This window comes from Bubalus bubalis, chromosome 20, assembly GCF_019923935.1.
Source record: "Bubalus bubalis isolate 160015118507 breed Murrah chromosome 20, NDDB_SH_1, whole genome shotgun sequence".
NCBI lineage: Eukaryota > Metazoa > Chordata > Mammalia > Artiodactyla > Bovidae > Bubalus > Bubalus bubalis.
Genome location: NC_059176.1, coordinates 14,476,605 through 14,960,565, shown reverse-complemented (window position 1 = coordinate 14,960,565; position 483,961 = coordinate 14,476,605). Strand labels below are relative to the sequence as shown.

General features: G+C 41.7%; 9 protein-coding genes, 2 long non-coding RNA genes and 1 other non-coding gene across 31 annotated transcripts; 6 read left to right on the top strand and 6 right to left on the bottom strand.

Moving 5' to 3' along the window:
• Positions 1–4,682: 4,682 nt before the first annotated feature.
• Positions 4,683–22,534, bottom strand: CATSPER2 (cation channel sperm associated 2). The gene is made up of 12 exons (XM_025271833.2): positions 21,685–22,534; positions 20,761–20,934; positions 20,093–20,161; positions 13,442–13,614; positions 12,752–12,907; positions 12,352–12,476; positions 10,800–10,978; positions 10,487–10,586; positions 10,111–10,167; positions 7,125–7,336; positions 6,588–6,755; positions 4,683–5,211 (listed from the first exon to the last, which is right to left on the bottom strand). The coding sequence occupies exons 1-12, from the start codon at positions 21,827–21,829 to the stop codon at positions 5,180–5,182; spliced, it is 1,590 nt and encodes a 529-aa protein (XP_025127618.2). The 5' UTR covers positions 21,830–22,534; the 3' UTR covers positions 4,683–5,179.
• Positions 22,535–22,682: 148 nt separating this feature from the next.
• Positions 22,683–45,174, top strand: PDIA3 (protein disulfide isomerase family A member 3). The gene is made up of 13 exons (XM_006042637.3): positions 22,683–22,993; positions 28,874–28,952; positions 30,760–30,877; positions 36,024–36,131; positions 37,616–37,745; positions 40,741–40,857; positions 41,010–41,135; positions 41,704–41,886; positions 42,729–42,837; positions 43,362–43,490; positions 44,028–44,107; positions 44,459–44,516; positions 44,731–45,174. Exons 1-13 carry the CDS (start codon positions 22,827–22,829, stop codon positions 44,842–44,844), a joined length of 1,518 nt encoding a protein of 505 aa, XP_006042699.1. The 5' UTR covers positions 22,683–22,826; the 3' UTR covers positions 44,845–45,174.
• Positions 23,000–25,350, top strand: LOC123330890. The gene is made up of 2 exons (XR_006547170.1): positions 23,000–24,203; positions 25,210–25,350. It is a non-coding gene; the product is annotated as an uncharacterized LOC123330890 (long non-coding RNA).
• LOC112581059 lies at positions 29,677–29,786 on the top strand. Its single transcript, XR_003105499.2, has one exon. It is a non-coding gene; the product is annotated as a U6 spliceosomal RNA (small nuclear RNA).
• Positions 45,175–46,214: 1,040 nt separating the features above from the next.
• On the bottom strand, positions 46,215–49,511 carry ELL3 (elongation factor for RNA polymerase II 3). The gene is made up of 11 exons (XM_006042635.3): positions 49,380–49,511; positions 49,111–49,146; positions 48,647–48,762; positions 48,313–48,514; positions 48,144–48,223; positions 47,937–48,012; positions 47,584–47,758; positions 47,447–47,489; positions 47,169–47,340; positions 46,904–46,948; positions 46,215–46,827 (listed from the first exon to the last, which is right to left on the bottom strand). Exons 1-11 carry the CDS (start codon positions 49,509–49,511, stop codon positions 46,717–46,719), a joined length of 1,188 nt encoding a protein of 395 aa, XP_006042697.2. The 3' UTR covers positions 46,215–46,716.
• A 6-nt stretch (positions 49,512–49,517) lies between these two features.
• LOC102410314 lies at positions 49,518–65,911 on the bottom strand. Its single transcript, XR_326184.4, has 3 exons — positions 65,791–65,911; positions 58,976–59,044; positions 49,518–50,247 (listed from the first exon to the last, which is right to left on the bottom strand). It is a non-coding gene; the product is annotated as an uncharacterized LOC102410314 (long non-coding RNA).
• SERF2 (small EDRK-rich factor 2) lies at positions 65,290–67,122 on the top strand. Of its 2 annotated transcripts, none has more exons than XM_025271839.2 (3): positions 65,290–65,446; positions 66,065–66,173; positions 66,762–67,122. In XM_025271839.2, the coding sequence occupies exons 1-3, from the start codon at positions 65,440–65,442 to the stop codon at positions 67,045–67,047; spliced, it is 402 nt and encodes a 133-aa protein (XP_025127624.1). In that variant the 5' UTR covers positions 65,290–65,439; the 3' UTR covers positions 67,048–67,122. The 2 variants fall into 2 exon arrangements, with proteins under 2 accessions (XP_025127624.1, XP_006042703.2); XM_006042641.3 differs by having other exon boundaries at positions 65,291–65,446; positions 66,785–66,975.
• An 801-nt stretch (positions 67,123–67,923) lies between these two features.
• Positions 67,924–72,746, bottom strand: SERINC4 (serine incorporator 4). Its single transcript, XM_025271840.2, has 12 exons — positions 72,644–72,746; positions 71,988–72,164; positions 71,638–71,816; positions 71,152–71,231; positions 70,830–70,923; positions 70,364–70,575; positions 69,943–70,038; positions 69,695–69,821; positions 69,237–69,309; positions 68,774–68,822; positions 68,482–68,635; positions 67,924–68,288 (listed from the first exon to the last, which is right to left on the bottom strand). The coding sequence occupies exons 1-12, from the start codon at positions 72,743–72,745 to the stop codon at positions 68,081–68,083; spliced, it is 1,551 nt and encodes a 516-aa protein (XP_025127625.2). The 5' UTR covers position 72,746; the 3' UTR covers positions 67,924–68,080.
• Positions 72,747–73,271: 525 nt separating this feature from the next.
• On the top strand, positions 73,272–74,586 carry HYPK (huntingtin interacting protein K). 2 transcript variants are annotated; one of them, XM_006042638.4, is made up of 4 exons: positions 73,292–73,516; positions 73,840–73,895; positions 74,244–74,295; positions 74,429–74,586. In XM_006042638.4, exons 1-4 carry the CDS (start codon positions 73,355–73,357, stop codon positions 74,522–74,524), a joined length of 366 nt encoding a protein of 121 aa, XP_006042700.1. In that variant the 5' UTR covers positions 73,292–73,354; the 3' UTR covers positions 74,525–74,586. The 2 variants fall into 2 exon arrangements, with proteins under 2 accessions (XP_044789354.1, XP_006042700.1); XM_044933419.2 differs by lacking the exons at positions 73,840–73,895; positions 74,429–74,586 and having other exon boundaries at positions 73,272–73,516; positions 74,244–74,303.
• Positions 74,587–74,969: 383 nt separating this feature from the next.
• On the bottom strand, positions 74,970–87,198 carry MFAP1 (microfibril associated protein 1). Its single transcript, XM_006042642.4, has 9 exons — positions 86,966–87,198; positions 83,203–83,422; positions 81,972–82,101; positions 81,515–81,702; positions 80,667–80,775; positions 80,404–80,564; positions 79,328–79,487; positions 76,639–76,728; positions 74,970–76,545 (listed from the first exon to the last, which is right to left on the bottom strand). The coding sequence occupies exons 1-9, from the start codon at positions 87,042–87,044 to the stop codon at positions 76,363–76,365; spliced, it is 1,320 nt and encodes a 439-aa protein (XP_006042704.1). The 5' UTR covers positions 87,045–87,198; the 3' UTR covers positions 74,970–76,362.
• A 65-nt stretch (positions 87,199–87,263) lies between these two features.
• WDR76 (WD repeat domain 76) lies at positions 87,264–143,889 on the top strand. Of its 12 annotated transcripts, none has more exons than XM_044933410.2 (15): positions 87,267–87,413; positions 89,091–89,192; positions 89,408–89,502; positions 90,312–90,722; positions 100,691–100,783; positions 101,830–101,885; positions 112,304–112,430; positions 113,789–113,890; positions 113,978–114,021; positions 116,443–116,596; positions 124,208–124,366; positions 134,107–134,324; positions 134,898–135,050; positions 136,978–137,031; positions 142,351–143,889. In XM_044933410.2, exons 3-15 carry the CDS (start codon positions 89,446–89,448, stop codon positions 142,604–142,606), a joined length of 1,884 nt encoding a protein of 627 aa, XP_044789345.2. In that variant the 5' UTR covers positions 87,267–87,413; positions 89,091–89,192; positions 89,408–89,445; the 3' UTR covers positions 142,607–143,889. The 12 variants fall into 12 exon arrangements, with proteins under 12 accessions (XP_044789340.2, XP_044789345.2, XP_044789343.2 ...); XM_044933408.2 differs by having other exon boundaries at positions 89,323–89,502; XM_044933414.2 differs by having other exon boundaries at positions 87,381–87,399.
• Positions 143,890–147,398: 3,509 nt separating this feature from the next.
• Positions 147,399–468,135, bottom strand: FRMD5 (FERM domain containing 5). Of its 7 annotated transcripts, XM_044933418.2 has the most exons (16): positions 467,613–468,129; positions 373,022–373,093; positions 192,020–192,124; positions 187,983–188,025; positions 187,677–187,755; positions 178,453–178,550; positions 176,098–176,221; positions 173,097–173,184; positions 164,917–165,005; positions 161,889–161,952; positions 161,250–161,341; positions 158,585–158,659; positions 157,959–158,027; positions 156,984–157,090; positions 150,325–150,668; positions 149,508–150,145 (listed from the first exon to the last, which is right to left on the bottom strand). In XM_044933418.2, the coding sequence occupies exons 1-16, from the start codon at positions 467,712–467,714 to the stop codon at positions 150,098–150,100; spliced, it is 1,599 nt and encodes a 532-aa protein (XP_044789353.1). In that variant the 5' UTR covers positions 467,715–468,129; the 3' UTR covers positions 149,508–150,097. The 7 variants fall into 7 exon arrangements, with proteins under 7 accessions (XP_025127581.1, XP_044789353.1, XP_044789350.1 ...); XM_025271796.3 differs by lacking the exons at positions 149,508–150,145; positions 373,022–373,093 and adding an exon at positions 147,399–149,454 and having other exon boundaries at positions 467,613–468,124; XM_044933415.2 differs by having other exon boundaries at positions 149,508–150,668; positions 467,613–468,127.
• Between the last annotated feature and the right edge of the window lie 15,826 nt (positions 468,136–483,961).

The following is a 483,961-nucleotide window of genomic DNA, read 5'->3' as shown; positions in this document are numbered from 1 at the left end:
TACCACATCTAGTCTGAAAAACAGAGAGGAGAATCAGAGGAAGAATACGGCCTGGGTTCCCAACAGTTTCCTACTCCTGGTTCCAACCCATCCTGCAAGCCACTTAAATTTCTGCCCTTTGTTCTGTAACAACCCTCTTAAAAGAAATTCTCCCTTTTGCTGATAAGGTAGCAAAATATGACTCGACTGGATTCAAATCCTGTGTGTCCTGGGCAGTTTCTGTGTTGGTGTCCTTTTCTGCCAAAATGAGAAATACTAGTATAGAGTTGTCATGAGTGTTAAATTTGACAAGGCATTTAAAGTATTCAGCACAGTGCCTGGCATTCATTAAAAAAACAACAACAACAAACTACCTATCATGTGCTAGGCACTGTACAGAATAAACATTCACTAAATGTGACTACTGTTACTAGTCTAGCTCAATATGATTCTTTTATTTGAAGCTACAGAGTCGTAATTAATACAGAAATTGTGACCAAGAGGTAGTGTCTTGAGTGAAAGATCTTTAGAACAAGTATGGAACTAGCTGAGTCAAGCAGAGAAGGGAACAATGAGGACTTCCTCAAACCAGAAGGGGAAATTCTTGGCAGTCCACCAGATGATGAAGCAGATTAAGCAGCCCTATTGCTGCCAAGGATTCAAACGATGTGCCAACTGAGGGTGAAGTGCTTAGGGTTTATAGCAAATATGTCAGCCTTATTCAATATAAGCAAGTTACTGCTTAGAGTCTGGTAAAAGTTCAACAAAAGCAAGACAAGTTCCGATCCATGGACAAGAGCAATCCAGAACCAACAAACTGAAGTGACAGGGGTCCAGAGCAGGAAATTAATCATGTGTTTTGCTTAAGTGAAGTGGGTTAGATTGGTGTGGTGATTGCTATGCTCTGTGATCTGGCAACTGGAATGAAGATACTTGGGAGGAGCCAAGGGAGTTGAGAGATCTGAAACATCCTCAATTCCCCAAACCAACCACAGGGCGCTTTCTGATTAGAACATGGGCTTCCCTTTGTAAAGCATTTGGGATCTTAGTTCCCGACCGACCAGGGATTGAGCCTGTGTCCCCTCCAGTGGAAGCTTGGTGTCTTAGCCACTGGACTGCAAGGAAGTCCCATTTTCCTCCCTTTCCAGTTTGCCTTTTATAACTGAAATATAGATATATACTACTAAGGACCCAAGCAACCCCCAGATCTCTTGCAGTTAGGTGGAATCAGGTGATTAGTCTTGGCTAACGGATAGTAAATGACCAAAGAGCTTAAGAGCGAGTGAGTGATGCTGTTGAGGTAACCTGGAAACCACACGTTGAGACAGCAGTATCATAAGGCTAATTAGCCCCGATTTATCACGCAGCATTTAGAGTCAATTCTTATTTGTGAATTCTGTCTTTGCGGATTCCTCTGCTCACTAAAATGCATTTGTGACCCCAAAATCAGTAACCGTGGCAATCTCACAATCATTCACAGACATGTGCCGAGTGGTGAAAAATCTGAGTCGCTTGATGTGTACATTCCTAGCTGAGATCAAATAAGGCAGTACTCGTCGGTGCCCATACTACCCTGAATGTGCTTCATCTCATCTGATCTCAGGAGCTAAGCAGGGCCAGGCCTGGCTGGCACTTGGATGGGAAACAAGGCAATACTCTACCTTCTTCTCACACTGTAAATAAGTGTCCTTTTCACCATCTATCTAGTGCAACAATTTTAGTATTTTTGTGCTTTTTGTTAGTAATTTCACTGTTTAAAATGGTTTCCCAGCTTCATGCTCCTAAGCACAGGAAGGCTGCAATGCATCTTACAAGAAAACGTGTGTATGATAAGCATTATTCAAGCGCGAGTTATAGTACTGTTGAAAGGGGCCAATGCTACTGAATCAACAACATATTATAATTAATAAGGTGTCTTTAAACAGAAACACCTTACAAAAAACATCCTACAGGAGGGAAGGGGAGTTTGGGGGAGAATGGATACATGTATATGTGTAGCCGAGCCCCTATGCTGGCCACCTGAAACTGTCACATTACTAATCAGCTATAACTCCAATACAAAATAAAGTTTAAAATAAAAACACCATAGATAAAAGAAAGTTATGTATCCATCCAATGATATTTGAAGATGTGAGGGATAGTTGGAGATCAAACGGGGAAACTATGGTCCAAAATTAAAGCTTATTTCAAACAGTATGCAAAAAAATTTTAATTACATCACAACTGTATCTAAATCCTAACTTCTCTTCCAAAATGCTCTTGAGGAACCATCATAGTTACCTGGCATAGAGTTTGAATCTCTTCCTTGACTCAAGGATAGTTATAGATGGGCTTCCCTGATAGTTCAACTGGTAAAGAATCCGCCTGCAATGTGGGAGACCTGGGTTCATTCTCTGGGTTGGGAAGAACCCCTGGAGAAGGGAAAGGCTACCCACTCCAGTATTCTGGCCTAGAGAATTCCATGGACTGTATTGTCCATGGGGTCACAAAGAGTCCGACATGACCAAGTGACTTTTACTCACTAATAGCAGGGATACTAGGTCAGGGCAAGGATAAAAAGGGAGCTGGAGGAGTAATGGACTCATTGCCAGTGGGGTTTGATCCTTAGGCCCTGAAATATTTTTATTTCTTTAGAAAAAAACTTTTTTGGTCGTGCCTGTGGGGCTTGTGGAATGTAGGATCTTAGTTCCCCACCCAGGGATTGAACCTGGGCCCACGGCAGTGAGCGTGTGGAGTCCTGACCACTGAACTGCCAGGGAATTCCCTGAGCAGCCTCTTTGAGTAGTTTTTCTCAGAGTAGGGTCTGAGGACCAGCAGAATTGGCTTCACTTGTTGACGTGTTAGAAAGTACAGAATCTCAGGTCCCATCCTCAGGGCCTATTGAATCAGGTGTTACATACACACATTAAAATTTCAAAAGCACATTATAGCTATATGAGGACTGATTCCCCTTCTGGATTTTTATACCCAACCTTAAATGAAGTGGAGGGCTTCCCTGATGGCTCAGAGGGTAAAGCGTCTGCCTGCAATGCGGGAGACCCTGGTTCGATCCCTGGGTTGGGAAGATCCCCTGGAGAAGGAAATGGCAACCCACTCCGGTACTCTTGCCTGGAAAATGCCATGGATGGAGAAGCCTGTAGGCTAGAGTCTATGGTAGGCTACAGTCTATGGGGTCGCAAAGAGTCGGACACGACTGAGTGACTTCACGTTCTTAAATGAATGGCCTGTGCTTGCTACCTCATTTTTTTAACTCCTTCTTTTATATATGTGTATATATATATATATAATTTATTTATTTGGCTGCACCAGGCCTTAGTCGCAGCATGTGGAATCTCTTAGTTGTGGCATGTGGGATCTAGTTCCCTGACCAGAGCTCAAACCCGGGCTCCCTGCACTGGGAGTGTGGAGTCTTAGCCACTGGGCCACCAGGGAAGTCTCCCTCTCAGACTTCTTTTTTTTCCCTCGCAGACTTCTTCCTGGCTCCTCTTTCTCTTCCTGTCCTTCAAACGTTCCTGTTTCCCAGGCTTCTGAGTCCAGTGCACTTTTCTTCTATTTGCACTAAATGGAAATCTTTTGTCATTTCTAATTCTGGTTGATTCCTTTGGGGTTGCTAGGTACACAAGTGCATCTAAAATTGTATCTGTAGTTCTTCGTTCCAAATACTGATGCCATCTTTCTTATTATACGATTTTATAATTTTATTTATGTATTTTTGGTTGTGCTGGCTCTTCATTGCTGCTTGGGATTTTCTCTCGTTGTGGTGAGTGGGGGCCGCTCTCTAGTGGAGGCGCACAGGCTTCTCATTGTGGTGACTTCTCTTGTAGCAGAACATGGGCTCAGTAGTTGAGGTGCATGGGCCTGGCTGCTCTGTGGCAAGTGGGATCGTCCCAGACCAAGGACTGAACCCATGTCTTCTGCACTGGAAGGTGGATTCTTTACCACTGAGCCACCAGGGAAGTCCATTATTACAAGATTTTAAATACAATACTGACGTTTATTTTTCAAACATTTGTGTTTTGTTCCATATTTTATGGGAAATGACTAAAATGCTTTTCCTTGAAACATAATGTTAGTTCTTAGTTTTAGACAATCTTTACTTACTTTATTTTAAAAATTGAGAATTCATATAATATAAAATGTACCATTTTAGAGTATACAATTTAGTGTTTCAAGTATTCCTCATACATATATATGTTCATACATGTTAACACTCAACAAGTGACAGAATTTTTAATAATAAACATTTCTAAAGATTTGAGTCATCCAACAGGATCCTCTCTAGATAATGTTACCAGTAACTAGAAACATCAAACATTGGATAACCCCCTTTCAGTGATGTTCTGTAAAGTGTTGCTACTTTGACGGGAGACAGATGAATTCTGAGGTCCCTTCTAACACTAAAAATCTGTGGGACATACTGATCTGCTCTGCCCCCTACAGAGTGGACTCAATGCCCTCAGAAATAGCAATGGAAAAAAGGGACGCAGTTTTGGCCCAGAAACAGGTGAAAACACTTTGATCAAAACTTTGATTAAAGTTAACGGTGCACAGGAGAAGCAATGTTCTTAGAGTAGCAATGGGAACAACTGTTGTTGCTGTTCAGTCACTGTGTCCAACTCTTTTCGACCCCATGGACTGCAGCACACCAGGCTTCCCTGTCCACTATCTCCCAGTTTGCTCAAATTCATGTCCTTTGAGTCAGTGATGCTATCTAACCATTTCATCCTCTGTCACCCCCTTCTTTCGCCTTCAGTCTTTCCCAGCATCAGTCTTTTTCCAGTGAGTTGGCTCTTCGAATCAGGTGGCCAAAGTAATGGCAACAAGAGTTCTCAATTAGTTACACTCACAGCTTCTGGGGTCGCCTCACCCCCAACCCCCAGGGACTTGTACTCACTAGTGAGGTAAATTAGGACTCTAGTAGGACGTAGATGCTTCAGAAAAGACGGGGGCGGTAGTGGCAATGCCAAGGGAAGAGTGAGACTCAGGAGCTGTGGCAAGGGTAGAAAGCCAAGGACCGGGGCCCCCAGCGGCATCTGAACCAACTTTTCACCTGATCTTGTTATCTTTCAGTATCCCCTCTGTCTCTGAGACAGATCACTGCACAATTATCAACAGGATTTATTAGACTTTGAATTCTACATTTCCAGCTATTTCCTTCATTTATGTTGGCCAAAAATAGTGACGCCATCCACTGTCAGCTCTACTTGTCTTCAAAGTTCATCAGCGCCTGCACTGTAAAGAAACAGACTGTGAGGCTGGAGACCTAAGAATATTCAGAACATACAAATGTTTGGTGAAGATCCTGCTTCTCTGGGTTCTAGGTTCCTACTCACATCTTTACTAATCTTTACTCTAAATTAAGCTGTATGAGTCTGTCCTCTTTGCCACAGATGAATTAATCCGTATTTAAAGAAACCACCTTGCTACCTTTCCCTCCCCTTCACCTTGTTCTCCCCAGAACACATCGGGAGGCAGGGCCAGGACAACTGGAAAAATGCACCATTTTGAAGCAGGCAAAACCTGTCTGACATCCTGCTCTCAATTCCATGTTTCAATGTTACAAATTCCTCTTATTGCTCTCCTGTGCCCTCCTCTGGGGGTCACATTCCTCTTCCCTCATTGATATTTTCACTTTGGGTTGATTTTAGCCAGGTATTAGGAGGATAACACTAATAAAATGCTAATAAAAGGAGGATAGGTATTAGGAGGTATTAGGAGGATAACACTAATAAAAATGCCCCTAACTCTTCTAGTTTTTTTCTTCTTAGAGGAAAAATTCATTGATCCAAATTAATCTCCAGGTAGCAAAATCTCAAGTGAGAAAATTAGGAAAGATAATTTTGAGTAGGTAGTTCTCAGCTTAAACCAAACTCCGCTATTTCAATCACATATTGTCTCTGCGTCGGCTGACTCTAGAAAGGACTGAAAGGAAGAGAATTCATAAATCTCTTGAGGACAGCGGACTCTTGAGAGCTTTCTGCCAACTACCCAATCCTCACAGCTATCAAACTTGAGCCTGAGGCCCTTACTGCCTGGGCCTGAAAGGTGACCTTCAAAGAGAGGAAACTCGCATTTCAAAAGCGGCTGGGCTGCCCAAACAGAGCAAAAGCCCACCTTACTATCCTAATTCTCAACAGCTGGAACTGGGTACTTTTTTCTTGGGATATCAGCTCTCAGACGTCACAGGATTTGTGTCCCCTACCAGGGAGATTCCCACGTGGCACAGTGGAAAAGAACCTGTCTGCCAATGCAGGAGCACAAGACACACAGGTTCAACCCTTGGGTCGGGAAGATCCTGGAGAAGGGGACAGCAATCCACTCCAGTATTCTTGCCTGGGGAATCCCATGGTCCATGGGGTCACAAAGAGTCAGATACAACCTAGTGACTAAACAATAACAACCAGAGAAGCAGAGTTGCCAGGTCCTCACTAGGTTAGAAGAAATCAGGACATATGCCCAGAAAGTGATATGCCAAATGCTGAATTTGCCTTTTTTAGGTGTGAGGTAGAAATTCAGAGGCTGAGATGCCACAACAGTGAACATACTCTGTCTCCCCAGGTATATATATGCTGCTCTGATGAACTTAACTCCTAGCATCCATGGCATACCTGCAAACTCTTGTAGCTGCTTACGCTCCTCCAGGTTATACTGAAGCTTCTCTAGCAACTCAAAATACCGGAAGAGTGAATCTCTAGGCCAGACAACACGTTCATCCTGATCCATGTCCATTAGCCCAGGCAGATTCTGGTGCACGTGAGTCTCCCAGTCCAGCTGACCTGGAAGGAGGAATGCTTCTTAAAAATATATTGAGATTCATGGAAGTTGGATAAAAGCTGATAAATTCTATGGGGGTGGAGGTGGAGAAAGCAGGGATGAAAGAGGATGCAGGAAGGAGAGAAGGAAAAAATGTGTAGCACCAAGAAACCACTTTTACAGTAAACAAAGAAAGCCACAACCATACTTTTAAAAACTGCAGCAGAATCACAGAGGAAATGAAGAGGTGTGAAGAAAGTAATCAAGGCCAGAACATCGGACTGATGGAGAAAATGGGGAAATACACACAGTGGGAGAACTCCTATTAAGATTTTGGGCTGTCTCATGAAAAAGAGGGGTCTGAATTCAACTGGAAGAAACCTTCTGCTTACCGATAAGGTCACAATATCTGGAGCTAGAAGCCGACGAGCAGGAGGAAAATGAAGAGGAGGAAGAAGAGAAGGAAGATGTAGACTTTCTCCTTTTGGACAAGGACTTTGTTCTTGGCTTAGATGCTTTTGAACCCTTTCTAGTGGCACTCTGTTTAGACTCTTGTTGAGAAGCTTCTGTTAAGTCTGAAGGTCTCCCCTGTTGACTGGCATCTCTGTAAGTGAAAAAGGAAATTTCATTGCTTCAAATACATCTACACGATATGACTAGTTCTATCACTATTCTAGTCCTGGCCCTGGCCTAAAAGTAGAACTTAAAGCAATGAGGCATCTCTGTTGTGGCATCTCAGCCTCTGAATTTCTACATCACACCTAAAAAACTGCTGCCAAGATCTAAGTTTAAGCATATCCAACCTAAATTAACCAATGGGATGCACTCCTATTAGTGCCCTTCACTGCATAACTTCTGTGCTCAATCTTATCCAGGCTTTCACATTCCACACTCCACCTTATTTTGCAGAGTTTTAGCCCCACCCACAGCCCTTGGCCCTATGTCTATTACACCACAACTATGCCCCCTGAGCCCTCGATTCCATCTCATTATTAGAGGGACAGTGGGCTCAGGTCTTTATGTTTTCTCCATTTACGGTTGCTCCTTGGGGGATCTCATCTCCTGAGTTTAAATGCCTCCTAGATCCCTGGTGGCTCAGATGACAAAGAATCGACATGCAATGCAGGAGACCTGTGTTTGATCCCTGGATCAGAAAGATCCCCTGGAGAAGGGAATGGCTACCCACTCCAGTATCCTCACCTGGAGAATTCCATGGACAGAGGAGCCTGGCAGGCTACAGTCCATGGGGTCACATCAGACACGGCTGAATGACTAACACTTTCACTTCAGATGCAAATTTAAGCCCCTTGTCCAGATCTCACTCCTTAAACCAAACTTGTATATATAACTTTTACTTATGTAGAAAGCTTGAATGTCTAATGGACATCTTAAATCCAATCAAAACTAAATTCTTTTCCCACCAATCTTCCATTCACAGTCTTCCCCATCTCAGCTAACTGACCCTTCCTGCTCAGGTCAGACTCTCATCCTTAATTCTTCTCTCATAACCTACAACCAACCCACCAAGAAATCCTGTTGACTCTACCTTCAAAATATATCTTTTCTCATTCGTATTGGTGCTCCTCTGGCCTGAACCATCAACATCTCTTATTTGGACAGCAGCATAGCCTAACTCATCTCTACGCTTCTCTTTTTGTTCTTCTTATAGTCTATCATCAACACAGCAACCAGACCAATCCTTTTCTCTTTTGAAAAATATTTATTTATTTGGCTGCACTGGGTCTGAGTTGCAGTGTGTGGGTTTAGTTGCCCCAACACATGTGGGATCTTACTTTCCAGAGCAGGTATCAAACCTTCGTTCTCTGCTGCTGCTGCTGCTGCTGCTGTTGCTAAGTTGCTGCAGTCGTGTCCGACTCTGTGTGACCCCATAGACGGCAGCCCACCAGGCTCCCCCTTCCCTGGGATTCTCCAGGCAAGAACATTGGAGTGGGGTGCCATTTCCGCATTGCAAGGTATATTTCTAACCACTGGACCACCAGGGAAGTCCCCAGACTAATCCTTCTTAAACATAAGTCATTACATGTCGTTACTCTGCTCTGTTCCCATTTTCACCCAAAATCAAAGCCTAAGTCCTTACAGCGGTCCCCCCAGCCCTACAGGATCAGGTCCCCATTGTCTTTCTGACCTCATCTCCTATCACTCTCCCCCCTGCTCACTCTACTTCAGTCACAATAGTGTCCTTGCCATTTCTCAAACACCACCAGGCATGCTTCTTGTTTAGGACCTTTGCACTAGCTGTTCCCTCTGCCGATAACACTCCTCCCATAGATATCCATGTAGTAATGCCCTCACGTCCTCCAAGTCTTTGCTCAAATGTTACCTTCTCAATAAATCCACTCTGTTTAAAATTAAAACCCATAATGAATCCCTACCCTATACTCCAATCCCCCTTAACCTGTTATACATTTTACTTTTTCATAATGCTTATCATATTTTTAAATTTTTTAATTGAAGTATAGTTGATTTGCAATGTTGGGTTAATTTCTGCTGAACAGCAGTGACTCAGTTATGCACATATACACTTTTTATATTAAATGCTTATCATATTTTAACATGTTAATTTTCTTTTTAATATGTTCATTGTTTATTGTCTCTTTCCTCCTCCTACTTTATATAAATTCTATGAAAACAGGCATTATTGTCTATTTTGTTCACTGATATGTTCCAAGCAACTAGTAAGTATTCAATAATTATTAGTTGATGCATTTCTTCTTTTTCTTTCTGCTCTCTTGTCTACTGCTGCACATTCATGGCTTTGAATAGCATCTGTTTCATGGAAGGTACTGTTACTAGTTTCCTATGGTTGTGATAACAAATTACCACAAACTTGGTAGCCTAAAACAACAGAAATTTATTCTCTCACAATTCTGGAAGCTGGAAATCTGAAATCAACATGTCAACAGGGCCATGCTCCCTTTGGAATCTCAAAGACAGAAGGTTCCTTGCTTCTTCTAGCTTCTGGTAGAAGCCTGGCATCCACTGGCTTACTTTGGCTTGTGGTTGCATCACTCCAATCTCTGTCTCTGTCTTGACAGCTTCTCCTATTCTGTGTCAATGTCTTCTCTCCCATATCTCCCATAAGTCACTGGACTTATGGCCCACCTGAATAATCCAGGGTGATCACATCTCAAGATCCTTAATTTATTTGCATCTGCAGAGACCCTTTTTTTCCAAATAAGGTCATGTTCACAGGTTCCGGGGGTTAGGACATGGACATATCTTCTCGGAGGCCACTGTTCAACCCGATATAATAAGTAGTTATTGAAGGAATAGAATCCTCTCTCAAAGTCAATCTTCACCTTTGGTTTTCTACCTCTTTCACGTGTGTGCATCCCACTTCACATATACACTCCTAACCTGGCATCCAGTTTGCTAATGCTTGACCTCTGTGCCTCAGGGATTAGGTTTTGTCTCCTGCAAAGAAAAAAAAAAAAGCAAAACAGTGAAGAGAGTTACACGGAAGCAGGAGGGTAGTAAGGAAAAAATAAAAGAATTCTGATCATTAAGTGAAGAAAAGTGGGTGAGAACATGTTGTACTAAAGGAGTGAAAAAGAGTAGGAAAGCCCTGAAAGTGGATAAAGAATCGGGCAATATTTTAGAGCTGGGGAATTCTAACTCTGAGGCAAATCTGTCCCACAGGGGGAAACGGGATGAAGGCCAAGGAGTAGAAATAGAGGGTGGGATCGGGAAACCCTCGAGAACTGAAGGTGTGTATGAAGATAAGGCAGCAGACCTCTGGATAATCTGCCGCTTGAATATGTCGGCTTTGTGCTGGACCTCCAGGTGTGTCATCTCCTCGTTCAGCTCATTCCTGATATTCTGGAAGTTAGTAACTGCCCCAAAGGGCCATTAGGAGTCGGAAGGCGGCGGTGACTAGACCTGGGGAGACCGCTTGGGTGGGGAGAAACCAAGTGAAACATCCATTCCAGGGCCCACGCTTTCCTGTTACATCAGATTCTCTCCCTCTGTAATCCAGCAAACCTCGCTTTCACTCTAACTTCTTCCCAGCCCCCCTGCCCACCAAGTTTCACCTCTTCTATGCTTACCCATCATGGCTACTATGATATTTCGAAAGATAATGGAACCAAGTAACAACCAGAGGATGACATAGATGCTGCTGAAGGTGCGGCTGACCTCAGGCACCTTCCAGGTGTCCTGAAGCAGTGCATACCAGTGGTCCAGGGTGAAGAGAATGAACACGGTTACTATGGAATTCAGTAGGTCCCTAAAGAAAAAGGAGATGTGAGTACAGAGGGAGCTAATTCTCTACGAAACACTACCATTTGTACTCTCACAGCAACATACGAGCACTTCTTTGCAGTTTGCTCTGACTTTGGCTCCTTTTCTACCATACTGGTTTTTTTTTTTAACCTAATCTTCAGTTTGAAATTGCTTTACTTGCTTTTCCTTTGTTATGAATAATCTATGAATATCTCTCAGTATTCCATCAGTGCCTGGGGCACAGTAGGTACTCAATACATAGATATTAACTGAATGTTTAAAAATTGAATCACCAGGGAGGGGGGTTCAGGATGGGGAACACATGTACACCCATGGCTGATTCATGTGAATGTATGGCAAAACCCACCACAATATTGTAAAGTAATTAGCCTCCAATTAAAATAAATAAATTTTAAAAAATTGAATCACCAACTACACATTATTTTTGCAAGTTCATTCTACACTGTTCTATGGACTTCACCTGGTAGAGTCACAAATTTAGCAAACATCATGCCTACTTGGTTTGCTGCATGAATTGATAGCCAAGTAAGTGGATGGATGTGTGGCATAAACATGTGATTCCAAATAATGAATGATGATGAATATATCACAAAAGATCTCAGAAGATATCAAAAATTTCCCTCTTATCCCTCCATATACAAATTATTGAAAACATCAGAGCCTGAATAGAATGAATTCTATGACTTCCCTAAATCAATACTCTTACAAAACCACCTATTAGTCTAAGATAGAGAGCTGAGAAGTGCTGACAAGATTGGATTCCAATTCATAAATAACTTTGTATCCTCTAAATCCAAATAGACTTTCTACTAGTAATCAGAGTTCTCTAGACAGAGATTACTAGGAGGTTTTACTTTTGAAAGAATGTAAGTGTGTTCATATGTAATTTCTACACTGAGAGATTGCAGTAAAACCAGTGACCATGCTTGAGAGTCATGGTAACATTTATTGATGTGTGTGAAATGTGTGAAATGCTGTGTAAGTGCTTAAATAAATTACATCATTTATCCCTATACTCATGAACTTATGCTACTTTTAATCCCATTTTTCAAAAGAGGTAACTGAAGCATAGAAACCAGGGCTTAACCACTGGAGTATACTACTTTTTAAAGATAGTTGATAAGGGTAAGTTTGAATTTGCAAAACCCAGAGCAAACCAGGAACTAGCTGCCCTATTCTCAAAATTGGAGCTAATACCACTCATTATTCTTTGCTTTCTCTTTCCCTCTCCCTACTGTGTTCTATTCCCATTTCTTACAATAGACTATACGTGTATTACTGCACTTTGGATTCGCTTCCCAGTCTCATGTCCAGATTCTCTCCCCCAGCCCCGAGGCGCCCCCTGGTCCTGCCTACGAGAAGAACTCATGATACTCCAGGTCCTGGCGAGTTGAACGGGTGTAATTCTCGAAGAAGTAGACACCAGCCACAGCAAAAATGTAGAAGAAGATGAGCAGCAACATCAAGAGGAAGGTCATGCTCTAAAGGTCATGACCTTGAGTCAGAGCTGGGCCAGACTAGGCTGATTTCCACCTACAGCCCAGTCAGGCCCACCCTGGAAATCCCCCACCAGACCCTCACTTCTAGCCTGAGCCCAGTCATCTCTAGAACACAGTGGCTTGTCCCCAGCCCTTTCTCATGGACAATATTTCACAGGGTCTCTTATTGCCTTCTTTCACCCACCCAGACTGTTTCATGTTATATCCCCATGTTTTTCCACTTTGCCCACCTGATAGAGCTGCAATAGTCAAATTACCTTGAGGGCTCTGACCAGGGCCAAAATGATGACTCGAACTTGATGGAATCGTGCAAAGAGTTTGAGAGACCTTAGTACCCGGCAGATCCTCAGCAACTGGAGCCATACAGGTTTGCTTGTTACCCCTGCCAGCACCACAATCTCAGGAATCAGGGACTGTAGGAAACACAGATTGTGAGTAAAATATACCCCTCAAAGCACCCAGTACAGCTGCCCTTTTTTTATCTCTTCTTTTTCATAGTTCTTTGGTCATTATCCTTTGAATAGCATTTTCTGGGGACTGTTTCCTATTCAGTCTTCCTATAAAAAATTACTTAAACTCTGCATTTCAACTTGCTCAGATGTAAAAAGGGGATTATCTCAGTGCTTATCTCATTGGATTACTGTGGAGCTCAAATGAAAAAAAAAAAAAAGCAAGTAAAACAGGATAGTTCCTGACATTTAATAAGTGCCTAGTAACTGGTAGAAGTTATTGCTGAGGTTAATGTGATTAGATTCTTCCTTGCTTCCAATAACAACTCATGCAATGCCTGACTTTTAGTTTTAGAGAAAAAACAACCAAAATAAGGAAGTTAGGTACATTTCTATTTGTTTCTTCCTATACTGTAATTATCTTTTCTTGTCTTTGATTCACCTAGGCACATTTCTCCATCCAGTAAATTAATCTTCAGGATATCCATCTATCCTTACCAATACTGTGACCACAAAGTCAAAAACGTTCCAGGCATTCTTCCAGAAGAGGAAAAAGCTGGATAGCCACATAAGAAGGATCTCCAAGATGAAAACAAGCAAGATGAACCAAGCTGCCACCTCCAGAGTCAGCTTCAGTGGCTCCAATCGGGTATTTGCAGATTCGAGCAATTCTGTGAGAATAGAGCAAAGGATGAGTAGAGCTTAAAGAAGGGGGAAGTTGAATGATAGAGAATGATTAGCAACTGCTAAAAAGCCACAGTTGTGCCCACTGCTATGCCATTTTTCTTTTGGAAAATTAAGGAGTTTCTTTCCTTAATACTGTTGTTGGTTCAACCTATGAAACAGAACTGAACATGAAAAATAGCTTCAAGTCATCTCCTGTTGGTTCTGGTACGTGTTAACAGCTACAAGTTACTGCCTTCTCACTCTGGGGTCAGAAAGTCACCAAGGAATTGCTTAACGACCACCAATGCTGTCTGCTGTCTGTTGTTTGGTGTTAGCGGAACACCAAACTTCACAAAGCAGCAACGGGCCTTCAGAAAAGAATGCAAATGTAGGGCCACGGTTTTATAACATGTCTAGGAACAAGAAACCAAATTCATGGGATGTATTAGGCTATAACAAGAAACTACATGGTTGTTATTTTTATTTATTTGGCTGTGCTTGAGTCTTCACTGGGGCATGTGGGCAGCACACAGGCTTCCCAGCGCAGGGGCCTCTCTCTAGTTGTGGCTCGTGGGTGGGCTTAGTCATGCAGGTGAGTTTACCTGCCTCTCAGGATGTGGGATCTTAGGCTCAGACCAGGGACTGAACCTATGTCCCCTGTATTGGAAGGCAGATCCTTAACCACTGGACCACCAGGAAAGTCCTTTTGTTAGTTTTAAAACGTTCCCTTTCTATTTTGCCTAAAATTGATTTTATTCTGCAAACTGAATCCAAATTGAACCCTCTGTAGAACCTATTTGCTAACTTTGATTTCTTAACTCATCTTTCAACCCTCTTCACCTCTTCTATACATTTAATAGATGTATATCATGCTGTAAAAAAAAGCATTAAGATCAAAATAGGTTTAAAAGCTAAATAATGATTTGTTTCTCTTTGAAACAGAATAATCTGAGAACCTCCAAAGGCACTATGACTGAAATGCCTGGCGGTTAATAGAGACAAGAAGAGAATAATCAATCACCTTGAACAACACAAACTGCTGTGAAATTTTGATACATACTCAGTTATAAATTGTTATTGTTTTCAGCAATGTTTTGGCTAATTACATCTATTATGAAGTAAGGAACACTGATATTCAAATACAACTTCATGGACAGCAAAAGAATAATCCTGCAAGTTTATTTCAAGACAATCTTCATCAGATTCTATAAATTGCATTCATCTGATAGAAAATTTTATTTAGCACATAAAGATATCTCTAGAACCTCAAAAATCAGTGCTAAAATTGTGTTATACTCAGGGTTTTTTTTGTTGGAAATAAGGACTATTCACACTCATGATGTGTTATTTTCAGAGAAGGGCTTGCAAATAAGCCAAATCTACTTTCTTTTCTCACTCTCACCATTTAGAAGCAAAATATGAAAAGTATAAAAATAAGCCAATTGGTGTCTGAAGTGCGAAGAATTACCAATATCATTCTAGAAGATTAGTTCCTATTTTTTTATGCCTGAACACATAATTAAATTTTCACCTACACTTTAACATATATAACATGTATTTAACATATAATACACAATGTTGTAAACCTAAAACTAGTACATATCTAATTTTTTTGAAAGAAACAAAAACTATAAAAATATAATACATAGGGAATTCCTTGGTGACCCAGGGTCCAGTGGTTAGGAGGCACTTTTACTGCCACAGGCCAGGGTTTGATCCCTGATCAGAGAACAAAGATCCCGTTAGCCATCCAACACAGCCAAAAAAAAAAAAAAAAAAACCAATAAAGTAAATATATTTGCTACCCAAACCAAACTTAACATATGTTGTTGTTCTTCAGTTGCTAAGTCATGTCTGACTTTTTGTGACCCCATGGACTGCAGAACACCAGGCTCCCCTGTCCTTTACTATCTCTCAAAGTTTGCTCAAACTCATGTCCATTGAGTTGGTGATGCCATCCAACCATCTCATCCTCTGCCTCCTCCTTCTCTTTTTGCCTTCAATCTTTCCCAGCATCAGGGTCTTTTCCAATGAGTCAGCTCTTCACATCAGATGGCCAAAGTATTGGAGCTTCAGCTTCAGTATCAGTCCTTCCAATGAATATTCAGGGTTGACATCCTTTAGGATTGACTGGTTTGATCTCCTTGCTGTCCAAGGGACTCTCAAGAGTCTTCTCCAACACCACAGTTCAAGAGCATCAATTCTTTGGTGCTCAGCTTCTTTATGATCCAACTGTCACATCCGTACATGACCACTGGAAAAACCATAGCTTTGATTATATGGACCTTTGTTGGCAAAGTGATGCCTTTGGTTTTTAATACACTGTCTAGGTTTGTCATAGACTTCCTTCCAAGGAGCAGTGAAAGTCGCTCAGACTCTTTGAAACCCCATGGACTGTATAGTCCATGGAATTCTCCAGGCCAGAATACTGGAGTGGGTAGCCTTTCCCTTCTCCAGCAGATCTTCCTGATCCAGGAATCGAACCAGGGTCTCTTGCATTGCAGGTGGATTCTTTACCAACTGAGCTATGAGGGAAGTATAGGAGCAAGCGTCTCCTAATTTCATGGCTACAGTCACTGTCTGCAGTGATTCTGGAGCCCAAGAAAACAAACTCAGTCACTGCTTCCACTCTTTCCCCTTCTATTTGCCATTAAGTGATGGGAACAGATGCCATAATCTTAGTTTTTTGTTGTTGTTGTTGTTGTTAATTTTGTACTTTGTAGTGATCTTAGTTTTTTGAATGTTGAGTTTTAAGCCAGCTTTTTCACTCTTCTCTTTCACCCTCATCAAGAGACTCGTTCTTGTTCACTTTCTGCCATTAGAGTGATATCATCTACAAATCTGAGGTTGTTGATATTTCTCCCAGCAGTCTTGATTCCAGTTTGTGATTCATCCAGCTTAGCATTTTGTATGATGTACTCTGCATACAGATTTATAATCAGAGTGACAATATACATCCCTGTATTCCTTTCGCAATTTTGAACCTGTCAGTGGTTGGGTTCTAACGGTTGCTTCTTGGCTGGCATACAGATTTCTATGGAGAGAGGTAAGGAAGTTACCTGTTTGTTGTGATACACACAGTCAAAGATTTTAGTGTAGTCAATGAAGCAGATGTTTTTCTGTAATTCCTTTGCTTTCTCTATGATCCAACAAATGTTGGCAATTTGATCTCTGATTCCTCTGCCTTTTCTAAACCCAGCTTGTTCATCTGGAAGTTCTTGGTTCATGTACTACTGAAACCTAGCTTGAAGGATTTTGAGTATAACCTTCCTAGCGTGTGAAATGAGTGCAACTGCACTGTAGTTTAACATTCTTTGGCATTGCCCTTCTTTGGGATTTGAATAAAAATTGACCTTTTCCAGCTCTGAGGCCACTGCTGAGTTTTCCAAATTTACAGACATATTGAGTGCATCACTTTAACACCATCATCTTTTAGGATCTTAAATAGCTTACTTGGAATTCCATCACCTCCACTAGCTTTGTTGACTCAATATATAATGCCACATAAAAATTAATTTCTAGACAAATAATATACTTTATTTTAAAAAAGCATGATCACTTATAAAATGGAAAAAGTATAAATTTACTCACATTTTATGATTAAAATTATAACACTAAAATAAAATAGTAACATGTTACTTTAAAATATTTTTACTTCAATTTATTTCTCCATATCACAGAAAAAACATGATAAAATAAAATGATTATAATTACTAAGGAGGTTTTCAAAGTTATATATGTTTTCCTGGGAAGCAAAGTCATAGGACAACAAAGATTGGGGAGCTTTGATCTAGAGAACTGTTACTTACATTACTATTTTTCTCCCTATCTCTAACAGTAATATTTATGATCTGGAAAACTGCTTTTAAAAATCTAAACAAAGTCTTAATGTTTATCACACAAATTAGTCTATTCAAAAAACTGTTAGTCACAAATTATTTCCCTCTGCCAACTCCCTCCTGCCTTTCTATCATGCGTGCATGCTAAGTTGCTTCAGTCCTGTCCAACTCTTTGCAACCCTATGGACTATAGCCTGCCAGGCTCCTCTGTCCATGAGATTCTCCAGGCAAGAATATTGAAGTGGGTTGCCATGCCCTCCTCCAGAGGATCTTCCAAACCCAGGGACGAAACCCTCACCTCTTATGTCTCCTGCATTGGCAGGCGGGTTCTTTCCATGAGAAGGTATTTAATGATCTTGCCAGGTGGTTGCCACATAGGCAGTCCACCGTTTCTCTGACACAATAATCATATTTCATATTCAGCTATTTTACCAAAAAGAATGGTTAGTGTTGTTCTATTTTGATTTGCCCATTAGATCCTAGGAATTCCATATAGTTACTGCCCATTAGATCCAGGGAATCTCATATATTTACTTTATATTCTAAGGCTTAAGTCTATATCCCTAATCCTACAAGGTAAACACTTGCCAATTATCATGATTAACAAGAAATAGGAAATGTGGGTAAAATCCTCACCACTGTGGGGAGGAAATAAAAGAGTTCAAAGCATATAGTATACTGGAGTTGGCCAATGACACCAATTACTGTTGGGTCTTAAAATACTTCTGACCTGACTGCATTAAAAGACTACTGTTAAGGTGGGAAACATCCCCCAAATAGTGACGGAATGAGGAAGTGAGTACTTCTACTCTCCTTTCTGAGTGGTTTGTTTGAGACGTAATCAAATGAGTTCATTGATTTTTCAAACATTCTTTTGCTTTTAATACATTTCACAAAATTTATGACTGGTTTTAGAGTCATTTACTTTTTAAGTCATTCTTCTGGCTCATCTAACATCTTAGTTGTACCTTTACATACATTGTGAGCTTTCTTATTTGTACTTAATCTTTCTAAATCTATTTGTAAAAATGTAAATGTTGGATCACAGGCTGATAGGCACTCAGTATCTCTATTAGGAGATCCATTATATTAAAAACAAACAAACAAACAAAAAAACAAAAAAAAACACCAGTATGTCCCCTACACACGAACCTTCAAGTTGCAAACTTTCAAAGATGCCAATGTGCGTTCACATATCCAATCACATAAGTTAGCTCATGTGTCTGGTGTACACGGTCATGTGTGTGCATCCTTTACAAGTGGTTGTGCTTTCGTGTACTTTACTGTACAGTACCACATAGAGTACAGTATCTTTATTTCAAGACCAGGATGTCCAGAAGCAAGTGTAAAAACAGTGGTAATGTAGCTGGTACTGCTAAGAGGCACCAGAAATCGGAGGTCCAGAGAAAGGAACGAAGAGAGACAAGAGAAAGAAGTAACTGAAGAACCAGAGAGAGTCACAACGCAGGAAATGGCGAGGGGATTTTATTTGAGATACTTTTAGCTTTTGAGGCACAGAACCCGAACATAGAACAGTACACAAAGGTTGCAGCAGCCGTTCAGAACACAATCCAGTGCCCCCGTGTCATCGAAGATGAGGAAAAAAAAAAAAAAAGAGCTACGACCCAGACATCACTGGATTGTTTCTTTCATGAGCATAGATAGAATTGAATTTGGCAAGGAACCATCAACATCAACCACCAACACCTGCCATCAACATCAGGCATGAATGAAATTGCAGCTTGCCTTCCATCTCCTATGGTTAATGATGCTTCAGCTCTACCATCTCCCACCTCCTCTCCCTCCTCCAGTCAGTACCTCTTCTTGCTTGTTCACTCGATGCCAACTGCTGTGTGCCAAATCTTGTAGTGTACCTTTCAGGGTACTGTACTGTGAGATTTAAAATGTTTTATTTTTTTCAGTTTTTAAATTTTTAAAATTTATTTTTGGCTGTGCTGGGTCTTTGTTGTTGCATGGGCTTCCTCTAATTGTGATGAACAGGGACACTTTAGTCGAGGTGTACAGGCTTCTCCTGTGGTGGCTTCTCTTGTTGCAAAGCACAGGCTCTAGGGTACACAGGCTCCAGAGCACAGGCTCAACAGTTGTGGCACACAGGATTGTTGCTCCATGGCATGTGGTAGCCTCTTGGACCAGGGATCGAACCTGTGTCTCACGCGCTGGCAGACGGATTCTTTACCACTGCGCCATCAGGGAAGCCCTTATTTGTTTTTTCTTTACATAGTATTTGTGTGAAAAGTATCATAAACCTATTACAGTATGTTAGCACTATATAGTAGATGGTGTTGGGTACCTTGACTAACTTTGTTGGACTTATGAATACACTCTCGGAATGACTCGTTCATATGTAGGGGACTTACTGTATTAGACTAAACTAACACAAGAAATACGGGTGGTTTTCCCATCTCCAATTCCTTAGGAGCCTGCTACCCCTACCTCTAAGTGCCTGGACTACCTTAGACTACTTTTGAGAGCCCTCCCAATGCTTCTAGGTCTTAGCAGTTGCACAAATCCAGGAGACTTAATATAATTGTCACTATCACAATTCAAATAACATTCAAAAGTGTAAAGTGATCAACTTGAAGGAACAATGACCCCCATCCTTTCATTCAATGTGAGTTCTCACCTATTTCAACCATCAGTACAACTGTATTCAAGAAGATGAGGAAGATGATAAAGTTTCTGAAGATAGGACCTGTCTTCTCTTAAGAAAACATACAGAATGAAGTTCTTTCTAATTTATGCAGGCGACACAATTAGGGCAATAGAACCCTAATGAGAAGAAAATGGAGTTTGGGAAGGAAAAAATAAGTCCTTAGGCAGATGATGAGGCAAGAGTGAGTAAAATGGGATAAAAATGAGTGGCATGAGGAACCTCCCTGGTGGTCCAGTGGTTAAGATTCTGCCTTCTAATGCAGCGGGTGTGGGTTCAATCCCTGGTCCGAGAACTAAGGTCCCACATGCCATGGGGCATAACCAAAAACAAAACAAAACAAAAAAACACAACTCTTGTCGGGGGTGGGGAGTTTGGGAGGAAGGGATAGTTAGAGAGTTTGGGATCGACATGTACACACTTATATTTAAAATGGACAACCAACAGGGACCTACCGCATAGCACAGAGAACTCTGCTCAATGTTTTGTGGCAGCCTGGATGGGAGAGGAGCTTGGGAGAGAATGGATATATGTTTATGCATGGCTGAGTTCCTTTGCTGTCTGCTATCACAACACTGTCAACTGGCCATACGCCAATAAAAAATAAATGTTAAAAAAAAATAAGTGGCATGAAAGGATACGTTCAAGGACCCATCCAGCCCATAAGGAAAGAGGTGGCCTCTCGCTGCATCGCACTCGAAGGGTGCTCATTAGCCTCTGGGCATGTGTAATCCGTTCTACATGACGAGGTTTTATGGAGAAGCGTACAAGCTGGTGTTGATCTCCCAACATAAGCTTCTTCTGACGGGAAGAATCTACATCAAAAATAAAAAAGGGACAGTGGATAAACATAAAAAGAAATCTTTGGTAGTATCAAGAGCAGGTAGGGTTGAGGGGCAGAAACACTTGTTAAGTAATGGACCCCTCCCACACCCCCGAGGGCTTACCTTGCTGTTCCTTCACATAGCAACAAATACTAGTTTGAAGTAAGAGCTAACTTATTGTTTATGACCAACACTGTTCATGCCCAAGATAAGTTACAGGTTCAACCCTCAAAGTTTTCAGTGTCTTTGGTGGAAACATCCAGGCCAGCCAGGGCTACTAGCTATCCTAGGCCTAAAAATGAGTGACATAGTTCTATCTCCTGGATTCAGAGCTTTATTTATTGTCTTTATCAAGTTTGGTGTAACTTTCTAAAGCTGCAACCAAACCAATCTCCCCTGAATTTTCCACCCTTAAAATTTTCTCTGCTTCCTACTCTTTGGAGGATGTGGTTACATGTGTGTGTGTATTCAGTCCCTCAGCTGTGTCCCACTCTTTGCGACCCCAGGGACTGTAGCCGCCCACCCTCCCTGCCCCCCCAGACCCGGGCTCCTATGTCCATGGGATTTTCCAGGCAAGAATACTGGAGAGGGTTGCCATTTCCTCCTCCAGGAGATCTTCCCCATCCAGGGATGAAACCCGCATCTCCTGCATTGGCAGGTGGATTCTTTACCACTGTGCCACCTGGGAAGGGTGTGGATGGGAGCCTTAAATGCATCTTAGTGAAGAAACAGGCTGCTGACCAAGTATCTCTCGGATTGTGTGCCGTGGCACAGCTTGGCTCAAGCCTTGCAGATGCTCGATGAGAGAGAAAGTATCAATGAGCCGGGAACGAATGGCATCAGCCCGGGGTAGTTGCATGTGTCCTGATGGGTGATAAGTGGCCATGTCTGTTAAGAAAATAAAAGTGTCATTTCATTTTTGGAGTTGCACCAAGGCTTAGAGATTCTCTTCCCTTTCTCCCAAGGTCTTCGCCCTTAAGAGGACAAATACATTGTACTCAGACTCAAGGCCTTTTGAAACAAAAGGAGACGGGAGTCATTAAAGAATCTGCGTAGCTGACTAAGCGGCCGGGTGCCTTCACCCGTGTGACAGCAGTTCCAGTTAAATGCAGCAGCCACAAAAGCTAGGAGTCCCGGGTTGGACAAACAGGAATTCAAGCACCACCTGGACCTGAGGGAGTCAGGTAATGCAATGAGATGGGACAGAGGGAGGGCTCAGCAACTGGCTCCGAAAAGAAAAACCCAGTTCCACGAGGAACTGGATAAAAGGCAACAGCCTGACATTTTGAAAATGTGTCCGATCCCAAGCGTGACCACTCCAACGCGCTCCCTCGGGTGCCAGCTCCTTCTCTCAATTCCCGCTCCTGGGCCTCATCTCAGCCCAGGCTCTCTTCCGCCCACTCAGCCCTGACTTCAACTCCTCCGCCTCCGGTTCTGGCGCCCCCTGAGCTCGGCTCTCCGCAGGCGGGACGAATTCAGGGTCGGCTCCCAGCTCCGCAGCGCCACACGTCCGGCTCCCGCCCGGTCCCGCCCGGTCCCGGGTTCCGGCTGGTCCCCGGACCCACCCCCAGCAGCAACCAGCGACCCGGGCCCCCCTTCGCGGCCCCGGTCGCCCCGGCGCTCGCCGCCTCGGCCCCGCCCCACGCTCCGGCCACTCGGCGGTTACCAGCTGGTCCCGCCCGCCCGACGCGGGCGCCGCACAGCCAATCGGCGGCTGCCACACTGCGGCCCGAGCCGGGCTAGGGGGTTGGGACCTCCGGCTGCAGGTCCGCCTGGGCCAGACGCGCGATCGCAGGCTGAGGGTACGTGGTTGCCGGCCCGGTCTCCACAGTCCCCACCGAGCCCCGACCCTCCTGGCGGCCCCCTCGCCTTACCTCGTCGCCATGCGCCTCCGCCGCCTAGCGCTGTTCCCAGGCCTGGCGCTGCTCCTCGCCGCGGCCCGCCTCGCTGCTGCCTCCGATGTGCTGGAACTCACGGACGACAACTTCGAGAGTCGCATCACCGACACGGGCTCTTCTGGCCTCATGCTCGTCGAGTTCTTCGCCCCCTGGTGAGGCCACTCAGCCGGGGCGGGAGAGGGGCGGCCGGGTGGGCAGGGGGCGAAGGCGCGGGAACGGTTGGGCCTACGCAGCGTCGGCGCCCTCCATCATTCCGGAGAGCCCGGCTGCGGCCGGCAGGTTTTCCGCCCACGGAGACCCGAGCTGCCTCGCCGAGAGCGGAGAAGTCGGTGCTGAGCCTCCTGGAAGCGAGAGCCGAGAAGGAGAAAGCGAAGGCCCCTCTCGCGCAGGGCCACATCCTTACCTCGGTGCTCCTGCGGCACTTCCTATTTGCAGAGGGTTTAACCACCCCCTCCCCCCCAGCTTCGATGGTGTCTTTAGAGTTTCTGCGTGAGTCAGTGCTTACTGTTTTCCGTTCTACAGACTAGGCTTCGCGAGGCCTTATATTGGAACCTAACGTTTCACCAAATGCAGAGGCCCTGCGCCCCCAGGGTACTTCCTTTCTTCTTGCCCCAGGCAGCCGTTGGTTTCTAGCCAAGGTCACTCAAGTGGCTGCAGAATGGTCATTTGTGCTTTCTTAAGGCAGGCAGTTATTTTGTCCATCGCCTGGTGCACACTTTCTTCGTTCAACTGATGCTTCTCAGCACCAGCAGAATTCAGTTAGAGTAGATGGACAGAGTAATTCCACCAGAAGCTGTCTAAATGGTCACTTTCAATTAGGATTTCTGGAAAATGCCAAAGAAGACCCCAATGAGAAAGTAAGCAGTGTTGGAGAAATACTCCACTTAAGGGTGACTGAACTAGGATGTAAGTTCCTTAGGATACAGCTGACTGGGGGTGGGGGTGGGGAGAGAGCAAATAGAATTTCTGGCTCAGGAAACCTGAATGTTGGCTTTTTTTTTTTTAACCCCAAGATATTTATCATAGCAAACAATCATTATCTTAACGCTGGTGACGGCTCAGTATAACCATGCTAATTACAGTACTTAATTTTTCTCCTGCCACAGTGACCCTTAATTAAAAACTATTTGTATTAAGAAGTCTAAGTAAAAGAAAGTTAGTGGATAACTTGCATTTACTTTTGTCAGTAACTCTGGTCTTCACTCTACAGGGGCTCAGCCGACTTGAGGGTACACTAGAAATCCTGTAATGAAGACCACCTGAACCAGAAGGGTGTGCTTAACAACACATTTTCAACTTCTGATAGACTTTGCATCTAGGGTGTTCCCTCAACTAACTGGCAGTACTGGTTACACATCACAGGTGGTCTTTATACATCTCTAGAACTCACATTCTCTCAGAAACAACTGGTCTCAATCACATAACAATGCTGTTGACTTTGAGGGGGGTGTTCCTGTAATTAGAATGGCTGTATGGAGCCCTATCAAAACTGGGAGGTGCCTCTGTGACTAGAGGGGTCAATATGAAGTGAATTGCTGGAGAATTGTGGGCTATCAGACTGTTAGTTTAAAGATTTTTATTTTTACAATTGAGGTGTTTTCTGCTACTTTAAGGGCTTCCCTGGGGGCGCTAGTGGTAAAGAGCCGGCCTTCCAATGCAGGAGATACAAGAGACTCTGGTTCAGTCCTTGGGTCAGGAAGATTCACTGGAGGAGGGCATGGCAACCCACTCCAGTATTCTTCTCTGGAGAATCCCTTGGACAGAGGAGCCTGGCCGACTGTAGTCCATGGGGTTGCACAGAGTGGGACATGGCCGAAGAGCCTCAGCACGCATGCACATGCTACTTGCTTCCCTAAGACCTGCACAGCCCATTGTGCACTAAACTGTCCCTAAAGTTGGGTGGACCTCTGCTGTGGTGTCACCTTTTAACTGGTCTGGAAGGTAAAGAGTCATCCTCCGTAATGCCTGCAGGAAGGATCAGTTTGCTGAATGAGTAATTTGGAATCAAGGAAGTTACCTGTTGATGATGTCCTTATTTCTTCACATTCAGCTATTTTTATTTATTAATATTTTAGCTGAAAATATTTTCCAGCTGCTATTATTCCTTTGTACTCTTGTTACATGCAAGATAGGAACAGTTAAAGAATGCTTGTTAAGGGACCTCCCTGGTGGTCCAGTGGCTAAGACTCCATGCTCCCAATGCAGGGGCCCTGGGTTTGATCCCTGGTCAGGGAACTTGATCCCACATGCCACAACTAAGACCCAGTGCAGCCAGATAATTAAATAAAAACTTAAAAAAAAAAAAAGAATGCTTGTTAAGAGTAAAATGGACCTGTTGTGAGCAAGTTGTTTTTCTCTTTTGTCTTAGGGTATTGTTTCCACTTTCGTTTTACAAGTGAAAGTGACAAGATATCTTTGCAGCTGATTCTGTAGCCTAATATTTCCATTATGGAGTCATCATCTATGTAATTTGGAAGAATGGGAGTATCTGAATTTCTGTGGGAATAAATAGAACTATTTAAATGTGATAATTTCTGAAAATTACTGGTCAGTGTGAAGTTTTACGTCTTCAGCATCTGCGTGTGTTGTAGGTTTGTGCCCTGTCCTCTGGGGCAGTAGTATTAATTAATGATACTTGATACTGTTTTTATAGATAGAGAAAAAGACTACGTGGATAGTATAAAGTGGAATAGTTAATATTTTTCTTACACATACTGATTTCTTTCCTTGGAATTCCCTCCCCCTCTCCCTCCCCAGTTTGGTCTTTTCAATAGGATTTAGCTCAGTAGTTAATGTCTTACTTCTCTGGACCACTAACTGGTTGCTCCCTCTATTAGGACCTAATAATACTATCACCCCTGCCAGACTGATGTTTCTACAGGGTGAGGACTATATCAGTTTTTCTTCTGTCAAAAGCTAAAATAGCATATGGCACATTGCAGTCATGAAGTAATGGTTGTTGGGTGAATATATGTTGGGATTCCTAATTTAAACTACCTGGATTAGTTGCTAGGTAGCATCCCTGAAGGTGAATGGGATTATTTGTGTTTTAGTATTATCCAGTAGTAGGTGAAAGAAGTAGTGGTAAAACTTGATGATCACCTTCAAAAGCCACCTAAATTCTATTCCTGATGAATTTTAAAGAGGCAGTCTCCTCCACTGGAACTTGTCAGACAGGTCCTTCCTTTGGGTATTTGATGATATTGTGGATAGCAGCAGTGCTTAAGGCAGCGGTTTTCAGTCCCAGCCCAGTCCCTCTGATTATCTCCTGGATTCCCAGAGGAATCATTCAGTAAGTCCCAGGGTGGTGCCTCAGCACAGGGTTTTGGGTTTTGTTTTTTTTTTAATGCTTAATTGATATTTTGTATATGCATCTGTGTTGAGACCCACTGCTGCTACTACTGCTGCTGCTAAGTCGCTTCAGTCGTGTCTGACTCTGTGCGACCCCATAGACGGCAGCCCACCAGGCTTCCCCATCCCTGGGATTCTCCAGGCAAGAACACTGGTGTGGGTTGCCATTTCCGTCTCCAATGCATGAAAGTAAAAAGTGAAAGTGAAGTCACTCAGTGTATCTGACTCTTATTGACCCCATGGACTGCAGCCTTCCAGGCTCCTCCGTCCATGGATTTTCCAAGCAAGAGTACTGGAGTGGGGTGCCATTGCTTTCTCCGTGAGACCCACTTGTCTGGCCTAATTATTTTATACTATTCTCTTCCGATGTTTAAAGGTAGCTGAAGTGAAACTATTCATAAATCTGTTGCCTCATTCTTTTTGGACAATTACTACATATGTATTCAACAGAAATCTCTTAATACATATAACACATTTGTTGTATCTTATAAAAAAAAAAAAAGCCCTTTGTAGTTCTCTTGAATCAATCATTCTTACCAGTAATTTTACTCTACTATTCCCTTCTGTAAAATACCTTATCCTGTCCTGTATGAAGCCTTAAATCTTTAAGACCCAGATCAGTTCCTTAACACACATTCATTTTTAACCTTTGCACCCCCGTATTATGTTCCCAGAAGCCTAGATTTCTCAGCTAATTTGGTTATTTTATTAAATCAGTTTGGGGTTTGTGTATTTTTGTTACAATGCACGTGCATGAGTTTTTTTAATATATTATGGAATACAGAGGATATAATAAGTAATACCATATTTTATGTCTCACAAAGTGAGAAATGCTACCACTGAAACCATGATGGATTGCAAGACATATCCCAGTTTCTGATGTTCTAATGCAGTAAAATGTGCATCTGTGAAATACAGTATAAGGAATACCATTAATTCACCACCTGCCCAGTCTGAAAAATAAAGCGAGTGCAGTTGAAGTTTCCTGTGTGCCCTTTCCCCATGTTACACACTTCCTTGTCCTGAATTTGGTTTTTATCATTTGGTTCTTCTATATTTTTAGTAAATACGTCTTTGACCCTAGTTCTGTTCAGTCACTCAGTCATGTCTGACTCTTTGCAACCCCATGGACTGCAGTACACCAGGCTTCCCTGTCCTTCACCAACTGCCGGAGCTTCCTCAAACTCATGTCCATCGATTTGGTGATGCCATCCAACCATCTCATCCTCTGTTGTCCCCTTCTCCTGCCTTCAATCTTTCCCAGCATCAGGGTCTTTTCCAGTGAGTCAGTTCTCATCAGGTGGTCAAAGTATTGGGAGCTTCAGCTTCAGTCATTCCAATGAATATTCAGGGTTGATGTCCTTTAGAATTGACTAGTTTGATCTCCTTGCAGTCAAAGGGACCCTCCAAGAGTCTTCTCCGACACCACAATTCAGAAGCATCAATTCAGTGATGCTGCTGCTGCTAAGTCACTTCAGTTGTGTCCGACTCTGTGTGACCCCATAGATGGCAGCCCACCAGGCTCCCCTGTCCCTGGGATTTTCCAGGCAAGAACACTGGAGTGGGTTGCAATTTCCTTCTCCAGTGCATGAAAGTGAAAAGTGAAAGTGAAGTCATTCAGTCGTGTCTGACTCTTAGCAGCCCCATGGACTGCAGCCCACCAGGCTCCTCCGTCCATGGGATTCTCCAGGCAAGAGTACTGGAGTGGGTTGCCATTGCCTTCTCCATCAGCGACCCTAAGCAACATCTAATGTTATAGTTTTTTTTTAATATTACTCTCTTTCTCTGTCAGCTTTCTAGTGATTATTTTTGAGTAGGACTTCTATGGACCTTGAAGAATATAAATTATTTTGTTTTAAACAAGTTTTGAGGGGCAAAGTGTTTCAGAGTTACTTATTCATCCATTACTAAGTAAAATGTGTGACTTTTGGTTGTGGAATATGTCAGCTCAAATTTCTTCTTTGTTTCCTTCCTTATGTTTTCTGATTCTGTTTTTGCTGTCTGAGGGGAGGTCAAAGAACTACGCACCTTCTCTAAGGGATCACTCTGCAACCTGTTGGTTTTTGAAGAGATGGTATAAGGCGGTGCTAGCTGTGTACTGATACACCGCTCCCCACAGTGCAAGTACACTGTGCCTAAGGGGTTGATAGGGCGTCTGGGCAGAGGAGCAGGTGTTATAATGGCCCTCTGGGAAAATACTCTAATTGACACAATGCTTTATCCTCATGAGCTGTTATAGTCAGGTGAACTGTGTAGCCATAAAAATCAGGCTTGCTCCTTAGGTACATCTTTTAGATTCTTTCCCATTATAGGTTATTACAAGATATTGAATATAGTTCCCTGTGCTATACAGTAAGCCCTTACCATATAGTATTGTGTATATGTTAATTCCAGATTCCCAGTTTATCCCCCCACCCCCATTGCACTTTTAATTGAGAGGATAGATGGTGTTCTGGACTGAGCCAGTCCTATAGAGTAGATCACAGGCTTGAGATGATAGTACCTTTACTTCTGAGAGATCTGATTAACCTTATCAGTACTGGATGTTGTTCAGATGATGTGTTTTCTTTTGGAAGCAGCTATTAGTCAAAAGCAGTAGTATAATTTGAAGTCCTTCCTAGAGAAACATAATTAACAAACTTACAGGATATATAAGCTTTTTCTTTAATATATTTACATAGGTGTGGACACTGCAAAAAGCTTGCCCCAGAGTATGAAGCTGCAGCTACCAGATTAAAAGGAATAGTCCCATTAGCAAAGGTGAGTATAGGCAAATTCTTCATTAAAGGAAACAAAGTATTTTAAATAGTAACTGGTTAACAATTAACATTGATTTTCTTTGTTCATAATTGCTAAGAAGAGAGAAAAGGAGGTTCTGGGCAAATACACAACTGACTGTTGATTATGGGTTTGAAAGATTAAAAGTGGTGAAACTAAGGGAAATACTGGCATAAGAAAAAAGTAAGATATATTGTAAATAAGAAGGGGCAAATATGGAAAGTAAAATTACAGTAGACAAGGTTAGAGGAAAATTATCATTGAGTAAATGAGTTCCCTAAATTACCATACGCTAGTCACAGTGATGGGAATAGGAAGAAGACAAGAGGATGTTACGTGAGTAACTGGTCAACTGTAAACTTAGTATTTGCTTTTAAAGTAATGCTTCCAGAATTTTGTCATTGTTGTGTTGCAAACTCCTAGTTGCTCCAGTCTAAAAGTTCATATCTTACCAGCCTCAAGTAAATAATTTGTACCTGTATAGGGCTGTTTTTGAAAACTGATTTTTTTTTTTTTTTTTAATTTATTACTTTGGCTGCACTGGGTTTTAGTTGCAGCACGTGGGATCTAGTTCCCTGACGAGGGATCGAACCCAGGCCTCCAGCGTTGGGAGCATGGACTCTTAGCCACTGGACAACCAGGGAATTCCTGAAAGCTACTTTTAATCCTGATGTTCTATGGCAACTTGCCATAGAAAAAGAGTTCAGTGCTTGCTTTGGCAGTACATATACTAAAATTGGAACGATACAGAGAGGATTAGCATGGCCCCTCCTGTGCAAGGATGACACCCAGATTCTTGAAGCGTTCCATATTTTTTTACATTACCATATGTAAAATGGATAGCCAACAGGAATTTGCTGTGTGGCTCAGGAAACTCATACAGGGGCTCTGTATCAACCTAGAGGGGTGGGATGGGGAGGGAGTTTCAAAAAGAAGGGGATACATGTATACCTATGGCTGATTAATGTTGAGGTTTGACAGAAAACAGCAAAATTCTGTAAAGCAATTATCTTTCAATAAAAAATAAGTTAATTTTAAAAAGAAAAAGAGTTTCTGTCATGACTTTGTTCCTGCCTCATGTAGCTGTAGCCTACGTTACTGTAGATACTTTACTTTTTTGAACGTCAGTTTATGTTAAGGCATTGGGATCATTCCTCAGAATCTTGTGTAGGTTAAATGAGGAAATATATGCAAAGTGCTGGCCGCATTACCTTGCTTAGAAGAAGTGGCTAAATAGATGGAAAATTGTTTTTCGTCTTCCTGGTAGGTCTCACTGGATCTATCTGTCAAGTTTTAGTTTAGCCCAGATTCAGACTAGCTCAGGGAGCTTGTTTAAATATCAGTACCTTTGCTAATAACCATTTGTGACTTGCTAAATCAAATTATACCCCACCTGATGGTGATATATCAATCCATACATCCCATTGATGATAATCATTATCAAAGTAAGCCACTATTACTAATTTAAGTGATTTATCTCTCGCATATTCTGAGGGACAGGGAAAGGGTAGAAAACATTGCTTTAGACAATAGAGACTCCAAGGGTAGAATTTAAATAGTCATTTGTGCATTTTATATGAGGCCCAGGAATCTAAATTTTAGAGTTCCTGTTAGGTGGTTCTGATGTAGCTAGACCAACACCAGTCTGCCTTTAAAATCGAGTGTCTGTGGTATGTGTGTCAAGAATTGCTTGATATTTTGATTTGACCACTCTTCATGTTTTGGGAATGTGGGAAAAGCCTGCAGCAGGCTTTTGGATAACAAATGTTTCATGTATTTTCATCTTTAGGTGGATTGTACTGCCAACACGAACACCTGTAATAAGTATGGAGTGAGTGGATATCCAACCCTGAAGATATTTAGAGATGGTGAAGAATCAGGTGCCTATGACGGGCCTAGGACTGCCGGTAAGGAACCTGAATTACGTTTTGGAAACTGGAACTCTTTGGGGCCTCTCTTCTTTGTAGTGGAAATGCCATTTTCTATACAACATACTTAAAAATTCCTCATCTAAGAAGTCAGTTTGGACACTTGACAAAAGACTTCTTTAACTGAACAGATTATGTAAGTAATATAGAAAATACTTGAGGTTGATTTATAAGGTTTACCAGGCATTTTTTTATTTGACAAATATTTATTGAGTACTGACTCTGTGCTAGATACTATAGTATGATGCCCAGAGTTTATTGATGAACAAAGCAGCCATGGTTCTCACTCATGATGCTTACATTCTGGGCAATGAAGGCAGCACACAGGTTTAAAAATATACATATGTAGATAACCACATCACATCCATCAGGATAACTACTACTAAAAAAGAAAAGAACAAGTGTTGGCAAGGATGTGGCGAAATTGGAACTCTTGTAAATATTGGTGTGAACTTGACATAAAATAGTGCATGCAGCCACTATGGAAAACAGCACAGCGGTTCCAAAAAAAATAAAAATACAATTACTGTATGATCCACCGGTTCCACTTCTGAGTATATACTTAAAAGAATTAAAAGCAGAGTCTGGAAGAATTATATAAAAATTGTATATAATACAATGGAATATTATTCAGTCTTAAAAAGTTAGTTCTGATATGCTGTGACATGGGTGAACCTTGAAAACATGCTAAGTGAGATAAGCCAGTCACAAAAAGACAAATACTGTGTCATTCCACTTGTATGAAATTCCTTTGAGTAGTTAGTTTCCTAGAGACAGAGTAGAATGTGCTTCACAAGGGTGGGGAGTTGTTTATAATGAATAGACTTTCATTTTTGCAAGATGAAAGCAATTCATTTCTGCAGTCTGGAGATTAGTTGAACAATGGTGTGAATGTACTTGATGCCACAAAACTATATACTTTAAAATGGTTAAAATGGCAGATTTTATACTATGTATATTTTACCACAATTTTAAAAGTGTGTATGCCATATTATTATACACATCAATAATCTGTATGGATAAGATAAATTCAGTTAGTCATAAGAGCATTAAAAAGGAGAAAAATAAAACTGTACGATGTGATAGTGATTGGGGGTGGGAGTACCACGTTATTATAGCAGTGATTAGGGAGGTAACCTTTGAGGTGAATGCTCGGAAGGAGCTAGCCATGAGAATATGTGGACCAGAGCTTTCCAGGCAGAGGGAAAACGTGCAAAAAGACCCTAAGACATCACTGAGCTTGATGTGTTCAAAGGCAGAAGGACCTTGTGGCTGGAGTATAATTAGCAAGGATGACAGGAGAGGTTTGGGAGGTAAGTAGTTTGGCCCTGTTGGTAGGGCCCATAATGGATGAGAAAATATATTTTGGACAGTTTGATCTTGAGTCTTAACAATTGACTGAGCATATTTTAACAGCTAAGAGGAAGGTTCGCTCAGTTTGGGCATTTTAGGTGACGTGGAATTTTTTCAGCATGTATGATTGTTACTTGTACACAAAGCTCTACATAACATGGCCCCTGCCTAACTCAAATGTCACCTCAAGACTGTTTGACTTTAGGGCCTTGTCCTGGTTGTGTTCACAGTCTGAGATCATCTTCCCCCATGTTTGCATGGCTTGACTTTTTTTGTCATTCAGATCCTGGCTTAAATTTCACTTCCCAGGGAATTGCCTGGTGGTACACTGGTGCTTTCACAGCTGGGACCTGGGTTTAATCCCTGGTCAGGGAACTAAGATTCCACAAACTGGGTAGTATACCATGCCCCACCAAATTCTCTTTCTACCAGACTATCAAACCTAAAGTAGCCAGCCAGTCATATACTTAACAGCCTCTTCATTCTCTGCATAGCACTGGTTACTATCTAATATATATATTTTAATATTCTTTATTTAATTTGTTAGCTGTGCTGGATCTTAGTTGCAACTCGTGGACTTCTGAGTTGCAGGATGCATGCGGGATCTGGTTCTCCAACCAGGGATCGAACTCCCTGCATTGGGAGCCAGAGTCTTAACCACTGAACTACCAGGAAAGTCCCACTATCTGATATTTTAAATTGCTTACTTATTTGGGGATTTAGTTGGATATTTACTTATATTGTAAGCTCCAGGAGATCAGTAATAAACTGGTTGCTCAGTACTCCCATTATACCTCTCAGAGAATTGTAAATACTCAGGGAAAAAAGTAACACTTTTCATCATACCCCTGAGGTAAAGTTCTTTGTCTGGGGAGGCCTTACAAATAGCTGTGAAAAGAAGAGAAGCAAAAAGCAAAGGAGAAAAGGAAAGATATAAACATTGAATTCAGAGTTCCAAAGAATAGCAAGAAGAGATAAGAAAGCCTTCTTCAGCGATCAGTGCCAAGAAATAGAGGAAAACAACAGAATGGGAAAGACTAGGGATCTCTTGAAAAAAATCAGAGATACCAAAGGAACATTTCATGCAAAGATGAGCTCAATAAAGGACAGAAATGGTATGGACCTAACAGAAGCAGAAGATATTAAGAAGAGATGGCAAGAATACACAGAAGAACTATACAAAAAAGATCTTCATGACCCAGATAATCACGATGGTGTGATCACTGACCTAGAGCCAGACATCCTGGAATGTGAAGTCAAGTGGGCCTTAGAAAGCATCACTACGAACAAAGCTAGTGGAGGTGATGGAATTCCAGTTGAGCTATTCCAAATCCTGAAAGATGATGCTGTTAAACTGCTGCACTCAATATGCCAGCAAATTTGGAAAACGCAGCAGTGGCCACAGGACTGGAAAAGGTCAGTTTTCCTTCCAATCCCAAAGAAAGGCCATGCCAAAGAATGCTCAAACTACTGCACAATTGCACGCATCTCACACGCTAGTAAAGTAATGCTCAAAATTCTCCAAGCCAGGCTTCAGCAATATGTGAACCGTGAACTTCCTGATGTTCAAGCTGGTTTTAGAAAAGGCAGAGGAACCAGAGATCAAATTGCCAACATCCGCTGGATCATGGAAAAAGCAAGAGTTCCAGAAAAACATCTATTTCTGCTTTATTGACTATGCCAAAGCCTTTGACTGTGTGGATCACAATAAACTGTGGAAATTTCTGAAAGAGATGGGAATACCATGATCTGTCTCTTGAGAAATTTGTATGCAGGTCAGGAAGCAACAGTTAGAACTGGACATGGAACAACAGACTGGTTCCAAATAGGAAAAGGAGTTCGTCAAGGCTGTATATTGTCACCCTGTTTATTTAACTTATATGCAGAGTACATCATGAGAAACGCTGGACTGGAAGAAACACAAGCTGGAATCAAGATTGCCGGGAGAAATATCAATAACCTCAGATATGCAGATGACACCACCCTTATGGCAGAAAGTGAAGAGGAACTCAAAAGCCTCTTGAAAGTGAAAGTGGAGAGTGAAAAAGTTGGCTTAAAGCTCAACATTCAGAAAACGAAGATCATGGCATCCGGTCCCACCACTTCATGGGAAATAGATGGGGAAACAGTGTCAGACTTTATTTTTGGGGGCTCCAAAATCACTACAGATGGTGATTGCAGCCATGAAGTTAAAAGACACTTACTCCTTGGAAGGACAGTTATGACCAACCTAGATAGCATATTCAAAAGCAGACACATTACTTTGCCAACAAAGGTTCGTCTGGTCAAGGCTTTGGTTTTTCCTGTGGTCATGTATGGATGTGAGAGTTGGACTGTGAAGAAGGCTGAGTGCCGAAGAATTGATGCTTTTGAACTGTGGTGTTGGAGAAGACTCTTGCGAGTCCCTTGGACTGCAAGGAGATCCAACCAGTCCATTCTGGAGGAGATCAGCCCTGGGATTTCTTTGGAAGGAATGATGCCGAAGCTGAAATTCCAGTACTTTGGCCACCTCATACGAAGAGTTGACTCATTGGAAAAGACTCTGATGCTAGGAGGGATTACGGGCAGGAGGAGAAGGGGACGACAGAGGATGAGATGGCTGGATGGCATCACTGACTTGATGGACGTGAGTCTGAGTGAACTCCGGGAGTTGGTGATGGACAGGGAGGGCTGGCGTGCTGCGATTCATGGGGTCGCAAAGAGTCGGACATGACTGAGCGACTGATCTGATCTGATCTGATAGTAATTACTGTCCCTTTGCAGGCCAAAGAATTGTTACCTGATTCAGTGTACCTATTTTTAGAATGTATTCCTTTACCTTCTGGTTGCTGCACACAGGCTTTTTCTACGTAGTGCTGGGGTGCCTCTCTAGCTGTGATGCACAGGCTTCTCGGCGCATGAGCGCGGGGCCCTACGCACAGGGGCTCAGTAGCTGCGGCTCTTGGCCCTCAAGCATGCAGGCTTTAGTAGTTGTGGTGCATGGGCTTACTTGCTCCTCAGCATATGGGATCTTCCCGGACAAGGAACCAAACCCTTGTCCCCTGCATTGGCAGGTGGATTCTCACCTACTCTACCACCAGAAGATGACATTTTGAGTGAAGACCTAAAGGAGGAGGAAGTGAGGAAGGAAGCCAGGTGGTTATCTGAAAGACTGAGGCAGTGAACAGCGTGCACAAGGGCATCGTTTATGTTGTAAACACTTCACTACATTACTGGTAGGGATATAAATAAGTACTGTCTATTTGGGAGCCAGTTAAACAGTTATAAATGCATGTCCTCTTTTTGACCCAGTGAATCCACTTTTAGGAATTACCCTATAGATACACTCAATCATGTGTAAAAGGACAGTAGTACAAAGGTTGTTTATGGCAGTATCATAGCAGCAAGAAATTGGAAACAAATGTTCATCAATTGTGGCTGGTTAAATAAATTATGTTACATCCATACAGTGAAATACTATGTGGCAATAAAGGAGATTGAGATAACTCTTTATGTTTATTGACGTAATTATCTCTAAATTGTGTTAAATGGCAAAAACAAAATACAGAACAGCATATGTGTATGCTGTCTTTAGAGGAGCAAAGAAGTATGTCTGCAGGGATATATAAGAAGCTGACATTTTATCCTGTGGGGAGGAGACTGGGTAACTAGGGACAGGAAGAAAACGTCACTATGTATGTTTTTTTAACCTTTCCAACTTTAAATCATGTGAATGGTTGGTTACTTTTCAAAAATTATAAATTTGTGTTGCTATAATCTTTTGTCTTTTAAGATGGAATTGTCAGCCACCTGAAGAAACAGGCTGGACCAGCTTCAGTACCTCTCAAGTCTGAGGAAGAATTTGAAAAGTTCATTAGTGATAAAGATGCTTCTGTGGTGGGTAAGTAGCAAGTTTGATTGTGCCACAAAATTGGCAACATGGTTTCAAAAGTCCTCTAAATCTAAGTAAACAATCAAGTTAAAACTGTTTAGGAAGCCTTGTGGGCAGTTAAAAGACAACTCGCAAAACTAGGTCAGCAGTACTATTAATGTAATACGGGGGGGAAAGTGGTTTTATTTGAGTGGCTTGGTATTCTTACAGATGTAAAGATTTAGTCAAAGAACTCAAAGAGGAATAGCTTTAGTTTTTCCTGTTACTTCTTAAACTCCTGAGATTTAACTCAAATAATAATATAAGACTGAAAATGGGGTTTTAAAGGGGGAGGGTATAGATAAATGATAAACCTCTGTAGCTGCTACTTCACAGTTGTAGAGGAATTTACAATTTAAGATTGAATTGCTGGCTTTGTGTGTATTTTTACAGCAATCTTTGGTTTTTCAGATGTTATCATATCTCATTATTTTTAAAATAACTTGAAGCAGTTAAACACATTCTACATCTTGAGTGTTCTTTGTTTTGTTTTAAATGTGTTGTATAATACATTTGACTTAAATTTAAACATACAGTTTTGTGCTTCTCTTAATCTCCTCGTTATTGTAATAAAACTGATTTTCTGGCAGTAGAGGATGGTTTAAGTTTGACCAAAAGTCACTTCTTATCCGGATTTTATTCATTCTGTGTATGTATGTGTGTTTTATTTATTTAGGCTGTTCTCCGTCTTTGTTGCTATGTAGACTTTTCTCTAGTTTTTCCTCTAGTTGCGGGCACTACTCTCTGGTTACGGCGCAAGGACTTCTCATTGCAGTGTCTTCTCTTGCTGCAGAGCATGGGGTCTAGGGCACTCGAGCTTTAGTAGTTACGGTTCTCAGGCTCCAAAATTCAGGCTCAGTAATTGTGGTGTGTAGGCCTGGCTGCTCTGCGGCACGTGGGAGCTTCCTAGCCTAAGGATCGAACCCATGTCCCCTGCATTGTATGTGGATTCTTTACCTCTTTGCCACCTGGGAAGCCCTGAGTCTGTATTTTTTACAAGGAGTTAAACCATAAGTTGACATTTAATAAACACTTTACTACATTTGAAGTTCTAAAGATATAAGACATAGAAAAAATATGGTGAATTAATTTACATTGTATTTTGACATACTGCCTGATTTACTCCTCTGACACCTAAAATAGTCCCTGAAGCACTAAGGAGTTAAGCAATATGCTCAAAATTTTCAACTGTGAAAAACTAGAATTAAGACTTGAACCCTGACAAATTATCTCCCTCAGCTTCCTCAAGAACATTTTTTTTAAGGGTAGAGAAAGAATTGTTATCCTAAATATTTTGTTGAATATCCTCAGTAGTCATGGCAAAGCAGAACTGATCCTTCCTATCTTGCTTTGCTTATCCATAATAAAGGCTTTGAAGAATAGAGGAGTTCTAAAGTTTTGAATATGTCTCAGCACTTACTGTTTCTTCCTTGTGTTTGATGTTTTCTGTATAGGTTTTTTCAAGGATTTATTCAGTGAAGCTCACTCTGAGTTTCTAAAAGCAGCCAGCAACTTGAGGGATAACTACCGGTTTGCACACACCAATATTGAATCTCTGGTGAACAAATATGATGATGATGGAGAGTAAGTAACTGAGTTGAATGCCCTTGTAGATACACATCTTGACCAAGTACTATTGTGTGAACTGGTGTTGGTTTTTTTTTTTTTTTTTTTTTTTTTTTTTTAAGATTATTTTTTAATCTTTTGGCCATGCCTCATGGCATACGGGATCTTAGTTTCCCAATCAGGGATCAAATCCAGCCCCCTGCATTGAAAGGTGGAATCCTACCCACTGGACTGGACTGAACTGGTGGTTTTTAAGCCTAGTTTTTCCAAAAGCTTTATTGAGCACATATTAGGCAGTAAGCTAAGTTCTGGAAACTGTTGCTGCCCTTGAGGGGCATCTAGTAGCAGGAGATAGTAAATATATTTAAAAATACAAGTGTCAGTGAGCATTACAGGTATTGTGATAGAAATTAGGCAGAGTACCAGAAGTACATAGGAGGGATCAGGAGTAGTATCAGGGGAAAAAAAATCATAGAGAAACTGACTCTTGAGGTGTATCTTGAAAGATAAATTTTTCTGGGCAGGTTATGGTGGGGGATAAAGATTATTCCATGTAGAGCAGCAGGAGGGAAGGCCTTGAGATGTGAAATAACCTAGGTGTGTTGGAACCTGTATTACTGCTGAAGTATTGTTCATAGATGAGGTCATTGTGAAAGGTAAGATTGGAGAGGTCAGCAGAGACCAAATTAGAGAAGACCTAAGTGCCATACAGAAAAATGTAGATTTTATCTTTTAGACATTTGAGAGCCATTGAAAGACTTTGAGCTAGAGAGTAATGTGATGAATTTTGTGTTTCAGAGGAAAAGTCACTGGCACTCATATAGTGGAGGTTTGAAAGGGGAGGGATGGCAAGGCAGTCAAGAGAGTCTAAGAGTGGCACACAAGGAGGTTAAGCTTTACACGCTATACGTGGCAGAACTAGGGTAGAACCTTTGCTGCTAGATGATCTGGCTGCAAAGTTGTTGGGCTTTGCCATGAGGCTCTATGCTCATTAAGCACACCACATATCAGCTTGTTAACCTTAGATTTGTTCACTGTGTCCGCCTCTCACACTTGCCATTAAAGGTGGTGATCAGCCTCTGATCAGAAGTCTTATTTAGAAGACCTTATGAGAACGGTGTCCTAAGGCCTTCATGTGTATCCCAATGCCATATCGTCATTAAAGATCATATCTGGAACTGATTTCAATTTTTTGACAGCAGCTGCTCTGAAACTTGGTCAGTCAGTCAGTTCAGTCGCTCAGTCGTGTCCGACTCTTTGCGACCCCATGAATTGCAGCATGCCAGGCCTCCCTGTCTATCACCAATTCGCGGAGTTCACCCAAACTCATGTCCATCGAGTCGGTGATGCCATCCAGCCATCTCTTCCTCTGTCGTCCCCTTCTCCTCCTACCCCCAGTCCCTCCCAGCATCAGAGTCTTTTCCAATGAGTCAACTCTTCGCATGAGGTGGCCAAAGTATTGGGGCTTCAGCTTTAGCATCTGTCCTTCCAAAGAACACCCAGGGCTGATCTCCTTTAGAATGGACTGGTTGGATCTCCTTGCAGTCCAAGGGACTCGCAAGAGTCTTCTCCAACACCACAGTTCAAAAGCATCAGTTCTTCGGTGCTCAGCCTTCACAGTCCAACTCTCACATCCATACATGACCACAGGAAAAACCATAGCCTTGACAAGATGGACCTTTGTTGGCAAAGTAATGTCTCTGCTTTTGAATATGCTATTTAGGTTGGTCATAACTTTCCTTCCAAGGAGTAAGTGTCTTTTGATTTCATGGCTGCAATCACCATCTGTAGTGATTTTGGAGCCTCCAAAAATAAAGTCTGACACTGTTTTCCCCATCTATTTCCCATGAAGTGATGGGACCAGATGCCATGATCTTCATTTTCTGAATGTTGAGCTTTAAGCCAACTTTTTCACTCTCTTCTTTCACTATCATCAAGAGGCCAACACTGCTTTAAAAAGTATAAGTCTTAGATTTAGATTCTTGGTTGCCCAGCATGTTTGTATTAGGTCCTTTTTCACTATGTAGTTTCCCTGTATGCTATGAAAATACCTGTGTTTTAAAATTGACATAAAGTTCATAGTTAATGTTGGAAGAGTTGAGAGGGGGCTATAAGGACTTAAAGGTGCTGACACCTAGCCCCAAACAAATGATATAACTATATATGGGTGTGTATAGTATGGAGAGGAGGAATGAATTGAAGGGGAAGCAAAAGCAAGAGGAAAGATATTAATGGTTAGAACAGTGATATTTTCTGGGAATGTTTGTATTAGATACAAATCTGTGACTCAGAACCAAATTGGGGTTCGGTGTTAGCTGAATAAAAGAGTAGAAAGTAAAAAGGAATTTCCTTCAAATGTTCAGTGGAATGAGGAAAACTTGGCTTAGGGAGAGAGGCGCAAAGTATTACCAGCAAGGGAAAATTACGTAAACTGGATTTACTGGGATAGAAAAATCTAGAACCAAAAAATTTCTACTGATTTCAACCTAAACATTATAATCATATAGAATTATACCTATAGAATTTCTATAACTGGAAGGGATCTTAACTATATTTTCTCTATTGAAGTAATTTTCTTACTATATGGGAAAGTTGAATTTTCAAGTAGAGTGTCAGGGCAAGGTACCTTCCAATAAGAGCAAGTTCTACTTTCTCTTATTTGTACATATTAGGGCTTTGGGGTAAGTTGGGTACTTTTTTCTGTTGTTTTTAAAGGTTTGGAAATTATCTACTCTAACCCCCTTTTGTACTGATGTAAAAGCTGAAGCGCTGAAGAATTAAACTGATAGCTGGCCCAAGATCTTTGAAGTTAGTTGGTAGAACAAGAATTAGAACTAAGGTCTCCTAACTTTCCAACCTAGGTTTATTAAAACCAATTTTTGCACTTGAGATTAAAGCGGTAAGCTCCTTAGCGTTGATGAGAGGATCATGTTGTAGATAGTTTGAGCTTTAAATAATAAAAGATGGGAGATAGTTCTTCTGCTTTCTACCTACTAAATTTTTTTTTTTTAAGGGGTATCACCTTGTTTCGTCCTCCCCATCTGACGAACAAGTTTGAAGACAAGACTGTGGCATATACAGAACAGAAAATGACCAGTGGGAAGATTAAAAGATTTATTCAGGAAAACATGTGAGTACATCTTTATACTTTTTTTGGCCTTTCTTGGCTTCATTTTAGTTTTTTTAAATCTTGGTTATTAAGCATACTATCAGTTACTTAATGTTAATTTCATAATATAGATAAAAACCTGCCAAATTTGATGATGGATTCTGTCATTTCAGTTTTGGTATCTGCCCTCACATGACAGAAGACAATAAAGATTTACTACAGGGCAAGGATTTACTCATCGCTTACTATGATGTGGACTATGAAAAGAATGCTAAAGGTTCCAACTACTGGAGAAACAGGTAATAAGAATAATTTTTCCCCTTTGTAGACAAGTTTACACAGTACATAAACAGTTTCTTCTAACTATCCTGTTACCATGTGTGATCATTTGAAGCTATAAGGACAAATAAACTATTTCCAAAAACTATTGGGCATATCTTCCATAGGTGTTTCTTTGCCTTATGACACAGCTGATTCCTGCCCTCCCAGAAAAGATGCAAATGCCATCTAAAATGTCCTTTAACACATTGTGCCTTGTTGCCCATTGAGACCCTCAGTGCACTTGATCCTTAGAGATTTTCATTCTGGATTAGTTATTAATGCCTGCAGTATTTTATATTATATAATATGGCAGCATTCAGTGGGAATGGACTGTTTGCTTGAATACCACTAGTTTGGCAGTGAAGTTCAGTAGGACATCGGAGTACACCATAATCCTATGTCAGTGCACAAGAATACAAGTTCAGACTGATTCCAGAGGGCTGCAGGGACTCTTAAATGTTGCTTTCTACTTTCTTGCTTCTTGGTTTCAGGAGTGATTTACCATCCTGGTGTACTCGTGGCATAAATCTTCCTTGTTTCCCACAGAGTAATGATGGTGGCAAAGAAATTCCTGGATGCTGGGAAGAAACTCCATTTTGCTGTAGCTAGCCGTAAAACCTTTAGCCATGAACTTTCAGATTTTGGCTTGGAAAGCACTACTGGAGAGATTCCTGTTGTTGCTGTCAGAACCGCAAAAGGAGAGAAGTTTGTCATGCAGGAGGAGTTCTCGTGAGTTACAAGTTAGCGTGGGTTTGGCATTTGATTCTGCAAAGACACCGTTGAAGCCTTAGACGCTACTGAGGATGTATAAAGAAGAACATTGGAATGTGAAGCTAGGTTAAGACCCATGACTGTTGTTTTTCTCAATTAGTTATAGATATATTTTTAAGGATCATGATTCTTAATAAATTTTGAAAAGCAAAAAAGATGGCAGCTTGGAATTCTTACATGACTATTTCCACCCTGCCATTAAATATAGTAAATAGAGAACACTAGATAGCCTCTTTGAGACTGATGTAATTTCAGACCAAACCAGTCCCCTCCCATCCCTACAGAATGTCTTTGTTCTTGGAATACCACATTGGCCTAAAGTAAACTCAGGAAATTGGAGACATCTTAAGACAAAACCAGACAGTTTTGACCATCACCTTCTGAGACTTCGGGAGATTAAAACAAGAGAAAATTTTCCTGTGAGTGAAGCCAGTAAAACAAGATACGATAAATAGGCTCTGTTCTCCAGAGCAACAAAGTAAGACCTGGTTCTTTCGCAGAATTGAATTTCCAGAAGGACCGATGTGTTCTTCTTTCTCTGACCTTTCTAATCCACAAAGAACACACTAGAAATACAAGAAGGTGGTGGTTTCTTATTCAGTCTGTAGTTCTGCATATTGAGAAATGAGGGCTCCCTCTTTTTTTTTTTTTTTTTTAACTTCCAGTTACTTCCTAGGGTTGAAACTTAAGCTAAAACAGAAACAATTAAGCTAAAGTGGAAACTATTCTAAAAAACTGCCTTTAGTTCTCTCATTGGTGGGAGTATGTTCACAAGCTCATCCTTGCCTTTCTAATACCAGGCGTGATGGCAAGGCTCTTGAGAGATTCCTTGAGGATTACTTTGACGGCAACCTGAAGAGATACCTGAAGTCTGAGCCTATTCCCGAGAGCAATGATGGGCCTGTAAAGGTGAGGGGCTCACAGGGTCCTCAAACCCCTACACAGCTGCCTCTCCTCACTTTTTTATTCCCAAAATGCTGGGTCTAAGTGAAGACGAGGTTGGCTATTGAGTTTCTGTTTTTGTTTGTCCTTACCTCTCTCATCATAAATTAAGCATTGGCAGAGCTCATAATGCTTAATAGGGGAATTTTATGATATTTTATTAGGGCTCGGTGACTCTTTGGGACAGAACAAGCTAACCCCTGAGAGTAGTTTTAACATTGTTGCTGTAAGATTATTTTAAGGAAGAGTTGGGTAGCACTTGTTCCCTGTGATTTCTTGAACTTAGTCTGATAGGCGACAGACATGGGAGTGAGTTGCTTTCTGGGGAAATGGTAATGTCTTAATAAAGCCTGTAAGTGCAAGTTGGGTTTCAATAATGTATTTTCAGTGGCAACACAACCAATTTGAGAGGGATTGAGTCCAGAAACAAATACAGCTCATGAATGTATTCAACTGGCCTTACCAACTAAAGAATATTCTGTGTTTTCCAGGTAGTGGTAGCAGAGAATTTTGATGAAATAGTGAATAATGAAAATAAAGATGTGCTGATTGAGTTTTATGCTCCTTGGTGTGGTCACTGTAAGAATCTGGAGCCTAAATATAAAGAACTGGGAGAGAAGGTAAGTGTGAAGTATATTATACAGTTGAATTTGAGTTGGAAGTTAGCATTGGCTATTGATTAATAGTCAGAACTGTTTAATTAGTTCAGAACTTAGGCACTGGTGGATTTTCTTTCAGCTGTCTCCTATGTGCTGTCTCCTGACTGCACTCTGAGCCTACTCAGTACCTTAGATACCTGCTTTAACTTTCCACTCCTCAGACTCAATCTAGATTATGATTAAAAGTACCTTGGCTTCTGAATTTGGTAATGGCTTATATGAATTCATTATATTCCTCCATCTTAAATCACTTGTCTTAGCTGATGTCTTCCTTAGGCCAGGTAATTTTGCAGGTGTCTGTATATAGTCTTAATATGTAGGAACCAAGAGAGAAAAGGGAAGTTTATGGGAAGTTTGATACTTGTGAAAGTATCACTACTCTTTCCATCTCAGCAGCAAAACCTATCCAGCTGTTAATGGTTTTAAGTCCTAAATTGACTGTGTCCCTCTGTCACTGAAAACTTGAAACTTTTAAAGACCTAACCTTTTTATTAACAGCTCAGAAAAGATCCAAATATTGTCATAGCCAAGATGGATGCTACAGCCAACGATGTGCCTTCTCCATATGAAGTCAGAGGGTAAGTAGATTAAAAGCTAGTTAAAGTGTCTAGGCAATTGATAGGAAAAGATGAGCTTGTAAGCCATGTTTATATTGGGCATGGCTTGGAGAGTCCTCTTTTCCAGTTGAACACAGAACCACCAGTGCCTTCCTGGCTTCAAGTTTCTGCAGCATGGGCCCTCGTGACTGCCCCAGCCCTTGTGAGCGCTCATATTCCTGTGTTCTAATAGGGTGTAACTTCGTCACTGATGGACAATAGTATCTGGTCAGATTAGAAATCATGAAGAAAAGTTATTCCTAGAAACAGTTATTAGGAAAGTGTACATTAGAATTACTCTGAAATTTTATCAACTCTTTCTTCTTTTCCCAGTTTTCCTACCATCTACTTCTCTCCAGCCAACAAGAAGCAAAATCCAAAGAAATATGAAGTAAGTGCATCGTCTTATCTTCCCACAAATACAGACACACACATACAGATCCAGTTCTTTAACTGAGTTTATATAAGTAGAAACTCAACTCTCATGGTCAATATATGTGGTTGCTAATGTGCTTTTTAAAATACAAAAGGCTTCCTATTGAGGGGGGAGAAAATCCACAGTTTTTTAAAAGGTTAAATTTTCAGAGTTATCTTTCTGTTTTCAGGGTGGCCGTGAATTAAGTGATTTTATTAGCTATCTAAAGCGAGAGGCTACAAACCCCCCTGTAATTCAAGAAGAAAAACCCAAGAAGAAGAAGAAGGCACAGGAGGATCTCTAAAGCAGCAGCCAAACATCATACCACTTTGTCAAAGGACTTTTCCACCAGAGATGGGAAAACCAATGGGGAGGACTGGGACCCGTATGGAATTACTGCCTCTCAGGGCTGAGAGGGCAGAATGGTTATAATCTGAGTCCTGTTAAATTTTCTCTAAACTGTTTCTTAGCTGCACTGTTTATGAAAATACCAGAACCAGTTTATGTTTGTGGTTTTGGGAAAAATTATTTGTGTTGAGGGGAATGTTGTGGGGGTGGGGGGAATTGAGTTGGGGGGTTATTTTCTAATTTTTTTTGTACATTTGGAACAGTGACAATAAATGCGCCCCCTTTATACTGTCTTTTCTCCATGAGGTGGGAAACCAAAGGTTCTCTAGACCAGCACTGTCCAGTAGAACTTTATGCTATGATAGAAATGTTCTATAATCTTCATTGCCTAATACCTATTGCTGTTGAGCATTTGAAATGCAGCTAGAACCATATTTTAGATTTTCATTAAATAGTTATGTGTAGGGCGAGTAACTACCATGATGGTCCGTTCAGCTGTCTGCACTGGGTCCATAGTTAATCACCTGCAAATCATGTCCAAATTTCATCTCCTTCTATCCTTATGTGTTTATTGCACAGGACCCTAGCCTGATGATTAGAACAGGTGAAGGACCTTTCTTGTTGGGCTGTTGCTGGCCTCCCATGCCCTAAGGTTGGGTTGCTATTTATCCTTGCCATGCAGCTGAGCATGTTTATACCTCCCAAGGGCTATTCCTTGCCCAGAAATGCCCTGTGTGGGTGTGGCACCAGGTTGGGGTTCATTCACGCTGTTTCAGGAATTGACACTGCCGGGTACAGCTCTCTCCCGCAAAGCCCAGGGTGTGGTCGTTAACTTCCTTCTCCAGTGGAAACGGGAAAGGCAGTGTCCTTGGTTGTGAGTGAAATATCCACTTTCTTATGCAGCAGTGAGGAACAAAAAGGATAGGACTGGCAAAAGAACTGAACCATTTCCCTCTTCCTTTTTTGGGTAAATCCAAATCCTATCTACAGTTATAGTTTTGAGTTACTGGATAATTGTAGATAGGAGCCCTAGTTGTAGGTGATCCTCATCCTTCATGTTTGGAGAAGGAGAGTTTACTAACGTTCCTAATGCAGAGGGCCCAGGTTTGATCTCCCTGTTCAGGGAACTAGGTCCCACATACTGCAACTGAGAATTCACATGCCACAACCAAGACTCGGCACAGCCAAATAAAATAATATATATTTTTTAAAAAAGACCTGGGCTGGGATCTAAGGATCTAATTTTTTAGAGACCCCAGAGATGGTTCATATACACAAGCAAGGGTGAGAACCACTACCTTGGAGGATTTAAGGAAAACATAAAACTTGACACAGAAGCAATCAGTTTTAATTTTTTTAGCCATGTTTGTAAAAGAATTCACTTCTAATACATGGGTAACGCCCAAGCCCTTTCCCATTATGTCCTGTTGTATTACAAGTTCCTTTAGCTTTGTTACCAAAGGTTTTTTCAGGGAGGCTACCAGGTAAATTCTAATGTGCTCAAGGTATCTTGTCTTGGAAACGGTGTCATTTCTCAGGATTCGAAAATGACTTGGCTGAACTAAAGGTGGAGAAGCCAAGCCTCTGCTACTTTGCCTAGTTTTCAGTTACTGGATAACTCCTGGGCACAGCTGTGGAGTCTTGGCACTGTGCCCATGCCCTAAAAATTTAAATATGGTCATAATGAAAACCAAACCTCAAGAACCTAGAGCAACTCTCCTACTTGCCATTATGGACTCAGCAATACGAACAGCAGACAACTGTCCTCTTAGTTAATAGCTGCTTTTTTCTTTCATATCACACGAGGGTAAAGAGCCGTGTGTCAGCTTCAGCTGCCCCTGTTCTTTTCCTCAAACTCCAAGATGAGACCTTTGATGTGGGACAGTTTCTGATGCAAGTACTCACAGCGGCGCTTCTCTTCCCTGTAACCTGGGTACCGCTGCAGAGAAAAAGCGCCCATGTCAAAAAAAAAGTCACTTCTGTCTTCTTGCTGCCATCCCCAGGCCCGGTCTTACCTTCCTGAACTTTTTATATTCCTGGACTATCTTTTCTTCCAGCACCTGAAACAGAAAATGTTAGCACCAAGTTTAACCTTGAGAAAAAAATCTCCAGCTCTCTTAGCGATTAAAGTAACTTCTCATAAATTAGGCAGACTAATTTTTCTCTCAAAACAGACTTGCTTGTCACTTTGGTCATTGAACAAACACACTTATGGGCAATTAGCAGGGAGTTTATGGCCAGTAGAACTTGAAAGCCAGCCTGGGTTCATCCAGTCCTTACCTTGTGTTCTGGAGTTCCACGCTGAACATTGTTCATCTCAGCTGCCAGCTCTATGAACCTCTGGCTTGCAGCCGCAACGCGAGCATGCAGGATGCGGTATTCGGCATAATCTGTCTCAAAGTCCTGCTCATAGGCACGTTGCTGTTCTGCACTGTGGATGGCCCTGTATTGCCTGCCAGGAGCAGAGTGTTGTCACCATCAGTATCATTGACCCCCAAAGCTTCCAGCTCCCAGGAATGCACAAGGCTTGAAAAAATTGGAAATGGCAAGGGACTCACAGGAGGTAATCTGGTACTTCTTCAGGGCTTGGGGATTCAGAATCTAGAAAGGAAACAAGACATGAAGGTGATGATAACACTTTTTTTTTTTTTTTTCCCCTCCCCATTATGGCAGTTTCACCCTCTCTTTAACTCACCTGCTTGAACTGAGGGACTGTGCTCCAGCCTGGGACCCATGTCTTCATCTTTATCTTCTTGCTCCCAATCTTCCTCCTGTAAGTCCTGACTGGGCAGTCCTTGTAGGGGACTTGGAGCTAGAGTTCTGAGCCTCTTTTGTTTTAATTCTACCATAGCTGCAGGCGCTGGACGTTTCTGTTGGGAACATATCTCAGGAACATAAACAGTAATTCAGAAGCCTCCTATTCTGCCCTTCTCTCAAAAATTACTTCCATATAATGATTTGGGAGCATGAAAATGCTAAGCTCTCAGTTTTAAAATGTTAGCCTCATTGGACACAACTCTTAGAAAAACCCTTGCTATTACAACTTACCTTGTCCACGTGTTTCTGGCTGGCAGAGGGAGGCAATGCCCGATCAGGATCTCTGTTTGGAAGAAGAGTCTGGTTCCTAGGAGAGAGAATAGGAGAGATCAAGCCCAGGGTAGAAAGTAGGGCTCCATCTCTTATCACAGCATTTAGAGTGGCGATTAGAGAAGAATACCAGAGTGTCCTGGGTTAGTCCCACCCTGCCCCAAGTACCTCACTTCCCACTGTGCCATGTGTTCCCTCGAGGATCCTGGGAGTGACTGTCCTTGGCTGCTTGCCAGTGGATCTGGCACCTGGCAGGGAAAGTGGCAGGGGCACATGGCTCCCTAGGCTTCAGGCTTTGCCCCACCTTATCCTAACTCCCTGCACTTTCTGGCCTCACCTCTTCTAGTGCCATCTGTGACTGTAAAATTGTGTCTCCTTCAGGATAGTCTCCCACATGCTGCCAGCTCTCACGGTCCCTGGCATCTTCAGTCCGGTTGTGTCTCTGAAGTGAAGATGGAGCTGGGATAGAATCCATAGCTGCCCAAATCGTGAGGCGCTCCCTGAGTGGACCCAGGCAGTGGAGGCGGTTAGGCCCAGACCTGGGAAAAGGTGGTTAAAAAAACACACACACACACACACATAAAACAGGAGGGTGGAGAACTTTTAAGCAACTGTGGACATCCCCTTCCCTGACCTACCACAAATTCTTACCTGCTACCCATTTTCCTTACCTGCCTAGGCGCTGGCACACAAGGTCCAAACCTGGACCACCAGGGCCCTCCTGGCCACACTGAGACACTATGAAGGAAAAGAGGCAGGACCAGTGGGGACCTGGGAGCCTCAGGTACTGTGGGTGAAAGGAGACAGTAAACCCCATGAAAGTCAGTTCCTCCTCCCCAACCAATGCTGTTCCTCCCTGAGCCAGCGGAAGACTGAAGATGGGTCCCATGGGGCTCGTTAGCACACGAGGTGCAGCTGAGCCTGAGTTCCTCAGGAGGTTAAGTCGCCGCAGTCTCCTCAACTGCAGCCTCTTGGGACCAACCCCAGCAGCCCCGATTTCCCCCATTTTGGGTTCAGTTCTCGAAACTTCATCAGACCGTGACTGCTCTCAGCCTCCCGCCCTGACGATCCCTTCGTGAAGCCCATGTCTGTTCTCCCTGCACTTCACCTCCACAGACCCCAGACCCGTGCTTACCCCTCGGTTGCCTTGGAAAGCAATCACTGGCCGAACCTGCGGGCAGAGCACAGACTTGAGCCAAGAGCAGCAGAAAAGGCGTCCCCAGGAGCCGGCGTCGGGAGCCCAGGGTGGGGGGACTTGCCTAGCGGGCTTCACTTGGAGAGTTGGGGGAGCCAGAGCCGAGGATGCTGCTCTCCATCCCCAGGTCCCTTCGCCAAGGTCGCCGGCTGAGACCCGACCTCCGGAGAAGCAGGGGATAGAAAGGATGGGGCCCGTGCCAGCCGTACCTGTTGCCGATGACACTCTTGCAGCGCTCGCAGCGCTGCGTCGTTGAGCCTGAGCAGTAGGAGGCTGGTCCGGGCAGCCGGGGTGAAGCAGAGCCGGAGCTTCCCACTTAGAAGCTCCTGGGGTTCCTCCATGGCTGCGAGGTTCAGGGGCAGGTAGAGCGCGAGCCACAGACCTGGGCCACTACCACCTCGGCTGTGCAGGGCTAGGCTGGCACACCCTGGCGCCCAGGTAGGCCCCGCCCTCCGCCGGGACCCCACCCCGGCCCCACCCACAGCCAGCGCCACCCCTGGGATTTCCCAGTAGCTGGGGGCGGCACCTCGCTCTCCCCGAGATGTTACCAGCACCAACCCCAGCAGTTTTTTCATGGATGGGCGGGCAGCTCTTTGGGCTTTCCGAAGAGGCTCTCCCAGTTCCGGAGAGAAAGTCTGCGGCCAGCTTCAGACACCTCACCCGAGTCCCCATTCCTGCCTGTGTTTTTCTAACTAACTTGAACTCAAGAGCTGCGGTCTCTAAGTGAAGCTGAACCTGCAACCCCCTAGAGGGTTTTAGGTGCAGAAGGGCGGGAGATAGCGACTGGTTGCTGGGCAGGGCCGGCTCATCACGCCAAGAGCCCCAAGGAACCAGAGGAGGGCAGACCCGAGGGGCGATTCCCGAGACCAGCACCTGGCGTAGCCCTTTGGCTTTTCCCAGCCAACGGTACCGCTGCTGACCCGAAACCGGCTTCTAACTAAGAATGAAGAGGAAATCGGGCCCAGTGGGTGTGTCGGCAGGAGAGAGGCTTGACTTCTCAAGCTGGAGCGCCCCCCATCGATCGGCAGAGATGCGGGCAGTGGTTGACCCGGCGGGGGGTTCCTCCAGGTTCCTTGCCTGTTGCAGGACAGACAAGAGACAGAACTCAGTCCCAGGTCTCCCTCGTGGCCTGTACACGGGAGATTGGTGGAGACTGGTGTGAAAGAGAGCTGGCTCACTCCCTCGTGAAGACCAAGAGGTGCCGCGAAGTTGCCAGACATCCCAGAGGTTCAGATCCTGCTGCAGTGAAACCCCAGGACCAATAATCTCCTGTCGGCCCTTTATGTCTCCACTTGGCCCTGTTTCCCAAAAGCCCTGGTGGTGTTCTCTTTCCTGGCCAGGATACCTCTGCTAAATCCCTGATGACCTTAATGCCCTTACATTTGTGAAAACTCATCAAATTGTACACTTAAAATGTATCTATTTTAATGTCAGCAAATATACCTCAATAAAGTTGCTTGGTTTCTTTCTTTCTTTTTTTTAAGTGAAAGCTCAGAGTTGTGACTACCAGGGAACTCCCTAACGTTGATTTTTAAATCTAACTTCAACAACAAAACACTGACCTAGCCCTCTCCTCAGGCTGTCTGCTTCTCTGGGTAATAATTTCCTAATTTGATAAACAGTTGTGGCAGTGGGTAGAGCTGGTCTCCCAGGGTCCTTTTGATTCTCAGATGATATCTGTGGCCTTCTGTTGGATTTTCCTGGATTTAAACTTTAAGTTGGTTAAAATGTCCAAAGAGGCGGGAAGAAGCAATGCTGTAAGAGGCAACTAGGGAAGACATTTGAGGAAGAGAGAGGGAAGGTGGGTATCTAACAGCGTGTCAGGGTCTCTGTATGTTACTTAATCCCCACAGTAACTTTTTAGAGTGAGTATCATTATCCACATTTTTCATTTATTCATTCAACAAATATTTACTGAGCACTTACTCTGTCCCTGACACTGTACTAGATCCTTGGGATACATCAGTGAACAGATTCTTGTTTGGGGACAGCTTATATCCTAGAGGGGAAGGAGACACTGCTGCTGCTACTGCTGCTAGGTCACTTCAGTCGTGTCCGACTCTGTGTGGCCCCATAGACGGCAGCCCACCAGGCTTCCCCGTCCCTGGGACTCTCCAGGCAAGGACACTGGAGTGGGTTGCCATTTCCTTCTCCAATGCATGAAAGTGAAAAGTGAAAGTAAAGTCGCGTCCGACTCTAGCGACCCCATGGACTGCAGCCTACTAGGCTCCTCCGTCCATGGGATTTTCTAGGCAAAAGTACTGGAGTAGGGTGCCATTGCCTTCTCTGAAGGAGACACTAGATATGCATCAAAGAAATAAACATAAGAAATAAGGTGAATATTAGAAAAAAGATAAAGAAAAATTTAAAAAAAATTTTAAAGTAAAAACAAAACAAAAAATATAGTATATGTTAAAAGGTAATAAGAGCTATAGTTAAAAAAAACAGAGAGAGAGAACAAGGTAGAAGGTAGAAGGTTTGGAAATGGAGGAGGAAGAAGAAGAGGGTGGAGAGGGCTGACTGTATATTAAGTAAGATGATCCAAGAAGGCCTTCTGGAGAAAAGGAAATTTGAGCAATGTCTTTTTTTTTTTTTTTTAATGGCCATGTTGCGTGGCTTGCAGAATCTTAGTTCCGCAACCAGGTTTTGAACCCAGGCCCTCAGCAGTGAAACCACTGAGTTCTAACCACTGGATCACCAAGGAATTCGCCCCACACACAGGCAGTTTTTTTTTTAGTGGGAGCAATGTCTTAAGGGAAGTGAGGGGACTGGCCAAGATACACAGTTGGAGGAACTGTTTTCTAGGCATAGGAACTAAATGCTGCTGCTGCTAAGTCGCTTCAGTTGTGTCTGACTGTGCGACCCCATGGACTGCAGCCTACCAGGCTTCTCCGTCCATGGGATTCTCCAGGCAAGAACACTGGAGTGGGTTGCCATTTTCTTCTCCAATGCATGAAAGTGGAAAGTGAAAGTGAAGTTGCTCAGTTGTGTCTGACTCTTAGCGACCCCATGGACTGCAGCCTACCAGGCTCCTCCAGAAAATCCATGGGATTTTCTGGGCAACAGTACTGGAGTGGGATGCCATTGCCTTTTCCCAGGAACTAACTAGCCAGTGCAAACTCTGTATGTGTGGATAGTGTGAGGAACAGCCGAGGCCAGTGTAACAGGAACAAGGTAACTGAGGAAGAGAGTAGTGAGAGATGAAGTCAGGAAAGTAAGAAGCAGGGGTGGGTCCTTGTGGGCCACTGTAAGGACTTTGGCTTTTACTTGGAGTGAAATGAGGAGTCAAAGTAGGGTTTTGAGCAGAAGAATCACATGAAGTCACTTCTATTTTTAAAGGCTCACTGTGGCTGCTGTTAAGAATAGACTGTAGGGGACAAGGATAAAAGCAGTATGACCTGTTAGGAGACTATTGCAGTAATCCAAGCTAGAGATTGGAGAAGGAAATGGCAACCCACTCCAGTGTTCTTGCCTGGAGAATCCCAGGGATGGGAGCCTGGTGGGCTGCTGTCTATGGGGTCGCACAGAGTCGGACACGACTGAAGTGACTTAGCAGCAAGCTAGAGATGGTGGCAACTTGCACCAGGACCAGATGTGGGAGAAGGGATAGGGTTCTGAACATATTGAGGGTAGAGCCGACAGGATTCCCTGATGGATTGAATGTGATATGTGATAGAGAAATGGCATCACGAATAACTGGGACTTTTGGCCAGAACAACTAGAAGGATGAAATTGTCATCAACTGAGGTAGGAAACACTGCTGGTGGAATAGGGTTAGTTCTGAATATGTTGAGTTGTCTGTTAGAATCCACATGGGGGTGTGGAGCATGAAGTTGTATAGATAAGTTTGGAGATGGTGAGGGTTGGCTGGGCTAGAGATGTAAACTTGGTAGCATTAAACAGATAAATTGTATTAGGTTGGTGCAAAAGTAATTGCAGTTTTGCATTGTTGAACTTCACCATTTGATATTGGAACTACCAATTGAGAGACTCACTGAAGCTGATCCTCTTACAACTACATGAGAAGTTGCTCAAGAACTCAACGTCGACCATTCTACAGTCATTTGGCATTTGAAACAAACTGGAGAGGTGAAAAAGCTCGATAAGTGTGTGCCTCATAAGCTGACAGAAAATTAAAAAATCATCATTTTGAAGTGTCATCTTATTCTATCATCAACAACGAACCATTTCTTGATCAGATTGTAATGTGCAACAAAAAGTGGATTGTATACGACAAACAACAACTGGCAATGACCAACTCAGTGGTTGGACCCAGAAGAAGCTCCAAAGCACTTCCCAAAGCCACACTTGCACCAAAAAAAGGTCATGGTCATTGTTTAGTGGTCTGCCACCAGTCTGATCCACTAGAGCTTTCTGAATCCCAGTGAAACTGTTACATCTGTAAAGTATGTTCAGCAAGTCAATGAGATGCACCAAAAACTGCAACACCTGCAGCTGGCATTGGTCAACAGAAAGGGCCCAATTCTCCTCCACAACAATGCCTGATCACATGTGTCACATGCTTCAAAAGTTGAACAAATTGGGGTACAAAGTTTTGCCTCATCCGCCATATTCAACTGACCTCTTGCCAACCAACTACCACAACTTTTTTGCAGGGAAAATGCTTCCACAACCAGCAAGGAGGCAGAAAATGCTTTCCTAAAGTTCCTCAAATCCTGAAGCACATATCTTTATGCTACAGGAATAAACCAACTTATTTCTCATTGGCAAAAATGTGTTGACTGTAATGGTTCCTATTTTGATTAATAAAGATGTGTTTGGAGCCTCATTATAATGATTTAAAATTCACAATTGAAAACCACAATTACGTTTCCACCGACCTAATATTTAAAACCATAGGACAGGATGACTCATCCAAGAAGACAGAGACGAGACTAAAGGACAACACCCTAGGGCACTCCAATCTCTAGAAATAAGTCAGGGGGAAGAAAAGTAAAGGCGATCGAAAGGCAGGGAGAAAGGAGGGAAAAGAGAGTGTGATGTTCTGAAAGCCAAGTGAAAACCATGTTTCAAAGAAAAGAGAACTGTGTCAAATGCCATAGGGACTTCCCTGGTGGTCCAGTGGCTAAGACTCCAAACTCCCAGTGCAAGGGGCCCTGGCCAGGGAACTCGATCCTACATGCCACAACTAAAGATCCCAAGTGCTACAACTAAGACCTGGTGTGGCCAAACAAATAAGATATAAATTTTTTTAGAATGCCACAGACAGGGCAAGTAAAATGAAGATTAAGAACTGACCATTGTGATGAAAATGTTTTAAAACTGGCAGCAGTGGTGGTTGCATACATCTGTGGATTATACTAAAAACCATAAAATTGTACGTACACTTCAAATGGGTTAGTTGTATGACATGTGAATTACATTTCAACCATTACAGAAGGAAAAAAGAATTGATCACTGGGTTTAGCAATGTGGATTCATTGGTAACCTTCATAAGAACAGTTCTGGTGAAATGGTAAGGGGAAAGCTGATTGGAGAAGGTTTAAAGAGAATGGTAGATAAGGCATCTACAGAGGATATAAGGAACCTAAGCTTTGCTAAATTATAGAGCAAAGAAATAGGGAGTCAATTGTTAGGGGAAATAGGATCAAGAGAAAGGTTTATGGTGGGAGAAAGTGCATATTTGTATGCTGGTGGGAATTATTTGGGGAATATCCCCCAAACTTTGATGATGTAGGAAAGAGAAGAGGGTTGCTGAAGTGGGGTTCTTGAGTAGAATAGAGGCTGCGGGATCTATTCAGGACTGGCTTTCCAAAGGAGTATTGTTGGCTCATCTACAGGAGAAGGCCACATGGACAGAGAAGGTAGGTGCAGGTGAAAAAGATTGGTAGAGGTCTGGATTTCCCTGGTGGCACAGTGGATAAAAATCTGCCTGCCAATGCAGGGGACATGGGTTCAATCCCTGGTCTGGGAAAATTTCATGTCCCATGGGGCAACTACTGAGCCTGTGTGCTACAACTACTGAAGCTCAAGTTCCTAGAGCCTGTGCTCTTGCAACAAGAGAAGCCACTGCAATGAGAGGCCCAAGCACCGCCGTGAAGAGTAGCCCCCGCTCACTGCAATTAGAGAAAGCCCGTGCAAAGCAACAAAGACCCAGTGCAGGCAAATATAAAAATAATAAATAAAGTTATAAACAACAAAGACTGGCAGGTGTGGAGAAAGTCTAGGGGAGTGCTCTTCTGATTGCTTCCGTCTTCTCGGTGAAGCAGGAAGCAACTGAGAAAGAGTATGAGGATGAAGGAGGAGCAATAGGAGTGGACGGATAAAAATGGTGTGAAACTATTGCCTAGAAGGGTGAGTGAGTTAGGAATGGGCCCAATAGTAAGGACTGAAATAGAGAAGCTTATCCAGGGTCACGGGGCAGAGGTTCTAAAACTGTGTCTGCAGACCATAGAACTCAGGAATTCTGTGAGCTTGGAAAGGGGAAAATTACACCCTTTATTTTCACTAACCCTAATAAAATGTAACATTTCTTTCAGTTATGAATGTAGGCACAAACCACTTGTACTGGCAGTAATGATGTTCTTACAAAGAGAAATGAGAAGTGTTTTCATTTCATATCACATTTGTTGGAGCGATATCTAAACCCCATTTGCACTCATCAGTTCAGTTCAGTCGCTCAGTCGTGTCCGACTCTGCGACCCCATGAATCGAAGCACGCCAGGCCTCCCTGTCCATCACTAACTCCCGGAGTTCACTCAGACTCATGTCAATCGAGTCAGTGATGCCATCCAGACATCTCATCCTCTGTCGTCCCCTTCTCCTCCTGCCACCAATCCCTCCCAGCATCAAAGTCTTTTCCAATGAGTCAACTCTTCGCATGAGGTAGCCAAAGTACTGGAGTTTCACCACTTTATAATTACAATTGTTATTACCATTACAATTCTTATTGCCTCGATCTTTTATATTATGCTTTGATAAAAATGCAGTTACTATACCAGAAACATTTTAATATTTTGATAACTATATATGAATATAATCAATTATACCATTTATGATCCCATGTAGTCTTAATTTTTTATTTTAATTGTGCCAAAATACACATAACAAAATTTACCATCTTCACCATTTTTAAATGTACAGCTCAGTAGTGTTAATAGTACAGTAGTGTTAGTAGTAGGGCTTCCTAAGTGGCTCAGTGGTAAAGAAACTACATGTTAATACAGGAGACCCTGGAGACACAGGTTTGATCCCTGGGTCAGGAAGATCCTCTGGAGGAGGAAATGGCAACCCACTCCAGTATTTTTGACTGGAATATCCTATGGACAGAGGAGCCTGGCAAGGTACAGTCCACAGGGTCGCAGAGTCGGACATGACTTAGCAACTGAGCGCACACACAGTGTTAGTTGTACAGAGCTTGCACGTTGCTGTGCAACCAATCTTCAGAACACTTTTCACCTTGTAAATCTGAAACTCTGTACTTGTTAAACAAGAACTCTTCATTTCCCCCTCCTCCCAGTTCCCACCAACAGAAAGTCCCTTCTCCTTCCTGTTTCACTGAATGTGACTACTCTAGATACCTCGTAGTGCAGTCGTATAGTATTTGTCTTTTTGTGACTGGCTTATCTCACTTTGCATACTGTCTTCAAGGTTCATCCATGTTGTAGCATCTGTCAGGATTCCCTTCCTTTTTAAGGCTGAATACGATTCCATTGTATGTTTACCCCACATTTTCTATGACCATTAATCTGTCAATAGATGTCTGGGTTGCTTCTTATTGTTTGGCTATTGTGAATAATGCTGCTATGAATATGGATGTACAGATACCTTTAAAAAATATTTTATTTATTTTATTTGTGGCAGTGCTGCATCTTCATTGCTGCCCTCGGGCTTTCTCTAGTTGCGAAGAGTGGGGGCTTCTCTTTAGTGGTGCCTGGGCCTCTGCTCGGGATGGCTTTTCTTGCTGTAGAGCACAGGCTCTAGGGTGCTCAGTAGTTGTGGAGCACAGCTTTAGTTGCTCCATAGCATGTGGAATCTTCTCGGAGCAGGTATTGAACCCATGTCCCCACCATTGGCAGGTGGATTCTTAACCACTGGACACCATGGAAGTCCCCCATTGGTGTATTTTAAACCTTTTTTTAGAAGGGATCCTTAAGCTTTACCAAACTGCTTTTTGGCCTAATTTTCTGGACTATTTCTTCAACTTTTATCTTCCAACTCTTCTATCATATTTTTAATTTCCAAGAGCTGTTTATTCTCTGAATGTTTTATTTTTTTATTTTTTTGAATTTTTTTTTTTCCTAGCTCCCCTGTTTTTGTTCAATATCCTCTTCATTTCTAAGTATACTAATTATAGTCCCCTCTCCCTGCCCCTCCCCAACTTTTTTTTTTGTTCCTGGAATTGTTTCTAATCCTCTGAGAGCTTACTTTCTGTTTCTGTTTTGCTTTGACCTATTTTTATGTTGAGTGTTTTCTTCAGTGCTTGCTGATCCTCGGCTATCTACTCATCTCTACAAGGCATTAAAATCTAACTAGAAGTTTAGTATGCATGGAGAGGACTGATTGCACTTTACAATAAATTTACTGGATCATTTCATTATGTGATCCCTCCAATTAATCTATTTATTCAAGCTTTTCCCCATCTCAGGGCCTTGGCATATGCTATTTCTATTGTTTGTATATTGCTTTAAAAGTATTTGGAGGAAGTAACAGAAAACTGATTCAACACACTTTACTCAAAAAACAAATATGGTGGTTTTCATAGCAGGAAGCTCAGAGACAGAACAAATGTTACAGTTGATTTATTCAGTGGCCCAAGAGCATCATCAAGGACCCAATTTCCTTCTGCCACTCACTTTGCTTCAACTTAAGGATTGTGCTTCAAGGTCAAAGAAGCCAAAAGCAGTTAAGGGCTATGTGAATGAATCCTTATTCAAGTCAATGAGAAAGAGCTACACAGTGGAAAAAAAGTCCCTCCCTTTGGTCTTGTTACCAAAAGCTAGGCTTCTCTGTACACTGGTGGCAAATAAAATCCTTGAGACAGGGTTTCCCTCATGGTTCAGTGGTAAAAAATTCCTCTGCAATGCAGGAGAGGCTAGGTCAGGAAGATCCTTTAGAGAAAGAAATGGCAACCCACTCCAGTAATCTTGCCTGGGAAATCCTATGGACAGAGGAGCCTGGCAGGCTACAAGGGGTTGCAAAAGAGTCACACATGACTAAGCAACTTAAAAAACAGTAACAACAACAACAAAAAATCTTGGAGACAGAGTTTTGGGGTTGATTTTGTAGATCTTTTTTTCTTCTCTTGTATTTCTTGACTATATAAGTCCCTTTAACAGGACATAGAGTTTTGGATGAAGCAGAAAAGGATAGCCTTATTGATGCACTGGGCTTCTCTCTTGAAAAACTGTGTCTCCACCACGGAGAAGTTGATGAGGGTTGTTAAAACAGTGGGTCAAAGGTGGGGTCTGACAAGATTAGGGTGTGAGCAGGGCTTGCACTCCTTTAATATCCTCTCAGGTGGTAGATCTCCTAATCTTTTTAAAAAGATCTATTTAGTGTTGACTGTGCTGGGTCTTCATTACTGGGTGGGCTTTTCTCTAGTGAGGCAGGGCTCTAGGGGCTAGTTTCAGCAGGTGGACTCAATAGTTGCAACTCCCAGGCTCTGGAGCACAGGCTCAATAGTTGTGGTGAACCAGTTGCTCCGAGGCACGTGGGATCTTCCTGGATCAGGGATTGAACCTGTGTCTCCTGCATCAGCGTGTGGATTCTTTTACCACTGAGTCACCAGGGAAGCCCCTCAATCTCCTAATCTTATGAGCTTCTCCGGTCCCTTTAATCTTACCTCAGGTGGTTTCTTGGCTTTTCCTTCCTCAATTCTCAAGTGTTCCAAACACGGAGGCTGGAGTCTTGCCTACAAGAAATGGGAAACAGAAAGGCTTCCATCTTTGGGAGCCCCAGAGGGCTCTGCTAGGTTTCACTCTGATCAGACCTATTTAGGTAACATGCTAACTCCCGAACCAATAACTGTCACCAGATGAATACCATGCACAGTTTAGGGAGGGATTCCTGAGCTAATCAAAGCTAAGAGTGATGAATTTACTTTGATTGACTTAGTGATTCAGTTCTACCCTTGGAACTTAGGGAGGAAGGTAAGAAGTTCCTAAAACTATTGCTCTTCCTTGTTAAAGGTGATATGTTAGAAGTGTTAGGGATTCAGCTGCATGGCTGGAACCCTCTTCTACTTTCCCTACAACTGGCTCCAGGCCTCAGTTTAAAAGTGACTACAGGGAATTCTTTGGTGGTTCAGTGGTTAGGATTCCATGCTCTAACTGCAGAGGCCCCAGGTTTGATCCCTTGTTAGGAAACTAAGATCTCATAAGCTGCGTGGCACAGCCAAAAAAAAAAAAAAAAAAAAAAAAAGTCAACACAGAAGTGGGTTTTTCCCATTATTCTATATCCTTACACTTTTGTTTCTCTTTTAACACTTAAAGTAAGCTATAATTTCATATTGTTTGGTACTTGTAAATTGTTAAGTCTCCTCCACTAAAGTGTTGGGCTACCTTGTTGGCTCAGATGGTAAAGAATCTGCCTGCAATGCAGAAGACCTGTGTTTGATCCCTGAGTCGGGAAGATCTGGAGAAGGGAAATGGCTACCCACTCCAGTATTCTTGCTTGGAGAATTTCATGAAGAATATGAATGAACCCAGGAATCGATAGTATCTTCCTCTATAACTGAATCTCCAAATATATATATATTAATATTTCCTTTTATTTATTCATCTGGCTCCATTGGGTCTTAGTTGCGGCACACAGGATCTTCATCTTCATTGTGGCACGTGGGATCTTCAGGTACATCACGCAAACTCTTAGTTGTGGCATGTAGGATCTAGGTTGTGAGTTCAGAGTCTTAGCCTCTTGGACCACCAGGGCAATTTCTCCAAAAATATATTTTGAAGCTGTACACTCTTGCCATTTCTGCTGCCACCATTTCAGCCCAAGTGACTATCTCCTGTGCCCTGAGGGAATGGACATCTTTTATCTGTCTAGCATCCTCCTTTTCTGGGGAGCAAACTCTCTTTCTTTGATAAACCTGTTCCTTCCCCATACTAACCAAATGGTTAGCAGAAACAAATGGTTCTGCTGGGGGCTGCTCTCATTATATCTGCTTCACAACCACCTCCCCACCACAAAGGTGGGCACCTAAACCATCGGAGCTCTGACCTGGGGTTTTAAACACTGAATTTAAAGGAAGAGACTCAGAACTTCTCTCTTGGACATGGTGTGATATTTGAGGGTAGGGACCATTTGTACCCATTTGCTATCATGTCAAGGGATCTGGATCTGAGAAAACAGAGCAAAAATAAGAGATGGGGAGGCATCCCCCTGTTATTGGTTTTAGTTTCCCCTACAATCATTCATGGAATTCCAGTTGAGCCATTTCAAATCCTGAAAGATGATGCTGTGAAAGTGCTGCACTCAATATGCCAGCAAATTTGGAAAACTCAGCAGTGGCCACAGGACTGGAAAAGGTCAGTTTTCATTCCAATCCCAAAGAAAGGCAATGCCAAAGAATGCTCAAACTACCACACAATTGCACTCATCTCACACGTTAGTAAAGTAATGCTCAAAATTCTCCAAGCCTGGCTTCAGCAATATGTGATCCGTGAACTTTCTGATGTTCAAGCTGGTTTTAGAAAAGGCAGAGGAACCAGAGATCAAATTGCCAACATCCGCTGGATCATGGAAAAAGCAAGAGAGTTCCAGAAAAACATCTATTTCTGCTTTATTGACTATGTCAAAGCCTTTGACTGTGTGGATCACAATAAACTGTGGAAAATTCTGAAAGAGATGGGAATACCAGACCACCTGACCTGCCTCTTGAGAAACCTATATGCAGGTCAGGAAGCAACAGTTAGAACTGGACATGGAACAACAGACTGGTTCCAAATAGGAAAAGGAGTACGTGAAGGCTGTATATTGTCACCCTGTTTATTTAACTTATATGTAGAGTACATCATGAGAAATGCTGGACTGGAAGAAACACAAGCTGGAATCAAGATTGCCGGGAGAAATATCAATAACCTCAGATATGCAGATGACACCACCCTTATGGCAGAAAGTGAAGAGGAACTCAAAAGCCTCTTGATGACAGTGAAAGAGGAGAGTGAAAAAGTTGGCTTAAAGCTCAACATTCAGAAAACGAAGATCATGGTATCTGGCCCCATCACTTCATGGGAAATAGATGAAGAAACAGTGGAAACAGTGTCAGACTTTATGTTTTGGTGCTCCAAAATCACTGCAGATGGTGATTGCAGCCATGAAATCAAAAGACACTTACTCCTTGGAAGGAAAGTTATGACCAACCTAAATAGCATATTCAAAAGCAGAGACATTACTTTGCCAACAAAGGTCCGTCTAGTCAAGGCTATGGTTTTTCCAGTGGTCATGTATGGATGTGAGAGTTGGACTGTGAAGAAAGCTGAGCGCCAAAGAATTGATGCTTTTGAACTGTGGTGTTGGAGAAGACTCTTGAGAGTCCCTTGGACTGCAAGGAGATCCAACCAGTCCATTCTAAAGGAGATCAGTCCTGGGTGTTCATTGGAAGGACTGATGCTAAAGCTGAAACTCCAGTACTTTGTTTGGCCACCTCATGCGAAGAGTTGACTCATTGGAAAAGACTGATGCTGGGAGGGATTTGGGGCAGAGGAGAAGGGGACGACAGAGGATGAGATGGCTGGATGGCATCACCAACTCGATGGACATGAGTTTGAGTAAACTCTGGGAGTTGGTGATGGACAGGGAGGCCTGAAGTGCCGTGATTCATTGGGTCGCAAAGAGTCGGACATGACTGAGTGACTGAACTGACTGACTGACTGACAATCATTCACATTGCAGCCCATGCCCTAGTTTGGTTATATAAACCAACAAATTCCCCTTTCTGCCTAATTGGTCTGAACTTCATTTCAATGATCTGTTACCGAATTAGGCCTAGCATCCTGGATGTCTGTGAGAGCCTCCTGACTGGTCTTCCCATTTCCATTTATCTGTTCTAATCCACTTTCCTCCCACAGAGTGATCTCTTAAAAAAAAAAAAAACTACATCCTGATGAATATCAGTGGCTGGGTTAAATTCTCAGCCTCACCTTTTACTATCTGTGCTTCCTTGGGAAATTTATTTAACCTGACTGTGCCAAAATTTCTAAATCAGTAGAAAGGGGATAATGACACCTCAAAAGGTCATTGTAAGATCCAAATAAGAAAAGTATACTTAATATACTTAATAAGCACTCACTTAATGTTAGCTAGTAGTGAGGGGTATTAGCAGTAGTGACTCAGATCATATAACTACTCTGTCTACTTCCTGACCTAGTTTCATACCATGCTCACCAGGCATCAGTTGGCTTGCCTAATACTTGTCTCTACTATCTATTTCCTATCTAACTAACCCAGGTGGCATTAGTGGTAAAGAACCCACCTCCCAATGCAGGAGACATAAGACATATGGGTTTACACAGGTTTGATCCCTGGGCTGGCATGCAACCCGATCCAGTATTCTTGTCTGGAGAATCCCATGGACAAAGAAGCCCGATGGTTATGGTCCACAGGGTCGCAAAGAATTGAACACAACTGAAGCAACTTCGCACGCATGCATGCATACTTATATATGTATTATATATATAGAGAGAGCTTCTTCTTTTTCTCTATCCTATATGTTCCATGAGTCTGGTGATACAAATGTTTTGTTCATCACTGTAAACCTAGGGACTAATACAATAGATCTCTGGTTCCTCTGCCTTTTCTAAATCCAGCTTGAACATCTGGAAGTTCATGGTTCATGTATTGCTGAAGCCTGGCTTGGAGAATTTTGAGCATTACTTTACTAGCATGTGAGATGAGCAACTGTGCGGTAGTTTGAGCATTCTTTGGCATTGCCTTTCTTTGGGAATGAAAACTGACCTTTTCCAGTCCTGTGGCCACTGCTGAGTTTTCCAAATTTGCTGGCATATTGAGTGCAGCACTTTCACAGCATCATCTTTCAGGATTTGAAATAGCTCAACTGGAATTCCATCACCTCCACTAGCTTTGTTCGTAGTGATGCTTTCTAAGGCCCTCTTGACTTCACATTCCAGGATGTCTGGCTCTAGGTGAGTGATCACACAATCATGATTATTTTGGTCGTGAAGATCTTTTTTGTACAGTTCTTCTGTGTATTCTTGCCACCTCTTCTTAATATCTTCTGCTTCACCTGCTGCAATTTATGGGGTTGCAAAGAGTCCGATGCAACTGAGCGACTGAACTGAACTGAACTGAATACAATAGATGATACATCCTTGGTGCTTAACACAATGAATATTTGTCCAAAGATTGAGTGCCTTCTTTGGCAATTCCAGGAAAAGTTAGATTGGAAGGAGTTGTGGCAATCAGCCTAGGTTTTGTTAGGATTGGAAATAGACTCTTGAATGGGGATAGTGTTGGGTGAGTTAAATAAGAGGAGATGGTCACAGGGTTGTTCTACTCTCTCTCTGCTGGAGCTGATAAAGAGGTAGCATGTGCCAAGAGAGAAATTGCTTCCTCATCCTGCACTATTTCACTCATCCTTGGCTAGCCAGGCTTTCTCCATGGGGCTGGCTCTGTAGTCTCTCTAAATGCAAGGGGACCATGGGAACCTGGGGCTAGGAAACCAGAGCGTCCAAATTCTTTTTATGAACTATGGTCAGTCTGTGGCTCTAGGTCTGCGATGCTGTCCCTATTCTTGAAGTCCAGTTTCCTCATCTACTCACTGTATATGTGGGATCCTTAAATCCCACCTCACCTCCTTCTCTGCTTCAGAGCCTTGGATCTCCATTTTCTCTAATTTAGTCCCTAACTCTCAACTCCAACTTCCATCCTGAATTAAAGTGGAAGTACTTCTCTACCCTCTGACTGTTGACCAGTGACCATAGTTCTTCACCCCATGGGCCTCTCCTCCTGACATAGCAGCTGACTCTCCATGAGCCAGTGATTTAAGGGAGAGAGAGGAAAGCAAAAGTCACTGTGTCTTTTAACATCAGAAGTGATGAATCACCAGATGCCGGTGTTTTTTTTTTTTTTTAATTTACTAAAGAAATATGAATTTTGCATTATATCCTGCATTTGAAACTGATACAGGGAGTTCCCTGGTGGTCTTGTGGTAGGATTTGGTGCTTTCAGCCTAGGTTCAATCCCTGGTCAAGGAACTGAAATCCCCACAAGCCCTGCAGGGCAGCGTAACTTCTGCCCTCCAAATACAAAAGTTTCAAGTAATAAATAGAAGTAGTTCAGGTGATACCTGGGTATGGAAAAACATGGGGTTCAGAGCGAGAAACGACTGAGCAACTAACACACTTCTCCTTTATCCAGTGAATTCCTCACGACTGGTGGGGAGTTTTGTAGACATATTAGTGAATCTGGGAATGAGAGGGGGAAATCTAAGCTTCCCGCCCTATTCAACTGCCAATTAAAACAGGTGTTGCTGGTAGATACAGTATAGTGGGGGAAATGCCAAAGGAGAAATGAACATAGTATGTGCATTTCCCAGTCTCTGGGTCCCTGACACAAGGCCACAGTCTGTGACTTTGGGGTCCTCAAATACTTCCAAGCTGCATATTTAGAGCTTCTGTGGGCAAATATGCAGGGCCATGATTTTTGTACATACTGGATGTGGCGGCGAATTTCTGTATTGGAGTTTGGGATGGGCGAAAAATAATGTTGGAAGGGAGTTTGTTGTTCTGGTACATGATTTTGTGCACTCAAGTGTTCAAATAGGTGGTTAGTTGTGAAGGATCCTAAGTAATACCGACGTTTTGTTCCTGTCTTGGTGACAGCACCAGTCGGACCATCTCAGCCCCCGCGAAGCCTCCCCACTCTGTTCCCCAGGCGTTCCTTCTGGGTGAGTCTGTCTCCCAAACCGTCCCCGTATGAGGTCACTCTGCCAGGTCACGTGCCGGAGCCCGCGGGAGTGCCACATCGCCAGCCGCACCCCTCCAGCCTCCGACCCTGGTCACGTGACCTGGCCTACTTTCTCTCCACCCGACCTAACGACTTGCTCGGAAAGCCCCGCCCCACGCAGCGCGCTCGGCCTGCGAACCTCCCCTTCTCGTCCGCCGGAGTTCCAGCGTGGCCCGCGGCCACATGTGTTTCTTCCTGGCCAATAGGAATCGGCGCCCGGGCGCGAAGGGGCGGGGAGGAAAAGACGACTTCGTTACGCTGCGAGAAAGGGGCGGGGCCTGTAGCGTCGTACTGAACGAGGGGACGCAACGGAGGCAGGCCGGAGCCGTTGCCGTCGCCATGACCCGTGAGCATTGAGATCCTCTCTCCTTGCCCTTTTCTTCCCCTTTACCCTGAACACGACTGCCGAACCTCGGCATTGCCCTCCTCTTGGCTTCCCCAGGGAGACCTTTCTCTGGGAGCGCTCTTTAGCCACCCTCACACTCGGAGCCCGGAAATCGACCCTTTGCCCACCGCCACTTCTTGAGAACCTTCCCCCCCAACCCTCCCGCTCCTCGGCCTGCAAAGGTCCTCCTCGATTCTCCGCGATGTGGGAAGAGTTGCGCGCCTGTGATAGACCCAGAGCCCCCTACTCCGGATCCCTGCCCATCCCCCACAGAGACCCAGACCGTCTGCAGACACCGCCACTACCTGTCTGGGTCCTCATGCTGCGCCGAAATTCGAAACACGCCTCTAGCAGGCTCCTCAGAACGTCCTCTGTCCACTCTCCAGTTTGACCTGCCCCGTGGCAGCTCCCCCCACCTCACCTCCCCCGCCGAATCTGCAGCCCAGGCCCCAAACGGGCCGGTGTCGGCGCCCCGGGAATGAAGTGTGGGAGCCTACTGGTGTCTGGTGAGGGGAGAGGGTCGCCGGTGTGCGACCGGAAAGGCCCTCGCGTCTCATGTTTAATTTTTTTTTTCTCTAGGCGGTAACCAGCGCGAGCTCGCCCGCCAGAAGAATATGAAAAAGCAGAGCGACTCGGTTAAGGGAAAGCGCCGAGATGACGGGCTTTCTGCTGCCGCCCGCAAGCAGAGGTAGCCCCAGGGAGGGGAGGGGAGGCTGGGGTGAGACCTGGGTTTAGACCGAGGGTTGTACCTGGAGAAGTTAGCTCTGAGCTTTCATCTGGACTAGCCGTGAGGGGCAGAGTGCATTGTTTCCTCTAGGGTTTTATTCCTCTCACCCTCTAAATTGTTAGTTCACAGCGTTACAGGAAGGGACTGGGACGGATGCTGCCCTCGGTCTGGTTTCTGAGTGCCCCCGGGTCTGACCTTAAGGGCAAGGGCAGGGAGTTTCACATTTCAAATGCAGTAGTGGTTGACAGCCCCGTACTTTTGGCCCTCCTTGCTGTTCATTTGCCCTCCCTTCTCCCAACCTCACTGGTGTGGCGGGGTGTGGTACTCGGCACAGTATAGCCTTGGGCCTGTGTGGCCAGACTTCTGACCCCTTGGGCAACAGCCAGATAGAGACTGATTGCCTTTTGAGCCTCAGCTCTCTTCCTCTTGTTCTCCTAGGGTGGGAATACAGCAGCCATATGCTGAATTTTGTCCCATCCACTTCCATCTTATCCTTTGTGCCCTTCATACCCCTGCATCTTGTCCTTTTTGCCCTCTGGTACCTCCCAGTGCCCCATCATCTCTACCCCTAGGGACTCGGAGATCATGCAGCAGAAGCAGAAAAAGGCAAACGAGAAGAAGGAGGAACCCAAGTAGCTTTGTGGCTTCGTGTCCAATCCTCTTGCCCTTCGCCTGTGTGCCTGGAGCCAGTCCCATCACGCTCGCGTTTTCTCCTGTAGTGCTCACAGGTCCCAGCACCGATGGCATTCCCTTTGCCCTGAGTCTGCAGCGGGTCCCTTTTGTGCTTCCTACCCCTCAGGTAGCCTCTCTCCCCCTGGGCCACTCCTGGGGGTGAGAGGGTTACCCCTTCCCAGTGTTTTTTATTCCTGTGGGGCTCACCCCAAAGTATTAAAAGTAGCTTTGTAATTCCTTGAGCGCCTGGTTTGACTGGGGATTTGGGGGGATGGGGATGGAGGAATGGCTGCCCTTTCCCATCAAAAGGGAAGGGAATTTCACACTCTAAAAGGCTGTGAATATGTAGGTTAAGTTTAAACATCACAGAAAAATTCTTTAATGTACTGCAACAGACAGGTATTGGGTATGTGGTAGAGAAATCCTCTAAGAGCCGTAGGGACTTCTTTTTTGTGGTTTTTGTCCCCCAGTCAGACCTGGAACATCATCCTAAGGATGGAGTTGAGGTCCTGAGAAGGAAGGCTGCAAGACCTAAATTTATGCTCCCTCTTCCTCATTCTTCCTCAGTTTGTTCCTATGCTTGAAAGTTGGCCCAGACCCTGCTGTTGCCAGAGTTCCCATGGTTAGCTGCTCTCAAGTGTTCACATTCTCTTCTGTCATTCCTCATGGAATGAGGGTAGATTTTGTCTTCCCATTTCCTTTGCCGTCAACATCAGGAGTAAAACTTAGGGTAGTCTCTGTGCACCTTTCTTCCTATGCCCTGGTTTGTTCTAGGGTTCTGGGCTTCTTACATCCCTGTACCCAGGGGTGGACTCCTGTTTTCCTTTTTATCACCAAAGGTAGAGCCAAGTAAGTCTTTGGTCCCCTTTGGTCTTTCCCTGCCCCCATCTCTACCATGAGAGCCAGGAGTGAGCTGGTGCCACACTGTCTGCTGGGTTGGCAGTGATTGCTGAGCTGCTGACTTGGAATCAGGCTCTTGAGCTGGGTTGAAGAAGTAACGGTAGCTCCAGTGAGTCAGATACTCTGCCCAGGGTATTAGGGTGTGTGTGGCCACTTTTTTCAAGTCAGACATACTACTGACTTCAACTTAAAGGGAGGTAACTTCCCATTGTGTCTTTGAGGAATCTCTTGGGCTGGACAGCTCCTGTGAGTTAAGACTAGGGGTACACAGTCAAGAACTCGTTTGTTGAAAGTACCTAGATTGGATATTTGTCATTTGGCAATACACGATGACAATGTCGCCTGAAGATAGGATGCTGGGGGTCCGGGGTTGGGGACCAACAGAATGGTACTAGTAGCAGCCCCAGATAGAGGAGTACACAGGCCCAGCATGAGGCAACCTTGACCCAGAAGGTAGCCCAGCTACCTGCAATGAAGGTTTTTTCCAGCTCTGCTCCCTCATAGCTGTGGAACCAAAGTCTCTGGTTAGAGAGTCGGCAGGTCCGTGACTTTCAGAGCTTAGAGCTATCCTGCTGCCCCACCAGAGAATATGGTAGACTCGTGTGTCTCGGGAGAACTCAGGACTGGCCTTGAAGTGCTCTTTTCCCTAAAACAACTAGGTTTTCGGAAGAGTATCCCAGGCCCCCCTCCATCCTACCTGAACCAGTTGGTGAGGGTAACCATGACATAAAGTGATGCAAGGAAGAAGACGAAGTGGAAGGCAGAATAGCTATAGGAAAGCTGCTGGACTTGCACTGGAGGAGCTGGAGAGGTCTCTTGGTCAGCTGGTCTCGCAGCCACACCTCTTGGTCCTGGAGAGAGAGAAAAGAACTGCTGGTAGCAGAGCTGCTGAAACACCTCTTCCCTTCCCCAGCCTCTTTCACGAAGGCATTTGCACTCTTTGGCATTCTACAGAAGTCTACACTTACGGATCCTCACTTGACACTTGCCTTCCTCTGGCTCCACTGTTTCAGGGCAGCAGAAGCAGAGTGAGGGCTTCTGTGAAATGAAAGGCAGCATGTTGGAAAAAGAATGTCTGGGAAATAGTACAGGAAACTCCTCTAAAAAGATGGGTGTGGGTGACAAGTGGAGGCACACCTGGGTTCAAATTCTAGCTCCAGTATATGACTGGCTATGGGGACTTTGGTAAGATGTTTAACCTTCTGTGCCTCAATTTCTCCATTTGTAAAATGGAGCAAACACCTACCTCACAGGGTTGTTGTGAGGATTAAATTAAATGAGATTGTGTATGTAAAGTATCTAGCACAGTGCCTAGCATATTGTGGGTACTCAATAAAAGGTAACAGCAGCTAGAATCTGAGCATTTTGGGTAGAGGTTGATAGGATGTGTGTGTGTGTTGCTATGTGTGAAGGGGGTTGGGGTATTGGGGATATTGAGCTACCCATCCTCACCTGAAACTCATAGCTGTAAACCTTGACAATCCACAAGGGCCCAAATACCTCAGCCAGGTAAGAAGCCTCGTTGCTGAGAAGAGACGGTTCTCAAGTTGATACAGTCAAATAGCAGGAGGGTTACCTGACAGCATTTACTGCCAGCTGGTCCATATTAGTAACTCAGGAGGGTAGTGATCTCCCAAAGCCCTTTCCCCCAAAAATCTTGAAATTTTTTCATGTGAGGGCCCTGAAATCTTTTGTGCTTTTAAAGTTTCTCAAGTCATTTCCCTTGTCCCCTTTGTCAAATACAGATCATCTGACGGGTGCTATTCTTAGAAATTGTTTTTGTTCGTGGGGAGATTTCCTCTTACCTTCCTTTAAAGTTTAAATAAACCGTGGCCCCAGACTATCCTAACCATCCCTATCCTTGTGAGCATCCTCCCTTCTCACACCTTTCCCTTGACACTTTTACGCACCAAGCAAAAAGCACGCAAGCATACATGATGCCAGCACTCATCATTGCCAGAGAAGTATCTGGTGTGTGGGATTCCATTTTACTCAGGCCAGGCAGGCACAGAGTGTGATTCTGTCCTTGAAGGATTACTGAGAAAGGGCAAGGCAACAGAAGAGAAAGATAATGAGAACAAAGAGCTAGGTATTTGGCAGGAGCAAAAACGGTTTTAGCGTGGGTAAACCTTGTTAAGAATCCAGGTCCTTTCCTTACCCCTCTCTGGAGGACGGCTGGACAGTGCAGAGAATGTCAGGTACATGATATAGCAGCTGATGATAGAGGCTTGTAGAAGGCCAGAGCGAGGTTGCTCTGGGGAGAACAGAAATTGCTTTAGCCTACTTGGTACTAGTTTACTTCACCCCTACCCTCATCTGTGCTACTGTCTCCCCACCCTTTGGAGGAAGCAGAGAAGGGTTGAGATTAGGGAGGCAAATGAAATTTGCTATCTGGGCTTCCCCGGTGGCTCCATGGTAAGTCTGCCATGGGAAAATCTCATGGACAGAGGAGCCTGGTGGGCTGTGGTCCATAAGAGTTGCAAAGGGGTTGTAGAGAGATAACTGAAGTGACTGAGGATGGTGGAATTTGCTATACTAAAGGCCTCCCAAGTCTTTAATGCTGTAAGGCATGTACCCACTGAGGTGGATGCAGGGAGCGATGGAGAGGAAGGAGAGGAGGCCACAGAAACAAAGGTGCAGACTAAGCAGCATCTTGTTGAGCAGGCAGCCAGCTGGGTGCGTGTAGTGGTGGAACAGGAGTGCGGCTGCTGCGCCCGCCATGCTGTAGAATCCTAGGGTGGTCAGCAGCACAGCCAGGAACCAGCGGCAGTCTTGGGCTGCACCTGTTTGCCTAAGGGTGGGAGGTGGGCAGTGGCTTGGGGCTCCATCTCTTGTTTTTACCCATTATCAGCTATTCCCCCTCTCCCAGAAGACTGGTGAGACTTGCCTATCCCACTTGGCCTACAGCCATCATATTCTTGAGTTTTTCCATACTGCTTAATTGGAAGCGTTGGGATCATCAACCTGTCATGTCCTTTGCCCAACCTGACTGGGTCTAGTAATGTCAGATTTACCAGGAAGCCTTCAGGGTTATGTGCTCCTTACCAGTTCTTGTTCCAGGAATGAGCAAAGGCAGTAATAAGCACCAACTGCAGCAGGATGAATGTGAAGCCGCCACATATGCCAATGTAATGCCAGGCTGCAGGTGAGGCACCAGTAGGAAAATGTAACTGATCATATCATTACTCCTGGTCTTCTTCCTACCTTTTTTTTTTGGCTGTGCCACAAGGCTTGTGGGTTCTTAGTTCCCCACACAGGGATCAAATGCGCATCCCTTGCATTGGAAGTGTTTGGACTGCCAGGGAAGATTTTTTTCTTAGAAAATCTTTTAGCTTACACCTGTTGATTAGGATGAAATAGAACGTACCTGGAAAGAGATGCTCATCAGGGATGCAGAAGGCAACAGCACAGAGACCTAGCAGGAATAGCAGCTTGAGGAGCCAGAAACTGGTTAAGAGGGAAAGAAAATGTCTCAGAAGAATAGGCAAAGGAGAAAGCAGAACTATAGGAAAGGGGAGAAGAGAGACTAAGTAGAGGAAGGGAGGAACTGACAGGCTGATCACAGCCTATTCCAAATTCTGACCCTGATACCTAAATGACATCTGGACAGTGTTCTAGAGTTGACAGAGGGTTTGCATATAGTAACTCCACTGTTACCTCCATTTCAAAAAACTAGAAGATCAAAGAGGGTAAGTGTATGGCTTGTGGTTACACAGCAAGTATAGTGGAAGCAGGGACTTAAACCTGTTCTCTGTCTTTTTACAGTGCTATGACTTCCTCTGGAAATTTCCTTTACTCAGCTTGTGTCTACTTCCCTCCCTGTCCTCTCCCCACCCAAAGAGTACACACAGACCTATTATGTAGCTGTGCTCTTAGGCTGGTGCGGGAGTGGAGGTCGATCAGCAGCACAGCCTGCAGCAGGTGGAAGGTGGCAATTGCTGCACATAGGCGGTATACAGCCCCAGAGCCGCTCAGCACTGGGCAGTGAGAGTGGCCAAACAGATGGGCACACAGCCCTGAGGGCATCTGGATCTGAAGGGAAGAAGGCACATGTGAGAAATGGCTGGACAAGTCGTCATGCACAGAGAAGTACCTACTCGTGGGTGCGTCCACTCATGTGTCCCCTACCCTCAGTCCAAATCTCGTTTACCTCAGACTTTCTCCTGTTATCCTTTCCCGCTGCAGCCCAGCCCTCCCACGTACCCCATGTGCCTTGCCCCAAACTCTCTCCACCACTGTCCTTGACAGCAGGAGGCAGCAGACTGCTGAGGTCCCCATGTGGAGGAGGATGTAGAACAGGCGGCTACAGGGAGGCTCTGTGAGAGGGGGCTGCTTAGAAGGGCAGCAGCAGGTACTGGGAACAGGCCCACAGCAGGACACCTGAGGGTAGAGCAGATGCAGGGCAACAAGGTAGAGACACGCTGAGGATAGGCTTACATCAATACATTTGTGAGGTCAACCCATGAGGCTGAATTCCAAAATTTTCCCCTCCCCTCTCTTTCATTTAGGAATTCTCAAACTGTCTGGTTCCAAGCTATTTAGGATTGCTTTCCACTGACGTCAGGTAGAGCTTTCATCATAAGAGCTTAACATAACTGGCAGAACTTCCTAAGAGCCTATTACATCTGGCCTCTTAATCTTTCCCAGGACCTAAACATCTGGTACCAGGAACATGGGAGGAGAGGTTTAATGATCAGTAGTCTTAGACACAAAGCAGCAGAAGGGCCTCAGCAGTAAATGGCGGGTCTGCCATCTTTACCAGCTCCCGTGGGTTTTCCTCCACAGCTTCAGCCACCATTCCCTTCCCCTTTTCAGACAGCTCTTGCTCGGGGGAGTTCTCTGCCCACGTACCCTCTCACCTGATAGAAGGGAGGACTCACTATGACACCGTTGACTCCCCCGCGTTGCGGTGCCAGGCGGAGGGAGGTGTTGGGACTTGTGACCGCTTTTTCACCCACCATCCTTATCCCAGGGATTAAGCCCAGGTCCACCAGATGGAAGGCAGATGAGAAAGTAGAAGCTTTCTTTAGTCCTCAGCCCATTGGACTCCTGCAGTCCCGGGCTGTTTACCCAGTTTAAGGCAGAATGGGGAGGGATACCAGGAAAAGAACACCGACCCCCCGGGTCGTGGGAAATGCAGATATCCCTGTGAAACTACTTTCTTCCCAGGGCCCTTGGGCTTCTCAGGCTGTTCTCCCCAGATTAGGGAGCAGTTTGCCTATCTGGTCTGTAGATTAGCATTCTTAATTGGTTTAGGATTAGACGTCATTCATCTTGAACAGAGTTCCTTGCCGTGTGTGGGCTGAACCTAGTTTAAGAAAGGCTGGGACGGTCTGCAGTGGTGATGGGTTAGGTCTGGGACACGGCCTGGCAGAAAACACTGTACAAGCCCAGAACGAAGTCTGAAAAACGAACTGCTTTGCTTGCTGAAGCTTCTAGAACCAGCGCTCTAAAGAAGGTGTGGCCCAGGGCTAGCCCCGCCTCCCCGCCATCCCGGCGGAAGTTGCGAGGTAGTTGCCGGAAGTCCTTCTAAGGCGGGGCCGGCCGTGGGGCTGCGCGTTGGGATCGATATGGCGACGGAGGGGGACGTGGAGCTGGAGTTGGAGACAGAGACGAGCGGTCCGGAGCGGCCTCCGGAGAAGCCACGGAAGCATGACAGTGGTGCGGCGGACCTGGAGCGAGTCACCGACTATGCGGAAGAGAAGGAGATCCAGAGTTCCAATCTGGAGACGGTGAGGTTGGCCGGGCAGCGTGTCTGGGCTGGATGAGAGCAGACGGGGCCAGGAGGCCGACACTGCAAGCCTGGTTCCAGGAGGGGCCCGCATCCCGCAGGTGGGAGGAGGCGAGAGGGAAACTGAACCGTCATTGGGCCCCTCCGCTTGATGGAGATGGGGTTTAAAATGGGTCTCAGGTGCACAGAAGTGAACTAAACATAGGCCCGGGTTCCTAGTACGCTCGTCATTGTGAATCCACACTTCACTCGCTTGTTATTGGTATTTTAGATTGTTAGGAATTGTGAGTAGCAGAGCAGTAACTTGATCTGTCTTTCCCATAGGCCATGTCCGTGATTGGAGATAGACGGTCTAGGGAGCAGAAAGCCAAACAGGAGCGGTAAGTCTTACCTACCCACCCCACTATATCCCAGACAAAAAAGGCATCGTTAGGCTTTTGTACTTCGTACTGTTGTTCTTCAGCTCTATCACCAATTTCTGAAGACCTAAGATTTACAACTTTACTGTTTTGTTGGTGGAAGGAAAGGCCTCCTGGCAACACTTGGCTGCTATAAATATTCCAGAGGATGGGGTGGGATGGGATGTTAGGCTAGGGGGAGTCCTTTTGTATTTTCAGTCAACAGTGTTTATCAAGTCATTTATTTGTAAGGCACAACTGCGCATGATCCTTTCTGGGAGTTTATGGTGGAGGTAGAAAATGAGGACTAAAGTACCTGAATATTTTCAGGGAGAAGGAACTGGCAAAAGTCACCATCAAGAAGGAAGATCTGGAGCTGATAGTGAGTAGGAATGCCTAACTACTGTGTGGGTGGGGAGTATGTCTTTTGTTTCTGAACAAGTGGAGTCTTCACATTTTGCTGGCACCTTATTGCCCAGGAGATTTTGGTAAAATCATTGATCCTTTCCCTGCAGATGACAGAGATGGAGATCTCCCGAGCAGCAGCAGAACGGAGCTTGAGGGAACACATGGGCAACGTGGTGGAAGCTCTTATTGCCCTAACCAACTGATTTGGGTTTTCTCAGGCCCACTGGATTAACTTATTTCAATAAAGATGTCTTTTTAAGTTTCAGTTTTATCATTTTGGACCAAGTATGATACATATTTTATTTTACTGTGGGAAGTTTACATCTTGGAGTATAACCCTTAATGAACCTATGTTGAGGATCAGAGTAGAAGAGTAATTCATGTTCAGATGTTAGGTAGCAGACCAGGCTCATTCATATGACTAATTCTCAGCAATATTCAAGGTGCACTAATTGGCTCAGTAAAGTTTACCCCATGGCATGTGTCTCTAGGGTAGCTCACCAATAGCTGAAAGGCCAACACCTGTCTAGGAGTCACTGTATACAGATAAAAGTCACCAATCCAGTTCATAAGCCACTGTGAGTTACAGTAACTGAGTTACAGGGAACATGGTAACTTCAATAAATTATCAAAGGTTATGTCTTAGAATTAATTTATGAAAAGATTTTAATTGATTTAATATTTTAATTCTGAACCACAGCACTTACACCTTAAGATTGCATTTTCTAACGTAGAGAGAAAGCAGTTTAAAAGTTGATCAAGTTTGGCCAAGTCACCCTTGCTAAGCTTCTGTTTCCTCAGCTGTAAAACAATACATATCTGATAGATTCTTGTAAGAAGTGATGAGCAGGCGAGTAGCTCTGACTTGCATTTTGACTCTAGGATAATTCTTGGATTGTATCTGCTGGCACATACAACAGTGACTTATATACATCTTTGTGTTTATTACTTCATAGTAATTATTTGCACTCATTTTTATTCTAGGACGTTTAGGGATTTACAGATGATTCTCCTAGTGCGGCATTTAAAGACTGTGAAAAGACCTTGCCCTTCTCATTTTTAAATGCAATATAGAGATAAGTCTTCCCACTGGTTAAATGTCATTCTTTATAACCCCTAGGCCTCCTAATATTCTGCCGTATGCAGGGTGGTTATGTAGTACATATTAAATGAAAAATGTAACTGCCAGTGATGTCCAGCATGATGTCACTACATTCCAGCTCAAGAGCACTGTGCCCTCCTTGGTACATGAGCCGGGCAAGCAGGTACTGGTGTGCGCTTGGATTCCGTGTTTTGTGTGTCCTGTTTTGTTCTATATACAGCTACGATTTAGACAGCAGTGACAATCACATATTTGCTCATGGAATAAATCTAGGTGCCACTTACAATATAGCTTATCTTGCATCTGTGCTTATTCCTGAGATGAAAGGGTATGATTAAAATGTGAAACATCCTTTGCCTGACAACTCCCTGCTGTCTTTTATCTTAGTTAATAGATATTTGTCAGCTTGCACATTTTGTTTCTGATATGCTAAAAAAACCTCTTGGTGTATGATTTTTTTATTTCTTGACACTTGCACATAAATGGATCAAAAAGTATGTTTGCCTAGAAAAATTTACCCAAAAATGCAAAACAGGTTTTCAATGACTTTAGATTTCCTGTAAGGTAGAAATAATACATTGTCCACTTAGATGCCCATCCATGTTTCTAACCCAAGCTCAGAGCTGGTAGAAGAAACTTGGAACAGTCCCAAGTGAATATGGGAAGCCAGAGCAGTAATGACATTCAAGATTTCTCAGAAATAGTCCTAAGTGGGAGCCTCTAATCCTACCTGGACAGTGCTTTTTTGCAGGCTTCTCAGCATGAGTCCAAACCTCACAAAGCACTTTCAAACACTGGGTTTGCCCAGTGCCACAAGTATGGCAGTAGGTTCAGCAGGCCAGATACAGGGGCCATGTGAATAGTAGTAAAAACAAATCAAGGACCAGATGCTGAGATTTCCCCTTGTGTCCAACAGTTGGAAGAATAAGTAGTTGAACTCTAAGTAGTTTTCCGCTTCTTGGCAGATGGCCGTTCAAATACATCTCGTACCCCGGCTGCCTTTTGTTTAAAGAACTTTGTATTCTGGGCACTCTCTTGGCCCCATGCTGAGTCAAAGGAGGTGGTGTCTTGATCCACGAGGTGGGTGTATTTGGTACGACCAGAGCGTCCAAAGTTCTTGACCTGTATGGATAGATGATGAGTTATATCACCAGATTTATCATGGTCCGGCCTCAATATGTTCCTTTTCTCTCATGTCATTAAGGTTCCCCATACCTGCATGACTTTGGGAAGAATGGTTTTGTTGAAATGATCCTCCAGGGTAGGTGCGCTGAAATCTCTCTTGTATACTTCTTCATCCTCATCCTGTAAAAAAGAGTCTTATCAGTCTTGTGGTTTTATTTCTCATGTATCACTCATTTTTTAAACCATTTAAAATTATTTTTATTTATTTATTTATTTGGGCAGCATATGGGAGCTTAGTTCTCTGACCAGGGATTGAACCCACACCCCACCCTACAGTTTAAGCACAGAGTTGTAATCACTGGACCCATCAGGGAAGTCCCTCAAACTACAAATTCATTAAATTGTACAACAAAGGATAAAAAGAAACCAGAGGGCATTGAACCTACTGGACCAAAAGCTTACATCAAGTTAAGGAGATGATACTCCTTGTTTTCCTTTGTGTTGTCTTTTTCCTTCTTAAATGTAGCTATTTCCTGAAGGTTGGTTATCTTCTTTTCACTCAATATGTTCATTCACTCACATGATTTCAACTTCATACAGGCCTCTCAAATCTCCAATCCTGATTCTTCTACTGCCCAATATATATCTTAGGTATTGTTGGGATTTCAAACTCACAACTAAAGTGAAAACTACATCCCTGAAATTTTCCAAATCAGCCTCTCCCTGACTTAATTTCTGTAATAGGACCAACATTCTCTCTAGATTCTCTTTATTTGGTTATTACAGTTTTTCCCTGCAATCAACCTTACACATTTCTTTAAATTAATGTGTTTCCTAAAACACAATCTTCATTATACCTTTGTCCTGCTCAAAAACTTTCAGAGGTTCTCTGTTTTATTAAATAAGCATAATCCCTCTGTGTACTGCTGCTGCTAAGTTGCTTCAGTCGTGTCCGACTCTGTGCGACCCCATGGACTGCAGCCTATCAGGCTCCTCCGTCCACGGGATTTTCCAGGCGAGAGTACTGGAGTGGGTTGCCATTGCCTTCTCCACCTCTGTGTACTAGTCAAGGCCAAATGCTACATAGCCTTAATGTACTCCTTGCCTTGACAGACGATACTTTCTGCCTCCATTTCTTCTGGTTCTTTTACATGGAATATCTTCCTACCACTGAATGTCAGGAAGTTTATACATCTTACATGTCATCTCCTTGATATCCTTTTCAATCCTACCAAATATAACACCTCTCTCTTCAGAAGTCCTTTAGTATGTTCATTCTTCCTTATGTTACAGTATGTATTTGCCTTAGCTCTATTATTAGATTGTAAGCCTTCTGAGGGCAAGGAGCTATGGCTGTGTTAAACAGTACTACCCTTCATACACTAAATGCTCAAAGGTTTACTTAATGAACTGTATAAAACAACTATAGAGAATAGTTTCAAATCAACATATAAATACAACTATAATGTTATGATACAGACCATAAACATATGTACTGAAAGAATTAAAACAGTACCATCTTAAGGAAAGTTTCACGGAAGAGCTGAATCCTTTAACTGAACAGTTTTGGGATACTCTCTTCCCATCAGCTCTTGAAAGGCCCAATTTAAAGGTAGGCCTTTCATGAGACCAATTTTTCTCCTTGTTAGAGCCTAAAAGTCCCTCATTTAATCTCAGACGCTATTTCCACTTCACCCTCCTCGTCCAGATGAGAAGAGTTGATATTTGAGTATGTGTACCAAAAGACTTTCACATGAACCTTTCCTTATGTATCTTAGGAATGCACTGGTTCTCTAAGGAGCTTGATTATTAAAACTGTTGAAATGCTAAAGCAATGATATTTTATGACTTTGAAGCAATCTAAGAAGTAATTAATAATCTCCACTGACTCCTATCTAGAAAGCTACGTGGGCTAGAAAACTACATAATAAGCAAATATTTCCTGCTGACTAGATAAGACTGATTTTGGTGGGAGAAGAATAAGGAATCCCCCTTATTTTTACAATTTTTTAAAGTGTTACAATTTTACTGGTATCTACAGCAAAAGGCAGGAATTTAGCTGCAGTGGAGATACTAAGGTTTGCTAAACAACATCTCAAAAAGCTAGATTACTTTTTGATACAAACTTCTTTAATATCAGGAAATAATTTAACAAACCACATGCCATTGGAGTAATAAATGTCATCAATTCTCCCATTTCCTTTCCTGCTATCTCTCTATTAAGGAATTACCACTAGTGCTAATCCAAATAATTTGGAAGCAGTCCTTTTCATTTTATACAGGGTTAACAGACTGCTGTTTTGACTTATATAAAGATCAGAGATCATGGCATTACAAATAATGGTTAGATAATTAACAACTTTTGGGTCAGATTTAGTCACTTTCTGTCCGCTGAGAAGGAAGTGAATTCAACTTAAATCACCCAAACATGAGTTAATGTAAAGCTCTTTGCAGAGCTTGGTTTTCTCATAATCAAAATCTCTCAGCTATGAAAAATGATATCTAAGTGATCTGGGGGACCTAAATCGTCTAGTCTAGTCTAGTCTAGATCACTCTCTGTTTCACTTCCTCAATTCTGCTGTTACATCATTTCCTCCTGAGAGCTGGGGCCAAAAGGGAACAGTTGCTGCCATTTCTGAAATCCTGCTGCCAATGCTTTCCTCTGATTTTATATTCTTCACAGGCAAAAAGCAAATAAGAAAGCTGACCACTGGTAAGTAGAAGTAACATCCCAGGACGAGGAAAATGGGGGTTATTCCAGTCTCTTTTCACTTCTTACCATGAAGAAGGCACCCCGGTGATAATACTTCTGTAGGAACTTATATTTGCCCTTAACAGCTTTGTTGGTAATGACTTTGCCATTTGCCCGAAGCTCAGCTCGCCTCTCTTCCTCAGTTAGGTTTCTCATTCGTTCAATTTCTGCTTTCTCCTTCTCAAGTCTGTTCAGAGAATGAAAACTATTTATTAGTTTCCTTTTAGTTTCATAAAGACCCAGTTATCTGAATATGACACAGTCCCACCTCCTTTCAAGCATTATTTATCTTCATTGATTCTAGTTACTATCTGTTAGGAATTAAGATTGGAAGTTTAATAAATGAAAAGGTCAGGTAGTCTTCATTACACTCGCAAGACCTGGTACTACAAACTTCTGAAAGTTTATTCTAGTCTTTTTGAGGTTCAGACATACCACTACTGCTTGATTTTATAACATTACGAATTTCCCTTCCCTGAAGAGCCTTCTTTGTTTAAAAAAAAAAAAAATCAGAATTAAATTCTGTATAAGACTTGACTGGTATTTTTTAAATAATGTGCTTACATATCACAAACCAAGGGTCACCATCATTAACTAGATTACAGCAGTTTTAACCTTTTTTAGGGGGTAGAGAGTCATAAGTCCCTTTTCTTCAAAAAAAAAAAAGCATTCCTAGTAGTTTTTAGGAATTGGGTGGTGCAGCTCCAAGATGATTTTGGTCTAACTGAGTGTGGTAGAGGAACTGCATAGCAACCTCCAAAATTGTGAGAAATAATTGTTTTAACGTCAACTTACTTTTGGGTTGGGTTGTTATGCAACAACAGAAAACTGATTACAGGTAGTTAACTAGTTTGTGTCTACTAGGAAACTACTAAAGGGAGTATCAGCTGCACTCTTACCATGGAGAAACACTGACAAAATGTGTTTCTCTTTCCTGATTTTATTATAATAAGCCGCCTTCCAGTTATGGGGAACACACCTAGCTGTAGGAACCCTAAAGAAAGCTAGAATGGAACTCACAGTAGGTGTGGAGCCTAAGAGCTACCCTACTAGGAATATGACCACCCAGTGGTATTACGCTCTAAGCTCATCCTGTTACTCACGCTTCTCTGTCTTCTCTGTCCCTCTTGATTCTCTTTAACTCCCGAACTTTCCAGGCCTCATATTCCTCCTCATCATTTTCATCATCAGTATTGAGTGCATCCAGGGCAGCCAGAGACCGCTTGTTCTCCTCCAGCTCTTTCTTGGTTTCCTCCTCTACAATCTGGATAGGGAGAACAATTCAACGGTTGGACTTCTTATTCTCCCTCAGACAGACCGAAACACACAACTCCTCACACTCAATCCTCACAGCCACGCCCAGCACCTTGAGTGTGTACTTGCGCCTCTCCTCAGCCATGTGTTTGGCCTCCTGCTCCAGCTCCTTCTGTTTCAATGCTTCAGCCTCACGTTCTTGAACCGTCACCCGGTCCTTCCTGCAGCACAGAGGTCCTGTTAATTGCCCAAAGTCCTTAGAGTAGTGCTCTTTGTTCCCTAAATCAAGTCTCATTCAAACCAGACAAAGCCAAATGGTCTCTGGCTCTATTATTTGCAAAGAGCTAAAAGTGGGAATCATTTCCAGTCTTTAGAACATCAAAATTCCATTATCTTTGAACTGCCTGAATATCAAGAAACCTGCTGGACTGTAGGATTTCTAGCCATTAGGAAAGGAATAGGAATTTGCTCTTAAGCTTGATTTTGTATTTAAAATAAGACCTTGGCAAGTGTGTTTTCTTTAAGTGGAAAAGGAGATGTGAAAACGAACTCAGACTGCCACCAAGATGCGTGTGTGCGTGCTCAGTCGCTTCACTTGTGTCTGACTCCTTGCGACCCCATGGACTGTAACCTGCCAGGCGCCTCTGTCCATGGGATTCTTCAGCAAGAATACTGCCGTGGGTTACCATGCCTCTTCCCCCTGGAAGAGGATCTTCCCAACCCAGGGATCGAACCCATGGCTTCCGCAATGGCAGGTGGGTTCTTCACCCACTGAGCCACTTGGGAAGCCCAACACCAAGATACTCCTCAGCAAATGCTCTGCTGAGCTGGGGCACTGGGCAGAAGATTTTTACTTAGTGCCTACATTTCAGAAGAGCATGAGCGAGAAAAGAGGCTTCCGTCTTCAGACCCAGGAAGCAGTAATTATGTGGATTCAGGCCTGGTTTGTGAAATACTTACTTCCGAATGAAGACTGGCTTAAGGCGAGGCTCCATCTCATCCTCACTGTCTGTGTACTCCTCATACTCAGACTCTGATTCGGACTCCTCCCCAGAACGTCCCTCGTCTTCCACCTCCATGACTTCCAGCTCTTCATTTTTTCTCTCCTGTGCTCTTTGGCGCATCATGCCACGGCGCCGCTCTATTTCCTATCAAGTTACATGTCCAAACCAGTCAGCCAAATGGCCTGTGCTGTGCGGTTGCTTTTTATTCTTACCTCATCAAGCTCAATAAATTCTGGTTGAGTAAATGCAACTTAGTACCACTCTATTTCAATCCTATCCAAAACAAGTAGGGAACACTGGATCAGACTTCTGCCAAAAGCAGATATCTTGCGCTTCTAAGGCCTCAACAAAGGAGCACTGGCCCTAATTTCTTCTTCCACCCAGAAAGAACTTCCCACTTTCCTTAATCATACCTCTTCATCAATCTCTTCTTCCTCTTCTTCACTGCTATCTTCTCGTTCCATGCGCCAAGGATCTCCTTCTACTTCGGAGTCACTTTCTCCAACCACTTCAGGCTCCACTATTTTCCGATGTCGAGCCAATCTGAAAGACAGTGTCCGACTGTAATACCAACTTCACAAAAAGGACATTTCCTTAGTCACAGAGCACCAGGACATTATGTTTCCTTTTATTAGTACTGAAGCCTTGAGATGAGGAAACTGAGGTGCAGATTAAAGAAACTAACTCAGTGTCAGAAGAAATAGTCAAGTTGGATCTAAAACATTACATGTATGCTGAGGCACACTGGGGCACTGTACCAAGCTTAGATGGGTGCACTGGGATATACTGTAAAGCTCAAAGTAGTTGAGTTTCAACGGCAGATCACATTATGTTTCCTTTCAATGGTATTGTGTCTTTATAAAACTTTTTTTGGGCTGCTGTGATAAAAAGCAAGTTCTGCATGAAAGTCAATATAGAACAGGAAATGAGTGACTGTGCCAATGTGACTCTAAGGTTTGAGAAGTTAGTGCCCAAGAGGCACACAAACCGCAAAAGTAATTGTGGTTATGTAAAAATGAAATAAAAATGTTTTTTCTTTTATAGGTATTAAAGTTTTTAAGTACCTAAGTTGCTAGGACATAAATATTTATTAAATTACTTAGCTCTAACTACTTAATAAAGAGAATTGTTTGGGCCCAGAGGCTCTGTGAAAAAACTCCTGAGACTATGTGAACTGTGAAAGTTGGGAACCTTTGGCTACTCTGTAAGGTAATGTCTCAGTCAATACAAAATAAAAATCCCTCGTTGGAAGGGGTCCCTTTCTGACATGAGACCACTCATCAGTCCTTTTCTCCTACTTTATCAGTATCATTTCTCCTCCTTAGCTTTTAGAATAACTACCTGGAAAAGATCAATTTCTCAAATTTTAGAAAACATCTCTGTGCAAAAAAGACCCCTCAACAAACCAACCAGCGATCTGTGCTTTCAATCCCCTTAATGAATCATTTTCCAAACCCCACTCTGCTTTAGTTTCCTGGCTTGTAAAAATGGGGATAATCATACCCTCATAAAGTCATTATGTGGATTACAACAATTAGTTAAAGTAATATACCAGGAACAGTGCCTGGTGCACAGGAAGTGCGACTCAAGTATTAGCAGTTATTGCTGGGTTCATGCCCAGGATAACATAACCCTCGTCATTACCTCTCCTCCACATCTTCACTAATACGGTTCTGCAAACGCCGCAGCCGAGGGTCACTAGATGAATCCTCCTCCTGTTCCTCGGGCTCTGCTTCTTGTTCTTTGGCTTTCTTAATGAACTGAAACTCTTCATCCTCCTCATCTGAGGACTCCATAGGGGCATAGTCTGGCCTCTTTCCCGATACATAACGTTTTACCTTCACTTTTTCCATCGAAATCTCACCTGGGTAAGAAACAGAACTTACGTTTCAGTAACCTCTTTCCCAGTGTCCCTCAACCCTTGGCCTTTCCAGGTAAAAAAGCCCTGTATTCCTGGCAAACCAAGTCCAAGCAGGAGAAGGAGCCCTGACCCAACCATCTATTCAACTACATCTTTTTCCTACAAAGGCCAAGGCATGAGAAGGCGTTCCTGTGAACACCAAAACTAATAATGAGGTTTAGCTTGGGTACAATGAGTGGAGGAAGGGTGGGCAGTGGAACAATACAAAGTCCCTCCTAATAGGGAGACTACATCCACCTGTTTATATGCTTAAGTGAATTATTTGTTTAACAGTGCCCAGCACACAGTAAGGGTGACTTCAGTCGGAATATAAAATTAAAATAGTGTTCAGTCATTCTTTTAGTTCCTCAAGGTATTTCTCTGGCAGTCTTTATATAATCTATTACCACATAATTCCATCTTCTAATCTTTATTTCTACCTTTTCTTTTAGCTTATGTGCTACCAAACCTGCAAGAGTAGATTATATTTCTTTTACAAATACCAACAATTCCAATGAACAGAAAATCAGTGAAAACTAAGCAACACATTTTCTAAGAGGAATACAACCTGGATAACCAAGCTGGACAGTTCAAGGGAAAACTTTAGGTGGACTTCACTTACAAACATAGATACAGGCAACATAAAAACTAACCAAGAAGCCCCTCTAAGCTATAGGGACATAATTAAAATTTAGCCCAGGACTACAAGGATGGCTTAACCTTAGAAAATTAACAGGGGAAAAAGTAATATACTTTTTAAAGTTTATATACTTGCAGTCACACAATCTTAACAATAGATACAGCAAACATTATATTTAATGATAAAATATTAGAAGCACTCCTTTAAAAAACAGTAGGCATCGTTAGGTTGTCCCTATCATACCTTCTAATCAACATTGTATTATGGTTTCAGGGCAATAAGAAAAGAAAGAGATAAAAGGTAAGAATTAAAAAGGAAGAAACTGCCACAATTTGCAGCCAATATGATTACTTACGTAGAAAATACAAGATAACCAGAGAAGCTTAAAAACAAGTGGAAAGGTGTATAAATGCTAGATAAAAATAAATGTACCTGTACATTGGCTACATATAATTAGAAAATACAGTTTAAAAATTCTATTTACAATAGCAACTAATCTATAAGATACTAAGAAGTAAATTCAACAAGTGATGTGTGAGGCTATAGGAGGAAAAATATATAATTTTTTTAAAGATATAAAAGATCAAAATAAATGAAGAAATGTATCATGTTCAAAGATGAGAAGATGGCAACTGTGCCCAAGTAAATCAATAAATGTGTGCTCTATAATTTTAATGTAATTTCATTAAGAGCTGTCCCCAGGCTGATTCTAAAATCATACGGAAGAACAGGAAGTCAAAAAGAGCCGAGACAATTCTGAAGAACAAGGTGAGGTAAAAGACCTTAACAGACACCTTGCCAAAGAAGATATACAGATGGCAAATAAGTATGTGAAGAGATGGTCCACATTTTATGTCTTCGTGCATGCTCTGTGGCTTAGTTGTGTCCGACTCTTTGCGACCCCACGGACTGTAGCCTGCCAGGCTCCTCTGTCCATGGGGATTCTCCAGGCAAGAATACTGGAGTGAGTTGCCATTTCCTCCTCCAGGGCATCTTCCTCACCCAGGGATCACACCTTTGTCTTCTTCATTGGCAGTATTTTTTTAAACTACCTGGGAGGCCCTTATATGTCTTCAGGGAATGCAAATTAAAAAAAAAAAATACAATGAGATGTTGCTACACACAGAATGGCCAAAATCTAGAGCTCTGACAATACCAAATGCTGGTAAGAATGTGGAGCAACAGGATCTCTGATTTATTGTTGGTGGGAGTGCAAAATGGCACAACCACTTTGGAAGATAATTTGGTGGTTTCATACAAAACTAAGCATACTCTTACCATATGATCTAATTTCTGCTCTTTGGTATTTATACAAAGGAGCAAAACACAAAAACCTGCATAACTGCCAAAACTTGTAAGCAACCAAGGTGTCCTTCACGAGGTAAATGGATAAATAAACTATGGTACATCCAGATGATGGAATATTACTCAGCAATAACAAAACAAAAAGAGCTATCAAGCCATGAAAATACATGCAGGAACCTTAAATGCATATTACTAAGTGAAAATACTGTGTGATACCATAATGATGGATATATATCCCTATACATTTGTCCAAATCCATAGAATGTACATCAGAGTGAATCTTAATGTAAACTACCGACTGAATGATAAATGATGTGTCAATGTAGATTCACACTACCCTAGTAGAAATTTTTACACAAGTGTACTAAAGAGACATGTTTAAGCACTATTTGTAAAAGGAAAAAAAGTAACAAAACGACAACTAAATGTCCCTCAACAGGGATCAAACTGTGGTTTAATTATACAATGGAACTTATAAGCAGTTAAAGGGGCTTCCCTGGTGGCTCAGAGGTTAAGAATCCACCTGCCAATGAAGGAGACACCGGTTCTATCCCTGGGTAGGGAAGATCCCCTGGAGAAGGAAATGGAAACCCACTCCAGTAATCTTGCCTGGGAAATCCCAAGGACAGAGGAACCTGGTGAGTTACAGTCCCATGGAGTCCCAGAGTCAGACAGGACTTAGCAACTAAACAACAAGCAGTTAAAATGAATGAATAAGACCTTCATGTATCCAAAGGACACTTCTCCAAAGTCATGTTGACTTAAGAAAAAAACAACAAAAGGCAGAATGCACAAAGATAGATACTGTATATTTAAAAGATAAAAAGAACTGACATTATTTTCCAAATACTTTACTGAAAAAACTCAGACTTTCAGTCTGACTCCCCAAACAAGTACAGTTTTCCTTCATCCATCTGCACTCATTAGAATCCTACCCATCCTTTAAAGATCAAGTTAAATATTCCAATCTGAAGAGATTATTTCTTCTCTGACCTCCCAAAGCATTTCGTTTATATCACCTATGTGACAGGTTTTATAGGTGGGAAAGACCATAAACTTGTTCAGAATGTGCCTCTTCTTACACATCTCACAGACTATGAGTTCCTTAACCACTGTTTTACACCATTCTATATTCAATTTAACTAATACAGTCACTGCGATGGCTGAAAGGGATAAAAAGTTTTAAGATAGAGTTCCTGCCTCAAGTAGGTTATTAACTTACGATGTAGCAGACGGAGGTGGACACGTAATTACAGTGATACGAGTTATAAAAGCACCATAAACAGACAATGGACAACAAAATGTATGCCACACACGCCACGCAAATAGCAGGCATTCACTATATTAGCTTAACTTATTGGTGGAGGAGAGAGCACACAGGTTCTACTAACGAGATGAGTTCTAAGTAGCAACGCGATCGGATCCGATTTTGACAGGGAAAGTAGAAGAAACAGGGGCAGGGTCTTAAGGATCGCTGGGGATAAGGTGCTGGGCCCGGGGTAAGTTTGGAATATGCTGACGAAAGAGATAAGATCCGACTGGAAAACCGCTCAACACAGTACCTTTCTCATTGCGAACCGGGACGGCCCCAGCCGTTGACTGAATGGGCGGTTGTTTCATGAGTGAGCTTGGGACAGACATGTTGACGACAGCGTCGGTGACTCCCGAAAGTCGACTGATTTCAAAGTGAACAGCTACAACGTCAACGAACAGATAAAACCTTCTCCTCCTAGGACCACTGCAAACTGCGGCGCGACTGATAGAAACACCACCTACGGCTAAGCTAGAATAACCGGAAGTATACGACCAGAGGATTGTGGGATTGTGGAGGACTTCTAGACGCCTACGACTAGAAGGTGGAGTCTGTTACTGCGCATGTTCGTAGGCTGCCCTGGCATTGTCAGTCTCGCAGTGTTTGTACGCGTCGTCCCGGCGGAAGTGGGTTCCACTGGGATTTGCTGTTAAGATCCTGCGACGAGGGAAGTCTCAAGTTAAGGTTTTGTTCGTTAGGTTGGTCTAAACCCGAGTATTACAGGGTAGTGATGAATAATGAAACTCAGGAGATAATGAACTGCAGTTTGTAAAGACTGTCAAATTTGAAAGCTCAGAGTTTAATTGGAATAGAAATCCCGTTAACAGCACTTGATTAGCTCAGTTGATGAGGCTGAGCGGATTGTGGTAAGGTATTTTTTGGTCACTTGAGGGCAAGTGGTGGTAATTTAGGCCAGTGGCAAGAAAAAAAAATCCCCCAAGAGGCTTAGAATAATGTCTGAAATCCGAACACTATTAAGCGTTCCAGTTCTGTCCATTTCTGGAGACTGCCTATTATAACATATTCCTGGCTGGAATGTTTGTATATGAGTCCGTAAGTAATTATTAAGCACTTGTGTTTACATCACTTAGATCTCTCTAAGGAATATGGAATATTGTTAAAAGGCTCGTGTCCTCCAGGAACTTGAATTTTATTTAGTAAGCCTTAATGGGAGGCCTGCTAAGTCGCTTCAGTCGTGTCCGACTCTATGTGACCCCATAGACGGCAGCCCACCAGGCTCCCCCGTCCCTGGGATTCTCCAGGCAAGAACACTGGAGTGGCTTGCCATTCCCTCCTCCTATGGGTGAAAGTGAAAGTGAAGTCGCTCAGTCGTGTCTGACTCTTAGCGACTCCATGGATTGCAGCCCGCCAGGCTCCTCCATCTATGGGATTTTCCAGGCAAGAGTACTGGAGTAGGGTGCCATTGCCTTCTCCAATGGGAGACCTGGCATGCTGCAATTCATGGGGTTGCAAAGAGTCGGACACGACTGAGCGACTGAACTGAACTGAAAGGGTTTATAGAATAGGAACAAATAGACCCAATTTTCTGGGTGGATCGTGTTAAAAAAAACAGGCTAGTTGGTAGAACACATGCATTGTAGAAAAGGTATAACTTCTGTGTAGGGAGAGAAGGGACAGTGTGAGCAAAGTCTTGAAGTCCAGAAATATGGCATTATATCAGGCGCTGTGAAAAGTTTGATTTTATCAGTAATTTTTGAGTCTAGGAGTGAAAATTGCTGAAGTGAACTTTCCTGAAGGTACTGTTAGTAGCATTACTTCTCGAGTAGTTTCACCTGTTCTACAGTTGGGCCTCAGCTGGGAGAAGAAATAAAATTGGGCAAGTCTCAATCAAAGAACAGTGCACGACCAAGTTTTGAGCTACAAAGGACTGTAAAAGTAGCGTTGATAGAAATTTGTATCGTAAATTTATCAGCTCCAAACTATGCTATCCCGAGTGAGTAAATCTGACGGGAAGGCAATTCTTTCTGCTCTTGGCAACCCATAAAATAGAAAACCACAACAACAAAACAACTTTTAATATGGCAACGACTAAAATACAGTGTCCTAAAATCTTATTTATGGTGCTTTGTGATACAAAAGTTATTTAAGACTTTCCCCCTGTCCTTGGGCTTTGTAAGGTCATCACTAGAATCTTAGTTAACTGGTGGGTGAAGTTTAAACCACCTTATCAGCTCTTGGGGGGAAAAAAATCAAAATACTTCCCTTCCTAGGAAGAAGAGAATACGGTAGCCATAGGGCATAATTTTCTGGTGGGAGGATCACAAGGAATCATCGGGTCGAGGTAAAGCCTGCAGGTTGATTTCATTTCTTCTCTAGTTCATCTGGCCAACTAAATGCCCCTGAATCTTTTCCAGGCTCACATTGCTAGGCGAGGTGGTTTTTCTTTAGGAGAAGCGCAAGTGTTTTTCAAAGTAAGATACAGGCATCAGCAGCGTCAAAAACCACCGGGATCCAAGGTAAAAATGGCGATTCGGTCCCTTCGCTTCCCTAAAGAATTTGAGTTTGGGGTGAGGCTGGCAAGCTTGCGTACCTAGGCGAAAATGTAACGCCCCGTGCCCCTTTCCCCCTCCCGTCGGCTGGGATCAGCGCCCGCCTTCGCCGCCCGAGCCTCGCGGGCGCGGGGCTCTTCCTCGCCCCTCCCATCACCACTCTTCCCCGCCTCTCGCCGCAGTCTTGGCGGGAAGACGCCAGGGGCTACGCTGCGGAAAGATGTCTGGGTCCCGCGCGGAGGCTGAGCAGAAGGGGGACTCCAGACAGCGACTTCAGGTGAATGTTAGAAACGGCTTGTCCCTTTCGGGTGTGTTGCTGCCTCATTCTTCGTGAGGGATATGCCTGGCGTAGACCGGGGAGGACTTGCCAACCGGCACCTCCTCGCTGCAAAACTATTTCCTGCTCTTTGGGGCATCTCTCAGTGTAACGGGTTTTGGGTTTTTCCGGGTGTTGCTTCAACAGATAGGCAGGGATGCCTGTCCTGGTTTTCCTCTGTGGAAACTGGGCCCTTAGCCCCAAGGAAGATGCCTGTCAGTAACCCCAGAAATAGTGTCAGGCTGGGATCAGGAAGTCTGCGTTTGTTATTGCAGTCGTTTTGGTCAGTTCCCCACTCTTGGAACAATTCCAGTTACTCAGTTTCCTAATAACAAATTGCAGTCATTTTTATTATTGGTCTGGCGGACTCATGGGTCAGTGCCCAGTATAATAATTCTATTTAGGTTAATGAATTAGGTATCTAGATTTTGGAGGGGAAAAAAGTTTCCTTACAGGCTGTCAGCTGGGATTTATGCTGTTATTTTGAAATAGGAATTAGATTTATTTACACAAATCTCGGGGACTTCTCAGGTGGTGCTAGTGCTAAAGGACCTGCCTGAGAATGCGGGAGACCAGAAGAGAAGTGGGTTCAATCCCTGGGTTGGGAAGATAACCCTGGAGGAGGGCATGGCAACCCACTCCAGTGGTCTTGCCTGGAGAAACCCATGGATTGAGGAGCCTGGTGGGCTGTAGTCTATAGGGTTGTAAAGAGTAAGAAAAGGCTAAGGACCTGGAATTTTAATACTGTTTTCCTTTATTGACCTGAATAGGTGAATGAATATAAGGAAAACCAAAACATCGCTGATATATCCCTGAGACCGGTACAGACTACAGTTTTAGGAGTAACAGCTAAGGTGTGTCTTGTCCCCTTTTCACTCAGTAACTACAATACAGGCCAACTTAAGCGCCCCAAATCTCTATTAGATAAGAATTCTAACAGTGAAGTGACATGTAAGAAATCTAAGAAAGCTGAAATAAAGAGAAGTTGCAGAAGGATTTTAACTCCAAAGATGGAAGCCACATCTTCCAAGGAAGAATCCACTCTGCAAAAATCATCCTTGGATGTTCATGCTGAAAGCAACAAGTGGCAGTACAAGAGCCCTTCAGATACTGTGGTTCTCAGTCCTGATACAGAAAGCAGCCAGGAAGGAGACAGTGACGAAGACACCACACCAGGCCTGGTAAGGATCTAATTACCAGCTTATTCAAATTTTCATGTTTAAAAATTTGGAGCTTTGTTAAGCTATGGTTATCAAGGGCCTCTTTAGCTTAAACAGATTATTTTATCATCTAATTTATATTTAAGTGAAATTTTATTTTTTAAATGTACAACAGGTAATTTCCTTGGTTTTATTTGGCTCTTGTTTTTTTTCTCTTTTGGGGGGGCTCTTGGTTTTGATTTGTGAAGGAGAGGATTGACTTTGCTTCTCTTTCTTTCTCAGTTTGCTGCACTTATTTTTGAGCTTACTCCTACTTAAGGGCGTCTTGCTCGCCTTTGCATGTTTATGCATAGTATACCAGAAGAAGTTGACTTGTAAAGGACATATAGTACTTGAGTAACTCTTGATGTTAAGGTGGGAAAATCATCATTAATTGACTGCATTGATGTGCTGAATAATTCCCTTAATTACTTAAAGGAGACAAACGATGGAGTAGAGAAGATACATGAAAAACAATAATTCTGTTTGAAATGATAGTTCGAATCAGTTTAAGGAATTAAGCATCTAATTCTTTTGGCTCTTATTGCCTACCAGGAATGTTGTACTTCATTTAAAGTGACAAGTTTTATGACCCTGTCACATGGTAAGAAGTAGATGGAACTGGAACAGAAAATGATGGTAGGGAAAGGGAGATAGGATAATTGAGGAGGTGTTGTAATGAACTAGGACCTGTGGTGGCACAGTGTGGGTTAAGTCAGAAATGCATTGGACAGGGGCTTGGAAGTCTAGGTTTTAGGCATGGCCACTCCTAAGAAACCTTGTACCTTTAAGCAAGTCACTTCTGTGGTGAGAGAATTAGATAAGATTGATAGTTCTCAAACTTTAGCCTGTGTTAGAATTACCTGGGGGGCTTGTTAAAACCCTATTGCAGGGCTTCACCACCTGTTTCTGATTCAGAAGTTTTGAGTGAGGGTTGAATTTGAATGTCTAAAATAGTTTCCTAGCGACTGGTCCAGGACTGCACTTTGAGAGCCAGTGGACTGGATTGTCTCTTTTTGCCTCTTAGACTCTAAAATTCTGAGTATTTGAGGCTTAATATAAAGCAGATTTTGTTTTGATGTAAAATAAATAGGGCTTCTGCCTATGGCTCAGCGGTAGAGAATCTGCCTGCCAATGCAGGACACTCGGGTTCAATACCTGGGTTGGGAAGATCCCCTGGAGAAGGAAATGGCAATCCACTTCAGTATTCTTGCCTGGAAAATTCCTTGGACAGAGAAGCCTGGCGGGCTACAGTCCATGGGGTCTCAAAAGAGTCAGACACGGTTCAGCAACTAAACAACAACAACAAGTAGGGTCAGAAATTAGAACGTGAGATAGTGACTACTGGAGATAGTCAAACAGGTCATAGATGCTCAGCATACATTTTCTTACAACAGGCTGAAAGATCTCACATCTTTTTTAGAACATTTCATTCTTTTTTTCTCTTCCCTTTCATTAATTATCGTTTGGGGGTAAAAATTTATGGTACCATGGTTTAGGATCAGTATTTAGTTTATAAGCTTATTTCTTTCTAAATGAAGGATGGCTTTTGTCACATCAAAGACATATAATGATGTATAATGTCCCTCAGTTTGTGTTGTTAAGTCAGTAGGTTGTGTCTGACCCTTGGTGACCCCATGGACTGCAGCCTGTCAGCCTCTTCTGTCCATGGGATTTCCCAGGCAAGAATTACTGGGGTGGGTTGCCATTTCCTTTTCCAGGGGATCTTCCTGACCCAGGGATTGAACCCAAGTCTTCTGCTTTGGCAGTGGATTCTTTACCACTTAGCCACCTGGGAAGCCCTCAGTTTGGGTTTATCTGCTATTTTCTCATGATCAGATTAAGATTTTGCATTTTGGGGAAGGATACCACAGAAGTGAAGGTGCCCTCCTCAGTGTATCATATCAGAGTGTACATGATGTTGATATTTTACTGGTGATGTTGACCTTCATCACTGCTACAGTGGTGTCTGCCAGGATTTCCCAGTGTAAGCTTAGTATTTTTCCCTTGGTAATTACTGAATGCTTTGAGGAAGGTACTTTGAGACTATGTGAATATCCGGTTTCTGTCATCAAGCATATATTTATTTCTTTATTAAGACAGAATTCACATAACATATACTAAAGTGTATAATTCAGTGTTTTTTGTATATATACATGAAGCTGTATAGCCATCATCACTCTCCAATTTCATAAATTTTTATCACTCCAAAAAGAAACTGCATACCTGTCAGTAGTGATTATAAACCCTCCCCCTCCCTCTCTCAGCCTTGGAAAACCACTTACCTACTTTCTGTCTCTATATATTTGCCTATTCTGGACATTTCATATAAATGGAATTATACAGTATATGGCTTTTTTGGTCTGGCTTCTTACATTTAGCACGTTTTCAGGGTTCATTCATGTAGCATGTATTAGTACTTCATTTCCTTTCATGGCTAAATACTATTCCATTGTATGGACATACCACATTTTGTTTATGCATTCATCAGTTGATGGACATTTGAGTTGTTTTCACTTTTTTTTTTTTTTGCTGTTAAGAATAATGCTGCCATGAGCATTTACTTGTGAGATTTTATGTGATGTTTTCCATTCTCTTGGGTGCACACACACACCTTGGAGCGAAATAGGGTAACTGTGTTTAGGTTTTTGAGGCATTGTCAAATTGTTTTCCAAAGTGACTGCCCCATTTTTACATAACCAATAGCAATGTATATATTAAAAAAATCCAATCTCTGTATACCCTCAGCAATACTTATGTCTTTTGTAACATTTTTGAAATTTTTAATTGAAGTAAAATGCACAATGTAAAATTTAGCTCTTTGCCATTTTTAAGTGTACAATTCAGTAGTGTTATGTAAATGTATATAGTTGTAAAACCAGAACTCTTCATCTTGCAGAACTGAAACTATACTCATAAGGGTTTCCCAGGTGCCACTTGTGGTAAAGAACCTGCCTGCCAATGCAGGAGACGTAAGAAATGCAGGTTTGATCCCTGGGTTGGGAAGATCCCCTGGAGAAGAGCATGGCAACCCATTCCAGTATTCTTGCCTGGGGAATCCTCAGGGACAGAGGAGCCTGGTGGGCTACAGTCCATAATGTCTCAAAGAGTCGGACACGACTGAAGTGACTTAGCACATATGCCCATACCCATTAAAGAACTCCTCATTCTCCAGCTCTTCAGCCCCTAACCAGTCTACTTTCTGTCTCTATGGATTTGACTACTGTAGGTACCATGTATAAGTGGAAGCATACAATGTTTGTCTTTTTGTGACCGTTATTTCACTTAACGTAAAGTCCTTAACTATTTTGGTTATAGCCTTACTAGTGGATATGAAGTGGTATCTCATTGTGGTTTTGATTTGCATTTTTCTAATGACTAATGATGTTGAACATCTTTACATGTGCATACTTGCAATTTGTACTTTGGAGAAATGTCTATTTAAGTCATTTGCCTATTTAACAAATTAGGTTGTGCACATTTGAGTCAGTTCTAAAGAGGTGGATGAACCTAGAACCTATTATACAGAGTGAAGTAAGTCAGAAAGAGAAATACAAATATTGTATACTGATGCCTTGGAGAAGGCAATGGCACCCCACTCCAGTACTCTTGCCTGGAAAATCCCATGGACGGAGGAGCCTGGTAGGCTGCAGTCCATGTGGTCGCTAAGAGTCAGACGCGACTGAGCGACTTCACTTTCACTTTTCACTTTCATGCATTGGAGAAGGAAATGGCAACCCACTCCAGTGTTCTTGTATGGAGAATCCCAGGGACGGGGGAGCCTGGTGGGCTGCCGTCTATGGGGTCACACAGAGTCGGACACAACTGAAGCGACTTAGCATAGCATAGCATAGCATACTGATGCCTATATATGGAATCTAGCAAGTTGGCACTGATGAATTTATTTTCAGGCAGCAATGGAGGAACAGAGAAAACAGACCTATGGACGTTGGGGGAGAGGAGGAGGGAGAAGGTGAGATGTATGGAAAGAGCAACATGGAAATTTACAATACCATAAGTAAAAAAGATAGCCAATGGGAATTTGCTGTGCGACTCAGGGAAGGCAAACGGACTCTGTGACAGGCTGAAGGGTGGGATGGGAGGGAGGTTTAAGAGGGAGGGGACGTGGATGTACCCAAGGCTGATTATTGTTGATGTATGGCAGGAAACCACAAAATTCTGTAAAGCAGTTATCCTTCAATTAAAAAATTAAAAAGAATTAAGTTGTCCTTTTTTTTCTCTCTTTTTATTGTTAAATTGTAAGAGTTCTTTATATATTCTGGACATTGGATCTTTACTAGGTATATTATTTGCAAATATTTTCTCCCATTCTAGGACTTTGTTTTCACTTTCTTGACAGTGTCCTTTGTACAAATGTTTTGAATTTTAATTTAAATTAAAAAAATTTATTTTATTTTTGGCTGCTCTATGCGTTTTTGGTCTTCATTGCTGTGCGTGGGCTTTCTCTGGTTATGGCAAATGGGGACTACTCTTTGTTGTGTGTGGGCTTCTCATTGTGGTTTCTCTTGTGGGGCATCGGCTCTAGGCACACAGGCTTCAGTGGTTGTGACACTTGGCTCGGTAGTTGTGTTGCACAGATCTGGTTACTCCATGGCATGGGGGATCCTCTGGAACTAGGGATCGAACCCATGTCCCCTGTACTGGCAGACAGACTCCCAACCCCTGGACTACCAGGGAAGTCCTTAAATTTAATTGTTAAAAACGTTATCAGTAGTTTTGAGTCCAGTTTATTTTTTCTTTTGTTACTGATGCTTTGATGTCATATCTAAGAAACCATTGGCAAATCCAGGTTTATAGAGATTAACACGTCTATTTTCTGAGAGTTTTATAGTCTGGGTTTTAAATTTAAGTCTTTGATCCATTTTGAGTTAGTTTTTATATATCACATGAGATAAGGATCCAAATTCATACTTTTGCATGTGGATATACATTTGTCCTAGAGCAATTTGTTGTCAAAACTCGTCTTTCCCACTGAATGGTCTGGATTTCCTTAATGAAAATAAATTAACCATAGGTGTATAGATTTATTTCTAGACTCAGATTTATTCAGTTGATCTATCTGCCTATCTGAATGCCAGTACCACACTCTTTTAAATACTGTTAATGTTGTTCTTTAGTCGCTAAGTCGTGTCCGACTCTTTGTGACCCCATGAACTGCAGCACACCAGGCTTCTCTGTCCAACACTTTCTCCCAGAGTTCGCTCAGACTCATGTCCATTGAGTCAGTGATGCCATCCAACTTCTCATCCTCTGTCACCCCCTTCTCCTCTTGCCCTCAATCTTTCCTAGCATCAGAGTCTTTTCCAGTGAGTCAGCTCTTTGCATCAGGTGGCCAAAGTACTGTAGCTTTGTACTAAGTTTTGAGATCAGGAAGTGTGAGTCTTGTAACTTGATTCTTTTCAAGATTGTTTGGCTATTATGGGTTCCTTTCATTTCCATATGAATTTTAGGATCAGCTTATCCATATTTGCAAAACTGACATTTAAAATTTTGACAAGAGATTGTACTGAATCTATAGATCAATTTGGGGAATACTGCCATTTTAAAAATAGTAAGTATTTCAGTCTATGAACATGAGCTGTCTTTCCACTTATTTAGATTTTCTTTAATTTCTTTCAGTGTTTTATAATTTTCTGTGCACAAGTCTTGCACTTCTTTGGTTAAATTTGTGTCAAAGTATATTCTTTTTTAAAAAGTTTTTCTATGTATTTGTGGCTGTACTGGGACTTTGTTGGCTGTGTATAGCTGTGGGCTTCTCATTGCAGTGGCTTGCTTTGTTGTGTCTTGAGGGCTTAGTTGCCCTGCAGCCTGTGGGATCTTCCTGCATGAGGGCTGGAACCCACGTCCCTTTGGCAGGCAGACACCCACACTGGACCACCAGGGAAGTCCCCAAAATATATTATTCTTTTTGATACTATTCTGGTATTTGTTTCTTAATTTCATTTTCTGATTGTTCATTGCTAATGTACAGAAACACAACTTATTTTTATATATTGATCTTGTATCTTACAACTTTGCTGAAATTGTTTACTCTCATTTTTTTGTGTGTGGATTCTTTTTAAGATTTTCTACAGATAAGATCATGTCATTGGCAGTAAAGATTGTTATATTTCTTCCTTTTCAATCTGGATGTCTTTTATTTCCTTTTTTGCCTAATTCCCCTGGCTAGAACTTCCAGTACAGTGTTGAATAGAAGTGGTGAGAGACATATTTATCTTGTTCCTGAGTTTAGGGGAAAAGCTTTCAGTCTCTCACTGTTAAGTATGATGTTAGCTGAGAAACGTATATTTCTTGAAATTTTTATTTCGAAGTGCTTAACAGATTCATAGGAATTTGCAAAAATAGTACAGAGTGGTTTTATTTACCCTTCACCCAGTTTTTCCCCAATGAGTACATCTTATTTTATTTTTGATCAATTAGTTAACTCTTTTGGCTGTGCCACACAGCTTGTCGCATCTTAGTTCCCTGGCCATGAATTGAACCAGAGCAGTGACAGTGCAGAGTCCTAACCACTAGGCAACCAGGAAATTTCCCCCAGTGAGCACATCTTAAATAACTACATTGCAGTATCAAAACCAGGAAATTCATACTGGTGCTAGGTGTGTGTCCCGTTCTCTATCTTTTTATCGCATGTGTAGATTCATGTAACCACCACCACAAAAGTGATACAGAACTGTTCCATCTTTGCAAAGATCTCCTTTAGACTACCCCTTTATAGTTAAGGCTATGGCCCTCCTTCCCACCAGCCTTAACCCCTGGCAACCACTGATTTGTTTTCCATCTCTACACTTCTGTCATTTGGAGAACATTATATATGTGTTCATACAGCTGGTAAATTTTTGGCATCAGCACATTTTTAATTCAAGTTATTTTTCTTTTGTTTTCTAAAGGTAGCGTTTTCCCTCTTATTTTATATATGCAGTAACTGCTCAAATGTCTCTGAAGATAAAACATTAATGGGATTAAAAACATTTCTATTTCCTATAATATATATTTACTTTGAGAACCCACTTTGATATTCTTTGCTTGGTCTTTGATGTTGCAAGTCCTGGAGGGGCAGATAATGGGTAGGAATAGTTTGAATGATGCATACCTCGAAAAAAGTCTTATTTTTCTTAATAAATTTTCTTATTTTTTCCTGTGGTAATTAGAATCATTTAAATTTTGTTCCTTTGATCTCCAAATGCAGCGTTTTAAGATAGATTCTTCGAAAGTCTGATGATGGTGGTAATGTTTTCCTCTGAGAGGCATTGTTCAAGGCAATGACAAAATAACCATTCACCTTTGCTGTCACTATTATGTGTGTGAGAAAAATCGTCATTTTGGTCAAATTGATACTTGTACATACCTGTTTAAGTCATAGTAAGTCATAATTCTGTGTGTGTATATATATTTGTTGTTGTTCGGTTGTTCATGTCCAACTCTTTGCAACCCCATGAACTGCAGCATGCTAGGATTCTCTGTCCTTAACTGTCTCCTGAAGTTTGCTCAGACTCATGTCCATTGAGTCAGTGATGCTATTTAACCATCTCATTCTCCTCTGCTTGCTTCTCCTGCCTTCAGTCTTTCCCAGAATCTGGGTCTTCTCCAGTGAGTCAGCTCTTTGCCTCAGGTGTCCAAAGAATTGGAGCTTCAGCATCAGTCCTTCCAGTGAATATTCAGAGTTGATTTCTTCCAGGATGGACTGGATTGATCTCCTTGCAGTCCAAAGGACTCTCAAGAGTCTTCTCCAGCATTGCAGTTTGAAAGCATCAAGTTTTCAGCGCTCAGCCTTCTTTATGGTCCTACTCTTACATCTGTACATGACTACTGGAAAAACCATAGCTTTTACTGTATGGACCTTTGTTGGCAAAGTGATGTCTCTGCTTTTTAATACGATGTCTAGGTTTGTCATAGCTTTCTTCCAAGGAGCAAGCGTCTTTTAATTTCATGGTTATAGTCACCATCCACAGTGATTTTAGAGCCCAAGAAAATAAAATCTGTCACTGTTTCCACTTTTTTCACCATCTGTTTGCCATGAAGTATTGGGACTGGATGCCATGATCTTAGTTTCACACAAAGGTAATTCCATATGTGGTGGTTGTTTAGTCGCGGTGTCATGTCCAACTCTTTGTGACCCCATGGACTGTAGCCCACCAGGCTCCTCTGTCCAGGGGATTTCCCAGGCAAGAATACTGGAGTGGGTTGCCGTTTCCTTCTCCAGGGCATCTTCCTGACCCAGGAATTGAACCCGCCTCTTCTGCATTGCAGGTGGATTCTTTACCACTGAACCAGTGGGGAAGACCCAATTCCATATGCACACACATGTATGTATACACAGAACCAAATCAAAACAGCCAGCAATTTTCTGTTACTTACCTATTTGTGATCACTGCTCAACAGACAAATTAGACTTTAGGCCATTTTAGCTTTTCTCCCCCACGTCGCCTATTGCCTTACTGTAGAAGATTAAGTTTACACATGTGCTGTCTCCTCCTCCTTCCTGTGTTTTACCTTCCGTATTACATATAGTCCAAGCTTTACCTCAGGTGTAAAATTTTTCTCAGTATAAATAGATGAATTCTAATGGCTTTATATATATTATATATGTGTGTGTGTATGTATGTATGTATGTATATAATTCATGAAATGTTTTCTGGGACCCTCCATCATTCAGGACCGTTTTCTCTTTCTTGGCCTTCTCTTTACTGTTTTTCTTTAAATTTCTTTTTTCTCTCTCCTGTGTTGGACTTCTGTAGCCTGGATCCTGTCTTTCTTTTTCTTGGTTTATTGTCTAATTTTGATGAAGTGCGGCTTATAGTAACTTCCTGAAAGCTGGTGTATGACAGATAGTTTTCTGCTGGTAAGTGCTCAGTCATGTCTGACTCTTTGCAACCCCATGGACTGTAGCCTGCCAGGCTTCTCTGTCCAGGGGATTTTTTCAGGTAAGAATACTGGAGTGGGTTGGCTTTTCCTTCTCCAGGTGATCTTCCCAGCCCAAGGATTGAACCTGGGTCTCTTGCATCTGCTGCATTGGTAGGTGGATTCTTCACCACTCACACCACCTGGGCAGCCCAACAGATTGTTTGCATGTCTGAAAAAGTCTTTATGCTTTACATTTGATTGTTGGCATTATTGGATTTAGAATTGTAAGTTGAAAATAATTTTTCCTTAACATTTTTAACATATTCTTCCTTTGTCTTCTAGCTTCCTGGATATTGTGAAGTTATCATTCTTGGTTCTTTGTGGTCTGTTTTTCCCTCTGCAAACTTTTGGGATCTTCTCTTTATTTCACTCATCTTCAGGTATTGAGAAATTTTGTGATGATATGCCTGGGCTTAAGTCTTGTTTTCATTCATTGTGTGGTATACACGTTGGGCCCTTTTAATCTGGAAACTCATTTCTTCTGTTTTGAGAAGCTTTCTTGTATTATTTCTCTAATGATTTTCTCTCCTCCATTTTCTCTGCTCCTTTCCCCGCCCTATAGTAACTATTAGTTGGATATTGGACCTCTAAGATTCTCTAGTTTAAAACTGTCTTTTCTGCTCATGTGATTCTCTTTTTTATTGAATTTCTTTAATCATCTCAGTAAATTTAAAAATTTCTGTTTTTGAGTTCTTTCTTGTTTTGCTTAATAAAAAGGTCAGTTTGTGAAAGGGCCAGTAAAAAGTAATGTGCTATTCAGCTGTCCTACTTGACTTCTGATATCAGATCACTTGTTATTTAATTGGGAAGCCGTGCATATATCCTGCAATTATCCCAAACCTAAACTCCTTCTCAGTATCCAGTGCAGCAAAGTTTATGTGCTGTTTGGTAATATAACATAAAATAACCATAGTAGATGCAATTTGAAGGAACATATACATGTGGAGAATGCAACAGCTAGTTTTGTGGGGTATTTTTGCTGTGGATTATGTAAATAATAGAATCTTTTTGGTGTGATTTTATAGGATGATTTTTCAGAATTGTCACCATATGAAAGAAAGAGACTGAAGAACATATCAGAAAATGCAAGCTTTTTTGCTTCTCTTCAGTTGTCTGAGGTTTGTTTGAAGTTTCTAATCTAAACTGAGATACTATTCCTCTTGCTAGTAGGTCCATAAAATACTCATTATCAGGTTTCGTAGTGTCAAATGAGGGAGGGTAAAATTAGCAAGATCTACACTTAATACAGTTTACCGTATTTTATTGATTCCAAGACTTTTTTTTTTAAACTGTTGTATTAAAGCTGTAATTGGAAGCTTCCCCTCACTCCTTTCTATCCCTGGTCAGGGAGCTAAGACCCCACACACCTCGAGGCACAGCCAAAATAAAGAATAGAGGAAAATATGGTTAGTATTGGAAGATTTAAGGGTTAATGGCCATAAGTATGCTAATGTTTTCTAATCATTATTACTAAAGGTATAATTTACATTGAAGGTCTTCACACTGCGGTCAAGCTTCTATGTGTGTGAGAAGAGCTGTCCAGGAGGGTGTGTGATGTTTCCCCCCAAAATACATTAAAACCCTTGGCTTTATTAAATAGTTTCTGGGCATACCAGATTCCTAAATATTCAGTGTGTATTTGCATCTTGAGGGGAGGGAGGGTGAGTTAATATAAGGCACTAAATTGCTGAGTCACTCACTAACAGTTGAAAATTCATCAGAAATGGAGACAAAAATATCTCTTATTTTGACTTTAGTTAACAGAAATTATTGATTTATGGAAGTATAACCTGTAACTTTTCTGGAAAACACCCACAAAGGGTTGCCTGAAGTATAAGTTAAACTTGGAAATGTGTAATAGTATATTTAGTAAATGTTTACTTGTGTCACCGTGTTAGTAGCCTGGTGCCAGGAATCAGAATGTCAGTCCTTTAGAGAGTATTATATACTTCTCTTTATTATCGATAGTGTATTTGCCTCATGTCTGCTGCCGAGAGCAGTTGTCAATCCCAAGGTTCTTTACTTCCTGTAGAGATCTTGGCTTAGTGTGCATATAGTAGCAGATACTCAAATGTTTTAGAAGGTAAGCTATGTAGTTACAGTATTATTATTTTTTTTAATAAGATAGTATTTTTACATGTGTTATGTTTTGTGTATTTTACAGTCAGCTGCAAGGCTCCGTGAAATGATAAAGAAGAGACAGCCTCCTGAATCCAAAAGGTGAAAGATTGGGTTTGCATTTCCTATACCATGATATATTGCTGAGTTGTTTTATAATTTGAAAAAATGGTTCTACATAGTACAATAAGTAGCAGATCAGAAACAGTAATTTGGTTTCATCGTTTATATCTCTGAGGGAATACTACCTTTTAATAACTCTAAAGTTCTCATCTTCATCAAAGGACTGTAGAGGAAATAAAATCTTGAGAACTGAATTTTATTTATATTTATTATCGCTGCTAATGGAGGGAAATCTTTTTTTTTAAATATTTATAATTTTTTTTGGTTGTACTGGGTCTTCATTGCTACGTGGGCTTTCTCTAATTGTGGCAAGCACGGGCTGTTCTCTAGGTGCAGTGCATGAGTTTTTCGTTGCAGTGGCTTCTCTTGTTGTGGAGCATAGGTGCTAGGCACACAGGCTTCAGTAGTTGTGGCACACGGGCTCTGGTTACTCCATGGCCTGTGGAATCTTCTTGGACCAGGGATCGAACCCATGTCCCCTGCATTGGCAGGTGGATTCTTATCCACTGTACCACCAGGGAACTCTGAGAGAAATCTTTTTTACCACTAAATTGTTCTTATTTTTCCCTAAAAAAAAAACTATTGTTTTTTAAAGATTCCTCTACTTAATTTTTTTGTTTTTTCTTTCCCATTCCTAGAATAAAGGAAGGAAATGAACATTTGTTGCACATCTGTGAAATACAGTGCATGCATGCATGCTAAGTTGCTTCGGTCGTGTCCGAGTCTTTGTGACCCTATGGACACAGGCTTTGCTGTCTGTGGGAGTCTCCAGGCAAGAATACTGGAGTGGGTTGCCATTTCCTTCTCTGAAATACAATGCAGTGACCTAAAAAAATTTTAGGTCCTATAGATAATATAGGCCCTATATTATCTATAGGACCTAACATCCTATATTATCTCATTTAATTCTGGCAAAAATTTTGTGAGATATAAAACAGACTCAAAGAGGTAAAGTAATTTGGTCAAGGTCAAAGTAGCTCTTAAAGACTTCCCCAGCAGTCCAGTGGTTAAGAACTCCCCATTTCCAATGTGGGGGGTGCTGGTTCGATCCCTGATCGGGGAACTAATAGCCCACATCCCATGTGGCATGGCCAAAAAAAAAAAGGTAAAAAAAAAAATCAGCTTTTAAGTGGAAGCTTCAGGATTTGACCTCCAGGATGCCTTAGGTTCTCTTCTCTGCATTTTTTTTTTTTTTTTCTTTTTAAGTGAGAAGCAGTTTAGTCCCTCAGTCTTGTCTGACTCTTTGCGACCTCATGGACTGGAGCCTGCCAGGCCCTTCGAGCCATGGAATTCTCCAGGCAAGAATACCGGAGTAGGTAGCCATTCCTTTCTCCAGAGGATCTTCCCGACCCAGAGATTGAACCTGGGTCTCCCCACATTGCGGGCAGACTCTTTATCGTCTGAGCCACCAGGGAAGCCCTCTTCTCTGCATTTTAACAATGCTTATGTATAAATGAAGAAACTGAAAACCTTGGCATCATTAGATCATTGTTTTAGTACTAGATGCTAATGTAACATCATTTAATTGATTTGATTCTGGTATAGGTCAACTAGCTTGAGAAAAGCTGAACCTTTAATTATGACCAGGTATTTGCAAGTGTGAAAAATTGTTACAAGAGGAACAAACAGTGTTTGACACTGGACGATAATAGCAGCCGTCCTGTTGTCAGTTGATCATTAGCTTTATATTTGCATGCATCTATATATTTTTGGCTGCTGCTCAGTGTGGCATGTGGGATCTTAGTTCCCTTTGTATATTATTTTGTTAGTAAAGATTAGTGATTTTTTTTCCCCTAAATCACCTAAGTCACAAAGTTACAGCACTTAATAGTTGTGTCAAGATAAGTATCCAGCAGCTAGAGCAGAAGTTATATAGAAAAAAGAGCATAAATTTTGAAATTTGGCAAACTTACTTTGAAGTTTCAATTCAGCAACTTATAACGGTGGTATTAACTTTGGACAATTTATATAATCTTTCCTTATCTGTAAAGTTGACGTTATGCCAATCTAGAGGGGTTTTAAAAAATTACTAAATATACATACAAAGAAGCACATATGAATATTTATGTAATTGAAACAATAATAATAATTCAAACATCCATCCTTATACCTGCCATCCAGGTCAGTAGAAATTTATAGTACCTTTTAAGGCTCTCCTCGAGGTAACAGTCATTATGCTGAATTTTGTGATAATCACTCCTTGCATTTATTTATAGTTTTACCATCAATGAATGTATATTAATATTAATATAATATTAATAGTAATACACTGTTTTACTTATTTTTATCTGTTTTTTATATTAACATATAATATGCCATTTTTATATTCTGGGGTTTTCTTTTGCTCACTTTTACATCTTTATATGTTTTAAAATTCGTTCATGTTGTATGCAGCTTTACTTCATCCTGTTTTTTCTGCTCTATGAATGCACTATGTTGACTTGAATATGGACAGTTGAATTGTCTTTGTATTTCCTTTACTATAAAGACTGCTGCTCTGCTCAGTCTTAAGTCTGTTGGTGTTTATGTGTGAAGAGTTTCTCTCTGAGGAGGATTCTCTAGGAGGATTATATATTAGAACCCCAATTTTTGCATATGCTGAGGATTTTTTTTTGAAGATTAAATGAGGTATTAAATGCTTAGTATAGTTTCTACCACACAATGTACTTTAAATAAATAGTAGTTATCATTCTTCTAAACTAATGGTGGACTGTTGGTGAGCTTTATGCATGTGAATTTTTGGAAGTAATTTCAGAGGCTTCTCTTTCTCCAACATTTTTTAATGAACTACTTTTTTTTTTTAAGATTTAAATTTTTAAAGAACAGTTTTAGGTTCACAGCAAAATAGAGAGGAAGATACAGAGATTTCCCATTTATTCTCTACTCCTGCCCCTTCGAAGCTTCCCCTATAATAAACATTACGTATTAGAGTGGTTTGTAGGTTACCAAGGCTGAACCTACACTGACACATCATAATCACCTAGAGTCCATAGTTTATCTTGGGATTTGTTGTTGGTGTTGTATCTTCTGTTGGTTTTTACAAATGTCCAATGACATGTATCCATCATTAAGATAGCATACACAGTATTTTCACTTCCCTGAAAATCCTCTGTGCTCTGCTTTTTCATCCCTCCCCACCACTACCCTCCAACAACTACTGATGTTTTTACTGTTTCCACAGTTTTGCCTTTTTTAGAATGTCACATAGTTGGAATGATACAGTATGTAGCCTTTTCAGGTTGGCTTTATTGCATTTAAGTTTTCTCCCTGTCTTTTCATGGCTTGATAGCTCATTTCTTTTTAGTGCTGAATAATAGTCTGTTGTCTGCATGCATCACACTTTATTTATTGGTTGTTTCCAAGTTTTGGCAGTTATGTGCAAAGCTGCTGGAAACAACCGAGTGTGTGCTTCTGTGCAGAGTTTTCAGCTCCTTTGAGTAAATACCAAGAAGCACGGTGGCTGGACTCTTATGTGACGAGTTTGCTTAATTTGGTAAGAAACCACCACACTATCTTCCCAAGTGACTGTGTCATTTTATATTTGCACCAGCAGTTAATGAGAGATCCTGCTGATACACATCTTTACCAGCATGTGGAGTCATCAGAACTCTGGATTCTGGCTATTCTAATATGGCTGTAGTGGTCTCATTGTTTCAGTTTGCATTTCTCTGATGAGATGTAATGCGAGGCATCTTTTCATATGCTTATTTCCCATCCGTGTATCTTCTTTGGTGATATGTTTGTTAAGGTCTTTGGTCCATTTATAAACGAAGTTTTCTTTGTTGTTGTTTAGGGTTTTTCAAAACAGTTTTTCATTTATTTTGGCTGTGCCTGGTGTGGGATCTTTAGTTGCAGCATGTGGGATCTAGTTCTGTGACCAGGATTGAATATGGGCCCCCTGCATGGGGAGCACATAGACCACCAGGGGAATCCCTAGTTTTAGTTTTTTAAGGAACCTCCGTACTGTTTTCCATAGTGGCTGTATCAATTTACATTCCCACCAACAGTATAAGAGGGTTCCCTTTTTTCCACACCCTCTTCACCATTTATTGTTCGTAGGTTTTTGGTGATGGCTGTTGATTGGTGCCGTCACATATTTAGAATCATACAGTATGTAGCCTCATTCAGATTGGCTTCTTTTTCTTAGTACTATGCATTTAAACTTCCCCCATATCTTTTCATGACTTAATAGCTCATTTCTTTTTTTTTTCCCCCATATATTTTTATTATGAATCTTTTGTTATTTAGATCGTTTCAGCAAAAAGACTATGGCTAAATTACATTGGAACTGCCATTGACTAAGTAATGTGACAGATCTACTTTTCTCCAACTGCTAGTCTTCTCACTTTTTTCAGAGTTCAGTTACCATAGGTCAAATCCTTTTGGAAATAAATGTCAGTTTTAGTAATATGTGATATCAGGTTTTAGTTCTGTTTATGATGCCATCATTATCTTCCTGACAAAAGATTTAGAGGACTCTGAAGTTGGCATATTACCTATAATATTTTAATACTATGTAAATTCATAGGGATTCCCTGGTGGCTCAGATGATAAAGAATCTGCCTGAAATACAGGAGACCTGGGTTTCATCCCTGGGATAGGAAGATTCCCCTGGAGAAGGAAATGGCAACCCACTCAAGTATTCTTGCCTGGGGAGTCCCAGGGAGAGAGGAGCCTGGTGGGCTACAGTCCATGGGTTCACAGAGTTGGATGTGACTGAGCAACTAACACTTTCACTCTCATGAAAGTTAATAATGAATGTTAAATCTACCAAAGACTGTTACAGGAATCTTTGGTAAATTTAACCAGTATTTAACTAAGTATATAACAAGTATACTTGGTTTTGTTTTATATTAATACTTCATTGTTAAGCTAAAGTGATAACATTTATTTTTTAAGTTATATATTTTTGACTGCACTGGATCTTCTTTGCTGCATGTGGTCCTTCTCTCGCCACAGAGCTTGGAGGCTGCTCTCTAGTTGTGGTGCACGGGCTTCTCGTTGCAGTAGCTTCTTCTGTTGTGGAGCACGGGCTCTAGGCACACGGGCTTCAGTAGTGGCAGCATGTGGGCTCAGTAATTATGGCTTGCTGGCTCTAGGACCCTCGGGCTTTAGTAGTTCCAGTGCACCGGCTTAGTTGCTCCATGGCATATGGAATCTTCCTGGACCAGGGATTGAACCAGTGTACCCTGTGTAGGCAGGCAGATTCTTATCTTTTGTGCCATCAGGGAGTCCTAAAGTGGTAACATTTAAGTTAAAAGGAGCTGGTTACAGTCCTTTTAAGGCCTTGGGCAAGAAATCAGTCCAATTTTTGGACCTCATATTAGATTTCATAGCAGTACAGTTGGCTGTGCTGCGCTTAGTTGCTCAGTTGTGTCTGACTCTTTGTGACACCATGGACTGTAGCCCACCAGGCTCCTCTGTCCATGAGGATTCTCCAGGCAAGAATACTGGCTTTGGTTGCCCTCCTTCAGGGGATCTTCCCAACCCAGGGACTAAACCCAGGTCTCCCTCATTGCAGGTCTGAGCCACGAAGGAAGCCCAGCGGAACAGTTTAAGTACATATAAATAGGTCATATACTTCATTAAATCGTGAACCTCTCTCACCAGGGGGAAAAAAAGCATTACCTCTGGATCTTATTTACTCAAGATCACATTAAAATTCCCAGTATGTGCTCAGTTCCTGTTGACTGATCATAATAATGATGGGAATGAATGGGAAGCCAGGCTGCAATTGTAGTCGGTTCTCCTAGGATTTTTTGTTAATATATATGATAGTTCCATATAGATGGAATTCCAGTTGAGCTGTTTCAAATCCTAAAAGATGATGCTGTGAAAGTGCTGCACTCAGTATGCCAGCAAATTTGGGAAACTCAGCAGTGGCCCCAGGACTGGAAAAGGTCAGTTTTCATTTGAATCCTAAAAAAGGCAATGGCAAAGAATGTTCAGACTACCGCACAATTGCACTCATCTCACATGCTAGAAAAGCAGAGCTCAAAATTCTCCAAGCCAGGCTTCAATAGTACGTGAACCATGAACTTCCAGATGTTCAAGTTGGATTTAGAAAAGGCAGAGGAACCAGATCAAATTGCCAACATCCGTTGGATCATCAAAAAAGCAAGAGAATACCAGAAAAGCATCTGCTTCTGCTTTATTGATTATGCCACAGTCTTTGTATAGATCACAACAAACTGGAAAGTTCTGAAAGAGATGGGAATACCAGACCACCTTACCTGCCTCCTGAGATATCAGTATGCAGGTCAGGAAGCAACAGTTAGATCTGGATATGGAACAACAGACTGGTTCCAAATAGGAAAAGGAGTATGTAAAGGCTGTGTATTGTCACCTTGCTTATTTAACTTATATGCAGAGTACATAATGCAGATTGCAAAATGCACTTATATGCAGAGTACATAATGCAGAGTGCAAAATGCACTTATATGCACTTAACTTATATGCAGACTGCAAAATGCTGGGCTGGATGAAGCACAAGCTGGAATCAAGATTGCCAGGAGAAATATCAATAACCTCACATATGCAGATGACACCACCCTTATGGCAGAAAGTGAAGAAGAATTAAAGAGCCTCTTGATGAAAGTGAAAGAGGACAGTGAAAAAGCTGGCTTAAAACTCAACATTCAAAAAATGAAGATCATGGCATCTGGTCTCATCACTTCATGGCAAATAGATGGGGAAACAATGGGAACAATGAGAGACTTTATTTTTTGGGGCTCCAAAATCACTGCAGTTGGTGACTGCAGCTATGAAATTAAAAGATGCTTGCTCCTTGGAAGAAAAGCTATGACCAACCTAAATAGCATATTAAAAAGCAGAGCCATTACTTTGCCGACAAAGGTCTGTCTAGTCAAGGCTGTGGTTTTTCCAGTGGTCATGTCACCCTATTTATTTAACTTATATGCAGAGTACATCATGAGAAATGCTGGGCTGGAAGAAGCACAAGCTGGAATCAAGATTGCCGGGAGAAATATCCATAACCTCAGATATGCAGATGACACCACCCTTATGGCAGAAAGTGAAGAGGAACTAAAAACCCTCTTGATGAAAGTGAAAGAGAAGAGTGAAAATGTTGGCTTAAAACTCAACATTCAGAAAACGAAGATCATGGCATCTGGTCCCATCACTTCATGGCAAATAAATGGGGAAACAGTGGAAACAGTGTCAGACTTTATTTTGTTGGGCTCCAAAATCACTGCAGATGGTGATTGCAGCCATGAAATCAAAAGACACTTACTCCTTGGAAGGAAAGTTATGACCAACCTAGATAGCATATTGAAAAGCAGAGACATTACTTTGCCAACAAAGGTCCATCTAGTCAAGGCTATGGTTTTTCCAGTGGTCATGTATGGATGTGAGAGTTGGACTGTGAAGAAAGCTGAGAGCCAAAGAATTGATGCTTCTGAACTGTGGTGTTGGAGAAGACTCTTGAGAGTCCCTCGGACTGCAAGGAGATCCAACCAGTCCATTTTAAAGGAGATCAGTCCTGGGTGTTCTTTGGAAGGAATGATGCTAAAGCTGAAACTCCAGTACTTCGGCCACCTCATGTGAAGAGTTGACTCACTGAAAAAGACTCTGATGCTGGGAGGGATTGGGGGCAGGAGGAGAAGGGGACGACAGAGGATGAGATGGCTGGATGGCATCACCGACTCGATGGATGTGAGTCTGGGTGAACTCCGGGAGTTGGTGATGGACAGGAGGCCTGGCGTGCTGTGATTCATGGGGTCACAAAGAGTGGGACACGACTAAGCGACTGAACTGAACTGTATGAATGTGAGAGTTGGACTGTGAAGAAAGCTGAGCGCCGAAGACTTGATGCTTTTGAAATGTGATATTGGAGAAGACTCTTGAGAGTCCCTTGGACAGCAAGGAGATTAAACCAGTCAATCCTAAAGGAAATCAACCCTGGCTATTCATTGGAAGGACCGATGCTGACGCTGAAACTCCAATACTTTGCCCACCTGATGCGAAGAACTGACTCACTGGAAAAGACCCTGATGCTGGGAGAGATTGAAGGCAGGAGGAAAAGGGGACAACAGAGAATGAGATATTTGGATGGCATCACTGACTGGATAGACGTGAGTTTGAGCAAGCTCCGGTAGTTGGTGATGGACAGGGAAGCCTGGTGTGCTATAGTCAATGGGGTTGCAAAGAGTCAGACACTGACTGAATGACTGAACTGAATTTTCTGTTGTCTGGAGATACCCCAGTTTATCTGTCCATTGGTTTGTTGAAGGATATCTTGGTTGCTTCCCAGTTTGGCAAGTTGTGAGCAAAGCTCCTATAAACATATGTGTAGGTTTTTGTGTGGACCACCCTGGAGTTTGTTTTTATTTGTTCTGTTGCATATCTTTTTTAAAATTTATTTTTATTTATTTATTTTTTTTTCTTAAGATTTTAAATTTTATTTTATTTTTAAACTTTACATAATCCGCCACAGGTATATATGTTTTTAATTAAAAAATAGAGGTATAGTTTATTTACAGTATTAATTTCAGGTGTACAACATAGTCATTTTAAATTCTTATAGATTATACTCCATTTATAGTTATTATAAAATATTGGCTATATTTCCTGTGCTATAAATATATGCTTATAGCTTATTTTTTACAAAGTAGTTTGTACCTGTTACTCCCGTACCCTTATATTCCCCCTCCTCTCTTCCTTCTCCTTACCCGTAACCACTAATTTGTTCTCTGTATCTGTCAGTGTGTTTCTGTTTTGTTATATTCATTCATTTTATATTTTAGATTCCATATGTAAGTGATAACATACAGTGTTTGTCTTTTTCTGTCTGATTTATTTCATCAAGCATACTACCCTCCAGATGCAGTCATGTTGCTGCAAATGGCAAAACTTTGTTCTTTTTTATGGCTAAGTAGTATTCCTTTGCGGAGAAGGCAATGGCAACCCACTCCAGTACTCTTGCCTGGAAAATCCCACGGATGGAGGGGCCTGGTAGGTTGTAGTCCATGGGGTCGCTAAGAGTCGGATACAACTGAGCGTCTTCACTTTCACTTTTCACTTTCATGCATTGGAGAAGGAAATGGCAACCCACTCCAGTGTTCTTGCCTGGAGAATCCCAGGGACGGGGGAGCCTGGTAGGCTGCCATCTATGGGGTCACACAGAGTCAGACACAACTGAAGTGACTTAGCAGCAGCAGCAGCATTCCCGTGTGTGTGTGACTGTGCTGGATGTTTGTTGCTTTGCCCAGGCTTTTTGGGGTCCAGTTTCTGAGAGTGGGGGCTACTCTCTAGTTGTGGTGTGTGATCTTATCATTGTATTGGCTTCTGTTGTTGCAGAATTTGGGCTCTTGGTCATGCTGGCTCAGTAGTTGTGACACATGGGCTTAGTTTCTCTGTGGCGTGAAATCTCCCTTGAGCAGGGATCCAACCCATGTACCCTGTGTTGGCAGGAGGAATTCTTATCCACTGTACCTCTAGGGAAGTCCAAAAGCACATTGTTTTTATTTCATAATTGCTGCATCTTATCTCTCTGAGGTTTTTTATTTTTATATTATTTATTATTTATTCATTTATTGGCTGTGCTGGGTCTTTGTTGTGCACAGGTTTTTTTTTTCCTCTTGTTACAGAGCACGTATTTTGGAGTGCGTGGGTTCAGTAGTCTTGGTTCATGAGTTCAGTAATTGCAGTTAACAGGCTCTAGGCTGCGAGCTTTAATAGTTGCAGGACACAGGCTTAGTTGTTGTACAGCAGGTGGAATCTTCCAAACCAGGGATTGAACCTCTGTCCCTGCATTGGCATGTGTATTCCCCACCACTGAGTCACCGTGGAATCCTCTGAACTACTTTTTTAAATGAAAAAATAATAAATAAAAAGTAGGGTATCTATGATTTTACAAGGTAAATGATATGGAAGCAAATGCAATGAAATAGTCAAGTCTTTTTTTTTTTTTTTTTTTAAGTTTAGACCTTAGTTCTCCACCCTTCTTCCTAGAGTAATCCACTGTTAATATTTTCATGGATATTCTTCCATTGGTAATCTTACCAGTTACAAATGTATATGTATATATTTTGTAAAAAAACAAATGTAACTATATTCAACATATACTGTACCTTCTCTTTTGCTTCTTATATCTTAGAGTTCATGTCGTCGCACATAGAGATCTATTTCATTCTTTTTTTATGGCTGCTTAATAGTTGACTAGATATGTATGTCTTAATTTAATACCCCTTACCTCCCCATAGTGAACAGTTACCATGTTTCCAAACTTTTAATTAAAATTAGTGTAGGTATGTATATATATCTTTGCAGTGTTTGACTATATGTGTGAGATACATTACTAGAAGTTATCGCCTTGGTAGTAATAAATACATATAACTCTTTTATGAGTATAACATGATTTTCCTTCCACTCCTTAGGAAGAAACCCAAGAAAAAAGAAAATGGAACTGGATGTAGAAGGTCAATGCGATTACTAAGAGTTGATCCTTCAGGAGTCCCATTGCCAGCAGCCCCAACCCAGACAGTATTAGAAGTAGATGAAAATGTAAGAAAGAGTGCAAATACACTATATTAACTCAATAAAATACTGAAAAATTTGAAGTGTTTGAAAGTAGAGTAAAAAGTCAGTAAAGTATGTTTAATTTGTACTTCATTAATTTAATACTTGACTGTTATATGGTTTAATATGGTTGGATGGCATCACCGACTCAATGGACATGAGTGTGGGTGGACTCCGGGAGTTGGTGATGGACAGGAAGGCCTGACGTGCTGTGGTTCGTGGGGTTGCAAAGAGTCGGACACAGCTGAGCGACTGAACTAACTAACTAATATGGTTTAATGAGTAAGATTTCAAACTCATGAAAGACTGGATTATATATTTCTGCAGACTTACCTATGTCAGATTGTGGGTAAATTGCTTAGCCATTCCGAGCCTCAGTTTCCCTATTTTTAAAATAGCAACAATAACAGAAACCTCTCACAAGGGGTATCATGAGGGATAAAGGTCCTTAATTATATTGAATGTATTATATTACTTAGTAAGCAATAAATGGTAGTATTAATAATAATATGTGATAATAATGATGGGGGTCCTATACTGTGGTTTAATTTATGCTGTCAGTGAGTGGAAAGAGTGTATGTACCAAGTTTATTGTCTGAGTAAGATTATTTTTTATTCAGGAGCATCTACTGTTTTTAATACTTTATATCTAAGTGCTTAATTATAACTTGGAAGATAGTACTCATTAGCCTGGTGCTTTGAGAGCTAATTGAAAATTAAGTTGCTACAGAGAGAGTAGCTCATTTTTTGAAGCCTCTATGCATCCATGATAAGAAATAATTTACATTGAATCCACTCCACGTGCGTGTGCATGCATATACACACACACACACACACAAAACTGAAACAAACCTTTTGTGAAATGATACTTAACCCTTACTACATATGATGTACTTTTGAATTTTCTGGTCTATTCTTTCCTCATTCAATAAAACACTGTGTTGGTTATAACATATTAAAATGATTTCATGACTTGTGGGTTATAATCCCTGATATAAAAATGATACAGAGTAATAACTTGAGTAAAGAAATTGAACTGATCTGAATTAATTCCTAGCAACTCTATTTATGGTCAGTGTAACTTTGGATAAATTAACTTCTCTGTTTCATTCCACTGTTTTTGAAATGTGGTATCTCATTCACTGGATTATTAAGGGAATTAAATGAGATAATACATGTTTTTACTTTACAGGATACTTGGCATTCATTCATTGAACAACTGTTTTTGATTGCTAACTATATGTCACCCCTGTTGTAGATGTTGAAAGTAAAGAGAAACCTTAAGCTTGAATTCTAAGGCAGAGTGACAACCAAGTTTTTTTTTTTCTTATTTTTTATAACAGCCTTTGATACCTCCTGGGCCTTTAGAAATGACTCCTGAAAATCAAGATGATGACAATGCACTATTTAAAGGATTTTTGCAGACTTGGGCAGAAATGAGCAAGGTATCACTTGGGAGGGTAAACCCAAGCTTTTAAGCAAATTTCAGTGCATATGTTAATTTAGTACTTTGGTTTCTCTCATTGTTTCAGACAAGAAGTAAAAACACTGAGAAGGAATTATCTAGCATTAAAAGGTGAGTTAAAATCCCTTGCTTTTGTTTTACATTTCCTGAGATCTTTAAATTATAAAGACTATATACCATTAGAGGAAATTTGAAAATGAGGTGAAAAGAATTATCCATCATGTTTCTACCCTAACAACTGTTGATTTTGTGTATTTCCTTTCAAATATTGCTATATACAAAACCACTGGGACACAAGCTTCATGAATGCATGGATTTTATCTCAATAACCAGAAAAGTGCATGGCGCATAATATATATTTGTTCAGTGTTTAATAAATGAGTATAATTACATACATTTTTGCTTCATTATGTTTTAATATATGTGCAGTTTTGCATTATGCTTTTCCATTAACATTGTGGTTGGATGTTACTAGAGTCTTTAAATTTATGGAATAATTGAGTAATATTTCAGTAGATGAAATTTGCTTAACCTCTTGATATTTGGAGTTGTTTTGTTTAGTTTTGAGTGTTGTGTGTTTGTGTATCTGTTGAAGTTTATATTGTGATAGTGGATTATTTCCTTAGGATAGATTCCAGAAGTGAGGTCAAACATCATGGACGTTTTTATAGCCTTTCAGTTCAGTTCAGTCACTCAGTTGTGTCCAACTCTTTGTGACCCCATGGACACAGCACTCCAGGCCTCCCTGTCCATCACCAACTCCCAGAGTTTACACAGACTCATGTCTATTGAGTCAGTGATGCCATCCAACCATCTCATCTTCTGCCGTCCCCTTCTCCTCCTGCCTTCAATCTTTCCCAGGATCAGGGTCTTTTCAAACGAGTCAGCCTCTTTGCATCAGGTGACCAAAGTATTGGAGTTTCAGCTTCAACATCAGTCCTTCCAATGAACACTCAGGATTGATCTCCTTTAGGATAGACTGGTTGGATCTCCTTGCAGTCCAAGGGACTCTCAAGAGTCTTCTCCAACACCACAATTCAAATACATCAGTTCTTCGGTGCTCAGCTTTCTTTATAGTCCAACTCTCACATCCATACATGACTACAGGAAAAACCATAGCCTTGACTAGATGGACCTTTGCTGGCAAACTAATGTCTCTGCTTTTTAATACACTATCTAGGTTGGTCATGACTTTCCTTCCAAGGAGTAAGCGTCTTTTAATTTCATGGCTGTGGTCACCATCTGCAGTGATTTTGGAGCCCCCCAAAATAAAGTCTGACACTGTTTCCACTGTTTCCCCATCTATTTGCCATGAAGTGATGGGACCAGATGCCATGATCTTCATTTTCTGAATGTTGAGCTTTAAGCCAACTTTTTCACCGTCCTCTTTCACTTTCATCAAGAGGCTCTTTAGTTCTTCACTTTCTGCCATAAGGGTGGTGTCATCTGCATATATGAGGTTATTGATATTTTTCCCAGTAATCTTGATTCCAGCTTGTGCTTCCTCCAGTGCAGCATTTTGCATGATGTACTCTGCATTTAAGTTAAATAAGCAGGGTGACAATATACAGCCTTGACGAACTCCTTTTCCTATTTGGAACCAGTCTGTTGTTCCATGTCCAGTTCTAACTGTTGCTTCCTGACCTTCATACAGGTTTCTAAAGAGGCAGGTCAGGTGGTCTGATATTCCCATCTCTTTCAGAATTTTCCACAGTTTGTTGTGATCCACACAGTCAAAGGCTTTGGCATAGTCAATGAAGCAGAAATAGATGTTTTTCTGGAACTCTCTTGCTTTTTCGATGATCCAGTGGATGTTGGCAATTTGATCTCTGGTTCCTCTGCCTTTTCTAAAATCAGCTTGAACATCTGGAAGTTCACGGTTCACGTATTGCTGAAGCCTGCCTTGGAGAAATTTGAACATTACTTTACTAGTGTGTGAGATGAATGCAATTGTGTGGTAGTTTGAGCATTCTTTGACATGGCCTTTCTTTGGGATTGGAATGAAAACTGACCTTTTCCAGTCCTGTGGCCACTGTTGAGTTTTCCAAATTTGCTGGCATTGAGTGCAGCACTTTCACAGCATCATCATTTAGGATTTGAAATAGCTCAACGGGAATTCCATCACCTCCACTAATTTTGTAGTGATGCTTCCTAAGGCCCACTTGACTTCATATTTCAGCATATCTGGCTCTAGGTGAGTGATCACACCATTGTGGTTATCTGCGTTCCCCTTTAGGACATGCCAAATTGTTTTCCAAAATCTTTTTTTTTTTTTAATTTCTGAAAATCTTATATGAATTTACTCTGCTGTTAGTATATATGAATGTTTAGTATATATGAATGTTTAACTATAGCCTACTAACTTTTATGAGTGAAAAATAGTACTCTATTGTTTAATTTGATTTCCTTGGTTGCCAGGAAGTTGAATATTTTCCCACATTTATTATTACTTTTCTTTTTTGAATCACCTTTTATTGTTTTGACCATTGAGTTTGGTTTTACTTCTCAAGTTTAACTTTTTAATGTTCTCAGCTACAAAGTCAATTTAAATGGCATGGTCATTAGTGAAGATACTGTCTGTAAAGTTACCAGAGGCTCAGTTTCCTCAATGGCCATCCATCCATCGGAAATGAGAACTTTGGTGGCAGTTGGGGCCAAATCTGGGCAAGTTGGACTTTGGGATTTGGTAAGTTACTATTAATTTTTTGAAGCTACTGAAATTCAACTAAAGGAAATAGAGTGCGGAAGAATAGCCTAGAGCCATGTGTTTCTAGGTGTTACTTGAGATATATAGTTTTGTGCTTTGTGATTTCAAATTTTAGAAACTTAGAGGAATTTAAATTTACTTTATAAAACTTCTAACATTTTTAGCTTGAATATCATTAGTCATCTGGGCATAAATGCCTGCCAGGAAACTTTATTACAGCTTTAAATGTATATATGAAAAGATCATAGCAAGTTCTTAGTTTACTAATTATGTTTAAAATATAATTTTCAAACTGGATCAAAATATCTTCCCAGGGATGATCTTAGGATGATCCTAGTCATTTTTGATGAGTCAGAAACTGATATTAAATTTCGTTCATTGCATATATAATAATGCATTGATTGCTTTTAGTGGTTACAAAATTGAATAAAGCCAAGTTAATATTCTCTGAAATTATGTATTTATTTATTTTTGGCTTTGCTGGGACTTCGTTGCTATTTGGCCTTTTCTCTAGTCTCGATGAGCCGGGGCTGCTCTCTAGTTGTGCTCAGGCTTCCTATTTCGGTGGCTTGCCTTGTGGCAGAGCATGGGCCCCAGGGCGCTCAGGTTTCATCATCTGTGGCACATGGGCTCAGTAGTTGTGGCTCCTGGGCTCTAGAGCACAGGCTCAGGAGTTGCAGTACACTGGCTTAGTTGCTCTGCAGCATATGGGATCTTCCCGGATCAGAGATTGAACTCATGTCTCCTGCACTGGCAGACCACTGAGCCACCAGGGAAGCCCTGAATTTATTTTCTAATTGGGGAAGTAGAACAAAGACATGAGAAATGCCTGAAGGACAGTTAATGGAGACGGAGAAGCCATTGTGACTTGTCAAGGGTTGGGGTTAATTTGTCGATGGTTGGGGTTAATAAATAAAATGAATTTTGTGAGAAGAGAAGAAGTAAAAACCAAGTTCTCTTTTATTTTGAGTGCCTAGGTTCTTGCTTACTTTGATAAGATGTTAGTAGGGGTAGGAGGCGAAAGGATTTGGTAAAGAAAACAGAAGCAGGGAAGTGGGACGAGGACCAGAAATAGTATAAGATTGTATAAGCTAAGAGATGAATTTCAAGCATGAGAGTCTGACAGGGCTTTTTTTCAGAGGAGTTAAGAAGAATGGGTGGCTTCACTTGTAGATCAGTTGGTAAAGAATCCACCTGCAATGCAGGAGACACAGGTTTGATTCCTGGGTTGGAAAGATCCCCTGGAGAAGGAAATGGCAACCCACTTCAGTATTCTTGCCTGGAGAATCCCATGGATGGAGGAACCTGGAGGGCTGTAGTCCATGGGGTCACAAGAGTTGGACATGACTTAGTGACTAAACGACCACCAAAAAGAATGGGAACAGAAAAAAGGGATGTTCGTTTTGACATAGGGTATGATTAGTGAGTTGAGAGAATAGCTTCAACAATAAGGTAAGGAAGGAACAGAGACTTTTAGGAGATTAAAAAAGTATGGGGTCTTGGACTTCCCAGGTGGTGCAGTGGATGAGAATCTGTGTGTGAACGCAGGGAACATGGGTTCGATCCCTGTTCCAGGAAGAGTCCACATGCTGTGGAGCAACTAAGGCTGTGAGCCAGAAGTACCGAAGCCTGAGTGCCTAGAGCCTGTGCTCTGCACCAAGAGAAGCCATCGCGATAAGAAGCTTGAGCATCCCAAGCAAGAGTATCCCCCACTCACTGCACTAGAGAAACCCGCATGCTGCAATGAAGACCCAGTGCAGCCAAAAGTAAATAAAACAAAAATTAAAAAAAAAATGAAGTAGAAGAAATGAAAACAGTGGATAGACTATTTGTTGAAGAACTTAGAAAAGGAAAAACAGAATTAGCGTAGTCAAGTGAGTATCTTTTAAGGGTGCATGTTGATATATAGCACAGAGTTGAAGACATGTAGAACAGTCCATTTGTCATGTCTTTTCTGATCTCCAAAAATCTTTTTTACTGGATGTCTGCAGTCCAGTGTTTTTATCAACTTTCTAGTTTTTCAGGACACCTGGTTATCTCAACAGACTGAGCAAGTCTAAAGCCAGTGTCTTAGCTATCCTGTTCTCACTCCCCAACTTCCTTAGTTTTTTTTTTTTTTTTTAATATTTATTTTTATTGTTGTGGCACATGGGTTCTTTGCTCTTAGCTGCGGAATGCGGGATCTTTAGTTGAAACATGTGAACTCTTAGTTTTGGCATGTGGAATCTGGTTTCCTGACCAGGGAACAAACCGACCACCCTGCACAGGGAGTGGGGCATCTTAGCCACTGGACAGCCAGGGGAGTCCTCTCCTAGTTTTTGTTTTTTAAATTAGTTTTGTTGAGGTATAAGTCATATTTTATAAAATCCACACATTTAAAATGTACAATTTAATGATTTTTAGTAAGTTTATTGAGTTGTGTAACTATCATCATAATTCAGTTTTAGAACATTTTCATCATTCCTGTAAGATTCCTCATGGCTATTTACATTTAATCCCTGTTTCTACCCTTACCCCTGGGCAAATCTCTACAAATTTGCATTTTTTAGATAAATTTCATATAAATAGAATCATAGAATACATGGTCTTTTATGTTGGTGTTTTTTTTTTAGTATGGTTTTAAGGTGTATCTGTGTTACTATAACATGCTTGTAGATGCTAATCTATCAGCACCTCTGTCTTTTATTGTTGAATAGTATTTCCGTGTTTGATTATACAACATTTTGTTTATGCATTTATCACCCGGTAGACATTTGGGTTGTTTCCACTTCCTGGCTGTTCTGAATAATTTGATTTTAAATATTGTGTACGCATTTTTGTGTGGAAATGTGTTTTCATTTCTTTCGAGTGGGTTCCTGGGAATAGAATTGCTAGGTCATATGGAAACTGGTTAACATTTGAGGAACTGCCAAACTGCTTTCCAAAGGGTTTGCACCATCTTCTGTTCCCACCAGCAATGTATGCAGGTTCCAGTTTTCATCCATGCTCACCAACATTTATTATTGTCTGTCTTTCTGATTATAGTCTTTCAAAGTGGGTGTATTTTCCTAGTGAAGTTTTATCTCCCTGTGGTTTTGATTTGCATTTGTCTAATGAATAATGATGTTGAGGCTCTTATCCTGCCATTTGGATGTCTTTGGTGAAATGTCTATTCAGATCTTTTGTCAATTTTTTTTATTGGATTGTTTGTTTTTTTATTGAGTTGTAAGAGTTCCTTGTATACTCTAGATGCGAATCCTTATCAGGTACTTGATTTACAAATATTTCTCCTTGTCTTTTCATTTTCTTTATGCTATTGAAGTGCAAAGTTTTGAGTTTTGATGAGGTCCAATTTATCAAATTTTTAATGGATTGTGTTTTTGGTGTCATCTAAGAAATCTTCTGTGTAGCCTGAAGTCAGGAAGTTTTTCTCCTATGTATTTTTCTAAATATTTTTATAATTTAAGCTTTCACACTTAGTTCACTGATCCACCTTGAGTTAGTATTATTTTTATAATCTTTGAATTGTTTTTGTATATGCTCTGAGGTAAGGGCCCCGGTTCCTCTTTTCATATGTGTATATCCAGTTGTCCCAGCGCTGTTGAAAGACTCCTTTGCCGCATTGAATTGCCTTGGTATGCCCTCAGCTTTCCACTTAACTTTTCTTAAGATTCCTAGTCTCGCCTAGGGTCAAAAGTTGCATTGTCATTCATTTGGTCACCCATGTACCCATTCATTCATTCCACACTTACTGAGTATTTTGTGTTAAGTACCTTTCTAATGATGCCCCAGCCATATTTGTGAGGAAAGACTGTCCATGTTCTCATAGGGTTTGGAATTTAGTGGCAAAGGCAGCATGAATGAAGTAATTATATGTTTGATAAGTGGAGTGGATTATATACTCTGATTAATGGAGTGAAGGAAGAGTGGTATTATCACGTAACAGGTAGACTGGCCTAATTTGGAGGATCAGGGAAGGCTTCCCTGAAGAAGAGAGAATTGAGTTGAGATTTGAAAGCTAAGTAGGAATAAACCAAGCAAAGAAAGGGAAAAGAGCATTTCAGGCAAGAGGAACAGCATGTTAAGGACCTTAGGCAGTAGGGTGCCAGCTTGATACATTCAAAGACCTGAAAAAATGCCTGTGTGGCTGGAGCATGGACAACAAAGGCATAGATGGAAGGGATGAGTAGAGTAGGGGGGAAATACAGAGGTGGGAAGAGGTCAGATGTATATCTTTATAAATTTTGTTCAGAATTTTGCTTTTTATCCTAAAAGCAAGAGGAAGCATGGAAGAGTTAGGTTGTCCCTTCATTCCTTATGTCTAGTAAAATCCTTTAATGATTTTGCCCTCTCTTTCCTGTCCTGGCTAACAGCAGATTAGTGAGGGCTCCATTTTCTTTTTCTTTTCTTTTTTGGGAGTAATCGTCTTTACTGGTGCTTGTACTTTCAGTTTTCATATTCCAATACAGTGTGTACAGACAGTCATTTCTAGGCGCAAAACAAACTGGTCCTGGACTCATTTTGGTTTGAAGTTGTTAGATGTACACTTAACTTGGTATTTTTGGACTGAAATGAAATTTGAACTGCAGGTTTCCCTCCTTATCCAAAGTGAAAGTGAAAGTGAAGTCACTCAGTTGTGTCCGACTCTTTGTGACCCCATGGACTGTAGCCTACCAGCTTCCTCCTCCCATGGGATTTTCCAGGCAAGAATACTGGAGTGGGTTGCCATTTCCTTCTCCACCTTATCCAACAGTAGAGTATTACTATGAAACAGTTTGTAAGCTCAAATGGTGTAATGCAAGAAGCAATTACCTTAAGGTGTCTTGCTAATAAATGCACAGAATAAATCAAGATAAAGTACAGATGCTGTCAGACACAGTTCAGAGCTAAGAGCGGCTTCATGCTGAGATCCTGAGTGTAAGTTCCCTGGGACAGAGCTTGGTGGTGCCACTCTTGCTGCTTGGGGTGCGCTGCCTCTGTAACAGCTTCCTGCAAAACAAATGCTGAATACTATTTTCATTTTTCACCTTTTCTCATAAAAACGAAAATCCTTTTTGGATTCCCTTCAGTTAGCGAAAATAGGTGTTAACATAGGTGTTTTGTAAGAGCGAAGTGGTGTAAAGCACAAAGCAAACTTTTGAAAAGCAAGGTTACCTGTGTTTAAATTTAAAGTAATTAAAATAGAAAATTCAGTTCTTCAGTTCTACCAGGCACATTTCAAGTGCTTAATAGCCACACATGAATAGTGGATACCATATTGGACAGTGCATACATATATCATTTTTGTCATCTCACAAAGTTCTTTTGGACAGTGATGCTGTGGAGCAAGTTAATAACAGCATTAATTTTGGTAAAATAAGGCTCAAAGATAAGATAACAAACAATGGAATGAAGGAGACAGCAAAACTAAGGAAACAAATTGAAAATCAGTGAAACTAATAAATGAGAAGGAACAGAATAAACATTGCTGAAAATAAAATTACTGATATTAAAGGAAAGATTTGAGGTTATCTTAAATACAGATGAAAAAAGTTTTAAGGGAAAAGCCAGAATTGGATTGGCACGTTTGAAAATATATGAAATGTTCTTGGAAGCTTTGGAGCTTAAAGGACAAAGAATTCTTCAGGTAGGAAAAACAAATTATATTCAAGGGGAGAAGCCAGGCTTGCCTCAGTTTTCTACAACATTTTATGTAATGTCTACAAAGTTCTGAGGGAGGAAGTGTGGCCTGGAATACATAGGTAGCCCAAGATATTATTCTTATGTAAAGGCAGCAGGTAGGTATTTTCACATGTGAAAAAACTCAAGAAATTCAAGACCTATGAGTTCATCTGGAAAAAACTGCTCGATAGAAAATCTCAGCCAGTTAAAAGTAAGTCAAAATTAAGAATTCACAAGTGAAGAAGCTTGACAGAAGAATCGATGATGAGTATTGAATCCATTTAAATGAAGAACTAATATTAAACAGCAATATGAATTATGGTTACAGAACTAGATATGAATGTTGTTAACCTGGACAAAATTAACTATAGAGATGGAAAAAGGGGAGATAGGAGGGTGGGAGGAAATAGTGTCCTCAATCAATAGAAATTTAAAATTGAGACATCCATAGTTAAATTTAAAAATAAAACTTAATGACTGTAAGGGCTTTATGCTTTATACTGTTTCCTTCTTAGATAACTCTTGTAAAGAAATACTTGAAATTCAAAAATTCCTTCAGCTTGCTTTTCTTTTATTATTTTAAAGTATAGTTAAATTTAATACTATTAAAAGTGGCCTTCCCCATCCCACCCCCCCAAAAATCTTCTCTGTCCTTCTATCTATATAAGTAACTAAATGTAAAGACATCTATAATGATTGCTCAGTATTTCAGTGATAATTTTGGTCAATTTTGGGTTTTGAATGATTTTTCAGAGCTTTTGTCTGGAGCGTATTGTTTTTCTAAAAAATATATGCTATGGACAAATATGCCAAAGAGTTAACAGTGGTTAACTCTGGGTAGGAGGAGGAGTATGTGTGGTTGTAATTTTTTTCCTTTTTCTAAAAGGAATTTTTCTTTCTTTCCTTTAAAATTTTTTTCTCTTTAAAAACTTAAATAAAAAAGACAAAAACAGTGCTTGAGTATTTCAGAGCAGACTAGGCTAGATTTGGAGATGATAGTTGTTGGTTCATAGTATAACATGCGGTATAGGAATGTAGTGTGGAAATTCGAAACATGATGATTTCAGAGTTGATAATCTAGTGGTGAGAGGATAATCTTTAGAAGCAGTAATATTACTACAGAAATTCAAATACATGCATTTTTCATGGGGTATTTAGGGGATTTGTTTGTTTGTTTTTTTTTTTTTCCAGTTGCTAAGTCGTGTCTAACTCTTTGTGATTCCATGGACTGCAACATGCCAGGCATCCCTGTCCTTCAATATCTCCTGGAGTTTGCTCAAACTCACGTCCATTGAGTCAGTGATGCTATCTAACCATCTTATCCTCTGCCGCCCCCTTCTCCTCTTGCCCTCACTCTGCCACCCCCTTCTCCTCTTTCCCTCAATCTTTTCCAGCATCAGGGTCTTTTCCAGTGAGCCAGCTCTTCGCATCAGGTGGCCAGAGTATTTAGGGGATAAAATATTGTAAATACTATCATTTTGGGCCAGAACCAAGCAACTTACGAAAATTGTGCTCAGGATGATATACTCATAGAGAAGCATACTTAGCAAGCAAAGTAGAAGTAACGTTGATGTATTTTAGTAGGAAGGAATTATCCTGTGTGTGCAATAAAAAGTAAATCTCACATTTCCTGAGGATTTCATGAAATTAAGTCAGAATAAGCAGTAATTATTTCCCCTCTGCATTATGAAAAATTAGTTGTCTAGTGGTAAAAAACTGGAAACTGTTAAAATAAATGAGACTTAATTCTGTTGGATTGAAAATTAGGAAAATAGCTTAGAGTCTAAAGTTTCTAGTTCTGACTTTCTAATTGGGAGGTTGGGTATATAATAGACTGAGAAAAGACTGACTATAATACAGACAAAAATATTTTAATGACTTAATGACATAGAATATATTACTATTTCTCACCAGTTTTTGTCTCTCTCCCTACCCCTAACTCTCTTCCAGACTCACCAACCTAAAGAGGATGGAGTTTATCTTTTTCAGCCCCACAGTCAGCCGGTCGGCTGTCTTTACTTCTCACCTGCCAATGCGGCTCACCTGCTGTCACTGAGCTATGATGGCACATTACGCTGTGGGGACTTTTCCAGGGCTGTTTTTGAAGAGGTAAATGTTAATGTGTTTACATATTGACCTTAGATGATATTCTAGATTCTTTATGAAATGCCACATGAATGATTATTATACCATCAGACTGGATGAGATGGGATGGAACAGGGACTTTAGAACTATTCTGCCTAAATTCATATCCCATCTGGTACTCTTTGTGTGACCTTGGCAAGTTCCTTTACCTCTTTGTGTCTCAGTTTCCTTAGTTTTGAAGTGAAACAGTAGTAATATTTACCTTACAGGACTGTCACGAGGATTAAGTGAGTTAATGTAGATAAAGTACTTAAAACAGAGCCTGGCACATGAGAGATTTTTGCTCTTATTTTTTATTTTTGCAAAAATCTTTTAAAGACAATAACCTATTCTTCTGTTTTAAGGCTTAAAACTTGTCTTTTATTCAGGAAAAATATTAGAATATTATTATATTTTTGTTTATTATTTCTAGCCTTTGCAGATATGAATTTTGTGAGGCTGATTCTTAGATGTGACAGAAAAGACTATAGAGAAATTCATCACATAACAAATAGTACTATAGCACATTATATCTAAAACATATGGCAAGTCTACATTAACTCACTTAATGTATCACAGAAACTATAAAATTTGTTTTTTTGTCTTCTAGCTAAGATTTATCAGGCCTACATGCCATATATATATATCTGATAATAGATTAGCTCAGCTATTTTTATCTGGTGAAGTTAGAATGAAATACTGCAATAGGATGTGATAAAATTGTACTCTGGCAAGAAATGGACACCCAGGCGATTTCGTTCAGAACATCTTAGGCCAGGTTTATTCGTAACCACCTGTTGAGGATAAGGTCTTTTCTGGGCTAATCTAGCCTCTATGAGGTCAGATTAAGTTGAAGTCTGTTTAAGAATAGTTGAAAGATATGATAAAAACTCTCCAGAAAGCAGGAATAGAAGGAACATACCTCAACATAATAAAAGCTATATATGACAAACCCACAGCAAACATTATCCTCAATGGTGAAAAATTGAAAGCATTTCCTCTAAAGTCAGGAACAAGACAAGGGTGCCCACTTTCACCATTACTATTCAACATAGTTTTGGAAGTTTTGGCCACAGCAATCAGAACAGAAAAAGAAATAAAAGGAATCCAAATTGGAAAAGAAGAAGTAAAGCTCTCACTGTTTGCAGATGACATGATCCTCTACATAGAAAACCCTAAAGACTCCACCAGAAAATTACTAGAACTAATCAATGACTATAGTAAAGTTGCAGGATATAAAATCAACACCCAGAAATCCCTTGCATTCCTATACACTAATAACGAGAAAACAGAAAGAGAAATTAAGGAAACAATTCCATTAAGGAAACAAAACCATTGCAACGGAAAGAATAAAATACTTAGGAATATATCTACCTAAAGAATCTAAAGACCTATATATAGAAAACTATAAAACACTGGTGAAAGAAATCAAAGAGGACACTAACAGATGGAGAAATATACCATGTTCATGGATTGGAAGAATCAATATAGTGAAAATGAGTATACTACCCAAAGCAATCTATAGATTCAATGCAATCCCTATCAAGCTACCAACAGCATTCTTCACAGAGCTAGAACAAATAATTTCACAATTTGTATGGAAAAACAAAAAACCTCGAATAGCCAAAGCGATCTTGAGAAAGAAGAATGGAACTGGAGGAATCAACCTACCTGACTTCAGGCTCTACTACAAAGCCACAGTTATCAAGACAGTATGGTACTGGCACAAAGACAGAAATATAGATCAATGGAACAAAATAGAAAGCCCAGAGATAAATCCACACACATATGGACACCTTATCTTTGACAAAGGAGGCAAGAATATACAATGGATTAAAGACAATCTCTTTAACAAGTGGTGCTGGGAACTCTGGTCAACCACTTGTAAAAGAATGAAACTAGAACACTTTCTAACACCATACACAAAAATAAACTCAAAATGGATTAAAGATCTAAACGTAAGACCAGAAACTATAAAACTCCTAGAGGAGAACATAGGCAAAACACTCTCTGACATACATCACAGCAGGATCCTCTATGACCCACCTCCCAGAATATTGGAAATAAAAGCAAAAATAAACAAATGGGACCTAATTAACCTTAAAAGCTTCTGCACATCAAAGGAAACTATTAGCAAGGTGAAAAGACAGCCTTCAGAATGGGAGAAGATAATAGCAAATGAAGCAACTGACAAACAACTAATCTCCAGAATATACAAGCAACTCCTACAGCTCAACTCCAGAAAAATAAATGACCCAATCAAAAAATGGGCCAAAGAACTAAATAGACATTTCTCCAAAGAAGACATACAGATGGCTAACAAACACATGAAAAGATGCTCAACATCACTCATTATCAGAGAAATGCAAATCAAAACCACTATGAGGTACCATTTCACACCAGTCAGAATGGCTGCGATCCAAAAGTCTACAAGCAATAAATGCTGGAGAGGGTGTGGAGAAAAGGGAACCCTCTTACACTGTTGGCGGGAATGCAAACTAGTACAGCCACTATGGAGAACAGTGTGGAGATTCCTTAAAAAACTGGAAATAGACCTGCCTTATGATCCAGCAATCCCACTGCTGGGCATACACACTGAGGAAACCAGAAGGGAAAGAGACACGTGTACCCCAGTGTTCATCGCAGCACTGTTTATAATAGCCAGGACATGGAAGCAACCTAGATGTCCATCAGCAGATGAATGGATAAGAAAGCTGTGGTACATATACACAATGGAGTATCACTCAGCCATTAAAAAGAATACATTTGAATCAGTTCTAATGAGGTGGATGAAACTGGAGCCTATTATACAGAGTGAAGTAAGCCAGAAAGAAAAACACCAATACAGTATACTAACGCATATATATGGAATTTAGAAAGATGGTAACAATAACCCTGTGTACGAGACAGCAAAAGAGACACTGATGTATAGAACAGTCTTATGGACTCTGTGGGAGAGGGAGAGGGTGGGAAGATTTGGGAGAATGGCATTGAAACATGTAAAATATCATGTATGAAACGAGTTGCCAGTCCAGGTTCGATGCACGATACTGGATGCTTGGGGCTGGTGCACTGTGATGACCCAGAGGGATGGTTAGGGGAGGGAGGAGGGAGGAGGGTTCAGGATGGGGAACACATGTATACCTGTGGCGGATTCATTTTGATATTTGGCAAAACTAATACAGTTATGTAAAGTTTAAAAATAAAATAAAATTAAAAAAAAAAAAAAAAAAAGAATAGTTGAAAGACGTTAGGCTCGTACTTGTGACTATCCATCTGCTGAAAGATAACTCTACCAAGGTAAACAGCCTTTACCCCTTGAAGGTTTTCTAATCCATTTGATCTCTGGTTGGGTAGACCAGAAGCTTCCAAAGGCCTGAGGAATCCTCACAGTATTTGATGCCAGTGATTACATTTGGTCTCCTACTTAAATATCTGCTACTTAATGCTTACAACAAACATGTCATTTCAAGTGAGCTTTCACATTTGCTCATTAACCATATTAGATTTCCTCATTAAGAGAATTCTTATAAATTAAACCCTTTTTCAATGTGAATTTTAATCTTTATGAAGTTTAGGATGGTTTAGATGTAGGTTTCTACCCTTTAACTTATTTTGAATGAAACTTTTGGAGTTTTTAGACATCCTCAGTATAAGTGCAATTTTATGTGTGAAACAATGAAGAAAACATGATATCATCACTTATGGTTTATTGTCATAAATACTAATTTAATTGATCTAATTTTATGTATGCCTTAATTTTTTATGTGAGCCAGTACTCAAAATTAACACATTCTGATGTCTTTGTAATTATTCTAATGTTCTGTGTACAGATTATTTATAATTACTTATAGGAGTTTTTCTTAATACATGTATTTATTGAAGTATAGTTGACTTACAATGTTTCAGGTGCACAGCAAGGTGATTCAGTTATACATATTATTTTTCAGATTATTTTCCATTATAGGTTATTAAAAAATATTGACTATAGGTCCCTGTGCTATACAGTAAACCTTTGTTACTTGTTGCATCTATTTTTTTTAAATTAGAAATCTAGCATTCTCTTCATACTAAGTCAAACAAGTGGAATCAAAATGTCATAAATTTTTTAGTTAGGTGAAAATTCATAAGTTTTCTAAAATACATATATTATGCATAACATATATATATGTATACAAAAGTTTTTCTGCTATGCTTGATAAAGGCTTGAGAGAGAGCATAAAAAAATATAGATGGAGAAATTGGAAAACCTAAACTTAATGAAATGGAGCACTGAGTATGAAGAAAAAATGAAACAAACTAGATGAAAGTAAAAGATGATCATCTAGTCCAGTTGGTTTTAAACATGGCTGCTCATTAGAAACATATCTGGAGCTTTGGACAAAAAAAGCAGTACCTAGGCATTTGTAATTCTGATATGCATCTGGATTTTAAAAAGTGATTATAGGTTTTCTTATTAAATGGTAGCTTTGGTGATAGAGAACTCTATTATTTTTCTGTTGATCAGTCATGATACAATGGTATTAAGTGAGTAATAGTTCAGTTCAGTTGCTCAGTTGTGTCCAACTCTTTGTGACCCCATGGACTGCAGCACACTAGGCTTCCCTGTCCATCACGAACTCCTGGAACTTACTCAGACTCATGTCCATTGAGTCAGTGATGCCATCCAACCATCTCATCCTCTGTCATCCCCTTCTCCTCGCACCTTTGATTTTTCCTAGCATCAGGGTCTTTTCCAATGAGTCCGTTCTTCACATCAGGTGGCCAAAGTATTGGAGCTTCAGCTTCAGCATCAGTCCTTCCAATGAATATTCAGGACTGATTTCCTTTAGGATGGACTGGTTTGATCTCTTTGCAGTCCACCCTGTCCAACCTTCAGCCTTTCCCAGAATCAGGATCTTTTCCAGTGAGTCATCTCTTTGTATCAGATGGCCAAAGTATTGGAGCTTCTGCTTCAGCATCAGTTCTTCCAATGAATATATAACAGAGTTGATTTCCTTTTGGATTCACTGATTTGATCTCCTTGCAGTCTAAGGGATTCCCAAAAGTCTTCTCCAGTATCACAGTTTGAAAGCATCAATTCTTCAGTACTCAGCCTTCTTTATGGTCCAGCTCTCACATTTGTACATGATTACTGGAAAAACCATATCTTTGACTATACAGATCTTTGTTGGCCAAATGATGTCTCTGCTTTTTAATGTGCTGTCTAGGTTTGGCATAGCTTTTCTTCCAAGGAGCAAGCATCTTTTAAATTCATGGCCGCTGTCATCATTTACAGTGATTTTGGAGGCCAGGTAAATAAAATCTGTCACTACTTCCACTTTTCCCCTTCTACTTGCCATGAAGTGATAGGACTGGATGCCGTGATTTTAGTTTTGAATGTTTGAGTTTCAGGCTAGCTTTTTCACTCTCCTCTTTCAGCCTCATCAAGAGGCTCTTTAGTTCCTTTTTACTTTCTGCCATTAGAATGGTATTATCTGCATATCTGAGGTTGTTGATATTTCTCCTGGCAGTCTTGATTCCAGCTTGTGCTTCATCCAGTCTGGCATTTCGCATGATATACTCTGCATATAAATTAAATAAGTAGGGTGACAGTATAAGCCTTGTCATACTCCTTTCCTAATTTAGAACCAGTAAGTTGTTCCATGTCTGGTTCTTACTGTTGCTTACTGTTCTTACTGGTTCTTACTGTTGCTTCTTGACCATCATACAGGTTTCTCAGGAGAGAAACCATCTCTTTAAGAATTTTCCATAGTTTGTTGTGATCCAAACAGTCAAAGACTTCAGTGTGGTCAGTGAAACAGAAGTAGTTGTTTTTTTTTTAATTCTCTTGCTTTCTCTATGATCCAGTGAATGTTGGCAATTTGATTTCTGGTTCCTCTGCCTTTTCTAAACCCAGCTTGTACATCTGAAAGTTCTCTATTCATGTACTGGTGAAGCCTAGCTTGAAGGATTTTGAGCATAACTTTACTAGCATGTGAAATGAGTGCAATTGTACAGTAGTCTGAACATTCTTTGTCATTGCCCTTCTTTGGGATTGGAATGAAAACTAACATTTTCCAGTCCTGTGGTCACTGCTGACATATTTTCCAAATTTGCTGACATATTGAGTGCATCACTTTAACATCATCATTTAGGATTTTGAGTAACTCAGCTGGAATTCTGTCACCTCCACTAGCTTGTTTGTAAGTAATGCTTCCTAAGGCCACTTGACTTCACATACTAGGATGTCTGGCTCTAGGTGAGTGACTGTACCATTTTGGTTACCTGGGTCATTAAGACTTTTTTTTGTACGGTTCTTCTGTGTATTCTTACCACCTCTTCTTAATCTCCTCTGCTTCTGTTAGGTCTGTATTGCTTCCATCCTTCATTGTGCCCATCCTTGAATGAAATGTTCCCTTTATATCTTCAGTTTTCTTGAAGAGATCTTTAGTCTTTCCTATTCTGTTGGTTTCCTCTACTTCTTTGCATTGTTCATTTAAAAAGGCCTTTTTTATCTCTCCTTGCTGTTCTCTGGAACTCTGCACTCAGTTGGGTATATCTTTCCCTTTCTCCCTTGCTTTTCACTTCTCTTCTTTCCTTAGCTATATGTAAAGCCTCCTCAGACAACGATTTTGCTTTTTTGCATTTCTTTTTCTTTTGGATGGTTTTGGTCACTGCCTCCTGTACAGTGTTACAAACCTCTGTCCATAGTTTGAAGAACTGCGGCACTCTGTCTGCCAGATGGAATACCTTGAATCTATTCTTCACCTCCCCTGTATAATCATACAGGATTTATTTAGGTCATACCTGAATGGTCTAGTGGTTTTCCCTACTTTCTTCAATTTAAGTCTGAATTTTGCAATAAGGAACTGATGGTCTGAGCCACAGTCAGCTCCAGGTCTTGTTTTTGCTGACTATATAGAGCTTCTCCATCTTTGTCTGCAAAAAATATAATCAGTCTGATTGCAATATTGACTACCTGGTGATGTCCATGTGTAGAATGGTCTATTGTATTGTTGGAAGAGGGTGTTTGCTATGACCAGTGCATTCTCTTGGCAAAACTCTATTAGCCTTGCAGTGCTTCATTTTGTACTCCAAGGCCAAACTTGCTTGTTACTCCAGGTATCTCTTGACTTCCTACTTTTGCATTCCAGTCCTCTGTAATGAAAAGGACATCATTTTGTTTTTGGTGTCAAATCTACAAGGTCTTGTAGGTTTTCATAGAACTGTTCTGCTTCTTTGGCCTAAGTGGTTGGGGCATAGACTCAGATTATTGTGATGCTGAATGGTTTGCCTTGGAAATGAACCGAGATTATTCTTTCATTTTTGAGATTGTACCCAAGTACTGTATTTTGGACTCTTTTGTTGACTATGAGGGCTACTCCTTTTCTTCTAAGGGATTCTTGCCCACAGTGGTAGATACAGTGGTCATCTGAATTAAATTTGCCCATTCCCGTCCATTTTAGTTCATTGATTCCTAAGTTGTCCTAAGAGTTTTTTTAAAAAAAGTCAGTGTTGTGAACTAAGTCATAGTTTAAAAAACATGGTGAGAGTGAAGTTTATGGTATAGGAAATACTACATCTCAGTAAAACTGTAAAAAGAAATTAAGAAGGGGGAAAAAAGAAATAGTGAGCCAAACCAAACCCACGTGCAGACTTGATTCTGTCTGACAGATGTCAACAGACAGCTGTCAGATGCCTTGAAGTTGAGGCAGAGGTGTCAGTAACTAAAGCTTTAGTCTCCTGGTTTGTGGTCTAGTAAAATGGTGTTGAGGATAAATAACACCATTTTGGGGATTCTCGATCTGTAGATCAATCTTGCCATCTCCTGCTTGAGTGTGTCCAATTTACCTTGATTCATGGACCTAGCATTCCAGGTTCCTATGCACTACTGTTCTTTATAGCGTTGGACTTTACTTTCACCACCAGACACATCCAAAACCAAGCAGCATTTCTGCTTTGGCCCAGCTGCTTCATTCTTTTTGGAGCTATTAGTAATTGCTTTCTGCTCTTCCCTCATAGCATGTTGGACCCTTTCCGATTTGGAGGGGCCGGTGTCCATCTTCCCGGTGTTCTTTCCTTTTGCCTTTTTATACTGTTCATGAGGTTTTCCTGACAAGAATACTGGCTTGGGTTGCCATTTCCTTCTCCAGTGGACCATATTTTGTCAGAACTCTTCAGTGTGACCTGTCTGTCTTGGGTGGCCCTGCACAGCATCACTCATAGTGTCATTGAGTTAAACAAGCCCCTTCGCCATGACAAGGCTGTTGTTCATGATGGGGATTTGCTTATTAGTAATTATTGTAATTATTTAAAGAAATGTCTATTTGGATCTTTGCCTGTTTTTAATTGGGTTAGCTGTCTTTTTAGTATTGAGTTGTCAAAGTTCTCCACTTATTTTTTTAAAAGTCAGGTTTATTGAGGTATACAGTACATACTATAAAACTTACCTATTTTAGGTGTGCAGTTTTATGAATCTTGGCAAACTTATGTAACCACCATGGCAATCAAGATAGAGAAAATTTCCTTCACCTGAAAAAAATTACCTCATGACCCTCTGCAGTTAGTCCTCTCTTCTTTCCCAAGCCCCTGGAAACCAGTGATGTGATTACTGTCCATATAATTAAAAAAAATTTTTATTGGTGTATAGTGGATTTACAGTGTTATGTTTCAAGTGTATAGCACAGTGAATCAGTTATACATATTATCCACAAGATTCTTTTCCCATATAGACCTTTACAGAGTATTGAGTACAGTTCTGTGTGCTATATAGCAGATTCTTATTAGTTATTTTATATATATTAGTGTGTATATGTCAGTCCCAATTTATCCACCCGCCCCCCCCCCCCCATCTCCTGGTAAACACAGTTTATTTTCTACATACATGACTCTACTTCTGTTTTGTAAATAAGTTCATTTGTACCCTTTTTTTAGGTTCCACATGTAAGCAATATATGATATTTGTCTGTATCTGATTTACTTAGAATGACAATCTATAGGTCCATCCATGTTTCTGCAAATAGCATTAGTTTGTTATTTTTTGTGGCTGACATTCCATCAGGATGTTCCTGGTGGCTTAGATGGTTAAAAAATCTGCCTGCAGTGTGGGGAGACCTGGGTTCGATCCCTGGGTTGGGAAGAACCCCTGGAGAAGGGAATGGCTATCAACTCAAGTATCCTGGCCTGGAGAATTCCATGGACTGTATAGCCCCTGGGGTCACAAAGAGTCGGACATGACTGAGCGACTTTCACTGAAACTGAATATTCCATCATATGTATGTACCACATCTTCTTTATCCACTCCACTATGGATGCACCCTTTAGGTTGCTTCCATGGCTTGGCGATTGTAAATAGTGCTGCTGTGAACATTGGGGTGCATATATCTTTTTGAGTTTCAATTTGTATTTCAATTGAGTAGAATTCAAATTCAGTCTATTTCCTAGTAAGTTTCAGGGTAGATCTGCAGCTGAGGTTTATTGGATTTAAGAGATTTGGGATGTAGCCCCAACATGGGTGGATGGGCTGTTTGATTGCAGGCAAGTCTTAGAGTTGATCAGTGCCTTCGATTCCATCTCTGCAAAAGAGGATGACCGTTTTGTCCTGTGTTTCTTGTGGGGATGATGGGAGGATAAATGAGGTATTTGGGGTAAAGTGTTGTATTACTTTTTTAACAAAGAATTTATGCATTGGCTTTTTTTAAAAGAAGAGCATTACTTAAGTTGATTGTTCCTTATATCCTTAGGTATATAGAGATGAAACAAGAAGCTTTTCCTCCTTTGACTTCTTGACAGAAGATGCCTCCACTTTAATAGTAGGTCACTGGGATGGAAGTATGTCACTAGTGGATAGGCGGACTCCTGGAACTTCTTGTGAGAAACTTATCAAAACTTCTTTGAGCAAAATAAGAACTGTTCATGTGCACCCAGTGCAGAGACAGTATTTTATCACTGCAGGGTTAAGGTATGTTCTTCATAAAAGTTTATGATACAGATGTTTTAACATTAGGAATAATGTTTTAGTTTGATTGACAAAGACTTTTTTGTGATACCCACAGACCAAATAATTTTCCTTTCTATGCTAATTTGAGGGTGGTTTTCTTTTTTTTAGTTTTTTTGTGATTCTTTAAAATGAGATTTAATACATAGTAAAAATATTGAACAAATATACATTTTTGTTTTCCCTGGTCTTGTGCATTTACTTCAGTCTTTTGAGAAGAAAATCTGTAAAAAATACAAGTTAAATGGGACCTACAATTTCTTAGTCTGTGTTAACTTTTTTCTTGAGGCGATGAGAAAACCAGCTAGAATCTTGTCTCTCTATACCCACCTGGTTACATATATATGCTATAATTTTGGAATTTTTCTAATTTTTAATCTATACCCGTGTTTTTAAAATTAATACCGAAGATTAGAGGGGCCTGTGTTAACTGTTCTTCAGCGTAGTGTGTATTTGAGTGTCTGCTTTATGCTCCAGCTGTTGTAGAGGCTTACTCTGTGTGCTGTGATGACACGAGAATTATCCCTCCTGTTACAGGGACATTCATGTCTATGATGCAAGATGCCTGAATCTCAGTGGAAACCAGCCTTTGATTTCTTTAACTGAACACACAAAGAGCATCGCTTCAGCCTATTTTTCACCTCTTACTGGTAACAGAGTAGTAACCACATGTGCTGATTGTAAGCTGAGGTAAATTGGGAAGACAGAAATACGTTGTTAAGAGTCTGTAATTACTGTGTTAACCAGTAGCTCTCTTAACTATTACTCCTTATTAAATCACTAGCGTTGATTGTTTTGTAGCCATGTCTAGGTTCCCAAAGATCAACTACTTGTACTTAATAGCATTTCAGCAGTTTTGGAATCTGTAAATTTCCTTGAGATTGGCAAGGAAGGTCTGTAGCTACCCTGGGGAATGATGTCAGGCTTTCCTTTTAGCACTGTGAAATCGGATGAAATCAGGCTTGTGATATCTTGTGTGAAAGTCACTCAGTCGTGTCCAGCTCTGTGACCCCATGGATTGTAACCTGTCAGGCTCCTCTGTCCGTGGAATTCTCCAGGCCACAATACTGGAGTGGGTAGCCGTTCAGGAGATCTTCCCAACCCAGGGATTGAACCCAGGTCTCCCGCATTGCAGGAGGATTCTTTACCATCTGAGCCACCAGGGAAGCCTAAGAACACTGGAATGGGTAACCTATCCCTTCTCCAGTAGATCTTCCCGACCAAGGATCAAACTGTGGTCTCCTGTATTGCAGGTGGATTCTTTACTAACTGAGCTACCAGGGAAGCCCTTCTGTGTGATATCTTGGACAGAAGATAATTTTAGCATAGGAAGAAGCTCTTACTCTGGGGATAGTGGGATCCCTCCCACAAGTCCAGTGCTGAATTGAAGTTGCAGAGCCCTTGGCCATGGGCAGGCAGAAAAGATAGCAAAAAATGGGGCTCTGTACAAACTACTGGATAAAATTTTATGATTTTAGCTTTGGTACCGTTCTATAGCTACTACCTAAAAATGGATTTTAAAATGTAATATAAGCCAGTTGAACAAAAATAGAAAATAATGCCAATTTTTAAAAATGTGGAGAATGTTAACACAACAATGAAGGAAATAATTTTGTTCTCTTCTAAAATCCACAATTTTGCTTAACATTGCAAGCAGTTCTCAATTTATGAGACTTTTACCTTAAGTGATTTTGGAATGTGTTCATTATTCACTCAACAAGTATCTGTTGAATGTATACTGTGGGCTGGGCTCTAGAAAATCACCTAATTTCTGTTTAGACTCATATATTGGGAAGAACATGGTTTATAGTGTGTGACAGGTGCCCTGTTATTTCCTAGTAAAGTCTGTGAGTATTACCAGGTAGTACATTAAGAGATTTCATCACTGGGCAATGACAGCCCACTGTCCCCTTTCCACCCATGCAGTTTTCTTTGTCTTAAGGACCACTTAACTTGTCCCATTCCTGTTCATTTGCACTGCAGACTTTACTCTTGTGATTTGGCTTTCTGGTAATCTAATTAGAGTTCTAGTGCGAAGAAATGGCAGTGGGATAGCTAGGCACAAGGAGAAGGGCGAGGTGGTGATGACATGGGTACTTTCTGCCAGGGTGCCTAGTGGAGGCTTCTGAGCTCCTGCAGTTGCCCCACAGAGTTCCTCCGCTTAGTTGCTGGCCAGTCAGTCTTGCCAGAGCCTGGAAGTGACAGTAGGACTCCTTCAGTCGATAAGTCTCATGGGCAAATTGCTTGTGATACATGCCTGCACTTTTAGGTTATTTGTGCATTTTCAGACAACATCCGTTGTGTATGACCTATATTACTGTGGATCTGATTATAGAGTCTGGATTATCACTGTAGAATGTACACTTAAGTTTGGAATAATAGTGTTTAGTTTGCACACTAAACTCTAAGAACTGAATTTTACGATATTCTTTGTAACATTTATATATATATTAGCTAGCTGAGGTTTGTTAGAACCTGATCCTATATATTTTAAAACAACAACCATTTCATTATCATAAACCAGTGAAAAGCTTGTTAAATACTCTGATGATATTTCAGAAAAATCTCAAGCAATAATAAAAAGAGTGCTTCTTTATTCTTGCTGTTTATTTTGCAGAATCTTTGACAGCAGCTGTATATCCTCGAAGATTCCTCTTCTTACCACCATCAGGTCAGTGCCCATATGCCAAATAATGTGGACCCTGGATTACTATGATATCTTTGTTGGACTGCATACATCAGACATCTGATTATCAAAGAGATGTATAGGTCTGATTTTATATTACAGTGTTCCTGGTTACTTGTTCCTATCCCATCCGGAAGAGTTCTTGCTTCCAGGTTGCTTGTGTCTACAAAGAGGTTCTGTCTCTTTTAGTCTGTAGCTGTTCTTTGCCTCTGAGTGGTTATTTTTGGTTAAGGTGAATGACTTTATTCAAAAACTGAATTAGTCATGTTACCATATTGAGACTGCCCTGCTCGTGAGGCTAGCTGAAGCACTCTTTATCTGTGCCTGTTTGTTCTGGGCTTAGCTTCCCCATTTTCCTATTTCTTTGTTTGGTTATCCTCTTTTTGCATCTGCTACTTTTAATATATGTATTTTACATCAAACTTTACTCAGTGTCTGCTTCCTACACATACTTCTTTATCAGCATTTATAAAGTTGGGGACAGGGTATGCAATATATGTTAACTGTTGCTTCATGAGTTTTATAGTCTGTAGCTGCTGCTGCTGCTAAGTCGCTTCAGTCGTATCCGACTCTGTGCGACCCCAGAGACGACAGCCCACTAGGCTCCTCTGTCCCTGGGATTCTCCAGGCAAGAACACTGGAGAGACTATATTTAATATGCTTATTTTCTTTTTCACAGAATTTCCCCTCTTTGTTTCCTTTTTCAAACTTTATTAACTCTAGTTAATTGACTTCTAGTGTTAATTTTTAAAAAATTATCTAGGGTGATGATTCTGGGGTCAGTAGAGATATGGTCATTGAATGGCAGTGGGAAATGTGGCTCTCCAGTGTTCATCCTTCTTTAATAAGAAAGGGCTGTTGGTGGTGTTGTGATGTAGAGAATAAAAGGGCAGTGCTTTGTTTTTTTGCTTTGGAGAGCAGTGAAGAGCCCCACATATATCTAAATTGTTTTTTACCTTATTTTTAGTTGTGATTATAAACACGTAACAGTAAATCAGCACCTTAACTATTTATATGTATACAGTTCAGTAGCGTTAGGTGTGATCACGTTGTGCAACAGAGTTCTAGAATTTTCTATCTTGCAAAACTGAACCTGGCCCATGAGACATTAATTCTTCTCTCCCTCTTTTCCATATTGTGGCAGCCATCTGTCTAGTTTGTGTTTCTATGATTTTTACTACTTTAGATATTTCATATGAGTGAAATCATATTTGTTTTTTTGTGATGGGTTTATTTCACTTAGCATAATGTCCTCAATGTTCATCCGTGTTCTAGCATGTAACAGGATCTTCTCCCTTTTTAAAGGCTGCGTAATAATTCCATTGCATGTATATGCCATATTTTCTTTATCCAGTCACCTCTTGATTGACATTTGGGTTGTTTCTACCTCTTGACTATTGTGAAAAAGGCTACAGTGAACAAATGGGTGTAAAGGTATCTCTTCAAGATCCTATTTTGAATTCTTTTGGATAATATCCAGAAAGGAGATTTTAATGGATCATCTGATAATTCTATTTTCAATTTTTTGAGGAACCTCTATATTGTTTTTCCATAGCTGCCAAACCATTTTACATTCCAGGAGTGCATTGGAGTTCTAATTTCTCTTTATATGTATCAATACTTACACTGATGATTGTGAGGTAGTATATCATTGTGATTCTGATTTGCATTTCTCTAATGATTAGTGATGATAAACATCTTTTCATATGCTTATTGACCATTTGTCTATCTTCTTTGGAGAATTGTCTATTTAGGTCTTTTGCTTATTTTTGAATTACATCATTTTTGTTGTTGAGTTACAGGAATTCCTTACATATTCTGCATATTGGTCCCTTATCAAATATGTGATTTTCACATGCTTTCTACCATTTTGTGGGTTGCCTTTTCAGTCTGTTGACTGTTTCCTTTGCACAGTTTATAAGTATGATGTAGATTTGTCTATTTTTGCTTTGGTTGCCTGTATTTTTGGTGTCATATCCAAAATATCATTGCTAAATCCAGTGTACTGAAACTTTCCCCTGTGTTTTCTTCTATGTTTTATTAAGAGTTCCAAGTCTTAGGTATAGGTCTTTAATCAACTTTGAGTTGATTTTAGTATATAGTATAAGGTTATGCTTGGAGAAGGCAATGGCACCCCACTCCAGTACTCTTGCCTGGAAAATCCTATGGACGGAGGAGCCTGGTAGGCTGCAGTCCATGGGGTCGCTAGGAGTTGGACATGACTGAGCGACTTCACTTTCACTTTTCACTTGCATGCATTGGAGAAGGAAATGGCAACCCACTCCAGTGTTCTTGCCTGGAGAATCCCAGGGACAGGGGAGCCTGGTGGGCTGCCGTCTATGGGGTCGCACAGAGTCGGACATGATTAAAGCAACTTAGCAGCAGCAGCAGCATAAGGTTATGCTGGTTTAGTCACTACATCATCTATGACTCTTGCAACCCCATGGACTGTAGCCCGCCAGGCTTCTCTGTCCATGGGATTTTCCAGGCAAGAATACTGGAGTGGGTTGCCATTTTCTCCTCCAGAGGATCTTCCCGACCCAGGGATCAAACCCCCATCTCCTACATTGCAGGCAGATTCTTCACCACTGAGCCATGAGGGTTACTGTCCAATATTATTCTTTTGCATGTGGATATCTAGTTTTGCCAGCAGAAGGGACTCTCCTTTCCCCATTTTGTGGTCTTGGCACCCTTGTTAGTATCATTTGACCAGGAACGTGAGAGTTTCCTTATGGGCTCTATTCTGTCCCACTGGTCTGTAGCATCTGTCTTTATACCAGTACCACGCTGTCATGGTTTCTGTTGCTTTGTGTAGTATATTTTGAAATCAGGATATATGAGGCCCCCAACTTTGTTCTTCTCTTTAAAGATTATTTTGGCTGTTTGTAATCTCTTGAGCTTTCATATTAATTTTAGGATTTTTTTCTATTTCTGTAAAACACGCCCTTGGGATTGATTGCATTGGTTGAATTCTATAGATCACTTTGGGTAGTACAGACATTTTAACAATATTGAGTCTTCCAATCCACAGATAATTTATTTGTGTCTTTATTTGTTTGTGTCTTGTGTCTTTTATTTGTTTTAGTAATGCTTTGTAGTTTTCAGTGTACAAATCTTTCATATCTTTGGTTAAATTTATTCCAAAATATTTTATTCTTGTTGATGTTATTATAAATGGGATTTAAAGAAATATATTTATTTATTTTTGACTATGCTGGGTTTTTGTTGCTGTGTGCAGGCTTTCTCCAGTTGTGGTAAGCAGGAGCTACCCTTCATTGTGGCACATGGGCTTCTTCTTGTGGTAGCTTCTCTTGTTGAGGAGCATGGGTTCTAGAGCACAAGCTCAGTAGCCGTGGTGCACATTCTTTGTTGCCCCATGGCATGTGTAATCTTCCCAGACCAGGGATCGAGCCCATGTCCCCTGCATTGGCAGGTGGATTCTTGACCACTGGACCACCAGGGGAGTCCTGGAGTTGTTTTCTTATTTTCCTTTCTGGATTGGTCATTGTTAGTATGTAGAAATGCAGCTGATTTTTGTGTGTTGATTATATCCTGCAAATTTGCTGAGATTTAGTTTTAACTGTGTGTGTGTGTGTGTGTGTGTGTAGTCTTTAATCCTACCCAGTTTTCTAATTCTACCAAATTTCCAGTGTTAAATATGTTGAATAGATGGCAAGAAAGGCATCATTGCTTTTTACCAGATCTTACAGGAAAAGCTTTCAGTCTTTCATCATTGAGTATAATGTTAGCTGTGGGCCTTTAATATATGACCCCTATTTTATTATGTTGAGATAGTTTCTGTCTGTTCCTGGTTTGTTGAGTGTTTATCATGAAAGGGTATGGAATTTTGTCAGATGGTTTTTCAGTACCAGTTGAGAGGATCTTATGATTTTTGTCCTTTGTTCTGTTTATGTGGTATGTCAATTAGTTGGGTTTTGTGTTTTGAACCTTCCTTGCATTCCAGGTATAAATTCAACTTGGTCGTGGTGTATAACCCTTTTAATGTGCTGTTTGACTTTTTTTTGTGGTACTTTGTTGAGAACTTTACACCAGTATTCATCAGGAATATTTGTCTGTAGGGCTTTTTGTTTTTTTTTCTCCCAGTAGGGTCTTTGTCTGGCTTTGGTATTAGAAGTGTTTGCCTCATAGAATAAGTTCAGATGTGTTCCTTCCTCTTCAGTTTTTTGGAAGAGTTTGAGGAGCATTTGGTGTTAATTCTTACTTCAATGTTACGTAGAAATCTTTAGTGAAGCCATCTGGTCCGGGGCTTTCTTTGATGGGAAGTTTTTGGTTATTATTCTAATCCCCTTACTAGTTACAGTTCTAGTTAGATTTTCTGTTTCTTTATGATTCAGTCTTGGTAAATTTTATGCGTTTGGGAATGTATTCATTTCTTCTGGATTGTCCAGTTTATTGGTGTATGATTGTTCATAGTATTATAACCCTTTTTATTTCTGTAACATAAGTTGTAATGTCCCACTTTCATTTCTTATTTTAGTTATTTGCACTTTCTATTTTCTTAATCTAGCTTGCCAGTTTTGTTCTCGTAAAAAAACCAACTCAGTTTATTTTTTCTATTGTTTTTGTATTCTCTAATTCTTTTATCTCTAATCTTTATTATTTCCTTCCTTCTGCTGACTTTTGGTTTTGATTATTCTTCTTTCTCTAGTTCCTTGAGATGTAGTTAGATTGTTGATTTTGATATCTTTCTTCTTTTTTGATGTTTACTGTTAAAAATTTCCCTCTTAGTATTGCTTTCATAGCATCCCATAGATTTTGGTAGTTGTATTTTTATTTGTGTGCAGATATTTTCTAATTTCCCTTGTGATTTTTTTCTTTGAGCCCCCAAAGTACTCTTTACCTTAAGGTTGTAGAGACTATATAAAATGATTGCAGGGTTTGGTTATTAGGGGAATACAAATATGGGAAACAGATTCTGTTAAACAGCAATAACTTAGATTGTGTATTTCTTTATTCTAGGTCTTGTATTTGCATGTGTTAAAAAAAAGGAGGGGAGTGCACTGAGGAAGCCGAACAAAAATGTTGCCATTTCAGTGTGTTCAGTGACCATCCACTGAGCACAAACCACTGTACTCAGCACTGGAGATTCAAAAATGCAGACATCATCTCTCTCCCAGGTTTCAGTCTTGTAGGAAGGATAAGATTAGGTCGTTGATGACTCAGTAACTTGAAACTTGGCAGAGAAAACCAGCATTTAGGAGCAGTGCCATCTTTACCCTCTGCCCATGCTATTCTGAGTTATTTAACACTTACTGTCTTTCAAAAAAATTGTTTTTTCATCAGGCACAACACCATCACTGGGCGATGGCTGACCAGGTTCCAGGCCGTGTGGGACCCCAAGCAGGAAGACTGTATCATCGTGGGCAGCATGGCCCAGCCGCGGCGGGTGGAGGTCTTCCATGAGACAGGAAAGTGGGTGCACTCTTTTCTGGGTGGAGAATGCCTTGCCTCTGTGTGTTCCATCAATGCTGTGCACCCAACTCGGTATATTTTGGCTGGAGGTAATTCCAGTGGGAGGGTACATGTTTTTATGAACTAAGAAAGTCGTGGAGTTTTTGGTTTGGAAACACCAATTTGTTCAAATTAATCTGTCTAAGGAGCCTAGTAATTCGTGTGGCTTAGTCTGTTTGCTTGGCAATATGTACTATTTAGCGAATATAAACTTGCTTTGTAAATAAGAATTATGAGCAGAATGTACTCTTAGGAAGAGAGAGGCCTTGAAGGTTGGTTTCTGTAGGATGTGGAGGGCATTGGAGGGGAGACTGTGATGCTTTCAGCACTTTTAACCAGGCAGAATGTTGAGAAATTCTAGCATTATAAATTACAAAGCTTTGAGTGATCATTGTTTTGGTTGTTTTTGTCGCCTTGATTCTATAGTCATATATAGATTTGTGGTTTATTTTACAGTTTGAAATACATATTTATTTCTAGACTTATATACACTGGAAGGGATCCTGAAAGGTTATCTCATCTGAGTGATTTTGAAACTTTTAATTTTTTAAACTGAGCACTTTTTCCCCCTTGCCTCTAAATTAAATCTTACATGAAATCCCAAGATAATTGCTGAGAAGCTGTGGTTCACTTGGGCAGGGCCTGGGTCCCTGTGTTGACCTTCTCCTCACTCCTCTCCGTGGCTCCTGAGACACAGCCAGGAAGTCCCAGGGCTTGTAGGCACAGGGTGGGAATATACTAACCCCTGTCACCCAGCATGAGATTACCGTCAGACCAATGTTTCCCAGACGGGGTTGTAGCTATTGATATGAGTTAAGTGACCATGACCAGTGTCTTAAAAAATGAAAAGGAGATGAATAGTAAAGAATAGCAAACATAATTAGAACAAATATTCTTTTGTGAAACTTAGTTCCATATGCATACATAGCTGTAGATGTACATGCATATGTATTTTATGATGTAAAATGTATTTCTTTATTACTGTGGTAGTGGGTCATGGTTAAAGAAGTAAGAGCTCCTACCCTAGAAGGTCCCGGCCAGCTTTATGTGTCCTTGTCTTTTAAACTCTCCAGAGGAGATTTAGTAGCCTGGGAAAAGTGTTATGGAATACCATTTCTGGCGTGTATTCATTAAAAATACTTGTTTTCAGAAGCTGTGGCAACTTGAATGTGTCTGTTGTTGGACCCTACTAAATCAGCGACAGAGATTACTGTGTGTTATTATTGATCCAACTTTTTCTGTTGTTCTTCATTGCCAAACAACTACTGAAAGACTGTTCTAAATAGTTTCAGCAATATGCCTGATTTCTAAGAGGAAATACGATTTTTTCAGAATTGTATGTCACAGAAATAAAGTGATGTGTGTAATTTCCTTGAATAATATTTTTTTTCTTTTTAATATTTATTTATGCATGTGGCCAGGCCATGTCTTAGTTGTGGCATGCAGGATCCTCAGTCTTCGTTGCAATACACAGGATCTTTAGCTGCAGTATGTGGGATCCAGGTCCCTGGCCAGGGATTGAACCTGGACCCCTGCATTGAGAGCAGTGTCTTAACCACTGGACCACCAGGGAAGTTCCTCCAACGTTTTGCTTAAATAATTTCCTTCTCTGTAATTAAAGACTAAACAAGTTTTGAAGCTTATTAAAAGGTTGTGGGTATTTATAAGGAATAGGGTTTCTCTGTTTTCTTGGTGCTGGAATACAGGAATTGATAAGCAAGGTGGAAATATTCATTTATGAAATACAAAGTAAGGCTGTGTGAAGTTGTATAGGTACATGTGCTTAAATGCTCAATTCTGTCAGACTCTTTGTGACTCCATGGACTGCAGCCTGCCAGGCTCCTCTGTCCATGGGATTCTCTCAGCAAGAATACTGGAGTGGGTTGCCATTTTCTCCTCCAAGGGATCTTCCTGACCCAGGGATCGAACTAGAACTCGCACCTCTTATGTCTCCTGCATTGGTGCCACCTGGGAAGCCCTATGTGAGGTTGAGGTATGTTATAAACTGTTCTGGAAATAGTTAAATAAAGACTTTAGGCTCCCTTTCCATTTTCCACATCACTTAATTTTATAGGTTCTAGTCGTGGCTGGTTCTGTGGGAATTGTTCTTTTTCTTAACATGTTGAAAACTACTCTTAATCAAATTAGTACTGTCATTTAAGCCTTGAATACTTCGTGGTAATTACCTGGCTTCTGCTATAAATGTTAAAAAATTCTTCATGGTTCTCACTTTTGTGGTCTCTTGCCATTGACTCTTCATAAGCTGTGCTATTGATATCCATTCAAGAGTTCTGTCTTCTTGAGGCAGTGCAGGAAGGAGAGTGGGTAGGGGGCTTGTTTCTTCATGGTAAGCTCTACAATGAAGCAGCTGTTTAAATCTCGAAAGCACATAAAGGACAATTGTTCCCTTATGACGTCCTTAAGCTGTATTCTGTTGTGAAAGGCACTTTTCCCAGAGACTTGCTTAAAGCCATGTGGCTTCTGTCGTTCTGTGTATGTTGTTTGCTCTCTCTCCTTCCCGGATAAACCTTTTGTGTGTGTTGGCCTTTATAATATCTCATAACCATGTAAGCTCTGAATTCTACTGGTGTTATTTTCTTTGAGATGCCTGACTTTTTTTTTTAATGTGACATTAAGGAGGAAGGAGATGATCTCGTTTGGGGTGAATGGAGACTTGGTCAGACTAAGAGAAACTGCAAATGATTAAGGACTGATAGACTCTTAATTGCTTAAGACCTGTTTTAGTATTCTGGCTTTTGAGTTACCTTTCCACAGAGATTTTGCAAAGGCACTTCTCTAGGAAAGCAGAGAGCTTTAGGGCTGTGGTTCAAAGATTTAAATATTTCCAGCCAGTGTACAGGGGACGAGGAACAGGGCAGAGAAGTGCCTTCTGTATCAAACTTGAAGGAAAAAATAGATGCCCTCTGTCTTCAGATTCCAGAAACTTAGGCATCTCATTTGTTAGGCTGTCCCTTCTGATTTGTTTTGTTTTTCCTTTTTAATACTGAGTTGGGCTTCCCTTGTGGCTCAGCTGGTAAAGAATCCACCTGCAATGCAGGAGACCTGGGTTCGATCCCTGGGTTGGGAAGATCCCCTGGAGAGGGGAAAGGCTACCCACTCCAGTATTCTGGCCTAGAGAATTAATTCTATGGACTGTATAGTCCACGGGGTTGCAAAGAGTCGGACACAACTGAGCGCCTTTCACTTCACTGATGGCCAATCTAAGACAGCATAGACCCATAATTCTGGTTCATTTGGCTGTGTTTGACTTTTCAAATGAAAAGGTGGAATTTTGTGAGGAAGGTAACATTTAGTACAGTTACCCAGAGTGAGAAATAAAACATCTTAATATATGTTTTCCTAAAATAGAATCTATATGAGGAAATGTTTTGTAAGTATCTTTGGGGTGTCTTACTCCACTCCATCAGCAGGTGGTAGGGGTGTATAGAGGAATCCTGTTCAGGAGCTGAAAGCAGAAATGTGTTCAGGTGCAGCAGCGTGGTGGTGGCTGAGGAACCCCAATGGACAGGGGCCCTGAGACGACGTGCACACAGGTGAGTCCTCATCAGTTATCCAGGAAGGGCGGCAGCTGTGACGCTGTAGCGTCAGGGGAAGCCACTCTCATCCAGTGGTTCTCATGCTTTTTCCTCTTCGGCTCACTTGCAGCAAAGAGTTTTGTCGATTAGAAAAAAAAAAAACTTCACTGGGGACAGGACACTGGATATCATTTTAAAGCTAATAGGAATCTCTTAAAATGTGGAGGTAACTGCTTTCGGAAGATGATCTAGTGGCAGAATGGAGGGTTGGAGGACAGGTAGAATTGAAAACAAGATTGGGTAATAAGTAGCACAGTGGACCTTAGTTTCACCTTTTATGCTCATGGAATTTAGAAGACCATTACCAGCCTGTAGCCATAGAGTGGTTACAGAATGAGATGAGCTAGCATTAAAGGAATGGATGCTGAAAGTACTTGTGAGTATGAGGTTTGTCACTGTGGTGGTGAGGTCATCCTGTTCCCTCTATAGGAGGTGTTTTCTGTTCTTTTTCTTACTCCAGGCTTAATACCAGTTCAGAAGTTGGACCGTCTAGGTTCTCCTCTGGGCTCTAAGACTATGTAACCTTGGGGAAATAATTTGTTTTTTCCTCATCAGAAAAACGAGGTCCAATTCATATTTAAAATCATTCCACACTTAAAGCTTCTAAGTTCTTTTTTTAAAAAAATATTTTTTAATTGAAGGATAATTGCTGGTACAGAATTTTGTTGTTTTCTATCAAACCTCAACATGAATCAGCCATGGGTATACATATGTTCCTAAGTTCTTAGTAGTATTTATCTGGGGTGGGGGCCAGGAATAAAGATAATAGATGACTCTAAGCAAAGTGATTCTTTTAAATAACTTCAGTCACAGACAGCAGTCAGCTGTGTAAACCCCACTGGTGTCCTTTTATCTATGGGCTGTTAACTTTAAGGAGGAGAAAGTGAGACCGGCTGTCAGTTAAAAAGAAAAAAAAGAGTCCACTCTCTTCTATGATATTTAAATATTTATTTAAGTTTAAAAATAATTTTCATGGCACCAGTGATTTTATGCTAACTACATACTGCATATGTAGAAAAAAGTACATTGCTTTGAAGGAAAATGTAACTTAGAATTTTTGGCACACAAAAGGTTAACAACTATATATATTTTAATGAAACTAAGAAATTCACATTTGCAGGTAGTTTACCTTCTACTGCTTAAAGATGCAGTACACTATTCTTCAGTAAGTTTATTTCCTCTGATAGATGAAGCTATGGAAACCATTGCTTTTTCTACAATGAGATCAAACTAATTTTGAGAGAAAATAGACATAGTGGAACACAGTAAAGCTAGGTTAAAAAACGTGAACAACTTTTGATGATGGGGGAGATAGCAAAAAAGACTAGTCACTAACAGAGGAGGTTTGTTATTCAAGCATTATGTGAAAAGCAAATTGAAGGAGACTTTTCTATCTGTATTTTGTAGGTAGGATAAGCTCAGGAAAAATATAACCCACAAGTTTCTGTTCAGAGAGCAAATCCCGCTGTTGGAAGTGGTGTGGACTATTGTACCGTTGGAACTCTAGATACAAGTAACATACCAAGATATGCAATACTGCATCTTCCGTTAATGTGAATATGAAAGGTCAGAGTCGAGGCTATCACTCACTGCATAGAAACACCATATTCTACAGACTGAGGTAGGAACACTACACTAAAAGGTAATCTGCTATGTTGCATAAGACAGTAGATATCCAGGGTAAAACCAGCCCCGTGTCTCCTGACAGCCTTGTCCTCTTTGAGTCTACTTTTCACTCAAGTCCTCTGCTAGTAAAGCCTTTCCTGTGTAGATGACAAGTGGCAGTGGCTATCTGGTTCTGAGTGATCCCTAATCTTTACTCGGATCTCCCTCAGTTTTTGTCTTGTCACTTGGAAAACAGATGTTTGTAATTCTGCCCAAATTGTTGCTGGTATGGAAATGGTCAGACAGGCTCTTCTCTTCCAGGCTTCGATTCTGGCTGTATTAGCATTACAGTACTTGATCTTGCTCATCGTGGCATCAGGCATCTCTTTGCTGGTTGGTTGTTCGAGCACCCTTTAAACAAGCAAGCCCAGCGTCTCTACTGGGAAATGATCCTGGATCTTTACCTGTTAGAAATCACAGCAGAGCTGGCCCTCCTGCTCACACACTGCTAAGAAACAGTTCTGTTGTCTAGATTGGGGTTGGCAAATTCTGGCCTGTGGGCCAAATTGAAACTCACCATCTGTTTTTATAAATAAACATTCTATTGGAACAGAGCCTTGCTCCTTTATGTATTACCTGTGGCTGTTTTTGTGCTCAGACAGCAGAGTAGAGTAGTTGCCACAGAGTATGGCCTTCAAAACCAAAATTTAAAAATATTTACTACCTGGCACTTTACAGAAGAAGTTTGCCGACCCTTGGTCTAGATAAAAGGGCGTTTAAAATTCTGTAATAAATACCCACCTTAAAAAAGAACTCTGTTTATTCCATGGCTGTTATATTCTGTACATGGATACGGTTCTGCCACCTCAAAGCAGACCTGCACGTGCGTCTCTGTCCTGCGCCCGCAGTCTGTCCACGGGCCGCCCTGCCCACGCCCTCCAGCCCACGTGACTTGGAACTCTCTCCCTGAGATGAAAACAAGTTCTTGTGTGTGAGCGGCTGTAAGTGTTGTGGAGCTTGGGCCGCGGACCCCACACTCGCCCTTCACACTTCCGCCTGCTTCCACGGCTCCCAGCCAGGACAGCCAGCGTTTTCCTACAGCTTTCGTCTTCCTGGTGCAGATGACGACCCTAGGGGGCAGTGTTTCTACAGCTAAGTGTTGGTCTCTGCCACGTTCACCTTCTTTTGGAGGCATCTGTTAGAACTCTTATTTAAAGAGATTCTTTTCCTGGTCCCTTCTAAGGCTGTTTGGTTGATCTTGGAATTCTATTTTCTGAAGCTTTTCATTCTCAGGATCAGTTTCTTTCTTGCATCTTTTAAGTTCATCAGGCTCTATTTTTCTTACTCCATAAAGTAAAAACAAAAGGTGAATTGATAAGAAAATAATATTTTGTTAAAATATAAATTGAAATAGTCTTTTCTAGGGGGCGAGGGGTGTACAAAATAAGTTTACTGCTGTGTGATCTCAACAGTCTCTCCGGTACCTCAGCTCTGGTTTCTGTTAACCGTACTTAGTCCAGCGTCTGACAGTGCTGTCTACCCCTGGTGCCACTGAATTCACCTACTGCTTCTGGAGCACTGTGAAAGTCTTGAGGTCCTTAGAAAAAGTCACAGGAGTCTAAGTTCATTATACAGAACTCGTGGTGGTGCTCCCTAGGATCTAGTCTAAGGGGACAGACTTACCCCACCCCTGCTGCTCTAGCTGCCGTAGCAGTGGTCGTTTCAGATCCCCACTCTGCTCAGATTTGAAAGAAAGAAAAGGAAAACAAAATCCAACTCAGACTGTCATAAGAAGCAACGTTCCATTTAATCGTTCTACATGGATGTTTACTTTGTTTTTTAAAAGCTCTGTCTGGGAAGAAAACCTAGACAGTCCCCATTGTCCAGGCCCCTGACCTGCCGCGCTGAGGCTGCAGTGATGAGGCTGCTGGGCCTCAGCAGGGAAGCTCCTGCGGTACAGCCGACGACAGCCCTCTAGTCTAGTGTCTCGTCTGCTGGGTGACACTACCGTGAGAATCAGTAATAACAAAATAAATTATTTTTGATATCTTCAAAATAATACACATCTATGAAAAATCAAAATTCAGAACCAAAAATTATCCTGCAAATTGGGAGGATGAGAAACGGAGTTGCTGAGCCTTTCTTGAGAGAACCTCTGAAGGAAATGAGTTTTCCCAGTTAGTTTAGACAAGGCGTGTGCCTAGCCCCTTTCTTCTTCTGGGAAACGACCCTCCTAGGCTGTGGACTTTCTGAGTCATGAGAAGAGGACTTGGAACATGTGCCGATGGTTCCGCGATGGGCCCCATTGCTGGGAACGGGTAGCCGGGCTCCTTGGTCCACCTGGCTAGTTATTGGGAGGATTCATGCCTTCTCAGGTGTCAATGAGCAGGCTCACCACTGAGCGGATTTTGCAGGCAAACCATCGCCTGAGGGGACAAAAGTATTGATAGTGGAATTGTTCAAACTCGGGGGTCTGGCGGATATCGCGGAAAAAGGCAATGTCAAGGTCAGACTCAGTAAGGATGATCAGGAGGAGGAGCAAAACAAAGAGGAGTCCCATGGTCACAAGGAGCAAACGGAGGACACTTAAAACAAACTTATTCACCTGTTCCTCCTCCGGCCTGCCGTGCCCCTGACACAGGGCCCTCAGCTCGCCCCCAAGGGCCTCCAGCTCGGCGGCAGTCGGGGTGCTGGCCTCAGACTCCTTCTCCTCCTCGATGCTGCAGGTCGCCCCGTTGATCTGCCGGGAGAGCAGCATCAGCTCTAGGCTGTGCTCGGCCACAGGGGTGGGCAGCACGCTGTCCGCAGGGCTGTAAGCCTCGTCCGCGATCACGGCAACTCGCTCGTTGCTGTCTGCCCGGCTGCTTCTCGAGTGAGGCAGGAATGTGTCCCCGTGGGAGGAGGCACGTACTGGGGTGGAGTGGGCGCTGTCCCGCAGGGACTCGAGGCCTAGAAAGACAAAGGGGAAGTGAGCAGGCCTTTGTGTACCGGCGCGCGCTTTGTGTGGTGGAGGCAGCCCCGTTCCGTTTGGTCACTGAAGTCTTCGGAAGCCCCTCTGCAGCCCCACATGACCAGCTGCCGTCGCCCCTGCTCTCTGTTTTGATGCATCAAGAGTAGGACCAGAGAAGCAGCAGGAATCAGGGTGTCACTGGCTGTAAGTTTCTGTTTTTTTTCCTCTCTTTGCTTATAGTTTTGGCCATAGTCATTACAGATTCTGCCTTTCCTGCCTTTGGTGTCCTGGCTCAGCCCAACCTGAAAGAGAATTGCAAACTATCTCTGACCCAGAGCTGGGGTCTTGGTTCAGGGAGCTGAGGGTCTTGAGAGGCAGGAATGAAGAGGAGACTGTTTTGCCCAATGGGGCCTCATCAGTTACCTGTTCTGGAGCTGAGTGTCCTGACACCCGAACACACTGCTCCTTGAACTCGTGAGCTCATCTTTTGGACTTCTGCAGTTGCTGTCAGTCTCTTCAGCCTCCACTCTTAGCTGTACTGACCTAGAGTGGGGTGAAAACCCAACCTGCTCTTCCTAAGTGCTCGCCCTCTCTTTTCACCTTCGAATGAGCCGACCAGAATAGGTGAAACCAGGGGAGTCAGCCTGGAGTATAGACTGGTCTCTGAGAAGAGGACCAGTGGGAAATTCTCACGTTTGTCTGGAGGAAGGGTCTTCTGGCCCTAAAACTGCTCATTATTCTCTTTCTCAGAACATTTCTCACTTTCCAGAGCTTAAGCTCTGGTAGGGAAAAACAGAAACTGGTTACTTCCCTCAACCAAACAGCCGCCACCCAGGCCTGAGGATGTGGACTCAGACTGGCCGAGCACCCTGTTACCGTGCTCCCTGTCACCGAGCTCCCAAGAAAAAGGCTTCTTGTTTCAGGTTCAGTGTCTGCATTTCCCACTCCTGGACATACTGGTGCTGCCGGAGTGGCTCTCCCTACCTTTGTGGTCCACATCAAGAGAAGCTTGTCCCTTTCTATTGCTCTGAAATTGACCTTGACTGCCCCAGACTGAACCAGATTCCCAAGTAGTAAAGGTCTGACCTAACCAGGGCTGCTTAGGGAGTTTTCTGGCTCAGGGTTAGCTTCTTTTAAAAGGTGCCAGTCACCTTTCAGAAGCAGTGTGTCTCATCTCCGTTAGCTTCCTTGTAGGGTAGCCAGTTGCAGCCAGGCCGCCTGCCTGCCCAGGCTGCTTCAGCTGTTCTCAGCATGTGCACAGTTACAGGTCCACCAGAGGAATGAACGAGTGTCTGGGGTGCGTGGGGCAGATGGCGGCCCCCGTTCTCCGCCTCTGCTCCCCATCACATCGCCATTAGTGTACTTGCCACAGCTCTCAGCTCCTGCTTTCAGAAGCTTCATGGTCCTGGCTGTATTTCCTTTGTCCCTATGCTCTAAACTCTTAAATCTGTATAATGTTTTAAACATTTCAATGCACTTTTATCTTTCAACATTCTTCATGAAGTAGAGAGGGCAAGAGGTTATACAACTTTCCAGAGTCATGTGGTTGGTTGTGACTGGCAAAGGCGATGGTAGCGTCCTAGCATCTTTCTATTCCACGGTGCTGACGACCATCCAGCTGGATTCCGGGGAGCGGAACAGCGGGCCAGGATGAATTAAGTGAACAGCCTGCACCTGCCTTAGATTTAAGTTGCCCAAGAAACCGTCATGAAATAAGGTAGAATTAAGAGCCTGTCCCTTGTTGCAGCGCCCTCGATGTTCCTCTGCTCTCTCTTCCCCGCTTCTGCCCCCACTGCACGTGTAACCTGAGAAACACGTGCCTGCGAGTGTGAAGTGGGTTCCTGATAGAACAGAAGCCTTTTCAGGCCCTGACTGCACGTGATGCTGGCTCAGCTCCTTTCCCAGATCCTCTTGTGACTCTCTGTTCTCGGGAACCTCCTCTCCCTTGCACCTCACAAGGACAGCTCTGATGGCAGATTTTTCCAGCATATGACCAGATTAGCTGCCAGAAGCCACTTCACTGCAATCTCAGCTTGGCCTACAATTCAGCTCTGAGCTTGCTGGGGAAGGTGAGAGGCAAAGGCCGTGACATGAGAAAGCACAGTCAGAGAGGCCGCAGAAGCCACGTCACCGTGAGTTGTTGGTGCTCTCAGTGAGCAAGATACTGGCTACGCATGCGTTTTTTCCCTAAGGAGAGCACCCGACAGACAGAATTATTCAGTAAATATTAGTTTCTATTCCCCCAACAGCAGGCTTCCCTGGTGGCTCAGACAGTAAAGATTCCACCTGCAATGCAGGAGACCCAGGTTCACTCCCTGGAGAAGGGAATGGCCACCCACTCTCAGATCCACCTGTAAGGTGATCTTAAATCATCACTCCTATGCCACGTTAGTCCTGTACAGAGCTTCAGGTTTCAGTAGAAATCATCACCCGCCTCAAGCCTGTTGTTCTGGGATGGCTCAGGTGGGCGGTACAGCAAGACAGAGGGTGTCTCTTTACCTTGGAGGCGCTCCAGCTGATTGCCTTGCCTGGAGTCGGCTCCCAGCGGGCTGGGGGGCACAGCGGTCAGGAGCCTCCCCTGAAGCCGAGGCCCCAGCCTCAGGATGCGCACGCTCAGGGGCCGGAGGCAGTGATTAGTCAGCCGGAGCTGAACTCGGACTCGCGTGTGAATCTTAATCAGGCTCTTCCCCATGGTGGCCCAGGAAGGCAGGCACGTCTTCAGCGGAAACCAGCTGGTCTCCTCATGGGACCAGCCAGGAAGAGAAGGTACAGGGGGCACGGATGGAAACCCAACCAGGGACGCAGGCTTTTTCACTGATCACACGCCACGGCAGCCTCTTCGCAGTGCCTCCTGTGCTGGAGACAGCAGAGTGGCTCTGAGAGGCCAAGCTTATCAGGGCCCTGGATTCAGTTAGAAGCACTTAGACCCATAAAAAGTAATGTTTTCCCAGCCCGTAGAGCTGGTTCCCTGAGGCCCGTTATCAGGGCCCCAGGCCTCTCAGAGGGTTAGGGACTGAGAGGGTAGAGGTGATGCCAGAGGGTAGAGGAAGCGGGACTGCCCCAGAAAACCCAGGATGTGAAGCCACAGAGGCAGGGGGCCTTATGGTGTGAGGCTCTGATGTGTGAGGAGGGGGCTCTGCGGCTGGAAATGGGCCCTCTCCTCTGCTGGGCTCTATGCAGTCTGGTTGCTGACTGGTGCCCCCGGGGGTACAGTGAGTGACAGGAATGGACATACCTCTCTGGGTCAGGCCTGTGCTAATGTGTTATCTTGGCATCCCTGAGAGCAGAGGGCAGGGCCAACCAGTGCAGGCTTCTGTTTAAAGGTTTCAGTTCTGTGAGATTACATGGTTTCATTCAAACTGCAATGTTACATTAATGTTTTTGCTGTTTACCCCCATTTTTGGAGAAAAACAAAACTTTCCCCTGGAAAAGGCAAATGGTTTCTGTGATAACAATTTATATGGTGTATGGACTGCAGGAAAGACAACCCCTGATGGAGCATGAACCCAGTCAAATGTCCATAACTTCCTGGGAGTTGTGCTGGTTTGTGCCCTTCCTCTGAGGCCCCCGTCACGTCCCTCCCACCCTTCCCTGCCTGGTTGGGTGGACAGTGGGGATCAGCCATGTTAGGGGGCTTTAAAGGCAAAACCTGCCCTCAGAGATGATGCAGCTGAACTCCTCCTCCTGAAATGATCCATTCTTTATTTCACTAGGCTTCATGACCCCTGTACTTCCTAGGTGGCACAGTGATAGAGAGTCTGCCTGCCAGTGCAGGAAACACAAGAGATGTGGGTTCGATCCCTGGGTCGGGCGCCAGTCCATGAGGTTGCAGAGGGTCAGACGTCACTGAGTGACTAAGCACATGGCTCATACCTCTCTTCTACTCTGTTTAAGAAGCCATTTACTGTCTGGGCTTCCCAGGTGGCGCTGGTGGTAAAGAACCAGTGCCAATGCAGGAGACATGAGAGACATGGGTTCGATCCCTGGGTCAGGAAGATCCTCTGGAGAAGGAAATGGCAACCCACTCCAGTATTCTTATGGAGAATCCCATGGACAGAGGAGCCTGGCAGGCCATGGTCCATAGGGTCACAGAGAGTCGGACACGACTGAAGCGACTTAGCACGCACGCACACACTGATAAGAGCCACTTAACTGCTGAAGTCTTGTATTTTTTCCAAGGTGGAGGTCCATCTGCCTCTTCTCACACTGACTTTCATTCTGCCTGTGAGTTTATTCCCACTGGGGGCAGTTCTGAGCTGCCTGCTCCCTCCTGGGTCTAAGTGGGCCCCGGGTGGGGATGAAGGCTGTGCTTGGCTGTAGGCAGCCTGGGGCCCAGGCTGTGAGGAGCAGGGCGGCTTGGGGAGAAGCACTGGGACAGAGGCCTGCTGGGCTGTCATCTGCCAGGTGTCAAGTTCTGAGGCTGAGCTTTTGAGGCCAGGCCCTGGCCTTGGGGGGAGAGGGGTTCTCTGCTCTAACGGCTTTCGTGTGGCCTCTGCCCTCTGCATCCTCCTTGGCCATTTTGCAAGCTCAGGTGACTTTTGGATGGTGAGGAGCTTACTGCTGCTACGATGGGAGGAGGCTGAAGGCATAGCCAGCGCTGGCCGGGAGCTGAGGCGGCCCCATTGCTCGTCTTGGGGAAGCCTGAGAACAGTGTCCCCACCCCTGGGGTGTTGCTAACCCTGCTTGCAGCTACTCCCGATGACCTGTATCCCCACCTGGATGGCCCCAGTCTTCCCTCTTCTGGGAATGCTGGTTTTCTTGATATTCTTCCCTATACTGGGGAGCAGTAATGCCCAAGGCTGCTCTGTGATACCTGTATCAGTGCCAGCTCCCCCTGGGGGTGACCCTTCTCTCTGGGAGGACAGCTGTCCCGACTTCCTGCGGGAGTCCTGGGATGGACCTGATGGCAAGAAGGGCCTCAGAGAGGGGAGGAAGATATGTATCCTCAAAAGATGAGAAGACGTTCCGCTTTGCTGAGATGCACACCCCAGAATAAGAGCCGGGCTCAGTTCTCCACTAGAGTCAGATAGGGAAAACCTGGGGGCAGTGTCTGATGACAGCCAGAACTCAGTAATTCCATACCTGCTTGGTAGTTTACAAGGCCACCCCACCCACGACACCCATCCCCCACTAGAGTGGGGCCAACAGGCTCAGGTTAAGCAAGCTGTCCCAGAAAACGCACAGGAGCTGACCTCAGCTTTCTGTCCGGACCAGGGCTCTCTGCACCATGCTCGCTGCTCCCAGTCAGTGCTTCCATCTCTTTACTTGCACAGGGACTTCCCTGGTGGTCCAGTGCTTGAGAATCCGCCTGCCAATGCAGGGGCCATGGGTTTGATCCCTTGTCCGGGAAGACCCCACATGCCTCGGAGCAACTAAACCTGTGCTCCATCCACAACAGGAGACCACCATACGGAGAAGCTCGAGCACCGCCACAACTGGAGAAAGCCCGCACGCAACAAGGAAGATCTGGCGCCACCAAAAATCATAAAATAATAAAGTACTCACCCCCAAAATCATAAAATAATAAAGTACTCGCACATACACCAGCTTCTTCACAGCCGCATGGAGTTTTACAAATGGAGCACTATGGTACTCCCATAATTAAGGCAGCTGATGGTGGCTGCCCGGCCAGGGCTCTTAACCCCTAGCCTATTTGTAGTTTTGCGCCATACTCGGGTGATGCAGTCACTGACACATCATTAAATTCTAAGCACAAGCCAGGGATCCTCCCAGAGGAGCAGCAGAACAGTGTCCTTCCTAACCTAAGGGATTCTCCATTTTCATTAACAAACACTGTTCCCACAGAAAGGGCAGAGGGCCTTCCCTCCCCAGCCTCCAGGACAGAGAGGTATGAAGCAGTCATATTCTGTGCCCTGTTCCTTGACACCCCCTGAGGCCCTATAAAATGTCATCTTCGGGAAGGAAAGCACTCAACTTTATACCCGTATCAGGCCTGTGGGGCAGCCCGGGTCAGTGACCACAGCTGACAGCAAGAGTCCTAGAGTCTCCTCACAGTATTAACAGTCCAGAGACTGGAAGAGTGTCAGCCTCAGCTTCTGGGGTGTCTGGTTTGGTGAAGATACATAGACTTTGTCTTTCTTCCCGCCTCCACCGAGAGGACAGATTTCTAAAAAGGAGAGGTGGTGGCAGCTACTGGAATGCCTCAGGACCACGCGAACGGGCTTTCACTTCCTGCTGAACTGCCTCACCCACTTTGGTCCTTTAGGCTGTAGAGACTGGGTATCAGATCTGGAACACAAGTGAAAGCCTGCAACGTGGAGGGACCCTGGGTCACCTCCAGAGCTCGGGCTCACCTTCCATGATGGAGATGTGAACAGCTCTCCTGCGGGTCCTGGGGACGCTGCTCAGCCTTGGGCCGTGGGTTATGGAGGGACAGCTGCGGCTGGGGACCATCCCCGCTCTGAGGTTAAAGAAAAAGAGAACTGTTTGACTCAGTGCACAGACAGATGTAGAGTTGACTATTCTAGTTACATAGAATTGCCTGGCTGTGTTGTGTTTTGTTTTTTAGAATCATTATCGCCTTTAGTCCCTGGATCCCAGCCAGAGACACTACTTCAAACCTGTCAACCTCCTAACATCCCAGACCCACCAGAACCTTTCTTTAGTGTGGCAACGGTGCCACCAGTCCCTGGGCAGGACTGTCAGGGGGGTAGAGCCCAGGATATGCGGCACTCCTAAAAATGTGCCTAAGACCGATTCTGCAGCCTCCCCCGACTTCCCACAGGGGCTGCTGGTGGCTGTGGCTCCGAGTGAAGGCAGGAGTAATGACCTCTCCCATTCGCAGAGGTCAGGCTGGCGGCAACCCCAGCCCTCTTAGCCAATCGTCTTCTCCCCGGGTTTCGTCAGGTTCTAGGAGATGGACTCCTGGACATGCCTGATTTACACTTGGATCCTGAAACTATTTCAGACCTAGTGTGACTGACTTCCTTTCATGGATTGTTTACAAAACCCATGAAATCTTGCTGCTTGGGCGTGTCCTCTGAGGTCTGTGACTAATTTGAGGACTTGGGATGACGCAGAGAATTACCCAGGAAGGCGGCTCCTGGGTCCCATGTATTGTCTTGGCTCCATTCACCCACCTGCCCTCATTCTCCATCAGGGCTCAGGGAACCAGGGTCAGCCTGTTCCCCAGGCCTTTGGCCGAGACTGGTCTCTTCAGTCTCCTGCCTGGTTTGGGAGCTGTCATGGCCAGAATCTTTATAGCGCTCAACTTAAGATCCTGAGATCTGATCTGGGACCTGGCTGGGGGTAAGCCCCTGGCAGCCTACCTGTGTATTTCTGGCGGCTCCCGCTTGATCTTGGCACTGGACTCCATTACTTCTTTCGCAACTCGGCCGCTGTAAGTAGTAAAATAAAACACGCAGCAGGAAGTGAGACAGTGTTCCAGGACGCGCTCCTCTCTAAGATCTCAGATAACTGGCTGCACTGGGAAGTAGCCTTTTTGGCCTACCCCATCCCAATGTTCAGGCCACTGAGAAGGGCTTGCTTGTGGGGGTAAAGAGCCCTAAGGCATCCTGACTGCTCTCTATCTGGAGACTTTGGGATCTTCCGTTCTCATTTAAAGAATGATTCTTCATTGTCCAGCATGTTCCAAAAATATTGCCTCAAAAAAAGATCTTTAGACAAAAATGAGAGGCATCACTGTTACAGTTCTTATTTTGCTGCTTTTGTAAGAGCAGGAGGAGAAGATACATATTGTCAAGCCCTACAGGCAAACAGCTGCAGAGAAGGAAATAGTCAAAGGGTTAGGAGATAGGAGAACCGGATGGAAACCACAGGCTTTTCTGGAGGTTCCCAGCATCTCTGTTCTCAAGGGTAAGGACCACTGAGCCACTGTGCTCCAGGGAAGGGTCTGAAAATAGGTCCGTAGTGGTTACTTACTGTCACTATTTACCTGTATCGGAACCGGCTCCCTTTAAAGAATAAATTGCTGCTGGACACTGTGCGCACTTGGCTTGACTTCTCCAGCCTGCAGCAAGGCAAAGTCCAGTGTGACAGATGGCCTGCGAGGCCTTAGCGCCTAAGGCAGCGCATCCCCAGCTCCTTCAAAGGCTACTTGAGGAAACCCTTTGGGAAAAGGCCCTTCACAGCCCCACTTGTCTCTGACTCTCCTTCAGCCCCTGAGGGCCACACTCACGGCCTCAGTGCTGGGGGCGGGCAGGCTGCAACCTGCTTCCATATCAGGAGGGTACAGGCTCCTCGGGAGTGCTGGCTGGGGCTCCCCAGGGGGACCGAAAGAATAAACATTAGGGCCAGGGGCTGGCCGAGTAAAAGAATGCCACCCGCTGAATCTCAGCCAGGCCTCTGTTAGCAGTGTGCCCTGGGCGGTGTCTCTTTCCTCTCCCAGTCTTCTCTATAAAATAGTGGAGCTGGGACTGCTTGACCTCAGGAGTCCGTTCCAGACCCAGCATCTGAGAGTCCATGTGGATATCTGGGTAACTGTGGTTGGAGAAGAGAGGAGAGTCTGCCTTCCTATTCTGTCTCCTCCTTGGAGAGAGCCTTCAGTGTGGTATCACTTTAGAGACTCTGAAAAGCCCTGAAATGAAACTAGCTGAACCTTAGCACAAGTTCCACCATTTATTTGAACTCGGACCCATTCGCCCTCTCTCAGAATACCTACTAACACTGCTGCCCAGGCTGTGGACAGCCTATCTATCCTCTTGAGTGACCTCTGTGACCTCTTTAGTCCTCTCACACTTGGACAAGGAAGCTTGGGCAGAGCTCCCCAGATTGAATCTCCTAAGACCCAGCTCCACCCACAACACGCCCTGGGTGCATGTCGTGCTAACCCAGCTGGGAACCCATCTGGTCCAAAGCCTCTGTCCTGAGCGGTCAGTGAACATTTAGGGAGGCGTCCCTATATCCAGGAACAGCAGTTCCTGGGGACACCATCCCCACCTGTGTCAGGGCTCCACGAGCCTCTGAGCCTACCTGCCCTCCTGCCTAAGCACATTCTTTTTTTTTTTTTTTTTTGCTTCAAAATATTTAATACGTGTCAGATATGTAGTTACATTTTTATCTGAGCACGTTCTTGAGTCTGACCCAGCCAGCACCTTGTAAAACCCTAGGCCAGACACAAAGCAGGGATCTGAGTGCATGGCAGATGCTGAGTGAGGCCAGAGTGGCTCTTGATAGAGACTGGGCATAAGTGGGGATCGGACCAGGCTTTTAATACTTAATTAGTAGTCAATGGAAAACAGTGGCAAGCAGCCCTGGTTTCCGCTGTGGGTGCTGTCAGGGTGTGGAGATCTATTCATGAAAGACTCAGAAACTGAGTTTGGTCACAGGTTCAGACCATGGCACAGAAGGAAAAGCAAAGGCAGGCCTCTAAAAACAATGGTGAGATGTTGTCCTGGCTTTCCTTGGACAGCCAGGGATTGAATAGGAGGGAAACGGGACCACATGAAAGTCTTCCACATGCCTTCTCCATGAGAGGAAAGAAGCCCACTCAGGTGAGAGTTCAGGCTGTCAATTCAGTTCCTCCCCCCAGTTCTGGTATCAAATGCACAGAAGTTATTACACAGCTCAGAAAACCTGCCCAAGGAACAGCCTCTGGGGCCCTGGTAACAGGGAGGAGACATCCCACAGCAGGCAGCAGAGTCCTTGGAGTGGGGAGGATGGGGCCCCCTGACCCCCTCCAGCCCCCTTCCCCTGACAGGGAGAACTATGGCCTGTCAGAGGAGAAATGTACTACACATCCTGTCTTTGTTGTTGTGATCAAGATGCAGCTTATTACGGGATAAATCACTACATTCTGTTTTAAAAACAAGACCAAGAGTTTTAGTGAAACATACTTTTTCTGGCATCACCACAGTTTGTTGATGGGCTATTTCTTTGCTTCCTGATGCTTTTATAACCACTTTCTTAAAACTGGGCACAAAAGCCTCAGTATAACTTTACAAAATCATTTGGTAAGCTGTGCTCTAAGCTGGTATCTCAGTAACAGACAAGTCCTTGCTCCCTCCAGCTACCCCAACGCCGGGCTCCCGGGCGCTTGGCCTGTCGCCGGCAACATCTCTGTCAGTGACATGCCAGGAAGGGCTGGGCCTCCACTGCAGCTCAGCACCAGGCCACCCACTGGTGAGTGGGCCCCAGAGTCTCTCCAAGACTTAGCAAACTGTTCTGGGTTGTGCCCGTTCCTTCATGGAGTTGTTGTATTCTGGGCCACCCAGGCCTCTGAATGGCTCCACAGGGCTAGCTTACAGTCAGATATCCATGGACTTTCTCTGGCCCAAGCCTTCCCCTAGGAAGACACAGAAGTGCTCTGCCACGGGGGATGGGGGAGGGGGGCGGTGCGGTGCGGGCGGCTGTCCAGGGACATCACAAGGTAGACAGACCCCTTGGGCAGCTCTGCTGAGGCACTCTCCCAGACCTCAGCTTTGACCCTCCAGCTGGTACAGTCACCTGGAAAGGACTCTGGGTTTTATAAGGAAGCTCAGCTTTGTCATCTCGTGTTCGCCTTTGTCAGTTTCTTGGTTTCCTGCCCATCACTGCTCTAAAAGTTGATTCTCTGACTCTGGCCCTGATCAAGGCAGTCCCCACCCCAGGTATCCACTCACTTGTAGAAGGCTTGGTTCTCGATTCCACATTTCCAGAGGTGCTTGCAGGCTTCTGGAGTTGGAGCAAAATATGTGAGAATAATTTTCTTTTCCTACAAAAAATCCCACATAGGAACAGCTGAGTGTGGATGGAGACGCAAAGGGTGAAGTGGGCCAGGACACTGACCCTGGGGCTGTCTGAGGGTTCCCTGCCGCTCCCAGGGATCGGCTTCAGGTGGGGAGAGAAGCCTCAGCACCCACGGGCAGAGCTCAGGTCAGTGTGCAAGGGCACACCTGGCAGTCAGGTCCCGTCGGAGTGAGTCTCCGCTGGCCTAGCGTGAACAAGACGAGCCCTCCCCAGAGAAAGTGGCACTCTCATCTGGAATTTTCTTCTTCTTTTTGGGGGTATTTATTATCTTCCTGGAATTTTCATATGGAAGCAAAAGAATCTTACTTTGTACTTTCTGGAGGTATGGAACCTTAGGGGTCACCAGCGTCCCTGCCAAAGTCCCTGTGTTCCAGGGCCTAGCCACCTCCATTCCTTACCTCCATATCTTGCCCTTGGTCCTGACTTAGCCTGCAGGGGGGCTTAGCTCTACCTTGGTGGACCACCTTGGTTCAGCCCCAGCCCTCCCTGAAGAGAAGGAAACTAGCACTCACCTCTTTCTGACTTACGTATAAATAAAAGGTCTTTCCTTCAAATTTCAGCTTGGTCACCTCATTCCTAGAAGCACAAAGAGAGCGCCTGTCAGCTCGCCGTGGGCCGCCTGTTGACAGCTAAGTCTCGTAGATGCACAGCCCACCCTGACTGGAAGGGGCTCCAGGCACAGACACAGTTTTAGCCAAAATTAGAACCGAAACAAGACAGCAGCGCAGGGGCCTTAGAGAGCAGTCGCTGAAACAGTTCAACCCACAGTTTCTGGTCAATCACACTATCATAATAGGGTGATAGGAGGATTTCGGGCTCATCAACAGTGGCTGTAAAAGGGAAATGTCTGCACGGGCAGTGAGTCTAGGTAGTGGTCCTGGGCCATTTCAGGATTTGGTTCATAACACAGGTGCATTATCTAGGTGGGACTGTCAAATGTAAGGTGCCACAGGTAGCTGATGAGGCCAAAGTTCAAGATACAGCAAATAATGAGAAACAATGCAACTGGGTTCTGAGGGAGCTGAGTCTTTCAGGTGACGGTGCCACTGGATGGAGAATGCAGTTTAATGCAGACAAATGTCAGACGATCTCGGGGAGGGGGCAGGGCAACATACCAGAGAGAGGACAGATTACATGGAACAGTCATGCAGCGTACTGACCAGGAAAGGGGCTTAGGGGTTTGTGTAGAAAAATCCTTGAAGCCACCAGCCCAGTGAATGGCTGCAGTAAAAGAGGCAAACAGGATACTGGGGTACATCGCCCGCAGGACAGACACAAATCAGAAGAAGTGACATGGTTACTGTACATGGCACAGCTTCGACCTCACCTCCACATCCTGCTCTCAGCCTTGGTGACATTTACAAAGTGGGAAAACGGTCCAGGGTCTTAGCTTAGGTGGTTGTCCCTGAGAGCCAGAGGACCAGGCCTCTGCATCGACCGAGGCCTCAACTTCCCTTCCACTGATCTGCCTGACAGCTTCCCTGTGGAGCCCGAAGGCCCCCTCCTACCTCACTGGGGCAGAGTCTTTATTTTTCTACCCTCTCCCCGCGCAGGGAGGTCTGACCATGCATATCTGCCTCCACTTGGCTTCTTCCTCTTTGCGATTTCTAGGGAGCTTTCCTCAACATCCTAGAACGGCAGCAGAAAGGTGGTGAGAACAGTGTACCCGGCTTACTCCCAGACAGAACTTGCGGGGCAGAGGAAGGCCACTTGTTCCCTGGAAGCCACGGCCGGGTCAGGATGAGAGCTCGCACCACTGACCACCAGTTCCGAGCTCATACGAGCCACGTGGGGTTCCTTCCCTATGAGACTCCCTCCCAGGCAATCCACCACTCATACACGTACAGAATACCGTACTTATCAATCGACTGATAACATAAACAAGCACATGGATCATCTCGGCTTCAACAAGCAAGGTAGGAAAGTAGAAAATTTTCTGTTGGGAGTCAGATTGAAGTTTACATCTGTGACTCTGACGTTGAGAGAGATGAAGAGACTTCCTGAAGAAGTGGGCTGTGAGAGAAGCCAGAGAAGGAAAAGGGTCTGGGGCAGCCTGGAGAGGTGCAGGAGGGCTTCTGGAGGGTGAGGGTCCTTTAGGGACCACCGGCCCTGGTAACAGGCGAGTCCTCCATGTTTTTAGCTAAAATGTTCCCTACCAGTTGCCTCGTGACAGCTGGCCTGGTCGGAGTGTGGCCAGGATGCGGGTGCTCTGGGAACGTCAGACCACCCAGAGGCTCCACGTGGCAAGTGCCCCTCACGAGGAGAGCGGTGCCTGACTGCTCAATGTCTGAAAAGATCTGGTTGGACAGAAGACCCCAAACCCTCACCATCTTCACCTAGAGAGTGCAGTGAGTGAGGCCAACTTGGGAAGGTCGGGCAAACGGGAGTGTTGGGGTGTACCCCAGTTAGCGCAGTGCAGCAGGCCCACCCTGGGAAGGGGTTTTCTGGGGAACGCGGCCTGACTGGGCACATCTGGGGAGCAGTTTCACGAGCACTCTCATGATGACTGTGTCTCCAAGCTTCACAAAAGTCACGAGGGTTGGAAAGGGGGTGTCTGGCCTGTAGCAACCCCGGCAGAAAGCTCGCCAGGGAGAGCTCTGTCCTCGGGTTTCCCACCAGCTCTTCTGGAGAAGGCCAAGGGGATAAGCCAGGAGCAGGCTTCTGTGGCTAGCCCTGCTGGGCCAAGGAAAGCTGCTTGTCCAAGCCCCTGAGGAGCGGACCAGCTCAGACCTGGCAGCCTAAAGGGAGGTTCAGGGGTCGCAGGGGCCGAGGAGAATGTGCAGCATGGTCTGATGAGGCTGCACGGTGTCTGCATGCACCCGAGAAAGATTCTCTTGGAGAGCCACGTGTCCATCAACAAACCAGAGTCTGTGGCTTCAGCTCATAGAGCCCTGCCGCAGAACAGACCCCGGCAGATGAGCAGGGAGGAAGCAGTCAGGGCAGCGGCAGTAGGGGCTCCTGCCTGCTGGAGACGGGAGTGGGAGGGGACAAAGAGGAGGCATGTGACTCCTGGAGGTCGAGGACCCCTAAGCCCTGAGAAGGGATGGGAGACAGCTGCATCTGTTTCCATAGGCAGTGCCCCCTGAGAGGTTCAGTCTGAGGAGAGTGTTGCGCAGAGCACCAGGGTAACTTCTGTCTGCCCCAGGGGTCACTGCAAGCCCTCCTTTGTTAGGAGAGTGGGTAAGAAGTGACCCTCCCTGAGATGCTATTGCCCCCAGTGGAGGTCAGTCCCAAGGACTCGGTTCTCATGGGAACTTTGCTTCCCTGACACTGGCTCCAGCTATCTAGACCTCATCCTACACAGGAACCAAGTATCCACACCCTTTCTCTGGAGAGGCTGATGGCTCTCAGGAACACCCCTTTGGAAGAACAGGATCCCTAGAAGAGACCACTACCTTCACCAGTTACCATTACGGACGCAAGGCTTAGGAGAGGGTTCAGAACCAGAACTCGCCCACTCACAGACAAAGGACATGGGAACCACAGCCCTCCCCAGCTGGTGAGGGGTAAAAAGCCTGTTTTGGAAATGAAGATACTCACCATTTAATGAAGTGGACCCTCTTGTTTCCTTGCAGAACAACAAACCCAAAAGGAGTGAAGGCCAGAAACGCAGCATTTCCTGACACGTCCTGTAACATAAAGGTTTCTCATAGGGTGGTGCAGGCATAAGAACACAGCTGTCCTCTGAGGATATAGGGTTAATACTTGGCAACCAGTCACAGAGGGAAGAGCTTGGCCTTTGAAAGGAACAGGCAAGTTTCTTATCCTGAGCCTCAGTGCCCTTAATTTAAGTTGTAGATTGATACCAGTCTTACGCAACTAAGTCTCTGGATACTTAGTTGCGAGTATCCAGAGAACACATTGCTGGGGGGATTGTAAAATGGTCCAGTCACTTTGGAAAGCGGTTTGGGAGTTCCTCAGATTGTTAAATGTCGAGTTACCATATGACCCAGCAATTCCACTCCTAGGTATGTGCCCAAGAGAACTGAAAACATACATTCACACAGAAACTTGTGCATGAACGTTCAGAGCAGGATTATTCATAGCAGCTGCAAAGTGGAAATAATCTCAATGTCCGTCAGCTGAAAGATGAATAAACAAAATGTGGCACATCCATACAATGGAATATTATTTGGCAGTAAAAAGGAATGAAGTTCTGACACCTGCAACAACACAGATGAACCTTGGAAACACTGTGCCAAGTGGAAGAAGCCAGTTAATCAGAGAGCACACGGTGTACGCTTGCGTTTATATGACTTGTCCAGAACAGGCAAATCCACAGAGACAAAAAGTGTGTTTCCGGTTGCCAGAGGCTGCGGGGAAATGGGGGTGGGGGGGACAGCCAAGAGGTACAGGGTTTCCTTGGATGACGGGAACGCCCTACAATTCGATTGCTGTGACGGATTCACAATTGTTAACGGGCTAAAACCCATCAAACCGCACACTTCAAAAAGGATGGGTTGTTTTGATGTGTGAATTGTATTTCGAGAAAGCTGCTCTGAGTGAGTGAGACTAGCAGTAATCAGTATCATGACGGCCTTACACACTGGACTCCCTCAGGAAAGTTTAGCTGAAGAAAATGTAAGAAGCAACCAGCCAAGTGGAACAGTTACCGCCAGCCCTGTGTCTCCTGAACCAACCAAGAGATCACCTGTCACTTTCAGCCGGTAAACACGAGGCTTGAGGCTCTGCTGGGCAGAAAGGGGAGAAGGTGTGGCAGAAGCTGTAGGTCCTGGTTCCCTCCTATGGGAAACGGGCTCCAGAAGGCCCGGGCCTTTTTGAGGCTGGGACAGGGCCCAGAAAGCTGGATGCTGGGGTACATTCTCTCAGAGGTGCTTCCTTCCTAATAATGGCCACGGGTGAGCATCTGTTCTGCTGGGGGGTGAGGGTGTGCAGGGGGCCAGAAATTATGCCTGGATGCTGACTGAATTGGACTGGCCACAGGACAGTCATCTGAGACGCAACTCAGATGGTGCCACAGGGTCGGAGTCGGGTCCCTGATGCGTGCAAATGGGGGCTGTGGCTGTGGGGCTCTCCTAGCCTCTCCCACCTTCCAGCTTTGCCTCACTGGCGCAGACCTTCAGCCTGATCAGTCCTGAGGACAGTGGAGGCTCTGCAGGGGCTCTGCAGGGCCTCATGGGCCTTGCCTCAAGAAAAAAGTACAGTTTTGCCTTAAAACTGTCTCTTCGAGCCAGGGTTACAGGTGTGAACACTGGGCCCAGGGAGTAAACCAAATGTACATTTTGCAAACATTTAAACGAACGTACAGCTGTTACTGTCCTTTCCTCTCGGTCTGTTGTGACCCCAACACTTGGCTGCAAACACAGCATCGTTCAACCCATGGGCACAGCAAAAAGCTGTTTAAAAATAACCTGAATGGAGATACTGTGAAGCCATGGGGCTGGGCTTCCCCTTGCCTGTCATCAGGGATTGGTGGTGAGTGCTAACGGCTGAACATCAGCACTGCACACAATGCAGAATGTGCCAGGGGGCCCCAGCACTAACTGGGCGGGCTGGAGGAGTCAGACCTCTGTGAGGGTCACTGCGGTGACAGTGACGGGAAGGGCGGGCCCTCCCATGAGCTGGCTGGTGCTGGCTGGGCTCCTTGGCTGCGCTGGTCACTGCACCATCCAGATACCCCAGGGCTGGCCTCCAAGCGCAGGATGTGTTGGAGTTAGAGACAGTCTCTCCTGACCAGACTGGCTGACTAGGAACAGGAATCAAACATGCAAAGAAACCCCGATTAAACGCCAGTAAATATTACTCATCTTTCCAATAAATAATAATAGCACCTGTGCTATATCCCCATCCACCCTCTCGTTTGAAGAGAGCAATTATCCAGACTGCTTCTGATGCAACAGCTGCAGACAAAGCTGCTGCAAGGCCCTGGCACCTGATATCCACTGGGCGGGGGCCAGGCAGCTGGGGGGTTTGCTACTTGTCTCTGCACATGAGGAGCGGGACTGGAATTACGGCATGAAACCTCACACCTGGACCAGCGTGAAAACACACAGGCGGCCACACCAACACCGTCTCTGGAAGCTTCCCGGTTTCCTTCCTCTAACGAGCCGTTCTCCTTGTGAGCCTGCCCCTGGGGTTTGTATGTGAAAGGACGAGTTACTGACAAGAGAAGGAGATGAGGACAGGGAGAGAAGTGACAGACGGCCACACCCTGTCCCTCAGGCTCCCATCTCAGCCATCTTTCCTGCCTGTCCCCTCCATGCGGACGTATCAGCACCCCCCAGACCGCGCCACCAGTGGCCTGGGAAGTGGAGTAAACACCCAGGCCTCGCCAGCCACACAGCAGGCACCACCGGCCCTGCTCCACATCCGTCCTGCGCCTCATCCCTGTGGAAGGAGCTTCGGTCCTGGTTTAGGACCCCAGCGATGCTTCTTAATTTGCTCCGTCACCTCCTTGCTCCTCTGGGCCTCAGTTTCCTCATCTGTAAGATGAGGACCACCATATATACTTCAAGAAATACTACTTTCAGGACTTCCCTGGTGGTCCAGTGGCTAAGACTCCTCACTCCCAATGCCAAGGCCCAGGTTCCATCCCTGGTCAGGGAACTAGAGCCCACACGCCGTAACTGAGAGCCCACACGCCGTAACTGAAGATCTTGCACACTGCAGCAAAGATTAAAGACCCCACGTGCCACAACTAAGACCCAGCACAGCCAAATAAGTTTTTAAAAAATCATTAGAAAAGGAAAAAAAATATTATTTCTGTCTGATTTTAGGAAGATGGCCTAAATGACGTACCGGCAGGACAAGGCCAATGGTGTTTTGGGGAGGGGATGGATTTGCAGAGTCATTCACGTGTTCATATGGAACCCACCATGAGACCTAACCTGCATCCATCAGTCATCAACTGTTCGCCCTGAGATGATCACTCTGCCCAGAAAAGGATTTTTGGAAATCAGTCCTGACAGGTTCTTGGAAATGGGGACACTGGGCCACCTTTGCCCAGACCCACCTCTGAATACAGTGAAATAGGCTCTGTCTGCCACCCCTCCAGAGGACATCCTGGGGGTGACTGGGTCAGGACCACAGCATTCTCAGTTGTTAATGCCGCTCAAGGTCACACAGCCCTTCCTCTGGACCCGACCAAAACTAATTCAATCTGGGTGGATGAAGCCTCTATTATTCTTAAAAAAACAAACAGAAAAAACCTTAGAAAAGAAGATTGCACTTGCTCTTCCAGACAGTGATGCCCATTCCTGAAAGAGCTTGGAGCTGGGGGACTTTCACACTAAGCCGATCATGAGAGTCACCCAGTTTCAACATACTTAAACATAGTCATGGTATTTTCCTGGTGGTTTAGTGGTTAAGACTGCACTTCCACTGCAGGAGGTATGGGTTTGATTCCTGGTTGGGGGACTAAAGTCCTCCAACCATGAGGCATGTCCAAAGGAAAAAAAAAAAAAAATAGTAAGTCTAAACAAACAAACAAAAAACACGGCCACAAGAATGTACAGTGGCGATAAGGAGAGCAGGCAGCCCCCTCTAAGAGGCTTGGCATCCACCCATGAGAGCTCAGAAATGCAAACCTTGGCAGAAACTTGCCACTTAAGTGACTTTAGTCAAGTTTTTCATTTGGGCAATAAACCTAACACTCTCTGCATGGTAGCCAAGAGGGGCCAACCTGAGGGTGAGGCGAGTCAGCACGGATCCCTCTTGTTCTGCTTCTCTGAGGTTGGGGGGCAACGTGTCAAGATGGGGGGTGGCTTTAGAGAGGAACCTGCTGCTGCTGCTGCTAAGTCACTTTAGTCGTGTCCGACTCTGTGTGACCCCAGAGACGGCAGCCCACCAAGGCTCCCCCGTCCCTGGGATTCTCCAGGCAAGAACATTGGAGTGGGTTGCCATTTCCTTCTCCAATGCATGAAAGTGAAAAGTGAAAGTGAAGTCACTCAGTCGTGTCTGACTCTTAGCGACCCCGTGGACTGCAGCCTACCAGGCTCCTCTGCCCATGGGATTTTCCAGGCTAGAGTACTGGAGTGGGGTGCCATTGTCTTCTCTGAGAGAGGAGCCTATGCAGTTGGATTATGAACATAAATGATCCCACTTTAAGAGCAAGGAAACGGCACCACCTTGCATTTGTGTGGTTGATCTAATCTAGAACCTGCTGAAGTCAACTTTTTTCTTGGTCTATACAGAACAGGCATAAAACCACCTCATCAATTTCTGTTACATTTTTCTACGATGATTTCAAGTCTCATGGGCCTTTTTGTCCTCTCTTGATCAGAGGTGGTGTGAGTCCCGCTCTGTTCCTAAATAAACGCCACCTCTCCAGGTGGAAGACCATGACGACAACTGAAAGAGCACAGCACGGAGACATCGAAGCTTCGAGTCCCAGTACCGTCCCTGCCAGTAACTCTGGACATGTTAGTCCCTCAAAGCTCAGTGTTCTTATCTTAAAGAGAAGACAAGAATGAATTCTTAGCAGAGTTGTAAAGATGAAATGAGATACTGTGTGTATGTGCCTGGCATGTGCCGGCTCTCAATAAAGGGCACCTTCAAGACTCATGGTAAGGAGGGACTCGTGATGAGTTCGACCAGTCCATGAGCCTCAGCAGGGCAGGGGGCCACAGTCTGGAGACCAGGGCAAAGCACCAGGCTCAGGCTCCCTGAAAGGAGCAAGATGGTGTCCCCTGATGTTGGAGAGGTGTCAAGCTAGGGGGGCAGGCACAAGGCTGGGCCATCAGCGGTTTGCTCCATTTTTCTCCTCCAGCAGCTGTAGGCTTGGTCTGTTGGGGGCTTCTGCCGGGAGCTGGGGCCCAGGGAAAAGGCAGAGAGCTCAGAATAGCTTTTGCGAATTCAGGGTTCGTGTATTAGTGTAAGACAGCTAGCTAGAGAGGAGCCCTCTGGCTGTTCCACCCAGAGTTGGTAGGATCTCCTCTTCCTAGTCCCAGGGCCAGGCAAGGACATCCTGGGCAGAAAGAAACCATCAGCATGGACAGGAAGAGCAGCAGGTTCTTAATCAGTCCAGGAGAACAGAGCCCAGCCAAAGCCTTGTTCTGCTCTCATTTAATTATCGAAACGATTCTTCTTCTTCTGTCGTCCCTAGGGCTGCGTGCCCCAGATTCCCAGGGCCCAGTAATTGCCTCTCTGTTAATAGAAATCATCAGTATTTATTACACCGAGCGCTCCAGCTTATTTCGGCTCCCCTTGTAGCAACGTCAAGGCGAGTGCTTGGTAGCCTATCACCAAAGTGACTCTACTTAGTGGCAAGAGTAAAAGGCTCCCAGACTGTTTTCCTTGCTCAGAAGGGCTGAGGAGATCCTGAGCTGGAGCCCAAGGAGATGAGCCGTGGGGCCTGCAGCAGGGCCCTGCGCCAGCAAGAAGTATGGAGCCCAGGAACACGGGCGTGGAAGCCCAGTGAGATGACTGCCCCCACCTTCTCCACGAGGAAGTCTCCTGGGCGCTTCTGCTCCTTAGAGATGCACAACAGGAAGGGACCTTAGTTCATATTCCTGCTCTGCCACTCAGGGCCTTGTGCACTGCGGCCTGCCGGAACCTTCATCTCCTTGTCTATAAATCAGGAAGAATAATATCCACACCCCAGTGCTGGCATGAGGATTAAATGAGAAAATAATGTGAGAGGATTCCAGTGGGCCTGCCCGGGAAGACATGCCACAAGCCTCTCCTCCCTCCCTCCTTGGAGTTGATGCCGCGGGGCTGAAATGATGTGATACATGGGACTGGGCCTCGTGCAGTGCCTGGTATGAACGCTGGTTCCTTCACCTCTGTGTCTGATGGTGGACAGGCTCAAAGACAGGGCTGAGCCAGGAGCCCCACAGTCCCAGGGTGCATGTGGATTTGGGCTGGACACCAAGCGGGCTGCTCCTTGGCTTCCAGATCTCCGGAGACAACAGGAGAGACCTTCATGCATTGCACTCAGTTGTCATGCTCAGGTTACATGCCACCAGGTGACGGCCCTGCCCAGGGACCCTCCTCTCATCACAGGGACCAAACAGATGTGGGGTTACATGCAGAGGTGACCTGGCATCTTCGGTTGACCATATGCATCTTTAGGCAGCTATGTCTTTTTTTTTCCCCAACAAAAGGCCTCGCGTGTTTATTACTAAGCCAAAAGCACTAGTGCAGAAACACTTGACACAGAGAAAAATCATTTTCCCAATAAAACACCCAGCAGGTCAGACAGTACGTGCTCTCAAAGTGATAATGATAAGACGCAAGTGACCTTGACACAGCCCAACGTGTGCCGCTTCACATGCGAGACTCCTCAAAGACCCAGCTTGGTTCTTCTCCAGTGTCTTCTGCAGTGGTACCTGATTTTATTACCAGTTTTCATTTGAATCCATTGGGAAATGGGACGATTCTGTTTTTGCTTCTTGGCCAGGAAATCGCTCAGTCCTGAAAGTCTTGTGAGAAGACGTGGAGCAAATTCAGCCGTGCACAGGGTGGTGGAGAAGAAAAGAAGGCAGCGGTGTCTCCTGAGGTCCTGAAGTGACTCAGGAGTATCTGCTGAGGGCTTTCGCATGGACAAGGCAAGGGAGGCTCAGAGAAGCCTCTGAAGGCCCCAGTAAGGAGGAGAGCAGCACTAAAACCAAGGCCGGTTGACCCCAAAGCTCTCTTCGGTCCTTTGCAGCCCTCTGCCGTTGGTATCCAAGCAATCAATGCAAGTTAAACTACGCTGGTGGTGCAGAAGGCATTATTCAGGAAGCTGTGCTAATTCACTTGCACATACCCGTATGTGTGTGTGTTTTCTGACAGTGCCCTCAGGAACACGGGTTATCTGTCAGTAGGCTGTGCTGGTGGACAGAACCGTGGAGCTGGGAGGGTGGCCAGGTTTCTGAGTGCCAGAATGTTCTCAACGTTAACTGAAGTTTCGGCATATAATCCTATGCAAGAGCATCTCCTCACCAAGGGGACACGAGAAAGGTAATTCTGTCTTCTTTGGTTTCTGTTCTGTTCTTTCTTATTGGAAGCCTACATTGCCCCTCACTTTTTAGGAATGAGAGGTCAATGTTAAGAGTCAGTTTTACTGGGGTCTCTCTGGTGGTGGAGAGAAAGAGGCACAGATCTGGAGGACTGAGGCAGAGACCAGAAGCGTCAGAGCTGGAATGAGATGACATGTGGGGGGATCCAGCCACAGACAGGCAGGGAGAGAGGGCCACGGTCTCCACCGATCTCCTCAGTGTCCACGGCTGCCCGAGCTCATCTCCCAAGTGCCAGACGCATGTGAGTAATTACAGAGAGTTTCTCTGGGCAGAGCCTCCCGGGCTGGTCCCCGTCCCGCCCTCACAGGCGCATAATGGAATTAAGTGCGACTCCACTGCAGCTCTACAGTCAATAAAACCCACTCCTGGACAGAAACTAGATTACGGGTCACGGAAGGGTGGGCCCTGCGCTGAGCTGCCTCTGATCATTCCCTGGGAGGGGCAGGGCTCCCACCTTCCACCTCTCCTCAGTTCCACCAAATTACCCACGGCTCCCAAAGTGGGGCCCTGGTTTCAGATTTGTTATCTAGACGGACTGTGCCTGTATGCTTCAGCTCTGATGTGGCACAAGATTCCGCAGCGTGGAATCCAGAGGAGTTTTCACAATGAGACGTTTTCTCTGCCCTCTGTCACTAATGAAGCCAATCATCCCAATATTGAAGGGGTGGGGGGTGCAGGCATGAGGTCCCTCCCTGCCTGTCATCCTCTGGTGGGCGGGGGGCAAGATCGGTGCGGTCTCCAGCCACAGGGGGGCCTTACCTTACACGGGTGGGGGTCCACTCCGTATGTCTCCAATGTCTGAGCTTTCCTTAAAAAGTTCAGCTCTGACGTTGCTGGTGTTTGACCACTGGAATAAAGAAAATGAAGCGATTCAGGATTTCCTGCTCCTATAGGTTCCCCTGAGATGAACTCAATTAAGAAGTGCCCAGGGTCTCTCACGCTCCTATTTTTTCATGGGGTGTGCTCCCGGCTCTGTCCTAGGACCGACTTCACAGACCCTTTTCCAGGGTCAATCCCTCAGATGTCTTCAGAGTGAGGCAGGCTGTGTGATGAATGACATGGGCTGAGTGTAACACCATAGGGAGTGGTGGGGACTGTGGCTAACTGGGAATGCCGCCCCATCTATAGAGGGAAGCTTCTCTCCAGCTCCAAGATGGTAGTGTTGGAAAGCACGGCCCAGCATTGCTGGGTGCGATTTTTAAAGAGAATTCAGACATACTGATTTTTATGTGGCATTTCCCAGTTTTAAATACAATGGGGGCAGGAAAAAATACATCTATAGGCTGGCTGCAGGCCATCTGATCTGGACTGAGACACCAAGACAGGACCTGTGTATCTTGTTGCCTAACCCTCTTCCTTTACAAAAAGGGAACATGGGACTGGGGAATAGAGACGCAGTGACAGACGCTGCTGAGCTCCCCAGACTCCACAATAGCTCTCTGCCCACAACGTGATGACTATGAAGAGGAAACAAACAGAAAAAGGAAGAAACCAGTGCTGGAACCAAGCCCTCTGAAGAAGGAGCCTTGAGCATCGTCCCCCTCCTGCTGGCTCCTCAGCAGAGGTGTGGACAAGCTCCGAACAGGACTGGGGCAGGCAGGGTCACACGGGGTCTCAGTGTCCAGCGCCCTGGCAAGCTGACGTCCTTCCACTGATGTGGGGTGGGCTTCAGGGTCAGGAGGGGGCAGGCAGTTTGTGCAGTCAACAACTCCCACGGCTGCTGGAGAGGACTGGAACTCTCTAAGTTCATCATCTGCCTTGAGTCCTATGGCAGGGCAGGAAGATGAGCCCACCCAAGGAGGAACAGCCCTGGATTCCCGCTCCTGTCTTTCTGGAGAGGCAGCAATCCATCAACACCTCAGCAGCCTTTGGGCGGCCAGGTGTGAAACACACCATAGAATTTAATGCACAGCCAGGGCTCTCAAGGATCTCAGAGTCCGGGAGAGGAAATGCAGACCAGTTCTACGTGATGAAGATGAGGCTGAGCCTGTGTGAGCAGTGAGGGTTCTGTGGAATGCAGATGCGTACCTCCACCAGCGCACCAGAGACACGGGGAAGGTGTTGGGAAAACGCTGGCACAGCAGGCAGAAAACCAGGCCCCAGACGCCATTGAGCACCGATACCCCTTCCAGGGAGGCTCTGTTCCCTGTCTGGAGGCTGCAGGGCTCCGTGGGCTCCATTCACCCCTGGAGTCAGCCCAACCCTCTGGGGTCCTCCAAGTGGGCATCATTTCCTGGGGGATCCCCCTGACTTCTGTTAGGTTTCTGGAGGACTGTCTCCACTGCTCTGACGTCTCTTAAAACCTTCCTGGCAGAGACTCCGGGCAGCCCCAGCACACCCTGGGGTCTCTCCTTTGAATGAGCCATGAGCCCTCATCATCTGTGTCTATTCTGACTTTTACCACAAGGGGCCGCTATTCGCTAAGAGTGATGGGAGGAGCCGTGGGAGGGGCTGGGATTCCACCTCTAATGGGGGTCTTCATTCCTCTAGGCGGGGTGGGGTCCAATATGGCCACACACAGCGGGCAGGAGGTCTGTTTATAAAAGTAAGGAGGCTTTGGGGACATATTTCTTGGTAAAATTTTTGAGTGAAGGTGAAGGATTTTTGGGGGGGGGGGGCGGGGAGCCATCTAACACTGGCAGTAATTCTGCAAGGCAGGCGTGGTTATCAGCTTACTTGGTAGATGAGAAAACCAATCCTAAATGGCTTAGTAATGTCACACGCTTGGAGAAGGCAATGGCACCCCACTCCAGTGTTCTTGCCTGGAAAATCCCATGGACGGAGGAGCCTGATAGGCTGCAGTCCATGAGGTCGCTAAGAGTTGGACACGACTGAGCGACTTCATCAGTTAGCAATTAGTTTAAGCTTAGTATTATCATTAGGAATATTTTTCTCCCCCTCCCCTTGAGCACTGTCCTTCCCCAGAAAGGTAGTTACAAAATATGTTAAAAGAGTAAAAAAAATTGTACTGTATTAATGTGCTGTATTGTATGTAAATTTTTTCTTCACAGTTTAGCAGTTGAGCGTCTGCTGCAGCATGCCATACAAAGTAGAGTCTAAATACCCCTTTGTTTTGTTTTTTTTTTTTAAATAAAAACCTTTGTAGAAAATCCTATTTCATATGGGTGAAAGGATGCATTAATACTATTTTTATGGACTTGGGTATATTCTGGGTGAACTAGGACAATCTGAGGAGGACAGTTACCTCCTGCTTCTGGCTGCTTCTCCCCTTCTTCCCTGGGTACAGCCGTGTGGGGTTGAGGGAGGCAGTGTTCAAGTCACAACCCCCGAACCAGGAATCTCCCGGCACCCAGAGCATCTGGCCCTGCTCAGTCCTATCTGCTGACCCAGAAGTCACAGACCAGGGGTGGAGGTGTGCCCATTTTCTTAACCCTCCTCTCTTCTCTCTGTTCTCTTTAGCTATTTCTTTTATTTTTCCCTTTTCCCCAGTTCATGCTTCTGCTCCACACCCCGCTACTGCCCTCCCCCGACCTCCCCCTCACTCCACCACCCTGGTCTCTCTCTCCATTTATCTTAGTGAAGCAAATACCTTTCAGAGGCAAATCCTTCACCGTTTTCCTTATAATATAGCATCTCTCTTGCCTTTAAGCCTCAGCCTACACCACTGTTCTTAGAGAGGGAGCCTTAGGGTTGTACCCACAGTGGATCACCGAGAATGGAACATCGTCACATCCTGGAGTGAGGAGGGCTAGGTCTACCGGAGCAGACAGTGGCCTGGCCTGAATCGAGGGACACGCACCTGAGCTCTGTCTTGTGAATCTCAGCAATCTTCCTTTCCAGCTTCTCTGAATGTTTAGGGAAAAACTGGAACTTGGAGCTGTAGCCTTCGGGGTGTTTTCCTGGGTCATAATCCCCGATCTCCGCTTGCAAAAGGAAAGCAGAGGAAAACAATAGGAGACAGGACAGGTAAATCGTCACTGGCAGCACAACAGGAGACTAACAGGCAGAGCAAAAGGCAAAGTCTGCACCAGATTTGCCAAGAACAGTGGATCCTGAGCACAACTGTGGGTGGCGCGGAGGGCAGGTCCTCAGGAGCAGGCCCAGCTTTGTTTTCCCTCCTGTGTCCATTGACTGGGTTGGTTTCAAGGCCACGTGGAGACAGGGGAGCTGAGCCCGTGTCCTGAGGCCACCACATGTAAAACTGCTGTGAAACCTCAGACCCCTGCACCACGCCCACATTCACTCAGCCACGAGGAGAGCGCCTGGGAGCGAAGCTCTTTGTGGCAGCGAAGAAAACTGAGCTGGATCAGGAGATCAGAACCTTCTGGGCCTGTGGCCACATACAAAGTCTAAATCTCGTTTTGAAGATTTTAGCAGGGACACAGCCAAATGATGACTGAGTCATGACCCAAACTCAGAACTCAACTCTTGGTCCAAATCAGATCAAGTGAATATATTTGAGTAACTATTCACTGAGGGCTGAGCAGGTGCCAGGCCCCTTGGAGAAGCCTGCAGAGCAGGAAGACTGGCTGTAACCAGAGAGTGCCACGGAGTTCAGGAGCATCGGGTCCCAAGGCTGACTTCTCAGTTCCCTGTGGGGGTGGGGCTGGGCTTTCTCCCCCTGAAAATTTACAGAGTCCATCCCCTAACTGCTGAGACCTCAGATCAGTGAACTTCGGGGGGTCACTGGGCCCACCCTACTCCTCACAGTGTGTCTCCAGGTCAGAACCCAGCCTTCTCCACACGGAGCATCCCGCAGGGAAAGCTGCGTGTGCGTGAGGAGGAAGGGTGTTGGGCAGTTCAGCTGCTGTGCGCTTGTCTTTTCTCCTTCCCTAGTGAGAACCACAGCCAGTGCGGGTGAGAAGTCTTGAGTGAGGAGTAAATATTAAGGAAAAAAATGTGCCCTTTTTTCACAACTGAGTATTGTTCTGTGGCACTAGTCTCCTGATAGTATCTTCCAAATTACTTGGGAATTTCTATCATTTAGAAAGAGACTAAAGGTTTCCTGGGGCTTAATGTCCGAAATGACCTTGAGCCATGGAGTCATTTATTATAATTTTACTTAGAAAGCTCCCAGTGGGAAACATCAATGTTGGATATCAGTGACTTCTTTAAAACAAACAAAAAAATTTCAATATGGCTGTCAGGGTAAAACTAAAGAAAAGACTAGAGTTTAAAATTTCACTTAGATGGGACCAGGTTTTCCTTTAAAAATGAAAGGGATCTCCTTGGGTCCCTTAAAGTTGGCAAGCACCTTCTAGACTTCCTACTTGGGTGGTTTTTTAAAACAGGAGTCTCAGAAGTCAAAGTTGTAATAAAATGACTTTTACATTCATAACGCAGCTGTGACATTTTTCTTGCCGGAAGAACTTTAGTTTCTTATTGGCAAGCATTTTTTTTTTTTTAGGTTCTATTCACAAAGTAGCTTCCTGGAGTTCACAGATTTCCGATTACGAGTTCAGTTTCTTTGGGAGAAACTTCACAATTTTAGCGCTATAGTCCAAAATAACCCAGTGACAGTTTCAGGCTGAAGGACTAAGAGAAGTCCAGGAAGTGGCACTTAGGAGTCTCCTGCATCTCATGAAAGGAGAAGGGATGATGTATGAAGAGTGCATAGCTTTCCCTCTGTTTTGCAAAAAAAAAAAAAAAAAAAAAAAAAAAGCCAGTCTGGGTATTGGCTGGGTACAGCCCCAACTCTTATTTGTGTGTAGAAAATGGGTTTGTAACTTGGAAACATTTTCAACTTTGAGCAATCTGAATGGGAAAGTCTCTGAAACCGACACCAGAATCCCAAGGCACTTCACATCTTTGAGATTTGCACAAAAGGACAGGGAAAAAACAGAACAGATTCGGATTACTCTCCAGAGGCTTAGTAACTTTATCAACCAAGGGTGCAGGGAAACGCTCCCTCCCCCCCGCACAAACAGAGTCTGAATGACTTGAAGAGGCTTCCAGAAAGACCTGAACTATGGACAACTTGAGGCTGAGTGGTCAGAGCTTCTTGGATCAAGGGAGTCCAGGCAAAGCCCTTTAACTTGGACTCTGTTTCAAGTTAGATACTGTTTGTATCCAAGAAGTAGTCATCTGTGGTAACTGAAATAATGTAATCAGTACTTAGCATGAAAAGCAAATTTATCCTGTCAAAAGTCATTACCTTGAAGGATATAAGCGGCTAACAAGGCTGCATCTGATGTTTTACAGAGGAGGCGGCCATGGTAGAGATCCCTTTTGATCTGCAGAAAGACTAAATACCTGGAGAGAAAACAGAGAATGAACTATAAAGGATTTCTTTGATTGCTTTAAAGACATAAATATGTAATATCAGCCTATCAAAATCTCTGTCAGGACACTTTTACTACCTCAAAACAAAAATCTCAACAAATACATTTTTCATATCCCTGAGGACTAGACTCTTTCAAGCACTTTGCCCTGAACTGATTTTGAGGTTCAATTCCAAACAACCTTTCAGTTTCCTACTGCAGCTCAAAACAGAAATGGTATCTCCTGGTTAAAAGCACTGTGCCCAGTGTTGGGTTCTGGAAGGAGCCAACTCCAGTCTCTCAGCACCGACAAAGCAACCTGTATCATAAGAGAAGGGCTGACAGAGCCGCTCTCTTCCTTGGACTCTCGCTGATGTCTCTTAAGAAGCAGGGGGCTTCCCTGGTGATTCAGTGGCTAAGACTTGGCACTCCTCATGTAGGAGGCCCGGGTTTGATCCCTGGTCGGGCACTAGATCCCATGTGCCGCAAGTAAAGATCCCGTACGTCATAACAAACGTTGAAGATCCTGCGTGCTGCAACTAAGACCCAGTGCAGGTAGGTACACAGGTAAGTAAGTAACCAATAAACAAGCAGAAATGTGGGGAAGGAACGAGCCCATGGGAGGGATCTGCCTCTGCTTGCCAGTGGACCTGTCCTTATGTGGAACAGCCCTCGTTATTGGCAGAGGTCAACCAGATCTCTCAGAATTTGAATAAGGTGTAAGAAGAGGCACCGGTGAGGGATGGACAGAAACTTGTGACTAGCATTTCTTCAACCACAGGGAGCTCTCACCTCAGGTGGAAGTAGGCTGACTCTCAAGAGCAACTCATAGCAGCTGATGCATATTGAGCACTTACCATCTGCCAGTCCGGGGATTATACACTTTACTGCAGCCTCTCAGATAATTTGCACATACCACTCTGAGAACAGATACTGTTTTTGTCCCCTTTTTATAAGCTAAACTGAGGCTTCAGTGATTTTCTCACGGGCACATAACTGGAAGATGGCAGAGCCAGGATTCAAGTTCAAGACGGAGGTCGGCTCTTCATCACTGTGTTATTCCTCCCTCTCGGCGCTGTGCTATGGCTGCTTCGTATTCTCACAAGTAGCTGGGTGGACCCTGTGACCACAGAATTGTTGACGCTCCATTTTGAAAGATCTTTGCAAGGAGTGGAGTCTCTGATGTACATTACATCACAGATCCCCTGGGAAGAGCAGAAGCCAGGGGTATCAAGCCCTTAAGTGAGTCATCCACCACAGCAATTCTTTGGCCAGGGGGCATCTGTGGTGGTTTAAAAACATGTCCACAGGGAATTCCCTGGTGGTCCAGTGGTTAGGACTCCATGCTTTTACTGCTAAGGGTGCGGGTTCAATCCCCGATTGGGAAACTAAGATCCCACAAGCCATGTGGTGAGGCAAAGAACAAACAAAAAAAAGTTGAGAAATTCCCTGATAATCCACAATTCCAGAGGTAGAGCTTAATTTACTCCATCTGAGTGTGGGTCGGACTTGGTGGCTTGCTTCAAACAAGCAGAATAAAGCAGAAGTGATAATGTCTGACATCTGAGACCAGGTCATAACATCCCTACAGCTTTCTCCTCATTCCCTCTCTCTCTTGGATCACTCATTCTGCTCGAGGACACTTAAGCAGTCCTACAGAAAGGTCCATGTGGTGAGGAACTGATGCCTTCTGCCAAAAGCTAAAAGTGAACTGAAGCTTTCTGCCAATGGCCATGTGAGTACACCATGGTGGAAGTGAATCAGTTAAGACTTCAGATGACCACAGGCCCAGCCCACCTCTTGGCTTCAACCCCAAGAGAGACCCTGAGCTGGAGCCACCTAGCTAAACTGCTCCTGAATTCCTGACCCACAGAAACTCAGAGATGAGAAATCCTTGTGATTTTAAGCTAAGTTTTGTAGCATTTTATTAAACAGTCATAGGTAACTACAGCATCCCTACAGAAGTAACGGGAATATAGTGAAAAGGAAAGTGAAAGTCACTTAGTCTTGTCCGACCCTTTGCGACCCCACGGACTATCCAGTCCATGGAATTCTCCAGGCCAGAATACTGGAGTGGGTAGCCCTTCCCTTCTCCAGGGGATCTTTCCAACCCAGGGACCAGCTGAGCCACAAGGGAAGTCCTGGGAATATAGTAAAATTCCCTTAAATTCCATGAGCTTGAACCAAAAAGAAATCCGGCTCTTCCTGGACAACTCGAGGCTTGCATCTGCTTCTGTTTTCAGTCTGAAGAATAACACCGAGGAGTCCATGCCCACTGGATCATGTGAAAATGCTCAAAAGCAAGCAGACCAGTGACAGCACAACTTCTAGGGTGAGGAGGGTCACCAGCAGGTGACTCAGAGCCCGGGGCTTGTGATTCAAGTAATTAAATGCAAACGGAGTAATCGTCATTCTCTTCTAAGCCCTGCTACCCAAAGTGTAGCCCACCTTACAGAGGTATCAGCAGCAGGTGGGAGCTTGTTGGAAATGGAGAATCAAGCCCATGTGAGACCTAATGAATCACTGTAACAAGATCCGCAGGTGATCTGGACATATATTAAAATCTATGAAGCACTGTCCCTAAGAAATTCTAAAGCATCCTTCTAACCACATTAGGGTGGACAACCCCCCTCAAACCAAAGGGAAGACGACTGCTGTAGTGTGGAAGTTAGTAAGAATTCCCCTCCTTTTCCCACCTACCATACTCCCAATCGACCCAATATTTGCCAAGGAAAACCGAAGGAAAATTACATTATGCGGTGAATAGTAATTTTTTAAACTGTAGCATTTTAAACTGTAAATTTTTTAAACTGTTTAAATTTTTAAAATTTAAGCCAGCAAATCAACCCTGAATATTCATTGGAAAGAGTGATGCTGAAGCTCCAATACTTTGGCCACCTTATGTAAAGAGCCGACTCACTGGAAAAGACCTTGATGCTGGGAAAGATTGAGGGCAGGAGGAGAAGGGGGCGATGGAGGATGAGATGGTTGGATGGCATCACTGACTCAATGGATGTGAGTATGAGCAAACTCCGGGAGATACTGAAGGACCAGGAAGCCTGGCATGCTCCAGTCCACAGGGTCGCAGAGTCAGACACGAGTGAGCAAGTGAACCACCACCACCAAATCCAGTTTGTCTACACCCTGCTTCCCATGGTGGAATGTCACAAGATGTGTGGAAGGGAGGGGCTGAGCCCTTCTCTTCCTCTCACCCCTCCAGCCCCACCTGCCCCAGGCTTTGGGAAGGCGTGATAGCAAGCCTTTGGCCTCCTGCTCATGGATCACTTCCTGGACCTGAGTTCACGCATCACTCCGCCCACAGCCCTCTGCTTGTCTGGGTCAAACATTCAGGGACAGCACATACTGGACTGAAGGAGAGAGGTTTCAGAGGCCCCGGGCAGCGATCCTCAATGTGGTGGTGAGGAGAACATCCCCCGGGGCGGTGGGGAGCATGTGAGAGTCTGCGTATGAGTGGTCCTGGGTTTGAAAAGGCTTCTCTGGAGCTTCTGATTTGCTCCCCAAGGGGGACATAACCCTCCTCACAGCGAGAACCACGATCGATGCACGACAGGGACCTCCGGTGAGCTGGAGCGGAAACATGGCTTTCCACTGCTGGGCGGGCTTCCTTCAGCCTTCTGAAGGTAGAAGAGCTACAGGGAGCTCAAGGGGAAGGCTGTGGGAATACGGTCCGGTGACGGGGTCATCACAAGACAGGAGGGGCAAGGGAGGGGCAAGTCAGCATCCTAAAGCAGCACACCGCAGTCTTCAGAGGACAAGAGACAAGCTCGTGAAAGAACCATATGATGGCTCCACGGAACGGAGTTCCACAGGGGTCCCCCCCCCTTCCTTTTCTGCCCCAGCGGCTTCCATCAAGCTTTGTGTTTTGTTCATTTGAGAAGGTAACCAGTGACTCAGTGTTGTCGGTCATGAAATCCATCTCACATGACTCACAGCATCCTTACACCTATCCCCAAGATGCCGTGACATGTTCTCCCCTGCCACACAAGGGCCTAAGGAAGCCTGTCTCATTGCCGGGGGCACTGTCACCAGGGCCGCTGGGCTGCCAGGCAAAGGGTCAGCCTGCTGGGCTGCCCAGACCAGCTGTCCATGACGAGCAGGCAGGTTGGGGTACCCAGGCTCAGAGCCTCATAGGAGGAGTCACACAGCCTAATTCCCACGTTGTATAGTTGAGGAAACAGAACCTTTTTCTACCTGATACTTTTTCTACCCCTGTGGTAATTCAGTGAGCTATAGTTAGGGAGAGAAAGGTCCTAAATGAAGTCAGGGGAACTCCTTGTCATCAGAGAAAAATTCTCACTGGAAAAAAGAGAAATCAGCTTTAGATCAGATTTAAGACAGAAAGGCTTGCTCTTTAGCACACCTTTTTGGTTGAACTCTGCCTCTCTCCTTTTTTGCTTCAAAGAGGCTTTACCTCATGTCCAGTTTTGTTTAGATGCCAGGCTGTCCTAAACTGATGGAGGACCATGCAAAGGCAGAACGTGTGAGAGCCTAAAAGATGACGGAGGAAAACCCGAGCGTTTCTGGAACACGCACATCCAAGGTACTGGCATTGGCGTTGTGATTTCTGACATCAGAGGGTGGGGATGAATCCAGAGATACTCCCCCAATTAGAGGTTCTGAACTCTGGAAAGCACTGGTGGCCCCTGAAGAGTTTCTTCCAGAAGACCCTTTGGCCCTGTCTTCCTCTCTGCCCCTGGCTTCCTCTATTTTCTGCCCTTCTTTTCCCTGACTATGATCAAGTTTAGTATATCTTCCACCCCAATACTAGACTGTGGGCTCCTTGGAATTAGAGATTCATGTTTCATTACCTTTAATATTCTTCTAGAGAGCCTATGACTTCCCTGGTGGCTCAGACTGTAAGGCGTCTGCCTGCAATGTGGAGACCTGGGTTCGCTCCTTGGGCTGGGAAGATCCCCTGGAGAAGGAAATGGCAACCCACTCCAGTATTCTTGCCTGGAAAATCCCATGGATAGAGGAGCCTGGTGGACCACAGTCCACGGGGTCACAAAGGGTCGGACACGACTGAGCGACTTCACTTTCACTTTTGGAGAGCTTATACATCCTGTGCCTCTTCCCTCCCTCCCTCCCACCCACCCATCCAGTTCTGAGCACATGCGTGTGCCAGGCACTGCCACAGCGGCTAGGAATACAGCAGAGAACCAGAGTCCTCCTTCTATGGAGCTGACATTCCAGTGATTTACTCAGGTTTTCCTCTGTCATCTTTTAGATAGGCTGTGTGCCGTTTAACATGCACTCTTTCATTTCATCCTCACAGCAACTCAATAAGGTGATTACTGTTTTAATCCCTGTCTCATACAGGAGGAGAAGGAATGATCAGAGGCAGCGTTGCTTGCTTTGTCACATATCCAGCTAAAGAACGATCTGGGATTTGAACTTGGGTCTTCTTGATTCCTTCGCCCAGGGCTGGCAAACCAAGCCTGCCACCAGAGTCCCCAGTGAGATAAAATAACCTTTGATTGGAACACAGCCATGCTCATCATGTATGTGTTGCCTACAGCTGGTTTTGCATCACAATGGCAGAACAGAGTAGTTGTGACCGTGACCATATGGCCCACATAAGCCTAAAATACTTCTGGCCTTTTCCGGAAAAAGTTTGCCAACCCATCTTAGCCTAAGCTAAGCTCAAGTGATATTCACCATTGGAATAAATTACCTATACGCTTTATTAACATTTTTAAAAAAATGGCCTAAAAAAATCTATGAACATTTTTTGAGCACCTGTTCAAACATGTGTCGGGCCGTTTGCTTCCTGGGAAGGTGGGGCCCCATTTGCACTCAATCGCCTTCTATCACTTGATCTTTCAACCAGTTCGAACACCTGCAGCCGTTGTTAAAAGCTAAATCTGGTGCCTAAATCCCCATTTTCTCTGCCTTGTCTCTAGCTCAGACAAGAAAATCTATTTATTACTTTAAAAAATGACAAAAGAGATTAATCAGGATTTGGCAACTAAATTTATCATCTGGGAAGAATCCAAGAGATAAATTGAAGCACAGTTCTTTACTCCCTACTTCATCCCTCCTCTCAGCCTGGCTTTATGGGGACAGCCGAGACGGCGGTGAAATTTAGGACCAATAATGCCCGGAAAAAAAACACACTGACGGCTAAATTAGTCTGGCAGGAAGGTGGGTTGCAGGGCTCTAAGCCAGGAGTGAACTGTGGGCATTGAGTGAGGCGAGGGCAGGCACCCACTTAGGTGCAGCTGAGCCCAGGCCTCCACAGAACACCCCAGGGAGCGGGGACACAGACTCCAAAGCAGACCCAGGCGCCCTGAGAGCCACACTCCTGGCAACGCCTGGAAAAAATGTGCCCGAGGGAAGGAGGGCTGCTGAGGCGGAGAGCAGGGGGAAAACAGTAGAGCAGCGGTCCCCAGCCTTTTGGCAGCAGGAACTGGTTTCATGAAAGACAGTTTTTCCATAGACCAGGGAGGGTGGGGGGTGATGGTTTCTGGATGATTCAAGCGATCACCTTTCTTACTTTACTTCTGTTATTGTTACCTGAGCTCCACCTCAGATCATCAGGCATCAGATCCTGGAGTCTGGGGGCCCCTGTGGAGGACGGTGGGCATGGATGTGTGCGGAGAGGGGTGGAGTTCACACTCTTGCCAGTGTCTTTAAAGTCTGCTGACTTGGAGAGAAGCCTGACCCTGGCTTTCTCAGGCCTCAGCTGCTTAAGTGTCAGGACGCTGGCTGGGACAGAAGAGGAGTGGGGATTATCACAGCAACAAGGGGGCAAAGCCAGAACCAGGTGGACTTGTGCCCTCTGCAGAGCCGCTGGGGTCCACAGGCCATGTGACTGACCTGGCAATGAACAGTGCGCCTCAGCTCAATGCCAGGCTCCCTGGGGGTGCATTAGAAGTACAAGACCCCGTGTAGTGGTTAATCCTCCCGACAAAGCTGTGGGAACTATTACCATCCTCATTTTATAAATAAGGAACCTGAAGGTCAGAGAAGTCAAGGATTTTATGCTCAAGGCCACACAGAAGTAACAGAACAGGATCTGAGCCCCCAGGTCTCTGCTGCCTTTAGTTGGGGGGCACATTAGTATTATGCAGTGACATTTGCTTTAGAAGAGTCTATGGTTAAGACCTCCTAACGGCTGAGAGAACCGTGTACTTTCGTCCTTCAATCAAATCAGAAGGCCGTGTGTCTGCCGTGCTCTCGCGGGCAGCCCTCTGGGTTAGACCAATCCTTCTCATCCTCTCTGTTAATCCAGGGAGGTGTGGACAAGGTGATCCTAACGCTGGGTGTTAGAAGGCGGGGAGTCAGGCTCTCAACAAAGATGTGTTAAATGTTTCTGCCACGTGGACAGGAGCCTGGTCTTCAGGGTGGACCCTGGCCTCCTCACCTCTTTCCAGAGGGAAGGGGGAGGGAGGGAGGGAGAGGCAAGGAGGAGGGGGAGAAGGGGGGAGAGGCAAAGAGGAGGGGGAGGGGGGAGAGGCAAGGGGGAGGGGGAGAAGGTGGGGGAGAGGCAAGGGGGAGAAGGGGGAGGGAGGGGGGAGAGGCACGGGGGAGGGGCAGGGCTAGGACAAACACTCTGGAAGTCACGAGCAGAGCGTGCTCAGTCACTTCAGCTGTGTCCGACCCCGTGGACTGCAGCCTGCCAGGCCACTTTGCCCATGGGATTCTTCAGGCAAGAATACTGGAGTGGTTGCCATTCCCTTCTCCAGAGGAATCTTCCCAATCCAGGGATTGAACCTGTGTCTCTTGCATCCCCTGCCTTGGCAGGCAGGTTCTTTACCACTAGTGCCCCCTGAGCAGGGCAGGCCAGTGCTTTGCCCAAACTCTTCTCTGCTTAAGTGGTTAAACATCATGGTTCTCCCCTCACTCTCCTGCCTGAAGCTACAGGTTTGCTCCTCAATTTGGATGAGCTTGGTTTTCAAAAGCCAAGTGGTAGCCACACCCACTTCCGTGTGGCCGAGCGGGGCCAGCACTTTGCAGGCGCCCAGTTCCGGAGCACGAGATTTGGTTCTAACTACACAGGGCACTGTCCTCAGTGCTTCAGGCTGGGCGGGTTCAGGGTTTAGAAACAGGTCTCAAGGCCTTAGAGGACAAGCAGTCTCTGCACTGGCAACAGCCTCGTCCAGTCTTGGCTGTCTCTAAGGTTTTTTGGTTTTGTTTCTCACTGCACTGCTCTGTATGTGGGATCTTAGTTCCCCAACCAGGGATTGAACCCTCGCCTCCTGCAGGGGACCACTTGGGAAGTCCCTGTTGTCTCTAAGACTTTAGGGAAGGGGTTAGAGCTGGCAGAGCCGTCTCCTCCTCGGCTCTAGGACTTCCTGGCATCACATCTTTACCGAGGGCTCCACCCTTCACAGGGAAACGTAAAGGTTTTGCTAATGTCAAAATCAGATCTTTCTAATATAAAAATTAAGAGTCTCAGTTCAGAGACTGCCTGAACCTTTGAGGCAAGACTTTTAGAGTGAATTCGGCTCCCATGTACCAAGCCCTCGAGGAAGCGGTGCCTCTCCTGCTCGCTGAGCCTCTTGTAGCGTGGCGTGGGCACAGAGGCTTTTTCTCATCCTCAAGTGGTGCTGGATGAGACGCGGTTCATGCCATGCAGCTGCCTGCCTTCCCTGCAACATGATCCCCACAATGAAGAGTTTATCACGAGCCTGGGCCATCAGCACCCTGGAGGTCACCCACTTGAATTCAAAATCTTCAGTGTTTCCCGGCTTGTTTTCCAGTTTCCTGCTTTGCCATTTAGGCTGCTGGAGTCTATTTCAAGCCCCCCAATAAGCAGCAACACAGCCCTCTCCCAAAACATCCCCGGTGGCCACATCACTGGTGAAAGAAAAAAGTGCTTTTGAGTAATTACATTACTCCAGCTACCTTTGCAGATGGCCAGATTAAGGTGAAGCATTCACACTTCTTGAAGGAAAGAACCTCACTTTGTTGCAGTTCTACTGAGGAGATGAGCAAAGAGAGCACACGGAAGTGAAACGCAGAAGTAAGGCTATATTTAGGAAGAATTCTTGCCTAGGCGCTTTCTAAACAGAGGACCTAAGAAGTTACGGCCCCTCTTTCCTATCCTTCCCAACAGGTCTTGGAGGCTGAGGGATGTAATAACCAGCCTTACCTGGTTATTTCTTCTTTCAGGGCCGCAGGGTCTGCAGGGTAAAACTTCACACGGAAACACATGGTGAACGGAGGCTGGGCTGCACAGAAAAAGAGGTGTCCATCAGCAAAGACCCTCCCTGGAAGACGACGGGACTCGCTGCCCCCCTGGACGCACAGGACTCTGAACCATCAGAAGATCCTCTCGTGTTTAGGGCCAACTTCCGCTCAGAACAAAGGAAGGTTCCCAAGACACACTACAATGGGGAGGTTTTCTCCCGCCCTCCCCAGGGGCGAGGCTTCTATCTTTTACATGGACAGTACTTACATCTCAATTGCTTCACCACAGACTTTGTAAACTCCAACCAATGCTGAAACAGAGAACACAGACCAAGAAAACCCTAATGAGAAGCAGTGTCAAATATATCTCGCTGTATTTGATTTAAATAGCTAGACAGATTGTAGCCCAGGGTGAACGCGGCTCAGAAGCCTGTGATATGTACGTCTGGAGAGTAGAGAGTGATAGGATTTTCTGAAATAAGTTCCCCATGGAACCAGCTGTGAAGGGGGGAAGAGTTCCAGCTTCAGATGCCATTTCTGGGGCTCCCTGGCAATGTCGCCTTCCAAGATGGGGCGCCAGAGTTCTGAGCCATGTTTCTGGTGTGCTGATGGGCAGCAGTGAATGCACGGATGTGTGCTGGGGACAGAGCTCCACTTGGCCTGAGTGGCGAATGGCTCCCTCTCATGGGCTGTGCATGTCTGTGTGATGTGGTGGGGTCGTGAGGACACACAGAGGCTATTGGGAGCAGCTCTCGAAAGCACTGGCAGGTGGAATTTCATAAATGGTGAGAAGGCAGGGATGGCTGGTGTATGTTTCGTTTTTGTTTGAGCAACACATTGCCAGCCCTTGTGTGAGGGAATACATATTCAGACTTCCTTGGCATCCAGGGATGTTTAAAATGTAAGTCTTGTAAGATACCCAACCACAACTAATGTAGTATCCTGTTTTCCCCGGATTTTCACAGAGGCTGGACACAGTAGCGACACATTCCTACCCCCTGCCCCCCGCCCCCCACGGTACTTCCGTTTGGGTCAGGAAGCAAGGAGACGGTTCTATATCATTTTCCCACTTCTACATGGATAACTTATAAAATGCATTATTGATGTTTGCTGCTTTTGTGCTAATCAGGAAACTTGACAATTTGCAGAGCTAGAATAGCTGATATTTGGGTCTTGATTATCAGGAAGTAGCTTAAAAGCACTGACCATAAGCTCTGGGAGGGCAGGACATTCTGCCTGTTTCCCAGTGTGTCACTGGTGACCAGCTCAGCGTTCAATGTTCAGCAGTAAGACGGATGGAGAAGCTAGTCGTCACCTCCCTCTTTTCTGGTGACTTTTGCTCAGTACAGTGGAGCCTCTTGGCAGAGTCCTCTCTCTGGCAGGAGAGCAGCCGGGGCCGTGCAGACACATCCTGGCCTCCCTCGGTTTCCAGCTCTCACCTTCTGGGCTGGGCCGTGGTTCGTGCAGTTAATGGACCCACTAAGAGCCAGTTCTCCCATCAGTGCCACATGGATAATCTGAGCTGACACTCTGCTCTCTTGCTTCCCTCTGATCTGAGTTCCCATGAGGCTGGCAACTCATTATAGCCACTCAATGTGGTTAAGAGGTCCTTCTCACATTACACGGCCCATCGTGGCGTGGCTTCCCAGGGAAGGAAAGGCAAGGGATGAAATTGCATGGAAATGACTGGGGTTCCAGGCCGTGCCTGGGAAGGCGGCAGAGGCTGGCCTGTGCAGAGCACACTGGGACTGTGGACAGTGAGATGAACACAGCACATGTCTGGGGCTCAGAAGACAGAACGCCCTGCGGCACTGGACCCATAGGTTAAAATGAACAAAGGGAGATAGACACTGGGCTGCCCCGGTGGCCCAGATGGTAAAGAATCTCCCTGCGATGCAGGATCCTGGGTTCGATCCCTGTGTCGGGAAAATCCCCTGGAGGAGGGCGTGGCAATCCACTTCAGTCTTCTTGCCTGGAGAATTCCATGGGCAGAGGAGCCTGGGCTACAGTCCATGGGGTCGCAGAGAGTCGGACACGCCTAAGCGACTGACACAACAGCAACCACACAACTAAGTGCAGTGACAGATCCGTTAGCAGCAGAAGGCAGAGAGGCTGAACACAAGAGGCTACTCCTCTTGGCAATAGGTGGAGAGCAGAGTTTGTACTGGAGTGAGACTCCTGAAAGAAGTGAGGCTGGAGGAGACTCAGAGGGGTGGGCAGGCAGTGGAAAGCTTTTTCTGAGAGACTTCAAGGATCTGGCAGAAAAATCTTGACAGCATCCCCCCAAATATGGTGAGGGCCAGGGTGACCTTTTGCAGCTGTCTGGCTAAATCCAGGTCCCAGAATCACTAGCAAATTGATAACACTGGCTTGGGGAGGTGGGGTTAGGAGAAGAGTAAAAAGAAGGTTCAGAGACAGGAGCTTCCACCTGTATTTGGGTGAGTGGACTGGTGTGGTACAGTCTTCAGATTTGGGAGGCTTGAAGGGCAGGCTGAGATCAGGATGAGCCCAGGGCCTGAGGGGCAAAAGGGGATGGGGAATGAGGGTAGCTCATCCAAGAGTGGCCAGAGGAATCCCAGACCCTACAGAGACCCCTGAAAAGTGGGCAGGGACAGCATGGGTGTGAGCGCCAGGTTCTGCCTCCCTGGTGCTCAGGGGAAGGGGTCTAGGGGGAGCCAGGGAGCTCACCTCCTCCATCTCTACTGTGATCAGTAGATACAGAAGGACAATTCTCTACTGGTCCATTTCCTCACAATGCTCAACGACCCTTGCAAGCCTCCCTGCTCGGCTTAAACCCTCAACAAAGGCACAGAATCAGGTCACTTTAGAGGCCATAGAGCAGGAATTCAGCAGAGAACCCCAGAAACCACACAGGCTCTGGCATCAGGCAGGTCTGAGCAGGAGACAGGCTTTGTCATTTGCCTTGGGCAAGTTAGGTAACCTGTCAGGAGACTGTTCATTCATCTGGAGAGTGGATGGTCAACTGCCAGTACACATCTCATTCATGGGAAGGATCCAGTAACTTATGTGAAGCTCTCAGCTTCGTGCATGCTAACACCTCAGCGCTCAACATCCATCGGCTCAAAGGTCTAGGGGTGTGCCCAGTGTGGAGCCTGGCACATGGCAGCCACTCCATCAAAGTTTATTTCTCCTTTTCCTTATTTTTCTCTGTCTCCTTTTATTAAATCTCTGTAATCTCAACACACTCTCTTTTTCTCCTCAAACACATTCTAAGTGAAAAACAATGGACAGGACACACTTCACCCTTGAACAGGATACATTTTACCCTTTTTTCTTCACACGCCACTGTCTTTGGAAGGTGAAGAACTGCAGGATTTGCAAGGGCCGAAAAGCCTGTGTCAGTTGGGCTCCACCTCTGTCCTGCTCGGGGAGGGTTGCTGTGGGACTCAGGCAAGGCCCCTCCTAATCAGACCAAGGCGAGCGTGCCCATTTACCAGGGAAGGGGCAGGACAGCCTCAGCCTGTGACCTGGGCTCTGCGGCCACCACACCAGCCCAGCTGCTCTGCCTCTAACTGGGCAGCTTTGGGCAAATCTCTTGAGCTCTCATGCATATTAAAAAGCAGAGATGTCATTTTGCTGACAAAGGTCTGTATGGTCAAAGCTGTGGTTATTCCATTTGTAGTGTATGGCTGTGAGAGCTGGACTATAGTCATAAAGAAGGCTGAACACCAAAGAATTGATGCTTTCAAACTGTGGTGCTGGAGAAGACTCCTGAGAGTCCCTTGGACAGCAAGGAGATCAAACCAGTCAATCCTAAAGGAAATGAACCCTGAATATTCCCTGGAAGGACTGATGCTAAAGCTGAAGCTTCAATACTTTGGCTCCCTGATGCAAAGTGCTGACTCACTGGAAAAGACCCTGATGCTGGCAAAGACTGAGGGCAAGAGGAGAAGGGGCGACAGAGGACAAGATGGTTGGATGATCATTGACTCAATGGACGTGACTTTGAGCAAACTCCAGGAGATAGTGAAGGACGGGGAAGCCTGGTGTGCTGCAGTCCAAGGGGTCGCAATGAGTCGGAGACGACTAAGCAACTGAACAGCAACAACAACTTCAGCTCTCCAGGTTGCCATTTCAGTGTCTAGCAATCGATGGAGCACGCCTGGTGAGCTCTGCTGCGGGGTGTTCTAGGTCTCACAATATGATCCGAAGAGATGATATCCAACTGCAGGGTCCAGCTGGTCCCCTGACTCGTGAGGCTAAGCTCTGAACATAGATGACGATTAGTGCCTCAGGCTTACTGACCGATGCTCTCCCCCATCCATGCTTTGAATATGGACTTACCCGCTGCTTATCAGGGTCCACAAAGCGGATCCCAAAATAGTCTTTCTCCAGTAGATTCAGGTGGTGGCAGAGAAGGTCAAACAGGTATTGGCCTTTGGCATCTCTCTGCAAAGAAAGCAAGCTCCACTGAGAAACAGAGTGTAATTGTGTTTTGAGGGTCATTAAAGGTCACTTGTGACAGTTCCGTGAGGATATGAAAGGGATACATGTCCATAACCATGTCCTCCACGTTGTGATGGATTCAACATTCTTGGGAATTCTGAAGCTTTTAGCACCTGGAAGGAGCCCAAGAACCCTTCCTTCCACAAAGATAAGGCAGATAGATTCAGGTAGGCCCAGTCCCCGTCGGGTGGAACATGCTGAGTCTAGCTTGTCTCCATCCCCATCACCCACCCCACAGGTGAAGACACCGTCTCTCACCGCGGCCCCGGCCAGAGCCTTCTAGCCGGTCCTCTGTTTCTGGGCTCGCCCTTGCTCCACATGGCGGCCAGGGTGACCACCATTTAGACAAACTTTTTTTTTTTTAACTGAATAAGTAATGCAGGTACATAGTAAGATATTCAACCATACAAAAGCATATACTACGAAGAGTAAGTCTCCCTTGGACCTCACTCCCCACCCCAGGAGCTTCTTGGGTATCTTTTTTTTTTTTTTTTTTTGGTTTTGACTTTTTTCTTTTTTGAATTTGAAGAGGATTATCTGTAAGAGAAGCCTGATGAGGAAACTAAGACAGAAGTAAAGACGACTTCGTGAAAAATCACTAAGTCACATTTCTCAACTTTTCCACCATGAAGATCCTTAAGATATATTTTCAACTGTAACGCTTAGTTTAAAACATTTTATACTGAAAGCCAACACATGTACACATATGTACATGAATGTGTGTACGTGTCATTTATATACATGAACATGCGTTATGTATCTACACACATAAATAATTAAAACAACTTTCACAAAATGCTCTCCTTACTATGCAAGATGTAGGTTGATATTTTAAGTGCTATCTGTGACTTCACTATGGTAATTTCAGAACGTCTCCTGAGTTGTGACCTACAATTTGAAATACACTATGTTAGAAGTTCTCTTCCCAAAAGTTCATCTCAAACTTGGATCCTCTTTCTTCTTCTTTTCTTGTGTATCCTTAATGTGGTTATATTTTATACCCGAGCAAGCTGATATATACATATACATCTTCTCTTTAAAAAAAAAACGTCAGCGGCATATTTTATACCGTGTTCTGTTTCTTGGGATTTTTCCCCACGTAGGGTCTCTTGTGATTCTTCCTATAGCAGCACATATACATGAGCCTCACAGGTTTGAACTGCAGTGAGCACCCCGTGATCTTTAACTATATTATCGCTCCTGCCTAACGCTGTCAGCAAGGGGCCTGTCTTGCTATCAGAACAAAATCCAAACTCTGACCATGGCCTCAAGGCCCTGCATAACCTGGTTCTGGCCTCCTCTCTGAACTCCCCCAAACCATTCTCCCTCCTCTCCGGCCACAGTCTCCCCACTCCTGAGCATGCCAAGGCTCTTCTGCATCTTTGCGTCCTCTCTGCCTGGGATGCCCTCCCTCCACTCATCTCCCTGAGGTCTCAGCTCAGATGTCTCTGGTGCAGAGAAGTCTTTCCCCTACAGAATGATCCCTCCTCGTCTCTTCATAGGTCCTTTGTTTATCCTGTTTATTTCCTTCATGGCCCTGACCAGCCTGTCAGTGTACTGTTCATTATTTGTTTACTGATGTATCATCTGCTCCCTTTCTAGACTACAGTTTTCATGAGGGCAGAAGCCATCCCCCAGAATCCAGCACAGGGCTTGGCATATGGCAGGGACGTCCTCAATGCTTATTTGCTGAATCAATGAATAGCAGGTGGAGGGGGTGGCCAGAAGGTTTTACAGAATGTCAGGAAATTAAGTCCCTCGCTTCTAAACCCATAACCTTCTTCTTCAGGGACCTGCCTGGAATGAGCTGGGAGGAGAATGGCTTGCAGGTGAGTGTCAGGACAGCGTCTGACACTGTCCTGACACTTGAGCTCTGCAAGGCAGCGTCTCTGGGCCTCTCCCCAGTGGTTTCCGCAGCTCAGCCAAGATGCTCGTCTCTGGTGGATCTGTGTTTAGTGCTGCATCGAAATCAAGGTGGTCTTGTAAGATCCGAACCATCTCACCTGGGGCAAGGCCCAAGGCCATGGGGTGTTATGGGAGGGCCTGGCCCTGCTCCAAGAATGGGCAGATCTTCAAGACCTCTTCAGAATATTTACCCCTCAGGGACTTCCCTGATGGTCCCATGGCTAAGACTCCATGCTCCCAATGCATGGGGACCGGTTCTATCCCTAGACGGGGAACTAGATTCCACATGCCACAACTAAGAGTTTGCATGCTGCATCCAAGACGCGGTACAGCCAAATAAATAAAAATACATTTTAAAAATATAAAAGAAAATAGTTTACCCCTCACTATTTCCCTTCTGCCAGCTCACCTGATACTTTTCAAAAAGAACTAGGGCAGGATAGCAAATCTCTCAGCGTGTATATTAAGAAGCTTATCCTTGCAGGACTGGAAGGATGAGCGAGGGGACAGCTCAACTAAGGAAGGTGGTGGCACGTGGGCACCTCTCCCTCCTCTTCTGCGGGCCTCGCGCTCCCTCCCATGACACAGCCCTGAGGCAGCGGTCCCCATTCTTACACCCTCGGGTCTCCCACCAGAAAAAGCTACTCTCACAACAGAGCCTTGTCGTGAATCACCCTGGAACTTCAGCCTGACGGGCCATAAAACCAGGTCTTTCAAAGGACTCTAAGAACAACGGTCATTGTGGGCATGGCTGTCAACTCTTACTGATCCACCTGAGGGTGAGAAGAACTTAAACTCATTTTTAAACGGAGGAAATAGGCTTAACCCTATCTCAAGCAGCATGTCCTGTACTTATTCTCTCTCTCAAAGCAACTGAAATGGAATACTAAGAGACAGTGCATATTATGAACATTTTTCTCTACAAATTTTCCTTTGTACCAAGCTGGCTACTACACTGTGATCAGCTGGGGGAGGGGTTTCTTTTTTTTTTTTAATCAAAGTATAGTTGATTTATTAGATTATGTTAGTTTCAGGTGAACAGCAGAGTGATTCAGCATTTTGGCAGGTTATACTTCATGATAGGTTATTACAAGGTAATGGGTATAATTCTCTGCATGATGTAATATATCCCTGTTGCTTACCTATTTTATATATGGTGGTGGTTTAGTCGCTAAGTCATGCCTGAGTCTTGCAACCCCATGGACTGTAGCCTGCCAGGCTCCGCTGTCCATGGGAATTCTCCAGGCAAGAATATCGGAGTGGGTTGCTATTTCCTTCTCCAGGGGATCTTCCTGACCCAGAAATTGAACCAGGGTCTCCTGCACTGCAGGCGGATTCTTTACCAACTGAGCTATGAGGGAAGCCCTATAGTCGTCTGTTAATCCCACACCCCTCATTTGTCTATCCTGGGGTGAGTTTTTTAGATTTATTATTTATTTAGGCTGTGCTGGGTCTTCATTGCTGCACCTGGGCTTCCTCTAGTTGTAGGTTTCTCATTATGGTGGCTTCTCTTGTTGTGGAGCTGGGCTCTAGGGTATGTGGGCTCAGCAGTCTTGGCAGACAGGTCTAGCTGGCCCTTGGTGTGTGGGATCTCCCTGGACCAGGGATGGAACCTGTGTCTCCTGCACTGGCAGGTGGATTCTTAACTTCCCTGGCCCTGCTGCTGCTGCTGCTGCTAAGTCGCTTCAGTCATGTCCGACTCTGTGCGACCCCACAGACGGCAGCCCACCAGGCTCCTCTGTCCATGGGATTCTCCAGGCAAGAACACTGGAGTGGGTTGCCATTTCCTCCTCCAATGCATGAAGGTGAAAAGTGAAAGTGAAGTCGCTCAGTCGTGTCTGACTCTTAGTGACCCCATGGACTGCAGCCTACCAGGCTCCTCCATCCATGGGATTTTCCAGGCAAGAGTACTGGAGTGGGGTGCCATTGCCTTCTCCTCCCTGGCCCTGAGGGGGAATTTTAATAGCTGAAGAAGTTGGCTTTTTTGCACACAACAACCATATTAGCACAGGAGCCCGAGGCAGCCATGGGGAAATCGTGCTTCTGTGATAGAAATCACATGGACTTTTAAATAAGAACCATGTCTTCCATAAAAATAACTCAGTCACATGAGTTGGTGGCTCAAATACACTTGCATGGCTCTTAGCTGGTAAGAACGTTAAGTTCAGTAGATCCAACCTTGGAGTTGTTCCACTTCACAGGAAGAAAAAGGAAGCACTGGCTTTTCTCCAGGTAGTCACAAAAAACAACAATAACAGCCACACATGTACATTGTTTATATCAGTACAAAAGAGTTTTTTCTATTTCCCAGCATCTGGTGAAAGCCCTGCTCCCCACCATGAAGTGACCCCTCCCTTGGAGCACTGGGCCTGTGGCTGGTGGCCGGGCCCCAGGCGGCCTCTGGGGGAAGTCACATTCAGGTGGAACTCGTGGTGGGTTCCCACAACAGACCTCTGGCAGGGCCTAGTGTTTGGAGATTGAAAACTTCCTGGCCTGCACTGACAGATGCCCGCCGTGTCCTAGGAGTCCCTCTCTGTGGTCTCCCCGCCTTAAGCTGGGGCTTTCTGGACTACTCTCTGGCAGCCAGCCTTCTCCTCCGGTGGGATGGCAAAGCCCAGTGAGCCCACCTCCTTTCCCCTTGGCCGCAGTCGCCCTGGCGCTACTCTCACCCGGGTGCTCTGAGCTGGATGTTGAGCCATTGATTACACTGGGGAAACAGGCGCTCACGCTGACAGGTGATTACTGTTTAGTCACAGAGTCGGGGCTCTAAGCCCGAGGCCGTTTATCTTCGGGACAAGCGAGCTGAGGCAGAGCACCTGAATCCAGCTAAATCTCGGAGGTTATTCTCCTCACAAGGACATGAGTAAGGGCAAAACAGCGCATGAAGCACCCATCTAAAACATAAATTTACATTTTATGAACCATAGTAGTACCTACACACATATTTAAAAATGTAGTGCATAGACAGGCCACCTCTTAATTCTGTCTAGACGGTGCCCAGAATGATGCATGAGCCCCTTGGAACCGCTCTGCAACTCTGAGGTCTGGAGAATTCAGGCGCCTTCCTGGAGTGCCTGGTCTGATTCTCCATGGCTTATCTATTGTCCAGTGAAGGCAGCAGGCAGGCTTGGGCCAGCGACCTAACCTGTTCAAGGTTCACCACATTTTCTGCCTCACAATCAATAGCCCTGGGCAGGAGAACAGCTTTTTTTTTTTTTAACCCATCACAGGGTTGATCCCAGGGACTCTGGCCTGGTGCACTCTGATCAGAGGGGCTAACATGTAGAAAGCCCCCTACTCACTGGGCCTCACCCTGTGCAATCCCACTTACCCGGAAGGCAGGCAGACTGTAAGTGCCAACTACCTGAGTCATGAAGAGGGCAAGAGACACCACAACCTCCTCAGATCCTGGGTCCCAGGCGGTTAAGGGGAGCTGCCATGGCTTCATGGCCCTTCGAGAAGGCAGAGGGGAGATGGAGGGTTGCAGGAGGTGGCACCAGCTTCCCTGTCCCCAAAACACAAGAGTCCAGGGGTGTGGAAAGGCCATGCCAGGATGGAGGGAACAAGAGTGGATGGAATGAGCTGTCCTTGGGGTGGGATGAGGCACCAAGGGTGGGAGGAAACCCCAGCCTCTGTTCTGACCTAACTTTACATTTCTTGTGGGCCCAAGACTGGCTTTCTTATCTGTGTCCTCAAAGGGCACGCGGGCGCTGCCAGCTGCCGGGTTCAGGAGCAGATGCTGAGAGAAAGCACTTTAATGTCACAGGGGGACAGCCACGGTAGCTCATCTTCTCAGGGCCAGGGCACGAGCACACGGAGCGGGAAGTGTGAATCAATTCCCGGGGTGCCGTTCTGCCCTGGTGTTCACACACTACAGCGGCCGGGCTTCTGGGGCACAGGGAGGAGAGGGGCACAGACACAACCAGCAGGGCACTGGATTTCTTCACCGCTGCACTTTCCATTTTCTTTGAAGGGCCCGAACTCCTGCCAAGCTCCGGGCCCAGGAGCCCACTTTTCTTGCTTAGTGGTAAACCAACAAAATATGTCCAGGAACTGCTGAGGCTGCAGCTAGACAAGCAGCCGGCTCCCTCCAAGAGGAGATGGGGGTTGGGGGAGATGTTCAGCTCCATGGAGAAATGCCGGGCAGCTCAGCGCAGGGCCGGAGAGGAGCCCTCGCTCCTGACTCTCAGCGGAGACAGACTCCAGGGCTTGGCAGCAAGGCTGGGGCCCATGTAGGCACTTGGTATCTAGACTGTAGCACCAGGAGGTCCCAGCACTGCACTGGGACCAGTGGCTATGTGGCTCCTGTGGGGAGAGACGAGGGCCTAAGGAGGGAAGTTGGAGTTCAGATGGAGAAGGAATGGCACGCACCTGGACTCCTGCAGCCACCTGCCCGGCTAGTCCTTAACAAACGCAGCGCCTTCTTGAACCAATAGCCCGCTCCTCCCCACTCAACAGGCAGGACTGAGAGAGTCAGGGTGCTTTCCATGATGCAAAGAGCTATCTGTAGGTTTCGATGCCAGGCGTGGAGCCTCAGGGAGCCCCGCTGGCAGTCCTGGCTCGGGTCAGAGAACTGGCCGAGCTCAGCACCATGAGGTGTGGTGGGCAGAGGACTTGCACACAGGGCAGGGCAAACACATTCCATCTGCAACACGGAGGTCACCGTGCCCAAGTCAGCGTCACAAGAGGGAGGGCTGCATGTTCTGTCAGCACAGATGGCCCAAGCCAGACTCCACAGGGGCGATTAGGATCTCTGAGCAGACCCCTCAAAGCGGCTGTCAGCTCGTAAGAGCAGGGTTAAGGACAGCGCTAGACTTATTGAGTTATCAGTGATGATGTTTCCACAGCCAAGGCACCCCTGCTCCTGTGTGGATTCCTTGTACTTGGGGAAGTTACCAGAAAGAAAAAAAAATCTGAGCTGAGCCTGAAAAAGAGCAAGCGTGTCCATCTTTCCTACAGCGAGGCCACCTTTATAGTAAAGTGACTCTTAGAAGTGTCATTGTTTCTTGCTGCTCATTGCATAAGTTTCAGTTGTATTTTTCCAGCCAGTTGAATATCTCAGTGGACTAGTCATGTCACAGCTATAGAATTACAAAAACTCAGCCAAGCTTGTTGAGGGAGGGGGGGGACAACAACTCAGCATTTTGTGTGAAGCTCATATTCTCTCTCTCTCTCTCTCTCTCACACACACACCCTCTCATAAAACTATGCCTTCTCTACAACATGACGTCAGATGTCAGATAATTTGTAAGGAAAGCCCAGCATTTGGGGGGCAAATAAACACTCCCTTGGAATGTAAACTGGTACAGCCACTACGGAAAAGAGTGCGGAAGTTCTTCAAAAAACTAAAAATAGGGTCTTCCTTGTAGGTCCAGTGGTTAAGAATTCACCCTGCACGCAGGGGACATGGGTTTGAGAAACTTAGCCCTCATGCCACAACTACTGAAGCCCATGCAGCGTAACTGGAGTCTGTGCACAGCAGTGAAAGACCCTGCATGCTGCAGCTAAGACCCAGCACAGCCAAATACATAAATTAATGTAAAAAACGGAAAAAACTAAAAGTAGAGTTGCCACGTGATCTAGCAATCCCACTCCTGGGCACACATCTGTACAAAACTACAATTCAAAAGATGGTAAAGAATCTGCCGGCAGTGCTGGAGATCTGAGTTTGGTCCCTGGGTTGGGAAGATCCCCTGGAGGAGGGCATGGCAACCCGCTCCAGTATTCTTGCCTGGAGGAGAATCCCCATGGACAGAGGGACCTGGTGGGCTACAGTCCCTGGGGTGGCAAAGAATTGGACACGACTGAGCGACTAGGCACACACAACTCAAGAAGATGACAGGCCCCCCTACACCCACAGCAGCGCTATTCACAACAGTCAAGACGCGGAAACCTAAATGTCTGCTGACCCACGAATGGGTAAAGAGGACATGCTACACATACACAAGGGAATACTACTCAGGCATGAAAGGAGGGGATTCTGCCACTTCAGCTACATGGATGGATCTAGAGATGATCATACTAAGTGGAGTCAGAGAAAGACAAATACCATACGATATTACTTTTATGTGAAATCTAAAACATGGCACAAAGGAACTTATCTATGAAACAGAAACAGACTCACAGACTGACAGAACAGACTTGTGGTTGCCAAGGGCGAGGGAGGAGGGGGAATGGGTGGGGAGTCTGTGATTAGCAGATGCAAACTGTTATATACAGAATGGATAAACACCAGGGTCCTGCTGTATAGCACAGCGAACTATATTCAATATCTTGTGATAAACCATAATGGAAAATAATATGAATAAGAATGTATATATGCATAACTGAATCACTGTGCTGTACAGCAGAAATTAGCACAACATCGCAAATCAACTGTACTTCAATAAAACAAATTAAAAAAACAAATTACTTAAAAAAAACAGACATCCCCTTGCACCCAACCCTAAAGACAGTAAACTGACAATACATTTTATTGTCTTTTTTCCCCAAAGGACAAATGCACATGCTGTTTGTCAAGCCCAGGAATTTCTGGGGTTAAGAGGAGTGGCCTGTGTGGCCAGGGTCAGGAGCGCTGCGTCAAGCTCACATCCTCACTGGTTCTCATAATCCTGCAGCCTGTCCCTCGGCCTCTCTGACCCTCAGCGGGAAACTGTTTATTGGCTACTACCAACAAACGTGGTGAATTCTGAGCGGGACGCATCCCGTGATGAAGGAGGCCAGGATTTCTGAGTCCTGGTACAATCTCCTTTTCAATTTTCCTATCAGGTCACTTGTACTCCCTTGGAGTTGAGGTGGAGGCAAAGAGAGCAGAGAGGGGAAGGGCCCTGGGAAGAGTCACTGAGGATGAGCCCTGGGCTTGGAGCCAAAGCCCTGCTCTGACATTCCTCAGCTTGTGACCTTGGACCTGTCCCTTAATCTATCTGAGCTTCTGTTTCTTTAGCTACAAAACAAGGTTAACACTACATCTCTCAAAGGATTACTGAGACATAACAAAACCAGAGACATAACAGGCATAAGGACCCTGTGCATTTTTCCAACTAACTTCCTCTGCCTCCTGTAAGCTCTTCTTCCTTTAGGCGGAGTGGACTTGTACATGACAAGGCCTTAGAGACGAGGCTGTGTTCTCCCCAGACAAGAACACTCAGGTGGGGTCTGGCTACACGTCAACCTTTGCAGCACCCCTGAGCTGGCGGGGATGGCCACCACTTTGGAAATGTTCTCCAGGGGCTCTCAAGCCACAGATTTGCATCTTCTCCTTATCCCAAAGTTATTTCTCACAGACAAGGTCAGAAGTAGAAAATATCAAATATATGCAATTAACCCAAACCCTTCAGAGGCTTGGCAGAACAAATAAAACTCAAAGTTAGTAGAAGAAAAGAAATCATAAAGATCAGAATAGAAAGAAAGTAGAGATGAAGAAAACAATAGAATGGATCAATGAAACTAAAATCTGGTTCTTAAAAAAGATAAACAAAATTGATAAACCTTTAGCCAGACTCATCAAGAAAAAAAGAGGTCTCAAATCAAGAAAATTAGAAACAAAAAAGAAGTTACAAGGGAAGCACAGAAATACAAAAGATCATAAGAGACTACTACAAGCAACTATAGGCCAATAAAATGGACAACCTCGAAGAAATGCACAAATTCTTAGGAAGGTACAAAGTTGCAAGACTAAAGCAGGAAGAAATAGCAAATATGAACATTCCAATCACAAGTACTAAAATTGAAACTGTGATTTAAAAACTCCCCCAAAAAACAAAAGTCCAGGACCAGACGGCTTCACAGGTGAGCTCTATCGAATATTTAGAGAAGAGTTAACATCTATCCTTATGAAGGTCTTCCAAAAAATTACTAAGGAACACTTCCAAGCTCATTCTTCAAGGCACCATTACCCTGATACCAAAACAAAAGATATCACAAAAAAGAAAATTATAGGCCAATATCACTGATGAAAACAGACATAAAAATCTTTAACAAAATACTAGCAAACCAAATCCAACAACACATTTAAAGGATCATAAACCATGATCAAGTGGGATTTATTCCAAGGATGCAAGGACTCTTTCAGTTCAGTTCAGTTGTGTCTGACTCTTTGTGACCCCATGAACCACAGCACCCCAGGCCTCCCTGTCCATCACCAACTCCTGGAGTTTATCCAAACTCATGTCCATAAGGACTCTTTAATATATGCAAATCAATGAGATACACTGCATTAACCAACTGAAGAATAAAAACCATATGATCATCTCAATAGATGCAGAAAAAGCTTCTGATAAAATTCAGCATCCATTTATGTTAAAAACTCTCCAGAAAGTGGGCATAGAGGTTTCTCCAGAAATCTACCACAACATAATAAAAGCCACATACAACAGACTGACAGCTAACATTCTCAACAGTGAAAAACTGAAAGCATTTCCTCTAAGTTTAGGAATAAGACAAGGGTGCTCATTCTCACCACTTTTATTCAACATAGTTTTGAAAGTCCTAGCCATGGCAGTCAGAGAAGAAAAAAAAAAAGAAATAAAAGGAATCCAAATAGGAAAATAGTAAAACTATTAACTATTTGCAGATGACATGATACTGTACATAGAAAATCCTAAAGGCACGACCAGAAAACTACTAGAACTCATCAATGAAGTCAGTAAAGTTGCAGGATACAAAATTAATACATGGAAATCTCTGACATTCCTGTACACTAACGGTAAAAGATCAGAGAGAGAAATCAAGGAAACAATTCCATTTACCATTGCATCAAAAAGAATAAAACACCTAGAAATAAACCTAAGGAAGCAAAAGACCTGTATGCAGAAACTGTAAGATGCTGATGAAAGAAATAAAAGATGATACAAACAGATGGAGAACTATGCCATGTTTTTAATTGGAAGAATCAATATTGCCAAACGACTGTACTACCCAAAGCAATACATAGATTCAATGTATTGTCTATCAAATTACCAATGGCATTTTTCACAGAATTAGAACAAAACATTTTACAATTTGTATGGAAACATAAAAGACTCCGAACAGCCAAAGCAATCTTAAGAAAGAAAAAAATGAAGCTGGAGGAATCAGGCTCCCTGACTTCAGACTATACTATAAAACTACAGTGATCAGAACAGTTTGGTACTGGCACAAAAAACAGAAATATAGATCAATGGAACAGGATAGACAGTCCAGAGATAAACCCACATCCCTATGGTCAACTAATCTATGACAAAGCAGGCAACAATATACAGTCTCTTAAATAAGTGGTGCTGGGAAAATTGGACAGCTACCATGTAAAAAGTGAAGAGGAACTAAAAAGCCTCTTGATGAAAGTGAAAGTGGAGAGTGAAAAAGTTGGCTTAAAGCTCAACATTCAGAAAACAAAGATCATGGCATCCGGTCCCATCACGTCATGGAAATTAGATGGGGAAACAGTGGAAACAGTGGCAGACTTTATTTTTGGGGGCTCCAAAATCACTGCAGATGGTGACTGCAGCCGTGAAATTAAAAGACGCTTACTCCTTGGAAGGAAAGTTATGACCAACCTAGATAGCATATTGAAAAGCAGAGACATTCCTTTGCCAACAAAGGTCCGTCTAGTCAAGGCTATGGTTTTTCCTGTGGTCAGGTATGGATGTGAGAGTCGGACTGTGAAGAAGGCTGAGTGCCGAAGAATTGATGCTTTTGAACTGTGGTGTTGGAGAAGACTCTTGAGAGTCCCTTGGACTGCAAGGAGATCCAACCAGTCCATTCTGAAGGAGATGAGCCCTGGGATTTCTTTGGAAGGAATGATGCTAAAGCTGAAACTCCAGTACTTTGGCCACCTCATGCGAAGAGTTGACTCATTGGAAAAGACTCTGATGCTGGGAGGGATTGGGGGCAGGAGGAGAAGGGGACGAGAGAGGATTAGATGGCTGGATGGCATCACTGACTCGATGGACGTGAGTCTGAGTGAACTCCAGGAGTTGGTGATGGACAGGGAGGCCTGGCGTGCTGCGATTCATGGGGTTGCAAAGAGTCGGACACGACTGAGCAACTGAACTGACTGACCATGTAAAAAATGAAAATTGGAACACTGTAACTCCATACACACAAAAAATTCAAAATGGATTAAAAACCTAAATGTAAGGCCAGACACTATAAAACTCTTAAAGGAAAACATAGGCAGAACATTCTCTGACACAATTTTGCAACAGTATCTTTTTTGATCCCCTGCCTAATGAAAATAAAAACAAAATAAACACAGGGGACCTAATTAAACTTAAAAGTTTTTGCAGAGCAAAGAAAACCATAATCAAAATGAAAAGACAACCCATAGAAGAGGAGAAATATTTGCAAATGAAGTGACCAACAGGGATTAATATCCAAAATATACAAACAGCTCATGTAGCTCAATATCAAAAAACAAACCAACAAACAAACAAACAACTCAAGCAAAAATCTCTGATGAAGGTGAAAGAGGAGAGTGAAAACGCTGACTTAAAACTCAATATTAAAAAAACTAGGATCATGGCATATGGTCCCATCACTTCATGGAAAATAGGTGGGGAAAAAAATGGAAACAATGGCAGATTTTATTTTCTTGGGCTCCAAAATCACTGCAGATGGTGACTACAGCCACAAAATTAAGACATTTGCTCCTTGAAGAAAAGCTATGACCAACCTAGACAGCATATTAAAAAGCAGAGACGTTACTTTGCCAACAAAGGTCCATATAGTCAAAGCTATGATTTTTCCAGTAGTCACATATGGATATGGGATTTAGACCATAAAGAAGGCTGAGCACTGAAGAACTGATGCTTTCTAACCATGATGCTGGAGAAAACTCTTGAGAGAGCCTTGGACAGCAAGGAGATCAAACCAGTCAATCCTAAATTATTCACTGGAAGGACTGATATGGAAGCTGAAGCTCCCAATACTTTGGCCACCTGATGTGAAGAGCTGATTCATTGATAAAGACCCTGATTCTGGGAAAGATTGAGGAAAGGAGGAGAAGGGGGCAACAGAGGATGAGATGGTTGGATGGCCTCACCGAATTAGTGGATATGAGTTGGAGCAAACTCTGGGAGATGGTGAAGGACAGGAAGCCTGGCATGCTGCAGGCCATGGGGTCGCAAAGAGTCAGACATGACTCAGTGACTGAACAACAACAAACAAAAAGTAGGCAGAAGATCTAAATAGATATTTCTCCAAAGACACTCAGATGGCCAAAAAACACATGAAAAATGCTCAATAATTGCTAATTAATAGAGAAATGCAAGTCAAAACTACAATAAGGTATTACCTCACACAGGTCAAAATGGCAAAAAAAAACCTACAAACAATAAATGCTGGAGAGGGTGTAGAGAAAAGGGACCCTCCTACACTGCTGGTGGGAATGTAAATGGATACAACCATTATGGAGAACAGTATGAAGGTTCCTTAAAAAACTAAATACAGAACTACCATATGATCACAATCCTCCTCCTGAGCACATATCCAGAGAAAACCCTAGTTTAAAAAGATACATGCACCCCAGCATTCACTGCAGCACTGCTTTCAACAGCCAGGACACAGAAGCAACCGACCTGTCCACTGACAGAGGCGTGGATAAAGAAGGTGTGGTACATACATACAGTGGAGTATTACTCAGCCACAAAGAAGAACAAAATAATGCCATCTGCAGCAACACGGATGGACCTAGAGATTCTCATACTGAGTGAAATCAGTCAGAGAAAGACAAATATCATATGATATTGCTTATATGTGGAATCTAAAAACAATGGTACAGATGAACTTATTTATAAGACAGAAATTGAGTCACGGATGTGGAAAACTAACATATGGTTACCCCGGGGGAAAGGGATAAATTGGGAGACTGGGACTGACATATACACATTACTATATATGAAACAGACAACTAAGAAGGACCTTCTGTACGGCACAGGGAATTCTACTCTATACTCTCTAATAACCTACAAGGGAAAAGAATCCAGTGGACTTCCTCCTGGAGTCTGCAGATGACTGCCCATCCTCATGGCAGGTGAAGGGCGAAGGAGGGACAAGTAGAGCTTACGGCTCCCAGTTTGGATGCCCAAGTTCCCCAGAGTTCACCCAGTCACTCACAGCTGCTGGCGTCCTTAGCTAGGACCAGACTGGTCGTTCTCACTGCTTCCCCTAAGAAGGACAGCCAGGCCTCCCTTGAAAAGTCTCTCCTCAGAGCAGACAGGACTCTGAGCGTGGGCTCCGGGGCCGGCTCTTGCTCTACGGTCCCACTGATGGATGCCCTACGCCCTTTCCCAGCGCTAAGTGGAGACAACCTCATTGCAACAATAAAACTGAAGTCCCAGGAGAGGAGTGAGACAGCTGGGGCCAGAAGACAAGCAGGTGGTGGGAAGATGGCTTACTGTGCAAATGCTGAGACCCGGGGAAGCAAAGGGCAAAGCCCAAATCTCCCAACAGCAGCTATGTCAGTGGTGGAACGGGGTGGAGAGGAGAGGTGAGGGAGGAGGCCACGGCTAGCTCTCTTGAAAACAGAGTTTCCTTAATAAATTCAGCACCATACCATGCTCTGGACCAGCGGTGCCAACTGGAGCCTGCACTGGAATCAGAAAGTTGTTAAAACAGAATGCTGGGCCCCTCTTCTAGACTATCTGGTTTTGTGGGTCTGGAGGGGGCCTAACGAGATCCAGTGATGCCAAAGCTGATGGTCTGGGGCTCACAGGACTAGATCCGCCCTTCTCCAGCACCTGTCAGTCTCCAGCAGCTTACAGGGCAAGGCCTGCAGGAGAACGGGGGAGAGAAAGTAGGTATTGGAACTCCATGACAATCCAGCTCTGTTGGTACAATTCTCACTTTTATTTATCTTTCATGTTCTCCTGTACCAAGAGTCCCAACTTCAGTGCCCTCAGCTTGGGAATTTAATACTACAGAGGAACTCTGTCCCTCCCTGCCAGGTTTCCCAATTCTGCCTTTCATGCCAGTGGGCAGCTGCCCAATTCTGGCTGCAAAGTTCAAGTCCCCAATTACCATCTACTTTCAGTGGCTAAGCAGCACAAAATTCACTGCCCTTTTGCCATGAACTAGATCATCAGAAAATAAAGCTGGCAGGTATCATCAAACCCAATTCGGAGAAAGAGCTGCCTTCTCGCCTCAGTTCTGCCAGTGGCCAAAGTCTGTTCCAGAACAATTCTCTCTTGGCCTGCAGGATCTCTTGTCTAGGAGGTGGGTTGGGAGCCGCCCCAGACCTCTGCCTGCTGCTGCCTCCTCCCCAATCTGTGCTCCTTCAGTTTCTCAGTCCGCCCTGTGTCTGGGCTGTCATGACCAATCAGTCTTCTCCTTCCTCTTTGCTAGGCGAGGATACAGATGCGCCTCTATCAAGGGATGGGGAAGTGGATGGGTATGAGATGGGTTCCATGCCAGGGAGGCAAGTCTTCTGTGTTCAGCTTTGAGCAGGGAGCTGGGGCATGAGGGAGTAAGGAAAGGCGAATCCTGAGTGCCATCATCTCTCTCTCTGAGCCTCAGTTTCCCTCTGTCTAAATGATCTCATGTCCCCTTGTGGCCCAGAGTCTTTGATTCTCTTTTCAGTTGACCAGAGTTATCACACTCTAGGTTTGTCTTAAGTGAGGATTAAAAAAGGAAGTGGGAAAAAAAAGGGTAATCCAGTAATTTTACAAAGTAATGTTTATTAAGACATTTATCGCTAGTTTAATTAATTTAAAAAACTCAGGGCCATTGCTCAAAGTAAATGGGAAGAGTAACTAAACAGAATTCATTCAATTCTGGAAACTGCCTCTAGCAGGTCTGAGACAGTGAAGACCATTTACGTGAAACTTATAACAGAACGAGTCTGGTCATTTTACATTCTGCTGTGAACTAGGAAAAGTCCTCTTAGATCCTTCCAGGGAAAGGGAAACACAGCTCTGCTTCCAGGAAGGTCTCTAGCTGGGTCCCTGCCATTGGAAAGGGAATTAAATGCTCAATACTGGAAAAGACTAATCATTACTTCTACATAATTATATTGATGTGAATCTCAGAGCCAAGTTCCTTTCAGGGAGCTGATGTTGGGAAACACTGCCCTGCTCCTAGGATCATGGGGAATAGGATTTAGGATGTTTTTAAGTTCTGGAAATTATCAGACATCTTCCTACGGGCAAGTTTCATGTCTCTATGTGTTTCTTCTTTCTCTCACAGTTTTTCTGATGCTCTTCCTGTCTTTCTAAAACACTTCCTGACACCTGGCCAAGATGCTCAGGATCTTTGGGCTTTAGATCAACAGGAGATAAATAACACAGGATTGAATATCTGCCTTTTCTCTTGTCACAGCTTACACAGGAAGTGGCTCTGGAATGGGGTTTAGTACACAGGATGTTTTTAAGGAGGGCTCGTGGAATTGACACTCATGGCAAGAAAGCTGGACTAGGCAGAGGGAGGAGGTGAACTGTGATGCAGGCCTGGGGTCAACCTGGCTGAACCACATTGAGCTCTGGAGCTAGAATGGTCCTTCAGAACCAAAACAGCCAGGCCTTGTATAGCCCTCCCTCGGCAATCATGGGATATGGACCACTGCCAATGGCAGCAGCCCCGGGGGATTGGGTGGGACATCAGAATCCATTATGTCACTCTCAACACAAAACCAAAATCATAACTAATATTTCTTAAGAGAAATGTGCAAAACATTCTACAAACATTCTCTCTAGTATTAACAATTCCGTTTGAAAGGTTTCTATTAATCTTATTTTACAAAAGAGAAAACCAAGCCCTAATGAGTTAAATGACATATCTAGGCCCATACAGCTAGTATACGGGGCTCAAATTCAGGCTTGCCTTGCCCCAGAGTTCACATGCTTCCATTATGCTGGACTCCCATCTATCGATTTTTCTCTTGTGGCCCCTGTGGAAGGAACCTACGGCTCCATCCTTCATGCACTTTGGGGTTGAATTTATAATTCTTGGACTTTATGTCCAAATGCATAGCTAAAGCCCACTGCTTGAAATTTTTTATGACTCTCAGACCTGGGCACTATTGGCCTGCTTCAAGCAGAAAACCACTCCTGGGACCTGCTCCGGTGGCCCTGTGGTTAAGAATCCAGTTTCCAATGCAGGGGACATGGGTTTGAGCCCTGGTCGGGTAACTAAGATCCCACATGCTGTGAGGAAACTAAGGCTGTGTGCCACAACGAAGACCCAGCGCAATCAAAATTACAAAAAAAGAAAGCCCTTCCTGCTGGAAAAAGCGATGCCAGGCTTTTCCGTGAGGCTAACAAAAGGGGGAAAACTCTTCAAAACCTAACAGGAAACCAATAACTTAGTCGACAGTGTTTGAAAATGATGAATAAGAAATAAGCAGCATTTAAAGCCAGATTTCTTATGTTTTTTTCTTTTAGATTTTTTTTTTTTGAGGGGATCAGAACATTTTCAAATCTTCATACACAGGATGTTAGAGATCAGCTGGTAACGAACCCTGAATCCCCTAGATGGGGGAGCTGAGCCAGGGGCTGGGTGTCACACGAGAGGTCACACGTGTTCTTTCCATCCCCCTAAAGGCTATTATCAATCTTGTTATTCCTTTGCACACTCCGGATATCCTTAATCTTTAATACAAGTATAGGCCAGAGGAAGTTATCAGCTCATGGCAAGACATGTTGCTGCCCCAGAAAAATGACGCATCGATGGCAAGTTTATTGGGCTCTGTGGGTCTTTCTCCTCAGGTAAAGTGTCTAATGTTGTTCTCCAAGGTGTTCTTTTTAACTTATCAAAGGTGCCTACCTAGGAAAGCATGTGACATGAGACTGTAAGAGGACAGAGCCAATGGAACGGGGTCTAGGCAGCCTCTCTGTAAGTTCAAGTCCTTCCTGCACCTCAGGTAACAATTCTTCTGAAGCCGTATGATTGATACCTCATCTCCCTGCCCAGGAGGACTCCAGCCATGAAGAGTGAAGGGGTGATCCTCTCCATTTTCCCTTCATAGAGGTGAACCTTATTTTGGCGAGGGGAAGAGTTTCTCACACATTACAGTGAGGAGATCGATTTCATAACAGAGGTACGTGCAGGGAAAGTGGGACGGAATGAGACTACCAGAAAGATCTCACAAAGGAAGGGACTGACACACCAGTCCCGTAGGAAGCACAGAGCTCGCCAGCCCACGAGTGGGAGAAACGCACGGGGAACGGCATGTGCAGAGCAGCGCATGTTCTAGGAATTTTACCACCTGCCATGGCACAAGATCTGTTGCAGGAGATCAAGGTGAAATACAGAGAGGAAGATAAGGGTCAGGTGCTGAACGGTTGCATATGCTATGCTAAGGACTTTATTCTGTCAGCAATGGCAAGGAGTGCCAAGATTTTGAGTGGGCATAAGATGTAAGCAGGTTTCATGTTGGTGGAGGATTAGAAGATGGTAAGACTCTAAGAGAGTGAAGTAAGTCAGAAAGAGAAAAATGAATATTGTATATAAATGCTTAATATGGAATGTAGAAAATGGCACAGGTTATCTTATTTACAAAACAGCAAGAGACACATAGAGAACAAGTGTAAGGACACCAAAGAGGGAAGGGGGTGGTGGGAGGAATCGGAGATTGGGATTGACCTATATAGACTATTGATACTCTGTATAAAACAGATAACTAATGAGAACCTACCATATAATTCCAGGAACTCAACTCAGTGCTCTGTGGTGACCCAAATGAGAAGGAAATCCAAAAAAAGAGGGGATATATGTATAGCTGGTTTACTTTGCTGTACAGTAGAAACTAACAATATTGTAAAGCATCTATACTCCAGTAAAAATTCATTTAAAAACAAGAACATGACTCTCTGTTTCAAAAGGGAAGATCAGATAGAAAGTCACTGTAATAATCCACATGAGTTGTTTTTTTTTTTTTTTTTTAATTATTTCCAAGTTTTTGTGGGCTGTGCTGCCCAGCATGTAAGATCTTAGCTCCCCATCCAGGGATCAAACCCATGCCCCCTGCAGTGGAATCACAGAGTCCTAGCTACTGGATGGCCAGGGAAGTCCCCAGATGAGCTTTGATGGACAGGCAGACTAAGATAATAATGACGAGGATAAAAATGGGATAGATCAAAGAAATATTTAGGTGGCAGGATACACAGTGTTTTAGTGACAAATTTGAAGAGAGGTAGGTGTAACTGAGAAGTAGAACTGGAAGACAAGGTCCACCATTTCAGTTCAGTAAGGAGGCTGGGAGAATAGGTTGAAAAGTTATCTTTAAACTGAGCATTATCACAACGACTTTGGTGAGTGGGTCATTAATTCTTCCAAGACCCGACTACTGAGTTAATTAAGGAAATAATTAAGATTTCCCAGATCAGTCATTACATTGATTTATTTTTAGAGCACAGTGGTTTTGGAAAATCTTAGTTTAAAAAAATTAAGTTTACTAGAATACATTTCCTCCTTATAGGTAACACTGTTGAATTCAATTATTAAGGCATAGAAGTCATGTTTGTATGAACAGAGCTTTGTACACGTCTTTAAAGTTAGCTTTAGGTGCTCTCCTGTGATCTTCCATAGTATTCTGGACATACTACCCCTCTAAGACGTTGTAATGATCTACTAATTTGTCATGGGGGCAGGGTGGGGGGACAGGGACCTTGTCTTATTCCTTTGGTATGCCTAATTCTTGAAACACAGCAGGCACTCAAGAAAAGAAATCTTGACTGAATAAAAGCTGTAAAACTAAAAGTAGTAAAGTATATCTAACAAATCCCATTAAGAGTGCCTTTTCCTTAGACTGGCCTCAGCAGAACTGAGACTAATTGTGCACAAAATCCTGCAGGGATGCTCCTCTCTCGCCAGCAGCTGAGTCTCAGCACCAACTTCAAGTGTTATGTCAGTGATCACTTTCACACCAAGGAGAGTCGATTCCAGGCATGGGGAAATACAAAAACACATCTCACAATTTAGCCCATCAGCAGGCACTCTGGAGGCACTGTTTTTCTCATCGCTAAGATTCTTATTCAAGAAATATATTAAGAGACTGACTGGTATTTATATTTATCATCAAATTAGCCATGACAACTGCAAAATGTTTTCACTTTAAGCTGAATCTCAAAAGCTTCATTTGCATTTTCTCTGACTCAGGGATATTGTTAAGAAAATGCCAGGGTGGCTGGCATAGGGGTGGAGGGTGGGTGAGAGAGGATGTTTCCCCTTTGGTTCTTCTAAATTGATTTACATATTTTAAATCAGTCATCTCTGATCTGTCATTAGGTGATCTGCCCATATACTTTTTTTTTCCCCAAATTCAGTTCAGTTCAGTCACTCAGTCGTGTCCAACTCTTTGCGACCCCATGAATTGCAGCACGCCAGGCCTCCCTGTCCATCACCATCTCCCAGAGTTCACTCAAACTCATGTCCATCAAGTTGGTGATGCCATTACAGCTGCTATGAATTTACAATTTAAGAATTTGTGAAGGTCAAAAATATGGAATTCCATAATCTCTGAAATGACAGCCTCAAAGACAAGAGTCCTTTACTGCCCCCTCCCTCTCCGAGAGCAATTTAGTGCAATCTAGTACAAAGGCCACCACTGAGATGCAGGCATTTCCAAATGCAGCAACACTGAAACTCATTATAAGTTTTAACAACCAGCTTTTCAGTCTATGGGGCTTTGACAGCCTAAATTTAGGTCTCCTTAATGGAATAGCTTTGCTTTAGAGAACAGATTATGTCAAGGGCTTTATAACCCTATTCTCCCCCAAATTCATTTAACTTTACTCATTTGAAACAATGGAAGGGAGAAATAGCCAGGAGAAGGCCAGGATTACTTAGCAGAGTCTTAATTTTAAATGTTAATGATAAAATTAAACTGTTTTTACTTCTAATGACAACATATAAAAGTTAAAATATAGATGAGTCATGAGTAATTAGGTATTCATCATCATAACACACAATATACTTTCCTGAATAACAGAGTTTCATGAGATGGAGAGAGTACTTCAATATTTAAGGATTATTGAGACCCAGAACTTAGTTCTGGATATTTCATAATACTTTTTATTCACCTCTGTACTGAGTAGAAAAGAGTTCCCTTACTCCCTCAAAAATTTATGTCTAATTAAGAACCTCAGAGGGTTTCTCAGGTGGCTCAGTGGTAAAGAATCTGCTTGCCAAGCAGTAGATTCGGGTTCAATCCCAGGGTCAGAAGAACCCCCAGAGGAGGAAACGGCTACCCACTCCAGTATTCTTGCCTGGAGAATCCCATGAACTGAGGAGCCAGGTGGGCTACAGTCCATGGGGTTGCAAAGAGTCAGATATGACTTAGTGACCAAACCACCACCACCAAGAACCTTAGAATGTGACCTTATCTGGAAATAAGATCTTTGCAACTAGTTAAGATGACGTCATCCTGGATTAGGGTGCGCCCTAAATTCAATGGATCGCGTCCTTATAAGAAGGCCATGTGGAGACAGATGCGTAGACAGAAGACAGACAGAAGAGCTAGATGAAGATGGAGGCAGGGCTGCTAGTAACTGCTAGAAGCTAGCAAGAGGAAAGGAAGGATTCTTCTGAGACTTCAGAGGGAGCAAGACCCAGTTGACACCTTAATTTCAAACTTCCGGTCTCTAGAACTGTGAGAAAGTAAATTTCTGTTGTTTCCAGCCACTCAGTCTGGGATTATTTATTATAGCAGCCCTCGGAAACTAATACAACTCTTTCAGGGCAAAGTCCCACTTTGTGCATGACAGACCTTTGGCTCTGAATGTGGCCTGTGTTGTTCCATGTTTACACAAATACATCCTTGTTATGGTTTCATGTGTGTGTGGAATTTCACTAATATCTGAAATGATGGTCTCAAAGTCAAATTTCAGCCATACTTAACTTGCCCCAGCACACAGCTGCACACCAAACCAAGAGCTCAATAAACCAAGAATTTACTTGCATCATTTAAAAAAGGAGATGCTACCTAGAGAAGGTATAAAGTTTTGAGTTTTTAAGGCTTAGATGGGCTCCCGGGAGTCTGTCCCAGGCATGCATACATAGTCAAGGGTCAGCCAGAGATTTGGGGAGAATTCGTGCACAGAATCTGGGGTTGCCTTATCTGTGTCTCTCCTTACTAGAATTTTCTTCTCCACTTTCCAGCTGCTGTGGTTATCCCAAACTATGACCTCTGTGGGTTTGATAGAAACCATGGTTTCTATGAGTTTTTTCTGCCTTACATGACAGTAAATGGGACATAATGCTCCAGCTAAAAGCCATAAAAGAATGGGAAGATCCCCCTCTGCTATTTCCTCCCCACCAAAGTAGACCCTCCTTGAGTTTCTGCTGCTTTCCAATCATGCCCTGGTGGCTTGAAGTGGTTGTGTTTTATACTTTGTCCAGCATCTATAGTTGTTATTTGTGGTGAGTTAGCTCAATAGGAAGTACTTGGCCATTCAAGGAAGCAGAAAATTTTCCTAAAAATTTTGACGCTGTTTTTTTTTTTTTTTTTTTTAATAAAAAATTTTCCTGAAGGGCTTCCCTGGTGGCTCAGTGCTAAAGAATTTGCCTGCCAATGCAGGAGACACGGGTTCAATTCCTGGTGTGGGAAGATCCCACATGCCTTGGAGCAACTGGGCTCGTGTGCCACAACTACTGAGCCTGTGCTCTGGAGCCTGGGAACCACAGCCACCGAAGTACGTGGCCCGCAACAAGAGAAGCCACTGCAACGAGAAGTCCACGACTAGAGAGGAGCCCCACTTGCCACAACTAGAGAAAAGCCCATGCAGCGATGAAGACCCAGCACAAAAGCAAAAAATATAGGTTGCTTCTGAACCCAAAGAATAAGAAAGAGTACTACACAAAAGCCAAAGCCATTACCACTTGCAGAGGGGAACTGATTTAAATTACCACTCAGGATGTCTCAGTTTTAAAAAAAATATGAACTTAGATTTTCCTATAACATTAAATATCAGTAGGAAGGGCAGAGGCTGCTGAAACCTGAGCCTTTGATGCCTGCCACTGCTGTTTTGTGCCCACCGGGACGACACCGATACCAAAAACACCTTCAGCGTCATGTACGGTCAACTACAGGCACCCAGCTCCTAATATCCCGGAGTGTAACACAGCCCTGGTGAACATTTCTTAGGGAGTGGAGTGGGGGCTACATAGCACTACAGAGAGTAAAGCTTGCCCCAAGTCTTCTCCCAAGTCTCACTTACACAGGTAGCTAACTCAAATCCTCCCCTCTCACATCTCCCTCTTCCAGGTCCCATCCAGTCCCCTTTCCCTTCTCTCTCTTTTGGAGGTAAAACTCTCAACTGCTTCAAATCTGCAGCTCTATCCAGTTCTCTGCTCATCACAGCAAAGTCAGTGCAGTCCAGCTTTTCAACGGCAGGGTGCTCGTCCTCGTGGTGTGGTGGGGTGTGTCTATGTGTGTGGGCGTGTAGCATGACTGTAAATAGTTATCATTTAATAGCTTTCTCCTGTCACAGTTGCATATTCATAGACATGTGGAAAGAACAGGAAGGAAAGGGGAGCATTTTAGGGCGACAGAATCTGAGCTAACCATGTACCAGGCACTGAATGCACACATACCGTTTCTAATCCTCTCCATCTTTCACATGAGGAATTTCAGGCTCAGAGCCCCTGTTCGTTCTCTTTTGTCCTAGCCCACAGCCTCTCCGATGTCACTAATGTATTAATGTAAGATGCAAGAGAAAACATGAAAGATACGTCTGGGAGCTGGTGGGAAGGGGAAATGGAGTAGAGGCTGGGTTGTGCTGGGCTCTGAAGGAAGGTCTGGGCGCTGGGGCAGCAGAGGGAAGAGGTTTTTTAAAGGAAGAGTCCTGCTCCATGAGGCTGGGACGGAGGGGCTGATGAGGCTCTTGGGTTCATCCTGTTCTCGTCGCTTCCCTTCATGCCCACAGGGTGGTCACACAGCCGCCTCTCTGTGCCTCAAACTCTCTCCCAGCTCATTTTTAAAGACAGAGGTACTCTGGGTGGTGACTTGATTAATTTATGCACTAAAGCTAATTAAAGTAGATACTTTGGAAGTCTCATAGGAAATTTCGGTCTTTCAAATACTGAATGACACGATTTCAAATGGTAGTTAAACTACTTCTCCTGGTTCACCACATGCTAAAGAGGACAAGTTTTTAAATTTCTAACCATCTTGTCAATTTGGGGTGAACAAGTCCAAAAGAAAACAAAAACTATCTATAGAAGTGACTGCTTTTAAATGTATCACTTGAGTAGAATTTAATGAACACTGGTACTTAAGTGACTTTTGTTTTATTGTATGATATGCTTTAAAATCTAAATTTCCTGGCATAAATGTCTTGAATGATTCATTTTTAGCAAGCCTTCCACAGGGAGGGCTGCTGGATATTTATCTTGGATCTGAGCATATGTGTGAAGAATATTAGCTTGGAAATATACTACTGGTAGATTACAAAAAGCCACGCATGGCTACAAAAATTTCCATTTATACTGTGTTCCAAACTCCACATATTTAAAAGCTGTCATCTCAATTTCATGCTGACAACTTCAAGTTGGGCAAAATATGACAGTTAGAACTGCTTTCCCATAGAGTTTAGGTGTTGTGTGCTAAGAAGCAATTTACAAAAGAAAATCCATTTGAAATTTAAAATTCTGATTTTAAAACGATGGTTTTTATGATCTCTGATTTTAAGGAGGTTTCCAGGAATGAAGAAGGCATGAAAAAGAGGAAGAAGAATAAACAAATGATGAAGGATGATGGAGACGGAGTCAAGGGAACTGGTGAGCTGAATCACTTACAGAGCGATTCAGAAAGGCAGGGGCAGCACAGACCTCAGATCCAGGGAGAAAGCTCAGCGGCACATTATGCCAGAGAGAGAGTCGTCCTGGGGGAGTTAAAGTTTTTGATAAATTAAATTTTCTTGTTGATGAGGCAGAGGCAGCTGGGATAGTCGAAAATTAAGAGATAACTCAAACCCGAATCACATGTCAAAGCCCTTGACCCCAGCTGTTAGCAAAAGCAAAAAAGCGGCCAGGCTGATGCTCTTCAAATAGCCGCCATCTCATTTTTATCCTCCTGCAGGTGGATAAGTAAGAGAGGCGGGGAGGGAAGCACAAAGAAAGCCAGCTTGGACCGAGTGTTGTGTGTCAGGCCCCGCATTAAGCATTTCATAAGTACTGCTTCATCGCATGGCAACCGTAAGAGAGGCATTATTATCAAGCCCATTAAACAGACGGAAAAGCTAAGGCACAGGGAAGGTTGGTGATGTGATGATTAGTACACAGTCAGTGGCTGAGCTGGTAGCTGCAATGAGGCAGTTTAACTATAGAACCCAAATACATAATCACCGTGCCATATGGCATTTTCTAAAATAACCAAAAATTGGTTGACAGGCTAAAAAGGGACTGAGAATGTGTGGTACTTTAACACCTGGCTGCCACCTGGGAAATCTGTTAGGACATCATGGCAGAAGTCCTGAGTCCTCCTGGAGGTGAGTCTCTGACCCCCACCATTATTTTTAAGTCAAGGAAAAAAAAAAAAAAGAAATCTACTGGAAGCTCTTCTTCCTTCTAAAGTCAAGTATGAATAAGTGAAAGAATTTAAAATGTTTGAATTTTTGACATATTCACTTCAGTCTATTAAAATTTCTACAAAATGTCAAATACTCCTTGAGGGTAACGTTTCAGTAATTTGGTGGTTGAATCATGTAGCAATTATGAGCCTAACTTCTAAAGCAGTTTCCAGAAAGAGGGTGTCATTTTTTTTTGAAGTATGCATAAATACACACACATACCAATACTCTCTCCCTATAAGACATCTTCAAGCCAAGTTTCTGTTTCTTCAGGTTCTATTTATGTGCAAGCGGTTCTAAGAATTCTCAGCAAAGGACAGGCCCGACACTGTCCCTTCACTAACATCCCTTAGAGCAAGAGTCCTCATCCATTTTTCAGGCATTGACCCATTTGAAGGGTTTGGACTCTGTGATGAGTCACATGCATATCCTCTAAGGCCCTGGACGGGCTGCAAATGAGATGAAATGAAAATGACTGAAATGTTCAGAGTCAGCCACCTTAGTTTCCTTCCTATTTGCCATCTGCCCACAGATCATTAGGTTCAAATCACATTTTTGTAAATAAATATCTAGAATTCGGGGACACTCCTCCGGCTTCACAGCCTTACAGGCCCAGAGCAGCAGTAAGCAGCTCAGGGCTGCAGCGCTGGGAGCAAAGCCTGCAGGGCAAGGGCTCCAGGAGGCTCACAGATGGGGGCGCCGCCGGCCCCAGAGTGAGCTCACCTCCTCATGCTTGTGTGGGTGATTCAGGCCTCACACAGCCCCCACAGGGCTCCTGACAAGCTCTGTGTAACTTGCTTGCTCCTGGTAACTGCAAGCTCCTTACTCCCTGCCTCCTTCCCCTCAGGCCCATCCACACACTCATGGTCCACTCGAGGCCCCTTCACAATGGCCTTTCCTTCTTTAAATCGGTCTTAAGGTCCTCCTTCTAACCTTCCACCCAGTGCTGTAACTATTCATAAACATATTCCATGTCCTACTAGACTGTAAGCTCCCTGTAGTAGGGCCCACATCCAGTCCCCTTTCTACAACTTGTGGGGCCTTGTCCAGTAGATGTTCAGGAAATACTGAATTAAACAAATGGTTCTGCAAACTGAGAAGACATTGCAGCTCAGTGGAAATCATAGCTCTGGATGGGCATCATTTGAGTTTCAGGATGTTCAATCCTTGTTCAAGGCTGGAGTTGCGGGATTACTCTGCACATGCTGATGGCGTCTTCTGTACGTCTGTTTTGAATACTCACTCGAGTCCCAAAGGTGAAACAGTCCGATTAGACAATGACTGTTTAAGCACACATGAATCATGCATTAGGAGTCCTAAACTGAACAGCTTGATACACAAGGAAAATAGCTTGGACATACGGATCCATTACAGACAAGTGATCGCTCACATCCTGACGTGTACATGTTTGGAAAGTGAGTGCACTTCAGGGAGCTCTGCTTACTTGTAAGAAAAACAAAGATGAGAAAAAAAAGAATACAGCTGCATGCTGCGTGGAGACCACAGCTTGGCAGGGAGGCCCAGGCGCTTTGGAACCTGTCTTGGCTGTTGTGACAATGAGCTGCTCCACGCGAGGATGCCTCAGTGTCTCTAACTGCTTCCTTCTTCCCCTCTGGTGTACAGAGGGCTAGGAGGCCATCTTATACTGCAGGTTCTGATGACCAACACCCCCACCGCTCAGGGGTCTCAACCCTTCCTGCAGAGGTAGCAGCAGCTGATGCAGACCCTGCAGAAAGCCCCTCAGATCTCCTTGAGCACACAGGGTCCAGAACCTTCTGCAGGATAGGGAGGCTGGAGGGGTGAGGGCAGGAGGAGCATGTGACCAGGGAGGGGCACATCCTCCTTGAATGAGATCCTACATCCACTCCCATTCTCAAGAAAAAGGACAGCAAGTCTTCTTAGTCTGGGGACAGACACTGGCTTCACCCTTTAAAAGATGCATCCGTGCAGATGAACACCTATGCCTGAACTACACCAGGACAGATGCTGACGACAGGTCCCTGGTGATGGATCTGTGCCCTCTCTCTCAGCTGTCTCAGGCATGCCTGGGGACAGACGTGTGCAGGCACGCACACACACACATGCGCACACACACACACACACACACACAACCCTCTTGGCAGGGTCACAGTAAGAGAGGCATCGACTGTGCTTCTTAGCCTCAGTCACCTGCAGCTCCTAAATGACAGAGGCAGAGGCCAAGCATTTTCATCTGATGGAGCTGAGTTGTCCCCCCCGCCCCACCCTCCCCACCCTCCCCACCCTCCCCAGAGCGAGCTCAGCTTGGAACCTGGCATCCTGAGATGATGAAGAGATCTTGACCAACAGGCACAGCTGGGGCATCCATGCCAGCGACAGCCAACTCCAGATTCTTGATGGTTCTCTCCAGCTGCCTTGCTCAGCTATTTTCATAACCAGAGAGGGGAGCTGGGTGCTTAGCAGAATGCTCCCCTAACTGCCTTTTTGGTACTTTGATTATGGACCAAGCGACACTGATTTTGAACAAGAGGAATATACATGCTACGATATAATGCTCTTCATATAAACAGAGACTGAATAACCTTAGTTTCTTTCCTTTAAACATGGCATGTGACCAGATAAAATTCAAGTGGGGCCATCTGGCAACCTGTGCAGGGGAAAAGGTTAACAATATAGAACATTCTGATTACATGTACAAGAACGAAGATGAAAGCAGACTAGAAGGAAGTAAGAGCAAATTATATCAGTGTTTTAAGATGCTGAAGTTGAGAGCTTTTCTCATAATTTCTAAATGTTCCATGAGGTTGACTTTTTGTGTGATGAAAAATATTTAAAGTAAAAGAATTCATAGTGCTCTCAGACTCCAGGTATTAGATGGTTGGGGCCCTAGATAATTAAACACAAGCGACTCAGTTCTTAAAGCATGTCACACACAGGAGAGGGTACAAATATATTGGATATTGTTGCTCCTCAGTGCTTTTGAGTATTAGGCTGCCATATCAGAAAACTATGTAGAATAGCTTTTTTTTTTTTTTTTTTTTTTTTTTTTAATTATTTTGGACTGTGTTGGGTCTTTGTTGCTGCACACTGGCTTTCTCTAGTTGTGGCAAGCAGGGGTTGCTGTTCAGTTTCGGTGTTTGGGCTTCTCACTGCTGTGGCTTAGTTGCCCCGAGGCATGTGGGATCTTCCAGGGCTGGGGATCGAACCCATGTCCCCTGCATCAGCAGGTGGATTCCTAACCACTGGATCACCAGGGAGGTCCTAGAATGGCTCTTGTTTGTTATGGTGAGTGGTATGCAGTAGGGATAATTCACAGGCCATCAACCAAGAACATTCTTGTACTAAAAAAGAGCCTGCCCACTATACCTCTTTGAAAATCAACACTAACTCGTGACGGACGCTCTCCCGGCCGGGCCTCTCTCCCAGCCTAGAGGGAAGGCTGACCTGTGATGGCGACACGCTCGTCCAGGCCCAAGTCCATCAGGGCCTCCGTCTATGCGTGAGAGTGGTTCAGAGCCGCCGCGTGGTCGTCCTGTCCTGGCTGGCCGAGCGGCCCTGCGGGGAGGAGGAGGATCAAGCAACAATCTGCTCAGCACAGCGAGCGACTTCCTCCCCAGGTGGGAAAATCTGACTCTCTCTCATGCCCCACATACGCGTGAGCTGCACTAAATATATATTCCAAAGACATTTCATCAGGAAGCCAGAGAAACATCGGCATTCGTGCTCAGGCTAATGCTCTATTACATGGATCAGAGTCAACTGGAATAAAACGAATATTCTCCACCACAACTCAACTGTTCTTTATACAGTTTTTTTTTTTAATGAGATTGCGCCCAGTGTCACAGTGGTACTTATGTAATGACTCTATATCACTCGGCCAGCAAGGAGGGAATGAGCATTTTGGATGGTCTGGGAGGGCAGCCATCATGCAGAGGGGACGCCTGGTGACCCAGGCTTCGGCACTGCAGAAAAGCTTTCAGGAATGAGGACTGCACTTTCCTGAAATGCCTCAGGAAAATGTTCTATGCAAATAAAGGGAGCCTGCAACCTCTGAGCTGGGTCCTCTTTCATCAGGATGGTCAAAGGGACACATGTGGCAGGGCGCACCTCAGTCGGAGGCTGCTGGAGGCAGCTGGGACCTGGACAATCCATCAGGGAAGGGGGGTGAGCGGGAGAAGTGGATGGAGTTGAAAAATAGTTTATTTGCCTCCTTGAGGAAAACTGGAGGTCAGCAGAAAGCAGAATGAAGAAAGAAAGGGCCGCTGAGAAGCATGTTAAATCTGGTCTTGGGAAGTCACCTAGATCAGGAAGATGGGTCTCTGCCTGCCGCTGCTGGGGAACCCTGGAAGCCAGGGGCTCGACCCTGAGAAGTTCCACGGAGCCTCTGTCCTGTGGTCTCAGGAATGACTTTCTTCTCTACTGCTGTTCTGCTTTGGGCCATGAGGCAGAGCCCAGTCTCGGTTTCTGCTAAAGCATTCTCAGAGCATTCCTAGGGAAGCACAACTCCGGACGCTGCCGAGGTAGAGTAAGGGAGAAGGGATGGGACAGCTGCATTAAAAGCCCTTGCTCCGGGCCTTCCTTGGTGGACCAGTAGTTAAGAATCTGCCTTCTGATGCAGGGGACACAGGTTCGATCCCTGGCCTGGGGACTAAGATCCCATGTGCTGTGGTGCAACTAGAGAACCCGTGTGCCGCAATAGAGAGCTCTTGTACCAAAACAAAGACCCAGCAAAGCACCCCCACTCCCTACAAAAGTCCTCGCTCCTGCTTTCTGGGCTTCTCTCTGGTAGCATCGCCCCTGCCCCCCATCCAAGTAAGACCCAGTCCTTGGTGGCAGAGGCAAGCACGCCTAGGAAGCAAGTGCCACTTCTATGCCACAACCTAAAGATCAGCAGTGAAAAGGCTTGGTCAGGGAGCAACAGGGAAACACAAATGGAGAACCTCTACTCCTTTGGTCTACACTGCAGACTCTTTGTTCTATGACTGACATCCCTCATTAACACCACAGACCACGCTGCTCAATAAGCCTTGTAGATCCTTCTTTGCTTCCTACGCACCTGCTCTTCACACCCATTTCCCTCCCATTTCATCTTCAACTTTCCTTGCCAACAACAACAAGAACCTCACACCTTAGTTACAATTTACACTCCTGTGTAAACAGAAAGACAGCTTAGCAAGTTTCCACATTGTGCCTTTCGTTTGTTACCTGCATGGGTGTGTTATTTGCACTTAGGTGTGTTAACAGTAAGACTCCAGTAATAGCAATATTCAGCACATATTTAACCTTTCAAAGGGCATTCTCAGCTATTATGTGGTTTTACAGTCTCATGAAAAAATTCATGGTGACTGGCAAGGTGGGCATTCTTCCTAATTTATAAATGAAGAAAATGTAACTGACAGAAATGAAGTGACTTGGGCTCAGGTGGTAAAGGATCCGCCTGCAATGCAGGAGACCTGGGTTTGATCCCTGGGCCAGGAAGATCCCATGGAGAAGGGAATGGCTACCCACTCTAGTATTCTTGTCTGGAGAATTCCATGGACAGAGGAACCTGGCAGGCTCCAGTCCATGGGATCACAAACCATCAGACACAACTGAGCAACTAATACTTTCTAAACTTTGTGACATGATTGAAATCAGTTCCCAGGTTTCTTGATCCTCGTTCTCTGGAAAAGTTCTGGGCTACCTCAGTGGAATGATCATTACAGAAGCAATCTGGCAGAGCTGAGCGGCTCGCGATGGGAAGGAAGCTCCTCAGCCAAGCCTGGTTAGTGCCCAGATTCAATTAAATATCACCAGGAAGAGGGCTATTCAGCTTGTGCACTTCTTATCCCTTCCTGCTCCCGTGCTGTCATGGGGACAGGCACAGAACCACACGGACGGTGATCCAGGACCTTCTTCTGGGCCAGAGACGCCTCCGTCCATCCACTGATGAGACGGAGGTCTGCTGGAGGCTGAAGCCCAAGGCAGATGAGCAAGATCATCAACGCAAACGGCATGGCCCCTGGCTTACCCAAGCGCTGTGGGAGACAGTGACTCAATGGCTGCCTTACAGACCCCAAACTATTCAGCTGCCCCATGTGATTCCTTATCCCAAACACAGAGGCTGAGTGAGAGGATGAAGTGAGAATCTGGGGGCCAAAGTAAGATGAGTAATATTAAAGGGTAGGCCAAAGAATGATTCCAAAAGGTACACAGTGCTGCTTTTTACTCACCCCGACACCATCCCAAAATATGCGTTGGGTGACAATGTGTGTGGGGAAGGGGAGGTGACTCATCCTGGCTTGCCATATCTGAACAACAACGATGACATTTTCCTTTGCATTCCTGTAGCACCTCTTTTCTATTGAGCTTGGCACCGGCCACATCCGCCTTCCCTTGGCTAGATGAAATAGGCTTGTCTAGCAGGGTCCCATTAACAAGACTGTTCCTACCATCCTGCTAGGCCTAACATGAATTTACCTTTCTTCATGAAGTCTTTTTAAATTCCTTCCGAATGTCAATCATATTTCCTTCCTTTAAAGGCTCAAAACATTTGTCTCTAAACTCATGTATTTTTTTTTTTTTTGGACAGACATTCATGCAGTAGACTCATTACCCCACAAGGAATAATCATTAAATTATGTTCCTGGGGGTGGGGACTGTGTCCCACTCACTGTTTGCCCACCCTAAGGCCTGGAAGTAATGCCCTGACCATGGTGGGTACTCCGTGAATGCTGTGCAAGAGACATGGGTTAATTTTATCTCATCTACACTGGAACCTCTCTCAGTATTCCCCTGCTATTCTCCCAGGTAGTCTCAACCACACTGAGCTCACCTCTATGGCAGTAAATAAGCAGATGTAGAGTCCTCCTGTCTCAGGGGCATGGTGAAGCAAAGCTGGACAAACTGATCAGGAGTCAGGATCAGATGATTGCTGAAGTTCCTTCTAGTTATGAAACAATAAATTTAGTATGTTGGATAAATGAAAACAGGAGGTCAGTGAATGCAGAGGGGGGATAATAAATATTGAAATAATGCATAAATGAAAAAGGAGTTGTGTATGTTGTAGGGCTTCCCTGGTGGCTCAGACAGTAAAGAATCTGCGTGCAATGCAGGAGACCCGGGTTCAATCCCTGGGTCTGGAAGATCCCTTGGAGAAGGAAAGGGCAACCCGCTCCAGTATTCTTGCCTGGGAAATCCCATTGTCAGAGGGGCCTGGCAGGCTACAGATCATGGGGTCACAACGAGTCGGACACGACTGAGCGACTAATAGTAACAGTTCAGTATGTTGTAGGCTCAGGGAAAACACAGAATACTCAACAAAGACTTTCTGGGATAATACAATTTAAGATGCTCCACAAATAACGGGAAGAACAATTCCCAGAATAAGGGAGGAGTTTCTTGTAAAACAGGGTCTGGTTTAAGGAATGTCTTGAAATGAGATTAAATGCATATAAAATAGTGTTGAGTAAATCTGACAAGGAGAGTACAGGAAAGGCAATAAGACAGTCTAAAACATGACAATCTGAAAAGATAGTGAACTCAGACACTGTGTGTGTGTGTGTGTGTATGCGTGCGTGTAGGTAGGTAGGTAGATGTGATTAAGTATAGGTTTTGGAGTCATATTAGTGTGGAATCCTGGCTGCCATGCTCAGTTGCTGTGTGACAGTGGGTAAATTGTTTAAATGAAGTTTCAGTGTCTTTTATGTTTATCATGAAGATATATATGCATCTTCATGTGAAATTAAATGTGACAAATGATATAAAATACTTAGCATAGCACCTAGCACTCATTCATTTAACAGATATTTATTGAGAATCTTATATGTGTTAGGTAGCTTGCTAAGCATTTTACATGAGAAATCACCAGAAAATTGAAGCTATAATTGTTATCAGCTAAGGGGACAATGGCAACGCACTCCAGTACTCTTGCCTGGCAAATCCCATGGACGGAGGAGCCTGGTGGGCTGCAGTCCATGGGGTCGCTGCGAGTCGGACACAACTGAGCGGCTTTACTTTCACTTTTCAGTTTCATGCATTGGAGAAGGAAATGGCACCCCACTCCAGTGTTCTTGCCTGGAGAATCCCAGGGACGGGGGAGCCTGGTGGGCTGCCGTCTATGGGGTCGCACAGAGTCGGACACAATTGAAGCGACTTAGCAGCAGCAGCAGCAGCAAGGAGACTATGTCTCCTCCTCCTGCATCTCCTGCTGCAAATCATGTCCCTGTTGATTCTGGAACTTAGGAGGGAAAAAATGTCATTTTATTGTATATGAGAATCCACTTATTTGTCTTTGGTATATTTTGCTTAAAAATAAGAAAAATCCAAAATTTTATCCCAAGCTTTAGGTGCACTGTAAATGCAAATTAAGTAATAAGAATTTTCTTAAAATCTCAAATTTTTAACACGGTCTCTCCTTTGTGCACAGAGGCATAATAAAAAAAAGCCAAACACAGATCCTTCCCTCCTCTTGGAAAGTCACTTCTTGACATGGTACCCAAAGAGACATCTTGAAAGAGACGTGCATGGTTATATGTCCCCTCTCAGGGGACAGTCTTCTCCCGTGGATATAAAACAGGCTTTGGCAGCTGCTCAGTATCATTAGATCAAGGGCAAGTCAACTACTCTCTCAGGCTTAAAATAAAGTTATCATCTCAAACCAAAAATGCTAAGCATTTGACCAAGCAGAGAAAGCCAGTGGAGATTCAGTTATCATGAGGGATTTTCTGTTGATCTTATGAGCTTTCTACAGTGAATGGCTGAAAGTCTGATTTCTGTTTTTGTACGTATGTACATACATATGTATGTACATAGAGTGATATGGAAAAATTGCTGAAGGAACCTGCTTTGCAAAAGGGGCTGTTTTTGTGGGTAGATCAGCAAACCATGAAACTTAAGTGAGGTTTGTCTTGCTCAGCATACAACTTCTTAATACATTTTGCAAGCAATCAATCTCTGGGGAAAATATATTTGTTTCCAGTAAAGGAACACATTATCTTTCTGTTCTATATGTTGCTTGTTTTCCAATGGGCTGTATCTACTCTGGTTATAACCAAGAATAAGGTGGCAGCTTCAAAGACTGTTTTCCTGAGGTCTTGGATATATGAGAGAATCCAAATGTTTTCAGAATTTCAGATGGATAACTTGGGGTTCATTTGGAGTTCATGTATTTTGGGGGGAAGTTCTCGACAAAGAAACCAAAGATACAAGGAAAAGTAGCTGGGACATGCAAACAACAAGTCTTCAGAAAGTCACTCACAGCTACACTCATTCAAGTTTTAGATAAGAAGAAAGGATAGCACACACTATTTCACTTAATAATTTGAATATGATCCCATCACACTTAGGGCAGATCTATTTCCAAACTAATGCTTGGTTTTCTCTAATCCCTGTTTATTCTCATTTGACACAATAATCTCTAGCTAGGGTAAGGTATTTTCTCTCATAAATTTATAAACCTTTACAAAGGAAATTACTTTGGGGAAATTACTTCAAATGTCAAATAACTCAAGAGACTTAAGTTTTGGAATTTGTTTCTATTTTTAATGTTTTAATCCAGACATATTTTTTTCCCCTTAATACTTGAAGGGACTGAATCAGCTCTTGTACAAAGAGCTCATCAGAAGGGAAATCAGAATTTTCCTCCTCATTTTTAGTTCTTTTAAATTCAGCTGTTTTGTGTAAAAAAAAAAAAAATTAAATGAAATCAAACCAATTAAAATACACATGATGTGAGATGACATTTTCTGCTCCAAAGTTTTCAGCATCTCAGTTACTTAGAAACATCTGCTCAACTAAGAAAAATAGATCAAACGAAGGAATCTCAAGAAGCCATTCAATCTATGATGCCATTCCTGGGTCACATGTCAACTAAAACATTCCCAAATGTAATTGCCTATCTTATGGTCTCTGAACCTGAACTTGGCAACTTTCCAAAGCATCAAATAAAATGAATTTGAAGTCATTTTCATTTGTTAAAGATGCTACATAGCACTTTACTTGTGTGTGTTTGTCTCCTTCCCCAAAGGCTGGAAATTATGAATCTATGAATTTTAGGAGAGGTACAAGCAAAACTCATTAATCGCTGTCCACTGTTTGTATAACTTTATATTTAGGCCTTTTCTCTTTTGTATCTTCAATACTGACTATACTATTATCAATTCATTTCTTTCAACTCTCCCCTCTATGAAAACAAGAATTACCATCATCTACTCCTTATCTGTTCTTTTACCTGTAATATCAGGAAGGAGTTTAGTCAGCCTTTTTTGGGGGGGAGTAAATATCTTCCCCTATTATCTCCTTAAAAAGTGATTCATATAGTGCTTTGCAATTTACAAAGTGCATATTTATAGAAATTATCAGAGATTTTTAAAATTATCCTTAATCTTTATAGATATGAAAATTAAGTGAGATTGTGTGTTGCCTATTAAAGCATTTGTGATAATTTCTAGTTTGCTGTTGTTGTTTAGCTGGTGAGTCATGTCTGATTCTTTTGTGACCCCATGGACTGTAGCCCACCAGGCTCCTCTGTCCGTGGGATTTCCTAGGCAAGAATACTGGAGTGGGTTGCCATTTCCTTCTCCAGAGGAGCTTCCCAACTTAGGGACTGAACCCACATTTCCTGCATTGTAGGAATCCAAATTACCCCTGGGCCACCTTAAGTGCCGAGCAGAGGTTCACATCCAGGATTTCTATGTCAAATCTTTGATTCTCTCCACTGTTCCTTATGGACCTTCCAGAAGCCATGCAGGCATTTGTATAACTTGATTTAGTTCTCTCAGGGCTTTAAAGGCTTGTAGCTTCAAACCGAACTAACACTCCAGTGATGTACAGTCACAGCATGACCACCTGATGCTGAATGCCACGTTCTTGCCAAACATCCTTTTAAAATAGCCTCTTCGCACTGATTATTAATACCACTACCAGTCTGCCTTGATTCCTTATCATTTTCCCCGTGTTTCCTGTGTTAGCAAGCAAGTAGACATCACCACCTACTTACTTAGTTTACTTTTCTTTCTAAACACAGGAAAGATTTACTGAATCCTTACTGTGAGCGAGACACTGTGCTTAATTCTTGTGTAACTCCACGGGGTATATATTATTATCCTATTTTATAGATGAAGAAACTAAGGCTATTTCTAGAATAGAAAATATTCTAGAATATGATGAGTCTAGAATATTCTAGAATAGATATGATCATTTCTAGAATATGTCTAAGAGGATTTGAAATTTTTATCAGATTTTTCGTCATTCCATTTATGATACAATGTATGTTCCTCTTTTTCTACATAAATTAAAGAAGCCACTTCACTCCAAAGAATGACTCACTTGTGCAGACACTAGATTCAGACTATTAGAGGGATATTCAATCAGCCAGACTCATGTTAATACAGGCTGGTACACAGATGCTGAATAATGTGCTGAGTGCTGCTCATGCTTGAGTACCATTGATGTACCGAAGTACAAAGGTAAGGAAAAGTAATCTTGGAAGGAAAAAAAAAGGAAAAGGTGAAAGAGAGAGGAAGAAGGGCATAGGTTTTGCACGTTTCTGTTGCCTCTGACGTGACGCTTTTTAAAAGCAGGTTTTGTCGGTTCACACTCTGTTACCGAGTTCTTATTGACAACACTGTTGCTCGAGGGCCTGTTCTTTCCTGCGTGGTGGTCTCTGTGACCAAGGATTTGCAGGATGACAGGCTCAGTAGACACAGAACACCCCAGGGCTGGACTTTGCGTCTCTCTGCTGGCCACTCATGTTAATCCAAGTCACACGGGGCATACCGGCAACCCTGCCGTCGACCCCTCCATCCATTCTCTGAACAGAGAGGACATGACGAAGCCTTTATCCTAGTACAAAGCCCACTCCCCACCATCACAGAAGACTGCTTTCTTACCAATTCAAACAACTTCTAGTGACTAATTATGTAAGAAGTCTCTCTCCTTGGACCTTATAGCTCACTACCTCAGTTCCTCTCAACGGAGCCATCTGTTAGCCAAGGACTCAACATCAAAACATTCTTTGATGAGTCACAATTGATGACAAGTACAATGTGAGTACTGCCAGGATGATAAATTTAACACTATTCAAATATTCATCATGGACTAAATAAAGAGCATTTTAGGTTTTGAAAACGAAGTATTTTAAGGTTTAAAAAACTGCTTGGCTTTAAAAATAAACCAAATACAGTCCTGGCAGTTCCAAAGAAATCGATTGATACTGAGGTAGTGTTAGCAAAACTGCCATAAGTGCCTGAAAATAATTGCAATGGACTTATTTAATTGTTGATACGGAAAGCTTTGCAAATAGAGCAGTGGGATGAATGCAGGGTGAACTGGGATAGGAGACCCAAGGGTTCTTAACTCTGGTTAGGACACCAACTAGTTTATGTCTCTAAACCAGACGATGACCAAAGTCCCTACCAGGACTAATGCTCCATCATTCTGGGGGTGTGTTTAGATCCATAGACATATGGCTGCCTTTCGGGTTCCAAGGGGACCTCACTGATAGTAATATTGTGTGTTGAGATTCCTGGCAATCCTCTAAAATTTTTTTCTGGACCTTTTTGCTTGTTAAAAGACCAGCAAAATACAGTGAATGGACTTAAGTTCAATATTTCTCTTCTCTTTTAATGGGTTCTAGTTGGTAAGACCCATTGCTTGGTACTAATGAAAGAGCAAGTTATTTCTATCCACACTCACTAAAGTTCTCCAATAAGATTATTATTCTTAAAAAATGAGGTCCATATAATGGAAACCAACAGTTTTCCTTTGGTCTGTTTTACAATCAATAAAAGATGAGTAAAAAATGATCAGTGATAATGAGCAGTAGAAAAACAAATATAACTTAGAATTTGAGTCCCTTTTTATGACTCAAGACTGAGTAGCCAAAGTGGACAAATTGAAGACTAATCTTGTATCTGACAAAAATATAACCTATTTTTAAAACTGCCCTTTTAAAAGCATTTGTGAATGCAACTTCTGTTATAACCACAGATTAAATAAGATGACCACTTGCTGGTTATAGATCAATTTTAAATAGATTAGCCACAAGGGATCCATCTCAGAAATGCACTCCACACAATGGGTAGGACTCAACAATCAAAAGTCCTTATATATCATAACATGATCCTCTTATGATTCGATTTCCCCTGTTCATTTCTTTGATTAACTAATGTGTCTATGGCCATTTTTCCAGAACTTTTTTTTTTTTGGTTTGTTTTCAAGCATGAAAAATAATATAGTATTAAATGTTTTTAAAAATTCCCATAACAATCCTGATATTAACAAGGTTTTTCAATTATGGCATATTTGATTTTGGCCTTTTCCACGAACTGACGCTTTTTCATATGTGTAAGCAAGCACGTATCCAGAAGCATGCTCTCAAAGGAGAGAGCGTGGCCAATTTCAGATTATGATAATTCTCTTTTGACCTTGTATTCTGTTAGTTTTATATCCACAAGTATAGACAATATTGTGCTTTATGGCTGAAGACTGTCTATATCATTGTTGCGGGTCTTGTCTAGAAGAGGCAACCCTGGATCACTAAATAAATGAAAACATGATGATTTACAGCCCATGGTTCAGACTGAGAGCTGGCAAACCTAATATAACTGCAGGTAGAAAAATGCATGAAAACTAAGTACGATTATGGTTGCTACGAAATAAAAGAGCAAGCAAAAAAAGAGGGTATAACTGAGCTATGGTTTGGGTTGAGGGGGTGCCTCCAAATAAGCACTAAGGGAACTCACCTGCTACAGAATGGGATGAAAAATGGTCTGGGGACCTAAGACTTTTTAAATTGACAATTAGGGATTCCAGCTATATTTAGCCCATAATCCTTAGGGCTGAGGATGCATAAGTGCAAACAGAGAGCATGGAGGCAAGGTTTGGAGAAGTGGGTGGAGGCTTTTTCTGACTCTGTTCTATATTTGCTGCATCCTAACCCACAAGAGTTAGATACAACCATGATCTTTCACTTTGACAATCTATCAAAACCATACGATGTGCACTAAGATTATCTGTCTTTTATTGGCCAGGCACTGTACACCTACTGTGCTCAACTGTGCAAAGCAAGTATTGCTATTGTTTCCACTTTATGACTGAGGAAGATAAGGAATAAAAAGGCCTTGTAAGTTGCCAGGATTTCACATAGCTAGTGTGTCTAGGTTGGGATTTGAATTTAGATCTGTGGAACATGTAAGACTGAGCTTTCCCCTACAACTCTACTCTATAAGGTAGCACACAAAATTTTTTTAAAATTGAGGTCATTTTTAAGATCCAAAAAAATACAAATGAGGGCAGTATTAATACGCTAACTACTGGTCACACCAGGGACTATACAGTTCTACTTCAGTTCAAGTGATAATTAAAACTGTTAATCAAAGTACCTGCTATATGCAAAGCACAGGGTCTTGACGCAGACACAAAAGTCTTAATTCTTGCCTTCTACGAGTTTGTAATCTAACTCAACAGGCTAGGAAGAAAGTTAAATAACAGTAGGTATAACTATTTAATGTAACAATGAAAGTGATATCATGAAACAATACAGAATTAATTGCCAAAGCAAACATATTTAAGACTGTGAAAAAGGAGACATCATATGGTCTCAAAAGGTTTAGGAAGACTTCCTGGAGGAGGAAGGATTTAGGCTGACCCTTAGGAATTGATAAAATCTGGGCAGAATATACAAACATAAACTCAAAATGGATTAAAGACCTAAATTTAAGACCAGAAACTATAAAACTTTTGGAGGAAAACATAGGCAAAACAGTCTACAACATAAATCACAGCAAGATCTCCTATGACCCACCTCCTAGAGTAATGGAAATAAAAACAAAAGCAAGAGGGACCTAATTAAACTTAAAAGCTTCTGCACAGCAAAGGAAACTATAAACAAGATGAAAAGATGGGAGAAAATAATAGCAAATGAAACAACTGACAAAGGAATAATTTCAAAAATATACAAGCAGCTCATACAACTCAATACCAGAAAAACAAACAACCCAATAAAAAAATGGACAAAAGACTTGACCAGACATTTCTCCAAAGAAGACATATAGACGGCTAATAAACACATGAAAAGATGCTCAACATCACTCATTATTAGAGAAATGCAAATCAAAACTACAATGAAATATCACCAGTCAGAATGGCCGTCATCAAAAAATCTACAAACAATAAATGCTGGAGAGGGTGTGGAGAAAAGGGAACTCCCTTGCACTGTTGGTGGGAATGTAAATTGATATACCTATCTGGAAGACAGTATGGAGATTTCTTAAAAAACTAGGACTAAAACCACCATGTAACCCCAGCAATTCCACTACTAGGCATATACCTTGAGGACACCAAAATAAAAGACACATATACCTCAATGTTCATTGCAGCACTATTTATAACAGCTAGGACATGGAAGCAACCTAGGTGTCCACTGACAGATGAATGGATAAAGAAGCTGTGGTACACATATACAATGGAATATTATTCAACCATAAAAAGGAATGCATTTAAGTCAGCTCTAATGAGGTGGATGAACCTAAAGCCTGTTATACAGAGTGAAGTAAATCAGAAAAAGAAAAACAAATATCATATACTAATGTGTATACTGGAGAAGGAAATGGCAGCCCACTCCAGTGTTCTTGCCTGGAGAATCCCAGGGACGGGGGAGCCTGGTGGGCTGCCGTCTATGGGGTCACACAGAGTTGGACACGACTGAAGTGACTTAGCAGCAATGCATATATATGGAATATAGAAAGATGGTTCTGATGAACTTATTTGCAGGGCAGCAATGGAGATGCAGACATAGAGAACAGACTTACAGACACGGTAGGCTGGGGAGGAAGGAGAGGGTGGGATGTATGGAGAGAGTAACATGGAAACATATACATTACCATTTGTAAAACAGATAGCCAATGGGAGTTTGCTGTATGATTCAGGTAACTCAACCAGGGCTCTGCAACAATCTACAGGGGTGGGATGGGGAGGAAGGTGGGAGGGAGGTTTAAGAGGGAGGGGACATAGGTAAACCTATGGCTGATTCATGTTGATGTTTGGCAGAAACCAACCCAATACTGTAAAGCAATTATCCTTCAATTAAAAATAAATAAATTTAATTATAAAGAAAATAAAGAGAAGATTAATGCATCCAAAGGAAAAAAAAATCTGGGCCAACAGTGAGGAAAAGGGTACTGCATTCCAAGAAGAGAAATGAGGAACAAAAGTACCACAGAGAAAGCCTGTTGCTTGGAGCTGAAGGTTAAGAGGACATGAGCAATGTGAGGCAGCTGGAAAGGGAAGTTAGAATCCAAATGTTGGAAACTTTGAGAGGGTGGTTAGGTAAACTGGATTTAATCCTAAGGGCCTGTGGGGATCCAGGAATGTTTCTGAGCAAGGAAAGCACATGATCTAAGTGGTGTTCTAGGAGGACCTTTCTGCCAGTAGGTCTCAGGAAGACTGCAGAGGGGCAGAAGGAAAGCAGGAAGATCAGTTAGGAGTTGACTAGAACAACAACTCAGGGGCTTCCCAGGGGGTGGGAGTGGTAAAGAACCTGCTTGCCAATGCAGGCGATTTAAGAGACGCAGGTTGGATCCCTGGGTCAGGAAGATCCCTTGAAGGAGGGCGTGGCACCCCACTCCATTATTCTTGCCTGGAGAATCCCACTGATAGAGGAGCCTGGTGGGCTATGGTCCATAGCGTCACAAAGAGTCGGACACGACTGAAGCGACTTAGCAGGAATGCATGCAGAACAACAGTTCAGATCTCTGATAGAAACAGAGGGAAAGAAGAAGAGATTTCAATTTTGTTCTGCTGCTCTAGATATAGAAAACCTTGAGCTTGGTTCTAGATGGAACTAGTTTAATTAAATCTAAATTTGGGGAAAGTAATGCACAAATAACTTTGGATGGGTTTATAGTTCTATTAAGAATTATTTAACTTTACAGTTTTGGATAAATTTGCAAGTTACATAGTATTTTTAGAAATATTCATTCATTTATCCTTATGACACCCCACGAGCTAGGTAAGTTTTTCAGATGTTGAAACCATGGTTTGGAGACCTGAAGTAACAAACCCAAGGTCACACTGTTAGTATTGATACACTTTGGGGCTGACACCTGCATAAGAAGTATTGGGCTTCTGATTCCATGTTCCATCTGCTATTTACCATGCTAATCTCAAAAATTCTTTTTTATTTTGGAGGATTAATGTTTAGGTTTTTTAATGGAAAATTTCAAATATATACAAAAGTAGAGAGACTAGTACAATGAACTCCTATATGCATATCACCCAGCTTCATCAATAATAAACTCACAACCATTCTGGTCTCATCTGCAGTCTCCCATTCCAGATTATTTGCAGCAAATCCTTCAAATCACATTGTGATTCTTTTACGTTTAAGGCCCAGCTGATGTTTTAAGGAAGAACTCAAAATTGGTTGTATTCCTTACAATGGAATATTTTCTATCTTTAATTGAAAAACTGAGGAGGACGTATGCTGTCTTGCAGAGCACTTTTCTTACCGAGATGTGAGAAAGTGAGGAGCAAAGCAATTGACCCCTTTCTCAGAAGAATTTCCTGGGAATTTCATTTTTTTCAAGCCTCTGGTAGATGAAATATATTTCTTTTGTTCTCCTGACTCCCATTCTACTCTGTATGTTTCTCATTCCAAGCTGGAATGATGACAATCCATTTACTATACATAAAGTGCTTACAGCTTTCCTAAAGGCGGTTTTAACAGAATGCCTTGGATCCATCCACATTATTCTACTGTGAATGGATATGGAAGATGCAGGGTAATTTTAGGGACTAAAGGAAGCTGTTTTTCTTTCTGTACTCTGAGGGAAAAATATATTTCTATGTTTAACAAGTTTTTCCTAAAATTGCAAAAAGATTTCCTTTGCTGAGGGCATAATAACTTCATAATCATTTATTCTTACATTGCTCAGGAAAAATTCTATTTAGAATTTTAAAGTTAATAACTGAACAATACTGAAAAATCTTTGCTTTCATCCCAAATCCTGTTAGTTGTCTTTTTATTCTGAATTGGTACCTAAAGTAACATTACTTTATGCTACCAGGGGTGCAACAGGACTGTGGGTGAATAAGAACTGATCAATTTTATCCAGAGGCCTTAATACAGATTTAGAGGGAAGGATATACTTTGTTAAAGACACCCCAAAAAAGAGGTTTAAATTGCTTTGATTCTTTATTTGGAATTTGATAGCCTTGCAGATTCATTCATTTGATCCACATCTACTGTGCCCAGGTTCTGTATGAGATTCTGAGGATGCAGATAAAGAACAAGACAGATATGGTCCTTCCCCCTAGGTGGCATTTCTCCATATCAAGTACTGCTACTGCTAAGTTGCTTCAGTCGTGTCCGACTCTGTGCGACCCCATAGACGGCAGCCCACCAGGTTCCCCTGTCCCTGGGATTCTCCAGGCAAGAACACTGGAGTGGGGTGCCATTTCCTTCTCCAATGCATGAAAGTGAAAAGTGAAAGTGAAGTCACTCAGTTGTGTCCGACCCTCAGCGACGGTAGTGGGATTTCTACAAATACATACTGCAATCTTTTGATTGCAATCTACAAATACAAATTGTCTCGTATATTCAAAATCACTGAAAGGTCTTCTTTAAAGGGGCTCATTTCAAATGTCTTAGCCAATACATAACTATAACTAGGATTGAGAGGATTGTATGTGGCCTATAACCAAATCCATAAGACTTTCCAGATAGAACATATGCCACTGATAAGCCTGTGACTACGGGAGTAGGAAGGGCCTAGACTAGTTAACTGGATGTTTTCCTGGTTACGAAAAGATGAATGACACTAACACTCTCTGCTAAGATTTTCTGGAGGTAAGAGCTATAATCGTTATAGATATGCTTTTGTTGGAGCAATGTAATTTCATTTCTTCTGCTTTCTAATAGGACTACCTCCTCTCTCAGATGGGGCCTTTCATCATGAAACCTGCCAACTGGCTTTAATTATTGCCAGTTTTTCTGTCCCTTCCCCACAGTGAGGGTCCTTTTTCAGTGCCAGTCAGTGGGAACTTGTGGCAAGTCTCTGTCCTGGTAGTGTGTCAGCCACTGGAACAAGCCCTGTAGCCGGCGAGGCCCCTGGATCACACACAAGAATGAAGTCAAAGCAGACTGCTGCACACACACAAAGTCACAAGCGGGTCCTGACTGAGACACAGACTGCATTTGACAAAATGCAAATCATAAAAGGGAGGGTAAGAAAAAAGGGGGAAATTGGATTCTATGCTTAATTTTCTACAATTACTCCATTGTAACGTGATTAATGAACTAGATAAAGAGAGTTCTAAAATTCAAATGGGAACTAGGTGGAGATTTAAGATAAACCTCTATTCCCAGAAACATAACAGACAACCCGGGTCGCTGGCCTGATGCTCATGGCCTACGGGCTGCCAGCACTTCTGACAAGTCACTCTCGCTAAACTGCTTCATGCTTCTTTTCTTTGTCTTTGAAATGCTCCTCTTCCAGCGTTGGACTGGAGACGGAACACAGCTTAGGAGTCAAAAGCACTGCATCGGATGTTTGTTTTCAGCTTACGCCTTCTCCTGCTTCAACATGTATGGTATCTAGGGGAACTCACTCTTCTTGGATGCACCATTTACCCCGTCTGTTTCTGAAGCTCATTTTCAGGAGCATTTCCTCAGCCGATGAGGTGTCTTTTTCTCTCAAAGATTTTAATTGCACTTTGTTTTGGTAGTACGCGGTAGTAATGCAATCAAAGAAATGAGAATGTAGAAGGTGTGAATCTCATTGGTGAGTAATCTTCTGACAGGGTGGGCGGGTGAAACCAAAATCAAATTCTGATGTGCTAGTGAGATAATTTAACTATAATTCAACAATCAGTCTAGACATTCCAACCAACCCAGTCCACCAACTCAGTATAACAGACAAGTTTGGGTCATGGGAAGTTGAAAAAGAGAAGAACATTTTTTTTTTAATATCATATGTGGAGACACAGGGTGAAATGAAATGTTTCAATGTATAGTTTTCAAAGTGAAAGAAAGATTGTTTTAAAGTACTTGTTTTCCGTTTACAAAATACATAAATCTCACCCATTATTCCATCCTGCAGAGAGTAGATCTCTGTTACTATTTTGTTGTTTTGGTTCAAGAAAATTTCTATGCAACAGAGTTGAAGTGATACTATATGTACAATTTTATATCTTGCTTTTAAAAGTTTACACTTAAATATAAGAATTTTTAGCAGGGAACATTTGAATGGTGCTTCATCTCCAAAGAAAGATATGACCTGGCACTGGGTATGCCTCAAACATAGCAGAGCTCACACCTTGTTATTGGGAGCACTTACTAAGCATAGCCAACCATCCAGCTCCATCCTTCTAATCCCCTCCTGCGCAGCTCAGCACAGATGCTCATGGGGAGAGAGTCAAGGAGGCCTTCGAATGCATCAACATTTGAAAAGTATAATTAAATTATGCACTTTGGGGTTAAATGAAATCTATTTGCTTTTTTTTTGTTTGTTTGTTTAACTTTTTCTTCTTGAATGGTAAAAGTTATCAGGGAGTTATATGTTCTCTTACCTGATGAGAAAATCTTTCTGCATCTGCTAGGTGTGGAGTACCTTTTGGTGAACTATATAAAGGTGCCTCTTCCTCTAGGAGACCAAGGCCAGGACACATGATGTAACCACTGCGACACTGGCTGGATGCCAGCCTTAGTTGCCCCTTGCCCAGCTGCCCTGTGCACTAACCAGCCTGCACGACTGTACAGCTCGGCTCTCAGGGTGCTTTCCAGTCGCTCCTGGAAGACAGGGAAATCATCACCTCACACACTAGTCCCCTGCATCTCTGAACAGTGCTGACTGTGGCAAGTTCTTGACAATGAGAAGAAATGCCTTAAGTTCTATCCACTGATCCTAGTACTGCTTCTAAAGGAATGGAAATATCCTCTACTCAGGCTTCTTAAGATTACCCTTCAGATACTATACTATAGCATGTCTTCCCTTCCCCAGGCTGAATACCTAATTCTTGTAACTGGATCTTCACATGACTTATTTCTAGGTCTTGGTGAAAATATCCCATGTTATTTTCTAGTTTGCTCATGTTCTTTAACTAAGAAGATCATACTGAACATGATACTCCAAGAATATTAACAGCTTTCTAATACAGTAAAGCTATCAAATCTTGATCTGAACACTATAGTTCCCTTAAAAACACCCTAAACCCGTATTTGGTTTTAGAGGAACTCACATTGTTCAATTTGTGGGTATCTAGAACCCCATTTCAAGCACTCCTTTACTAAGCCAGACATTCCCAATCTTCGATTTGTGCAATTAATTGCTAGAACTAAACATGGGGCTTATTATGCCTAGTACACTTCTTTACGTGGACGTTAGCCTACTGTTTCAGTATATCAGGATCCTGTTGAAACATATCAAATTAACTTTTTTTTGGAAGTCCCTCCACAGCTCAGCCAGAGAAAGGTCATAGCTATGGTGAATCAGGCTTTGAACAAAGCATGTCACCAAGATAGACAGTCATCTCTCGGCTGAGTTTGATTTATAGCCATTTGAACAACCATTTTCTAAAAGGTGCTGCTTAATAGAGCAAGTAGATCTAGAGAGGAGCTCTATGTTTTAATCCTGTCTCTTCCAGTAGTCCCTTCATTTAGACAACGACAGAAGGCACCAGCCCACTCTCCAGGAGAGACCGTAATTCCCAGGACATGTAGAACACAACCAGGCACATAATCGGCTTTGTCTTTTCCTAACTCAAGAATATTTGATTTATATCGGAGAAGGCAATGGCAACCCACTCCAGTACCCTTGCCTGGAAAATCCCATGGACGGAGGAGCCTGGTAGGCTGCAGTCCATGGGGTCGCTAAGAGTCGGACACGACTGAACGACTTTACTTTCACTTTTCACTTTCATGTATTGGAGAAGGACATGGCAACCCACTCCAATGTTCTTGCTTGGAGAATCCCAGGGACGGGGGAGCCTGGTGGGCTGCCGTCTATGGGGATGCACAGAGTCGGACACGACGGAAGCGACTTAGCAGCAGCAGCGGCAACAGCACACATAATCAGTTTTTGCTAACTCTCGCCAAGTCTTTAACCTGGACTGTGGAGGAGACGGGGACCAATACCAATCAGAAGCAAAAAGAAAACAAGACCCTCCTCCACTTACTGATGCTCCCTAATAGTATCTGTCCCTCCAGTTTCAGTCCCCTCAGCCTTATTCTTATCTTTAGTCTTTTTCTTTCTTTGGGCTAAACACTCCCCCTCACCACCCTTCATCTGTTCATCATCATTCAATTACTCATCACATAGTTCACTGTTTATTCATGTCCCCATCAGACATTTAATGAGCGCCTGAGGCAGGCCTTATGCAGTGCCAGGCACAACACGGTACAATACGGTGAGCAAGACGTGTCTGTGGTCTGCTGGGAGGAGACACACAATAAGAGGCACCTTTGATGGACTGTGGTGAACGGAACAGGGAGAGCGTATGGTAGGGTGCATGAAAGCACATAAGAGAGTCCCCTGGCTGAGGTGGGAAGCAAGCAGGAAAGCCTTCCCAAAGCAAATAAAATCTAAGATGAGTCCTTAGGGAGGAATGGGACCTGGCCAAATGGAAAGGGTCCTAGAAAACGTTCTAGGAAGAAAAGAGTGTGAGCAAGTGTCTGGAAGCACAGAAATCTGACTGCCAGCTTCTTTCAATGTCTCTTTTTTGGTCTAACAGTCCAGTTGTCCAAAAACCACATGTTGCAGGTATTCATCTGATTCCCTAGGGCTATTCTTTCTGACCAAGTTTCTATAAGTAAAAACGCCTTACTTTTTGTGTCTTAGAATGGCGCTACTCCTGCCTTTACCTTCCCATTTCTTCCTCTGAGAAAGCACTGGAGTTAATTTCTGCCTACATTCTGGCATCTGTAAGCTAGAAGGACCATCCTGTCTTCATCCTGATAATGCAGGTCCCTGACACACTGCTCAGCACACAGTAAGTGCTCAACAAATGTTTGAGGTAGTGAAAAGCAAAATTAACCGATTTATAAGCCGTAATTCATATAAAGAATATTCTGTAAGACACCACCAGATCCAGGTAGCACTGATTTAGAAATCACAGAATGCCTCTTTTATAGCCTACGGAAACCAAACTTTTAAATCAAAATCAATCAATCAATGTTTGGCAATTTACAGTTCTGTAAAGCAATTATCCTTCAATTAAAAAATAAATTTAAAAAATCAATCAACACATTTTTCTTGACTAATTAGTATGGGCAGATCCCTTCCGCTGCTAAAGGCAAGTTTACAGAACAATGACTGAGGCTCTTGTGCCTTCCAATAATCACCACCCAGAGTCGCTGAGCAAGCTGCCAAGGTGCCTGTTGCCTCAAAGGTGAGAACCCCAGGCTACCCAAGTTCTGCCCAGCGACACACAATTGTCTCTGTCTTTTAATGTCCTCGGTTGCAACAGACTTGCAGAATGTCCAGAGCAGTGAACCATGAGGAATGAACAGATTAGCTGAGCAAAGAGATAAAGTAGGCATCGCCCAAGGGACACTGACAAGTGAAGTGACCTCCTGCTTTGCTTTCAAATCAGAGTTCTCAAAAGTTATCTGAGCTAGAACATCTAGGACACAGGAGAAAGACTGAACTGGCAGAAAGTAGGAGAGGATAAAATTAATAAGCGATGAAAAGATGTAAAGAGGTATTTGCACCTAAGCCTAAATTACTATATCAGAATTGAGAGCTAAACAACAACAAAAAAATTAAACAATCAATAAAAACAAAAAAATAGTTGAAAAACAGGAGACCCTAAAAATACCCAAATGGAGATATTCTTGCTAAGTATTATGTAGGGTCAACATGAAAGCAATCCAGGGAAGAGGAAACCTGAAGGACCAATAATCACTCAAAAGATGCTTGATCCCAGCATCAGGGACTTCCACTAAAACCTATATGAGATAACATTTCACATGCAAGTGATAAGCAATATTAAAAACTCTAACAATTACACCAAAACCAACAAAACATCACTGAGAGAAATTAAACGAGGCCTGAACAAATGCAGGGATGTGTATCTGGGTTTTAAGACTCAGTATTGTTAGGATATCAATTCTCTCCAGATAGATCCACAGATTCGGTGTGACTGCTGTCAAAATCTCAGCAGGCTTTCTGAAGAATAACAAACCAATTCTAAAATTCATGTGGCAATACAAAGGACCTAAAATAGGCAAAACAATTTTGCATAAGAACAAATTTGGAGGACTAATACTACCTGATTCCAAAATGTATTATAAAGCTATATTAATCAGGACAGTGTGGTTCTGACAAAAACGAACACAGCAGAACACAGAGCCCAGAAATAGACCCACACATTTTTCCTAGGTTGCTCTCAGCTTGCATCCTCCTGATTCATACACTGTTCATCACACTCTTTCTAAATCACCTTTGGAGGGAGAAAGCTAATTATGACTTCAGCCTTGTGGAGGTGGGAGAAAATTATTCTCCCCACGTTAAATATGCAATTAGTTTTACTAGGTGAAATTTGTGATTGGTTTGTACAGTGCTGTGGGCCTGTAATGATAAGGTTGATGAATAGAGACTATCATTCTTGTCAGTGCCCATAATCCTGCCAGTCAGCAGGTAGAGCCTTTTCCTTACCAGCAATCAACGGAGAGTGTCCTGGGAGTGCAGAAGGAATGGTGTTGTTCTTTTGGCCATGCCTGTGAGCACCCCCAGCCTCTCCTCATCTGTGGATAATGGACAAATACTTCTCCTTAAAGCACTCTTCCATGTCGGCTTCTGGGATAGTATTCTGGCTGGTGTGTCTCCTGTGTACTATTTCAGGCTCTTTTTCTTTTTCACCCCTTAAATGTTGCTGCTGTCCGTGGTTTCTTCTTCCAATCTCTTTCTCTTTCCTTATTCTATGAAGTCTGAGATTTCCCATCCACTTCTTTTCTTTTTGGTCCCACTCTGCAGCTTGTGAGATCTTAGTTCCCTGACCAGGCACTGAACCTGGGCCTTGGCAGTGGGAGTAGAGAGTCCTAACCACTGGACTGCCAGGGAATTCCCTCCCATCCACTTCTATAGCTTCAACTGCCCCTGTAAAGAGATGACCCGTCTCTCTCCTGAACTCCAATTTAATTAATACCATCTCAGCAGTGTTTTCCTCATTCTACACATTCTTCAAAAAGAAATTAAAAATTTTTTCATCATAAAAGTAAAACACATTTACTGCTAAAGAAAAGAAAAACCTGTCCACAATTCCCACAATTTATCTTATCATACAGTTTTTCCAACTCAAAACATTTTCATCTTTCCCTTTCTCCTCTTACTCTTCATTCAGCTTGTAAACACAAAGATGATCCATATTACAGCTATAAGAATAAGATCTAGTTATATGCTGGTTTCAGTAAACATGAAAGTGACGTAATTTGAAGAAAGGATAAATGAAATATTAGTGAGTCGTGTATACAGCCTCTGAAAATGTCCAAAAGCCTACTTCAACATCACAGTAAGACTATCCATCAATTTCCATATCAGCCTCTGATAATGTGATTTTCACTAAGCACCACATCAAAACTTTAAAAAACTGTATTATTCAATACTGGGTTTCATTTTTTCTTTTTTAACAAACTGTCCTGTAATTACTTGCATTTCTGCTGGTTTTCATTACAAAAAATACGGTTCATTAGTCATTCCATGAGTTCAGTGATATTTTGTGGGCTAACCTAAAAACCCCACAACCATTTACAATATTACATCTTTGGAATGATATAGGTTTCTATAATATGAACCAATTTAGAATAAAGTTTTGGAATACAACCTGTGTGTAAATGGGGGAAGTCCCTGTTCTTTCATTAGCTGTGGAAAATGACAGTATTTATTATTATATCTAATTTCATTTAAAAACTTTTATATGATCCCAAATGAAGTTTCAGGGACTATCCTTTATATAATTAGCCCTATCCAAACTACTTATTTGATGATACTTATGTCTGCTCTATAATTTATACTGATAATCTGCCTTTGAGCTGGGGTATGGGAATGTTTGCAATGACCACATTCTGATTCCCAATCCTATCTTTCAGCTACCATTTACTCCTTCTCTAAGATTTACACTTTCTAGAATTCAGAGTCTAAGCAAATTGAGATGTGGTAGGATGTGACACCATCTCCTTTTCCTTCTCTCTCCTTTTACCCTCATGTAGCCACACTAACTAATATATAACTGCAGCTGTATTTCTTTGTCCCTTAAGATTTTCTTCTTTAGATTTTCCTTCTCTTCTTTTCCTTTTTGGAGACAGTCAGTCATACCTATTGGGGGTGCCCTTCACACACCCATACAAACAAAGCAAGCAAATGGCTTAGGTTATTTTCCATGAATTTCAAGAGTAACGGCAACATGTCTCATTCCACAAATGCCTTTACAATGGGAAAGATAAGCAGACTTAAGGTGTGCCCTCTTTTATATAACATTTTCCTGAAAGAATTGTAAGTTAATCAGAAATTAACTGAATAATTTAAAATGCACTGAGAAAAATGGACACGATTCATAGTTCTAACAAGGTGGATGAACCCACAGCCAATTACACAGAGTGAAGTCAGAAAGAGAAAAACAAATATCATACATTAACACATACATATGGAATCCAGAAAGATGGTACTGATGAACCTATCTGCAGGCAGCAGCGGAGACACAGGCAGGGAGAGCAGACATGTGGTCAAAGTAGGGGAAGAAGAGAGTGGGATGAACTGAGAGAGCACCACGGAAACATACATGTCACCACACATAAAATTAGATAGCCAGTGGGAATTTGCTTCTATGATGTAGGGAGCTCAAATCTGCTGCTCTGTGACAACCTAGAGGGGTGGGATGGGATGGGAGGTGGGAGGGAGATTCAAGAGCGAGGGGACAAAAGTATATCTATGGCTAATTCTTGTTGATGTGTGGCAGAAACCAACACAACATTATAAAGCAATTATCCTCCCATTAAAAGTAAATTTAAATTAAAAAAAAAAAAGAAAACAACAACAAAAAAATGGACACAGCTCAAATATAGTGTCTAGGAATGCACACTGGGGTGATCAGATGATAAAAACGCAAGGGAAAGTGATTTTTACAGAAGTCAGGACAGTAGTTACTTATCAGGAAAGGAAAGGGCTATGATTGAGTGAGGGCATATGGATGAGGACATGGACTGGGTGACCTGGATGGTTGTTTTAGCTAGCTCAGGCTGCTGTAATAAAGTTCTGGCCTACACAACAAACGTTTTATTGCTCACAGCTCTGGAGGCTGGGAAACCCAAGGTCAGGGTACCAGGGTGGCTGGGAAGTGGCAAGAGCCTACTGGTTTACAGACGGCTGTCTTCTCTCTGCATCCCTACATGGCAGAGCCAGGCCATTTCTCTGTGTCTTTTCTTATAAGGGTCCTACTCCCATTCATGAGGACCTTCCCCTCATAGCCTGATTATCTCCCAAGCGCCCCAACTCCAAACACCATCATATAGGGGATGGGGGCTTCACTCTATGGATTTGGGGGAGGATCAAACATTCAGTCTAAAGTGGTGGTATTCACCTTATAATAATTTACTATGCCATACATTTGGTTCACATGGTCTTCCATGTCTGTGTTTTATTTTATAATAAAAGACTATACCAGGAAATTAGATTTTTAGATGAAACATTTGCTAACTTTAAAACAAAAAGTTCTTTAAAACTATACCAGGAAATTTGATTTTTGATTTTTAGATGAAACATTTGCTAACTTTAAAACAAAAAGTTCTTTAACCTTCACTATTGAATAAGCGTAGTTTTTACATATGAAGTTTGCTTAAAGGAATATGAAAGTACTGTTCCCTGAACTGCCAATAAATAAGCCTGTGCTTTCGAGGGCAACACACTCTATTTCTGACACTGTAGAAAGTGCTTCCACAAAGGGTTCAATTTATCTCCCATGGCATGTTCATGCAGCTTCTATAATCCTTGTTGCTGTTGTTCAGTCGCTAAGTCATGTCCGACTCTTTGTGACCCCTGGAGTGCAGCACGCCAGGCTTCTCTGTCCTTCACTATCTCCCAGGGTTTGCTTTATAATCCTAGGCTTTTATAGACATATTCTGACCCATAATGACTTGGATTCTATTCCCAGGAGAAGGGACAGACACTAGAGTCAAGGAACTGGGAATTAAACTCAGCCTTTCATGACTGAAAAGAGGTAAACCTCCTTCTGGATTCAAAGTAGTTTATTCCACATGGGTTGGGGCAGCGGTCAGGGGAGGGACAGCAAATCTGCAAACATCACCACCACTCCTGACCAGAAAGAAACCTAGACAGTGATACACAAAACTGCGGTGGCTTTGTTCTCTTGGTCCCCAAAGTCCAAGAGGATTGTCATGAGGCATTAGTGGAGGTGCTGTGAATATTTTGGATATTTTCTGTTTCATTAAGAATTTATGCAATGATCTCTGCTCACATTTACTCACTGTTCTTCACAAATGTTAGGTAAGTCTGGAAAATATCCCAGAATGATAAAATAGTGAGATAAGGCAGAATATTTCTTATTCAAAAACACAAGAATTGGGCAATGATGTAAAAACCAAGACTGAAGAACAAAACCAACCTCCAAGTGGAGAACAGAGTATTTAGCATAAGGGAACCGGGAAATATCAGCTTATGGTTGAATTCAAAGTCCATTTCACTGCTCAGAATCTTAGACTTCCATTTGAATTCCTCCAGTTGCCACTTGGAAATAGTAGTCTATAAATTTAATTGATTATTAGCATGATTTCCCAAGATACTTGTTTATTCCTTTTATGTAGCATTATATTGCTTTTATATCTTACATGCTAGCAAAGTAATACCTTTACATCTCACAGGCTAGCAAAGTAATGCTCAAAATTCTCCAAGCCAGGCTTCAACAGTATGTGAACCATGAACTTTCAGATGTTCAAGCTGGATTTAGAAAAGGCAGAGGACCAGAGACCAAATTGCCAACATCTGCTGGATCATCAAAAAAGCAAGAGAGTTTCAGAAAAACATCTACATCTGCTCTATTGACTATACCAAAGACTTTGACTGTGTGAATCATAACAAACTGTGGAAAATTCTTTAAGAGATGGGAATATCAGACCACCTAACCTTCCTCATGAGACACCTATATGCAGGTCAAGAAGCAACAGTTAGAACTGGACATGGAACAATAGACTGGTTCCAAATCAGGAAAGGAGTATGTCAAGGCTGTATATTGTCACCCTGCTTATTTAACTTCTATGCAGAGTACATCATGAGAAACGCTAGGAGGAAGAACAAGCACCCCATGCCATGGTGCAACTAAGCCCATGCACCACAACTGCTGAGCCTGTGCTCTAGAGCCTGGGAGTCGTAACTACTGAAGCCCATGTGCTGTAACTACTGAGTGCCCTAGAGCACTCTGCAACAAGAGAAGCCACTGCAACAGAAGCCTGTGCACTGCACCTAGAGAGTAGCCCCCACCTGCTGCAACTAGAGAAAAGCCCAGGCAGCAATGAAAACCCAGCACAGCCATAAACAAACAAAATTATTTTTTTTAAAAAAGAACCTTCCCTAGCTCTCTCTCAGTGCTCCCTGGCTTATGGTGTTCCACTTTGACACCTCTCTAGTCTTTTGACGTTTTTCCCTCTTACATGTGAAACAAAGTGATCATGTAAACATATAAACACCCAAACATCCAAACCATGTATCAGAAATCAGAGTCTTCTTCATCTTAAGACTGGTTCCCCGGACTTCCCTGACTGTCCAGTGGTTAAGACTCTGTGCTTCCAATGCAGGGACCCAGGTTTGATCCCTGGTCAGGCAACTACATCCCTCAGGCTGCGACTGAGTTCATATGCCACAATTAAAGATCCTGCCTATCGCAACTAAGACTCAGTGCAGCCAAATAAATTAATTAAAAAAAATAAGATTGGTCCTCAGTTGCAGGCACTCTAGGAAACTGAAGATACATGTTATTTTAATGAAGACAAGGGGTTTTCCTGGTGGCTCAAAAGGTAAAGAATCTGCCTGCAGTGCAGGAGACCAGGGTTCGATCCCTGAGTTGGGAAGATCCCCTGGAGAAGGAAATGGCAACCCACTCCAGTATTTTTGCCTTGGAAATCCCATGGGCAGAGGAGCCTGGTAGTCTACAGTCAGTCCATGGGGTCAAAAAGAGTCGGACATGACTGAGTGGCTAACACCTTCACTTTCAGTGAATGAAAGGGTTTCGTTAAAGTTGAGATTGGAGCTGACCCTGGCTAGACACTGTGGGTGCTCATTTCATGTATTCATTATATATATACTGTATGTAAAAGGCATTTATTTATTCAAAAACATTGATTCAGCACCTACCCTGACAGGTACTGTGCTTGTGGCTGCAAACAGAATAATAAGAAAAATGGTGTAACCTCTGGTGCAACTATTATTATAGTAACAATGCACAGGTCTACAGATCCTCAAATCTACTACGAAAGTTTCAAACTGGAAAACTACAGGGACAACAGAAGAGAAATAATGAGGGAGACCTGACTTGGTCTGGGGTTTAGGGAAGTCTTTGAGGAAAAGCTTTAACATGAAGGACGTACGGAAGATACCCCAGTGAGAGGAGAATGGTGAGAAGAGCCCTCCAGGCATAAAGAACAGACGTGCAAAGAGCTTGAATAGAAAAGCAATGAGGTACTTTCAAGGAGATGGAAGAGTAGGATGGTTGAGCCCTGAGTGGGGCAGATGTGGAAGAAGAGATAGAGGTCAGGTGCTACAGAGCCTTGAAGACAATGTTAAGGATGTGAGTTACTACCCTAAGAGCAAAAGAAAGCCCTGAAGAGTTGTTAAGTAAAGGAGTTGACAGGCTCAGACTATGAGTGATCACAAAGGAACAAGATTATGGAGTCTAGTTAGGAGGCTCTTTTAGGTGGTACAGAGGTAAAGAATCTGCCTTCCAGAGCAGGAGATGCAAGAGACTTAGGTTCAACTCCTGGGTCAGGAAGATCCCTTGGAGTAGGAAATGGCAACCAACTATGGTATTCTTGCTTGGAAAATTCCATGGACAGAGGAGCCTGGTGGAGGACAGTCTATAGGATCGCAAGAGTCAGACACGACTAAGCATGCACACCATCCATCTATTCAATGGCTCTGGCAAAAGATGAGAAGTAGGCAGATTTGACAGTTCTTTAGGAACTAAAATGGACAGGACTTGGTGATGGAAGGATCATGAGAGGAGATAGGGAGATGGAAGGTCCTTTTATTGAGATAGAGTTTGCCGAAGGATACGTCTATCAAGACAGGAGAAAGTACATTTTCATTCTAAAACTTATACAACAAGTCTTAATAAATATCTATATTCTACATGAACAGTAAGATTGGGTGAGCTCTTAGAATCATCTTGTATTCTGGAGAAGAAACAGAAAAATATCTCATGGTAGTATAAAAATTATCTGATAAGCATGTCAGAGAACTTTATAAAATGCCATATAATCTACTGCATTAAAGAAAGCATGGATCACAAGAATTTTAAAGTAAAGAAGAAAAGGGCTTACTTATAGAAAAATTAAATGCTTTCATGTAGGATGAAGCCAGGACACTACAGCTTTTAATCTTTTTTTTTTTTTTTCCCATGATCATTTTTCTTTGGAGACAATTTGAAAGATGCACTGGAAGACCTTTAAAGCTTCTCTGGAAAGACATCGCTTCCAGGAAAATCCCAGGCTTCCCAGGTGGTGCTAGTGGTAAAGAACCCACCTACCAATGGAGGAGATGTAAGAGACATGGGTTCAATCCCTGGGTCAGGAAGATTCCCTAGATGGGGAGGGCATGGCAACCCACTCCTGAAAATCCCATGGACAGAGGAGCTTGGTGGGCTACAGTCCACAGAGTTGCAAAAAGTCGAACACAACTGAAGTGACTTAGCATGCACACACTGTTTCTAAATCTTATTGAAGAAAGTCTTTGACGATAACTATTTTGTAACTCTTGAACTAGTGACCAGCTAAAAATACCAAACTGAGACTGGATTGGTCTCCGCTTCTGCAAAGTCAGGGACTAGAATGATACAGAAAACTTCAGGTGTCTAAATATAGCATAGAGATGGCAGGACTGCTGAGAACTAGACAGCATTCATAGAATGGGGTGAAGATACCTGGTTCTATATACAGTATGGGGGAGCCTAATGGGCTGCCGTCTATGGAGTCGCACAGAGTTGGACATGACTGAAGGGACTTAGCAGCAGCAGCAGCAGCATATACAGTATAGACTCTGTCTCAAAGTATATGCTATATACTTTGCTTTCTGTTTAGAGTTTTCATACTTCACTGGGAAAGAAATGGGGCTTCAGGAACCTGACTAGAAGCTCTTAAAGAACACTTTATTGTTGTTGAGTCACGAAGTCACGTCCCACTCTTTTGTGACCCCATGGACTGTAGCATGCCAGGCTGCATGGGATTTCCGAGGCAATAATATGGACTGGGTAGCCGTTTCCTTCTCCAAGGGATCTTCCCCAACCAGGGAGCAAACCCTTGTCTCCTGCACTGGCAGGAGGAGTGTTTACAACTGAGCCACCAGGGAAACCCCAAAGAACACTTTGACTACTCACAAATTATACTGAAAAGCTTGGAAAGAAAACAGAAAATAGAAAGAAAATTATTACCTAGAATCAACTGCTAGTATGATTCCCAAAGAAAAGAAGGTAATGTTTCTTTGTTTATGAAGGTATATGACTTCATGTTAAAAATATTTATTAGTTGATGCTAACCTTTACTGGGAAATAGAAAACTGAGCATTCACTTGCAAATTAAATTTCCCTAGGTTTCTTTTTCAAATCTTCTAGCTTTTTAAGATGTTCCTTCTCATCGTCCCAGGATCGGATGCATCTACATATAATCAAAATAGATGTTTCTGTATATTTTGGTCTGTCTTCAGGGTGAGCTGTAACTTAAATAAGTAGTGGAATCTTTTCTACAACTTCTCAGTAGGGCCTGTGAATATTTTTAAAAGAGTATGCTATTATGAAGGGGGCTTCCCAGAGGGGGCTCGTGGTAAAGAATCCATCTGTCAATGCAGGAGATGTGGGTTTGATCCCTGGGGTGGGAAGATCCCTAGAGAAGGAAATGGCAACCCACTCCAGTATTCTTCCCTGGGAAATCCCATGGACAGAGGAGCCTGGTAGGCTATAGTCCATGGGGTCACAAGTAGTCAGATACAACTGAGTGACTGAGCACACACACATATATGTGCAGACACACACACGCGTTACTGTGAAAGGTACTCATGGATAATTCTTTATGGTTCCAGGAACTTTCTGGAAAAACTTGAGTCATATAAAAGAATGTGGAGGGTAGAGTCTGCCACCTTAATAGTTTCAGCATGCAATCCTGACTGAGCTGGTAATGTCAGAATAAGTCAGAGATGGAACACACCAGGGACGTGGAGGAGATGACATTCCAGAACTGATTCTTCCAAGAACCAAGCAAGGGCAATGGCAGTCTATACAGGGAACCCACCCTCAGGGAAGCTGGGTGTGCTTTTAGAAGCTGAATGGTGTTTATACATCAGTTCTGGTGAAGATAGGGAAAGACAAAAAACAATTTAAAAGGGGGAAAATCACCATCACCAAGGAATACTCAATGGATTCAAACCTGATTTGCCTGTAAAACTAATCCCAGGAACACTACATTTTGGGTAAATATCTCCACCTAGAATCAACCGGATAATGAAGAACATCCTTCCTAATGTCCTGTTCATAAGTTTCTTCCTTTGCCTCTTGAACATTTTAAGCAAACTTTTTCTAAAGTTTCTTTCATATTGTTCTGTTAGCTGTAGGTTCTTGGTTTTGTCTGCAAATGGGTTTTGTTTTTTCTGTGAGCTCATCTCCAGGGAGAGCTGCCTTGTGTAAGAATCCTTCTGGTCCCCTGAGTTGAAAAGTCATCTCAGTGGAGAGGCTGTGGTCATGGCTGTTTTTTGTTTTCTCCTTTAGTCTTTGGACCAGTTTTCACATTAGTTTCCTTGGCTTGGGGCTTCCGCGCTTTACAAGTAGCCTAATTCTGGGCCCCGCCCAGAGTGAATGGATGCTTACCAGAAACTGGACAGTCCCTTCTGGCCCCTGGCTTTAGGCAAGGAGCCCAGGTCCATCTCCCAGACAGCAGGAGCCTCCAGTCCAGTCACACAGGACACTTTCTAAATTCCATCTTCTATTCAGTAGAAAAGTACTGATGTGGTTTCTCCAGCTGTAGGAATGCAGTCCCATCTCCTCTAAAAGTCTGTCATAGAGACCAAAACTCACAACTGCCAAATCACTAGGATTTTGTATTAAAAGAAGCCTGAAAAATGTGTTTTATTATGTGCAATACAATGCAGTAAAACCACACTGGCCTGGGAGTCAGGAGCCCTGCACTAGACTCTAGTCAGGTCCAGCTCCAAACAAGTCACGTGATTGTGGCCAAGTCAGTCGACCCCTTGGGCCCTCAGAGGAGAGACCTAAGAATCTGGAATTGAAACACAATGTTAACGCCTCTTCCAGCTCTAAAATGCCATGGTTCAATGAAATACTGTCTTTTTTTTTTTTTTTTTAATTTTATTTTATTTTTAAGCTTTACATAACTGTATTAGTTTTGCCAAATATCAAAATGAATCCGTCACAGGTATACATGTGTTCCCCATCCTGAACCCTCCTCCCTCCTCCCTCCCCATTCCATCCCTCTGGGTCGTCCCAGTGCACCAGCCCCAAGCATCCAGTATCATGCATCGAACCTGGACTGGCAACTCGTTTCATACATGATATTTTACATGTTTCAATGCCATTCTCCCAAATCTTCCCGCCCTCTCCCTCTCCAACAGAGTCCATAAGACTGTTCTATACATCAGTGTCTCTTTTGCTGTCTTGTACACAGGGTTACTGTTACCATCTTTCTAAATTCCATATATATGCGTTAGTATACTGTATTGGTGTTTTTCTTTCTGGCTTACTTCACTCTGTATAATAGGCTCCAGTTTCATCCACCTCATTAGAACTGATGCAAATGTATTCTTTTTAATGGCTGAGTAATACTCCATTGTATATATGTACCATAGCTTTCTTATCCATTCATCTGCTGATGGACATCTAGGTTGCTTCCATGTCCTGGCTATTATAAACAGTGCTGCGATGGACATTGGGGTACATGTGTCTCTTTCCCTTCTGGTTTCCTCAGTGTGTTAGAGGAGAACATAGGCAAAACACTTTCTGACATACATCACAGCAGGATCCTCTATGACCCACCTCCCAGAATATTGGAAATAAAAGCAAAAATAAACAAATGGGACCTAATTAACCTTAAAAGCTTCTGCACATCAAAGGAAACTATTAGCAAGGTGAAAAGACAGCCTTCAGAATGGGAGAAGATAATAGCAAATGAAGCAACTGACAAACAACTAATCTCGAGAATATATAAGCAACTCCTACAGCTCAACTCCAGAAAAATAAATGACCCAATCAAAAAATGGGCCAAAGAACTAAATAGAAATACTGTCTTTTATCCTCTGGGGTCTAGCGGGAAGCTGGGGTGGGGGCAGCATGTGCTTGAGAAGGTAAGAAAATGTAGAAGCAAGGCCCTGGATTTCAGCTTCACAGGGATAAGCAGCAACTCCTTCTTTAAAATGGCTACCAGACACATTAACATTTCAAACGCTGTTGCCTCTGACAGGGGAGCTCAGGGAGATTAGGAGGTAGACAAATTCTGTTTTTGTTTTGTTTTTTCCATGCCAGGCTTAGAATGTAAACATTAACTGTTCACACACTCTGTTCGGCAATCCCCATTCATTTTTCATGAACTCATAAAACATATCAAAGGGATATATGCTTGACTCCTTAGTTCTTCTCTCAGAATGACAGACAGACTCAATTTCCTCTGTCAGCAAACCTGAAGACTGGAGTCTTAGTTTAGCTGTAAGAACGTCTCGTGGAAATAGAAAAAGCTTCACAGAGTAGGATATCCCCACCTCACCCTGCGTTCCTCCTCTCCTGTCAGGAGGTGTCGATAGTTACACAACCTCTGGAAACAAACACTGTGCACAATTCAAGCAGATATCTAAGCACATCAGAGGCAGAAGGCTGGGCGCCAGCGGGCAGGCACACAGCAGACAGGGTACAAGCACCAGAGCCTGAGGGAGCCGAGGCCCCCAGAGCTTCTCCAGGGCCCACAGCACCCGCGACGCGAGAAATCCCGACCTCCACCCTGCCCATCCATAACAGAGCACCTTAGTTAAGCACCTCTCCTCAGAAGCTAATACACAGACTCACTCATACCAAGAAAAAAAAAAAAATTACCAAAGCAGAGCTTGAAGATGATAGTTAGTAATTCTGATTATGACCCAAATGATGGAAATCAGGGAGAAGGATTCTGGAATTCAGAGTCTGGAAACATGGCTTCCAGTTCCCACTGAGTCTGTAACTATGAGACTATGGCCAAGGCATTTGGCGTCTCTGTGTCTCCTACTTTTCTCATTTCTAAAATGAGTAGGTTTAACAAAATGATCTCTAATGTGTGTGTCAGTTCTATTAGTTTAGGATAAGGTCACTAAGAACTAGGAAGGCATGGCTTATATTATAGACCAAACCTTGCTAATTACATGGGAGCACAGACTCCCAGATCCTTCCCCAGACCCTCAAAGGGCTTGGGGAGCTGTTTGTAAAATTTCTTGGAAGATCCTAATGCTGAACGATAACTGGGAACCACTGGCCTTGAGCTACCAGAACTGACTAAACCGCATGACCAAAAGGATACCTCGGAACTGGCCGAGTCAATCTGGGAGGTAATAAGGAACTGACATGCTGTGAGGATAGTTAGTGTTCACATTAATGAGTGGGGAAACGTCTAATTTGCAAATGCTAGTAAACTTGGGAGGGGAATCAATTCCAAAAAACTTCAGAGACTGAAGGAGTGTTCCCTAGTAGAAACAAAAGTATGAAATCAAAGCAGAAAGACCTAATGGAATATCCCTGGTGAGAAAAGAAAACGTTACTATGATGAAGTTGGCAGGGCTGTATGTCAGAAAAAGACCTTAAGTGTCAGCATGGATAACACACAGCAGGAACCAGAACATTAGCACCGACCTGGGGTACATGTAGGAACTGAATAAGGCCATTCTTATTTTGTGTGGTTCTAAAATGCCAGAATTTCAGTTATAGTAGTTTAGCTAAACAAGTCCTCCAAGAACAGGGTTTAAATGTCAGCGGCCAAGGGACAGCAGCTGTACTTGAGAAGGTACAAATTTCACTGCTCTTCAGTCCACATATCACAACATAAATAACGAATATGTGTCATGATTGGTGACAAATCACATCTCTTCTTCCAAAGTCTGTTGGTGATTGGTCACTGTGGGTCTGTTACACACAAACAACAGAGTGTCCCATGGGGTGTCTCCTTGCCTCCCAGTGATGAACTCGACAATGGAAAAACAGAACTGGTCAACAAAGATGAACATGTAGCAAAGAATAAAAAAAGGGGCGACCTCCCTGGTAGCCCAGTGCCTGAGGCTCAGCACTTCCACTGCGGGGGGCCTGGGTTCGGTCCTCGGACGGGGAATCAGATCCCACGTGCCGCAACGAAGAGTTCACACGCCACAAGTAAGATCTGGTGCAGCCAAAATAAATACATAAACGCACGTTCAAAATAAAGAAGAGGAAAGTGATAATGCTGGAATGTAAAGGGAGTTATAGGAGAGGGAGCTAAGTGGGAGCTGTTGACACTGCTGCATGAGAGACTAGACACACGCGGCAGAGGAACTGAGGGGAGGCAAACCAATCAACGTGAGTGAGCAAAGTGGCTGTGATGAGGAGTAGAAGATGTCCCAGAGGAAGTGAAGCTGGCAAAAAACTTCACATCAAAGCAGCTCTTGGAGCTATTTCATGAAACTGATAGCACACAGGAAAATAAACGTTGGAAGCTGATCCAAACTTAGGAAGGAGTGTAACAAATTGCCAAAGCGTGCAAAGGATGTGTGCCGAGTGTGTAAGCCATACGACAAGAAGGCAAGCACTATTCAAACTACTCTGGATATGTTTTTTGGGTTTGTTTGGTTTTGCCTCTTTCAGTATTTTTTTATCTTGGCCCTATTTATTTATTTGAATTTTTAAAAAATGTTGGCCTCGCCGCTCGGAATGTGGGATCTTCGTTCCGCAACCAAGGATCAAACTCGCACCCCCTTCAGGGGAAGTGCCGAGTCTTAACCACTGGACTGCTGGGGAAGTACCAGGAAAAGTCTTTTACACAGAAGTGAAAGACTTAAATTTTTAATGTTTTAAATTACAGTATCTTAATACTCGGAGAAGGAAATGGCAACCCACTCCAGTATTCTTGCCTGGAGAACCCCAGGGACAGCAGAGCCTTGTGGGCTGCCGTCTATGGTGTCGCAGAGTCAGATACGACTGGAGTGACTTACCAGCAGTAGCGGCATCTTAATACTAGTTAGACCATGGTTTTTTAATTTCTCTGTACATATATAACCAACAGCAACAGGTGTTTTTTTTTTAAGGTTTCAACACACATTTATGTAACAATTTTCCCAACAGCTATTAAAACCACACTCTCCAGTCTCAGACTGCATGGTCATTCTTAGTCTCACACTAATGTGCAAAGCAATAATCTCTGGTATTTAGGAACCAGAGGTGAGTTTCTTATTATACTATGTATTTGTCAGATATTTCTACGGCACTGGATTCAGTTCAGACATTACAACCAAAGACTGACATGGAGAACTTGAAGGAGAAGTTGAAAACAATAATTAGTAAGAGGCTAAAAAGCAGGCCATCAGAAAATATGTAAAGAAACCGAGATTTCTGTCTGAAAAGAAGGTTGAAGTGCTAATTTACCTATGGCTGATCTTTAGGGACTTTGTCATAAGGGATAGTGACTAGTCATTATACATCTCCAGTAAAGAACGAACCAATAAAAACCAGTTTTAACTGCAATAGGACTGATCTGGGTTCACTGAAGAATGAACTTACAAACCGTGAGAAAGGTACTACAAATCAGAACATTTTCCACAGGGAGCTGTGTCATTTTCTTCCTGGAGGGCCTACATCGCAGAATCGGTTCTTATCCATCTAGAATGGTTTAAGTTTTGAAGACAGGCCGATGGTCTGCCTGTATGACCTTTCAAGGTCTCTGCCAGAGCTAAGATGCTATGATGATTTTTACCATTATGGGACTTTATCTTACCCTAAGTGGCCAATTATTTCTGAGCACTGTAGTTAAATTGTTCTATGCTTTGTACATTCAGGGCTCTTTCTCCCAGATCGTCTCTAGTTAAAGGGTGCTAGATTATGAGGTGGAACTCTGATGGGAAAGCAAAGCTGCAGAACAATCCTGTTTTCCACGAGGCTCTATGATGGGGACTGCAGTAGCTTTGATGTATGCGGCTCCCAGAGCATCCGTGCATCCATACAAATGAGCCCTGAGTGCCTGGGACAGGTCCTTCCTGCTGCATTCTGTGCGCTCAATCCAGCACTGCTTCAGAGCCCTGGGATGGGTTTGAAGCACAGATATTCACAAAAACCGATTCCCAAGCCAGGCTTATGAACGCCCTCCCGGGACAAAGCATTCACAGTAAAGACAACAGCAGACCTTTTGTGCTCTCTTCAGTTCTGACAATTCTTGAACTATAACCCATACAACTGTTGCCACAAGAAACACAATCTCTTCACCTCTAAGAATGATCAGGCCTACCAGGTGAGGGAAGACTTGGTGTTTTTAAACAGGACACTGAGTTGTTCTTCATTCTCCCATTCTCTGATCTCCATTTAAAGATCAGCTCTGCTAAAACTTGAGATCTACTCCAGTATTCTTCAGGAGATGGCTCGATAATAAAATCTCTAATACAGTGTAATGTTCTAGCCCTGCAACCTTCTTCCAATTACTGGATTTCCAGGGGGAAAACGTGATAGACAAGACCCAAACTGACTGCCCACAGCTCCTAACAAGATGAAGTATGAGAGACACAGAACTTAATTATGAGTTACTTGAAAATAAAGTGTCTTTGATTTAAAAAATATATATATGATTGGAGGTAGAATACTTGCTTTCTATTATAAATTTTGATTCAGAAATACTACAAATATTCTCCATTCTGGAGTCTCACACCAGAATTGAAATTGTTCCTTCAGCAGACTTCTAAAGGGAGGTTTTTCTGAGTTTGCTTTTGTTTAATCTGATGTGTAGTTTCAGACTTGAGCAATGGTCCCCAACCTTTTTGGCACCAAGGACAGGTTTCATGGAGAACCATTCTTCCACAGATGGGGGGGTAGTGGATGGTTTCAGGATAATTCAAGGGCATTACATTTATTGTGTACTTTATTTCTATTATTATTATATCAGCTCCTCCTCAGGTCATCAGGCATTGGATCCTGGAGGCTGGGGACCCCTGGACTTGAGAATAGTCCCTACAGCAGAAAAACAATCCAATTTTGGCTGGACATGACCTGAGTATGACCGATCGTCTATTTGAAGAGAACGTTGTAAAAGAAAAAAATTTTAGATTATAAAATTACTTACTTTTTCTTTTATTTTTATTTTTTTTATTTTTAAACTTTACAAATTGTATTAGTTTTGCCAAATAACAAAATGAATCCGCCACACTTACTTTTTCTTTTAAATTTAATGTTGACATGTCACCAAACACTTAAGAGTTTGACAGACAGATGTTTTAGCCCACATCCTATCACACGTGTATAAACCTTGCTTCAACTTCTAACACAGGTATCTCTATTTATAAAGACCGGACAGCACTGATCAACCAATGTATTTTTTTACAAGCTCACAGAACATTCTACTAGGAGATAGGAGAACAGGGTTGTCTGAAAATGACTATTATAAACTAGAACAGTTTATCTGGTCTCTTTTTGGATGAAATTTGATCTTTTTAAAACCAAGAAAACAGAATGCAACAGTTTTAGAAATAAGAGCACTTCTATTTTCAGACTATTTGTTGTATAGAGCTGCTCTAGAGTTTTCGGTGCTGGCTGATAGAACTTTGCGTTAATGGAAATGTTTTATATCTGCACTATCTAAACCACTAACCACTTTGTGGCTTGATGCAACTTGAAATGTGGCTAATGCAACTGAGAAACTGAATTTTTTGTCTAATTTAATTTAAATACCCACAAGTGGTTAGTGGCTAGTAACAATGCAGATTTGGGCCTTCCCTGGTGGCTTAGTGGTAAAGAGCCCACCTGCCACTGCAGGAGATGTGGGTTTGATCTGCGGCTCAGGAAGATCCTCTGGAATAGGAAATGGCAACCCACTCCAGTATTCCTTCCTGGGAAATTCCATGGACAGAGGATCCTGGCAGGCTAAAATCCATGGAGTTGGAGAAGTGTCAGACATGACTTGGTGCCCAAACACCACCACAATGCAGATTTAGAATGAAGGGTCCCATATTTAGTTACAGAGTGGTGGAATCACTAGGGGAGCCTAAAAAATATCCATTCTTGCTAGACACTATCTCCTATTGATTCTGACTTCATAAGTCTGAGTAGGGACCATTATTGGTCTGTTTTCTAAATTCACCAGATGATTTTATAAATTTTTACAGCAGTTTTAGATTCATAGCAAAATTAAGACTAATATATAGAGATTTCCCATATTCCTCCTGCTCTCCAGTAAGCATACAATCTCCCATTATCAATATCCCCCAGCAGACTGGTACACAATTACAATTGATGAACTTCTGCTGATACATCATAATCACCCCAGATCTATATAAAAAATCCAGGATTGTTTCTCTTTGATTTGTCTGTAATGTGAAAATGATATGACTAAGTGTAGTCTTTTCTGCATTTGTCTTGCTTGGTGTTCTCTAAGCTTCCTTGATCTTTATTTTGACATTAATTTGGGACAAATTTTCAGTCATTATCATTTCAAATATTTCCTTTATTCCTTTTTAATTTGTTATTACCATTATGTGTGTTACACCTTTTGTAGCTGTCCCAAAGTCCTTAGATACACTTTTTTCCCAATCTTTTTTTTTTCTCTTTGCTTTTCAGTTTTGGAGGTTTCTATTGAGAAATCCTCAAGTTCAGAGAATCTTTCCTTAGGCATGTCTAGTCTGCTAATAAACCCTTTAAAGGCATTCTTCATTTATGCTATAGTGGTTTTTATCTCTAGTATTCCTTTTTGGCTCTTAGGATTTCTTTTGCTCTGCTTTCAATGCCCATCCACTCTTGCATGGGTCTGTTTTATCTATTAGAGCCCTTAGCAAAATAATCAGTTGTTTTAAATTTGCAGTATGATAATTCCAACAACTACTATGTCTGGTTCTGAAGCTTGCTCTCTCTCTTAAAATTGTGTTATTTGTCTTTCTGAATTCCTTGTTGTTTTTTTTTTTAATTGATAGCTAGACATGATGACTGGATACAGGGAACTGTTATAAATAAGTTTTTAGTAGTATGATAAGGCACGTGTGAGGGGAAGCATACTAAACTCCTATGATTAGATCTCAGTCTTTTTGTGACCCTGTGCCTCTGGACTGTGAACTTCAGAAGTATTTCTCAGCTTTTCCCTCCCCCTCTTTAGGTGGGATAGGATGGCTAGAGTGGGTTGCAGTTGGTTATTTTCTTTCCCTAGGTCAGTTAGGCTCTGATAATATCTGAGTAGGTTGCATGTGTGAGTGCTCAGTCACTCAGTCATGGCCAACTCTTTGGACCCCATGGACTGTAGCCCACCAGGCTCCTCTGTCCATGGGATTTCCCAGATAAGAATCCTGGAGTGGGTTGCCATTTCCTATTCCAGGGGATCTTCCTGACCCAGGGATGGAACCTGCGTCTCCAGCAGTGGCAGGCGGGTTCTTCACCACTGAGCCACCAAGGAAGCTCCATCTGAGAGTGTTGCTGCTGCTGCTGCTAAGTCACTTCAGTCGTGTCGGACTCTGTGCGACCCCATAGACGGCAGCCCACCAGGCTTCCCCATCCCTGGGATTCTCCAGGCAAGAACACTGGAGTGGGTTGCCATTTCCTTCTCCAATGCATGAAAGTGAAAGTGAAGTTGCTCAGTCGTGTCCGACTCTGAGCGACCCCATAGACTGCAGCCTACCAGGCTCCTCCATCCATGGGATTTTCCAGGCAAGAGTACTGGAGTGGGGTGCCATTGCCTTCTCCAATCTGAGAGTGTTAGCTCTGGTTAATTAGCTTCTCTTAGGGTCAGCCTTATTAAGAAGAATAGAGTGCTCTGATGTATGTAAAAATGGTCCCTTTCTCATCCCACTTCCACCCCTCAGGCCTGCCTGCAGGAAATGTGAGGGAATTTTTCTCTGATATTTATTGTGTGAGCCTGGAGGAGCTCCTGGTGGCAAATCTCACAGTGTTATGGGAAACCTATGTATTGATCCCCTAGAGTTTAACTCTCATAGTGTCCATACTGAACTTTCTGCAATTTGTCAATTATAGTTCAGGTTTTTCTACTAGGACACTGGTCCCTTTGGCAGTTTCTGCTCTGCTAATTTGTGACTCCCTATATTTGCTAGTCTCTCCAGTCTTGGGGAGGGGCACTGATTTGCTCTGTATCATCTTCTCTCTTTTGGATCCAAGAAGAGCAGTTACATTTTCAGACTATTCAGCTTTTTTTTTTAAACTTTCAGGACAGGATGGTGACTTCCAAGCTCCTTATATTAGAACAGGATACTAGAAGTCTTTCTAGGTGATCTTGTTACTTGTTACTTGCCAAATTCTTATAACCAGAATTTGAGAATCCCTGTTGCAGAATACTGCTACTCAGAGTGTTCTGTATCACCTGGTAGCTTGTTAAAAATGCAGAAGCTCAGGCTCTAGCCTGGATCTATTGAAACCAGAAACTTCCATTTAACAAGATCCCTAGATGACTCACTTGCACATCAAAGCTTGAGAATCACTGCTCTTGAACAGAATTCTCCACTTTGGCTACACATTAGGATCATGTGGAGAGCTCTTTAAAAAATCATACATACATCAGTATTTTTTTTAAAGCTCCCAATGATTTCAGTGTGGAGTTAATGTGAGAGACACTGAGTTAGACAGCACAAACACAGACAAGAACTGCTTGGGTATACTCTGGCCAGGGTGGGTCCAAGGAAAAGAGAGAAGGATTGAGCCCCCACTTTCAAGGGATGAAACACAGGGGACCTATCTTATGAGAAGAATGTTGCTGGTACCAGAAGGCGAAGGAGGAAACAGACAGAGCTGGACTCCATCTTAGGCCAGGCTGCGAACATCAGGCTACACGCATGGTCACCCTCCCAATGGACTCTGAACTTTGTGCCTGGTGTCTATAGAAATGGCATACCAATGGAAAACCAGACCCTCCCAGACAAAAGAGCCTCAGCACTTGGACTCTCCATTGCCTAAAAGAATATGCTAATTATCTCTGTAACAGAACAAAGTGGTAAATTCCATTATGTTTATCAGGATATGACCACAGGCCTATTGATAAATAGCCACTGTTTATCTAGTCTTGTGACACATGAATCATGGGTTAACGTTGATTGTATCTCTCTTTTACCTTGTCCAGACTAGTTTCAAGGAATCTGGGATCTGAGATGGGTTTGAGCAAGTACTCTTAGGGTATATAAGGTTTTCATAAAAACTGGTCGGGGTCCTTGGCTAAGAGGAGACTCTGCCTTGGTCCCGCCGGTGTAATAAACTGCACTCCACTATCTGCATTGTCCTTCTGAGTGAGTTTGTTTCCCGGAACGCATGGCTACAACAAAGGAAAATGATCTTTGTGATAATAAAGGCCTGGACAGTGTCTCTCAAGTTTTATCTGGTTTTCATAAAAAATGGTGTATTTCACAGCATCTTTGCTCTACATCTCTACATCGTTTGCCCAGGTGTTTGCTCCTCTCCCCAAACCACACTCAAAGAGTACTCTTGACATTTCTCAAGAAAACAAACTTCTGGTTCTAGGAAAGCAGAATGGATCACAATAGAAATTCCTCATTCTTTACAGTAAGGCTGTAAAGGATATATTCTTATCAATGCATTCTCTTGTATCATTCATCACATCCCCTTCAGCATGCTTATTGGCAATGACCCAGGATGCCAGAACCGTTGATGCAACCTAGTCTTTCTCCATATAAGAAATTCTCTTCTTGCCTATGGTCTCCCTTCCCCTGCCTTTTCTTGATATAGCTCTGTTGCCCAAGTGAATGACTATATTCCCTGGGCTTGAGCTCCAGTGATAAGTCTTTATGATGCTGAAGTCTAACAGTGATAGTACTCTCCCTGTAATTTAGAGGATACTTGCCAATAATAATAAGAAAACATCTCCACTCTTTCAGAAAAAATCAGGATGGTCATATACAACACACGCAACAATCATTTCAGTTCATATGATTCTGTTGCTTCCAAACAACAACAAAAGATACATTTCTCAAGTTTCACGAGACTGAGAAGTTCCATCCATCTCCAGTAGGTCTTTAAAAGCTTTTTCTCCTCGATGTTGCTTTTTTACAAAATTAATTCTTGTTGGAGTATAGTTGCTTTACAACTTTGTGATAGGGAGTACAGTTGTGGTAGTATCTGGTACTGCTGCTGCTAAGTCGCTTCAGTCATGTCCCACTCTGTGCGACCCCACAGATGGCAGCCCACCAGGCTCCGAAGTCCCTGGGATTCTCCAGGCAAGAATACTGGAGTGGGTTGCCATTTCCTTCTCCAATGCATGAAAGTGAAAAGTGAAAGGGAAGTCGCTCAGTCGTGTCTGACTCTTCGCGACCCCATGGACTGCAGCCCACCAGGCTCCTCCGTCCGTGGGATTTTCCAGGCAAGAGTACTGGAGTGGGGTGCCATTGTAACTACTGTACCTCAAAACGAATCACGACATGTACACATATATCCCCTTTCTTAGACTTTCTTCCCATTTAGGTCACCACAGAGCACTGACTTCCCTGAGTGATACAAGAGGTTCTCATTAGTGATCTATTTTATACATAGTCTCAATAATGTGTGTATGTCGATCTCTCCTGTATGTTCTGTATGAGGTATTTCCTCCATCACATTGGAGATGATGTAATGATGTTAGATGGTTAGATTTATTAGATGATGTGATTAATAAAACTATACTTCCTCAACTGGTTCAATGTGGAAACTCAAATACATTCTATACCAATCCACCAGGGAAAAGAGAGTCACAGCTGCTTCTTGATGGTATATTATCTTAGCTATGTTTCTTTCTCTATAAAATGGGGATAAGGTGCTCTCTAGTTCTGTTGTCAAGATTAAATGAGACAATGGATGTACAAGGGCTTGTAAGTTACCAAGTGCTGTATGAGATTTATGTTTATTACTGGTTGGGTGGAAAGAATGATGCTTCCTGGAAGATAAGCACAGAAATATTTTCCAGGGCACAGTGAAGGTATCAAAGGACAAACAGAGGTTCCTCTGATGGCAAATCTTTGGACCGGTGAACAAAGGGTTCATTTCTAGTTTCTTGTCAAAAATTAGTACCAACACTACACATTGCCTTTGACATTAGTTTCAAACAAGCATACCGATCAGAGACAGTGTATACGTGACCCAGCAGTCGGCGGGGAGGATCTCTCTCAGGAATGTTAGGCTCACTGGTTCACTCACTTTAAGTACAGCACCCCAACTCCCACTGCCATTCACAGCGGTTGACACTGAGGCTTGCACACTAAAGAGGAAACAGGGGGGTGCTCTTTCAGATCTAATCACGGCCAGACGCTGGTTTCTATCTGCGGCAGCACAGCCGCTTTCTACCGGGAAACTGACGAGAGGAACTTGTGCGAAGAGGGCTGATTTCAGCATCCCAAAGTTTGCCTGGGATTTCTGAATGGAAGACTGTTTGCATTCCCAAATTCTGCCCTGCTGTGAGATAGGCAGGCCTGTTTCTACCCAGCTGCCATTCACCACGCAAGACGACACTGCTTCCTAGAACACAGATAATCTCTGTGGACAACCTGCTGGTAATCAGGCACCAAAACATCTGCGGAAAAAACTGAGCTGGGGGTCACTGAATACTGCAGATAGGAAACACACAGTAATTCCATTCCGCAGCTGTTAACAGTGTTCCTTTCAGCTTTACAACTGGCTTTTAGACAAATCCCAAGTTCTTCATCTCTGACAACCGACTAAAAGTGAAGTAAAGAGCATTATTGGAGGGAAATACAAATTATTTAATTGTTCCAGGACTCAGTCCTTGGTTTTCGTCTACCTTAACTTAATCCCTTGGTAGTCTGGTCAATTCTCATAGCCTTCAGTTCAGTTCAGTTCAGTCACTCAGTCGTGTCTGACTTTTTGCGACCCCATGAACCACAGCACGCCAGGCCTCCCTGTCCATCACCAACTCCCAGAGTCCACCCAAACCCATATCCATTGTGTCGGTGATGCCATCCAGCCGTCTCATCCTCTGCTGTCCCCTTCTCCTCCTGCCCTCAATCTTTCCCAGCATCAGGGTCTTTTCAAATGAGTCAGCTCTTCGAGTCAGGTGGCCAAAGAATTGGAGTTTCAGCTTCAATATCAGTCCCTCCAATGAACGCCCAGGACTGATCTCCTTTAGAATGGACTGGTTGGATCTCCTTGCAGTCCAAGGGACTCTCAAGAGTCTTCTCCAACACCACAGTTCAAAAGCATCAATTCTTCGGTGCTCAGCTTTCTTTACAGTCCAACTCTCACAGTCCATACATGACCACTGGAAAAACCATAGCCTTGACTAGACGGACCTTTGTTGGCAAAGTAACGTCTCTGCTTTTTAATATGCTGTCTAGGTTGGTCATAACTTTCCTTCCAAGGAGCAAGCGTCTTTTAATTTTAGGGCTGCAATCACCATCCACGGCGACTTTGGAGCCCAGAAAAATAAAGTCAGCCACTGTTCCCACTGTTTCCCCATCTATTTGCCATGAAGTGATGGGACCAGATGCCATGATCTTCGTTTTCTGAATGTTGAGCTTTAAGCCAACTTTTTCACTCCCCTCTTTCACTTTCATCAAGAGGCTCTTTAGTTCCTCTTCACTTTTTGCAATAAGGGTGGTGTCATCTGCATATCTGAGGTTATTGATATTTCTCCCAGTAATCTTGATTCCAGCTTGTGCTTCATCCAGCCCAGCATTTCTCAAGATGTACTCGGCATATAAGTTAAATAAGCAGGGAGACAGTATACAGCCTTGATGTACTCCTTTAGCCTTAAACTCCATTTATAATGGAGACCCCTCAATTGTTTATCTTCAGCCCAAACCTTTATCTCAAACTCCAGGATATGGTACTGTCTGTGTGACATCTCCATTTAGATGTCTACTACTCAAACTCCGTATGTCCAACATCGAACTTCTCTTTGTAATTTTTTGTTTTGAAATAATTTCAGATTTACAGAAAACTTGCAAGAATAATACTAAGAAATCCTCTATCCCCTTCACCAAGATTCCCTGTTACCATTTTTCCATATTTACTTAAGCATTCTTTCTCTACCCATATATGTGGCGATCTATATCAGTGTTATTTTCTGAGCCATTCGAGAGTAAGTTGCAGACGTGATGGCTCATTACTCCCCCAACACTTGTGATGTTTCCTAAGAACAAGGACATTCTTCAACATAACCACAGTGCAATTATGCAAATCAGGAAAGTAACATGGATACAATAATACTACCTTATCTACAGGTCTTATTCATATTTAAGCTAATGCTATAGTCCCAGATTTGGCCAGTGGAATCCTTTCAAGTTTGTTCCTGTGTCTTCTCAACATGCCTGTATTATTATTTGAGTCCTTCCTTACTTCCTGGCACAGTAAGATGTCCTGGGCTCATCTACCCTTTCTCTGACCCCGTCTGGAATCAGCTATTTCTCCAGAGTACCTGATCTCTCTAGTGGAGAGTGATATTTAAAAACCTAGGTGTTGTGTGCTCATTGTTTGTGAAATGCCATTCCTTTCCAGTCTTTTCAGTGATGGAGTTAAGAAAATATGTTTGAGAGTGTATATTTATATCCATTTCTATACCTATGTATCTATATATTAAAAAAAGTGAGTTCATACTGATAATTACAATTCTAATCCAACATCACATGATCCATTCCAGTCTTCCCTCTTTCCACACTTGTGACTCCCTTCTCTGACTGGGAGAGACCTGGCTCCTATTCGTCTCACCTTTACTTCTGAGCTGAATCCCAGATGCACCAGACGCAGTTGGAGAATTCCCGAGTGATGGAACACTGGGAAATTAAACTCCAGCTCTTTCATTCCGAATGGGCTCCACCACAGCCTTTTCCATCTCAGTTGACGGCAACTCTATCCTTCTAGTAGTTCAGGACAAAATCTCGTATTCATCCCTGACTCTTCCGCTCTCTCTCTCACATCAGCTCAGTTCAATTCAGTGGCTCAGTCGTGTCCAACTCCTTGTGATCACATGGACTGCAGCACACCAGGCTTCCCTGTCCATCACCAACTCCTGGAGCTTGCTCAAACTCATGTCCATCAAGTTGGTGATGTCATCCAACCATCTCATCCTCTGTCATCCCCTTCTCCTCCAGCCTTCAATCTTTTCCAGCATCAGGGTCTTTCCCAAGGAGTCAGTTCTTCGCATCAGGTGGCTAAAGTATTGGAGTTTCAGCCTCAGCATCAGACCTTGCAATGAATATTCAGCACTGATTTCCTTTAGGATGGACTGGTTGGATCTCCTTGCAGTCCAAGGGACTCTCAAGAGTCTTCTCCAACACCACAGTTCAAAAGCATCAATTCTTCAGTGCTCAGCTTTCCTTCTAGTCCAACTCTCACATGCATACATGACCACTGGAAAAACCATAGCTTTGACTAGACGGACCTTTGTTGGCAAAGTAATGTCTCTGCTTTTTAATATGCTGTCTAGGTTGTTCATAGCTTTTCTTCCAAAGAGCAAGCGTCTTTTAATTTCATGGCTGCTGTCACAATCTGCAGTGATTTTGAAGCCCCCCAAAATAATGTCTGTCATTGTTTCCCCATCTATTTGCCATGAAGTGATGGGACTGGATGCCATGATCATAGTTTTCTGAATGTTGAGTTTTAAGTCAGCCTTTTCATTCTCCTCTTTCAGTTTCATCAAGAGGCTCTTTAGTTCTTCTTCACTTTCTGCCATAAGGGTGGTATCATCTGTGTATCTGAGGTTATTGATATTTTCCCCTGGCAGTCTTGATTCCAGTTTGTGCTTCATCCAGCCTGGCATTATACCCTGTCATATCTAATGTGACATAATGTCATATCTAATATTATATCCTGTCATATCTAATATGACAGGAAACCTTGTCACTTCTGCCTTCAAAATACATTCAGAATCTAACTCCTTCCCAACACCTCCACTTCTACCAACCATGCTGATCTAAGCCACCACCGGTATCCTGGGCTTAGACTTCTCCCACCTGACCTCCTTGCATCTTAGTCTTATGTCAACACAGGAGCGAGAGTTGTCCTTTTAAAATGTAAGTCACCTATTTTAAATATAGTAGTGTGTACTTGTCAATTCCAGTCTTCCAATTTATCCCTCCCCACTTTCTCCCCTGGTAACCATAAATTTGTTTTATGCATCTGTGACTCTATTTCTGTTTTGTAAATAAATTTTTTACCTTTTATTTTTTAGATTTCACATACAAGCAATATAATATGATATTTGTCTTTTTTCGTCTGATTACTTCACTCATAACTAATAAGGACCTATTCTATAGCACAGGGAACTCTCAATACTGTGTAATGACCTACATGGGAAAAGAATCTAAAAAATACTGGATATGTGTACATACATACATAACTGACACACTTTGCTGCACAGCAGAAACTAACAACATTGTAAATCAACTCTAATAAAGTTTTTTTTTTTTTAAGAAAATAAAATGTAAATCACTCTTCTGCTGCTGCTGCTGCTGCTGCTAAGTCGCTTCAGTCGCATCCGAGTCTTTGCGACCCCATGGACTGCAGCCTACCAGGCTCATCCGTCCATGGGATTTTCCTCAGGCAAGAGTACTGGAGTAGGGTGCCATTGCCTCCTCCGACTCTTCTGCTAAAACCCTGCAATGGCTACCTATCTCACTCAGAGTAAAAGCCAAAGTCAATGGCTTCAAATGGCCCTACATGATCTAACAGCCTTCATTTCTCACTTTCGTCTCAATCATCTTAGCCCAGACGTGCTAGACTCTTTGCTGTGTGTCATACACTCCCATTTAAGCCCTTTGCTCTGCAAAAAACAACTCCTCGTTTTCTTCAAGTGCTGGATCTCGCTTTCTCAATGAGGCCCACACTGAGTCCTGGGTTTGAGACTACACCTCGCCCACCAGGGCTATCCTCCTTATGCTGCCCTAAGGTTTTTTCTTCTCTAACAATAGGCACCTTCTCACATATCATATAATTTACTCATTTATTATGTTAATTATTTATCATCTACTCGTGGCTGTCAGCCAGAATTTAACCTCCCTGAGAGCATGAATTCTTGTCTGTTTTGTTCACTGATGTACTCCACATGTCCAGCATGGTGCCTGGCATGCAGTGGACATTCAACAAACATTTGGTGATGTTGAATGAATAAATTAGTGAGGTTCCAGCCCCAGGAATTAGTTCGTCTCCTATTTTGGCAGTATAGCTTGATTATAGATTTTCTGTAAGCCATAATTTGATTTTTAATGCATAACAGCAGTTTGGGCCAATGATTCTCAAATTCATACTTCAAACTAATATTCTCCCCCAAGGAGGAAGGTGTTCTCACCAGAAATTGAGTAAGTAATATATCCATACCAGTGGTTCAAGGGGCTTCAAATAAATACCAAATAAGAGTTCCAGAGAAAACTGGATCACTTTTATATAACTTGTGTGACTCTACGTATAAGGCTTCTGCTTTTAATTTCTATAATAGTCTGAGGACCTAGAATTTCATTTGGAGTTAATGTACACATTTGATGAATTTTCTCATTTTGAGAGCACTATTTAAAAAATCTTCCAGTTCTCTGTCTGCTGATAAAAATGGAGATTAACATCCTAACACTGCATTTCCTAGCACCTACAAGACCTGATTTTTTTTTAAATTCATTTTTTAATTGGGGGATAATTGTTTTACAATATCATGTTGGTTTCTGCCACACAACAACATGAATCAGCCAGAAGTACACATATGTTCCCTCCCTCCTGAACCTCCTCTGCACCCCACCCCACTTCTCTACCAGACTGTGCTCCCTGAGCTACACAGCAGCTTCCCATTAGCTAGCTATTTTACGTATGGTAATGAAGGCCAGATATTTTCACATGGGGTACATCAGTGGTTTTTGTAGTCAAAATTGTGTATGTATCCACTTTCAGGGGTGGAAGGAGAAGCTAATAATCTCATTAAATTCTCAAAGGAGGGGTTTTCCCTGGTGGTCCAGTGGTTAAGAAGCTGCCTTGTAATCCAGGGGACATGGTTCAATCCCTGGTCAGGGAACTAAGATCCCACATACTGCAGAACAATGAAGTCTGCACGCCGCAACCAGAGAGTCCATGCGCTGCAACGGAAGGTCCTACGTGACACAGTGAAGACACTGAGCCAGTGCAGCCAAATAAGCAAACAAATATTTTAAAAATTCTCACAGGAGTCTCTGACCTAAACAAAGTTAAGAAACATTACATTTGACTATTTAGTGGCACTCTTCCATTAACAGTAAGCTTTCTGAGGGCAGGAACCATGTCTTTCCCATCCTCAAACCTCAGTGCCTAGCAAATAGTAAATAACATGCTTGCTGAACAAAAAGGAGTGAATAAGTGAAGAATAAATGAATGAATCACTGCTGCCTCAGCTCACACTCACTCTCCTTTCTCCAGGTTTCTGAGGAGATGAACCATAGCAGCACATCAAGGATATCTAAGTGATAATGTTTCCAAGAGTAAGAACTAATCCCAGAAGTTATCACCAGGTTTGAGCGGGGGAACTTTCATAGGAGTGGAAAAGAAATTGCAAAGATGGGAAAGACGTTTGTCTCTCTGCAGCTCTTTAAAGTTATGGTGTTTTTGGGGGGGAGCAGGCAATGAGCTCCTAGGGACCTTGAGGTACTAAGGCCCAGGGTATAGTTTGCAAGAGTTTGTTTCAGGTTTTAGGTTTAAGAGGAAAAGGTGATAGATAACACGTTTACGTTCCTTTCTAAGTCATTCATGAGGATAGGAAAGAAGGCAGAAATTCAAATAAGAACCCTGTCCAGGAATAAACACTGGATTTATGATGCATTGTTTTAGAATCTGAATATATTAGTCAGGGTAAACAGGCTACTCCTCTAATAGCACACCCTGAATTTCGAAGGGACTTTGAAATATTTATTATACAATTTATGCACCATGTTGGCCACAAGGATTCATTTCTATTTATAACAGAGCTATCCACGAAGATTGATCAGATTCAATCTCTGGAATTGGCTGCATCTGTTCTGCCAAGGGAACTTTCTGCCATGGATGGCTTGGCTATGAATTACCCGAAATACTCCAGAGGGCAGCAAGTTGCCTTCTGTCCCCACTTTACACTCAGCAATAGACCAAAGTGGCTGCAGAATACGGTGGGCTGCCTGGAAATAATCATGACAGAGGCTCTACATGGCTTCAGTGATGCCTAACCTCACAGAGGAAGGAAGCCGCGCAAGAACCTCCCCCGCAACATCAGACCCCACAAAACATGTTCCTGACAGAGGCAAAGAAGGAGGTAAACCTAAGCCACATACAATGGCGAAATCTTCCATTTACCCATTGTGCGGAGCAAAAGAGCAGTAACTGGGGGCAGGTGCAGGCAAGGTCACACTTCACTACTCAACACTTCCTGAGTATCTACTAGGCATTAAAGCACAGTGCTGGGTTCAGTGGGGGCACTAGGTGAACAAGGTGAGAGCCCATGATCTCTCACAGTAGAGAGAAACATAAATGCTAATAATTGAAATGCAAGTGAGAGATACCCAGACACACATGTGTTTAGAGAGGTCATGAGTGTGTGTGGCCAGCGGCAGCAGAGGTCTGTTGCTTGTCCTTGAAGGAACAAGGAAGGAAGGTTGGGGTCTTGGGTGCCCAGTTAATGAGGCCTCTTCTCCTTTCTTTCTTTCCTCCCTCCCTTCATTTCTTTCTTCTTAATACTTTATGTCCTTTAAAGTTTTGACTAGAGAATTAATGATGCTCAGAGCTACTCTCCGGAGAGATTAACCCGGTAGTAATGAAGTTTGTGGGAATGGAAATTAAGCGACAGAGGCAATGGCTATTTAGGACATATAGTCAACAGGTCCAGACTGCTGACTACTGTGGGGATCAGCAAGAGAGACGAGTCAAAGGTCACTTGGAGAATGCTGATGTCTTTCAGGAATAGGGTCCCCAGGAGAGAAACAGGAGGCTTGAGAGAACAGATGATGTGTGGTTTTGGATATACTGAAGTGCTAGTCGCAAAGAGTCGGACACGACTGAGCGATTGAACTGAACTGACTGAAGCTACCTGACAGGCTGTTGGAAACATGGGACTAAAGCCCTGGGGAGAGGTCTGGATTGCTGAAGCTATAGATGAGAGAGCATCCTGCAAACAAATGGGAGCTGACACCATGAAAACGGGTGAGAGCTACCAGGGAGAGAGTTTACAAGGAGGAGAGACGAGGGTCAAGGGCAGAACCTGAGGGGATGCCTGCATACAGGATGAGAAAAAGGGCCGGAGGAGGAAACAAAAAGAGCAGTCGTCAGGGCAATAATCAGAGACTCAGCAGAATGTCACAGGGAATAACCGAGGCAAGAGGCTTGGGAAGCAGTGGGAGGTCACAACCGGAAGGGCACACCGGGATGAGAGGACAGGACTTGGGGAAATGCTGGTGGGCCTTCGAGGAGCAGTTTCACTGGACATGGGGTAGGGTCACAAGTCAGGTTTCCACTCCAAGGGTTAAAGAGGGAATGATGGCTACCTAGTTTCTATATACAGTGGTGCATGTACGTGAATCCCAAACGCCTAATTTATCCCCCCTCCCCCACATTTCCCCTTTGGTAACCACAAATTTGTTCTCTAAATCTGTGAGTCTGTTTTTGTTTTGTAAATAAGCTGTATCATTTTCATAACTAGATTCTACATAGGAGTGGACCTACTGCATAGCACAGGGAACCAATATTCTGTAATAACCTATATGGGTAAAGAATCTGAAAAAGACTGAATATTCGTATATGCAGAAAGGAATCACTTTGTGGTACATCTGAAACTAACACAGCACTGTAAATCAGCTATCCTCCAATAATTTTTTTTTAAAAGAGGGAACAAATGAGTTGTTCAATTCATATTTGTGAGCATCCATCTGTCCTTACTGCTTGCCTCTTCTTTTCCCTCCCTGAACTCACCATCTGTCCACTTCCACACTTGTGTGCAAGTTTCTAAAGCCTCTTCCTATTAAGGATTCAATAGATACTGACAAATATTGACAAACCAAATGAATAAGTCCCTCTAGGAATCCCCAGGCTCCTAGAAGGTTATTGCTTATCTAGATTTTTGTCCCCCAGGCAAAGAAACACCGAAGACAAAGGAAATGCAGGTGTTTATTTTCACGGGCTTTGAGTCAGACAGGTCTGGATTTAAATCTTTGCAGCCCTACCACTTACTACCTGTGTAATTTCACTGAGTGTCAAGTGAAAAAAAGGATGTAATCATAGTTCTCATTTCATGGAGTCGATGGGAGGACTAAACAGGATAATGTACATGGTGCCTAATACAGAGTAAGGGTTCAATAAATTCTATCACTATTATGTCCCTGGGTATTACCAAGGGCTACTTACTGAATAAGTATTTATTATGGATAGAGACAATAAGGAACACAAAAGAAGCATTTGAAATCCTTTCTGGCCTCACAGGGGTTTATGATCTCATTAGAAGACTCAAGGTTGACAGAGAAAATACAGGAACAACACCTGATAAGTGTGTTAATGTCTATAAGTGAAACAGAAAATGAGGGTGAGGTGGAGATCACTGGAAATTCAAAACAGAGGTGGGATGCTTTTGATAGGCTATGGAGAGAGAGAGAGAGAGAGAGAGAACATGAGAAAGAGAGAGACAGACAGAGAAAGCAGTCCAGAAGATGGGAGAACGTGTTAAAGCAGAAATGCCTATGCAGGGACTGGGGTCACTTATGACCAGCTTCCTGTATATGGAAGATAAGTGATGAGGAGTAATCAGACACGAAAATGGTTATGGCAGGACGGAGCCTGTCAAGATCTTAGCACCACAGTTCCTGGTGTTTGGTGGCTATTGTTGGGAGGTCCGTGCAAGTCTATTTGGAGGTGGGCAGAAAGACCTGGTCAGAGAAGGCGATGGCACCCCACTCCAGTACTCTTGCCTGGAAAATCCCATGAATGGAGGAGCCTGGTGGGCTGCAGTCCATGGGGTCGCAAAGAGCCGGACACGACTGAGCGACTTCACTTTCGCTTTTCACTTTCATGCATCGAAGGAAATAGCGACCCACTCCAGTGTTCTTGCCTGGAGAATCCCAGGGACGGGGGAGCCTGGTGGGCTGCCGTCTATGGGGTCGCACAGAGTCGGACACGACTGAAGCGACTTAACAACAAGAAAGACCTGGTAGGGAGACCAGCCTCACTTGGTGGAGTCGGTCAGGCAGACTAAAGTCTGATGCTCATACAAGGCCCCAGAGGACTAAATGCTTTTTTGAATGCCAGCCAGGATTGGAAGCAAAAGACTCATTCCAGACTGGACTTCCTCATCATGAAGCAGTAAATGTGGATTTTGAGCCTTTTGGATAAGAGGGAGCATCATGGGTGCGGGGACAGGCAGAGCTCAACACCACAACAACCATGCTTGTGTGCACCAGTGAATGAATGAGCGTGAGTGCAAATTTCCACAGTCTTCCTGGGTATTGCACAGACTCTAAATCTCCCTCAAGATTGCAGAGAGCATCGTTCTTTGGACACCTTTAGGTTTTGCAAAGCTACACACTTTTAATTACATTTAGTGAGGAACCATCTTAGAACTTAAGTATATCTAACCATTTCAAGTCTGTAACAGAAAATGGCATTAAATGATAAAGCTTCCCTACCAAATTGAACATGCCTAGCCATCCTATTTATAGATATAAGAAAAACATAACACAGATATACCTCTTTCAAATTCAGCGACCAATTTCCCAAACATCTGCACTGAAAAGATATGATGTTAAGAAGCGTTGGGGGAAAGAATCACAGTATATGTCCCTAGTGTCATTCACTGATCTCAATTAATAGGATGTCCACTGGCCGGGGAGATAAATTAATCCAGGTTTAACATGATCATCTTTGGGGTTTACCTAAAATACTACTCTGTAGACAGAGTGTGGGCCATCTCAAAAGGTGAGAGGTCCCAGGGTACAGGGTTGCCAGTTTTTATAGGAGTGGGTAATTTTATAGGTTAATAAGTGGGAAGGTTATTTCAACTATTTGGGGGAAGCAGGGGATTTTCTGAAATTGGGCCACCACCCACTTTTGGGCCTTTTGTGGGCTGCCTTGGAACTGTCATAGTGCCTGTGAGTGTGTCATTTAGCTAATACATTACAATGAGCATATAATGAGACTCGGGTTTAGTGGAAGTCAACTTGTCCACCATCTCAGACCTAGTTGGTCCTAACTAGCTTATGTTGTGTCCTCCGGGGCTACATCAATCTTTTAAAGGTTGTGCCCTGCCCCCTTCCTGCCTCATTCCCCACCTCAGAGATTTTGTAAAAGTTTGTTCTCCAATGAAAGCACACAATGATTTCTGAAAGTCAATATTTTGCAGTTTGCATTTCCAACTTTTAAATTTTTCTCAAATACCAGAAGTTAAAACTATCATTACTGGAAATATCTAAATTATGAGAAAGGTATATTCCTAGAGTTTATCAGTGCTTCTCTCATAGATAATCAATTGTGCTGTGACCACTGTTTTCAACTTATAAAAAAAAAAAATTTGTGCCAAATTTTCACCTAGGAATAGGAATTTTAAAATGGCATTATGAGGTTCTCAGTGAGAACCAAGCAAGTCCTACTGAGATTATTTAGGAGTGTATTTTCTTCTGATAACAAAAAATATAATTTTTTTCATTCTTTTGACATCATTGCACTATGAACAACTACTCAAAATGGGTTCCATTAAAGAGTTCCTTTCATTCCACTAAGTGAAATAAGGTCATCCTTTTTAATTTTGGAGATGTCTGTGCCCAGCCAAATGACAAATGTCATTTAAAGCCCTGGCACATAAATTGCAATAATTTTTTAGACACAAACTTCAGGGTTCAACTGCCAAGTCTACATGCTTCCTTTCATGGTGTGCCAGCACAAAGAGTTACTAGGGGAAAATGTCTGTTAAATGAAAAAGGTTACATCATATTGAAGGACTGTGTGCTTAGGAATGGCTTCCTTTTGCCCGGTATTCGAAGATCAGAGTAGCTGTCATTTCCTCCTTTACTGCAGGATTATCCTTTTAAGTAAATGAAAGGTTGATTCTTAGGTGCATTACCCTTATTATCTTGCTAGAGCACAGAAAAAGGTTTAGAATGCAACATTCGGGTCTAGGAAGTGACGAGATGTGAAGAAATTCCTTGTTGAGAGTCTGACAGAAAAGACTAGCCAGCTCACAGGACCCAAAGCAGCACTGCTCTCTGCTTTTTGGCTATGCTAGCAGTCCTCACCACTGTCTCATTCTCTACAGAGCAACTGCATTAGACAGCATCATCTGCAAACCCAAAGTGATGACGTGGCAGACCCGATCAGAGAGGGGAAAATACTAACAACCACTAAAATGGCTTAGAACACAGATCGACAAGTACCAAGGCATGTAACAGAAATCTGTTACGCTAATGAAGTAAGAAACCATTATAGTCTTTATATAAGACAGTTAATGTTTTTATATGCAAATACTGTATTTCTTCAATATACCCTGAAATAGGTGATATTCCAATGTTTGCTTCTTTGAAGAAAAGCTGTGACCAACCTAGACAGCATATTAAAAAGCAGAGACATTACTTTGCCAACAAAGGTCTGTATAGTCAAAGTTACAGTTTTCCCACTAGTCATGTATGGATGTGAGAGTTGGACCATAAAGAAAGCTGAGCGCCGAAGAATTGATGCTTTTGAACTGTGGTGTTGGAGAAGACTCTTGAGAGTCCCTTGGACTGCCAGGGAGATCAAACCAGTCAATCTTAAAAGAAATCAGTCCTGAATATTCATTGGAAGGACTGATGCCGAAGCTGAAGTTCCAATATTTTGGCCACCTGAAGCGAAGAACTGACTCATTTGAAAAGACCCTGATGCTGGGAAAGATTGAAGGTGGGAGCAGAAAGAGACAACAGAGGATGAGATGATTGGATGGCATCACCAACTTGATGGACATGAGTTTGAGCAAGCTCCGGGGGTTGGTGATGGACAGACAAGCCTGGCATGTTGCAGTCCATGGGGTCGCAAAGAGTTGGACAGGACTGAGTGACTGAATTGACTGCCGTAATAGAGACAAAGCATGGCATTATGGAAACTGCACAGGCCCTGGAGTGTGATGACTTGGGTTCAAGTGTAGCTCATTAGAAACAGGGGGCCCTTGGATAAAAGGGATGATAATCATACCTGCTGTATCGACTTCACAGGATTTTGGAGGGGCTCAAACAGGATCACGTATGTGCAAGTACTTTGTAAACTGTTAAGACCTTTCAGATCCAGTTCTTTATTATCATGATTATATTTGTCTGCTTACTTACTATATTAATCAGTATGGATCACAGGGTATACTGTAAATCAGGCAGCATACGTATCAAGTACTGATTTTGGCAAGTCATTGATCTAATAGCATGAAGCCTTTGGGAAGTTAAACATGGCTCTCAAATCCTGCTGCAGGCTGCAGAACAAGTCCCACTGTCTAGAAAGGCTAAATGTTCATCCATTTTTGTGTAGAAGGAAAGAGCAATAAGCAAATAGAACCTTGTACATCTATATTAGCATTTAAATCAATATTTTATCTGAGAATATATTAGACAACAGGATTATTTAGGTTAATGTTATCTACTTGAAATATTTGTTCAAAGCACAGGCTGCCATCAAAGTATTTAATGTGGTTTAGATCAAGGGATTAGACTTTGAGGCTTAATGGAAATAAACTTCAAAAGACCCTTTTCACAGAAGTTAATATAAGTAGAATATATAAATATAAAATATCATTTCTGTCCCAAAGGAACAGTTAAGCAGTAAACACAAATCTGTTTGTTCCATGTCTCAGTGGGATTTAGATTTTTTAAAAGGGGAGGGCCAACTCCTTTAATGTGGAGCTACTCTTAATACCGGTCTGTATAAAGTGATGAGGGACAATTTGATTAAGGTTAGGCATGTGGGTAAATAACCCTTAGCAGGAAAATTTGACTGAGGTCTGTGCATATGGAACCTTGAACAGAAAGAATACAAGTTTGGGGCATATCATTAAAAATGTCCTGTCACTAACTTCTCAAATTATGTACTTGTTTAATATCAAGACCACAACCACCAGCCAGGGACTGTACCCCTAAGAGTTATAGTTTGATTTTAAGAGGTGAGACAAAGTATACAGGGGTGGAGGAGAGAGTCCTAGCTTCCTCGACCCTAATCCTCTTCTTTTCCATTATATTTTCTCATATAGAAAATATAAAGCTTTTCCCCCTGTACATCCCTTGGCCCCCCATGTTTTGGTCCTCTTGACACAGACAACTTATTCCAGGGAAATAATTTTTTTTTTTTTCAGGGAAATAATATTTGGTAGAGTAAGACAGACTGTTAAGAGGCAGAGAGATGGCTAACAGTTTGTGTGGATATATATTTCTAATGCCTCTCTGCTGTCTATTTTTATTCTCTAACAGACCGTATTTCACCCAACTTTGTAAATCATAATGTTGACATTCTTATTAGCACAGTGAGAGCACACAGCAATCACCTATTAAATGCTTACTAATGATGATCAAATACCAGCATTCAAGATGCTCTGGACAAGAAAATCTACGCTACTTCAGAGGTATTACAAAGAGTTTTTATAACCAGAAAAATTATACTAGCCACAGTATCTTTAGCATCTTATTAAGGAAAAAAAAAAAGAATACACATTAAAATCCTTGGCAGAGTGCCTAATACCAAACATTTATTACTTAATTTTTTTCTGTTCTCCAGATTAGTTAATGTAAATTATCATTATAAGCAGATTATGCACCCATTTAGTGCAAGGAATATATTTCTCTGGTATTTTCTAGAGCACCTGGAGCTGAACCAGGCAAAAGAAAAAGTTGCCAAGTATTCAGAGAAATAAAGTGAGTAATATGTGTTTGCTTTGGTTGAAACAAATGATCTGCATAAAAACCCTTATTTCATTAAAGAGTCCTTTAACCAACATAGAAAGAAAATATATACTCAATGTGTATTGTATCATACCACATCATATCTTAATAACACTACTTTACATTTGTTTAATGCTGCTTGTTTATAAAGGAGAAGGTAATGGCAACCCACTCCAGTACTCTGGCCTGGAAAATCCCAGGGACGGGGGAGCCTGGTGGGCTGCAGTCCATGGGGTCGCACAGAGTCAGACACAACTGAAGTGACCTAGCAGCAGCAGCAGCATGTTTATAAAGCACTTGCATCTTTATCATCACCTTGGCTTTCCCCTCACCCCAGTGTGACAGTAGCTTAGGAACACTGTCCTTAATTTACAGGTGAGAAACTGAGACACTGAGAAGTTAAATGTCTTCATTTGTTCAACAAGTCAGGTATTTTCTAGGTTCCCTGTTTATAGTGATAAGCAGGACAAAGTTCCTGCTCTTATGGAGCCTACTCAGTGGTGTCTGTAAATAAGGAACAGCCAAGTCTTTGAGTGTAAGTTCACCATGAAGGTATGATTTAACACTTTCCTTCACTTTCATGAATATGACAAAATTGAAATAGCAAAGTTCTATGTTGGAATGTCACTCATTTCTCAATAATCTGAGTGACTTCTTTGCTAAATTAGTAGTTTTCAAACGTTAAAAGAATATTTTCTCAATTTCTGTGCTATTCACGTGACAGTCATAGACAGTAAATCATTAACATTTTATTCATCATTTTCTTAAATTCAGATCATCAACAAAAGGATAAACCGGACCCTGATTTGTAGTGTTGGATGATTTTGGTGCTATAAATACTCCTATCAGGACCAATTTTATGCTATCAGTACAAAGGCACTGAACTCAGAGTTGGGAAAAAAAGCACAGCAGCACACCACTGTAAAGTACTTTCGCCACTCAGATGCAGTAGATGTAAACACACACAAGAGCACAGATAATTAGAAAATGGTAAGTTTTGAGCATTTTATATTTTTAAAATGTAAGTTAATTTTAAGCTTACATAATTTAATTTGTAATAGCTTCCATGGTGTTATTGTTCTTTTTTTTTTGTAAAAAGGCAATGGCACAGGAGAAAACATTGGCAAATCACATATCAGATAAGGGATTAATATCTAGAATATGTAAAGAACTCCTAACACTCAACAACAAAAAAGAAAACAACCCTAGTAAATAATGGGCAAGGGGTCTGAGTAGAGATTTCTCCAAAGAAGACACACAAATGGCCAGTGAGCACATGAGAGGGTGCCCACTATCACTGACCATCAGGGAAATGCAGGTCAGAACCACGTGCGACATCACATCACATCACATCCACAGGATAACTCCTGGTACACAAGAAACTCAAAACAGAACCAGCCAGGAATAACAAGCGCTGGCAAAGGTACAGAGAAACTGCAACTCTCACACTGTAAACAGGGATGGAAAATGGTTTAACTGTAGTGGAGAACAGTATGGTGGTCCCTCAAAAGTTAAACAAAGAATTATCATATGACCTAGCAATTCCACTTCTAGCCATATACCCAAGAGAACTGAACAATATTTGAACCACTGTTCTTGGGAGCATTATTTGCAGTACTCAAAAAGTGGAACAATGGGCAAACAATGGAAACAGTGAGAAAGTTCATTTTTTTGGGCTCCAAAATCACTGCAGATGGTGACCTCAGCCACAAAATTAAAAGACGCTTGCTCCTTGGAAGAAGAGTTATGACCAACCTAGACAGCATATTAAAAAGCAGAGACATTACTTTGTCAACAAAGGTCCATCTAGTCTAAGCTATGGTTTTTCCAGTAGTCATGTATGGATGTGAGAGTTGGACTATAAAGAAAGCTGAGCACTGAAGAACTGATGCTTTTGAACTGTGGTGTTGGAGAAGACTCTTGAGAGTCCCCTGGACTGAAAGGAGATCAAACCAGTCAATCCTAAAAGAAATCAGTCCTGAATATTCATTGGAAGGACTGATGCTGAAGCTCCAATACTTTGGCCACCTGATGCGAAGAACTGACTCATTGGAAAAGACCCTGATGCTGGGCAAGACTGAAGGCGGAAGAAGAAGGGGACAACAGAGGATTAGATGGTTGGATGGCATCACCAACTTGATGAACATGAGTTTGAGTAAACTCTGGGGTTGGTGATGGACAGGGAAGCCTGGTGTGCTGTAGTCTATGGGGTCGCAAAGAGTCAGACATGACTGAGCCACTGAACTGAACTGAAAAGTGGAAACCTGGAGGGGTGGGATGGGGTGGGAGGTGGGGAGAGAGGTTCAAGAGGGAGGGGACATGTATATACCTATAGTTGATTCATGGTTATGTATGGCAGAAACGAACACAGCATTATTAATTATAACTGTAAAGCAATTATCCTCCAATTAAAAATAAACTGATTTTTTAAAAAAGAAAGTAGCATAACTGTTACCAGGGGCTCAGGGGGAGAAGGGGAATCATTATTCAATGAATACAGAGTTTCAGTTCAAGATAATGAAAAGTTTCTGGAGCTGGAAAGTGATAATGGTTGTTCAATAATGTGAATATACTTAATGTCACAGACTTAAAAATTATTAAAATAAAAATTTTATGTATTATATATATAAACTTCAACACAATTTAAAAAAGAGCAAGAAATAAAATAAGGAATATTCTGATGCCTGAATAATTTTTTTAAAAAAGCAACAGCTGACAATGTTACGAAAATTTAACAATCAGATTTTGTGAGCCAGGACAGGCTGGCGCCAGCATATCAATGAGCTTGCCTTCCTTCTAATAGGTAGGTGTAAAAGAGACTGGCTCAGGGTCATACATGAAATGGAAGATCCAGTCCAACTCTAGATCCTCCAGTGGTCTAGCCCTATTTCTACAGTAGCAAAAGAACCTAATGCCAGGAAAGATCGGCAGCAAAAGGAAAAGAGGGTGGCAGAGGATGAGATGGTTAGATAGCATCACCCACTCAATGGACATGAATCTGAGCCAACTCCAGGAGATAGTGGACAGGGGAGCCTGGTGCGCTGCAGTCCACGGGGTCGCAAAGAGTCCGACACAACTCAGTGACTGAACGACAGCATACTGTTTTCCATATAAGCAAGTAACTATCAGATTAGTATCAGAAAGTTCCAAGGTGTATCTGTTTGTTTAGAATGGCTGCATGGAGATCAGAAAAACATGCCTCAAAGGTAAAGATGGTGAATTTGGGAAAAAGGGATGCAGCAAGTTCTGGAGAGAATAAAGATGGGAGAGTAGAACAGAAGGAGTCCGTAGGTCCAGTAGCTGCTCAGTCTGTAGATATGCAGGAATGCTGCAGTGGGGAGAAGGAAGAAGCCCCCTTCTAAATGGGTTCTGATTAAACTCAAAAGGAAAAAAAAAACTGTAGCACAGCCAAGGAAACCATCAGCAAAACAAAAAGACAACCTAAAGAATGGGAGCAGGACTTCCCTGGTGGCCCAGTGGCTGAGAATCGCCTTGCAATGCAGGGGGCATGGGTTCGATCCCTCGTCGAAGAACTAAGACCATGCACCACAACTAGAGAACCCCTGGTGCCGTGATTCAAGAGGAGCAACGTGGATGGACCTGGAGATCATCAAAGTGAAGTGACTCACATGGAGAAGACAAATATATGCTATCACTCACGTGGAATCTAACTGTTTAAAAAGTGATGCAAATGAACTTACTTACAAAACAGAAACACAGACTTAGAGAACGAACTTATGGTTACCAGGGAGAAAGGGTGTGGGGGGTATAGATTGGGAGTTTGGGATTGACATATACACACTGCTATATTTAAATAATTTTTTGGCCACACTGCACAGCATGTGGGATCTTAGTTCCCCAGTCAGGGATCGAACCTGTGCTCTCTGCAGTGGAAGCATGGAGTCCTAACCACTGGACCACCAGGAAATACCCCATATTACTATATTTAAAACAGATAACCAACAAGAATCTACTGTATAGCCCTTGTCTCAATATTCTACAATAACCTAAATGGGAAAAGAATTTTAAAAAGAATGGATACCTGTATGGATATAACTGAGTCACTTTGCTGTAACCTGTAACTAACACAACATTGTTAATCAATTATACTCCAGTATAAAATAAAAATTTTAAAAAGACATACAGATGGCCAAAAAGCACATGAAAAGATGCTCAACATCACTAATTACCAGAGGAATGTAAATAAAAACTATATCCTTGGAAGAAAAGTTATGACCAACCTAGACAACATATTGAAAAGCAGAGACATTACTTTGCCAACAAAGGTCCATCTAGTCAAGGCTATGGTTTTTTCAGTGGTCATGTATGGATGTGAGAGTTGGACTGTGAAGAAATTGATGCTTTTGAACTGTGGTGTTGGAGAAGACCCTTGAGAGTCCCTTGGACTGCAAGGAGATCCAACCAGTTCATTCTAAAGGAGATCAGCCCTGGGTGTTCTTTGGAAGGAATGATGCTGAAGCTGAAACTCCAGTACTTTGGCCACCTGATGCGAAGAGTTGACTCGTTGGAAAAGACTCTGATGTTGGGAGGGATTGGGGGCAGGAGGAGAAGGGGACGACAGAGGATGAGATGGCTGGATGGCATCACCGACTTGATGGACGTAAGTTTGAGTGAACTCCGGGAGTTGGTGATGGACAGGGAGGCCTGGCGTGCTGCGATTCATGGGGTTGCAAAGAGTCAGACACGACTGAGCGACTGAACTGAACTGAATGATATAATACCTCACCCGGTCAGGATGGCCATCATTAAAACGTCTATAAACAATAAATGTTAGAGGGGGTGTGGAGAAAAGGGAACCCTCTTACACTGCTGGTGGGTATGTAAACTGGTACAGTCACTATGGAGAACAGTATGGAGGTTTCTTCAGAAACTAAAAATATAATAGAGTTACCATATGACCCAGCAATCCCACTCCTGGACATCTATGTAGACAAAACTGAAATTCCAAAAATATGTGCATCCCAATGTTCAATGCAGCACTATTTACAATGACCAAGACATGGAAGCAACCCAAATGTCCACCGACAGAGGAATGAATAAAGAAAATGTGGTACATATTTACAACATAATATTATCCAACCATAAAAAAGAATCAAATAATGCCATTTCCAGCAACATGGATGGACCTACAGATTATTATATTAAGTGAAGTTAAGTCAAAGACAAATGCCACATGATATCACTCATATGTGGAATATAATTTTTTTTAAAAAGTGATATAAGTGAACTTATTCAAAAAACAGAAACAGACTTACAGATATTGGAAACAAACTAATGGGTATCAAAGGGGATGAACATTCACACACTACTATGTATAAGATAAGATAACCAACAAAGACCTACTATGTACCACAGGGAACGCCATTCAATATTCTGTGACAACCTACATGAGAAAAGAGTCTAAAAAAGAATGAATATATGTATAATTGAATCACTTGGCTGTACATCTGAAACTTACCATTGTAAATTAGATATACTCCAATTTGAAAAAACCCAATTAAAAAATGGGCAGAAGATCTGAATATTTTTTCAAAACAGACAGACAGATGGCTAAGAGACATACAGATGGCTAATGAAAAGACGCTCAACATCACTATTTATTAGGGAAATGCAAATTAAAACTACAATAAGAAATCACCTCATACCTGTCAGAATGACTAACATCAAAAGTCTACAAATAACAAACACTGGAGACGGTGTTACGAGTAGGGTGCCCTTGTACACTGCTGGTGGGGATGTAACTGATGCAGCCACTGTGGAAAACAGTCTGGAGGCTTCTTTAAAAACTAAACATATAACTACCACATGACCTAGCAACTCCACTCCACGGTACATTATCTAGAAAAAAACCGAAAACACTAATTTTAAAAGAAATATGTACCCCAATGTTCATTGTACTATATACTATGAAAGTGAAAGTCACTCAGTCATGTCTGACTCTTTGCGATCCCATGGACTATACAGTCCATGGAATTCTCCAGGCCAGAATACTGGAGTGGGTAGCCTTTCCCTTCTCCAGGGGATCCTCCCAACCCAGGGATTGAACCCAGACCTCCTGCATTGCAGGTGGATTCTTTACCAGCTGAGCCACAAGGGAATCCCAAGAATACTGGAGTGGGTAGCCTATCCCTTCTCCAGCGGATCTTACTGACCCATCGAACTGGGTTCTCCTGCATTGCAGGTGAATTCTTTACCAACTGAGCTACCAGGGAAGCCCACTGTATACTATGGAAGCAATCCAAATATGCCTCGACAGATGATTTCATTTAGAAGATGTCTCTGTCTCTCTCTGTCACACACACACACTCTGGAATATTATTCAGCCATAAAAGATCAAATACTGCCATTTGTAGCAATGTGGATGGATCTAAAGAATATTATGCTAAGTGAAATAAGTTGGAGAAAGACAAATACTGTATGATATCACTTCCATGTGGACTCTAAATATAATACAAATGAATATATATGCAAAAATGTAGACTCACAGATATAGAAAACAAACTTGTGATTACCAGAGGGGAGAAGGAAGGGGGAGAGACAAATTAGGGGTAGTAAATGACAGATACAAACTACTGTATATAAAATAGATAAGCAATAAGGGTTTACTGCATAGCACAAGGAATTACACTTATTATATTTTAATAACTAATAATGGAGTATAATCTGCAAAAATACTGAATCACTATGCTGTACACCTGAAACTAACACAATATTATAAATCAACTAAACTTCAATTTTTTAAAAAAGCCCCTTTCTTCGGTCTTCACCAATTATGTACACTCCTAGGTTGTGATCAAGGATTTTCTGAGAGATGTCCCTGCCTTGTCAATGTAGCTACTACCAAGGATATCTTGATCTCTCCTAAATTTCCTCAGATCCCCCAGTACCTCCTATCTGGAGGGTGTCTTAGGAAATGCTGCAAATGAGGCATTACCAGTGATAGCCTGATGCGATGATGCTGAGAAAAAACATTCTGTTCAGAGAAAACGGTCTCAGAGGCAAGAACAAGAAAGCCAAGGGCTTTGGATAGAAAATAGCTTTGCCAGAACAGAGAGTTAGCAACAGGCAGACCACTGCAAAGCACTCTGAACCTTGTGATGAAGAACATGTCTTATTGTGAGAAAGAGACTGTTTTAGCACATTTTTTCATCTATTTTCTGTAGGAAATAAATCCCTCTCTCAACATTTGTTTACATCTAGACTTGAAAAACTGTAGACCGAATTTTGAAAACCCTCTTTAAAGGAAGTTGGACTTATTTATGGTCCACACACTCCCAACAAAGCAGTGATCCTTCCAAGGAAGGATGAAAGGAAAATGAAATTATAAGGGGGATTAACAAATATGAAAGTCTTTGAGAATATACCATTGGCAGCATTTGAATTTCACTTTTTACTAATATTAAACTAGGCTCTTCGGAGAGATCAAGTTATTTGCTGATTGTAAAATATGGAACATTAATACTTTCAATATACAAAGGTAATACTTAGTGCATTTCTGAATATCAGCATGATCAAAAAAGAAGACGTACTTTACCTCCCTGGGCCTCATTTACTAGCTGGTCTAACAATCCCTGCATTGTAGGGTTGTTGGAAAAACAGAGTGTGAAGTATATATAGCACCTGGGAATAAGAAAGCATTCAGTATACTGTGACTGCTGTTGACACTGTGCACACGCATGTTTAATTCAAGAAACAATTATTAGGTGTGACAATATACAAAACTTGATCTAAAATCTAAGTTTTATTTCATCTTTTATTCTGTTATAAAATATTTCAATCACAGGAAAAAATAAAAGAAGAACCCTCCAGATATCTGGCAGACCATTTGTTTTCACTCCCTATGATTTTCAACTTTATGACAATACTACAATTTATCCAGTTCCCCAAATAATACTGGCACTGAACATGCCGCCTAGGAGAATCTCTCTGGGGTACAGATCTAAAGGTGGAATTGCTGGTCACAGGGTATGACCATCTTCCTACCACAAACTGCTCTCCAGACTGATATAGTATCCTCTTTTGCATCCAACATTGTAGGAGCATTTTCATTCTCCAACACTAGATGTCAAGCGTTTTAATATTTGCCAACACTATGGGTATGAAGTAGTATCTCATTGCTTTAACTTACATTTCCTTAATTATTAAAGAGGTTAAATATCATTTCATGTGTTTTTGTCTGTTATAGGGTTCTCCTTCAGTAAACTTCTGTTCATGTTTTTAATTAGGAAATTGGTCTTTTCCTTACTGATTATATTCTGGCTCTCAATTCTTTCCCAGTTACACATACCATAAATATCTTTCAAAGTCTATTCCCTGACTTTTTAGCTTTGTTCACTGTGAACTATAATCATCATAAATGGAGACGATAACATTACCTCATATGATAATGTACCCGAAAGCTCCGACTCAAGCATCAGGTACAGATTAAATATTTAGTACAAGTTCAGTTTCCTCCATTCTCTCTCAACTTCCAATCTTAAGAAGTTCATAACTTAGTAACAGAGGAGTGATTATAAGCACTGGTTCTGGAGTTGAAGAGACTTTGCTATATTTAGCTCTATGATCTTGGCCCACCTTGCTTAAGCTCTTTTAGCCTCAATTTCCTCATTTGTAAAAGTGAGATGATAATATACTTAACTCAGAGTTATTGTGAGGTATAAGGGCTTCCCAGGTGGCACAGCGGTAAAGAATTTGCCTGCTAATGCAGGAGACGCAGGAGACAGGGGCTCAATCCCTGGGTCAGGAAGATTCCATGGAGCAGGAAATGGCAAGTCACTCCAATAATCTTGCCTGGAAAATTCCATGGGCAGAGGAATCTGGCAGGCTCTTGTTCATGGGATCACAGAGTCAGACATGACTGAGCACACCCGTTATATAAAGTGTTAGCCCAGGGGCTGGCAACATAGGTCTCAGCATATGGTAGCTGCTATCACCACCAACACTATGAGGAGAGATACACAATGAACGCAGACAACTGTAATATAGAGCCAAATATCACTAACATTTCTATGAGAAAAACAGTGACTCAGTGCTAGCAGAATGCAGAGATAAGAGTGATAACATGCAGCTGGGGTTCAGAAGAAGTGACCAAGGCTCCACAGAGAAATGGTGTGTGAACAGGCCTTGGAGGAAGATAGAAATGAAAGAGAAGGACATGCCAGCAAACAAAGCAGAGGCATGGAAATTAGAAACATCTATCTCCAGTCTGCCAAGATATAGGGACAACTGACTCAGGAAGTGAGCATTCACTTTTCTGGTTATCAGAGTATTCTATGCACTAAAAGGTAATTCATGGCTTAGGTATTTTTCTGAGTATAAATATGGAATACTGTTGGCTTTGGAATAAAATATGGTGCACAAGACTCAGTGGAAGAATTATTCAGAGAAAGGTGGGTTAGGAGAATAGGAGACAGAGCATCTGACTGGTACGGAGGCAGCAAATAGATGCAGATGGCAAATGAGTGGCAGGCTAGGGGACCGCTGGTCTAGACAGCCAGGTTTGGTGGCTGCTCACTTGCTGACTTTCAGGAGATCAGCAGGGCATGATTTTCTTTCTTAAGGTGCATTCTGAAATTTGACCCAGAAAAAATACAGCCTTTTCTCATGGCCTTTGCTTATATAGGCCCAGGAGATCATTCCCAGTCTAATTTTTTTTTTTAAATAAAACAAATTTCATTAAGTATGTTTTGTTTTGAGTAAAATGTGCTCCACTTATACTTTTATCTACTTATAATTTAAAACAGCATTTGACTATACTGGAATATACCAGAATATCTATTACTATATTTCTCATGAGCTAGTTTGTTTCTTTCCAAATTCATAGCACATGATCAATTATTTTAGAAATGATTAGGCCTTACTTTACTCTTTTCTTAAGTTTATAATTTAGTTACTCACAAGATTTGTATAGGTCAGTTATCAGATCCAGCTGTAAACTTTGTCCAGCACAACAAAGTATCTGAAGTTGGACCTCAAAAATATTAGGACTGTTATTTTTGTTGTTGAACCTAAGTTTGTGTGCCTGATGCATAGTGGGACCACGTAAATAAAAATGTTGGAGTTTGGAGCACGGAAAGGTTTATTGCAAGAACCCAGCAAGGACCATGGGTGGCTCATGCTCAGAAGACCCGAACTCCCTGACTGTTTTCAGGAGAGAGTTTTAAAGGGCAATATTTGGGGTGGGGGCTGCAAGGATGTGACTTTCTTCTGACTGGCTGATGGTGAGGTTGGAGTCTCTAGAATCCTAACCTTCTGCTTCCAACCTCTCTGGGGTCTGTGTGCTTGTGGTCAGCATGCAGTCACCTGGGTGGGGGTCTAAGTTTCAACAGATTAACTCAGAGATATGCATCAGATTGCTATCTATATCCCTTCAGGAGGACCTAGAGGTCCCATGTGACTTTGCTATGTTGTCAATGCTTGAGTCTGCCCTCTGGAACTCACGAAGGCCTAAAAGAGAGCCTTAATGTTTTTGTTTTTGTTTTTCCTACAAACAAGAAACAGGGAACACAGAGGGGTTTTGGTATCCAGGAGGGCCCCAGTCAGTTTCCCTTTTATTTTTTTTTTTACAAATCCCAGGTTTGAGCATGGAGAAATGCTTTTCCTCAAACAGAAAATGGTGGGCAGTTCTGTATGCAAAGCCAGAAATGAACCACAGCAGCAGGGAAATCTTCTGATCACTCAAACCCAGCAGAACCCTATGCATTTCTAAAGGAAAAACCTACTACATTTTCCTACCTTTTCCAAAACTTGTCTGCTCGAGGTGATTACCGCGTGCGCACAGATGCAGCCAAAATAATCACTGTGGGACCAACAGCTCTTTCCTCATTGTCTCCCAGTTCTGTCTGCCTCTGCCATAAGTAAACAAACAGCAGGTGTGTTCACCACTAAGTTAGTCTTACCTGCTTGCAAATCCCTAAAATACAATAGAATGAAAACTGGCAAGAAGAATCCTTGCTGTTTGTTGGAATCTGAGCTCGACCAAACAATGACAGAAGTAACCTGTGGTCGGTCACAAACCGTGGACCGTAACTCTAAGACCATAGCCCAGAAGTTACCTGCCACTGTATGAGGTTTGGAGAAGGAAATAGGAGCCCACTCCAGTATTCTTGCCTGGAAAATTCCATGGGCAGAGGAGCCTGGCAGGCTATAGTCCATGGAGTCACAGAGTCAGACACAGCTGAGCACGTGCACACCTATGAGGTTAACACCCTCATCTACATATTACTTCTCTGTAACAATATCATAACCTCAAAATGTTACTTTCTATCTTTTTATAACCCCTTTCTAATTGTTGCCTGCATGCGCTATATGCACAGAATATACCATCATGTATGTATGGTGTGTATATATATATACACACAGTGGTGATTACTTCTTTCTTTCAGAGCAAACAACCCCAAAAGCAGAACACACACAAAATCAAAACAAACAAAACCCAAAATATCACAGTTTGTTTTCCATATGAAGTTTCTCTCTTTATGTAACCTGGCAATATTTTGAAATGAATTCAGATGCTTTATTCCTTTGCCTTTCTGAATGCATAACCTTCACCCTTTCTAGCTCAAGGCATCCATCTGCTTGGGGAGAGATAACAATTTATTAGAGAAGGAATATAAATAGAAAGAAGGAAGTGACATTTGGCTTTTGATATGCAAAACTTTATGGAGTATATTAGTCAGCTTTGCTATATAGTAACAAACAACCCCAAACCTCAGTGGCTGAAAGCAACAAAATTTTCTTTCCTACTTACATTAGAGCCTGGCCGCAGGCCAGGGTCAGCTTGTTCTGTGAGCCAGGCTGATGAAGAAGCTCCTGTTTTGGGGGTGCCACCCTCATGGAAGAAGGAACAGAACAAGTGGGCTGGTGGAAACCTGCACTGACAAGGCTTCTGCTCGGATGTGGCGCCTGTTACATCCTGCTCACATGCCACTGACCAGTGAAAGCACTTGTCTCAGCCCCACATCAATGGGGCAAGGCTGTGCACTCCTCTCACAGGAGGTGCTGCAAGCCACATGGCAACAGGAGCGGAGAATGAACAACGGCACACAGCAACAGAATGGACAGCATGCCTCACGACAGCAGCCTTGCAAGCCAAGTTGGCTTGCATGAGGATTTTCCAAAATCCTTTACCTTTTGCTTTGCTTTATTAACCAACAAGCCTACTGGAAAAGAGAATGTAGAGAAGATATCCCATCCAGCTCTTCAGCCACAGTAGGTCTATAGAGGGAGGAGGATATAATGTCAGAGAAAGCCCTGTCCTTGCAGAGCCTGGGAGACTTGGGGAAGGGCATCAAGGCAGCTCTGATTTCCCTATCCTGCAGGGCCTGTTAAATGAAGAGGAAACCAGTGGCTGAGTGCCTGCTCTCTCTTCCTGCTTGTTTGAGACTCTAGGACAAGATCAACTCTCAGGTGGCCTCCACTACCACATGGGGCACAGACCCGGCAAGTCAATGTCACAGTGGGGCTGGCAGAGAAGAGCCTGATGATCCCATAGGTCCCCTGAGGCTCAGAGCCTGAGAGATGACAAGAGGAAGAAGACTCAGGGGTGTGCAGCCAGTAGAAGTCAAGGTGAAGCCCAGCTAGCTGGAGTGAGCTGGGCAGGGTTCTGAGCAGGCAGTCACCAGCCACACTTCAGCCACGATGCCCGCAGAGCAGGCAGCACTCAAGTGGATAAGGGAAGGTGCCCCCAGGACCCAGAGACCGACAGGCTTGTCATCTGTGTGACACAACCTCAAGGGACGGTTGGAATCATTGTGTCCAAGCTGAAGCTTTAAAGTGGACTGGATATGTAGGTGGTTTGTCTTCCCTGCCAATCAGTGGTAGAAGTGCAGAAGGATGGACATCATGATACTGACAAAATAATGAAGCTACTTTTTTCTCTCGGGAAGGCTCAAAGAAATAAGCTGAACAACTTCTACTTTGTCCACTGTTACATCCACAGCCCTAACACAGTGCCCGATGTAAGGATTCAATAAATATTCACTGAATGAAGGAATAAGAGGCCACACATGAGAGGAAATGGATTAAGAGGTGACGCTTTCAGCCAGGCAGACTGAATTAAGAAGACAATGCCAGTTTCTTCTTGGCATCAAACCAATGCACCACCCCCCACTTCATTCCTGAAACAAGCTTATAATCTTTATGACATAGCTCCTACCACCATATTTAACTTACATCTGCTTCCCCGTTTCAAAGCCCTTTGGATAACTGCTGCACCTTTTGCCTCAAGGGAAAAACAAAACAAAACATGAATAGCTATGTAGGATTCCACCTCGCAGTCACAACAGGAGAGCAATGAGTGTTATGGAACCCAAATGGGTGATATCTGAACCAAGAAACTAACTTTGGCATTTCATGACAACTTGATTTTACCTGCCCCAAGATAATTTCAGTGCTGGAGCTACTGAGCCTGTAGGCACCATCGTGGCTGGGATTCATACACAGAACATCACAAGGAATGACAGAGAAAACATGGTAAATAAAATACAAGGTTACACAGGATTGAGGTGGGGATGTGTGCTGACCGAAACAATCAACTACCACAACGAACTCTGCTTCTCAGGATTCTAGCTGTACACCAGAGTCACCTGTGAAGGTTAAAAATGAAACAGATGCCTGGCAGTTCTGACTACGCAGGGTGGGGCCTGAGCAATACTAATTTTTAAAAGCCCTACAGGTCATTCTGACCAGAGTGTTCTGCAAGTGAGAACGCCTGAGAACCTGATCAGCAAGGACTGCATTTATGAATGAATGAAAAAGCTCCTTGAGATTATAAATTCTTTGTGTGTATGAGCCATGTCTTATTTTTTGTGTGCTAACCTCCAATGTGTCTTGTAATGAATGAATAAATGGATGAATGAGTCACAAATACTCTGCCTTGGTAACCTGATCTCTCAGGGAATTTTGAACATGAGAAACAAATAAAGTTGATAGCAGATATATACTGTATATACTTCCTAACAGAATTCCTAGCAGAATATTAGACTAAATGAGAATGAACATATGTGGTCATTGTTCATTCTCACAGATAGTCGGACACGACTGAGTGACTAACACACACACACACATGTGGTCATTACAACAGTAATTTAAAAAAAAATTAAATGAAATGAATTTTTGTTGAACTTCCAGGGTTAAGGGAGGGGAACCAAGGAAATTGGTTTTGATAAGATTTGCATAATGCAGTTCTACACTGGGATATGACAAAGAGTAGAATCACAAAGCTGCCTCATTCTATAATTTGTGTATTTTTCTATTTACTTCTCCTTGGACAGCAGTGTAAGGTACAGCTGAAAATACCTGGTGTTACTGATACGATTTACGATATAAGGCACCAGTGTTTTTAGAAATGTTTGATGTGTTAATGACTCCAGAGCCCTGGATGAGTGAAGCAAACCCGGATGGGCTCACTGCAGTTTCGAGCTCCTTGCTGCTTTATGCTCAAGCTTTGTGGTAACAGAAGCCTATGCTGGGAAAAAGCAGCACGTTTCACTTTCTAAGCCTTCCTAGTTAGATGCTAAATCACAGGCAATTCTGCCTGTTAGCAAAGCTCAGCCACACCACGGATCCCACTCTGTCCCCTCAAAAAGAGGAGGTGAAGGTGGAGGCTGAGGAGAGGCTGACACGGTGTGACCCCGGGGAGAGTCTGAGGGCGGCTCTGCAGTCTGTCACACTGAGCTTCCACGGAAGGGATGAGGGATGCCGAACAAAAGAAGGTGAAGTGTGAGGCAGGCCGGCGAGAGAAGAAAGGCTCGGAACGGAAGCGGGAGGAGAAATCTATTCTCGGCTAATAGGACAGGAGCTTTCTGACTACAGGTTTTTCCCAAAGGGGCCAGTGTAAGGAGGGAAGGAAAGAGAAGCCCTGAGAGTGCAGGCGGGCTGTTAGTTTGACTGAGTGTCCTAATCAGAAGGCCTGGCAGAGTGATTAGACCCCCACGTGCTCTGGGCCCCGCCTGCCTGGGGGCACACGCGGCTACCTGCCCTGGCTGACACAAGCAATTACACACGGCACTGCACAGGAAGGCTGTCTGTGAATTCCTCGAAATAAGCAAGAATGGAAGTCTGCCTGGGGCCCCTCATCCGCAGGAACACAAACTGTGGATATGACAGCTATTCCATTATTTCCCTGTGAAAATACAGAAACAAAATCAATGATGTTACTGCTCCTTTGTTCTATTTCGTGTACTCCAGTATCTGGTGGCTGTATCTGTGGTATTCCTCAAACACTGTACACCTTCTTCCGCATTAACTTTAAGATCACCTGAATGTTCAAAGACATTAGAGAAACTAAAGACAGGGACGTCTTCTTTTGTTTTTCTCAACTGATGACTCTGTCCCAGTTCTACAGACAATACAGCCAGAAGCAGGCTGTATACTAACCAGGTCAGTCCCTTGAGAAGCTTTTTAAATATTCCAGCAGGCCAGAAAATAGACTATTAAAGCTTCTCAAACTGACAATAAAGGACAAATTCTCTTCTAAGTGTCTCAACAAATACCACAAACGATAGTTTTCACGCAAGCCTCTTTTTTTGATACTGTATTAGTGAGCTCTATGCTTAATATTTTCATGTGTTATAATTTGCACTGTGTATATTCAATAGAGGCTTTCATCTATCCCATTATTTCCTTTTGCTTTGTGAGATCCCCCCCCCCCTCAGGAAACTATGTAGCTAATTTCTAATATTTAAAAAATAGTTTTAATTCTGACTTAATTTCAAAAGTAGAGAGATGAAAGGCAATGGAATACAATGATTAAAATCATAGACACTGCAGTCAACCTCCTTGAGTTCAAATTCTGGTTCTTTTACTAACTTGGTGACTTTGGGCAAGTTATTTGATCTAAGTCTAGCTTTCTCTATAACATAGGGAAAATGGTTTGTCCCTAAAGATTTATAAAAAATTAAACAAGATCATTCATGTTTGGGGCTTAGCACAGTGTTCCATATCTAGTAAATGTTCAGTAAATGGTGATTATGATTCATTTGCACCTGCTGGATATAGAGTATAAATTTTCCTTTCAGCACTCAAAACGTACAGGAAAACACAACAGGCCACAGATACAATGTATCTGAAGCTGGTGGTTAGAAAGATTTCAGGAGTATGCCTGGTCACACAGGATTCTGGAATTTAGCCAGGCTGCAGAGTCGAAGTTTCTGCTCTTGCTTCCTTGGCAATAGTCTGGGCGTGAAAAAGATTCCAATTTTGATAATCAAAAGTCAACGAAAATATACTTTTCAGGCAGGTGTCTAATTGAATCTGGTTTACTTGAAAAGAACAGTGATAGAATTTGTCACAATAGGATCTTAAAGGTCATGCACAGAAGTTCATTCAACCCTCCTTCTCCAGTCAAGTAATTTAGGTTCTCAGGTCTTCCAGTTAGAATGATCAGACTAGTGACTTAAATGCTTTGTTAGCCTGACCAAGTAACGTCTGTGTTTTCCTTGGAGCCCCGCTGGCCTATGCTCAAGTTCACGAACTTCTACAGACAGGTAAACGGAGTCACGTTGCCCTCATTTACCACCTGCCTTAGCACCTGTTTCGGCATCAATTTCACAGTAAGGGATTAGAGAGAGAAAGCCGTATTCCCTTTCTTACTCTTTTGGGTGTTAATGGGCTTATGTGTGTGTCTATCTCAGAGAAAGTATTTCCCCCTTAGTTAGCACTCTTTGGGGCAGGGCTTGCCTACTTCCATGTCCTTCCACCCTGGCCTCAATCTCCACACCAAATCCTCAGAAACATCTGCTATCTCAAATCTAGCTCTTTCTCTAGGCTTTGGGACAGTCTGAAATTTGGGAGCTGAGAGGCAAGAGATTTAAGAAGCCCTATTCAAAGGGCAGGAATGGAAGTGCAGAGGTAGAGAACAGGCAAGTGGACATGGAGGGGGGAAGGAGGGGAAGGACGAATCTAGAGTGGTAGTGACATACACACACCACCACGCATGCAGCAGACAGCTAGTGTATGCACAGCTGCTGCCAGCACAGGGGGCTCAGCTCGGTGCTGCACGATGACGTGGGGCGTGGGGTGGAAGGGAGGCCAGGAGGGAGGGGATATATGTACACATATAGCTGACCACGTTATTGTACAGCAGAAACTAACACTGTAAAGCAATGAGATTCCAATCATAATAATAACAAAAAGAAGCCCTGGTTCAATACTAACGAGTTCTGTTATCAGGCTCAGTCGAGCTCTAACCTAGCAGGTGGCTGCCTGTAATCAGGCGTCCCTTTTCCCTGAACCCAAGTTACAGAGCCTATCTCCCTGTCATCCGCCTGTGCATCTATCCCCTCTTTTGGCGATTTCTGGCCCTGAAGACGACTCCCTGAAACACTGAATGATGCTTACTCCAAGAGTCCCCATTGCCACTGCTTTATCCTGATACCACTTCTTGCTGGAATCCTCCTCTTCCCCCTGTCCATTTTTGCCAAAACCCTGTCCTACCTCTAGAAGGGCTGAATTCCTCCCAGCACACACAACAGGTTCCAGACTCCATTCCACGCCCCGAGGAGCCGGCAGCCACACTGCCACCGGAGGCTCTCCTTGTAACTGGCTGAGAGACAAGATACAGTGCCCATCCCCAGAGGACGCACTCCATAAACCCACAGTTTACACTTTTTTGTTGTCTTGCCATGGCAAGCTGACAGAAGGCCACAGAGATGCTTAAGAAATTTATAATCACTAAGCAATGAAATCAACCCTGGAATAGGTTGTACCCCACCAAGGCTTGGGCTGAGTTCAAGTCTGGACGCATACCACACTTGGAATGCGGTCCTAACTGCTACCCCGGTGGTGTCAAGGAGGACCCCTTAGTTCTGTGCGTGTGCCTCGCTGGCTGTGAGCCAAGCACACAGCCTCCTGGCTAACTGAGACGCTGGCATTTGCTGGAATGTCTTCTGCCAAATTCTTCTGGCGTTTGCTTGGAGGTGTCAAAATGTGTTGTGTCTCCTGAAGGATATTTTACTTTCTTATCCAAAGAAGGTCTGTTGATTATTATCTGCCTACTAGTGTTGTTAGCCCACAGAAGTAACAGGATTTGGAGACTCCTTGCCATCTACACCATCAGTGATGTGCAATCATGCGGCTGCTTCCCTGGTTAGGGCTTGGTGCCTTACTCTATTCTCCTTCGAACCAACTGCCAATTGAACAAGGCTGAGCCTAAGTCGAAAGATCTATTTTCTGCCTTTGTATCACAAACCTGAGAAGCTCTGGTGCCATCTTCGAGTCTCTCAGGAAGCTGAGGTCAGTCTGGTATTTCTTATTCATCAGCCGAGAGGCTCTTTTCTGTCCTAGAGCCAACTAAACAGGATGACTCAAAACTGCCACATGGGTGCCCCTGACAGACCTTCCCCATAGTAAACCCTCTCTGAAGGCGCTGCTTGGCTGAACTAAGTGAGAAATGTGTGCTGACCTGAGAGGAGCCGCTGGCGAGAGCAGCTGAGTCACACGTCACAAAAATTACAGGCGAAGCTCCTAACACAGCACTGCCCTTCACGGGGTCAGTCAGAGCGCTCGTCAGCGGGGTAGAGCCCCACCAGAAACGCCTTCCTCCAAACTCCGCAGTTGGCTCAGACAGCACCACTCCTGACCGAGTGTCAACGGAGGACACCTCCTTTCTCCCCACCAAGGTCGAATGTGACCTGAGGTTCTTCTTTTTAAAAAAAAAAATCTCATTTTTTTCCTGTCTCCTTCAGACCTAAGTTTCATTAATCAGGCTCTCTCATCCCCATCACTCACACGCTCACTCAACATTCACCTATCTCTTAAAAAAAAAAAAAAAAACCTCAGAAAAACTCTCTGTGTATCCTGAGTCTCTTCTAACTCCTCTGTCCCTTGTCTTTGAGTACAGTGGGGAGTAGTGGTTAAGAGTTTGGGTCCTGCAGCTGGACAAGCCTGGACTCAAGTCCCTTACCCACGTGGCTGTGACGCTAGTTACTTAACCTCTCTGTACCACTACCTCATCAATAGAATAGGGATAATCACTGTACTTAAATGTAGTTACTAAGAGGAAGAAACAAGATAAAGGACGTGGAAGAAAAACCAAACTCTGATTTTTATACATTCTTGTACTCAGTAGTTTGTAGAGTCTCTTGGATGTTTTCTAGTAGGAAAAAAGAAAAATGGCATCATCTGTAACAATGTTATTTCTGTTTCTTTCTAAGCCTTCCACTTCTCTGTTTTTGTTTTGCTTTATTCATGGGCTTCCAGTGAGGAGAAGCAGCGCTGTTCAGAATCCTCGGATACTAACTCGTCTCTTCACTCCTGGTGTTTTAATGAGGACCCCTGCCCCACGATGTTACTAAAAGGTTCTGACAAAGGCCATTAATATCCTCTTTGTTGTTAAATCCAACAGGCACATTTCAATCATCATGTTCCCTGTTAAGTATCATGCAACATTGATGACTACAGCTTTTTTTTTTTTTTAATTCTTGATTCCTTTACTTCCCACGAACACATGCCCTGTGTTCGTCTCCTACTTCTGAATATTCTGTCTCAAACTCCTTCGATGACTACACTTCCTCTGACTGTCGCTTAAACATAACCTGCGACATACAACAGCTCACAGTGCAACTCAGATTTGGGAAGAAAAACAAAATTCCTTTATTTTGCTTAGAACAAATCTGACTTTCCTTCCAAGCCTACACTCACTGGGTAGTGGGAAAAATGAGTTGAACTATCCAGTTCAGTTTGTAGTCTTATAATTTATAAAATCCTATACCTCAGACAAGGCAGGCCCTCACCTTGGGCTTCCCTTGTGGCTCAGCTGGTAAAGAATCCGTCTGCAATGCGGGAGACCTGGGTTTGATCCCTGGGTTGGGAAGATCCCCTGGAGAAAGGAATGGCGACCCACTCCAGCATTCTGGCCTGGAGAATTCCATGGACTGTGTAGTCCATGGGATCACAAAGAGTCGGACATGACTGAGCAACTTTCACTCACTCATCAGGTAGTTAGAATTCAGTCTCTCTAGGATTGGACAGAGGTGTCCAGGAAGGCAACTGTTCTCCTCCAGGAGGATTAGAAGTGGCGTTATTGAATAATTAGCAAACTTCATCATTTGTTCCTAGATATTTTTCAATTTAACCTTAGATTTTTGGAAATTGCATTTATGGCCAGGACTCATGCTCCTGGCACATGTCTTTTCTAACAGAAGAGAAATGGCTAACACGTTATGACAGATTCACTCCCTCCTCTGGTGTGTATCTTGTATTCTGACTACGCTTAAATGATTCATACCAAAAGACTGCTCATCCCACATCAACAGTAGTTAAAACAATTTAAAATGGTAAAAGAGAATGGGAAAACAGAATAAAAAGTGGATTATGTTTACATACATATTTATCTATATGTCCTTTAAGCTCAATACAGAAAACCAGACAATTTCCTCAGAAATATCAGTGATAATTAAATTAGTAATATAGACTATTCTTCAATAGACAGTATATAGGTAGGAGGAGAAATAAAGCCGAGACAGGAAAGGTCAGAAAGGACATTTAGAGGGATAAGAAAAGGGCAGAAGGAGAAGAGTAGAAAGGAGAAATACAGGGTTTGCCATCCACTCTCTTTGATATATGAATACAATGCTATTATATCCTGAATATGAGAACAGCTGGCTCTAACATCAGGGCAAAGCACTATCTCACCCCTGGGAAATGCAGTCATTCTTCAGCTCATGATTAGGGCCTGAACAGGGTCTGCTGCCATTTGTCTCTCTGTCACAGAGAGTTCAATGGAATTATCTATTTCTCTCACCTACAACAGTCTTGTCTCTCTGCCACTACCATCATTCACAGCACTGTGATGTTGTTACATTAAACCGTGTTGCAGAGTTCAGCTTTGTAGTAATCTCCTTGACTATTTTTAGAAAAACCTGCAGCCTAGCCTAATGCCTGAACGGTCTAGTGGTTTTCCCTACTTTCTTCAAATTCAGTCTCAATTTGGCAATAAGGAGTTCATGATCTGAGCCATAGTTAGCTCCCGGTCTTGTTTTTGCTGACTGTATAGAGTTTCTCCAACTTTGTTTGTAAAGAATATAATTAATCTCATTTCGGTATTGATCATCTGGTGATGTCCATGTGTCGAGTCTTCTCTTGTGTTGTTGGAAGAAGGCGTTTGCTATGACCAGTGCATATTAAAAAGCTCAGACATTATTTTGCCAACAAATGTCCATCTAGTCAAAGCCATGGTTTTTCCAGTAGTCATGTAGGGATGTGACAGTTGGACTATAAAGAAAGCTGAGCACTGAAGAATTGATGCATTTGAACTGTGGTGTTGGAGAAGACTCTTGAGAGTCCCTTAAACTGCAAGGAGATCCAACCAGTCCATCCTAAAGGAAATCACTGCTGAATATTCATTGGAAGGGCTGATGCTGATGTGAAGCTGAAACTCCAATTCTTTGGCCACCTGATGCAAAGAACTGACTCACTGGAAAAGACCCTGATGCAGGGAAGCATTGAAAGCTGGAGGAAAAGGGGACGACAGAGGATGAGATGGTTGAATGGCATCACCGACTCAATGGACATGAGTTTGAGTAAACTCCAGGAGTTGATGATGGACAGGGAAGCCTGTAGTACTGCTGTCCATGGTGTCGCAAAGAGTCAGACATGACTGAGAGACCTAACTGAACTGACTGAGCCTAATGCCTTGCAGAGAGCAGACACTCAACAATTTCTGAATGAATGAATGAATGAGGATCTCCCTTCACTGAAGAAGGGAGAGAGATGTCTCATTCTTCTCTTCTTCAATGTTCTACAAAAGGAAAAGCTTTTGGCATGTTTAATTTAGCTCTGAATAGAGACCAAAGTAGGAGAGAAGTCAAAGAAAATAAAAAGAGGAAAAAATAACAAATAGTTACAAATGTACTATTCAGTTCAGTTGCTCAGTCGTGTCCGACTCCCTATGACCCCATGAACTGCAGCACGTCAGGCCTCCCTGTCCATCACCAACTCCTGGAGTTCACTCAAACTCTCGTCCATTGAGTCAGTGATGCCATCCAGCCATCTCATCCTCTGTCGTCCCCTTCTCCTCCTGCCCCCAATCCCTCCCAGCATCAGAGTCTTTTCCAATGAGTCAACTCTTCGCATCAGGTGGCCAAAGTACTGGAGTTTCAGCTTTAGCATCATTCCTTCCAAAGAAATCCCAGGGCTGATCTCCTTTAGGATGGACTGGTTGGATCTCCTTGCAGTCCAAGGGACTCTCAAGAGTCTTCTCCAACACCACAGTTCAAAAGCATCAATTCTTTGGCGCTCAGCCTTCTTCACAGTCCAACTCTCACATCCATACATGACCACTGGAAAAACCATAGCCTTGACTAGACGGACCTTTGTTGGCAAAGTAATGTCTCTGCTTTTGAATATGCTATCTAGGTTGGTCATAACCCTCCTACCAAGGAGTAAGCGTCTTTTAATTTCATGGCTGCAGTCACCATCTGCAGTGATTTTGGAGCCCCCCAAAATAAAGTCTGACACTGTTTCCACTGTTTCCCCATATATTTCCATGAAGTGATCCATTATATTAAAAATGGAAGTAGACAAATCATACATCCAGAATAAATAATGTTTGAAGAGACATGATGGAAAATGTATTATGAGCTTTATTGCTACAAGGATATTGTCAATATAGTATGCATTTCCACCTGTTTCCTTAATTCAACATCTAATTACCAAAGTCAATTCAAGGCAAATAGAAAAGTACAATGGACCACACACAAAAGTACTGACTCAAGAGGCTAATATTAATTTAATTTCCTAATTTTCCTTCTTAGCAGCTTTCCTAGCATTTGCAAGGTTGCTTGACATAGTTTCTGTTGGCTTTGGAACTGAAATACAATGTTGGTATAATTACTTTTCTAAGAATAGCAATGGTCACTACAATGTTTCTAAGCAGTTCCTAACCTTTTCACATTTTTGGAATTTGCTAATTCTTGGAAACTACACAGTGTATAAATTTAATACACTTGAAAGCTGTATTAAGGTTAGCCAAATTCAATTCCCCTTAATTCTCAAATTCGAGAAGTAGAGCATCCATACAGGCTGAGAAAGGACTGCCCTGTAACTTTTGCACACCAATACTGGATGCAACCATTTTAAAGAAAACATTTAGAGTTAGCTGTACATGTCTAGCATGCCAGTACTGTCTCTGTGCTGAGGACACCAGCTTTATTGACACAGACGTGCTTCATATACTTTGTGCGTGCTTAATTGCTCAGTCATGTCCGACTCTTTGTGACCCCGTGGACTGTAGCCCGCCAGGCTCTTCAATCCATGGGGATTCTCCAGGCATGAATACTGGAGCGGGTTGCCATGCCCTCCTCATAAAACCCAGGTCTCCCACGTTGCAGGTTGATTCTTTAATTCACCATATAAAGTATATAATTAAGTGGTATTTAGTATATTCACAAGATTGTACAACCATCATCAGGATCTAATTTTAGAACATTTTGTCTCCCCTAAAAGAAATCCCATATCCATTAACAGCTAATTCTCATTCCTCCCAATAACTACCAGTCCCTTTGAATCTCTATGGATTTGCCTATTCTGGACATTTCATATAAATGGAATCATATAACACATGACCTTTGGGGGGGAATCTGGCTTCTTTTCAATTATGTTTTTGAGGTTCACCCATGTTGCAGAAGGCAATGGCACCCCACTCCAGTACTCTCGCCTGGGAAATCCCATGGATGGAGGAGCCTGGTAGGCTGCAGTCCATGGGGTCACTAAGAGTCAGACACGACTGAGTGACTTCACTTTCACTTTTCACTTTCATGCATTGGAGAAGGAAATGGCAAGCCACTCCAGTGTTCTTGCCTGGAGAATCCCAGGGACAGGGGAGCCTGGTGGGCTGCCGTCTCTAGGGTCCAACAGAGTTGGACACGACTGACGCGACTTAGCAGCAGTAGCAGCATGTTGCAGAATGCATGAGTACTTTCTTTTTAGTGACAAACAATATTTTACTACATGGGTATGCCACATTCAGTTTAACTACTTCTCAGCTGATAGACATTTGGGTGGTTTCCACTTTGAGGCTATTATGAATAATGTTGCTATGAACATTTGTGTACGAGTTTTTTTGTGGACATTTGCTTTCATTTCACTTGGGCATGTACCTATGAGTTGTATAGCTGGGTCATATGGTAACTTTCTAGATATTTAACTTTTTGAGGAACTGTCAGACTGTTTTCCAAAATGGCTGTACCATTTTTTTATTCTCCCCAGTCATACGGAAGGGTTCCAGTTACCCCACACCCTCACAAGGCTTGTATTATCTCTCTTTTTTATTATTCTATCCATCCCAGGGAGTGTGAAACAGCATCTCATTCTGGTTTTGATTTTATTTTAATTTCCCTAAGATCTAATGATCCTTAGCACTTTTTCATGTCCTTATTGGCCATTTGTACATCTTATCTGGAAAACTTCCTTGGTGGTATCATTTATACCACAAAAGTTTCTTATTTTAATGAAGTCTAAGTGCATGTGTGCTCAGCCGTGTCTGACTCTTTGCAACCTCATGGACTGCAGCCCTAGAGGCTCCTCTGTCCATGGAGTTTTCCAGGCAAGAACACTAGAGTGAGTTGCCATTTCCTACTCCAAGGAATCTTCTTGACCCAGGAATTGAACCCACATCTCTTGTGTCTCCTGCACTGGCAGGCAGGTTCTTCAACACTGTGCCATTTGGGAAGCCCAATGAAGTCTAAGGTACCTATCTTTTATTTTGTAACTTTTGGTTTTGGTGTTTTATCTACGCTAGTTGTTATTATAGCTGTATCCCTAGAAATCCACCATTAAAGTACTCTGTATTTCTTGGGGGAAAAGCAGGATGCATTATTGTTACTACTTGTAGATTAAAAACTTGGATCAAAAAATAATTTATTAAAAACAAATAAATTACAATAGTACAATGATGGAAAACCTCTTAAAAATGGCTGAGATAGCTGTCAGCTACCTCTTAAAAATCCATAGAAATGAGAGAAAGAACCCATATAACAGAAATCCACAGATGATACTCAATGTGTACTTTAGGTAGTTTTAACCTCCTTCACCAGAACCCTGATCAGAGTTACTTAGAAACAGATGACTCATTTGATTTTTATTTTTCTCCCTGAATCTGTACCACTATGGTAGAAGAGTTCCACAAGCCTTAAAGTAGTCCAAAGACAGAAGGCAAACAGAAGTATAAGTAGCCTGAATAAATCTCAGCCTGTACAGTGGGCTCATGAAAAACAGAACCCTCTGATTGAACAGAGGACTGGCTCTGCTCCTCCACTCCATATCCTAGCCACTGTAAAAACCTTTGCAAATAATGTATTTGTAAATAATATATTTGTTGAGATGTAAGAATGCAAAGTGACAAAATCAAATTAACTAATTTTTTAACTAAAGAATCAACTTGGCAAAGAAAAAATAAGATACACAGAGACACTGGGCTCCTGTCACTTTGTTAGAAGCAACAGGTAGGACTATAAGGTCTTTCCTTCTGCCATCTCTGCATTTACAAAGCCTTCAGTCATCTAACAAGTGTTATTGAATACCTACCAAGTGCAAGATGTATACAAATTAATAATATATAACCTCTGCTTTAGTGGAGTCTACAATTATTGCCTGGAAAATCCCATGGACGGAGGAGCCCGGTAGGCTGCAGTCCATGGGGTCGCTCAGAGTCGGACACGACTGAGCGACTTCACTTTCACTTTTCACTTTCATGCATTGGAGAAGGAAATGGCAACCCACTCCAGTATTCTTGCCTGGAGAATCCCAGGGACGGGGGAGCCTGGTGGGCTGCCGTCTATGGGGTCGCACAGAGTCAGACACGACTGAAGTGACTTAGCAGCAGCAGCAGCAGCAGCAATTATTTAAGATCAAATCAAACTACTGTTTCTTTCATGAGTCCTATTTGGAGTAAACTCTCTTCCACTAATTATCTTGGATAGCACTTTATCTACACCTTTATTGGAAAGTTACAAACTTCTACTAAAGAATATAGTCGCTGATAAACATATCTTGTCTCCAGAACTAAATGATAAAACTCTTTGTGAGCAGGATCTGTGTATAAGTTGCATTCCTGACCACCATATCACCCTGTATATGAACACACAATCAACTTTAGTTGAGTGAATGGAGTTTTTAAAACAGCAAAGTTAGAAACACCAGTAGAAGATTAATATAAACCACATTTTCACAAAAAATTACATCCATGAATTGTTAATGCTGAAGCTTATTACCTTAGTCTGAAATACCAGCTATTCTAGTTTCCATATAAAATGGTTTCTTCTCAACTTCAGCAGAGTGCCAAAAAGAGGGTGGTTACATTTTTAGACTTTTTAAGCTCATGTGAAAGAAACTCAAAACGCTAGAAACAGAAAATTATGGGTGAGTTATACTTGAGGGATATGTGATGAATAAAGAGTATTTTCCTTTAAGAAAAACTTCCCTGAAATCTACCCCAAGTGGGCCACAGACAAACATACAAAGCAAACAATTAGATCCTAAACTGATGATTTCTTATTGACCCTGAAATTCAGAGTGTTCTCTAACTCTTCCCCATCTCCTAATTAGTTTATATATTCAGCTACATTTTAAAAAGAACATTTAAATAATTTAAAACATTTTTAGAACAGTTTTAGAGCTACAGAAATTTGCAAAAACAGTGCGTTTATCCTATACCCAGTTTCTTCTCCCATTAAACCATTCTACATTAGTATGGCACATTTATCATGATTAATGAACAAATATTGATATATTATTTTTAACCAAAAATCTACATTTTATTCATATTTTCCTAGTTTTAACCTAATGTCCTTTTTTTCTGTCCCAGAACCCCATCCAAGGAACCATTTTACATTTTGTAGTCATGTCTCCTTAAGTTCCTCTTGGTTGTGACAATTTTTAAAGATATTCCTTATTTTCTATGATCTTCCTATTTGTAGGAATATTGGTCAGGTGTTTTGCAGAATGTCTCTCAACTGGGATTTGTCTAAAGTCTTCCTCATGATCATCCTGGGGTTACAGATGTGGGGGAGGAAACCCACAGAGTTAAAGTGCCATTCTCATCAAATCATACCAAAGTGCATGTTATGAACACGACCGGTCACTGTTGATATTAATCTTTATCACCTGGCAAAGGTGGTGTTTGTCAAGGTTCCATACTATAAAGTTACTCTTTCCCTCCCTCCCATTCTGTGCTGTACCCTTTGGAAGGAAGTCACTATAAACAACACACCCTAAGTGTGGGAGTGGGGATTTATGCTCCATCTCCTTGACAGCAAAGGAGATACATAAATGACTTGGGCTCTCCTGCATGGGAGATTTGTCATTCCATCATCATTTATCTATTACAGATTTTTCTATTTTCTCCCATTTGTTGAGGTATTCATTTATTTGTATCAGTATAGACTCATGTATATTTATTTCATACCTTGGGCTACGATACAATACTACTTTACTTTGCTGCTCAAGCTGACCATTAGGAACTCATTGCATTGGCTACTGTGTCCCTTTAATATATACCACCGATGAGTTTCTCTTGAGCACTTTCTTATTCTCCAGCACGAAAAGATGCTCCAGGCTCATCTGGTATATTTCCTGCCCCAGTCCTGGAATTAGCCATTTCTCCACGGATCTTTGGTGCTGGAGAAAGGGTTAGCTTCCAAAAGCTGTGTGCTAGTTACCCTTGTTGCTACTTGAGTGTCATTGTTTCCACAGTCACTTCTTTTTATACATTTCTCTCCATTTTCAGAATTAGAATGCTCAGGGCACCCTGCGATAGAGTCTAGGAATGATAAGCCTTCTCCTCTGAGATCTAGGAAGCCTCACTCCCATAGATCAGTTTCCATCTCAACAAAAGATACTGTTACCATTTCTTACAAAGGGTGAACAATTAGACTTCAGCAATACTTCAGTTCAGTTCAGTTCAGTCGCTCAGTCGTGTCCGACTGTTTGCAACCCCATGAATCGCAGCACGCCAGGCCTCCCTGTCTATCACCAACTCCCGGAGTTCACTCAGACTCACGTCCATCGAGTCAGTGATGCCATCCAGCCATCTCATCCTCTGTCGTCCCCTTCTCCTCCTGCCCCCAATCCCTCCCAGCATCAGAGTCTTTTCCAGTGAGTCAACTCTTCGCACGAGGTGGCCAAAGTACTGGAGTTTCAGCTTTAGCATCATTCCTTCCAAAGAAATCCCAGGGCTGGTCTCCTTCAGAATGGACTGGTTGGATCTCCTTGCAGTCCAAGGGACTCTCAAGAGTCTTCTCCAACACCACAGTTCAAAAGCATCAATTCTTTGGCGCTCAGTTTTCTTCACAGTCCAACTCTCATATCCATACATGACCACAGGAAAAACCATAGCCTAGTGGCATATTTCTCTGCCCCTTACAGAATCATAGGCTGTAAGGACCAGAAAAGGCTTTGGAAAGTATGTATCAAATTCCCTGGGTCACTCATTCACAAACACATATGAAGGACCTACTATGTGCTGGGCACAATCCTAGATGTGCTGATACAACAGTACACAAAACCAGACACAGTCCGTGATATGAAGCTCATGGTCTGGTGAGAATGATGAATATTAATTAAAAAACATCACACGAATAAGTATAGCACTGCAACTGTGCTAGGTACATGCATACGTGCCAAGTCACTTCAGTCATATCCAATTCTTTGTGACCTTATGGACTGTAAACTTCCAGGCTCTTTTGTCCATGGGATTCTCCAGGCAAGAATACAGGAGTGGGTTGCCATGCCCTCCTCCAGGGGATCTTCTCGACCTGGGAATCGAGTCTCTTTTGTCTCCCGCATTGGCAGGCAGGTATTTCTTTTTACCACTAGCACCACCTGCGAAGCCCATGTAGTCAGGTACATGAAAAGAGAAAGAAGATAGTATGAGAGGGTAGGGAGTCTAGCTCTGCTGGGGATTTAGGATTCACAGTACTAAAACCAGGTAGAGTAGCAGGTAACTAGGTGACAGGCAGCAAGAAGACGAATTCAAACAAAGGGAAAGCATGTACCCTGGTCAGTGGCAGGAGGGGACGCGGTCTACTAAAAAGCCCAGAGAAGAGCGCTCAGGAACCTGGCAAAAGAGGAGGATGGAAGTGAAGCAGGGACTAGATCACAAGTCCTTACCAAATAAAGATCTGGTCTCTATTTGAAGAGGAAAGAGAAGTTCCTGAACTAGAACTCATTAGGGTTTTAAGCAGGGAGGAGGAGGTAGTGACATTTTGAGCTTTGTGTTTTGTAAAAATCATTCTGGATGTTGTGTGGAGAATAGATTATGGGTGGGCAAGAAGCTCTAGTATGAGGTGAACAATTATGAAGCTGCTGGAGCAGGATGAAAAAATGATGCTGGAGAGCTTGGACTGGAGGAGTGACCGTGGAAACACAGAGAAGTGGGCATATTTGAGGACTACATAGGAAGCAAAATTGAATGAACTGTGACATTTTGGGTATGAGGCAAGAGAAAGAACAGTTTCAGGGCAAGAACTTGAGTTTCTAGTTTTGCACAATTGGATGGTGGATGCTGATGTCATTCACTAATAAGGAAAATATTGGAAGAGGACCAGGTTTGACAGGGAGGCCATGAGTTCAGTTTTGGATTTGTTGACTGTGAGGTATTTATGAGACATCCAAGTAGAGAAGCCAAAAATATCATTGGATTAAAAAAATCGAGAGCTCAGGGTTAGTGATATAAATTTGATACAGTTGGGTGATAACTGAAGCCGTGAACACAGACAAAATAGCATAGAAAGGATACCGCACGGGAAAGAAGCAGCACTGGGCAGGTCAAGGTACAAAACGAGGTTAATAATAATTCCTGTTCCAGTCTTGCAGTCAGGATTAAATGGCATCATGTACGTAAAAGCACATGGCAAACCATAAGCCCCAACTACGCTAGTTATTACTATCAATATTGTGCGTTTCATAAAAAACACTCCAATGGGATACATGCACAGGTGTTTACCTCCTTGTGCCTTAACAAGACATAAAGTGCATACGATTACTCATCACTTGAAAAACACAAAACCTCGGTAGTTATGGTAAAGGACTAACAGCTACTAATGATATGAAGAATAATATTGGCTTAATGTCATCTCATTTTCCTACTTACTGACTTATAGGTAGAAAAGGAAGCACTGAGGGAAGAAAGAATTAAGGTGCAGGAGCAGCCCACGACCCAGGCTCCATATTCTCTCTCTTTTTTTTTTTTCCAGGCTCCATATTCTCATCCCTGCAATTGTCTGCTCTCCAGAGACATTTGAAACCACAAAAATCTGAAACTCTGTAACTTGGAAAGATTGCCAGACTTTACCTACATTCTATTCAAATACATATTAACTAACTAAACATAAGTAACAAAGTAACATCTTCTTTATAGAAACTGATTTGAATGAATGAGAAAACATTTAGTACAAAGAATTATTTAATAGACTGTGACCATCAACTAAGTGCTATTTTCACAGGGGTGTCCTCCAGAAAATGCAATTAGCTTCTTTACAGAGAACCGGACATAGTTTTAAAAATTGGATTATACCCATATTTAATGAGATGCAAACTCTTTAGGATACAATTTTAACATGTCAGTTTTCATAAAGATAATTCCAGAATTACAAAGGTGAAGGGTACACAAAAATGTTGAGCTGCCTCCAAAAACATTGAGCAGTCTCCCAAGATTTCACACTTTGTGAATTGCCCAAGGCACCTGGTCATGGGGGTCTGAAATTCAGCCCATGTTCCTCTCATAAAGTCTTGTGACCAACAGAAGGGCTAGGATAGCTTCAATAAAGATAGGGTGTGTGTTGTGGGAAGGGAGTGGGAGAGGCATTTTATCTTGTTTGGCCCAGAATTGATGCTATTGACACCAATATGCTATAGAAGCACTGCAGAAGGATCATACAAGAGCAACTGCTTGAACTCCAGACAAGTATCTTTAAGATTAGATCTGGGTTTACATATGGTCTTGAAAGGAAGCTTATAAGAAAAGCAACCATTAAAATTCTTTTATTAAACTATTAATGGTCTCCTCAGCTATGAAGTTGGCTTGATTTTCTTGATGAAGCCTTTCCATTGATACTACACTGTTAGTATGAAGTCATTATATAAATTCTAAGCTTTAATGCCCAATGTATTTGGAGACATTAAAAGTAAATAAAAGACTTCCCTGGTGGCTCAGTGGTAAAGAATCCTCCTGCCAATGCAGGAGACACAGGTTCCATCCCTGGTCCAGGAAGATTCCCACATGACATCGAGCAACTAACCCATGTGCCACAAACTACTGAGCCTGTGCTCTAGAGTCCAGGAACCGCAACGACTGAGCCCACGCACTGCAACCACTGAAGCCCACATCTGCAACAAGAGGAGCCACCACAGTGACAAGACCACATACCACAACTACAGAAAAGCCCACACAATAACCAAGATCCACCACAGCCAAAATAAATAAATTGCATTTTAAAATAAATAAAAGTAAGTTAAAAGTCAAATACCCTTAATTTTACAAGGTACAGTGGTACAAAGAAAACAAAACCACCAAATAGTAAAAAGAACTCTGTAGAAGTTTTTTAGGAAAAGAAGTGTGGAACATTCTTAGAGGAGATATGGTACTTTTGGAACAACCATCAGCCTGAAGAACTGACTTCAAACCTTGGCTCTGAGCCTGTTGTTTGGTTTTAAGTCACTCAACCTCTTTCAGCCTCATTTTCTTCACTTGCATAGAGTGGATTGAACTAAATTATTTCTAAAGCCTCCTCCAGCTCTGAAATTCTCTAATTCTACAAGTGTTGTTGTTACAAAAATCTCCTTTTCTTTGTGATCTTCATTTTCTATACCACAATTATCATTTAACCACTGTTTTTGGCCTCCTTGTCATGGTATTTCTTACCATTTGTTCGCACACTGAAATAACCTCCTCTTTTATTCATTAATTAATATATGATCCTCTCATCTCCAAACCTTTCCAAGCTCACTTTAAATTTTCCATTAGCTATTATTCACTGAAAAGCTGAAAGACTCAATCATCTCTTGGTCCACTGTCAAGATTCTGCTGGACAATTTAGCCCAAACCTAGTACTCCAACCCATGTTTAGACAGTCAACAAGCATTTTAACTCTAGGCAGCAGGAGAATTTATAAAAAGCAAATGACATTTAGGGTGAAAATTAGCACAGAATCAAACTAGGAGAGAATAATTCTGAAGTGATATATAAATGAGAGAAAGTAGGGTAAATATAGTGAAAGCAAATTTTAAGAGGGCAGAGCAGAAGAAATCTCAATATAGGTTGGAGAAGAATAAGAATTTAACTGGCAGAGGAAATCTCTCCGTGTGGAACAACCTATATAGAAATCTAGGTACTGAGCAATTATAATTATGAAAAGCCTCTCAAGGTGTTTTCTGTACTGTAGAGAAGAGAGGTGGTCAATAGTACAAGTTTCCTAACTAAAGGTTTTTGTTACGGGTTTCTAAATATTCAATACTCTGATGAGTCTCAACCACAGCAACATGAAAAAACATCTTGTTAGAACAAAGACGGTCACCATCAATCTAAATAAATCCTTCAGATGTATTAGCTCATGAATGACATCAGGAGCCTAAGCTAGGAAGGATATTATCTTGCCGAGATATAAAACATACCTTCTGTTGCGTGTTGTGTTAGGTTTGCTCAGTCATGTCTAAGACTCTTTGTGATCCCATGGACAGTAGCCCGCCAGGCTCCTCTGCCCATGGGATTCTTCAGGCAAGAATACTGGACTGGGTTGCTATTCTCTTCTCCAAGGGATCTTTCTGACCCAGGGATCAAAGCCAGGTCTCCTGCGTCGCAGGCAGATTCTTTACCAATTGAGCCACTAGCTTTTGTACCTCCTCAATTCTCCTCCAGACCACTGGCTCATTGTCCCTGAAGCCAACCAGGGACACTGTCGGGGACGGAAGATCCTCCCCATTGACTGCTAACTAGCCATGTGCTCCAAGTTTCTAGATTCTCCTACCACTTTCAAACTTGGATAAAATTCTACATGAGGGCATGGAATCTGGCTTTCCAAGTGATTATCAGTGAGGCAGGATGACATAACTCAGAACCATGAATTAACTCACCACAAGGTGACCTCTGATAATCAGAAACAACAGCAGAAAGGGTCCAGATAGATACACACCCTCTCCCTCCCTGCTCCCACGAACTGTCCATCTACCCTGTCTGAAGACACCACATAACATTGAGCATATGCACTTGTAATCCCTTTAAGGCTCATCATGACACAGTGCAATCCAATCACTTTCCTGTTTTCTCAAAGCTTCTCCCTCCTCATTGCTTTCCCCTTACTCTCACTGCTCTGGGATTGTACCTCCAAATAAATCTTCATTTAATTCCTGCCATTAGGCTCTGGCTTCTAGAGAACCCAGGCTAAAACAGCAGTCAGGCCAAAAAGAAGTAAAAGAAAGAATCTTGGATTAGTAACTGAGATACTCAGGTTCTAATCTTGCTATAACTGGCTCTATTAATTAACTAGTTGACCTTCTGAGATCTGAAACATTCTGAGACCTGTGAAATGGGATAGGAGTCAGAGAAAGAGAGATTAAACCAAGTGACTGCTGGGTCGCTTCCAGCTCCAGCGCTTTATGATCCTTAGGATTACACAGTCCAAAGCCTCAAATAACCCATTAGAACATGGGTCAGTGTGAAAACCACCAAGTCTTATTGTATCCCAACTCATTTGATCACAGCAATAGTGTGAAGCAGACTGATGAAATATAACTTTAACTGAATCTTGGGCAAAATTCTCTTGGCTCTGAAACAGGGCCATTTTCAATACCATCAGCAGTCAGTGTTATTTGATGTGTGACAGTATATTTTGCAACTTAACCAAATATCACAAATGCAATAAAAGTAGGCCACCGAAGGAGTTATGAGTGTTATAAGACCACATCTGTTTTGTGGAAAGTTCTAAATACAAGAGTCTTTTTAAAAATCAGTAGTATCAAGAGAAAAAAATCAGTCACAAAAGACCATATATAGTATGATTCCATTTACATGAAATGTCTGGCATAGGCAAGTCTATAGAGACAGAAAGTAGATTCTTGATCACCTTGAACTGGAAACTGGGGAAATGAAGGATGACTGATAATGGGCATGGGATTTCTTTTGGAGATGATGAAAATATCCTAAAATTAGTTTATGGGGATGGTTGCACAAGTCTGTGAATATAATAAAAAACATTGAATTATTTACTTTAAATGTGTGAACTGTATAATATGTGAACTATACCTCAGTAAGGCTATTTAAAAAGTAGTGGGCCTGTTTCATTGTGGGGAGTGCATGGGCTCAGAGACAAAAAAGAAAAAAAGAAAAAAATTGTGTGAAGAACAAATGAGCATTTATCCCTAAGGACAGAGATCTGTAAAGAACTTATTTATATCTTTAAAAAGGCCATAGAAGAGGAGGTACAGAGTAACTTTATCTGGTTTCTATTTGACACTAAGTTCCCCTAAGCAGCAAAACAGCCAGACTCTTTGGAGATACAGTGTAGGAAGAATTTAGGAATTTGGGCAACTGGCAGAGGAGACTCAGTGGGAGCAAGTGCTAAATGACGCAAATGGGAGAGGCCCTCAGCCAGCACCAGGCTCAAACTACAAAAGGCACCTGGGAGGCAGAGTGGGTTATTCACTTCAACACAACAGTTTGGGGACAGCTATTGGATCCAAGGCACTGTTTTAAGGGCAGTAGTAAATTAAAAAATGACACCAGTATATACCCATTCTCTTCTCTTCAAAGAGCCCCTAACATGGTAAGAGAGAACATGCATACTGGGAGGCCAGGTGAATAAATGCTGTGAAAGAGTCTCAACAGACACTAGGAAAGTTTAGCAAGACTCCATGGAAGAGCTGGTCTTTTCTCTGGGCCTCAAACATTTGAGAATATCAATCCAATATGCTGCCATACTTCGAAAAACTAAACGAATAGTGGAATCCATTCAAGAAGGGTTAAGAAATATAAACACCAAATTAGTCTACCTTATTAAAACAAAAGATACACTCTAGGATGACCACACTTCACAAGACATAGAGTAAAATTTCATTTATATGGAGACAAGTCTCTTGATAAGTCCATGGCTTCAAGTTCAGAAGCATCTGTTTTTCTTAACGTATTTAAGGTTCACAGGCTACAAAATCTTGGCTACAAAAACAGGCCAAAGTGCTAAAGAGCTGCAGGCTGATCAGGCTATTTGTAGGAAAAGCCTTTCTCTGATTTACTGACAATGTCATGAGCACAAAGGAGAAGAGAAAGGATAGGAAAAGACAAGAAGTAAAGGGGAAAGAGCTGTCAGACAGCTACGGAGACTGGAGGCAGAAGCAGAGATGGCAAACAATGACAGGTTAGGTGGCAAGGCTGCAAGTGGCAGACATTGGCACAGAAGAAAGCCAGTTACAGAAAGAGGCACAAATGAAATTCATTCTACAGTCTAAGCCAACAAAGAGTTACCAGCTCACCAACAGCCCGGGAAGCCAGGGGAGAAAGAGAAAGCAGAAAAAGCCTAAGGACACACACATCCATCCAGAAGCCTGTCAACCAAGGCAATTCAAGGGGCCCTGGGGAAAAGGGGCTGTTCATGGCCAGAGCTCTGTTGTTAAGTTGCTAAGTCGTGTCTGACTCTTTTGCGACCCCATGGACTGTAGTCCGCTCGGTTCCTCTGTCCACGGGATCTCTCAGGCAAGAATACTAGAGTGGGTTGCCAGGGCATCTTCCCAACCCAGGGGTCGAACCCACGTCTCCTGCTTGGCAGGTGGATTCTTTACCACTAAGGTCCACCTGGGAAGCCTGCAGAGCTTGGTAGCTGCAAACTAAATCAATCAGCTCCATGCCCCATGCCCCACAGATACACACAGCACAAAACACTGACATTCCTAAACGTGACCCTGCGTCAAGAAGAGATCAAGTCAAGATAAACACTTTCTGTTTAGGGACTTCCCTGGTGGTCCAGTGATTAAAACGCTGTGCTTCCTGGCCAGGGAACTAAGATCTCACATAACTTTTGGCCAAAAAGACCTCTCTGTTTAAAAAGGCACCTCTTAGAAACAATTTCATTCAAAATTAAAGTAAAAAATTGGGAACATAAATCATCAAATCCTCAACGATACGGCAAACTTATTTTTTTAGGCCCCGAATTGTTTATTCCCTAATGAGCTGGCACAATGGAAATTTCATTCCATAACAGAATAAGAAGATAGAAACGATCCTTCTGTGAGGAGGAGGAAAAGAAGTACGAAATGGGAGCCCACTCCAGTATTTCTGCCTGGAAAATTCCATGGACAGAGGAGCCTGGCGGGCTGCAGTCCATAGGGTAGTAAAGAGGAGAAAATGACTGAAGCGGCCTAACATGCATGTATTCTATGAGGCCGATCTAAAAAAGGCATGGTTGGAAGACATGTAACTACACAAAATAAGAAAAAAAAAAAATCCCTGGAATACTAACTTATTCTCCAAATCTGAATCTCAGAACACTTGGTTTAAGAGCCTGTGCTCTAGAGAGTAGATGAGACAGGCTTCTATGTGAAAACATTTTACATCCCTTTAAAACTATAAGCTCAGTGAAGGAAGGAACTATCTGATGTTTCTATCATCCATAGTTCTTGGATGTACTGTCTTGCATGTAATATAACTTTCCAAACTGCAACACTCTTCCCTGCATTTAACAACTGAAGCTTTCACTATGTACTAGCTACTGCTTTTGATTAGCTCAGAAGAGTACAACAGTATCCTCCCACATTGTCAGCTCCTGACTCAAAGATACATCAATGGGGAAATCCCACATCTCTCACCTCTCTCCTCCATGTGCTTTACAAATGTGATTTTATCATAGTGCTCTTTTCTCGCAACTCCCAAACATGCCAGCTTCTCTCAACATCACAGTGACTTAACTCTGACTCCTCCACAGTCAAAATCTAGGGGCAGATTTTGCGGACAGGTTTCAAGCCATTTGAGAGAGTTTGTAATATCAGTCTGGGATCTACGAAGGCAAACTGTAATGTCCCTGGATATTCCCAGAGGCTCAGTCCTAAAGAGAAGTTGTGGGGTAATCCCAGGCATCACCAAGATAAAAAGCAGTTAAGGGTGCCCATAGTCTGCCACTGTTAGTCTCGCCCTTTGTAGAGTATTACCATTATCCCCTGTACTCTGAATTGTCTAAGACCTCTGCCAGGTCATAAATGTGTGATCATTCATCCCGGCTGTCCCCCACTCCAGTTTACACTGGCCATCAGGGAATTCCAGAGAGTCTGATACTTGAATCAGAGTATCTACTTTTCAAAAAGTATTATTTTTTCACCACAATAAAACAAGCTTGGATAGGCTGCGGCAGGTGTAGTAGGCTCTTTGTTTCGAACTCTGCAGCCTCTTCCATGGTCTTGTCAAACGGTAAGATACATTTTCTGTATGTTGTTTAATCTGCAAGGCGGTCAGCTATCATTTTGCACCATCGTTTCCTGATACAAACAACTAACTTTGCCCTTTCAGAGACATCATGCAAGGTGTTTGCTGGTAAAATGGAATGTGCAGGAACACAGTGGCTAGGCACAATTCATCCTTTCCTGTCTTGATGGTCACAGGAGAAGTATTTGATGCTGCTGCCCGCTGCCATCCACCTGGTATACCAGCCAATCATGCTGTAACCCATGCCATCCATGTGTTATGAGATACACAAAGTTGCTAGGCTTCCAGTGTCAGTGGGAAATACAATGTCACAGGCTAGATATATGTGAAGAAAACACAGTCTAAGTCCCATTGTAAAGTATTTAAACAGTAGAGCATTCCTTCTACAGTGCTTATGTCATTAATTTTCCTGGAGTAAACACTGTATTTTACTGTTTGGGGGTGCTTTTTCATTTTGCAATAAGCCCTTTCAGCAGCAATAAGCTTTTAAAATGTGCATGCTTAATGAAAAATTGAGTCCCAAGTTCTTCTCACAAGTAAGTGGATTATGAGCAGGCACCCTACACAAAATATTTGTTGACATCTTCCATCTACCAGAGGCAGGGGATAGAGATATCACTGCCCAAACTAAAACTAGAAGATATAAACTTTATGAAGAAAAATTGGCATTTACTTCAAAAGTTAGTAGCCGCACATACAGAGGAGTCGAGTGAATAAGTAAATGAATGGTGGATGGTGGGATCCAGGTTTCCTACTATTAGAAAGGAAGCAGATGAATGGATAAGAAAGCTGTGGTACATATATACAATGGAGTATTACTCAGCCATTAAAAAGAATACATTTGAATCAGTTCTAATGAGGTGGATGAAACTGGAGCCTATTATACAGAGTGAAGTAAGCCAGAAAGAAAAACACCAATACAGTATACTAACGCATATATATGGAATTTAGAAAGATGGTAACAATAACCCTGTGTACGAGACAGCAAAAGAGACACTGATGTATAGAACAGTCTTATGGACTCTGTGGGAGAGGGAGAGGGTGGGAAGATTTGGGAGAATGGCATTGAAACATGTAAAATATCATGTATGAAACGAGTTGCCAGTGCAGGTTCGATGCACAATACTGGATGCTTGGGGCTAGTGCACTGGGACGACCCAGAGGGATGGTTAGGGGAGGGAGGAGGGAAGAGGGTTCAGGATGGGGAACACATGTATACCTGTGGCGGATTTATTTTGATATTTGGCAAAACTAATACAATTTTGTAAAGTTTAAAAATAAAATAAAATTAAAACAAGTCAAAAAAATAAATAAATAAATAGAAAAGAAGCAAGGGAGGCAGGCCAAAGTAAGCCATGTAGTACTAAGTTAGAGTTAAAAATATTATGAATATTATTAGAGTCAAATACATGAGTATAAACTCATGTTCAGCTAATACAGATGAAGATAGATACAGAATAACAACATATATGTCTTAGACATTTCCTAGCTCTGTTTGCTGAGAGACCCTAGAAGCAGTCGCACTCCACTACAGTCAGCACACCTAGTGCCCAGGTCTTGGTTTTTAAATACCATTCTAGGATAAAGAGACCAGAGTCCTTGGGTAAATAAATGATTCTAAGGCTGGGGCAAGAGAGTTCCAGAAAAACATCTATTTCTGCTTTCTTGACTATGCCAAAGCCTTTGACTGTGTGGATCACAATAAACTGTGGAAAATTTTGAAAGAGATGGGAATACCAGACCACCTGACCTGCCTGTTGAGAAACCTATATGCAGGTCAGGAAGCAACAGTTAGAACTGGACATGGAACAACAGACTGGTTCCAAATAGGAAAAGGAGTACGTGAAGGCTGTATATTGTCACCCTGCTTACTTAACTTATATGCAGAGTACATCATGAGAAACGCTGGGCTGGAAGAAGCACAAGCTGGAATCAAGATTGCCGGGAGAAATGTCAATAACCTCAGATATGCAGATGACACCACCCTTATGGCAGAAAGTGAAGAGGAACTAAAAGCCTCGTGATGAAAGTGAAAGAGGAGAGTGAAAAAGTTGGCTTAAAGCTCAACATTCAGAAAACGAAGATCATGGCATCCAGTCCCATCACTTCATGGGAAATAGATGGGGAAACAGTGGAAACAGTGTCAGACTTTATTTTTTGGGGCTCCCAAATCAGCACAGATGGTGACTTGAGCCATGAAATTAAAAGACGCTTACTCCTTGGAAGAAAAGTTATGACCAACCTAGATAGCATATTCAAAAGCAGAGACATTACTTTGTCAACAAAGGTTCGTCTAGTCAAGGCTATGGTTTTTCCTGTGGTCATGTATGGATGTGAGAGTTGGACTGTGAAGAAGGCTGAGCGCCGAGGAATTGATGCTTTTGAAGTGTGGTGTTGGAGAAGACTCTTGAGAGTCCCTTGGACTGCAAGGAGATCCAACCAGTCCATTCTGAAGGAGATCAGCCCTGGGATTTCTTTGGAAGGAATGATGCTAAAGCTGAAACTCCAGTGGTTTGGCCACCTCGTGCGAAGTGTTGACTCATTGGAAAAGACTCTGATGCTGGGAGGGATTGGGGGCAGGAGGAGAAGGGGATGACCAGAGGATGAGATAGCTGGATGGCATCACTGACTCAATGGACGTGAGTCTGAATGAACTCCAGGAGTCGGTGATGGACAGGGAGGCCTGGCATGCTGCGATTCACGGGGTCGCAAAGAGTCAGACACAACTGAGCGACTGAACTGAACTGAAGGCTGAACTGAACTGAACTGGCTGACTGAAGGCTGGGGCAAAAATGCAAGATAAGTCCAGAGCAAATAATAGTACCATAAGGTAAGGAAGTACCTAACAAAACAAAAGGACAAGGGCGCATCAAAGGAATTTGGAGCCAAATTCCTGAAAGAATGACTAAAGCTGAAACAATCTGAGCAATAAATAACACAGTTTGGTTTACAACACAAAGTAGAATATAAATAGGCCTGAGTTGATACTGACATAAATAGATGAGTAAATAAATAAATGGGTGAGGGAAGATAAATCTTCCTTACAAAAGAGCTCTAAATAATTTACAGAGATACTTCCCCTCCCCCACCCACTGCAGGAGGTACAGCTTCATTCTTCCCTCCTCTCTCGAGAGTGTGAGCTGGACTTAGTGAGAGACTTGGTTCCAAAGAAGTATGACAAACAGTAGTGGTAGACTGGGGTGGGGGATGGGGGCGGACTGGCAGACAGGGAAGGATAAGTTACTTCACAGTGCAGAAATCTGGCAAACACTGCTTTAGTCAGGTGACAAGTTTTACATCACCAGTACCAAGTACACCTTTAAGCTATTTAATAAGAACATTTCATTTCTGGGTGGTCTTCCCCTGCCCCAGCTTTACTGAGATATTATTGACGTAGAACATTTATCAGTTTAGGGTGTACACTGTGAAGATTTCTAAAATATATACACATATATATGTGTGAGTATATATATATGCACAGTTAAATGATTACTATAATAAAGTTAGTTAACACATCCCTCCTCTCACACAATTACATGTGCATGCAATTAGTTATCTTTAACAACTTTTAAGTATATAATATAGTATTGTTAATCAGTCACCGCTCTGTACATTCAGTTCAGTCGCTCAGTCGTGTCTGACTCTTTGCAACTGTATGGACTGCAGCACGCCAGGCTTCCCTGTCCATCACCAACTCCTGGAGCTGACTCAAACTCAAGTCCATCGAGTCGGTGATGCCATCCAACCATCTTACCCTCTGTCGGCCCCTTCTCCTCCTGCCTTCAATCTTTCCCAGCATCAGGGTCTTTTCTAATTAGTCACTTCTTCGCATAAGGTGACCAAAGTATTGTAGCTTCAGCATCAGTCCTTCCAATGAATATTCAGGACTGATTTCCTTTAGGACGGACTGGTTGGATCTCCTTGCAGTTCAAGGGACTCTCAAGAGTCTTCTCCAACACCACAGTTCAAAAGCATCAACTCTTTGGTATTCAGCTTTCTCTATACTCCAATTCTTACATCAATACATGACTACTGGAAAAACCATAGCTTTGAGTAGATGGACCTTTGTTGGCAAAGTAACATCTCTGCTTTTTAATATGATGTCTAGGTTGGTCATAGTTTTTCTTCCAAGGAGCAAGTGTCTTTTAATTTCATGGCTGCAGTCACCATCTGTAGTGATTTTGGAGCCTAAAATCACCTGAGTGGTTCCCAACTCAGGGATCAAACCCAGGTTTCCTGCACTGAAGAAAGATTCTTTACCATCTGAGCCACCAGGGAAGCCAAGCCACCAGCTACTAGCCAACAAGTTAGTAGATATTGTAAAAACAAAGAAAAAAAAAAACTTGTGCCTAAAAAAATTAAGTGCAGCTGCAGAAGATATATAAGATATATAATATTCAGTGATGTATGATTTTTCAGTTAGATCAATAATTATTCTACATTAATTTTTCTCATTTTCAATAGTGAAATTATTTTCATTCATTTCAGTTCTGGACAGAAAATCAGTTAATTCCAATAATGGAAGTTTGTTCTCAAGTGTGTTTTGAAAAATCTCAACTTGTGGAAAGAATCTTTCGCTGGTACACCTAATTTTAATTGGATGAATTTATGTTCTGCACTAGAATAGAATAAAATTGAAAAAGCATATAGTGTCACAGCATCTAAATTGAACATTAAAAAGAATCATACAGTTATGTAAAGTTTAAAAATAAAATAAAATTAAAAAAAAATAAAAAAATAAAAAGAATCATAGATACAGCTTATTTATTTTGTAATAATATTTGTCTAAGAAGGTATTCTGAATGGAGGCAAAAAGACAATGTTTATGAAAATATTTGGGCTGAAATATTTCTACTTTTAAACTGTTATAGGTGTAGTTTATTTACAATAATATTTCACACCTCGATAATATTGATGTATACATTCAATGAGTTTTGACTCACTGTATACAGTCATGTAACAATCATCACAATTAAGATATAAAGCCTTCACAACACTTCAGAAAGTTCTCTTGTATCCTTTGCAGTCAATCCTCTCAGCACTCTCCAGTCCCTGAAAACCACTGGTATGTTCTTGTCCCTATGGCTTTGACTTTTCTAGAATTTCACAAAAATTGGACAGTACAGTATATGATTCTTTGTTTCTGGTTCTTTTATCATAATGCTTTTGCAATTCACCCATGCTGTAGCCTTTATCAGGAGTTTCTGTCTTAGTAACTGCTGAGTAGTATTCTACAATATGCATTTACTGCAGTTTACCTGCTGAAAAACATTTGGGCTATTTCCATTTTGGGGCTATCATGAATAAAGCTGCTATGCACTGAACTGAACTGATGCACATTTGCATATAAATCTTTACATCAGATCAGATCAGATCAGTCGCTCAGTCATGTCCGACTCTTTGCGACCCCATGAATCGTAGCACACCAGGCCTCCCTGTCCATCACCAACTCCCGGAGTTCACCGAGACTCACATCCATTTAGTCAGTGATGCCATCCAGCCATCTCATCCTCTGTTGTCCCCTTCTCCTCCTGCCCCCAATCCCTCCCAGCATCAGAGTCTTTTCCAATGAGTCAACTCTTCGCATGAGGTGGCCAAAGTACTGGAGTTTCAGTTTTAGCATCATTCCTTCCAAAGAAATCCCAGGGCTGATCTCCTTCAGAATACTGCAGAGTCCTATTCTTAGAGTATGTTTACCTTTATAAGAAATGGCCAAACTGTTTCCAAAGAGGGTGTATCACACTGCCCTCCTGCCAGTAGTATACGATAATTGTACTTGCTCCAGATTCTCAACAACATTTGATATTATAAATCTTTAATTATAGTCATTCTGGTGTGTATTGCTGTATCATTGTGGTTTTAACGTGCATTTGCCTGATGACTAACAACACTGAGGATCTTTTCAAGTGGGTACTGGCCATTTGTATATCTTCACTGGTAAAGTGTTTAAATCTTCTGTGTCTTTTAAAAACTGAGCTTACACTCTTAATGATTTGTGCTGTCGATATATTCTGGACATAAGTCCATTATCAGACATAAGTTTTATAAAGCTTTCGCTGCCTGTGACTTGTCTTTTCATTTTCTAAACAGTGTATTTCAAAGCACAAAAGTTACACATTTTAACTGAGTTCAACTTATTAATATTTTTCCTTTTATGATGTGTGCCTTTTATGTCTTTCAAACAATTCTCTGCCTAACCCATCACCATGAAGATTTTCTCCTATATTCTCTTCTAGAAATTTTAGCTCTTAAGTTTAGGTCTATGATCTATTTTAAAGTAATTTTGTATAAGGAGTGTGATAAGGTTGAGGTTTTATTTATTGTACTTACATATCCAATTGCTCCATGGTACCTGTGTTGAAAATCAAATGATTGTTTTGTGTGGGTCCATTCTAGACTCTGGACTCTGTTCCATTGATGTATATATTGATATTTATCCTTAAGTCTAAAGCATATCATCTTGATTAACTGTAACTTTATATTAAGTCTTAAAATCAAGTAGTATAAGACCTCCATCTCCATTGTTCCTTCTCAAAATTGTTTTGGCTGTTCCTGGCTCTTTGCATTTCCATACACATTTTAGCCTCGGTTTGTCAGTTTCCTTTTTAAAAAGCCACCCAGGAAGAGTTTGTATACAACTGTAAAATTTATCACTACATCTATCTAGGACTCGATTTTCTTTTTTTTCTGGTTTCAGAATTTTTAGCTATCAGTTGAATTTCTTTAAAAGATATGAGGCTACTTCAGTTATTTCTTCCTAGATGTCTCAAGAAATCTGCCATCTCATTCATGTTGTCAAACTCACTGGCAAGAATTTATTCATGTACTTTTATACACTTTAATATAAAAACAAAACCAAAAATAGTTCCCATTTAACAGAATTTGTTCTGAGTTTACCAAGTACCTCAGCACCTTTGAGGAAGTATTTTTTTCAGTTAATAATATTGTGGTTTACATAGAAGAGTCAATAATGTTACATTTATGAGCCATACAATGCAACTGCGAAGATAATCATGAGCAATTTTGTAAAAACCCTAGAAACAATAAGGTCATTTTAAATATATTCTTTAGAAAAAGACCAATGACATGCTAATAGATACAGATAGAGTTAAAGTTATTAGAGTAGGTATGTCAAGAATAACTGCTTTGATTGTTATTTCTGAAAGTTCAGATAATCAATATGCAGCTTTAAACATTTAATGTATATGTATTACATGTTTTAGAAAAAAATATTTTGGGAAAAAGGTTTTTGAACAGGTTATCTTACGGTCCAATGTAATAAAATCAAGTTTCAGTCAAGAAGTAAATATTTTGAAAATTATGTAACTTTAATTATCTTAAGAATCCACTTTCATTCTCAAAAATGAATTAGGATGATAAATTATATTGTCAATGTAGGCATAACCCACTGCCTCATATCAGTGTCAGGATGACTTTCTAAGCTTTTTGTATCACTTTAGTGATCTTGATAATCATCTTCAACAATCCTAAAAACACACAAACAAAAAAAAGCACAAGATAAACAAACAGGTATGGTCCTTGGCATATGACAGAGGAAAGATTTCAAAGAATCAGAGAAAGGATGAATTGTTGAGATATGGATAACAGGCTTTTCATTTGCAAACTCACACACAAAATTATATGTGTTATAATTAGAGCCCTACCCTATATTCTACACAAAAATAAATACCAAATAGGTAGAAGGGTCTAAATTTGAGGTATAAAACTTTCAAACTAATATAGGAAAATCTTTACTCAGAGTTGACTCCTTAATGGATTTCTTAAATAAGGCATATTTTAAAAGGCTTATAAAGTTGATCATATTAAATGTATAAATTTTTATACAACCAATTTACATCACAAATGAAGTTAAAAAGATAAGCAATATAAACAAGGACCTACTGTGCAGTTCAGGGAACTAAACTCAAGATCTCGCAACAACCTATAATGGAAAAGAGTCTGCAAAAGAATATGTGTGTGTATATAATTTTTATACATCTATAACTGAATCACCTTGTTGTGTACTTGAAACTAACAATTTACTATACCTCAATGAAAAAAAGAAAGATAAGGAATAAACTGGGAGAAATCATTTGCAAGATATATAACAAAGAATTAATATCCAGACTTTATGATGAACTACCACAAATCAATAAGAAAATTAAGTTATTCATGGAAGATGGAACTCATGTGGCCAGTAAACATGAAAAGATGATCAACCTCATTAGTAATTAGAGAACTGCAAATTAAATCCACCAGATCAGACTGGCAAATGTTAAAAAAGCTTGACAATTTTTAATCGCAGGTGAAATAATAGAAATAAAAGGAATCCCTGTACATGCTTGGTGGAAGAATAAACTGGCATAATCATTTTGAAAAGTAATTTGGCAATATAGTTGACCCTTGGACAATATGGGGGTTAAGGTCTCTGACCCACTGCTGCTGCTGCCGCTGCCAAGTCGCTTCAGTCATGTCCGACCCTGTGCAACCCCATAGACGGCAGCCCACCAGGCTCCCCCGTCCCTGGGATTCTCCAGGCAAGAACGCTGGAGTGGGCTGCCATTTCCTCCTCCAACGCATGAGAGTGAAAAGTGAAAGTGAAGTCGCTCAGTCGTGTCTGACTCCCAGGGACCCCATGGACTGCAGCCTACCAGGCTCCTCCGTCCATGGGATTTTCCAGGCAAGAGTACTGGAGTGGGGTGCCATTGCCTTCTCCGCTCTGACCCACTGCACGGTGACAAATGTATAGACCCCCCTGTCCCTCTATATCCACGGTTCCACAGCTGCAGGCGCCACCATCCTGAGGACGGTGTACTGCTGCAGTGTCTATTATCTTTTTGGTTTTATTATTTATTTTCTTTTTGGTTGTGCCACATGGCTTGCAGGATCTTAGTTCCTTGACCAGGTACTGAATGTAGGCCCACAGCAGTGAAAACACAGTCTAACCACTGGGCCACCAGGGAATCTCCCATTATTGAAAAAACCCCACACGTAAGTGGACCCATGGTTCAAAACCCAAGTTGTTCAAGGGTCAACTGTATCTAGCAAAGCTGAAAATGAGTATATCCTATATGCATCAAGAATCTAAATAAAAGTGGATATATGTATATGTGTAACTGATTCACTTTGCTGTACAGCAGAAACACAGTGCAAATCAACTATACTCCAGTAAAAATTTAAAAATAAAGTAAGTTTGAGAGATAAGGCCCCAAAGCAGAATTTCTCAAAAGGTGTGATGTGGCAAGGTGGTCCTGGTGTGCTTAAATAATGACTCCTTCAGCCACTGGGATGGCGGCTGGGCTTAGCCAGAGACTCTGCCATTTACCTCTCTGCCATGCAAAAATTCTGTCTTTGACTTGACAGACAAAAAGTTTGGGAAGTCCTGACCTAGAAAACCTCTCACATGGGTACATAAAGGATGTCCATTGAAGAACCATATGTAGGAGATGAAAAAATGAGAGGAGCATCTAACTGTGGAAGGTGACATAAATTGTGATATATTCACATTACTGGATACAATATATATTCCTCCCTCAGTATCTGTGGGGGATTGATTCCAGGACCACAGGGATACCAAAATCTGTGGAAGTTCGTTTCCCTTGTACAAAATGACATAATCTTTGCACATAATCTACACATACCCTCTCGTACACTTTGAATCATCTCTAGATTACTTGTAATAACTAATACAATGTAAATGATTAAAAAAAGAGCTCTATATACAAAGTAAAAGGTATGCAAATAGTTGTAAGAGCAAGGCAAATTCAAGTTTTACTTGTTGAAACGTTCTAGAAAATTGTTTTCCCAAAATGTTTTTGATCTGCAGCTGGTAAGATAAGCAGATATAAAACCCACAGAAATGGAGGCCCCACCGCAGTACTAAAAATGTTTCAACTAGACCTGAAGATATTGGCGTGGCCAGATACTGATGCTAGCTGTTAACCTCAGGGAGGAAAACAAAGTAATAGAATTGGGAAGAGAACATAGGTGACTTCAACTATATAGTTTTAGTTTTGAAAAATTTCTAAAGTATGAGAAAAAAATGCATATTTCTTTATTTTGGGTGACTGGTATATGGGAGTATGTTTTATTATGTTTGTATTTTTTTGTATTTAAGACAGTTATTTTTTAAGAAAAACAAACCTACCACAACCAAAACAGAAATAAAAGCACATATAATTTCCAATAGAATAGAAATATATAGAATTTAAAAGTTCTACTTCATTCCTTCCCCCCATCTCAATCTTTTTCCTAGAGTTAACTGTAGTTGAGAGCTTGGTGTATATTATTCCAAATAATTTTCTATATATTTACAAATATACTTTCTATATATTAATAGGCTCTTAAGGGGAAGAATATTGAACATTGAACATATTTCTGGGACTTGCTCTTTTTACACTAGAAAATTATATTCTGGACATCCTTCCTTGTGAGTACATCCTTCCTTCCTATCTATTTAAGCTCATTCTTTTTAATTGCTACTTATTATTTCCTATACAGATACTTATAATGTATTTAAAAGTAGCGGTAGAAAATTGGATAACACTTTTACCTAAAGATAAAGCAAAGCTTCCTTAAGAGTCTTTAAAATTACATTTATTTTTCTCCCGTCCTATATAAGTTTGATATAAAGAAAATCTGAAAATTGCCTCTACCTCTCCCTTTGGAGAGCCATAAGTAGATAAATAGCTGAGAAGAAATCAAACCGAAATAGCATACTGTACCATTACTTTCATTTCAAATCCAACTTTTAAAAAAAGAACTATTTTGGGTCTCCAAATAACAAATATATTTTAAGCCCCAGAATTTAAAGATCACTGAATAATGAAAATTATGTAATGCCTTGTACCCAGGATGCTCTGGAAATTATTTCTGAATTCCCACACCATTATCATTAATGGACACCAGCTGTGGGCTCACAGTATCCTGGGTACATTACACAATAAAATCATAGACAGGATGTCACTGCACATATGCCGTGTGCACAGCTTGGTTCTAATTAGCATCACTGTGAACACATATTTACTGCAGAAAATGGTGCGGTGGTTGGAAGCACAGACCCTGGAGTCAGACTGCCTGGGTTCCAGTCTTGGCTCAGCCACCTTTGTAATGTGTGACCTTGAGCAAACTATTGAAGCATCATCTTCTCCTTTGAAAAAAGAGCAAAGTATCTCACAAACTTGCTATGAGAATTAAAAGGAATAATAAGTACACATCGTTTAGGAAAGTGTCTACCCCTTAGCAAGCACTCAACAGATAAAAGGGATTGTCATGATTATATGTCATTATATGTCATGTATTACTGAATAATGGCAATACCAAAGGAGTTCTGTTAGGAAAAAGGTTACCAAAAAAAAAAAAAAAGAAACAGTTTCCTGGATTTCAATAGCTTACAATTTAGAAACAAATTCGAATATTCCAAAAAGATACAGTAAGAAGAGTATCACATTCCTATTCAGCCCTAAAAATGTAAATAAAATCACTTCTCAGTTATCCTATCCAAACAGGTAAATATTTAATCAATTTACCTTATTGGAATACCTAATAGATACTATTAGAAACCTAATACTCTGCATATAAAAGAGGTGTGAATACATTCTAGTGTATGGGTTGACCTAAGTTTTTCAGTATAAAAATTTGAAATTAAATTTATCCTTGAGTACACACTGATTTTGATCATATTGATTTCATGACCCACAAATTCATTAAGAGTTGCTTCAAAAGGCAGTTGAGAGACCACCACTACCCACCAACTAGCAGCATATAAAATTGACCCACACTTTGTAGGAAATACTTTTAAACTTTTAAAGGTAAATTTATATATATTACTTTATAGGTTACAAAGTTCCTGCAATTCACTACTTCCGTTCTCCATAATCAAGAAGTGACCATGACATCCTTCATAACAATTCTGGGCCATGATTCTGAACAGATGATTCAATTTGTCACATAAGGTGACTCTACATCATTCTCTACTCAATTGGTTTTACTGTATACGTGTGTGTGTGTGTGTGTGTGTGTGTGTTTGCCTGCATGTGTGTTTTACCCTTGGGGTTTTGAAAATAAAGAATACATCTGCTAAGCAATGATTAGTTTTAAAACTGACACTCAGAAAAATGAACTTTTGAGTTTGTATTCTGATTCACTGTAAAGCTAAAGCATAATTACCTGCTCAGCTTCACCAATCCCTGTCTACCTCATGTTTTCTGCCTTATCTTTTCCAGATTTTTCTCCAAGGATGGGGATGGCCCTGGTTCTTGTTTTCAACTCAAATTTCACCAGTTCAATTGAAGAGATACTTAACTGAGTACCTATTAGTTCGAAACTCTGTCTGGTTACTAGAGAAGATCCAAAGATAGACAAGCTATTGGTCTCTGCTTACAATCCATTTTTAAAAACATTTTTTATTTTGTATGGGGGTACAGCCGATTAAAGACGTTGTGATAGTTTCAAGTGAACTTTACGTGTATCTACTACTGCTACTGCTAAGTCGCTTCAGTCGTGTCTGATTCTGTGCGACCCCATAGACGGCAGCCCACCAGGCTCCCCCGTCCCTGGGATTCTCCAGGCAAGAACACTGGAGTGAGTTGCCATTTCCTTCTCCAGTGCATGAAAGTGAAAAGTGAAAGTGAAGTCGCTCAGTCGTGTCCGACCCTCAGCGACCCCATGGACTGCAGCTTTCCAGGCTCCTCCGTCCATGGGATTTTCCAGGCAAAAGTACTGGAGTGGGGTGCCATTGCCTTCTTCTCCCCCAAATCCCCCTCCCATCCAGGCTGTTACATAACATTGAGCAGAGTTTCAAGTGCTATACAGTAGGTAATAAGGGCCACACAGAACTTTGCAGTGCGGTAGGGCTTTAAAGATTAGAGAGTGCCCTCTGGTGGAAGGGGGAGGAGATGTTGAAAAAAGACAGGCATTTGAGTAAAGACAATTTTCATAGGAGAAGAGTAAGGAAAACAGGCATTCTGAAGAGCAGACATTAGACACGAAACTAAAGGGCTATGTTCAGGGCAGGGTTGAGAGAATATTACAAAGACTCTGAATTAAATTAGTCTGAGGAGTCCTGGGGATAACTCAGTATTAAATGAGTCATCAAAACTTTTTAGACTGGAGAGTTAGGTGAGACGAACTTCATTTCGGGAAGATTTATATGATGTAAAGTGTGTACAATGAGTCAAAGTGGGAGACTAGGGACTTGGAGACCACTGAAAAGGTTATTGCAATATTTCAGATGAGATGAGACAGCTCCTTCAAGATGAAAAGGAAAAGTCAAAGAGGTTGTTAGGTTTAAGGGAAAAAAAAACTTGGCAATGTTCCCCTCCCTATTTTTCTTTAAAGGGGAAACAGGGAGCTGAGGTTATATGAAGGGAGAAAAGAAAGAAGAGTAGAGGAGAGATTATTTATGCTAGAAGGGAGAGAAAGGCCAGTCGCTGAATCAAAGTCTAAGAAGAGGGGATGAAATAAATAGCCCAGATGGAGGTGTTCATCTTAACAAGGAAAAGCAAAACTTTTCTCTCCAAAAGAGGATGTGACAAGAGGAGGGAAAATGAAAAGTAGAAACTTAAGAAGTTGGGACCCAGGAAGCTGGGGAATTTATGGCAAGTTATCACAGCCTTCTCAGAAAGCAGGAGGCAAGTTCATCTGCATCGACTGAAGGAACTAGGGGGAGACTAAGTATTTGCTGTGAATGGGGGCACTTGGAAAAGATCCAAGTGGGCATAATAAAGAGTAAAAGAACACTGTTTAAAAACTGCTTAAGATACAAAAGCAACCAAAGGAGAAATACTTAAAATGAACTTATTAAAAATTAACAACCTTTGTGATTCCAAGGATCATCATTAAGAAAGTGAAAATACAAGCTACAGAATGGGAGAAAATATTTGTAAATCCTCTATTTGATAAAGATCTAGCATCCAGAATATAAATATAAAACTTTTACAATGCAACAAGTTAAAAATGGCCAAAGGATGTGAATAAACATTTCTCCAAAGTAATACAAATATCCAATAAGCACATGTAAAAATATTCAACATCATTAGTCATTAGGGAAATGCAAATCACAATGGTATCATCTCACACCCATTAGAATGATCATAGATTCATGTTGAGGTTTGGCAGAAACCAACACAATTCTGTAAAGCAATCATCCTTTAATGAAAAAATAAATAAATTAAAAAAATTTTAAATGGCTGTAATAAAAATAACAAGTATTGGTGAAGGTGAAGAGAAATATACTGCTGGTGGAAATGTCAAATGGTGCAGCCATTTTGAGAAAGTTTAGCATTTTCTCAAATGGTTAAACATAAGAATTACCATATGACATAGCAATTTCATTCCTAAGTATATCTCAAAAGAAGTGAAAATGTATATCCACAAAAATTTATACACAATATCCATAGCAGCATTCTTCGTAATAGACAAAGAGTGGAAATATTAGCTGATCAATGGCTAAACAAAATGTGGGATAGCCATATAACAGAGTATTATTCAGTCATAAAAAGGAAAGACATACTGATATCGGCTACAACATGGATGAACCTTCAAAACATTATGCTAATTGAGAGAGGCTAGATACAAAGGGCATATATTGTATGATTGATTTGTATTAAACCTTCAGAATAGGTAAATCCACAGGGACCGATAGTAAGATTAGTGGTTTCCAGGAACTGGAGGAATGGGAGAATAGGGGAATTCAGAGTGACTGTAATAGGAACAAGGTTTCTTTCTTGCAGTGATGAAAATATCCTGGAATTACATGGCGTAATGTTCGTACAACTTTGGGGATATACTAGAAATCAATGATTTGTACAATTCAAACAAGTGAATTTTATGACATGTGAATTGTATCTAAGAAAAAAGACTGTTAGGCAGCTGTAAATTCAGACGACCTGTATTTTGTTCTACATCTGGCCAGAAAAGCCAGAATGGAATCGTGGCTTTTCTAGGCTCTAAAAAGTCACACAAGTCAGACAGTGGGAGTTACCCTGAGCAGGGAATTGGCAAGGCAGGTATGACAGAAGGAATGAAGAGCACATTGTTGAAATGGAAATCTCTATAAAAACTCAGGGTCTTCCAAACCTAACAGTAAAAATGCAAACAATCTAATCAGGAAATGGAGGAGGGGGAAGAACAGACATTCACTGAAGAGAATACACATGTGGCAAATAAGCATATGAAAGGATTTTCAACGTCATTAGCCACGAGGGAAATGTAAATTAAAACCACAATGAGCTATCACTACACATCTCTTAGAATAAAATAAATGAGAATGACAACACCGAATGCTGGCGAGGATGCAAGGAACAGGGCTATTTATACTGTGTTGATAAGATTATAAAATGGTACAGTCAGTGTAATAAACAGTTGGGCAGGTTCTTATAAAACAAAATACCAACTTATCATATAACCTAGCAATTGTGCTCACAGACATTTATCTCAGAGAAATTAAAAAAAAAAAAAGTTTACTCAAATATTTATAACAGCCTTATTCAGTAACCGAAAACGGGAAACAACCCAGATGTCCTTTAACAGGTAACGGTTAAACAACTGAGTTATACCATGGATATTTCTGGGCAATAAAAAGAAAACTACTGTTAATCTACAACAACCTGGATGAATCTCCAAGGAATTTATGCCAAGTGAAGAGAAACAATCCCAAAAGGTTATATATGGTATGCTCTCACTTATATGAGATTCTTAAAATAACAAAAAGTATAGAAGTGAAGAATAGATTAGTGGTTGTCAGATCAGGGGAGGGGAGGGGAGGGTGAAAGAGAGGAAAGTACAATAAAAGGGGCAATAAGAGGGATCCCTGAGGTAATGGAAACATTCTGTATCTTGACTATATCCCTGCCAATACCCTCCTTGTGATGCTGTGCTATAGGTTTGCAAGCTACTACTGGGGGTAAATTGGGTAAAGAGTACATTGGATATCTCTTATTATTTTTTAAAACTGCATGTGAATCTACAACTGTGTCAAAATAAAAAGTTCAATTAAAAAATAGTTCAGTTTGGGCTGCAGGTAGGTTAATTAAAATTTAAATACAATTTTCACATTTATAATACAGGGATTAGAACACCTACTAAGGAGAATTTTTTAAAAATACATATAAATGAATCATCATTCAAAATGAATAAATTTTGAATATCACTAATAAAAAAAATACATATAAAGTGAGTAGATTCTGAAACAAGAGTTCTCTTAACGATAAACAGGTAGTTTAATATCACATTGACCATTCCTGAAATGGCTCAGAAATTGCATATGGCTGTCCATTTCCAGAGGATTTATTATCAAGGACCATGAACGCACACAGGCTTGCAGGGCACATTCATGACACCTAAATCCCACAAGAAACCAGACCCCCAAATGCAAGCTCAGCCCTCTCACTGCGAGACTCCTTCTGTTCAAAAATGTTCTAAGTCATGGAAGAAAGGACTTAAATGGATCTAATACATATTTATGTGAGTTAGAGAACTGCAGTTAAGGGTCAGCTGCAGCACAGAAATTAGCAAAAACTGGCTCTGGAGGCAGACCGCCCTGGATTTGAATCCCACCTCACCAGTTACTAAACACGTGACCATAGCAAAAAACAAGTGGTCCTCTGGGTCTTGGCCTCCTCATGTATTATAAGAACCAAAGAGGTAATACATATACGCTACTTCAGCACAGCACTCCATAAGCACTCAATAAATGTTAGTTCTTATTCTCAATTAAAAGTGGCTACAATAATGAACTAGTGGAACCCAACCCTTCCTGCACAGAAGGAATCACCTCTACATTCCCAGCCTTTGCTTGAACACATCTAGTGACGGGCAGCTCACTGCTTTTCAAGGCAGTCTATTTCAATTTTAGGCAGGTGCAATCACTAAGAAGTTGTTGCTTCTATTTTTATTTCAAATCTTTCCTTCAGCTTCCAAATATTGGTCTTGCTTCTGACTTTTCAAGCCAGGAAAGACATGGGCCCCCTTCCACACAGCAGGTCACATGCCAGGCACCTGCTCTCTCATCATGTAGCACTTTTGGAAACCAGTCTGCTCCTGTCTTGCCCTGTGACCAAGGACAGTTTTCTCATGTCAAAAGAGTCCCAAATTAAATAATCTCTAGGGTTGTTTTCCCCAGAGGCAAGAACCATGATTTTACTTATGCTTTTGCCCATTCTGATTCAGTCTCTCAGGCACTTTTTAGTTCCCTCATTACCTTGCCGCCATCCTTCCAGTCTGCCTCAGTTGATCAACACCCTTCCTAAAATGTAACCTCCAGAATGGAACACAAAACTAAGGTTCTGACGATAACACTTAAGGTACTATAAAACTCTCTCCTCCCTATTTGATGCAACTTAATATAAGCATTTGGAGCTAATGTCTTACTACTTTGTTTTACAATGAGCTTATTATAATTCACTAAAATCTCTTGGGGGGATGGTTAGCCATAAAATGCTATTGTCTCCATCTTGATATACTCAGTTGATTTTTTGAACCTAAGTTCAGGATTTTATATTTATTTCTGCTTAAGCATCTCTTTAAGCTTTGTTCCATCATTCCAGCCAATCAAGTTTTATTTGAATCTGTGTCATGCATTGTCTTAATGAAGGTACACTAATCATATTCTTAATAATCAGAAAAAAAATTTTTTTAATCTTTTAATATTCCACTACACATACACAAGTGCTTATATGCAACAACTGTGTCTTTACTATTAATGCTGGATTTTCTTTTTAACTTTGAGATATTTCTTAAGGGTTGACTGTACAAATAGTCAGAAAACATGTTTCGGACTTATTAACTTCATCAGTCCTCTTTTAATGATTCTAAAACCTAGCAGTTCTATGTGTGACGTAAAACAGTCAGAGCAAAGAGCAGGGCATGCCTCGCAATGTGTGGGAACTGCCTGGTGGAAAAGGAGCCCAGTCCACCCCACCTTGCAAGTGTTTGAGCCTTCGTGCTACTTGTCACAACACTGCCTGCAAGACTTTCCTTTGTTAATTAAATACAGGAATTTGAAACAAGCTAGACCGTCTTGTCCTTCAGAGGTGCGAAAGGTAAAAATTATTATGAAAACTTGCTGTCATAGACAATTTAACTAGATCTAAAAAGCTTAGAATTGGTGACTGCTAACGTCCATTATAAAAACTTTCAGTGAGAAGCCCTCACGTTTGCTTTTGTAGGACTCCAGAATTTGCCAGGTTATATTTCTTTTTGTCATATAACGTCCAAACGGCGATGCTCAGGTTGGAAGAGGTTCAATTCAGTAATTGAACTATGATTCTGGATGTTAGATACTGTCTCTTTCAAAGATAACATTGTCCCAAATTTTTCCTAGCAAAAAAATGATAACCTATGCTTTTTACCGTCTAAAATTATAACAGTAACATTTTAAAACATGAAAATTGTAAAAATTTCATCTCTCAGGTAAATTTTGGTATTCCTCTCCCCATTGTATGATTTCCCCTCTATTCTCTGCATAAATAGGGACTTGTGATTAACATTTTTGATACTCAAGTTTTACTGACCATCTATGAATATGTTGACATGTGAATATGTAACAGTAAAAATGCAAAACATCACAGACACTAGAATCTTGACCCACTCCAAATCCTTGATGTTGCTTCATTGTATAGTTTCACCCTGGTTTTCTCTGTAGGCTTTATGCAAAGGCCAATGCCACAGTTCTCGAGTCGATCTGTGCTGGGGCCAACGCCTGATTCAAGTTGATGACATGTTCCCTCAAGCAAGTCCCTCTCCTGGGGCCATAAGGGGGTGTTCCTGCATCCTTCTCAGACAAAATGGGTCCTCTATGACACCCATTCAAATGAATGATTTTTAACCTTATAGAATTTTGGATCCATAACAATGAAACATTAGTATGAACTATGAGCTAGATCATGGGGATATGCAATTACGTTATATGCAACTAAGTGTGAGATAATAAAGTATGTGTTAAAATGGGATTTTATTTGTAATCTATTCTAATCAGCACAATCCAAACAGTATTCATAAAAGAGAGCCTGGAGCTTAAGCCTTCATGCTAGAATATCTTCTCTAAGCCCTAGCCTATATACCCACTAGACGCTTCACACTGGGAAATGGGAATCAATTAGTCTGACTTTGCCAATAAATCATTTCACCCTAACTCCTTACACTTTAGCAAGTTTATAAGATAAGTAGGTTAGACTAAATCATTAATTTTTAGTCTAGATGCTCAGATGCATAGGAGACTTTCAAAAAGTAATACTGGGTTGGAAGATATTTTTATTTCGAAAAGTTTATTTGCTGCATCATCTAAATAAAATGTCAAATTTCTTTTTTTCAGAGCTGGAACTACAATCCTAACTAACCATAATTTTCTCATGTAGACTAGAAATTCTGGTTGGCTTTGGTCAATAAAAGCAGAAAACAAATCAATTATTACTTAATCAAGGCAGGGCAGGATATCTTTTAAATTTTGGAGGCCATGGAAACGAAGTTAATTAAAAAGATCTTTGGCAAAGAAAAAAAATACAAATCACAGAACTAGGTCACTGAATGATTCTTTCAGCTAATATTCACTGTATATTTATCTGAGCCAGGTTTTCCTCTAGGCCTTAGTATTACAGGGTTAACATTGAGAAGTCCATGGTCACAACCCAATAAAGGAGATAATCTATTAGGTGCCTTCCAACTGCTGTATGCAAAGTCTATTTATCTGTTAATGGGGAAGTTGGTTGTTGGTGGTGTGGTATTTTATGATTTCCCCCTTAACTGTAGTTAGGATATAAGAAAATTTCAATTTTCTCACAAAATGTACAACGTCTCCTGCCCACTTCTCATAATGATGTCAGCTTTCACGCATTCACCAGGCATTCCTAGGTGTACATTTCAGAAATCTAGAACTTATACCTCAAACATAAAGAAATGGAGCACTGAGGGGTCCCTCATGAGGCTCAAGTCTAAACTAAAGCAAGGACTGAGGCAGTTCAGGATGACGACCAGCCAGCTTTTCTGTGTCTAGGCCTCAGTACAAGTGAATCCTGAGGGAAGAGGGTGATTCTTAGGTCCTAAATAGTATAAAACAGAACCTGCTTGCTTCTTCCCTCTACATAATAAATCTCTGAAAACCACAGACACAGACCTTGGAAGGTTACTAGATATTGATGGTTTGGTACAGAGCCATCATATGTAGGCCCAGAAAACATCATTTCCCTGGCTTGGAGAGCAACAATTTTAAAGTGCTGGGCGGAAATGTGGTCTTAGCCAAGTAGACCTCAAACTGCAAATTCTAAGTGGTATCCATTTTAATGGAAAATAAATTGCTTCCAACAAGACGCTGCTCAACTCTTGAATGGCCAGAGTTTATTACATATATTAAAGGATCGAAGTTTCTTAATCCTCTCTTTCCTAATACAGAGTTTAAGCACCATAAAAGAACACGTTTCCCCTCTTAATTTATTGAGTTTTGATCCAGTATGCTTTTTGAAACTTATAATGAAAAACGTAGTGACAAATACTCAAATGAAGATATGACTATAGAATGCTATCCTCTGACTTTAGACAGTATGTTCCTTTTACACAGCTTCTAACGTATCAAAGAAAACAAACACGTATGTATCCATGTAAGCATTCAGAGTGGCTCCCCCTTTAAGTCCTCTATTTGACCCACTTCTTCTATAGAAGTCCCATTTGGAAAGTCATGGTCCCATTCACAAAACCAACTCTCTAAATTCAGTCATTCCTTCCCCTGGTGAGAGGACAGGAATCTGTTAGAACATAAGTTCTGACAGGCAGAGGAAAACGCTCTGAAAAATGAAAAACTCTATGAACAAGAATAGAAGGTTCCTGGACTCTGAGTGTAAAACAATCCCTCTTCTAGTCATCTCCCAGTCTGAGATGCCCAGATACGGGTATCTGATAGAGGCCCAGAGCTGTCACCAGAAATCTCAATTCCAGCCATCACACATACTCAGAAATGTTGGCTGCATCTGCTTGGCTGGCAGAGATTTGCTCTTGGATATAGACTGCTAGAGGGAAAAGTTGTGACGTCTGAAATCACAACACTCTTGCCCTGATTCTTTCCCCAGAAAACATTTCTTTTGCCCACTGTCCTGGAATATTTCCCCTGGGGAGATCTATAAGCCAAGGATGACAGGTTGTAGCACATCCATGTCAATGGTAACTGAACATAGTTTAAGAGTAAACTGTCATTACCTATCATGGCTTAATGTTTATGTAAATCAAAGAAGCCACCTTCTACTTAACACACACACACACACAATCATTTTTTCCTTTTCTTCTCAGGAATGATGGTGTACCACTCTGGGAGAGGAGATATTACTAGAGTAGCTAAGGTGTTGTTTGAGAAAAATCATTACAAAGGAATGGGAATTTCTTTAAAACATTCTTAAATATAGAAGAAAAATGTTCAATTGTGATACAGCAAAAATATGAATCATAACTACAAGAGACTGTAAAAATAAATAGCAAAAGACCATTCCTACATATTGGATTGGCAAAGTTTAGAAAGCCAACACTGTTCTTGGGACAACTTTTATACTGGACATTTTGTCTATATGTTCCAAAACTTTATAAAGCTCATAATCGCCAACTCAGTAATTCTACTTAGGAGCATTTACTTTAAAGAAATGATTAGATACATTCATAAAGATTTATAAATACAAATGTTTACCTGAAGGATTATTATAATAGAAAAGTCTTTCTATTTTTTATAGGGATAGGGAGTTGGCTAAATAAAATGTGGCATAGCTATGAGAGAATATTATGCAACTATTTTTTAAAGGATATATTCTACCATATCCAATAGCATTCAAAAAAACTTTACTAAGCAGTTACTATCTGCCAGACTTAGATTTGTGTACATACACACACCCCAAATTATATATATATATATACACATAAAGAAAAAACTATAATGCAATACACTAATAATTTTATCATTGACTATTACTGTCTTGGTGTGATATGTGTAATTTAAAGTTTCATCTTGATTTCCAAGATTTCCAAAAGAAGGCATACTGCTTTTATATGTAGAAGAAACAATGAATCACAATAGTAACAAAAGTCAGATTTAATTGAATACTCATTTTGTGCCAGATTGAATAAATAAGCACTTTTCAGTAATTATCTCATTTAATTCTCACCAAAATTTTATGAGACTATAATTATTCCCATTTTGAAACTACAGTAGTGGCAGAGTTGAGACTTGAACACAGGTCTAACTCCAAAGTTATATCCTTGACTACTGTTAATCACTAAGGGACACCACATTTCTGAGTTAACTTTCCTGGAAGCAAGTTTTCCAAAAAGCACTATCACATTCAGTCTCAACTGGAAAGAGAAAAATAGAAAATAAAAGAGTTTCTGGAATTTCTCTATGCCGAAAGGACAAGGATCGTACATTAATGCCTATATAAGGAATCAAGAAAGATGGTACTGATGAACATATCTGCAGGGCAGCAATGGAGACGCAGACAAAGAGAACAGACTTATGGACACGGGGCGGTGGGGAGGGAGAGGGTGGGACTCACGGAGAGAGTAGCATGGAACATATTCACTACCATATATAGCCAGTGGGAATTTGCTGTATGACTCTGGGAACTCGAACTGGGGCTCTGTGACAGCCTAGAAGGATGGGATGGGGTGGGAGGTTGGGGGGAAGTTCAAGAGGGAGGGGGCATATATACTCTTATGGCTGATTCATGTTGATGTATGGCAGAAACTGTAAAGCAATTTTAAAATTTTAATTAAAAAAAATTTTTTTAAAAAGGACAAGAAATCCTTTTATAGGCTAAATTTGGGTACCTGACAATTTTGTAAGCCCATGATAATAATGAAACTAGCTATCTAAATTCACCAAGCAACTCAGACAAGTGGTCCAGGAATCTCTAGGGTACAGTCCGCATGCGCTTAGTTCTCCTGCATTACATATTATTGATGGTAAATAGTAATTGTTGACAATGATGATACAGGAAATTTCAGCGACACAAACCACAGTTCATTTGGGTTTTGCTAAAATTGGGAAATGTCTATGATCCAGAAGATGGACCAAGCCTCAGGCAGTGTCAGCACACTCAGTGTGCACTCAGCAGGTCTCTAAGGCCTCTGATTTGGGGGAAAGACCACATTTTTACATGGATGAACCATCCCAGACATCTAAAGCATACATTTTAGGGACCACTTCACATATTTTGAAGGAGGCACTGACACCTTTAAAAATCTACACATTGATCTTTCACTGAATATTTAAAAAAATTTTTTTTTAAGAAACCTTAAGTACACACATGTATTTAAATATGTGTCTTTTCATTTAAAAAAGTATTTTATGTTTCTTGTATCCAGATCATAGCTTTATAGCATGGTAAAGTAAATCATTTCCCATTAATTTTTGTCTTTTTTCCACTGCTGCTGTAGCCAAACTAAATCAACCATGCAGTGAGACCAGTTACTCTGCAGTAACTCATTATAATTGAAAAAATTCAAATGGTCAAATTGGACTCATAGATAACAACCTGTCTTAAATATGCTAATTACACAGTATCTATTAAAATACCTACATAATTTTGAACTTACTGGAAACTAATCAGGTAAAATTGATGTGGTTGCCACCTTCAATGAGCAAATTAAATTCCACAGTATCTTGAAAGCTGGCAAGATCTCCACAATCTCTAATTGTGAGTGAGATATGTGGATGGTCAGGCTTATTCCAAAAAGAGGACACCATGACCTGAATGGTAGAGGAGATACCAGTAAAAAGGGTAGAGATACTCCAGATTTCCCCAGCATAGATCTGTTCACACTCTACCTGCTGAAGAGGATGCAAAGAACTTCTTACATGTATTATGATCAGATAAGTAACAGCAAAATTAAAAAAGACCTGCAGCATGCTGAAGTTCAAAGCCAAAAGAAATTTGACAATTTAAATAAATTGACAGGAAAATATAAACTTCTCACTTTTTCCCAAAGTAATTAAACAGAGTCCAGAATACTCAAAAACATGATCACTAACGAATTTAGTAAGTACTTTTCCTTTCAATAGGGAAGAGAGAAAACTAGACATACTGAGTAACTTCAGTCCAAAAAGTTCTTTCAAACACTGCCTATTATTGGACAGGATAAAATAGATGTGAATTTTTTAAAATTTCATTGAAAAACAATTAACAAACACCTGCTTTAGAAAATAACTATGTAGACTTCATGAAGGTTATGAAGATGAGAGGAACTTATCTAAAAGTTGTCATGATTTATGTATCCTTAAACAACAAAAGGTAGCCCCTAAAGATTTAGGTAATTTTTCATAGCTTGCATATTACACACATGTGTTATAGACTGTTACAGAAAAATCTCTCAATCTTATCCATTTGCAAAGTAAAAAATAAGATTGCTGAGAAAACAGAGGGTAGAGGGAGGGGAACAGGTCTAAATTTTTCTCTCAGGGCAAATGCTAAGTATTTTCTAACTAGAGCTGTTTTTCTTTTTTAAGTCACTAAAGACATGCTAACCTCTTCTTTAATGTGTTTTTCTCTAGAAAGGGAATATATTTTCCAAATCCTATATCCTGGAACCCTTTTCTTCTAAGGGCTTAAAGAATACCATACAGCCCTATATTGGCTTAAGTCATCAGACCTTGCCATACTCTAAACTCAAATAAGCAGGAGAGGATTACCTCAAAAGGAAATTTATATAAAAATGTCAAAGAAGACTTTCTTTTTTTTTTCCAAAATGTTTCTTTTTTTTTTTTTTAATTTTATTTTATTTTTAAACTTTACATAACTGTATTAGTTTTGCCAAATATCAAAATGAATCCGCCACAGGTATACATGTGTTCCCCATCCTGAACCCTCCTCCATCCTCCCTCCCCATTCCATCCCTCTGGGTCGTCCCAGTGCACCAGCCCCAAGCATCCAGTATCGTGCATCAAACCTGGACTGGCAACTCATTTCATACATGATATTTTACATGTTTCAATGCCATTCTCCCAAATCTTCCCACCCTCTCCCTCTCCCACAGAGTCCATAAGACTGTTCTATACATCAGTGTCTCTTTTGCTGTCTCATATACAGGGTTATTGTTACCATCTTTCTAAATTCCATATATGCGTTAGTATACTGTATTGGTGTTTTTCTTTCTGGCTTACTTCACTCTGTATAATAGGCTCCAGTTTCATCCACCTCATTAGAACTGATTCAAATGTATTCTTTTTAATGGCTGAGTAATACTCCATTGTGTATATGTACCACCGCTTTCTTATCCATTCATCTGCTGATGGACATCTAGGTTGCTTCCATGTCCTGGCTATTATAAACAGTGCTGCGATGAACATTGGGGTACTCGTGTCTCTTTCCCTTCTGGTTTCCTCAGTGTGTATGCCCAGCAGTGGGATTGCTGGATCATAAGGCAGGTCTATTTCCAGTTTTTTAAGGAATCTCCACACTGTTCTCCATAGTGGCTGTACTAGTTTGCATTCCCACTAACAGTGTAAGAGGGTTCCCTTTTCTCCACACCCTCTCCAGCATTTATTGCTTGTAGACTTTTGGATCGCAGCCATTCTGACTGGTGTGAAATGGTACCTCATAGTGATTTTGATTTGCATTTCTCTGATAATGAGTGATGTTGAGCATCTTTTCATGTGTTTGTTAGCCATCTGTATGTCTTCTTTGGAGAAATGTCTATTTAGTTCTTTGGCCCATTTTTTGATTGGGTCATTTATTTTTCTGGAGTTGAGCTGTAGGAGTTGCTTGTATATTCTGGAGATTAGTTGTTTGTCAGTTGCTTCATTTGCTATTATCTTCTCCCATTCTGAAGGCTGTCTTTTCACCTTGCTAATAGTTTCCTTTGATGTGCAGAAGCTTTTAAGGTTAATTAGGTCCCATTTGTTTATTTTTGCTTTTATTTCCAATATTCTGGGAGGTGGGTCATAGAGGATCCTGCTGTGATGTATGTCGGAGAGAGTTTTGCCTATGTTCTCCTCTAGGAGTTTTATAGTTTCTGGTCTTACGTTTAGATCTTTAATCCATTTTGAGTTTATTTTTGTGTATGGTGTTAGAAAGTGTTCTAGTTTCATTCTTTTACAAGTGGTTGACCAGAGTTCCCAGCACCACTTGTTAAAGAGATTGTCTTTAATCCATTGTATATTCTTGCCTCCTTTGTCAAAGATAAGGTGTCCATATGTGCGTGGATTTATCTCTGGGCTTTCTATTTTGTTCCATTGATCTATATTTCTGTCTTTGTGCCAGTACCATACTGTCTTGATGACTGTGGCTTTGTAGTAGAGCCTGAAGTCAGGTAGGTTGATTCCTCCAGTTCCATTCTTCTTTCTCAAGATCGCTTTGGCTATTCGAGGTTTTTTGTTTTTCCATACAAATTGTGAAATTATTTGTTCTAGCTCTGTGAAGAATGCTGTTGGTAGCTTGATAGGGATTGCATTGAATCTATAGATTGCTTTGGGTAGTATACTCATTTTCACTATATTGATTCTTCCAATCCATGAACATGGTATATTTCTCCATCTGTTAGTGTCCTCTTTGATTTCTTTCACCAGTGTTTTATAGTTTTCTATATATAGGTCTTTAGATTCTTTAGGTAGATATATTCCTAAGTATTTTATTCTTTCCATTGCAATGGTGAATGGAATTGTTTCCTTAATTTCTCTTTCTGTTTTCTCATTATTAGTGTATAGGAATGCAAGGGATTTCTGGGTGTTGATTTTATATCCTGCAACTTTACTATAGTCATTGATTAGTTCTAGTAATTTTCTGGTGGAGTCTTTAGGGTGTTCTATGTAGAGGATCACGTCATCTGCAAACAGTGAGAGCTTTACTTCTTCTTTTCCAATTTGGATTCCTTTTATTTCTTTTTCTGTTCTGATTGCTCTGGCCAAAACTTCCAAAACTATGTTGAATAGTAATGGTGAAAGTGGGCACCCTTGTCTTGTTCCTGACTTTAGAGGAAATGCTTTCAATTTTTCACCATTGAGGATAATGTTTGCTGTGGGTTTGTCATATATAGCTTTGATTATGTTGAGGTATGTTCCTTCTATTCCTGCTTTCTGGAGAGTTTTGATCATAAATGGATGTTGAATTTTGTCAAAGGCTTTCTCTGCATCTATTGAGATAATCATATGGTTTTTATTTTTCAATTTGTTAATGTGGTGTATTACATTGATTGATTTGCGGATATTGAAGAATCCTTGCATCCCTGGGATAAAGCCCACTTGGTCATGGTGTATGATCTTTTTAATGTGTTGTTGGATTCTGATTGCTAGAATTTTGTTAAGGATTTTTGCATCTATGTTCATCAGTGATATTGGCCTGTAGTTTTCTTTTTTTGTGGGATCTTTGTCAGGTTTTGGTATTAGGGTGATGGTGGCCTCATAGAATGAGTTTGGAAGTTTACCATCCTCTGCAATTTTCTGGAAGAGTTTGAGCAGGATAGGTGTTAGCTCTTCTCTAAATTTTTGGTAGAATTCAGCTGTGAAGCCGTCTGGACCTGGGCTTTTGTTTGCTGGAAGATTTTTTATTACAGTTTCAATTTCCGTGCTTGTGATGGGTCTGTTAAGATTTTCTATTTCTTCCTGGTCAAGTTTTGGAAAGTTGTACTTTTCTAAGAATTTGTCCATTTCTTCCTCGTTGTCCATTTTATTGGCATATAATTGTTGATAGTAGTCTCTTATGATCCTTTGTATTTCTGTGTTGTCTGTTGTGATCTCTCCATTTTCATTTCTAATTTTATTGATTTGATTTTTCTCCCTTTGTTTCTTGATGAGTCTGGCTAATGGTTTGTCAGTTTTATTTATCCTTTCAAAGAACCAGCTTTTGGTTTTGTTGATTTTTGCTATGGTCTCTTTTGTTTCTTTTGCATTTATTTCTGCTCTAATTTTTAAGATTTCTTTCCTTCTACTAACCCTGGGGTTCTTCATTTCTCCCTTTTCTAGTTGCTTTAGGTGTAGAGTTAGGTTATTTATTTGACTTTTTTCTTGTTTCTTGAGGTGTGCCTGTATTGCTATGAACTTTCCCCTTAGGACTGCTTTTACCGTGTCCCACAGGTTTTGGATTGTTGTGTTTTCATTTTCATTCGTTTCTATGCAAATTTTGATTTCTTTTTTGATTTCTTCTGTGATTTGTTGGTTATTCAGCAGCGTGTTGTTCAGCCTCCATATGTTGGAATTTTTAATAGTTTTTCTCCTGTAATTGAGATCTAATCTTACTGCATTGTGGTCAGAAAAGATGCTTGGAATGATTTCTATTTTTTTTGAATTTACCAAGGCTAGCTTTATGGCCCAGGATGTGATCTATCCTGGAGAAGGTTCCATGTGCGCTTGAGAAGAAGGTGAAATTCATTGTTTTGGGATGAAATGTCCTATAGATATCAATTAGGTCTAACTGGTCTATTGTATCGTTTTAAAGTTTGTGTTTCCTTGTTAATTTTCTGTTTAGTTGATCTATCCATAGGTGTGAGTGGGGTATTAAAGTCTCCCACTATTATTGTGTTATTGTTAATTTCTTCTTTCATACTTGTTAGCATTTGTCTTACATACTGCGGTGCTCCCGTGTTGGGTGCATATATATTTATAATTGTTATATCTTCTTCTTGGATTGATCCTTTGATCATTATGTAGTGACCATCTTTGTCTCTTTTCACAGTCTTTGTTTTAAAGTCTATTTTATCTGATATGAGTATTGCTACTCCTGCTTTCTTTTGGTCCCTATTTGCATGGAAAATCTTTTTCCAGCCCTTCACTTTCAGTCTGTATGTGTCCCCTGTTTTGAGGTAGGTCTCTTGTAGACAACATATGTAGGGGTCTTGTTTTTGTATCCATTCAGCCAGTCTAAAGACCATAAGGAAAAGCATGTCACTATCTTAAAATTCATATGGAAGCTCAAGGGAACTGGAATAGCTGAAACAATCTTGAAAAAGAAGAACAAAGTTGAAGACTCCATGTTTCCAAATTTTAAAACTTACTATGGGTGGTGTTAGTGGTAAAGAAACTGCCTGCCAATGCAGAAGACACAGGAGATGCGGGTTCAATCCCTGGGTCAGGAAGATCCCCTAGAGAAGGGCAAGGCAACCCACTCCAGTACTCTTGCCTGGAAAATCCTATGGACAGAGGAGACTGGCAGGCTACAGTCCTTAAGGTCACAAAGAATCAGACACAACTTAGCATGCATGTGTAGCTACATGCTACATGCAGATCAGGAAGCAACAGTTAGAACTGGACATGGAACAACAGACTGGTTTCAAATAGGAAAAGGAGTACGTTAAGGCTGTATATTGTCACCCTGCTTATTTAACTTGTATGCAGAGTAGATTATGAGAAATGCTGGGCTGGATGAAGCACAAGCTGGAATCAAGATCACTGGGAGAAATATCAATAACCTCAGATATGCAGATGACACTACCCTTATGGCAGAAAGTGAAAAAGAACTAAAGAGCCTCTTGATGAAAGTGAAAGAGGAGAGTGAAAAAGTTGGCTTAAAGCTCAACATTCAGAAAACTTGAAGATCATGGCATCTGGTCCCATCACTTCATGGGAAATAGATGGGGAAACAGTGGAAACAGTGTCAGACTTTATTTTTTTGGGCTCCAAAATCACTGCAGATGGTGACTGCAGCCATGAAATTAAAAGATGCTTACTCCTTGGAAGAAAAGTGATGACCAACCTAGACAGCATATTAAAAAGCAGAGACATTACTTTGTCAATGAAGGTCCATCTACTCAAAGCTATGGTTTTTCCAGTAGTCATTTATGGTTGTGAGAGTTGGACTATAAAGAAAGCTGAGTGCCAAAGAATCAATTCTTTTGAACTGTGGTGTTGGAGAAGACTCTTGAGAGTCCCTTGGACTGCAAGGAGATCCAACCAGTCCATCCTAAAGGAAATCAGTCCTGAATATTCATTGGAAAGATGATGCTGATGCTGAAGCTGAAACTCCAATATTTTGGCCACCTGATGCGAAGAACTGACTCATTTGAAAAGACCTTGATGCTAGAAAAGATTGAAGGCAGGAGGAGAAGGGGACAACAGAGGATGAGATGGTTGGATAGCATCACCGACTCAATGGATATGAGTTTGAGTAAACTCTGGGAGTTGGCGATGGACAGAAAGGCCTGGCATGCTGCAGTCCATGGGGTCGCAAAGAGTCAGACACGACTGAGCAACTGAACTGAACTGAACTGATAGTTACAGTACAAGATCAAAACAGTGTGGTACTTGCATAAGGAACAGACCAATGGAACACAATAGACAGCCCAAAAATGAACCCTCCCATATATGGTAAAACAATTTAGAACAAAGGTGCCAAGACTGTTCAGTGGGAAATGGATAAACAAATGATGTTGAGATATTTGTGGGTAAAAGAATGACATCAGACCCTTATCTTACACCATACACAAAAGACAATTCAAAATAGATCAAAGACCTAAGTATGAGAGCTAAAACTATAAAATCTTAGGAAAAAACACAGGGGAAAAGCTTATGACATTGGATTTGGCAATAATTTCTTGGATAGGACAACCAAACGTTCAGGCAACAAAAGCAAAGATAGATAAATTTGACTTCATCAAAATTTAAAACTTTTGTGCATCAAAAAATACTATAAATGGATTGAAAAGGTAACCCACAAAATGGGAGAAAACATTTGCAAGTCATATGTAAGAAAGGATTAATATCCAGAATACATAAAGAACTCCTACAACTCAACAAAAAAGAATCCAATTTAAAAATGGGAACAAGACTTGAATAGACATTTCTCAAAAAAACAAACAAACAAACAAAAAAACAACAGATGGCTCATAAGAACATGAAAAGACGCCCAGCAACACTTATCACTGCTGCTGCTGCCGCTAAGTCGCTTCAGTTGTGTCCGACTCTGTGCGACCCGTTAGACGGCAGCCCACCAGGCTCCACCGTCCCTGGGATTCTCCAGGTAAGAACACTGGAGTGGGTTGCCATTTCCTTCTCCAATGCATGAAAGTGAAAAGTGAAAGTGAAGTTGCTCAGTCGTGTCCGACTCTTAGCGACCCCATGGATTGCAGCCTACCAGGCTCCTCCGCCCATGGGATTTTCCAGGCAAGAATACTGGAGTGGGGTGCCATTGCCTTCTCCAACACTTATCACTAGGGAAATGCAAATCAAAACCACAATGAGATGACTTCCCTGGTGGTTCAGTGGATAAGAATCTGCCTGCCAGTGCAAGGGACACAGGTTCTTACCTGGTCTGGGAAGATTCCACATGCCACAGAGCAGCTAAGCCCATAAGCCACAGCTACTGAGCACACATGCTACAACTCCTGAAGCCCTTGCACCTAGAGTCTGTGCTCTGCAATGAGAAGCCAGCCCTACGCAACAAAGTAAGCCCTCACTCGCCACTAGAGAAAGCCCATGCACAGCAACAAAGACTCACTGCAACCAAAAATACATAAATTATATTTTAAAAAACCACAATGAGACATCACTTTACACCTATTAGAATGGCTATTATTCAAAAATCAGGAAATAAAAAGCAGAGGCAAGAACATGGAGAAATTGGAGCCCTTTTCATTGGTCATGGGAATGCAAGATGGGCAGTCACTCTGAAAAAAATATGGTTATTTCCTAAACAAATTAAACATAGAATTACCATATGATCCAGAAATTCTATTTCTAGATATATATCCAAAAGAATTAAAAAACCAGGGACTTGAACAGATATTTGTATACTCATTATTCAAAATAGCCAAAAGGTGGAAGCAAACCAAATGTCCATAAACAGATGAATGGGTAAACAAAATGTGGTATTTACATACAAGGGAATATCATTCTGACACATGCTGCAACACAGAAGAAACTTTAAGACATTATGCTAAGTGAAATAAGCCAATGACAAAAGAAAAAATATTATATGATTCTACTTATATGGGGTCCTTAGAGGAATCAAATTCAGAGAGACAGAAGACAGAATGGAGAATTATTATTTAATAGGTACAGAGTTTCAGTTCGGGAAGGTGAAAAAGTTCTGAAGATGGATAGTGGTGATGTTGTCATAACACTGTGAATGTACTTAGTGGAACTTAGCTACACCCCTAAAAGTGATTAAAATGGCATATATGTTTTACCACAGTTTAAAAAATGTAAAGCGTGTATCTTAGTATGCTTGGACCGCTGTAACAAGATACCATTAACTGAGTAGCTTATAAACAATATAAATTTACTTCTCACAGTTTTGGAGGCTAGGTATTCCAAGATCAAGACGCCAGCAGATCTGGTTTCTGGTGAGGGCCTAATTTCTGGTTCACAGACTACTGTCTTCTGTGTCCTCCCATGGCAGAAGGGGCAAGGGAGCTCCCAGGGGTATCTTTTATAAAGGCACTAATCCCATTCATGAAGACTTCACTCTCATGACTTAATCACCTCTCTAAGTCCCTATACTGTCGCACTGGGGATTGGGTTTCAACATAAGAATTTGGGAAGGACACAAACCTTCAGTCTATAATAGCATGTCTCTGATATCACAAGCAAATAAAATTTTGTAAATCTTTTATTTATAAAATTTTGTATGTATTTCCAAACCTAACTTTTAAATTAAGAGTTCATATATGCACTGTTTATCTTTCAAAACTTGACAGTATTTTAGAGAGTCTGTCCTTTTCATAAAGGATTTGTGTGTATAGGAGATTGTGTCTGTGTATTTGTTGACGTTTAGTCACTAAGTTGTGTTCAACTCCTTGTGACCCCATGAACGGCAGCACGCCATGCTTCCCTGTCCTTCATTATCTTCTGGTGTGTGTTAGTCACTCAGCCGTGTCTAACTCTTTGTGACCCCATGAACTGTAGCCCACCAGCTTCCTCTGTCCGTGGAATTTCCCAGGCAAGAATACTGGAGTAGGTTGCCATTTACTTCTCCAGGGGATCTTCCAGACCCAGGGAACAAACCTGGGTCTCCTGCATTGCAGGCAGATGCCTTACCATCTAAGCTCTTAGGGAAGCCATTATCTCCTGGAGTTTGCTCAAACTCATGTCCATTGAGTCAATGATGCCGTCCAACCATCTCATCCTCTGTTGACCCCTTCTTTTCCTGCCTTCAATCTTTCCCAGCATCTGGGTCTTTTTCAATGAGTTGGGTCTTTGCATCAGGTGGCCAAAGTACTGGAGCTTCAGCATCAGTCTTTGCAATGAATATTCAGGGTTGAGTTCCTTTAGGATTGACTGGTTTGGTCTCTTTGCTGTTCAAGGGACTCTCAAGAGTCTTCTCCAGTACCACAATTTGAAGTATCAATTCTTTGGTGCTTAGTCTTATTTATGGTAAAACTCTCACATCCATACTCCAGGGGATCTTCCCAACCCAGGAATCGAACCTGGGTCTACCATCTGAGCCACCAGGGAAGCCCATATGTATATTTAATAAATATAATTTTCCAAGGATTCCCAAAAGTTTTAAATTCTATATTTACTACCCAAACAAACAAGAGCTTTGAGGAAACAAACCACTTGTGTGTGTTTTTCTAGGTTTCTAACTACCTCTGATGAAACCAGAAAATCAAAGTTTACATTTCCTTCCCTGCTCAAAAGTTAATGGCATCCACAGATGAATGGCTTAGTAAACATGGTATATATATATACAGCAGAATATTCAGTTCAGTCGTGTCCAACTCTTTGTGACCCCCTGGACTGCAGCACGCCAGGCTTCCCTGTCCATCACCAACTCCTGGAGCCTACTCAAACTCATGTCCATCACATTGGTGATGCCATCCAACCATCTCATCCTTTGTCATCTCCTTCTCCTCCCATCTTCAATCTTTCCCAGCATCAGGGTGTTTTCAAATGAGTCAGTTCTCTGCATCAGGTGGCCAAAGTATTGGAGCTGCAGCTTCAACATCAGTCCTTCCAATGAATACCCAGGACTGATCTCCTTTAGGATGGACTGGTTGGATCTTCTTGCAGTCCAAGGGATTCTCAAGAGTCTTCTGCAACACCACACTTCAAAAGCATCAATTCTTCAGGGCTCAGCTTTCTTCACAGTCCAACTCTCACATCCACACACTACCACTGGAAAAACCACACCTTTGACTAGACAGACTTTGACTAGATTACTTTGTTGGCAAAGTAATGTCTCTGCTTTTTAATATGCTGTCTAGGTTGGTCATAGCTTTTTCTTCCAAGGAGCAAGTAATTTCATGGCTGCAATCACCATCTGCAGTGATTTTGGAGCCCAAAAAAATAAAGTCTCTCGCTGTCTCCATTGTTTCCCCATCTATTTGCCATGAAGAGATGAGACTGGATGCCATAATCTTAGTTTTATGAATATTGAGTTTTAAGCCAACTTTTTCACTCTCCTCTTTTACTTTCATCAAGAGGCTCTTTAGTTCTTCTTTGCTTTATGCCATAAGAGAGGTTTTATCTGCATATCTGAGGTTATTTCTCCCAGCAATCTTGATTTCAGCATGTGCTTTATCCAGTCCAGCATTTCGCATGATGTACTCTGCATATAAGTTAAATAAGCAGGGTAACAATATACAGCCTTGACGAACTCCTTTTCCTATTTGGAACCAGTCTGTTGTTCCATATCTAGTTCTAACTGTTGCTTCTTGACCTGCATACAGATTTCTCAGGAGGCAGGTCAGGTGGTCTGGTATTTCCATCTCTTTCAGAATTTTCCACAGTTTGTTGTGATCCACACAGTCAAAGGCTTTGGCATAGTCAAATAAAGCAAAAGTAGATGCTTTTCTGGAACTCTCCTGCTTTTTCAATGATCCAGAGGATGTTGGCAATTTGATCTCTGGTTCCTCTGCCTTTTCTAAATCCAACTTAAACATCTGGAATTTCACGGTTCACATACTGTTGAAGTCTGGCTTGAATATTATTCAGTCTTAATAGGGAAGGAAATTCTGATACATGCTATGCACATGGGTGAATCTTGATGACATTATGATAAGTGAAAGAAGCCAGTCACAAAAAGAGAAATACTGTATGATTCCACTTACATGAGGTATTTAGAATAGTCAAATTCACAGAGCAGAAAGCAGAATGGTAGTTGCCAGGGCTGGGGGCAGGAAAGAGTAGGAAATTATTGTTAAGCAGATACTGGAGATGGATGGTGGTGATGGTTGTACCATACCACTAAACTGTACACTTGAAAATGGTTAAGATGGTAAGTTTTCAGTTGCACGTACTTTACCATAATTTTAAAAATTGGAGGAAAAGTTGAAGGGAGAAGTCCAAAAGGCAGTGGACCCTTCAAATCTGGGGCTCAAGAAAGAAGACAGGACTAGAGACAAATATGTAGGAGTCTTTTGTCACTGAAGTATCATTTTGTACCTCTGCCTGGTATACTGTGTACTTGTCTCAGCCTCCATAATTGCTGCTGCTGCTGCTAAGTCACTTTAGTTGTGTCCGACCCTGTATGATCCCATAGACAGCAGCCCACCAGGCTCCTCTGTCCCTGGGGTTCTCCAGGCAAGAATACTGGAGTAGGTTGCCATTTCTTTCTCCAATGCCTGAGAGTGAAAAGTGAAAAGTAAAGTCGCTCAGTCGTGTCTGACTCTTCATGGCCCCATGGACTGTAGCCTACCAGGCTCCTCCGTCCATAGGATTTTCCAGGCAAGAGTACTGGAGTGGGTTGCCATTTCCTTCTCCACATAATAGACTGGAAACTCTTAAAGGGCAATGGAATGAACACCTTACTCAGCTCTTTGTCCCATGCAGCATTAGCACATTACCAGAAAAGGGGTTCAATAAATATTTAAAAGAATTTAACCACGTCTGAGCAATATATAGAATCTACAGTCTTTCTCCATCTGGTCTACCTAGACCTGAAATATACAGATTTCTTCTAAATCCTGGCTAATCATTCTGGGCCATTTGTAAATGGAAGGTCAGAGGTTTACACCTGGACCATAATGTCTTATTTCAGAATCCATTTTACTACGTGAACATCATTCAGGAAAAGTACAAACCAGAACCTTCCCTTTTTGGATTCACTTGGCTCAAGACTCTCCTTGTATGTCCATCTCTTCTTGAGAATACTGGCACAGGTTTTCACAGCCAAAAATAAGGCACAAGGTCAAGCATATCCTTCTGCAGAGAGGATATTCCTTCCATTCCTTCTGGAAACACTTCAACTAACCTTGTTTTAGTTTGGCTGCTTTGCCTCATTTCAAAAATATTTCATTATACTCCATAGCCCTTCCCTTGATGCCCTAGTTAATTAAGTTTACATAATTTCCTACTGATTGGGTTTGAACAGCTTGCTCTGGATTTTCTCTCCTTTAATTTTGGGCCTTTACTGACTGTTTAAAATCCTCCACTATGAACCTAGAGAAGTATTTGTAGCTGCAAAATTCACTGTTCTACACAATGAAAAGCAAATCCATATTGTGATTCTTTAAGACATCTGAGATCATCTTTCCAGGAAACAAAGAAACTGTTAGGTGGAATCCAGCAATAAGCCAGTAATAATAAACACGAAGAAGTCACTAGTTATAATCTTTCACATACAAAAATGAACCATGGGTCGTTTCTTTATTTATAATGTATATAACGGGCTTCCCTGGTGGCTCTGACAGTAAAGAATCTGCCTGCAATGCGGGAGACCTGGCTTTGATCCTTGCATTAGGAAGATCACTTGGAGGATGGCATGGCAACCCACTCCAATATTCTTGCCTGGAGAATCCCCATGGATAGAGCAGCCTAGTGGGCAACATTCCATGGGGTTGCAAAAAGTTGGACACAACTGAGCAACTAAGCATAGCACATACTTTATTTCACATTTACTAAGATCCTTTGAGATTCCTTCTCTGTGCTTAGGAACTCAGAGGATTAATAAAAAAATTATTAGTATGTGTTTAAAAATTATTGCTCAGGCTGATTTAAGTCCCTTCTCAAATAAAACTCTGAACTGACATTTCTGTCTGTGTTTTTGTGCCATGACTGAATGGCTTATAAGGTGTTGAAAAATCCATTTATTTTGGCCATCTTAGTGGCTGCTGTGAATTGCAGCACAACCAATGAAAGTTTCCAATAAGGAACATGATCAAAATTAATGGGTCAGCTGTGCCACAAGCTGGTCTATCTGCTGCAAATACACAGCCTCAGAGGACAATGAGGAGGGAACGTGAACCCGGAACATCACCACCAGCATCCTAAGATCTTTCACAACCACAGCAGGCTTTGAAATTACTCTGAAACTTGCTTTTTCCATGAATTCTTTCATGGGAATAATGTAGGGACAATAAAACGATTTATTTTCATATTTTGGTCATTCTGAACGCTGATCTAAGGTTAATGCCATTTTCTTCTTGCTCATGTTAACTCTGAAAATCAAAGTCAAGGGCCCCCTTCCTCCACTAGCTCATATCAGAACACAGACAAGTGAGTTTTAGGGTTGCAGCAAATCTCCTTCAAATACACTCAATCCACCAATCACGAATAAGTCTGAAATGGCAAAACCAAACAAATGCATTGCTTTGAAAGTCCTCTTGGATGACTTTTCTGGTGTGAGATCGCCCCACCCTCCCCTCACCCCAGAGTCTGACCCATGCTGGGTCAGCCAGGATTCCTGCGGAGTGACAACCAGTTCTCCTCCCTGGAGGGATCAGTGCTTCATCTCTGGTGATCTTCTCTGTAACAGACAGTCAAATGTGTTGACTTTTCAGAAACATGTTTGTACAAATCTCATTCCAGTATCTTATTTCTGTTGAAGATTATCTTGTTTCATATGCCAAGAAACATGGTAAGATGGGAGTTTTCTTTAAAAATTTTTTTTAAAAAAATCAGTTTCCACATACAGCCTGAAGATTTTTTTTTTACCCAGACATTAATAATCACTTCCTGAAAGCATAGCTGAAGGTCATATTATGCAGTGATGAGATGTCAAGCAAAGGAATACATACATTTCAATTTACAAGCTCACAAACAAGTGTCGGTACTTGGAGGGAAAAAATTCATAGGCGTGGGAATGGAAGATAAGATGTGGAACACTGGCTAATTGGTTAATTCACAAGGATAGCTTCTCCTTGCAACAAGCATAATTCCCATTATGATAAGCACTTTGCAGGTGTGCTGAAAGGAGGCGAGATAAAGTTTGGCAATTAAGTTAGTGTTCTCCCCAGTGAATTCTGACTCCAACGAATGGTACCAAAGGAGTGTGATGCAATTATGAAACGAAATTTCTCAGGAGTTTGTGGCTGAACATACTCTGTCAACAATTTGCTGAAAACACTCATAATTCATGACAGGTCAAACACTTTCTGATCATACTCTTTTTAAAAAAACAAACAACACATTTTTAGGCATTGCATTATTATTATTTTAGAATTTATTAATTTTTGGCTGTGCTGGGTCTTTATTGCTGCACCAGCTTTTCTCTGGTTGCCACAAGCAGGGGCTCCTCTCTAGTTGTGGTGGCGGGCTTCTCACTGTGGTGCCTTCTCTTATCATGAAGCAGGGACTCTAGGGCATACAGGCTTCGGCAGTTGTGGCACGTGGGCTCAGGAGTTGCAGCTCCAGGGCTCCAGAGCACAGACTCAGCAGTTGTGGTGCACGGGCTTAGTTGCCCCATGGCATGTGGGATCTTCCCCCGTCAGGGATCAAACCTCCATTGGCAGGCATATCTTTACCACTGAGCCACCAGGGAGGCCCCCATCATACTCTTTAAGGGAGAGGTCAAGACGCCTTTCTTTTTACCTTTGGACCTCAGTGTCCTTACTTTGGACATACGTAAGTAGCACAGGGTATTTTATATGATAAAAAACAGTGAAAAGAAAACTACAAATATGCAAACTAATACTCTCTTTAGGATGCTTATGGGGGAGATGAAGGTATGCAGTCCCACAGAAAAGAGCAGAAGGGAATCAAGATGTCCCCAGGACCCTAAACAGCATCCATTTTAAGGGAGAAAACTTATTTGATAAACTCCTCTTAAAATATTCAAAATAATGATCAAGATTCGATTTCACTTCTCATGCCAGTCTTACACGGCTCCTAATTGTTACAATGTCTTCAGGCTCTGTGCCTAAATTTGGGAGGCAGAATTGCCATCTATTCACAGTCTGGCACAGCTGAGTGTAACCTGACCACTTTGGTGGTCCTGCACAGGCGTCCTAACTGGCTGGCAAGCTCCTAGCAGGGTTTCCTCTGAGTGCAGGATTTTTTTTCCCTCACTGTTTTTATTTCATTGCTCTTGAATGCTTTACTGTTTTTTTCCTGCTATCAGTGTTAGAAGTTTTGAATCCTTTGCTGTTCAGTGCATTTGTTGTGTGTGTTAACACTTAAGGCACTCAGATAAAGGTGAACCTAGAATAAAACAAGATCCATGGGATCAAACTATGAAAATAATAGGACATTCAAAAACAATGATGAAGGCAAAGCCAGGAAAAAACATACAGACAGAGAGCACAGTTTAGAGGGCCACACCGCGTCAGATCAATGGTTCATTCAGTTCAATATCTTCTGGCAGCGGCACCAGGGTGAGTTTTGTGGTAAAGCTTGTCATTCACGCTCTTTGATTTTGCCCTCAAAAGGTTAGAAAGACATCCTGAACATATCTAGCTTTCATTAATAATACATTAAGGATCTGGTCATAACCAGATCCTTGGATCCATCGGTATTTCTATCCAGTAAGTTATTTGTGCTTTTTCTAATTGTTGACACGAATAATTCTTTTATTTATTTTAAAACAACATGGATTCTAGTCCAGATTCTGCCAGTCACTGAGCATTTGACCTTGGGTAAGGTGAATAAAGGAGAAGGCAACGGTAACCCACTCCAGTACTCTTGCCTGGAAAATCCCATGGATGGAGGAGCCTGGTAGGCTGCAGTCCATGGGTTCTCAAAGACTCGGACACGACTGAGCGACTTCACTTTCACTTTTATGCACTGGAGAAGGAAATGGCAACCCACTCCAGTGTTCTTGCCTGGAGAATCCCAGGGATGGGGGAGCCTAGTGGACTGCCGTCTCCGGGGTTGCACAGAGTCGGACACAACTGAAGCGACTTAGCAGCAGCAGCAGCAAGGTGAATAAACTCTGTATCTGTATCCCCATCTATATAATAAGGGGGTAGGCAAAGTGATTAATGAGGTCCCTCACTACTCTAAAATTTAATGATTTGGCTACCAAATTTCAAGAGGATGATCACGCACCCATCTTTACTTTACACACGCCCACTATTTCCCAGGCTGTAGTTAGCTTCCTCCACCTTTGTTTTCTCTAGATGTCAAAATAGCAGTTTCTTGTGGTTGAAAGGAACCTCAAAAATCATCTAATATAACTCACAGGATGCTGAATCACTTGAATAGAATTCCCTACTAGCAGTCATCTTGCTCCTGTTTGGATACTATTATTGATGGAGAATTATATGATCTCCCAAGGCCACCCAATTCATTTTCAACTAACTCCAATTGTCAGAAATTATTCTGATATGAATTCAGATATAAATATTGGAACACATCCATCTCCTTGTAACTTCCTGCTTCTTCCCTCTGGGACAAGACAGCCCATCTCTAAACCTTTCTTTTCTATAGGATCTACATGATAGATATTCTAATACGAAAGAAGCTACCACATTCTTCTAAGTCTTCTCTCCAGACCAATCACTGGAGAATATAACCTTTATTCCTATTTCATGGTGTTCAAGCCTTTCAGTGGCTGCTCTTCTCTGTACAAACTCTAGGTTGACAGTGTCTGTCTTAATGTACATCATCCTAAATGGAAACTAATATTTTAGCCATGGGACAGTTAAGTAGTGAGGACAAATGCATTATATCTTCCCTTGTTTCAAACACCTATTTAGATGTTTCTATTAACATAACTAAGATCACATAACTTATGAGATTGACATTTTTTAATACTTTTAATGCACTGCTATTCAGCTCTATGTCCCCCACCCCTCTATTCAGTGAATCATGGCCTTATAGGTATTAGAAGACACAACCTTTATTAGCTGTGTAACCACTGGCAAACAAGTTTAATTTCCTGTGCCTTGGTTTTCTCATTTCTAAAATGGAGAGAAGAACAATTCTAAATATCTAAGACATTATAAAAATAAGCCAGTAGATGTAAGTATTATTTTCTTAAATTAAAAGAACCATGAAAAAATAATCTGGCAGCTCCTAAAATGGTTAAACATAGAGGTATCATATGACCCAATTATATACATGAGAAATGAAAATATACATCCACCAAAAAATCCCCTTGTATACAAATGTTCTGTGGAAAATTCTGAAAGAGATGGGAATACCAGACCACCTGACCTGCCTCTTGAGAAACCTGTATGCAGGTCAGGAAGCAACAGTTAGAACTGGACATGGCCAGGTTCGATGCACGATACTGGATGCTTGGGGCTGGTGCACTGGGACGACCCAGAGGGATGGTATGGGGAGGGAGGAGGGAGGAGGGTTCAGGATGGGGAACACATGTATATCTGTGGCGGATTCATTTTGATATTTGGCAAAACATACAATTATGTAAAATTTAAAAATAAAATAAAATTTAAAAAAAAGAACTGGACATGGAACAACAGCCTGGTTCCAAATAGGAAAAGGAGTACGTCAAGGCTGTATATTGTCATCCTACTTATTTAACTTCTCTGCAGAGTATATCATGAGAAACGCTGAGCTGGAAGAAGCACAAGCTGGACTCAAGATTGCCGAGAGAAATATCAATAACTTCAGATATGCAGATGACACCACCCTTATGGCAGAAAGTGAAGAGAAACTAAAAAGCCTCTTGATGACAGTGAAAGAGAAGAGTGAAAAAGTTGGCTTAAAACTCAACATTCAGAAAACTAAGATCATGGCATCTGGTCCCATCACTTCATGGCACAAAGATGGGGAAACAGTGGACACAGTGGCTGACTTATTTTTTCTGTGCTCCAAAATCACTGCAGATGGTGACTGCAGCCATGAAATTAAAAGACGCTTACTCCTTGGAAGGAAAGTGATGACCAACCTAGATAGCATATTCAAAAGCAGAGACATTACTTTGCCAACAAAGGTCCGTCTAGTCAAGGCTATGGTTTTTCCTGTGGTCATGTATGGATGTGAGAGTTGGACTATAAAGAAAGCTGAGCGCCAAAGAATTGATGCTTTTGAACTGTGGTGTTGGAGAAGACTCTTGAGAGTCCCTTGGACTGCAAGGAGATCCAATCAGTCCATCCTAAAGGAGATCAGTCCTGGGTGTTCATTGAAAGGACTGATGTTGAAGCTGAAACTCCAATACTTTGGCCACCTGATGCGAAGAGCTGACTCATTGGAAAAGACCCCGATGCTGGGAGGGATTGAGGGCAGGAGGAGAAGGGGATGACAGAGGATGAGATGGTTGGATGGCATCACCGACTCAATGGACATGGGTTTGGGTGGACTCCGGGAGTTGGTGATGGACAGGGAGGCCTGGTGTGCTGTGGTTCATGGGGTTGCAAAGAGTCGGACATGACTGAGCGACTGAACTGAACTGATACAAATGTTCATAGCAGCATTACTTATATTAGCTAAAAGGAGAAATAACTTAAACAGCCAGCAATGGATGAATGGATCAACATCATGTGGAATATTCATACAATGGAATATTATTTAGCCTCTAAAAGGAACTGACACATACAACATGGATGACCCTCAAACATGCTAAGTAAAATAAGCCAGACACAAAGTACATTTTGCATAAATTCATTTTCATGAAATATCCACAACAGGCAAATTCATACAGATGTGAAGTAGATTAGTGGTGGCCAGGCTGAGGGCAGAGGAAACCAGGAAATGACTAAAAATAAATACAGATCAGATCAGATCAGATCAGTCGCTCAGTCGTGTCCGACTCTTTGCGAACCCATGAATCGCAGCATGCCAGGCCTCCCTGTCCATCACCAACTCCCGGAGTTCACTCAAACTTACGTCCATCGAGTCAGTGATGCCATCCAGCCATCTCATCCTCTGTCGTCCCCTTCTCCTCCTGCCCCCAATCCCTCCCAGCATCAGAGTCTTTTCCAATGAGTCAACTCTTCGCATCAGGTGGCCAAAGTACTGGAGTTTCAGCTTTAGCATCATTCCTTCCAAAGAAATCGCAGGGCTGATCTCCTTCAGAATGGACTGGTTGGAGCATAAAATGTTCTAAAACTGATTGGGAAGATGGTTGCACAACTCAGTGGATCTGAGACACTGAATGTATGCTTTAAATGCATGAATTGTATGGTATATGTGTTATACCTCAATAGAGTTTTTTTTTTAAGAACTATGGAAATGTAAGACATTATTTTAATTATTATGTCTCTATCGAGTAACTGACAGCATCTCTAAGGGTACCTCCCTGAATATAAAACTCAGAGGCCATCGCTCACATGGGAATTGTATTTATAATTCTGAACAATTGTGACTACAGTACGCAGTCTGGGGAAGCAGCATGTGTAAACCACATCCAGGGATCGGGCTACATAAACGCCTGTGATCTGAGTACAAAGACACCTACCCTTGGAAATCTAATACGGCCACTGGGAAATGTTCCCATATGCACAAACTTCACTTAGCAGCTGGCATTTATATAGATTATTATTTAACAACTACGGCTAGTAGATTGTTGTGAATTTTTAAAAGTGAACAAGTCTTCCAAATAAACACTGTAGCCTGGAGAATACTCATTAATTCACTCAACGTATTATATAACAGTCCCAGACCCTAGGAATATAAAGATGAATTGACCCCAGTTTCAGCCCCAGAGGAGTCCTGTATGAAGGCAAAGGGAAAAGATAGGAGATGAGATGAGAACTATAAAAAGGACTTTTTATTTATGACAATAGAGGGAATCTGAAAAGCTTCCTTGAAACTATCGCAGTGAAACTCAGAATAAAATACAGTGAAGATTCTTTTAAATATATAGCCAAGTTTTCAAGGAAATAATCAAATTCTGCAGAGACCAAAATAAAACATTAAGTTTAAAAAGAAAACAGAAGAGTAAATAAATGTCTTGATGCTAAGGAAGCCCTGTGGATAGTGGGTGTATACACATGGTCATGAAAATATAAGGGTCCACACAGGACAGGAGAAGCCAAATAAGAGGGTCTCAGATTAAGTTAAGGAGTCTGAACTTTGTCTGAAAGACACAGGGAGTTTTAAAAGGACATAAAGTAATAGTTGTCAAATTATAGCTCAGTAAACCTGAAAACGGGCTTCTCTGGTGGCTCAGATGGTAAAGCGTCTGCCTGCAATGTGGGAGACCTGGGTTTGATCCCTGGGTTGGGAAGATACCCTGGAGAAGGAAATGGAAACCCATTCCGGAATCTTGCCTGAAAAATTCCATGGACGGAGGAGCCTGGTAGGCTACAGTCCATGGGGTCGCAAAGAGTCAGACACGACTAAGCGATTTCACTCAAACCTGAAAACACGTAGGAAGGCAACATAGTCAAATTTGCATTTTAGGAAAATTATTCTTGCAGCAATATGGCTAGCAGATCTGAGAAAACCAAACCTGAGGAAGAGAGACAGGTTAGAAGACTCTTGACAACAGCTACATTCTCTGAGTCCTCATGTGACAACATAAAGCTAAGAGCATGGCATATATCAATATTATCTCACTTTATTATTATTGTACCTCTATATAGAGATTCTCCCCCCACTTTATCAACAATGAAACTGAGACACAAAGGATAATTTGCTCAAGTCACATAATCAGCAATTGGTTTGGTAAGATGCATTAAGAGTCTGATAAATGAAGTTGAGAAAACGAGTTTCAGAGGTATAATTAAGAAGACCTTCTAAGATCTCCTGCAGGAGGGCATGGCAACCCAGTATTCTTGCCTGAAGAATCCCATGGACAGAGGAGCCTGGTAGGCTGCAGTACATAGGGTCGCACGGAATGGGACACAACTGAAGTGACTTAGCACGTCCTCATGTACTAACCAATTAGCTCTAGGAAAGAAAGGGAGGTATTTAATTACAAGCAGCAATATCATATATGTAACATTACAGAAGGGATAGCGAAAATTCTTCAACAAACTAAATATAAAATAACCATATGACACAGCAATTCCACATCTAGGCATATACGCAAATGAACTTAAAAAGAGGTTCAAACAAATACCTGTACACAAATGCTCATAGGAGCTCTAGTCACAACAGCCAAAATGTGGAAAGAATTCAAGTGCCTATCAACAGATGAATGGATAAACAAAATGTGGTATATTCATACAGGGGCATGTCATTCACTTATAAAAAGGAATGATGTACTAATACAATCCACAAGGTGGATGAATCTTAAAAACATTATGCAAAGTGAAAGATACCAGACACCAAAGGCAACATATTGTATGTTTCCGTTATATGAAATATCCAAGATGGGTGAATCCATAGAGACAGAAAGGAGATTAGTGGTTGCCTGGGTAGGAGAGAACAGGAAGGGACAGCTTAATGAATAAGGGGTATCCTTTTGGGGTGAAGAAAATGTTCTAGAACTACATAGTGGTGATGCTGGTTACACAACATTGTAAATGTACTTAATGCCACTGAATTGCACATTTAACAATTATCACAATGGTAAATTTTATATGTATCTTACCACAATTTTTTAAAAGGAGGACTGGCCTGTTGAGGGAACACTTCCATGAAGATATTTAAAAGGTAGAACTGGTAGGAGTGAGGGAGGGTGGGAGTGTCATTAAAAAAGCAGTGATTATAACTTTCAAGAAACATTCATATTGCAAGAGGGATCGTGGCCTTCCAAGAGCGCTGCTCTGGAGAGGATTTCCATTCATTGCACAAAATCATCAACGCAGCACTGACAACATAAGGGCCACCCAGGGTCAAGGTTAGACAGAGATACAGTGCTAGTCCCCACCCCACAGGCTTTTAAAATCAAACTTAGTAAGTGGGGTTCACAGAAAATAATAATATGAAAATATTTATGAAAAATAACCAAAGATAAAATTTAAGAACATGTAATCAACATATACCATGAATTCAGAGGGGGAAGTACTCAGGACACAGGACAGCTCTTCTGAAATAAGCAAAGTGAAACATAAGGAACAACTTAATGCAATAGTTAAAAGCGTGGCTTTTTAGGTGGCGCGCAGAGGATTCTTAGGGCAGTGAGACAACTATGTTTGATACTTCAATGATGGAAATGTGTCCTTATACATTTGTCCAGAGCTACAGAATGTCCAGTATCAACAGTGAACCTTAATACATACTACGGGCTTTGGATAGCAATGATGTGTCCTATAGGTTCACTAATTGCTAATAGACGTTCCATTCTGTACAGTATGATACTGTAGGTAAACCTTCATATTAACCCTATTTTTTAATATACTGACATTAAAAACTCAGAATTCTAGAGAAAGTTAAAAGCTGGCTGGCTGATACAACAGAAAGAATGTACCAACAAAAGACAGAAAGACAGCGACTCTGGTCTCCAGATCTACCTATATTTCCCAGGTTTATTTTTGCCCTCAGCGCTAACCTACTTCACAATATCAGACAGGCTTTGAAATTTTTCTCTGTGGCTCCAATCTTCTAAGTAAAATATGAAGAAAGCCGACATAAAGCTATTACAAGGGTTATAAGTATATATATAATGTGGAACTGCCACTTCCTGTCAATACCAGGGATCCCAGGCGATAAACAAGCATGCTCCTGTTTGTCCTTTAAAAAGTTGATCACCTTCTAGCAGGTGGCATTTTATTGGGGTAGATTTCAACAGTCAGAGCAAGCAGAGGAAAATAATTGTGATGGTCAGGAACAGTAACACTTTCATTGGAGGATGTTCACAGTACATGCAGCCAGCTAAGTCAAGACAACAGAACTGCAGATTACAAGGCCGGAGAGATGAGAAAGCAGATGATTAGATCTAAGGGCCTAGTAACGTTTTCTCTTCTACCCTTCCTCCTCTAAAGAAAGAGCAAAGACTGCCAACACTGTCCCTCAGCAATGTACGCACGAGTGTGTTTTGCGCGCACACACACATACTCAATGCACACTCACTTTACTTGAACTAAATCTGTGAGTTAGGGAACTCCTACTCCAGTCTCCATCTCCATGTGAAACTCAGCGATTCTGGAGTTAAAGCCAGAGGCAGACTATGGTGATGCCAGGAATCCAAAAACCTGTGGTATTGGTCCATGTCAGCTACATCAGGGTACAACTTTAGACCGCCCTTCTGAGCTGCAGGGCCATAAGCAAGTTAACTCCTCTCTTAGAGCTTCAGAAGACTCACCTGTGAAATTACTGAGATAACATAAATAAAATACCTAGTGAGTATTTCTCACTTTAGACACCCACATATGTTACCAACTCTAATTATGTGTATTACAGCCAGATTTTACATTCTGATGTGTAACTCTATTTCAGCACATATAATATTTAGCCACAACAGCCAGCTCAGCCAGCTCAAGATACTTTTTTTACTAAAGACAAAATGCAGCGGAAGCCTTCTGCGAATTACCGGAGAGATGAATAACCGCAATTTTCCCCTGAAGATGTGAGTCTTTAAATTAAGTCTTATTGTACTCATTTCCAAAGAAAAGGCTATATTTTAATCACTCTACCTTCCTTGTTTTGAATCTTTAGAAAGAGCACCATGAATCCCTAGCACAACTGCTAAATTCTTTCCATTGCTACAGACGGCAAATACGCAATCTGAGAAAATAGGCAATTTGAGGCTAACACAACCAGCTCGGGGACCCTGTACAAAGGGCGCTGTAACTATGGAAACACTTGGCAATGGAGTTACAACATAAATCAAAGAACCTGTTCCATTATTCAAGTACCAAGCAATTGAGATCAATTTATAGCAACTGTAAGCTATTAATAATTGTATTCTATTTAATTTGTCAAACATGATTTTCTCTCTCAATGAGATCTGTAGGAAACCCTTAAGTGCTTTCCTTAAGGAGAAGAAAATGATAAATTAAATCCACTTAAGTGGTGCGGTGTACCTGACTGGTGGTTTTGATCCATTTATGAAGCAAATGCTATGAAAACAGGCTTATTTGGCACTTAGCATATGCTCTGTAATATTATTTACCTCGTATATGTATGTTTTTCTGTTTCCGCAACCAGAATCATAAATTCCTCAAGTGCAAGAAAACCGAACTGACTTCTCATTACTAGTACCTAGCAGAGGCCCTACAATCTTTAATGAATGCTTTGCTTAGTCATTTTCCTCCTCCGTCTTAAACACAAGTGGCTTTGAAAGAGGATAAATCACAGCGCATGAATGTGAACAAGACTTTCTGAGGGGAAAAAATGGCAATCAGTGACTGAAAGCACCCTACCATACCACGTTCCAGAAGGTTATCTTTAGGAGATTTACAATCTATACCCTTATAAAAAGGGTGGCTGCATCATTAAAAACTCATTTTTTCCACAAACATTTTTGTTGTTATTGGAGAAAGGCAACCGTAGGCCAGTTCCAACTCTTAATTTCCTTCTGCATACAGCAAGTTTTTTTAACTGACAGTTTTTGTTTTTCTTTAGAACAGTGTGCTGCCTGAGCCCTTCCTTCCCTTTCTCCTGTTCCCACCTTAGGCAAGAGAAGGGGAAAATACAGCGAGTGCCCATGTACGAAAGAATCTGAGGAAAAAGTTTGGGCCTGACATCCTCCATGGAACATCAAGGGAGAGGCTCACTCTATCGACACAGGACCACAGGCAAGAGGACTTTGAAGTATACATTTTAAAAAATTGCTTCTGGGATTTCCCTGGTGGTCCAGGGGCTAAGATTCTACACTCCCATTGCAGAGGGGCCAAGGTTCGATTCCTGATGAGGGAAAGAGATCTAGCATGCCAAAAAAAAGAAAAGATTTCATGGGCCAAAGCTAAGAACCCAGCACGGCCAAATTTGTTGTTTTAAATCACTTGGTTGATCTAGGTTAAATGTTCTCAACTTTTAATTTAAAAAGCCAGGTGAATAAAGTATTTCCCATTTTTCTCTCATAAAACAATAATTGCAGGTTTTGCAATGGTCCTCAATCTCTTTAGGAACCCAGGCCCTTAACTGAAAAGGTCTCTTCCTTCTGGTGTGTCTGGCCCTTCAGATTCTACCTCCATGGTATCTTGCAGGCAGCCTGCATCCTTTCTGTTCTAGCTGAGAGGTTTTCATCAATTCTCATCCAAACTAGTGTATTCATCTCCAAATTGCTCTTGGAGTTTCCAATCTTCCCCTGTAACTCATTCTATCTGGTGCTGCTAGATCAATGTTGCTAAAAAATGGTTTTGATCATTCATGGAGTCACGAATACTTTTCTTTTTTAATGAATACTTGTTAAAAATACATTCTTTATATCAGATGCAATGGCAGATGCTAATAATTCAGAGAAAAGGGCACGCTAGTTTTTGACCTTACAGAGCTTACATTCTAATGATGTATTTCTTCCATCCAAAATCTGTCAATGGCGCCCTACTGCCAATGGAATTAACTGTAATTTCTTCACTCTGTGCAACTCAGATTGGGACTTGAACCCACGGTCTTTTCAATGAGATCACACACCTAGTCTCAGGATTCAGTGAAGCTCAGGTTCCTAATGTCTCATTGCGGAAAAAATTCAGTGCGAGACAAAGTGATAGGTAGTAGCGGATTTATTTAGAGAAAAACACACTCCACAGACAGAGCGTGGGTCATTTTATAGGCTGAGTAATTTCATAGGGTAATGAATGGGAGGATTATTCTATTTCAGGGAAGGGGTGGGGGTTTCCAGGAATAGGGCCACTGACCACTTCTTGACCTTTTAAGGTCAGCCTCAGAACTCTCATGGTGCTGGTGGGCATGTCATTTTACCCTGAAAGCAGCACAATGAGTGTATGAGGAGGCTCAGGGGCCACTGGGAGTGGAATATTCTGCCATCTTGGACCTAGCTGGCTCTAACCAGTTTTTGTCATATCCTATGACTATGTCCTTCTTTTAAAGGTTGTGCCCTGCCCCCTTCCCTTCTATTTCAACTCTGCCCAAAGAAGGATACCCTAAGCGACCTTTTCTAGATTATTCTCCAAATGCACCTTTACCCTCTGTTCTAGTGAAACGAATTTTGCTCACCTTGAATTCAGATACATCTATGCTTCTATTTATTCCAACCTCTGTAACTAGGATCCTCTCTCTGCTGCCACTTCAACCTCCAGAAAGTCAACTCGTATTTCAAGGTCTGTCTCGAGCAAGATCCCCTTCATAGCGACTTCCAATGACCCCATATCCTTATGTTATCTCCTATACCATTCTTCTGGAACTTCGATTTTGCTTTATATTATAATAATTGCTGGGCTTCCTTGGTGGCTCAGCGGTAAAGAATTTGCCTGCCAAACAGGAGATCTGGGTTCAATCCCTGAGTCGGGAAGATTCCCGGGAGAAGAAATGGCAACCCTCTTCAGTATTCCTGCCTGGGAAATCTCAAGGACAGAGGAGCCTGGTGGGCTACAATCTATGGGGTTGCAAAGAGTCAGACACGACTTTGAGACTAAATGACAACAATAGTAATTGTGCATTTGTTCTAGTTCTGTCTTGCTCTTTTATTAGCATGCAAATTTGTATAAATTAGGTAGGACGTACAAAGCCTAGGGTTCATTTTCAAGGATATGCACATTTCTAAACTCTTTTTCCTTTCCTCCTTCAATCCAAAAATACTTCATCTCATCAGGGATACGGGAAGGGAAGGATATATATATATATATAAAAGCAAGGAAAACTGACTGATGAGTTCTTCTCCTAATCTGGAACATGAACAGGGATCAGTCAGATGAAGAAAGGCAGGAATGACAAAATCTGTTAGTATATGAAAAAGGACAGAGAAGCTATACCTTGGTGATAAAACACTGCCACCATGCTGATATCTTAATGGAGAAATTCAATTTAGTTCCATTGGGAAAAGAAAAGTCACAGAAATCTTCAGCAATATATATCACAGTAACTGTGTTTTGGGGTGAGCAGATCACCTCACAAGGATCCTCCTTTCTCAGGGATCACATCTCCACCTCCCACTCTGTATTTCCAGAGACATATGGACTCTGGCAGCCCTGTATCTACCATGAGCCCAGGGAGGCACCTTGACTCAAGCCAGGCCCATTAGATTTCCTCTCCTGAGAGTGCGGAGCAAGAACCACAAGAAAGTCAAGGAATGTCTCCATGAGGCTGGAACTGTAACAGGGCTGACATAGTAACTTAGGTACCATCGGGGTAGTCATTTTTGTACCAAGTGGATGGCGGTGCAGAGAAACAAATCTATACACAGATAAGAAAGCAGCAGATGTGCAAACAAAACATAGGATGAAGGGGCACAAGAACCCCAGGTCTGTGCTGGCTTCCTATTTGTCCCCCAGTGGCGGTATCTCTCTAAGGCCCAGCTGCTCTCTTGTTCTTGGTCTGCCAACCCCTATATCCTTATCACAAACCCCTCCTTCTGCTAAGGCTTGCTCAAGTTTCTTTCAAACACCTATAGCCAGCTATTCCTAAGATAAAAACAGCGTACTGAGCCACAAAATTCCTTACCAGTGTGTTGGAAACTCTCCACTGTTGATCAAGCTGCTACAACTCCTAAGTTATCTACCATCAGTGTATCGAACTCTAAGAGATTTATTTTCCATTCGATTTCACTTGTTTTTTATCATGGCAGAAATTATTTTCGGCTACACATATTTAGAAGCTGTATGTCCATAATGTAAGTCCAAAGCCTAGGATTCTTATTTCATTTTATAGCTAGTGTTCACTCAGAGGTGCTGATATAGGGACATGAATATTCTGAAAGACATTTTGGAAGAAGGGGCCATGAGTTCAGAGAAGTCATTTTTCCTGTCTTTAATCAGATCAAGTTCATCTAACAAATTTCAAGTGGGCTGATAAACAGTTCTAGGAAAATTCACTGAGGGACACATTGAATTGGCCTCTTTGGAAAGCATCAAAGGAACTATCACATCTATTGATTTAATATTACCATGATGCAGTGATTCACTGGACCCCTGAAGAGCCAGCCAACCCAGCCATCTAACAAAATAAATATAGTCTAGCTGCAGTGTTTCCCCAAATTACCCAATCCTAAGGCTCACCTGGAGGACTGGTAAACACAGATTTCAGGTGCAGCTCTCAGATCAACGAGTCAGAATTTCTGAGGAACAGGCCGAGGACGCTACACTGAGGATCCCTAGAGGACTCCGTTTCTCCAAATGGTTAAGTGTGACTTTAAGAACGACCCCTGATTTCACATCCAAGAGAAAGCCCCGGTCAGATATGGCTGAACTGGGCTCTGACTCCCTGTACTTCATCTTCTCTCTAGCTCATGCTTTCTGACCTTCATTAAACCCTCTGGCTCCTCTCCAAGCACACCCTCCTGCAGCAAGGCTCTGGAGCTTTCCCAGAGTTCAGCGACCTTGTTTCTCCTGGTCTGCCCGACTGGAAAACCCAGTAATGAAGGACCTGCCCATTTATGCTTTGCCCTTCTTGGCAGAGACCCTCCGACTGTATGCTGCCCTCAAGGCTGCCCTGATGGGGTATGGCCTGGCCTTGACAGCCCACATTGATGCAAAACAGACCCTAGGAAGGCTGCACAGCATGCCATCCGTACACATGAGAGTAAATGATGTCCATCGTTCCCAAAGTGATCTATTTGATCACATAAGCAGCACTCTTCCTGTATGTACACTTTAAAAATACTGACTGAAGCAAATTCCCCAGCATAGTACTGAAGAATTGATTTAGGAGTATGTTTCTTTGAAATAAATTTTGTAGACAGGAGTTTTCAAAGGGCAGTCCTCGGTCAGCCCATTTCATAAACCACAAATGTGCTTAAGGTCACTGTGCAAACAGGACTGTTTTCCACATGTCCACTACTCACTGGGACACAACAGAAGCAAGAAGAGAGGCAGCGAGGAGGAGGGGTGGTAGTGAGTGACCCTCGTCGCATCTGATCAGGCGCTCCAGACCACAAACTGTGGGGTCTGCTTTGGAAAGTGCAAAAAACACGATAGCTGAGTCAGCCGCCAAAAACTAGAGGATGGATATCAAGAGAAGTTTATTCACAGACTCGTTGATAATTGGTAATTAAATCATGTAAATTTTTATGCCATCATTTTAGTTTATGGAACACAGGATTTTCTTCCTCTCCACAAAAGATAGGGAGATAAGAAGTCCAAAAAACCACCCTGTTGTCTAAGATGGGATTTCTGGTGGTAAAATCCACTTTGGCAGGATTGACGAGTGAGAGGGCTTCCTTGGTGGCTCAGTCAGTAAAGAATCCACCTGCAATGCAGGAGACCCAGGTTTGATTCCTGGGTCAGGAAGACCCCCATAGAGAAGGAAATGGCAAACCCACTCCAATATTTTTGCTGGGAAATCCCATGGATGAAGAGCCCAGCAGGCTATAGTCCACAGGGTCACAAGAGTAGGACACAACTTAGTGACTAAACCACCACCATCCAAGGGGAGAAAAGGGCTAGCTGTTCTCACCTGGCCAGGAACTACGGGCTTAATGACAAATTCTAAGGTGTCAATCTCCTCTGCAACTGTGCTGTCTGGAGGACACTGGGGAGGCAGTCTGGGCCGTAAGACTGACTTGAGCCCAGATTGCAACAGCTGGAATGATGTGGCCACGCAGGCAAGAAGCAGAGCACCAGCAGCCTGACACGTATACTAACCTTGGAAGAAATATCAGGTGCTGCCAGTGCCACCTAGAGAGAGGCTCTCTGAAGAAAGCAAGGCAGCCCGGGGGAGGCTCTGTCTTCAGTGCTCTATAGCGATAATACACAAGTGTGCATACAAACAAATACACCTGTGGGAATGGTCTACGTGTGTCCTGGAGATTCAGACTAGCAACTTGTCAAGTGAGTGCAAACTCCTTCTGTGGACAGAAGGACTGCTTATGTGTGTCCAGATGGGTACAAGGACAAATTACGCTTGCCCAACTTCAAAGAAATCATGCCAAATGTTTCCCCCAAACCACTGATTTTAGCTTGTTCTTGTTTTCCTTCAACAGCAGCCTAACACACTGTTTCAGACAGGTATTTGACTTTTCAAATATTTGCATGCAACCATGGCAAACTCAGTGAGTCCCTGTGTTCTGCGAGCTGCGGAATGGCCTTTGAATGACATGTGTCCTGCATCCTGATGTAAAATGTCATCTTCTTAAAGGACAGGAGGAAGGCCCTGAAGCGGCCCAGACCTGGTATGACTCTGTGGTATGTGCATCAGTGGGAGCCAGATGCCTAAAGCAGCCAAAACAGAAATGTCATACTCCCCAAAGTTCAGAGTAACAAAAAAAACAAACCAAATCAAAAGTCTAAGCTTCAGTGTCAATTCATGTGAATCTCCCTGGTCACTGGACTTTTCACTGAACAGAAAGCATACTCTCTATAAAAGGAGACACCAACAGAAAAACAACAGGAGGGAGCTTCTGCCCAGCCTTGGGTCTCCCTCCACTCACAGGGTTGGATGACTGTGAACCCCAAATGCAAATGTACCACTTCCCCACCGATGGTCATCTGATATTTCTGATGCCTCACAAAGAGATCCTGTCACAACCGTGGGCTTCCCTGGTGGCTCAGTTGGTAAAGAATCCACCTGCAATGCAGGAGACCCAGGTTCGGGAGGTCCTTTGGAGAAGGAAATGGCAATCTGCTCTAGTATTCTTGCCTGGAGAATTATATGGACAGAGGAGCCTGGCAGACTACACAACTGTGACCGAAAGCGAGCCCCTACTCCTTATCTTACTGCCCACATTTTTTTTACACCCATTTAATTCCTTTAAAAACCATATATTACAGTAATTCGGTATATGCATCAGGCATAATTAAAGGTGGCGAAAGCCACCTTTCGCCAACAAATTACATACTTAGTGCAGAACAAAACAAAACAGATAAAAATTATCTTTCGTGTTTCTAAAATCAACCATTTGTTAGAGTAAAGATGCTTGCTTTGCAGATGAAGAACAGGGAACTGCTTTCCACTTTCTCAATGTATCAAAGTAGAGCAGGATATCCAAAATATGACATTATCCTTTAGGGCAGTATCATCAGAAACAGTTTATGCTGAGTGTTACATGGCTTCTGTATGGAAGCCAATCACTCCCACATATAAACACTTTCCTCACATCAATATGTTGTAGTTCCAGTAAGTTCTGGCAAGATCACAGACATTTTAATGATCAAAAGAGGTTGGAAAGTAGTATGTTCATGATCAATAAAATAAATACTAGCCATAATTCTCTATGTCAGTACTTCTCAAACTTTAACATGCATACAAATCATTGGGAGATTTTTCTTTCCACTTTTTTTGTCACACCACACAGCGTGTGGGATCTTAATTCCCTGACAAGGAATTGAACCCATGCATGCCCCTTTCATTGGAAGCTCGGAGGCTTAACCACTAAACTGCCAGGGAAGTCCTGAGTATCTTTTTAAAAAAGCACAGATTCTGATTCAGTGGGTCTGGGAAGGGGATTATGGAGTATAACAAATTCCCAGGGGATGACGGTGCTGCTAGGATGTGGACCACATTTTGAGTACAAACCAAGGTCTCCTACCATGCCCCTTCTTGGGAGACCGATGTAATTTCTCTGGCCCACGTGAATTTTGATCATGTGACTGTCGGAAGAAAAAAAGGCACTAGACAAAGTGTAGTCCAGTTCTAGGGAACAGGAGAAAGAGGCAAAGTTGGGATCTCGGGCTCTATTTTGACTCATGCCGTCATTCTATTTTCCTTTCCTCAAAATTGGCTGGGCAGCCTGACTCCCTTAGGAGAGATGGGGACTGTTTGTTGCCCAGGCTCACCAGTATCCAAGATACAAAAGCATTGTCTTTCGTTGTCTACTTGCAACAACTACAAAGAGGCTAGCCCTGGGATGGCCTCTGGCTTGCCAGGAAAGCAGCGGTAAGACTACCTCTGGCATTAGACATACATCTAAACATCCCTGAATTCTCTCTAAAGAATCACAGAGTTCTACAACATTTAAAAGGATAACCTTGTGTGAGTTTAACCAAACTACTGTGATTAAGCAATTTTTTGCTGGTTTTGCCTCTTCGTGGCTTAGCGTCTTTAACACTCTGAAACGCGTCCTAAATTCTGAGTCTAGCCACAGTAGGAACTCAACATCAGAGGATATACAAAAGTCTCATTTGAAAAGATAGAGGACTGAGGGGAAAAGTTTACATTTTATTCACTAGAGCTGAAACCCAGTCACCCTGACTGTATCTGATGCCTCCTTATTACTATTTTGCATCCCAAACATCCACATTGTCACCTAGCAGCAAATGGAATCCAAAGTACTAGAAATAATTAGGGTACATCAGAGCACTCACAGAGGCATGAAAGTCACTAATAATGAAGCACATGCCCCTATGAACACAATATACTTCCTCCTAGTACAACTTTTAAAAATACAAGCTGTTGACAAGTTGCTCCTCGGAACTAAAAACCACCTACATTATTAATTTTACTGACCTCACACCACACCCAAGGTCTCTAGTAACCAAAGAAAGCGACAACCATGTCGATGAGACAGCAAATGAGGAGCTGATATCTCCTAAGACAGATGGGAGCCACAGGCAGCCTCACTTTTGAGCTTGAGATTCTGCCTCCTGAAGAAGGTGCCATACAGAAAGAATTCTGATTTTTCTGGATTCTTCCTACTTATTGGACTAAAAGGTCTAGACCAGAGAACTAGCTCCTGTGGTTATAAATAAGCTAGCCCTCCAGGCTTTGCAGTGCCATGTTGCAGAAGCCAGCTTTGTGACCCGGCAGCTATTCATATAACTCTGTGGGACTTTCCCCCAGAAAGGGGGAGCAAAGAGAAAGCTTGCAGATAGCAGGCAGTGTACAAAATCAAACCATATCAAGTCAGAATGTTAGAGGATATATGTTTCCCCCCAAACGCAGGCATAGTGGAGTATCTTAAACAATGTGAAACAACACTAACACCATAACCTCATTAACTAACCTACTTACTATATATTTCTTGCTGCTAATTCCCGTGGGTGCCTCTGGATTCCAGGCCTTGTACAGATGATTCTGAAACTCCTGTGAAGGCAGAAATAGACCGATAGAACTGCTGTGCCTGCTTCTGTTAGATCTTCACTATAAAGAATGGTAACGGATGTATTTGTTCCCAGGGCGAGGATGAACAAATGTAAGGTGATGAATGCTGTGTTATTTCAGAAACAGATATATTCCAGGTCCTAGGCAATTTATACCATATTTTACAAATTACCATTAGTTTTTCCTTATTCCCTAGGGATGTAGCCTATAACTAAGTGAAGTGAGGTGAAAGTCACTCAGTCGTGTCCGACTTTTTGCAACCCCTGGACTATACAGTCCATGGGATTCTCCAGGCCAGAATTCTGGAGTAGGTAGCCTTTCCCTTCTCCAGGGGATCTTCCCAATCCAGGATCGAGCCCAGGTCTCCCACATTGCAGGTGGATTCTTTATCAGCTGAGCCACAAGGGAAGCCGACTATAGAGTCCATGGAATTCTCCAGGCCGGAGTTCTGGAGCAGATAGTCTTTCCCTTTTCCAGGGGATCTTCCCAAGCCAGGGATCAAACCCAGGTCTCCCACACTGCAGGTGGATTCTTTATCAGCTGAGCCATAAGGGAAGCCCAGCTTATAACTAAAGAAAAGGGGATTGTAATACTCTTGGTTCTGAGAGTGATAAATGGAACAACTGCATTAGAATCATTTGGATGTTTTTTTTTTAATTCAAATTCCTGGCCCCCATTCAAGAGACCATGAGTCGCAGGTTTGGAGGGAATCCAGAATTCTATTTTAAACCATTACCTTTAGTTATTTTGCACTCTCTAGAGAACCCTGACTTAAGGTACTACAGGGCTGAACGGCTCTACAATACTGACAAGTTGAAAAGCCTTGTTAATTGATTTTTCTAGTGATTGCCACATCAAACACAATGGCAGGAGCAGTCCACTTGGCACCATTATCCTTAAAAAAAATTTTTTTTTTACTGTGGTAAAAGTCACATCATATAAAACATCCTATTTCAACCATCTTTAACTGTACAGTTTAGTGGCACAAAACTGTATCGCATCATTGTGCAACTCTCACCATCATCCATCTCCTGAGATTTTCACTTTCCTCAGCTGAACTGTCCCCGTTAAACACACAGTCCTCATTCCCCATGCTCCCACCCGCAGCCCCTGGCATCTACCAGTGTACTTTCAACTCCATGAATTTGACTATTCTATATACCTCTAACAAGTGGAGTCAAACAGTACTTGCTTGCACCTGCTATATATACTGGAGTGCATGTTTTAAAGTCTGTATTGAATTTGTGACAATATTGCTTCTGTTGTGTGTTTTGGTTTTTTGGCTGGGAGGTATGTGAGATCACAGCTCCCTGACCAGGGATCAAGCCCTCAGCCTCTGCACTGGAAAGTGATGGTCTTAACAACTGGACTGCCAGGGAAGTCCCTGGAGTGCATTTTTAAGGTTAACTTACTACCAATACCCATTATTTGCAGGTATCTTTAACCTGTTGGACATACCCAGTACTCTGGACCACGAGGTCTAGATATATACAAGACGCAGTTGGTCATGCACCCATATGTAGAGCCTTAAGAGAATATTCTAATTAGGGGATGAGAGTTCATAGCAAGACACAAAGATGGATCAGTTGAAAGAAGTAAGTCTTGGTGCTTTAGTGTAAGAAAAGGTTGAATTCACTAAGCATCAGTTGAGTTCCAGTCAAAGGAAGAGCGAGTTCTGAGAAGGAGAGAGCGGTCTGGAGCATTATTACTAATGTTAAGTAGAACACAGACTGGGATTTGAGCTTAAAGGAGGTCCTCAGTTTATAAGAGTGTTATTTCCAGTAAGCAAATCTGGCAAATCAATAGAAATGAAAGCTCAATTGAAAGAGCCATGGATAAATCAGGGTAAGAAAATGAAGACTACTCTTTGATAGGAAAAGGAAAGGAAGAAATTGACCTCGCTTGAAATGAAATGTAGTTTTTATTTATTTGCGTGTTTGTTTGAAGATAAGAGACTTGCCAGAAATTCCCAAGCAATCTTCCATTCTGTCTTGCAGACACAAAAGAATCCAAAGGTAACTTTGTACGAGTTCAGAAGGTTTTCCAGTCCAATCTACCCACCCCACTAATCAAATGGATGGTTAGCCATGGACTTAGGGGCTCACTGACTCACTTGGGGATCACTTAGACAAGCAACAAGACACAGAGCTTGGCTGGGTTCCCAGCTGTCCGCTGTGTGTGCCTGAAAGATTGAACAAGTCAGAACAGCTCACCAGTCACAATCTTTTGGTGTGAGGCTTAGGAGCCTTAAAAAGAATGAAGAAGGGAAATGGATAAAAGGAGATGATGACTTTGGAACAAAACTTAGGCCTACCCTCATACCCTGGGAAACTAAAGAGGGATAGAAAAGAATTCCAGCAGATGTGGTTGGAAGGTTTTCCTTCTGTTATCCAAGAAAGAGAGACCTGGCTAGGACAAGAAGACACATATGGTCAATCAAAGAAAAACCTCCTTGTAGCCAACAGATTGGCTACCTTGTCCACATGTCATTTGCCCAAACTAAATATAGCTTTGGGAGCAAAGCCAGGTCAGGTATCCGCGGCCGCAACAGTGCAAGTCTCTGAGACCTTGCTGGATCAATACAGACCTGCCAGGGTTCAAAGTTTCTCCAGAAGGAGAAAAAAAAAAAACAGGAATTAAATATTAATAAAATGACCACACAATATAGGGGCTTTTAACCTTCTATGGGGAAAATTTCTATTCAAATTATGAAGCAGTTTTATGGAATCATTTTGATGAGACATATTCCGCACTATATAGTTTTTAGCTTTTACAACATGCATTTTCAAACCCTTCAGTCTTTAAATGATCAATCTAACTGTTGAGATAAGAGAGAGATGGATAGATAGACAAAATCACTTTATTTAGATATAACTCACACTTCCCTGGTGGCTCATATGGTAAAGAATCTGCCCACAATGCAGGAGACCCACCCAGGATCTTCCTGGGTCAGGAAGATCCACTAGAGAAGAGAATGGCAACCCACTTCAGTATTCTTGCCTGGAGAATTTCAAGGCCAGAGGAGCCTGGAGGGCCATAGTCCATCATGTCACAAAGAGTCGAACATGAATGAGTGACTAACACTCTTTACTTACATACTAATTCACTTGTTTAAAGCATATATAATTCAACAAGTGTAATTATATACATAGGATTGTGCAAACTTTGCCAAAATCAGTTTTAGAACATTTTTATCATCCCAAAAGAAGCCCCACACCATTACTACTGATTTCCCAACTTCACCCTGCCTCCGCCCCAGATAACCAGTAATGGACTTCCTGAATCTACTTCCTGTCTCCATGATTTGCCTATTCCAGACATTTCATACAAATGGAGTCATACAGTATGCAATCTTCTGTGACTGGCTTTTCTCTCTTAGCATGATGTTTTCAATGCTCATCCATGCTGCAACGTATATTTCTTTTTATTGCCAAATAATATTCCATTGTATGGATATGCCACATTTACCTAGTTTCTCAGTGGATGGGCATTTGGGTTGGTTCTACTTTTTGACTATTATGAATAATGTTGCTAAAACATTCATAATAGCACCTTATTAAAAGTCAAGAGCCTATCACTCAATTTTTAAAAAATATTTTAAAATATTTATTTTGGCTGTGCCAGGTCTTAGGTGTGGCACATGGGATCTTTAGTTGTGGCATGCAAACTCTTAGTTGTGACATGCAAAATCTTAGTTGCAGTATGTGGGATCTGGTTCCCTGACTAGGGATGCAACCCAGGCCCTCTGCACTGGAATCGTGGAGTCTTAGCCAATGGACAACCAGGGAAGTCCCGCCTATCACTCAAATTATTTCAAAGTTCAGAAAAGCAAAATGTCTTAAACAATAAATGTGCTAGTTGTAAGAAACTGTCAGAGTTAGACTTAAATGGCTGCTAAAACAAAACAAAAAGATACAGATTTGCTAACATGTTTTGTCATTTATTGCTGAGCTGAGTTTGAGAATTTAAAGATTGGTTCATCTGTTCACCATTTATGCATCACTTGTCATTCTTTCTTTCCTGGATATCCTACTTAGCTCTCATATCAGATCAGTCACTCAGTTGTGTCCGACTCTTTGCGAACCCATGAATCGCAGCACGCCAGGCCTCCCTGTCCATCACCAACTCCCGGAGTTCACTCAGACTCACGTCCATCGAGTCAGTGATGCCATCCAGCCATCTCATCCTCTGTCGTCCCCTTCTCCTCCTGCCCCCAATCCCTCCCAGCATCAGAGTCTTTTCCAATGAGTCAACTCTTCGCACGAGGTGGCCAAAGTACTGGAGTTTCAGCTTTAGCATCATTCCTTCCAAAGAAATCCCAGGGCTGATCTCTTCAGAATGGACTGGTTGGATCTCCTTGCAGTCCAAGGGACTCTCAAGAGTCTTCTCCAACACCACAGTTCAAAAGCATCAATTCTTTGGCGCTCAGCCTTCTTCACAGTCCAACTCTCACATCCGTACATGACCACAGGAAAAACCATAGCCTTGACTAGATGGACCTTTGTTGGCAAAGTAATGTCTCTGCTTTTCAATATGCTATCTAGGTTGGTCATAACTTTCCTTCCAAGGAGTAAGCGTCTTTTAATTTCATGGCTGCAGTCACCATCTGCAGTGATTTTGGAGCCCAGAAAAATAAAGTCTGACACTGTTTCCACTGTTTCCCCATCTATTTCCCATGAAGTGATGGAACCCGATGCCATGATCTTCGTTTTCTGAATGTTGAGCTTTAAGCCAACTTTTTCACTCTCCACTTTCACTTTCATCAAGAGGCTTTTTAGTTCCTCTTCACTTTCTACCATAAGGGTGGTGTCATCTGCATATCTGAGGTTATTGATATTTCTCCCAGCAATCTTGATTCCAGCTTGTGTTTCTTCCAGTCCAGCGTTTCTCATGATGTACTCTGCATAAAAGTTAAATAAACAGGGTGACAATATACAGCCTTGACGTACTCCTTGTTCTCAATTTAGCCTTTCAAAAACTAGAAATATTTTTTATATTCATTAGCTTTAACAAGAAAATATATCATCATTACTGCCCATTAGAACTAAAGGGATGGTGAATATTTACCACATGATTCCTTCCTATTAAGTTCATTACTGTGTTTTTAAAGTTGTGGTTAAATTTATTTCACAGAAAAATAAATTCAAATGCTTTCCAAAGAAAAACCATAAACTTGCAAAAGTGTTTTTCAATTTGGAGTAAAACAACTGTATCCTAAAGGTTATTTTTCTGCTTATTGTTTCAAGTATCACAGAGCCTATGAGAAACCAATATATACAAACAAACATTAAAAGACATTAAGCCCTTGATTTTAAAACAAAAATATAAACCCACATACAGACAACACAAAGCAGAGAATGCACTAGACGGTCATTGGTAGAAAAGTAAACAGAAAGACAAAGTCACGATATGGAAGAAGCTTATTTCATACACATTCACTGCAGAAATCTTTGAACTGCCACATATGCCAAGTAAGGGTTATGACCCAGTTTACACATATATCTTCATAACCCACATCTGAAGCTTCCAAGGGGTTATTTTCACAGAAGCCTATTAAGATCCCATTTGTTAAATGTCTATCAACAAATGTTAATAGAAGGGTTTTATTGTCAGACTATAAGCCAGAGACTTACTTTTATTATCTAAGTTCTATCTATAAAAGCTCTGTGCATCTCAACATAAGGATCTTCCTTTACTGAAGTATAACACACACAACCAGAAATGTCACCCCTTCAACTGCACACTTCAGTATTTTCCAGCACATTCACAGAGCTAGGTTTCATTTTTGAGAACAGTTTTGTAACTAGCTGTTCCCCTCTCAGACCTTTCTCCTTCCCTTTTGTATGAGAGGTGTTATGGCATACTGGTGAAGAGTGCTGGTTCTGGTGAAGAGTGCTGGTTCTGGAGGAGGGCTGCCTGCACTTAAATATCATTAACGCATCCTTAACCTCTTTGAGTTTTCATTCTCTTATGTAAAATGAGGATGACTACAAAGTATTGATATGTGTGAAATATTTAGAAGTTAATCTGACACTCATTAGCTCTTATTAATAAACCAAACTCTTCAAGTATAGAAAAAAGCATTAAAACCAAATATGTGCTTGAAAAAATTTAAAAGTCCTTTCCTTTCTAGGACATCCTTTCATCCTAAAAGGCCAAAAATGGCTAAGGTCTCTTTAGCCTCCAGCTGCCACCTCTCTAACCTCTCCATCCTCCTTGAGACCTGCCTGACACACAATAAGACTGACTGACTGTGTTTACCTGTACACACTGCACTCTGGTCTTCATTCTTTGGTTTCTGCTGCTGCTTTGAGAATGTTTATCATGTCCTCCACCTAGCTAACTTGTTCTGGTTTTTAAAATCAGTGGTTCAGTGGTCAAGTCCTCTGGGAAGCCTTAGCAGATGTGGCTGTAACTTCTCACTGATCCCTTCTACCTCCATTACTATAATCACAATTAGCTAAGTGTCCTTCTCTCTGGATCCTCATGATACGTGAATCTGTACTTACTGCCTCCAACTATACTTATTCTTTGAAGAGTCTGTCTTCTCCACTAAACTGTGACGGTTTTTTTTTCCGGCTTTACTGAAATATCAATATAATGAACATATAAAATTATTAGCTATTTAATTAAAGTGTACATAGGGTTGATTTGATATAGACATATATTATGAAAGGATGCCCCATCTAATTAACACACCACACCTACCACCTTACTTTTTCAATGTTTGTGAGAGAACACTTATGTTCTACTCTCTTAGCAGATTTATACTTCTAAAGCCATTTATACGGCTTAAAAATGATTAAGGATTTTAAAAGCTTTTGTTTATATGGAATATCAATAAATAACTACCATATTAGAAGTTAAAACTGATAAACTTGGAAAACATATATTAATTCAAGACATAAGTAACTCTTAGCACTACTATGAAAATAACTGACTCCCAGGACTCTCTGAAAGGGTCTCAGGATCCCCAAGGGCCTAGACCATTATTTATAGTATAGTGAAGTTTTTGTTTTTTAAATTATAAATGTATTTTCATTCATATAATAGTTACACTATTTGAGAGGAGTGAGGGGCAAATGAAAAGATGTAAGATGGGAAGGAAGAAACAACCTTATCACAGCTAGGGAAAATTACTGGAGACAAGGCGGCAAAGAAAAGGAAGAGAAATAATAAAGTATAATACATCAACACCAGTCTTTGGGGAAATAATAAAGAAGCTATAAGTAACTGCACAAACAAAACCAAAACCAAGAACAATGCTGCAGGCCAAAAGTTGAACAAAAGCTTGAATAATAATTGATCTTTTAGGCATGAAATGCACTATTTTGACTATTCCATCTCACCCATTTTCACTTCTTTGTCATTCTCAATCCTCATGTGCTCTTTTTTACAGGACTCCTCTCTGTGGAACTTTGTTCTCTCTTGCCTCACAGTCACTGGCTGAGAAAAGCTGTTCAAATGTCCTATGGTTAGGGGGGGAAATCACTGGCTGAGAAAAGCTGTTCAAGTGTCCTATGGTTAGGGGGGGAAATCACTGGCTGAGAAAAGCTGTTCAAGTGTCCTATGGTTAGGGGGGGAAATCACTGGTTGAGAAAAGCTGTTCAAATGTCCTATGGTTAGGGGGGGAAAAGAGCGACAGCTCTGATGAAACTCCAGGATTGGAATCCAACTGATAAAATTTTTAACATCCTATTAGACCATAAAAATGGGAAGATTTTAAAATAGAAAGGCTGAAGTTATTTTTACATGCTGAAAATGTATTAAAAATTAGTGTTCTTAAAATATGCTACATGAAGGCCAGGACTGGAAAGTAATACGGACTTGGTTATACTGCTATTTCATTAACACTGTGATATTATCCTTTCTACAGCAACAAAAGCCATGGAAGTAGGACAATTAATTTTCAACTTACATTTTGCTTTTGGTCTTTTATACAAACTTTTCAGGGACATACAACTGGTTTGAATTTTGTTAAGCAGTCTTATGTGCAGAGGTCAAACACTCAAGGTCAAGGCCAGACGCAGGCCAAATACAGACTCAGGCCAAATTCAGCCTGCAGACTGTTTTTGTGTAGTCCTCAGGCTAAGAATAGTTTTTACATTTTAAAAAGTATGCAAAAACAAAACAAAATCAAACAAAAACCAAAGAGTAATATGCAAAAGAAATTGCATGTGACCTGCAAAGCCAAAAATATTTACTGTCCACTACAAAAAAGTTTGCGAATGCATTCATCACAGTGTCTGGTTCATAACATACACTAAATAAATGTTAGTTACTAGAGGAAGCTGGTGGGCTATGGTCCATGGGGTCACAAAGAATCAGACATGACTGAGCGACCAACACTTTAACTTTCACTATTCTTAATTTTGATATTGTTAATCCTGTAATTTATTATCTTTAATAAGTATGCTCCTTGAGTAATTTTAATTTCTCAATACTGAAGATATGGCTTGAACCTTATTTAATCTCATTAACCATGAAGTATTGCTGTCACTAATTTTTTTCATTCTTTTCATCCTGCAAAAATGTTGATTTCTCCTTTTTTCTTAAACTGTGGTAAAATACACATTTAAAAAGTTACCAGTTTTTCCTTTAAATTTTAACTGTGGTAAGAACACTCAACATGAGATCTACCTTCTTAAATTTTTAAGTGCACAATATAGTATTGATTATAGGTACAATGTTGTCCAGAAGATCTCTAGAACTTACTAATCTTGCTTATGCAAGACTATATACCCATTGATTCGTAACTCCCCAATTCTCCTTTCCCTAGCCTCTGGCACCCATCATTCCACTTTTTGTTTCTACAAATTTTGTTATTTTAGATATATCATTTAAGAGGAATCATGCAGTATTTGTCTGTTGCTAGCTTATTTCACTCAACATAATGTCCTTAAGATTCATCCATGTTGTTAATATTGCAGAATTTCCTTCTTTTTAAAGTATGAATAATAATCCATTATGGTCTTCCCAAGTGGCGCAGTGACAAAGAACTCACCAGCCAATACAGGAGACGCAAGAGACGGCGGGTTCAATCCCTGGGTTGGGAAGATCCTCTGGGGTAGGAAATGGCAACCCACTACAGTGTTCTTGCCTGGAAAATTCTATGGACAGAGGAGCCTGGCAGGTTACAGTCCATGGGGTTAAAAACAGTTGGACACTGCTGAGAGACTGAGCACATACACACACAGTAATCCACTGGATGTATAGGATACATTCTCTTTAACCATTTACACTTCTCTGTTGATGCGTATTCAGATTATTCCCAAGTCACAGCTATTGGAAATAGTGCTGTAATGAACACAAGAGTGCCAGCATCTCTTTGAGATCCTGATTTCAATTCTTATGAATAAATATCCAGAAGTGGGACTGCTGAATCATATAGTAGGTCTATTTTTAATTTTTCAAAGAATCTCCATACTGTTTTCCATAGTGATTGCACCATTTTGCATTCCTACCAACACTGCACAAGGGTTCCAAATTCTTCACAATCTCATCAACACTTGTCTTCTGCTGCTCTTTTTATAATAGCCATCCTGACATCTTATTATGGTTTTGATTTGCATCTCTCTGATGATTAGTGATGGTTTACATTTTTTAAATGTATCTATTAGCCATTTGCATGTCTTCTTTGGAGCAATGTCTATTTAAATCCTTAACTAATTTTTAATTGGGTTATTAGGTGTTTTGTTTTTTTTTTTCTGCTACTGAGTTGTTGCAGTTTCTTACATATTTTGGAAATTAAGCTCTTATTAGATATATGATTTGCAAATATTTCCTACCATTCCATAGGTTTCCTTTTCACTATGTTGTTTCTTTTGCTGTGTAGAAGTTTTTTTTTTTAGTTTGATATAGTTCCACTTGTTTATTTTTGCTTTTGCTATCTGTGCTCTTGGTGTCATAGCCGTGAAATCATTGCCGAGACCAACCTCATGAAACTTGTCTCCTGTTTTTCTTCCAAGAGTTTATTTATAGTTTCAGGTCTTAAGTTGAAGACTTTAATCCATTTTGTGTTGTATCTGCATAAGGGTGTTGAATTTTATTAAATGCTTTTCCTGCATCTATTGAGATGCTCATACGGTTTTTATCCTGTATTCTGTTAATATACTGCATTACATTAACTGATTTTTGCATGTTGAATCATCTTCACACTGCAGGGATAAATCCCATTTGTTCATGCTATGGGATCCTTTTAACATACCGTTGGATTTAGTTTGCTGGTATTTTGTCGAGGACTTTTCCACCAATATTCATCAGGGATACTGGCTTTTGGTTTTCTTTTCTTATGATTGTAACCTAACATGTGATCTGTCCTGGAGAAAGTTCTATGTGCTCTTGAGAAAAATGTATATTCTTCTGCTACTGGATGGAATGTTCTGTATATGACCTTATTTCCAAGATGAGTGTGGAACTATTCTCGCCTCTTCAATTTTTTGGAAGAATTTGAGAAGGCTTGGCATTTATTCTTCTTTAAATATTTGGTAGAATTCACCAGTGAAGGCATCTGATCCTGGGCTTTTCTTTGTTGGGAGGTTTTGGATTCCTGATTCAACCTCCACACTAGTTACAGGTTTGTTCAGACTTTCTATTTCTTCATGTTTAGTCTTGAGAGGTTGCATGTTTCTAGGAATTCATCCAATTGTTATAAGTTATCTAGTTTTTTGGCATGTAATTTTTCATAGTAATCTCTTATCTTTTATTTCTGTGGCATAATTGTAATGCCTCTTCTTTCATTTTGGACATTATTTACTGTTCTCTGCATTTTTCTTAGCTAGTCTAGCTGAGAGTTTGTCAGTTTATTTTAAACCAACTCTTGGTTTCATTGATTTTTTTTTCTATTGTCTGTTTTCTATTTCATTTGTTTCTGCTCTAATCTGTGTTATTTTCTTCCTTCTGCTAACTTTGAGTTTAGTCTGTCCTAAAGTCTAAGGAGTCTAAGAATCTGTCTAGCTCTAAAAAGTATAAAGTTGTGTTGTTTGAGATTTTCTTTTTTTAATGTAGGCATGTATCACAAACTTCCTTCTTATTGGTATGTTGTGTTTTGTTTTCATTTGTGCTGGGTATTTTCTAATTTTCTTTTTTTCTTCACCCACTGGTTGTTCAAGAGTATGTTCTTTAATTTACACATATTTGTGAATTTTCAAATTTTTATTCTGCTACTGAATTCTAGTTTTATTCCATTTGATTAGAATAAATACTTGGTATGATTTCAATCCTATTTGAAGACTTGATTTATAACCTAATATGCTGTCTATCCTGAAGAAAGTTCTGCATGCACTTGGGAAGAATGAATATTCTGCTGCTGTTGGATGGAAGGTTCTGCATATGACCTTATTTCCATTGCAATCCAAATCTAATGTTTCCTTACTGATTTTCTATCTGAATATTCTATCCATTATTGAAAGCAGAATACTGAAGTCCTCCACTGTTATTATATGGTTGTCTATTTCTCTCTTCAGTTCTGTCAATGTTTGCTTTACAGATTTAGGTGTTCTGACATTAGGGGCATAAACAATTTTTCTTTCTTCCTAGAGGACTGACCCTTTATTATTTAATATCCTTTTTGTTTCCTGTGTCAGTTTTTCTTTTTTTTTTCTCTCAGCGTTTTAAAGATGTCATTCATCGTCTTCTGGCTTGCCAAGTTTCTGACTAGAAGTCTGCTCTAATTAATATCTCTGCTTCTGCATATAATGTGCCTTTTTTCTTTGGCTGCCTTCAAGATTTTCACTTCATCTTTGGTTTTCAGAAATTTGAATATGATGTCTAGCTAGGATGGGTGTATTCTGTTTGGCATTTATCCTACTTGGGATTCTCTGAGCTTTTTGGAGCCATGGTTTAACATCCTCCATTTCATTATTTTGGGGAAACTCTCAACTGTATGTCTTCTAATATTTCTTCTGCCCATTCTTTGTCTTTTTCTTCTGGAATTCCAATTATATGGCATATTAAAATGTTAGACCATGTGATATTGTCCTTGAGCTCTTGCATGCTCTGTTCTGTTTTGGGGTGTTTTTTCCCTATTCTTTCTTCTCTTTCTGTTTTTGAGTAATTTCTGTTGATCATCTTCAAGTTCACTGATTCTTTCCTCAGCTATGGAAAGTCTACTGATGAGATCATGAAAGGCGTTCATTACTATGACTGTGTTTTTAATGTTTACTATTGCCATTTGATTCTTTCTTAGAGCTTCCACCTCTGTGCTGAAACTCCTGATTTACTCATGTATATTGTCCATCTTTTCCACGAGATCCTTTAACTTATCAATCACAGTTATTTTAAATTCCCTGTATAATTAATAAAACATCTAGGTCATTTCTAAGTCTTGTTCTGTTGATTGTTTTGTCTCTTTTTTTTTTTATTTTTTTTATTTTTTTAATTGGCGGCTAATTACAATATTGTGGTGGTTTTGGCCATACATTGACATGAATCAGCCACGGGTGTACATGTGTCCCCCATCCTGGACCCCTCTCCCACCTCCCTTCCCATCCCATCCCTCAGGGTCATCCCAGTGCACCAGCCCTAAGCACCCTGTCTCATGCATTGAACCTGGACTGGCGATCTGTTTCACATATGATAATATACATGTTTCAGTGCTTTTCAGAGAGACTTATTTTAAAGATGTTTAAGGTCATCTCTTTTTGTATTGTCAGTTTTTCAGAACGCTTGGGTATGTTCCTTGGAGAATACTCCAGCTGGTCTGCCTCTGCTATGCTTTTCTCCCTTTCTTTGATGTGATATTATTGTTTTGCTTTTTAAAAAGAAAAAAAAATGTTAAGAGGATTTAGTTCATGATTCATCATAGATCACTTGGTCAAAGTTCATAGTATTAACTGTCTTTCCTCCCTTATTGAATGAGTGTGCATCTTTCATCGTTTGTGGCAATCCTTTGGTAGTTCATTAGCTGTCCTTCAGCAGTGTGATACTTTGGGTATTTTCTTTTTTCTTTTTTTTTTTTTTTAATTTTATTTTTAAACTTTACATAACTGTATTAGTTTTGCCAAATATCAAAATGAATCTGCCACAGGTATACATGTGTTCCCCATCCCGAACCCCCCTCCCTCCTCCCTCCCCATTCCATCCCTCTGGGTCGTCCCGTCCCAGTGCACCAGCCCCAAGCATCCAGTATCGTGCATCGAACCTGGACTGGCAACTCGTTTCATACATGATATTTTACATGTTTCAATGCCATCCTCCCAAATCTTCCCACCCTCTCCCTCTCTCACAGAGTCCATAAGACTGTTCTATACATCAGTGTCTCTTTTGCTGTCTCGTACACAGGGTTATTGTTACCATCTTTCTAGATTGTTTTGTCTCTTGAAAGTGGGCTGTTTTTTATTTTTCTTGCCTTTTTGTGTATTTCATAATTTTTTGTATTGAATATATCATGTAGAAGACTTTTAATGGTCTGGGTCCCAGATGGCTCCCCCTTATTCCCTCACAGTTACAAGGTATTTTATTTGCTTTTTCCCCAACCACAGTGGGTTTCTACCTGTCCACTGGGACAAACAGATGAAGGCTTTTTTTTTTCTTCTTCTTCTTAGAGAAGGGTATGAGTCGGGTTTTGTATCTTTTTCACAGCAGCAGCTGCCCCCCTCCCCAGTCCTGCAGAACTGAGGCAGTATTTCTCTGGTCTGCCACCCCTGCTCCCAAACTTTCCAAAGAATATACAAAAGAAGATCCTGATGTGAACTGTAAGTAGGCACAAACACCCTTTGTGTCTGCAACTTTTAGGTGTTCTATATGCTCATCCTGGCCCACACTCCACCTTCAAACTTGTCAAAATTTATAGCTGAGTTCTTATTCCCTTCTGTGGTGGTCCCATCCTCTTCCCATGCTCTCCCACAGGTAAGCCAGTGCTTGCATCCTATCTCTCCTTGGAGGTACCTGTATATCCCTAGATTTTAGACTAGTTGATTGCTCACAACCTCAGCTCTCTAATAGGTTCAAGAAAAATTATGGTTTTGTATATTATCTGACTTTTTTGGTTGGTGGTATGAGAGCAACACTCTTTCTAGTTTTCTACATACTAGACCCATCTATATGTCTGTCCCATCTTATTCTTGAATACTCTGGTTATGAACAGCTCATAGACACTTTATAATTACCTTTGCTCTTCTAATCTATTTTACAGATATACCAAATGTCATCATGCACCAAGAGCAAATCTGTACCATGGAGTACACATCCTATTGCAATAATAAGCAGGTATTTATTCATTATGATGCCCCAAGCTATTTTTTAAGTTGCTACTATTATTATCCAGGCAAAGCAAATTCTTTCATGTTACTTATGTTTCTAAGAATTTCATATATTTCACAGCTACAGCACAGTACAGTTCAGTTGCTCAGTTATGTCTGACTCTTTGCAACCCCATGAATTGCAGCACGCCAGGCCTCCCTGTCCATCACCATCTCCCGGAGTTCACTTAAACTCAAGTCCATCAAGTTGGTGATGCCATCCAGCCATCTCATCCTCTGTCGTCCCCTTCTCCTCCTGCCCCCAATCCCTCCCAGCGTCAGAGTTTTTTCCAATGAGTCAACTCTTCGCATGAGGTGGCCAAAGTACTGGAGTTTCAGCTTCAGCATCAGTCCTTCCAAAGAACCCCCAGGGCTGATCTCCTCCAGAATGGACTGGTTGGATCTCCTTGCAGTCCAAGGAACTACAGTACAGACAGTCCTCAATTTACTGCCGTTCTGCTAAGTAAATCACTATACAACCCTCTGGGAAAGACATCCCATTATTGCTTTCAAACCAGCAAAAGCACAGACCATTTCTCCTTTTCCATTATAATCCATCTAGCCTCAGTTTTTTTCATTGCTCCTTATACCTCTCTCTGAAACTCTCAAGGAGTAAGCATTTCCTAATCCCTTTAATGAAGCCATGCTGTAGTGCTTCCTGGCCCTATGGTCTTCCTCAGATCATTGAACCTCTCCAAACTTCAGTCTGCTCATTTGCAAAATGAAGATAACAATGTGAGAAATTAAATGAGAAAATGTGTTATCTTTGAAAAGTGATTGGCCATCATTATTACAGTTTTCTATTATTAATAGCTGATTAAGTATTACAGTTATAGCCAATTCTATAAAGACTCAGGTATGCCTCCTCTAATCAAGCATATAACCCTTATAATAATGTTACGTAAAAAGAAAACTCAATTAAAATAAAAAATCATTTCCACTTAAAATGCCTTTTCCAGGAATGCAACCCACTGCAAATATAAGGTCTTCTTATGCACTACATAATATTTTTTCTTTCTTAACTTTCATATATGGGCTTCCCTGGTGGCTCAGTGGTAGACAGTCTGCCTGCCAATGCAGGAGATGCAGGTTCAAGCCCTGGGTTGGGAAGATCTCCTGGAAAAGGAAATGGCAATCCATTCCAATATTCTTGCCTGGGAAATACCACAGGCAGAGGAGACTGGCAGGCTACAGTCTGTGGGGTTGCAAAGAATAGGACATGACTGAGGATGCATGCAAACATACACACACACACACACACACACACACACATATATATGTAGCACATACATGTGTTTCTATATATAAGCCTGATGATTGGCAACTGACTGTCCCTGCTCATCTGGCCTTCCATCTGCAACAGAGACAGTGCCAGGCACAGTGCTTAGCTCATTTTTTCTTGGACAGACTCCATTACCCACTCATATATTTCACTGACTCTAAAAGAACCAAGCAAATGATCTGATGGTTTTGGTAATTAAAAAACTTCCTGCCAGCATGCATTTTCAGAAATTGCCAAAGGTATTGCAGAGTGATAAATTGTTCCTGCAAGGGCTTGATCAGTTTTTTTTCTCTTGATCTTCAGGTTTCATCTTATCTATAAACAAAGTCCCTATGAATATTTTGATCCAGCTGCTAGCAGTATCCTTGAGATACTGAGTGTGTATTCTTTCATGATGGTAATCCTAAGACTAAAAGACTATTAAAAATAAGATCTCTAGATCTAAAAATATAAAGAATTTTTAATGTCCACAGGACACTGCTTATTTACGAAGACATGTCTATTTGTCCTAGTATCATCTGGAAATGCATTCGGTAACATTTGCAGATTATTTGAAGGTTTTTCCCTTAAAATAACTTGCATGTCAAAAAGTTCCACAAGTTTGAAGGCAGTCTCAAATTTTTACTAAAGCTAAAGTATATACAAAGCTAGTAATCATTTCAGACTTCATGGACAACAAATTTTCCGTCCCTATAAAGGTTTCAGCAAAGATTATGATGATGATCTCACTGCAGTAGAGATGAGTAGTAGACTAGTAATTCTAATTATGATTTATATATATGTGCTGAAAATAAACTAATTCAGCTATACATTTCAAAGATTTCAAATACATACCAATCAATAAAGACATACAGTTTAAGCTTCTCTGTAAATCTCAAGGTCACTAGGCCTACAGGAGCTAGATTCCAACTTTATTTCAACTCTAATAAAATATTTAGTTATTCTTAATCACTCATTCTAACATGTTGAAAAAATAAAACAAGCATCTTGTTTCTAATCTCTACAAAAGAAATAGATGCTACTTCAGTGCTCCCCCCATTCTCAGCCATTTAGGGTGTAATAATAAACTAGGAAATATATTCACCAACTTGGAAATCCAAATGCCATAAAAATGATTTGTTGAATACTTCTTCCTCCCTTTTCACACAAAAATGCCAGAGGGCCCTGGAGACAGAAATATATATCACTTTTATATTTAAAGGTTTTGCTATAATGACTATCTTAAGTGAACAGGAATTAGAATGAACTCATAATAAAATTAGTTTTATACAAAAATCTTTCAATAATTTTAGAAATAATTTTAAGAGAATAAAAAGCCTAAAGGGAATATAGGCATTCTTATAGTAGGCTTATTGCTCATTGTTTTAAAATTCATAACTCAATCTTCTCAGTATCTTGAAAAAAATTTTAATGAGTAAAGAATCCCCCATCTACCATCCCATCCTTTCTGATTTGCCCCTTCTGTCTTATCTCTAAATCATCTTTTAAAATAAAAATGCTTCAGGGACAAGTGAAGCTCTACTCGTGACTATCTTTGTGTCTAGCCAGATGAAAAGAGGGTCTTTGCAGAAATGATTCTGTAAAAAATGTCTCTTCAGCTTTCATCCTGCAGCTGCTCTGACAGGACCAGAGGTGCCTAATATGCAAGACTCTCACCAACAGATTGCAGCTGCCTCCCTGAGACACCCTCGTGTCGAGTTCGGTACCACTTATATTCAATCCAGAGACGCCTGCTGTCACCACAGGAGCACAAAGGACCTTCAAATGAACAATCTGCACGTTAGGATCACAGCTCCTTATAGTTTCTGAATCACTGAGGTCACCGTCTGATTCTACTTGATCTTCTGGCCTCCAGACTACTGCTTATTTTGGAAACAAGGACTTGAAATGAGATAATCATGGTGTAGGGCTTCCCCGGTAGCTCAGCTGGTCAAGAATCCACCTGCAATTCAGGAGACCCCAGTTCGATCTCTGGGTCGGAAAGATATGCTGGAGAAGGGATTGGCTACCCACTCCAGTATTCTTGGGCCTTCCTGGCGGCTCAGCTGGTAAAGAATCCACCTACAATGCGTGAGACATGGGTTCAATCCCTGGGTTGTGAAGATCCCCTGGAGAAGGGAATGGCTACCCACTCCAGTATTCTGGGCTGGAGAATTCCATGGACTGTATAATCATGGTGTAATTCCCAACTCTATTGCATACTAGTTTTTTGACCTTAAGCAAGTCACTTACATGTTCTAATCATCAACTTCTTCATTTTCAAAAATGGGGATCATCATACTCTGAGGACTGACACAGGGACTGAAAAGGATAAAATAATATACGTGAACTATATTGGGGGGACTCTGAAGTATTAAACAAATGCTGGTTTAATCAGCACATACGAACAAAGATCACACAGAGCTTGGAAGATGAAAACTGAACACAAATCTAGAAAGGGTAAACATAAACAGATGGCATCAGTCCTGTGTAAAAGTCATCCACCATAAAAACGCCATTTGGGCCCTCTCTACTCCAAGTCCAATGAGATGATTAGGTAGCTCAGCAGAAACGATTTATTTAAAATAAAGTTGTAACCTAATGTTATTGAAATTTGTATGAAGAAAGAATGTGTCAAAAGAAGACGGCAGGGACCTTCTTGGTGGTCCAGTGGCTAGGACTCTGTGCTTCCAGCGCAGGAGCCTCGAGTTCGATCCCTGGTTAGGAAAGTAGATTCCCCAGGCCACAACTAAAGATCCCACATTCCACAACTGCTGCTGTTGTTGTTTAGTTGTTAAGTGGCGTCTGACTCTTTGCGACCCCACGGACTACAGCCTGCCGGGCTCCTCTGACCTTGGGATTTTCCAGGCAAGAAATACCACAGTGGGTTGCCATTTCTTTCTCCAAAGGATCTTCCCGACCCAGGGGTCGAACCCACATCTCCAGCTTGGCAGGCAGATTCTTTTTCTTTATCATGAGCCACCTGAGAAGCCATGATACAACTAAGACCAAATAAATTGTTTTAAAAAGAAGATGGCAGTATAAGTCGATTTTCTAGAAAGGTGACAGAGGTGTTACGAAGAAGAATATGGCAGTATTTACCCTGACTTGACTAAGGGAAATGGATACTGACTCAGCAGGCCATTATGATTGAGAGACAGATGTTCTATATTATAAAGCAATTTTAACATGTCAGTTTCCACTGAAATATAAAGTAATGTGCTTTCAAGACTACTTGGAGACAACACATACTTTCAAAACAAACCTATTGGTTACCAAAGGGGAGAGAAAGGTAGAGAGGGTGATAAATTAGGAGTTTAGGATTAGCAAATACACGTTACTAGATATAAACTGACCAACCTAGATAGCATACTGAAAAGCAGAGACATTACTTTGCCAACAAAGGTCTGTCTAGTCACGGCTATGGTTTTTCCAGTGGTCATGTATGGATGTGAGAGTTGGACTGTGAAGAAGGCTGAGCGCTGAAGAATTGATGCTTTTGAACTGTGGTGTTGGAGAAGACTCTTGAGAGTCCTTTGGACTGCAAGGAGATCCAACCAGTCCATTCTGAAGGAGATCAGTCCTGGGATTTCTTTAGAAGGAATGATGCTAAAGCTGACACTCCAGTACTTTGGCCACCTCGTGCAAAGAGTTGACTCATTGGAAAAGACTCTGATGCTGGGAGGGATTGGGGGCAGGAGGAGAAGGGGACGCCAGAGGATGAGATGGCTGGATGGCATCACCGACTCGATGGACGTGAGTCTGAGTGAACTCCGGGAGTTGGTGATGGACAGGGAGGCCTGGCGTGCTGCGATTCATGGGGTCACAAAGAGTCAGACACGACTGAGGGAGTGAACTGAACTGACAGCAAAGTATGGGGAACTCTACTGAATATTCTGTAATAACCCACATGGGAAAAGAATCTGAAAAAGAATGGATATATGTGTATGTATAAATGAACCACTTTGCTGTACATCTGTAACTAACAAAACATTGTAAGTCAACTATATAATCCCATATAAAATAAAAATTAAATAAATAAATAAAAACTACTTGCAGTCCTTTACTCTGATTCTATGTTCACCAAGCTATCTTTTGGTTACTAACTGGATCAATAAAAGTAGAAACTGGAATTAAAACTGATGTGACGCCCACCAGGACACGGTGGGTGAGAAGCCAGCCTTTCTCTTGCCTTCTCTGTTGGCTCCTCTTTCTAATTTCAACTTTAACTAACTTTATTGAGGAGGTCCTTGTGTATTTTCGAGCGCATTGCTGGCGAGGCATTACGCCTGGCGCATTACAACAAGCGTTCGACTATCACATCCAGGGAGATCCAGACCGCCGTGCACTTGCTGCTACCTGGGGAGCTGGCCAAGCACGCCATGTCCGAGGGCACTAAGGCTGTCACCAAGTATACCAGCTCCAAGTAAATATAATATGCCTTGCTGCTGTTAACAGAGAAGGCAATGGCACCCCACTCCAGTATTCTTGCCTGGAAAATCCCATGGACGGAGGGCCTGTTGGGCTGTAGTCCACGGGGCCGCTAAGAGTCGGACACGACTGAGCGACTTCACTTTCACTTTTCTGTATTTATCAAGAGCCATATAACTGTTTTCATTTTTCTGAATCCGTACTTTTGCTTCTAGGGTATAATGCCAACACGGAAAAAATACATTTACTAAGTTGAAAATCATAGAATTATATACACTTTAAAAAAAAGAAAAGAAACTGACAATTGTAGAATACTCACTCTACAGATATTTCATAATAATTTAAAACAATGGTTACAAAGATACATAGAGCAGGGGTCACAAGCTCAAATGCCCACAGGACCAGGAAAGAAAGGATAAAAATAGAAGCAGACTGATTTAAGAGAAACAGAGAATGATGAAGACTACGGTGAACTCGTAGCTAACAAGGGCAGCCGGCACTGCCCCTCGTTCACTGCCATGGGGAAAGGAGGATCCAATGCTGCCAAATCTTGGAAGTCAAAATCTCTCTGAAATATTTTGACATTCACACATTGACAATTAATTCAATCTAAAAAAAAAAAAAACACAGAAAACACTGAGTGAGCCAATATTATGAGAGTCAAACAAACATTACAACCTGGATTTGGCCTGGCGTCTGCCACTTTGAATCCTGCCTTGCAACTTTGAAAAATGCTTATGTTATAATGTTTAAAAGCACAAAATGGTAGGACATAAGCCAAATTATACAAATGAAATGTATTCTTCCCATAAACAGATCTATCCTAACACCGGGTGGCTTAGTGGTGGAGAGTTCGCCTGCCCATGCAGGAGATGCAGGCTTGATCCTTGATCCAGGAGGATTCCACATGCCATGGGGCAATTAAGCCCATGCATCACTCCTGTGCTCTCGAGCCCGTAAGATGCAACTATGGAAGCCCTAGTGTCCATGACTGGCAACAAGAGAATCCACGGTGGCGAGAAACTTGCACACTGCAACCAGAGAGTAGTCCCTGCTTCTGCAACTTGAGAGTGGCCCCTACTAGCCACAACTAGAGAAAAAGCCCACACAGTAACAAAGACTCAGCACAGCCAAATAAAAATAAATTTGTAAAATCTTTAAATCAGGAAGACAGTTTGTTATCAACATCAACTTTTATCTCCATGAAAACAGTAGTCATTTGCCCTACTCAGACATTTATGTCATGCTGCACTTTATTCTTTTAAATCTAGGACTGGTTTACAAAATCAACTTAACATATTCTATACTTTTTAATATACTTGAGCCGGAAATGTGTTCCTTTCTAGCAAAGAAAACTATAAATAACGTTCACATTTTTAATAATGTTTTCAGTCAATCACACATAGAGGGTAACACTAAGCAAAGCCATGGAAATATATGTAAAATAATAAAAACTAAGACAGGATTGAGATAACAGACCTTACACACATCAAAACTAAACCCCTTTCTATTCTAAAGCCAATGAGATGAAAGAAAATACTTTAAAAGAATGAATTTAGAATTCCAGTGAAAGCAAGGAAGAGTGCTAAGCAGATCACAAATTTTGAGGCTTTCTTAAAGGATAGGAAGCAGGTGGACTCAGATCAGAGAAACAAGATCAGAGGAAAGCTGAGTTCTAAACACTTGCAGGAAAAAAAAAAAAACTGCTGTGAAGGTAGGTAGGTGCAGTTTCAGGGGGCTTCAAACTTAGAGTCAATTGAGTAAGGAGCAGATAGAGGTTCTGAGGCAATCATCATGATGAAAAAGTACACCAGGTACAGGAAGACAAGGTCTTTCCTTCTCTGGATTATGCTAATAAGATGACTGATCAAAGCAGCTAATATGATCATTGAAGTCTAGGCTACTTGTTGCCAGTTCAGGTCCTCTCCCTTCACTTGTATCTGCCTTCTTCAATATGTGACATGCTAATATATGTGCTCACCAGGGGAAGTGATGGGGATAAAGAAGAGAAGGAAAGATGATTTATTTGGGAATATGGAAGAATATTTCAATATATATTTATTTTTTCTTGATAACTGGCAGAGCCTGCACCCTGACTATGAAGCTTACCAGCCAGAGGATCTGAATGTGTCGTTAGATGCGATGCTGCCAGCATAACAGACTTCCATTAACCAGCTAAAGGGTTAAAGCAGGAACCTGTTCCTGCAACCGAACAGGGTGGGAGAAAGGGACAACAAGCTAGCATTATCTCCTTTATGCTCCCAGTTCCCCTGTTGCTGGTTACTGCTCTCTTCTGTCTGCATCCTTCCTCCCTTGGACCCAGAAAATAGAATTCCTGGATCCTCAAAGCAACTTATATAACCACGACAAGATTTATTAAAGTGCGAACGCACTCCTCGGAGAAGGAGGAGATGACAAAACGCATTTTGTCTCCATCCATTCAACTTGCCCCTCACCCCTTTCACAGCCATCTAAGGAAAGTTCTGTTTTGTACTGCCCACTTTGCCAGGACTTACTGTGATTCAGAATCACAAGAATGAATAGAGAAGGGCAGAAACTGGAGAGGAAACAGGGAACCATTTCTGCCTATTCTGTTAGTTTCTGGATTTATCTTTGCTGTGGACAATGTAATGAATGTACAGAATGTAATATAATGGACAAGGAATGGAGAAAAATAATTAAAGATGCTACAAAGACTAAGTCTGCCTATCTAATAAAGAGTGTAGAGACTCCCTGAAAACAAAAAGAATCAGGTTGAGAAATAGCTCAGTCTTTTAGTAAGGGAGGGATGTCCGAGCAGCCCTGAGGTAAAAGATCTGGAGAAAAGAATAAAGGGGATTGCAAGAAACATAACTAGATTTTTATTTCATATTCCTTGAGAGAAGCAAGTCAAGACTGAGATCCCTTTTTAATTCCTCCTGGTTGCTGGACTGTGCTTCCATGTATGCAACTCCGCAGAGATGGTCCAGCAGTGCCTATTTCATGAAGATGAGGGACTTGGCGTGGCCAGGACAGATGAAAAGGAAAATGATGTAGGTACAGTCAGGAGTTCTAGCAGCTATTTGGACTTCTTGCCCAAGACACTTATGTCACAAACATTAAAATTAAAAGACATTTCTAAATATACCAGCAGTTTTCAATCACTAATATGTCTTCTACCTTCTTCTTCAAATGCGCACACAGCTTTAATGGTCTGCTTTGAGGAATTAGAGAAGGAATAAATAATGGATTCCATTTCAATTTTTTTTGTCACTGTTCTTTGCAGAAACAAATATCTCAAAGATCAATGAAACTTGCTACGGTTAGTGACTGAGGAGGCTTCATATATTCTAGTAGTTCTCCACTTGTGATTTAGAATAAAACTATGAGGAAAAAATTAAAGAAACAATTATGAAGACTTCTTTAATAGGTCCCAGGTAACTCCATATTATTAATAGTACATAACTCTGGAGCAAGGTCTACCCTAAGCCAGATTTCAAGGTAGACCAAGTTAGTCAACAAAGAGCCTAAGTTTTTTTCTTTCTACATATATTTGCATTGCCCAAGGCCAAAGACATATTTAAAAGAATGTTCGGCCTAGTAAATGGAAAATATACTGTAAAGCAGAGGGAGGTGTCTTTCTGAAGCTCTGAAAAATCCAAAACATGTTGATGGTCTCCTCCTCTGACCACTGCAAGGCCAACTTTGCTTCATATTCTTTATTATTTTATCATAGGTGCTTCATTTACAATTTCTACAATATCTTATCTTCATATTCAATCACTTTCTTGCCACTCCCCATACTAACTTTCCCCAAAACCTCTCTTTTCTTCTGTTTCTACCCTTTTATTTTTCACTTTACCGAATTCTTACCTCCATTTATCAGCTTATTTATTTCTCTTATTCAAAATCGAATTCAAACCCAAACCCCAAGCATAAAATCTTCATAAACTAGGCAGTCACAAGCTCAGAATCAATCAGATACCCAATGGGATACACAAAGGTGTTACAGAGAACTGTGTACAGAGCCTGTCCTCTAAAAATAGTTCTAAATTATTATTGTTGATTTATTATCATTTATTAGATTTATATGGCACTTCTCCTCCCCAATGGCTTACCAACCTTCCCAAGATCCAAGAAAAGAAAGTAAACAGTATTTTTGTCCCTAGCTGACAACTAGGAATAAAGAAGCAGTATGAATGGGCTCAAGGTTCTCATGAAATAAGTCACAATGTTAAAAACTGAAGGCCACTGACTTCAGACTCAGAGTGATTACATCTTAACCTAACTGGTTCCATTTCAGGATGCCTTTTTCCTTTTTTTTTTTTTTTTTTTTTTTTCAGTTTTAACAGTATTGAAAGATGCAGATTGCTCCAAAATTTAAACTTGATTTTAAGCAATTTGATGCAAGTATGTTTCTCTGGCCTTCTTGGAATGGAATATTCCTGGGAGGGATGGTACTTAAACTCTCTTTTTTACCCTCTATAAAAGGAGTAAGTGTCCGTTCCTTTCATGAGAACAGGTTTTGATAATGGATGAGAGAGAGGGCAATTTATGCATTAGCAGTGATGCTGTCTCCCGGGGAGGATATGAGAAGAAAGGCCCTGGATAGATATGCCAGAATCACAGAGGCTAACTTCCTCTACTTCATACTGAATTTAAGAAAAAGTTGGTTTCTTTTTTTTTTTTAAAGGATAAGACATTGTGAAAGGACAAAGACACCCAACCCAGTTCTAGTTCTACCAGAATGTGAAGCTCCATGAGGGCAGAGATTCTGGTCTGTTTTATTCATTACTATCTCTGACATCTGAAACATGCCTAGCACACAACAGGTAGTAAAAAAAAAATACTGATTGAATGAGTGAGCTTCTCAAAGGATGTGAGTAAGTAAAGAGGAGGAAGCATATCTCCAGGGAACAGAATGTGCAGACACAAGTAGGAATAGTCAAGAGATGTACAGATAATTCAATATGGCTGGAGCACAGGACACAATGGGCCAGGACACAATGTGGACAGGTATGGAAGACTCCAACCATTAAGGGACCTATGGGTCATGCTAAGGAGTCTGTGCTTTATTCTGATAATAATAAAACCATTAAAGGACTGCCAAGCAGAAGAATGACATTAGCATACTGAGTTTTAGGAAGATCTCTCTGGAATCACTGTATAGGTTAATTAGGAAACAGCTGTCTAGAGGCAAGGAGCCGAGGTAAGAGGCTACTGAACTTCAGGCATGAATGATGAAGACCTGAAATGAGACAGTAGCAAAGAGGGTACGGTGGATGGGCCAAGTTTGAGAGAGATTTGAAGAAGAAACACAGAATGTGATAACAGGCTGATGCCTAAGTGAGACAGAAGGATTATAGGATAAGTTATACATTTGGCTTAGGTAACTAGATGGACAATAAAGATGTTCTCTCAAAACAGTGATAATGTCAGTGCAGTAGATCTTGAAGGTATGATGATGAGTTCAATTTGGACATGTTGAGTTTGAGCATACACGTCTTGTGCTTAGGAACACAACCTGAACTCAATCAACTTACAGGTCAGGTAGTCATCAGTGTCTTAAGTGGTAGTGGAAACTGAGGCCAAGGGGAAGATTACCCAGGAAGAAAATAAAGACTGAGAAACAGAAATTCAAGTACAGACCTCTGTGAATCTCCAACATGTAGAAAGTAAAAAGAACTTGCAAAAAAAAAAAAAAAAAAAAATAACTCAGAGAAGTAGAAAAGGATGAACAGAAAAAGAGAAATGTTTAAACTGATTTAGGGGAAAGCATCAAAGAAGAAATGGTTAGCTGTGTCATATGTTGCAAAAAGGCCAATTAGATAAGGGTTCGGAGAAGGCAATGGCACCCCACTCCAGTACTTTTGCCTGGAAAATCCCATGGACAGAGGAGCCTGGTAGGCTGCAGTCCATGGGGTTGCTAAGAGTCGGACACAACTGAGCAACTTCCCTTTCACTTTTCACTTTCACGCATTGGAGAAGGAAATGGCAACCTACTCCAGTGTTCTGCCTGGAGAATCCCAGGGATGAGGGAGCCTGGTGGGCTGCCATCTATGGGGTCGCGCAGAGTCGGACACGACTGATGCGACGCAGCAGCAGAATAAGGGTTGAAAAGTATCTTCAGCATCTAGTAGTTAGAAGATGGTGACATCAACTAGGGCTTTTCTGTAGAATGGGGGCAAAAGCCAGATGTCAGTGGGTGTGAAGTGAATAAATGCCAAAGAAGTAAAAACAACAAAAGAAGGTGGCATTTTTCAAATTGGCTATGGAAGAAAGAACAACAAACAACCATTAGAGGGAGAAAAGCACTTTCACAAAGTGGGAAAGGCCACTAAAAAGGTTATTGCCACACTAGTGTTGAAATATCAATCTGGTTTCAATCTTCAAGCCAATGATCATTGGTCTAAATGTAGTAGGACTAAGTCTAGGAGTCTCCAATAGGTGGACAAGAGTCCAACCACCAAATCTCTAAGGCTTGTTTCTTAACTTCTTGTTCCCTCCCCTCTTTGCCTTCTGCCAGACCCTTTCCTGGTTAAATTCTATAACTTGCTGTATCTTCCCTGAATGTCTCCAGGCTTCATGGGAGAAGATTCTTAAAAAATATTCTTTATATGATGGTTAAAATAGTCTAGACAATACCATATTTTTCATTATAAGATATAAAATAAATGTATTCAAATTGCATTCCTGATTTATAGTAACATGTAACTAAAAGATGTAGAGAAAAATAAAAATTCATTAACAAAAGGTAAAAACCTTTAACAAAATTTAAGATATTTACGGAAAGAGATTAATTGTCGATGGCAGAATACAAGAAGACATTAATTAGTAAAAAGCTATACTTCAAGCTGATAAGGCTAATAAGCATTGCAAAGATAATAAAGCTCCTAAATTAAAAATAAGTTTAGTTTAATACCAGTCAAAATATTTTTGTGTTTTCATGGATTATCAGTCTGATGAAACATGGAAAATAAGATGGCAAGAAGTATTTATGGAAAAAAAAATTATGGATACAATGAAGTAAACATTAATCAAAATGATATGAAACAGACTTAATAAGTGATCCACAAAATGGGACAGATTCATCTGATATTATTTATTTAATACAGAACAAGTGAGAAATCAATAGCAACTCATCATTTGGGAAAAGAAATCACCACTTAAATGTTGGAATAACTGAATATTAGTACAATTAGTACAAAAAATTTGGAGATACACCTTGCCTAGTATATTGGTATATTTGTATGAATATTTTTTAAATAATAAAATAAACCAGAAAATTAATCATTTGTGGTGATTAAGAAAACATCTCAGAGAAAAAAATTTTTTAAAGCACATCAGTTTACTAAACTATAATAATGAGATACAGAAAGAATACAAATTAAGAAAAAGTGGTAAACATTTCTTGTCCGTAAATGTAGATGAAATATACAATAAGGACAAAACAAAAACCACAAGCGGTCAAAGAATAAAAATTTTAAAAAGGAAAATACCATACACCATACACAAAAATAAACTCAAAATGGATTAAAGATCTAAACGTAAGACCAGAAACTATAAAACTCCTAGAGGAGAACATAGGCAAAATACTCTCCGACATACATCACAGCAGGATCCTCTATGACCCACCTCCCAGAATATTGGAAATAAAAGCAAAAATAAACAAATGGGACCTAATTAACCTTAAAAGCTTCTGCACATCAAAGGAAACTATTAGCAAGGTGAAAAGACAGCCTTCAGAATGGGAGAAGATAATAGCAAATGAAGCAACTGACAAACAACTAATCTCGAGAATATACAAGCAACTCCTACAGCTCAACTCCAGAAAAATAAATGACCCAATCAAAAAATGGGCCAAAGAACTAAATAGACATTTCTCCAAAGAAGACATACAGATGGCTAACAAACACATGAAAAGCTGCTCAACATCACTCATTATCAGAGAAATGCAAATCAAAACCACTATGAGGTACCATTTCACACCAGTCAGAATGGCTGCAATCCAAAAGTCTACAAGCAATAAATGCTGGAGAGGGTGTGGAGAAAAGGGAACCCTCTTACACTGTTGGTGGGAATGCAAACTAGTACAGCCACTATGGGGAACAGTGTGGAGATTCCTTAAAAAACTGGAAATAGAACTGCCTTATGATCCAGCAATCCCACTGCTGGGCATACACACTGAGGAAACCAGAAGGGAAAGAGACACGTGTACCCCAATGTTCATCGCAGCACTGTTCATAATAGCCAGGACATGGAAGCAACCTAGATGTCCATCAGCAGATGAATGGATAAGAAAGCTATGGTACATATACACAATGGAGTATTACTCAGCCATTAAAAAGAATACATTTGAATCCGTTCTAATGAGGTGGATGAAACTGGAGCCTATTATACAGAGTGAAGTAAGCCAGAAAGAAAAACACCAATACAGTATATTAACGCATATATATGGAATTTAGAAAGATGGTAACAATAACCCTGTGTACGAGACAGCAAAAGAGACACTGATGTATAGAACAGTCTTATGGACTCTGTGAGAGAGGGAGAGGGTGGGAAGATTTGGGAGAATGGCATTGAAACATGTAAAATATCATGCATGAAACAAGTTGCCAGTCCAGGTTCGATGCACGATACTGGATGCTTGGGGCTGGTGCACTGGGACGACCCAGAGGGATGGAATGGGGAGGGAGGATGGAGGAGGGTTCAGGATGGGGAACACATGTATACCTGTGGTGGATTCATTTTGATATTTGGCAAAACTAATACAATTATGTAAAATTTAAAAATAAAATAAAATAAAAAAAGGAAAATACAAATGGGAAAGTAATCATGTGGGAAAATACGTCGACAGAAATTAAAGAAATGCTCATTAAAATATGCTGTAAATACTACTGCTTTACTAACAAAACAGAAATTATAGAAGTCTGATGCTGAATAAACTGTTTGACTTAGTGACATTTGTTAGCTCCATCTTTCTGAAAAATAATCAGTAACAGGTGATCAGTAAGAATTATAAAACTGTTCACATTTTATGATCCAATAATTCCAGGTGGCAATATAAAGAACGTAAAGAAATATTCAGTACCCTAAAAAAAGAAAGAAGGGAGGAAGAAATGAGAGCAGAAAGAAAGGAAGAATAAAGAAAAATACAGTTGGCTCTCGAGACATGCAAATGCAGAACTCACGGATATGGAGGGTCAACTGTACTTTGCCATTTAATACAAAGCAGTTGAGCATCCATGGGTTCTGGTGTGAAATCAAATCCACGAGATGGACTATTTCATCTGTGTCTATGGGTCTTTCGTCCTGTTATAGAACAGGAAATGGATCTGACATGACTGATTTTCATAGTCATTTTGATTATTGCCCTAGTACCTTGTGTTCTTGTAAGAGATAGATGATTTGTTCAGTTTCTTTCTAAATGCTGAGGTTAAGCTGACTTTTAAAAATTCCTTTACTTTACTTTGAGGCCTTTGGAACTGAGGATGAAGCTTCAGCTATTAACTTCTGAGATCTTAAAATTCTTAGACATGAGAAGGGAGAAACATGGTCTGATGAATACTAACTACTCTCGATTTGACATTCAGATGAAATAAAAGCTCTTTTCTTCTAAAGAAAGAAAAAGAATATGAAGATGATAAAATCTCACTTTTTCTCATCAAGCTTCAAAATCCCACCATCATCTTCGTGACCTCCTTTGCGTGTCAATGATCACCGGATAAAGCGCCGGGCACCAATCGTGCCATAGCAATTCTAGTTTTGCTTTCATTTAGAACCAAGTCACCGCTACCCTGCCACCACTGACTACAGGGTAAGCACATTAACGGTGAAGCCCTGGACATCCTGGCCTTTCCCGAGTGTGTCTAAAAGCAACAGGAAGCTTCTTAAAATATAAGTGGTCTTATCAGTAAGTTCCATAAATTACCTTTCACTTGGAGAAATTCCCACAGAGTTGTAATCAGATGCTATCAAAAAAACAATATAAGTCAGGTCAGCTACTGCAATGATTTTGTGTATCATAAGGACACCAAAGTCTCATTAAAAGTTCACCTCTCTTAACCTGCTTCCCAGTGATAATCAGCACCAGGATCACTTTGTCCTTTTACCTGATATATATGTTACCATGTTAAAATGATACAATCCAGCTTGGTCAGTTTAAAAAAAGTTCTTCAAGAAATATGACTCCAACAGACAGCTCTGAAAACCAGGCTGAGTGTTAAAGATTTAACAGTATTTCCTTATGATGGGTTTTACTTTCTACAAATTTGGATTTCTCCTTCTTCTTTACTATAATAAGCACTTTAGATTAAACATTGTGATAAAAACCAAAATGCATAAATTAATACAATAAATCCTTGAAATAACCTAAGTCTGTGATTGTATCAGAGCATGCCATCTGAGACTGTATGTCAGAGTTTTAGAGACTATAATATATTCAAGGAAGTGTCATACAGCTCCTAATAAAATGTGGAAGTAAAAAAAAAAAAAAAAAAACAAAAAAACACCACAGCTTCTTTTTCCTCTACACTGGTGAGATCCTTTCGTATACTTTTGCAGGAACATCATATTATCCTGTTGACCAGGAACCAATGCCTTCATCTGGGTTTCACATTCCTGCCACTGCTCTTCAAGGACCCTCATCTCTTCTCAATCTCCTATAGACTCTTTTCCTCGTTAAAATGTATTTAAACCTCATCCTCTTCACCAGTCCATCACTTTATCCTGTCTCTTGGCTGTCTCATACACTATGGCCCTCCTACTCTCAGCTGACCAACCCTTCAACCAGCCATCTCTTAAATCACTGTGGAAATCAGTCTTCTTTACAAAAATGTTTCCAAGTAACAAGGAGTGAAGGAAATAGCCAGCCACTAGACTGTTAAACTAATAAAATTCCCTCAGACCAGTCACTGGGGATGACTGCACTCATGCATTATAAACACTTAAAGTATCCATATGATGTTTGATCCTAAGGAGTGTTCCTACCATGATTGTTCACTTTAAAACACAAACACCCAGAAAGGAGCACTCTTTCCATACAGCACAAAACAGAACATGTTCACATACAGTCATTTAATAAATGCTTTTTTATTATGGAAGTCATAAGAGAGAAATATCCAAATCCCAATCTGGTGTGTTCAGTGCTCATTCCCAAAACTGAAAAGCACTGACTAACCATCACCACCTCCCATTTCCATGACTACTGAACGCTCCCAACTTCATTGTTGGCTCTTTTTTCCCTTAAATGAGGCCCATTAATAAAAATAACCCGCCAGATGTTATTGTCATTTTAAGAGAACTTTACAACTATGAAGGAGGCAGCTGGAGGAATCTGGCTTTCCCACTCTGCCTCCATTTTTAATTACACTTCAACTTTTAATTAATTTCTTCAGCAGCTGTGCCAAGGTACAAGAAAAGGTAATTTCACCCCCAATGTACAGATGGAATCATTGCAGTCATATTTTAATGATTCCCCTGAGGGGAAAAAAAAGGGTAATCATCCCAAATTGCCCAAGATGGACAGCTATTTTTAATAACTATTTAGTACTAAAGAATTAAGAAATTAATTTTCACAAAGAAGTATCATTGAAAAAAGAACAGGATTATAAAATTAAGACATAGAAACAGAATGTTAGTCAAGCTCTAACACTCTTAGAGAGACAAAAGTCAACAGTATTGGGCATAAAACATGTCTACATTATAAAAAAATCTCAAACAAATTTTATTTTGAGAAAGAAAACACAACTGAGACTACAGGCTAACCCTAATCCAAATAGTCCTGAAGGATCAAGGTCAGTTATGCTGGAAAAATATGCAATCTAAAATGAACAAACAGATGCCTACTTACATGCCATTTTAAAAAGTCAGGGTGGTGCATTGGGATGACCCTGAGGGATGGGATGGGGAGGGAGGTGGGTGGGGGGTTCAGGATGGGGAACACATGTACACCCATGGCTGATTCACGCCAATGTATGGCAAAACCCACTACAATATTGTAAAGTAATTAGCCTCCAATTAAAATAAATAAAATTTTAAAAAAAAGTCAATTCAAGGGATAGAGGCCCAAGAGGGAGGGTATATATGTACACTTACGGCTAATTCACATTGTTGTACTGCAGAAACCAACCCAACATTGTAAAGCAATTATACTCCAATTAAAAAGACTTAAAAAAAAAAAAATCAATTCAAGAAACTCCATCTAGTAAAAAGCAATTTTGTGTCTAAAGTAAAAACTCCAATTTTTGTGCACTTTAATAACCACTTCATAAGCTTGGAACCTGACCATTTTGATTTACCAGAAGTCAAACTCTACTGTACAAGTGCAAGAATCATTGTCCCAAAAATGTAATAAGCAAAGGAATCACAGACATTATCCCTAGGGCTATGGAACTTTAGCAACAACTCTGGGCTGTGACTGAAGGCATCCAGTGAGGAGTGACAGCGATTCCTGTAACTGCATCTTTACCCTGCCATCCATACCTCAAAGGCATTTTTTTTTAATTTAAAATAAACAAAAAGTAAAAGTAATCCTTAGAGATTCCCTGCAGTCCCCAGATGACAATATAACTCAATTTCCTTCTCAATATCCCATTAGCTCCAAACAAGGAGAGACAGCTTAAAGTCATTTCCAAGGACATCAAGAGATTCTGCAGGATAAGCTTAAAGGATAAAGCTCCTCACAACAGTCCACACCACAAAAATAGACCTAACTAGAGCCCAGAATCTTTTCCTCTCCGATTTTCCCAGCACTGCTCTTCCTCCAGCAGGAAGGTCAGTCTAGAAGCTCTGACTTGCAGCATTTCCCCCAAGTGAGGGTCTAGGATTCTTCTGGCAAGGGAACAAATGAGCCATGGATAACACAAATGACTCAGCAAACTTCTGTAATAGGTGTTCCCTGAGGAACCCAGCTTGGGGAGCTCAACCAAGGATTCTCAACGTCAACGTCCCACAGTGTGGGTGCTCTCTCCCACACAAATCCCGCCCTTCCCCGTGCAGATGATGGGATGGCTTGGGCCTTGCTAGATAAGTAGTATGATCGCCCCTCCTGCAGCCAAGGGCACTAGCTCCTTGTGGGCTACACTGCTAAAAGAATCATTCTCTCGCCTCTAAATCCATCACACCTCCGCAGGGCACTTTCACCTGCCATCATTACCACACCTGTGCCCCCATGCCAAGTGAGACCCGTGACAGACTGGCATTCCCGTCAACCCCCGGAGGCAGCAGGACTTGCCCTCTGGCCCTCAACAGCAGCGCGGCTTCACCTTCACAGCCGTCTTTCCCGCACGGGCAATGCAGAGTAGAGCCCCCTCCAGGACCCTGCTACACTTCAGTCTACCTCTCTTCCCAGGGATTATACTGCTGTCTCACTACCCCAACAAAGTTCCAAGTGAGACATCCAACCTACAAAGGGAGAGCTGTTCTCAGGTGACTCCAGGAAACTAAAGATAAAACAGGGAAGTGTGGTGCAGTGTGGGCAAAGTGGACCTTGTGCAAAACTCCAGCAAAAGACTCTAGGAGAAATCTTTCCATACTATGTATTACCTGTTAGAGTTGTGAAGCCTACTTGGGAATTTGTAAAATCAGCACTTCGGAAGGTACCTATTTCTTTCAAACTTTGAGTAGCTAACACAAGTTATAGGATAGAAAGTGGTTTACAACTATGGATCCACTGGAGATAAACAAAAAGGGAGAGAATACAGCCGCATCTCTTGTGTAGCTTTTCACGATCAGAACTTCAAAGCACAGGGTGCACAGACATATAGATTTATTTACAACCCTGACTCAAGCAAACAGGAAACCAGCTTGGCCTGAACGTGTTGGTGTTAACATTGAAAAGAAATTCTTATTTCAATGCTACAAATTTCACAGTAATGTCACTATCAGTAAGTAAATAAGTAAATAAGGCTTTGTTTCTTTGGCACAGATGACCTCTACTGACCAAAGGATGAATCCAAGCCAGGTGTCAGCCTTATATAGTTATCCAAACTTTATGTCTATCCAAACCCCCTTCTGGTCGAATGTTTCTAATCTCACTTCTTACTGCTGGTTTCCTTACTCCCTCTATTCTGGCCACAGTAGCCTTCTTGCTGTTTCTCACTTAGGCGTCCTGCCATCTCAGGACCTTCGCATCTGCTGTTGCTTCAGGCTGCAGGGCCTCTCTCCCAGAGCCAGCACCCCCATCTCAGTCAAGTCTCTGCTCAAATGCTTCCTCAGAAAGGCCTTCAGTGACTATCTAAATAGTATTTCTATCCTCTCACACTGCTTTATTTTTCTTTAAAGTACTATCGTCCCTGAATATTATATCCTATATTTATTTGTTGTCTATTTATACCACTAGAACGTAAGTACCTTGAAAGCAAAGGTTTTGTCTGCTTTGTTCAGTGCAACATGCTCAGTGACTAGATCAGAACCTGGGGCACAGCAGGTGCTCAATGAATGAACTGACTTAAGTGGTCCCTTACCATGTGTATGGAGTTGGAGAGTCCCCAAGTCTATATAAATGACATCTCAGAATATTTTTTTTTAATGTACAGATAAGTTGTTCACAGAACCACTGTCAATAATTTTTTACAATTAAAAAAAAATAGAGTAGTGCCAAAGCCTAGAGATAAATGTCTTCCTCGTTTTCACAAATGGAGAAGAGGAAAGGCAGGTTCCAGGAACGAGGAGTCAAAACAAGCCTACTCTGAACAAAACAACCCTGTAGAATGCATCATCTCTTTCCAATTTTTTTCATATTTCTTTCCAGTCCTTAGTCCTATGCATAAATAATTTCTCAAAGTAGTAATTATAAAGTAGACATGTTGTTAAGGCCTGATTGTTTTAGATTTCACTGTATTATAAACATTTCTCTGTGTTGTGACTCTGGCACAATTTTTTAAATAATTGCAAGGGAAATGGAACAATGAGACAAGTTGTAAATGAGGCATAACATTTAAAAGACATTTCTGCCTATTTCCCTAATTGGAGTCACAATCTTACTTAAAATGCAAACCTGGAACAGGTAAGTTTTGGTGACTACAAAGACATGTGAGAAAAATTATGAAAGGAAGATTTTCTGTCAAATGCAAGTAACGTTTTCATAAAAACAGAATGTCAGGAACTCCAGAAGAGTCTTAAAAAGATGGATAGAGTGAATATTTACTTTTGATATTTGGCAAAACTAATACAATTTTGTAAAGTTTAAAAATAAAATAAAATTTAAAAAAAAGATGGAGTGAATATTTACTTTTATTCTATAAATCCTAGGGAAGAGTTTTATTTCTCTAGGTCTATAACTAGCAAACTGGCTATGATAATTATAAAAGTAGAGAGAAAACAGGGAGGGTAACTATATGGTGTTTTCTACTTTTTTGCTCATATTAATTCATCATAATCTTCAAAGAACATACCATTTCATTACCTTCCAATGGCAGAAAGACGTGCTACATCTTCTAAATGTCTTTAGGCCAATCAAACTGAATATATACTTGAATATATACTGTCTTCTTTCTCCTCAAGGGTAACAGCCACCATTTTATTTCAGTTTTATAATGTTATGGTTCAGAAAACTATATAAATCAAGAGAGTTTTACATGTTGAGGACCTAAAAGAAATTACTTGGAATTGAAAAACAACACAAGAGAAAGAGTTTGAATAAGATCTTCGTGTAAGTTCACAGTTTAAGGCCACATGGCTCCCTCTACCTCCCCACCCAACCTCAGTATTCCTGCACTACTCACATAACAGCAATACACAAAAAATAAAACAGTAAAAAATGTAAAATCCTAGCTGCTATATTAGTTAGGGTTCAGTTGCAGGTATGAAAATCTTCTGGTATTTTAAGCAGAATCAGATTTCATACTTAGATGCGAACAAAGTAACTAGGAGGGTTGGAAGAAGAGCTTCTATACTAACCCTAAGGAACAAGTCTCAGAATCCACACAGAATTGGCCTGCCAAGGGAACTGCCACCTTGGCCATGATCAGTTAAGGAAGCAGGGTGCTGCTGTGCCAAGTACTGGACCAGATTCTACCTCCTTAGCCACAGTCCAGAAATTAGGCAGCCACCAGTGTGACCGCTGGCTTTAAGAACACGATGCCTCAGCTTCGGTTAGAGAGATCAGAAAGTTGCCGCCAGGAATGCCGGCTCTAGGAAACTAAGGGCTACAATGTGGGGACCATAAATAGCCGCAAAACTTAAGCCACTGGATTTGCTCCAGCAAAACTTATGTCAGATGTACTACTGTTGTTCAGTCTGCTCAGTCATGTCTGACTCTTTGGACCCCATGGACTGCAGCATGCCAGGCTTCCTTGTCTGTCACTGTCTCTTGGAGTTTGCTCAAATTCACGTCCACTGAGTCAATGATGCCATCCAACCATCTCATCCTCTGTCACCCCCTCCACCTCAGATATCCTTTCTCTATACTATATACTACACTTAACTTGGTTCTGAATTCAAGTTTCATAGAAGTGAATATAATCAATACAATCAAAATCACATTAGGAACTCTAGATGGAAGGAAACATGTTGCAAAATATTTATTTTTCAGTCTGTGTAATAAAGGAAGGCATGCTAGAAGGAGACTGAAACGTATACTCAGTTATTTCATCTACCAGATACGCGAAATTCTCCAAGCAAGGCTTCAACAGTATGTGAACTTCGAGATGTTCAAGCTGGATTTAGAAAAGGCAGAGGAACCAGAGATCAAATTGCCAACATCCACTGGATCATCGAAAAACCAAGAGAATTCCAGAAAAACATCTACTTCTGCTTTATTGACTACGCCAAAGCCTTTGTGTGGATCACAACAAACTGTGGAAAATTCTTTAAGAGAGATTCATTTTGATGTTTGGCAAAACTAATACAATATTGTAAAGTTTAAAAATAAAATAAAATTAAAAAAAAAAAAAAAAAAAAGAATACCAGACCACCTGACCTGCCTCCTGAAATATGTATGCAGGTCAAGAAGCAACACTTAGAACCAGATATGGGAAAATAGACTGGTTCCAAATTAGGAAAGAAGTACGTCAAGGCTGTATATTGTCACCCTGCTTATTTAACTTCTATGCAGAGTACATCATGTGAAATGCTGGGTTGGATGAAGCACAAGCTGGAATCAAGATTGCTGGGAGAAATATCAATAACCTCAGATATGCAGATGACACCACCCTTAAGGCAGAAAGCAAAGAAGAACTAAAAAGCCTGTTGAGGAAAGTGAAAGAGAAGAGTGAAAAAGTTGGCTTAAAACTCAACATTCAAAAAATTAAGATCATGGCATCTGGTCCCATCACTTCATGGCAAATAGATGGGAAAACAATGGAAACAGTGAGAGACTTTATTTTGGGGGGCTCCCAAATCATTGCAGATGGTGACTGCAGCCATGAAATTAAAAGACGCTTGCTCCTTGGAAGAAAAGCTATGACCAACCTAGACAGCTTGTTAAAAAGCAGAGACATGACTTTGCCAACAGAGGTCCATCTAGTCAAAACTATGGTTTTTCCAGTAGTCATGTATGGATGTGAGAGTTGGACTATAAAGAAAGCTGAGCACTGAAGAATTGATGCTTTTAAACTGCAGTGTTGGAGAAGACTGTTGAGAGTTCCTTGGACTGAAAGGAGATCCAACCAGTCAATCCTCAAGGAAATCAGTCCTCAATATTCATTGGAAGGACTGATGCTGAAGCTGAAACTCCAATACTTTGGCCATCTGATGTGAAGAACTGACTCACTGGAAAAACCCTGATGCTGGAAAAGATTGAAGGCAGGAGGAGAAGGGGACAACAGAGAATGAGATGGTTGGATGGCATCACTGACTTGATGGACATGAGTTTGAGCAAGCTCTGGGAGTTGGTGATGGACAGGGAAGCCTGGTGCGCTGCAGTCCATGGGGTCGCAAAGAGTCAGACACAACTGAGTGAACTGAACTGAACTGAAGATATGCCAAAGCCATACCTAGGGATATGACAGTAAATCTTATTACATTCTATTGTAATTGTTGCTGTTGTTCAGTTGTTGACTGGTTTGATCTCCTTGCTGTCCAAGGGACTCTCCAGAGTCTTCTCCAACACAACAGTTCAAAAGCATCAGGTCTTCGGTGCTCAGCCTTCTTTATGGTCTATTGCAATACATTAGTTAAAATAAATATTTTCAGGGATTTCCCTTGAGATTCAAGAGTTGGGACTCAGTGCTTCCACTGCAGGGGGCATGGGTTAAATCTCTGGTTGGTGAACTAAGGTCCTACGTGTTGCATGGCACAGCCAAAAAGTAAAAAATAAATAAACATTTCCAGGGACTATAAATGGAACAGAAACACAAAGCAGTAAGTGAGGTCTAATGAGCTCCAGGTCTAGAAGCAAGGAAAGAGGGCCAGGAATTCAGCTTCTGTAGGTTAATGAGAATTAAAAGTGCCTCACTTAAGGCACAGAACTGGAGCCAGGCTCATTGCTTAAAACCAGGGAATGGGCAGAACTCCAGAAGTGAGACTGAAGGAAATAAAGCAGTTTACATAAAACTCTACACCAAGAGAGGCAGGATCCAAGCCAGCCACTTGCTTGCTCGGTGGCTGTTGTACATTATCACCATTATTATGAAGATCAGGAATCCAGAGTTACCTAGTAGAACCAGATGGAGGTATCCACAAAAGCAGTAGGTTGGACTCAGTAAGGTGAAGATGGGTAATAATTCTCACTCAAGATCTCAAAGCAAAATTTAAAAATACATGAAGAAAACTGACATCGCAATTACCAACAAAATCAACTACTGAGAAATTAATTCACTCAGGACAAAATGAGAATAATAGAACAATCTGAAATGACCTTAAAATATCAGGATCCTCAAAGAGATAAGGAAAGGAAAAGCAGCCATAAAACACATTCAAAGTGCAGTCTCAGTACCAATCAGGATAAACACAAATAAATCCACACTGAGACGTATCATCGTGAAACTGCAGAACATCAAGGTGCCATAAAAAATATTACCTACTCAAAAATAACAATTAGACTGACAGCAGATACTTTATCAGCAATAATAGATGCCTTGAAGAAAATGGAATTATATGTTCAAAGTGTTAAAAGAACACTCAAGCTAGAATCCAATGCCCAGGTAAGGTTCATAATAATGAGGGCAAAATAAAGACATTTTGAGACCTACAATGACTTTGAGTTTTCTACTAACAGATTCTCACTAAGGAATTGATATATTTTAGGATGTACGTCAGAAAGAAGAGCTCAAAGAAGGAAGCAAGATATGCTGATGGTCCCACAAACTGATAAAATGCTTCATCAAATGTATCTAATTATAGATTATAAATAAAATAACTATTTTTTTCATGATTAAAAAAGTGGTAATGTGAATGAACCTTTGAAAATGGGCTATGTAAAAGAAGCCAGTAACAAACAAAATTACATATTATATAATTCCAATTATATGAAATGTTCAGAATAGGTATATCTAAAAAGAAAGTAAATTAGTGGTTGCCTGGATTGGGAGGACAGAAGAGGGAATGGAGAGTAGGCTAGGGAACAGAATTTCTCTTAAGGGGGACAGAAGTGTTATAAAATTAGATCGTGGAGAAGGCTGAACAACCCTACGAATAAACTAAAAAAAACACTGAATTGTACATTTAAATGTATGAATTGGAAGATATGCAAATTATACCTTAAGCAGTTTTTACAAGTGGAACTAGAAAAGGAGATGTTCAAGTATACCAAGATCCTTTTAAACTCTGATATAAAATTTTGTAGTTATGTGTGAATATTAAGGATGCTCAACATTGCTCATTATTAGAGAAATGCAAATCAAAACTACAATGAGATATCACCTCACACCAGTCAGAATGACCATCATCAAAAAGTCTACAAACAATGAATGCTGGAGAGGGTGTGGAGAAAAGGGAACTCTCTTGCACTGTTGGTGGGAATGTAAATTGAGATAGCCACTATGGAAGACAGTATGTAGATTTCCTTTAAAAACTAGGAATAAAACCACCATATGACCCAGCCATCCCACTACTAATGAGGAAACCAAAACTGAAAAAGACCCACGTATCCCAATATTCATTCATACTATTTACAATAGCTAGAACATGGAAGCTACCTAGATGTCCATCGACAGATGAATAGATAAAGAAGCTGTGGTACATATACACAATGGAATATTACTCAGCCACAAAAAGGAATGCATTTGAGTGAATTCTAATGAGGTGGATGAACCCAGAGCCTGTTATACAGAGTGAAGTAAGTCAGAAAGAGAAAAAGAAATATCGTATACTAATGTATATATATGGAACCTAGAAAGACGGTACTGATGAAAACTATTTGCAGAGGATCAGTGGAGACACAGACGCAGAGAACAGACTTACGGACATGGTGGGGGCCAGCGTGGGGCAGGAGAAAGGAGAAGGTGGGATGCATGGAGAGAGCAACATGGAAACATACACTACCCATGGAAAATAGACGGTCAATGGGAATTTGCTATATGACACAGGGAACTCAAACTGGGGCTCTGTAACAACCTAGAGGTGGGAGGGAGGTGGGAGGGACAGATGTATATCTATGGCTGACTCATGTTGATGTTTGGCAGAAACCAACCCAATATTGTAAAACAATTATCCTTCAATTTAAAAACTAAAAAAAAAAAAAAAAAAAACCAGGAATGATCATACAAAAACAGAAATATCACCTATGGCTTTTAAAATCAGTGGAGGAACCAAAAAAAAGATACTGACAATTTTATAAATCTAAATTTCAAGAGTAGTACAAAAGAAATTAAGAAAATAAAGAGAAAATAAAAATGGCAAAAGGAGTTCAATTCTCTTTACACACACGCTCATCTATTAAAAGACAGTCTATCAGACTACTTAACAAATCCAACTAATGACATATCTAAAGCAAAATGATCCAGAAAATTTGAAAATAGATGGTGAAAAAATATATCAGGTAAATATTAAACAAAGGAAAGCTGGCAAAACAATCTTAACAGACAAAATAGAACTTAAAATATAAAACAAAAATAAGAACAAAAGAGATTATATAATGATAAAAGATATTCTACAAAGATAAAATGGACTTGTACAGTTAATAATACAGTCTCTTCAAATGTATAGGAAATGAAAACATATGCAATTAACAAGGATAAAGTAACAAAACTACAATTATGAGATTAACATTCCACTCATTGGAAAAGACCCTGATGCTGGGGGCAGGAGGAGAAGGGGACGACAGAGGATGAGATGGCTGGATGGCATCACTGACTCAATGGACGTGAGTCTGAGTGAACTCCAGGAGTTGGTGATGGACAGGGAGGCCTGGTGTGCTGCGATTCATGGGGTCGCAAAGAGTCGGACACGACTGAGCGACTGATCTGATCTGATCTGATCAGAAAATGACAAGCCAAGCAGACAAAAATCCCCTAACGATATGGCAAATTAAACACAATACAAAGTTTGATAGTGGGGCTCCTGGTGGCTCAGTGGTAAAGAACCCACCTGCCAATGCAGGAGACGTGGGTTCGATCCCTGAGTTGGGAAGATCCCCTGGAAAAGGAAATGTCAATCTACTCCAGTACTCTTGCCTGGGAAATCCCATGGACAGAGAAGCCTAGTGGGCTACAGTCCATGGGGTCACAAAAGAGTCAGACATGACTTAGCAACTAAAAACAACAACATTTGATGTTATATAGACACACACACACACACACACACACACACACACACACACACACAACCAAACAGCAAACAGAAAAAGAATAAACACGTGCATAAGACATTTAATATTGGTCTATGAATTAGGTTTCAAAGGTAGCATCAACTAATTTCTAAGAATAAATCTCATACTAATCACATTCCTCAAGTACAATATAGATAATCAAAACACAAACAGTAAATAAAGAACAACCATGTTTAGAAAATTTTAAATGTACTCAAAAATAAATTATACTCATAAATAAAATGGGTGAAATCAAAATAGAAATTACGAAATAATAGAACTGAACAATAATGAAAGTAGTACATATCAAACTTTGTAAAAATGCAGCTAAAGGAGTAAAGAGAGATAAATTACTACCACTTCTAGTCAACATTGTTTCTAAGATCCCAGACAGTAATGAAGAAAAAATACAAGATAAAAGAATTTAAAAGGAAATGTCAAAGCTGTCGGTATTTGCATATTATCACCACTCTCATAAAAAAATCCAAAGGAATCAGCAATCAGAATTAACGGAGAATTCAGTAAGGTTGCTGAGTATGTAATCAACTTACAAAAATTGACTGTTCGGCTTTCCCTTGTGGCACAGGAGACAGCAATCCACCTGCCAATGCTGGGGACATGAGTTTGATCCTTGATCCGAGAAGATTCCACATGCCGTGGAGTAACTAAGCCCCTGAGCCACAACTGCTGAGCCTGCGTGTTGCAACAACTGAAGCCCATGTGTCTAGATTCTGAACTCTGCAACAAGAGAAGCCACCGTAATAAGAAGCCTGTGCATCGCAATGAAGAGTAGCCCCTGCCTCTGCAACTAGAGAAAGCCCTCATTTAACAATGAAGACCCAGTGCAACCAAAAATTAGCTAGTTAAAAAACTGATGGTGTTCTTAAATACCAGTAGTAACTAATTAAAAATGTAATTTTAAAAAAGAAATCAAGTATAACAGCAATAAACACTATAAGGCAATTGGAAATAAATTCAACAAGTTATGTGTGTGAATCTGACAAAGTATAAAACTGTATTAAAGACTCAAACAAGGAACTAAAGAAAGAAATATACAATGTACATAAACAGGAATACCTGAAGGAATCGTTATCAATTCTCAAATTACTCCATTAAAAAAAATCAACACAATTCCAGCAAAAATTCTAATAGTGAATTTTTAAAGAACTTAATAAGCTCATTCTAAAATTCACATGTTAGAAGAAAAGCCAAGGATAGCCAAGATAATTTTGAAGAAAATGGTAAAATAATCAAAATCATGAGATATTAGCCCAAGGATAGACAGGCAAACCAACAGAAAGATGCTCAAGTGTGTACACCGAAACGATATTGGACAGTGATGACATTCCAAATTGAGGGGGAAAATAGATTATTCAATAAAAGGTGCTGGACTAACTGGCAATTAATGGCAAATTAGATCCCTACCATACAGCCAAGTAAAACTGATAGGAAGAAAAAAAAATTAAATGTGAAAAGCAGAACCAGAGAACTTCCGAAAGGAGTTACAACATTGTGGTTCCTTTGACTTTCCCTCCGGATTCCGTTTCTAAACTCTCAACAATCCTAGTTGATCTCCTGGAGGGCACGCTGTACTCACACTGCATTCTCCTTGTAATTTGGAAACTGTAGGGATGGAGCATCACTTTCCCAGTCCCGTTACTAGACTGCTGGTAACACAGCCTACCTAAGACCACACTAGCTTTACTTGGTTACTACAGTATAGAACTGATGGAGGCTGTACGTGCCATCTGTCAATATTCAACTTCTAAATCATTTTCATGCCTGCTACACTTAAGCAAATTGCTCCATTGGGGGTTCGTTTGCATAGGGTTTTTTGTTTCCTCAACATGCAAGGCTTTATTCTTAAATCTATTTAATGCTATCATTAATTCAGTTGTCTTTGTCTGTGGTGACCTTTTCTATATCTTCCTATGTCATCCAATGCATTCATTACCCTTTTCCATACTGTCATCCATAAAAATCTACAAGCATGCCTTTTAAGGATGGTTTCATCCAAAGAACTAATAAAAATGTTGACAAAGAAGTTCTAAACAGAGAACCCTATAGGTATGATAACAGAAAATTTCCTCCATTGACTCATTAATACTAATCCGCCTATTTACATTAGCAGTCTATATTTTTCCATCTCACCTTAAAAATATTATGACATGTGGGTACATGTTCTACTGAGTTTTAGAGAAACTGTTCTTATTGCATTGCCATGATCTTTCAACCTACTAAACCTTTCTGAGAAGTAACATGAATTCTGACATAACTTGTTTTGGTGAACCATAGTAGCATCAAATAACTTGTGCTGCTTCTCTAAGATGCTCATAATTTATTAAGAATTTCATAAGCATATTCATTAGAAATTAGTATAAATTACAAAAGACCAAATTATGAGAACTCCACACTGTTATAACATAGTTACCATAATCTCTATGGAAGACATAATAAAGTGAAGTCGCTCAGTTGTGTCCGACTCTTTGCGACTCGTGGACTGAAGCCCAGCAGGGTCCTCCGCCCATGGGATTCTCCAGGTAAGAATACTGGAGTGGGTTGCCATTTCCTTCTCCAGGGGATCTTCCCAACCCAGGGATCGAACCCAGGTCTCCCGCATTTCAGGCAGACGCTTTAACCTCTGAGCCACCAGGGAAGCCCATGGAAGACATAATGTATCTCGCCAAACGTGTAGGCCAGAATCACATAATGATAACTTTAAACTAGTAACTCTAAGAAATGGAGCCCCACGGGGTAGGAAGAGTATGGGGAGGGTGATAATACAAAAGGATAACTAGTGGACTTCCTGGTGGTACACTGGGTGAGAATCTGCCAGCCAATGCAGGGGACGTGCGTTTGATCCCTGGTCCAGGAAGATTTCACATGCTGCAGAGCAATTAAACCTGTGGGCCACAACTACTGAGCCAGCACTCCAGAGCCCACGAGCTGCACTACTGAAGCCCATGAGCCTTGAGCCTGTGCTCCGCAACAAGAGAAACCACCACAATGAGAAGCTCATGCGCTGCAACGAAGAGTGGCCTCTGCTCGCCTTAACTATAAGCCCACGCACAGCAACAAAGACTCAGCACAACAACAGCACAACTAATAAAAAGATAACTGAATTAAGAAGAATTATTTTGACTAATTAGGAGAAGGTGTACTGGATTTGACTGGGCAAATTCTGTACTTCTTCCTAAGTGGAGGGCAAATGATGTGTCCCAATCCAGAAAGAGTTGGAAAACTCAGCTCCAAGATAACAGGGAATGCCCTGCCTGACCACAGAGAAAGCATCACTCACAGTGCACCCCAAACACTGAAACTGGAGATTAGAAAATACTCTGCCATCCTCATACATCCCCCAACTTTGAACCACTTCTCATTTAATCTTCCTGTTGAGTTCACACATGAGCACTTAAGAGATTTACTTCCAGCTAGCTTTCTTGGCATCTCCAAATACAGACTTGTCCACTCTGGGACTGAGAAATGAACTGTCTATAAAGGTACTGTGTATATAGAGAGGGACACACAATCAAAAGTTTCCACTTTCCATAAAGTGAGTTAGAATAAATTAGTTAGAATAAATATTTTGTTACTTAAGGCACCTTCCCAGGGGCTCCAATAATAATCAAGATGTTATCAGAGAATTATTAGAGGACAAGCAAGATATAATCAAGATATTGTTAGGGAATTATTAACTGCAAAAACCAATTCTGGAGACAAAGAAATGGGTATTTCCCAACAAACTATACCAGAGGGATCTAGTACAATACTGGATTGGAGACCGTGTTACCTTTGCCTAAAGCTCTTTTTCTTGATTGTGAATGAGAAATGGAAATACAGAAGCCCTAAAGCTAACCACAATAGCCAGTTACTATGCATGATTATGGAAGTCTCCCACAGCCTGCTAGTGTCTAATACCACAGGCATTCATAGTGTTGTACTTTGTCTGCTTCTGTGCAGCAATTTCCTTTCCACCAGGAGCTAAGCAAAATCACTGCAGATAGTTACTGCAGCCATGAAATTAAAAGACGCTTGCTCCTTGGAAGAAAAGCTATGACCAACCTAGATAGCATATTAAAAAGCAGAGACATTACTTTGCTGACAAAGGTCAGTCTAGTCAAAACTATGGTTTTTCCACTAATCATGTGTGGATGTGAGAGTTGGATCATAAAGAAAGCTGAGTGCTAAAGAATTGATGCTTTTGAATTGTGGTGCTGAAGAAGACTCTTGAGAGTCCCTTGGACTCCAGGGAGATCCAACCAGTCCATCCTAAAGAAAATCAGTCCTGAATACTCATTGGAAGGACTGATGCTGAAGTTCCAATACTTTGGCCACCTATTGAGAAGAGCTGCCTCATTGGAAAAGACCCTGAAAAGATTGAAGGCAGGAGGAGAAGGGGACGACAGAGGATGAGACGGCTGGATGGCATCACTGACTCAATGGACATGAGTTTGAGCAAGCTCTGGGAGTTGGTGATGGACAGGGAAGCCTGGTGTGCTGCAGTCCATGGGGTTACAACATGACTGAGCGACTGAACCGAACTGTGCAGCAATTTCTTTGATACCAGAAGTTAAACAAGGAAGACTGAATCATTTAGATGTCATGATTACCACACAACACTTAGTTTCTTAGAGATATCAGTAGAATCTGAGAACAGAAGGATAATCTAGAAGCCACCTAATGTAACCACCTACACTTTAAAGAGGAAACAAAAGACCCAAAGAAGTCGAGAGCCCAAAGTCTCACGATTACTTCATAACAGAACTGGAGCCAGAACCCAGGTCGTGAGGCTCCCCCGTCACAAGCAGAGTCTTGGGTTTTCCAGCGTCTCGCTCTTTTAAGTAGGACTCATTCTTTTTCATCCTTCTCAAGCTTCACCGGCCATCACCAGACACTGCAGTGACATTTCACAAACCCTTACAACTCTAGGAAGGTGCAGAATACACTGGGCTCTATGGTCATAGTATCTGGGAACTGGAGGAATCCGTAGATTGTCCCTCCATCTCTCTGCCTCTTACACATAAACAAACCGAGTTTAAGGGGTTGGTACAGACTCCCAATGTGGAGCACAAAATCAGAATTTAAAACTAACTGTACTGGTTCCCAGGACACTGTTCTTCACACCTCATTGCAGGGCTTCTCTTCTCTTTGCTTTCCCTTTAAAAAAAAAAAAAGGCAAAACAAAACACACAAAAAACATAGCTTCTGCTTAAGAACAAGAGCTCTGTTATGTTGAGAATATATAGAAAGTAGTATTGTTTTTATAAATATCTTTAAAAAAAAAAAAGTAAAACCCCTCTGGAAAAGGAACTTGTAAATAAATAAACAAGGCCCACTCAGCCTCTGATTCTATCAGCCTCCGGGCTGACTGCTCACTGCCTCTTATCCAACTAGACATGGACAGTGGGCAGTGCTGACACATGGGAGACACAAAAGTCTGGCAATGAATCAGGGAGCAGAGGCAAGAACGCGCTTAGGAGTCTCTACTGCTTCCCTCAGGGGACTTCGTATGATGCAAAACTAAGCTATCAAGTGTCTTGGGCCCAGAGGACTTGGTGGTTCAGGCACCCTAAAGGATTCTAGACGATAACAACTTCTCTTCACAGGTACATCCTGAGCTAAATGGTTTCTGTGGATTAGCTTGAAAATGTAACCACCTTTTAGCACAAATCTATTTCAAACACATCTTCCCATAAGCAGCTTGACATTTGAATGCTTGCATAATTCATAAATATTCGACAGTTATATTTAAGACATTCCATTCGTTTTCTCCAAACAAAATCCTTCTAGAAGGGAGAACTTGCAATGCAGTGCATCAAGTTCTTATGACATCCAAGCCTTCCAAACTCTGAGAAGACTGAGGAAGTCCATGCTGTTCCCTTACTGTGTGTGTGTGCGCGCACGTTCGCGTGCGCTCAGTCTGCTCAGTCATGTCCAACTCTGTGACCATCTGGACTATAGCCGGCCAGGCTCCTCTGTCCATGAAATTCTCTAGGCAAGAATACTGGAGTGGGTTGCCATCTCCCCCTCCAGGGGATCTTCCTGACCCAGGGATCGAACTCACATCTCTCGCGTCTCCTGCATTGGCAGGTGGGTTCTTCATTACTGTGCCACCTGGGAAGCCCTCCCTTATTGTGCCAGGCTGCAAAGAAAGCTGGTGTTTGGTGGAAGACAAGACAGGAAAGAGTTCTAGCTGAAACCTGACCAGAGTCACAGCATCACAGACTTATGAATGTATCCTGGTAAGTTGTTCTGGAGGCAGAAAGCTCTTACTCTTTTCAGTTTACTAAGATTTACGATAAAAATGTCTGGTGTAGACTCCCATGAGGATATATAAGCTACAGCAGTTTCCTTCTCTGTTACTGCTGCTTCACTGATTCTGGTTGACAGACCTACCCGTCCTCCTGCAAACATCTGTCCTGCAGCCCTAAGGCCCCAGGCCATCAGAGAGCTGGCAGATAGCAAGGCCGTACAGAGCTGAATGCACCGGCTACTCCCCACAGGCGAAGGTGGGAATGAGAAATGACCATCTGTTATGTCTCCATCACCTTGTGTGCCCAGTAACACTTAACTCTCTCAAGTCTAACATCTCTTTAAAATCATTGTTTCAGTTAGTATATTACTTCTCACTATGGTATTTGCTTGAACTCGAATGAAAGTTTCATAAATGTTGGGCTGGTAAAGCATCTGCCTGCAAGGCAGGAGACCTGGTTAGGGAGGATCCCCTGGAGAAGGGAATGGCTACCCACTCCAGTATTCTTGCCTGGAGCATTTCATGAACAGACGAGTCTGGCAGTCTACAGTCCATGGGGTCACACAGAGTCAGACACAACTGAGCGACTAACATTTCATACTGTATTTGCTTGAGCAAAAGTTTCATAAATGGAGTGTTCTTATACCACTAAACCTACCAGGGCTTAGTTGCTGGTAAGAGTTTAGAATAAAGGTTTGTCAGGACAAGGTAAATGGAAATGTACGCTACCAAACAGAAAATCTGGGAGTGAAATCCATTTCCATGAACATTTATCTGAACAGGACTCCAGTTCTAAGAAAGCCAACCCTAGAAGTCACTACTGAGAGTCTGGGATTCGTCAGCACGTTGCTCAGTTACAGTTCTGATCATCCACTAGCGGTCCAATGATGTTTAATAAGCAGCAGGGACACATGGTTACCAAGGATAATTCTGCCAAACTGAATGAGAAAGTTCAAGACTTAATACACGTTATGTAGTGAACACATTTGGCCGCTAATATAATTGGCCCCTTGTCTTTCATTTTAATCATCTTTATTAGAAAAAATGTATATCATACTAAAGGAGTTCACCATATGGAAATGGCAACTTAAAATTTAAGGCTCTATTATCATGCAGAAAATTAATACATTATGATTTTTCATAATGAGAATGGAATTGAATTATCACTTTGATGCGAACTTAACTTGAAATAATTTTGTCTTTTAACATGACTTAGAAAACGGGTGTCAAGAACAGACCAACCAATTCAGTACCCAAATTTTTGGTTTTCCCTAATTACCATGTTACTTCTTTATCTGTTTACATGTTTGGTTACTTAGGGAACCAAAAGCTTTTTCTTCAAGATTAATTCAGGTTTCAATCCTACTCAACAGTATAAAGCAGTATTTATGATTTATAATCAGAGCACATTTATAAAAGGCTTCTGAGTGAAAATGGCTTGGTATATACTGCTAATTAAGTTTTAGGGAACTGTTTTCATTGCAAAACAGGCAACACTTTATGGATAAAGCCTTTATCGCAACCAGTATATAATGTCTCTTCTATCTGTCCTGATAATTCATACTCTGATACATTATAAAAAAGGGCCTGTGTGAAGCAAATTCTATAAAGTTATGACAGCTTTAAAAGATGAAGGGCCCTAAATATCTCACAGAAAAATTACAGAAATCACAGTTCTTTGCTAATTGTTTCTTAGATCTTTTGGCTTCTATAAAATCCTTGCTGCTGCTAAGTCGCTTCAGTCATGTCCAACTCTGTGCGACCCCATAGACGGCAGCCCACTAGGCTCCTCTGTCCCTGGGATTCTCCAGGCAAGAATACTGGAGTGGTCCAATAAAATCCTTATTTACCCTCAATCCCATTCCAAGAGATAACAACACTCAGTACTGACTATGGTTCCTTCAACAATGAAATTCAAACTGAAATATATTCTATGAAATGAGAATCCAATACTTAGTACTTATAACTCACTGATTCTTGGCTCCCATCTTTCTTGTCCTCACACCCCATTATACTGAAGAGCATGACCACTTAGAAATCTTTCTCAGACTGTGTTCCTTGAAACAACAGTATGCCACAAGAATGTGTGTTCAACAAGATAGGCGTTAGCAGTGTTTAAGTTTTATTTTAAATATATATCCAATCAAAAGAGTGACCACCTTTACAGAGTAATTGCTGAACGCAAATCTTTTAAGAAATAATGCATAACCCATGAGAAACAAAACCTGTTCTGGCACACAGAAACTTATATACAAATGCTCACAGCAGCATAATTCATAATAGCTAAAAAGCGAAAACAACACAAATGCCCATCAATGTTTAAAAAAAAGAATACAGTATATCCATAAAATAGAATATTACTCAGCAATAAAAAAAAAAAGTACTGATACATGATGAAATATAGATGAACCTCAAAATCATTATGTGGAGCGAAAGCAGCCAATCTCAGAGGACTTCATATTGTATGATTCCACTTATAGGAAATGTCCAACAGGCATCTATAGAGACAGAAAGCAGATTAGTGGTTGCCATGGGCCCAGGACGGGCAGGGAGGAGTGTGCTGAGAAGGAAGGGTTGGAAGGTGACAGCTAAGGAGTGCAAGATTTCTTTTAGGCACAAAGAAAAATTCTAAAATTGATGTGGTGATAAATGTACAATTCTGTGAATATACTAAAAGCCATTGAATTGTACCCTTTAAATGTGTGACTAGTATAGTATATGAATTATGCCTCAGTAAAGCTACATGTAAAAAGAAAAAAAAGGTATTTGAACAGATACTTCACTAAAAGGACATCCAAAAAACTATCCATAAACACATGGAGAAGGTGCCCAAATTTAGTAGGTATCAGAGAAATATAAAATAAACATCAAAATGAGACATCACCACAGACTTCCCAGAACTAAAATAAAAGATGGACAATATCATGTGTTGGTGAGAATGTACTACATTCTCACAGCAGACATATTCTACTGAAAAACATTTAAGTGGTAAACTCACGTAGGAAAGCTATTTGGTAGGATCTATTAAAGTTGAATATAAATATACTGTATGTCCTGGCAATTCTATTCCTAGGTATATATACCATGCATACATACATTAAAAAAAAACATGCATAAGAATGTCCATAGCAGAATTATTTGTAATAGCTTGAAACTGAGAACAAAAGTTCATTATAAACTATGGTATATTTATACACTGGAATATAACAGTAATTAAGATAAAATACCAACATATACAGCAGCAGAGATAAATTGGATTAATAATATGTTGAGGAAAAAACAGATACAAAAGAACATATAATAAAGTAATTTTGAATGGGCAAAAGCAACATGTCACTATTGGGACAGTGACTACCTTTTGGTAGGAAAAGAGGTAGTAATGTGGGAGAAGCGTCAGTCATGAGGGAGGCTGCTGGGGTGTAAAGTTTTATTTCTTGATCTGGGTGCTAGTTACATGGACATGTTTACTTTGTGATTAACTCTTCTAGTTACACATTTATTATTTGCATTTTCCTTTATAAATATGTGTACATAAAAATACTATATTTTGGTTTAAAAGTTTATGTTTAAAAAGTGAGGGAAAAAAGAAATGGTACACAATAGCACAATACTTGACAATGCCAAGTGTGACCAATCATTTACCCAGAAATTTTCCAACAGTTACACACATGTATAGCCACTTCAATAAATGCTGGTCTGTGCTGTGAATCCTGTCATTCTGTTTCAGCATATATTTGTGGTATTTTATTATATTGAATATTTGTACCACATAGACCTATGGCTAGTTCATAATCCATCTATGATGACCCGAGTGACCAAATAGCCAGAACACTTCAATGTGAAGTTAATAATCACAGCACTTGGTGTGAAGTGCTTCTGCTAAGTCATTGTATCATAAATCCACAATACCACTAGTTCTACAACATGAAAATGTACCATCTAATTTCACTTTACTCTCACTTCCTTTTTCCGCTAGACACCAAACAGGAAAGAAAATGAGAGTGTAATTCAAGAGTTGAAAGAAAAAGGAAATGCAGGAACCTCAATCAGATCTGCATGACTCATGTTGTGTCGATTGCGAATTTCTAATTTCAAGCCTTTAAAAAAAGAAACTTCAAGGACCCTTCAAATTATGTTCAAGTCAGATGGCTGATTAGACAATTGAATCACTTTACTGGACTACATTTTTCTTGATTCAGATCTCCTCTCTTGCTGCCACAAATATGTTTGTTCAGTGTAAATGGAGTGATGAAGATTGACCTTTCTAGCCAAGCAGCTGGCTGAACAGGATTTTAAATGATATGCTTAGGATTTGACTCCACTCAATTTAAAGCAAAAGGAAGTGCAATAAAAGTGCATGGATGATAGATCCACATACCTAAGTTTTATTCTAAGAATTTTAGAGCCTCTGTCCCACTCATTCTGACAAAGTCAGAATTTCACATCAGAGTGAGGTTATAACCAGAAGTGAAACACTGAACTACTACCATGGAAAGTTCAGGGCTCCAAAACAGAATTGGTAGTGGCTCTGTCTTTTAAGAACTGTCCCTATCTATTTTCTGGTTCTTGAAAGTAAAAACTGAACAGAAGGGAAAAAAGCAGTTGCTGTGCCCTTAAGCCCTGCCTACTGTCTTGACTCATTCCAATGTCTTTTCTCTAAATTTCCATCCAATAACACCAAAGTAAGACGCCCATTCCTAGAGGAAGGCATGGCAACCCACTCCAGTATTCTTGCCTGGAGAATCCTCACGGACAGAGGAGCCCAGAGGGCTACAGTCCCTAGGGTCGGGCGCAGTTGGACATGACTGAAGCGACTTAGCACGCATGCAAGATGCCCATTTCCTTCTTTCATACTTCATAACTTGACAAAACAGTAGTCCTGGAAACTCACTATTCTTTTTCCCAAACGTTAAACTTTTATTTTATACTAGGGTATAGCTAATTAACAATATTGTGGTAGTTTCAGGTGAAGAGCGAAAGGACTAGCCATACATATAATACATGTATCTATTCTCCCCCAAATCCCTCCTCCCATCCAGGTTGGCACATAACATTGAGCAGGGTTTCCTGTGCTTTACAGTAGGTCCTTGCTGGTTATCCATTTTGAACATAGCAGCGTGTACATGACCTTCCCAAATTCTCTAACTATCCCTTCCCCCCAGCAACCATCAGTTCGTTTCCTGTGAGTCTCTTTCTGGGAAACTCACTCCTCTGGATACAGAAGACCACATATACTTGCAGCACTTTGTAAAATTTTTATTCCCCCTAATTCTTAGCCCCCTCCCCCCCACCCACTTACTGTTTACTCCTAACTCAGCCCATCACTCTCTAAAATCAACAGGAGATTGTGTGCAACTGCCTGAGAAATTACCTACTCAAAGCAGCCCTCAGAAACAAATTTCCATGAATAGCTAATGGAAAGGAGAAAGAGCCTATATTTATGAAATTTCTTTTAGACCGGCTACCTGACTTTCATTCAAAGCTAGCATGTGAGCAAGTGCTAATTTGCATAGCTGATAGGAAGCTGAGTCCAATCATTTATTCACAGCAGGTACAGTGCTGGAAGCTAAGGATGCAGAGATAAAAGACTCTTCATTCAAAGTCAGACTTGTCATTCAAAGAACTCAAAGGTCTAGTGGAAAAGAACCTCCTAAGTCAACAATCATAATATCATAGATGCGTCATGACAGGTGTATGTCCAGAGTGGCATGGGAAGACAAAAAAGCAAGCACCAAACTCCAAGTTTAAAGAATTGGGGTAAGTTTCTCAGATAAGGTGGCTTTAGATTTAAGTGTGGAGAGATACTGAGAAGGAATCTAGGTGGGAATGGTGGGGACAGGGCACTCCACTTGGAGGAAGCCAGCATGTGAAAGACACAGCAGTTCAGGGAATTCTCTGGCAGTGCAGTGGTTAGGACTCTGCGTTTCCACTGCAGGGGCATAGGTTCCATCCCTGGTTAGCAAACAAAGATCTTGCATGCCATGCAGCAAGGCAAAAAAAGATATAACAGTTCTGTTTGGGGTGATGATAAAAAGACCTGGAAATGGACAGTGGTGATGGTTACACAATATTGTGAATGTACTTGATGCCATTGAATTGTACATTTTTTAAATGGTTAAAAAAAATTATGTATGTCTTCCCACAATTATGGAAAAAAACACATACAAGGCTTCCTTGGTAAAGGAACTGCCTGCCAATGCAGGAGACACAGGTTTGATCTCTGAGCCGGGAAGATCCCACATGCTGTAATGTAACTAAGCCTGTGTGCTACAACCATTGAGCCTGTGCTCAAGAGCCCAGGAGCCACAACCACTGAAGCCTGAGTACCCTAGAGCCCGTGCTCTGCAATAAGAGCCACCACGAGAAGACTGCACACTGCAACTAGAGAGCATCCCTCTGCAACTAAAGAAAAGTCCTCACAACAAGGAAGACCCAGCACAGCCAAATTCAATTTTTAAATGCTAAAAAATAAATAAAGACAGATGTCTGAGTGTGTAGAAACACCAAATAAGATATCTATAGAGAAGACTGAGTGGCAGGAAAAATGATGGAGCTGTACCAGGGCTAGACCATAAAATGAAAATGAGTCGCTCGGTCGTGTCCAACTCTTTGCAACCCCATGGACTGTACAGTCCATGGGATTCTCCAGGCCAGAATACTGGAGTGGGTAACCTTTTCCTTCTCCAAGGGATCTTCCCAATCCAGGGATCGAACCCAGGTCTCCCACATTGCAGGTGGATACTTTACCAGCTAAGCCATAAGGGAAGCCCTGGGCTAGACCATAAAAGGCTATATATTCCATGTTAATGGAGTATAAAAGATAACCAGAAGAGGAGGAAGATTGGAAGATTCATGAGTGATTAGGAGGCTATTAATATAATCCAGAGGAAAAATCAAAGTCTGAACTCTGGAGAGGCAGTGTAGACAAAAAGAATGAACAGATTTCCAAGACTGAACGACAGAAGAATAAAGTAAACTTGGAGGCTAAATGTGAAGGAGTGGGAGGAGTCTGGATTGCCTCTCAGGTTTCTGGCTGGAGCAAAGGCACTTTCTGATGCCCTTCACTCAGAGTGAAAGCAGGTGGACTGGGGAGCATGGTAACTTCTGGTTTGGTCTTCCCAGTTTGAACCCTTGTGAATGAAGGATGAAGACCAGCAGTTAGAGGAACTGCAGGATTTCTTAAGCGCATCTGGGGACTTCTGCATCAAAGTCCAGCTCTGTGGAGAAAGCCACTTTTCCACATCTCTGAACAGAGCCCAGCACCTCTCTGTCATGCCAAAATTAAGGGCTTTGATAGACTCATGCGGATAGAGGCATCTGTCAAGGCCCTGAGGTTCTCAGCAGTACTTTCAGGGAGGCTCATCAAGGGCAGCATCTATTAACAAAGGTGAGTCAAAGGCAGACAACAAGGCTGCCACTTCATGGTGGCCACGGTCACATTCAGGACTCTCAGAAATAACCAGGAAGTTTCACAAGGATAGACAGGTATCTCACAGGTTGGGAAGGAAAGGGCAAGATGAGTTACTGTCATTGGGAGAACCCAGGTGGCGCTAGTGGTAAAGAACCCACCTCCCAGAACAGGAGATTGAAAAGATGGGGGTTCAATCCCTGGGTCAGGAAGTTCCCCTGGAAGAGGGCATGACAACCCACTCCAGTATTCTTGCCAGGAGAATCCCACGGATAGAGGAGCCTGGAGGGCTACAGCCCATAGGGTTGCAGAGTTGGACAAGACTTAGCACACAGCATAACAAGTACAGAACATAAAAAGGACCTGTTTTATTCTTCCTGGCTACTGAGGCTGGTGTATCAGTTAATACACATTTTAGAAAAGTGATACAATGCTATTCACTAACCCTTTTGTAGGCTACTCTTGGACATTTAGCAACATGGTGAGCATCTATGTCATAACGCTCATCCATAACTTCATACTTAAGGCTAAATAGTATCTGATTATATGCCATGATTTATTCAATCAATCCCCTACTGTTGGACATTTAGGTTTGAGTGGAGCTTTTCAAACTTTTAAGTATTAAATCCATCACCTCCAATTAAGCACATTTTCATGACAACTAGGAATATATAACCATTTTATTTGAAGATTCTTTGTCCATGAAATTCTCTTTGGATTTTTGTTTAAAAAAAAAAAAACCTATATAACCGGCTAAAAACAATACATAGCAATTTACAAAGCCTGATTTTATAAGAAGAAAGTAAATTGCTCACTTGTTGCAGGTATGTTAATTTTATCAAGCCACTAGCGTACCATATTGTACAATGGAAGAGGCAGGTAATTCACTAAATGACCCCCTGGTGGCACAAAAGAATAAATGTATCTCCAGTAAGTGAACCGTGTGCTCTTTGTCAGCAGGATCAAGGGTATTGTTTTTTATGTCCTTTCCTATCTCATGGACGCTTACTGAGTTGGCTTTCCTGAGTTAGCAAATGCTTGCATGCTAAGTGGCTTTAGTCCTATCCAACTCTTTGCAACCCTATAGACTGTAGCCTCTGTCCATGGGATTCTCCAGGCAAAAATAGTGGAGTGGGTTGCCATGCCCTCCTCCAAGGGATCTTCTCTACCCAAGTATCGGACCCATGTCTCTTATGTCTCCTGCACTGGCAGGAGGGTTCTTTACTAGTGCCACCTGGGAAGCCCAAGTTGGCAATACATGTAGGCAAAGATGCCTCTATCTGTGTCCGTGCCTTCTATCTGTAATGTCCTTCAGCTCCCTCAATTTCTGTGTTCAACCAGCTCCTACTTATTATTTGAGACTGTTATTTCTTCTAGAAAGCCTACCCTGATCACTCCATCCTGAGCCAAGTGTTCCCCAAGTGTCCTGTTTATACCTCTGAATACTCAGCACAGTTTATTAGGGTGATTTGATATTCACTCACCTGATCATAAGCCTTTTTAGGCTGAAACCTTGGCTTTCACTGTAATACTCAGGGTCCAGCACATTGTTTCACTAAATGATTGCTAAAAAAATGCTACGATTTAAAAAGTGCCACCAAGTCTCACCTGAATATCAACACTCTAACCCACCAGTAATACTTTCTATTGAGAATAACTGAGCAACATGCCTAACTGTGAAGGCTGAGTAAAATAAAATGCAACAATAATTTGACAGTGCATAATCATTGATGTGATGCATGGTAATTAAGCAAACAATAAGTGATTGTATAAATTACTACCACTGGGAATTTCCTGGAAGGCTTGGGGATGGCATATTTCCATTGGTTGGTGATGATCAACTTTTTTCTCCATCAGAGATGGGACTGATCTCAACTAGTTCTGCTTCTATTTCAATGGCCCCTCAAAATAAAATAAATGTCCCAAACTCCAAAACTGTTCCCTACTCCAACGAGGTTCAGCTGAGAGACTTTCTCCTCTGATTTTGTAATGAAGTGTCTGTCACCTTTATGGGCCTTATGATCTGCCATTCTTCCCTGGGATTTTTAGGTAGAGACACTTCCTTAAAGAGTTATAAGAACCTCAGACTCCTCTCCTTTACTTCCCTACTTCAAGTGTCTTTTTTAAATAAAGAGGTGCAGTAGGTTGAGTAGTATGAATGAAGAAAACCTGACCTGCCTCAAAATCTCTCCTTTAAGATTACTAAGCATTTCCATCATTTACATCTTCATTCAGGTTCGCACATATGCACGCACACACACACACACACGCACAGCCCCTTGAATGAAGAAAACCGGTTCTGCCTCAAAATCTCTCCTTTAGATTACTCTGCATTTCCATCATTTACAGTTTCATTCAGGTTAACACACACACACACACACACACACACACACACACACACACACAACCTGCCACCAAAAAGCAAACAAACTAAGCAAGATAGGTTTGTCAGTCACTTAGGTGGTTGAAACATGCTGACAATTCATCATATCGGGGCAGAGTTTCGAGGGAAAGTGAGGAAGAGGAGCACATGGAACTGTTGTCATAAAGCTCTGGTGATGAGAGAAGGAATGACAACAGAAAGAGGAATGAAACTGGGTGAAGCCCAAAAATTAACTTTAAATATCAATCTACAGCTGCCCAAGCATCCCTCCTTTCTTCCCCTCTTTTCTAAAATCCAACTTCCAGGAATTCTCTGGTTGTCAAATGGTTAGGACTCTGTGCTTTTGCACTGCAGGGGGCACGGGTTTGAGCCCTGTTCAGGAATCCCAAAGCCACACAGTGCGGCCAAAACAAATAAAAGCCAATTTCTATCCCCTGAACTTGCCGTGTAAAGAGACCTTTTAACTTTCATTGGTCTTTACTGTTATATTCATTTACTTTTCACAACAATACTTAGAGCTACACAAAGTCTTCTCATCTCCAAAATGGGGATAATACCACCTGCTCACAGGCCAAAAGAAGCAGGTGATTGCCCAGGATCACATTATCTCATCAGTCTAAGAGATGTGCTTAAAATACGAGTACAAAGTTCAGTCTTTCTCATCATGATTGAAATATTTCAGATTGAAAGTAAATTCTAGTCCACAAATGTTCACAGCAGGACATAACAGCCAAAGAGTGAAAATGATCCAGTGTCCACCAAATGATGACTGGGTGAACAAAATGTGGTATGTCCGTACAGTGAACTATTATTCAGCAAAATAAAAAAAGGAATGCAGTACAACAATGTGAATGTACCTAATGCCCCAGAACTGACCATTCAAAATTGTTAAGATGCTAAATTTTGTATTATGTATGTTTTACAATTTTTTTTAAAGAAAATAAAGTATTGATACACGCTACAAGTAGGTGAACTTTGGAAACATTATGCTAGTAAAAGAAGTCTTTCACAAAAGGCCACATACATTAATACATGATTCTACTTATATGAAATTTCCCAAAACAGGCAAATTCATAGAAATGGAAAATAGATTAGTGGTTGCCAGGATCTGGTGATAGGAGAGAGTGGGTTGTGACAGGTAACAGGTACAGGATTTCTTTTGGGGCTGGCAAAAATAAAAAGATAAAGTGGAAACAGACTTAGGTTTTGTGAATATTCTAAAAACCAGTGAACTGTACTCCTTCAAAGGGTGAATTGTATAGAAATTGTTTCTTATATTTTTCTTTTTAAAAGACAAATGCTGGTACACAAAGTGTGCTGATATCTATCTGGGACATTTAAGAGCATTTAGAAAGTCAGAATGGAGGTAAGGCCTCAGAAACTGCATAAGCGATCTATTTGTATATAGGAAACAGCCATAAGGTACAAAGCACCACCTCGACCACCATCATAAAACTAACAACAAATACTGATATATCATTTAGAAAAATAAGACTGCCAAGATGCTAACCACACCTGCATGAAATACCCAAGTATTCATTCTTTACCGGATCTGAAAGAGAAGAAAGCAAATGTCTAGTGAGTAACAACTTTTGCAGGGTCTCACGTAAGGGTAAAAAGCTGCTCTGCCTCCCTCTCCTCTCCACTGTGCTGGGATTTTTAACGAGGCCACCTCTCTTGCTGCATGAGGAGACTGTGCAGCTGGCTGATTAGAGGCCCTGAAGGCTGCCTAGTCAAGTGCCTCCACTTCAAGTCGTAAGAGCCAAATTAAATGTTGATAGACATCATCATCCAGTTTTAACCCCACATTCTCTACCTCCACCTTTCTTCTAACAAGAAGCCTCTCGAATCTGTGTGCTCCATTTTATGCTGCTCCTTAGCCTCTGCACCATCTTCTAGGAAAGCAAGACAAGAGGCTTCTCTGCCTCCTGCTCCTCACTGTCCTCTCCACTCTTCATTTCTGCAGCCTCACCTCCTCCCAAGCAATATCTACCCACCCTCATCGTGTATTCTTCAGTTTTCCTGAACATCCTTACTTACTAGTGCCTGTGGTGATTATCTTAGCAAATCCCTAGAAGACAAGGCCAAGATTTCTCTCAATTCGTCTTTTGATACGATAGTCTACTAATGCATTTCCAAATGATGATCTAGCTTGAGATTCCACCAATGGATCGTGGTACATTCCTTTTGTGTACTGATTATTTTTGTATTTTTAAGCACATTTTTTGGTGATAAGAAAAACATACTCTTTCTAACTTTTATGGATTTAACAACATTTACTGACTACTTGGGCTTCCCAGGTGGTGCTAGCGGTAAAGAATCTGCCTGCCAATGTAGGAGATGCAAGAGACGTGGGTTCGACCCCTGGGTCAGGAAGATCCCTTGAAGAAGAAAAATGGCAACCCACTCCAGTATTCTTGCCTGGAAAATTCCATGGACAGAGAAGCCTGGTGGGCTACAGTCCACGGAGTTGGAAAGAGTTGGACACAAATGAGTGCGCGTGTGCGCGCACACACACACACACACACTGACTACTTACCATGTTCAAAGCATATATCATTGGTCATTCTTTGCAGATTCAGAACTATTCTTTAAAATCAGCCTATATTATCAGAAAAGCAAGAAATAACAAGTGTTTGTGAGGATGTAGAGAAAAGGGAACCTTCATGCACTGTTGGTAGGAATGCAAATTGATACAGCCACTATGAAAAATAATACAGAGATTCCTCCAAAAATTAAGGACAGAACTACCATATGACCCAGTTATTCCACTTCTGGAATAACCACTCCAAGATATGTTTCCGTATCTTGGTATTATAAACAATGCTACCATGAGCATAGGAATAACCACTCCTATGCTCATGGTAGCATTGTTTATAATACCAAGATACGGAAGATATGGAAACAAAATAAAAAATAACCACTCCTATGCTCATGGTAGCATTGTTTATACTACCAAGATACGGAAACAACTAAATGTCCATCAACAGATGAATGAATAAATAAGATGTGGTGTGTGTGTGTATATATAAAATGCAATAGAATACCACTCAGCCATAAAAAAGATAAAATCTTGCCATTTGTGATGATATGAATGAATTTTGAGGGTATTATGCTAAGTGAGAGAAGTCAGATGGAGAAAGACAAATCTATGATTTCACTTGCACACAGGGTATAAAAAATAAGTAAAAAATAAATGAACAAAAAAACCAAACACATACATACAAAGAACAGAGTAGTGATTACCAGGGGGGATGGGACATCAGAGGGGAGAGAGAGATTGGTAAGGGGGATCAACGGTATGGTGACAGACAAAAACTAGACTTCTGGTGGTGAGCACACTGTATAGTGTTCAAATATAATGTTGTGCACATGAAACTTCACATAATGTTATAAACCAATATTGCCTCAATAAATAAAATTTTAAAAGAAAAAAATTAGCCTTAATAATGCAGAAAGCTACACATATTTATGGGAAATCCCTCTACCTTCCTCTCAATTTTGCCATAAGCCTAAAACTGCTCTAAGATAAAAATAGAGGCTTTCAAAAATTAGCCTATAAATCAGAGATCATATATGAAACTGGACTGCAGCATACTCAAAAAGAGCATACAATAATAAAAATTAACAGAATGTTAGCCTATTCACTAGCAGAATAAGGGCTACAGAAAGTAAAGTTTAAAACTTACCCCATATTTTGACAGATGCATAGACATAATAGATTTTTCTGCCTTCTAACTTTATGAGTCTTGGTGTGGGATACTGTAGAAACTGAAATGTCAGATCTCACTTTCCTAGTCTTCCTTGTAGCTAGAATAGAGCACGTGACTTCCACTTGGCCAACCAGACACTTCTGCCCTGGACCTTGACTCTGAAGCTATGACAGTGAAGCAGCAGGGACCAAGAATACATTTTGGTGGCAGATACTGGCAGCTGAGAAGGCTGTGGCACCAATATCGAGTGTACAGGGGCAGAAGTGGCGGCAATGTGGCTCTGGTACCCAGCTTCAGTGCCCTGGTGACAGTGGGGCAAGTTGTGGCATCACAGAGGCAGCAGGGTCCTCTCCAGACAGTGTGATGGTGTTGTTCTTGGTTCTGGGTGCTGCCTACCCTGCCTTGCTGTTGTCCATTTTCCAAACCTGCTTTGCACCTTTCTTATATAAATTTTCTGAGCTAGCCAATGTCTTTTCACTATGTTTCTCTCTGACTGCTCAAATCAGCCAAAGTCAGTTCTGTTGCTTGCAACTAAAAACTTTGACACCATGGGCTAATGGTTAACAGGTAGCAGACATTAATCTAAGCGCAGTAAGTTCATTTTTTTTTTTTTTTTTGAGGACCCACTTTTAACTCTTTTTCAGTCAGATTTTTTACAAAAAGTAAAAGTCATCTTTTTAAAGTTATATGTTTTGACAAATGTTATAGTCATATAGTCACCAGCACAATCAAGATATAGAACGTTTTCCATCATCTAAAAAAGTTGCCATGTTAGTTTGTAGACAATTCCTTCTCTCTGTCCCAAATCCCTGGTAATCCCTGATGTGATTTCTGTCCCTATATTTTTGCTGTTTCCAGAATGTCGTATCATGTAGTTATGCAGCATGTAACCCTTTTGTATCTGGCTTCTTTCACTTAGCAGAATGCATTTGACATTCATCACGTTGCTACATAATCAATGGTTAGTTATTTTCTACTGCTAAGTACTATTCCATTTTATGGCTGTTCCACAGTTTGCTTATCCATTCACTAGTTGATGAATATTTGAGCTCTCTCCTACAGTAGGAGAGAGGAGAAAATTATTTTGATAAATTTCTGTTTTTATCAAAATAGTTATACTCTACCTTCTGGAAGCTTAAATGGTAGGAATCTTAAAGACAATACAGAGGAGATAAGGTACTTTCCCCAGGATAAAATATTTTTTCAAGCATAAAACATTTTAAAGACCGACATATGCTTGGATATATATATTTAATTTCTCTTCAAGTATCCCCTTTAACACATTTGTAAAAATAGAGACAGCATCCCTCTCAATTTCACAAGAAAATTATAAGAAAAATTGTTCAGGAAAAAATTCAAGAAATATATATATATATATATATAAGTTCATTTTTGTTTCTCCTTTGCCAGCAGTATCATTACGGCAGGATACAATAAAAAGCAGAATGCTACTTCAGCAGTACCTTCTCTCTTAAATTAACTAGGTTCCTAACTCAACAGCAACTCCAAGCTGCAACTAGTTTTCATCTTGTGGTAATTCATTCTACAGGAGAAAAATCATTCTCCAAACCTACTTTCATGACTCTCAAGTTTATAAAAACATGGCCAAGGGCTGTTCCAATTCATTCAGCCTCTAAGTAGTAAAAGAGGTAAAGTTAAGATACATGTTTCAATATGTAGAAAAAATGCTAGCTCAGAAAAAAATCTTAACACTTCTATGTGAAATACAGAATTCTAATTCTAAGTCTGCTGACACAGTTTGAGCATGAAGAGTCGACCTCTGCACGTCTACTTGCCTCTGGTCATACTAAAAGCAAGCATCCCTGTCCTGTCAAAATCCTAGTATCTTCTGCAAGACCTTTTGAAGTTTTCAAAATTATAGATTTGCTTAACCCTATTATTTTGTGGTCATTTTGCAAGCCTGCTTCCCAAGTATTAACACACGAATTCCAGTCTAAGGCACTGATCATAATTAAATGTAATTTAATGCTTAAAATAATATTAAAACTCCCAGGCATTCAGGGTATATATTTATACCCATACTAAGGAAAGTCAACTTAAAATAGGTAGAGTTGGTGAAATAATACTGTTTTAATGGTGAATAATACTATCCATTTAAAATAGCTAGTATTGGTGAAATAGCACTATTCTGGATAAATTATGGAGATATTATCCAATATGCATGAAATCAGGGGAAGCTAGATATTGCAGCCTATAATAAACCTCACAAATGAAATCTTGAACTTGGTTATATCACACTTACTGTTTGAGGCAGGAAATCTTCCTGCTCTGTTACAACTCTACTGTAAAATGTAACACAAATGAAATACTTGTTAAATTTTATTTTATATTTGTTATATGTGACTTGTCAATGGCCACCTTGACATTTAACAAAGCAAAATAACCTAAAGAATCAAAATCCACTCTCTACCTCACAAGCTAACCATTTTTTATGTAGTCTCAAACCTAATATTAAAGTTCCCCCTCATTTTCTTTACTTCTTAAAAAAAGGCCTTGGGGAATTCAAAGGAGAAAAGAATAGCAGGGTTTCATAAAAGTGGCAACAGTAGCAATATTAGTAATAGAACTCTTCAGCTGGATGGGAATAATTTCAACCTTCTAGCAACCTGGGGTACCTAACTGCAGCATGATCCTGGAAATGAATGAAGATACCTTCAAGAAGTACCAAATCTGAGCAGAAATGAATAGGTCAGATTCTATTTGCACCTACGGTTATAAACACAGCTGAGTTTCCCTGTCTTTAGGTCCTAAAATTTCACATTGCTACCTGTCCATCAAAATGAAATGGAACACTTGTTTCTTTCTAAAGTTAGAAGACAGTTTAAGCAAAGTTAAAAGTGAGTTGAAGATGAAAGGTAAATTGGGATACCTAATAATATAAAAATAGAAATTCTAAATGATATCCAAAAGTTAAAGGATACTGATATAAGCAGAGATGGTTTTATCAAAGATGAAGAAACTTACAAGTTTAATTTTTGATTCAATAGTTAATTTTGTAGGTAATACTCATACTACACTTCCCTAAGACAGAGAAGAATAATTAAAATACCTACTAAAAACATTTTAAGATATAAATTCTAAGGGTGTTCTTAACCTAGAGTTCTTAGAACATTTAGGAATAAAGATGTCAATTAAAGACACTCCAGCAAAGAGAATATTAGTGATAATCTATGACGTATTTTCAATATTTCAAAGAGCCCAATTGAAATTCTATATTGACTCAAGATTTCTTTTGATTTAGTTATTCATAATAATTAGAAATTCTAGTTGACATGTACATATGTCCTTCATTAATTAAAATGGTAAAATCAATTATTACTAAATATAGTTTAGTGGTTGAAAGTCTTTAAAAAGCAATCCATGGGAGGCCAAATAATAATGGAGTTCTGTTTAACTGTCTTGATAGGGTACAACTTCCAAATCAAACCATCATAAAATTGAAGGGGAAAAGAGTCACAGTTTTAATATTTTTAAATCCCTTCTGGACCTCCAAGTAGAGTGACCTGATAGTCAAAGAATTCAAAAAGTTTAAATCCAATCTGGTTCAGTTTAAGAGAAGCTCATGGAGTTAATATTTCCCTGAGCCTTCCTAGAAGACAAGGGTATAAGAAATAAAATTTAAATCCTCCATAATCACAACACCCAGAGATAAAAACCATTAAAATTTTTATGTGTAACCTTCTGTAATAGGCTGAATAATTGCCCCCAAAGATATCAGTGCTAATCCCTGGAACCAGAAAATGTTACTTTATTTGGAAAAGGTCTTTATAGATGTGATTAAGTCACATTCAGGAGATTATTCTGAATTTTCTAAGTGGGCCCTGAATGCATAAAACACAAGTGTCCTTATGCAAGAGAGGCAAAGGGAGGTTTCACACGGAAGAAGAGAAGAAGGCAATATAACTGGACTGGAGTGATGCAGCCACAAGCTAAGGAATGCTGGCAGAGGCAAGGGACAAATTTTCCCCTAGGGGCTCTGGAGGGAGATACAGACTGGCCAGCATCTTGATTTCAGCCCAGTGATACTAATTTTGGATCTCTGGCCTCCAGAACTTGAGAGAATAAAGGTTTACTGTTTTCAATCACCAAGTTTGTGATAACAACAACAGTTAACAGGAAATTAATATATCTTTATATATTTTCTATGACTTATTTTCTACAGTTCAGATTATAATATACATTTAAATTTTTATTATCTTCTGAATTATCAGATTTTTGCAAACATGATTCAGTTCAGTTCAGTCGCTCAGTCATGTCTGACTCTTTGCGACCCCATGAATTGCAGCACACCAGGCCTCCCTGTCCATCACTAACTCCCAGAGCCCATCGAGTTGGTGATGCTATCCAACCATCTCATTTTTTGTCATCCCCTTCTCCTCCTGCCCTCAATCTTTCCCAGCATCAGGGTCTTTTCAAATGAGTCAGCTCTTTGCATCAGGTGGCCAAAGTACTGGAGTTTCAGCTTCAACATCAGTCCTTCCAATGAACACCCAGGACTGATCTCCTTTAGAATGGACTGGTTGGATCTCCTTGCAGTCCAAAGGACTCTCAAGAGTCTTATCCAACACCACACTTCAAAAGCATCAATTCTTTGGCGCTCAGCTTTCTTTATAGTCCAACTCTCACATCCATACATGACCATTGGAAAAACCATAGCCTTGACTAGACGGACCTTTGTTGACAAAGTAATGTCTCTGCTTTTTAATATGCTGTCTAGGTTGGTCATAACTTTCCTTCCAAGGAGTAAGCGTCTTTTAATTTCATGGCTGTAATCACCCAATATGTCAGCAAATTTGGAAAACCCAGCAGTGGCCACAGGACTGAAAAAGGTCAGTTTTCACTACAATCCCAAAGAAAGGAAATGCCAAAGAATGCTCAAACTACCGCACAATTGCACTCATCTCACACGCTAGTAAAGTAATGCTCAAAATTCTCCAAGCCAGGCTTCAGCAATACGTGAACCATGTACTTCCAGATGTTCAAGCTGGTTTTAGAAAAGGCAGAGGAACCAGAGATCAAATTGCCAACATCAGCTGGATCATCAAAAAAGCAAGAGAGTTCCAGAAAAACATCTATTTCTGCTTTATTGACTATGCCAAAGCCTTTGACTGTGTGGATCACAATAAACTGGAAAAATCTAAATTTTTGCTTACCGTTTAGCTTTTGCTTTTGATGCTTCTGATATGATGAAAATTTTAATTTTCATGTGATTCATCTTTTGATCTCTTCCCTTTTAACTTCCTCCATTATCCTCCTGCTTAGAAAGTTTTCCCTATGCAAAGATTAAACAAATATTTCTAATTTCTTCTAGTGACTCCTATTACCGCTAATTTAGAAATTAAAGTTTATCCAAAGTGAGAAATTGCCTTCTGAGTTTGCTTTTAGTAAACTTTGTCAGTTTGCTTCTGAGTAAACTCACTGATATTTCTGCAAGTCAATGAATCATCCCAACTGATACAAAGACCAAAGGTTTAATATCTTTTGGCCTCTTTCACTTCAATTTACTCCATAATTTGTAACTTTTTTCTAATGAAACAGTCCTTACCAATTGGGCTTTTCAATATAATAATAAATAGACAAAAGGGCCAACAGGTTGCACTGCCAAGCAACTGGTACGGGCTGCGTAGTGCACTGGGTTAAGAAAAGTGCTCAGCAGCAGAGAGTACTCTCATTACTAACAATGGTCCAAAAAGGAGCGGACAGCAACAAGGCTGGCTCCCACAGCCACCTGGATCCTGGTGACCCTGACTTCCTTCATTCTTCATCCTCTGTACTTGGCCTAGTGTCTGGCATATCAGAGATATTTATTGGGTATCTTACCGGTGACTACATGATATTCATTCCAAGGCCCCTCTCTCTGAGGCTTTCTAAGCAATTTAATAAGGCTCTGTACTAATAAAATTTAACTTCAAATTTATAGTGAAGTCACTGAAAGTCCATGTTCAACAAAGCAGAACACCCATGCTATTTAACCTCTAAGAAATCCGATGCTAATATCAATGAATAGTTCAATCTTCTAATCAAGTAACTAGAAACTCTATTGCCAATTAAAAATAGATAAACAATCTTTCATTGAAAGGGGGGGTAATTTATTTAACTACTAGGACAACTGCTAGAATAAACCAAATTGTTTACACTGAGAAAGGATACCTCTTGCAGCAAGCGATCACACTGAAAAGAACGGACCATGACGTAGTCTATACAGCTGTTTAAATATAAGTCTCAGGCTGACTGAGTGATTCCTCAATTAAGGGGAAATTAATGTTCTCATTCAATTAATATCATTTTTCAATCTCCAAAACTCTGAAGTCAGACCACATTGTGTATGAGGATCCTTCTGAGTTTAAAGTTCTTTCGCAAATACCATTGAACCCTTGAAGTCTCTCAGTCGTGTCTGACTCTTTGCCGACCCCATGGACTGTAGCCTACCAGGCTTCTCCGTCCATGGGATTTTCCAGGCAAGAATACTGGAGTGGGTTGCCATTTCCTTCCCCAACATCAAGCACTTAATTATTCTCACAAGGACTGATAGGAAAATCACGTGCATACAACTTGCTCACTGCCAAATTCAAAGAAATTTCAGAATTCTTGTGTTTGATTTTTGTGTGTTACAGCCAGTTTTATTTTTGGTGGCAAACACTACTGAAACAACAGTAGTAATGACAAGAACAGTTATTTGGTGTAAAACCTTTTTTTTGTGAACAGCTCCACTACCTGATAATGAACATAAACTATATTTTTACTACCCAATCAGAATCTAGGAATCGATTTAAATGTATTAATATATGGGAGTTAATAAGAGTTAAAATTATAGACACACTTATATTTGGAGGCTGGGACAATACAAAGAATTGGAATTGACTAGTTTCCCTAAGACACTTCATTTTTGATGGTCCAGGTTTTACACTGAATCCATCTCTACCCACCCTTTATCTGATTCCCTCCTAGGTGCTGATCTTAATACCCTAGTTCCTCTTCTGCCAAGCCGGCTAAATAAGTGCTATTCCACCATACACTCACCTGCTGCTACGGGCCTCCTTTACTTCAAAGGTTTCTTGTCTCCCTGTTGTTCAACGATCGATATCATGTCAGGATCTCCTAGGCTACTCCTCCCCATCACTTACTATTTCAAATTGCTCTGTTTGATCTCTCCTGCGCTCATGTACAATCACTGGCCAGAGAATTCACATGGAAAACACACAAGCCCTGGATGAGGGAGCTTTAATATTATTCAATAGAAATTGATAAGTATAAAACATATGCACCTAATAAAAACACTTATTTCTGTGTTACAGTTGAATCTACTCCCTTCGTCTCCAATTACTCCAGGCTTCCTGTAAGGCTTTAATCATCTCTTAACACTCACTGCACCTGTAATCCTTCAGGACATGTGACATCCTTTGTCTTCCATCAGGAAAATATAAAATGATCTCCAAGATTCTCCTCCATTCCTCCAGACCCTACATGAAGATTACCTTTAACTAAATGACTCCTTTGGAACTGGAATCCCCCAAAAATATTTTGAGCAGGAGAGTCTTTTTTTTTTTTTTTAATCTCTGAGACCTAAGATCACCAAGGGGAAGGGGGAGTTTAGAGAAATCAAATTTCTAAGAAAATAGAGTTGAAAGGAAGGAAAGGAACTGGCAGAGCGCTGCTGAGAACAGTTATCCTGAAAATACTCAAGTACGCATCTCTTCCAAGTAAAGGCAGGTGTCACGTGAAGCCAACCCAGGGCCTGCTCAGTCAGTTTTATAGGGATTTACTTGACAGCAGGAGATTTCTGGAGACCCTTGTTTCATCGCCATGCATCAAAATATGTGAATTCCAATATGACACAAAGACAAAATGAGGAATTTCTTAGCCACAAGTATGGTAGCTATTTATATATAATTTCTGATAACACCAAATTTAGATTATCTGAATATACTCATTAAAAAATATGGCTGATGGCATCACTGACTCGATGGACGTGAGTCTCAAGTGAACTCCGGGAGTTGGTGATGGACAGGGAGGCCTGGAGTGCTGTGACTCATGGGGTCGCAAAGAGTCGGACACGACTAAGCGACTGATCTGATCTGATCTGATCTGATCATTATTTCCCTGTTTATATACAGTACTAAAACTCCTTTCCATACAGAATACTACAGAAAAGTAATACTGTCATTACTGAAATCCCTGCAGAGGTAGAATATTCAGTCTTTTGCCTACTGCCTCGCATACAGCAGCTGCACGCCCCTTTATGCCTGCAGAGAATACAGGATCAGTGCATAAACTGTTCCTTCTGATTTTTAAATATTACTTTTACAGATTTTCCCCTCAAATAGAGATTTTCCAAAACTTACTTTTCCCACCATTTTTTAAAACTACCTAATTGCTCTCAGCTATCTCTTTAAACACGGAAATAAATCTCCATTTTCCCAAGATTTTTCCCTTTTGGTAGAGTTGGGAGTCCTTACACTTACTCATTTTCTTTTTGGCCTCCAAAGCATTTCAAGGCCAGGATCACTGGCAAACAAATCAGGCTCTCTCTCTGACCCCTGCCAGCAACTTCTATTGGAGCTTATGCCCTTAGATAAGCTACTGGCTTTTGTCTGCTATTCCAAAAAGAGTTATCTTACCTAGCTGGTTATACAACACCTATACCATGAAAACTAGGTTGAGCTATATATTACTTTCTATATGATTTTTCATTTAACTACAGGATTTGCTATAGATTTTCGTGAATAGTTCATTTAAAAATGCTTCCATTTACAATCAGTTTTTTTTTAAAGTCATCTATTCTGTGGCTCAAGATATACTTACATTAGTTGACATATCCCATTCACATTTCTATGTTTAAAACACACACACATAACTATTAAAATCTATAGTACTCACAGCTTGGTCACAAGACACATGCCTATAATCAGAATTTCTTTTAAGAGCTCACAGAGATGCCCTATAGTCCTAAGCAGAAGAACCTGCTCTTTTTAAATTGTTAGTGTGCATTTTTTTTTTTTGCATAAAACATCTAAATACAAAATACACTGTTACCATAAAACAGTGACACTTTTAGAATACAATTTAATGTATAGATTAGGGAAAAACATGAAAGCCGTGTTATAATTCCCACCATAACTAAGCCTAAGTGATATTTTAGAGAAGTCATTCTATTGGCAACCAAACTACTTATCAAGCTGTTCAAACTGCCTGATTTTACTGGTTATGAATTTCTCTGAGCTACTTGGTATTCAAAACTGTGAGCTTTTGGTTATAATTAAAAGGCTGTATTTTGGGATCCAGCATTTCTGGTTTTGTTTTTAATATACTATGGAGCATACAATAATGCATACTGAGAATGCTGCCTCTGTAGTATTTTTAGAAATTAGATTTCTCTAGGCCAAGATATAATTTTCCCCTAAATATGAACGATTAAAGCATATGCCAACCTTTGAATTCCCAATGAGGAATCCAACTGGCACAGACACCTTCATCTACTCCATTCCAGGCTCTGTCTTCCCAACCCCCAAGGAAGGCTGCTGTGAGCAAAATGACCCTAGAACATCATCACTGAAGAGAATTCTGCTACCTGCTGCCTTTTAACACAGTATCCCTACGTATCATTTTTCTTGTTGTTAAAGTACAGATGATTTATAATGCTGCATTAATTGCAGGTGTACAGCAAATTAATTCAGTTTCATATACCTCTGTTCTTTTTCAGATTCTTTTCCATTACAGTTATTATAAAATACTGAGTATAGTTCCCCGTGCTATAAAGTAGGTCCTTGATACTTACTTTATATATAGTATGTATAAGTCCTTGTTGTTTATCTATTTTATATATATAGTAGTGTGTTAATCTCAAACTCCTAACCTATAAATCCTTTTAAGTATATAAATGGTGTTTTCTAAAACACAAAGTGTAACATAACCCAATAGTAATTAAAATAAATTATGAATACACTAGTATTTCTATTCCTCTGCTTTTAAAATTAAATTCACTTTTTAAAAAAATTAGCCTCTAATTTTAAAAAATTATGTGTTATTTTTAAATTACTTCAAATGATGAAGGCAAACCTAAGAAAGAAGTGTAAATAAATCTCACAATAAAAGAGTATTTCAATAATATTTAAATTTCACAGCTTTTTAAAAATTAACTTGAATAAAAAGAAATTACTAAATCTATGGCTGATTCATGTTGATGTATGGTAAAAAAATCACAATATTGTAATTATCCAATTAAAATAACTTAATTTTTAAAAAAGAAAGTAATAAGACAGACATGAGTAGCCGCTCAAAATGACTTTGAAAATTCTCAGGTAAAATTTTTCTCTTCTCTTAACCAGGAAGGAAAATAAAGAACACTATGACTGACAACTTCATCAGCTCAGATATCAGAAATGGAAGACACTTCCATTTCACCAACAGAGAAGACAGCTGTTTCCAGAGTCTACAGTTTCTGAAGACTGACAAAGACCCTTAACTCCATCTAAGACAGAGGAGCCAGATCAGCAAATGAAATCTCTCTTTGACTGTACTGGGGGAGTGGAAATGTACGACTCCACCATTCATGTCCACGAAGTAAATCTTAATAAGGTATCTGATTACTATTATGAACTATTATGATTACTATTATAAGTCCAACAAATGGACTTAACCAAGGTAAAGGTATTAGATCAGATCAGATGCTCAGTCGTGTCTGACTCTTTGCGACTCCATGAATCGCAGCACGCCAGGCCTCCCTGTCCATCACCAACTCCCGGAGTTCACTCAGACTCACGTCCATCGAGTCAGTGATGCCATCCAGCCATCTCATCCTCTGTCGTCCCCTTCTCATCTTGCCCCCAATCCCTCCCAGCATCAGAGTCTTTTCCAATGAGTCAACTCTTCGCATGAGGTGGCCAAAGTACTGGAATTTCAGCTTTAGCATATACTAGGTGTCAAACACACCTTAAGGGAGCAGAGAGCCCAGAAGAAATGCAGTAGTACAAGAAACTCTACAACCACGAGGGAGGGAAATTCAGTACCAAATTTTAAAAATCTACATGCAGCTTATAGCTTTAAAACTTCAGCCAAGCTGGTTAAGCAAAATATCTGTACAAAATAAAAAATAGGTCATCTTTTCCTTAAGAGGAAATTAACACAGTCATCTCTTTTAATAGAAAGCAATGAGGAAGGGTCATCTATTTGAAAGAAAAAGAGGAGGACTAAGGAAGAGGAAAACTTCCCATAGAAACTAAAGGCATGAGACAGAGGCAAAAAGAATCTAAATATTGTAATAAACAAATAGAACCTAACTAAACTTAAAAGTTTTTGCACAGCAAAGGAAACTATAAACAAAATGAAAAGACAACCTATGGAATGGGAGAAAATATTTATGAATGATTTGACCAACAAGAGATTAATTTCCAAAATATACAAACAGCATAATATCAAAAAACAAAAAACAACCCAATCAAAAACTGGGCAAAAGACTTGAACAGACATTTCTCCAAAGAAGTCATACAAATGGGCAATAGGCACATGAAAAGATGCTCAACATCACTAATTATTAAAGAAATGCAAATCAAAACTACAATGAGGTATTTCCTATCCCCTCACATCAGTCATGATGGCCATCATTAAAAAGTCTACAAATAATAAATGCTGGAGAGGGTGTGGAAAAAAGGGAACCCTTTTAAATTGTTGGTGGGAAAGCAAATTAGTGCAGAAACTATGGGAAACATGGAGGTTCCTCAAAGAAACTAAAATTAGAGCTAACATATGATCCACCAATCCCACTCCTGGGCATCATCTGGAAAAGATGAAAACTAATTTGAAAAGATACATGCACCCATATGTTCACAGAAGCACTGTTTACAAAAGCCAAGACAAGGAAGGAATCTAATTGTCTATGGACAGAAGAAGGGATAAAGAAGACGTAGCATGTATGTGTGTGTGTATGTGTGTGTACACACATACACATACACAAAATGGAATATTACTCGGCCATAAAAAAAGAACAAAATAATGCAATTTACAGCAACAAGGATGAACCTAAAGATTTATACTAAGTGAAGTAAGTTAAAGACAAATATCATATGCTCTCACTTATATATGGAAGTTTAAAAAATGACATAAATGAACTTATTTACAAAACAGAAGTTGACTTACAGGCATAGAAAACATATTTATGGTTAGCAGGGGCATAAATCAGGAGTTCTGGATTAATAGATACACACTACTATAGATGAACAACAAGGACTTACTGTACTCAGAATCTTACAATAATCTATAATGGAAAAGAATCTGAAAAAGAATGATATATATGAAACAATCACTTTGCTGTACACCTGACATAACAACATTGTAAATCTGCACTTCAATTTAAAAAAAATGCAAGTAACTTATGGCCAAATATCAGGAAGAAAAACCATTTAAAAATCCTGCCTATATCACAATTCTAAAAGTTTTTATAACACTACATCTGAATAATACTTTAAAATTTACAAAGTACTTTCATAATTTTTCTTATTTTTTTTCTCTCCTTATACAACTATGAAAAGTAGGCTGGGTGGATATCACTGTCATTCCTTATAATTGAATTAAAAAAAAAACATGAAAAAGTCACAGAAGTAACTCATTCAAGGTCACAAATGTGATATGAAGCAGAACTAAGATGTGACTTTTAAGTTTTCTGAGTCCAAATATGATGCACCTTTAACAATACCTTTACTAAATAAAACTTCTACTCAAATCCACCGAAGGCATTCTAATAAATTCTGCTCAATCTAATCATGCACTGCTTACTCATCAGTCCTGAAGCCAATCTCAGACTGTCAGCATAGAATTGCTTTCACACTCTAGTAATTTCTGGAAAAATCTCAATAAAGGAAGGATTTCAGAACTGAATCCTTCTTCTAAAATATAACTTACTCTAACCATTATGATTGCACCTAATGAATTCAATTTTACCCTTTCAACATTGATGAGCCATTGCCGGTATTTGTCAAAACTGGTAACAAAATATAATGTCTGTTTCCCCAGGGTAAATCCCTTCTTGTTCCCTTACCTATTTTCATAATGTATTGTCATTTATAACCTCTGACAGTTGTGCCACATTTTCAACACCACTCAGAAACTAAGCACAATAATTTTAAAAGGTTTTGTACTAGAAATTGGTTTCCTAAAGGAAGAAGAGGAAAAAAAAAAAACCACTTTGAGCGCAGCTAACTCATGAAAGATGACTGAGTTTTGATGCACTATTTTTCAGAATAAGAGAAACCTGTTTTTTAAATATTTATGATTTTAACAAATCTTAATGAGGCTTTTTATCATAATTCTTCCTCAAGCCAATAAATACTAGAATTTTAGAGTCATGACAAGATAATACTTTGCAAAATAAAGATCACTGGATTATGAGCCTACTCCAGACTAACTATATGACCTTAAGTCAATTTACCTCTCTGGGTCTCAGTTTTGTCCTCTAGAAGAAGAATTCTTTAGCCTTCATTTTTTTTTTTCCACAGAGGTATCTTTTTTCTAATAACATATTATATGGGAATTCAATATAAATATGGGAAAAGTAGAGCTCTTCTGGGCAGGGAGCTCAGATCCACACCCACTCAGAATGCTCCTCAGTTCCCCAACCTCCTAGCCCAGCCTCAGAGAGCCCATGAAATATGTCTGAGGAACACAACATAAAAATCAAAAATGAACTCTTTGATGTCTATTCCGACTCCAAAAGTTTAGGATTTCATAAATCTTATGATCCATAGCATATATTATTCAGATCAGATCAGTCGCTCAGTCGTGTCCGACTCTTTGCGACTCCATGAATCGCAGCACGCCAGGCCTCCCTGTCCATCACCAACTCCCGGAGTTCACTCAGACTCACGTCCATCGAGTCAGTGATGCCACCCAGCCATCTCATCCTCTGTCGTCCCCTTCTCCTCCTGCCCCCAATCCCTCCCAGCATCAGTCTTTTCCAATGAGTCAACCCTTCACATGAGGTGGCCAAAGTACTGGAGTTTCAGCTTTAGCATCATTCCTTCCAAAGAAATCCCAGGGCTGATCTCCTTCAGAATGGACTGGAAATGAAAATTAAAATTTCAATGAAATACCACAAACAACAACAACAACTAGTAATACCAAGTGCTGGAGAGGACCTGGAGCAAAGGAAACTCTCATGTATTGCTGGTGAGAATGCAAAATAGTATAACTACTTTGGAAAACAGTTTGGCAGTTTCTTATAAAGGCACACATATACTTATGCACAACCAGCAGTTCCATTTTTAGGTATTTACTCAAATGAAATGAAAATGCATGTTTAAATAAAAACCTACATGTGAATATCATTTACAGCTCTATTCATAATTGACAAAAAAAATAGAATTAACCCAAATGTCCATCAATTGGTTAATGGATAAACAAACTGCGATATAATCCATAAAATGGAATAGTACTTTTCAATGAAAAGGAACAAAATGCTGACACATGCACTAACATGAAGATATCTCAAAAGCACTGTGCTTACACTGAACAACTACAAAACATTGTTTTAAAAAATCAAAATAAATTGAAATACACCCCATGTTCATATATATCAGAAGACTTAACACTGTTAAGGGGATGGCAACACTCCCCAAATTGATCTATAGGTTCAGTACAAAATTCCACCTGGATTTTTTTTTTTTTTTGCAAAATCCTAAAATCTTGGACAATTTTGACAAGCAAATCCTAAAATTCATAAAGAAATGCAATGGACTAAGAAGAGTCAAAATAATCTTTAAAAATAACAAAGTTGATGGATTCACATTTCCCAATTTCAAAACTTACCACAAAGCCAAAGCAACCCAAACAGTGAGATGGTGCGGTACTGGCATAAAGATAGATGAATGGAATACAAGAATCCAGATATAAACACATACATTTATGGTCTTACTGAGCCTCAGCCAAAGGGACCGAGACAATTTGATGGGGAAAGAATAGTCTCTCCAACCAAAACTACTGGACAATTGGATGTCAACATGTAAAAGTATAAATTTAGGCCCCTATTTCACATTACACATAAAAATTAACTCAAAGTGGACCATAAATCCAAATGTAACAGTTAACACCACAAAACTCTTAGAAGAAAATACAGGAGTAAACCCTGATCTGGAGTTAGGTCAGTGATTTCTTAAATATGATACCCAAAGCACAAGCAATAAAAAAGATTCAAGTTGGACTTCATCAAAATTAAAACCTCTGGGTCTTCCCTGGAGATCCAATGGTTAAGACTCTGCGCTCCCAATGCAGGAAGCCCAGGTTTAATCCCTGGTCAGGGAACTATATCCCGCATGCCACAACTAAGACCCAGTGCAGCCAAATAAATTCAGTTAAATAAATTAAAACCTTTTATGCTTCAAAAGATATCATCGAGAAAATAAAAGACAACCCACAAAATAGGATAAAATATCTGCAAATCATCTATCTGATAAAGGACTCATATCCATAATGAACTCGTACAACTCAGTAACAAAGACAACCCATTTAAAAAATGGCCAAAAAAGATGAATAGACATTTCTCAGAAAGACACACAAATGGCTAATAAGCACATGAAAAGATATTCAGATCTTTAGTCATCGGGGAAGTGCAAATTAAAACCACAATGAGATCCTACTTCACACTCATAGAATGGCTATAATCAAAAAGACAATAGTGAGTGGAAAGGATGTGGAGAAATTGGATCTCTCATGCAGTCACTCTGAAAAACTGCTTGGCAATTCCTCAAACATTAAACATCAAGTCACCATAGAACCCAGTAATTCCACTCCTAGGTATCTATCCAAGAGAAATAAAAACATATTTCCACACAAGAACTTGTATATAAATGTTCACAGCATATCCAAGAGAAATGAAAACATACAACCACACAAAAATGTATACATAAATGATCATAGCATTTTTTTTATAAAAGCCAAAAAGAATACAAATTTCCATCAACCAATGAATGATAAAAGAAAATGTGATATGTCCATACAATGGAAAATCATTTGGTGATAAAAAAGAAACACCTATATAAGTCACTACTTGGATGAGCCTCCAAAACATTATGCCAAGTGAAAGAAGTCAGTTACAAAAGACCATATATAGAGTGATACCATCTATTTGAAATGTCCGGGATCTACAGACAGAAAGGAGATTGGTGTTGGCCAAGGGCAGAGAGTTGGGAGGAGGAGACCAGAAATAAGGATGACTGCTAATTGGAAGTGATATCAATGCTCTAAAATTAGACTATGCTGATGATTGTACAACTCTGTAAATATACTAAAAATTGTTTAATTGTATCCCTTAAACAAACTTTATGATATATAATTTGTATTGAGATCTCAAAAAAGCATTATATTAAGTGAAAGGAAAAAAAATGAAACTCTCTCAGTCATGTCTGAGTCTTTGTGACCCCATAGACTGTAGCCCACTCGGCTCCTCTGTCCATGGAATTCTCCAGGCAAGAGTACTGGAATGGGTTGCCATTTCCTTTTCCAAGGGATCTTCCCAAACCAGGGATCAAACCTGGGTCTCCTGCATTGCAGGCAGATTCTTTACCATGTCAGATTCAAAAGATTATATATTGTATGATCCTATTTATACAACATTGTAGAAGAGGCAGAAGTATAAGGACAGAAACCCAATTAGTGCATCACAGAGATCCAGGAAAGTGGGAGGGAAGAGACCATAAAAGGGCATGGGAAATTTTATGGGTAGTGGAAATATTCTATATATGTTGGTTATACAACTGTACATATTTGTTAAAATTCAAAGAACTGTACACTTATAAAAAAGTGAATTTTTACTCTACGTAAAGAGTATTCCAATACTCTGACTTTTTTAAAAAGTCAAGTTTATATTGTAGGCAAAGTGAAAACGAGTATCTGGAAACTTGAGAGCAAATAAAATAGTGGAAACCTTTAAAACACATCAGAATTTACTCTTAAGTTCCACAGCATATATGGAGTATGCCTCCTATGGATATCATTGAGAGTACATAGACTGCAGCCCACATGGCTCCTCTGTCCATGGAATTCTCCATACCACTCTATATGACAGAGTGGTATTTGAGGACTATGGCAGAATTCCCCCCTTAACATTTGAGATCAGCTTTTTAAAAAGGCCTCCTTCTGAAAGACAAACATAATATCAATTTCTATGGCCAAGTTGACTAACTTAGGAGGGGAAAATGGCATTTCAGATAGAGTCTTAAGAAACATCCAGACAGAATATCATCTAGGATATACCTCAATAAAACTTTAAAAAACACTTAAGTTGTATTATTAATATATGTTCATTTTGATATTTGGCAAAACTAATACAGTTATGTAAAGTTTAAAAATAAAATAAAATAAATAAATAAATAAATGAAATGGGAAAATTTCCAAAACAATTACAGGAAAAAAATAGAAAAATTTTATAGCTCTGTTTATTAAAGAAATTGAATTTTTAATTAAAAATAATTCTAGATATTAAAAAAAAATAATATATATACAATAATCTACATGAAGTGGGCAGAAGTGGGCAAAGGGTTAAAGAGAAGACCACCAGCATTCAGTAAGCACCATTCAAGGGAGATAGAAAAGCTGATTCTGGAAGATACATAATTACTACAACCCTACTGTGGAGCAGAGACAGCTTACAAGGCTTTGGCACAACCTAGAAGAATGTCCCTCAAAAATCATCTGATTTTGTCTGCCTTCCAAAATAGCTTCTAATTTGGGTTTCCAAAGTCTCTGATCCAAAAAGAAGTATCTTCAATGGCAGAAACTAGTTTTCAGTACTTTACCATATAATTAACAAACAGATTCTGGATTACCGAAAAAAGTTCTTATGACTTGATGAGCATAAGTCAATCCCCCAGAATCTAATTGTTGAATGAGTCGAGAAAACCATATTTTGTGTTCTGCAAACACAGGGCCAGAACATAGACTGCAGCAGTCACCAAGCTCTTTTTTGACATCTCTTTCTTTAAAAGGAATATTTGCATTTATAAAGAATATCCTTCACAGAGGAACACGAAGAAAAACACTACTGAGCCATGGACAAATGTTTGTGCTAAAAGAGACTTGAGGGGTTTTCTATTTGAGTCTCATTTTGCAGATGAGAAGCTCAGTTGCGTCTTAAAGCTTAAGTTACCTGTTCAAGGCCTCAGAGTAAATCAGTCAGAGTCAGGCATTTTACACAGGGCTCCTGACTCCCCCACATCAGTGTTTTTCCCACTGGACTATACTGCTTGCTTCATCATAGAGCAGTGATTAAGAACAACTCTGAGGTCGGAGACACAAGTTCAAATCCCAGCTCCTGCAACGACTAGCTATGTAACACTGGGCGAGTTATTTAACACCTCTAAGCCTTATTGTACTCATCTGTCATTAGGGGCAATAATATTTTCTATTAAATATGTATAAGTAAATGAAAGAATGCACATAAAGTGCTCATCACAGAGCCCAGAACACAGTAAGTACTCAATAAAATTTTAAATGGATCAATTAACACATATTACAATTAAGGTACATAATATGGACACTATATCAAGTAACTCTCTAACACGTAAGAATGGCACGTTATGCATAATTTGTCAGGACATTCATTTTAATTGTAATTAATCATGTCACAAAAAAATGAGGAGGAACAGAAAGTCATAAGGAAAAAGGATGCAAAAAGACTACTGAGATATCATTTCTAAACCCTTAATTTGTCTTATTAGAATATAATTGAAAACATTTTATTTTCAAGTGTCATATGACAAAATGTATCTATCTGCTTATTAAAATCTCTACATAATTTTGAAAAGTAACTGGATCCTAATCAAGCAAGGAAACTTTCTAGTCATTCTAAACCATAAATCCTAACTAAACAATAAACATATTTGCTCAAGAAAACTAATTTAATCACTATAAAAACTTTTTATTATATCATGATAGAAAAAATTGTAAGGACAATATAAAGATGTCCCATGTGTCCTTCCCCCAACTTCCCCCAATAGTAACATTTTGTATAACTATAGTAAATTGTAAGAAGTTGACATGTGAATTGAGATGAAATTCACATCATAAGATGACCATTTTAAAGTGTACAATTCAGTGGCTTTTAGTATATATCTAGAGTTGTGCAGCTATCATCACTAAATAACCACCTTTTAAAGTTAGCAGAACATATCTCTAAAGACCAGAAAATCTGTTCATTTTAAAAAATCTATTTAATTCAAATCAGAGATAACCTTACATTTGCATTATTAATAATCCCCTTTATCAGAGCTAACATTTTCATCCATGCACATCTATTATCAATATTTATTGGACCCCAAGGTGAGACTTTACATACTAACTGTACAAAGATATAACCTCTACCCTTCTAACAGTTCACAGTCTAGTGAGAGGAAGATGTGTGAGTGAACATTCACATTTTAGTGTGGCAGGTCTGCAATAAGGTCCCCCCAAGGCACTACCGAGCAACTCTGGCTATCTACCCTGGAATAAGGAGGTGATGAGAGTGATTCGTGCAGGAGAGAACGCACATGGAGGATGGCAGGAGACAAGGCTGCAAGAGTGGCTGCAGAGAGGTGACAGAAGGCCTCCTATGCCCTGCCAAAGGCCTAACTAAATAATACACCAGTAGGCAATGGGAAAAGCTCGACGGATTTGATCAGAGTTGCATTTGGAAGCACTTTCACCCTCCACAGGAGGGTGAAACCTAGACCTTTAAGACCCTGTATCTGACAAGCACAAATGGAGAGCCAGGGAAGACAATGGAGGGGCCCTAATTCCTGTCATCACTGAGGCTACCGTCCAAAGAGAAAGGCTGAATTCATCCAGAGCACTATCATGCCTCAAAAACCCAGAGCTCCTGCGGGTTCTTGGAAGTTCCAATCTCATCCCACCTAACAGAAGAAGCCTGAGGGAGTGAGGCGTGAATTCAGCTTGGCATGCTATCAATAAGACCTTGCTGATCACAGAAATGTTGAGCTCTCTCTCTACCAGTTAACAAATAGCCGCTGCCCTGAGCGGCTTCTCCTTTCTTCCCTGGGACCACCCCCAACCCCATCTCCCATGATTTAGCACTAAATATTTACTGTCTGGACCCAGCAGAGGACCCTAGACCCAACTTCAGTGCTCTTTGGCAGAGTCTTGGTCAGGCAGGTACACATCTTAAATATCACCTCTACATGGGGGCCAAGCCCAGAAGCCTCCTTTAAACCATTAAGCCTCTTCTCACATCAGCTGCAACAACAAAAAAACAGACCTCCAATATGCTTTCCTTATCCCCATCCTGCTTCCCCAGATTCTCCCTCCAAATTCTGACCAGATATTCCTGCTTAAGGCTCACCTTACTCTATCCCAACAGTTTCTCTGGTTTTCATCTTTTGTTTCTCCCCTTAGTCAACAATTTTAACTCTCTCTCCAGTTTCACCGACTTTAGCTGTCCAGTATAAAGACTTTCCTGGCCATGGACAGCCCTTCCATGTTCATCCAGTCCTCAAGAACCAGACCTGAAGTTACAGTAGACAGAGTCTCACTGGTTCTATTAATCCATCGTGAGTGTGTGTGTGTATGTGTGAGTGAGTCACTCAGTCACGTTCAACTCTGCAATCCTATGGACTGTAGCCCCTCAGGCTCCTCTGTCCATGGAATTTTCCAGGCAAGAATACTGGAGTGGGAAACCATTCTCTTCTCCAGGGGATCTTCGCGATTCAGGGATCAAACCCAGGTCTCCTGTGTTGCAGGCAGATTCTTTACCATCTCAGCCACCGGGGAAGCCCATTAACTATAAATAATTGCAAAAAATTAATAGAAAATCTAAACATACAATATTCAGTCCAGCCTCAAAATATCACTTTATACAATACAGACTTTCATTTGTTTGCACTGTCTCAAATTTTAATTAACCAACATACAACATTTTTGTGTTAAACAACAAAATTAAAGGATATGGATCACATTATGCTTCAGTGTATATTTACATACATTACAATCACACTTTTTTTTCCTAACACCTCCCACCACCAATAAAAGGTATAGCCACCACACAAAGAATCTGACTATACGCAAAGGTATAACTTGTCAGTGATGCCAATTAAAAGTGGTGATAAGAGAATGTATTAAATGAATGGCCTAGCGTATAAATTAGCATAAAACAAAGAACATAATAAGAGATGGACAGAAGGGCTATCATGTCAGAAAAGATGGAAGGAAAATTGTGGAAATCAAGAAGTGAAGACAAAGTTCGATTTCTTTTCCCATTTTCTTCTGACCAGAAGCTAAAGGGATCTTATATGAGACACATTATTAGTAGAAATAGTTCATAATCTTTTATGACACACTAGAAGATATAATTTGCAGCAAGACAATATAATATCATTATATCTGTCTCTTTCAAATAATCAGACTGTCTAGTACCAATATAAAAAATTGGAATACAGGTAATATGTGTTCTGCTTTACCATAAAATTATTAGAAAACAATTCCTACATGTGCTTTCTGTACTATGGCTATTCATTTAAAGAAGCTAAATTACCTAAATTAACCAAGGTGTATCTAAAATAAGCAAAGGAAATGTTGATCAGCTATTCTGCTTATAAAATCTGACATGACAGTAGTTAGCTCAGTAACTTATGTTCTGTAATTACAGCAAGCAAATGCTCACTTTTTTTTAACCTACTTCACGTGTACTAGAATCTGAAACTGGGCATAGATTGAAGAAGACTTAGATTTTTGCTTATGGTCAAATTCTTTGTGTGGTGGCCACACCTTCTGTTGGTGGAGGGAAGTGTTAAAAAAAAAAAAAGGTGTGATTGTAATGTATGTAAATATACACTGAAGCATAATGTAATCCACATCCTTTAATCTATGGAACTACCTTATGTTTTGATCGGACGTTTTTTTCTCTCACAGGCAGATTCCTTCTGAGTGGCCTCCCAAAGTGCTGATGGGATATTCTGTTGTACAGAACTGTGTACAGCAAAACTGCAGATTCAAGATAACATCCCAGGCATCATTGCCAGTCCATAGGTCCTTCTGACCTATGAATCTCTAATTCCAGAACAACCTCAGGGAGTTTTAGAATTTTCTAGAGGCAAAGATCTGAAAGAGGGCAGGCTGGGTGCCTTCTACAGCCTCAGTCATCCCCTAGAAGTACTTGAGATCCTTCAGTGAATTGATTATTTCTGCTTCCTTGTGTGGCGATCAATGTTCTTACCTGCTTGGCTCCTGTGTGACAAAGTAAGAATCTTCTACCACCACCTGCCTAGAGTAACTGGAATCTTCTGGGACTCCTGGAGTCAACTCTTCCACTTAGGTGTCCTCAGAATTAGGCTAGGGCCCAGACTAGATGCCCCTGAGTTAAAATCAGGCTACAGAGAAATAGGCTTTGCATCTGTTTGGAGGCAAAGGATAATTTGCCAGACTTTGGAGTGCCGGAATGGAGGACCAGACTAAGAGGGTTCGGCTGAATACCGAAGAATTGATGCTTTTGAACTATGGTGTTGGAGAAGACTCTTGAAAGTCCCTTGGACTGCGAGGAGATCCAACCAGTCCATCCGAAAGGAAATCAGTCCTGAATATTCATTGGAAGGAATGATGCTGAAGCTTAAACTCCAATACTTTGGCCACCTGAGTCGAAGAACTGACTCATTTGAAAAGACCCTGAGGCTGGCAAAGATTGAAGGCAGGAAGAGAGGATGAGATGGTTGAATGGCATCACTGACTCAATGGACATGAGTCTCAGTAAACTCTGGGAGTTGGTGATGAACAGGGAGGCCTGGCGTGCTGCAGTCCATGGAGTTGCAAAGAGTCGGACACAACTGAGCGACTGAACTGAACTGAAAGATCTGGCTTTTTCCTACCACAAATTCAATGAAAACGGCCAGACATCTGAGTGTGCCCTAGGGCATGCTGTTTTGAGGCACCACTATTTCTTTCAGGTCTTGGGCCCGTGGGCTTTTGCTAATTTATCTGGCTCCCATAACACCACTTCACAGCAAGCCTCCTTAATCTCTCCAACAATATGCAGTGCTCATATTGTCAGTCACTCCCCTATTCATCAGTCTGTAGACTATCCCTCCTTTTTCTCCTTTTCCAGAGCAAAATAACCGATTAGCATTGGCATTCTGCCGAACATTGATTGCCCAAATGCCAAACAGTGCTTTCTTGGAGGTTCCCATCCCCAAAGCTCCAGCCTGGCATTGTGTTGAGTGCTAAAAGTGCACCCTGTGTAGGGCTGGGAACTTCGGAGCTGGCAGGCAGGGGCGCATGGAAGAATCAAGGGAAGTACTCGTCTGTCCTCTAGAAAAGCTATTTGGGGTGGCCACTTGGGTAGAAATGCTAAAAAAAAAAAAAAAAAGTGCCTCTTAGGGCTCCATGGGTCACATTTTCAGACTCTTAATACACGATCTAGGCTACACTGTACCAGTCAAAGGATTTTCAAACATTAGCTGGATGTTAGAATTTGATTTCAGAGAAGGCAATGGCACCCCACTCCAGTCCTGTTGCCTGGAAAATCCCATGGACAGAGAAGCCTGGAAGGCTGCAGTCCATGGGGTCGCTGAGGGTCAGACATGACTGAACGACTTCACTTTCACGCACTGGAGAAGGAAATGGCAACCCACTTCAGTATTCTTCCCTGGAGAATCCCAGGGACAGCAGAGCCTGGTGGGCTGCCATCTATGGGGTCACACAGAGTTGGACACGACTGAAGTGACTTAGCATCAACAGCAGCAGAATTTGATACCCTCTTTTTTTGTCAGGTAACAAACTGATGCCAAAGATGACATTTCTTGAAAATAAAATTCACATGTGCTTGCTGCAGCCACAGATTTAAGACTGCTACCCCAATGCACGTTTTCTTTATATGATGCCACCGCTTTATGAGGAATCTTAATTTGTGTTACAGTTTTGGAACTAGATTTAATTCAATGCCAGCTTTATGCATTTATTTTTAGTTTAGACTCACTCCTCTGAGCACGTCAAGAATGGCTGAAATTCACTGACAGTAAGTTTTCCTAGGCAAGCAGATTCCTGTTGTTTGACTCAACTGTACCAGAGCAAGTCAGATCAACATAGTAAAAGAAAGACTAAGTATATTTGGCTTTACACTTTTAGCTTTTCTACCTAGAGGGAGCCTGCTGCTACCTCAGCCTGGAATGCCCTTTACCCATCCCCATAGCCCATTTTCTGCTTTTGGCAACTTTTCATGACCCAGTTCAAGCCTCCCCTCCTTTGAAAAATATTTATTCGTCTCAACTCCCCGACATTTGCACTGTCACAGCATACCACCTTGTATAAGCCCTGAATTTTGTGATGTTTTCTAGTTTGCTATTTACATGTTTGCAATCCCTGTCTAGATTATAAGCCCTTGGACAACAGGAACCTTTACAACTCCTGTCCCTTTACAACTAGCCAAATACACCTAGTGCTTTAAGTTGTGAAGATTTCTTTGAAAAACAGTATACAAAGGTTCATCTAGTCAAGGCTATGGTTTTTCCTGTGATCATGTATGGATGTGAGAGTTGGACTGTGAAGAAGGCTGAACGCCGAAGAATTGATGCTTTTGAACTGTGGTGTTGGAGAAGACTCTTGAGAGTCCCTTGGACTGCACGGAGATCCAACCAGTCCATTCTGAAGGAGATCAGCCCTGGGATTTCTTTGGAAGGACTGATGCTAAAGCTGAAAGTCCAGTACTTTGGCCACCTCATGCGAAGAGTTGACTCATTGGAAAAGACTCTGATGCTGGGAGGGATTGGGGGCAGGAGGAGAAGGGGACGACAGAGGATGAGATGGCTGGATGGCATCACTGACTCGATGGACGTGAGTCTGAGTGAACTCCGGGAGTTGGTGAGGGACAGGGAGGCCTGGCATGCTGCGATTCATGGGGTCGCAAAGAGTCGGACACGACTGAGTGACTGATCTGATCTGATCTGATACAAATATGAAATAATCATATTGACTGTAGGTCAGAGAAGATGAATAATAAAATAATCAATAATATAAGAGCATCAAATTGGAATTAAGACCCATCTTTAGACTCCTGCCCACTTGAAAATGGGTATGCATATCTGCAAATAACCTTTTACCTTTCAAAATTAGAGAATCAGTTAAGGCCATTCAGAAATAGAAAGTTAGAAATATGAGATTCACTCTTAACTTCTCCTTCTCCTGCACTTTTAATATCCAATCAATCAACAATACTTATCAGTGTTCCCTCCTAAATATCTGTGTGACCCAGGAGGGATTCTCAATCCTCAGCAAGCTAAGTGTCAGCTGGAAGACTTGTTAAAACAAACAGCTAAGCTCCAGCCCCCAACTTTCTGATGCGCTGGATCCGCAGCGGAGCCAAGAATTTGCATTTCTAACAAGTACCCAGGTGAAACTGACGCTGCTCATCCAGGAACCACATTTTGACAACCACTGCTTTAAATCACCCACTCTATTCTCCTTACTTTTAACAAGGTTCACGATTTCTACAAAAAGAAAAGAGCCCCTGAGTTGTGACACAGTAAGACGGCTCAAATAAGGTAGAAGGATAGCTAGGTTTGGTCCTTATCCTGGGTCCTGGCTTCCCTGGTTAGGCAGTGGTTACCTAACTTGAAATGATCTTTAACATATGAGAACAAGTCCTAAAGCATTTCTGGAGTGGTCCAGAGTGCCTCTAAATACAGAGCAAGAGATGAGGTCATGGTAACGCAGGGAGTCAGAAGTAGAGAAGGGGGGGACAAAAGCTATAATCACTTGTCAAAGGGGTGTTTTCTGTAGACAAGTGAATGGAGCTATTGTACACAAACTCAGTGGTTGCCAAGCATGTGGCCCAATTATTTTGCCTGTATGAGCATGGCACGGAAGGATCTCCTTAGAGGACTTCACACAAGCTGATGTTTAGTCCGGCAGTAGCAAGCAAAAGCCTGGAGAATCTGAACCTAAGACTCTTTTCAAGTTCCTACCTGCCAAATCTAGGATATGATACAATTAAGCTGGAAGGACCACAAAAGTAAAACACCTGAAAATAGTACAGCAATTATAATTGGTGAAAGACCAAAAAGGGGCTTATCTTGTTCAAAATATTGACAATAATGAGGATCACATGGTTGCCTTGGGAGGCAAGAGGTCCATAATTTAAATCTGGGGATTATCCTCCCAGAGAAACTGCTCACCCCAGTCTATCTCTGCTGCTGCTGCTGCTACGTCGCTTCAGTTGTGTCTGATTCTGTGCGACCCCAGAGACAGCAGCCCGCCAGGCTCCCCCATCCCTGGGATTCTCCAGGCAAGAACACTGGAGTAGGTTGCCATTTCCTTCTCCAATGCATGAAAGTGAAAAGGGAAAGTGAAGTCGCTCAGTCGTGTCCGACTCTTCGCGACCCCATGGACTGCAGCCTACCAGGCTCCCCCATCCATGGGATTTTCCAGTCTATCTCTGGCTCTACCCAAATGTAAAATGTCTATCAAAGTTCAAAATGACCTATTGGCCACCACAGTTTAGAGTCTTAAAAGAATGGAAGGCCTGCTTCAGTAGCTAGAATGGACATATGACAAGGTGTTTTGCTTTCTTAGGAGAAACACCATTCACTCTACAACATAGGATGGAGATGCTTTGTATGTGCTAAGTTGTTTCAGTCGTGTCTGACTCTTCAAGACCTCAAGGACTGTAGCCCATCAGGTTCCTCTGTCCATGGAATCCTCCAGGCAAGAATACTGGAGTGGTTGCCATTTCCTTCTCTATGGGATCTTCCCGACCCAGGGATCAAACCTGCATCTCCTATGTCCCCTGCAACAGCAGGCAGGTTCTTTACCACTAGCGCCACCTGGATAGAGATGCTTTGAGTGAGTGAAGTTGCTCAGTCGTGTCCGACTCTTTGCGACCCCATGGACTGTAGCCTACCAGTCTCCTTCCTCCATGGGATTCTCCAGGCAAGAGTAATGGAGTGGGGTGCCATTTCCTTCTCCAAGAGATGCTTTAGTACACTTCAAATTTCTCCACTGCATGAGAAAACCATTCAGGTGGTTGGCTTGAGCCCCAGGGATCAAGACCATAAAACAAAGGAGCAACAACTGCCACGTGGCCTCTGAGAGAGCAGCACCCTCCTCCCCGAGCACCATGCAGGTGAGATACAGAAGCTGTAAGGTTGCTGCCAGTCCTTCATGACATTCGCATCTCTTGTACAAGCTCCGGCACAGCTGAGGGAGAGTGACCCATAGGAAGCTGCTCTGGGGAAAGAACGTCTGCAGAGTCCAACAGAATGTTACAGATGAGCCCATCAGAGAGAACATGAATTCAACTTGAAATAGACATAATTAGAAACAGATTGGCAAGCATGGTTCACTTCCTGTCCAGGCAAGAGGTTAGAAAATGAGACTGTGAGGAGGTTGTTTTATGTGGTGCTGACTTCGGGGAAAGGAGTGAAGGAGATTTCTGTGGCTGTGGTGATACCTATACTCAATATCCGAATTTTACCAGACCTCTATTCATGTACTACACCCGTGTACACTGAACTACACCGTATTCATGTGATGCAAGCCTTCTAAACCTGCAGAGATGGGCGAAGTGAGGGCACCTGAAAGGCTTGACATCCTAAGAGACAAAGGAAAAAAATCAGTGGTTTTAGACTGAAGCCCACTAATTCCACAAAGGATGACAAAAAGTTATCAGGCTTCATAAAACACCACATTTACATACTGTATTTCTCATCAGAAAGGGGGGGCTACACAGCAAAATGGTTTGAAATGGAATGGGTTGGAACTACAGAAAGGGTTACATTGATACTATTGTTAAAAAATGTTTATTGTTTTCAGGTATAATAACTTTTAAAGTATCTTAGTTAACACAGCAGTCCCATAGCACAAATTAGAAAAAGTATTTACTAAACTACAACTATGTAAGGCACTGAACTAGGTGCTGTAATTCTCAGGGTTTAAGATTTACAGCCTCCACTTACTCTCTCCTTTGTAAATGAGTCTAAAGTGTGATCTATCAGAAAATAAATTTCTTAAAATAACCCAAAATATTTTAATATATCATTGGTAAATTGCCTCTAAAATAATGTCATGCTTCTTGTTATGGGTTACACATTTTAAGACCTATACATAAATCACTACAAACATGAAAAAGTACTGTTTTTGCCCCAGGTTGTCTGATTTTACTTTGGCAAACGCTTCCTTTTTAAAAGTATGACATTAATATCACAGACATGATATGTTGTCTCTGGACAATGTAACAGAGGACTCAAAAACCACATTATATTTTATTATACACTATAGTGAATTGCCTCATCTAGCATACTCATTCCAAGCTTTTAACAAAATGAAAATTCATACAAATACCCTTGAGTAAAATCTTCTGTAGTGATTGCTTCTAGGTTCCTCTTGGATGAACACTGACACTTCCTTAAACAGGATTTCTTCAAAATCAAAAAGAATGAAAGCATAAATGCATGTCTAGAATTTACCTTCTGTACCAAACTGACTTGCATTCTTTTAGTACAATAAATGTTTTAATACACTAATTAAGAAACAGAATACAAGTGCTTTTAGGATCCTAGAAGGCTCATTTTGGAACTTAGTTTTAAGAATTAGATTCTAACTGACTTGCTATCATAACAGAGATCCTGAGACCGCATAATTACTTTTTAAAATAAAGTTTAAAAAAAACAATATTCGTGAAAATACAACAGCTCTGTGTTTTCATCTGTTAAGAAAATTACCCTAATTCTCTAAGAACATCCCTTTGCATTAATGAAACCAAGGATTCCACTTACCAAGAAGTTCTTAGAAAAGACAAGCCACGGTTCAAGCAACAAACGTCCCTCTAAAGTCAAAGACCTTGTAGAGTCGAGGGAAAGCAAAGCTGAACTCTTGACTTTAAAGAAGAGTTCTAATAAAGATTTCACTTTTGCCAGCACAGGGTTTTACAATTTTATTGAAATTAATCAGAAATCATTTTAAAAGCACTTACAGCTTAACTTCATTTATTTTTCTAAAACAGTAAAACATTTCTCAATTCTATTTCTGAATTGAATCGACTAAAGCACAATGTAAGCACAGTAGTCTATTCAAATGTTCTTAATTATTTGTAGTAATTTTCCAAGTAACTTGTCTTTACTGTGATGTAAGTATTAAATTTCCATTTTATAGATGAAGAAATTAAGGTACAGACAGGTGAAGTGCCTTAAGGAGTCAGAACAGAGGGAACAAAGATGGGATTTCAAAACAAAAGGACTGGGGTTTAAATACAGTACAGTCACCTACTAGCTTTGAGCAAGTTCCTTCATCTGGGATTTTCATCTGTAAAATAAGGACAATACCACCTACCTCTCAGCGGTTGATGTAAGGCAGAAGCAAAGCGCCTGGCAGGAAACTAGTACACAGTCAGCCATTCAACAAACACAGGCTCTCCCATCAATCCACAGTCCCATTTTCTTTAGCTGGTACAATGAGTCTATGATCAATCCATAACACTGACGTGAGGAAAATGAGATAATAATACAGGCAAAGTACCTGGCAGGTGCAAGGATCGACACGTGTGTTCTCCCCCTCAATACTCCCTTCCTTACTCCAGGTCCCACAGTTACTAAGTGGCTGCTGCTGCTGCTAAGTCGCTTCAGTCGTGTCCGACTCGGTGCGACCCCATAGACGGCAGCCCACCAGGCTCCCCCTCCCTGGGATTCTCAAGGCAAGAACACTGGAGTGGCTTGCCATTTCCTTCTCCAACTAAGTGGCTGAGCCACAATCAAATCTGCATCTTGGTTCCACTTTAGAACTGACTCTGCATGTACATTTCATTTATGGTTGCACCTTATTTAACTGGAAAAACTAATCTACCCTAACTGCTTAATCAGTTGTTATTTTAGTATGTTCCCAGTAAAATCAGATTCATTTCTCATGTAGCTTTACTTTTCAGCAATAACCAAAAAAGGTGATTAATATTTCTGACTTGGCAATATATATTTTTTGAAACATACTTCTACTGGCATTTCTTCAATAGTCTTAATATTTTATAAACTATTATAACCTGAAAGATAGTTTAAAAATCTATTCTTCAGGATATTACATGCCTAAGTACGTAAATGACTCCATTTGGGGAGTTCAAAAATACTAGGTAGCCTTTTCATTTTTCCTATTTTCTCCTAAATAAAATAATAAAGTAAGGTAGTAAATGTGGTAACTAAATAAATATGTGATTAAGTAAAAGAGATATGTGAAAAATATGAACCAGATTTGCATTTATGAGGCAATGACCTTCAAAACTGGCAGGGAACTCTTAACAATGTTCTTCACAGGGAGGCAATTATACTACAACCCTTCTACGTATACTTGCATTTCTCATGGTCCACAAATACAATTGCATATCAGAAAGAATAAAAGAACAGCCTGGTAACTGTGGCAACCTTCATTGAGAGGATATAAGGAATTTTTATTACCTTAATAATCACATCATAAATGCCAGATCAGTAGAACTGCTGCAATACAAAAGGCTAGACCAACACTTCCACAGAATTTCCTACAAACTGAAATTTACCAAATGTAACTAACACTCTAAGCCAAAGATACATTTCTGGTTCTGTAATACCCTATGTGGTCTCTGATCACCTCAAGAAGCACTGAAATGTAGAAACCTTATTTTCAAGAAAAATACGGGCATACAATACTTTTAGGAAAAGGAGTTTAAACTATCACCAATTTTTTAATATAATATACAGTACTGTAATTCCTAAATGATGTAAATATTGCTTTAATTTAATAAGTGACGCACACTGATTTAAAAAAAGACCCTGTGCCCAGTATTTGACAAATAAGCACATGTGTTGCTCTCTCTAACACACACATAATAGAAATATACAAGGGGGAAAAGTTGCTAAGAAAAGCTCAATCTCTAAATGCTCAAAAAAGGTATATGCTCAAAATATTAATTTCACATAAAATATTGTCTTATCTGTATTTCCTCACATGGGTAAACACAAAAGCAATTCACAGTAGTAGAACCAAAGAATGACAATAATACATATACTTTAGAATTCCTGTGTTTTTAAATTTTCATAAAAGAAACACAATGCACAATCATTGAAACATCTTGACAGTGAATACTTACAGTATGGGCATATTACACCAGGCTTAATTTTTAAGTAGCCTAAATTTTTATAACATATTAAATTGTAACAATGTAAAATTAAGACCAGCAGGAAAATAAACACAACCACAGTAGTGCATAGAAAGCATAAATCCAATAACTCCTGCTCAACTTAAAAATATTTTCCTCAGCAGTAATAAAAACTACCCACAAGTATAACACCAATCTGCCAGCTGGGTTTTCCACTAACTGGGAAAATAACTAGTTGTCTTGTTGTGATACCTTAGAACCACAAGGTTATCACTAAATGAGAGGTGTTTTATTTGTACCTTATATCTCAGCAAAAGTTAATAATCTGCCCCAGAAATTTTATTTCACCATATACTCCAAAAGTATTTTTAAGACTCATGAAATCTAAATCTCACACTGCCCTTGATATGCTATTGTGTAAATGCTTTAAATTTTAAAATATTTTTAAAAGCTCTACACAATGTATTCAAATAGTAAACATGTCAACTCAATCCATGTTTTCTCTGGTTCCCCCCCTCCCACCAAAAACAAAAAACTTGTACATGACACATAAAGATACAATAGAAACAAAAAGTAGCATGTCACTCATTCAGTAAGGATATAATACACAACATCTCTCTATCATATTCTACTACAAAAATCCTTTCACTTTATGGCTGGCATCTTTATGACTGGTTAATCTGTATTTAAGGGTCCTGAAAAAGAGATTTTGTTCTCTTTCCCTGCCCTCATAAATCTTTGGCAGAGGTCAGCACTTATACCCAGAGCTGGGTTTTGGAGGTGGGAGGAAAAGGAAAGTGGAGAGAAGACAGAACTGAGCACGGAGTCAGCAGACAGCAGCTGCTCTCATATACTACCCAGCGTCTTTCTCACACACCGCTATTTTCCGCTATTGAGCATTGTCAGCAAAAAAAAAAAAAAAAAAAAAAATTAATGGGGGTTGGAGGGAGGCGGGGAGGGAGACAAAGAGAGTAGGACCCGGGCCGACGGTTCTTGCCTGCTACATCTGAGATGAGAAGCCCTCTCGGGTTTTTGCTGCAGAGACAAGGGATCAGGTGAGACCCTCCGGGTCCAACTCAATTTGCTTCTCCAGAAAGAGCAGTTTGGGGCAGGTGAGCACAGGACCCTCTTGACTGTGAACTACACTGGAGCATTGTCAGCGGTTTCTATTTCTGACTTTATAAAGGAGGAAAGAGGGCTGCGACTGCATTCCTGGGCAAGACTACTACTCCTGACGTGCCACACAGCAGGAGGTTGTAAAAATCCCTTCAAAAACACCAGGTTCCGAGGAAATGCTGTGCAGCATTACTGTATTGTTGGCGTTTTTTTCTTTCTTTCTTTCTTAAGTCACCGATTCTCGCCAATGCCATCCCTCAAATCGCTGGGACTTGTTGCTAAATCTTTACCTCGCGCCCCCCAGAACAGCCCAGCTGAATAAGATTTGGGGAGCGAAAAGCCGGGGGGAGAAGAGGGCTAAGTCTTTAAAGCCCAAGGGGCTGGGTTCCCTTCAATAGGCCACTCTGCATGGGCTACGCGTTCAATTCTACCTTCGGCGAGCTCTGACTCACAAATGCTGGGGGGGAGATTATGACATACACCATCATCCTTCCAGCCAAAGAGATAGGGGAAAAGCCGCCAGCCGTCCTTGCCGGGTCAGAAAGCCAAAGCCTGCACCGCGCCCCCCATCCCCCTCCCCGCCCCCCGACGGGGCGGCCGAGGAAAGAGCCTCCCGCCCTCTCCGCCCCCCTCCGGACGCCCGCGGAAGGTGCTCCCCATATCGGCGGGTTTGAGGAGCCAGGATGGGGCGCCCTCACCTCGGGAGAAAGAAGGGGACGAGCTGGGGGGGTCTAGAACGCCGGGACTCGCGCCGCAGCTGCGCCGAGCTCCGGGTACCCAAACCCGGACCTGCACCGGCGGGGCCATCCGCCGCATGCAGCGGCGGACAAAGCGCTGGGGTCTGGGGCGACCCCCGGGAGGCGGCCGCTGGTCAAGCTGGCCAGACTAGGGGAACAAGGGGCTCCCGCGGGCGGGGCGGCGCGGCGCGGCACTGACCTGGATGGTGCAGGTGTACTCGCTGTCGTCCAGCAGCCGCACGGTGCAGCTGTACTCGCGCTCCAGGCTCCTGCTGCTGCCGCTCATCAACCTGCTCAGCATCTTCCCGCCCGCCCGCCTCCGGGAGAGACGCGGCGGCGCTGCGGACCCCGGACCAGGCGCCCCTCAGCCGGGCAGCTCCGCGCCGGCCCCAAGCACCTGCACCATCACCCCAACGCGATCGCCGCCGCTGCCTCCTGCCGGCCCGGCTCCTCCTCCTTCTCCGCCACCGCCTTCCCCCAGCCCAGAGCAAACGCCGGACTCGCTCTGCTCCGCGCCCCACTGCCCGTGTCCTGCTCGTGGGGCGGGGACTCGGCCGGAGGGAGGCCAATGGGGGTCAGCGCGGCGGAACCGAGTGGCAGATGGAAGAGCCAATAGAAACAGAACACTGCGATGATAGACAGGTCAGGGAAGCAATCGCGGCAAAGCAGTCGCACCGAGCCAAGTCAGACCCGCCCTCTGGCGTCCCAAACCAGGGGCTCCTTTTCTCTCTGCGGTTCGGATAGATGCTGTTTTTCCCTCCCCCGGGCCAGGTGCGGGCAATCGGTTTGATCAATGTCAGCTGTTTGGAATATATGTGGCATCGTCTTCAGGGCCCAAGTCGCACGCTCTGCAACACCGCGGTTCCCGCCTCTCTGGTGCCTGAGCGCTGAGAGCTCACAGTCCCTGCACCTGCAGAATGCAGGCACCTTCGGCTCTGGACCAGGCGGCTGCCCCCACCTGCGCTGCTGTACCCCACGACAGTTGGACGGTCTTCTCTGCTCCACTCCTCTTATTTTGGAGAGCATCTGTTTTACAGGAGCTACTTAAGTAAAAGCTTCAGGGTTCGCGGAGGGGCTGAAGCACCAGGGTTTAACCCCTAGAAACCCTCCACTCAAACACCGTTTGCCTCCTTTTATTTTCACAAGACAAAAGGAAGAGACTGAGACGTGGTCCTTCAGCCGATACCATGCAGAGGAAACGATGGGTCCATTATTTACACCTTTAGAACTAGAAGTATCATGTCTTCGTACTTCCTTAACAAAACAGCAGAGTATGTAAGGAGGTACATATCACAAAGGAAAATATTATCTCCTGCCTTCTCTGACCTCATATCTAAAGACTTCATGTTCTTTACAAAAATTTCACTGAGACAGTATTCTCCCAAAAGATTTTGGGAGTAAATGTTACAAAAGGATCAAATCAACAAAGAACATTAATAAACATATTAATTGAAAAATAATGAAATACAATAATTTCCTGTTATTTTCAATTATGCTATTGTTTGTAGGTATAGCATAACAATAATAAAACCCTACATTAACCAAGAAAAATGTTCAACCATTAAAGTATGCTGCTTCTCTAGTATCATTGGACTCCAGGATTTATTCCGCCCGCCCCCCCTTTTTTTGCATGTGACCGACCCTGTCCTCCTTTGTATCTTGGATTGCTCTCCTCATTAGTAGCATTCTCCCTAATGGCATTCAGAGGAGGTTCTTCGTGCAATTCTGGAAGCATTAGTTTAGAAACTAGAACCAGTAAGCCAAGTAGTCTCCATAAAACCAGGTGTGAGCTCTTTTATTTTGTAGCTCCAGCAGATACCCTAGTGCCTGCAGCATAATATTAATATTCAATAAATGTTTTTTAAATGAAGTAAATGGAATTGATAGATATTTTACAGCATCTAAACCCCAAGAGAAGAAACTAAGAGAATTTCAGAAAGGTCTTAGAGACAAGTGCAATTGTTAATGCATAAAAGTGATATTCTATAGAGTTCATCTTTGTCGTGTAGTTGGGAGAAGATGATGAAAGTCTTCAGACGGGCAAACTTTTATTGAAGGGAAAGTTTCTATTTGATGTAAAATCTACACAAGCAAGAAAAAATGTCCAAAAAGCTAGAGGAAGACCAGTATTGTGATGATAGGAAAGCATCTTTAACAGGTTATGCAAATAAGCAGCTGTTAGAATAAAAAGACAAAGCACCATGAATCCAGAAAAGCTCTACAGAGCTGAATGCAGTCTTTTTTCAAAGTATGACCATAAATGCAATCGACAGGGATGAGACTGTGGCTGCTATACCAGTGCATTAAGTAACATTCCTGCCTAGCCTAAGAAAATCATGTCAGCTCACCCCATTGAAAGACCAGTCAGATACTCATCATGCTTATGCATAATATCCAGAAAAAACTTAAAACCCTCCCTTACTCTCTGATACAGAACGTTTTGTGAAGAAAATAGAGGATGGAAAAATAATGGAAGAAAAGTGAGAGTCCATCAGTTCATTTCTGGTTTCTCCTATGCCTCTACAAAAAGGCTCAAGAACCAAAGCCTAAGAGGAACAAAAAAAGAAAGGGCTCATGTAAAGTTAAATGGAGGAGTACTTTATTTACCTTTGTATTTCTCAAGCCTATTGAGCAGGATACACAGAATGGAAAGGGTTTGCTCAATAAAAGGCCTTGTATGCCCTTGAGAATCAGAGTATCATAGTGTTCATGAATTTTCGACTATAAAGGAAGTCATATTTAAAATAAAATTCCCCTCAAAAATATCCCCAGCTACAATAGCTCTGAGTTCCCACCTTTCAAATTACCAGGATGTCAGCCCACCCCCTTTGGAGTTTCCCTCTCTTCTCTACTACAGAGGAGTCCGTAGGAGAGGTGCTGGCACCCACATAATCCTGAAATAACTGAACTATTCTTGCCTCTGCTTCAGATGTCCCACACCCTGACGTTCTGGGACACTGAGCTCTCTCCAGCCAATGCCATCTTCAGCGTTGCCTTGGGATTTGGCAGGAAGGAGCACTGCCCTCTCTTCACCAGAACATCATGAACACAGGTATGACATGGCTGCTCTCAGAGCCCTGTGGACTAGATCAGGCCTGCCTTACTGTAGAGTTTCCAGCCTGGGTCCATATGTCTGGGTCCATGCAGCTCTCCTCTCAATCAAGAGTTCCCCTAGCCATGTGGAGCATCCAGGCCCAACCTCTGTAAAGCTCAGAGAAGAAAACAACCCTCTTCACCCAGTTTAAGGTCCACTTTCAAAGGCCCATTTTCTGTCCCAGGTGTACTGTCTCCCTTGGATGACAGACCATGGGAATATCTGCTCTTTCAAAGGAAACCCCATCCTCCAGCCCCAGGACTGTGACCTTGACCTCTGACCCAACTGGGCTATCACCTTAGAACACAGCAGTCCAACAACAGCGCATTTCTCACAAAGATTTACTTAGTCTTTGTAGGTAAAGTCTCACCAAAGCCAGTTTGGTAGCATGCATAATTGTTTCTCCAGGAAGCTGTAGGGATCATGCCTGTCTTTGCTTTAATGTATCCTTTAGACCTCAGCTTATGTTCTCCTAGATCCTGGGCTCAAACAAGGATATCCATATCTCTATAGAAGCAACAATATATTGACACATGAGACAGAGTTAAAGTTGCTCAGTCTTGTCCATCTCTTTGCGACCCCATGGACTATACAGTCCATGGAATTCTCCAGGCCAGAATACTGGAGTGGGTAGCCTTTCCCTTCTCCAGGGGATCTTCCCAACCCAGGGATCAAACCCAGGTCTCCCGCATTACAGGCAGAATCTTTACCAGCTGAGCCACAAGGGAAGCCCAAGAATACTGGAGTGGGTAGCCTATCCCTTCTTCACGGGATCTTCCCGACCCAGGAATTGAACCGAGGTCTTCTGCATTGCAGACGGATTCTTTACCAAGTGAGCTATCAGGGAAACCCATATTGACACATATATGGTCTAAATCAACAGAGGGAAGAAACAGTTCTGTTCTTGTCTGCATCAGTGTCTGGGGAAGCAGGCTCCTTCTCCACACCCAAAGATTTGCATATCCAAACGGAGCACTGCTTTTCAGTGTTAAAGCATCTACAATCAGGGTAATGGTTACTTTATAGTTTTCCAAGAGTAATACACGTATACTTGCTTTAATTTGAGGAGCTAAACAACTCACAGAGTTTTCCCAGAGCAGTCTACCTCTAACGACTTCTCTTTTATCAGGACAGAAAACCACAGCTTAAGAGACAGCTTTTCTACCTTTTACCAACCCTTAGGATTTTCAGTTTAGCCCTCATTGCTTAAAATAATTATTTTTACTTGTAAATGTAAGAAATGCATGTACTTTTTCAATTCCAAGCTACAGACATCCATCGAACATTTATTATGTGTCAGGCACATTCTCTGTGACAGCTTTCTAGAATACATAAGGCACAACCCAAAGAATATGGAGAAAGGAAATGTACAAACCCAAGAAGATCACGAGCGAGGAGACAGTGTTTGATATATGTACAATTAGCTTTAATATAATAAATGGAGGGGCTTCCCTGGTGTCTCAGTGGTAAAATATCTGCCTGCCAATGCAGGAGATGCAGGTTTGATCCCTGGGTTGGGAAGATCCCCTGGAGAAGGAAATGGCAACCCACTCCAGTATTCTTGCCTGGGAAATCCCATGGACAGAGGAGCTTAGCGGGCTACAGTCCATGGGGTTGCGAATAGTCAGACATGACTTAGTAACTACACAATACAATAAATGGAGCATGAGCAAAGTACTACAGAAGAACGACAGGGACGTCCCTGGTGGTTCTGTGGTTAAGAATCTGCCCTCTAATGCAGAGGACCAGGTTCAATCCCCTGTCCAGGAAATAAGATGCCATGTGCCATGGGGAAACTTACCCCTTCACAGCAGCTACTGAGCCCTCCCTTTCTAGAATCCATGCTCTGCAACTAGAGAACGCCTGAGCACCACCATGAAGACCCAGCACAGTCAAAACTTTAAAAATATAATAGAAAGAAAGAAGAACCACAAACAGTACAGTTATTTAAGCATGGGAGACAGCAAAGCCTAATAGAGAAAGTAATGGAGTTGGGTTCTAAGGAAAGGAGTAGTATCATGATGGTTGCTGACAGCAAGAAAAGAGAAGGATATGGGATGAAAAGTGACATTTTAAGTAGAGGGAACAACATGAGCAAAGATATAGACGCACAAATGTATATCAGTCAGTCAGTCAGTCAGTTCAGTCTTGTCCGACTCTTTGCAACCCCATGAACCTCAGCACACCAGGCCTCCCTGTCCATCACCAACTCCCGGAGTCCACCCAAACCCATGTCCGTTGAGTCAGTGATGCCATGCAACCATCTCATCTTCGTATATAGCATGTTCCAAAACTTGCAAGTACTCCTGAATGGATACCATGTGAGGGGCATTGGCTGGCAAGAAATGGACTGAGGCCAGATCACATAGGACCTTCAGTGCTATGCACAGGATCTTGGATTCTGTTTTGTAGACAGTAGGGGAGCATGGGAAGTTTTTAAGAAGAGATGTGACAGGATCAGAGCTGAGTTTGGAAATTATCATTCTGAAAGCTGTATGAATGATTAAATTAGAGTGAGCAGAGATTATTTACTGGGGGAAAATGCATTCTGAAAACAATAGAATGTCTTTAATGAGGCATCAGGAACATTTATAATAGGTCTATCAGATGTAGATGACAGGCTTTATCATATTCTCCAATTATGGTTCATTTTCCTTATATTTCCAGCCAGCCATTGTTCTAGCAACAAAATGTATATGAAACAAAGCAAATTAATTCATTTATTCAAAAAAATTTACTGATGATCTACTATATGCAAGTTTCTATGCCAGGTGCTGAGAGAATTCAAAGATGAATAAAACATATTCCCAATCTTCAAGAATTTACAGTCCCATGAAGTCTGCAAAATTGCCTCAACAACATTTATTAAGTATTCAGTTTATGTAGATTAATATTCAATGCATATTGGTTTAAAAAAGGATATAAAAGGGAGCAGCAGCAAAGATATGAAAAATAGCCCAAAAATATGAGCAAAGAAAATACATAAACAAAAATAAAATCAGAACAGCCCATATTTCTTGATTAATAGTGTCAATTGCTTGCTCAGCAAAATGAGGTAATTAACATTATTATACTTCCTCCCACCCTCTGTACTTCAACTCCCAATTTTTGTGGTTTATATCATTTCTATTTTGTCAGGGTTTATAACATTTACAGCTTTTGGCAACTGTGTTTAGTTGTTTAGTCTCACTTCTGTATTCAAATGGATTCAGTGCTTACCACCAATTCTTTTATCCTAGTATCATCATTCCTGGGTTTTTTATTTTTTATTCACATCCTGAATGGGTGGGATTTCTTTGGTAGTTTTTTCAAGAATGGTTAGTGGCCACATTCCCTGAGTTCTTTTTTGTCTGCCTGTTGCCTTGAGCAAACACTTGAACAGAAATACTACTTGGGGCTCACATTTTCTTCACGTTCCTTCTCTCAGAATTTTGTAGCCATGACTCTTGTGTCTTTTTTGTTTCCCTGACATTTGCTCTGAAGAAGTCTGAGTTGAGTCAAAATTCTTCTATTATAGGTGATTTTCTTTTCTTCCAAGATTCCTGAAGGCTATATACAGTTAACCCTGAAGTTCAAGAACTCAATGAGAATATAATGTATCTCTATGTTAATTGTCAGAGAAGGCAATGGCACCCCACTCCAGTACTTTTGCCTGGAAAATCCCATGGATGGAGGAGCCTGGTGGGCTGCAGTCCATGGGGTCGCTAAGAGTCGGACACGACTGAGTGACTTAGCAGCAGTTATGTTAATTGTTCTAAATCAATTTTCCCTCGTGTAGTTGGTAGGGGTTTTGGTATAATACCTCTTATTATTTGGAATTTGTTGAGTTCTCTTCCTCTGAGACACCAATTAGCCCTGTATTGGATTATATTTGACTATATCTTTCATTTCTTTCAAATTCTTAAATCTCTATGCATTTTCACTCTTTATTCACTGTGATTGCCCCACATCTTTCCTCCATGCTATTAACCTTATTAGTTCTGCTCTCTTGTGAGATTTAGTAAAATGGTCAGTCTCAGCCCAATATAACCAAGCAGGGGTGTATTATACTCTTGTGTATTTTGTATCCGTTCTTCTGCTCAACTTGGTTACCTGGGAAGTAGAAAGCTCTAGAGGCCTTTATAAGCTCTGCTGAGGTACCATGGTGGTTTATGGAGACTTCCATTCTAAAACAATTTTCTTGCATACCCCTATTTCTTCACTCATCCCCTTGTCTACACTCTCAGAATTCTTCACAAATTAGTGAAGACATGAGCGAGAACCTCAGAATGTTGTCAAATCCCCTACCCTCAGGGGGAGGGATAAATTGGGAGATTGTGACTGACACATACACAATACTATATATAAAATAGATAACTGATAAGGACCTTCTCCATAGCACAAGGATCTGTATTCAGTACTTTGTAATGACCTATATGGGAATAGAATCTAAAACCAGTGGATACAAATACACACACACACACACACACACACCCCCCTAGTCTTTGACTTTTCATTACCTTAACGTCTTTCAAAGAACCAAAGTTTCACATTTTGATGAAGTCCTGTGTTCTAATAGGATTTTTACCCTCAATTTCCTTTTCTAAGTCTCCATATTGATAGTTCTCAAGTTACAAGACTCAATCTTTGTTTTTTAGATGAGGGAGGAAAGAAGCATGATGTCTAGATTTCACCTTCATTTGGTTATATCCACTCTATTGGAATTTGGGTTTTAGTCCAGGAGAAGGCAATGGCATCCCACTCCAGTACTCTTGCCTGGGAAATCCCATGGACGGAGGAGCCTGGTAGGCTGCAGTCCATGGGGTTGCACAGAGTCGGACACGACTGAGCGACTTCACATACACACACACACAGAGGATGAGATGGTTGGATGGCATCACTGACTCAATGGACAGAAGTCTGAGCAAACTCTGGGAGATAGTAAAAGACAAGGAAGCTTAGAGTGCTGCAATCCACAGGGTTGCAAAGAGATGGACAGGACTTAGCCACTGAACAATGACAACAACAGCAACAACAACACACACACTCACACATATATCTGACTCACGTTGCTATACAACAAAAACTAACACAACATTGTAATCACCTACACGCCAATAAAAAATTAATTTCAAAAAACCCACCCTTTTTTCCTCTTGTTCTTCTTCTGAGGAATAGGGACAGAGTGAGAAGCCACACCTGATTGCACCAGAATACTCTGTTTCTCTTATCAGTAATTTATAACATCTGTTTCATTTATGAGCAAGGTTTCATTCTTTACCTTGTTTTAGCTGGTGAATTTGGGGCTTTGTAAATGTGTTTGGTTGCTGTTAATTATGTTGATGGATAGAAAAATCTGTGACCCTGCCCAATTCTTCTATCCTTACTCAGAAATTTGTCATCTAAGCTCAACTAGTTTTGGAGTAGATATTAATCAAAGATGTTTTCATTAAGAGGTTCAAATAGAAGAGAAAGGAAGAATAAACATTCCACAGTGCACATGCTAATTATTCAGTAAATGTCTGCAGAATTAATTTAAAAGTTTCCCTGAACATAGTTCAGTTAATTAAAACTGCAAATCATTATTATATCTTATCATTTCAATTTTTCCATTATAGTAATAAGGGAGCACTCACTATATGCCAGAAGCTCTGCTGAGTACTTTACATATATTATCTAATTGAATCCTCAAAACACTGTCTTGAGGTTGTGCTATTGATATCATCCCCACTTTATTAAAATTCCAATGAGGAATTTTCACTGTAGTGAGACTAAACCATTTGTCAAAAGAATACAGCTATCAAGAGGCAAAACCCAGACTCATACCCACATCTCTAGTGCCAAAGATCGTGCTTTTAACAACGACATTATACAGCCTTCTCTTTTAGGAATTTAGTAGAAAGAGCATTGAACTTGGGGTCAAAGGACCAGAATGAATACAAGCCCTAGATCCAGAACTATATGCTGTGTAATCTTGACAAGTCATTTGAATTCTGTTTCTCCTTTAAAAAAAAAAATGGGGATAATAATGTCTTCCCTGGTTGTTTGCAGAGTCATAAGACTTTTGCTTAAAAATAGTATGTTGAGCACATGCATTTACCTCTACTTTCATTCCAAATTTATTAAAACAATAGTAAGGGATTTTTAAAAAGTGTAAACCTACAAGACCAATGTGAAATGAGGGGAGCCACAGTAATACCATTCTGGGAACCAGAAAGCATATGGATGAGTTAATAATTGAGCAGACCCAAGAAAGTTGAACCCAAATCTAGCAAAGGAGAAGGCTGAGAAGCAATTTGATTTGCATGTAGAACTCACAAAATATTTAGAAATGGATGCAACAGGTGCTTTAGGAAGTGGAGACAAAACTGAAAACAGGAAGATTGTTTGAAAGTCCATTTAAGACACCGTTCTCTACCCTACTCTGTGCAACCAAGAGACTTCCTTTCTCCACTTGCTGGAAAATAATTTCCTGAAAAGGGCAAAATAGTATTTCTGAACTAGGGGTGGGATCACCAGAAATTTAAGGAGTTTAGGTAATTACTCTAACATAAAATATAGGAGCCAAAACAAAAAGGGGACAGGCAACTTGAGGGTGAAAAGACTAAGCAGGAAAAAGGAAATGTTGAAAAAGCAAATTATTAGTAAATATCCTAATAGAGCGGCTTCCCAGATAGCTAAGTGGTCAAGAATCTGCCTGCAGTGTAGGAGCCGCAGGAGATGCCAGGTTTGATCCCTGGTTTAGGAAGATCCCCTGGAGGAAAACATGCCAACCCACTCCAGTATTCTTGCCCGGAGAATCCCCATGGACAGAGAATCCTGGAGGGCTACAGTCCATGGGGTCGCAGAGTCGGACACGACTGACATGACTGAGCATGAGCACAAGTATCCTAATAGAGATGGGGAAGGCATTGCATTTTATAATAAGTATCAAGTGCCATCTAGAAAAAAACACATTCAGATAATTAAAAAGAGTCTTTCTAAGTATAAAATAAGATAGGAGACATGAAAATAGATATGAATAGACATAGGGGTAAAATGGTGGAGGGCAGGAAAATATCAAAGATATCAGCTCAGTTCAGTCACTCAGTCGTGTCTGACTCCTTGCGACCCCATGAACCATAGCACGCCAGGCCTTCCTGTCCATCACCAACTCCCGGAGTCCACCCAAACCCATGTCCATTGAGTCGGTAATACCATACAACCATCTCATCCTCTGTCGTCCCCTTCTCCTCCTACCTTCAATCTTTCCCAACATCAGGGTCTTTTCAAATAAGTCAGCTCTTCACATCAGGTGGCCAAAATATTGGAGTTTCAGCTTCAGCATCAGTCCTTTCAATGAATATTCAGGACTGATTTCCTTTAGGATGGACTGGTTTGATCTCCTTGCAGTCCAAGGGACTCTCAAGAGTCTCTCCAACACCACAGTTGAAAAGCATCAATTCTTTGATGCTCAGCTTTCTTTATAGTCCAACTCTTACATCCATACATGACCACTGGAAAAACCATAGCCTTGACTAGATGGACCTTTGTTGACAAAATAATGTCTCTGCTTTTCAATATGCTGTCTATGTTGGTCATAACTTTCCTTCCAAGGAGTAAGCATCCTTTAATTTCATGGCTGCAATCACCATCTGGAGTGATTTTGGAGCCCAGAAAAACAAAGTCAGCCACTGTTTCCATTGTTTCCCCATCTATTTGCCATGAGGTGATGGGACCAGATGCCATGATCTTAATTTTCTGAATGTTGAGCTTTAAGCCAATTTTTTCACTCTCCTCTTTCACTTTCATCAAGAGGCTCTTTAGTTCTTCTTCACTTTCTGCCATAAGGGTGGTATCATCTGAATATCTGAGGTTATTGATATTTCTCCCAGCAATCTTGATTCTAGCTTGTGCTTCACTCAGCCCAGCGTTTCTCATGATGTACTCTGCATATAAGTTAAATAAGTAGGGTGACAATATACAGCCTTGACGTACTCCTTTTCCTATTTGGAACCAGTCTGTTGTTCCATGTCCAGTTCTAACTGTTGCTTTCTGACCTGCATACAGGTTTTTCAAGAGGCAGGTCAGGTGGTCTGGTATTTCCATCTCTTTCAGAATTTTCCACAGTTTATTGTGATCCATACGGTCAAAAGCTTTGGTACAGTCAATAAAGCAGAAATAGATGTTTTTCTGGTACTTTCTTGCTTTTTTGATGATCTATCAGATGTTGGCAATTTGATCTCTGGGTCCTCTGCCTTTTCTAAAACCAGCTTGAACATCTGGATGTTCATGGTTTATGTATTGCTGAAGCCTGGCTTGGAGAATTTTGAGCATTATTTTACTAGCGTGTGAGATGAGTGCAATTGTGTGGTAGTTTGAGCATTCTTTGGCATTGCCTTTCTTTGGGATTGGAATGAAAACTGACCTTTTCCAGTCCTGTGGCCACTGCTGAGTTTTCCAAATTTGCTGGCATATTGAGTGTAGCACTTTCACAGCATCATCTTTCAGGATTTGAAATAGCTCAACTAGAATTCCATCACCTCCACTAGCTTTGTTCGTAGTGATGCTTCCTAAGGCCCATTTGACTTCACATTCCAGGATGTCTGGCTCTAGGTGAGTGATCACACCATTGTGATTATCTGGGTCGTGAAGACCTTTTTTGTACAATTCTTCTGTGTATTCTTGCCACATCTTCCTAATATCTTCTGCTTCTGTTAAGTCCCTACCATTTGTGTCTTTATTGAGACCATCTTTGCATGAAATGTTCCCTTGGTATCTTTAATTTTCTTGAAGAGATCCCTAGTCTTTCCCATTCTACTGTTTTCCTCTATTTCTTTGCATTGATCGCTGAGGAAGGCTTTCTTATCTCTCCTTGCTATTCTTTGGAACTCTACATTCAAATGGGTATATCTTTCCTTTTCTCCTTTCCTTTTCGCCTCCCTTCTTTTCACATATATACATATCAAAGGTATAATTCAAGAAAATTTTCTAAACTGAAGGACATAAATTTCCAAATTTAGAGGGTCTGTCAAGTATCCAGCACAATGGATGGAAACAAATCCACACTGACCCGCCACTGTGAAATTTCAGATCAGTGGGAACAAAAATAAACTTCCAGAGATGAAAAAGGTTATAAACAAGCATTAGGGTTACATTGCACTTCTAAACAGCAACACTGGAATCAAGAAGACAGCAAGGCAATGCCCATAAATTCTGAGAAAAAAAAATCATTTCAATCTAAAATTCTATATCTAAATTAGCTGTTAACTGGGTAAAAGGGATATTTTAGACATACAGGATCTCAACAAATTTAGCTCTTATGCACCCTTCTTCAGAAAGCTTTTGGAGGATGGCTATCCAAAAATGTGGGAGCAAGTGAAGGAGGAACACACAGTAAGATTGTGTTATGTGTTCAGAATATCCCCTGCCCTTGTCCATCAGAATTACAATTTTATTATATTTCCCTTCCCACTGACATCAAACTTGGCTATTGCATTGCTTTGAACAGTTAAATGCAAATGGAAATTATGGATATCTTTGCTCTTTTCTTTCCCAAAAGGTGGGTGTGTGCTAGATCAGGACCGCTCCCGGATCCTGGAAAGACGCTGACATGGAGCAGATCTGTAGCCAGCCTACAGAGGATAGCTACTGGAAGCGAGAAAAAAACCTTTTTTATTGTTAGCCCCTGAAATGTTGGAATCATCATTGGAAAAAAAAGAAGATAAAAGAAAGGAAAAACATCAAAAGCTAAGACATGTAGGATTCTGGAAATGAGATCTGACACAAGAAAGAGACATGTAAACTATCGGAATAACGGCGAAGTTTGATCCCAGAATGACTGCTGTGAAGCAAGTCTAGAGACGCATCAAAGTCAAAACGGTGAAAACCAGAAGGCCCTCACGTGTTTCACAAGAAGGTGAAATCGACAGACTAACAATGTGAACGACTACATTGTAAAAAAATACACCTTTAGAGGTGAATTTGGCTATGAGCTGGTGATAATTGAAATGAAGTGAAAAGTAAAAGCAAAGTGTGTGTTTATAACTCTGTGTGTTGGTGCTCAGTTGCTTCAGTCATGTCTACTCTTTGACCCTATGGACTGCAGCCCACCAGACTCCTCTGTCCATGGGATTCTCCAGGCAAGAATACTGGAGAGGGCTGCCATGCCCTCCTCCAGGGGATCTTCCTAAACTGGGGATTGAACCCACGTCTCCTGCTTTGCAGGTGGATTCTTTACCACTGAGCCACCAGAGATGCCCCATCTATAACTCCATGAAAAACAAAAAGGAAAGGTAATCATAGTATGTAGGCATTTACATAGTCATAATAATATACAGATTGATTTGATTTAACCAACAAAATGATATATCTGTATTGGAAGAGTGGATAGAAAACTGTGTAAGTGTGCAATTGGAGTGGGCTGGGGTTGAGGCAGTTGAAAGTAGCAATATAAGCATATCATTTAGAAATGCTGAAACAAATACTAAAAGAAACAGCTGAAGTAGCTGACAGTTATTGGCTCTCGGGGAGGGGGCCGAGAAAGTCGGGGCCTAGGGAACTGCTGTTTTCTTTAATAGACCTTGTAGAACTTTTTGACTTCAGAAAATTGCAGCACAGGGGCATCTTGAGGCTTAAGAATCCAAAAGATACAAGAAGCCAGTCCAGGTTTGATGCACGATACTGGATGCTTGGGGCTGGTGCACTGGGACGACCCAGAGGAATGGAATGGGGAGGGAGGAGGGAGGAGGGTTCAGGATGGGGAACACATGTATACCTGTGGCGGATTCATTTTGATATTTGGCAAAACTAATACAATTATGTAAAGTTTAAAAATAAAATAAAATTAAAAATTAAAAAAAAATTTTACCAAATTATACCTTAAACATTGCTGCTTATTGTATGTCAATTATACCTTAATGAATTTGTTAAAACTTTGTAGATGACTGGAATAAAATGTATTCAGATGGTAAAAAAAAAAACAAAAAAAAAACAAACAAAAAAAGAAAATTAATGTAATAAACCAATGCAGTACACATTTACACACACACACAGAAGGAAGAAGGTAGGAAGGGAGGGCAGGAGGAAGAGGGAGTATGAAAACATTTGTAAACTGTAAGCACTGAGTCATTTGTTGAGACTTGATAGACCTAGAGACTGTCATACAAAGGGAAGTAAGTCAGAAAAACAAATATCATATATTAATGAATATATGTGGAATCTGAAAAACATTGTTATAGATGATCTTGTTTACAAAGCAGAAATAGAGACACAGAGAACAAATGTATGGATACCAAGGGGGAAAGTAGGGATGGGATGAATTGGGAGATTGGGATTGACATACATACACTATTGATACTATGCACAAAATAGATAACTAATGAGAACTGTATAGCACAGGGAACTCTACTCAATGCAAAAAAGAGGGCGTATATGAGTATGTATAGCTGATGCACTTTGCTGTATGGCAGCAGCTAACACAAAGTTGTAAAGCAACTCGACTCCAATAAAATTTCTTCTAAAACTATAATGTACTGGGAACATTTACAGTGACTGGAATCAAGTTAGAAGTCTGAGTAGTGTGGAAGCAGGAAAGTGTAATGGTAAGAGCATACTCTCTAGTTTCAGACAGCCCATGGTTCAAATTCTAGCTCTGCTCCATATTGCCTCTGCAACCATGAGACTACTGCTTAACCTTGGTTTTTTTCACCTGTAAAACAAAGATAATAGACCTTCTCTTATAGAGTTGCTGTGAGAATGAAATGAAGAAAATACTGGGAAACTTTTCGCTAACATTAATCTTTTGTTCCCTCATCTTCCCTATGGATTGCTGCTGCTGCTGCTGCTAAGTCGCGTCAGTCGTGTCCGACTCTGTGCGACCCCAGAGATGGCAGCCCACCGGGCTCCCCCGTTCCTGGGATTCTCCAGACAAGAACACTGGAGTGGGTTGCCATTTCCTTCTCCAATGCATGAAAGTGAAAAGTGAAAGTGAAGTCACTCAGTCGTGTCTGACCCTCAGTGATCCCATGGACTGCAGCCTTCCAGGCTCCTCCGTCCATGGGATTTTCCAGGCAAGAGTACTGGAATGGGGTGCCATTGCCAGATGACTAAAGGACAATCAGTAGGAGGGGACATTTGAAGCAAAACTCTGAGGTGATATGCAAGCTGCAGAACCAACCTCAGAATAATTAAAAACAGTGTATTGTGGTCGCTTCAGCAGCAGTAATTGTCATGCCAGCTGTCTTAGAGCTACAGCTGTTTCTTTCCTCTCCCTGTCCTTTTCCCTTTCCTTTTCCTCCTTCATTTCTAACCATTGTAATCACCATTATCTTGTAATGCACACTGAACATCTCATTCTTTCAGCAAATGTTAATTGACTGCCGAGTACACTCCTTAGAGCCTCTGATTTCCAAATGCTCAGTTTATCTGCCTACATAATTTAGACAACAGATTACGATTGTAGGTATGAAAAGGAATTCTTTTCTGCAACAAGAAATAGTTACGATCAATGATAGTTAGGGAGGATCATTAACTCAAGAGCAACCACAACGATATTTGAGCAGTATCCACCTCTCATAGTTGGAGAAGGGGGCAACAGAGGATGAAATGGTTGGATAACATCACCGACTCAATGGACTTGAGTTTGCGCAAACTCTGGGAGGTAGTGAAGGACAGAAGCTTGGTGTGCTGCAGTCCATGGGGTCACAAAGAGCTGGACATGACTGAGTGACTGGACAACAACAACTCTCATAGAAGATCAGTTTCCTTTGCAACTAGTACAATTCTGATTCCAAAAGCCATTGTGCTTCCCTAATCTTGGTAATCAAAAAGTGTGAACTTCCAAAGTAGATTTTTATGTCATGTTAAATAAGCCTAGTTCTCCCTTGCGTGTTAGGAAGCAGTTTTTTCCTGGACATAAGAGAAAGGGAGAGAGAGAAGGAAGCTTTCAATCTCTTAGAGTTTACTGCCTGGAGAAATCTAATAATTCTGTAGGAACATAGTTCTTTTTATTTTTTTTCTCATACCTATCACTCAGACATATTGCCATGACTGATGTAAGGTATTCTTAAAGATCACCATTCATTCATTGAGAAAATGTCCCGAAGATCAACGGTGCTTTCTGTTCCACAAAGTTTAGAAGATGAAAGAAACTACTTAAAGGACTACCTCACTCCTTCATAAACATCCTGGTATTCTTTTCTCCCTCCCCCTTCCAGTTAGACATGAAGGTTCTACACAAACCACCCCTTGGACCATCCTAACCAATCTTTACCCCAACATCCAGTGTAATTTGCCATTGCTGCTGTGCTTCCAGTAACACGCTCCAATTCTGACACAGATTACCTGGATTACCTAAGCACAATTTAGGTAAACTCTCTAACCAGAGTTATTTCTCTTCGTCATCAACTGCTTCCCCAGGACACCGTCACTTCCCTATTTCCGTGTCCTTCCAATGTGTATCAGTGAGGCAAGGATTTGCTCCCAGAACCTGCAGT

Excerpts from the sequence above, each read along its gene's own strand:
- CATSPER2 (XM_025271833.2), bottom strand. The coding sequence starts at position 21,829 with ATGGCCACTTATCACCCATCAGGACACATGCAACTACCCCGGGCTGAT. Across the intron at positions 20,935-21,684 it reads CACAATCCGAGAGATACTTG|ATTCTTCCCGTCAGAAGAAG; the intron begins GTCAGCAGCCTG and ends TTTTTGATGTAG. Across the intron at positions 12,908-13,441 it reads ACTTTGTGGTCACAGTATTG|TCCCTGATTCCTGAGATTGT; the intron begins GTAAGGATAGAT and ends TGTTTCCTACAG.
- PDIA3 (XM_006042637.3), top strand. The coding sequence starts at position 22,827 with ATGCGCCTCCGCCGCCTAGCGCTGTTCCCAGGCCTGGCGCTGCTCCTC. Across the intron at positions 22,994-28,873 it reads GTCGAGTTCTTCGCCCCCTG|GTGTGGACACTGCAAAAAGC; the intron begins GTGAGGCCACTC and ends ATATTTACATAG. Across the intron at positions 36,132-37,615 it reads TAAAGATGCTTCTGTGGTGG|GTTTTTTCAAGGATTTATTC; the intron begins GTAAGTAGCAAG and ends TTTTCTGTATAG.
- ELL3 (XM_006042635.3), bottom strand. The coding sequence starts at position 49,511 with ATGGAGGAACCCCAGGAGCTTCTAAGTGGGAAGCTCCGGCTCTGCTTC. Across the intron at positions 49,147-49,379 it reads AAGAGTGTCATCGGCAACAG|GTTCGGCCAGTGATTGCTTT; the intron begins GTACGGCTGGCA and ends CTCTGCCCGCAG. Across the intron at positions 46,828-46,903 it reads AATATAAAAAGTTCAGGAAG|CGGTACCCAGGTTACAGGGA; the intron begins GTAAGACCGGGC and ends TTTTCTCTGCAG.
- SERF2 (XM_025271839.2), top strand. Across the intron at positions 66,174-66,761 it reads GCTGCCGCCCGCAAGCAGAG|TGCCCCATCATCTCTACCCC; the intron begins GTAGCCCCAGGG and ends GGTACCTCCCAG.
- SERINC4 (XM_025271840.2), bottom strand. The coding sequence starts at position 72,745 with ATGGTGGGTGAAAAAGCGGTCACAAGTCCCAACACCTCCCTCCGCCTG. Across the intron at positions 72,165-72,643 it reads TGAGTCCTCCCTTCTATCAG|GTGTCCTGCTGTGGGCCTGT; the intron begins GTGAGAGGGTAC and ends CTCTACCCTCAG. Across the intron at positions 68,289-68,481 it reads ACCCTCACCAACTGGTTCAG|CTATGAGGGAGCAGAGCTGG; the intron begins GTAGGATGGAGG and ends TTGGTTCCACAG.
- HYPK (XM_006042638.4), top strand. The coding sequence starts at position 73,355 with ATGGCGACGGAGGGGGACGTGGAGCTGGAGTTGGAGACAGAGACGAGC. Across the intron at positions 73,517-73,839 it reads AGAGTTCCAATCTGGAGACG|GCCATGTCCGTGATTGGAGA; the intron begins GTGAGGTTGGCC and ends TCTTTCCCATAG. Across the intron at positions 73,896-74,243 it reads CAGAAAGCCAAACAGGAGCG|GGAGAAGGAACTGGCAAAAG; the intron begins GTAAGTCTTACC and ends GAATATTTTCAG.
- MFAP1 (XM_006042642.4), bottom strand. The coding sequence starts at position 87,044 with ATGTCTGTCCCAAGCTCACTCATGAAACAACCGCCCATTCAGTCAACG. Across the intron at positions 82,102-83,202 it reads AGTGAAGATGTGGAGGAGAG|ATTGGCTCGACATCGGAAAA; the intron begins GTAATGACGAGG and ends ACTGTCTTTCAG. Across the intron at positions 80,776-81,514 it reads AAGCCAGTCTTCATTCGGAA|GAAGGACCGGGTGACGGTTC; the intron begins GTAAGTATTTCA and ends TCTGTGCTGCAG.
- WDR76 (XM_044933403.2), top strand. Across the intron at positions 90,723-100,690 it reads AAGACACCACACCAGGCCTG|GATGATTTTTCAGAATTGTC; the intron begins GTAAGGATCTAA and ends GTGATTTTATAG. Across the intron at positions 114,022-116,442 it reads GAATTATCTAGCATTAAAAG|CTACAAAGTCAATTTAAATG; the intron begins GTGAGTTAAAAT and ends TAATGTTCTCAG.
- FRMD5 (XM_044933415.2), bottom strand. The coding sequence starts at position 467,714 with ATGCTGAGCAGGTTGATGAGCGGCAGCAGCAGGAGCCTGGAGCGCGAG. Across the intron at positions 161,953-164,916 it reads AGGGTCCACTTCATTAAATG|GAATGAGGTGACCAAGCTGA; the intron begins GTGAGTATCTTC and ends TTGTGCTTCTAG. Across the intron at positions 158,028-158,584 it reads GGGAGCCGGTTCCGATACAG|CGGCCGAGTTGCGAAAGAAG; the intron begins GTAAATAGTGAC and ends TACTACTTACAG.